At 38.2% G+C, this 576716-nt stretch overlaps 2 protein-coding genes, 2 long non-coding RNA genes and 1 pseudogene across 7 annotated transcripts; 4 read left to right on the plus strand and 1 right to left on the minus strand.

Moving 5' to 3' along the window:
* The first annotated feature begins 239 nt into the window (after nucleotides 1-239).
* Nucleotides 240-87474, plus strand: FEZ1 (fasciculation and elongation protein zeta 1). 3 transcript variants are annotated; one of them, XM_074216403.1, is made up of 10 exons: nucleotides 240-342; nucleotides 56836-57190; nucleotides 64632-64731; nucleotides 70846-70932; nucleotides 73411-73579; nucleotides 77062-77333; nucleotides 78274-78354; nucleotides 80574-80649; nucleotides 85866-85931; nucleotides 87118-87474. In XM_074216403.1, exons 1-10 carry the CDS (start codon nucleotides 321-323, stop codon nucleotides 87132-87134), a joined length of 1245 nt encoding a protein of 414 aa, XP_074072504.1. In that variant the 5' UTR covers nucleotides 240-320; the 3' UTR covers nucleotides 87135-87474. The 3 variants fall into 3 exon arrangements, with proteins under 3 accessions (XP_074072504.1, XP_074072505.1, XP_074072503.1); XM_074216404.1 differs by lacking the exon at nucleotides 240-342 and adding an exon at nucleotides 19807-19828; XM_074216402.1 differs by lacking the exon at nucleotides 240-342 and adding an exon at nucleotides 48056-48161.
* On the plus strand, nucleotides 17083-18225 carry LOC141487825 (purine nucleoside phosphorylase pseudogene; annotated as a pseudogene).
* Nucleotides 87475-115301: 27827 nt separating the features above from the next.
* PKNOX2 (PBX/knotted 1 homeobox 2) lies at nucleotides 115302-460168 on the minus strand. Its single transcript, XM_074216405.1, has 13 exons — nucleotides 460085-460168; nucleotides 363002-363073; nucleotides 256070-256178; nucleotides 220235-220343; nucleotides 193412-193551; nucleotides 174250-174421; nucleotides 161840-162028; nucleotides 145658-145787; nucleotides 144831-144928; nucleotides 138963-139082; nucleotides 119910-119986; nucleotides 118754-118932; nucleotides 115302-117666 (listed from the first exon to the last, which is right to left on the minus strand). Exons 4-13 carry the CDS (start codon nucleotides 220319-220321, stop codon nucleotides 117437-117439), a joined length of 1422 nt encoding a protein of 473 aa, XP_074072506.1. The 5' UTR covers nucleotides 220322-220343; nucleotides 256070-256178; nucleotides 363002-363073; nucleotides 460085-460168; the 3' UTR covers nucleotides 115302-117436.
* LOC141508097 (uncharacterized) lies at nucleotides 140112-158474 on the plus strand. The gene is made up of 3 exons (XR_012474342.1): nucleotides 140112-140203; nucleotides 147364-147431; nucleotides 152548-158474. It is a non-coding gene; the product is annotated as an uncharacterized LOC141508097 (long non-coding RNA).
* Nucleotides 336317-338824, plus strand: LOC141508096 (uncharacterized). 2 transcript variants are annotated; one of them, XR_012474340.1, is made up of 4 exons: nucleotides 336317-336376; nucleotides 336951-337026; nucleotides 337448-337662; nucleotides 338446-338824. It is a non-coding gene; the product is annotated as an uncharacterized LOC141508096 (long non-coding RNA). The 2 variants fall into 2 exon arrangements; XR_012474341.1 differs by having other exon boundaries at nucleotides 336317-336340.
* Nucleotides 460169-576716: the final 116548 nt, after the last annotated feature.

Below are 576716 nucleotides of genomic sequence, written 5' to 3' on the forward strand. Positions count from 1 at the left end.
TTCTAGCAAAATGAGATTAATAACACAAGATTCACCTTCCCATCTCTCCTGTGTCCTCTTCTACCTCTGGGGGGCTGGAACCAATTGGTTCCTTTTTCTCTTTGGTAGGCATGATTCTGCCCTTGGGAATACAGCAACCCTTGCTCAGTTACCATGGGAACCCTATTGGCATGGCAACAAGGCTGCCATGTGAGAGGCAGTAGCACTGTGAGCAGTGAAAAGGGGGGGTTTGGGAGAGGAGTAGAGAGGAGGAGGGAGCTGCCAACCAGCTGAGGAAAAAAGAAGAGGAGAGATGGCCAGCTGGTCCCTTATCTCTCTGGATGGCCCCTATGAGGAGCCCTGGTGAGTTCAATTCTGTAAAAATCTATCCCAGCTCTTTTCCCTAGCATGGAAGCAGCCTAGGGCAAGAATATAGACTAGTAGTTATTTGGGTCCCCCCCCCCATCCTGAACCACGGGAAGGGCCACAACAACAGTGGGAAAGCTTTGTTAAACTAGCAACAGAGGCTTGGGGCTCTGAATTAAAATGAACTGAGGAAAGGTGGGTGATTTTGAGATTAAGTTAAAATTCTCATCAAAACTAGATAACTTAATATTTTTTGGTTTTTTTGTCAGCAATAATCTATATTTTTTGAAACTAATGTCTAGGTCTCAGAATGAAATACCTTGACAAAAACTGATAAACACCTGAATAAAAAAGCAAATCGTTAAAGCAGGCTAGAATCAGGCTGAAGAAGTGACCAGAGATTTTGGGGAGAAAGCCAGTCAGGGAAGCTGATAAAGAAACATGAGTGATAAGCAAAGCAAGCAACGGCATCCTCCTTCATGTCTGCTAGCATCCTTAGAATTTATACACTGACTCAACTCCTCTGGGAGAAAAGAAGGGAAGGAAGCTTCCACTTCTTCTGGATCCAAAGTAATTGCCTTGTTATGCCTCATTTGGAAGGCTATGTTGGATTAGCTTTACAATATCATAGAATATTTGAACTACAAAAGAACTTATAGATCATGTTGACTTACAGCTGAGAAAAATGAGGTCTAGAAAGGTTGGTCTGTCCAATATCACACAGTAACAAAAAGGATACTTGAACCTCCTATCCCATACTCCCAGTTCACTAATTTTTGCATTCTACCATTGTTCCTTGGAGTTTACTCCAAGTTTTACTCTAGAACTAAATTTTGGAAGTATAGAACTCAGAGTAAGAGATTGTTTGCCAAGTCACAGGTTTCTTTATAATGTAGTTGGTTAAGGAGATACAGCATAATGATTTTAAAATTACTAGATTTGTTCTCCAAGGCCCTAGGCTTAAGCCTATCTCTGCTACTTAATATCTGTATGATTTGGGTGAAGTTACTGCTCTAGGCCTTAGGTTCCTCAGTTTTAAAATGATGGCATTGACCAGGCATTTATTTTATTTTATTTATGGCATTGGAATTAAGTGACTTGCCCACACAGCTGGGTAATTATTAAGTGTCTGAGGCAGGATTTCAACCCAGATCCTCCTGACTCCAGGACTGGTGCTCTATCCACTTCGACACCTAGCTGCCCCAGCCAGGTGATTTGTAAGGTCCTTTCCAGCTCTAAATCTATGACTCAAGGATGTGCCAAATATGAAAAAAATTCTAGATTCAAATATAAACATTCTAGGTTCTCAGTCAGAGAGTATACCTGACAGAATACAGTAAAAAGACATACTTTTTATGGAAATGTAATGTCACCTTAATGTAAGTGATGAAATCTGCTGAATGTAAAAAGGTGTGCTGGCTTTATGGAAAGAATTACTTTATTGATTTTCATAACAGCTTGTGTGTGTGTATATGAGTGTGTATGCCTGTCAGTTTGTAGGTATTAGTGTTATAGATTAGATCTATAATTTCTCTGGTTTAGGAAGCACCTTCTACCACTATAGGTAAGCATTTGCTCTGCAACTTGAAAGTCTTAGAGAATTGCCTAAGACACAGAGGTTAATTGACTCACCTAGGGTCACACAGTAAATATGTGTCAGAAGCAGGACTGGAGTTCTGTCCACTATCTGATGCTTCCTTTCCATTCTTATTATGTTCAGCTAGGTGGCTCAGGGGATAGAGCACTACTAGCCTTTAAGTCAGGAGGGCAGAAGTTCTAATTGGGTCTCAGACACCTGACACTAAATAACTTTATGACCTTGGGCAAGTCCATTAACCCTGATTGCCTCACATTCAGGTCATCTTCAGTCATCCTGATTCATATCTGGCCACTGGACACAGATGGCTCTGGAGGAGAAAGTGAGGTTGGTGACAGCACAGCACCTCCTCAAATCTAATTCATTTGCTTATCATGGCATCACTCCTCTGATGTCGGGGTCGTTGAGAATGAAGGCTAGTGTTTTGGTGCATGGTTTCAAATTGATTTCTGAAGTGAACAATGCGCAGCTTAATCAAAGTACATTAATTTTCCTATTTTAGTAGTCTCTCCAATATTTATCATTTTCCTCTTTTGTCTTCTTTGTCAATCAAATGGTGTGTGATAGAACCTCAAAATTGCTTTAATTTGTACTTCTCGATTTATTAATATTTTGGAGAATTTTTTCAGTATAGCTGTCAAAAATTCTTTATATCCTTTGACTATCAATTAGGAAATGACTTTTACTCTATTATATAAAATAATTGGGGGGAGCAGCTAGGTGACGCAGTGAATAGAGCACCAGTCTTGGAGTCAGGAGTACCTGAGTTCAAATCTTGCATCAAACACTTAATAACTACCTAGCTGTGTGGCCTTGGGCAAGCCACTTAACCCCATTGTCTTGCAAAAAACTAAAAAAAAAATTTAAACATATTTTCATATTAGTCATGTTGTTAAAAAAGAAACAGAACAAAGCATGATAAAGGGAATATAAAAAATGAAATAAGTGAAAATAATATATTTTGATTCTATTCAGATTCCATAGTACTTTTTCTACACGTGGATGACTTTCACCATTCAAAGTCTATTAGAATTGTCTTTGATCACTTTTGCTGAAAAGAGCAAAGGCCATCATAGTTGTTCATATCACAATGTTGCTGTTACTGTGTATATTGTTCTCCTAATGTTGATCACTTCACTCAGCATCAGTTCATGTAAATCTTTCCAGGTTTATCTGAAATCCACTTGCTCATTATTTCTTATAAAACAATAGTATTCCATTGCATTCACATACCTCAACATGTTAGCCATTCCCCAGTTATAGGCATCTCCTCAATTTCCAATTCTTTGTCACCACAAAAAGAGCTGCTATATACTTATATATATATATATATATATATATATATATGTATATATATATATGTAGATCTTTTTCTCTTTTTTTCATAATCTCTTTGGGATACAGACCTGGTAGTGATGTTGCTGGATCAAGGGGTAAGGCACAGTTTTATAACCCTTTGGGTATAGTTTCAATTGTTCTCTAGAATGGTTGAATGAGTTCACAACTCCACTAAGAGATCATTAGTGTCTCAGTTTCCCCACATTCCCTCCAATATTTTCCCTTTTCTGTCATATTAACCAATCTGATGGGTGTGAGGTACCATCTCAAAGTTGTTTTAATTTCAATTTTTCTAATTAACAGTGACTGAACATTTTTTCATATGATATAGATGACTAATTTCTTCATCTGAAAACTACCAATTTATATCCTCTATCAATTGAAGAATGACTTGTATTCTTATAAATTTGACTCAGGTCTCTAAATATTTTAGAAATGAGGCCTTTACCAGAAATATTGGTTGTTAAAATTGTTTCCCAGCTTTCTACTTTTCTTCTGTCTTGGTTGCATTGGTTTGTTTGGACGAAAGTTTTTTTTTTAATTTAATGCAATCAAAATTATCCATTTTGCATTTTATAATGTTCTCTATCACTTGTTTGGTCATAATTTCTTTTCATCTCCATATTTCTGACAGGTAAATGATTCCTCGCTTTTCTAATTTGCTTATAGTATCACCCTTTATGTCTAAATCATGTACCCATGTTGATCTTATCTTGGCATAGGGTATGAGATATTGGTCTCTGTCTAGTTTCTTCCTTACTATTTTCCAGTTTTTTCAGCAATTTTTGTCAAATTGTGAGTTGCTTATTCCAGAAGATGGAGTCTTTGTTTTTTTTCAAAAATTAGATTACTTTGTCTTGTAAAGTTAATCTATTCTGGGGAGGCTAGGTGACACAGTAGATAGAGCACCGGCCTTGGAGTCAGGAGTACCTGAGTTCAAATCTGGCCTCAGACACTTAATCATTACCTAGCTGTGTGGCCTTGGGCAAGCCACTTAACCCCATTGCCTTGAAAAAATCTTAAAAAAAAAAGTTAATCTATTCCACTGATCCTCCACTCTATTTCTTAGCCAGTACCAAACAGTTTTGATGATAGCCACATTATAATGTAGTTTTAGATCTAGTATAGCTAGGCCATCATCTTTGCATTTTTCCTCATTAATTTCTTGATAATCTTAAAATTTTGATCTTCCAGATAAATTTTGTTATTTTTTTCCTAGCTCTATAAAATAAGTTTTTGGTAGTTTGATTGGTATTACACTGAATAAATAGATTAATTTAAGTAGAATTATCACCTTTTATTATTTAGTTCAGCCTACATATTGAGCAAATGATATTTTTTCCAATTGTTTAGATCTGACTTTATTTGTGTGAAAAATATTTTGTAATTGTATTAATATGATTCCTGGATTTGTCTTGGAGGTTGACTTTCAAATACTTTATATTATCTTCAGCTATTTTAGATGAAATTTCTCTTTCTATCTCTTACTGCTAGTTTTTGTGGGTAATATATAGAAATATGGATGATTTATGTGAGTTTATTTTATATTCTGCAGCTTTGCTAAAGTAGTTGTTTCAAGTAGTTTTTCAATTGATTCTCTAGGATTCTCTAAATATACCATCATATCATCTGCAGAGAGTGATAATTTTGTTTTCTCATTACCTATTCTAATTCTTTCTATTTCTTTTTCTTCTTTTATTGCTAAGCTAATGTTTCTAGTGTAATATTGAATAACAGTGGTGGTAACTGGCATCCTTGCTTCACCCCTAATCTTACTGGGAATGCTTCTAGTTTAGCCCCATTATATATAATGCTTGCTAATGAAACTTCTTATTATTTTAAGGAAAACTCCATTTATTTCTATTATCTCCAGTGTATTAAAACTAGGAACAAGTACATTTTGTCAAAACATCTATGAGATAAGCATATGATTTCTTTTAGTTTTGATAATAATGTGGTCAATTATGCTGATGATTTTTTTAATATTGCACCATTCCTGATATTATATTATACTATTCCTGATAGTGCATTATTCTGATTATAAATTACTATATTCTCTTTTCTAATATTTTATTTAAAATTTATACATCAATATTCATTAGGGAAATGGGGCTATAATTTTCTTTCTTGTTTTTAGATCTTCCTGGTTTAAGTATTAGCATAATATTTGTATCATAAAAGAAATTTGATAGAACTCCTATTCTTCAAAATAGTTTTTTATAGTATTGAAATTAATTGTTCTTTAAATGTTTGCTAGAGTTCTTTTGTAAATCCTTCTGGCTCTGGAGTTTTTTCTTCAGGAATTCATAGATGACTTGTTCAATTTCCTTTTCTAAAATAGGATTATTTAAGTATTTTATTTCTTCTGTTAATCTGGGCAATTTATATTTTTGCAAATATTTATCTATTTCATTTAGACTGTCATATTTATTGACATACAGTTGGGAAAAATAATTTCACTTTATTGATTTAATTTCCTTTTCATTGGTGGTGAATTAACCCTTTTCATTTTTTGATACAGTAATTTATTTTTATTCTTTCTTTTTTAATATCAAATTAATCAAAGGTTCATCTTTTTTTGGTATTTTTTCATAAAATCAACCTTTAGCTTTGTTTTTTAGTTTAATAGTTTTTCAATTTTATTAATCTCTTCTTTGATTTTCAGAATTTCTAGTTTGGTATTTAATTGGGATTTTTAATTTGGTATTTTTCTAAGCTTTTTTAGTTGCATGTCCAATTCATTGCTCTCCTCTTTCTCTATTTTATTCATAGAAGCATTTAAAGATATTAAATTTCCCTTAAGAGCTGTTTTGACTTCATCCCATAAATGTTGGTATATTGTCTTTTTATTGTCATTCTCTTTGATGAAATTATTGATTGCATTTATAACTTGTCATTTATTCCACTCATTCTTTAAAATTAGGTTATTTAGTTTTCTTAAATTTTAGTCTATCTTTTCATGGCTCTTTATTACACACAATTTTTATTGTATATGATCTGAAAAGGACGCATTTAATATTTTTGTCTTTCTGCATTTGATTGCAAGTTTCTATGCCTAACTTAATACATGGTCAATTTCTGTAGGTGGCATTATTGATGAAAAAATTACTGTCCCCATTCAATTTTTTCCAGTGGCTGATATCTAACTTTTCTAAAATTTTATGCACATCATTAACTTCTTTCTCATTATTTTGTAGTTAGATTTATCTAATCCTAAGAGAGGGATGTTGAGGTCCCCTACAAGTATAGGTCTACTCTCAATTTCTTCCTGAAACTCATTTCCCTTCTTCTCTAAGAATGTGGATGTTATACCACTTGGTGCTATATGTTTAGTATTGATATTACTTCATTGTCTATGGTACCTTTTAGCAAGATGTAATTTCCTTCTTTATCTCTTTTAATTAGATTCATTTTTGCTTTTGTTTTAAGTCACAATTGCTACCCTTGCTTTTAACTTTAGCTGAAGCATAATATATCCTACTACAGTCTTTTACCTTTACTTTTTGTGTATTTTTCTACTTCAAATGTATTTCTTATCAATAATATATTGAAGGATTCTGGTTCTGGAACTCTCTTATGGGAGAGTTCATCCCATTCATATTCAGTTATGATTACTAACTCTATATTTCTTTCCATCTTATTTTTTCCCTTTATACTTTTTTCTTTCACTCTATCCTTCCTCACCAGTAGTTTTTTGTTTTAATTTTTAAAAATTTATTTATTTAAGGCAATAGGGTTAAGTGACTTGCCCAAGGTCACACAGCCAGGCAATTATTAAGTGTCTGAGGCCAGATATGAACTCAGGTCCTCCTGACTCCAGGGCCAGTGCTCTATCCACTTTGCCATCTCTCTGCCCCCCTTATCAGTGTTTTATTTCTGATTACCACCTCCATTATTCTTCCATTTTGATTCCCCTTTTTTTCTCTTACTTCTACCTCCTTTACACCCTCCCTTCTATCAGCCCCTACTTCCCTTTTCTTTCCCCTTTCCCTCCTTCTTCCCTATAAGATAAATTTCTAAATTCAACTGAGAGTGTAAAACCTCTCTGATGAGAGTAAAATTCAAGTAATACTCAGTCTCTCCCTTCTTTTCCTCTACTATGTTCCTTTGTACCTCTTCCTATTATATAATTTACTCTTTTCTGTTTCTCACTTTCTTCTTTTCCTAGTACAATCCTTTTTCAAATGTTTTAATTTTTTTAATATCATACTTTAAAATCAACTTATAACTTCAGCTTAATATCATAACTTCAAAAATCAACTTATAACAACAACTATGTATATTCCCTCTAATTGTCCTTAATGAGATATAATTCTCAAGAATTACAAGTAGGGTTGTAAACATATTTTAATTTTTTTAATCATATTAAATAGCATGTGTTTTATTCTTTCCTGTTTACCCTTTTTGCATATCTTGTATCTTATATCTGAAGATCAAATTTTCTGTTCAAATTTGTTCTTCCCATTAGGAAAGTTTGAAAATTGCTTTCTCTATTTCATTGAATGCCCATCTTTACCCCTGAAAGATTATGCTCAGTTATATTGGGTAGTTGATTCTTGGTTGTAATTCAAGCTTTTTTGCCTTCCTGAATATCATATTCCAGGTCTTCTGATTCTTTAATATTGAAACTTCTACATCCTGTTTAATTCTGGCTGTGTTGACTCATTATTTGAATTGTTTCTTTCTGGTTACCTACAGTATTTTCTCTTTGAGCTGATAATTCTGAAATTTGTCTACAATATTTCTTGGAATTTTCATTTGGGTATCTCTTTTGGAAAAGAAGGAAACCTGCTGGTTTCCCCATGCCCTGCTTGTTCCGGGCTGTGCTTCCCCTTCACCCAAGTGAGACAGTCCTTTCCTGAATTCCACCCGACATCTTAAGGTGAAAAATTGCTCCACTTTATCTTTTTTGTTGGTTCTTTCTCTCCAGAATCCATTTAGAGGTTTGATTTACCATTGTTTCTGAGGGAGACACGGAAGAACTCAAGGCAGTTTCCTGGCTTCTCTTAGCTCTGCCTTCTATAACTGAATCAATTCCTCATATATCTGTATCTTTCCTGGAGAAATTTGCTGCCTATACCCACTCTTCCACATACCCATCTTTGCCAATTCATTGAAAACTCAATTATTTTGATTTGCATTTTCCTTTCTTTTGTCTTTATTTTTTTTAGTTATTTGAAACATTCTATCAAATGGTCTGAGGAATGTAGGGCATTTGGCTTTCACAGAGTGTAAAAGGAGATTGTTAGTTTCAAAAAGTATGTGTAAATATATATAATATATATATGTGTGTACGTATACATATATGTATATATTATATTTTTATATATAACACATTATATTATATATTACATATAACACATATACATATGTATTATATATTATATACATTACAAAGACTGGGGTCTGCCTCTGGCTATTGTGCCTCCATACAGGTATGTAAGTGTAAGACCAAAAAAAAATGACCCTGGCTAATTACTGAGCTGAATGAAGTCCCCTCACCCAAAATTAAGTCTCTTTACTCAGGTGGAGGTCAAAAATTAGCTCCAACTAGTCAAGGATTTACCTGGAGTCATTATCCTCTACAAGTGTGCCAGCTTAACAAAGTCCAAACATATTACTATACACTCCCTTGTCCTTGTTATTATAGTGAGCAGGGCAGGAAAAACCTGTTAAAGAATAGTATGGGGTAGGCATATTGATTAGATTGTAACCCTGATGATTCAAATCTGTCTCAAAGTGGAGGAGAAAACCTTTCAAACTGCATATAAGACTAGACATTGTAATTAGGGGCCTTTCCTGCTAGGGGAAATGATACTTTTCTGCAGAAAAATTAATTAATTACTCTGGACTGCTTTTATAATTAAGAGTCATTTATGACAAATGGCTAGTAGCTTGCAATTCTTCTTTTGAAAGCTGTTCATAGCCTTTGTTTTTATTAAGGAATGACTTTTTGTATTATATATTATAGTTACTTGACTATATATATATATATATATATACATATATATATATATATAATATCAGACTCTTCTCTGAGATATTTGATTATAAAGATTTTTCCTAATCTATGTCCTTTTTATCCTTTTATCCTAAAAGCTTTATACTTTGCTCAAATTAAAATCAAGAAAGCCTTTCTGTTCACACCTACAAATGATCAGACTTCCTTTGAAATGTTCATACATATAAATAAGTACATTTTGAATGGGGTTCATCTCCAAACCCATTGCAAAACTCACCAGCTACTACTATTCAATGGAGTAATAAAATTATTTCTAAGAAATAATTGATTCTTGGATTAAAAAAAGATAAATAAATAAAATCAAAATCTGGTCCTGAGGACCTATAAAAAGCTGAGTTTGCCTGTTAGAATCAGCCCAAGGGTTAGCAGTTATGTGGAGGAGAAACCTTTGCCTTTGTGATATTTAGGCTCTGAGTTCATCCTACCAACTCCTTACTCAGAACTCAACTGGCTACATTGCTCCTCAGGGTTCTAGAGATCTCCTTGACAGATTGGAGATAGTTGTCTAGGACTATTTTTCCTTCTTTAATCTTTGTTGTTTTTCCCCAATATAATTTTCCAGTGTCATATAATTAGATGATTCCTCTACAATATCAATTAACTAATTAACACCATTTAGCTTTTACAAAGATATTTTCTAAGAAAGTTTAGTACAAACTGAAGTACAACCAGTTCTGTAATTGGTGACCCACTCTCTTCCACCATCTCATTTCCAGGAGAAGTGGTGATTATTAATCATTCCTGTTACCATATTTACTTCTGGGCCTGGCACCAGATAGGGGAGCAGTTATTTCCTTACTAGAAGGGTTCTTGACTCAGTTACCCCATTAATTTACTCATGGACTGGGTCAAGAAGGTTGTTCTTCAAAGGTATCTCATCATTTCACTCAACTGCTGTGGCTACTGGAAGACTTGTTGACCCTCTGTTGATTCTTCTGATTTTTTTTAAGCTTGGGTTGGGCAGCTGGGTGGCATAATGGATAGAGTGGATAGAGCGCTGTCCCTGGAGTCAGGAGGACCTGAGTTCAAATCAGACTTAGGCACTTACTACTTACTTTAGCTGTGTGACCTAAGCAAGTCACTTAACCCCAATGCCTAACAAATAAAACATATAAGGTTACAATCTGGTCTTCTGTCTCTAATATTCATTCACCTAAGATCAAGAAAGAATGCAAAATCAATTATTAAACATTTATTAAGCAACTCTGATAAGTGCTGAAAAAAGAAAGAAACCGAGGTGGCACCATGCATTCATGTCTATATGGTTCCTGGGATGGGAGATCAGACAGCTGTTAGTATCAGGCTACTATTGTCACTGCTATTACCTCTCCCCCTCCCCAGATGCTTAAAGCATTTCTTCCTCCCCTCTTGAAAGCTAACTGAAAGGAAAACAATCCTTCCCTTTGCTTGTTTGTTTTTTTAAACTATGCAGTCAGTTCAGATACTCAGTTAAAAAAAAACTTTTTATCAAGATCTAGTAAATTAACAAAAAGAAGTCAGAGGATACCTATGTTTGCTCTCAGTCTGGGGAGGATGGACTTCTCCATCATGTATTTGTGGAAGTAGACTCACCCAGCTTCCAGGTGGATGTGCAGAAAAAGAGAATATTACATAAGCTCCTAAGACCTGGGCTCTTCATTGGTTAATCCCTTCTTTACCTATACCAGAATTGATGAGAAAGGATCTTCTCTACTATCTCACCCTCAATAGTATTGGTGTGTTGGTGGAGTTATTCACATCATAGGAGACATTACATCCCATAAAGAGCAGTCACACACTCTCCAGAGACAGATATAGAGAAGCAGATTTAAGTGGCTTTTAAGGAGCAGAACATTTGACAACAAAGAAAACTGACCATGGACTTGAAAGAGAATTAGCTATGGCCATTGAAAGTGGAGCTGCAGGGGCAGTTAGGTGGCACAGTGATAGAGCACCAACCCTGGAGTCAGGAGGACCTAAGTTCAAATCCAGCCTTAGACACTTAATAATTACCTAGCTGTGTGACCTTGAGCATTGCATTGCAAAAGACAAACAAAAAAAGAAAGCTGAGTTGCAGAGAGGTGTGAACTATGGAAACTTAGCTGGGCAAACTTCTTATCAGAGACTTCAGGACAAGAGAAAGGATATTGAAATTCCACAATACCAGAAGCCTAGATTACCTTGGTCCCATAAGTTCCTAATACATATATCTAATCAATATTTGAATCCGTCATTGGAATAGCAATATGTTCCAACTCTTCCCACCGATGCTTGTTTATTTTGCAAGGAAACGCACCCCTGGTTTTTGGGGAAAATGTTTTTGGGTATTTTTCGCATTGTACTATCTTCATAAATGTTATTGCTTTGAGATAATTATGTCTAGTTACTAACTAGTAAAAAGAGGCATGCCAGATTTTATTAGCAGTGTATGAGTTCCCTGTGAATCTGGGAGGAGTAGTTGACTCCTGGGGGCCCACCTATAGGGTGCAAATGCAAATTGAATGAATATGACCCCCAAATGGTACTATACCTCTTTGTAGGAGGCAAAATTAAAAGATTGGATTTTTAGATATTTCTAAGACTTCCATCTTCTGTTCTTGGTTGTATTCTTTGATTTTTTTCACTGCTATTTCTAAAACAATTCTTGTATCATATCTTCATATCATATCATATCCCTCACATGTTTCTGAGATCCAATTAATTTCTCATCACTAATGGTTTCCATTCTCCCAGTTCTCAGAAACACCAACAAAATAACAGTAGCAAAACAGCTGCAACAACAATAACAACAGCCCATCTCTATGTAAATTTGCAATTTACAAAGCTCTTACATTACTATCTGTGAAATGTAGTACAAAGAGTCCTTGGCAAGGGTTTTTTTACTTTTCTCATATAGCTATGGGTTCTTTCTCAGCATAATGTTTTAAAAATGCATAAATAAGATATATAAGATTACAAAAGATAATTATTCTGGTGTGTATTTCATAAAATATCAAAATATTTTTAGAAAACAAGATTTTAGACTCCAGGTTAGGAATTTCTAAAAAGACCGAGGATCACGTTCTGGTTTTAATGTTAGTAGTGTAATCCTGGGCAAGTCACTCTAATCTCTTTCATTGCTTACATCTCAAGATTGCTGTGAAGAAATTTCAGCAGGGCTCAAAACTAAACAATAACAGAAAGGAATTTTTGTGCGTATACAACACCCACAGCTGGCTACATAAAGAGTACCTTAACTTGAAAGGGAGACATTCAGGAGTAAATTAATATAAAGACCCTGTTCAGGAGATTATGGTGAAGAATGAGGAGCTAACTCCAGAGCAGTGAAAGATGTCAAGTGCTAAATTCTACAACATCTAAATTCAGAGCCCAGAGGGAAAAAAAATCTTGCTCTCCCTGACCAAGTTATGGCTCTATTCAAGATTTTTAATTTTTCGTGCAGAAAGGCTGCAATAATCCAGGATGTCTTACTTTTTTTTGTTGAGGTGTTTTTTGCAAGGCAATGGGGTTAAGTGACTAGCCAAAGATCACACATATAGGTAATTATTAAGTATCTGAGGACGGATTTGAACTCAGGTTCTCCTGACTTCAGGGCCAGGTGCTCTCTCCACTGCACTGCCTAGTTGTCACCCAGGATGTTTTTCTTAAAGTGAATGAGGAGAACAGCTATAGTTCAAATGCTCCATTGTCAATGTCTTCTGAACCTAGGAGCTCATGGAAAGAATGGCTTTTTTCAGATTATTATATCATAAAAATGAAAACTAATGTTAAATTGTCTCCTTTTCATTTCTGACTCATAAAATCTATTTTAAATGAGTACCCAAAAGGGCTAAAATAAAAGGTAAGGGATTTGGAAAAAAATATTCAGCAGTTTCATTGATAAATGATAAGTGAACTGACCATTCCACCAAAAAAACAAAAACAAACCCCAAAACAAAAAAAACCATAACCAAGAAATGGACTTAACTCTAAATAAGTGGCATGTGCTCCCTCCTCCACTTATCTACCTCTATTCGTTTAAAAGCTTTGATCCAATTTCTCTAGAGACAATCTAGAATGTTGGTTGGTTGTAAGTGGGATTAACAAGACATGGCAATTACTTCTTGCCAATAACCATTCTATGAATCCATCCATGCAGGACAGTACAGGTTAACAAATCATAGATACTACCTTCTAACCTCTTGATTCTCCTATATTTATTTCCTATAACCTATTCCTACAAACCCACCTCAATAACACATAATGATAACCTACTTGATTTTTCCATTAACCCCAACTGCTTAACTTCCATGCTTAAGAACACTAAAACACACCTGTATCAGTTCATAATCTGTTAGCATTCCAATTCTCTATGCCTTGCATTCCTAAACCTGTTCTTCATCTTTGCTATGACTCCCATTCCCTCCACCCTTTAATTCTTTGTCCAGTCAAATTCCTGCACAGACTATATTCTCTTTACTCCTTTTGACCCCTTGGTGAATCATTTCAATTCTGCAGTTCTCTTCTTTAGATTACCTTGTGCCCTTATCCTATTGCTGATTGTGCCCTTACAAGCCTCAGACTTGGATTACTACTACCTTTTATTCCACTCACATTTTGTTAAATGAGGCTGGAGAAAAATCACTAAACTGCATACTGGATCCTCCACAAATTTATATTACATGATGTCAACTGGACCTTCACTACGGCAAAACAATTATATCTTTTTATTCAATTCACTAACCCATTCAACACAGTGTATTTTATAAAAGTTTTCATCCCTTCTCAAGCTCCCCATTCAACTGGGAATTTTGCCTCATAATTTTTTATTAATATTTTATTAGTTTTCTGATTATATGCAATAGTAGTTTCTACCTATCAGTAGTTTCTACCTGTCCTCAAAATTTTTGGGGTTTTTTCCCATTTTCTTTTTCTTTTCTTTTTTAATTTATTTTTATTAAAGATATTATTTGAGTTTTACAATTTTCCCCCCAATCTTGCTTCCCCCCGCCACAGAAAGCACTCTGTCAGTCTTTACTTTGTTTCCATGTTGTACCTTGATCCAAATTGGGTGTGATGAGAGAGAAATCATATCCTTAAAGAAGAGAAGTCTAAGAGGTAACAAGATCAGACAATATCTGTTTTTTTCCTAAGTTAAAGGGAATAGTCCTTGCACTTTGTTCAAACTCCACATCTCCTTATCTGGATACAGATGGCACTCTCCTTTGCAGACAGCCCAAAATTGTTCCCAATTGTTGCACTGATGGAATGAGCAAGTCCTTCAAGGTTGAACATCACTCCCATGTTGCTGTTAGGGTGTACAGTGTTTTTCTGGTTCTGCTCGTCTCACTCAGCATCACTTCATGCAAATTCCTCCAGGCTTCCCTGAAATCCCATCCCTCCTGATTTCTAACAGAACAATAGTGTTCCATGACATACATATACCACAGTTTGCTAAGCCATTCCCCAATTGAAGGACATTCACTTGATTTCCAATTCTTTAACACCACAAACAGGGCTGCTATAAATATTTTTGTACAAGTAATGTTTTTACCCTTTTTTATCATCTCTTCAGGGTATGGACCCAGTAGTGGTATTGCTGGGTCAAAGGGTGTGCACATTTTTGTTGCCTTTTGGGCATAGTTCCAAATAGCTATCCAGAAAGGTTGGATGAGTTCACAGCTCTACCAACAGTATAATAGCATCCCAGATTTCCCACAACCCTTCCAACAATGATCATTATCCTTTCTGGTCATATTGGCCAATCTGAGAGGTGTGAGGTGGTACCTCAGAGAAGCTTTAATTTGCATTTCTCTAATTAATGATTTAGAGCATTTTTTCATATGGCTATGGATTACTTTGATCTCTTCATCTGTAAATTGCCTTTGCATATCCTTTGACCATTTGTCAATTGGGGAATGGCTTTTTGTTTAAAAAATATGACTCAGTTCTCTGTATATTTTAGAAATGAGTCCCTTGTCAGAATCATTAGTTGTAAAGATTGTTTCCCAATTTACTACATTTCTTTTAATCTTGGTTACATTGGTTTTATCTGTGCAAAAGCTTTTTAATTTAATGTAATCGAAATCATCTAATTGGTTTTTGGTGATGTTCTGCAACTCTTCCTTTGTCATAAACTGCTCCCCTTTCCATAGATCTGACAGGTAGACTAGTCCTTGATCTTCTAATTTGCTTATAGTATTGTTTTTTTATGTCTAAGTCCTGTAACCATTTGGATCTTATTTTAGTAAAGGGTGTGAGCTGTTGGTCTAATCTAAGTTTCTTCCATACTAACTTCCAATTATCCCAGCAATTTTTATCAAAGAGGGAGTTTTTATCCTAATGGCCAGACTCTTTGGGTTTATCAAACAGCAGATTACTATAATCATCTCCTGTTTTTACACCTAGTCTATTCCACTGGTCCACCACTCTATTTCTTAGCCAATACCAAACAATTTTGATGACTAATGTTTTATAATATAATTTTAGATCAGGTAGGGCTAATCCATCTTCTTTTGCACTTTTTTTTCATTAAGCTCCTGGCAATTCTTGACTTTTTATTTCTCCATATGAATTTACTTACAATTTTTTCTAACTCGTTAAAGTAATTTTTTGGAATTTTGATTGGTAGGGCGCTAAACAGATAGTTTAGTTTTGGTAGAATTGTCATTTTTATTATATTAGCTCTACCTATCCATGAGCAGTTGATATTTGCCCAGTTATTTAAATCTGATTTAATTTGTGTGAGAAGTGTTTTATAATTGTTTTCAAAAAGATTCTGAGTCTGTCTTGGCAAATAGACTCCAAAATATTTTATATTGTCTGAGGTTACTTTGAATGGGATTTCTCTTTCTAGCTCTTCCTGCTGTATCTTGCTACACATATATAGAAAAGTTGAGGATTTATGAGGGTTTATTTTATAACCTGAAACTTTGCTAAAATTGTTCATTGTTTCCAGTAGTTTTTTGGATGATTTCTTGGGATTCTCTAGGTAGACCATCATGTCATCTGCAAAGAGTGAGAGTTTTGTCTCTTCCTTCCCAATTCTAATTCCTTCAATTTCTTTTTCTTCTCTAATTGCTGATGCTAACATTTCTAATACAGTATTGAATAGTAGTGGTGATAATGGGCACCCTTGTTTGACCCCTGATCTTATTGGGAATGGCTCTAGCCTCTCCCCATTGAATATAATGCTTGTTGATGGTTTCAGATAGAAACTGCTAATTATTTTAGGGAACAGTCCATTTATTCCTACACTCTCTAGTGTTTTTAATAGGAATGGATGCTGTATTTTGTCAAAAGCTTTTTCAGCATCTATTGCTATGATCATATGATTTCTGACAGGTTTGTTTGTTGATATAATTGAGTATACTAACAGTTTTCCTAATATTGAACCATCCCTGCATTCCTGGAATAAATCCTACTTGATCATAATGTATTATCCTAGTGATGACTTGTTGTAGTCGTTTTGCTAAGATTTTATTTAGGATTTTTGCATCTATATTCATCAGGGAAATAGGTCTATAATTTTCTTTCTCTGTTTTAACTCTTCCTGGTTTAGGTAACAGTACCATATTGGTTTCATAGAAAGAGTTAGGCAGAGTTCCATCTTTCCCTATTTTTCCAAAGAGTTTATATAGGATTGGAACCAATTGTTCCTTAAATGTTTGGTAGAAGGAGATGGGCTAGTTCTTGCGTTTGCAACAGCCATTGGCTGGGGACCTTATGGCTGGGGCTTAAAGCCAAGAGTGAGTGATTATGTACAAGCCCTAGCTGACTGGCGCATTCGCAGCACTGCTGAGCTGAGCAGAGCAGTGAAGAGTAGACCTAGGCAGGGGAAGGAGATTACCATGAGGGAGCCATGGAGAATGAATTCAAGTATGAGGATTATAAGAAAACTGCAGATTGGCTGTTATCCCGTACTAAACATCAACCGGAAATTGCAGTGATCTGTGGTTCTGGATTGGGAGCCTTGGCAGAGAGATTGAACCAACCCCAGGTGTTTGATTACAGTGACATACCCAACTTCCCTCAAAGCACAATGCCAGGACATGCAGGGCGACTGGTGTTTGGATATTTAAATGACAAATGCTGTATGATGATGCAGGGCCGATTCCACTCATATGAAGGTTACCCTCTCTGGAAGGTAGCATTCCCTGTGAGGGTTTTCCGACTAATGAACATACACACCTTAATTGTCACCAATGCTGCTGGTGGGCTGAACCCTGATTATGAAGTTGGGGATGTTATGCTGATCCGAGATCATATCTTCTTGGCAGGCCTCAGTGGCAATAATCCACTCAGAGGGCCCAATGATGAAAGGTTTGGAGAAAGGTTTCCTCCTATGTCTGATGCCTATGACCGGGTTCTGAGACAGGATGCCCATTTCATATGGAGGCAGATGGACCAGGAATGACCACTGCAGGAAGGAACCTATGTTATGGTGGGAGGGCCTAACTTTGAAACCATTGCAGAATGTTGGTTTCTGCAGAGACTAGGAGCTGATGCTGTTGGCATGAGCACAGTGCCAGAGGTGATTGTGGCCAGGCATTGTGGCCTTCGAGTTTTTGGATTTTCCCTTATCACAAACAAATCAGTATTGGACTATGAAAGCCGGGAGAAAGCCAAGAGAAAGCCAATCATGAAGAGGTACTGCTGGCTGGGCACCTTGCTGCTGAGAAGTTGGAGCAACTTGTCTGTCTTCTTGTGGAAAGCATGCAGCCACCATCTAAGAACACTTTTTGATCCACAGGCCACCTGGCTTCTTTTTCCTGCTGTCCGCTTTGAATTCCATTCAGTGGCCAACTTTGCCTTCTTACTTGAGCCATTTAGTTTTCTGCCCTGAGGTTGTGGTAGACAAATAGGAAATACTAGAGAATATCTACTTATCCTTTCATCTCCTTCCTAATGGTACCAAATTCTCTTTTACTCTATTGATTCCTTCCTTGCCATGGAAAGCTGATCATTCCACTACAGCTTCTACCTACAGTCAATATCCTTCATGCATTTTGCGCTAAGACTGCTGCTAATATTTTGAAGATTACTGATACATTCCCTGAAGTCTCTGCCATCCTTCAACTGGCCTTTGTGGTCCAGACCAGTATGTGTTACAAACTTAGTACTATGTGGGAATAAAAAGACAGACAGAAATGTTTCTGCCTTCCTGTGCTGAGCACTTGGCTTGGTGGAGTACAGTTTAGGCTGTGAGAATACATATAATATGTATGATGATCTCACAAAATGTGTACAGGCTACTTAGATAAATAAGGAATGAATATTTCACTAGGTATATATCTCAGTAAATTGTGTGCAGGACCTTACAACAGCAAAGTCAGGGAGCAATGTTTAATTTAACTTAGGCTGTTTTAATTCAGTTCAATTAAACATACATTTAAGTGCCACTGTGTGCAAGGAACTATTTGGTGTTGTCAGAGAGATAAATAAAAGATAAGTTCCTACTATCAAAGAGCATTTGGTGTGGTAAGGACATAAGCGATATAAGTGTACCCCAATAGAATATACAACAACATTTTAGAGCTAGGAAAGAATTTGGAGTTCACTAAATCTAATCCCTCATTTTACAAATGAAGAAACAGAAGGAGGATTTCAAAGTCACATAGTCAGTTAGCATTCCAGCTATAGGAACTTTCAAGAACATTGAACAGAGAGGTGGGAAAAATTCAAGGCCTAGTGAATTACCCCTTTATCAGGGTTCCTTAAGGAGGATTATTTGGATAAGGCTAAAAATCTTAAATGTCTGACTGAGGAATCTGGGTTTTAATCCAGAAAAAAATGAGATTATTAAATTTTCAGCAAGGGAGAGATATGAGTAATGTGCCTATACGTTAAGAAACTGACTAGTAGCTCTCTAAATTAGGATGGAGAAACAAGTTTAGAGATGAGTTTAAAAACCTAGACAGTGAACTTATTGGTGACAGTATTGATCATTCAGGAGATGTCAGAAATAGAATTCATAAGACATAGCAATTTACTTGGGAGGTTGGAGAGTCAAATGATCCCAAGATTCCAGTTTTAGGAAAGTGAAATATGATGGTGCTATTAAGAAATAATTAGGAAGATGGTGAATTTTATGGGGAAAAAAGGAATGAGTTGAGTTTGATTTGGTCTGTGATGTCTAGTTGGAGCTGTGCAGTAAACAAATATTGTATCTTAGAACAGGAGATTTGTGAATTATTGGCATAGGGGCTGGTTCTGGGAGTAGATAAATCCAAGAAAGGAAGGTGCAGAGGATAGATCAAGGGAGAGTTTTTGCATTTAAGGGGTGATAGGAGAATGAAGCCCCTGTAACCAAAGAGTAAAGAGGATGTCAAGCCAGATTTTGCATAAAAGGCAAGGGAAGAGGACAGAAAAGTTCACTGGGTTTGGCAATTAGGAAGTCGTTGGTAACTTCAGAGAACAGTTTGACAAGACTGATATGAGTAGCAGTCATTAGATCATGGGGTTTTTGATAAGCTAGTGGTCAGGAAGCAGAGAAACATTTCACTTCAGAGTTAATTCAACTTAGAGTTCTCCAATATGTATGACATTGTGGCTATAGCTGAAACAAAGTAAGTAGTTGGGGTTTTTTTTGTTTCCCAGATCGCCAAAATGTTCAACCAGGGCAAAGTTGTAAAACTAGTCTGGCACACTTCTACTTTCCTGAAGGATTTTCCCCTACTGATGAACCTTACCCCCCAGGGCAACTAGTACTCTCATGCTTACTTATGACAAGCCAGAAGTGCTATTCAGGTGCTTCTGTTTCCTAGCCAAAGCCTCTCATCCCTTTCTATAAAAGCATATTTTTCCAGTTAGATATTAAAAGAAGGAAATGGTTTTTATTTTGATATCAGGATGTCTCTGGCTTTCTTGCTTAATTTTACCCAGCCTTTGTTATGTCAGTTTTCACCACCACCACTCAAACAGTTGCTTTATACAATTTGCCATTCACGTTTGCCTTTTCTCTTTGCCAGGACAGAAATTCTGATTTGGGATCGTTTTTTCTGCATTTCTCTTTTCTAGTTAAAGCACCCAACTATAATTTCTTTATATTAATAGGATAAAAGACAACATTAGAGTATCTGTTAAAGAGTGAAATTAAAACAAGACAGGCTCATTACTCTCTTTTGTATCTCTTAATATCATGACTTAGGTCTTTGATAGAACTAAAAAAATTGGAACCCTGCTAAAGGACCCAAGAATATCTAAGTGACTTTCAGGACCAAACAAGGCTTAATTATCAGCAAGTGTGCAGAAAGTGATAGTATGCTGTAAGAGTTGCACTGGAAGTGTGTTGAGCTCTTTATGGGACAAAGTGGCTACTTAATTTACCTGTCACTGAAAAGAAATTGATTCATTTTGTGGTGTCCCAACAAGAAGGTAGAATAAAAATTAGCCCAGGCCTTTACTCTCACTATTCTCTGTACCCTTTCATCTCTTGAAGACTTAACAACTTTTCTAAAATTATCCTCTTTCAGGAAGCTTGACTTAAAATTCTCCAATAAGAAATTACTTTTCTTTCCTTGGGTCTTGAATAGCCCTTTTGTACTTATCTTAATTTTTTATGTATTCTATTTTGCACTGGAGTTCTGGATATTGATTCATCACATTGTCAATTTCTATATTTTATATCTCCCAAATAATTGTAAGCTCTATGAGAATAACTATGCCTTAACTGTATTTTTATCTTCTTAATCACCTAATTTAATAAATACTTAATAAATGGTCAAAAAAAATGTTTGGTAGAATTCACTTGTGAATCCATCAGACCCTGGAGATTTTTTTTTTTTTAGGGAGTTCAATAATGGCTTGTTGAATTTCTTTTTCTGAGATAAGGTTGTTTAGGTATTTAATCTCTTCTTCATTTAACCTGGGCAATTTATAATTTTGTAAATATTCATCCATTTCACTTAGATTATCAAATTTATTGGCATACGGTTGGGCAAAATAATTTCGAATTATTACTTTAATTTCCCCCTCATTGGTGGTGAGTTCACCTTTTTCGTTTATGATACTAGCAATTTGGTTTTCTTCTTTCTTTTTTTTAATCAAATTGACCAGAGGTTTATCAATTTTATTGGTTTTTTCATAATACCAACTTTTGGTTTTATTTATTAATTCAATAGTTTTTTCTTTCAATTTTATTAATTTCTCCTTTAATTTTTAGAATTTCTGATTTGGTATTAAATTGGGGATTTTTGATTTGTTCTTTCTCTAATTTTTTAGTTGCATGTTTAGTTCATTAATTTCCTCTTTCTCCATTTTATTTTTCAATTAGAAAGATTCCTCTTTTTTTCCCTTTCACCCATTCCATTTGAAAGAATGAAAAAAAGATCAATTCAATCCTTGTGTAACCAATATGCAAATGTGAACCACTACACTACTACTATATTGTCTGTGTCCAAAAATGTATTTCTCATTTTGTATCTTGAATCCATCTTTTCTCTGTTTGGAAGTAGGTATGATACATCATCCCGTAGAATCACAATTAGCCATTGTATTTATCAAAAGGCTTAAGAGTTTCAAAGTTGTTGTCTTTACAATTTTGTACCTTCCTCATATTAAACTGAAAACACTGAGGCCTTTCTCTAAGAGCTTTCTCTCTTCCATTCTTCCCCATCTCATGTGTCACTTATTCATGTTTTCTGCTACTATCTTTGTCTTCATCACTGTCTCACATGAAAGGGATCTTTCTCATTGCCAAAGCAAATCCCTCCTCATGCATAAATTTTCCCATTCCATTCTGTCTTCTCCTGTGGATTACCCTATCATTCCCATTGCAAGAGCCTTATTAGTCTACTTTCCTCAATTCTTTCTTTATTCCACCCCATCCTCCACTCCACTTTCAAATTAATTTTCCTAAACTAAAGGTATGACCAGGGTTTTTCTATTACCATCAGCATCAAATATAAAATTCTCTTGTGTTCAAAACCCTTTATAACACACACACACACACACACACACACACACACACACACACACACTCACACAGACTTCCTACCTTTCCAGTTATTTTATGCTTTACTCCCTAGGTACTCTACGGGCCAGTGACACTGACCTCCTGGCTGTTCCTCAAACAAAACACTTCATCTATTGACTTCTTGTATTTTTACCAGTTGTTCCTATATCTGGAATTCTCTTCTTTATCATTTCTACCTCCTAGATCTATGACTTCTTTAAAGTCTCAGCTAAAATCCCCCTTCTGCAAGAAGACTTTTCCTATACTTCTTAATCTTAGTGCCTTCCCTCTGAGAAACCTCAACTTATCCTGTTTATATATACTTGTTTTCATGCTTTTTCCCCTCCATTAGACTAGCTCCTTGAAAACAAGGATGATTCATTATTTTTTTTGCCAGTGCCCAACACACATAGTAGGAAATTGATAAAAAAAAAAACCTCTTTTAATTTATTTGGGAAGAATATCTGTCAGGACCATCCTTTTCATCCTGGGAGTCATGAATTCATACATGTCAAGGATTTCATTCTCTCTCCTGCCCTTGTTTTGTTTGAAGTTCACTGATTCTGAAATGTCTAATTTTCTTCTCCTGAATTGCAGTTGTTGTTGAGTCTGCCAGATTCTTCATGGACCCATTCACAGTTCTCTTGGCAAAGATACTGGAGTGATTTGCTATTTTCTTCTCCAGTTCATTTTACAGATGAGGAAACTAGGCAACCAGGGTGAAGTGACTTGCCCAGGGTCACGAAGTTAAGTGTTTGAGTCCAGATTTGAACTCAGGAAAATGCATTTTCCCAAATCCAGGATTGGCACTCTGTACCCTATAGCACCACCCAGTAGACCATTCCCTAAATATAATTTCTGTAAGCACATTTATGCACTGAGACAATCAACTAGTGACTGGAACGCTAGTCTCCAAGACAGGAAGATAAGGAATTCCATTCTGCTTCTGACACAGCTATGCAACTCTAGGAAAGTTATGTTTTTGATTCACATTTTCTTTATCTGTAAAATGAGGGGGGGGGGAGGGGGTTTTACTAAATGACCTCTAAGATACATTCTTGGTTTATATCTATAATTCTATGATCACATGCCTGAACCTTTTCATTGTTTCAGAAAGAAATTTATTCTCTTTTTTTCCTAGTTAGAAAGTTTTTAAAATTTTATTTTATTTCCATTTTCAAGTTCTCTCAACTCCATTCCAACCCATTGAGAAGGCAAGAAAACCTCATTATATATTTTATGTGTGTATATATATATATATATATAAAATATGTATATGTGTATGTATATGTGTGTGTGTGTGTGTGTGTGTGTGTGTAGGGAAGCTAGGTGAGGTGGTACAGTGGACAGGGCATTGACCTTGGCCTTAGGCATTGACACTTATTAGCTGTGTGACCTTGGGCAAATCACTTAATCCTGATTACCTTGCTTCCAAGGCCATCTCCATTCATCCTGATTCATATCTGGCCACAGGATCCAGATGGCTCTAGAGGAGAAAGTGAGGCTGGTGACTTAGCACAGCATCCCCTCACTCAAATTCAATTCATGAACTTGTCATGGCATCATCTCCCTGATGCCATAGTCTTCTTTGAGAATGAAGGACAAACATCATCATCATCATCTATGTATTCATGCAAAACAGGCTTCTACAATTAGCCATGTCCTAAAAAGGAAATAGAAAATGAAAAAAGAAAATATACTTCACTCTGCACTCTTAGTCCCTAAATTCTCTATCTGGAGGTAGATAGCATATTTCATCATTGAATCCTCTGATAGTGTGGTTGGTCATTGCTCTGATCAAGTTCTTAAGTCTTTCAAATTTGGTTATCTTTTCAATATTGTTGTTCTCTTGGTTTTGCATAACTCATTTAGTATCAGTTTATACATAGGTTTTCTGAAATGATCCCCTTCATTATTTGTTGTAGCATAATGATATTACATCAAATTTATATGCCATACTTTATTCATTCATTCTCCAATGGATGGGAGTTTCCAATTCTTTGCTACTTCCAAAAGAACTACTATAACACACACACACACACACACACACACACACACACACACACACACCAATCCTTTTTTTAATCTCTTTGGGATATAGATCTAGTAGTAGTAGCATCCTTGAATCAGACAGTATATATAGTTTTATAGCTTTGGGGGGATATTGTAGTTCCAATTGCTTTCCAGAATCACTGAACTAGTTCACAGCTCCATTTACAATGCCTTAGTGTGCCTGTTTTTCCCAGAACCCTTCCAGCAATTCTTCATTTTTTTATTTTTGTCATCCCAGTTGATATGGGTTGCTTTTTCCCCTGCACACTTTATTTAATTTTATTTTTATTTCTTCAATTACATTCAAAGGTAGTTTTCAGCATTCATTCATTTGCAAGTTTACAAATTCCACATTATTCTATCACCTTCTCTTCTCTCTACCCTCCCAACAACAGCAAATAATCTAGTAAAAGTTATACATGTACAATTGTATTTGACATATTTCCATATTAGTCATATTGTGAAAAAGGAATTAGAACTAAGGGAAAAAATAAAAATGAGAAATGAGAAAGTGTTGAGTCCCTTTCTTTCCCCAGGTGAGTGTTGAAGGGGCAGGAGACAAGGTTGCACCAAGGTCTCCACGTTTATTGAACCAAGTACCAGTGCTTAAATACCTCCCCTGTCTCTAAGCCACTCCCACTCCTGTGGCACTTAGTAAGATAAGGCTCTGGTGCTCAAGGATACTAGGTGAAGATAATTTATAGTGCTCCCATACACAACAGTTCCTAACAAGAAAGAAAGAAAGAAAGAAAGAAAGAAAGAAAGAAAGAAAGAAAGAGAAAGAAAGAAAGAAAGAAAAGAAAAGAAAGAAAGAATATAAAAGAAAAATTTAAAAGACAACATACTGGGGTACTTAATACTTAGCTATGTGACCTTGGGCAAGTTACTAACCCAATGATTTGCCAAAAAAAAATTAACATAGTACGCTTTGCTCTGCATTCAGACTTTGTTTTGTTTTGTTTTGTTTTTTGGGTGTGTATGTCATTTTCCATAACATGTCTCTCAGGATCGTCTTTGATCATTGAACTTCTGAGAGGGATTGTATCCATCATAGCTGATCCATCTCACATTGTTGCCATTAATGTGAACAATGATCTTCTGGTTCTGCACTTTTTAGTCAGCATCATCCCAGGGTTGTTTTAATGTACATTTCACTAATTATTAGAATTCAGAACATTTTTTAATATGGCTATTCATAGGTTGAATGCCTTCTTCTGAAAACTGTCTATTCATACCCATTAACCATTTATCAATTGAAGAATGACTCTTATTCTTGTAAATTTGACTAATTTCTCTATGAGGTGAGCATCCTAGACATTAAAATTACTTCTGGCTATGGAGGAATTGATTTATGGTCAACTCTTATGAAATTGAATGTTCCTGCTGTGGTAACAGAAATTCATTCACATTCCTGCTGGAAGAACTCACAGGTGTAAAATAATTACCTACAAGCTAATTAGACGATAGCAAAGAAGTTTCAAATCTCATGGAATTTGCTATTTCCCTTGTGGGAAGAAATCAGTGAGGTTAATCAAGCCTTGGGATTAGAAATAGAAAAGAGTATAGATCTGAATTAAATTTTGGTTTGTTTGAAGAGAACTAGAGATAGAAAAAATCCATGGCAGTATTTACCTCTTATATGGCAGACACTGGGCAGGGTATAACTAAGGTACTTGACAAAGTTGCTTAATTCCAAATTGGAAACACAAGACTTAGGCTTTTGGTTAAAGTTTAATGTATGATTTTTAGCTTTTTACAGTAGTCATTTCTTTATATGTACTTCTTTCTCCCTCTCATTCTGAACCCTCTTTTTTTATAATCAAGAAAAACAGTCATATAACACATTTCCCACATAACCATTCCCCAATTAATGGACTTTGTCTCAGTTTCTAATTCCTTGAATCCAGAAAAAGAACTGCTATTAATATTTTTGTACAAATAGGTCCCCCGCCTCCTTTTAAACTCTTTGAGATACAGAGTTAGTATTGGTATTGCTGGATCAAAGGTAGGAATAATTTTATAACCTTTTGGGCATAGATCCAAATTGCTCTCTAGAATTGTTAGATCAGTTCACAACTCCACCAACAATGCATTAGTGTCCCAATTTTCCCATATCCCTTCCAACAATTATCATTTCCCTTTTCCATCATATTAGTCAACCTGATAGATGTAAGGTGGTATCTCAGAGTTGTTTTAATTTAGAGCATTTTTTCATATGAGTATAGTTTTGATTACTTTGAAAACTGTTTTTCATATCAATATTTATCAATTGGGGAATAACTTATAATCATACAAATCTGGTTCAATTCTTTATATATTTGAGAAATGAGGTCTTTAATAGAGACATTTGCTGTAAAAAAATTTCCCTCCAGCTTTCTGCTTTCCTTTTAATCTTGGTTGCATTTGTTTTACTTATGCAAAATCTTTTTAATCTAATATAATCAAAATTAATGAGTTTGCATCCTGTAATGCACTTACTCCACTTAGGTCATAAATTTTTCCTTTATTCTATATCTGATAGATAAACTATTCCATGATACCCAGATTTGCTTATAGTATCACACTTTATATCTAAATCATGTGCCTATTTCGACTTTATCTTGGTATTTGATGTAAGAAGTTTGTCTCTACCTAATTTCTGCTATACTGTGCTCAAATTTTTGGTTTCTTTTTTAGTTTTTTTGCAAAGCAATGGGGTTAAGTGGCTTGCCCAAGGCCACACAGTTAGGTAATTATTAAGTGTCTGAGACCGGATTTGAACTCAGGTACTCCTGACTCCAGGGCCAGTGCTCTCTACCCACTGTGCCACCTAGCTGCCACTGTGCTCAAGTTTTCCAACCATTTTTGTCAAATAGTGAGTTCTTATTGCCCAAACCAATACCAGATAGTTTTGTCAAATACTACTTTATAATACAGTTTGATATCTAATATCTAATAATGCTATTTCCTTCACTTTTATTTTCATTAATTCCCTTGTTATTCTTGGCATTTATTCTTGCAGATACATTTTGTTCTTATTTTTTCTAGCTCTATAAAATATTTTTTGGTAGTTTAACTGGTATAGAACTGAATAAGTAAATTAATTTAGGTCGAATTGTCATTTTTATTATCCCAGTGAGACAGACCTTCCTGACAATCTTCTAAGTTATCTTGGGATGGAAAAATTGTTTTATACCATTCTTTTGTTGGTTCTGTCACTCCAGAATTTATTTTGAGGTGTATTTTATAGTTGTTTGTTGGTGAATTTGGGAGAGTTCTGGTAAGTTTCTGCCTTATTCCACCATTTTGACTCTGTTCATCCCCCCCTCTCCCCACAAATTGACCAAAGTCTGATTCTTCTAGGTCAGGGATTCTTAATAATTTTTTTTTGTATATGATGGATACCTTTGAAGTCTGGTGAAACCAATGTAACCTCTTCCCAGAATGTATTTTTAAATGCATATGTCTATACAGGAGCAGTTGATCTTTTTCCAGTTATTTTAAACTGACTTTAATTGTGTGAAAACTTTTTTTTTAAATGTGTTTATAGAGGTTCCTGGGTTTGTCTTGACAGAGAGACTCCCAAGTATTTTATATTGTCTGCAGTTTTTTAAAATAGAATTTTTTGGGGCAGCTAGGTGGCATAGTGGATGGAGCACTGGCCCTGGAGTCAGGAGTACCTGAGTTCAAATTTGGCCTCAGACACTTAATAATTACCTAGCCGTGTGGCCTTGGGCAAGCCACTTAACCCCATTGCCTTGCAAAAACTAAAATAAATAAATAAAATAAAATAAAATAGAATTTTTTTCTATCTCTTGCTGCTGGACTTTATTGGTAATATACAGAAATACTGATGAATTATGTGGATTTATTTTGTATCCTGCAACTTTCCTAAAGTTGCTAATTATTTCAAATAGTTTTGTTAACTGATTATCTAGGATCCTCTAAATATACCATCATTATCTGAAGTCATAGTTTTTTTCCTCATTGTCTATTCTTAGTCTTTCTATCTCTCATTTCTATAAGAAATAACTTTTTTCTCTAACATTTCTGGTATAATATCAAATAGTAGTAGTAATATAAGCATCCTTGCTTCACCCCTGATCTTACTGGGAAGGCTACTGTTTTATCCCCATTACAACTAAAGTTCACTATTAGTTTTAGATAGATACTAGCTATCATTTCAAGGAAAGCTCCATTTATTCAATGATGTTTTTACTAGGAATGGTTATTGTATTTTGTTGAAAGCATTTTCTGCATTTATTAAAATAATTATGTGATTTCTGTTGGTTTTGTTATTGATTTGGTCAATTATGTTGATATTTTTCCTGAAAATTGAACCAGCCTGCATTCCTGGTATAAATCTCACCTGGTCATAGTCTATTATCTTTCTGATATATTGCTATAATCTTTTCCCTAACATTTTATTTAAATTATTTGTATCAATATTCATTAGAATTGGTCTATAGTTTTCTTTCTCTGTTTTTGCTTCTCTTGGTTTAGGTGTCAGCACTATATTTGTGTCTTAAAAGTAGGATTTTGTAGGACTCCTTCATTGCTTATTTTTCCAAAGAATTAATATAGTATTAGAACTGATTATTCTTTGAATGGCTTATAGATTTCACTTGTAAATTCATCTGACCCTGAGGATTTTTCTTAGGGATGACTTGTTCAATTTCTTTTTTCTAGGATAGGAACATTTAAATGTTCTATTTCGGGGCAGCTGGGTGGTGTAGTGGATAAAGCACCAGCCTTGGAGTCAGGAGTACCTGGGTTCAAATCCAGTTTCAGACACTTAATAATTACCTAGCTGTGTGGCCTTGGACAAGACACTTTAACCTCATTTGCCTTGCAACAAAAATGTTCTGTTTCCTCTTCCATTAATTTGAGCAGTTTATTTTTTAATTTATTTATCCATTTCATTTAGATTGTCAGAGTTATTGGCACATAATTGGGCAAAGTAGCTCCTATTACTCTTTCTCCTCATTGATGGTGAATTCACCTATTTCACTTTTGACTCTGATTATCAAGTTTTCTTCTTTCTTTTTTTTAAAACCAAATTAATGAAAGGTTTTTCTATTTTATTGGGGTATTACTACTGGTTTGTCTACATACTGCCTACACTGAATTACATTCCCCTTTTATCCCAGTGAGACAGACATTTCTGCCAATCTTCTAAGTTATCTTGCATTGTAAAATTGTTTTATCTCATTCTTTTGTTGGTTCTGTCACTCCAGAATTCATTTTGAGGTATATTTTATAGTTGTTTGCTGGTGAATTTGGAAGAGTTCTGGTAATTTTCTGCCTTATTCCATCACTTTGACTTTGTTCATTCCCCCCTTCTCCCCACAAACTATCCAAAGTCTGATTCTTCTAGATAAGGGATTCTTAAAATTTTTTTTGTATATCATGTATGCTTTTGAAGTCTGGTGAAACCTTTGAACCTCTCTCAGAATGTATTTTTAAATGTAGGAAATAAAACACATATTATTACAAAGGATTACAATTTATTTATATCTTAATGAATGCCAGATTAAGAACTTCTGTACCAAGGGGAACTTCTGTGGAAGATGTAAGAGAAAATAGTAATATTGTCAAGTCATGTTGAGAATGGCAGAAATAAGCCAAGGTTGTGTAAACTCTCATTTCCTATGATGGCTGCTATATATCTGCATAAAGAGTAGTATCTATCTGAGGTGGATCTTATTATTAAGGATTCTATTTTTTTTAACATAGACTCAAAGGAGTTATCTATAATCAGCTATTTGGTTTCCTAACCAAATGTTTAGAACTACACACTTGGATCTCTGATTTACCCTCTTCTTTTCTTTCCTTGTATATATTCCCCAACTACTATAGTTAGGAGATGAGAGAATTTTGAATGAAATTCTAGAGAGTTCATAATACAACTAGATCTCAGTTAAAATAAAGAATCCTCTAAAGTAGTCATATTATTCAAATTCATATTGAATATTTCCAATGAGCTAGAACCAATGACCATATTTTATGTAATTAAAACATCAAATAGTTTAAATTAAGTTACATATGACCTCTTTATTATTCTCTATAATCAGTACCCAGTATAAATTTTCACCCTTATTTTTTAAAAGTCCTTATCCTTAAAACTATCTTTTAGAACCTATATTAGTCAACTGCATTCTTAGCAGTTGCCCAGGAGTCTGGTCCCATAAATTTTTTAGTTAGTGAAAATTTTTTTCAGTACCTTTCTTCTCATATCCTTTCTATTTTCCTTTGTGCTCAAATACTCTGATGCTACTCAGCTACCCATCTCCTCTCTTCCATCCACTTCCATCAAGCCCTATCAATTTATTGTTATCTCTACCCCCTTCACACACACACACACACACACACACACACACACACACACACACACACACAAAATCAGTATTTATTTGTCCTATGTCTTATTCCCTCAGTTAATTTTTTTCCTTAGGTTGAGAATCAGATTCATTGAATCTTATATTTCTATACATTAAATAAACTCTGGCATCCTTATCTAACTTCTATTTACAATAGTTCCCCCCTCAGTGCTCTAGGGTACCCCTAAGGAGTTGCATGTCTTTCTAATATTATCAGCTTAAATTCTGATTCTGGTGTGTACTTTCAATACTATTGTCCAGTATCAGTTGATATCTCCTCAATATAATCAATATTGTTGATTATCACCCCACTATCAGTACAACTCAAACATCTGATTTCCTCATCTGTACCCATTTTGACTTCTCTATACCCATTTTGACCTTCTTTGATTTCTTCACCATGCTACCCCCTATATCCTGCAACTTTTAAAATAAGTTTTTCCATACTTTTTTTGAATTCTTCATATTTATTGTTTAATACTTCTTGGTAATAACTGTCATATTTATGTATCACAGTTCTATAATTTGTTTAGTCATCCCCCAATTGATAGACATTTACTTTGTTTCTAGTTCTTTACTACCATAAAAATGCTGATATTGATATTTTGATCTATATTTTGTCTTTGTCTTTGATCTCATTGAGGAATATGTTCAGAAGTGATCAAAAGGTACTTAAATGTATAGTGGGAATCAAAAGGTATTTATGTCTCAATAATTTTTAAAATTTTTTAAAAATTCTGAACTAATAAGCACCCCCAAAAGGCATTTTCATATACAAAATAAAATACAAAAAAGAATATTGTATACAATCACTTTGAGCTAGCTCAAAACTTTTTTTAATCAAATTTTCAGTGTAAACATTAGACTCTAGAAATGACAGTGCTACAAATCAAGAGATGATTTATTGTCTTGATTTTCTAGACTTAATAAAATGATGGCAAAAATGTAAATAATGTGGATTACACTTAAAAGTCCTTTTGCATACTTTTCCCCAACCCCTAGAGAGCTGATGCTAAACATTAACCAGCATGCCTCTGATCGTATGTAAAATTGTGAATAGAGATTCCATACTGGTTACTTTAAATAAATTCAACACACAACTTAGAAAACTCTCCTGCTTAACTGTTCTTCCTTTTGTTTCTAAAAAAATCTGATTTTTTTTATGTTTTGTTTTTGTGAGGCATTGGGGGTTAAGTGACTTGCCCAAGGTCACACAGCTAGTAAGTATCAAGCATCTGAGGTAAAATTTAAACTCAGATTCTTCTGACTCCAGGATTGGTGCTCTGTCCACTGTACCAGCTAACTTCCGCCCCATGAGTTCTTAAAATACAATTTGCTGACTTTAAACTCATTCTCAAGGCATCCAACACTTTATAAATTATTTCTCTTTGATCTATTGTCCAGTTAAATCATTTCTGATATCAAATAAGGTACATTTTTTCTATCTTTTTTATTTTTGTTCTAATGTTTCTTGTTGTTTCGTGGAGTCTTTGATTTCTCTTTGGTCTAATATAATCTTCTGGGCATTTTCTATTTAAATAAAGTAAAAACCAAACACTTTCTGTTCTATTTATTCTTCTTTCAGTGTTTTCCTCCAGAGCTTTAATTATATTTTTTTCTCTTGTTTCATTTATTGTATGTGTTCGTGTATTCCTTGTTAAAGATCCACTTTTTTCTTCGCAGTTCTTATGTAATTATGCCCTCCTTCTAAAATGGAGTTTTGGTTATATCTCTATCTATTCTAATTTCTTGAAATGATTAATGTTTTCTATCCAGAAATTTTATAATCAAAGTCCAGATTTCTGGTGTCAAAGTAAAAATACTTCAAATAGTCAGAAATAATTCAACTTCCAATGGAACTATACTTACAATCATAGAAAAAATGGTCGCTTTTACTAGAAATGAATTTTGTGATACAATATTCTGAAAAGAAAAGAAAAAGACTTACAACCAAAAGAAATTTATTTGCCTTTCATTTTCTATAAATATAATCCTATATTGGGAAGAAATGTACCTAAAGTGGAAAAGAACACTATCAAACATTACAGGTAAAAAAAGAACAGAACACAGTTGACCACTCTCTACTTGATATACTCTCTTCTCTCAAGGTTTTTGAGAATGTCCTCTCTCCTGATTGTCCTCTTACCTATTTTACAGATTTCTTGCTTCTTCCTTTACTAAGGTCTTTGAGTTTCAGAGAAGTGAAACTTCAGGGCCCTCAATGAAATCTCAGGATAGAGTGCTAACACCCTTGGAGCTTCTGAACCCTGCTGTTACCACATTGCTCCCATTCCCATTTGCTCCTGAAGTCTACATTGTAGTTTCTGATAACCCTAGGATTTTCTCATGGGAAACTCCTGCTACTACTGCCTCTTTAAATAGCTTTACAACCTATTTATGTCTCTGGCTGATTTCTAGTTATGTTGGGAGGCTGCCAGCTAGTTTGCCTGCTCTGAAGTTGGCTTTTCCCCTTCCCAATTTCCTATGGACTTCTGTCTGTCTTATTGTGCTGTTCTAGGGTGGAAGAATACAGTTTCTCATTGAATTTTTTTTTATCATTACTAGATGTGTTAGTATTTTTAGGTTTTTGCAGGATAGGTGTGTTTTCTGCTATTGAGGCAGATGCTTGGTCCATGGGTAGATCATTCTCAAATAGATTTTATTAAGCTGAAAAGTACTGTAGGTTGTACAATTGTGAATGGATGAACTAAATTTGATATATTACGCTGATGGAATATTATTCTGAATGAGAAATGATGACTAAGAATAATTCATAAAAATAGGGGAAGATAAATGATGCAACAAAGAATCAGAACCAATTACACAAATGACAACAATTACAACAATTAAGACAACTTTAGTGACCCAAAATTCAGGCAAAAAAATTAAAAAAGCATTGGACAAAGTTGGTACTAACTTATTAAGTTGAAACACATATAGTCATGTGAAAAAATGTTCTAAATCACTATTAGAGAAATGCAAATTAAAAGCTTACACCTAGGGGCGGCTAGGTGGCACAGTGAATAGAGCACCGGCCTTGGAGTCAGGAGTACCTGGGTTCAAATCCGATCTCAGACACTAGTTACCTAGCCGTGTGGCCTTGGACAAGCCACTTAGACCCATTGCCTTGAAAAATCTAAAACAAAACCAAAAAAACCCTTACACCTATCAGATTTGCTAATATGACAAAAAAGGAAAATTGTTGGAGGGGATAAAGGAAAACTGGAACACTAATACATTATTGGTAGAGTTGTGAACTGATTCAACCATTCTGGAGAACAATTTGGAACTTTGCCCAAAGGGCTATCAAAATATGCACACCCTTTGATCTAGTAATATAACTTACTAGATCTGTATTCCAAAGAGATCATAAAAAAAGAAAAAAGGACCCACATATACAAAACTATTTACAACAGCTTTTTTTGTGGGGGCAAAGAATGGGAAATTGAGGAGATGCCAGAAGGTCGGTGGTACAACAAATAGAGAAGATAGAGTACTTGGAGTAGGGAGGACAGGAGTTCAAATCCAGCCTCAGACACTTGACTTTTACTAGCTATGTCACCTTGGGTAAGTCACTTAACCCAGATTGCCTTGCAATCCAGGGCCATCTCCAGTCATCCTGATTCATATCTGGCCACTGGATCCAGATGGGTTCTGGAGGAGAAAGTGAGGCTGGTGACTTAGCACAGTACACTCAAATCCAATTTATGTGCTTGTCATGACATCACCTCCTTGATGTTGGTGTCTTTGAGAATGAAGGACAAGCATCCATCCATCAATTGGGAACTAGCTGAACAATCTGTGGTATAAGAACAAAAAGGAATACTATTGTTCTATAAGAAATGATGAGGGAGCAGCTAGGTGGTGCAGTGAATAGAGCACTGGCCTTGGAGTCAGGAGTACCTGGGTTCAAATCCGACCACAGACACGAATTACCTAGCTGTGTGGCCTTGGGCAAGCCACTTAGCCCCAATGCCTTGAAAAATCTAAAAAAAAAAATGATGAGAAAGCATTGGATTACAACCAAGAATCAACTACCAGAAAACTAAACATCCTCTTGGGGAAAAGATGGATATTCAATGAAATAGGAGCATTTCAAACTTTGCTGCAGAAACAACCCAAGTTGAACAGAAAGTTTGATCTCCAAGTACAGTACTCAGACGAAGCATACGGAGGATACATGGGAAGGCAAATTATGAGGGATTTAACAAATGAACCATGTCAATTAATAGAGCAGTTAGAAGGAACATATATAGACAAGGCACAGGAGAAAGCTGAATATGAAAGTATAATGTAAAGATGGAGTCAATGGGTGAAAAAGGAATGTACTGGGAGAAAAGGAAAGGAGAGGTAAAATGGGCTAAGATATTTCACATAAAAGTGTCAAAAGAGGGGCAGCTAGGTGGCATAGTGAATAAAGCACCAGCCCTGGAGTCAGGAGTACCTGGGTTCAAATCCGGTCTCAGACACTTAATAATTAACTAGCTGTGTGGCCTTGAGCAAGCCACTTAACCCCATTTGCCTTGCAAAAACCTAAAAAAAGTGTCAAAAGAAACCATATGCAATGTAAGGAAGATGAGGGGAAATGAGTGAGTCTATTCACATTGGAAGTGGCCTGGAGAGGAAATAACATATATATATATATATATATATATATATATATATATATATATATATGCATATATATATATTTAATAGGGTATAGAAATATATCTTACCCTAAAAGAAAAAGGAGAGGAAGGGGATGAAAGAAAGGGGATGGGGAAAAGAGTGGGGGAGTAGATGATAGAGGAAAGGGGAAGATCACAGGAGAGGGTAATCAGATACACCATCCTTTTTTTTTTTTTTTTTGCAAGGTGGTAAGGTTGGTGGCCTGCTGGGACCATGTGGCTAGATGGTTGTTAGGTGTCTGGGGCAGGAAATGGATTTGGGTCCTCCTGGTTCCAGGGTCAGTGCTCTGTCCATTGTGCCACTCAGCTGCCCACTACACACATTTAAGGAGGGACAAAGTAAAAGGAGAGAGAGAGAGAGAGAATAGAATAAATGGGAGAGGGGAGGAATGGGTGGAGGGTAATACAATTAGCAGTAGCAGCTAAGGGGTAAAAATATTGAAGCAATTTCTCTAATGGACTTAAGATAAAGAATGCAATCCATCCCAGAGACAGAACTGATGGTATCTGAACACAGATTGAATTGCAATTTTTTTCTGTCATTTTATTTTTCGTAAGGTTTTTATATTTTTGTGGGGGGAGAGGGATTATGTTTACTCTTACAATAAGATTATTTTAGTAATGTGAAAATAAATAAATAGAATTTTTAAAAAAGAAACTATGCCCAAAGGACTATAAAACTAAAAAAACCAAAAAAAAGGATAATTAAAAAAAAGAAATGATGAGCAGGAAGATTTCAGAAAAGCTTGGCAAGACTTACATGAACTACTGTTTTCACGTTTTGTTTTTATTCTTTCTTTCTTGTGGTTCCCCCTTTTGTTCTGATTCTTCTTTCACAATATGACTAACATGGAAATATGTTTAATATGATTTTACATATATAAAATTTCAGATTTCTTGCTATCTTGGGGAGGGGTTAGGGAAGGAAGGGAGGGAGGGAGAAAAATTTGGAACTCAAAGTCTTATAAAAAAATGTTGAAAACTATCTTTACATGTAATTGGAATAAATAAAATACTATTAAATGGAAAAATAAAATTAAAGCACACTTATTTTTTAAACAAATAATAAATTTTAAACAAATAATAAATACTTGTTAGGTATTAAGTATTAATCACAATCACTTCTTTTTTTTAGGGTTTTTTTTTTGCAAGGCAATGGCTTGCCCAAGGCCACACAGCTAGGTCATTATTAAATGTCTGAGGCCGGATTTGAACCCAGGGACTCCTGACTCCAGGGCCGGTGTTCTATCCATTGTACCACCTAGCCACCCCCACAATCACTTCTTAAAGGTGTTTTTCTTAACAGTTTTCAAATAAAAGTGCATATTGTGTGTATATGTGGTCCTTGGAGTCCTCTAATGCAAAGCAAGACATTCTCAATAGCCTGTCATCAACCAATGCTGAAGTCATTGTATTGTATAACTCAAGTTTAAGTCAATTCCTCTCTGGCTGAATTCCAACTGAAGAAGCGATTTGGAATGCCATTAGGTTCTTCTGTGTGGCAAAACACCTGGTGCTGATTATATTCTTACTGAGATTTACAAGGCAGGGGTCCTCTGCTCATATGAAAGTTGACTAAAATCTTCTGCATTATATGGAAAGACAGATTCAAGGTTATCTCCATTGTCCATTTCTTTAAAGAAAAAGGAAATAGGTCAACTTATGACAATCACAGAAATCTCTATTTTAGACATTGCCAACAAAACTCTTGTACAGAGTCTTCTTTAATAGGCTGATTACAAATGGTTGTCCATTTGAGAGCCTGTGTGGTTCCAGAAAGGGTTAAAGAACAGTTGATATGGTGTTTGTTGCCTGTCATCTCCAAGAGAAATTTAGGAACAGGGGGCGGCTAGGTGGCATAGTGGATAGAGCACCGGCCTTGGATTCAGGAGTCCCTGGGTTCAAATCCGGTCTCAGACACTTAATAATGACCTAGCTGTGTGGCCTTGGGCAAACCACTTAACCCCATTTGCCTTTAAAAAAAAAACTAAGAAAAAAAAGAAATTTAGGAACAGAAGAAAGGTCTGTACATGTTTATTGATCTGACCAAGAGCTTTCATACTATCAAGCATGAGGATTTGTGGAAGATCATGGCAAAATTTGGCTGCCTGGAAAAGTTTATGATTATTATACACTAGTTCCATGTTCAAATACTTGCACAAGTTCTAGAAATAGGTGATACTTTCTAGTTTTTCCAGTCACCAATGGAGTGAAGCAGATGGGTACTTGTTCTCATGTTTTTAGATTTTAGCAATATTGTCAGATGCCTTTAAAGAAGATGAAAATGCCATCAACGCCAGCTATTGCACTGATGGTAAATTATTTAACTTGAAAAGGCTACAAGCCAAAACTAAAGTGGAGGCAGAGCTGTTATTTTATGTAGAAGTCTCATAAGGCAAGCACTCACACCAAGGTCAAAAGAATTGGTATAAGGATACTCTGAAGGTTTCACTGAAGAAGTTTGGAATCAATTATGAGACTTTAGAGACTTTGGTATACAGCCACCCAGCATGGTGTACCTATCAAAGAAGATGCTATGCTTTGCAGTAGGCCAAAGGAAACATGAGAAGTGCAAATTTAGAGACATATGCAGTCCAAATTTTTATATGGACTATTTGTATCTGACCTGTGGGAGAGTCTTCCAAGTTCATATTGGTCTGCTCAACCACAATCAGACACACTGTACTTAAAGGTCATTTTGGTTCTCTTTTAGCATGAAGGACAACAATCAACCAAGCACTGTAAGGTAAAACTAAGTGCGAACATTATTGCTAGAAAGATAATGCTTGGACAAAACTGTACCAACTCTCACATATACTTCATTATAGGCATTTTTCTTTGTAAAAGTCTCTTAAGTCCCAAAGAAGTTTGGAAGGGATGCTTGAAATATGTTCCAAAATTACCAATACTGAAAAACTTTATTTCTCTGACTTTTTCTTCATCTTTATCTTGATTTCTCTTCTCTCTGTCTCTACTTCTCTATCTCTTTCTTGCTTTCTTTTTCTATGTCTGTCTTTGTCTATCTCTCCATTTTTCCTCGATCCTACCTCACTTTTTAAAAAATCTATTTGACTATCTCTCTCTGTTCTCTATCTCTTTGTCTTTATTTACCCTCTCTTGATCCCTTGGGTCTGCACTTTTCCACTTCTCCCATGTTTCAGCAGCAGAGGTCCATGGGCCCATTCTAACCTCTCTCTCTACAGGCCATGGCAGGAGAAACAAAGATGTGACTTTTCCATTTCATTACTTGTTTTCACCCCCTGACTTCTCCACATGCTTTCTCTAGGAAACAAACTCTAATATCAAAAGACATTGAAGTCAAGTCAAATCAACAAGTAGTGATTAAATTCATTCCATGTGCCAGGGACTATGATAAACACTGAGGACACAATAAAGTCAAAAATAGTTTCTGTCTTCAAGGAACTTAAAACCTAATGGAGAGAGAAATACGCAAATGAAGGGTGTATGTATACATGTATGTGGCTATATGTAAGTTATTTTATACTCTGTCTCAAAGTGAGTTTCAGAGAGATATGCATGGATATTTCTAGTGTCTCTACCGTCCTTCTCCAAGGAAAACTGATTCCTGCCAGGAAGGGAATAGAAGAATGGGGCCACAAGGCTGGTCATTGTGCTCTCTTCACAAAGAGATTAACTGACTAGAATTATCTCTCTTTCCCTCCTACATATTGTTATTATAAGTGAAATAATTTTAGATTCAAGCTGTGCTTTTGATTGATATCCTTTAATAGGAAAGAAGTGCCCCCAAGCTACATATCCAGAGGCTTAATTCTCTTCCCACCAAAAAGCAAATGTGATGTAATTGATCCTCTTTGAAAACAAAGGACAAACAATAATCTACTGCTGATGTCTAGCTATATGAAAAATAAATTGGAGATAATCTCAGAAGGAAACTAACATTAAGGAGAACCAAAAAAATCTATTTTAGCTGAGATTTGAAGGAATAAAGGGACTTATTCTGAGGAAAAAGGAGGAAGAGATTCACCAGCCAGTGAATTCACCAGCCCTTGAAAATGCACAGAATTGAGAGATGAAGTGTTGTGCAAAGAACAGCAAGGAAGCCAGAGTCTCTGAACCTCAGTCCACATTGGACTGCTTGAGATTAACAAATTTGTAGAAGAATCAATCTCTCTCTCCCCTCTCTCTAATTTTTAATGTTTGTCCTTAATTTTTCTTTTTTTTTTTTTTAGGTTTTTGCAAGGCAATGGGGTTAAGCGGCTTGCCCAAGACCACACAGCTATGTTCTTATTTTTTCAAAGAACACCATGACATCAGGGTGATGATGCCATGACAAGCACGTGAATTGAATTTGATTGAGGGAAATGCTGTGCTATGTCATCAGTCTCACTTTCTCCTCCAGAGTCATCTAGGTCCAATGGTCAGATATGAATCAGGATGACTGGAGATAGCCCTGAATGTGAGTCAATCAGGATTTCATGGTTTGCCCAGGATCACACAGTTAGTAAGTATCTGAGGTCAAATTTGAACTCAATCCTCCTGACTTTAGGGCTGGTGCGCTACCCTTTGTGCCATCTAGTTGCCCTCACACATTTTTTATTCATTCAGTATACATATATATGTATATATACATATATATGTATGTGTATATATATATATATATATATATATATATATGTATATATATATATGGCCAAAGGACAAAATTTAATTATTTAAACTGGACACAGTCCTATTGCTAAAGTTGGCAGCACTGGGTAATTTGGGATTGGGGAGGTGCAGGGCTTTGCATAGTCAATCCCACCTCACCAAGTCACCATGAAAATAAGGAGCAATCTGTGCTGAAGGAACCCTCCAACTATATAAGTATTGTAATTGGGGAGAACTTTAATTATGCAATTATCAACACAAAATATATTTTTAAAAAGAATATAGAAGGGGTGGCTAGGTGGCGTAGTGGATAAAGCACTGGCCCTAGAGTCAGGAGTACCTGAGTTCAAATCCGATCTCAGACACTTAATAATTACCTAGCTGTGTGGCCTTGGGCAAGCCACTTAACCCCGTTTGCCTTGCAAAAAAAAAAAAAGAATATAGGTCAGTAGTTGTTAATCTCTCAATTGTTTCATTAAGGTGATTCATGATTTTTTTCTATGCTCTTGGTATCTTGCCTTATCCAAAATATCTAGTAAAATAAATCCTAAATGCTTTCAAGATTATATTGCCTTCATTATGAGAATTCTTTTGGTTTATTTTTGATCTGAAATCACTACTCTTCCTTACTTGCCAACTTCTTAAATGTCATTTTAATTTACTTGTATAGTACATGAGGGACTGAAGTGTTGGGGTCCAAATCTGATGGATTCATTATCACAGATGATTAAAATAGATAGCTACAGAAATGCATACAAATTTGTTCCACTTTCCCTCTACTTTTTGTCTTCTTGCCAGTTTCATCTATGAATGCTCTGGGATGATGTGGCTCATTTGGGTCTTATGCCAAGCTTTCTGTGGACATATTTTTACTTTAACTGCTTTTTATTTTTTATGAAGTGATAATGGTTATAATTTTCTGCCTTCCTCCTCTGCAATGTTTTACAAGTGAGTTTGTACACTAAACTGATGTTGCCCTTGGCTGTTATTTTTCTTGCTCAGGCAAAGAGATTGAGTATTTGTGGTTGAAGGCAATTACTGGCCTCTGTTGGCCTCCTTGTCATGACGACTACTAATTTAACTACTGCAAGAAATGGTAATGGGACCAAAATTTTTGCTTTTTTTCATGTCCTAGTTTGGGGTTTTTTTTGCATTCTTTGAATAGGTCAGTCAGGTTGAAGTGGGTACTATTGTTGACAGTCTCTTCTCCATCCCTCTAATTTGATACTGATTTTGATCATTGCTCTAATTAGTCAATGTGTGCAAGAGCTGATTGTGACTCCCATTTCAGAATAACTGATCATTTCATGCCTGTGAAAATAGAGTAAGTTTCATTTTCATAATGTTATTTGGTGTTCACATTGTATAATACTGTTTACTTATTTTGAAAGAAATTGTTAATGAAAAAGTTATATGCTTTTTGAATAGTCTACTTACCTATGACAGCTTTCATTTTTTAAGTCTGATTCATATTTACCAACATATTTTTCATCATCCTTCCCTTGACTGACTTTTGTACTGAAGTTATCAAGTATATATTAACCTACTTTGGATGAGCTTATCAAATTCTTCAAAGAATTTCTTTACCTTTAAATCTTCTGCAATAGATTGTTGGCATATAACTGCAATTATCTTCATGGTTGTTCTTTTACAAATATTCATAATGAGAATTGTAAAAAGAGATAGACAAGTGTCTCTTGAAATATATTTCTCTTGACTTAGAACATGTAGTGAAGCCAACTCTTGTTATCTTTTTCCAGGGGGAACCTGTGAACTATCTTTCCATTTAGCTTTATCTATTTTCTATCTGCTGGTTCCATTTACTGTAAGATCATCAATATTGATCTGATTCATTTTTTTAGGTGTTTTTTTTTTTTGCAAGGCAAACGGGGTTAAGTGGCTTGCCCAAGGCCACACAGCTAGGTAATTATTAAGTGTCTGAGACCGGATTTGAACCCAGGTACTCCTGACTCCAGGGCTGGTGCTCTATTCACTGCACCACCTAGCCACCCTTGATCTGATTCATTTTTAACAGTATTGAGTCAACTTGTTGGTAATTGGAAATGTTGCACATTTAGAATATGTTCAATTATTATCCATGGATGATATAAAAACTGTAATTCTTAGGACACTCTCTGTCTACTTTTCTGCCATTCCATTAGTCAATTAACAAGTGCTGAGGAAAGAGGAAAAAGTCCCTTCTTTCAAAGAGTTTATATTGTTGTTATTATATTATGGTAAAAAAGGATGTTTTGTTATCTTTTGTTTTTATATTGACTCAATTTCTCCCTGCATCTCTCCCCTGGAATGGATAGAGTGCCTTATCTTTCTGAGTTCAAATCTAATCTCAGATATTTACTAGTTGTGTGACCCTGTGCAAGACACTTAACCCTGTTTGCATCAGTCCCTCAACAATAAGATTTCCTTCTGGAGAAGGAAATGGCAAGCCACTCCAGTATATCTGGCAAAGGTGTCATGAAGAGTTAGATATGACTGAAAAATGACTCAACAACAATCCCTCCCTTAATCTTTCTCAGAAAGCCATCCCTTACAACAAAGAATTTTAAATAAAAAAGGAAGAGAAAAAATTGACAAAACTGTTCAGTTTTTAAAAATCTAACATAACATGCAATACCTCATACCTATGAATTCCTCATCTCTATAAAGAAGTTAGAGAAGGTATTTTCTCATATTTCTTCTTTAAGGACAATTTTGTGGTTTATAATTTCATAACATTCATTTCTGAATGGTTTGTGGTTGTTTTCCCATTCATATTGTTGTAGCCATTGTATATTGTCTTTTTGGATAGGTTTACTTCACTTTGTATCAGTTTATTTTGGTCATTTTATGTTTCTAACTATAGTGTTCATCGTTTCATTCTATTCATATATAATGATTCATTTAATCATTTCCCAAATAGTGGACATCTACTTTGTTACTACATATATTTTTGTGGTGTCTACAGAGACAAATAAAAAGCTATGTACCATGCATTAATAGCAACATTGTGAGATAATTAACTATGATAGACTCATCTCATCTCAGTGGTTCGTGATTGAGGATAATTCTAAAAGACCTGTGATAGAAAATGCCATCTACAATCTGGGGAAAAACTATGGTGTCTGAATGCAGGACAAATCATACTATATTCACTTTTTAAAACTGCTTTTTATGTTTTTCTTTCTATCTCATGTTTTTTCCCTTTATTTCTGACTTTTCTTTCATACTATGACTAACATGAAAATATGTTAAACATGTACAACCTGGGGAGGGGAGGAAGAGAGAGTGGTAGAAAAAAATGTAAAACTCAAAAGCTTTCAAAAAGACAAATGTTGAAAACTATTTTTGCATGTAATTGGGAAAAATAAAATAACAGTTAAAAAAAGAAAAAAGCTATATTCCTATAAGACATATTTGATGGAATTCAATAAAACAGAAGAATGCTTTGGCAGAGGGGAGGTAGGAAGGATAGTGTGAGACCAGAAAAGGTCTCCTTAACATGTTGAGATTTGAATTGTCTTGAAGGAATCCCTGAAAACAAAGAAGTAGAGGGAAGGGGGCAGGACTTGCAAATACAGAGGACAGACAGTGCAAGGGCACAAAGATGCGAAATTAAGTGTCGTGTTAAAGAAACTGAAAGTAGTCTGGTATTAATGAGTCATAGAATACCTATGTTTAAGAAGGCTGGGGGAGGGGGAGAAGCTGCCTAGATTAGGAAGAACTTTAAATGACTAACAGAGAAGTTCACATTTGCTCCTAGAAGTCAGAGGGAGCCACTGAAATTTACTGAGCATTGAGAGAGAGAGAGAGAGAGAGAGAGAGAGAGAGAGAGAGAGAGAGAGAGAGAGAGAGAAGGCATAGAAATCAGTTAGAAAGCTATTGCTGTTGAGAGGCAATAAGACAATGAGACTGTATCTGTAGGACTGGAGAGATGAGAATGTGTACAATATATTGAAGGCAAAATAATGAGATATAGTAATAGATTGCTGATAGAGGGTAATAGAGAAAGGAGTTAAACATGGCACCCAAGTCATCAGCTTGGGTTACCAGGAGAATGATGATTTCCTCAACAGGATAGGTGGAAAGAGAGAAGAATGGAAAGATTTGGGAAGAAAGATAATGGGACATGTTGAGTTGGAAACATTTACAGAACATATTGTCTGAAATGTGTAATTAATGATGTATGATCACATCAGAAGATATTACTTCTTCCTTGGTTCTCTTCCTGTCTGACTGTTGTTGTTCATTCTCCTTTGCTAAATCTTCATCCATGACATGCTGCAGAGAAGTTTTTCTTAAGATTTTATTTTTGAGTTTTACAATTTTTCCCCTAATCTTATTTCCCTCCCCCACCCCACCCCCACAGAAGGCAATTTGTCAGTCTTTACATTGTTTCCATGGTATAAATTGATCCAAATTGAGTGTGATGAGAGAGAAATCATATCTTTAAGGAAGAAACATAAACTATAAGAGATAGCAAGGTCAGACAATAAGATATCAGGTTTTTTCCTAAATTTAAGGTAATAGTCCTTGGTCTCTGTTCAAACTCCACAGTTGTTTCTCTGGATACAGATGGTATTCTCCATTGCAGACAGCCCCAAATTGTCCCTGATTGTTGCACTGATGGAATGAGCAAGTCCATCAAGGTTGATCATTGCCCCCATGTTGCTGTTAGGGTGTACAGGGTTCCCCTGATTCTGCTTATCTCCCTCAGCATCAGTTCATGCAAAACTCTCCAGGCTTCCCTGAATTCCCATCCCTCCTGGTTTCTAATAGAACAGTAGTGTTCCATGACATACATATACCACAGTTTGCTAAGCCATTCCCCAATTGAAGGACAATTACTTAATTTCCAATTCTTTGCCACCACAAGCAGGCTGCTAATGAATATTTTTGTACAAGTGATGTTTTCACCCTTTTTCATCATCTCTTCAGGGTATAGACCCAGTAGTGGTATTGCTGGATCAAAGGGTATGCACATTTTTGTTGCCCTTTGGGTGTAGTTCCAAATTTTTCTCCAGAAAGGTTGGATGAGTTCACAGCTCCACCAACAATATAATAGTGTCCTAAATTTCCCACAACCCTTCCAACAATGATCATTATCCTTTCTGGTCATATTGGCCAGTCTGAGAGGTGTGAGGTAGTACCTCAGAGAAGCTTTAATTTGCATTTCTCTAATAAGTAATGATTTAGAGCAATTTTTCATATGACTATGGATTGCTTTGATCTCCTCATCTGTAAATTGCCTTTGCATATCCTTTGACCATTTGTCAATTGGGGAATGGCTTAGTTTTTTTTTTTTGAAAATTTGACTCAGTTCTCTGTATGCAGAGAAGTTTAAAAGGATTAGAAATGAGAAAAGTCCATTAAATTTGGTGATTAAGAATTTTTTTTTAATCTTGGAGAGTTCAATGAGGTTGAAAGTCAGATTGAACTAAATTTAGAAGAAAGTGAGAGGAAAGGAAATGGAAGTGACAATTATATAAGGGTACTTCAAGGGGGTTAGCCAGGATAATAAGGAATGACTGTGGGGCAGTGCTCTTTTTTTTAAAAAAAAAGAATGGAAGGAAAATGGGCATATGCATAAGCCTTAAGGAAAGAGTCAATTGATAGAGATTTCAAATAAGAGAGAGAAAGAGCAAGGATGATGCACTAAAGAGGTCAGAAGAGGATAGGAGCAAGAGAACATATAAGAGAGAAGGTCTGGTTTTGCCAAGGGCCATCTGAATTTGAGACTGGAGAAGAGGAAATTGGGAAATGTCTGAGTGGTGTGAGATGAGTAGAAAGGGAGTAAAGTGGGGAGCTCTCCATGTATAGCCTCATTTTTTTCATTGAAATATGAGGTGATATTATTGGTTTAGAAGTGGGTTAGGGTATGTAATAGAAGGATTTAGGAGAGGTGAGGTTTGGAACAGTTGTTGCAGAGAGGTGGAAGGACAATCCATTAGGGAGGAGTAGAATGTTTCCCTTGCTGCAGTGAGGGCATAGTTGAGAATAGGTAACATACATTTGTAGTGAAATGAATAATTTTGTAATTTCTTCTATCTCTGGTCAGCAGCATGTGAATAGGAGAGAAGGAGGCAAACAATGGGAATAATCTACACTTGAATTTTGTCGGGGAGAGATGAGTGATAAGACCAGTTGGCAATGGATTTAATAATAGAGGGAAGGATGTAATGTAAAATTGATTTGGTTCATCAGGGTTTGAGACAGGGGAGGAGAAGAATATTGATAGTATAGTAGTAATGGCCTGAGAAAGAAAAGAGGGATGGAAGGAATGAATGTCCTAGTGAGTACAAAGAATAGTGTTAGGGATTATATGACAGTGGGAAAGAGGGAATGATGAAAGATCAGATAAAAGATTTTTGCAGTTACTAAAAAAAAGAAGTGGAACCCATGTGGGTGATGGCAAGATCAAGGCTATAACCATCTCTGTGTGTAGCTGAGGTGGAATAGAAGCTGCACAGGATCAAAAGACATTTTTTCCCTTTGTTTCATGGTTGCCAAAATCAGTCTACTGAAGATGAACTTGTCCATATTTGTGAAGTAAAGGGAATAATCATTTATATAGTATGTACTGTATGGCAGTTAACAAATATTCTCTGGTGTGACATATGATCTTCAAACTAACCTGACAAGTGCTAGTTATGATAACCATTTTATAGTTGAGGAAAATGAGGCAGATAGAGGCTTAGTGTATTTATTGTCCCACCAATTGCTCCACTTAAAAGGTTCTCAGACAGAGGACTTGACCTGACATTTCAAGTCTTTTATAAACAGCAGAACCTGACAGAGTTGAGGCATTATTATGCTGGCTTATTATGCTGAATTATACAGGATTACTTTCACACCATAACAAAACTTTGTGAAGATGGTGGTATAAAGAATTCTGGGTTTAGAGTCACGAGAGCTTGGTCAAGATCCTGGCTTTGATTTTCGTTGATTCAGATGCTCTCTGTTATCATGATCAAATCACCTTACTTCTGAGAATGTTTCCTTATTTATAAAATTATAAAAATAACATCTGCATTATCTTTCCACAGTATTGTTATATGGAAAACATTTTATAAATATTAAAGTATTAGTTATTATTACAATTACTATTATCATTATGGGATCCTTTGCTGAACAGCTGACTCTTGTTCTAATGGAGGGATTTTTAATTTGGGGTTTGTGAACCCTTTTTAAAAATATTTTTAATAACTATGTTTCAATGGAATGTTTCCTTTGTCTTATTTTATGCTAACAACATTATTCTGAGAAGGTTCCTTAGTTTTCATTAGGTTTCACCAGGCTTCATCAGCCAAAGGGTTCCATGTCATACAAAAGATTAAGAATCCCATTCTCCATGTGTAATGTATCATAGAAAGGCTGATCTGCCCTTAGGGAGGTCTTCTTTCATTGTCCTCCCGAATCCTCTTAAATTAACTGAAATCTTGCTTCTCGGCTTTTTCATTTTTACCTGAAGCTTGGGGTTTTAAAGTCTGACTCTTTAATATGAATTGTTCGTTGTGCTTTGAGGGGAGGGAACCAAAATCCATTTGATCTAGCCTCTTTACCCACTAGATTTTATGTAGATGTGTGTGTGTGTGTGTGTGTGTGTGTGTGTGTGTGTGTGTGTCCTAGCCTTTATCCACTAGATGATGGTTGACATAGATCAGAGAGGGGTGTGTGTGTGTGTGTGTCCTAGCCTTTCCCCACCAGATACCGTTGTGCACACACGAGCGTGCGCGTGTGCGCGTGTGTTCACAGCTCGCTTTGGGGCCCACCCCCAGGCCGCGGAGGGGCTGCGTGGGCGGGCAGAGCTACCGGGCCACGGTGGTGCCCGCGCTCACGCGGGGCCAGGCCGAGGGGCAGCGGCGGGGGCAGCGCCCTCGAACACTCTAGGGTCGGCGCAGTGTGTGTGTGTGGGGGGGGGGGGGCGCGTGCGCGCGAGCCGCGCGGCCCCGAGGAGCCGAGGACACCGAGGTCGGCGGGCCGCGCCGCGCCGCGCGCTCCCGGGAGCCGGCGCCCGCTACGGAGAGGGGCTGCGGCCGGGCTCGCGCGCGCGCTCCGGAAGGCCCGGGTGCGCGCCGGGGGCGCGCCGGGGGCGGGCAGGGCCGGGCGGGGGCGGAGGAGCCGGCGGTGCCGCTGGGGGGACTCGCGGCTGGGCTGGTCCGCTCCGGCCGCCGCGGCCCGTGGATGGAGGTGCGCGGCCGAGCCCGGGATCCGCCTCCCTCCTCCGGGAGCCTCGCAGGTGCCGTCGCCGCGGGCAGGGGCGCTGGGGGGCGGGCGGGGGGCGCCTGGGGCGGGGCCGGCTGCTCGGCTTCCCGGGGGGCCCTGCCCCGGAGCTGCGGCGGGGGGCTGTGGCTGGCGTGGGCCGCGCGCGTGTGTTGTGCGGTGTGAGTGCACGCGTGTGTGAGTGTGCGTGTACGGGGGCGCGAGGAGACGGGACGCCCCCTCGCAGGGGCGGCGTGGGCGCCGCAGACCTCGTCTCCCCCCCGGCGCTGAGGAGGGGTCGGCGGGGCCTCGCGCGGGTCTCAGTCTCTGGTGCCGCCCCGCGTCCGCCCGAAGCCCGCGCCGTCGCGTGGGGATGAGCGTCCGGGTCCGAGCAGGAGGGAGCGGGAGGCGGGCCGGGGCCGGGGCCGGGGCCGGGGCTGGAGCCGGGCCCCGCAGGAGGGAGCGGGAGGCGGGCCGGGGCCGGGGCCGGAGCCGGGCCCCGCAGGAGGGAGCGGGAGGCGGGCCGGGGCCGGGGCCGGGGCTGGGCCCCGCAGGAGGCGGGCCGGGGCCGGGGCCGGAGCCGGGCCCCGCAGGAGGGAGCGGGAGGCGGGCCGGGGCCGGGGCCGGAGCCGGGCCCCGCAGGAGGGAGCGGGAGGCGGGCCGGGGCCGGGGCCGGGGCTGGGCCCCGCAGGAGGCGGGCCGGGGCCGGGGCCGGAGCCGGGCCCCGCAGGAGGGAGCGGGAGGCGGGCCGGGGCCGGGCCGGGCCGGGCCGGGGCCGGGGCCGGCGGGGGCGGGGCGGGCTGCAGGGCTGCGGCAGAGCCGGCGGGGCCGGAGCTGCCCGGGCCCCCGGGAGGACGCCCCGCGCCGCCGCTCGGCCGCTCGGCCCCGGGCCGCGGCGCCCCGGCAGGGCTGCAGGAACGAGCCCGCTTAGCTCTCCTCGCTAAATCTCTGAAGAGCTGTGCCGGACACGATGTCCTGGTGCATGAGGGACAGCCTCAGGGAGTCGAGACGAAATAACGTGCCAAAGGCTGTGCCTAGCGGCCTCCTCCCCGGCGGAGGACGAGGCGGTGCCAGATACAGCCCGTATGCCCTTGTGCGGCATGTGCTGGCATCTCCACTTGTCACTAGGCAGGGAGCACCCGGCGGTGCGGCCATCACGCTCCTCTCCCACCCCAGGACCCCGGGAGGGTGGAAGGTGGGACAGATGAGCAGAGAAAAAAGAATGTCTCAAGTCATGGAACAAAGCCTGCCCCAAAACACAGTTTTTAAAGTTCTTTTATATGGGGCGAGGGAGGTGAGGTAGCGGGAAGGAGAGGAAGATGGCCATCTTTCTTCCTACTGTTCATCCTTTATTTTTGTTTTGGGAAATATAGGGAAGAAGGAGGAAGTGCTATTACTCATTAACTGTAGCTTGGGTTGGGAAGAGCGTTGAGGTGAGCTCTGAATGCAGAGGAAGTAAATCTCTGCAGATCGCAAGTGGGAAGTGGTCCTAGGATTCCAGATAACACAAAGCTGGGGGTGCACTGTGTATGTGTAGGGGGGCGGTTCGGTTAGAAACAAAGCAAAGATGGCTGAGGGAAGGTTTGGTTGTTGAGGAAGAGTATTCCGCATGACAGGCTGGCATGCGAGCCCAAAGGTCCAACAACGAAGCAGTGGCAGAAAGAGAGGAGAGACAGAAAACACTGAATCCTTGCTTTCTGCTCTGGCACCAAGGCCTTCCTGCATGCATTAGACCCATTTTGTGTACTTCAGAATTGTGTGGTATGGTGGAAAGAAGTGTGGGAAGAGCCCTGGATTTGGAGCCAAGAGACCTAGATTTGAATCTAAAGTTGGGCCCTTGGCCATTTAACATTTTTTATTAATGACTTGGAGAAAGGCTTAGATGGTGAGCTTATCAAATTTGCAGGTGGCAAAACTAATACACTGGATGTGTTAGGGTTCAACAGTGTCTTGCTTAAACAAAGATGAGCCAAACCTAAAAATTTGGGGATTCTAGATACAACCTTAAAAATACAAACTGAGGGAACTATAGTTAAACAGAAATAATTAAAGTAGGAAGATTCCAGATGGCAGGCTAGGAGTTTCTTCCCCACCCTCCCCTCTTACCCCTACTACTCAGCATCCTGCATAAATATCAGCCTTTCTGGAGGGGTCTCTGTACCTCTGTATCTTTTCCTCAGCAGAGACTATGGTTGGGGTCACTTACTCTAGGCACATTTTGTGCTACTTGCCCTGAGCATAAAAATTCCTAGTTGCTATCAAACTTACATTAAATTTACAGGCTTAATAGCTGCCTTTAAGAATCTGAGGGATTAGGGGGCAGCTAGGTGGCGCAGTGGATAAAACACCAGCTCTGGAGTCAGGAGTATCTGGGTTCAAATCCAGTCTCAAACACTTAATAATTACTTAGCTGTGCGGCCTTGGTCAAGGCACTTTAACCCCATTTGCCTTGCAAAAACCTAAAAAAAAAAACAAAAAACAAGAATCTGAGGGATTACTTTTTTTTTTTGACTGCAGAGTTGTTCAAAAGAGGAATGGGTTGCTCCCAGCAGATGGTGGCTTCCCCCTTACTGGGGGTGGCTTGATGAGGACTTCAAAGGTTTGCTAATATAAGAGTTTTGTTCAGGTGTGGTCTAGACTAAATGTCCTCCTAGGCCTTTTCCAGCTCTGAGATTGTGATTCTGTGACTTATACATACTAGCACTGCAACTACAGGAAAATCACTTGAACTATCTGTAATGAATGTTTATCTGTAAAATGGAGATATTTGTACTACCCACTTCACAGGATTGCTATGAGTAAAGAGCTTTGTAAATCTTACCAGATGTATTACATATAAATGGCATGGTGGATAGAGCCCTTAAGAGTGAGGAACAGGGGTGGCTAGGTGGCACAGTAGATAGAACACTGGCCCTGGAGTCAGAAGTACCTGAGTTCAAATCCTGTCTCAGACACTTAATAATTACCTAGCTGTGTGGCCTTGGGCAAGCCACTTAACCCCATTTGCCTTGTAAAGAAAAAAAAAAGGGTGAGGAAGAACTGAGTTTTAATCCTGTGTCACATTTATTAGCTGTGTGAGCCTGGGCAAGTCATTTAACCTCTGGTCTGTTTCAGTTTCCTCAATTGTAAAATGGAGATAATGATAACAGCCCCCTTTCAGGGGTGAAGGTAAAATGAGATTATAATAGTAAAGTATTTTGTAAACCAATATGGCATTATGATTATTATTGATGTTATTGCTATACAGGAATATCCAACTCCAAACTTGTGTTCACTAAGACATCAAAAATATATTACAGCTTGAGTTAATGAAAGCAGTTATAGATGATACTACCTTTTAAAAACCTAGGGTTTGGGGATAGATTTTTTTCTTCATAACTTTTCAGATGAGTTAATTTTCTTCTCTGGAACCTACTTTGGGTAGCAATGGTTTAGCCTCAGTTTAGCATTCCAGTCTAGCTACTTGAAACTAAACCCCAGACCTAGATGTTAGAGTAGGTAGTTTTGCTAGTCTACTAGGGACCCTTCTTTTAAATTCTGGCATTTTCCTAGTATAGATTTAAAGAAAATGTGAATACTTGGAACTCTAGCTGGTTAACTTTTTGAATGGTTTCAGCTCTCTAGAATAGAACCAAAATCCACAGGGAAGTGACTATAGGAATTTAAAAGAATAGGAGCTCCTTAGTGGGAAAAAAAACTAACATCAATTTGGCATTAATTAATTCAACAAAATTTTATGGAACATAATTGTGTGCCTTACATGAAGAATAAAGTATTAATCAGGATGGGAGCTGGAAATCACTCCTTCCATTCCATTTCTAAAAGATGTAGATTTTCTTCCATAAAATCTTCCCAACTCAGGAAATCTCTTCCCTTTGAACTTTTATCGCATTTGTTGTCTGTCACACTTTTTAAATTTTTTTTTTATTTAAGAGTGACTTGCCCAAGGTCATACAGCTAGGCACTTTTAAGTGAGATCAGACCAAACCCAAGTCCTCCTGACTAAAGAGTTGGTGCTCTATCCACTGCGCCACCTAGCTGCCCCTATATCACACTTTTGATACTAATCTTAAGACAATTTTGTGACATCTATATTGAACAGTTATTTAAATCTTGTATTACTAGTTATCTTTTTACTTATTTGTGCTATGTCTCCCATTAAATTGTAAACTTCTTAAGAACAGGAATTTTTCACACAGTATTTTTCACATAGTAGGCCATTGTTAATTGCTTGAGGTTCAGGAGGTAGTAGGATTATGCCATTGTCTTAGGACCTTTTTAGCATTATCTCTACCCTAGTCAGGCCATATCTGGAATCTGTTGTTCAGTTATGGGAGCCATATTTTTAGGAAGGATATTGATAATTTAGAGTGTAACCAGGGGAAGGTATTTAGATACCACAATTGAGAGGATGGTAAAGATGGGAGCCTCAAACAGAAATGTGGAGAAATTGGAATGAATTATAGATTCACAAGTAATGGAGAATGTAACCCATTAACTTCTCTTCTTGTGCTTCTCTAAGCTGTTTTCTCATATATACATAATATACAAGGGATCCACACAACATACAGGGCTCCTTCTCTAGGAATTTTAACTTTATAGGGATATGAGTGTAGCAGACAGGTCCCTTATTCTTATTCTATGCTGAGTTCACCTCCTTTCGCAGTTATTCATCTTTTGGATTTCTTTTAACTTATTTTTGCTCATAAGTCATGGGAAATATGCCACAGCCCATCCTATGTTCACTATTGATCTTTGGGTAACCCACCATTTTGATACTTCAGAGACTGTGATGTTTTCAGAGTTGTCATAATATCACTCAAGGAATGGTGCAAAGAGCCACCATAAAACTTTTTACTTTTGACCAAAAAGTGAATTGAGTCTATAAATAGTTATGAATTCAGGTTTATTAAATCTTGGATGAGAAGTATAATGTAGTTAGTAGGATTAGGTTCGAATATTGGCTCTAGAACTCACTATCTATGTAAGTTTAGACAAGTTACTAAACTTCTGTGGACCTAAGTAGATCAATCTTACTGACTGAACTAGATAACCAAAGGTGCCATCCAGAGCTCAGTTTAAGATCTTATGATTATCTAGTTAAATTGTTTAATTTACAGATAAGAAAACTAAGGCCAAGAGAAATTTGTCTAAGGTCACATCTTCAGATTTATGAATTTTAAACAGAACTATGATTGAGAATTCAGGTTTTAGAATTCTTCATCTTATGTGATTTAGAATTCAGATGTTCTTCAATTCCAGGATTCTTCTCTTTTTTGAATAAACCTTAATTTGTAGACTGAAGCATTAATGCACCATGCATATTATTGTTTCCATGTCTGCCTTCTGAAAAAATACCCATTGAACTCTCTGATTCTCTAAATTCCACCTGTTTTTCCTTCAGGGATCAGCTTAATTCCTACTTCTATGAAGTTTTTCTTGACTTGATTTAGTCTATACTTTTTCTGGATTATGCTCTTTTATTTCAATTCAGCAAATATTTATTAAATATTTAGTATGTTTGAGGTACTATAATAGACATGGGGACACAAAAACAATAAAAATTTCTCACCTCAAGGAGGTTGTATTCTACAATATGAACACATAAATTAGTTTGAGGTAGTTTGAGATGGGAAAAAGTACTAAAAACTGGGCAGGATCAGGTTTCATATAGGAGGTAGTATCTCAGTTGATACTTGAAAGAAAGAAGAGGTAAGAGCATTTAAAGTATCAAGAATTGCCTGTAGGAAGCATGGAAACATAAAATGGAATGCTAAGCTAATGACTAACAAAGCAAAAAAGGTCATAGGATTGGGGCAGCTAGGTGGCACAATGAATAGAGCACCGGCTCTGGAGTCAGGAGTACCTGAGTTCAAATTTGGCCTCAGATACTTAATAATAACCTAGCTGTGAGACCTTGGGCAAGTCACTTAACCCCCTCTGCCTTTCAAAAAAAATGTCATAGGATCTTAGAAATAAAAATGGAAGGAACCTTAGAGAATATCTAGTCCAAGGGGCATGGAACATAAGGTTCATGAAATATTTGGCCTGGCACTGCCATGGCAATTGCAGGCAAGCCTTGAAATTCAATAAATCTAGGAGCTTTCTAGGGATTAATTAATTAAATTTTTGATCAAATATAGCAGGCTAATTTTTAAATTGATAATTTTATATGGTCTACAAATGATTTTAAAAATATCCAAATGGTCCTTGACAGAAAAAAAAAGTTCTCCACCCCGTTCTAGTTCAATCCATCATTCTACAAGACAGGAACTGAGGCCTAGAGAGGTTGAGTAATCTTTCTATGTGTTTGTCTCTCCAATTAGTCTATAATTTCATTGAAAGCAAAGATTTGTTTTCTTAGAAGCAGAACTTTATAAAAAAATCTTAGAATTTTTTTTTTGAGGCAGGGTTAAGTAGCATGCCCAAGGTCGTATAGCTTGTAAATACATGTCTGAAGACAAATTTGAACTCAGGTCCTCCTGACTCCAGGGTAAGTGCTCTATCCATTGTACTTCCTAGTGCCCTACCTTAGGTCTTCTAATCTAATTTCTTTGTTTTACATTTAAAGAAATAGGAGTGGAAAGGAACTATGTAACTTGCTAAAAATATTGCAGATAGTTGGTGTCAGACCTGCCATTAGCTTCCAGGCCAAATACATTACCTCCATACTTCTTTCTCCACAGATTGCCTAGTGTTTTGTATAAAGTAGGTGTTCAGTAAATCTTGTTGATGATAATGATATCGACTTAATCCTGGGAAAGATTATCTATGTGGTTCTTCTTACAACAGCATCATGTGGTGGCATTGACATGCCAATTTATGATTATAAAGTACTTTGTATACATTTTCTTATTTAATCTTCACCACAACCATGGGAAGTAGGTAGTGCAGGTTAATTAACTCTGCTTAATAGATGATGAAACTTGGGCTCAGAGACATTAAAAAAACTTATTTAAGAACATAGGAGTTGGTGCTTCAAGAAACCTTAACTATCATCCAGTCCAACCCCCTGATTTCGCAGCTGAGAAAATGATGTCCAGAGTGGTTAAAGATTTTTCTAAGCAGCAAAACTGGGATTCAAACCCATATCTTTTGGGGTAAAATTTAGTACTCTTTCCATGACTTAACAACTGCCACACCTGTCCTTGACTTTGGCTATATAGAGCTATATAGAGTTCTATAGAAGCCTCTGTGAACAAAGCATATGGTTGTTCATGAATTTGCTTAGCTCTTCTGTAGGGCTGTGATTGCAGTCATATATACCCAAATAAACTACTTACTATGGAAACACATGTGTAGACCATTTATGGATTTGATTGTCATTCTGTGTTGTAGCAGAGGAATTTGAGTATGTGAAGAGTTTGAGTTTGTTATGATAAAAATCTGTTATGTGTGTGCTGCTTAATTCAATTAAACAAATTTATTGAACATGTTTTTAAGTATTGAGTATGTGTAATGCATTGTGCTAGGGTAGAGGAGAAAGATAAATGAAAAACTCCCAGTAGAAGAAAGAGGTGCCTGCAAATAATTGATTAGAATTAACTGGTTATACTGTGACTATAGGGACATAGGAGAGGTCAAGACAGATCAGGGAAGACTTGTGGAAGAACTACTTGAGCTTCCTTAAATAAAGAAAAGGATTTCAATAGGTATATTCGTGGAGCGAGTTTGCTCCAGACATAGAAGATGGCATATGTAAATGCACAAAGGTGGGAGCCACAATGAGTAAACAATTGCTAGAAAGAAATGTAGGAAACAACTTGTCAAGGGCTTTGAATAATAAGCTAAAGGAACCGAATATTTTATTTGCCAGGGAACAATATTCTTCCTCTTTCCTACCTCCACACCTCCCTCAATAAAAAAAAAGAAAAAGAAAAACAAAATCCTTATATAAATATGCATTACTGGGGGTGGCTACGTGGTGCACTGGATAGAGCACTGGCCTTGGAGTCAGGAGTACCTGGGTTCAAATCCAACCTCAGACACTTAATAATAATTACCTAGCTGTGTGGCCTTGGGCAAGCCACTTAACCCCATGGCCTTGCAAAATCTAAAAAAAAAAAAGTGCATTACTTGAGTTTCTGTGGAAAGAAAGAATATACCAGAGAGTTTCCTAGGACACTATTACAATAGTTCATGATAGAAGTAATGAGAGACTGAAATAGGGTGCCAAGAGTGGGAGTGGAAAGGAGGAGGTATGAAAGTAGAATTGGAAGAACTTGGCAGCTGATTATTGGGTGTTTTAGATGTAGAGGAAATAGTCAAAGATGGCATACATAAAGCTTCTCACACATGATAATAAGACAGAGTGAAACATAGCAAGTGCTTCATGAGTGGTATTGAAAATACTACTTTAGCAAAGTAAAGATACAGGGGTATTTACAAAGTCCTTGCCTGGATATGATTATGGAAGACTTTTATGGGAAAATTATGGATTTGATTAGACTGCCTCCCTACTGATTGATGGAATCATCAGTTAAAAGCAAACTCAAGAAATTATTTAATCTTTCTCTCATATTGGAGTTATTTGCAAATTCCAATATAAGAAGTACCCTAAATATATATGACATCTAGAATATACAGAATGTTCAAAAGATGGGTGTTTTCTCCAAGACTATTTGCAGATGGATGTTGATAATGCTCTAAATATTCCTTAGCAGAACATAGAGGCCAATTCTGGTTCATACTTCTTTTTTTTCAATTTCCAGATAAGGTCAACGTGAAAGCTGCTCTTGACCTAAACCTGCACAAGATGGAGGCCCCATTGGTGAGCCTAGATGAAGAATTTGAGGACTTGAGACCCTGTTATTCAGAGGATAGGGATGAGAAATCTCAGGGTTTCTATAGCTCATCTCCCCACCACCTAGAAGACCCCTCTCTCTCTGAGCTAGAGAATTTCTCTTCTGAAATTATTAGCTTCAAGTCCATGGAAGATCTTGTAAATGAATTTGATGAGAAGCTTAATGTCTGCTTTCGCAACTATAATGCCAAGACTGAGAACCTGGCCCCCGTGAAGAACCAGTTGCAGATCCAGGAGGAGGAAGAGAATCTGCAGGATGAGGAGTAAGAAATCTTACCATATCTTCCTATCCTTCTCTGTAATGAGATTATTATCTGAAATCTAGACACATTGCACCATGACTTTCAGAATTCCAAAACCATCTTCTTAGAAATTATGCACCTCTTTTCCCTTCCTTCCCAAATTTATTGTGATGAAAGAAGGTTGGTCATTTATGATTATTTATTTTTCTGGAGAAGCAGCAGTGTTATGAATATTCTTAAGATAATCAAGGCCCATTAGAAAAAGAAGACCAATCCTGGAATGTTGTCAGGAAAATAATAAAAACAAAATGATTGGATAGGCAGAGTATTTTATGAAACAGGTATTAAAGCCTTAGAGCTATCAAAGAAAGAGAGGATTTGTTGAATTTGTTAATAAGAGGAGGTAATGGAAATAGGGAAAAAAGCTCCCAGTAAAGAAAAAAGAAAATCTTTGTTTTCTTAAAATCATTCAAGAAAAAATGGTAAGTCATGAGATAGAGTAAAGGGAAATGAAAAGTCCTAGTTTTTCTCTTTTCTGTGACTTTAAGTGGGAAGAATAGACTGCATAGACTGCAGGGTGAGTAGATAGGTCACATGGAACAGAAGTTGGGGAAATTAATTACATAGTAATATTTCAAACATAATTGGCCCACAAGATGATGCTGCTGCTGCTGCTGCTAATGATGTTTGTCCTTCATTCTCAAAGACTTTGACATTAGGGAGGTGATGTCATGACAGATATATGAATTGGATTTGAGTGAGGGGATGCTATACTGGGTCACCAGTCTCAACTTTCTCCTCCAGAGCCATCTGGGTCCAGAGGCCAGATATGAATCAGGACAACTGGAGATGGCCTTGAATGAGAGGTAGTCAGGGTTAAATGACTTGCTCATGGTCACACCACTAGTAAATGTCTAAGGTTGGATTTGAACTCCCATCCTCCTGACTCCAAGGCCAGTACTCTATCCACTGCATCATCTAGCTGCCCTTCAATTGGCCCACATACTATTTGCTTAAATGGTAAAGCCCACCTAACAGATAGTATCAGTAAACTAATTACAGTATTCTGAGGATAGAGTGCTAGACCAGGTGATAGGAAGATCTGAGTTCAAATATGACCTAAAAAAAAAAAACCTCAGGCAAGTCATTTAACCTCTGTTTGACTCAGCTTCTTCATTTATAAAAGAGGTATAATAATTATACTTAACCTCCCAGGGGTGTTATGGGGATCAAATGAAATAACCATTGTAAAATGTTCAACATCTGGCACATAAGCAATGTTAGCTTTAATCATCCTTGTCATCATTCTCATATCCAGGCCTATAAGAAGTTTCCCCATACCTTCCCATTTTAGTGAATATCACTAAATCTGAGCCTGAAAAAGTGCAGTACTTTAAACTGTGTCTTTTTAAAATTAAAATTCTTGCCCACACACAGATTTTCTTAGGCCTTTAGCTCGTGATAATTTACCTGATTTCTCTAAATGAGAAGAATGACTGTGGGCTTTATTATTATTATTAAGAATTTCTCCACTCCAGTGCACCAGGCAATGAACTAGAAACACAAAAAGACATGAATCATAATACTTGCAATGTGACCTTGGGCAAGTCACTTAACCTTAGTTAACTGCCTAGGGTCTTTGGGTGTGAAGTCTTTACAACATAATCTTGGTGAAGCAGATCCAGGAACCTGTAAAGAATTTGACTTTTGATTTCACCAAGACTGCTCTGAAAATAATAGAATTTGCCAGTTTTTTCTCATTTCCAACAACAAATTCTTCCTTTTTTCTAGAGCTTTATCTGCTCTTATTCTTCTCTCTAGTCTGCCCACATTAACAGAGGTCAAGTAATGTTCATTAGTGGGAATGGGAAGCTATTATCCTTCTCCTGCTTCTCCTGCCTCCCCTGCCTCATTGATTTCTTCATCCAAGAGACTGAAGATCAAATAGCCCAACAGAAGCTGAAGCATGATTTGGGGGTACAGTACATTTGAAGGAAAGAGGGCACCAAGAAGCTAATAGTGTCATTTCACAGACATTCAGTTTCTAACCAAAATGTTCTCAGGAAAGCTGAATCAAAACTCTAGTGTACCTTTACAGTATAAAATAAGAACAATTAAATACTAGATGACATTTTATAGACATCTCTGGCTATCTAGGATATAAAATGTTCCCAAATAACAAAGGCAAGCCTTTTCCCATTCTTCACCTCTCTGAGTGAAGACTGGCTGTTGTCATGGCAATCTCTGGATAGATTCAGTATTTAGGGAGATGAATTGAGTATCTCTGAGCAGAACTTCAGACACAGAACCAAGTAACTGGAACCAAAGGACAAGTCAATGAGGTGCCTTTGTCTTTTGGCAAGTAATTCCCTTGAAGAGAACATAAGACAGAAGCAAACTCAGGGATAACTATTAGAACTGATTTTAGAAACTTGCATTGGAAAAGATCTGGGAAATGAACTTTCTAATAATAATTAATGTTAATAATTGCAACTAGCATTTATATATCACTTTAAGATTTACCAAGTTTTCTTCAATAACAAAGAACAAGAACTAACCAAGATTTGCCAAGTACTTTGTTTACCTTATGTGATCCTTGCAAAAAGTGAGGAAATAGTTGCTATTATTATGCCCATTTACAAATGAGGAAACTGAGGCTTCAAAAAACTTCTTTTCTGCCATATAATCAGTAGGAAGGGGAGTATTCTGATAATATATTAGTGCAGCTCATTAAAAATTCTGAAGAAACAACTCTCCCACCTCATCCCATTTCTAGAGGGGTTGAGAAGCTTGAAACAATGACTACCGACACATAGATGTCTACTTCTTGCTTACATGTAATTCTTGGGTTAAAGATTTCAACTTGTCAGTCAGGACAGTGGTACCATTTTGAATGTTGGTACCAGTTTATAGTTAAGCTATGATTTAGAAGAACATACTGCTACTGGTCATTAGCCACAGGACTGGAAGATTATCTGCTATGGGGAATCCTGGATTAAGGGACCCTTTCTGTCTCACCTCATTTATATCCTTAGGAGAATTAGTTATCTATTTACAGGTTTGGTTTTCCCATGGGCCTGGTGAAAATAAAATCTTCAGGGAATAGGAAACCTTAAAAAGTAATTTTAAGGCATTCATTTATTTGTTCATTTGAGGAACATTTATTGACTATTTCCTGTGGGATAAGTCAATATCCTTACCCTTTTTAGTTTACTTTACAGTAGTGGATGAAAGACCAACATAGTTACATATCAGTAAATATATGTACTCAAATTGTAATATGACAGTATTGGCATGACATTACCAATAATTGTTGATGCTCATTGAATTCTAACATGATTTCAAGAATCCAGACAGAGGATACTGTCTATACCTGGGAAGTCATTCTTACAAATCAAGAAGGATAGGTGCCCCAGGACTCATCCCAACGGATGTTTTTGGGGACTAAATTAGTGTCATTGTAGGAGTTCTACAAAGCTTCTTGCCACACTTGGCAGGTTGGTGAAATTTCCTAGAAGTGGACAGGAAAGTGGTCTCTGTGTTACTGCCTTAGAATCCATACATATCTCCTTTCTGGGGACTTCCCCCACCCTCTTTAGATACATCCCATTTTTCCCTATCCTTAGACTATACACATACTAATACAAAGACAAAATACCTTTAAAATAAGCTTTCTTTCATGCTTAAGGTACCTGCTGGTCTAAAGAGCAATTAGAATAAGCCTTAGGTAATAGGATAAAAGTAATGGTTCAACTGAGGGCATTTGCTTAATCTTTGTTTTCCATAAGTGGTACAGTTTATAGATGCTAAATAATGTATTATAAGAGAATGTTCAAGGTTCTCCTTTCCCCAAAACAATGCTAAAGTGCCCCATTCCTTCTCTAGAGAACTCAGCTCCACCCTCCATCTGAAGCTACCTTTTAATCTGGATAACTCCTCTTTCAGAAGCCCAGCCCATAATGTGATAGAAAGCCTCTCAAGGGAGAAAAATACTTCCAGCTCCCTCTTTCACAAAAAAAGCTTTGTACTTCTTCCTCTTGGCCTCTTATAGTTGGCCTTCCTCCTGCCTCTCTCCCCTCCCATCCCCCACCTTTCAAATCCTCTATTATTACTGCTGCTTACTGCCTAATATACTATTATTTTTTCTTCCTCAGTAACCCTCACTCACTGTACTCACCTGACAAAAAGGCTTTTGCCCTGCCTTTAATAATGCAATTCTCTCTGGGACTCCAGGGTAGTGTCTGGGTGTGTAGCATAAGGAACCCTAGGTTAAAAGGGTTAGAGCATAGGTTTACCAGCTGCATACCTGGCTTTTCCTGCACATACAGAATTCTAGGGTTTTGATTTGATAATTTAAAACTACCTTCTGGAACCACTAATATATTCATGTAAGGTAGATTTGAGGGGGGAAAATGATGTGGTTGATTAGGAAGCCCTTGAAAGATTCAAAAATTATTTTTTAAAATTATTTTTAGCTCAGCAGAATCTAAGACCCAAATGAGAACAGGTAGGGGGAGAGAGGAAGAGAGTAGGATGGGAAGAATAACAGTATGAAAGAGGAAAACCTGGCTGAACAAAAATCTAAAAAAGATAGAAGTAGTGAGACATGATTAGGAGGGGAGGGCTTAGAAAGCATTATTGAAAGGCCAGAAATTGGAGAAGGAAGGCAGCTGAGTAAAGCCTCAGGAAGGAGAAACACTCCCCAAAGGATTTGAGAGCTCTCTTGGCTACCCTTCTAAGGAGGTGAACATTTTCAAGGTGAAGTGAAAGTTGATTTGGTGTAATAAAGGTCTCTCATCTTCCTTCCTGCCCAGAATAGGAACAAAAGATTTCTGCCTTTTATGAACTTGACTAGATTTCATTGTTTTTTTTTTTTCTTGCACTTCCTATAGGGAAGAAACTGAACTGTGTATTGCGCTCTACAAACTTGGTTCTTGTACAACCCAAATAACAATTCATATATATATATATACATATATATATATATGTATATATATATGTATGTATGTATATGTATATATATATATATATATATGTTTAGAAATTAGAATTTAGAGAAGGAGCTAGAGGGTATTGCTGACTTTAAAAATTCTGTTGGATTAGGGGCGGCTAGGTGGTACTGTGGATAGAGCACTGGCCCTGGAGTCAGGAGTACCTGAGTTCAAATCCGGCCTCAGACACTTAATAATTACCTAGCTGTGTGGCCTTGGGCAAGCCACTTGACCCCATTGCCTTGCAAAAACTAAAAAAAAAAAAAAAAATTCTGTTGGATGGCCTAGAATGTGATTCTGATGTATGAGTGAGGAAGCCAGGGTCAAGTCTGCTTGTAGAAGTACTTTTAGCATAGTAGCATTATCTGTCCTGGAATGTTAATATAACTCAGATTTAAACTCATACAGGATTAATGCAACTGAACAAGGACTGATAGAGAGTAGAAGATTGTCATTCTGATAACATTAAGAATTTCTTTCCGAAATCCTTCTGAATAACTGTCTAATGAGTATTTTTTTAATTAAAGATTTTATTTATTTTGAGTTTTACAATTTTTTCCCCTAATCTTACTTCCCTCTCCCCACCCCCCCACCCCCACAAAAAGCAATTTGGCAGTCTTTACCTTGTTTCCATGTTGTACATCTAATGAGTATTTGATGAGTTGGTCTCTGGAACAGCTTTCTTGTAATGGCAGCAATATAAAAATAAATGGATGTCCTAAGCACTGTCATTATATTGTTTTATTTTCTGAGCTGATGCTTTTTTTTTTAATAATGGTGGACTATATACACTAGGAAGAACTCTTTGTATATTATGAATGTATATGATTACTGTTTTGCATCTCACAATATCACATGTTTGTGCTGCAATTTTTTCTTTGTCCTAGTTTTTGCGTTGGTTTTTTTTTTTGTATACACTAGCACATTTTTAAATGTTTGGATTCAGTATTCTGCATATGTATCTGCAGTTGTGTATATGGCCCACTTTGTGCTTTGAAGTCTTCCACTGTTAAAAGGCAGGCATTTTATAGGCATGCCTTTCAGTGTTAAATGAAGTATTATCTATGCAAATGTTTTTGTATATATAGCATTTAAAATATTTTACACGTGGTTACATGTACTCTTGTGAGTTCAGGCTAGGTAACAGTTTTGTAGTACATTTTGAAAGGAGTTTACAGGCATGCCCTAAACTTACATCATTTAACAAAATTATCTGCCTTTTCCTTATATGCCATTACTCTCAGAGCTTGGTATGTTATTTTGCACATTTAGATCTTTTGCTATCAGTTTTATGTCTGTGTGATGTTGGAACCAACCTCTCTCTCTCTCTCTCTCTCTCTCTCTCACACACACACACACACACACACACAAAATGCTTTATGCCAGGAAAGTGCTATCTGTGTTTATGTAAACGATTATTTTTGCTGTTCATGTTGAATAAATAACCACATGTCTGTGACACCCCATCTCCCAAAACATCCATTTTTCAAAGATTATCTTCTGAATTAGATGTGATGGATAATAAGAACTACCTAAAAACAACCTTTTCCTTTAATATGTCAGATTTAAAAATTAGCCACCAATATTTATTAAACATTTCTTATGGGTCAGGCACTGCTAAGTGCTGAAGGGAAGAAGAAGAAGAAGAAAAAGAAGAAGCATATACATACACAACACATAAAAAGAGGAACAACTCCTCCCTTGCCCTCCCCCTTCTGTGCAGGCAAAATGATCCATGAGGAGATACATATTAGCTTTGTGTTTTTTGTGCTATATTGATACTCTGCATGAGGTAAACTGGGCCTGCCACTTGAGAATATCAGCTTGTAGAGAGGACAGGGTTATACCATCCCTACGTGTCTTGGGGGCAAGTCATTAATATTAAACGAGAGTTGGAGGAACTGCAGTTACGCAGCTTAGCTTCTGTGAGGCAGTTAATTTTCTTGACATATTAGGTAGTAGATCTCTTGGGACCCCTGGAAACTGTATGAAGGTCCCCAACCTCAGTGACAGAGGGTCATTCATCCAGGAAATCTTCCTTCAGCCCTTTACAAACTTCTGCCTATTAAGAGAAAAGGAAACCAGTAAGTCACCCTTCAGGACCACAGGATGTGAACTGGGCACCTGTGTTAAGGATAGATTTATGTTCAGGCCCAGATATAAATTGCTGTTTATCTGTAGCCTTCATTGTTAGTGATTTATGACAAGAACTTTCCTTGCCTTCAAATACCTCAATCCTGAAATAGCTGACCTGGCACCAGTGGGTCTTGGGCCCTGCAGCATTGTTCTTCTTGCTTATGTTTGCCTCCTAATGGGATTTCTAGGCTGTTTTTGACCAAGTCTGCTATAAGGCAGATGATCTCAGCCCCACACACAGAGAAGCCTCTCTCCCTCTCTAGCTGAGTTCTTCCTTCCCCCAGGCGGAGCCAGGCCACAGATGTCTGCTAACAAGAAGCTTTCTTTGTTTTCAGAGTTTGGGATGCTCTGACGGACAATTACATCCCTTCACTTGGGGAAGACTGGAGGGACCCAAACATCGAGGCTCTGAATGGCAACATCTCAGACACTGAGGTACCTCTCTGGGGCCTTGACAGTTATGAATGGGGTTTGAGGAGATGTTGATTTCATTAGGTAAAATGATCCCCAACATAAATAATTTGTATTAGTAGTAAACAACTTCTAGTAAAGACTGTCAAACATTGCTTGAAGAAGGGGTGGGTGGGTGGTGGGAATGCTGATAGAAAGGGTGGGAATGGAGATGTGATAGTTAAAGAGTGGCTGCTAGTTATTAGGAGTAGCTATTTTTAAGATGTATTCAGAGAACCAACATTATTGATCTCTGTAACACAAAACATGAAGTGAATAAGTCTGAAGTGTAGGAAATCAGGCAAGTGTTACAGGCGATTTTTGTGCCCAGGTAATGAAATTCCCTGGCAGAAATTGTAATGCCTCCAGTCCTCCTATGAAGGAGAACAGATATTATCTCTTTTCCCACTCTTCCATCAAAAACATACCTGGTACCAATTGCTCACAATTATTCTGCAGACATGATCTTAGTCCTGGAGCAAGATCTTATGTCCAGATTGATAATAGGGATATATTCTTCAGGAACTCTGGCTGGAAGGCATTTGAGTAGCCAGACGAGTGTCAGACACTTTAGCACTGAAGAGGAAGGTGGTTTGACAAACTGAAATGAAAATTTCAAGAGAGTTGGGAAAGTAATGTACAGGAATCTGTTGTGAGTCTTTTGTACAGGATGGTAAGAAATGAAATCCTTCTAGGGCCAAGGTGAACATCTCAGCCAAAGCTACATAAAGAAAAGAAAAATGCTTATTGGCTTCATTCACTTGACTCCCTGAAAAAGGTCACTTTTCCTTAGACTGGTTCTCTAGATTTTGCTGTGAGAGAAAACAGATGTGGCAAACTTTAAATGAACTGAAGAGTTTCATCCTGGTCCAGGTTTCTTGGTGCTATGTCATTGGAAAATCCATTTGGAAAAATTCTCCTTACTAGTCTACTGTTTCTTTAGTTACCTGTCCAGAATGAGTATTCACACAGCCACAGAAATAATTTTGATTTATATCATGCTTTCTAGTGTGCAAGGTTCTTTCCACACCTCAATTTCCTGAGATAATGTAAAAAATATTATTTTCCCCTATGATATGAGATTTAGTGAGGTTAAATGACTTGCCTAAGCCTGCACAGATATAGTAAATTGTTATTTAGGCCTTGGACCCAGCAGGTCTTCTGACTCTGAGTCTGGTGCTCCTTATACCATATCACAGGTAAGCATGTTATTGGGAAAGAATGGAATTTGCTTAACTCCTAAAAGAAACCCAGACCTCAGAAAAGTGATTTCTTCATTCTAGTGGAGCTTAGCTGCTCTGGGTCAATGATTTCAGTGCTTCTAGATTTCTATTAACCTGTTTGATAAACATCCTGTGGACTGAAAACTAGATCCTGCTTCAAGCACTAACTCTTTATGTGACTTTTGGCTACTTTTTTTTTTCTCTAGGCTACAATTTTTCAGTGTCACTAGAGAAGATGTAAGGATACTTTGGTTTCCTTAGTTTCCCAATGCCAAGTACAAAGATTTGTAGTGAATTTGTTTTCTGGAATTAAAATCAAACCCATCCTAGTGCTAAGGCAAATTCTGCTTTGTTATCTCTTTTGCTAGCTTTCTTGCTCAACCCTGGGTCAGGCTCAAGGAGATACAAGACAGCTCTTCAAAAGAATTCTAATTTATCTCCATTTGCAGATGTCCCTCAGGAGTAGTCACATTTCAGGGTGAATAGAGTGACCCTGAGAAAGATGATCTTGAGGCCCACACAAAATTCCTTTCATGTAGGGTAAAGAAAAAGGTAGTTTAAGTGAATAGAGAAAAGCTGCCCTCCCTCCTCTTTCTTCTTCATTACTTGGCTATCTTTGACCCTTGTTTCATAGCAGACAGAGGTTGACTTAGAAGGCAAATCAAAATATATTTTGTCTTCTTCAGGGGACTGAGCAGCCAGCTGATCCATTGTAGGACTGATTGGGGTGGGGCAAGTAAGATTGAATCTAGAAAATGATCATCTTTAAGGAACTCCCTTTGATGTTCCATTCTGTTAGAATAGGATGGGTATCCCTCTGGCTCACCCAACTCAAGCATCCATGGATCAGTCACCAGGAAGAGAAAGATCACATTGCTCCTTCATGGGCACAATGACACAAAATGAAAAATAGATCTTGGGCTGAATAGCTCCATGGGACCAAACTAGTATCTTTCCTTTGTCACTTTTGGCATTTTTAACCTTGATAAGAATTGTGTAATTTTTTTTTAACTCTGAAAAGGTATATGCCAAGGGACCTGCTATTTGTGGCAATGAAATAGAAGGTAAATTTGTGTAAAAAGACTAAATGTGCTTTAGAGATGAGTTCTTTTTATAAATGGAATGAACTTTAATATTTTCCAAAAAAATATCTTTACTGTACCTCTTTTTTAAACATAAGTATTCAACCCAGGATGATTTTATTAGCATTATTACAAGCATAGCAATTTGCATTCAACTCTAAATCTTCCAAATTCCACAGTTTTAATGAAACTTTCCTAATCAAAACAAAAAGGGAAAAATGTCTGACTGAAGTAGTCAGCCTGCCCCCAAGCAGACACTCTGAACTTCTAGTCTTAGCTCTGGGAAGGTATTTCTTAAGAGCTTGAATGATTCTCCTTGGAAGAGAATATTTTATTTCAGATTCTTTTGACTTTAGATATTGTGGAAATAACTTGCAAGACTCCTCCCATCCCAAAGAGAAATTCAAAGTCTTAAAATTTTTTGATTATTTTTCCATTTTAATATCACTTTCATTTCCATATTACCTTTCAGCCCTCTCAACCCAAAGAGCTACCTCCTGTAACAAAAAAATTAAAATAAATAAGAAACAAAAGCAGTTCAGCACAACTATACAACATACTAATCAAGTCTGACAGTATATACAATGAAGAAATAAACACAACCTCTTGATGCCTGAATGTTTTTTTGGTGTATGACTACATATTAAACTTAATTCCTGTGATCTATTTTTGGGTAGCACAGATAAGGACAGAAAGATTCCTCAAGACCCTTTTTACATACTGAAATAAAAATCTAATTCAGTGCATTTCAAAGTCACGTTTTTACACATGAGGCATGTACTTGCATATTAGAATTTTCTTGTTTCCCAACTTTCTACCTTCTAAAAAAAATTGCTTCAGGAGTCCAGGGAATCTGCTCAATCTGTGAGGAGTTAGAGGGCTAACTGATGAGTGGGTGAAGCATGAGCAGAATCAGATTGGAAGGTAAATAGAGAGGGCAAGAAAATGAGAGCCAGATAGGACTGAGGAAGAACCATAGGGAGTAGGGGCTAGATAAGTGATAGAACACAGTAGGGGAAGAGTCTGGATATTAAGGAGAGGAAATTATGTTATGAAGAGTAGTTTTCATAAATTCTATTCCCTGAATTCTTAAAAACAATACTGGAAGAAAAAAAAGTTACTACCACTCTCTCTTTTACAAAGAACTGCAAGTACACATCATATAGTCCTAATTGATTTTCACAATCTCTTTCCTCAAAACTTGAAGATCAGCCCAGTCAGGTTTCATTTTTCTAAGAAACATAATGATCATCCTTCCTGCTGTATAGCCCCAAGTACATTAACTTGTATACCACAAAGAGGACCCATCCTTAGAACCTCCCTCCCTGCCTTCAGCAGAAAATTCAGAAACACAGAGAGAGCATCTTAGGAAGGAAGGGAAGTAGCATATTTAAAAGCTACATCATTAGTAGCCAATTATGTAAAGTCACTGTAATTGGCCACATTTAAGAAAATGTAAACATTGCAATTATTTATAGATTTTATGCCAAAGGTTTTTCAGCATACAGAACTGCAGCTGCTGTCACAGGGATATGAGAATCAAACTGTATCTCCCAGCACGGTTCTGACTTTCACCACAGGACTTTCTGGCCCCAGGAAAGCTTTGCCATGTGAATACAGTTCTGAGCAAGCCATGGTCCTGAGGAGTTTTGTTCTGCTTCATGGAGAACTGCTGTAACCAAGAAGCTAACACAGGTGGTGGGGTTGGCAGAGAGAGGAACATATGGGTTAAACAGCAGAAATAGATGTCACCATCTGGTTCCATGGTACTCCCATCTCAGCTCCTCAAAATTGGCCCACACTCTCACTGTTCTACCTATTAGCCAGGCTTGGGACTAATGGGTTTTAAAGCAAAAACTATTTATTTTCATTCATATAATATGGCACTGGATTTAAACACATATATATGGATGTGGATTTAAACATATATATATATATATATATATATATATATATATATATATATATATATGTGGTTTTTAGAAGATCAAAGTTGCCATACAGTGCCAAATTAAATTAGGTCTTGTCAGATGATGGGTATAGTCCAAAAAATGTAAGGAAGCATGAGAGACAAATAGTAGGTCCACTTAGTCTGAAATTCTTTTTTTTTTAGGATGAAATTATTCTTCTATGTTATCAGATTAGCAGGCCCCTAGCTCCCTCAATTTTAATCTCTACTTGCTGATTGGTTGTGTTATTTAGAGAGTCATTGTTGTGTAAGAGTGTTCCTTTCTGATGCCATCCAAAAAGAATGACTAGGGGTGTGGATTAAGGCTCTGGGGAGCTGAACTGAATCTATAAGAAGGGGGGGGAAAGTATATGAGTTGTTTGTGATATTAAGGAATACTTCTTGCCTAGGACTGTGGAATTAAAGTGAAAGGTAAAGTAATTCCAGGGAGGATGGGAAACATCTAAGCCTTAGAGGTAGAGTAGCTTGCCCAGTGTAAAGTTGCAAGGGTGAAGTGCTACCTGAGTTGGTTTGATGTCTATTATGAGGGGACTCTTGAGGGAGTGCTGCTCAGGAAGGATTTTTAAAAGAACTTAATTGTCAAAGTCTGAATTGTTTATGTAGTTGTGGAAAGTGATGGTTTAAATAATTGGATTTGAACAGACATTTCCAAAGAGGTTATGAGTTATGGAGATTGGAAGCTGTTCTGCTGGGGCTAAATTGTGTCCCAAAGTATTGCTGCTTCTCCTCCTCAGGAATTCTAGTAATTCATCCTAGTTACCATTTGGAAATAAGGATAAGAAACTCTTTGAATTGGAATAATAAAATCTTAGTTCCTTGAGGTCAGTAACTGTTTTTCATTCTATTTGTGGATCTCCATCAGATAGTACAGTATACACACATGGTAGGCACCGTCATTTAGTAGGCACTTAATATATTCTCAATGGAGTTGATAGTATACAGACGAACTCTGAGAAATATGTTAGCCTTTGGTGAGTTTTTGTTTATTCAGAGTTGTTCTAATTCATTTGAACTTTGTTCTGAGCTCTAACCCTTTACAAAGCCATAAGATACTGAGGTGTCATGAGTTTTTTTAGGATTATATTATCCCAGAAACACAAAACAAATAGAGTAAGTGAGTTTTTAAAATGTTGTTTTAGTTGTAGCTTAGTTTGACCTTCATTTTATGGTCTTAGGTTACTCAATGACTTATCCCATGTGGATTCATTGCATACTGCATCCCTCTGTCATGACACCACATCTGGAATCCAGGAATACTATGGTGGGTCAACACAGTCTAAAAACAAGAGGATTTGACCCAGGGGAATTCCTTTCCTTCCCCCTTTAAAATTCCTTTCCTTTCCCTTTAAAAATATTAATAAAAGTGAAATCTGGTGAGAAGCTCTCAGAATGAAACTATTCAGTAAGGTAAGTAGTTAAGCCATGATGTAGGAAGTAATTGCAGCATCATCATCTTGTGAAGACACTTGGGGCTCTTTAAAATGCAGGCCTAACATTTTCAGTTTATATTTTTGAGATGTTAAAATGGTTTCAAGTTTTGTGGTGGGAGAGGAATCTGATAGCCATAGATCATCACCCAAGAAGAAATTGTTTGTAGTCAAGAGAAAAACTGTCTATCTTCTTTATTAGAAGAGCCCTAACCACACTACTCCTCCCCCACCTCCTTTTTTTGACTAGACTGTATGCTGCATGATGGGGGTGTGCATTTGTATTTTAATGAAGCAGCAGATACTTAAGTGTCCCTTATTAAATGGTGGACAGACCAGTTGGGAAAGTATGTCTCTCTAATGACCAATTGGAATTCTATTTGGGTTTATTCCTTCAGATTCATGAGAAGGAAGAGGAAGAGTTCAATGAGAAGAGTGAAAATGACTCTGGCATTAATGAGGAACCTCTACTAACAGCAGATCAGGTACATGGGTCCCTCTACAGAGATTCCTGAGGGCTTATTCTTCTGGGAGAAACTTGCTGAATTCAAGGTCAGAGGGGGAAATTGTACTCTGGTGGTACTAGCAGAGCTTTGGAGTTAGAATATTTGACTTTAATCAATTAGAGATCAATTAGAGTCAAAATCAGATCTTCTAACTTTAAAAAGGCCCTGCTAATTGTATCTTGGACAAGTTACTTAAATCTCTTTATGCTTTGACTTGTCCGTTGGAGGCATGCAGTAAACAGAAATATGATATTGAAGTTTGATTCATATAGAGGCAATTATTGTTACTAGTCAGACACTTTCTTTAATTCATTTTGTCCTCTCCCCTGTGAGCCTCTGAACTATAAATAATGGAAAAAAAAGGATTACTAAGGGAAATTCTCAATATTTGGTTGAAGGAATTATATTTTAGGTTTAAAAATTTAATACTAAGGGAGGATAGTGATTAGCCTTAAGAGTCATTAGAAGATGTTGTTTCTCAAAGTGGGGTCTGAGAATAAATTTTGGACTAGAAAGTATCCTTTAAGAGAAAAGTACAAAGACTATGGGCAAAAGGTAGGTGTTGTCTTTACCTTTACCTGTGATAAAAAATGAAGGAACTAATGGGGACCAGGCAAGGAAAGAAAATAAGAACTTGGAGTTATTAGGGGGGATAGTTAGGTCTTAAAAGTTATAATTTGGTTAAGGAGGATGACAAAAGTTTAAAAATGGAAAAGGGAACTGTGACAATTAATTAGATGCCAAAATAAGATCTTTATTTGGCCAAAGGTAACTCCTAGGAGAAAAAAATAACCAGAAATAATTTAGGAAAAACATGGCTTCCCTGACCCAGGGATCCCCCCCCCCCCCGCCTTTGAATGTATCTAACATTTTTGTAGATCAGTCTCCTTTTCTGCATATTCTGATACCTTTCAAAAAGATCTCAGTGATTTCTTTATATATTCTAGCCATAGCAACACATTACCAAGTTATCATGTTCTCTCAAAGGATGATTAATGAAACTTATGCCTAGGGTTTACTGAACCTTGAATTTTGAAATACTCTTCAGCATGATAGTTCTTTATGACAGATAAGTCCTCTTGGTTTCATTTCCTGTAGACTTATAGCAGTAGTCCTAGGTTACAGGCCTGAAGTAGAAATACTGCTGCTTTCATAAACCTGAACAGGAATATAAGTTGGTCATCCAGTTTAATTTTGAATGTAGCACTGTTCACTAAAAGAAACTGCATTGTTTTTAGGCCATGGAAGTTCATTTGTTAGAATAAGGAGTAGGAATAAGTAATCCTTGTTCTTTTTCTTGATTGAGTGAATAAATCACATATCTGTATCTTACTTCTTACCTTTTAAGCAGCAGTGTATGTCCAATTTGTGATAATTTTAGCTCTTCATGTGCAAATTGCCAGATAAGGCATTTATAAAAGCATTTTTTCCCCATCCTATTGAGTTCTCATACTATATCGAGGCAATGGTTACATAATTGATCCATTCACTTTGTTTCTGAGATTTTCCTTTCCTCTTTTCATTTATAAACAATATAAATAATAGTCTTCCATCCCAAAGACAGAGCTAGTGGTGTCTGAATACAGATTGAAGCATGTTTCTCATGACTATACATTTTTTATGTATATCAAGTAACTTGCTTTCTCAATGAGGGGAGAGTGGGAGGAAGGGAAGGAATTTGGAACTCAAGAATGTTGAAACTTGTTTTTGAAGGTAACTGAGGGGGTGGAATAAAATAAAATAACATTTTTTAAAAGTGGTCCTTAAGAAAGTCCTTAAGATTCCTTAATCTCTTGGGGGATTCTTCTTTAGCACCTGCCATGGTAAAAACTCTCCCCTAACAAGTGTTTCATCTGAGGCTAGTAGCCAAGGTTTCACTTAAGCTCAGAAAGCTCCATTTTAACTTTTTTCTGACTCTAATATTTCAATTGCTCAGGAAAGGGTTTTGGTCCTGCTTCCCTCCCATGTAGGTTAGGTCTGGGTATATAATCTTCTTCTTTACTTTAAATGTTTTCCAGCCTCTCAAATGCACTAGGAGCATTTCCTTCAAGTATTACAGTAACTAATGGACTGAATCCTACTCTGAAGTTGGGTGTGTAATATATTAGAAATAAAGTGCTCAGTGCTTTGAAGTAAATGGTCTCTTCCAAGCAGACCTGCTTGGTTCCTGAGGATTATAGTTCCAGTAAAACACTCACCTAAATGGTCTTCTTGGAAAAGATTATTATCCCAAATGGACAAGTACTTCATATTAGAGGAGAGAATATTGAAGTCCCTCTAGACAAAGAGCAATTTTTATTATTCTTTCCATATGAAGCCATCAATAATGTTTTATGAATTTTCCAGACCATCTAATTAGAAACCTCTTGGACTCATCAAAGTTCAGATCAGCATATCAGCCCAGTCAGCAGTCATGTCAACCTGATAACCCCTGTCTGTGTCCTGGCTCCTTCCCAGGTAATTGAAGAGATTGAGGAGATGATGCAGAACTCCCCAGACCCTGAGGATGAAGAGGAGGTTTTAGAGGACGATGATGGAGGGGAAACATCATCCCAAGCAGATTCCATTCTCTTACAAGAGATGCAAGCATTAACACAGACCTTCAACAACAACTGGTCTTATGAAGGTGAAAGCTGCAAATGGGTTGGAGCAGGGACCTGGGGTTCAGGAAGCCAGGGTATTGTCACTGAGGAGGGCCTGAAGAAATCTGGAGCATCAGAAGCCAGGTGTGACAGAAACTTCTTACCCTGCTTCAAGAAATAAACTAAGATTAAGATACTTGAAAAATAAAAACAACTATACAAAATAGAAGAGGCAAAATACTGGAAGAGGAAATTTACCAAAGGGTGATTGGAGTAACATAGTGTAGTAGAAAGAACACTGAGTTTGGGGTCAGAGGGCTATGTTCAAAATCTGACCCTGCTACCTATTTGACTTTGGGCAAAGATTTATTCCAAATCTCTGGAACTCACTTTTCTCATCTATAAAATGAGTTCTAGGGTTCTGTTTCAGCTCCAAATCTTGTGACTTCATGATAAGACTACAGAAGCAAATTAGGTAGAACATTGTAAGTGATCAGTACAGTGTGAACATGCTACCACCTTTAAAGATCTGAGTTTCAAGTAAATGGTATCAGATATGAATAATGAAAAAACTGACATTATAACTATGCTATTTGAAAAATAAAGTTTGGATGAATTATTAAGAAGTTATGGAACATGGAAAATGTAAAATATAGACAAAGGCATATTTGGAAATAAATTTACCAGGTTTTGGAAGAGAATACAGCTTGAAAAATTCAGGAAGATGTATTACAACAAAGTGGATAGAGTGCTGGGCTTGGAGACAGGAAGACCTGAGTTCAAATTCAGCCTTATTTGCTTCCTAGATAGGTGACTGATCCTTGATAAATTATTTAACCCTTGTTTGTCTTAGTTTCCTCCTTAAATGAGAGGGTTAGACTTTATGATCTCTAGCATCCTTTCCAATTCTAAATCAAAGATCCTTTGTTGTTATTTTTGAAATTATTTTTATCATTAAATATTTTTCCAGTTACACATGAAAAAAAAATTTTGACAGCCATCTGTCAAAATGTTGAGTTTCAAATTCTCTCCTTCCCCCCAGTCCTCCCTTCTTGATGATTTTTTAAGTACAAATATGGGAATGAGAATAGATACTAGCCGGAGAAAGAAAATAAGGTATATGAAAATGATGTGGTGTAGTCAGAGGGAGAAGAAAAGGTGTGTAGTCAGAGGGAGAAGAAAAGGTGTTCTGGCAAATGTTATAATGATGGGCAGATTCATCCAACATTGTCAGACTGACTGTCTGACAAAAGTGACCAACACAAATGTCATATTTAAAATCAAGTCAGAGGGACGGCTAGGTGGCATAGTGGATAAAACACCAGCCCTGGAGTCAGGAGTACCTGGGTTCAAATCTGGTCTCAGACACTTAATAATTACTTAGCTGCGTGGCCTTGGGCAAGCCACTTAACCCCGTTTGCCTTGCAAAAACCTAAAAAAAAAATCAAGTCAGAAATCAGAGAGGTGTAAAAGACTATAACCCCCACACATCAAAATCAGTGTTAGAGTCATCAAAATCAATGACTCTAACCAGCAGGAGCCAGAGTTGTAACAAATGGAAAGACTATTCAGATGAACAAAATAATTTTGTCTGCAGCAATACTATAAAAAAAAAATCAGCCCCCTAGCATGATGCCCAGGCACTCAAATATTGTAGCAAAAGGACTAGGAAGCGGCTGAAATACACAATTAAATGGCAAATATGGAAATTGGATGAGGGCTTAGAATAGCTTGATAAAATACCTGGAAATTAGTTTAATTTACAAGAGATTCAAAAAAAAGTGAGGATGAATTTAGAAGGAAACAAGTTGGAGAACAGGGGAAGAAAAGATGACAAAAAAATGCAACTTTACAAATGAAAAAATCTAAATGGAAAGTAAGTTTAGCTTTCTCCAGTCCCCCCTTTCCAAAAGAAGATAGCAGAGTTTGTGCCACCTACTGACCAGATTTTTATTGTTTGTTCCACCTAGAGTTTTAACTCAAAAGAGCAAAAATAAATGGTAACAGCTCTCTGTGATATCTATGGCCCTATGCTGTAAATTTCTCTAAAGGTGTGTACTATAAAAAAAATCTATACACACACATCTATATATTTATATATGTATGTATGTATGTGTGTGTATGTATAAATGTATTTAGAGAGAGAGAACAGAGAGAAAAGGAGACCAAGTCAGAGCGATACAAAGGGAGAGACAGAGAGGAAGAAAGATATATATATATATGGAGAGAGAGAGAGAGAGAATCATTTCACTGATGTAAGACATTCCCAAGTGAAGAAACTTCTTCATCAGGTCAGTCCCTTCTCTGCAATTTATAATCTTAGAGAGTTATGTAGATAACGTATAAACACATATACACAAAAATTAACACACCTATAGTTTAAAGGAGGCTTCAGTGTCACGGAAGACTTCAAGTGGGTTCTGTGTGTTAAGCTATATCTTGGTCAACCCTTATGAATGAACAGCTCTCCCACATTCCTTCTTAATGTGGAATCTGGATTAAGCCAGATAAGCTTCCTTGATTATTGTTCATTTGGACATCAGTGATATTGAGGAGGCTATCTCCAAAGATTTTACTTCCCCATTATTTTTTAATCTATTCCCTTCTTACTCATGCTTACATGACCCGAGTTCAGGACTCTATCCTGGATTACCACAATAGCCTCTTTTTGGGGGGGGGCAAGTCAGTGGGGTTAAGTGATTTGCCCAGGGTGACACAGCTAGGTAATTACTAAGTATTTGGGCCAAATTTGAACTCAGGTCCTCCTGACTCTGGGACTGGTGCTCTATCCACTGCACCATCTAGCTGCTCCCACAATAGCCTCTTAATTGATTTTCCTACTTTCTGCACTCTCCTGTCTCCAGTCATCAATAAGCTTTTCTTAAACTCCTACTGTGTTCCACACACATACTAGATATATACGAAACAGATAAATGTGAAACAGCCTATCTTCAATTTAGTTGGTGCAACCATTATCCTAAGGCACAAATCTGACAATGTTACATCCTTGCTTTAAAACAATAGCAAACTTCTATGGTTCCCTATATTAAGTTGAAATCTTAGCCAGATAGTCTAGGCCCTCCACAATTTGATTCTAAACTATCTTTCCACATTAATTTTATATTATGGAGTCTTCATTCAACTTAAGCTGTACTATTAGCTGCTTTCAGCAACTTCTCCATTTGAACAATCTCCCTCCCTCTCTCTGTCTCTATGTCTCTGTCTCTCCTTGTCTCTGACTCTCTGTTTTGGTCTTTGTCTGTCTGTCTGCCCCCCCCCCCATTTTTGCCTCTTAAAACCTTTATCTCCCGGATTCCATCTCCTTCATAAAGTCTTCCCTGATGTTCACAGTGGTTCATTCTCTCCCTCAAGTGGCAATACACTTATAAGTAAACCACGGGGCAGTATCCTCTAGTATGTTCTCCAGCTGTAAATCTAGCCTCACCTAGTAGTGGTATTTCCCACCTTGCCTCCGTTAGGACTAGTTTGGGAAATGTGTAGATCGTACTGGGCTTTTTTCTTACAGGACTGAGACATATGTCAGGGTCCGAGCTGGGTGAGCTGTTGGATCGGGTAGAAGGTGCTATCCGCGATTACTCTGAGGAACTGGTACAACAGCTTGCCAGGCGTGATGAGCTGGAGTTTGAGAAGGAAGTGAAGAATTCCTTTATCACTGTACTTATTGAGGTCCAGAACAAACAGAAAGAGCAGAGAGAGCTGATGAAGAAGAGACGGAAAGAGAAAGGGTTGAGCCTGCAGAGTAGCCGAATAGAAAAAGGGAACCAGATGCCCCTCAAGGTGAGTGAAAAATCCTTGTAAAGGAGAAAAGTACTAGGTGTCAGATTCCTAACCCTAGCTAACAGAGGAGGTTGAGCAGCTCCATTCATCTGTAGAAATCCAGGTCTTAATTCAGCATTCTAGTAACTCTGTTTTTGGCAGGTATTCATCATGCATTGTGGGCAGAAAAAAGAACAATATATAGCCTCTGATTTCAGACAACTTCCCATCTAGTTGAAAAGATAGTATATATACAAGAGAAAATGAATATCAAGTGTAATACGGAATGTTCTTAACAGATGTACCTTGAGAAAAATGAATATCCAGATTTGGCATTTAATATATAAATAGTGAAAATCTATTTCAGGATCCTGGGTTAGTATTCCTGGCCCTGGAGCAGCTAATAGCCCTGGCTTGCCCTTTCAGGCCAGGGTATGAATTCATTCATTATCAATGCTCCCGTGAGATCTCGAAGGTGAGAAGTGAGCTGAAGGCTGATCAGTACCTTGACGGTATTATTTGTTCCAGTGCTTCTATGTCAGTGCCAAGGAACTCCTTCAAACCTTATAACAATGGTTTCTTGGTTCTATTTTCTGTCAAAGAGCCTTGTTTCATCTGACCAAATTTTATGGAAGCATTTCATTTTTTTTTTATGCTTTACCTGTTCGAGAAGATCTAAAGGAAATGAGGTCAGAGATTCAAAGTACTATGTACCGAATGAGATTGGGGAAACTGATTCTCTGAAGGTAAAATAGTTATTGCTGTAGCACACAAATCTACTCAGGCTTGATTTGTAGTTCTAGAGTGACCCAATGTCCCAATGTACATATTATCCACAGAATAACATGTGGAAGTATATAGTTCTTGTGATTCAAGAAGGACTCAGAAACCTTTAGGGTGGGAAACTCCAAGGCTCAGAAAAGCTTTTGCCTATCTAGAGTCCCTTCCTTTTCTTTCTCAGCGCTTCAGCATGGAGGGGATCTCCAGTATCCTGCAGACTGGTATCCGGCAGACCTTTGGCAACTCAGGAACTGATAAACAGGTATGGGCATTATCTCTAACTGATTCTTTTCTGGCTTCTGTAGCTTCATTTCCCTGAACAAAGGATGAGAACTGTAGATTATTCAACAGTGCCTCTACATCATTTCTCTTTCCTTTAAGAAAGACTATTCCTCATCAAAAACTTGATGAAAGTCATAAAACATAGGTGCCACATAAAATGACAGTCAAAACAGAATAGAGAATAGACCCAAAAGATCCCCATTTTCTGAGATTTAGATTCCATATAAGACTTATTCTCTACTATGTCCCCTGCAGCTTTCCCAAGGATCCTACTGGACCTTCAACCCGCCCCCCCCCCCCACTAGATATACTTAAAATTCCAAAATCATAAAATCTTATTTCTTTTTCAACTCCAGCTGGTCATTTTTACACTGGGGGGTACAACCTAGATATCTTTCTGGATAATAAGGATTGGAAATCAGATTTAAAAAAACAGAATAACTTATTTGTCTTAATTTTTTAAATTAGAATAATTCTTATCTGATTTTTTAGACATTAAAATAACTGACTTGCCTGACGTTTAAAAATTAGAATAAGTTATTATTTGTCTGATTTAAAAAAAATTAGAATAAGTTCTTATTTGTCTAGGGTGTGGACCAGATGACCTCTCAGGTTCTTTACCAGTCTTAACTATCAATTAACTGGGGCTCCTTGGGATGCTGGTTTTGTTGCAGAGTCACCAATAAAAACCAGCAGAGGGAGCATATCCAGCACTCAGAATTACTGGTGTTGTTGTGTATTGCTTTCCTGTCATTTTTGACAAAGGAATCATAGACTATTGAACTTTAAATATAAAAGGAATTTTAGAACAGATCTGTCCTAATCTTCTCTTTTTAGGTGAAGACTCCAAGTTTCACAGAGGGGAAGCTGCTAGCTCAAGGTTACACAGTTAGTCAATCCCAGAGAAAATAAGAGCTGTCTGTCATACTACACTTTGAAGCAAAAGGAACTGCCCCTAGCCAGAAATAAAGTATTAGTATTTTCCAAATGACTAAAGGTACCTGGGAGAACTATTTTGTTTTCTAATTTAATTTAAATCATTTGCTGCTCAGAGTACTCCTAGAATGCAGTAGGCACTTTGGATTCTGAGGACCTGGGTTTTAATTCCCACAGTAATATTTTAAAAGCTTTGTAACTGTGAACCCAAGTCCTCATTTCTCCCAAGTCTACTTCCTCATCTCTGAGTTGGTGACAAGAATGGTTACACTGCCTCATAGAGGTATTGTGCTTTACAAAACTTAAAACATTGTAGAAATGTGAGTTACTATTAATATAGCAAAGTCTTCATTTATCTTCTAGGAGAGATTTCTTCTACCTTTCTGCCATCCCTATAATACAGTTTTAGTTGTTGTTGCTGTCTCTACCATGAGTCCCCCCACAAGTTGAGAGGAGTAGGGATGGTTGCTTAAAATAACGTTAAAAAGACCTGAATTCAAATGTGGACAATACTGACTAGCTGAGTACTTTGATCCAGTCTTTTAACCTCCCAGAGCCTCAGTTTCTTTATAAAATGAGGGAGTTGCATTAGGAACCCTTTCAACTCTAAATCAATAATCCTGTGATTTCCAACTTTCATACCTCTCTTATGTACATTTTCTTTTGTGTTCTGTAATTTAAATCATAGGTCACATTTCCCAACTAGATTATAATTCTGTAAAGGCAAGCACTGTGTCATTTTCGTCTGGAATCTACTAAGCAGGAAAGTGCCTTGGACATAATATAAATGTGTACTGAATTTAAATGATATAGAGAAGATAGCTGTATGAATTGGCCATCTATCCTTGAATCCTGCACCCCTGAAAATGGAAATGAAATTTCAAAATAGATTCCTGAAAAGAGGGGGATCTGTCATTTTATCATTTCTGGATTTGAATTCAAATCTTGACTATTTGAATATGTATCTGTGTGGTTGGGCAAGTCACTATACCTCTCTGGATTTTCCTTTCTTCATTTAAAAAATGAGGGAGTTAGATTAAAAGAACTCTCAGATCCCTTCCCTCAAAGTTCTAAATTTCTGATTCTTTGATCCCATTGTGAGATTGTCATACTTCCAAAGTACTAAGCTTTATCTAGGAAAAAAAAATCTGTTCTAGGAAACAAATAGTCCTAAGACTATAGAAGACCTCTGAAAATGTTCTCTCTCAGGTCTCATTCCTCCTGCCTGACTATTGTCTTAACTCCCTTTTGTTTCCTTTGCAGTATCTGAACACAGTTATCCCCTATGAAAAGAAAGCCTCACCTCCATCAGTGGAAGATCTGCAGATGCTGACAAACAGTAAGTCCTTTTCTACCTTCTCTGTGACCCCCTACTTTCAGGTAGCTCCCTCTGCTTCAATGCCTAAAATTAGGATAATCAGAAGAACCTTTTCATCTATTTTCATCCTTTTAATCCATTGCCTGTAGGAAAAAACATCTTGCTTGGGAGGTGTTTCTCTAGTTAGTACCTTTATTCAAACCCAAGCAATCCATGGCTACTGTGTCTCTCAGCACCTGGAAATTTTCTCCCTTACCAACTGTCCTTTCCTTATATGGAATACATTTAGCTGATCCATTGCCAGTTCTCCCATCTCTCCTCAGTAACCCCTTCCCCCAAAAGAACAGTGTGAAGAGCTCTCTGTTCTTTCTGATGGAGGAGCTGTCCATCGGGAAAGGGCAAGGGAGAATAGAAAGGAAAGACTCATTCTTAGGGAAGACAAGGAAAGAAAGTGCCTTTATTTTCCTTTTCAGCAAATGGCTATGTCCTCTTTGAATCTACTTTCAAACATTCACAAACATTCACAAACATTCTGAGCTGCAGGAGGAAACAATATGTCATAAAATAGCCTTTTGTAGGCAAAACAGATTTATACATATCAAACATTAACCCCCCCCCCCAAAAAAAAGGGCTTGTTTGGGAGTTGGGAAAGGCATGGTTTTAGCCACTAATGCTAGCTCCACTATTTTAAGATTAGAAAAACCCAAGGCTGAGATGCTGTGACAGGCTGGGTGGATTCTGGAGAGCCTTCATCTCCCTGGCAACGGTGTTCAGGCTGAGAATGATACAGAGTAGGCTGCCTCCCTGTTGAGGCAGTGAGCAAAGTGGGAGGGGAGTGAGCTTTGTGATGGTTTGATACCTCAGGGCTTTCTCAGGAGGAGAGGAAGAAAAGAGGAACTAGCTATCTCTTCGGCAGAGGAAGATGCCTGCTGGGACCTAGTGCTAAAGGTGACCAAACGTTTCCGATTATATCAGTTTGGAGACCTAAAGCAGGAGGCTCCAGTGTGAGGGAAGCTCCGATACAGAAGAAAAATAGACACATCTTCAACTGAAGAGAAATCAACAGACATCTCGTCCTTGAGAATCTGGAATTTTCATTTCAAAGTTCATTGTTGTTGTCTTCTATAGTTTTTAAAACTCTTTTTTCTGCATATGTATTCATAGAAAATATTTTTTGAGAGGCAGGAATACAAACATGTATAGATGTATGCCTGCTTTTGTGCTTTTAGGAATTATTCATTTTTGGATAATCATAGAATCTGAATTGGAAACTGTAGTCCACCTCCTTATTTAACAGGTCCAGCATCATATTGATCATGTCTTGAACCCAGGTCAATTCTCAATTCAGTCCAACAAGCATTTAGTAAAAAAGCCTAATAGGCATTGGAAACACAGAGACAAAAAAAAAAAGGCCCCTGCCCTTAAAATCTTACATTAAACTACAGAAGATTCCCATTTCCACTACATGCAGGTGTGTATTGATATATGTTTAACAGGTTTTCTGAAAAGTATGAGGCATTTTTAGATTTAATCTACACTGTCTACCTTTTCTCTATCACTTTCTTAATTCTTGAAAATCAACAAAACAATATCTTAAGCCTTTATTTGTGGTGCTTGCCAATTTCTGAGGTGTAAATGCTCACACTGAAAATATAATAGTCCTCTTCCTTCTCTAGCCAGTTTAACTAAACTAGACCCAGCAGAGCTCTGATCATCCCTCAACAGGAGCTTAATAGTTCTAGATCAATATTCATCATAATTTAAAAGAAAAAGAAATCAATTCATTACCTATAGTAATGGATCATAAGAAATTAGGAATACGATTCTTATATATTATGTTTTTTAGGTTTATTTGTATTTTCAGCAAGTTCCTATGCTTTAAAAACTTCTTTAGATGAGGGGATCATAGATTTAGGATTAGAAGGAACCCTAAAGATCATTTTACATAGTAGTAGCAAACTCAAATAGAAAGAGATCCCTGCAGACTCTTAGAAAATTCCAAATTAACATTATCCATGTTATATAGAGCACTCGACTTGGCATCAGGAAGACTTTTCTTCCTGAATTCAGATCTGCCTCAGACACATATCAGCTGTGTAACCTTGGGCAAGTCTATTTGCCTCAGTTTCCTCATCTGGTAAAATGAACTGGAGAAGAACATGACATTTCAGTATCTTTGCTAAGAAAACCCCAAAATGGGATCACCAAGAGTTGGGCATAATTGAAATGACTCAACAACAACAAATGTTGTATTTTAATTTTGTGAAAAATATTTCCCAATTAAGTTTTAATCTGGGGCAGGGGGAGTTTGGACTTCACTGAGTTTGACACATCTGATCTAGGCCAGTCCCTCCCACCCCCTTTTACAGATGAGGGAATTGAAGCACAGAATATGAAATGACATTGATTTGCTGTGATGAAATGACATTGATTTGCTAATGATGATAAAGAGTGGTAACTTTTATATTTGAACCAATTGTATAAAAATCCTATTCTTTGAGCAGCTTCCCTCATGGGAATGTGTAAATAAGTCTCCTCTTTGTTGTCCTTGAATCAAGGAATCAGAGGTCAAAGATTAATATAACTGCTATGATGGTACAGCTCATCTCAATTTAGAATTTTAAGATGGTAGCTCTGTCAATCATTATTGGCCAAAGGACATCTCTGTATTCATGTTCAGTGGAGATCTGCTTTATTTCTGTCATTGATTTTGCACATATTTTCTTGATAAGCATTCCAAGTTGACACAGTTGAATAAAATACTTACCTGACAGCAGAGAGCAAAAGTGATATATATAATATGATATGACATGATAAATAAGCAAATAAATAAATAAACAAATAAACAAATGAATGCCTAAGTTCAAGCTCCCTTACTAGATGGGGAGAGCTCAGGTCTTGTTCTCAACCTACTATTAGCTCAAACCACCACTTCCACCCTACTCTAATTACTCCTGTCTCAGCCTCATTTGGAGGTTCTCCCCTTTTGATCTAAATTCCATTTTATTACCTTGAAACTCAGCAAAAAAAAGAGGAGGCTACAGATTGCAAAAATTCCTGGGGAATAAAGGCAGAAAGTCCACCACTGTTATTATCCCCTCTTTTTCCAACTAGTATGTTCCCCTTTTGAATATAGCCACCTTCCTGAAAGATTTTCTGCAGTAACCTTTTTTGTTAGGAAAACTTTTTGCAATATTTTTAATTTAATGGGATGTCTTTCTCAATTATACACTTCCCCAACTGCTCATTCCTTCCTTCCCAACTATCTTATATTTAACTACTTTCTATTTATTTGCATTTACTCTCTTAGTATTTATTCTGTATATACATATGCATATATGTGTATGTGTGTGTGTGTGTGTGTGTACACACACACACACACACACACACACACACACACACACACACATTTGTCTCCATCATTAGCATATAACTTTCCTAAGAGTTAGGCTTGCTTCATCCTTTACTTTTGTGACCCCAGAGCCTACATAGTGCCTGGTTCTGCTGGTATGCTTAATAAAAGCTTGCTGGTTGATTAAATATTGCAGAAGTAAAAATTACCAAAAAACTTAGGCTAAAAATTCCTTAGGTTATAAATCATCTCACTCTTTGGAGTAGTTCTCTCTACAAGCAACTTGTCTAGAGGGAACCCTGCTTTAGACTTCTCTTGTTATCTTCATAAATCTAGCCCTGTGCTGGCCAGATTGTAAATGCTTAATAAATTTAACTTGGTTTTTGTTTTATGTCTTTTTAATATCATTGTAATATTTCCTAGTGTTTCTCCCTCCCCATACACCTACCTTGAGATCCAAAGATATACCTCATATAACAAATAGCATTTGCAAAAAGAAAAAAAAAGGGAGGAAATCAGCATTATTTATCACTATATGAAAAAAGTCTGCAAATAAGTTCAATATTTTTTCTAAAGTTTGTGGACCTCCCACCTCTGAGAAGTGGGGCTAGTGTCATCTTAAAGCTCTTCTTTTAAGCCATAATGTTACTGAATCTTAGAAAAGAATTTTTAAAATAACTTAAAGTAACTAGGCTAATTTTTAAGGATACCTGCTGAGTAGATATTCAGTGATTAAGAGTTTATTTTTGTTCATAGCTTGGGAAATAACCTATAAGCTTGGTCTAAGTGCCTTTTTGGGTGGCTTATTAGCATGGGGAAAAGAATATATTGGAATTATCAGTTTATTCTCTTAGATTTTGGTTAATGTACAGGTTTTTTGCATGCTATTTTATAAATCTATTTTTTCACTTATTTGACCTGCACATCTTCCAAGCATAAACATAATTTATGTATTTGTCATTTAGTAGTAATAAAGTATTTGCATTAATGCATTATAGGAACAAATAGGTGGACCTAGAGTCAGCAAGACCCGAGTTCAAATGTGACCTCAGATTCTAGTTGTGTAACCCTGTGGAAGTCATTTCACCTGTTTCCTTCAGTTTCCTCAAACGTAAAATAGGAAAAATAATATCACCTACCTTGCAGGGTTATTGTGAGGATCAAATTAGATAATAGTTTTAAAGCACTTATCACAGTACTGGCTTATAGTAGGTGATATGTATGTATACTGGTATATTCATAAATATACATGTTTGTATGTATAGTTTACATAGCCATTCCCTTGTTGCTAGTCACTTACATTGTTTTCAGTTTTCCTATGATACAACCATCATTGCTTTGGATATCACTTTATATGCATTTTTTTTTCTTTTTTGGGTTATTTCCTTGGAGTGTATCCCCAAAAGTGGGTTACTGGATCAAAGGGTATGAACCCTTCTTAGATCTGGTTGCATACTGCCAGATCACCCTCCAGAAAGCCCAAACAGGTTTATAATGCTTCCAAGCATGTGTAGATGGATGTTTCCCTGAATCTCTAACTTTGGGTTTCATCTTTCTTATTTATTTCTACTGGAGTCTTAAGTAGATGATGGCACCCTTAGGGTATTTAAATTTGCATTTCTGAGACATTTTTGTATTTTAGAGTTCAGTGTTAGCTGCTTATTTTTAAGTAAGCTTTTCCAACTACTTTAATCATTTAGGATAGCTGATTTGTGACAAAGGGAACATCTTTGAACTTTAGTGGTTAGATATTTAAGCACTGCTTGTGTTTTCATAATCACTGGCCTGTCAGCCATGGGGAGGTTGGTCAGTTTGTTTGTTGGATAATTGGCCTTAGCATGTCATAAGTCAATGTCCTGCCCTATTTCTATTTCCTTTCTCCTAGTTCTCTTTGCTATGAAGGAAGATAATGAGAAGGTGCCTACATTGCTGACGGACTACATTTTAAAAGGTAAGAATAATAGCCCCATGTCACCCTGAGCAGAAGAGTTCCTCTGGGGATCCCTTATGGCTTCCTGTCCCTTGTCTTTGAAACTAATCTGAGGTTTCTCTAGAACTCAGCAAGGTGAATTTGTTCAGGAAGAAAAGTCCTGAATAAACAGGTTTTACAGAGACAAAAGCAGGTTACTCTTAAGTATTCAGGCTTCTGGGTAACTGAGAAATAGATCCTGGCTCCTCTTAATTACAGGATGAGGCCAAATGTAGAGTAAATAAAATAAGAAACAGTTGGGGGAAATTGGCCAGAAGAGGACATATGGGTTCCAAGAGTGAGGGCGTTCTAACTTGGAAAAAAAAGCGAAGGCTGACTTTCACAATCATTTTCAAATATAAAGGAAAAGCAAAGCAGGACAACATTGTTTTCTTGGTGAGAATAGGTTGAAATTATAGTTGAAATAATTTTAATTTAAATTTAGGGAAGCATTTTGGCTGCAAGAGTTGTAGGACAATGGAACAACTTTTCTGAGACTGGGGCATCTCTTTATGGGTTTTATAGATGTGATATCTTGCAGAGCTGGTTAATATTAGTTCGGGGAATAGTTGTTAGCTAATAGTCTAGGGGACCTCTTGAGGTTCTTTTTGATCTAAAATTCACTGAAATGATAAATTTATAATTAACTCTTTTAGAACTCCTGTGCCTAATCAATTATTAAATTTTCAGGTGAGAGACAGAAAACTGTGTTCCAAAAAGTTTGTGACAGAGTGGAATAATGGACTTGAACCTAATAAGATGAAATTTAATTAGAATAAATGTAATGCCCTCCACTTGGGTATAAGATGGGAGACATACAGCGAAGTAAAAGTCCATGTGAAAGAGATGGAGGAGAGTGTAGAAGGAAAGGGAATAATAAATCAAATATAAATTAAGAGTGTGATATGGAAGCTGTAAAAAAAAGTCCAATGTGATCCTAGACTGTATTAAGAGAGGCCCAATGTACAGAATGAGGGAGGTGAAAGTCCCACTATATTCTGTCCTGAAATTTTGCAATTGGAATTCAGATTTCTCCTGATAGAGTAGAATGGTGATTCTCTGGGGTGTTGCAGAATAGAGTTCTCATGGCTGGTGTTTGCCAGCTTGATTAGAGTTGGGCAAGTCCTGATTATATGTGTCCTGATCTATCTAATGTTCTCTTCTCTAGTGCTCTGCCCTACTTAACCTTGCCCTTTGGAGCACCCCAGCTGCAGGAGGTAGCTGGGCAGGAGAGTCATTCCATCGCAGGGACTGCATGACACCATGTAACCTCCGACGTGTATTTCAATGTGTATAGCATAACCTGGATTAAACATGAGCAAACGTGGGATCCTTTGCTGTTGGCTTCTAGTCCTAGTAATCCTTGGATGCATGAATGAGGGGCAGGGCTAGTGACGTCTATTCCTCTCTGCCTGGGTCGGAGGAAGACAGATGCTTTTACCACTGACTATGTATTCTGGCTCCAGCCCTCAAAACACAGCTTACATTACGAGACTAATTTTGAAATAAACACTCATTTAATTAACCCTTGTCTTATTTATTGAGGCATTGTTCAAATTTCTATCTTTTCCTCTCCTCTCCTCAATCCTAAGACCTCTGTTCTAGGAAGGTCACACCATTGGCTTTTCATCCTAGACAATATATACCAACACTGTATTTGGAAACCAGGAAATACAATATAGTGAGGATCTATATGACATATATGTTGGGATAGAGGCTAGAAAGGTAAACACCATTTTTAGGTTAGCCACAGAATCACAAAGGCAGTGATATACAATAATAATAACATTTTGCTCTTCAGTGACTTTGTGGAGAATAGCATACCATATTTTTCAGTACCTCATTCAAAGGCAGAGGAAAAAGATTGCCCTTCCCTAAGTTTTTACCAAAATGTGCAGGTGACATAAAACATGATAGCACTGGTTCACTCCTTGGTTTGCCACAGGCAAATACCCTTTCCAACCCTAGAATACATTTTCTATAGGCAGTCAGCTCTGCTTTTCCCTTCTCATAAGTGGTTATTGCATCTCCTACATAGTGCAGACTCCGCCTCTTCCTAGTTACCCTGGGTGACCTCTAGAGAAGTAGTTTCTTCAGTATTGATTCCCTTCCTGTATGCTGCCTCCCTCCTCTTCTTGCAATCCTAAAACTTCAGAAGCTCTTGACTTCAATTTGCCACCTATAACATCTACTGGGATAGTAGAGAAGGACTAGCCAAGTATGTTTTATGTTCTCAATGGATATACACATGCAGATCTGACCTTTATCCTAATCTTGATTCCATAAATCTAATTTTCCTGACCAGAATCATCTTGATAATATGACATGAGCCCAGAGAACTGGGTTTTATTTCTATACTTGTCACTGATTTTACACCATGGGCAAATAACTTTATCTTTCATTTTCTCATCTGTAAAACAAAGAAGCTGGATTGGATAACATTGAAGTCTTTCCCAAATCTAACATTTAATAATTCTATTTCTAGTTCCTATCTCTATAACAGCCAGACTAAATTAATAAGAGTCATGTGCATCAAATTTCCACAGAGCAATCTCCAAAGAACCATTGTTTTTATTCCATCAAGCAACCTCAGGAGAATGTCATAAGTTACCCATATCCATCATCCAGAATGTCAGTCCTGTAAAATCACTTGAATGCCCAAAATGACAGTGCTACATTTCACTTAGCCAGAAACACTGTTTACCTGAGACTTCTGTAGAGCAGGTAGTATTTCCAGCTAGATTTTCCATTGCTCCCCCTGCAGAACACAATGCATCCATGAGAAAGCTTAAAGAGGGAGCTCCATTCCCTTCCCCGATTGCCCTGGGACTTTGCAAATGAAGGCAATGTAGTACTATGCAATGAAGACTGGACTTGGAATCAGAAGATCTGGGTTTGAGTCTCAAATCATGCTTACTAGCTGTGCGACCTAAGACTAGTCATTGACTTTGAATGATATTGGATGAACCTCAGTTTCCTCATGAACTAGATATCTTAGGATGGTTGTGGGAAAAATCATTGTTAAAGAAGGGTGTGAGGGAGAAAATGATCAAAAAGTAAGAAAGCTCAATAAGAGACTCAAAGGAAATTAATTTTAAAAGGATCCAAGAATAAAATCCCTTGCATGATGCACAACATATTGTCAAGAAGTGGAATACTAGTTGGCACAGTAGATAGAGCACCAGCCTTGGAGTTAGGAGGACCTGAGTGTTCAAATCTGACCTCAGAGACTAAATAATTGTTTAGCTGTGTAACCTTGGGCAAGTCACTCTTAACCCCATTGCCAAAAATAAAATTTAAAAATTTTTTGAAAAAAATTGTAAAATAAAGCAGTTTTGTTATCAGAACATGTTTAAAAGGATTACATCCTATTCTGCTAGAGACTACACAAAACTTGTTTGAATGACCTCCTCCTTCCATTCTACAGCAGATTGAATACACAAAGCTCAATTACCTTTATTCTGGTTAGACTTAATTCACAGAGCCCTGCAGCACAATGCTTTCTTTGTCTGGACAAGATGACCCCACAGAGGTTGCATACCACTCACAACTGGTGACTAAAGGTCTAGACCAACTTCCTTACTGGGAGAGACTGCATCCCATTAGTTCATTCAAATGCCTTCCCTGCTCCCCAAAGGCTGCTATTTCGGTACATACTCTAAGAAATCCTGGAAAAAAATTTAGAAGCCAAAATCTGTATCCCAGGATGCTGAAACTACTACCACAAATGCCAATCAACTTTTTTTTTTCCTTTCTATTTGGCTATTTTATCTCCAACCTTGCAAACCTGCCCAAGGTAGAATTGCCCTGATATCTCTAAGACACTACTTAGAGATATTCTGCTAACAGATGCAAGTTGAATTTGGAAAGTCTAATTAATACAAGGGAGGCAAATATGACTTCCTAGATATTGCTGAGACTTGGTGGGGTAGCACCTGTATACCCATTTGAGAGGGTATGTTTTATTCAAAAGGAAGAGTAGAGGTAAAGTGGGTTAGGGTGGATAGAGTAATATTTTACAGGCTGTCCCCAAAGCCTTGGTGTCATTTTAAGAAGCTTAAAGCTGCACCACGACACTTGGGACACCCTGTATCATGAGAAGATACATGAGTAAATCTTAGAACCAGAAAAGGAAAGTTTAGTGGAGAACATTACAGCAAAGATCAGTGAAGGCTGGAACAAAAGTGATGTTGTCACCACTTAAAATAATAAAAACCATTCAGACAGAAAGAGGAAATAGATGAGAAGTTTAGGAAACGCTTCATAAATCATACACAGAAACTATAGACCATAGTGATGGGTGATTTCAATAATCCAGACTAGCTGGAGATCTCTCTGTGGAAGGTAAAGCACTAATTTTTTTCAGCTTGCCTTAAAGGTTATTTTGTCCTTTAAAAGAGGAATAATTCAGATCTAGAATTAGATTGGTTACCAAGAAGGAAGAACTGGTTGCTGGTGTGAAAGGGAACAAGCATTTATTTTATTTTATCTTATTTTATTTATTTTTGTTGTGATTTTTGTGGGGCCATGGGGTTAAGTGACTTGCCCAAAGTCATGTAGCAAGTGTCAAGTGTCTGGGGTCACATTTGAACTTGCGTCCTCCTGACTTCAGGACCTATCCACCTATCTGCCCTACATGCATTTTATTAAAAAGTTTAAATTGTGTACAAGGTGTTGTGATAAGTCTTAAGAATATCATCTTATTTGATTCTCACTACAACCCTGTGAGGAAAATGTCAATATTACTCCGTTTTAAAATTAAGGCAGATAGGTTAAGTAGTCGACTTACCTAGGGTCACACAGCTAATACAATATCTTAGAATGCTATCCATTTGGATTGCCTAGCTACAATGATGGAAAGCTTGAAGAGAAGTGATCACTCAGGGGCAGCTAATTGGCACAATGGATAGAGCACCAGTCCTGGAATCAGGAGGACTTGAATTCAAATCCAACCTCAGACACGTAATAATTACCTACCAAAAACAAACAAAAAAAAAATAAGTTATTGCTCCATCTTAGAGTTTCTGATAGAAGAGGGAAGGAAATCCAGTCACAGTTTGAACTTCGAAATTACAAAATGATTGATAGAAAAGATAGTTGAGACCTCATAAACAAATTCAATCTAGATGGGATGGGAACTTTTCAAGAAAAAAATTCTGATATGCAAAGAGAAACAATTCTAATATGGTAAAAAGAGGACAGTTGTCTAAAGAGACTAAGGTGAATTCAGAGAATTTATTTACTAATTTATATTTTTTTCCAATACATACATACATATATATATATATACACACACACACACACATATATATGTGTATATATATATATATATATATATATATATATATATATACACACAAAAAAAAAACCCTTGCCTTACCAAAAAAACCTGATATATCCATCAGGTTTTTTTGGTAAGGCAATGGGGTTAAGTGACTTGCCCAAGGCCACACAGCTAGGTAATTATTAAGTGTCTGGGGTCACATTTGAACTCAGGTACTCCTGACTCCAGGGCAAGTGCCCTATCCACTGTACTACCTAGTTGTCCCTCCAATTTAGATTTTTAAAGGACATTTATAAAAGGTATAAACAAGAAGGGAAGGAATGAGAATTTATTTAGTATCTACTATGTGTCTGTCATTGTGCTAAACACTTTACAACATTAATACATTTGATCCTCATGATAAACCTTATGAAGAAGAAATTGTCATGATCTTCATTTTGCATTTGAGGAAACTGGGGCAGAGAGAAGTTAAGTGATTTAGATGCCCTACTGATGACACAGTGTCACACAAGGGCAAGTGACATTCATTGAATATAAAAGTTTGACACCATCCTGTAAGAAGACTCAAAAGTAGCCAAGACCTGTGAGCAAAGACAATAAAAAGAATACATATTTTTTAAAAATACAACACTATTTGGTTGGGGAGAAGGGGATCAAAGATGGGACGGATGGGATGATTACTTGAACTGAATGGAATAATGATAATGGGTAAACCTGTTCAACCCTTATTGTTCTGGATTTGTTTGTTTTCTATCAAATAGAATTCTGCAAATGGATTGTAAAGGACACAATAAACATGGGAGGTTAATCATAAGATAAACAGAAAGATAGTAAGAGTGCACTAAGGTGCTCTTGATGGCTCAGATGAACAGGTTACTGAAGGAAATAACTGTAGTAATGACAGCCATTGTGAAGCCAGTGGGATCAGTTGATAAGAGGGCTAAATCTGGAGGCAGGAAGACTTGAATTCAAATGTAACCCTCATATACTATTATTAGCTCCGTAATTCTGGGCAATTCACTTAACTTAAAAAAGATACTTTATTTTAATCAGCCCAAATCCACCTTTCCTCCTGCCCCAGCCCAATGGGGAACACAAAAACTAAAGTCATTAATGAGCATGTAAAATCAAGTAAGTCAAATTTCGACACTGGCCATGACCAAAATTTGTTTTTTCATTCTGCATTTTGAGTCCTTTGCCTCTCTATTAGGAGGTGGGTAGCATGTTCCATCACTAGTTCTCTGGGTGTTTAATAGCCTGGTTGTTTATTAACCTGATAATAATTCAGTACAATGGTATTTCATGACATAACTTATTCACTGATTCCCAAACTGATGAACATGCTCTCAGATTCCCTTTCTTTGCCACCTCACCGACTTCTTTGCTTAGGACTAGTCCCTCCCTTGGGGCAGCTTGGTGGCACAGTGGATAAAGTGTCTGGGTTGGGAAGACTCATCTTTCTGATGCTGCACATAATAGCTGCACGATCCTGAGCAAGTCTGTTTGCCTCAGGTTTTCATTTGTAAAATGAGCTGGAGAAGCAAATAGCAATACTTGTGTCAAGAAAACCCCAAATAAGGTCATGAAGAGTTGGCTACAACTGGAAAATGACTGAATAATTCTTTCCTTAATTTACCCTTCATCTAATTCTCTGTCACTGCTTCTCCTGTTTCCCATGTATTTTCCTTATTGAATGAAATAAATGTATTTTTGCACCTAATTCAATGTGTGTTCAATCTTTTCAACCATTTCCCCTCAATTCCCTCCTTGTTTGTCTAGATGTCTATACCCTGATTATGAGAGATCATTTTCCTCATCTTCCTTTCTCTTTCACCCTAGTGTTTTCCTGTCCCTTCTCTTTCCACCCTTATGATTATCAAGACATAATAGAACCATTCCCAAGCCTCATCTAACTGGACTCCTATGACCCCAATAACATTAAGTTCCAAAGGGATATGTGTCATCTCCTTATCTTTGAATATAAGCATTTATCCTTTAGTTCTTTTTTGTTGTATATTCATATTTACATTTTTATGTTTACAACTTCACTTTGAATTTGAAAATTACAACTCCTATATTTTAACAAGAATGTTTGGAAGAACTTTATTTGCTTAAAAAAAATTCATATTCCCCCCATAGCATAATTCTCAGTTTTTCCGGATAACTTATTCTTGTCTATAATTCAATCTCCTTTGCCATCTGGAAAATAGTATTCCAAGTTCTCTGCTCCTACATAGCAGTGGCTGCTAAATCATGTGTAATTCCGGCTATCTCCTCTGAACTTGAATTCTTTTTTTTTTCCTGGCTTCTTGTGTATTTTTTATTTGACCTGAAAATTCTGGATATGGGCTATGATGTTCCTCAGAGTTTTCACTTGGGGATTTTCTACAGGAAGGATTCTTTCTATTTCCACTATGAGAATTAAATTTTTTTTTCTCCTCAATATGTTTTCCAGGTTAATTACTTTTTTACTATGAGATGTTTTAGAATTTCTTCTATTTTTTCATCATTTTGATTTTTTAAAAAATATTTCTTATTGCCTCAAGGAGCCATTGACTTTCACGGTCCATTCAAATTTTAAGGGAGATTATTGCTTGGGCAAGGTCTAGTACTTACTTCTTGCACCAAACTATTCCCTTTCCAATTTTTCTCTCCACAGTTCTCATTTCTTTTCTAATTTTTTCAAGTGCTCTCATTCCATTTATTAAAAAAAATTTAAAATTTTTTTTTCTTAACTCTTGTTTCATCTCTTCCTGGAATTATCAATGAATTCATGCCCAACCTGAATTATTTTCTAAGACTTTTCTTGTAGATATTTTGGAGTGAGTCTCTTCTTTTGAGTTTGTATCTTGTACTTCTTTGCCTTATATTATCTCTTTATTGAAGGGGTTCTATTTTTTTTATATATTCATTCCTCTAGTCTATTTCCTGATGTAGATTTGAGGTTAAGAATAGGACCTGAGTTCAAATCCTGCCTCAGACATTTAATAATTACCTAACTGTGTGACCTTGGGCAAACCACTTTACCCCATTTGCCTTGCAAAAACCTAAAAAAAAAAAAAGAATAGGCTTTGCAGCATTCCTGGGAAGAAAGGCTAGGTTAGGTCTATTGCTACTTTCTTGGAGATTTTGAATGTTGTGGGGTTTTTTTAGGGTTTTTTTTTTGCAAGGCAATGGGTTTAAGTGACTTGCCCAAGGCCACACAGCTAGGTAATTATTAAATGTCTGAGGCCGGATTTGATCTCAGGTCCTCCTGACTCCAGGGCCAGTATCCACTGTGCCACCTAGTCACCCAAATGTTGTGTTTTTCCAGAATCTTAGTGACAGGCTGGGGACTTCCAAAATTTCATTTGTTCCCAAAGTAACCTAATCCATGTCAAAGTCTGATTGCTGCTTCATCTGAGCTCTGTATATAGCTGACCTGGGTTTGACTCTGAATAAGAGTAGATTGCTACTGAACTCCTTCCCTATCAACCAATTAGAAAGTTCTGTTGGTTCAGAAGGACAGAACTGTAGGCTCCATTGAAGTGATTATTCTTTTACAGACTGGAATACATGCCAGAAAGGAAAACCTTTTTCTGCACATGGGGTCTGAATCACAATATTTCCACTGCTGACATAGGCTTCTGAGTTTCCTCTTTTCTCTACATATCACCATATGCCAAACCTGGATGCAGGTCTGGGTGACAATGAATGAAGACTGGGTGACAAAGCTGCCAGTTGGCACTTGTTCCAATCTCAGTGCCTTGGTATGAATCTGGTGGTGCCCCAGTAGGGTTCTGAGATTTCCTCTTACAGTGATGAACACAGCCTCTTCCTGTATGTTGGTTTGCTTTAGCTTAGCCTGACTGCAGTGTCTGTAAAATAGACTGTCTCTCTAAGTCAACCTGTGCTGGACAAAGACCTGTTGTGACCTTATTTTTTTATTTCTTCATTAGAATTCATTTTGGAGCATTTTCTAGATGTGTTTAGAGTTTATTGAAGGTCAGATTGCAGCTTTGCTTCCTGCTACTCTTCTTTCTTAGCTTTGCCTCTGCCTATGTTTCTTCAGCTCTAAAATAGGAATGATAATAGCTCCTACCTCTATATGATAAAAATAAAACAAAATATTTGTGGATCAGTTAGCATAGAGCTTCACAGAGAGTAGGTACAGATAGGTGGTGCAGTGGGTGGAGCATTAGTCCTGGAATCAGGAGGATCTGAGTTCAAATCTACTCCCAGACACTTACTAGCTTGTGTGACTTTGGGCAAGTTGCTTAACCCAGGGTGCCATGCCAATCAATATCTGGCCACTGGACCCAGATGACTCTGGAGAAGAAAGTAAGACTGGTGACACAGCACAGCACCTCCCCACTCAAATCCAGTTCACATGCTTGTTGTGGCATCAGCTCCCTGATGTTATAGTCTTCCTTGAGAACAAAAGACAAACATCATCATTAGGAGGTTATTAATAAATGCTTGTTTTCTTCCTTTCCATGACACTGTTTATCAATAATCTTTAAAAGGTCATATAGAATGAGAAAGGAATGGGAGAAGTCCAGCAGAGATAAATAATGGAGTCTGAAAACCATAGGCCAGTGAGCTTGATTTCTATTTTGGGCAGAATCCTAGAAAGTACTATTACTTAAGTAATGATTAATGGACATAAGGAAAAATGATTACATATTACTATTAGGGCTTCACCCCAACCAGATGGCCTGACTTTTTTTGATAGGATCTGATAGATTAGAAATTCCAACAGAATGCTTTAGTTTACTTAGATCTTAACAAAGCATTTGCTAAAGTTCCTCAGGTTAGTCCTGTGAAGATAGAGATCTAGACTAAACAGTACTAAATAGTTGATGAATGAGCTAAGAACCTGTTGAATGGTACAGTCAAAGGATGTTTATTAGATTATGGTTTAATATCAACTAGAAAAGGTTTCCCAAGCTTTATGTTGGGTCTTAAACTTTTTTTTAAATCAATAATTAGAATAAATGACATGTTTACCAAATTTACAAACCCCCAGTTGGGAGTTTGGATCCCATGATCCATTTGGGGTTTTCTTGGCAAAGATACTGGAGTGGTTTGCCATTTCCTTTTCCAGCTCATTTTACAGATGAGGAAACTGAGGCGAACAGAGTCAAATGACTTACATAGAGCCACAAAACTAGTATCTGAGGTCAGATTTGAACTCATGAGGATGAATTTCCTTACTCCAGGCCCCACATTTTATCCACTATGGCACCTAGTTGCTCTTAGGACAGCTAGGAAAGCTATAGCTAATCTATTGAATGATAGGATTCCAAACAATCTTGACAATTTAGAACATTGAGCTGAATCAACTTCACAGTATGAGGAAGCATGACCTGATAACAGTTTGTATGAAAAAGATCTCTAGGTTTAATGAACTATATAATTCATGTAAAATCACTTGGCATACTCTCTGGAACATTTATTCCTTTCCTTCTTTTTTCTAGCACAAATTCAATGAAGATCAACAGTGTGATATGGCAGCCAAAAACACTAATTTAGGATATTCATGCCATGAAATATGTGACTCCAGTGGATTATCAACCAGACTCCATTCTTCACCTTATACTACTACTCACTTCTTCATTTTCATTCCCCTTAATTCTCCTACCTCAAAGTTTCATTCTAACTCTACCCAGTCCTTTCATTATGCCCTCTGGAATGTCTGTTCCATAGACAAATGACTTTCCCTAGTCTTTTTTTTTTTTTGGTATTTTTGCAAGGCAAATAGGGTTAAGTGGCTTGCCCAAGACCACACAGCTAAGTAATTATTAAGTGTCTGAGGCCAGATTTTAACTCAGGTACTCCTGACTCCAGGGCTGGTGCTCTATCCACTGTGCCACCTAGCCGCCCCAGCTTTCCCTTATCTTAATCATATTCTCCTACTCCTTCCATCTTCTAGCAACTGGCATACTCTTGATGGCACCACTTTCCAGGCCACTTTTTGTAGTTTCTGCACTTTCACTCTTTACTTCTTGATTCAGTAGTAGAGATGAAGGAGTTGTAACACTCCTTATTTTTCATTGCCACTTCCAGGTTCCCCTCCTTCCACTATCACTCAGAAGACATAACCTGTCTTCCTTTGAGATTCATGTCACTCATTTCTACCACCAATCAAAATCCTATTGTCTGTTTTCTATAGATCCCAGGTCATATTTCCCTTCCTTCCTCAATGAGTTTGATACTGATCATCTCTCTTGCACTAGCCACTCTCTCTTCCCTATCTTGACTCCTTGGGGAACAATTTAACTCTAAACTGTTCTCCCCTCTTGAATCCCTAAGCACTTTTAACATATCATTTATTATACTCTTCAAGTCTCAGTCTTGAATCATTCTCACTATTCATTACCTTTGTTCTATACCTGTGCTGCTGAAAAAAAGGTATAGAAAAATCACAACCTTTCTGACTCAGTCCACTACAAATTTATTACATAACCTCAACTGAGGCCTCACTGCTGCTAGGCAATCCTACATTGGCTCTTCCAAACTTTTTCATCTTTCCTCAAACCATCCATGGCTTCCCCCCACCCCATTTAAAAACCTTGCCTCTTATTTTATAGGAAAAAAAACAGCTTGAGGCCATTCACTGTAAATTCCTTCTTCTCTCCATCTTCTTCATCTATTACTCGGCTGCCTTCAGACACTCTCTCTTCCTTCACCCATCTCACATGATGAAGTGACCTTACTCCTTACCAAGGCTAACCCCTCTAATCATTTTACTACTGCCTACAAACATACCCTATCCTGAAAAAATTCTCATAAGTCCTTATATCCTTGTTATCATACTATATCTCATCTACCCTTTGTAGTTAAACTCCTCAAAAAGGTCATCTACAATAGGTGCTTCTCTCTCTCCTGTCACTTACTAATGATTTCTTGGGTTTTTCTCAATCTTCATCCTCCATTTACTCTTTGCAGCCTCTGACCCTGTTGCTATGTCACACTATCCTTGACACTCTCATCATTCTGGGGCTTTTGGTATACCATTCTCTCCTGGCTTTCCTTCTCTGTCTCCTTTGCTGGATCTTCCTTCAGATCATTTCCTTACACTATAGGTGTACCTTAGGGTGTTGTCCTGAGCACTTTTCACCCCCCACCTCTATTCTACTTCACCTGGTAGTCTCATCAGCTCCCTTAGATTTATCTTTTTTTTTTTTAGGATTTTTGCAAGGCAAATGGGGTTAAGTGGCTTGCCCAAGGCCACACAGCTAGGTAATTATTAAGTGTCTGAGACTGGCTTTGAACCCAGGTACTCCTGACTCCAGGGCCGGTGCTTTATCCACTATGCCACCTAGCCGCCCCAGATTTATCTTTGCTTATGATTCTTAAATCTTCATTTCCTGCCCCAACCTCCCATTTTCAACTGTCTTTCTGACATCTGGAGCTAGATGTCCAGTAGATAGCTTACATTCAATATGTCCAAAATAGAACTTATTATCTTTCTCTCAATCTGTCTTCCTCCTCTACTTTTCCTGTTATTCTGAGAGCAACACCTTCCTCCCAAGGTCTTCAGGCTAACAACCTAGGAGCCATTTTCACTGTCACTCCCCATATCTGAGCTATAACTAAAGTCTGTCATTTTTCACTTTTCCAGCATCTTTTGAATACACCCCTTTTCTTGTCTGACTCTGCCCCCACTCTAGTTCAAATCTTCATCGCCTTATGCTTTGATTATTGCAATTGCCTACTGGGGGATCTACCTACCTTGAGTCTCTACCCACTTCAATCTATCCTCCATTAGCCACCAAAGTGATTTTTCTAAAATGCAGCTCTGATCATGTCATCAAAACTCAGTAAATTCCAGTAGTTTCCTATTGTCTCCAAAAGCAAAAATATAAAGTACTCTGTCACTCATAACCTAGCCCCTACTATATTTCCAGTCTTCTTACAACTTACTTTTCAACTTACTTTTTGACTTAGTGACATTGGCCTCCTGAAGGTTCCATAAACAAGACACTTCATCTCTCCACCCTTCATTCTCTCTCTCTGACTGTTCACTATGGGAAATGTTCTTCCTCCCCAACTCTCATTACTGACCTCTTAACTAAAATCTCGCCTTCTATAGGAAACCTTCCCCAGCCTCTCTTAATTCTAGTGCCTCACCTCTGTTAATAATTTCCAATTTATCCTCTCTATAGCTTGCTGTGTATTGATTTGTTTGCTTATTGTCTCCTCCAAGACTATAAACTCCTTGAGGGCAGGGACTGTCTTTTGCCTTTTTTTTTTTGGTATTTCTAGTGCCTAGCCCAGTAACTGACACATGATAGATGCTTAATAAATGTTTATTGACTGTTTAACTAATATGAGGAAAAATTGATGGAACTGAAGTTGAGTAGCCTAGAGAAAATTTAGTAGGCAGGTAGATGATAGTTGTCTTCAAACATTTAAAAGGCATTCAAATAAAAGAAGGATTCTACTTATTTTGTTTGGTCCGGGAGAGCAGAACTAAAGAACAATGGAGAAGAAGATGAAGAAAAGTAGACTGAGGTTTCTGGTAAGGAAAGAGTCCCTAACAATTGGAACACTCTAAAAAGTGTGACAGATTGCCTCTTATGGTGGTATTTCAATTCACTGGAGCTTTTCCACTAAAGATGGGATGACCATTTGTCAGATATATGATGGAGGGACAGAGCCAAGATGGCAGAGTGTCCCAAACAAATCTCTGTTTAAGTTTTGGGCTGGTTGAATCTACATATGAAAGAGCCAGAAATGTGATTTACAGTAAGTGAGGAGATATGACATTGTACCCTGAATTAAGGGCTTGTTTCTATGGCTTTCTCATCCCCACCCACAGAGTTATTTGGTAGTTCTTGGTCAAATAACCATTCCTGGTTTATAATATAATCTTCATAATCACAAATTGAGAGGTATATGGAATACATATCATCAGTTAGAGTGAGGCCTTTGGCAGAGGGTTGCAGGCTCTAAGAATAGAAAGGACAATCCAATCCAAAGAAATCAAAGAAAAAGTAAGTCTGACTTTCTGAATGATTAATGGAAATGGGCAGTATTGTAGTTCACAGGAAAGACCTGATGCCTGGGGCTGAGAATCTCCTACTGGGGAAATGAAAAGCTTTAATTGCCATCAGAGCTATTGATCCTCTGAGTCAAAGCTCTGGGGAAAACCAGCCTGGAGAACTGGAGGGAAGGTCTTTTGCTGATCCCAGACAAAGGTTTCTGCCCTTTCTAAAACAGCTGGGGAAAAAAGTCAGTGTACTTTAAGCCTAAAAACTGACAGCACCAACCCTTTCTCTGAAGAAGAGCTAGCTAAGGATTTGAGCTAAACCAGAAGCTAGGATGGAAGTTCTGCAGTAGAACAGTAGTAGAACTAGTAGAACAGCAGCTAGTGGAGACTAGGACACAAATGGAGAATCATTTCAGTGGCAGCAACACAATGACATTGCTAGAATATATTAGCAGCCCTATAGTATTTTGAGATGTGAGCTCTAGCCACATGTGTTCCCTAACCAGATATATTCCCTAAATGCAGAGCACAGTGCCTGCCAATTAATTTATTGATTGTTTGATTGAAATGAATCTTGACCTAACTTGTTTTCTTATTTTGAACTTCTCCATTTATGTTCTCTGTCTATGTTCATATTTCCTGTTGATGATGGGTGCACTTATGGAACAATGTACCCCAGGCTTATGAGGGAAATGGTTTTCTTAATGTATCATTTATGTAAATGATTTTGCTTTGAGTTGGTCCATTTCAAATTTAGAGTTGGAAGATACCTCAGAGACCAAAAAAACCCAAGCCCTTCATTTTATAGATGAGGAAACTGAGACACAGGAAGATGAAGTGATTTTCCCAAAGTTTCAAAGGTAGTAGCTTCAGAGGTATTATTTGAATACACATTTTTGGACTATAGAGACTGTGTGCAGTGCTATTATATCATCTGGCTGACTAATGAAAGTAAACAGATTGATGGGGCCTGATGAGTTCCATCAAGATTTAGGGTATCTGGGCCCACAGAGTACTTTGAATCTGGGAGATGTTCCCAGCAAGTTGGGTGGTTGGAACCTTTAGGAGCTTCAGGGAATAGTCTTGTTTAGAACCAAATGACCTTTCTGGTCCTTTCCAGTTTTATGATTTTGTGAAATGATAAAGCACTATAGAATTGAGGTCTTTTTTCATATAATAATGTTATGTAATAATTTTCATATAATAATTGAGACCGTAATAATACGAGCATTCAAGTTGTCCCTATGTTAGAACAAGACAGAAGCAGAGCAAACCATAGAGCACCCACGCAAATTCTTAGGGACCCAATGATTAGCATAGATGCAGACCCTTAGGCAAAGAAGAATTAGAAAAACAGATGAAAAGACCACCCCTTGTTCTTCAGGCTGCTGCCCTTCAGTGCCCACCGATTTATCATCCCTAGGATACTGGTGAGTATAAAGTCAATGTCACATTTTGCCAGCTGTTAAATTGTTAGCACCTCTCAGGGAGGAAGGAACAGTGAACCCCCAAGAGCCTTCCTTCCTTCCTTGAGTTTTTCAAATCTGGGTCAGCCACCCTCCATTTATCCTGCCAGCAGGTGTCTGAGGAGGCAGAGACAGAGTAATCAAAGCTGCTGGCAATTTAAAAATAAATCTGGACTGACATCGAAGAACCCAGAATAGGGAGAGGTGAGTGCAGAGTGCTGTTTCAATGACTTCCTTTCTCCTCATTGGGAATTAGGATGAGATAGGGGTCCTATTTGCCAGCACTTTTTCTTCTCAGGTATGAGCTTCTACAATCAAAGAATTATAGAAAGGAAGCTTGTCTAGGCTCCTGCACATTTACTATTGAGGGGTGAGACCAATTTTATTTCCTCTTCTTCCCTTATTTCTCTAGCCTCTGTGGGAAAGATGCCGAACTAGAGTAAGTCACCAAAGTGAGCTGAATTTCTAGCCTTTGGACTTTATTGCAGCACATTTCAGGTTGTCTATACTTAAGAAATAGGTATGTGGTTGATTTGGGAATGCTTCTTTATGTATAATTCTTCTAGGAGACTTGTCAGATTCTATGTAGCTCCTTTATGGCTTGGATATTGCTCAGGTGATGAGGTGGATTTTCCCTCGTTAAGCAGAAGAGATTGAGGTCCAGCAGTCTAGGACGATTTCCCAAGTCCAGTTCCTAAATTCAAATTGCGGGAAAGCAATTCCACACAGCTGCCAAATTGCTCTTACTAAAACATCAATCTGACCCTGCCACACCCCAACTAAAAAACTTTTAGTGACTCCTTATTGCTTCTGCATTAAAAGACAAAATATCCACCTTGGCCTATAAAGTCCTTCACATTATGGCTCCTACTTCCTAGTCTTTATCATATTATTGCCCTTTTGAGATGCAGCATACAATAGTGGTTAGGATGCTGAACTTGGAATTTGGAAGACCTGGGTTTTAATTCCAGTACAGACACTTAATAGCTATGTGACCCTAGAAAAGTCATTGAACCTCAATTTAACCATCAGTAAATGCCTAGGGTGGTTGTGAAGATCAAATGAGAGAATAAATGAAAAATACTTTGTAAACCTTATTTCCCTACATCCCAATGTAGATAGTAGATATGTATGCATGTATGTAAAAATATATGTGCTTTTATATGTATATATAAATATATTTATGTATATAAATATGTACACACACACACATGATATTCCATGTCCTGTCTCTGTGCTTTCAAGGAGGGGAGGAGGGAAAGGAAGAAGCATTTAAGTAATGCTTAACTCTGATCTCTATCAGTTACTGTACTGAACACTTTTTACAAATAGCTCATCTGATCCTTACTACAGCCCTATGAGGTAGGTACTTATATCGAGCTCATTTATAGTTGAGAAAAGTGAGGCAAACAGAGGTTAGATGACTCATCCAAGGGGTGGAATTTGAACTCAGATCTTCCTGACTTCAGCCTAGTGGCACTAGCTGTTGTTGTGGAACACTAGTTATCTCTTTTGTGTAGCAGATTCCCTATCCAGATCCCCTACCAACCAACCAAACCATTCTTCCTAGCTTCCTTCAAAATATAGCTCAGGTGCTACCTCCTAATTAGAATTTTCCAGTTTTTGCTTTCTCCCTTGAGAAATTACTTTGTGTGTGTGTATATGTGTGTGTATATCTATATCTATAGCTATATCCATATCTATATCTATCTGTGTATGTATATGGTATTTTCCTTCCTCATCCAAGTAGAAATAAGTTTCCTCAGAGTAGCAAAGATTTCTTTTTTGTCTTGATCACCTAGTGCCTACAATGCCCAGTATACAGTAGGAGCTTAATAAGTGTTTGTTGCATCAAATTGAATCCCATACATGAGCCAAGGAAGCAAGATTGTATCAGTATGCATCTGACACCAAATGACCTTGCTGAGAGAAAAAAGACTCCTGAGCTAAATATCCCAGTTCTAGCCTTTTAGGTCTCCCCCTACCCTCACCTCCCCCATGTCTATCCCTCTCCCCCCGCCCCCTTTCCCATACCATTTTAGGATTGGTGAGAAAGGTGAAGTCTCAGAAGGCGAAAGCAGATTATACTTTTAAAAAAACCCTCTAAACCTTACTCTAGCTATATCAGTTGCTTTACATTATTATTATAAATAATAACATATGGAAAATGACTGGGGAAAAAGAAGGTAAGGAAGGGAAAAACGGAGGGAGGGAGAAAGGGAGAATCATTTCCAAGTTAGCAGGGAGAAATGAATCTCATCATTGCTGGCCTCCTCGAGATTAGTATGCACAGAGATGAGAATAATTAGTTGCTACTCTTGGAGAAAAGACATTTGAGCTCTTGATGGAGCCTGATTATTTACTTCCTTGTGAGGATGAGGGAACATTCATTAGGGTTTCTCTTTGATCCTCATTGCCTGTCCCTCCTCCCCATGTCTCTCTCCTCTGCAATACAGCCAGGGAAGCTGAGGCAGCTCTCCTGACCTGAAGATCTTTGGGTTTCATAGAAATGGCTTTATTTTTAAAAGAACTGCATTCTCCCTTAGCTGATGCCCACATTCTAGATCCAGAAACAGTCCCCACCTTTCGGTCCCCCTCAACCCCTCCTCAGCCTAATGCATATTCATCCTGCTTGAAAGAGCACAGCATGAAATATGCAAATTGGCCAGGCAGGAGCGGGTTTGGCATTTTGATAGCTGCTTTGTCTGAAGACCCCAGAGACATGCACATTTAGTCACTGGCACTCTGGAATCTCCTCTACCTTTGTCTACCCTCTCTCCCCCCTCCCCCCCCATTGCTCTCCTCCCCATCTTCCCACCCCTTCCCCCACCCCACCCCACCCTTCTCTTCTGTCCCAGGCTACGGAAGAACGAGACTAGAATCTCAGACTCCTGGCACCAGGTTAGGGGCATATCCAGGGCCAGAGCTCAGCTCCTCATTTACTGCTCTTTCCATTGTACTCAGCCTGTCTCCCTTCCTTCTCTCCATTCCATCCATAGTTTGGAGAATTTTAAAGGAACACAAAAAAATTCAAGTCAAAACAAATTATGGAGCACCTACTGCGTCCTTGCTGGTGCAGTGGATAGAGTTACCAGCCTGGAGTCAGGAAGACTCACCTTCCTGAGATCAGATTCAACCTCTAACACTTACTAATTATGTGAACCTTAGGCAAGTCGATTAACCCTATTTGCCTCAGTTTCTTCATCTGGAAAATGAACTGGAGAAGGAAATGGCAGACCATTCTTGTATCTTTTCCAAGAAAAGCCCAAATGGGGATCACAAAGATTCGGTCGTGACTGAACAATGCTGTGCTAGTAGGCTTCAAGGATACAAAGGTATGTAAAGACTTGGTCCATGCACATGCAGAACATTTAGTCCCATCTGTTTTTCTTCCCTTTGGCCCCTTTGATCAAATGAATTCCATGATATTTGTATTCTTGGTTTTGGTCAAACCATGGCAAGTAGTTAAAGATTATAATTGCCCCAGGACTCTTTGAGATCTGTCCTGGACTATCCTTAGGATCTCTTGGTCTTGACCAGTTGAGATTCAGACCTTAGCATGGAGATGCTCTTATGTGAGGGTTTTTCCTAACTTTTGATTGGCAATAATATGTGTCATCATGGCCTAATGAAAAGTCTTCTGAATTTGGAGCCAGAGAAAGATGGTTCCAATCCCAACTATGCCAATTACTACCAGTGTGACCTTGCACAAATCAGTACTATTTCATCTCTGGGCCTCTATTTCCTCTTCTATAAAATAAGGGGATCAGAGGAGTTGACTTCTAAAGGCCCTTCCATATCTAAATTTAGTATCTCCAGGATCACACAGAACCAAATAGGATCTTAGAAGCTATTGAATTCTAGCACCTAATTTTAAAGATGAGGAAACTAAAATACAGAGGAAATGATGCTGCTGCTGATGGTGATAATGTTGATCATGATAATTATAACAACTAATAACATTTGGCACTGTACTAAGCACATTTTTCTTTTATATGATCCTCACTACAAACTGGTTTGTTGTTTGGTAGTTTCAGTTATGTTTGATTCTTCATGGCTCCATTTGGGGTTTTCTTGGCAAAGATACTTGAATGATTTGCCATTTCTTTCTCCAGCTCATTTTACAAATGAGGACACCGAGACAAACAGAAATTAAATGACTTCCGCAGGGTCACAAAGTCAGCAAGTGTTTCAAACAAGGTTTGAAGATGGGATTTCCTGACTCCAAGGAGAAGAGAAGAATGATATCTTCTGGTGCTTCAAGAGAGAAGTTGCATTTTCCCTTTTTTCTCTCTCTCTCTTGCCTGGGGGTAACTTTGCAACCCCATAGTCCTTAAGGTTCAACAAACAAACCCAAAAAACCCCAGACTCAATTAGAGTTCTTCTCTATTATGGAATCTGAGACAGAGAGACAGAGAGACAGAGAGACAGAGACAGACAGACAGATAGACAGGGAGAAACAAGGGGAGAGACAATAATTAGATGGAAAAATTAGTCAGGGAAGTTGAAAATATAAAAGTCCCATTATTCTACCCTTCTAAATCATCACCCCCTCTTTGTCTTCCTTCATTTTTCTCTTCCTCATCTATCCATTCTGTACTCACTATACACAGACCTAGCTTTCTGAAAATTTACCAATCCAATCTCCTGAGCTTTAAGGAGCACACACCAGATACTTGATAACCTGAATACAAATTATGTCTTCTCATACCATTAGAAAGTCACCAACTGGTATTTCCGCCTCTGACTCTGAAGCTCTACAGGAAAGGCTCCTGGCCTGTAGTCAGATGAAAAACTGAGAAATGAGGTAGGATTCAAATGCAGAATATTTTGAACCAGGCTAAATCACTGAACAATGTTTGGATTTTGACAACCAATTTGGACATTGTGGTTCCTATGTTCCTATGTGGTTCCTAAGGAGGGGAGACTAATATTTCTTGGGAAAGTACCCTTCATCTGTGCAGTCATACTGTGCACAATACTAGACTTGGAGTCTGAATATCTGATTTCTAGACTTGTCTCTGCTACTTATAAATTTTATGAGCCCATGACCAAGTCACTTAATTTCCCTCTCAGTTTCCTCATAGATAAAATTTGCTATCAACTTCATAGTGTTCTTGAAAGGAAATCATTTTGTAAAATGTAAGGAACACTCTAAAGATGAGAATTATTATAATTATTATTACTACGGAGCAGTCTCCCATCCACCCACCCACCTCATACTGGGCTACTCTGTAGCTACAGAGGAAAGATGATTACTTAAATACTATAACCATAATTCTAAAGGGATGAGGAAAAAGAGAACTGGATTGGTCAGTTTTTACTATCACAGAAAAAGATATTATGGAGAATCCTAATCCCACATGGCTTTTGTTATCCAAGCCTGGAAACACAGAAAGATTCAGGTTTTAGAAGCAGCTAGGTGGCATAGTGAATAGAGCACCAGCCCTAGAGTCAGGAAGACTTGAGTTCAAATGCAAACTCAGATACCTAATGATTATGTAGCTGTGTGACTTTGGGCAAGTTAACAAATCCATTGCCTTGTAAAAACAAAGCAACAAAAAGATACAGGGTTTAGGAGTAAATGTGTTTTTAGACATTTTTCCCCTTAGGATAAACCCAGTTCAAAGTGAATTTTATTTACAAAGGACAATCTGACCATGCATACATACAGTTGCCCTAGTCAAAAAAAAGACCAACCTATCCTTTCTCACTCATCTTTTGTCTGTCAAAAACTCTAATTTTCCCAGTCCTTGGGCCAGCAGTCCCCCCAGATCTCCACGGAGCTGTGGACCAACCAATATGCTGATGAGAGCACAAGAACAGCATTCTTTGGACTGACAAAGGGAGTAAATGTTTGACTTCTAGATTATAAATTTAGAGCTGGAAGCTCTGTGCAATGGAAAGAAAAAGTGACCTCAAAGAGTTTAAATTCTAAAGGAATATATTCCTGTATTCTCATTTATTCATGCTTGTGTGTGTCTCCACCCATAGGATGTTTCAAAAGTCTTAGTGCAGTGTTAAGCTTTAGTAGCTTAATGCACACACACAATATACAAACTACACACAAACACCCTACCAGAACAAACATATCTAGGGGGCACCAAGTTAAAACATTCTCTCTGCCCTACTCTTCATATCAAGAGAAAGCTGTGGAATAGCTTCACCTTCATTTTTCTACCTGAGTAAAACCTTACATGTGAGTAATATCTCCTGTTCTTGGCAAATCCCTATGAACTGATGCTAATCAAATCTCATAGCTTCTACGCTCACCTTTTCATTTATTGCACTGCAGTCAAATGGACCTAGGTGGTAGATCTCAGGATCTCTGGGCTGAAGAATTCCCCAACAATTTAGTATTAGAAGTGGGATGACAGAGTAGAACAGAGGAAACAGCCTCCAAGGTCACTGAGGTGCCCACTAGGTAGAGATTTCTTATCTGGATCCAGACTATTTCTGATGTTCCACTTGATAGTAAAGATTCTTTTCCCTCAAATTGTTTATACCATGTGAGACCAACTAGAAAATGATTTGAGGTCTATTAGAAATTAAGCTTCTATTTAAAATAGTTGATAATTTTCCTGTCTACCTTGGGGATAGTCTAGGTCCTAAGGTATACTTATTATATGGCAGCTCCACTGTCAAAAGTGTGGGCAAAATTTACATCTCTAATTTTGTCTGTTTAAAAGTCAGTGGTTCCTGGCTTAACCACAGGATGGCCTAGGCCCTAAGGTATATTTATTTTACTATGGTCCTTGCTGTCAAAAGTGTTGGGGAAAAATGTGCATTTCTACTTGTGTATAACCGGAAGCTTTCTATTCCTTCCTTTCCCCCTTCAATGAGTCCCTTGTGCCTGAAAATCTCATTAAAACATAAACTGTTGACCAGAGCTGGGATTTTGATTTGGGCCCTATTTCTTAAGGAGAAACATGGAAATGACTCCAAAATAAGAAGCAAGGGTTCAGTTAAAGAACCCCATTCTCCAACAGACAGATCTCTTTTGGGTTAGGACAAAGAGAAATCTAAATCTATCTGTCCCTATCTGCATCCTGCCACCTGTTACAGGCTGAAAAGTAAGAAACCTTCAATTCAGTTTTCTCCCACATCTTTAATTGTATATTGTTGTCTTGAGATGCAGGGAAAAGTCTGAGATTAGAATGTTCCATATGAGAGGATTAAAAACCTTTCTTAAACAGACTCTAAGAACAGGGGTAGAATTATTGAGTCATAGGTAGCTAACAAAGTAAACCAAATTGTGATTCTCCTTTGGCCTATATGATCAAAACATTCTTCAAATTTTCATTCACAGGAAAACCCTAGTCAGCAATAGCCAAATTATGGGAGTTTTAATTCAGAGAAATCAATCTTATTTAAAAGGGTTTATGTAAGCTCCCTATTCTCTTTTATTTATTTAAAACAATGGAGTTAAGAGTGGCTTGCCCAGGGTCCCACAGTTAGGTAATTATTAAGTTTCTGAGATTGGATTTGAACTCAGGTCCTCCTGATTCCAGGGTTGGTGTTCTATTCATTGCCCCACCTAGCTGCATAAACTCCCTATTCCAAATAGGACTGAGTATTAGTACCTTTTTTTGTTGTTGTTTTTGTTTGTTTGTTTTGTTTTTCCTGCAATGGGGTTAAGTGATTTACCCAAGTTCATACAGCTAAGTAATTATTAAGTATCTGAGGATGGATTTGAACCCAGCTCTTCCAGGGCCAGTGCTCTATATGCTGAACTGCCCCCTATTGGTACCTTTAAGGCAAAAGATCATAGAATTTAGAATGGAAGGGACCTTTGAGATTATTTTATCTAATCCTCTCATTTTACAGATAAGTAAATTAAGTTCCAAAAAAGTGAGATGACCTGTCCAAACTCATACTAATAATAAAAAAAAAAAAAGTCAGGATTTGAATTCAGGCTCTTTAATTCCAAAACTGTGCTCTTTCTATTACATCATTATTTTTTTCCAGGGCTTCAGAAATTATTTAGGGAGCTGTCTTCCAATTGGCTAACTCTTTAAGATTTACTCCAGTGTTTTCCTGAGTAGGGTCAAGAAGAATCTGAGGGTTTGCTTAATTTCAATGCTTCCTCTCATTCTATATCTATAGTCCCATAGATTGTCCCAAAACACAATAGGAATACTGAAAAAAAATGCAATAATCTAGTTCAATAGTCACATTTTATAGATGAGGAAACAGATGCAGGGAGGTTAAGCTCTTCACTCTAGGTCATACACAGGTAGTAGTAATCCAAAGATCTAGAATTTGAAATCAGCTTCTCTGCCTCCAAATCCGGGGATCAGATTCTTTCCTAAGAACAAATTTAGATCATATGGTATAGAAGAACAGGGACTAAAGAGAATAAGTTGGCACTGATAAGGAAGGAACTAGCCTCATCATACAAATTTACAACAGACTTTGTGATGAGCTGAAATTAGCTCATATTAGGCTAGTGTCCACCACCACCACCCCTCTACCCCAAAACAGATTCACCTCTTTTGAAGTTAATCTAAGGTTCAGGAGGTCAGAGGGAATGTTTAAGAAATCACCAGCATCCCCAAAAGGTGATAACTCAGTAGGAAAGGGAGAGGTTTGAAATTAAGAAATTTGTTTGTGAATTATTAGAGTTCCCTCCCCTAATCTCACTCCTAGGGAGGCAGGGCATTTAAGGTATCTAAAGAAGAGAGAATCATCCCAGCAGGACCTGAGAAACTGATGCACCAATATCCAAAGAAATTCATTGACCTGGTCCAGTGCTGCCAACTAAAGAGTCAACCTGCATGCACATTTCTGGGTACTGTGTCTTCTGGAGACACAAAGCAAGACATCCTATCTGAGAGGTGCCATGCTGTAGTGAAAAAGCTGAGAGCAATTGGGAGATGAGAGTAAGCAAGCATCAAGACTGAGCAGACCTTGGGATTCAATCTCTTTTGGGCTTCTATTCAGAAGACAAGACCAGAATAGGCCTTACAATTTAGACAATTGGAAGACACACAACTGGATGATTTCTGAGGCCTTGGAAAAAGTAGTGAGGTAGAGTAGAAAGAGCATAGGTTTTGGAGCCAAGAACCTGGGTTCAAATCTTCCTTGTTTTTTGGTTATCTGAGTGACTTTGAGCATATCTTCCACCTCTCTGGGGACTAGCAAGGAAAATCTGAGTTTGGTTCCTACCTAGGATTTTAATTAAATGAACTTGGGCAACTCATTCAATATCTCAGCCTCACTTTCTCCATATGCAAAATAAATAATAATAATAATAATACCTATATCATAGAATTGTTTTTAGGATTAAAACTTCATATAAATTTTAACTATTATCATCATACATGGACAGTGATACTTCCTGGATGACCTTGGACAAAGTTAAAACCTCTGAGCTCATCTGTAAAATGGGGTTAATAATACTTCCATCTTCTACTTCACAGGACCATTATAAGGAAAGTAAATTATAAACCCTCAATGTACTACATTAATGCTATTTATGGTATTAAAAATGCACATCATTTTGGAAGGGCTGTAATGAGATGCAAAAATTCAGATTTGCTTGAAAATAACAAGTGAAAATGAGATGTGTACACCTGAAGGGAGTTGTCCAAATTAGACTTGGGGTGTAATGAGATGCACAAAATTTTCCAGGAGAATAATGAGATGCAAAAGCCACCACACTTGTCTGAAAAGGAAAGGGTGGAAGGAGATGGCACACACAGGAAGGGAATTGTCTTAAGTGTCTAGGTGTGATGAGATCAAATTTTTGCCTGATAATACAGGCTGTAATGCAGACACCTGAAATAAGTTGTCTCAGTGGACCAGTGTAATGAGATGCACATCATTTTCAAGGAGTGTAATGAGATGCAAAATAAATCAAACACTTGTCTGAAAAAGAAAGGCTGTAATAAGATGCACACACCTGAAGGGCATTGTCCTAAATGGGCTCCACATAATGAGATGCATTGAATTTGCAAAGGAACAGAATGAGATTGGTCCAGGGAAAAGCTGAAAATAGCAGTGTGATTAGAGGCAGACACTGGAAGGGGCTGTCAGGCCCTGCACATACTTTGGAGGTTACAGGAGATGCTAGTGGCTTCCACTGTGAAGCTAGACAGAGTTCTTTCCTATGGAGCTGCCAGGCCTGGCTACTGGCCTTGGGCAAGTCTATGGGTCTCTGCAAAGTCACTGAGGGTTAATCTTGGGTGGGCTATGCTCCAAGTGACAGCTGTGAAGAAGACACAGTACCAAAGCAGGGATCTAAAAGGAGGCTTCTGAAAGTTCTCCTAGAGGAAGAACTGAAAGGATCAGTAGATGTGGCAACAATGTTAGAAATACAAGTTCTGAACCAACAATTGGGAGGGAGCCTAGCTCAAGTGGAGGTGCCGACTGTGGTGATCCTAACTACATCGGAGACAGAAAAAGGGCACAGAGGGGAGGGGCTGTAATGGTTTCCCCTAAGGGCTTCTATAAAAAGAGGATTTCAAGATTATGATGAGAAGGGAGAAGCTGCTTTCACCATTTCCCAGAGATAGGACTATAACATCATCATTAGTAGTGGTAGTAGTAATGATGATGCCCATCATTAGATGAATGCTTTATATGTTACAAGTATTAATATCTTTTAGATTGTGAGCTCCTTGAGAAGGGCTGTCTTTTGCCTCTTTTCTTTTTTCTTTTTTGGTATGTCCAGTGCTATTACAATATCTAGGGCATAGCAGGCATTTAATAATTGCTTACTGACGGACAATGCATATCAACTGACATTCCTGAGAGTTCTGGAGTTCATTACTTTCCTGTGAAGTAGGTAGTGTGTCTACTATGAACTCCATTTGGGTCTCAGGGAGGCTAAGTGACTAACCTGTAGGCACAGCTTCTTAGCTGCTACCTGGCCGGTTTTCTTTTCTAAGAATGAAAGGGAACAGAGTAACCATTAAGCTCACACAGAGTGAGGTGTAAGAGTGCTGAGGAGAAATCAGAGCTTGAAAGAAAAGGACCAGGGGTAGTAGATTTAGCAACATCCAAGTGGAATGTTAGGCAGGCTTCATGGAGGCTATTGCTGTTCAACTGCTAGAAGAGTCACTTGAGTTGGAAGGTTGGGCTGCCATGGTCATCAGGGGCCCATAAGGTTATTGTTGGAGGAAAATGGCACCTTCTTTTTTCCCTTGCAATTTGAGAACAAAGCAAACTGAGATTTCTTCTTCCCGAGATCCCTTTTTCCACTAGCTAAGGAACCACCTCGATCCTTAAGTTGTCCTTGGACATCCCCATCTCTTCCCACCCTCCAGGAAAAAATAATTTTTTCTTCATATTCTTCCTAGCACTTTGTCAGGATCTATCCATTGTCCTTAAACTCTCTTATGATCAGTTATGTACATCTTACTATCCTTTAGAACATAAGCTCCTTGAGAGAAAAGGCTGTTGCATCTCTATAATCCTAGTACATTGCACAAAGTAGGTACAAGAGACACATTTGTTAAATTGCGTAGGACATAAATTGCTTCCCTTTCCATAGATCTGACAGGTAAACTATTCCTTGATCTTCTAGTTTGCTTATAATATTGTTTTTTATGTCTAGATCCTGTATCCATTTTGATCTTATCTCGGTATAGGGTGTGACGTGTTGGTCTAATCTAAGTTTCTTCTGTACTAACTTCCAATTTCCCAACAGTTTTTATCAAAGAGGGTTTTTATCCCAATAGCTGGATTCTTTGGGTTTATCAAACAGCAGATTTCTATGATCATTTTCTGCTATTGCACCTAGTCTATTCCACTGATCCACCAGTGCCAGCCAATACCAGACAGTTTTTGATGACTGATGCTTTATAATATAATTTTAGATCTGGTAGGGCTAAGCCACCTTCTTTTGCACTTTTTTCATTAAATCTCTGAAGATTCTCGACTTTTTATTGAATTTACTTACAATTTTTTTACTTACAATATGAATTTACTTACAATTTTTTCTAACTCATTAAAGTAATTTTTTGGAATTGATTGGTAGGGCACTAAACAGGTAGTTTAGTTTTGGCAGAATTGTCATTTTTATTATATTTGCTCAGCCTATCCATGAGCAGTTGATATTTGCCCAGTTATTTAAGTCTGATTTTATTTGTGTGAGAAGTGTTTTGTAATTGTTTTCAAAAAGTTTCTGAGTCTGCTTTGACAGGATTTCTCTCTCATCACATTCAACATAAATCAATGCATACTATGGGAATGATGTAAAAACTAACAAACTCTTTCTGTGGGGGTGGGGGGGAAGCAAGATTGGGGGAAAATTGTAAAACTCAAAAAATAAATAAAACATTTCTAAAATTAAAAAAAGAAAAACAAAGTAAAAAAATTATAGGACTGCTCTCTGAAAGGCAAAAGGAAAAGTACAGAGGAACATCTAGGCAATGTAAAACCAAAAAATATCAATACAAATTTATTTTAAAAAAATTGAGTTGGACAGTCTTGTTTGGAGGTAGGGAACATCTTGGAGATCAAGCTAGTGGCTTCCACTGTGCTAATATTAAAGTGGGATAAGGAGAGGTTGCATGCATCTATACCTGTCTCCTATTCCCCACGCAGACCTAGGGACAAAGAACATCCAACAAACTCACCCAATTTCACTGACATTATCTCCTTGTGGCCCTTGAATTCATGCTATGAATGAAGGATTCCACTGATCTGTCTCCTCCTTATACACCTGTGATGGAATTACTCCAATCTCAGCAGCAGACAGTGGAATCCAAGGAAGTCTCTCTCTTTCTCTTTCCCTCTTTCATTTGCCCCTTTTCCCTCCTCATCATATGATGCAGATACATCTACAATGATAGGGACTCTTTCCATTCTTATCACAGTTTCTTTGCTTACTCCCTGCATAATAACAGCTTATACTTCTAGCATTTAAGGTTCTATAAATTTACTGTCTTCACAACCACCCTGTGAGACAGTTACGAATTTTACTGAGAGGGAAAACTGAGTATCAGGGAGGTGAGGTCACACAACTTACTGGGATTCAAAAGCTTCCTAGCTCTTTCCACTATACCATACAGGTTATAGGAAACAATCCCTTTGTACCATCCATCCACTAGTAATCACCTCATCCTCATGTTCTGGGGTCTTTCTCTGGAGAAAGGTGAGAAGCGTTGGGATAATCACAGTCATTGAGGCACAGGATTGAATCTCATTTGTATGAAACTCAGCAAAAAGTGACCTAGTTTTGGGGAGAAAAGAGGGGCAGTACCACTATGTCCCAAGAATAGGCAGTAGTTTTCAACTGTTGGAGGGGAGTGGGGGAAAGCCACATCTTTTTTTTTTTTTAATTTAAATTTATTTTTATTAAAGATATTATGAAAGCCACATCTTAAAAGGTTGAGAAGTGATTTTAAGTAAAATGCTCATTGCTGGGGTGGTAGTGGAGCATGTAGAACTGTTAGGTCAGAGTCCTGTTGCTCTGTTTTTTCTCTGTTTAGTCAGCACTAGCTTCAGGAGGGGTACTTTTTGCCTTTCCTTGTTATCTCCAGTACTTGGCACAGTCTTAAAAAAATGCTGTTTCCTGATATGACTGGTCTTTCTTGCCAACAGGGATAACAGTAATTACCAGACCATTCTTTGAAACCCCCCCCAACCACCCCCCAACCATCCCCAACACCCTATGTTCTACACTCATTAGGTTAAGGCCTGCCAACTTTTCCTCATTTCAAAGGCGGTGGTGGGAAGAGAGCCAGAGAGCAGCAAGAGCAGACAAACAAAGCTGGCCAACAAGGTTAAGATAGGTATTAAGATTTACTGAAAACTCCGCCTTCATGTCCAGTACTTGTTTGGTGGATACATCAGAAGAGGGTTGCATAACATTAGGCTGGGAGTGGGAGGAAGGTCAGGGTTGGGGCTATGTGTGTGTGTGAGAAGGGTGGGAGTGTCTGTCATGTTGTTGGTGGAAAGGTGTGTGTTTGTGTGTGTGTGTGTGTGTGCGTGAGCATGTGCATGTTTAACAAGGAATATGAACCAGAAAAAGAAATGTATTTTATCCCACTGCACATTGCAAAAGTCTCACTCCAAAAAAGCTAGACTTTCTCTACCTATGGCATCAAAAGGGAGTAAAAAAAGATTGTTTGGATCACCCAGATTATAAATAAGGTTATTTGTTTTTTTCAAAAATCCCTATTAAAACATTAAATATCAGCTCTTCTGGGGGAGAAATACATTCATTTCGGGGCAGTCTCAGGGAAGTGACCAACCATCCTACCAATCCGAATCCGCCCCCCCCCAAAGTATATGTATGGGGGAAGCTAAAGGCCCAAGGTGCCCCTCAGGCTGAGCAACAACACAGCCACCCACATCCTGCTGCTGAAGATGTTCTAATGCACAATTTACAAATGTAATTGCAAGTCCATTAAATTAAATCCCATGGAAAACACGCATCATGTTCAGTTCTGCCATTCACAGCCATGGGGGTAAGGGGGAGGAGAGGGCTATACTCATGGGCCTGGAGACTGGGAGGGTGGGGGTGAGGAGCAGGGAGAGAATGGGGAGGTGAATAGAACTTGTCCTCCTGAGAGTCCCGGCTTCCAAGTGAGTATGTATGTTTTTGGTAGGGATGGGAGGTGAAGGGAGCAGGGCTGTGGCTCCCTTTTCTCTCATCTCTCAACAAGCCTGGAGTCAAGAGGGTTAAGACAACATCTTCTCTGGCCTGACTCCTCATTCAAACAGATCCTTTTGCTTTCATATTGTGTTAAGTAAGGGAGACAAGACTGAGAAGGCTGGGCCAGCCTATGGAAGGGGGGCCGTTTTTGCAGAGAGCTAGCCAAGGATGTCTTAGGCTGAGTAGAGGATATGAACAAAATCCAAATCAAGCTCATCCCACCTCATGTAGGTCCACAAAGGGTTGGAGCACTTAAGCAATTGAACAACTAAGCACCAGGTGGCTTTGTGAGACCCCCATGTTTCTGCTGGACCTGGATTCTTCTGTGCCCAACTGGAAATGGTCATGTGCCCTACCTTCTTATCCTCTTGTGGACCCTGGCCTGGGTTTTTGCTCTCTCTCCTTTTGTCCTGGAACTAACCAAGCCAAAGGGGCTGTTGTTTTTTCCTTCCATTATCTGGATCTGTCTTTTACTCATATGCAGCTGTTTTCAGTAGGATAGGTGAGTCCCCAGGGGGCGAATCCCAGGTCAGAGCTTACACTCACACAGTGAGGTGTGAAGCTATCCCAAATTCCATTTGTAATGTCCAATTCTGACTTGAATGATTTGCAATTTCCATTTTTAAGCTTCCCCCTCCCCCCCAATTCTAACCACCCCCTTGGGTTAATGCCATCGATCTTCTCCTAACCTTAGGGAAGTCAAAACTTGGTCTAGAGTCCAAATACACTTCAGTCTCTTCACCCTTCCTCCCCCAATTACTTTCTGGGAATGGCCCATCCCATAAACTGCACAGGGAGAGAACAGAAAAAAACCCAAAGCAGTCCCTGGGGCCAGGGCCTGTAAACATGAGTTCCTTCACTTCAGTCCAGGAGTCTGTTAAGTGTCCCCCAGTTGCCAAGGCTCCATTCAAGTCCACTCCCTTGGCTTGCTTGACTGGTATCTTCCAAATGGAGTCCTCTACAATTCTGGGGAAGGGGGGCTGGGGTCTTTTAGAAGCTGGCTGGGCTGGGGCAGGGGAACTTGTCTGCAATTCCTCAGGCTGCTGATTCTGGGAGGTGAGGATCACATTTCCTGCAGAGGACTGCCTACCTATTCCTCCCTTCCCATGCCCTTGCCCCAGTGGGGGAATCAGCGCCAATCAGCCCCCTTGGCTACTCCAAAGAGTCACTGTGTTCTAAGCCCAGGTCACTGACATTCGTTGTCTGTAGCTCATCAGTTTCCTCCTCTAGCTCCTCCTCCTCCTCCTCTTCCTCCATTTCATCCTCATCCTCTTCCTCTGTTCCATCCAATGAATCTTCATGTGCTGCCATCATTGCCTGCTGCATGGCCATGGTGGCATTGTCTGAGGAAAGGGATTGTAGATTGTCCAAGTTGATAGAGCCTGTGGTGGATTGGGGAAAAGGATACTGGTCAGCCTGTAGCAGCAGCTGGGTCAGAAAAAAGCCTATTTCATTCCATCATACACATACTAACTAACCAACTATCTATCTATCATCTATCATCTATCATCTATCTATCTATCTATCTATCTATCTATCTGTCTATCACCACAAATTCACAACAACAGCAATACACTTTTAGAATATTTTCAGTTTTACAAAGTGCCTTCCTCACAACAAACTTGTGCAATAGGTAGGATCAGGATTGTTATATTCCATTTTGAGTTGAAAGAAAAAAATGGATTGTAGAAATTGAATGAAATGACCAGAACCATATACCAAGTGTCAAAGTCAGCATTGGAACCCAGGTCAGGGAAACCTCAAACCACTAAGTGACCTTACACTATACTACACTATCTTCATTTTACATGTATCCTTTCAGGAAGTTCATATAAGAATGCCACATAGACACATTGCAGCAAAGACCCTGTTTCCTGCAAAGAATCATCTTTGTGTGCTGTCAATAAAATTTCAGACTTATTGAATTATTCATTGTGTTGAGTAATTGTGTGTGTGTGTGTGTTAGAGAGAGAGAGAGAGAGAGAGAGAGAGAGAGAGAGAGAGAGAGAGAGAAAGCACGAGAGTGCTTTTCCTAGTTCTCATTCATAAGACAGCTGCAACACTATTTGTAGTAACCAGTTTTTTTCAAAGAACAGCTTGGCCACTGAGGGTCCTTTACTTTTGGAGTGGTGTTGTCCACACTCACATTCTCTCACAAACCCATTTGACAGGTTAGGAAAGTGAAATATAAAGGCTAAGTGACTTATCTAGATACATGTACTGAGGGAACAGCAGAGCCCAGCTTTCATAACTTTGAACCCCATGCGCTTTTCATTAAACAAACTATAATTTGGGGTAACCATCTAATTACACATTATAGTCATATATCATTTAGACTTTAATATATAATTATATATATATGTATGTGTGTGTATATATATGTATATATACACACATACATATATCTCCAACCTCTGCCCCTCCAATAACCAGTGCATCCCCACCATGGATTTGATCCCAATTCCTTACCATCAGGATTTGTCCCTGGAGGTCCCCCCTGCTGCTGTAACACACCAGCAGCAATTGAGTTGGGCCAGAATCTTTGGGTGGGCCGGTGCTGAGACTTGATCTTCTTGGCTTTGGGGGCAGGGTCCGGGTTGCTGGCATCAAGCATGGGTTGCAGGATCCGTCTTCGGGCATTGATGAACCTGTTCAGGGAGAGGTGAAAACAGTTATTTGTGTGTATGTGTGTGTGTGTTAATACACAAACAATATGTTCACATGTATAAGCACAACTTGGGATATGAAGAGTGGGAAAATGCCTACCAGCTCCACTGGAAAGCCAGAGGGGAATGGGAATTAAAAGGAAATAATTATTTGAATCTAAGAAGAGATTGAGGCCAAAGTAAGTTTAATGTTTGCTGATGGGGAATAGTGGGAGTAAGAGGAGGTCTCCTAAAAAAAGCCCAGGTGCCACCTGATCTTTGGAACTCAAAAGAGGATAAAGTAGGGAAAGAAAAGACTTTGTTTCTGTTTGGAATCAGGACTCTGGTAAAGCCTCAGTGAACACAGGGCAGCCTACAATGCTGCCCATAGGTCCCCTTAACTGGATTCTGTCTATAGTCTATAGTTAGGCCCAGCCCATGGAATACAGAAGGTCAACATGGTCAGGGTCTCAGAGTTCTTGGTACTGTCAGCTCCACAGAGAAATCATTTTCTTTTCTACTCATTCTCCCATGTTTCCTAGAGGATGTTATATCTTTATTTAATTCCATTTGATGAACAAATATAAAGAAAGATGCTATGACCTCAAGTTCTCTCTGGATCAAGAATTCTACTGGTCTTGTCTGTTGTTGAAGGACAGTTGATTTGAATTTCTCTTAGATAGAATCTTGAAAATTTATTTTCTGCTACATTTGCCCAGCAAGGGGCGCTCAGGAGCTATAGATAAATGCTTTGTAGGCTGAAATGATTTATGGTTGTTCTGGGTTTCTGAGCTGGATTTGGAGGATTGGCAGCAGAGCGGGGGCTGGGGACAGAAGGTTTGAGAATGGGCTGGGTTGGATTAAGGTTGGGACTAGGGCTGAAGATGAGTCAGCTGTGAGGAAGACTCCACCTTAGTCTCTCTAGTTGTACTGCTCAGTTGCATGGGTAAGAGGTCCTTTAGCAGGTGATACCAACTTACCAGTTATTGACTTGCAAGAGGGTGAGGTTCGTCTGGGCTGCAATCTGCCTCTTCTCGTCCTCTGTGGGATAGGGATGCTGAAATGAGATGTGCCAGATTGAGGAAGTCAACACAATGTGAAACTGAGAATGGCGGGTGTGAGCAAGGAAAGGCTGTAGGAAAGGGTGACTGGTACCACATGTAGCCAGGAGTCAGTGAACTAGGGATTTGACTTCCAAAGCAGGGGAGACTCAAAAGGTTGGAGGGAGTACCAGTTACTTGAGTATGTGCTCTTTTGCATGAGATCCTATGTGGTTTGGCACAAAGTACCCACCCTGCTATTGGAGGGGTTCAGGTGATCTCCAACAAACTCTTTTCTGATGACCTCAGTGTTTCAGGGGCAAGTCTCTGTGGGAGATCCATAGAATGGATCCTGGGACCCAGATCATTTCAACAAATAGCTTGATGGATGTGAGTGCTGGGGGAAAAGACAAGAGAAGTCCACAATGAGGTCCCTGGGGACCTCAAGAGGAATTTTATGAACTTTGCTGGAAGACAAGTTTTATACATGTGGTGCAGAAAATCAAAGCCTATAATGTGAGGTGCAGGCCAGAGGAGGGGCTGGAATCATCAGAATGATGTTCTCTGTGCTTTTGCAAGGCTTGTCCACCAGCTACCTGCTCCTATAGGTGCTACTGAGGTTTTGCCATCAAAGTCCTTGGCACTGTCAAATGGCTTAACTGATACCAGAAAACTGATAATTTTATCAGTGAAAATGAAACGGAAGAAAATGTGTCACTGTTTGCTTTGCTGCTGCTGACTTGCAATTGAAACTTTTGATATGTTGTCTTCCTTATTAGAATGAATTCCATGAGAGTGGGGACTGTCTTACTTTTCTGTATCCACAGTGCCAGCTCAATGCCTTGTATGTGGTAAGGGATTAATAAATCCATTCATTCGTTCATTCATTCACATAGACTATTCCAGCCTATCCACTGTCCAGGACTAGATTGACATTGGATTGGTAACAGATTGGAGAGTTCTGAAGAAAGGATATGAGATCAGCAGCCCTGTTCCTGTTCTTCTCATCAGAGACAAGACCATGACACATGTTCACTTGCCCTCAGCTTTTCCACCTGATGAGAACAATCAGGACTTTGTGTTGTTTAATTCACAGCTCTGACCCTGACAGCCTCACAGACTGAGATAACACTTATGATTCATACAATATTAAGGCTCTAACAAGGAAGAAATCACAGAGATGTCACAGGAGCCAATTTCTTTCTAATTGGGAAGGAATAGCTCTAGTGCCCCAAAGGAGAAACTTCTGGCTCTCCTGGGGAGCAAGGGAGACAGAGGCAGCTGCTGAACCCAAGCACTGAGTCCCAGGCAAGGGACTTATTTGTCATGAACTGGGTCATGTTGTGTTGGAGCCAATATGATATACACACTCTTTTGAAGATGCTACAGCCCTCTCACCAATGGGAAATGTCCCATGGACTTCACACTCCCAAAGAACCCAGTAATTTCCCATTTCAGGGGAATCCAATTAGCATATAACTGCAAGAAACAATGAGATAGAACTACTCGAGTAATGAAAGCTGTGTTCTTTAAAACTTTGGGATGAATCTATCATTTGTCTACCTTAACATCACTAAATAATCATGTCACCAAACATTGAGTTTCTCCCTATGCAAGGCCTTGTAATAGGCAATGTGATTAGTGCTCTCTATGTAGCAGGAATTCAACCGATGCTTGTTGAAGGATGAATGAATGAATGAATGAATGATTGGGGAAATAGATGTGACCTGGACACTTGAAGAGCTTCCAGTCTAGTTAGTGAGACAGTATACACACCTATAAAAACGGCAACACAAAGCAGTGTATACAAAGTTGCCAGAGTTTGCTACAATTAGTGTGATTTCTTTCAGAGTAGGAAGCTATCACAAAGCCATGAAGTTAAGTGGTGTTTTTACACAGAAAGTGTGCCTTGAAGGTTAGGGAGGAATGATAGGAGTGAGGGAAGAATATTCTAAGCATGAGGAATGTCAATGGAAGGACTTTTCCTGCGTGTTTGGGAACTCAAAGATAAACATTTCTTCTACTTTTAAATTCCTTTTCCTGCCTTTGGCATTTACTGATTATATGACCACAGGTAGATTACTCAATATTTCTGTGCCTAAGACTTATCATCAAAGTTAATGACTGATAATGAACGAAATCAATTTACAGAATGAAAAAAGCAGATTTTGACCTATTGATGCATATTATACTTGCAAGTATAATATTTATATAAAAACACTTATGTTTGAATATATATCACAGAATCAGTTGTTAGAGAAATGCCGTGGATATAGTTTACACAGATTTAAGTAAAGTTTTGGATAAAATCTTATAGATATTCCTGTGGAGCATCTAGAGATAAACTAGATGTGAAGACAATTCAGTACTGTTACTGGTCCTATATCAACATGGCAGGAAGATTCCAGTGGTGTACACAATATTTTTTTTTATTTTTATTTTTTTGCAAGGCAATGGGGTTAAGTGGCTTGCCCAAGGCCACACAGCTAGGTAATTATTAAGTATCTGAGGCCAGATTTGGACTCGGGTACTCCTGACTCCAGGGCCGGTGCTCTATTCACTGCGCCACCTAGCCACCCCACATTTTTGACTATTACACAGAAGAAGGCATAGGTGATATGCCTATCAAATGTTTCAGATAAGAAAGTTAGGGGCTTGGAGAGCTAAACCAATGGAGCCTGGAGAGCATTGCACTAGAGCTATTAAGATGAAATTCAATAGGGAAAAATAAAATAAAGTCTTACACTGATATACCAAAAAATCATCTCCAACAATATAAAATGGAAGAGGCTTGGATAGATGATACTATGGGGGGTATTAGAGGACTACAAGTTCAAGAGGAATAAGTAGTGGAAAATATCAGCCTAAAGGCAGGACTTCCAGAAATAGGGAGGTGATTGTCTTATAGTACTCTGCTTTATATATCCTCTCTAGAGTATAAGTGCTCAACTCAGGGCATCTTAGTTTAAATATATTGCTAGTGGAGAAGCATTCAGAGGCTAGAAAGCAGGCTGCTGATGGGTCTTGATCTAATGACATATGAAAATTAATTTAAAGGGGGGTGGCTAGGTGGCGCAGTGGATAGAGCACCGGCCCTGGAGTCAGGAGTACCCGAGTTCAAATTCGGCCTCAGACACTTAATAATTACCTAGCTGTGTGGCCTTGGGTAAGCCACTTAACCCCATTTGCCCTGCAAAAACCTAAAAAAAAATTAACTAAAGGAATCTAGAATAGCAGCGTTCAGGTATTTGAAAGGCTGTCATGGAGGAGGGATATTACTTTACTCCAAATAGCAGAACTAGGAACAATAAGTAAAAGATGAAAAGAGGCAAATTTAGGGTTTGATGTTCGGGCAAACTTCCTAACTACTAAACCTGCTCTAGAGTGGAATGCTGACCTGGAGAGGGGATGGGTTCTTCCTCCTTAGAAGTTTTTTTCAGTAGAGGCTGCTATGGAATCATCAGAAACAGTCTTGTCCAGTAGTTTAGTGGTAACCTTCATCACAGTAACACAAAGACACCAATGATCAGTGGCCCAGAAAGGCTTAAGAGGTGAATTGACATTACAATTAATATGAGCTGAATGCATGTTCCTATTTGTGAGTTCTATTTGTGTATTTGTGGGAGATTACAACTCAGGTTTATGGTAGAAATTTTTGTTAACACCTTTCTTCCATGCCATTTTTAAGGGACATTGCTTCAGACTAACTGGGCCTTTTAGCTGCTAAAGATAAACACACTGGTAAGGGTTCATGAACTCAGGTTTCAAGGATGCCCAGGCTCCTTGAAAACAAGGTTACTTACAATGTGGCTAGCAGCACCTTGATTACATACTTAGAAGCTGTCAAAGAAGAACATGGTCATACTATTGTCCTATTAGAAACCAGGAGGGATGGGAATTCAGGGAAGCCTGGAAGGATTTACATGAACTGATGCTGAGTGAGATATCAGAACCAGAAGAACATTGTACACCCTAACAGCAACATGGGGGTGATGATCAATCTTAATGGACTTGCTCATTCCATCAGCACAACAATCAGGCATAATTTTGGGTATCTGCAATGGAGAATACCATCTGTATCCAAAGGAAAAGTTGTGGAGTTTGAAAAAAAAAAGACCAAAGACAAATACCTTTACTTTTTTAAAAAAAAGTTATCTTATACTTCATTTTTTCCCTTAAGGATATGATTTCTCTCTCATCACATTCAACTTAGATCAGTGTATACCATGGAAACAATGTAAAGACTAACAGACTGCCTTCTGTGGGGGGTAGGGGTGGGAAAAGTGAGATTGGGGGGAAATTGTAAAATTCAAAATAAATGAATTAAATTAAAAAAAGAACATATCATTCTTTAGAATAGTCCTCTTACTTCCCTTGACACTTTCAGTACAATGTGAATAGCATATAAGGGGTAGAATAGTGGACCTAGGGAAGCTGGTCATGCATTCCTGGTATAAGATGTCCAAAGCAATCTGGATTGATTTTTGAGACAACTCAAAATAGTCAAAATAGGCCTTGGACTATCCTAGAACTGGAATGAAAAGGTTTTAGGGCCAAGGAAGGGAGGAAAATTAAAAATAGTTGAACTGTTTTCTTTGAAGAAGTTTTCTTTATTGTTCCTGCTTTGGCATAAGTAGGGTTAAGGCAGACAGGGAAGCTTTCAAAAGATGGAAAGAATTTTTTTAGTTTAGAACAGAGGAATGAATTAAATCAGAGAAATACAGACATCTCAAGCTGCAATGATGTAAGAAGTCATCTAATTCAGGAAATTCAGTTCTACCTTCCTGACTTTGTATATTATGGTCCCTATCTTTCTCAGACAAATGAGTATCTATTTCTTAAAAGACTGATGAGGTATTTGACTCTAGCAGTAGCCTAAAATGCTAAAAGTTAGACTGCATGGCCAACATCTTGTTCAAGGACCTTCAACATGAAGAATATCCACCTCGAGGGCAACAAATTTGACTGGTCCCTATTGTCCTGTGAGTGAGTCCTTCAAGTGGACAGCTAAAATTTGATCTAGGCATCTGCGTGTGAGGTTTTAAAGGCCAATTCTTTATCAGTTAGTAAACTCTAAAGTCCTTTTCACAACCATATATTTTGTTAGCAGACACCTCATGAGACGAAGAGCCATGGTGCTGCTCAACTGGAGGTTTCTTCATTCTGTGTACTTTGCCAATTATCACATACTCAAATTGGTCAGCCCTGGGATCATACTCCCTAGCATCTCAAGCAGGGGTGGGGAACGTTTTTTTCTGTCAAAAACAAAACTTAAAAAAAATAGCCTTCTATGTTTGGTCAAACAATTAATTCACCCCCCAAAAACTTCTAGATTTACTAAATTTTGAGTCCTACCTGCAATTGCCTTGGCAGTGCCAAACCAAATGATTTCATGGGATTTTCATAGTCTAGGCTGGATGTTCCCCCATCTTTGTAGCTATCACCAACCAAAACTCATCATCAAAGTCTGTATACATGTAGGGTATGCCATCCCCACTTCTGTTTCAAATTCCTTTCTGGCTTATTTTGTTGAAAGCATCCTCAACAGGTAAGCTTTACTCAAACATGAATAGTATCTGCTTTTTTCAGTGCACTGTTCAGCTTGTAAGGAAGGTATTTACCCCTTGGTGGGAGTGATTCTTCATTATTCTTCTGAACTTGGTATCTCTTTTGGCTGATATAGATTAAGTAAAAACTGGCTATGTATCTCAATCTGGAATGGAATTGGAAGAACTCAAAATAAGCTTGAAGAAGTTTTTAAATTTAGTGTTGCTTTAAAGTTTGAAGATAATTTCATTATTATCCATTTAAAAAATTTGTGTATATGTGTGTGACAATGATTTTTGTAAGGAGCTAAAGTTTTATTGTACTGTCAGTTCCTTTGTTCTCACTTAAGAAGGCAACTATTTCATCATAATATATCTTTATTTCATATATCTGCCTCCCTGTCTTTGCCATTTCTTTCACCTTGAACTTTCATGTGATCTCTTACTTGGGATAAAACAAGATTAAATTTGTCTTTGTCTCTTCCATTTTTCCTTTCTCTTTCAATTAATTCATGTTACTCGGAGGGGAAATGGGCAATTTGTGCTTTTTGCATTTTTCTTAAGTGGAATAGGAATAGTGAGGAGTCTGATTTTCTGGAATCTAAGCATCATAGAACAGTAGGGAAGGAGGTAAAGGATTTTCCCAAACTACTCTGGAGAAGTTTTCCCATGTTGGTGGGTTCAGAGCCTACATTTCATTGTTTAAAATTTTAGTTTTTCATTCAAAAGTGACTTGAAAACCTGGTTAACCAGAAGTTCATGAGAGGCAGCCATTGGTCCCACTTACAAAATAAAGAAAAGAAAATCATTTCTCTTTCCCTGGGCACTCACCAAGGATTAATTTGACAGTGGTCAATAAGCTAAAGTGAAAAGCATGTGACCTATAACACTCCTGAGTACAATCTGAACCAGATTAAAATGTAATTGGGAAATATTTAACAAAAATTCAATGAAGCATCAGTAGTATTGATATCTGATTTTTCTAAGTTAATATGTGACCTGCAGGTATCCTGTAAGGATTAGTGGCCTGTTTCTATTTGAGTTTGACACCATGACCACAAGCCATTATACTATACTATATAGAGATTATTATATAAAGAGAATGACTTCTTTGATCTACATTATTCTTTTTTTCTCTTTCAAGGTCAGAGAGCACCTTTCTTAACATTTTTCATAAACTCTCTAAACTGAAGTATCAGAGTGACCTCTCCATCTTACAAAGAATCATAGAATCAGAGTTGGAAAAGATCTGAGAGATCATTTGGATATAGTTTAAAATATAACTCAACAGGAGTCTTTCTTCAACATCCTCAACTACATCCTTCTCTAGCTTATGGATTTTTAGAACTCAATACTCCAGAGATAGTCTGACTGACAGGAGCAAGATTATAGGGGAGCACAATTGATATCGTGAAAAGAGTGATGAATATGGAATCTGGAGAACCTGGATTCAATTCACAGCTTTGCTACCTATCATCTGTTTGACATTACAAAAGTCATGTAACCTAATCTCAGCATTTTGAATCTGAAAAATGAAGGGGTTAAAAATGATATTTAAAGTTTCTTCCAGCTCTAAATCATATGATACATATTGAAACAAGAAAATCATTGAGCTGTTCTTGAAGAGATAAATGGACAAAGGATGACAGTTCTCAAAAGACAAAATTCAAGCTAACAACTACCATGTTAAAATAATTGCTTCAAATCATTAATAATATGAGAAATGCTAATTAAAATACCTCTGAGGTTCTACTTTTCATCCATCTAATTGGTAGAGATGACAAACATGTAGAATGGCTATTATTGGGGGAATTTACAGGAAAATAAGCACATTAATGTACAGTTGGTAGAACTTTGAATTGATATAGCCATTCTGGAAATCAATTTCAAACTATGCTTCAAAAGTCACAAAACTGTGCAAAGTCCAATGATATACTCCAAAAAGAATAGAGAGGGAGGAAAGGCAGTCAAATATATGATAATATTTTTATTGGCTCTTATTATAGAAAACTTAAAACTGAGGGGAGGGGTAACCAATTGGGGCATAGCTTAACAAATTGAAGTATTGAAAATTATGAAATGCTATTATGCTGCAAGAATTGACAAAAAGGGATGGTATGAGCAAAATCTAGGAAGACATTCATGAACCAATGCAAAGTAAAGCAAGTAGAATAAGGAGAACAATTTAAACCATAATAGCAAGATTGTAAATACAAACAACTTTGAAAGACTTAGGAACTTTAATCAATTCAGTGACCAATTATATTTCCGAAAGAATAAAGATGAAGCATTCTTGCTACATTCTGACAAAGATGTGATGAGCTTGAGATACAGAATGAGACATTGGAGATGGCTAACAAGAATCTTTATTTTACTTTGTGCATATTGGTTACAGCGGGTTTTTGTTTTTCTTTTTTTCAGTGAGGTTTGGGGGGAAAGTGGGAGGGTGAGGGGAATTAGTAAAAGAGAGAGAAAATGAAGCCTTTTTTTTTTAAACTGCGCACAAAAGAACAGAAGGAAATACAGACAAGCAGGAAGGCTTTGTAAGCTACACAATGAATTGATTACAGTTAAAAGGAAAAGGAGTTGTATGGAATTTACAGCTTCATATGCAGCTTTCTTTTCTATTTTTCATATGGACATTTCCTATCTTTGTTGTTGAGGTTCATAATAAGGAAAAAAAAAGAATATTTTTTAAAAAAGGGGGAAACCAGTCACTGGACTCAGGAGTAGGTCTATAGACTTGTAAAATATGTGTACCTCTTATAAGTCTCATTTTATTCTCTGATAAATAGTGATGGTCTTCCTGTACCTTTGCTCCTCCCACCCCCATCTTACATACAAATATATTCCATTTTTTCAAATGGATTTCATTTTCCTAACACCCTGGGATCCTTCTGTCTCCTGTGCAAATACACCAGGGACATTTTCTTCTAGTTCCTGTCATAGACTCTGTAGACTAATGGTCTCTCTCAGATACTACTGTGTGGTTCATAAATCTTATCTGTCTATTTTTCAAACTGAGTCTTTGAGGGCTACAGTCTCCCCTTCCCACCTTGCTTTAGGCTTCCACAGGTGGCTGGAATATGAACTAGTAACTGCTATAGGATCCAAAAGTAGCATTCTCATCTCAGTTCCAACAGTTGTGTGGGTTTGGAAAAAATTAAATCCCATATCTGAAATGGAATGAAGGAAAAATATGTCTCTGATCTCAGAGGGTTTTTGAGAGAGAGAGAGAGAGAGAGAGAGAGAGAAAGAGAGAGAGAGAGAGAGAGAGACCTTGTATTATCTATCTTTAGAGGTCAGAGAGCATTTTCCAGATATCATTTGAACATTTGTAAGATTAAAAGTCAGTTTTGCCTTCTGGGATAAAAGAATATATCTAATTCCTTTTTCACTTCTTCAAATATTTGAAAACAGAGATCATGTCACATTGGTATTCTATTCTCCAGATTAAACATCACAATTTCCTTTAATCTTTCCTCACAGGACCTAATTTCTAGACCCTTCACTATACTAGTCATACTCTTCTGAACACCAGTACAGTCTCCTTTTAAAATGCAATACACAGAACTGGACACAATACTGCAGATATTATCTGACAAACCATATAGTATTCCAGATGTTGTCTAATAAGTCACATAGTATTGTAGATGTTATCTGACAAGAATAGGCAGATTACACCAGCCACATTTATTTCTCATTTATCTGGATTTCTATAACACATTAGCTGTACTATGTCACTTAGCACTTGATTACATACTGCCTTAATTGAATTCTCATTGTTTCACATGTTTTCATTTGTTCTCCTAAATGAAGCTAGAAGTTTGTTGAGGGCAGGGTCTATATACAGGGAATCTCCTGAAGGAACTCATTTGGCAAGTTGTTTGGTTGGAACACAGACCTTATCTTCCCAAGGAAACAGTTTAAAATGATAGTTAAATTTCACTGTTAGCCAAAATGAACTATTTACTCTTATTACACTCAAATAGTAAGTAACAGTATAAGTCTCTTTTCTTTTCCTGGTGACCTGTAACATAACTGCCTAGAACCTCCAGACTGCCCTAAGGATCTCACTATGGCAGTCCACTCACTCATTCAAATGCACACACAAAGATATATTTCCATACAAAATATATAGGGATATATGAAAAATCATGCTGTTTGTGTTCTTTCTGCATCTCCTCATAATCATAATGCTTCTAATTATACATAGTAGGGATTTGAAGAAATTAGTTAATTAAATTATAATACTTGTCTAATAAAATGTGTCAGGGCTGAAGTAAATACTAGATATATTTGTTATCTCAATATCCAATTGGCATTGGATTATATCAAAGAGATGTGAAATGTTTTAAATAAGCAATGGTATATAGGTAGGGGTATACTGAAGCTAGTTTAGACTGGTGAAAACCAATTGTTAAATTTTCAGTGTGGCCATTTATTCTTGGAAATAAGAAAATGATACAAATTACAGCTTGATTTATTGTTTTATGATGGTCTAGAGTTAAGAAATTAATAGGAAAAATGTTAACGATGTAGATTAAGCTTTAAGAGTGTAGTGTGAACTCTTATCAGCAGCAGACCCTTGAACATAAGGAAAAAGGGCTATCTAGAATGGACAACTAAGTGACCATTATAGTGTGGCATGTATAAGATTGAGATTCACAAGTGTGCAACAATATCTAAACCAGCTGCAGCTATTCAAATTACAGTAAGCAGTTCTTAGAATTAAACAGGCTGAAGGTAGTTCTACCAAATGAAAACTCCCATACATGTAATCTGTTCTTATAACAAGCTTCCTTGTGTCAACCCCTGCCAACATACTCCATCATCATTAAAGCAAAGTAGTGAACTTTCACATAAATTCTTCTAGGTACATATTATTCTTCTGTAGGTTTTCCCTCCCTTCAAGGTAGCTATAAATATTCATTTGAATCTGATTTCTGGGAGGGGGCCAAAAAATAATGTGGGGAATGATGGGCATTTTCATACCACCTCTTATGGCATGGCACTCCATAAATTCATACTTATACTCTAGTGTTTTCAAAAATTTCATTTTACATGAATCCATTTTATTTATTTTTTATTTTTTTTTAGGTTTTTGCAAGACAATGGGGTTAAGTGGCTTGCCCAAGGCCACACAGCTAGGTAATTATTAAATCCAGGTGCTCCTGACTCCAGGGCTGGTGCTTCATCCACTATGACACCTAGCTGTCCCTTAAAGTGTAATTCTTAAACCCCCTTAATTCGTTCCTCTTTGCTGCTTGGAAGAGTGATCTTTGTCTATTTGTTAAGGTGATTAGATAAATCTTAAGTAAATTGTTTATGCATGGAGTATATTATAAATATTATTCCATTTTGTCCTCAAAACAATCAAAAGAAGTAATGCTGTTATTGTTCCTGTTTTATAGATGAGGAAATTGAGATAGACAGTGGTTAAAGTGACTTGTCCTGGGTCTCAGAATCAGGAAGTATCTGAGGCTGAATTTGAACTCAAAACTTCTTGACTTCAAGTTCAGAGCTTTTATCCCACTTTTAAAGACCTTGGTGTCTTTAAAAGGATGTTTTAACTGCTTTATTTTGGGATGAGGGGGTAGTTAACTTACAAATTCTACAGTCAAAGGAATGGAGGACTAAAAATCGACCATACCATCAGGAGAAAAAAAAAGAACTATTTCTAAGGGGGTTAATGAGTTTGTTTCAGTCAGCTTAGAGGGTCCAATCTGAAAATCAGCTTGATGATGTTTTGGTGAAGATAGCATTCTTGTCTGGGGACCAGGTGGAGTCTCAGTGCTCCAATCTAGAGGGAGTAGGAATAATCGAAATTGGCCAAGGTAACTATAGCTAGATTGACTAGCTCAGAAACCAAGTGTCAAATGGTCTGAAATTAGGTAGTTTGATTTTAACTGAATTTCTAATTACCTTTCCCTAGTGTATTATTTCTCAATTTGTAAACTATTCTTTTCTTTAAGAATAAACTCTGAAAAAATATATTTATATGGTCTAGTCTGTGGAAACAGGAAGAGAAGGAAAAGAGGAAAAAGATGCTCCAATTAGGCAACATGTATTTCAGTGAGAGTGTGACTGTGTGTGTATGTATCTGTATGCATATAGTCAATAGAATGTAAGCTGCTGAAGGGTAAGGAATGCTTGATTTTGTTTCATATCCTTAGCACCTATGAGAGAGCTGGGAAAAAGTAAGTACTTGACACATTTTGTGGTGATCTCTACAAGTGGCAATGGCAGGAAAAATGGGAAAGGGGCAGATGAAGCAGATAATTGGATGCAGGGAGCCATAGAGGATGAAGGGTCAGAGAGTTTCATGAGGCACATATGTACAATAATGAGGGGCAATTAAATTGCGAAAGACTCTAGGATTCTTGAAAAGGTTTCAAGATGATGCTTTGCCTTATTGTCTCCCTTAACCTTTCAACTCATGTTGCTAAGTCTCTTTTCCTGGTTTACAGCTTAAAAGTCAAGCAATCCTTCCACCCTCTTGCTTATAGCTATCTTTCCCTAGTTAATTAGCTCCCTCCTGCTGCTGTTTTCTTTTATCTGTAAGGGAGCAAGGAAAAGGACTGAGGATTGAGTTTGGATTCATATAGACTGGACTGATGAAATTTCCTTGTCTATATGGTCCAGCAGACAATAATCCCTCTCATATATGTCAAGGTCAAGTCAAGCCAAGAATCATTTATTATGGGATTGCTATGTGGGTAAGCACTATGCCAAGTACCGAGGATTAAAAAAAAAAAGGCAAAAAAAGAGTCCCTGTCTCAAAGAGCTCACAACTCAATGGAGGAAACACAGTGCAAATAACGATGTATATATTAAGATATATATTGAATAAATTAGGGGTAATCTTAGAAGGCATTAGCACTGAGGAAGACCAAAACTCCTTAGGGAAACTGAACTGAGACTTGAAGGAAGCCAAGGAATCCAAGAGGCAAAAAAACCAGGAAACTTCGGGTGTGAGGAAAAGACAAGTAGACATAGAGGATGTGAAGGAGAATAAAGAATAATTGGATTGGAAAGATAGGAATGGATCAGATTATGAAAGTGCAACTGGATCATGACTAGAGAATTCCTTGAATTTACTGAGTGGTGGGATGACCTGTTTGGATCTATGAGCAGAAGAAACTTGACTTGTGAGATGATGAGGGCCTGCTTACTATTGGAAGTATTACTTCATTAGAACATTTCCTTTCATGCTCTCTCAATCATTAGTCTCATTTTAGAATAAAGATAAAGGGGAAAGGGATGGGGGGGGAAGAAAAGAGGACAAAAGGACTTCAGAATTGAACGCTAAAAGTGATTTTCTAGACCCAGTCCAAGTTTTTCTTTTAAAAAAATAAGGTAATTGAAGCCCAGGAAGTTGGGAATGACTTGTCCAAAGTCACAGAAGCACTAAGTAGTAGAGAAAAGATTCAAAACCAAGGGCTCTGACCTTAAATCCAATGCTCTTTCCATTACTTTCCACAATTGTTTTTCTTTTCCTTTTCCCAATCAGTAAAGGTTGATAATTTTTTTAATAAATTAAATTTTATTTTATTTTTTATTTAAAAGTTTCTCTACAGTGGATAGAGCACCAGCCCTGAAGTCAGGAGTACCTGAGTTCAAATCTGGCCTCAGACACTTAATTACCTAGCTGTGTAGTCTTAGGCAAGCCACCCCATTGCCTTGCAAAAACCCTAAAAAAAAAAAAGAAAAGAAAAAAGTTCTCTCTTCCCCCTTCTACCCAAGGAGAAGGTAAAAAAAAAAAAAACTCATTACAAATATGTATATCCATGAAAACAAACTTTCACTTTAGCCAAGTTCAAAAAAGAGAGAAAAGAAATTTCAATGTGTACTTTTGAGTTCCTCAGCTCTCTACATAAAAGTGAGTAGCATATTTTTATTATAAGTCCTTTGTAATTCTGTTCTGTCATTGAATTGATCAGAATTAGAAATCTTTCAAAATTGATAACCTTTTATTGTATAAATTGTTTTCCTGGTTCAGCTGGTTTCCCTTTGTATTCATTCAAAGTCTTTCCATGTTTTTTGGAAACCATCCCCTTCAACATTTCTTGTTTGTTTTGTGTTGTTTTTCTGGTTTTTGCAAGGCAATGGGGTTAAGTGACTTGCCCAAGGTCACACAGCTAGGTCATTATTAATTGTCTGAAGTCACATTTGAACTCCAGTCCTCCTGACTCCAGGACTGGTGTTCTATCCACTGTATCACCTAGCTGGCCCACCTTCAACATTTCTTATACCATAATAGTATTATATATATAGTATATATGAGACTCATATACCATAATTATGTCTCACCATTCCTCAAATGATGGGCATTGTCTTAGTTTTCAATTCTTTGCCGTTTCAAAAAGAATAGAAACATTTTTGTATTTCTCCCAGTTCTCTGGCTTCCTTTTCTGATACAAACACACCTAAGTTTCCCCCATCCTAAAAAAATCATCCCATTACCCTACATATCTCTGTTTCTTAGCCAAACTTCTTGCAAAAGCCACCAACTCTTAAGTTCCTTTTCTTTTTTTCTTCTTTTCCTTTCTTCTAAATACTTTTTAATATAATTAAATGCATCTTCACTCAATTGAAACTATTTTCTCCAAAATTAACAATGATTTACTAATAGCTAAATCTAATGATTTGGGTTCCTTTTCTCTTTCTATGATCTTTTTGACACCTAATAGCAATATCTTTAGGTCAAAGGGTATATAGAGTTTAATAGCTTTTGAGGCATAATTCCAAATTCCAGGTGCCGATAAACCCAATGATAAGTATACTTTCAGAACTCTAGGTCAACAGTCTGGGATGATTTGGGTGGCCAATTGAACTCAATCCAAGAATTTAGCTGAGGCCAAAGTCAAATATGAGAAACTTCAGGTAGTTGAATTCGGTATATCACTAGGATGGAGTGACCAAGGGATATTGGTAGAGGTTTCCCTTCTTCTATCTTCGGTTGGCTGATTGCTAGCATCTTCTATTTCACATTAATAGAGCAATGAAATCATATTCGCTATGGAAAAGCTGGTGGTTATAGCTGTGGTCATGCTTTTTATTGTGTGTATACACTCATATCACCCTAACCCACACAGACACAGAATGCACAGAATGAACAAGTTGCCAGGTAGGGTGGAATCCCACCCAATCCTAGCCCATCCAAGAGTCTCTTCTCTAATAGGCTCATTCATAAAATTATTGATGCCATCACTAATAAGGCTTCTCCTTTTTGGCTGACCTTGATCCTTGTTGCCAAAGTACAGGTGTATATACTCCCCGTTTCCTGATTTCAATTTTGGGGATTTTCTACAGCACAAAAGAGGTTTTGTGACTACTTTAACATGTGGGACTTGACTTATCAGAAAATCAAAATCAAAATCTCATGAAGAGGTAAATTTTCTGTCATTAAAAGTCAGTAAATATTTATTAAGCATCTACTTAGCAGTGCTAAATAAGTGCTGGGGGATAAAAAAAAATGCAAAAAGAACATTCCTGCTCTCAGGGAACTCACAGTCTAAAGGGTGAAACAAATGCAAATAATTATGTCTAAACAAATATACACCTGGAAATAAAACCTGGAGATAATTCACACATAGAGGAAAAGTCCTAATATTAAAATGACTTGGAAAGGAGGCAATTAGGTGGTGTAGTGGATAGAGCATTGGCCCTAGAGTCAGGATTTCCTAAATTCAAATCTGGCCTCAGACACTTAATAATTATCTAGCTGTGTGGCTTTGGACAAGTCACTTAATCCCATTGCCTTGCAAAAACAAAAATAAAAACAAAAGAATTGGAAAGATAGGAAGATAGAATTTTAGATGAGATTTAGAGGACAAGATTCAAGAGGCTAAGATGAGGAGGAGAGAATTCCAGGTAAGAGGGACAGACAGTGAAAATGTTGGCAGCTGAGAGTGTCTTGTTCAAGGAACAGGAAAGAACTATGTCACTGGATTGCAGAGTACATTGGGGCAAATAGGGTGAAAGAAAATTGAAAAGTAGGAGAGAACCAAGCTTCTGAAGCACTTGAATGCCAAATAGTATTTTATATTTGATCATGGAAATGACAGGGATCCTCAGAGATTTACTAAGTGAGAGTGGAGCAGGTGACATGTACTAGTCTAATGCATGATTGCATGAATAAGGTCAATTTGATAGTAGAATTGAAGATGAGACTAGAGGAAGGAAGACCAACCAGTAGGCTGCTGCAATAGTCCAAGACATTAAAGCCTACATAAGAGTAGTGGGGATGATATATGGGAAATTTTTAATTTTATATATTTAAGGTAATGGGGTTAAGAGTGACTTGCCCAAGGTCACACAACTAGGCAATTATTATTTATTTTATTTTATTTTATTTTTTTGGTAAGGCAATGGGGTTAAGTGGCTTGCCCAAGGCCACACAGCTAGGTAATTATTAAGTGTCTGAGGCCGGATTTGAACTCAGGTACTCCTGACTCCAGGGCCAGTGCTCTATCCACTTCACCACCTAGCCTCCCCCTCAACTAGGCGATTATTAAGTCTGAGACTGGATTTAAATCAGATCTTCCTGATTCCAGGGCTGGTGCTCTATCCACTATGTTATGTAGCTGCCTCCCATGAGAAAGATTTCAAATGTAAAACCTATAGGTTTTGACAACCGATTGGATCTGAGGGGGTAAGAAAGGGTAAGGAGCTAAGGGGACTGCGGGGTTGGGTCAATGAGGATATCTTTGATTGCAATAGAGAAGATAGGAAGAAGGAAATGTTTTGGATTATTTAGTTTTTGGACAGTCTTGTGACATACTCACAATGAGTATAATATGGATGGACACTAATGGTTAGTGTAATGTGACATGGATGAAGAGCCAGCAAGAGAATGTGAAGGAACTATCAGATAGACAGGAAGGGAACAAAGAAGGAGTATCATGAACATCCCAAGAGGAGAGAGCATCCAAGGAGGTGGTGAACAGTGTCAAGTATTGCTGAGAGGTCAAGAGAGATGAGGATTGAGAAAAATCATTAAATTTGGATATTAGGAAATCATTGTTAATTTAGGATAAAGTAGTTTCAAATGAATGAAGATGCATTTAATTATATTGAGTAGTATTTAGAAGAAAGTAAAAGAACTTAAGACATATATAATGACAAACATCAGTAATGGACAAGTCAAGTGAATATTTTTTGAGGAAATAGGAGACAAGTAAAATTGTAGACTACAGGGGAAGCAGCTAGGAGACAATAAGGAGAGATTGAAGTGAGAGAGTGGGAATGTCAAAGGGGGTAATCTGCTAGAAAAGATGGGATGAGGAATCATTTGTACATATAGAGGGCTATTTCTTGTCAAGGAAGGATAACTCATATGATATGGGGAGAAGGTGGAAACAGTGACAGAAGGCATCTTGCAAGTATGTCTTGAGGAGGAGGGGAGAATGAGGAACAGTGAGTGACTTCAATTTTTCTCAGTCAACTATGAGGCAAAGTTCTCAATTGAAGGGGAACTAATTTGGGTTTGAGGAGAATTTAAAAAGTTGTGGTGAGTGGGAAGTAAGTCAACTATGAACGTAGAAAAGGATTGTCTTGTGAAGGCAACTGTGAAGGCCTGGTTGAAATTGCATAATATAAATTGTAGTAGATGCATTTGACACAATTTTGAGACTTTCTTCTATCTTTATTTGTCAGAATGTGGATAAATTCAAAGGTAGTTGGTGGTGGGATTAATCCAGAGTTGTGGCTAAGGGAATCAAGAGAAAAAGAAAGTGTAGAATTAATTTGGTTCACTAAGAGGTCAGGATGGAGAAGAGAAAAAAGTAGTTAGTGCCTGGTGTCTAGGGATGAGAGGTGAATTTCAGAATTCATAAATATGGAAGTGTGGATGACAAGATCAAGAGAGGAACAGGTGTTTGAGGAAATTTCATTATCTATATTTTGAAGTCCCCTAGTATAAGGGCAGGATTTGTGAAGAAGAACACAATTGTGAATAAAGGACAGAACTCATTGAAGAAAGAGAGTGTCCTAGAGGTCCACAGCTATCAGAATTCTGATATAATATAAAGATACATAATAATGGGGGGGGGGGGAAACAGGATTGAATGAACTTCAAAGGAAGAGAGATTACTGAGGTAAAAGAAGAATCTGGAAGCAGCAATAAGATGGTATTTTCTGGACCTAAAAAGGTGTATATTTAAAAAAATATTATTAAAAAATTGGCTCTTGTAATGCCTCCTATATGTTACACCTTAGAGGTGATTACATCTAATCCTAAATCTGCTCCTAGTTTACTGGTTCCCTTGTACACAAAAGATTTTCTGCATTTGCCAAGCAACTTTTCTTCCTAGGTCTGCTTCTTTAATCAGAGATTCTCCTTTATTCCCTCCCCAGTACTTACACTGGATGAGCATTTTGCTCATCCATATTAATGCAAAATGATAAACCATTTCTAGAATTGTAGGATTTATAAAGGGACAATGGAGTCCATCCATCTCTGCATCCTAGACCCCTCCCTACAGGTACAGACAGAATCATTGACCCTTTGCTTTAAAATCTTCAGATGTCAGTATGAATAAGATGTGTTAGGCTCTTACCCACCTTGAGTCATTCCTAATAACTTAAATCCTCCTTATGGAAACAAAGCCTCCATAGCTGTGTGTATGTACTGACAGGGCAATGAGCATTTGGCTATCCTAACACAGAGTGAAGATGGGCACAGGAAAGCCTTCACTCTGCACTGAAGCTGCTCTCAGACAGACAGACTGGACAAAAAGTGGCCTGTTGGGAAGCTGTCAGCTTCTGTTGTTTCTCCCTGGGGGTAGGTGGAAAGGGAAGGGAGGATGATGAAGGGAAGAGGGAGAGACTTTATTTCCATATCAAAGATGACTGTACAGTACAGGACTCATCTTCATTCTTACAATTTTATAAGTGCTTTTTAGAAATTTTTCACAGCAAATTGCATGTGCACAATGATCATATGAGGGGTCATTTCTGTTTTGCAGATGAGGAAGCTATGAATTAAGCGGGTTAAATGACTTAAGAAGACACGATAGATTAAGAGGAGAGCTGGCACTAGAATTCAGAGACTGTGCATCACAGTAGAGAACTCACTGGATTCAGAGAGTCTGGGTGCAAGGTATGGGTCTGCCACTTAGTATGTGACTTTGGATAACTACCAACTTCTCTGGGCTTCAGATTCCTCATCTGCAAAATGACAGGGTAAGACAGATCATTCTATGGTCCCTTTGGGGTCTAGATCTAGGACTTCTGACATTGGATCCTCAGGCCTTTTTCCTTAGGATTACATCAATGCTACTTAAATCATCCTCTTGCTTCTGTCCTGGCCCATAAAAGAGGACATCCCTAGAAAACAGGCTCTGTGTAAAGTGACTCCTTCTCTGAGTACTTGTGATTGACATCAAAGGCTAGTTCACATGGGGGTCACTCCTTCCCCTCCACCCAGAAACTTCACACTCACCATGAGGTGCTGGAAGAGCCAGGAACGCATTATGTTGGTAGCGTGCTTGGGCAGGACTCCCCTTTTGTTCTTGGACTTCTTATCCTCGTTGTCCAGGAGGGAGGTGAGGTCAAGGTTAACCTTCAGGGCAGGTGGAGAAAAAAGCCGCATCAGCAGCCACACAGGGAGTGAAGGACCTGTTGCCATGGTGATGGTAGGCACACAAAGCCAGCTCCCTTTCCTGACCCATTCTCCTGCACTGGGGAGGCTATCTTCTCATGCCCCTAGGATGGAACAGCCACCCTCCCCTCCAACCCCACCCTGCCTTTTCCTCCCACAACACCAATTCTTTCAAGCTAAAAAGAAGGGACATTTAGAAGGTATAGGAAGAACAGGGCTTTTCAGAATTTGTAGAATCTGCAGAATCTGTCATGGTAAGATCCATAGTCTTTTGTCATATTAAGACTAGAAGGATCTCCTGCTCCTATCCTATATGGCAGGAGGGCCCAAGGAAATCTAAAGCATTTGCTTTGTGGATGAAGGAAGAAACTATACATTACTCTATTGTTCCAGGGAAGCAACTGTGTTCTGAGTGTCCTCAAAATTCTCTAGTTGACACCATCAGTGCTATATGGGGAAGATTGTCCTACTCTGTGCAGAAGTGAGAGGAATAGGGAAACTTTAGGAAGGAGGAATTTCTTCCACTAGAGCTCAGCCCCATCCAGTCCTTTGTTTTTGGATACTTAAGACATGTTACCATTTTTTTTCCCTAAAGAAAATGTGACAAATTATATTTCTTTTGCAAAACCTTGTTTAAATTAATTTTTACACACACACACACAAACACACACACACACACACACACACACACACACACACACAAATAAATAAATAAAATCAGGAACTGTCCCAGAAAAATCTGAGATGAATAGTTGCTATAGATACAACCTAACTAACTCTAGAAACCTCTTGTTTAGCCCAGTCCTATTGGAGAACTGGACCCAGGACAAGACTGTCTTACACACAGCAAGGGGTGTATAAGATGATAAAGGAAAGGAGGTGGGGAAGAGGGAGGAGAGAGGATGGAAGGTAAGTAAGGAAAGGAGGGAGTTTGAGCCTGCTTATCAACTTTAAAATCTTCACACCACCCACTTCTCTTTTCCCAGGTTTCATCAAAACCTTCCTTCTGTATGAATAAAACATCAGGCTCTAGTCCCATGCCAGGCTGGGAGGGCTCCCTCTGGCCCAGGCTGTGATATAAGGTAAGACTGGGATTGCATACATTGTGCTTTGGAGGAGGCTTTAGGCCAGACTTATGCCCCTGCCTTTGTGGTCCCCAAACTCCCTATTAACTATAGAGTCCAAATCTCATTTAGATGCAGTTAAGAATGTATATCTACATGAGCCGGGGGTAGGGTAGGGGAAAGGAAGGAGATTGTTTTTGGATCTCAAACTTCCCCCAAGGTTCAAAAAGCCAACCAAGGAATCAGGAACAAAGGAAATTGGAAGACTGGAAGATGAGATACAAATCACAGAATAAGAAGTATCTCTGTAAGAGAGGGAGACTGTGATATAAACAGTTCTGAACTTGGAATCTCAGTATCTGAATTTACATTTCAGATTGGTCATTTCTGGGGGGGTAAAGTGATATTGAATAAGTCACTTAACCTTTCTCATCTGTAAAATGAGGGTGTTGGTCTAGATTATCACTGGTCTTAGTGCTAACCTGGGAAGGGATCTTAAACAGATCATTTAATTTTTCTGTGTGTCCAAGTGGGATGTTAAATGTTGAATGTTAAAGTGGATCTGGGATTTCAGAATCAAAGACACTCTAAGAACTAAGGGTCCATTTACTGCCTCACCTACACCTGGTTGACTTTGGAACAAGGTCACTACTTCTTTTAGAGGATAAAATTTTCTTAGTCTAGAGGCTTTTATGTCATTATGAAGAATCCCAGGAGACTCAGAAAACTCCAGAGAAATTCTAGGGTCTCATCCTAAGGAGTACACCCAAGTACCCTGTTTCAGTTCCATAGCCCTCTGCTTTCTGTCAGTATTTTGTTCCTTTACTCTCTTTTTTTTATTGCCCAAAGTATTTTCTTCAAAGCTGCAGGATTTTTAAAAATAAATTGTACCCGTACAAGTGTTTCCTTCATCAAGTCAGATTCTGCCATGTCTTGATAGAAAAATCAGCAAGTTGTTATATGACCAAAAAAAAAGGTTCATATTAACCTTGACCTTATTTTCCTCCTGGTCAACAAGGATATTAGGCTGAAGTCCAGGTAAAAATTCAGGGTAGGTAAAAACAACAAAATATTTCATTAGGGAGATGAGGGGTGGAATGTTCTTCCTCTTTGAATCGATTCTCAGAGAATGTGCAATATATTGCTATACCTTGACTATGATGTCATTTTGGTCTTCTTTCAGAACAAAGGACAATGATCATCTTGCTAGTCTGATCAGTGTCTGCCCTGCTGTCATGCTCCCTGGTCCATGAAAGAGTATTTAGCGAAGGAGTCTTCATAAGGGCATAAGCATTTTCTTCTCCCTGTTCCACCCTCAAAGCTAAGTGGGAAGAAAATGTCTTCTATTCTTAAAGGTTTTCCCCTCCCCATTTTTAAGGGATCCCAGGAAGCAGATTGGTCTCAATCATCTAAAAGGAAAACAAGAAGTAGCACTAAGTCATTTGCTTAGTCATCCTGGGTGCATAGAGAGAACAATAGTATTTCAGGCTCATATCAGACTCCTTCACTGAGAAGTGAGGGGGAGGAAAGCTCCTAGGCAGAAACACACAATAGAGAAAGATCTAGAGGAGGAGATAAGGCGCTTTACCTCAGAACTGATCTCAGACTAGACAATGGTGAAAGAGATAAACCTGTTAGACACAGGGAAAACTTAGAAGATGGTACATTCCCTGGGGTAAAGCTTAGCCATCTCTTTTCCTCTCATGCTGGTTTTTTGCAGACATTATACTAGGAGTGTTGGGCAGAATGGGGACAGTGAAGCAACAGGCAACAGAAATGGAATACTAACCCCTTTCGGGGGGCTTTTAATAATCATAGGATAGGGGTGGCTAGGTGGCGCAGTGGATAAAGCACCGGCCCTCGAGTCAGGAGTACCTGGGTTCAAATCCCGTCTCAGACACTTAATAATTACCTAGCTGTGTGGCCTTGGGCAAGCCACTTAACTCCATTTGCCTTGCAAAAAACCCAAAAAAAAAAACCTAATAATCATAGGATGACAGACTTTTAAAAGCTTAATTTAACCTTTTTTAATGAATAAAAAAATCTACATTTTACCTTTCTTACATTGTTTGCACTGGAGAAAAGACAAAATACAATCCAACCCCCCCCCCCAAAACTCCTAACCTTGAAATGTTTAAGTCAAGCAAAACAAATCTTTGTATTAACTATGTCTAAAAAATAGATGACAATCTGCATCATCTTATTGTCAGAATAGAACTATGTTTCACTGTGAGTTCTCTGGAATAGTAATTAGCTACCGGGTTAGGATCACAAATTCATGATAGATCTAAAGCTAGAATGGACTTTAGAGTTAGTCCATGTTAGTCCAGCCTCTTTGTTTTCCAGATGAGAAAACCCAGAAGGTTAAAATGACTTGTCACACAGGGACTAAATATCAAAGGTAGAACTTGAACTAAGTCCATGTCATGACTTCTTTTCCTTTGGGACTTTTTAGGGAGGAGAAATTTTCTGAGCTGCTTAGGAACACAGATAAGAGTTAGGTCATAGTGAAGAGTGGAATGGACTTTAGAAACTCTGGTCCAACATCTTTATATTAAAAGTGAAGAAAGGTCCAGAGAGGTGAAGGGACTGCAAAAATAGATCAAGTCACATAGAAGTAGAATATGCCAAATCCAATGCTCTTGACACTTGTTTTAGTGTCAAAAGAAAAGATTAAAAGGACTTTTCAAGTTTGATATTAGTTGGCTCAGCCTATTTCAAACAGGACAGGAAAGGAGACAGATTAGAATTCAGGGCACATGCTGTCAGGAATAAAGATTTGAGCTTCCCCAGTATTCTGGTAGGTATCTGAGTGTAATGGGGTTGCCAGGAGGAACTACAAAAAGACATTATTTTGTGTTCTTGAATGTAGGTGGTTATGCAAAGTTCCTACTCTAGAGAAGTTTTCCATATGAAGGGCTTCCCCACTGGTGTGAGTGACCCTTTCCATACCCAAGGGAAATAGCATTAGAAAGGGGCTTGTGCTGAGCAGGAAAGGTTTTTGCCCTGAAAAATGGACTCAGGTTTATCTCTGTAACACTGAAGCGACAGATCCCCAGTGACTTTCATAATTTTTATCAAATGTCAACAGAGATATAAACCTGTCAAGCCAGGAAGCTCCTCCTCTTATTTCATGAAGTCTTAAGGGATCCCCCAGCTCAGCTGAGTTTCTCTTCAAGGGCCAGGTCACTCTCTGCCAGAGACCCACAGAGCTGAGGGGCTGTGAGTTTTATTAAAATATGAAAAGGAGGAAGAAGCCAATAGAGGGGGATGAGAAGGGCTAAAGAGGGGATAATAGAATAATAAGTACCATCTAGTTCATCCCTTTCATTTTGCAAATGAAGTGTCCAGGGTCACATAGGAATGGGAATAGTGATTGGTAGGTAAATCTAGAAGGGCAGAATCTTGCACAATTGGTATTGATCAATATTTAATAAATTCAGTGCTTATCATAGTATCTACCACATAATAAGTATTTACTAATTAATAAATGTTTAATTGAAAATGGAAAAGAGGAGATGGTAACCTCTTGGGGTGGAAGGGGGCTCCTGGGACACAGAAAGGTATAAATAAAGCAATATCAACTCTAACCACTGTCTTCTTCAAAGACAGTTCAAAAGATAGAAAGAAGGGCTGTGCCCAAATGAGAAGGCCATTATGGAAATGCAGGACTGGCTGGTTAGAGGCCAGAGTTAAAAGGAAGGAGACCCGGTAGTTTCCTGACCCTCCCTCTGCCTCAACCCTCTCTTCCTTCTGGAGCCAGGCCAGTGTTTCCTGGCTTAACCACCAGCAGAGCTGGTATCCCTAGGTAACAGGGGAAGGAAAGGGACAAAGGGGATTGGTGTGTAAGGAAATGGCCAGGCAGTTTTTCCTTGGGGACCCCTGCTCCTGGCTCTAGCAAATGGGGGAAGGGGATAATGGTGTTGAGGAAAAAACATCAGCAGACAAACCTCAAATCCCATAAAGCCTTGCATTGCCAAGCCTAAGGCATATAAGCCTTTCTAGACAGACTCCCAAGAGGGGGAGGGAATGGGGAATAGCACTGACTACATCCCTCTGGTAACAGGAAGAATGCAGAGGGCTGGACCTGGATTAGACAAGAGTTTCACAGCTGAAATCCTTCAGAACTCTGGCTTGGCCTCAAATAACCCTACGGGAAATAAAATAACCTGACGGCACTCCTCTTCCCTCTAAGCCGAACTCAACGACCACCTCTCCCTTTCAGCAACTTCTATTTCCCTCACCCGAGGACCTTCATGTTCCTTGTAGTTACCAAGGCTATTGGAAGAAAGGGGAAGGAAAGACTTCCTGGAAGGGGGGGGTTCCTAGTTAATAGATTTTTTCACCTTAGGTCAAGATGTTGGTTAGTCAAGAGTACAAGCAGAATAGGAAAAAGTAATAGGAACTAGGGATGGGAAAAGGTGCTTGGGGGAAGAAAGGGATGACCATCCTTAGGGAAGAGATTTCTGGGCAGGGAGTGAACATGCAAATATTATATAAATGTGCTCCTGTTCCTTTGGAATTGTCAACTTAGTCCTCATAATCAACCTAATAGCCTCACTCTATATCACTGAGAAGGTCTTGCTTGTGTCATTACTTTTTTAAGAAGGTGCACAGATAACTTCTCTTCTCCCACTTAACTTACCGGTGTATTTTGGATCTGGATAGCTCCCTGGGGGATTGCTTGGGTGACCACCTGACCCTGGGAGGTTACCATGGTAACTGGTTGGTACAAGGCTCCACCTGGAAAGAAAATAGACTTTATATTACTGGTAATGTGGGAGGGAATACTGGCATGGGAGACTCTCCCCAAACATAACTGTTCTTTTGGACCCCCCTATTCTACCCTGTATTACATGAAAAGCCTTTAGCCCAACTAACTCTTGAGGGCTCATGTCCACTATTAACATTGAAATTATTAACATTAGTTAACATAAAATTAACATAGAAAATCACAGATTTACAGGATTCAGGAATGAGTTTAAAAACATCAGGGCTCTGAGAGCTAAGGTGAGGGAATTCAATCTGGAGTAGGAAGTCACAAAGGGGTGACATTAAAGCCAAAAAGCCATTTGAGGGGGAAAGACCCTCCTTCCTGGCTGTAGTTGGCTTGATTGAGGGCCTGTGGAATTTATTACCCAGTTTCTCTAAAGCTGAGATTTGAGGTTTCAAGAAATTTAGAAATTGATCTTCAACTCAAAGACAGGTTAGAGTTTTCCTTATCAGGAGTATATGAGGCTTCTGATCTAAATTTACCCTTTTCTAGTCAGATGATGAGCAGGCAAATAAAGAATGAATGACAGAGATAGATGCTATAGTTAGTGGAGAGAAATTTCAGTTTGCTCTCTTATCTGAGTCCTAGCTTTTCCCCCAAATCTGTATTCCAGCCTGTTATTTGCTGAGTCTTCCTCCCTCCAAGTGGTTTTGCATGTTTTTACCCAATACCCTTTCTCCTTCCCTTTGGATACTCACCTGAAACAACTTGTGAGTTGACTGTCGTCATGGCAATATTGCCTTGCTGGAGTGCTGAGGCTGGGACTACGATCCCCTGGGGGTTATTGGAGACTCCTGTCATGGAATTGGGGGAATTCTGCAGGAGGTCCTAGGGTAAAGGGAGGTATGGTTTGAGTTTATATACTATTTCCCCTAGAATCCACAACTCACCCTTACATAGCCCCAAACTATGGGGAAGAAAAGTCTCAACAAATCACCTTTCTATAGCTTAACATCCTACCCCTAATTCTACCCCACATATCATTTCCATACACGATGAGAAGTGTGGAAAGATCAGTTTCTAGGATATTTAGCTAATAAAATGAGCCAGAGGTGCTGGAGTGGGGTTGGGGTAAGGGAACTTGAAGCTCAATATGAGCCCAAAGTATGACATAGCAGTACAAAGAATTGATACTATATTAGGCTCCATGAATAGAGAGAAACCTAGTGTCCAGAACGAGGGACATTGTAATACTGCTATACTATGTCATGGTCACACTACAGCTGGAGCACTGAGTTCAGGTCTGGTTTGTACATTTTAGGAACAAACTGTAGGGCATGTGCAAAGGAGAGTGACTGGTATGGGGAGGAAAAAGGATTGCCATGCCATGTGGGGATTGGTTTAAAGAACTGTTGATGTTTGATCAATTAACATGTGTTTGGTATGCTAGGCATAGTTTTCCTGTAGAGGACTATAGTCTCAGGAAACAAGTACTAAAGGGCTATTGTACTGAAGAGGGATCAGACTCAGAATACTAATCCTTGCTACCTGCTGCTTGTGTGTCTTTGATCAAATCACATAATCTCTCTTCAACTCATAATCCTTACATGTAAATTAGAGGGGATTGGATTAAATGACCTCTTAGGTCCTATGGAGCCCATGAACTAGAATCATTGAAAAGAAATTTTAGTGGAATAGATTTGAGTTGGATATAAAGAAAACCTTCCTAATGATTAGAATTGATCAAAGGTAAAAGGAGGAATACTGAAGTTCAGGGAATAATTATTTTTCCATCACTTGAGATTTTTAAGTAGGGGCCACTGAACATTTGTTTTTGGCATAGTGTAGAGGGAATTCCTCATTAGATACAGATTGGACTAGATGACTCTTGCAGACCATCATAAGATTTAAGGCTAGAAGGAAATCAATTGCTCTTCCTACTATCATGCTGAGGTTCTCTACTACCTGAGGTTTTATGATTCTGAGTCTATTGGATTAGGGTTGGATTGATAAAGGAGAAGAAAGACTTTACAACTCTGAACAATAACAATGATAAATGACAATTCCAGAGGACTCACCATTTGAAGCAGATGACCTGCCTCCTTGCTAGAGGTTTAAAATTTAGAATAAGATAAGCATCTGTGACCAGCACATGAATCTGTTTTGCTAAACTATGCATATTTGTTTGAGTGTTTTCTTCTTCTTTTTTTTAATCATTCAATTTTATGGTAATGATGGAGAGAACAGTAGGAAGGAGAACCTCCTTTGAGCTTATGTTTGGGATTGCCAAAACTTTCTATAGAATTTCTCCTTAACATGAAGATTTGAGTAGACTCCTCCAAACAAAATCAGACATCAGGAAAAGAGAAATCAGGCAATTGGTCTAAAATCAATTTCATAAGTCCTTTTTCTATTTTCTTTTCTCTCTCTCTCTCTCTCTCTCTCTCTCTCTCTCTCTCTCAAGACTGCAGAGGATCCTGTAAATACAGATTTGTAAGAGAAAGGGACATTGATGGAGGAAGATTTTTAGAGGTAAGTCATTCCTGAATTTGTTTTTGTTTGGGAAAAAATAGTGGAAAAAGAACTGATTCATAATGGGGAGCTCTGGTTCTATTACCGGACAAGACACTGAATTTCTCTGGGCTTCAGTATCTTTATGTACAAAATAAGGAGATTGAAGTCAATATTGTTTAAGATCCCTTTTAGTGTTGTCATATTTTCTTCTCCTTCCTTGTACTCCTGGTCAGATCCAAAGATCTGCTGCAAGATTTTGGTCATAGCTAAGTAGATGAGAAGAAAAAAGAAAACACTCATGCACTGATGCTGAGTGAGATGAGCAGAACCAGAAAAACACTATACATCCTAACAGCAACATTGGGGCAATAATCAACCTTGATGGACTTGTTCATTCCATCAGTGCAACAATCAGGGACAATTTGGGGCTGTCTGTGGAGAATACCATCTGTATCCAGAGAAAGAATTGTGGAGTTTGAACAAAGACCAAGGACTATTAACTTTAATTTAGGAAAAAAAAACTTGATAACTTAATCGTCTGATCTTGCTATCTCTTATACTTTATGTTTCTTCCCAAAGGATATGATTTCTCTCTCATCACATTCAATTTGGATCAATGTACACCATGGAAACAATGTAAAGACTGGCAAATTGCATTCTGGGGGTGGGGGTGGGGAGAAGGCAGTAAAATTAGGGGAAAAATTGTAAAAAACTCAAAATAAATAAAATCTTAAAAGAAAAAAGAAAACACTCATGCAAAAACTTAACCAATCTGACCCACCCATGTTTTTGGGGAGGTTCAGGTTTTTAACCCATAGGGAAGATTAGAGCATGTGGGGTGATAGGGTAAGAAGAAGACTGGGACAAAGTTTAAGTGAAACCTTAAAATAGCTACAAATACAAGTGTTGCAATTGCAATTTCCTCAAAGAATACCTAATAGGACACAGCTGAAGCCCCAACAAGTATTCAAAGAGGTAAAAGTCACTAATTTTAAGTCTTTCTCAATTCAGCTGATAAATCAACTTCTCTTCTAGAGCTGTTTTCCCCCTTACCGAGACCTCTGACTATCCCCTCTCCTTCAAGGACTCCTGACTTCTTCTATTCTTGGCTCCCTCGCCTTCCTGATTTGCTATGACCTTAAGTAAAATGAACTGTCTGTCAGCTCCATGCTTTGGCTTCCTTCTCCATGGAGTGTGAGAATGACCTTTTAGTGGCACTGTAAGCATCTTGGAAGAAGTAAAAACAAAGGTTTATAACTCCTCAGAGTGGATTTAAGATCTCTGAGGTCAGGGACAGGCAACTGGTACTTCTTGTATTGCCCATAATTTATAGGTACAAAGGGTCATGAATAATGATGCGGAAGACACATGAAACAAAATTCAATTCAATTCAATTTCCTTTTTACAAAAGGAGAAAATAAGGCTTCAAAAAGTTGTGTCTTGCCCAATACCTTAGCACTTGTGAGAGCTGCGGTTCAAACTAGTTTTTGGATTACAAATCAAAGTTCTCTTCTTACTGTGCCCATTCATTCCTCCTTTAGAAATTAATCCAACTCTATCCAATAGCTTTCCTGTTTACCCATCATATGAGCTATATACAATCCCTAGTAGTAACCAGGTATGATGAGAGGAACTCTAAAAACTGTTGCATAATATAGGACAAGTCATAATCTCTCTGGATCTCTAAGGTGATTCTAAGAACAGTCTATGCAAGATAAGCTTCCTGAAGGCAAGATCCATTTTGTTGTTTTTTTTATCACCAGCACTGAGAACTTGTCTGGCACATACATATTAGCTGCTTAATAAATGCTTATTGATTGGTATCATCATTGTGGGTTTCCTCTGCTGAATACAGCAATGGAGTTATACTGCAATTCCTCTATTGCTTGCCACAAGTTTTATGAGTTAACTGTTGTTTAAAAAAAATCCGTACTGGGTAGGCCAATCTTCAATAATAGGTACACAATCCATTGCTAGGTCTTAGACTGTAAGTCTTTCTAGTTTGGTCAGACATATCAGGGCTTTCACTTCACAAGCTTATATAGCCTTCAAGAACCAGGGGTCACTTCTATACCACAGTAAGGCATCAAGTTGGATTAAGGTAGAAGATACCTATGATATTTGCTACAAGTCTTCAATATAGGCTAGCTTCTTTCATGTCTGAGTCCTCTCTCTCTCTACTGTCAGTTCCAAAATTCAAAAGGAAAAATAACAGCTGCCAATCATGTAGCATGTATCATTCTATATGGCTGCAATGCAAGCATTCTTGCCCCCATCTTAGAGATAATTACATCAAGGCTCAGAAACATGGGGCAAGTAGTTCTCTAAGTACAATCTAGACTCAAACTCAGGTCTTTTCACTACAGGACTAGTGTTCTTTCCATTGTAAAATAGATGAAGTCAAACCAAATTAAAAAGGTAAATTTTCTGGAGGAGAGGGGTTGTGAGACTAAAACTCAACAGAATAACTCAAACTCAACAATTGGGATGCCTGATATTTGGTATGATCTATACTATAGCTCCACACAATTAGTGGGGAATAACCCAGAATGTAAAATAGCTAAAATAACTTATCAAGGTTTGCAAAGTCCTTTAATATCATGTTTATTCATTTGATCCTCATGACAACTGTATGAAACAAGGGTTAGCCTCATTTTACAGGTAGGAAAACTAAGATTGAGAGAGGTTAAGTGAGTTAGCCAGGGTAACACAACGAGTAAAGGTCTGAGACAGGATTAAAACTTGGGTCTTGCTGTTGCCAAGTCCAACACATAATTGCTTCATTGTATCAGCTCATAAACAAGAGGTCCCAACCAATTTATTATCACAGGAAATATCCAGAAATTAAATATAGATTTTTTTTAAAAGCAGTTTGTGATTCAACTGTACATAAATTCTTACTAGCTTTGGGCAAGTAGGTCATGGATTGATTTGCAAACCTAGCCTGATCTCTCTTAACTCTGTCTTCTCCCTCTCTGTTGGGTGGGGATAGTCTCCAGGTATAATTTACCTTGTTTGGAAGTATTGTTATTGTTCAGATGATTCTAGCTCTGGGATCCCATTTGGTATTTTTTTTTAAGGTTTTTGCAAGGCAAATAGGGTTAAGTGGCTTACCCAAGGCTACACAGCTAGGTAATTATTAAGTGTCTGAGGCTGGATTTGAACTCAAGTCCTCCTGACTCCAGGCTGATGCTCTATCCACTGTGCCACCTAGCTGCCCCAACCATTTGGTATTTTCTTGGAAAAGATACTGGAGTGATTTGCCATTTCCTTCTCCAGGTTATTTTATAGATGAGGAAACAGAGGCAAGTTCAAAGGTCACACAGCTTATTAATAAGTGTCTGAGGTCATATTTAACCTCCTCCTTCCTGATTCCAGACCAGGTACTCTATCCATTCTACCACCTTGCAAGTCTTAGGTTAATTCAATGCACTTCACATGGCTTGCTCCTCCTGAACCCCAATGTCCCCACTGAAATGATCTGAAACTATCAATCCTAGGTACATAGAGGGGCCCATATTAGTGAGTAAAGGGCATTCCTGACAAGGTATCTAATCTTGAGCAGTCAGATCAAGATGGGGGAAGGGAAGAAGGAAGAAAAAGGAAAGTAAACAATTTTTTCCCAGGGTTAGCCCCAGGCCCAAGTCCTAAGAGTGTGTGCCAAGCATTTGGTTCAAGATACCGCCTGACTTTTTATCATAACTAATATTAGGGATCGAGGTAAGACTGTGTGAACTCTCCCAAAGGCTTTGCCCAGGTAAATTATTCAGGGAATTTACAGGTTTAGACATAGGATGGAATGTGTAGCCTGCCTTGGGTCTGTATCTTGAACTATGCAAGGTCTTTGAAGCACAATTAGTGATGTCTCAAACTGGAATAAACTACAATGATTTCAGAACTTAGTGAAGAAAAGGAAAAATCCCTTTTCCTTCAAACCCACTCAGTTAATAAACCATAAAATGAAACTAGACATTTTGTGAAACTAATTAACCCATAGAGCAAAATAGTCTCTAAACTAAACCTAGACCAAATCACTGTCAGACTGGGTTCTAATCCCTGTAATAAATTCCTGAGTGAGCCTGTAAATGAAAAGAACTCTAGAGTTGAGTCTGATTCTCCTGTGTAAGCAAATCACTTAGTCTTTCTAAGACTTTGTAGTCTCTCTCATCAGGAAAATGGGGATAATGTTTTTCTCATTTTCTTTTATAGCACTGCAGTGAGAAATGTTTTCTAAAGTATAAATGAATATACTTACCTCAAAGGATTAATAAGATGATCAAATGAGAAAATATGGCTACAATGATCATTATTATTTATAAAGTACCCTGCTAAGGGCTGGTGATGCAGTAAAGAATTAACATAGTCTCTACTTCCAAAGAGCATTGTTTCTCAAAGCTAAGGGTAGGATCATCTACCTAAGACTTGCAGAAAACTCAACTGTGAACACCAAATTAGAAAAATAATCTATTTTGGAAGTTAAAACAAGGAACCAGATAATGATAGAAGTGCATAAGAAAAACATGAAACGTCATGAAACTGCAGATAGATGAGGGAAAGAGTTGGATATGAAGACGAGCACATAAACAAATTCAGAGCAAGGATAGAATGTCAAAGTCCTGATTTCCCAGGAGAGTAGACAATTTTGTTGCCATACCTAAGTTTGTAGGGTGTGACTCTCAAAATTCACTCTGGGTCTCAAGCACTCCCACTCTAATATACCTAGGGAGTCCAGCATCAAAGGCAACATTGTCCTGAATTTTCATCTTTGATTTGTTTTGTGACTTGGGATTTGCAGCTACCTCTTTTCTAGGCCTCATTCCTCAACATGGTAGAACGGGGAAAAGTATGTCTCTCTCTACCCCCAACACAGGTCAATCTATAAGACGTTCCCAAGGAGGGAACACCTAGGGGAGAAGACTATTCACAACATCTCACTCTGGGTCCCACCAGACTCTAAACCAGGTAAATGCTAACCTGTCTAAAATAGAATGATTTCTTTCAAGTTCCTTAGCATCTTTAAAAATGTGAGAAGCACATTTTGTAGTTTTCAAACTAAACTTCCCAAACCACCAGGGAAGGGGGAAAAGGAATTTATAATATTATCTTAGTTGATCCTTTAACCCCCATTTTGCAGGTGAGGAAACTGAGACAACCAGAGGTTAAATGAGAAGACTAGGATTGCACAGCTGGTAAGTATTGAGGCTGAATTTTTTTTTTTAATAAGCTTATTTTTAGTTTTCCCAAATAAAAGGCAAAGAGAAACTGAAAATACACTGACACACACTCAGATACACACACAAATACAGACACACACACACTGACCCCTTCCAAACTCCAGGCCCAGGGCTCCATTCACTATATCATTAGCTGCCTTCTAGAGATTGCCCCCATGTTCTGACAGGCTAGAGAATCTATAAGGAGTCAAGTGCTTGGTTGCTGTCCACTGAAACAGTTTTCTAGTGGGGAGAAGGAAGCAGCAATAGCTCAAGTAAACTCTGTAAACTCAAGAAGTCTGGGGTCACTGATTTTTGTCAGATTCATCTCTCATGTCTTAAGCAGCTTCCAGGGAGAATCATAGAAACCCAACAGTAGAGTTAATCTATGAGAATAATACCCTTGTAATGCTCTTAGACCTGACAACTCATAGGTCATGAATAAACAAGGGTGTTCCCTCTCCCCCCCCACCCCCCAATACCACTCACTCCCATATCCTGCCCACCTACTGATGTTTAGAGAGGGAAGCCTCCTTTTTAAGGAAGAATAGAAAAAGGTAAGTAAGCATCTATGGGAGTAAATGGTCTCAAAACCATTTCCCTCATTCTTAACCCAAGTATGGCTTACTTTTCCTTAGAGGATCACTGCTAGAGACTAGAAGGCCAGGGTAGGGGGAGGGAGGATTAAGAGGGAAGAGGATAGGAAGAGAAGACAAAGAGTCTGGTCACCTAGAGCATTTATGGAAAGATGGCATTCTTGACCATAGTTGGAAATCTGGTTGCATTCACTCAGAATCTCTTTTTTTAAGTGATCATGATAGAAGCATGGAAGATGAAGACAAACAATGAAAAGGGAAAGGAATTGAGATGACTTTAGCCCAAAGAAAAAACAAATTAATCTGCATTCAAATGACTAATGTTAGTTAGAGGCACAGTGGACTGGATTTGAGAGTCAGGAAAACATAGATTTCAATCCTATCTCAGATATCTGGGTGGCTTTGCATTAGTTACTTAGCTTCTCAGTCTCAGTTTCCTTGTCTGTATAATGGGAGTAATAGCACCTACATCAGAAGATTGTAAGGATCAAATGGGGTAATATATGCTAGCTATTCTACTATTAGTATTCATTATTATTGTTGAGAGACTGTATGGTATGGTGGAGAGTGTTGGTCTCAAGGTCAAGAAGATCTGCATTCAAATGCTGCCTCTAGATACTGGCTATATGACCCTGGTCAATTCACTTCACCTTTCTTGGTACTCTAAGTAAGTAGCAGAAAGGGTAGAGGAAGTTTCCTCACAGAAAAGTTCCTTATATAAATTAAATCAAGAGATCTTAAGCTATTAATAGCTCAAAATTTCAGACTTTGGGAGCATCCTGTGTATTGGGCACCTCTCTAATCATCTTCATTTCCATTGCATTGTTCAAGCCATTTTCCTCAAAGGGCCAGGGAAGAAAGAGTAAAGGATTTCAACTGGCAAGGGAGGGATGTATCTTAAAGAGTGAGGACAATAGTCCTCTGAAATAAAGTGGTAGAAACTCCCTTTATTTTATATCCTTCCAAACATCATCTTGAGAGGGGAAAGAGGTACTCTGGGAAATATAGGAAATCATAAAAGTTAAATAAATCAACAAAATTTATTTAAAAAACCCAATCACTTATTTAGGATGGCTTGGGTGCCACCTTGTCTAGACAGAGGAATAGACTAGATGACCTTATAAGGTCCCTTTTAACCAGAGATTTGGGGAAACCAGATACCATTTCCCAGATTTAGTGCTTTTTGAAAAGGCTTCCGGGCCCCACCGATTTGCCATATACTTCTCAGGCCACTAGATGTCTCTGCTAATCCATTTGGCAGAGCCATGGGCTCAAGGCTGTTTTCAAGGAAGATGCTAAGTCTTCCAGAATGAGTCAGGCTCCTGGGCCTTTGAGACCCCAGTCAGGGCTCACCATTGTCTCTTGACTTCCAAAGGGAAACTAGGTCCAATTCTCACCTTTTTGGAGAAAGTTTTTCTTAACCATCACAATTTGCAGTATTCCTAGGATGACAACTTCATAGTATCTTTTAGGTTTTTTTTTTTTTGGCCAGGCAATGGGGTTAAGTGGCTTGCCCAAATCCACACAGCTAGGTAATTATTAAGTATCTGAAGCCGGATTTAAACTCAGGTACTCCTGACTCCAGGGCTGGTGCTCTATCCACTGTACCACCTAGCCACCCGTAACTTCATAGTATCTTAAGTACAGTGACCTTTAAGGCCACTTAATTCAACATCCTCATTTTACAGAGGAAGAAACTGAGGCCAAGAATGATGAAGTGACTTGCCAAATGTCACCAAAATAGGAAGAAGCTACATGCAGGATTTGAACCTTCTCTAAATTCTAATCTACTTTTCTTCTCCTCCCTTTAAACTATCAGAATAACCTATTTCCTGATATAATATAAACTCCTTGAAATTTGGTAATGTAAATTTTTGGTCTTTGTATCTCTAGTACATAATTAAGAAAATTTTAATTTATTTTCTATTATCCGTATCCATTTGGCACATCACACATAGCTTTCTACTGTATATTTTGAATTTGTAGCCTGATCCAATTCAATGAGCATTTTTCAGACCTCCTTGGTGCCAGACACTGTGATTAGGTGCTAGAGATAAAAGGGGGGGGAGGAATCCCTGCCTTCAAAGGGCTTACATTCTATAGGGGGTGAGGGGAACCTTAAGATATAAAGAGATAAGCACATCTGTAAGGGAGAAAGCACTAACAAATGGGGAACTGGTAGACCTTTCAGTGGTAGGTGACTCAAAAACTCAGCCTTGACCAAAGCCAGTTCTAAGAGAGCAGGGAGTAAGGATTGCATCCCAAGCAGGGGGAACAGATGTTCAAGGGCCTGGGGGGTTAGAAGGTAGAATAAAAAGTTAAGGGACAAAGAATAGGCTAGTTTGGATGGAATGTGGTATGTGAAGAGGAATAATGTGAAATAAGCCCAGGAAGGGAAGCGGTAGCCAGATTGTGAAGCATTTTAGATGTCAAGCTGAATAACTAAAATTTTAAATTAAAAGGAGATGAGATGAGTAGATCCTGAAGAGTCTTGAGCAGGGGAGTACCTTGATTGGACTTGTAAAGTAGGAAGATTATTTTGGCAGTGGTGAAGAGGGCGAATTGGAGAGGGCAGATATGACTCTGGAAGTCCAGTTAGGAGGCTGTTGCAAAAGTTTAGATGAGAGGTGATGAAGACTTGAACCAGGAGGAGGGCTGTGGGAATTAAGAGGAGGGGGGATAGGTAGCAAAAATATTATAGAGAAAGAATCAACCAATCCAGCAGCTGCCTGGATATGAGGGGGATTCCTTACACACCAGGTAAAGTTTTGCCTCTTGAATTCACCTATTAATAAATCTTTGAGAGATGACATTGTCCTTCCTTTCTTTGCATCTCTTCTAATATAGTAGCATCCTAATATACCAGCATAGTACCTGCAGCATGGTAGACTCAATATTTATTTGTAGATTGAGCAGGTAGGAAGCTTTTGCTATCCAGATTTTTCCTGGCAGTCTCTCCCTGCTGTCCTTCTTTCCCCTAGGTCCAACCTGAGGCACCTCCAAGGCCAGGGTAGGTTGCCTACCAAGAAGCCAAATGCCTATAAACAAACCACCCTAATCTTCTTTCTATATTGCTGTAGACAGGGGCTCTAGCCTCAAGGGATAGGCAGCCCTGGACTGTGGGGACAAGAAACAGCTGCTGCTCTTAAGGAACATTCCTTCCCGAAGGCTCTGCTCAGGTTTCACTGACTGAAAAGGGCTCCTCTCCCTGTCTCCTAGTGTTAAGCTAGGGGAGGGGGTGGAGAGGGCTGGAAGCCCAGGGTAAGGGACAAAGGCTTGGAGGATGGCGAGTTTCCTGCCTGCATAGGGATCAGCAGCTGTAGAGGCATCTCCAAATGCTCCAGGGTGTTCTAACTTTTGTCCTAGACATATTCCTATCCACCTCCTGCTCTATATGTCCACACAGTGGCTGAGCTGCTTTGACAGACCAGTATCATGTTTATTCTTTGAGGACAAGGACTCTTTCTTTTTCCCTTTTACATCCCTTCTGTCTAACAAACTGCCTAAGACAGGGTAGATATTTAATAAATGTTCAATAGGTCCACTTAGATTGCACTGGATAAAAACTGACACTATTTCCTCTCCTATCCCTGCAAATTCAAGGTGGCTTCACAGGTCACTGAACCACAAAGCTACCTCCTTCTTCCTGTGAAGGAGAATTCTTTTTATTTTATCATTTTTTTTTAAATTAAGGCAACAGGGTTAAGTGATTTGCCCAAAGTCACATGGCTAGGCAATTATTAAGTGTCTGAGGCCAAATTTGAACTCAGGTCCTCCTGACTCCAGGTTGGTGCTCTATCCACGGTGCCACCCAACTGCCCCCCCCCTTTTCTTTTTCTTTTTTCTTTTTTGCAGGACAATTCTTGATTAAGTCAGTGTCTGGCCTCACAAATAGGAAGCTACTCCTTCTTTGGTTCCTTCTGCCTGAGGCCTTCCCAGGTTTGATTGCCCCTCTGTTGCTCCATGGACACCCTAGCATTGACTGGAGTTAAGTTGTGTACCTGTTATCCCAGGACAGGGGTATAACTTAGTATTACTCCTCAACACAGCTTGCTAGTTATTGAACTACTGGGTCCTCACAATATAAGAATTTTAATTCTATTTTGCAGGGAAGAACTAAAATTCAATGACTTTAGATAACTTGCCTAAGGTCACATAATTAACAGTAGAGATGGGATTCGAATTGAGGCCTTTTGATTCCTCTAATCAGTTCTACTTTCTCTAAACTATGTTTTCACAATGCCCACTGCCTCAGTGAGCAGCATGCTCTTAGTTTCTGACTTCTCCTTCTTTGAATGAGCCCAGAAAACTAATGCTCCCTGTGATGATTCCCCTTCATCCTCTGAAAATAATGCCTTAAGAGAATGCAGTTATTCATTCAGTGGGCATATAATGAGTGTCTGCTACCTACTCAGTGTTGTAGAAAAATAAAGGAAATCTAAGACAGCACCTACTTTCAAGGAGGTTACAATTTCCCTGGGGAGGCAGGGCATCCAAACACAAAGATGAGAAATTCCCCAGCACTTGTTAGACTGGGATTTTCCCAGAGAGAAAAGCAATTACCAACTACAAAATAGTCTATATGGAAGGATCTTGGAGATCATTCTGTTACAATCCTAAAAGCATGAATCCCTGTTCAACAATAGGCAATCTAGCCGCCACTCAAATCCTATCAGGAACAAGTATTTTCATATTTCCCATTCTACATCTAGACAACTTAGCGACCTGTATCAGAAACCACATTTGTTTTTACTAGTTCAATTGAATTCAACTGCTACTTCCTAGTAAAGAAGATATAAATGATATATCAGGAGAGACCCTGCCCACGAGGAGCCTATAAATTTGACTAGAACAGGAGACTAGCACTCATGGAACATTTAAATAACTTTTGAGGAGAATAACTGCTTTAATTGTTGAGAGGAGGGAGTAAAGGTTCAAGGTGGGTTGGAATAAGTTTCATGAAGGAGCCTGTGGAAGGTAGCAACGGTAGCCAAAGTCCCTGGACCCTGCTTTTGTAGCTGGGCATCATCACAAAAATAGTTTTGTCCCACAAAAGTAACTTAACCTCCTTGCCTGCCCTGCCCCCCATCCCTCCGTTCAATTCCTAACCAGAAAAGTCAGTAGTAGATGCAAATAGCTATGGAGGAGGGAGCCAAAAGAGTGGTAATGTAGTGGGAGGACTGGTTTCTAAAAAAATGAAATTTCTTTCATTTTTCAAGACCAATGTACAAAATTAACATATGGAGGCAAACTATGAGCCAGCAGTTTGCAACAAAACTGGCGGGGGAGGATAGGGGTATTGGGGAGGGCAGGGAGAGAAGAGAAGAGTGCTAGGGGGAGGGGAAGGGGGAGGAGAAGGAATGTTGATCCCTTCAGATCAGGTTCCAAAGGGGAGAGACCCCTCCCCAAGCCAGCCAGGCAATGCTGCTATTTTAGGCTGGGGGGGGATTAAGGCTGAACCATGACGAATGTCACAGAGTACTTTTTCTTTTTCCTTTGGGGCACCTCTCATTCCCCCAGCTCTAAGGCTTGGATCCTCACTTTACTACCCAAGAAAGTCAGAATTCTTATTTCATGGTATTTTAGAAGTTCATGGGAAACTCATTAATTCACAAACTGATCCTTTCCAGAAAAGGACTACCCATCTTACTCCTAATTTTCTTTGTCTCCCTCATCCTGTCCCTTATTTTCTGTCCCTAATCATTTCCTAGCCTCCTTTCTTTGAGGAGATCTTGGGCTTTTATAACATCTATCACCAGGATCAGATTTTTCTCTTGTCAGTGAAAGCTTGAGATCATAGTGGTAAAAGTTGCCTCTTCCTTTTTTTTTCAAAGATCTGAAGTCCCATGGCTAACCAGTAGGATTAGTTTTCTTTGAGATCCTGCTTACCCACAGCCACCTTGCCTTCTGGTCCCAGCCCTTGAATAGGATTCCAAAGAGGCTCCTAAACTGCTTTTGCTCACTTACTGCCTGCCCAGAAGTCATACCAGTTCTATCTCCCCCCTCCATAGTATATAGTTCCTCAATGAACACCCCCCCCCCAACTCCAGACCTAGAGGTAGAGTTGGAGGGCCCAGGAGGGGGAATCCAGTGCCTCTCTAAGGGCCTGATTATTTCCAAAGACTTGTGCTAATTTTCTGATATGATCCTCACATCTCTGTGAGGCACTAAATCCTCATTACTTTTCCTGACTGATGCATTCTAATTAGATCAACACTTAAAAAAAATTCACAATAGCCACAGGATGGCTTTCCATCTCATTAACTCCTCACTTATTATTTTCATGAAAATTACTGATAAAAATGTGCATCTCCATTTGGTGAGGCCTCACAGCCTCCTCAGCTCCTATCTCGAATCTCTCCCGTCAACGGGGCTGCGCACCGTTGCTATAGCAACCCACAATAATAGAAACTAATAAATTACAAACGAGATGCTCGTTGAGCAATTATTGTCCTCTTTTATGCAAGTTTCTTGCTAATTTTGATCATAAGGGAAAGTACAATAAGACTCTGAAGGAATGAGTCTATTTCAAGAGAATATTAGCAAACAGAAGCTTGGGCGGCTTCTTCAGATCTGTGATAAAATGATTTGGTTATTTCAGGCAATCAAAAGAGGAAATAAACTTCTTGTCCCACACCTCACATAATCCAAAGTCCCCCCATCCCAACATGCATGCGTGCATGTACACACACACACACACACCCCTTTCACTTTCTCCCAATTCCATAAAGATCTTACATAGCAGGGATGGTGGTTATTTTCATGGTGAAAAATCTCAGGAGGTTCCCTATCAAAGAAATATTCTCTTAAAGTCAAGTCCTCTCATTGACTAGCTATATACAGTCAAAAGTGTCCTGGAAATATGACCAAATGTGTATAGGAGGGCCCCTGTTTTAAAAGATCTCAGGAAATTAGATTGCAGTCTTTCTCTGTCACCCCTGCTAGCATTTCACAGTTTGAACCCACTCCCCACCTCTCTCATCCCACCAGATGGGGTGCTTGAAGAGAATGAGTCATTACAAAGCTTCTTCAGAAGATATTTCAATATGTTTAGACTGAAGGAAGAGAGATAAAGTCATCTTCCTTGCCTTCCTCCTAAACACTGCCCCCCTCCCCAAGTGGAACAGGAAGAATCAAAGGAGGGAGGTATTATTCATAGGATCATGCTGTTTGTCCTTCATTCCCAAAGAAGACCATGACATCAGGGAGGTGATGCAATGACAAGCAAGTGAATTGGATTTGAGGGAGGGGGTCCTCATTTTCTTCTCTGGAGCTATCTGGGTCCAGTGGCCAGTTATGAATCAGGATAATTGGAGATGACCCCTAGATGCGAGACAATCAGGATAAAGTGACTTGCCTAAGTTCACACAGCTAGTAAGTATCTGGATTTGAACTTGAGTTCTCTTGACTCCAGGGCCAGTGCTCTCTCTATGCACTGTGCCAACTAGCATAGGATTATGGATTCAATTAGAAGAAGCCTTTGAGGTCATCTCTTCCAATACTCACTTTACAGAAAAGGACTTTAAAGAGGGTTGATAAATTGCATGAGGTGGCACAGGTACAAAATGGTAGATTTGGGATTTCTTTTTTTTTCTTAGGTTTTTTTTTTTTTTTGCAAGGCAAATGGGGTTAAGCGGCTTGCCCAAGGCCACACAGCTAGGTAATTATTAAGTGTCTGAGACCGGCTTTGAAACCAGGTACTCCTGACTCCAGGGCTGGTGCTTTATCCACTGTGCCACCTAGCTGCCCCAAGATTTGGGATTTCTACAGAAGAAATAGGATCCCTTGATGCTTTCTGGGAGAGGAACCAACAACACCAAGATGAAGTTCATCCTTGGATGGAAGTTCAGTGAATGGATTTTTCCATTATGTGATTGAAGAGGGCAGCAGAGCTCTCTTTTGATGGACTTCTTAAGCTATGGATTGGAGGATACTGGAATAGTCTGTCACAATCTAGAATCCAGAATCAATCTGCCCTTCCTACCTTCTAACTTCTCTAAAACTCTAGCACATTCTTATCAGTAATTTTTATGACAATAATAAGTGAGGAATTAATGAGGAAGCTGGAGAGGCAATATTGGACAATCAAAATGAGCAAAGTTTTGGGGTCAAGTGTTGTGAGGAACCAAAATTAAAACACACTGACAAAGCAGAAGTGGTGTGAGAAGACATAAGAGCCACCAGAAGGTGTCCAGTAGGCAGAAGAAGCTGAAGAATGGTCAGGTTTTTTTTTTTGTTTTTTTTTTTGCAAGGCAATGGGGTTAAGTGGCTTGCCCAAGGCCACACAGCTAGGTAATTATTAAGTGTCTGAGGTGAAATCTGGAGTCTGGCCTCCAGCAAACGAATCTCAGTTTTGTCCCTGCCTCAGCATTAATTTGGAGACTCTACTCACAGTATCCCCTCTTCAGAGGTTCTTAACTACAGTGTTGTGCTCTAGAATAGATTAGATGACCCCAAGGGGCCTTGACAACTAAAGTTGATGAGGCAGATACCTCAAAGCATCCACAAATCTTTTCATGATGCCCACCCATTATTGAGTCAGCTCAGCTAAGGAATCAAAGGGGGGAGAATGCCCCTCTCCTGAGTTGGAGGAAGCCTATCATGAGATATATGTTACCTGTGGATGCAGGTTTATGGAGGGCTGGTTGGGGGAATAGGGACCTCCAAGGTCATTCCTGAGCAGGTTGTCACTGTGCATCTTAGTCTTGAGGCAGGTGATGTAACGATTACAAAAGTCCTTGCAGAGTTCATTCACCTTCTCCAGCTCCAATAGGTGGATTCTCAGAACCTGGATTGCTTTCACCATCTGGAGAGGTGGAGAAGGCAGGGAAGGAGAGAGAGGTAAGGTAATGGCATCAATTCTAATATCATGCATATACACTCATGCCCTTTTCCCATTTCCATATCAATGACCCCAAGGCCACAGAAGGAGAAGCAGCATCACTCACTATAGCAGTATCCAAGGAAATTGTGTAGTTTTTTATAAAGAGACCCTGTCTCCAGAAAAGCTGCCATGGATAGGAGTAGGGCTCCCATCTCTGAGCTATTATAATTCCAATTCAAGTACTTCCAAGAAGTCTTCTCAGATTAATCTTATCTAAATTCTCTAAAATGTCCAAATAATTTCTATCCCCCCCCAAATCATCAATTTATAGTCTGATAACCTTTTAGGAATCTTTGTTACTTTTGTAAAGTTCTTTAAAATCAGTGATATCTTTGATTTTTTAAAGAAAAGATTACTGAAGCTTTTTGTCTTTATTTTATGGTCATTTTTCCCACTTAAAAGTATATATTTTTTTTACTTTGTAAACTTTTTTGAGTTTCAAAATTTTCTCTTTCCTCCTCTTCCCTCCCCACTCCCTAAAACAGCTAGATATATACAATCATATTATTTCCATATTAGTCATGCTTTTCAACTTCTCTAGACTGAAATCTGTTTTGTGAAAATAAATAATATCTAAAAATAATACTAATATTTTTAAAGTGCTTTAAGGCATGTCAAGAACTTTATAGGTATATGTCATCTCCTAACAACAATCTTGTGATATAGCTTCTATTGTTAGCACCCCTGTTTTATAGATGAGGAAACTGAGGCTGAGCTGTTGAATGACTTGTCCAAAATATCTGAGGCAGGATTTAATTTTATATCTTCCTAAAATCAGGTCAAGCAATCTATGTACTGTAAATTTACCTAACTGAAAAAATAAAATAAGCAAAAATATTTGAAAGTCATTGTCTAACTAGTCTCTTTGTATTGCTTATTTAAGGTGGCACAGTGTTAGAAGCAGAAGGCCTAGAATCAGGAATGCCCAAGTTCAAATAATTCCCCTACTTACTAGGTCTGTGACCTTGGGCAAGTCATTTAACTGCACTCTGCCTCAGTTTCTGCATTTGTAAAAATGGACCTACTTTCTTGGTTTGTTTTCAGGATCAAATGAGTTAATAATTATAAAATATCTGGCACATAATAGGCATAATGCAAAGGTTATTATTGTTTATAATTTCAAATTGAAACTTAGAATATTTCAGTTATACCTCCAACAATAAAATTATTTGTCACATCATTGTGAGGTAGAACTTCAGAGTGGTTAATTTTCATTTCTTTTGTGACAATTAATATACTGAAATATATTTTGATTTGGTCATTTCAAATTTCTAACTCTTCTTTTGAAATCTGACTCTTGATGATGTTTATTTTGGATATCAGAATTTTTAATCAGCGATATTTGATGCAACTGGGTTTGTTCTTAAATCTGTATCCTAAACACCTTTTTCCTGCAGATACTCAGTACTGCTGACCAATGCACTGACTTAGCTTGGACCAGGAGGACAGAAATGGCCATGTTTGTAGCACTGTATGATTGTCCTTACCATTACAGGTACTTATGTAGTCTTGCCTGTCCTTGGTGCCTGTGTAACCCTGTGTGTGTCTTGGCTCTTCAGTTAGAAAGGGAAGTCTCGAGCCATTTTTTGCTTAGCAGCTTCAGCAAACACACACTAGAAGGAGAATCAGGTACTTTTTCACTTGCATCCTTATAATCAATAGGGGACTAAGTAGAGAGGAAGGATCTGACAGTATATGAACAAGTAAGGTTTGTAATGGCATCCACTAGCCTTCAACCGGGCTCTGTGATTTAGGGCTAAAAGAGATATAAAAAAACTAGTCCAACTGCCTCTTTACACAATAGGAAAATAAGGTCCAGAAAGAGGAAGCGACTTGCCCAAAGCTACAGATTTGGAGTGGCAAAGCTGAGGTTTTCTCTATCACCCTAGACCTCAAATCTATTTCAGTGCATGTCATGACATCATCTTCTAAATGTCATGGCACCACCTTTAAGAACAAAGGACAAACATCATTGGCACTCATTGAGATCAACCATTTGGAGACTGTCGAAATACATGGCAAATTCTCCATGGGCTAGGACTATGTCTACTATTTCTTTGGTTTTCTCCTAGAGGATTTTCCAGGGTTCTCTTTGTCAAGGGTGGGCATTCAGTCTATGATATAGATTGACCGATAGAGAGGAGGATAAAAATTCTATATCTTGCCCACAGGTCAGGTAAACAAAGTCACGGAGGATCAAATGAGAAGATAATGAACATAAATTTTCTGGGAAAAAAGGGTTTGGAGTAGTCTGAATCTTTCCCTTTTTTGTGTCACAATATCTATATTGGTACTGGGCACAAAGTACGTTCAATAATTACCTATTGATTAACTGAGATTTGTTCATTTTTGGCAAAAGGGAATGGAATAGAGAAGCCTTGACTAAGTGCCTGCAATGAGCCAGGCACTGTGGTAGCCATGTTACAAATATCATCTAATTCGACCCTCACAAAAACCCTGGGTGGTAGATCCTATTATAATTTCCATTTTACAGTTGAGGAAACTCAGGTAGACAAGAGATGAAATAGCTTGTCCAGGGTCACAGAGCTAGTAAGGTGAATGCAGGTCTTCCAGATCCCAGGCTCAGCAGTCTATCTGTTGCTTTACCTATATGCCTTTGGCAGGACAATTCAATCAGAACAAGTAACTAAGTCAGGAACAAGGGCCTGGAGTACCCATCAGCTGGAAAGCCATTCTTACTTCCTCCTATCTCTTCTATCTTCCTGTCAACATGCGCTCTATTTTTTTAGCCTGGCCTCCATCATAGCTGGACTTATAACTTCATCTTAACTGCTCCCTTCCTCTCCTTAAGCATCTCTGAAAGGTTCAGAGTCTGGACTAGAAGATGACATGGTGGATCATGTAATCCAGCCCCTTGACTTTGGGTCAATAAATGTCTAATAGTCCAGCACAGATGGTTGTCATTTCTCTTCTTGATGCCCTCCAGAAATAGACCTAGAGCCTCTATAGGTCTCTCAAGGTTTTATTACTCAGTTGGTTAATAAGTTTGTTTTTATGTCCAGCTATAATCCTTCCAGCTTTAATGTAAGTTTCTTTCTTCTTATTCAATCTTTCATAAACATGGAAAACAACTGATAAGCAATTCACTTACTAAACCTTCTTATTAAAGAAGATGGTGTTCCAGTCACCTTTGAGGAGCCCTTCTCCAGGAAAATTAATTCTAATTTGTTTCACCTTCATCTTATAAAAGAGGTAGTGTAGTATAAAGGAGTAAAGGATATGGAATCAAAGAATCTGAATTCAGATTCTGATCCTGCTATTTATTACCCAGAAGCAACAACTTCTCTGGGTCTCCACTGTAAAATGAGAGAATTAGACTCCACAGACCTTCTTTTCCAATTTTAAATGTCATGATCTTTTTTCTATTCCCTAATCATCTTTGATGTTCTTGGCATGCTCACTAGTTTCTCCATGTTCTTTTAAAAGTACAATAAATGAATGAGACATAATATACCAGTTTGGGTCTAACCAAGAAATACAACAGAAGGCATACAACCAGTATCTTAACATAGTGTATGGCACCTAGTAAAACTTTAATAAACTCTGCCTCTCCCTGTCCCCATGTCCCTCCCTTTCATTATGTTTCTCTATTTCCATTGCCTATTCTTTTGATTAACTACAAACCCTAGTCACTCTCATTCTACTTTTATATTGTTGAGCTTTTCCTCCTAAGAATAAATTACTTTTTATCAGTTACTGTTGAATTTCATTCTGATACAACTAGTTTTCCAAGGTTTGTTTTAGGTTTTTTTTTTTTTTTTTTGCAAGGCAAGGCAAATGGGGTTAAGTGGCTTGCCCAAGGCCACACAGCTGGGTAATTATTAAGTGTTTGAGGCTGGATCTGAACTCAGGTACTCCTGACTCCAGGGCCGGTGCTCTATCCACTACGCCACCTAGCTGCCCCTCCAAGATTATTTTTAATATTACTCTTGTCTTCCAGTAATAGTAACAATTCTATAGAAGATAATATATCTGTAAATCTATTAAATTCAATCTCTATTTCTTTGACCAAGTATTTTTCTTTTTCCTATAAAATTTCCATCCCATAAAATAGTTTTGTAACCTTGGGTAAGTCAATTAAACTCAATGAGCCTCACTTTCTTCACCCACAAAATGATTAGCTTAAATGTCCTTTGAGATCCCTTCCAACTCTAAACTTATTATCTCTGTTCTATATGAAATACTTACTGCTCCCCCTCCACCCATGCCCATTATATTGCAGGATTTTAGAATCACTGAATCTTAGAATTCGAAAGTACTTTAGAGTTCATTTGGTATAATCTGCCACGGCACACAGTAATCATCTTTAAAATATCACTGTCTGTATTTAGACAGTCTCTACCTGAACATTTCCAGTGAGGAGGTAGCTACAGTCTCATATGGCAGCCCATTTTCCTGCCAAACAATTATAATTATTAAAAAGTCCTTCTTCATGATGAGTTTTATCATAAAATTATGAAATAGAATTTTGGAGGTCATATAGTACTGTACCTAACTGTACCTATGCATGAATTTCTTCTACAGTGTTGCTGACAAGAGGTCATCTTGCCTCTATGTGAAGCCCTTCAGGGAGAGGGAGCTTACTATTTCTCAAGTCAATCCATTTTACTTTTGGACCCTCTTTATTAGGACATTCATCTTTATCTTGAGGGAAACTCTTTCTGTTTGTAACTTCCACCAGTTGGTTCTAGTTTGGCAAAATGAATTAAATTCCTCTTCCATATGACATTTCTTTCAGTATTTAAAGATTATTATCGTGATCACCTCCTCTTCATTTCAACTCTTCCGAAGTTTCATCTTGCTTCCACTGGTTTTAATTCTTCACTCTGGAGCTACTCAGAGTAAATTTAAACCCTATTTCATAAGTCATCTCTTCAGATTTTTGAAGACAGCTATACTGTTTATCTTTTCTCAAAGCTAAATATCCCCAGTTTCTTCAATTATTTCTCATGATATTGTTTAAAGACCCTATCCTGATTGCCATCATCTGGATTCATGATACATTGGTGATCCCTTTATATTGTGGTGCCCCAAACTTAAACATAGCATTTCATTTGTACTCTGACCAGATCAAAATACAGTTGGACTATAATCTCTTCTATTCTGTAAACTATGCCCCTACTAATTATTCAACCAAAATGCACCTATTAAGTACTTATTATATACCAGGTTCTATGTCAAGTACTGAAAAAAACAAAATTAGAGTAAGAGATCTGGTTGTTATATCATGTTAGTGAATCATATTGAAGCTGTGGTCTACTAAGCCCTCAAGTCTTTGTCACATGAACTGTTCTCTGGATATGTCTTCCCCATCCAGTACTTATGTGATCGATTAACACTTATTTCTATAAAATTTTGCCCTATTTTCTAGCCCATCATCTAATACATTTGTGTTATCTGAACATTTACTGTGTAACATGTCTTTTGTTTAAGTCATTAATGAAAACACTGAATCAGGGCAGAAAATAGGCATATATCTAGAGATGCGCATCTAGGCTGACATCCATTCATCAATCAATACTTTGAGTGCAGTAGTATAAATAAATAAGATTCTACTCACCTTCATTGGTGAAACTGGCTATCCTTTTTTTTTTTATTTTAGTTTTTGCAAGGCAATGGGGTTAAGTGGCTTGCCCAAGGCCAGACAGCTAGGTAATTATTAAGTGTCTGAGGCCGGATTTGAACTCAGGTACTCCTGACTCCAGGGCTGGTGCTCTATCCACTGTGCCACCTAGCTGCCTCCTATCCATTTTCAATCAATCATTCAACAACTATTATATGCCTACTATGTGTCTACCACTGAGAATACAAAGAAAAACTGAAATATTCCTGTTTCTCAAATTATATCTTATTTAGGGAAGTTTTATTTATAAGGATAGTATAAGGGACTTTTTTGTCAAATGGCTTCCTGAAATCCCAGAATGTTTTCTACAGTATTTCACAAGACCTTATTCACAAACTTATTAAAAAAAAAACTATATTCACATATTTACAACCAGCAACTTGGCAATGATAACCAAAGAAGAATATAGACAATGTTGGGAGGGGCAGTAGAAAGACAGGCACATCAATCCACAGTTGTGAGAGCTTCAAATCAATCTGGAAAGCAATTGGAATTAGGGTTAAAAAGGACTAAAATTTTCTTTCTGCATTTTCACTCAAAAATCCCATTGCTTGACATATTACCTAGTAAGGTCAAAGATAGGAAGCAAGTCCCATTCATAGGAATTAGGTAGCAACAAAGACCTGGAAATAATGTGAATACCTGTCTATTGGGGAATGTTTAAACATTAGGGTGGGGTCCTAATTGACTATTACTGTGCTCTAAGAAATGGCATGTGAAGAATTCCTAGGATTAAGGAAAGGCAGACGAATTGATGATGGGTGAAAAAAAGCAGAATTAATAAATACTACAGAAATAAACAGTAAATAATCCACATAAAATGATTACCACAATGTAAAGAGAAAAAAAAAAGAAAAGAAATACTGAATAATTATAATGGCCAAACAGCCCTTGAGAAGAATTGACAAAATTCACTTTCTTCACCTCTTGATAGAGGTAGGAGAGAGGGGAACTATAGGTATGGAATATTGCTCACAGATACATGGGATATATTAGTTGGCTTTGTTGATCTTTTTTTATTTTTTTATTGTTATAAAGGATGACTAAATCTACAGGGAAGTGAAGTGGGATATTTATGGAAATGATGGAAATGTAAAAACAAAAGTTATCAACAAAGATTTTTTAAAAGATTTATAGTTATCACAATCTCTTTGGATTTTAGTTCTGTTCATTTTGTTTTCTCCTAATCCCTTAAAGTCTTAAAAATCCTAGAAGGTAGGAACTCAATTTTTTCCCTTATAAAATTCCCATATCGCAGCTTCTAAATACTTTATGGTATGCCTTCTGCAAGATGGAAATTCAATAAATGTATGAATGGGTGAATGAATGCTATTTTGCAAAAAAGTCCACTTGCCTGCTTGCCCAGTTATTCTAGGTCAATAGAAAAAAAAGAGGAAAGAGTTTACTCTTTATGGATGTCCTGTTTATACCTTACTGGTAGTGAGGTGGACATAGATCTACCATTTGGTAGTGTTCAATTAAAGGAAGAAGCAGTAGCAGAGATAATCACAGAACTGCTTTCCAAGGAAGATCTGAAAGGATCATGGAGAAAGCAACAAGTCTGTAATGCTTGAGAAAGTAAGCAGGGATTCCCAGGATTATCTGAGAAACAAAGTACGAAATAAGACAAGGTTAAAACTGATCCAGGGACAAGTTCAGATTTGAGTAGAGCTTGGTCTGAGGAACTGTTCTTTCTAAGGATAAGGCAGCATTAAAGAGTGTTTCTGGGAGTCCTGGCTCTGATTCTTGCCAGTCATGTGACCCTGAGCAAGTCATTAACCTCTATTGTCCTCATTTTCTAGATCTGGAAAATGAGAATGAAAATAACATATATATTACAGAGCTTGAAGGGGAGTTTTGGAGAAAATGCTTCATGAAATCTTTTTTTTTTTTTTAAGGCAAACGGGGTTAAGTGGCTTGCCCAAGGCCACACAGCTAGGTAATTATTAAGTGTCTGAGACCAGATTTGAACCCAGATACTCCTGACTCCAGGGCCGGTGCTTTATCCACTATGCCACCTAGCCACCCTGAAATCTTTTAAAGTGCTACATAAAAGCAAGTTTTCTTTATTCCAAAGACCTATGGGGGTTTTCTTCTATCCTCTTCTTTACCTGTATACAAAGAAAGATAATTCTAGCTTTCTATTCCTATTAAGGAGTGTTTATGACCATCAAAAATCCATGTCATGACCTGAATTCTCTCTCTTTTTTTGTAGGATTTTGCAAGGCATTGGGGTTAAGTGGCTTGCCCAAGACCACACAACTAAGTAATTATTAAGTGTCTGAGGCCAGGTTTGAACTCAGGTACTCCTGACTCCAGGGCTGGTGTTCTATCCACTGCGCCACCTAGCCACCCCCTGAATTCTCTCTTTTAAGAAGTGTTAGCAGTAAAACAATCTGCAGCCCAAGTGTAGAAAGGGACAAAGTCTATAAGCCAATGGGCTCATCAAAGCTGTAATCCAACCAGCAAGTTCACCGGATTGATTAGAGGTGAAGGAGCCTTGAGGAAAATAGAAGTAATCCTTAGATGCAGATCTAAAAGGGACTTTGGAGATTATCAAGTCAAACTCCTTTAATAAACAGAGGAGAAAACTGAGGGAAGTTTGAGCAGGGGATATAACTGGTCCAAGATCACAAGCAGGAAATGGAGGCCTCATGATTTGAAATCAAGTCTTCTGACTTTAAATGTAGGAAAGAAGAAGTGAAGAGAAAAGATAAAGGATTAGAGCATTTTAAAGATTTTGAAACTAAAATAAGAAAAGACTTGTGGTAGATTGGAAAGAATCAAAAAGCATGGGTTTTAAGCTCAACACTGACACAAACTAGCTGTGTGATTTTGGAAGAATCACTTGGCCTCCCTGATAATGAAGAGGTGGATTAGATTATCTAAAGTTTTTAGATACAGACTACATTTCACAGAAACCAGTAGAGGTTTTTCTTAGGTGTAAATCTTAGGTATTTTGACCCATGTCTCCCTTGAACCTCAGGCTCTCTGGAGCACGAAGTGGTTTCTAACCCAGAAGGAACAATTGCCCAGGCAAGGAGAATTCTGACCAAGGACTAGAATGAGCTGTTCCTGAGCAAGCCAAAGGAGACCCCTTCCTTGGTTTGGACCTCCTCCAATGGGCTGGGAAAGTGGTGGCCAGGGGACTAGCAAGCCTGATAGTCGAGGCCCTGCTCCAGGGCTGGCTATGTGGACAGGAAGCATAACCTGTCCCCTGAGTCACGCTGGAGCCTCATTAAAACGGGCCTCATAAATGTTAAAAAATTTACACATTAAAAAATGCCATCCGTGAAACTGAACCGTACGTTTTACAGCCCCTGTTTGAAATCTTGCATAATCTATAAAACTTCGGCCCTGAGCCTCTGGGGCCTGTAAATCAGATTTTATAAAACAAAAAGCCTTTACCTTTCAAAGGGGTTTGGAGAACTTGCAAATTTTACAAACTTTACCAAGTGCTGGTCACTGGCTGCTGGGGGGGTGAAGGAGAGGGGGAAAGGCACTGCCAGAGGTGGGATAGACTGAAGAAAAGGTCTGTGGATCAGGGAAGGAGGTGGTCAGACACCTGCAAGACCAGAAAGTAGGCTGAAAATAAACACTTTCCCAAGGAGACTACTCAAGGGCCTATCAGTTTATGTCCTAGAAGACATGCTTTTAAGGTGCTAGTATAGGTTATAGAACATTTATGACTAACTAGGACCTCAAGGATTTAAGATACCATTGGGCAGATAAACTTCAACCTAGAATACTTGAGATTATCAACTCTCATAACATTTCACATTTATATAGTACTTCAAAATGTACTACAACAACCTTGTGAAGTAGGTAGTTACAAGAATTATTACTCTCCCTTTACAAAAGAAGAAAACGAGGCTTTTTAGGGGAAAGTGACATGCCTAGGATCATCAAGGTAGTCAGCATCTAAAGCAAGACTCAACCTCCTGTTTCCCGATGAGGTATGGAGAAAATGTTTAATAAATATTTGCTGATTGATTGACATCAGATCTAAACTTTTTTTACCACATTGCTCATTATATAATCTTGGGCAAGTTACTGACCTTGAGAACTCACTTTGCTCACCAACAAAATAAGGAACAACTTCTTTCTAAGGCTTCTTTCCCAGTCTAACCTAAGAGTGATGGTGGCAGGGCAGATGGAAATCCCTTTGGAATCCTAGGAAAACCTCTTTGATCTTTTTGGCAGCTTTGGAGAGAACTCAGCCATCCTTGGATGCAGATTGCTGATGATGGGAAAAATTTAGAGCATGGAAGGGAGATGTAGAAGGGAGGTATTAGGAGAGGGCAGAGAATGATGACAGGCTGGAGAGAGAGGGGGGCGTGTTCAAATGGGAATGGGAGGGAGGTGATTTCTTTCCTTATTGAATTTGAGAAAAAAAAATAAGATCTGGAAGAAGACCCAGGGTTTGGTGATGAGGTATTTCAGAGGGCCAAAGTTTCCCCAGACCCAAGTGTCCCCCTGACAATCCCATTTATGAAAGTCAATATTCAAGGGCAAAGGAAAGCTGCCCTGACACACATATATATAAAAAATAAATCTCTCAATTATCTCAGCTCATTTGCTTGGGGTCTCTCATTTTATGTCCCTGCTCGGCTGCGCAGTATATCTGTCCGGATAAAGAGTTACAGTCCGCTGGGCTACGTGTGCGGGGTTGTAAAAAATACAGATGCCAAATTAACTGACTGTGGCACTCGGCAGCTGATTGAGCTGATAATGACGCGATCTGACCTTTTTCTAATTTCTAATTATGTGCATCTCGGCTGTGCAGGCGACATGATTCTTGTTCTAATGATGGTCCCTGTGGCTGGCCTTTTCATCTCCTCCCTGACCATGTCAAGACTGAGGGTGGGGGAGGTAGTAGGCATTGGTTGATCCCCCCACAAAAGAAAACCCTCACTCCTCCAGGATAGTATTCTGGTTGCAGGTATTGGAATAAAGCTAAGGAGAGAAGTCCAAGAAGTATGTTTAATTAATTAATCAATGCTTCTCTGACCAGGTCTACACAATCAGTGAATTAAGGAACTGTCCAAGAAGAGCAAAAGTAAGTCCTTTGGGTGCTGAGTTTGATTCTTCTACTCTCATGAGTTAGATGATTTATCTACATGAACCAAGGCATTGCCCAAAGGATTAGTTGGCTATCTGGATAGCACTAAGGAGGTCAAAAGCCAGACTAAGAAAGCACTTGGTACATAAAAACAAGGACCAACAGAATTTCTAGGAAAGCTTTGCTGATGATTGATATGTTTACAAATAACAGAATATTGAAGCTGGAAGGGAACTAAGGGAATTTTTAATTTGGACCCTCCATTTCACAGAATTTTTTTGCTTCTTTTCTTAGAGTTCAATGTTGAACTCCTAGTCAGGAAACTCTTGCCTCATTGCAGATCAGCAAGTGTTTTGCAGTTTATCTGATCTTAAAGTTTTCTGGAAGGGGAAGAAGCCTTGATTAGTGCCTATTATGAACCAAACATTATATATACTAAGTGATTTACAAACATCTCATTTGATTTTCACAACAATCTCATACATCAGGAAAGTAGTCAATAGACTTTCACGGGAAATGGAGTTTGTTATAAAGAATTCAACAATAACTCTTCTAATGAAAATTATAAGCAGAACATGAGTGTGCATGTACATTCTCATTCTCATGTTCTCTCTCTCTCTCTCTCTCTCTCTCTCTCTCTCTCTCACTCAATGGAGAGAGAAGGGACCTTAAAAATCTATCCATCTGCTCCTAGGAAAGACCTCTTCTAGACTTTCTCTTTCTTTCTTTTTTTGTTTTTTTTTTTGCAGGCAATGGGGTTAAGTGAATTGCCCAAGGTCACACAGCTAGATAATTATTATGTGTCTGAGGCCACATTTGAACTCAGGTCAACCTGACTCCAGGGCTGGTGCACCACCCAGCTATCCTTAGGCTTTCTCTTCACTCATTTTGCTGTCTAGGTTTCTCTCTCCTGTTCACAAATGCTTACACACCTGTTCTACCTCTCTGCATCATATCACACTAGGCATTAGCTCTGGGTTCTAACCTACCTCTACTCCTCACTAGCCATGCTGACAATGAGGAAAACAGCACTTGACTAAGCATCTAAGCTGAATAGTTCTGAAGAGTTCCTCATTGTATTTTAGTTACCTCTACTGATTCTCTCATCTTCAGGCTGTAGATACTAAAAATCATATAATTATACATTTATAATTTCAAGAGACCTTCAAGATCAAGTTCAACCTTCATATTTCATAAATGAAGAGATCAGGTTTCAAATAAGTAAACTAGACTATTGGCAGCAGAAGAGATCAGGGGAACCATAAATGAGATTTCTCAAATGGTTACGGGGGAAACCTTTGCAGTCAGACCTGTGGTTGGTACAGGGGTCATATAATGACTTCAATTTCAGGGAGCAAGGGACTCAAGGAAAAGGACCGTGGGGTTGGGAAGGGATGGGGAAGAGGAGCCTGCCTGCAGAGAGAAAAAAGACTTTACCAGGTTGTCCAGTTCCGGGTCATCACTGAAGAAGGGCTTATGCTCCTGTTCTTGCTGATGAACGAAGTTCTCGATGTCCACGTCAAAGCTGGCTGAGGTGATGCACTCAGAGCCCTGGGTGGCCTGTTCACACTTCTCAAACAGCAGCGTCAGGAGTGGGAAGAGAGGGTGCCTGTAGGGGACACCAACCATGCACAGACACAGACACACAGAGCCCACGTTGCTTAGTAGGCAATCCCAGGGGGTCCTTACCACCTTGTACACTCTTACCCTCACTTCTGCCACCTCTCCTTCCATAGAGGGAAGCCTAGTGTGCTGGGTAATCCTTTCAGGTACTTAAGAATGTGCTGAGTGAGTACATTCACTCCCCTGGATATGGAGGGGTCCAGCTCAGATGACTCCAGCTAGGAATCAGAAGTTCCTGAAGTCTGATTGTCTGAGTCACCCTGGAAGGTCTCAGCAGATGCTAAACTGGTACCTCCATTTTATATCTTTAAAGACATCTCAGGAGTCAGGAACCCTCAATGGAGGAAGTGTCCACCAACTTTTATCCAGAGACAATGCCAGAAGGAAATAATATGGGAACCCACCTGCCAGAAAAAATTAAAGCTTGGTATTCAAAGCCCTCCTCAATTAGAAGCTAACCTACCTTTCTTGTCTTAGCTCACAGCCTCCTGTGGCCATCAAATCCTGCTTCTTTCTCTCCGGCTAATCCCTAGCTACCATGAGAAGGGGAGGCATATGGTGGGGGGGGAGTTAAAAAATAACTCCCCACCACATACAAATTCCCAGTTCACAGAAGCAGAACCTTCCTCTTCTCAAGAACTCTACACCTTGAGGAAAATGCACCATTAACTATCGAATGAGCATCCCCACACTCTTCTATTTCTATGACTTCTCTTATAGCACCATTCATTACACTAAAAGGACACTTCCAGACTCTCTCTCACCCCCTTCCCCATACCCACTTTTCAAATCTAATTTTGAGAACAAAAATCAATCAATACTAGCATTCCTAAAAAGGATACCATTCTCACTATCCAAAATAATCTCCATGACCACCATTCACCTATAGGTTTCTTTCCTTATAAGAATACAAATTCACAGAAGTCAGAGGCTATCTTTCTTACTTATATTCATATACTTAACATAGTGTTGAGTATAGAGTAATTACTTAAAACTTTTTTCATTAATTCCTGCTTCTGAAATTATATTTATTCTTTAGGGCCCAAGTTTGAAGAACCTTTCTTCTTTTTTTTTCATTTTTTTTTTGCAAGGCAAATGGGGTTAAGTACCTTGTCCAAGGCCACATAGCTAGGTAATTAGTAAGTGTCTGAGACTGGATTTGAACCCAGGTACTCCTGACTCCAGGGCCAGTGCTTTATCCACTGCGCCACCTAGCTGCCCCAGAACCTTTCTTCTGACAGGTCTTTCTAATCCTATCAACTGGAAGAGAGTCCTTCCTCTAGCAAACTGTGCATGCTGTCTCTATATATCTCTTATATACTTATATTCTATTTTTCATAATCATTATTTGTTCCCTTATCTTCCCTTTGAATGTAAGCTGCTTGAATGTAGACAATATGTTTTACTCACTGGATTTTTCTCAGCACCTCAGAACATTTCATAGTTATTTCATATTTTAAGAACAGGGGAATGTGGGCACTCCCTCCATTGACTCCAACCTGTCCAAATTTAGTTGATTTTTCCTCAAAAAAAAAAAAAAACCCAAACCAGATATAACACATCACTGGACCTGTACCCCTAGGTGAATCCTGCTAGAGTTTCACTGGCATAATTTTTGAGAGTTCCACCAGGGGTCATTAATGAGGACTTTAGGAACTGCTGAAAAGTGTACACAACAAGTGCTTAATCAATGTCCGTTTTTACCTAATTAAAGTTCCAGAACTAAGCATTGTTAAGAAGTTAACAATTTGACCAGTCAGTGGTTGTCTGTAATTATGTGTCCTTGAGACTTTGGGTATGGAAGAGCACATCCATATGTGGATGTGTGTCCACTTAGACATTTCCTCTGTGGATATAGGTGACTATTGAGTCTAAATAACTAGCTACCTATAGGCAGACACTGACATTACTTATGTATGCACAGAATAAGCATGAGCTCAGGTATTTGCACATATGAATGCAATCATAGAGTTTTGGCTGCTTCTTTACTGCATTTATGTCTATATGGACATTTGTAGAATATATGCCTGTACTTGCTTGCATAACTCACATTTCTGTTGAATAAACAAAAGTCCAACACATCTCAAAATCAGAGAAAGAGGAAGAGAAAGGGAAGAGAGACAGCGTGTATTTGTGTGTGTGTGTGTGTGTGTGTGTGTGTGTGTGTGTGTGTGTGTGTGTGTGACCTTGGATACTTCCATTATTAATAGCCCATTCCCTTCCCTGGGGTTCAGAAAAGCATCTGCAAATCCCTCCCTAGCCTATCTCCTCAGCCTCCTGTGGCCGCCAAATCCTGTTCCTTTCTCTCTTGCTAATCCCTAGCTGCTAGGAGAAAGGGAGGTGTGCATGGGGGTCTACAGAGCATCTCCTTACTGAACACAAATTCACCGATCACAGAAGCAGATGATGATGTGTTGTTGATCTGCAGTATCCATATATACTGAATAATTGAGGGGAGGACATCTTGACTAGTATGGTAAGACCAAGAGTCAAGAGAGGGTGTGGAGAAAAGAGAGAAATCAGAAAGTGGACTTCCAATCTTTTCTACTCAGTCTATGACTGAGAAAAAAAATATAAAAATTCCTCAACCCTCCCTAAAACCACTCTCCCCAAACTCCCCAACACACCTGGCTGGTCAGACCCAGGGACGGGGGAATGAGAAACAATAAATTCCTGCCTTCAGCTGAGCTGCTTAGCTTGGCAGAGAGCCTCTCTGCGACACCAGCTTCCCTCTAGTTTGGGGGAGGGGGTGGTACAGTGCATAAACAGCTGGGCATCGAGGTTACAAGCAGGTGTACATCCTGCAGTTAAAGGGCTGGCATCTCAGGGCAGTCCAATCCTGCTATCCATTGAACTAGGAGAGCTATTCATCAGAGGCAGGATGGGACTGAGAGAAGGTGGAAGAAAACAATGGGTTAGACGACCAACAACCTAAAGACAAAGGGAGAACCAGGTGAAGGGGTTAAACTCCAGTATAAGTCTTCATTTGCAGCCACTAATACCACAGCATATTATAGTCTAATCTAACCTGATCCCAGTTTAATGCAAGATTCTCGGGACCCTGAGCAGAATACCAAAGAAAGCCTCAGTGGCTGTAATTTAAGCAGAGCCCTGCAGTGGTTTAGCTGAGGGACATGAAAGGCAAATTCCAGACGGTGTTATGAATTATTGCGCCTTATGAACCTTTCTACTCTCAACAGATGCCTGCTGCCATTTAAACAGCCACTAGATCAATTAGGAATGAAAGGCACAAATCGACTCTGTACAAGGGCACTAAATTACCAGGAACTAATAATCCGAAGCAGTCATGCCAGGTGGTGGGAGTGCAGCCCCAAGCCCCCCAACCTAACCATGGCTCACCAGACATTCCTCCTCTATAGGGCAGAGTGAATTGTGCGTGTTCCTACCCAGCAGAGAAGGGGATCACTGGGTGTAGGTGGCTGTTGGCTAGGAGGGTTATTATATGGGAGCTATAAGTGTGTTCTGTCTACACAGTATGTGAATACGGTGTATGACATGGACTGGGATGTACATGTAAATAGTGTATGTGAGGTGTTGCATGGTGTATGGATGCAATATGTCATACATGATGTCTGGTGTTATTAGATTTTTGAATCAGAGAGCCTGTTTCTAATCCTGGTTTTGTACCTATGTATCAGTCACTTATACGATCTGAGTCCATTTACTAATCTGTAAAGGAAGTTGGTAAAACTTAAAACAAGATTGGAGGACCCCCTTTAAATGCGAAGCTATGATCCTAATGTAAATATGAATGTGCAGAATATATATATACATACACATACTATAAATGTGTCTGGGGAGCACACATATGATGTGTTGTGTAGGAGTCATGTTTGCCTGAGGTATGTTATATAGGTATGTGTATCTAGTTTGGGGTAGAATGCTGCTCCTTGTTTTTCTTGGTTCCTCGGAGCTTAATCCTCAGTTGGTTTAGAAACTTTAGGACTGGGGTGGCTAGGAGGCACAGTGGATAGAGCACCGGCCCTGGAGTCAGGAGTACCTGGGTTCAAATCCGGTCTCAGACACTTAATAATTATCTAGTTGTTTGGCCTTGGGCAAGCCACGTAACCCCATTGCCTTGCAAAAAAAAAAAAAAATCTAAAAAAAAAAGCATTCTCTAAAAAAAAAAAGAAAGAAAGAAAAAAAAAGAAACTTTAGGACTCCAGTTAACTGTGAAATGAATGGTCTAGCACCAAGCACAGTAGAAGAAAGGAGGCTTAGGGAAGAGAGAAGCATTGAGTTATTTTCTCATCTGTAGTCCCTAGGGGACTGTCTAGAAGAGCAAGATTGGGTCTAAGGCTATGCCAGGGGGTTGATTTACTCTTAACTAGTAGCCTAAGGGCAACTATATATGATGCCTGCATAACACATCATGCATATGCTCCCCAGACGCAAATATTGTCTGTTTACTCTGCAAATTCACACTTAAATTAGAATCATAACTTCACATTTAAAGGGGTTCTCCAAGATTGTTATATAGCTCCAAGTAGTGGCAGAGTGGATAGAGTGTTCCTGCCTAAAGTCAGAAAGACTCATATTTCTGAGTTCAAACCTCACCTCAGACACTAGCTGTGTGACCCTCAGTAAGTTATTTAACCTTATTTGCCTTAGTTTCCTCATCTGTTAAATAAGTTGGAAAAGAAAATGGCAAACCACTCCAGGATCTTTATAAGAAAACCTCAAATGGGGGTAATGAAGAGTTGAAAATGATAGTAGCCTGCCTTACTAGTTGAAGAAAGTCATTCTCCTGGGTTAGACAGGAGCTATCTTAGGTTTGGGGGTAGTTGGAATAGTGTACATTTATTCCTTCACCATGGAGTGATAGTTCTAGGGAATAACAGTGTTTAATGTTATAATAAACCTTTAACCATTCCAAAAGTATCTTCCATAAGAAGTGATTAATTAAGTCGAAAGACCAATGCTTTTGAAGGATTCTGGGTTCAAATTCCAGTTTAGCTATTTATTTCCTATTTGACCGTAGGTAAATCACTTCACCTTTTAAGCTCAGTTTCCCCAAGTTTAAAGTGAGGAGGCTGGATAATATTATCCCAAAGGTCATTTTAACTCTAAATTCTATGATGTAAACAAAGCAACTCATTTTATCTACCTAACCTCCCTTACATTCTTAAAAGTCAATCTGGTTCTGAATTAGATCTGACAGGAATAGGTTGGGGAATTTGGAGAGTTCCTATGGAAGACTGGGATGGCAGGGAACCAAATCCATCAAGGGTCTAAGTTGAATTCAGAAGTCTCAGGCCCTCTGATCATGAACCACAGGACCTGGCTAACCTGTAAAGAAACAGTTGATTTAATATGGGCCAGTTCAAGGAGGCTGTAGGATGAGGAGCCCAGTTGGGCAAGGGCAATCAAAGATTTCTTGGAATTCAGGGATACCACTCTGCAGTGAGCTTAGTGAAGTCTGGAAGCCTGCCATGTTGGGCTGCTGAGCAGGCAAGTTTGGCTCACACTATGTATCAGGCAGTAAGGAAGGGGCAACATCCCTCATTTTAGCCCAGGATCTAGTGATGGAGAAGACACTTTAAGAAGTATTGGGTTCTTTTTCCCCAATCAATCTAGGTTTCTTTGGCCTCAGGGTAGAAACTACAGATACTAATATAGCATACTCTGTGGACCCAGTCCCCTACCAAACCTTATTCATTCCCAGTCCATTCTCATTCTGTTAAGTATAGCAGAAAAACAGACTTTAAAAAAAATGGGTTTGGGTAAAGGCAGTGGCATTTATTAACTTTATAACACTGGGGAAATCATTTAACTTCTTGAGGCCTTAATTTCCTCATCTGAAAATAATAAAGCTATATATACTACACAGAGTGGCTTTGTGGAAAGAATTTTGTAAACTTTAAAGCAACATGTAAAAAGTAACTAATTATTCTTGTGATTTAAGGCTCATGAAACTAAACTCTGTTGAATACTGTACTGTCTAAGAACCAATGGAAATCTCCCTCCACCCACCCCCACACTCACATTTTTCCCCCCAGGATTTGAAAGGTTTGAGCATTTACTTCTTGCTCAGACACAGGAAATGCTTGGGAAATGAATTGTGAGTGAAGGTCCCTTAGTTTTTCTCTGCCTCAGTCTGTCCAGCTGAAAAATGGGGCCAAACTAATTACACTTCCTTGTGGTCCCTCCGCTCCCCCAGCCCCAACTCCCCATAAAGAGCTAGAAGAGCAAACATGGGAATATAGTACAAACTCCTTGAAAGAAGACAGGAGAGATCAGGAGGATGATCATTAGGTTTTATTTCTTGGGTGCTCAAAGCATTTGACCTCCACCAGAGCTCACCCAAGCCTCACCCCCCTCCCTACTTTCTCCCATTTCTCCTCATTCCCCACTCCCCACCCTCTCCCTCCCACCTTACCCTCTCTTAAGCCGTTCAAAATTTGGAGGAAATAAATCTCACAGCACTAATTCAGGGAGAGTTTGAGCCTCGTCAGTGCAGAACAAATAAAAGGGCTGAACTGGCATGACATTTTACTGCAGAAGAGAGGTCGTTTCCAGCCACTAATAAAAAGGATTTGACACAGACTAATAAAGAGAAATGAATTTCTCTAATGGCCTAATTTAGCACATTCAGCACTGGGCTGCTGCTGCCTGGGATCCGGGAGGGGAATGGAACAGTGAGTGTGGACGGAGACAGGAGGGGAGAGCAAGAGACAGCTTGCTCATGGGAGAAAGGAAGAAAGAAATTATTTCAAATAATGTTTTATTATTTCTTTTTCCTTTTTCATCCTATCCCCTTCCCCTTCCCCTCCCCACCCCTCACCAGGAGCATCTGAATGAAAATCAAGTTCAGGATATGATGATTCAAAGAAAGACTCCCCTCAACAGAATTGTAGTGCTAGCTTAAGAAGGTGATTAAACTAGATGTGTTGATTTCTATGGGGGTTTAAGCTATATAGTTTGGTTTAATTACATCTGACATTTTTTTTTCTTTTGAATTCTGTACATCTCATCCAAACTTTTCAGCTAAATGTGTCCAGCTTCGAGGCAGGTCATGGGCAGTGGCACCAGAGGGGTTAAGACCCTCTGACTGCAACTCTTAAGGCAGTATTAGAACACAGGTATATGATCAGTTCCCTTCTTTTCCTATGCCATAGAAAGGTTTCACCTTCAAACACCATGCCTTTTTTTTCATCCTGGGCAAAGTGGTCCTGACCCTCTTGGTTAATATTCACTAAGGAAACTCTGCAGGCAAGTCAGACAACTTCTAAAGGTCAACTGGTCCTTCTCCCTGTCTCTGAGGAGTTGTACTTAACACAAACTAGACAGATGGAGTGCTTGACCATTTTCATAAACCTACAGAAAACAAACTGCCATAACTTCACTTGATTAGGAACTCTATAAATATGAGCTGTCTAAGCAAGAAGCATCAGTGTATAGTGGGGGGAAAACAAGCAATGCACTTGGGATTTAAGAAGTATAGATTTAGTTCTTGAATCTGCTGTTCTAAAAAAGTCATAGCTCATGGGATTTAGTTTTAAAGGAATCTTAGAAATCATTTAGCACAGTACCCTTACATTGTAGTTCAGAAAACTTGGATCAAAAGTGGAAAATGACTTCCCTAAAGGTCATAGATGGTAAATGGGAGACTCAGGATTCACTCAGGAAGTCCAAATGCCTACTTTTTCTATTCCATCACACTGATGTGTGATCTTTGCAAAATTACCATTTCTGTCTGAGTATCAGTATCCTCATCTATAAAAGGGGAATTATAATACTTCTACAAACTACTTCATAGGTTTATTATTAGCAAAGTATTTTCTAAGCCTTAAAGTGCTATAGAAATAAGAATTGTTATGATCTGAAAGTCCATTTGTAAGTCAAACTAAAATCCCATCTATTAAGGCTTAAGTTCATTTTTTCTCATTTAATACATAATGAAGGAGAGCTGAGTCTCCAACTTCTTGCCCATTTCAGGTCAGTGTTAAGCCTTTGCTATGTTCTGTAGGAGAGACAAAAAGATAATGTCATGCCTTGGAAACCATGGATGGATACAGTAAGGTTCAGATAGAGGCAAAGATAGAATAAAGTTAAGGATAATTTTTTTAGAAAAAAGAAAAAGAATGAGAGGCAGAATCAAAGAGAGACTGGTCATACACAGTGGGAGACATTAATATTGAGTTCTCTTTCTGGGTGATAAACCTTATGATTCACGGTCACACGGCGCCATCCCTTCTGAATCGCTCAGCCATCCCCTCCATCATGACCTTGGCCAGGACGACAGACCTCAATTACAGGCCCAGCCAACTGTGTGGCAGTTTGCCCACTCTGCCTACCTCCTCAGCTCTCCCTGTACCTGACCTTGGGGACACTCCCTGAAAAAGCCAACACTTCTCCCCACCAGAGCACTGAAGTAGGGAAGAGTAGAAGAGGAGTGTGGAACTCCCAGAGCCCCCAACATCATTCACTTCATCTGGGTAGTTGGTTCAATGAATAGGGATACAGAATTCTTGAGCTGTCTCAAGTCCCTAAGTGACTAGAATAATGGGAGTGGGAAGAGGGCAGTGGAGAGAGTCAGACTCAGAGGGTTTTGTACTTGCCTAATGACTAATAAGGTAGCTTTTAGGGACCAAAGAGGAATAGACAGTGAACAAGCTGACTAGTGAGATATATCACAGTCTTCTATCTCTAGTAAACTCAGCCCCACCCTTAATGATGTAATAATCCTTAAGACTCAATTCAAAATCATCTCCATTACCAATATCCTCAGGCTTTCCCTCATTTCTATACAGTGACCTAGCATTGTAAAACTCTTTAGGAAACACTGAAGACTATTCTGGAACAAATATGTCCTGATCAATTCTTAATTATTCACATTTTCATGGTGCTTTAGGTTTTACAGAGTACTTTGCTCACAGAAATTTGGAGTCAGATGACTTGGGTTCAAATCCTGGTTCTTCTACCTATAGCCTAATCAACCTTGGCCAAATTATAATGGTCTGGGCTTCACCTTCCTCCTTTGTAAAAATGAAGAGGTTGGGCTAGATAATCTCCAAGTTTCTTTCCAGCTCAAAGAATATCGATCCTATGAGTATATTTATGAGGAAACCTAGTCTAACGTTATTATTCCCACTTCTCCAGCGAGAGCACTGAAGATTGGAGAACTTAGTTAAAGGACAAAGCCACAGTCACCCATGCTCATCTTTCTAGCTCCTCTAGCTGTGCTTCCATTCACTCTATCCCACTCCATGCCCCCCCCCCCCCAATCTGAGAACTCTAAGCAGCAGCTAACTGAAGCAAGCAGAAGAGGGAGAGAGAATGGAAAATGTCCTAGAGGCTCTGCTTAGCTAGCCCTTTGCCCCCACCCCTGCCCCTAACCCTAGCACAGACACACATAGCATCCACAACAGATAGGAAGCAGTGAGCGGGGGCAGTGTGAAAGAGGGAGTTAGGGAAATGGTAACAGGTTATATTTTTATCCCAGGTATGACGCTGTAGCTATGAGGATATATTTTTAGAGAGAGCATTTTTGGATGTGTATGGTGGGCGGTTGGTTCCCCCAGGTTTTCTTGAAGAGGGCATCTTCTCTGCTGTTAAGATGGAGTAGTGTATCAGGAATATAACATATTGGAAAAATGATGCTAGATTTGGAAAAAGAATACCTGACTTCAAATACCAACTCTGTTAACCTACTACCTGTGTGATTCGGCAAATCTGAGGCCCTTGCTGGGCCTGAGCTTCCTCTTGTACAAAATGAGAGTATTAGAACAAATGGAACCTAAAGTAATTTCCTGAACCATGATCTGCTCCCAAGCAGACCACTATAATATAATATTTTGAGAACCTATAGAGTTAAAAGAGTTTTATCTTTTTGGAGCTGAACACTCCAGGGTCAGAGGTTAGAAAAATTCCCTCTCAGACACTTCATTAGGAAGTTCTAGTTCCCAGGGTGCTGACCAAAGAGATTTCATGGGAGAAAAATCAAAAGATGGTCTTCGTTTTTCCTTTGTCTCACTTGCCTAGGCTTGTGCTGCTCTACACTCCTCTCCCTCCTTCATCTTGAATTTTTATCTGCCAATTCTTCTGGGGATCATTAATTAATTAATTAATTAATTAATTAATTATTTTAACAGACGGTATGGACAAAGAGAAGATCTAAGTGTCAGAAGAAAATAAGGGCTCAAGGCCCACAACTGACCCTGAATGAATGAATGACCCTGGACAAGTCACAAACTCTCAGTGCCCCCAGCCAACTCTCTTAAGACTGGTAGAAGCAAAGTTCAATAGCTGAAATATATTTTCTTTTGAAGATTAGTTTCTTTTTGGTGGGGGTGACAATCAAGATTAAGTAACTTACCCAGGATCACATAGCAAGTGAAAAAATAATTAAGGCCAGATTTGAACTTGTTCAGTGCTGGTCTCTGCACTTTATCACCTAAGCTGTCCCTACCTGTATTAAATAAGTGAGGTAATTTACAACAACAATAGCAAAATCAAAGTTTTAGGTTCCTTTATCCCTCCCTCTGGAAAAAAAAAAGATCACAACCTTACCCCTCCTATCCACCCAAGTTGAATCCTTTTCAGTTCAAAGATGTCACATGGGGACCTTGAGGCCCAAGTAGAACCACATATTATCCATAAACCCTTGGGTCTGAACAAAATTTCTATCCAGTTTTCCCCCAGAGTGATTGGAGCCTGGTTAGAGACTACTCTTCAGAGTACTTTTCCTTTTCTTCAGAATGACCTAAGTCAGGGGGTGCTTAGGTGGTGCAGTGGATAGCGCACCCAGCCCTGGAGTCAGGAGTACCTGAGTTCAAATCCGGCCTCAGACACTTAATAAATACCTAACTGTGTGGCCTTGGGCAAACCACTTAACCCCATTGCCTTGCCAAAAAAAAAAAAAATTTAAAACAACTGACTCAGAATGACCTAAGTCATAGGTTCAGGTTCAGAGATAACTGTTCTTCCCTAATTATCAGTATCATTCATACTTTGTTATGAAAAATCTTCTATAACCTGACTTTGCTTTATCACTAGCATACATATTTCACTATAACAGGCCAGTCTCCCTCACTATTGAAAACTCACTCCCTTTTTCTCCTTGACTGGAATGTTCTCTGCTCTTTCTTTCCTGTACTGCTCCAATGAGGTCTGCCTCAAATCTCACTACCACTGTGCTCCCTCCCAGTTTTTACTCAAATCCTCTCCCACTTCCTTTGAACTCTCATGGTATATAGTGGACTCTAGTTCACCCATTTATCATTTCTTGTACATTGTAGGGACCTCTTAAATGGCCTCTATGTCCAGAATTTTCCCTCTCAAAATAATCCTTCACATAATTGTCTTTTTTTCCCCAGGTTTTTGCAAAGCAAATGGGGTTAAGTGGCTTGCCCAAGGCCACACAGCTAGGTAATTATTAAGTGTCTGAGACCGGATTTGAACTCAGGTACTCACTCCTGACTCCAGGGCCGGTGCTTTATCCACTGTGCTACCTAGCTGCCCCCACATAATTGTCAAAATCCTATACCTAATACCCCTCTCTAATTATATCCCTCCTTAACTTAAAAAATTTCCAGTGAGGGGAAGCAGTTTATGACCAAGGAAGAGATGGAGAACATCATTAAAAACTAACTAGATAATTTTGATTACATTAAATTAAAAATCTTTTGCACAGACAAAACCACTGTAACCAAGATCAAAAGAAATGTAGTAAACTGGGAAACAATTTTTAAAACCAGTATTTCTGAGAAAGGACTCATTTCTAAAATATATATAGAACTGAGTCAAATTTATCAAAAAACAAGCCATTCCCCAGTTGACAAATGTTCAAAGGATATGCAGAGACAATTTACAGATGAGGCTATCAAAGTAATCCAGTCATTTCTCTAAATCATTACAGATTATAGAAATATAAATTAAAGCATCTCTGAGGTACCACCTCACACCTCTCAGACTGGTCAATATGACCAGAAAGGACAATAGGGGTAAGAAGGGATGTGGGGAAATCTGGGACACTAATACATTGTTGGTGGATCTGAGAATTCATACAAGTGTTCTGGAGAGCAATTTAGAATTATGCCTAAAGGGCAATAAAAAAGTGCATAACTTTTGATCCAGCAATACCACTACTGGGTCTATACCTTGAAAAGATCATGACAAAGGGTCAAAAACATCACTTGCACAAAAATATTCATAGCAGCCCTGTTTGTGGTGGCAAAGAATTGGAAACTGAGTGAATGTCTATCAATTGGGGAATGGCTGAATAAATTGTGATATGTGTATATTATGGAACACTATTGTTCTATTAGAAATCAGGAGGGATGGGAATTCAGAGAAACCTGGAAGGATTTGCATGAATTGATACTGTGTGAGATGAGCAGAGCCAGAAGAGCATTGTATACCCTACCAGCAAAATGGGAGTAATGATTAACTTTAATGGACTTGTTCATTTCATCAGTTCAACAATCAGGGACAATTTTAGGGTATCTGTGATGGAGAATACCTTCTGTATCCAAAGAAAGAATTGTGGAGTTTAAACAAAGACTAAAGACTATTACCTTTAATTTTTTTTTTTTTTAGGTTTTTGCAAGGCAGTGGGGTTAAGTGACTTGCCCAAGGCCATATGGCTAGGTAATTATTAAGTGTCTGAGGCTGGATTTGAACTCAGGTACTCCTGACTCCAGGGCCAGTGCTCTTTCTATACACTACCCAACTGCCCGCACTGTGCCACCTAGCTGCCCCATACCTTTAATTCTGTTTTAAAAAAACACATAACTTATTATATAATTTCATTTTTTCCCTTAAGGATATGATTTCTCTCTCAACACATTCAATTTTGATCACTCTATAGCATGGAAACAATGTAAGGACTATCAGACTGCCTTCTGTGGGGGGTGGGAGGAAGGAAGCAGGACTGGAGGAAAAATTTTAAAAATTCAAAAAACAATAAAACTGTTGGTCTTTTAAAAAAAATCTCCAGTGGTTCCTTACTGTCTAATAAGTAAAATATACTGTTCCCTACTGTCTAATAAGTAAAATATAAATTCCTTATCTTGGCATTCAAGGTTTTACCTAGTCTATATGACAGTGACCTTCCTTTTTAGCTTTAGTGATCTTGCAGATTCTGTGCTTGAGTCAAGGAGCACTAGAGGTTTGTTTTCTGATTTTCACCTTAAGGATACCATCCCCTTTGCCTAGAACAGATTTTGCCCATGTATGCATGCATGTGCGCGTGCACACACACACACACACATACATACATACACACACACACAAATCTTCTTTAGCCTTCTGCACTCATCTTTACTCTTTGTTCTTTTCTGAAGCCTAGCTCAAAAGTCAACTCTTTTCTGAGTCACTCACTTATGTTACATTTATTTCTACGTCTAGAGTAGATTTTAAGCTCCGTGAGGACAATCACTGTTTCTAGTGCCTTGCACAGTTTGTTGCACACTACACCAGATATTGAACTATATTATAAAGTGGCAAGCACCAATACTATCTGGTAATAGCTAAAAAACAAAGTGGTGGATCAATGGAGTAGATAAGGTACACAAGACAGTAATAAATGACTATAGTAATCTGGTGTTTGATAAACCTCAAAAACTCAGTTTACAGAACAAAAACTCAGTATTTGACAAAACTGTTGGGAAAACTGGAAAATAATATAGTAGAAATTAGGCATAGATCAGTATCAGACATCATATTCTAAGATGAAGTCAAAATGGATACATGATTTAGACATAGTGTGATACAATAAGCAAATTAAGAGAGCAAGTAATAGTTTATCAGATCTATGGAGAAGAGAAAGTTATATGACCAAAGAAAAGGTAGAGAGCATTACAAGATGCAAAATGGATAATTCTGACTGCATTAAATTTAAAAGGGTTTGTAGAAACAAATCTAATGCAATCAAAATAAGAAAAAAATGGGGCGGCTAGGTGGTGCAGTGGATAAAGCACTGGCCCTGGAGTCAGGAGTACCTGGGTTCAAATCTGGTCTTGGACACTTAATAATTACCTAGCTGTGTGGCCTCGGGCAAGCCACTTAACCCCCGGTTGCCTTGCAAAAAAAAAAAAACCTAAAAAAAAAAGAAAAAAACCCAGAAGGCTAAGGAAGCAAATTTTACAGTTTCCAATAAAGGCCTCATTTCTCAAATATAAAGTCATCTCAGTGAAATTTATAGGAATTCATGTCAATTACCAATTGATAAATGGTAAAAGGATGTGTGAACAGGGTAGTATTCAGATGAAGAAATCAAAGATAGTCATGAAAATAAAAAAAACTCCAAATCACTACTAACTAAAGGAATGCAAATTAAAACAATTTTCAGGTACTACCTCCCATCTCTCTCACATTGGCTAATATAACAGAAAAGGAAAATGTTAAATGTTGGAGGGGATGTGGGAAAACTGGGACACTAAAGCACTATTGGTAGAATTGACTGGACTATTTTGGAGAACAATTGGAAATATGCCCCAAAAGGGCTATCAAACTATGATATAATCTAACAATACCATTATTAAGTCTGTATCCTAAAAGAGATAAAAAAAAATAAAGTGAGGGAAAAGCCTCATTTGTAAAAAAATATTTATAGCAGCTCTTTTTGTGATATAAAGAATTGGAAATTGAGGAAATGCCCATCAATTGGGGTTTGGCTGAACAAGTTGTGAACTATGAATGTAATAGAATATTATTGTGCTATAAGAAATGACAAGTAGGAAGATTTCAGAAAAACCTGGAGAGATTTATAAAAACTGATACAAAGTGAAGTGAGTAGAACCAGGAGGATGTGGTACAGAGTAATAGCAATACAGTATGCTGATCAACTATGAATGACTTAGCTATTCTCAGCAAGACAAATAAAACTCATGATGAAAAATACTTTCTATATCAGAGAAAGAACTGATGGGAGTTTGAATGCAGATTAAAGCACACTATTTTCACATTTTTGTGGGTGTTTTATTTTCCTTTTTGTCTTTTTTCTCTTTTTACAACATGACCAATATGGAAATAAGTTTCACATGATTGTACATATATAACCTATATCAAATTGCTTACCATTTTAGGGAAGGAAGGAGAAAACGTGCAACTCAAAATTTAAAAAATAAAAAAAGGAATGTTAAAAATTGCCTTTACATGTAAAAAATAAAATGCTATTAAAAATAAATGTAAACTCCACAGCACAGTGCAAAACACCTAGTAAGCATTCAAAAAATAACTCATGTATAAATAACACTTAAATCTCTAGACAACACTTCATATATATAACCTTATTTGATCCTTAAAACAACCCAAAAGTAAAGGTTATTATTATTATTCCCACATAACAGATAAGGAAAGTGAAGCTCAGAAAACTCTTGATTCAGGATCACACAGGTAGTCTGAGGGAAATCAGTCTTCTGAACTCCTAACCTAAGACTTCTCTAGGTTTTTAATTTTTTTTTTGCCTGTTGATTAATCTCAGTTGAGTGATAGCATGTGAAAATCTATATATCTCATGCATGAATTAGTTTACCTTACTCTGAGACTGGGAACTATTAATCAGTTTTCTTCTATAAGATGCTATAATGAATAACTTCATCCAACTACAGAGACAGAAGAGATGAGCTAGGGATCTAGGGGTTCTGAAGGTTCAGCAAGGTCAGTATGACCTTTCCAATGGGACAAGCCTGAGGGCAGTCAAGCATCTAGCTGCTGGCCAAAAGTTAAAGAAGGAGGAAGAATGGTTGGGGAATTGTTCTAATATGATAAAAATTCCCCTTTCTAAATATATGTGTTTGTCTGAAAAACCCTAAATGGCTGTGTTGTGCTAAAGACAGGATGGGGAGAAAAAGGAAAGAAAAAATTGGAGAAAGGTTATAGTACCAATGGCAGGGGTCATTGGAAGAAGATGATACCTATTCCTTTGTGTAATGATAGGATGAAATTACCATCAGTGAAAAGCAGGGGAAGCCGTCTCACTGGGGTTTGTCCATATCTGGCACTGTGGGAAGTTATCTTGCCAATTCTGGCAGCTACTCTACCCTAGTGACCTGGCCCTGTGGGTCCTTTATCCAGTACCTTTCACAGAAGAAGCTAAATAGGTGCTAATGTCTATTATTCTCTCATTCTTTCTGCTGGCTCCCAGATGAGGTCTGGCTAGCATTCATTTATCAAAAATAGGATCCTATAGTGGATCATCCCCAGGGTTCTCAAAGCATTGTGTAAACTTTAATGATTAAATGGTCAAGCCTTAGGGGGAGAAGTTGGGGCTTAGGAGATAAATTCTCTGGAGAGTCATCCTCCCTCTTATTCCCCCCAACACCTGGTCATGCCCAGCTCCTTGCCACTCAGCTCCTCCCCAGGAAATCACAGTTTCCATGGGAACCTACACACTTCAAAGGGGAAATAAGGAGACTGGAAGAGAAAGAAGAGAGGAAGCCGGATTAACCTCACCTTCTTTGCTCCCCTCACCAAGCAGCCAGCAGTCTAATTTGTATGTGCCAGCTAGTGCTTGACAAGAACTGGGCACTGGATCAGTGTTCCCCATGATTACAATGGAAGGGGGGAATGGGCAGGCTGGGTTGTATATTTTCACCTGTTTGGGAAAAGCCCCGAGGTGTAGTGTTTCAGGAAGGGAAGTAAAGTCGTCTCCTCAGCTAAGTCCAAATCTGTAGCAACCTGCCCTGCTGGGTTCCCTCTCCTCAGGTCACCCCTCTACCTCACTTGGGGGCCTATAAATGCAATTAGCCTCGATGTGCATCCAATCATCAGATCTGCTCAGATTATATTGCAATCATTAATCTGAGCCGGGGAGCTCCTTGTGTTGCTTTGCTGATTAGCCTCGATGATGCTTTGGTATGATCCAATTAAAGAAGGCCCCTGTTTTCCCTCCTCACCCCACCCCCACCTCCAATCTGCACCTCCTCCAGTTGCTCTGTCAGAGGGGAAGCAATTCATTCTATCCTGATACCCAAATAAAACCTTCCTGCTACCACACATACACCCGTCTATACACACACACATCCACCCACTTTTGTCAGCACTCCTCCTGCCTTCCTCCCTCAAAGAGTAAGAAAGAGGGGGTTGGGGGAACGGGCAGAGGCAAACATGAAGCCTCCGCTGACTTGGCTTCATCTGGGGCTCTGGAAAATATATGGAGAGAGGCACAAAAGCCGGGGACCAGGCACTAATAGGAATTGAAAGGGTCTTGTTACATTTATTGACATGAAATGCTGACTCCCCAATGTGGTTTGAAGCAGTCACGCTTCCTGGAGGCAGGCAAATCTAATTAAAATTACCCTGAGCTCCTAGATCTTCCAGGAGGGCTGGACTGCACTCCCAGCTAAACCTTCCCATCAGTTGCATTCTATGGCTGCAGAAAGAGAAGTCAAGTTTTAATAGAAGCAGGGATGAGTTGAGATAGAGCCCTCTGGGTTAACTGTAGCAGGAAGCCAGAGGCAGGAAGGGCAAGGGCAGCAAAATGGAGTGTACAACTGTTACCAGAGAGTGCTTTCTGATTTTGCTTCCATGGAGTTAGAATAGAATCCAGAACCTAGTGATATCCCCAAAATGAAAACATTCTTTATTCACTAAAGGTTATATTCTAGAATGAAGTACTGAGGCAATGCTAAGAGATGAAAGTACCACCTTAAAAGTCTAAGGCTCCCCCAGAGTATATTCTAGAATCAGAGAATGTCAAGGTTGGAAGCCTGATTCAAATCCCCTCTATATTTCTAACAAGGAATCACTCAGCATCTTCCTAAAGACCCCCTGTAATGAGAAGGGGAACCTAATCCCTTCCAGAGACATTCCATTCCATTTTTGGAATAGATTCTAATTATGAGGACATTTTCTCTTTATAGTTGGATTGAAAAAGTGACTCTTTGCAATTTCTACCCATGTTTCCTAGTTCTGCTTTTTGGCTAAGTAAAACCCTGCAAATGATAGCAGATGCATTTGAAGATAGTTACTATATCTTTCCCTAAATCTTTTTTTTCTCCTTTACATCAAATATCCCTATTTCCCTTTAATTGTTTCTCATATAGCATGGTGACTAGTGGTTTCACCAACCCAATCCTCCTCCTGAAGATAAGACTTCAGATTGATATTGTCTTCTCTGGTCAGGAAGGGGGTGAGGAGTAGGGAATAGAAAGAGGATAAGAAGACAAGAAGGATGGTAGAAGAGCTTGCCTTCCACAGATTATATAACAGTGGGAGATAGCCAATCCTGAGAAATCTTTTCACCTACACATTCAAAGGTTATGTTATAAGTTATCAGTTTGCTTGAGCTGATTTAACACATGTCTTATGGTACTACTTTTGTTTTGGGAGAGGAAGGAACAATGATAGGAAGAAAGGAAACTGAGTAAAGAAGGAAGATTGGATGGAAGGAAGGCAGGAAATAAGAACATTATCAAGTTCTCATCTAGATGTCAAGCACTATCTATATGGTGTACAATTAGAGTTGATTAGGGCTGAATTTTTCAAAAAGCAATGGTGGACAGAGGGTTGAAAGAGAATTACTGTTAGAGGGATATTGCATAGATCTCCAACCTTCTTAATAAAAACCTCTAGGGCACTAGAACCAACCCTAGGTTGGGTTGTCTTAGGAAATATTGGTTTGAATCAGTTTTGGTACACTCTTCTTCCTCTCTGAAGGACTTCCCCAATTCTCTTCAATTCTTTTCAGAGATAAGAAATATGGAGAAGCAGTTATTCTCCATTTCCAAGTAGGAGGTACAGGTAGCAGGAAGAATTTTCCCCAAAGTTAATATCAAACACTGGAATGAGACCAAGTGAAGCTGTAGTTGCCCCATCTCTCAAAAACTAATCTAATGAATAGGATTTGAGACATTAAGACCACACTAACCCAGTAAAGACTGTGAATCTAAAGAAAGAAAATGTAGTCTTTGCCTCAGCTCCTGCAAAGGTCACGGTACCCTTCTCTGAGGAACAGGGAGCAAACCTCCTAATGATCTCTGTTTGCTTAGGGAACTGCAGTGTCTCTTACCTATATACAGCACGCTTGTCAGCCTCCAGCTGAGCCTGGGGATCGATGGGGGCACTGGGAACCGGGGTGCTGGCAGCAGCTGAAGGTGCTGAGATATGGACGGCCTGAGCCTTGGTGGGTGGCTGGGCGGTCGCCGTCATCTACAGAGAAAAGAATGGCAGGGGAAGAGGAAAAGAAGTTAAGATAGCTGGTAACTCCCTCAAATAAAGTCTAAAGGGAGGGTGGCCATCCTGATCTGCATAAAAGAGATGATGTATTTACACATGAAAGAGATTATGAACAAAATAGTAAATGAGGGTAATTGGTTTAATTTACAGTACAATAGGAAAAGCACTAGATTGGTTAAAAATCTTAACAAATCCAGTGTCCTTGGGCAAGTCACTTGAGCCTGAGTTGACATCTATAAAATGGGATGTAAAACTTATTCTTCCTACCTCATCAAGCTGATGGGAGCAAATATTAAAGTGCATGTAAATGAATTATTATTGTTATTATTACATGTTTACACTTACACACACGCATGCAGAAATCTATACATTTTCATCAAAGAAGGTCTATCTTTGAATAGACAAATGGGTCCTATCCAGGAGTGGAGAATTATTTACACAATCACAATTGAATGAAGTAGCAATACAATTTGAAAAAAAGTGATTTGGAATTTGCATTGTTACCCTATAAGAAAGTAAAAGTAGATAGAATAAAGCAATGAACCAGTTTGAAAGGCAGAATGAGGGTTAGCCAGACTTGAATTCAGGAGTGCCTGGCTCTGACACTTACTAGATCTGTGACCCTGAAGAACAAATCACTGAACCTCCCTGAGCTGATTCTCTCTTCTGTAAAATATTGAGAGCATTGTTTTCATTCCAGGTTGTTATGAGGCAGATATGAGCTAATCTATGCCATGAGCTTTTGCAAATTTTAGAGTTTTCTATATATATCCAATTTTGTTCTGTTTTTAAAAGGGCACTAGTGAGCCATTCAGGTCTTAAGATCTTAGCCCCTAGTCACTTGGAAAAGGGAATCGGAAGTAGTTCCCATTTCAGTAAGAGTTGATCTATTTGCTTTAAGTCAGAGGTAAAAGTTCCAATTGTTTTAATTGCCCTAAATGAATTCTTTTGCAAGAAGAATTCATATTGTCATTAAGCATAATTTTTGAATATTATCACATAACCAGTACATATTAATAATATTTCATATTTTTATGTTACTTTCTGTAGAAACAATCTCTCTGAATATGCATGTGAGGGCAACTCCAAGAATTATAGCTCTTGCAGAGGCAGCTACATGGCAAAGGGAATGGAAAGCTGTAGTCAGAAGGATCCAGGTTCAAAGTATGCTGAGATGTGGAACAACTGTGACAACAAATAAGTTACTTTATGTCAGTGCATCTCAGTTTTTCATTTGTAAAACCTTGAAGATCCCTTCTAGCTCTAAACCTGTGATCTGGTGGATTCAACCTCAGTTTCCTCATCTGTAACATAGGGATAACAGAAAAGTCAGATGATCCTTGGGAGGATCAGATTAAATGAGATAATTTATGTAAAGTACTTCACCAATCTTAAAGCAGCATATAAATGTTAACTACTAAAAATATCATTGAGCTTATTAGGAAAATATACTTCAAGAAATCATGTGATCCAGAATGGGAGTTGAAGTATATTCAGATGAGCCCAAATCCACTATTCCCAATGTAGAGAGGATGGAAGGGGAATGAAGATATAAAAGGAATTTGTCCACTATGCCATGCTCTATCCCAACCAATATAATACATAGAGATAAAAGAAAAAAACATAGCTTTGGCTGACTGGCTTTTACTAGAGACAATGAGATTAGGCAATCTGCATAGTCCTTAACTGTGTACTGGGCAACACCACCAAGTCATAAAAAAGCACCTTTCTCTACCTTTTACATTTTGCAATCAAAAGTAGAAAGGTCAGCACAAACCCTACTAGGCAGGGGCAGACTCAGCTGGAGAATTCCCCCAAAGCTAGTTCATCCCAAGCAAGAAATTCTGCTATAAAGACAAACTCAAGTTCCTCCCAGTTTCTACTGCTGGGAAAAACATGGTCCCCAAGCAAGAAAAACTCATGGGGTAACAAACTGGAATTGATGAGAGAATCCAAGAAGGCTGACTGGAGGGGCCAGCCCTTTTCCTCTTTTATTATTATTATTATTATTATTATTATTACTCCTGTATTAGCTTTACTCCCTAGTCACTCCTCATAGCTACAAAGGTGTGATAACTGCACACGAGGAGAGGCAAGCCCAAGGTTCAGTGGATAAGACTGAACATACAATAGGAAAAAAACAAAACAAAAACTTAAAGGGAACACAGCCAGTCTTTACACAGCAGGGGAATAAAGCCAATTACCTCAGTTTTTATTAACCACTGGCCTAGACTCATTTGTCCTACCTGACACAATAGTGATGTGTCCCAGGAGAGTGGGGCATAACCTACCTTAAAAAAATCCAAAACGTACAAATTCAGGTTCACAAGATTTAAATGGGGAGAAAGGGGCAGCACTGGAGGAGGGTCTGAGAAAAAAAGGAATGAACTGATTTCTTTAAACAAGAAACTCTGCTTTATTGACATGAGCACCACCTAAAAATGTGATTTTTAAAAGAACTGAATTATGCACAAGTTCAGAATTTCAGCAATGGATTTCTTCCAGAAAGTAAAGGATTCTGGTTTCTACAGAATTCCTTAACATGAAATGCAAATTGGACAGGTACCATCTTTGAGTCATTTAGGCATGATTTGATTTTAGCCCCTTTTCTGAAGGTCAAGGAAGTGATCACTGGATCAAGAATCCAGTTCCTTTTTCATCTCATACTTCCCCACAGGATCTGGAGGGCCAGATCAGGGATTAAAAAGGAAAACTTGGAATAAAATGTAAATCAGACCAGGTTACTTTCCAGCATCCCAATAGGCACCAGCTGAAAGGTAGTTATTAGGGCTCAGGGAGGGAGGGAGGAAGGCTGAGAAAGGAGTTAGGCTGGGTGATGACTCAAATTTATAAAACTCCTGGGGGCCAATTCGGCAAACTCTGCATTTCCTTGGGGTTTGGGGAGTGAGTGTTTATCTCTAAATAGATTTCCTTTTATAGCCAGAAACCTCCATTTCCCAACAGCTGGAGCTCAAAGGCAGAGAGAATGACCTGCAGCTGTCAGCAGGGCCTGGGGGTGAAAGGAGAAAGAGGGAGTGGGTGGAAAGGGAGGTGGGGGGGTTGGAATCAAGGACTGGGAGAATGGGAGTGATAGGCAAGAGGCTCAAAAAGTCACAGTGGGGGTAGGGCAGGAGTCAGAGATTCCAAATTCGTTTTAGTCCTTAACCTGTTCTGCCTCTTTCTCTTCTCCTAAGTGGAGGGAGGGCTCCCAGCTTATTTTTTACATTGCATTAGGGATGCTCTGACCTGCATAGAGCCCTGGCTTCTAAGATTCAATTGTCTTCAAGCAACTATCCAAATGATTGAGTCCTGAAGTTCTCCATTTCCTTTTAAAAATCTTTCTTGGAGATATGGGCCAATATTACCTTGAGAGGGGGAAGGGGAAATAGGAGAAGGAAGGAACCTTAAAAGTTGTCCTTTTTCTGAATGGGATGACCTCCAGAAAACAGTCTGAACCACCAGTGGTTGCTGTTCTGTCTATCCCTCTCCCCATGTTGTTTTTACCCTACTTGTCCCCTTCCATTTTCAGCATCTAGGAATACTGAGGCTACCACTTAGGATCTTAAGCATTAAAGGCCTCATTTTTCCAAAAAGGAAGCCAAAAAGTAGGGTAAATACTTTATGTGATTTGTCCAAGGTATCAGAGGTCGTAAATGTCAGAGGTAGAATTTAGACCCAGATCCCCTTTTTAGCCAGGGCTATTCCTCTTTTAGAAATTCTTTCTTCTAGGCCTTATGCCACTATTGCAAGTAGTCCTCAAAGACAGCGATTTTATGGCATGATTTAAAGGGTGCAAGAAAGATTTGCCTTACTGGTCCTGCAAATCCTACTTCACTAGCTCCATTCTCAATCTCTCCAGTGATTGTTTTTGTGGTATTATTATCTTCTATTTTCTGTTAAGGGATATGAATGGAAAAAATATAGTAAATAATATATTTAAAAGTACATAAATAAGTATATTAAATAGATCTCCCTGGATTGACGGAGCTGAAAGTTGAAGATAAAATTCATGATTTTTTGCCTAGGACACAGGCCTCCTGGACTCTCCTAGACATTCTTTTGCTTCCCATTGTGCAGTGCTGGTTGGAGATAACAACCAAGTGGTTGGTTCTGAATGCCTTTTCCTCAATTCAAGTCATTTACACAACAAGGTTGAATTACTGAGGGGTCAAAGTGTGACTAGATTCATGGATTATGGAAGCAAGGTCCCCACTTAAGCCAAAGTTCTGTTTTTTTAAAAAAACGAAGTCAAATTCATCCTCCAAGAAAAAGAATCCCCAGATACCATAGGAAAGACTCAAAAATCTGAAGAAAAACTGCTCCAAGTACATCCCAAAGAGGCACAAATGACTTTAGAAAAAGCCTTTCCTTGAAAGAGGTCCCTCATTCAGGAAGATACTGGTCAATGATTAATGAAAGGAGAGAAGATGGCTTTCTTTGCCTTTTTATCATGATGCTGGGGTGGAGCCCAGAGACTTTTCAACTACCTTCTTTAGTCAGCTTCCGTTTTTCAGGCAACTTCCAATTATTTGGGAGAGGATGGAGTAGATAAAGATAGCAAGTAATAATAATAGGTCAAAATTCTATCACTCTTTAGAGTTTACAGTTGTGCACCTCAAAACAATTCTGTAAGGTAGGAAGGGAGTACTCCCATTTTGCTAATGGAGGGAGGTGACATGGTGTGGCTTGCTCAGAAAAGATCCCATGGCTAGGGAATTGAACTCATTTGAACTCCATGTCTAATATTCATTCTAGGGCAGTATATTATGCTACTTCTCAAGAGCTGCCTTTTGATGATACCAAAGCCACTTTTCTTTGATTTTAGGATTATATCACACACTTATTCCTTATTTGCCATCTCCATTCTTTTTTATTTGGGTCAATGTTGCCATGACTTCAAGAAAAGCACCTGTGTTGCCTCCTACTAGTAAGAAGAACCTGGGTTCCTGGAGCTCTCCCTCTGGCAGTTCTAACATGATGGATGCAACAGATCTCTTAGCATACTGTGCTTATTTTGAAGTGGTTCACCCATAGAAGTATGACGGCTACATAATAGGAACTTTTTTTTTTTTTTACCAGAACACTGAATGAAGATGACCTCTACTAAGATGTGGAGGAGTTACCAACCGTGTGTGTGTATAGGGAACATCTGACTAACCAAGAGGTAGAAATGCAAGCAGCTTGGAGTTCTGAGCCTCTCTGGTCATTTTCTTCCCCATGATGTTTGGACATTCTTTTACTTGTGGGAACAGTTTGACTTCTTGGAGATACAGCTAAACAAACTTTCTGATTTGAGGAGTTACCTCACTCCCTTCCCGTTTTGTGAGTGGGGATGGGGTAGGGGAGGTGAGGAGTAGGCAAAGGTGCAGGTATATTGTGCAGAGGGGAATTTGCAGATGTAACTCACATTTACAATACGTTTTATCAGTACAAAACACAATAAATATGTTATCTCAGTGGAAATCATTAAGCTAGATGAGTAATACAAATGTATTATCATCATTTACAGATGAGAAAACTAAATACAGTCACTTTACTTTACTTTTTTCAGATTCAGTTCATGTCCACCTCTTTGTGATCCCCTTTGGGGTTTTCTTGGCAAAGATATTGGAGTGGTTTGTCATTTCCTACTTCATTTTACAGGTAAGAAAGCTTAAGGCAAACAGGTCTTGCTTAGGGTTACAAAGCCAGTAAGTATCTAAGGCTGGATTTGAACTCAGGAAATGAGTCTTCTCCAAGTTCAGCATTCTTCACTACAGTAACACCTAGCTGACCCAAGTCCCAGAAGTTAGTTGCCTTGCCTGGTCCTCTGACTCCAAAATCAAAATCTTGCCTAAAGTACCAACTCTTTGGCTGTATGGTCTTAGTCAAGTTACTTAACTCCTTTTGGCTTCCTCACCTGTGGAAATGTTTATTTCAAAGGGGGTGCTGTGAGGATCAAAATGTTTTGAAAAGTAAAAAGTGCTATATGAAGGTCTTGAAATGTTATACATCTGCCCAAATACAGAGTCCTATTAGAAATAGACAAGGAACAAAAATACTACCATAAAGGAAACTAAAAGGTAAGGCAGAAATCTATTCCATTTCATTTTGGCCATTTGCCTATTTTCCTGAAGGTTCCAGCTTGTGAATCTCTAATAATTTATAGCATGACCTAATGATAATATATAATATATAAAATATATAATAATATATAATATATAATACAATACAGGTCCTTGTGGTATAGTGGAAAGAGCACTAGGCTAGTCCTTAGGTCTGAGTTAAAGTTCTGAGTCCATTTATACACAGGACTGGTTGCTAAAGGGGACCTTTGGAAAGCTCCCACAAGATACCCCATCTCCTGATTTTATGAATGTTCACTGTTCCCATGCCTGGAATGTCTTCACTCCTCATCTCCAACTCATAGCTAAAATCTGTCCTTCTGCAAGATGTCTTTCACAATCCCCATTGATGATAGTATCTTGTGATTATATCTAATTTATTCTGTATGTCTTATTTGTATATAGTTATTTACATGTTGTTTTTTCCATTAGACCATGAGTTATTTGAGAGGATACACAGATTCACAACCTATTTGTCAACCCCAACATAGATCATTGTTACAACCTATGTTCAATCGGTGACCCAGTCCTATGATGTTCGTCTTCTTAATGAACACATTCTTCTCTTTTCTAACAACTGGTCCAGGTTCTCTGAACTTACATCTGACTATTGCAAAAGTTTGCTGGTTGGCCTCCCTGCCTTGTCTCTCCCTATTCCAGTCCATCTTCCACTCAGCTGTCAAATTCATTTTTCTAAAGAGCAGATCTGAACATATCATTCCCTTTATTCAGCTAACTCCAGTGGCTCCCTATTACCTCTGATTGGCTTTCAAAGCCTGTCATAATTTGGCTCCTATTAGCTTTTTTATCTTCTCACACCTTAATCTTCTCTGTGATCTAATAACAAAGTCATTCTTGCTGCTCCTGGAAGAAAACACTTCATCTCTTAATTCTGAATGGTTTCATTAGTTGTTGTCCAGACCTAGATATTCTCCCTCCTAATCTCTGCCTAAGTCTCAGCTAAATATGTATCTTGTTTACAAATGGCTGTTTTCCATGTTGAAGACCCTATTAGTCCTCCTTGAAAACTGGGACCCTTAGTTTTTGGTATTACTAGGAAGAGCTTAATAAATTCTTGTTGACCTGACTTGTCATGGATTCCTCTGGTAATCTGGCAAAACCTATGGACCCTTTTAAAGAATATTTTTAAATACATAAAATACATAGGATTATCAAGGAAACCAAATTAGATTGAACTCTAGTTTAAAAAACTATTTTCAAAGACAAGTTCATGGACTCCAGTTAAGAATACTGAATTTAGGCCCCCTCTCCCCACCTTTTTTTTGGGGGGGGGCAGAGCTGGAAATTAAAACTCAGAAATGGAACTATGACTATGCCTTCTGGTTCCAAATTCCAAGTTCCTTTCACTTGGAAACTTTCTACCTATATGTCTTCTGCCTAATGAGTTGTCTAAAGAGAGTGAGGTTAAGCAGGTTCTATGCTCAGGACTTACCCACTGGTGAGCCCCTATTCCCTAGTCCTTATGGTAGCCATGACAAATAGCATGGTGACTGCAAGGCAGGGAGGAGAGGACAGATAGACTTCTTTGACTAAATTGTACATCTGCAAAATTGCTCACAGAAAAACCTTGTGGGCAGAAGGAGCTGCTCTGGGTCTCTAGGGCTTTAAAACATCATTGCTGGCCAGTTCAGGTAATTAGTTGTAAGCCCTGTACAATAGGGGTTACTATAGTAAGTCAGGGTAGATGTTAGTTTTCCTGTCGACTCCTAATGGGATCACATACCAAGGGTGAAACCTAAAGTCCTGATTTTCTGCACATCTGATGAATATAACTTTGGAGGCCTAGCTTTGTGTCAGAAGTAGTGAACACTGGGGGTCAGGCTGGGTGACCAGGGTTTCCTGGCAGCCAGAGGAAATTTCAAGGACCTGGGGAAATGCTGAGGCCTTTAAGCAGATTTTCATGGGACAGCTGGCAGTCAGCAGGATGTCCTTTCTCAGGGATACAGGCCAGGTGGTTCTAATGTGGGGCCCCTGACTACACTGTAGGAAACTGAAGACTGAGCAAAGGGGAGAAGGCTACTGATGGATTTGTATTCCAAGAGTAACCAGGAGAGTGAGAGGACTTGAGGTCATAAATACAAGGAATAATCCAAGGAATTGGGGTTATTATATTAAAGAAGAGGAAGACAAAGTGAAATATGCTAAGGGTCTTGCTGTTTTTAAGAAGTATCACATGGAAAAAGGATTAAATTTGTTCTGCCTTGCCTGGGGCAGCAGAACCAGAAAAGATGGATACAGGTTGCAGTGAAGCAGATTTAGGCAGAACATAAAGAAAAGCTTTCTAAAAATCAGAGCAGCTGTCCAAAAGTGGAATGGCTTGCTTTGAGAAGTACTGGGGTCCCCATCACTAGATGTCTCCAGGCAAAGGTTGTATGGCCAATTTTTAAAATTCAATTTTATTTTATTTTCAGATCTAAATTCTTCCTTTTCCTCCTCCTCTCCCTCACCTATTGATAAGGCAAGAAAAACAAAACCCATACAAATAAATATAGCAAATCAAATAAATATCAGATCCAAAAGAAAAAAGAAAAAGAAAAGGAAAGAAAAAGAACATTTGCTTCAATTTGCATCTTGAATCAATTCTTGAGCATGTTTCATCATGAGTACTTTATTTTATTTTATTTTTAGGTTTTTGCAAGGCAAATGGGGTTAAGTGGCTTGCCCAAGGCCACACAGCTAGGTAATTATTAAGTGTCTGAGAGCGGATTTGAACCCAGGTACTCCTGACTCCAGGGCTGGTGTTTTATCCACTACGCCACCTAGCCAACCCCATCATGAGTACTTTAATTTTGTGGTTGGTCATTGTATTAATTAGAGTTCTTAAATCTTTCAAAGTTGTTTATCTTTACAATATTATCAATATAAATTGTTGTTTTGGTTCTGCTCATTTTATTTCAAAACAATTCCTATGAATTCCTAGATTTTTCTGAAGCCTTTCCCTTTATCAAGAATATTTGATCACCTTCCTATTCCATAACGTGTTCCACTGATGGGTCTTCCTCTATTTATACTTCTTTGACACCTCAAAAAGGTGCTGCTTTAAGTATTTTTTGTACTTGTGGGCTATTTTCCTCTTTTTTTGACCTCTATGAGTGGGGGTACAGATGGTTTAAAGAGTATGCACAATTTAATAACTTGTTGATCATAGTTCCAAATTGATTTCCAGAATGGTCACTCCAGTTCAAAGTTCCACTATTGTAATAAAATTCTTGTTTGCTTTGGTCAGTTTTGTTGATGGCCACTTGTTGGTGAAGCTATAGAGGGATTCCTGAGGAGATGGATTGGTTCCATCCAACCTTGAGACTCTGGAATTTACTGCCAAGCATTCGAGTTCCTCTAAACTTGACCCCTTCTCCAACTCAGTCTCCTTGACAAGAGGAAAGAGTAAATCATGGCATCATACTTAGAACAAGAAGGGGCCTCAGAGGTCATGAAGTCCAAATCCCTTATAGCACAGGTGAAGAAGCTTGAGGCCAGGAAATGTTAAATCACTGCCCAATGTCACATAGGAAGTAGTGGGAATAGGATTTGAACTCAGGACCTCCAACTTCAAATCTAGTTCTTTCCATTTCACCACATGTAGTAACAATTGAGTAGCTATTTTGATGGATTGTTGAGCATGGGATTTTACAAATTCCAAATATGTTATTGTCTCATTAGCCTATGATCTGAATGAATGAAATGAACAGGAAGAATGGAAAAGCAGTATATGAAGGATGGATATATATTTCTGCTTGAAAAATTATTTTTAAATTATTTTTAATTTTTTAGACTTTTTGCAAGGCAATGGGGTTAAGTGACTTGCCCAAGATCACACAGCTAGGTAATTATTAAATGTCTGAGGCTGGATTTGAACTCAGGTACTCCTGACTCCAGGGCCGGTGCTCTATCACTGTGCCATTACCCACCCTGAAAAAGTATTACTTTTAAATATTTAAATGCTTAATTTGTAAAATCTTCATGGGCTTTGATCTTCTTTCCCAATAAAATATAAAACAACTACCACTTATTTTCTTTACTTTTAAAAGCTTTTCAATTTATTATCTCATTTGATTCACCCAAAAGGTCTGTGAGATAATATATTCCCTATTTTAAAAATAAAGAAACTGAAGCACAGACATGTGAGAGTAATTGCATTTAATTCTGCCTAGAACCTAGAACAAAGTCCCTTAACTGCCATCATACTCTGCTCCTTTTTTTCCTCCATCTCATTTCTGCTTCCAGATCCTTGAGTTCTAAGAACAGTAGAATCCGCCTACAACAAACGCTTAAATCCTCTAACATGACTGTCTAAACTTTCAGCTCTTCTGGGCTGCATTGCCCAACAAAAACTTGTCAAAGGCCACATAAAGAATTTAATATTTATTTATGACTACAATGCAACCCATATTACCAATGAGTATAATAATAAAATGTAATAATACTGCATGAATGGGCTTTGAAAGCTGCAGGCGGCCTGTGGGTCGTGGGTTGGAAGCACCTGCTAGTACTTTGCCCTTATTCCCACCTTACCCCTGAAAACCAAAGGGAAAGGAGAACCAAACATAGGAAATTTCTTATGAGGCTCACTGCATGATTTTTATTAGTTCCACCTAGATTTCTTTTTAAGCCTTGTACATTTGGACTCATGCTTATTTCCATGGATTGTTAAAGGATAGACAATATGACTGCGGGGTGTGGGGTCTAGGTGAAGAAGAGAATTATCTAAGGAAAACTAGAGCCAGGCCATTCAACAATTGACTTTTCTCATATTTAAAAGTAGATTTGCTGACTGTCTACCAAATAAGGGACATAAAGAGCTCATGAATTAAGCCTATGATTGTGGCTCAGCTCTGAAACTTATTCTGCCAACATGGCCACAGGGTGGTCAGGCAGCTGAGTGAGCCTAGTCAAGGACCTTGTTCTGTTTAAAAAAAAACCAAGCAAACAAAAAACCAAACAGAGGGCTACAGATAAGATAGAGAGATAAGGCCATGCACAAAGAGAAGAAAGAGCTGGCGGGGAAAAAAAGGAAAGAAAAGAAGAGAAAAGTCAGTGTTGATATGTCAAAGAGAAAGAAGGTAAGTCCCTAAACAGGGTCCCTGGGGTGTTGCCCTTGGGGCCACAGGGAGCTGTCAATCACAGCCACAGAAAAGCCTCAGGGGAACTTTGAAAGTGACTGAATTCACCGTATTGCTGCAATCTGAGTGTTTCACCAACAGCCCGGAAGGCAGGGGGCTCTGCAGCCCTTGAAGAGATGAGAGGAATGTAAAGCAAGTGTGAAAACATCTGAACCCAGGGATGCCCGTCACAGCTGCATGGCCTGGATGGAGGCCATTCACAGCCAGGGGCCCCAGCTGCCCCCTCCTACTTCGGAGTTAATGAAACCAGCATGGGGATTCTAATGACTGATCAAAGCCTAGTCCAGCTTCCCGATGCTGTCTATCCAGGCTGGCCTGAGTAGGGTGGGGTGAAGGGAAATGAGGAGAGAGAGAGAGAGAGACAGAGAGAGAGACAGAGAGAGAGAGAGAGAGAGAGAGAGAGAGAGAGAGAGAGAGAGATGCTTAGGCCTCTCTCAATGGTGTGGGTCATGTCCCATAAAGCTCCTCTACCAGCAACTCAGGTATATTCCTTGCAGAGTAGAACAAACTTCCCTAAGTAGAAGGAAGAAGCCATTAAGATATCAGGTCTCTGAGCAGAGCCTTAGAGCCTTCAAGAACCTCCAACGTTTTCTTCAACTTGGAAAGCTATAGAAAGTATTTTCCTTCCACCCAGACTACCCATCAAATCTCAGATTTCCTTCTGGAGAGATTTCCTAGGAGCTGTAGTTATCATTTCTTAGAGTTCTCTCCAGGTTTCACGGGGGAATGGGGAAATAGGGAAAACTTCAGTCCATAAAAATTAGGGATATGGAAATCCTTAGCAGGCAAATCCCAACTGTGGAGCTATGATTTACAGGCTATTATGTCTGAAACTACCTGTTATATTCAAAAAGGCATTATGGGGGGCACTGGTCTGAGAATCATAAGATTTGGATTCTCTCTAGTCCTAGTTTTTGCATTAACTACCTGTGTTGTCTTAGACAAGTTATATTTTCATTCTATGAATGTCTTTTGCCTCATATGTCTAAAAGGAATTAAAGATTTCTAAAGTATTTTCCATAGTTGGCATTCTATGATTCCTTATACAAAACACTTGTATTAGTTCCCAATTACAGTCTCTGCCATTCTTAATAGCCTAATAATAATCAAATAGACAGAAACATTGAAAATGTACAGATAACTGAAACCCAAATACTGCATAAAGACATCTTTGGCAACTGGATTGAAGCTAATTCCATGGGTACTAGAGGGAAGAAGACTACAAAGGAAGGAGTTGTGATCATCCAAGTGGCAAACAGGTTGAAGGAGTGAAGACCAGATAAAATATTTAATTTGGCAGCTATAGGTGGTACAGAAGAAAGAATATTAAATTTGAAGTCAGGAAGACCTGAGTTTAAATCTGAATATGACTCAGAGAAAGACACAAATTCTCAATCTTATCATTTGTGAAAGGGGAGTAATAATATCACCTATTTCACCAGGACTGTTTTGAGAATGAAATGAGATAATGTCAAACTCTTTGCTATCTTTAAAGTGTTACATAATGCCAAATTAATATTGTTATTAATATTATAGCCATCTTGTATAAAAATTGAGAAGAGAATTTGTGAAGTAGTTTGTGTGCATAGGGGGTAATGGTAATTCTGTGGTAGAAAGGCTGAGGCTACAAAAATTACCTCCTCTATTCCATCTAAAGTGGGATGGATTCCTGGAGGAGGAAGGCCTTCAGAAGGTGCTTGAGTAATACAAAAGAGAAAGCTTACAGGTGGCAATCATGGTGCCTCATGAGCTACCACAGGTATATTATTTCAGAGGAGCAATGAACTTCAGTCCATTGAGTCCAGTCTCCTCAGAAAGATTACCCAAGGGTCACGCAAGAGTAATGTTAAATGGAAGAGCTAGGATTCAAACCCAAGATCTCTCAAGATCCAAGAATCCTTCTACGATGCTTCTATGGAACAGCTTGGGAAACAAAAGACTTATGCAATGTTAGAGCCAGGATCACCATCCAACCCTCTGTTCAGTTCTCTGCTATACTATAAAATAAATTTTAGAAGTAAAATTGGGATAAACTGAATGGAGATACAAAGCAGGTTTTCTTGAAAGTCATTCAGTTAACAAGCTTTTATAAAATATCCACCTCTGGAGGAAAGAAAGGACCTAGGCTGTGATATGTTTTTCAACAAGCAAGAAAATGGTCAGTGGAGTAATTGAAGCTATGTAATAAAGAGAAAGTCAAAATCAGAGCTCTCTTGATGAAGTCTAAGAAAATACTGTAGTGTGAAATGAGTCTATTAGGACCTTAAGAAGGGGGCATAATATGGTCAAAGCAACAAGAAGAAAAGACATCTTTGGCAACTGGATTGAAGATAATTCCATGGGTACTAGAGGGAAGAAGCCTAGAGAGGAAGGAGTTGTGATCATCCAAGTGGCAAACAGTCAGGTTGAAGGAGTGAAGAATACATGATTTAGAGAATGAACACAGTAGACTGGATGGATAGATGGATCACACATGTGATACTTGTTGGGGATATCTTTACATCTAGACAATAGACTATTAGTTACTTCTGAGAGTTTCTAAATTCTGTTTGCATTTTTTTTAGGCAGGAATGGGTAAAAAGATTGAAGTTAAACAGAATACTAATCACACTGTTGGCAGCTGCAATTGTGCAATTGTAGCTAAACTGTGTCAAACTTACTAAGGGCACCTCCAGCAAAAGAAGTGGTTGCCTGTACTAAAGGATCAGAGGGTCTTGTTGTTGTCCTTTCTTTTTCCATATTTACTTTCTATTATATAGTAAACCCAGTGGCCCAGTCCATGCAACTAAGAATAGGTTCCTCAGGACATGAGGGCAACAAGCCAGAAGTTTCTGAAATCACAGGAGAAAGACACTTTGCCATCTCTTCAGTTGGCCCTGTCCCAAATAGAATGGGATGCTGTCATTAATGGTTTTCTGCGAAAAAGAAGGGAAGGGGAAAAAAAAAACACCTTCATTTAATAACTTTATTCCCTAAACTTCAAGGATGAAATTGCTAAGAAAGAACATCCCTTGAAAAAAAATTCTAATTTACTAGGAAGATGGTCCGGGGTTTGGGAATATTTTAATTCGGATTCCTAATTTTCAAAAGTGAGATCCTCCTGTGCATATGAATAGATTATGCTAGCCCTTAGCACAAGGAGAACATTATTAAAATGGTTGCTCTTGTCTCAGAGGGGTGGCTCTCTGTTTGGTTTCCTCTTTATTTTCAGAAGCTTCTGTTATCTCCATTGGCCATTCCCTTATGTTAGAACCTAGAACTCTGAGAAAATAATCCCAATGGACCTATAGGTCTAAGGACATTATAATACCAAGTCACACAGGACTATGGAGGAGAGAGGCCAGGGAATGAAAGAAAATGGAGAGTCTCTCTCTATCTCTGTGCTTAGAAAGAGCTTCCTTGAGGGTCTAGACTGTGATTACTTTCCTTTTGCTTATGGTTTCCAGATATTCTAACACCTAAAAGTTTCCAGTTTTTTTATTTTTTTAATCGACAAATGAGTATCACAAAGAAGCAAGTATAAAAAGGTAGCCAGATAGGAAGGGTAGCAGGAGGATGAAAAGAAAGAAAAAAAAGAAATGAAATGGGAAAAAAGAATGGGGAGAGAGAGAGAGAGAGAGAGAGAGAGAGAGAGAGAGAGAGAGAGTTCTCTGAGATCAGAGAATATATTGAAGGGCCAGACATAGGAAAAAAGTCATTTCTAAAAGGCACAGCAGAGAAGGGGGGGGGAAGGGAAAGGGAAAAGGCTCAAAAAGCTCCAGGCCAACTGATTTCAGAGATGAAAAGGGGATCCATCCTTCCCCTATCCTCCAGATGCTTTTGTTTCCTGAACTTTCTGCCTCAAATCTCTTCCAGTAAGTGTCTAGGAGTCAGCTCAGTAGGGAATTTCTGGAAGTCTATCTGGTCCGCAGGAATGGTCCCATCAATAAAGCACTGCCTAGTGAAGTAAGAGATTAGGGAAACATTCATCCACCAATAAGCATCTTATAAAGAGCTTACTATGTGCCAGCCACTGTGTTACATGCTGGGACTAAAAAGAGAGACAAAAGCAGTCCACAGGGAGGTCAGTCCTTCAATATCTCCTTAGCACAGTCACTTCATTGATGATACTGCATCTTTTTTGTTTCTTTGTTTTGGTGAGAATAGACCATCAGAAATGGTACTGGCCTGTGAAAAATAGAATGAGATCAGTTGCCTTTCTAGTGTTAATCACAGGTCAAAACTATTTCTTTGAAGAACAAAAAATTTTTCAATAAAGGCAACTTGAAGATCAAGCCCTGGTGTATGTACTTGAGTCAGAAGACCTGGATTTGAGTCCTAGTTTTCTCAAGGCTATGTGTCTTTCTATAAACTACATTAGCAGACTGAGTTTAAGGCATTAAAAATGAGAGAGTTGGATTATGATTTCAAGCCTCCCTCCCTCTATGCTTAAACAGTCTATAATTCTATAAACTTCAAATCAGAAGTCCTGGAGATGGATCCAAAAGCAAATTTCCTAAATCAGACCCTACTCCCTTATCTCCTGTAACTGATTTTTAGACATCTCCAAGCAATTCTCCCCTTCTCTAGGCCAGTACAGCTCTTGATCCATAGGGGGCTAAGTACCTGGGGCTGCAACGGCCTCCTCCTCCTTCCCACAGCAGCTGTGATTTGTTAATCCGGCAGTATAATGAGAATTAAATTAGTCTCTTCACACTTAACTACCCCCCAACTGACATTCTTGGGCAACACAGGCTGTAGCTCTCCAATTAATCCCTGCCAGGCCAAAATTTCTCCCAGCTGCCCCAGCTGGCAAAACTTTGAAAAGTAAGGAACATGACTAGGCTAACCCCAGAATTCTTGAGAGGGGGATGAACCAGAAACCACTCTCCCCAGCCTACATGCTATCTCCACCCTGCAGGAGAGGATGGGACTCCTTTCCTTATACCTGCTTAATGAGTTCTCCAAGCTCCCCCAGGGTTAGGGAATATCTTCTCCCCATGTGTTGGGGCAAGATAATACCAAGGATGGAGTTGTTATCCAGATAAGATAGGGTATATGTCTTGGGAATAAAGTGATAGTTTTCATAGACTTAGAATCAGAAGGGTCATTGGAGGCTGTCAACTTCCTAATTTTAAAGATGAAGAAACTGAGACTTAGAAATGAACCTTGTCACAAGTGGCAGATTCTCTGATTCCAAAGCTAGTATACTTTTTAATTATACCAATCTTGCAGTCAAGCAATTCCCCAATAAGAATGAAGTATGGTTAAGTGTGGGAGATACAAATACATTACATTCTAATGAGATAGACAGAAAATGTCTATATAAATAGAAAAATATGACTACAAAATTAATAAATTCAAATATGCACTATATTTGACATCGTCCTTACTTTTCCTCCTCTTCACTCAGTGCTGTCCATTTTCCCCTGGTACTGACAAAGGAGATAGGAAATGGGAGGTATCTCTTGCTATCTCAGTATCAAGGCTGGATCTCTCAATTTTAGGGAATCCAAGAGGCCCCAAGATATTTTCCAACTCACAATAATAAAAATAAACATTTATAAAGGAAAATATTTTACTTTCTTTAAAGTATATTAAATTATTTAATTCTCACAACAACCCTAGAGGGTTAGGTGTTATTATTTTCCTCTTTTTTAGCTGAGGAAACTGAGAAAAATTAAACACAAAACTACTAAGTTTCTGGGGCAGGATGTGAACTTAGGTATTCCTGATTCTAAGGTCAGCCTAGAATAATAGGGTGAAAACCTTACTTGGATAGGGAGGAGAGAAACAGAGGCTTTATCCTTATCCTAGACAGGGTCAGACTAGTACTTAAACAGTTCATGACATGGACTATCAAACAATTCAACCCATGTCCAATCCAGAATCCAAGCAACTAGGGACTGAAACTCAGTAGGAAGGCTAGACAATTCTTACAAAAATCAGGACCTAGTCTTAGTGACCAAAATTTTTGATTAAGTTGGACCTGCCAAACCATTCTGAAGCATGGGAACAAAGTTTGACCCAAGAATAAGCCCTTAGTCTAGCAAGTGAGACTGAGATTTAGAATGGGTGATAAAATTTACTGAAGAATTGACTTCCTTAGATGAATCAACAGAATGAAAATGATTGAGAGAATAAGAAAAGTTAACACTCAATCAAAAGATGGAAAAATCAAAAAAAACAAAAGAAAACGGAAGGTATATAGTAACGAGAATAACTAATTCGGGAACTAGCTCAAGAAGAGATAATTTCAGAATAATTAATTGAATTATCTGAAAATCATGACCAAAAGAACACTGGATACCACCATTTAAAGGCTTCATAAATAAAAACTGTCCAAATTTCTTAGAACCAGAGGAAAAATGAGGACAGAATCTAACAATTATTTTCTGAACAAAACCCCAAAATGAAAATTCCCAGGAAAACCATTGCCAAAATCTGAAACTTCCAAGTGAAAGATAAAATACCACAAATAGCAAAAAGAAAAATGTTAAGTACCAAAGAGCCACAGACAAAATCACATTAAGATCTGATAGCTGAAAATTTAAAGAATAGTAGAACCTGGAATATGATATTCCAAAAAAGCAAAAGATAAAAGCTGAAAAAAATTATAATACTACAAAAGGGGGAAAACAAATAGAGGCCTCCAAGCATTGCTGATGAAAAGGTCAAAACTTAGGAGATATTTTAAAATGTAAATGTAGAACTCATGAGAAAGACAGGTAACCATTTTAAGAGGCTATTTAAAGATGAGTTATTTACATGCTATATAGGACAAGAAATAACAAGAATCCTAATGTGTTTTAAGACATAAAGAAACTTAAAGGGTTTGGAGGCTATATTAGGAAAGAATAGAAAGAAAAAGCAAGGGAATGCATTATCTCATATACCTGAGATAAAAAATGTCCAGACATGGATGAAAAAAAGAGGAATGAACCTCATTTTCAGCAGAACCAGCAAAAGGAAGGAATAAATCTCTTATATAGGTATAATTACATATTCTTATTCTAGTTGGTGTTTAAATTCAAAATGAAAATAAAATTTAACTTTTGTTAAAAAAAATACTACAGAGTAGTAGAAAGACAAATCTCCCTATTTTGGAAAAAAGAGTAGAGAGCAAAACAAAAAAAAAATACCACCAAGGGATGGTTTATGGTTATCCAGAAATATTCTGGATAAAAGGAAGTATCTTTTTTTTTAGGTTTTTGCAAGACAATGGGGTTGAGTGACTTGCCCAAGGTCACACAGCTAGGTAATTAGTAAATGTCTAAGGCTGGATTTGAACTCAGGTCCTCCTGAGTTCACTGCACCACCTAGTGGCCCCTACCCTGTACTGTCTTAACATTTTTTCATTTACTAGATCATAGACTTAACCCAGAAGAGACCATAGGTTATTAAGCCTACTCCCATAATTTTAATAAGGAACTGAAGCCTACAGAAGTTAAATAACCTTCCTAAGATCACACAAATAAAATGTCAGGGCTAGAGTTGAAACTTAGGTCTCTGATTCAAAATCTAACATTCTTTCCAATAACTTGGAGAAAAAAATAGTTGATATTTTTATTAAATTTGCAGAGGATACAAATAAATGTAGGAGGGCTAGATAATATGGTGGATGAAAGAATCAAGATCTTCAAAAAAACTGACTGATTACCACATTGGGAGAGACAAAACTATTAAGATTAAATTCAGAGGGATATATACAAAGTCTCAAGCTTTGCCTCAAAAAATAAATTTCACAAGCTCATAATGGGAAGTGGAAATTGGGGTGGAGGAGGGAGAATGGCTAAATCATAGTTCATTGGGAAAAGATCTTGGAGTTTTAATGGACTGAAATGAGGTCAACAATGTAACATGGCAGTCAAAAAAAGGTTCACATGTCCTAAGACGTGTTTCAGTGACCCAGGACTAGAGGCATGGTTTCATGTTTTCTGTACTGGGATGGATGTATATAGAATCATTTTTTTCCCAATCTAAATGCCACATTTTAGGAAAGACATTATGAATGAAAGAATGTCTACACAAAGGTAAAGGAATTTCAGATCATGCTATATGAAGAGAGGATGAAGGAGATATAGGTTTTTTCCTGGAAAAAATTTTGGAACAGGATGGCTGATTTAAAACATTTGATGGATTGTCTCAAAGAAGAGGGATTCAATTTGCTCATTTTGAATCCAGAGGTGCAATGGGGAGACATGGCAAAGAGGGCTTTGATATAAGAAAAATTTCCTAAAATTTAAAACTGTTCAAATGTAAAACTCCCTAGAAAAATTTGAAACTTTTTCTCACTAGAAGTCTCTAGTTTAGGGCTCTATCACCACTTTTCCAGGATAATCTTGAAAAGAATCTTGTTTGGTTATGGGATATACTATTTGGCCTCCCTTCCATTAAAATAATCTGTGACTCCCTATATAATTTTATAGATTTTTATAGGACTCATGATCTTATCCACTCACTGTATCATTTAATCATATGCTACCTAGAATTGTTATTTAACTGTTTCACATGTGTAATTTTGACCTTTAAAGTTCTTTGAGGGCAGGGAATTAGGAACATTTATAAGCACAGGGAGAAAAAGCAGAGCATATTAGAAGAAATTCTTGAACATTTGGTTAGGATAGCTGAATATTATTCTCATTTCTACCACTTTCTGGTTATGTGAGCTTAAGAAAATTACATAACCTTTTAGAGTCTCAATTTTACCATTTGTAATTTTGGAATATCATCCCCTGGAATTCTTCATAGGGAGTTAAGAAAAATGCCCATCACCCTTAAAGCGCTATATGAATGTGAATTATTTTTTCTTTTTTTATACAGATTTTCTTTTTAAAAATTTTTTTTCGTACAAGTGATTTTTTTATACATCACTAAAATATTCTTGTTTAAGAGTAAACATAATACCCCCCCAATAGAGACCCTCATGAGAAATAAAGTAAAAGAAAGAGAAAAAAATGTGTTTCAGTCTGTGTTTTGATACCATCAGCTCTGTCTCTGGTGGATCAAATTCTTTATGATAAGTCTATTACGAAAGTTACTTCCATATTTTTCCACTGTTGCTGTTGCTGATTGTAATTCCCTCCATCCATACCTCCCCACTACCATATATTATATTTTCTCTCTCCTTTCACTCTGTCCCTCTTCTAAAATGTTCAGCAGACAGATCACTTGCCCTGGGGCCAAGAGGCCCTGAGTCCAAATACCAGCCCTGAGACCCAACAACCACCTGGCCCCATGGTCCAGGACAGGCCACCTAATCCCAGCCCCTTGCAAGAAGTAAAAAAGAAAATGTGTTATATCTGACTATTCTCTCCTATGATCTACCCTCTCCTCTATCACCCACATGCCCCCCTTCCCCCTTTCCCCTTCTCTACTTTTTACTCTAGATGTCTATACCCTATTGAGTGTGTATGCTGTTTCCTCTCTGAGCCATTTCTGATGAGAGTGAAAGTTCCCTCATTCCCCCTAGACTTCCCTTTCCAAATCATTACAATAGCTTATTGCAATATATATATATATATGTATATATATATATATATATATATATACACATATATGTATATATACATATATATCTTTTATACAAAATATCTTAGCCTATTCCACCTCTCCTTTCTCTTACTCCCAGTTGAATGTGAGTTATTAAGAAAGGTGTATAATGGGGTGGCTAGATGGCGCAGTGGATAAAGCACCTGCTCTGGAGTCAGGAGTACCTGGGTTCAAATACGGTCTCATACACTTAATAATTACCTAGCTGTGTGGCCTTGGGCAAGCCACTTAACCCTATTTGCCTTGCAAAAGCCATAAAAAAGGTGTATAATCTTGGTGAATTAAAGAATGAGAGGGCAGAAATAAAGAAGAAGTCATGGCAGAGAAAGTGTTGCCTCAGGAATTCTGGGATCATCAAGTTATTAATAAAATTCTTTCTTTGGGAAAGGAAACTTTGTACAGAAGGAATATTTTTTTTCAAGACTTACTGCCTGTATCAATCTCTACTTTACCAACCATATCTTGCCCTCTTGAAGAAGTTGCCCAATAGCTGTCAAAGTGGTTCCCAGTGCCTCTTCTCGTTCTGACCCATATTGAACAAGTTATACTAGAGATGGCTAAGGGAGAAGGAATTATGACTGTACCAAAATCTCTATAGATATCTTTTTAAAGCCTCAGAGAGGAGACTGAATCCAAGAGCTCCTATCTGTTATCAGTTTTGTAGCATCTTAGCTGGACAGAAGAAAATACCAATTGGAAAAAACTGACCTGTCTCACTTAGAAAGGAAAGAAAGACAGAAAAGAAAGATAGAAGGGAAAAGAAAGAATCAGGGAAGCAAAGGAGAGATGGAAATATTTAGAAAGAAAGAGAGAGAGAGAGAGAGAGAGAGAGAGAGAGAGAGAGAGGAGAGAGAGAGAGAGAGTGAGAGGTGGCATCCTGAGTCATAAGTGTATTTCTTTTTCTTTTTTTTTTTTTTGTAAGGGAAATGGGGTTAAGTGGCTTGCCCAAGGCCACACAGCTAGGTAATTATTAAGTGTCTGAGGCCGGATTTGAACTTAGGTATTCCTGACTCCAGGGCTGGTGCTCTATCCATTGAGCCACCAAGCCGCCCAGCCGCCCCCCTCCCATAAGTGTATTTCTTTTTTTTTTTAATTTTTTTCACAAGTGTATTTCAATAGGAGCCACAGCTCCTTTTTGTGACTGTCCCAGCGATTATCTTTAAGTGAAGAGCTAACCACATCATTCTTTGCTTCAATAAAACTCCAGTGAGTTCCTATTGTTATTAGGGTAAAATATAAATTTTATTTTTTAGTTTATAAAACCCTTTACAACCTGACCCACCCTTTCTTTCTAACTTCAATGGACACTTACTTCCTTTCCTATACTCTTTGATCCAGCCAAACTGATCTTCTCTGTTTCTTATACATAGGAGACCATTTCCTTGCCTTTAAACAGACTGTTCCTTAAGCCTGAAATGCATCCCATTCTCATTTCTGCCTCATAGAATCCCTCTCTTCTTTTAAGACAGCTCAAGCACTACTTTCTAGGTAAAGCATATCCTGAGTCCCCCCAGGTACTACATTCTCTGTCTTTCAAACTATCTTGTATTTAATCTCTTTATATTTATCCTGTACATTCCTCTATATGTCCCTCTTCCATTAGAGTTCATGTTCCTAGAAGGTTGTAACTATTTCATTTATGTGTTACCTTAGCACAAGCCAGATACATCTTAAGTTTGTTAACTGATTTATGATCTAAACACGTTGGAATATTCCAGAGCTTGAAAGGATTATAGAAATCTTTGGTCCAATCTTCTTCTCTTATAAGGGGTGACTTCCATGAAGAATTTCAAGGGCAAAAAGTCAATGACCTCTGTGGAAGTATCACATCTTTTACTACTGGGAAATTCTACCTTGTGGTTAAACTACAGCCCGACTCTGGATTGTCTCCTATAGTACCTTGTGTAGATATGGCCACCGACTATTTATTGTTTCCTTTTTTTTAAAAATAGGTTTTTGCAAGGCAAATGGGGTTAAGTGGATTGCCCAAGGCCACACAGCTAGGTAATTATTAAGTGTCTGAGACCAGATTTGAACCCAGGTACTCCTGACTCTAGGGCTTTTTCCACTGCACCACCTAGCCACCCCTATTTATTGTTTCCTAATAATAAATAACTATTTATGGCCTTAAAGATAATGAATAAATTTCAAAATTTTGCAACCAGTATTCCCTTATCCAAGACAAATTATTTTCATTCCTTTCACTTGTTTCTCAACTTGGCCAATCCAAGCCCCTCTATGCCCTGGGGATCAGAAGAGCTATAATGTGAGGAATACAGAGACTGTTAACAAATCATCTCCATTGGTCATATTGCTGCTTGACCCCTGATCAATAGAATTATATTCAGGTAGTGGTGCAAACATGGAGGGGTAATCTCTCTTATCTGGAGATAGAGACCTAATTGACTCTGTGTTGCATATTTTATGATGGTCAGAATAAAATAGACATAGTAATTAAGCTTGCTGAAATCTTCACTCTGATCCCAAAGTTTCCTGTATAGATGATCTTTTTTGGGGGTCTTTCCTTGGGCTTCCTTCTGATTCTGGAAATATGAACCAATCTCTTTAAATAAAGTTCTTTTTTATAACCTAGATGTATATTTTTTGTTGCCTTACTGCACTCACAATTTGAACCAAGGTCCTTAAGCAGAGAACAATGTCTATGCAGAGTCAAAGTCCCATTCCCCTCAGTGACTACTTGAGGTCTGACATTTTCTTATGAAATCTCCTTTCATCAGATATAGAAGTTTGAGGAAAGGCATGGAGGTCACAAAAATGGCTAAATAGAAAATATAGTCGAGACTTTATAAGAGAATAACAGGGAATTAGTTATAACCCATTAATTCATTCAACAAATTTTAATTAAATGCTTACTATTTGAATAGTGCTGTCCAAGGTGCTGGGAAAATACAAAGTTCAGTTAAGACACAGTCCCTACCATCAGGAAGCTTAAAATCTAATTAGAAAATACGACAAAAATTCAGATAATTTTCATATATAACATTCCACAAGTACCTTGATGCACACAGTCACCACCCATAATTCCAGATGAAATATGCTATCCCACTCCTCAGAGACATGATGGTTACAAAGTGCAGATAGAGACAAGTTTTGTTTTGGATATGGTCATTTTGAAAATTTGTTTTGCTTGCCTCTACATGTTTGTAATGTGGATTGTGATTTTCTTGTTTTCTCAATGGGGATAGGGAGGAATGCTGGAAGGAGAGGGGAGATCTCCATCTGAAAACAAAATTTAAATTGAAAAAACAAAGTAAGTACATTAAAGAGAGGTAAAACAATGCTAGGTGATATCTCCCCAAAAACACAAGTACCTTGAATACATTTTTTTTGCTGTATACATGAATGATTTTACAAGATTAGAAAGATGGCCATGCATTAACAAAACTATGGAAATCAGGAAGAAGAGCAGGGTTGGAGTTACTTGGGAATGGAAGAAATGATGAAATAAATTGGTTCTAGGCATGATAAGGTTGAGGTACCAATTAAAAATCATGACATGGGAGTCTGAAAATGAGAAGAGGTGCTGGATGAGCTAAAAAGAGAAGACAGATTTATTAAGCAAAAGGAAGAGAAAGAGCAACATTGCAAAGAAGTTAGATTTGGGTGACCAGGAAGAAGAATCTAAGACTGATGGAGCCTCTAATTTAGAAGCTTTTAATCTGAGATCTCTGAACTTTTTTTTTTTTACAATTTTGGATAACTATTTCAATTATTGGTTTCCTTCACAATCTTACAAATTTTATCTTATACATTTAAGAACATTATTCTGAGGACACCAGCACTGTTAGAATGACAACGGGTTCTATGAAACAAAAAGGTTAAAAACCACTGCTCTAATACAGATCTTTGAAACTGGACAAAGACAGATTCTGTATCTATGCTGGGAGTATTTATCATTGCTTGGTGTTTCTATATAATTCATCATTTGATCAAGATGTACAAATTTGCTAAGCTGATTTTGTTGTAATAAAGTCTTTTTTTTTTTTTTAGGTTTTTGCAAGGCAAATAGGGTTAAGTGGCTTGCCCAAGGCCACACAGCTAGGTAATTATTAAGTGTCTGAGACCAGATTTGAACCCAGGTACTCCTGACTCCAGGGCCGGTGCTTTATCCACTGCGCCACCTAGCCGTCCCTTGTTGTAATAAAGTCTTACATGTTAATTCCTTCCTGTTTAGGAGAGCTATAGGATCAATTATAAGATAGTAGGGTTATGCCCTAGAGTAGGTATGTCTACCCTGTGTTCTGCAGGCCACATGTGTCCCTCAAACCCCATTCACATGACCTGCATCTCATAATTGAAAAATGAAGGGACAGGGGGAAGCAAGTGCCAGCATTGCAACATCACAGACCTGCTTAACTCTTAACTAATATCATTCAACTTTTTCATGTAATTGATATTGTGCAGATTCACAGACCACTAGTTTGTTTTTTGTTTTAGAAAATATATGTATATAGGAATTGGGATTTTTATTGTAAAACATTATGTGACTCATTGTAATTGCAAGAGATAACTTTATTGAATATAGCATTAATTGCTATTTTGTCATAGGACTTTGACACCAGATTTCAAGATTTTAGAAAACACCAACAGTATTTCAGTATACTTGATACTCCAATTTCAGTTAACATCTACAAGTTGTCTGCAAACTTACAAATAAAATGTATAAAGTTGCAATCAGATATGCAATATAAAGAAAACTTTATTTAAGTATCTTTATTGTTGTACCTGCCTAATGGAAAACATTCAGTATTTCACAAACATGCCCTATTTGTGACATCTCTTTTGGGGAGTATATGTATGTGCAAGCAATTTTTTTCACATATGAAGCATACAAAAAGTAAAAAAATAGGAGAAAAATTTTCCAATGAGCAACTTGAAAATAGTCTTCACATTGCTACAAACTCTAACAAACCAGATATTGATGTTCTGTTATCAAAAAAAACTTGAGTTTACATTAAAAATGGCCCATTCTTATTTTTTGTTTAAAAAGTTAATGTTTTATTATACTCATTTTAAATTTATTATTAAATTTTGTTACCTTTTATTATGCATTATTTCATTATATTTTATTATTATACTGACTGGTAATATGGGCTACATTAAATTCTATAGGTAGTCTTTGACAAATTTTTGTTGGGCAATGCGGCCCAGAAGAGCTAAAAGTTTGGACCCCCTTGCTCTAGAATTGTTGCTAACTGGAAGGAGTTCCAGAGTCCTGAGGTGACAGTCATAGAAATAATAGGAAATGACAGTAGCAAGAGCTTGCTTATTTCTTCACTCAGGGATCCTTGTCCCCAGGAAGCTGATTGTATTGGACTACCCAGCAAAAGAGTTTCCCAATTCAGATGATAAGAACCGAAATGTATATAGAACTTTTACAGCGTACAAATTGTTTTATGTGCATCATCTCATTAGATTCTCTTGAAAACTCTGTGAGTAGGTATTAATATAGATATTATTATTATTATTTTATTGTTATACCCTTATTATAGATGAAAGAACAGAGAGAGGCTCCAGGAGGGTGACTTGCCCATGGTTATGAAACTAATAACTATCCAATACTGAATTTTAACCTGTGTTCTTGATTCAAAATCACTCCAAGTCATCTACAATAAAGGGAAGAGGGACTGGGATGTATTAATGGAAAAAAATTGCTGAGTTGAATAGCTGAAAAACAGTTAGTTCTGTTTAACCTTAACAATGACACTAACTCTTCTAGCTAAGATGGCTGCTTCTGCTGCCCATGTCAACAGAACTATCTTCTTTTTACCTGCTCATTTCTAAGTGACAGAAGCACCAGGCAATACTTGGATCTAGTAGGGCAGAGATGGGGATGCGGGGCCGGGGCTGCACACTCACCTGCGGGGTGTCCTGGTAAGGTGACGGGGGGACATTCTGCGTGGCCATCATTGTCAGAGCTGGGGCTGGGGAGGCATGTTGCATCATGGGATTGATTCACATCGAGGACCTGTGGGTGGGAGAAATGGGCCACACCATTAACAACACCAAGCACTCGGGGAGCCCCCAGAGCCCCCCAGAGCCCAAGAAGCCATTTTTTCAAGGCTGGCGAGCAATGGCTGGAGGCCCTTCAAGGAAAGAGCAGTAGCTCTGTGTGTGTGTGTGTGTGTGTGTGTGTGTGTGTGTGTGTGTGTGTGTGTAAATAGGAATGAAGGTAGAGGGTGGGGTAAGGGAGGATTGCTATGCAATTCCGACCTGAAATAAACAATATTCAAATCATATGCAAAGCAGCTGCACATTAGTAGCAATGCTTTGTTCATCAGCATTTCTGGCCTTGTGGGTGGGTGAGGGGACAGTCTGCAGCCTGGCTGATGGGAATATAGAAAAGTGGGGGATGGTAGATTCTGGGCAGCACCCCAGGGCTCCAGAGGCATTGATCCCTGCCATGTTCACAGCTCCCTTTACAGACACCCTGGAGGCTAGGGCATATCTCGGAAGGATGAACTCACAACAGTATTTCTGTTTTCTCTTTCTTAAAAACCCATGGTTCAGATTCCCTTACTCCTCCTTGGCCCCTCAGATTTTTACATACATTTGATTAAAACCCTGCTAAAGAATGGCAAAAGAAACAGGTCCCTACTACTACTATTCAATGACTATCTTGGGGTGGGACAGAGCAATTATAAAAATAGTAACAACTATATTCATGTTGACCCCTGACAACTAAACTGAGGATCATGCAATATACATATATAGTAGAATGACGGGGTATCACATACACTATCATGGCAGAGTTGGCACTAGGATACAGGCAAATAACATCTGTCTTTTTATCCCCCATATCTTGTGAAGTAGGCAAGACTAGTATTATTATCATCCCTATATTACAGATAAAGAGACTGATGAGAATGCATAACTTGCCAAGTTCATGGAAAAAAAAGGGGGAAAGGCACACCCCATTCAGGTTGGACAATGGACTATGGATAAGTTAGAGAGGGACAAGAGACAGCGATAGACAGAGATACACAGAGAGAGAGTGCTAGGTGCAGCTCTACACATAGGTTTGTGTACAAGAGTGTTCATAATATGTACACAAACCTATGTGTGCACTTTGCTAGTAATTTAAGACTGTGATGAGTAAGTTGCAACTAGGGAAGCCCTGTAAGTAAAGCCAGCCTGGCAGTGCCATCCAAGGAAATAGAATGCTGGCCACAATAGATACCCTGAAATATTTAGAACTGGAAACCACAGGGGCTAGCTATACACCCTGACTGCCCATGAGGTGTAGTGGGTACCCAACCCTCTCAGGGTCTGGATTTGCTCAGCTGTGAAAACAAGTAGATAAATGAAAAAGAAGGGAATTCTAGTAGGTGTACTTGAAGATTCTGTCTAACTTGTAACCTATAATCTATGGAGTGGGTAAAGCAATATTTACCAGTTTGCCTTCTATTCTTTGGGTCAAAAGATAGCTTTCCCACTGATATAGTACTGTGCTGAAATCTCTCTTCTCCCATCCCAGATGGTCAACCTTCCTTACCCTCTTTCATTTTTCCTGGACAAACTGAAGTGCTTGAACTTTACCCTCTTCCCTTGCCGAGTACTTCCATATAGTTACAAAAACATGAAGGGAAAGTGAGGCATCAACTTCTATATATGAATTTAGGGCAAGATAACAACAGAAGGCTTATGGGGCATTTATATATTAGCCTATGGGAGAACTCACACAGAGCAAGCACTCACAAGGGCTTCAGAAGAAACAATACTGAGACACCCTAAAAGTCTCATTGAAGAACATTAGAATTGACTGTATAGCTTGGAAAACATTGGCATAGAACTGCCCAGCATGGCTTGCCCTCATCAGTGAGGGGACTGTACTCTCTGAGGAAGGCAGAATTGAAGCAGCTCAAAGGAAATATGACATTTGTAAGTTTAGAGTACCCATCCCAGGTGTGTTCACATGGACTATTTATGCCAATTTGTGGAAGAGCATTCTGAGCTTGTATTGATCTGATCAGTCACAACAGGACACACTGTAATTTTTCTCAAACATAGTAATATCATTTTGGTCTTCTTTGATAATTAAAGAAAGAACCAACCAACCAACCAACTATGGGAAAATATATTTTGTTCTTTTTCAGGAAAAAGGAAGAACATTAGAAACTTGAGCTTCTAGAATATTCCACTGTCTGATACCCTGCAGCATATATTCAGCCTGCCTAGGAAAATATTTCCAAGAATGAGAAACAGCTAAGAAGTAGGACTTAATAGTTATTAACCTGAAGGATTACTGCTTGGGAAATAAAACATGGGACAAGTTCACCTTTGGTGTTAAGTTGCTATGAGAGACCAGAAATTAGTGTCCAGAAATTAAAAAAAAATTGTAGATATGCCATGTTCTAATTTGGTCACACCAAATCTGAGTTCTAATTGTCATATTTGAGAGTCAACACTGATAAGTTGGAGGTCTAGGAGGGCACCTGGGAAAATTAAGGACTTTGTTGTGAAAGGTTCATGCTTATAAGCATTAGTTGAAGGAAGAAAAGATTTGAGGGGAATATGAGAGCTATGTTCATGTGAAGAGCTGTCATTGGAAAGAGGCATTAGTTTATTCAAATTGGCCCCCAAAGGGAAGGACTAGAAGGAATTTTCAGGCAATATAAAGAAACAAATTGTGGCTTATTATTAAAAAAACCCAAACAGACCTGTCTAATAACTAGAATCAACAAAAACAGGATTAAGCCAATTTAGGAGGTAGTGTGTTCTCTCTCCTAGAATATCCACAAGCAAGGACTGGATGACTATTTATAGGACATGTTGTTGAGTGTAATCTATGTCAGATATACCCTTGACATAATGTTCAGCTTTTAAATTCTGCGACTTGGGGATCTCCCTTCTGAAGATTCTGTTTCCTCATCTGTAAAATGAAGAGAATTACTAGAAAATTTCTAAAGTTCCTATGATCCTACTGTGCACATTTCCCACAGTCTTTTAGCTCTGCATCTATCATGGTCCAACTAGAACTCTTGAACAAAAATGTCCCAATAGTCTACCCTTATTGGATGAGTTATAGAAAGGTATACTTGATATACTGTTGATGGACAGTAAATTAGTCTTCATTATTATGTTTTTTTGCAAGGCAATGTAGTTAAGTGATTTGCCTAAGGTCACACAGCTAGATAATTGTTAAATATCTGAGGCCACATTTAAACTCAGGTCCTCCTGACTCTAGGGCTGCTGCTCTATCTACTGTACCACCTAAATTCCCCTGGTCTTGATCATTATGGAAGAAAATTTGGAATTATACTTAAAAATGACTAAATTGGCTTTTTTACAAAAGTGACATGTCTAGAGATCCTGTTGCTAAGCACATATCCAAGTAGATCAAAAACAATAATGAAATTGAGGTACATATGCAAAATACTCATATCAGCACTTTTTTTTTTAAAGTAGCAAAGCACTAGAAACAAAATGAATACCCATAAACTTGGGAATGGCTAAACAAATTAAAGCACATTAATGTGGTATAATATTACTACTGTACCTTACAAAATTATAAATATGGAAAACTCAGAGAAGCACAGAAAGACATATATGAATCGATGCAAATGAAGTAAGCAGTTCTAGAAAAGCAATATGCAAAATGACTACAAAAATACAAATACAAACATGCAGAGCTGAATACTGTATAATACTCCCCCCATTTTTGTAGAGGATGGGGGGTTATGGGTGTGAAATATTGCATATACTATCAGACACAATTGATGCTTCGATTATTTACAATGAACTGTTTCCCTCTCTTTTTATTCTTTCTTAAAAGGCATTGCTCTGGGTGATATTTTATAGGCGAGAGTGATATATTTAGAAATGAAGGTGATATAAAACCAAACTATATTTTTAATAATAGTTAGCATTTACTAGCACATAAAGATATTATCTTATCTCATTTTACTTTTATAACAACCTTGAGAGAAAGGCACTAATCTTATTTTACAGATGAGAGAACTGAGGCAGAGAGTCTAAGTAACTTGACCCAGGGTCTTAGCTAACAAATATCTGAGTTCAGACTTGAACTTACATTTCCTTGATTCTAGGTCGTCTTCTAACCACCATCTTTGTCCTTACCATAAACCTATATATCAGGCATAGTCTCAGAAAATGAAAGGATCAAGAAATAAGAAAGGAAGGGTAGAGATTATTGATGCTATTTTTAAATCCACTGCCTCATTTCATCCAGTCCTCTAAGTCCAAAAGCAAATGCTTGGTTTGTATGAATAGTGGCAGATCTCTGTAAGATCAAGAGGATAAGAACAAAAAGGAATGGAATCCTCTGACATAGAAAGGAATCAAATTAAACATTAGAAAAAACTTCTTAAGAAGGAGATTGCTTGAGAGAGATATTGAATTAGGAATCTCCCTTCTCTACAAATAATAAAAAAAATTAGAAAAATAATCTAAAATTATGTAAGAGATATTGACTGAAGTAAGGGAGCATAGGAAAGGTGACCTTTGGCTGAACTAGTAGTGTATGTTTTTGTCCTCTAGAGTCAGTCAGTCTTGGGTAGGCAGTAAGGAACAAAACTGTAGTACCAATAGTCACCAGAAGAGGGAGTATGGGTCATTGTCCCTAGGGTTAGAAGCCCTTACCTTAACAGATTAGTTTCACCCCAGAAAAGGATAGTTAAGATCCCTTTCATCAAACTTCAGGGTTTAGGTTTGGGATAAAACTTAACTACCCAATAATTAAGAAAGAATCAAGGTACACATATACTGTTCTATAGAGTAAGCATTCTAATCCAGAGTTCCTGAACTTCTAACTGCATTTCAATATAATTGGTTTCATTTGTAATTCTATATATTTTATTTAATGCATTTAAATACATTATTTTGAGAAGGGATCCTATGGCTGCACCAGTGTGCTAAAGGGGTCCATGACAAAATAAAAGGTTAAGAACCCGTAGTACAGAGCTTGTAGTAGAAGAACAAGAAGAAACAAATTGCAATCAGAAGGAAAAGTCTATTGATGCAAACTTTTCATTTTTAAATGTTTTATCAATACTTTTCTTTTTTTGCACATCAAAATCACTTACCAGTAACTTCCAAAGAACTCTCCTTTACAGTTACAACAAAATTAAGCAAAACTGATATCATTACTATGTCTGACAAAGTGTACAACATTTTGACTCTTTAGTTCCTCACCTTTCTACCAAGAGGGATACATGACTTTTAACTGTTTTTTATTCATTCCAGATAACGAAGAGATGCGTGAAAGAGTGGCTAATATTTTGAAATCTTTGATGAGTTGAGTTGTCCTGCATTGTGGAAATGGGCCTCAGAAAAACTCTCCCATCCAAATGCCAGTCCATTTCCAGATCAAGAACTTGTATTTTGGGCTCGCTAGGTGGCAGGAACAACCTCTGCCTCACAGAACTCTGCTCCAGTGCCCTGACCTTAACAGTTTATCAATGAACTCTTTTTTTTAAGTTTTTGCAAGGCAAATGGGGTTAAGTGGCTTGCCCAAGGGTAATTATTAAGTGTCTGAGGCTGGATTTGAACTCAGGTACTCCTGACTCCAGGTCTGGTGCTCTATTCACTGCACCACCTAGTCACCCCATCAATGAACTCTTTTGATAAAATATAATTTAGTCTGGCCAGTCAGGAAAGCAATTTGAGACTGAACTATGCATACCCTTTGATCCAACAAAGCTAAGTAAAACTGTGCTTCACAGAGATCAAAGAAAAGAGAAAAAGATACACATGCACAGAAATGTTTATAGTAGCAAAAAATAGAAACTAAGGTGGTGCCCATGAACTAGGAGAATAGCTAAATGTAATGGAATATTATTACACCAAATGAAATGATAAAGAAGGGGACAGCTTCTTTGAAATCTGGGAAGAAATGCATGAACTGATGCAGAGTAAAGTGAGCAGAACCAAACAATGATAACAATATTATAAAAAAACAACTTTGAAAGACATGAGAAATTTAATCAGTGAAAAGACTAAATATAATTTCAGAAGATAGATAATGAAGGCATACTATCAGCTCCTGATGGAGAGATGATGGGCTCCAAATTTAGAATATGACCTACATTTCCAGATAAAGTCAATGAAGAAATTATTTTATTGGCTATATATATATATCTATTTAGTGAGATCTTTCTCTTTCCTTTTTTGAAGTAAGGAAAGGTAGGCATAAAATAGCTCAAAAATAAAAAAAGGTAAGATGATGAATGGAGCACTAAAAGAGGCTAGAAAGAATAATATACAAGGGTGGCTAGGTGATGCAGTAGATAGAGCACCGGCCCTGGAGTCAGGAGTACCTGAGTTCAAATCCAGCCTCAGATACTTAATTACCTAGCTGTGTGGCCTTGGGCAAGTCACTTAACCCCATTTGCCTTGTAAAAATCTTTAAAAAAATAATAAACAAGTAGGACAGCTTTGAAAAGTTTTATATTGAATTTATTCTGAAAAAAAGATTGCATAATGGAAATTCTAGTTTTGTATGCAACTATTTTTTCAGTTCTATTATGTTAATGACAATTTATATAGTAGAACAGTAGCTCCATTTTGATGTTTATTAACTTCAGAATATAACTATTAATTAAAAAGTTTACTAGACTATCCTGATAGATATACATATATTTTATATATCTATATATTAAAGTTACAATTATGTATTATATAGTTATTATAATTATAATATATAAATATATGTTAAAGATATATATATAAAAGGATCATGGATTTTAACTTGCTTTATTTCAATATATCTTCAGCAAAGGTGTTTCCTTCAATGACCTTCAAAAACCTCCAAGACTTAGTAGATAGCTTTTATGGGTTACCTAATGACTAATCTTGGCTGATGATCTCTGGACTCACCCAGAATGATGTCAGAAAATGGAAATGCAATCCATCAATAGCAGTAATCAATGTCTTTTGAGATTAATAAGACATGCCAGAGCTTGTGCTCTCCTGATAGGGTCTTCACAAACCCAGGGCTACCTCTGTTCCATGATGAGACCACATCAGAGTCTAAAGCTAAAGATGAAAGGATACAATTCATTTTCCAGATGAAGTCCAGGAATTCAAGTTTATATAGGCAAAGGAAGAATCTGAACCCAGATCCTTGAGACTTCTGAACCACAACTTTTTTGACTGTACCATGAGATTTGTTAGAAGTTATATTAAAATGAAAGATTTTTAAACACAGAATATAGCAATGAGTTAGAAGAAATAATAAATTCTAACTCTTTAATTTGTACAAAGAAATAGTTTTTCTAAATAATAGATTAGCCATCCTCACAATCAAGAGGTGAGGATAGGAGAATAGAATTCTGTTCCTGGCAGTCCAGAGTCCTAATTCTATCTTCCTCCTTCCCTTTCTCTCTCTCTCTCTCTCTCTCTCTCTCTCTCTCTCTCTCTCTCTCTCTCTCTCTCTCTCTCTGTTTCTGTCTGCCTTTCTTTGTCTCTTGTCTCTTCTCCCTCCCTCAACTTCTTTACAGTCCTGGTTAGCCAGGTCCACAGCACAGAGCTAGACGCACATGCACTGACAAACAGGTCCAGAAAAATAACAAGCTCGTTAGGAGGAGAGCTCATTAGGACTTGTTGACATGAAACCCATTAGGCCAATTAACATTCCATTAACAGCTTAGGGCACCAAGGGGTTAATGCTGTCCAGCAGTAATTGGGCCAGGGGTGTTAGGGTTGGGGGCTTTGGGCTCAAGGATGAGAAACAAAGTCTAATTGGGAGCTCTCCAGCCAGCTGGCCATGCCAGCTTTCAATTCTCCTGTTATGCACTGATCCCTAGTTCGACTCCAGCTAAGCAGTAATTTGTGCTCTCAGGGAGGGAAGGGGGTAGGGAACACAACCTTTTTTATGTTCCCTAGCTACTCTAAAGCAAAAAAGTCCAGGCATATTCCACATTTTCTCTGATCCTGATAAAGCAGATTAGTCTGGCAGTGACTTTCTGGAGTCCAGAGTAGCTGTAATCTCCAGGACTCAGAGTTTCATCAATCTGGTCATTGTCAGAATACAGTCCCAGAGGACTACGGAAGGGGATCAGGATTGGGTCTCTTCCCTATAGTAGGTTGAGAGCTCATGCCCAGGACTTGGGACTTACCAACCTAAGCAAACTTCTCCCCATCTCCAACATGCAAGGTCAGACTGAAGCCATATAAAATCCCACTTTTGATGGAAACATAGTCTATCTAGCTCACTGGAAACTTTGTGACCCCCCTCATTTGTTTGACTCACAAAGAGGAGCAATTAGAAGGAATCCTCATGGGGTTTAACCATGAGAATATCAACCAGGCAGGATAGAGGGATGAATGGCATAGACAATGAGAGAAAAAGGGTGATAGAAACAAATATGTCTGATCATAGCCTACATTTTTACAGGCTAACCAGTGGCAAAACACCATTTTATTCATGATCTCACTTTATGATATCTTTATGAGAATGCTGATGATATAGGGCAGAGAGTATCTTCATTGTACACGGATGAAAAAAGGAAAAGATAGAACTTACAGGACTTGCTCAAGAAACCAAGGTTAGTAAGTGATGCAGTTGGGTCTGAAACCCAAATCTGATTTGTAATTGGAATTAGAGAAGAAAAAAGGAGAGAAAGAGAAATAGACAGAGAGACAGTCAAAAAACAGCATGTGAGAGCAGGCTTGGGGACAGAAAGACTAAAGATAGAGGCAATAAAAGTAAGACAGGGATAAAACATGCTTAAAGAAAGAGAAACAGAAAACTGTTAAATAGACAATTAAATAGACTGGTGAATGAAAAATTTCTCATATTTTTCCTGTTTTTGAACTAGACTCTGGAACAAGGTGATAATGTCACCCTCTCTGGGTCTCATTTTTCTTACCCATAAAATAAGGGGGTTGAATAGATCATATCTAGGGTCCATACTCATTCTAAGATCTGATGACTGGAGGCTGAATTATTTTTAAGGAGAGATTAGGGAAGCTTCATTCCCAAGTCCAGAAGCTCTGAGCTCCTCCTCCTCCCCCATGAGAGGGCAGGGGGTGGGAGAAAAGGGCAGAGAGGAATAGTCAGGTGACTCCTTTAGAGCCAGGCTCACCTCCCCACCCAGACGCCCTCAAACTCCCTAGTTATGCCCCCCTCTCCCCCGGCAGGGGAAAGCTCTGAAGTCTAGACGGATTCGTGGGGGGTTGAAATAATACAGAAAACTCAGCTGGAGAAAGCAACTGCCCTTCCCCCAGCAATAGTAACCTGGCTGGCTGCAACTTTTCCCTCTGGAGCAGCTGTCTCAACCTTGGTGCAATCCCATTTATTTTCCATCAGTGGAGAATGCCAGGCCAAATTGATACTTTGTCTCCTGCCACCTCCCTTCCAGCCGGACACCAGCAGGTGGCACCACAGAGCCCTGTTTTAATTGCATTATATAATATAACCTGTTTACCAAATCTTGTAATCAGTCACCACAGGATTTACAGCTTCTGATGTGTATGGAGAATTGGACTTCGAGTCAAATATAAAAACAAATAAAAATGAGAGGCAGCTGTTGCTGATAGTGTGATATTCATTTTTTGGAAACAAATTCACCCTAGTGCTATAAATTATGCCCAGAAAAAAGTGTTGTTGGTGGGAAGGAGTTGGCTAGGTCTCTACTGCTGGCAACTTAGAGCGATGAATCTTGAAATAACGGTGTCAACCTGTCACTGATTTCATGTGACTCTGTGGATTTATCTAAAGAAATGCAGGCGCAGGCACATACACACACACACACACACAGATCTCTGCTACAAAAGCAGCAGCACTGAAAAGCAAGTAGATAAGAAGAGCTGAATTTGGTGCTAATGGTCACTAAGACTCAACAAATGGGAACACTGGGAGTAGACGGAAGGGAAGGGAAAAGAAAGGGAAGGGAAAAGGAATAGGGAGGGAAGGAAAGGAAAAGGAAGACACATTTATGTAATGCCTACTAAGCGCCACATATTATATCAAGAAAATTTCTTTTTAAACAAATATGATCTAATTTGATACTTGGAACAACCCCAACCAGGTTTGTGCTTTTATTTTTCCCATCATACAGCTGAGGAAACTGAGGCAAAGGTTAAAGACTTGCCCAAGGTCACACAGAAGATGTGCCATTGGTTAAAGGACACATAGAAGCCTAGAGTAGAGATAGACACTTATATAAACATGGCATCTTGAGAGAAGATCCCTGGATTTAGAGCTCTAAGGGATAGTGTAGATCATAGATTCAAAGGGTAAGGAAGTTGCTCAAGGTCACATATCAATAAATAGTGGAATCAGAATTCAAAGTGAACAATAAACCAGTGATCTTCCTAGTAAAACCATGTTGCCAGAGATCTGGTTTCACATCCAAGGCTAGTTCAGTTATCTTTGGGGCCCTGGACAAATAATTTTCCTTTTCTGAGTTATAGTTTCCTTTAGTGTATAAATGAGGAAGGACAGATTGGATGATTTTAAGGTCTCTTTTAACATTAAATCCTATAATCCAAACCAAGGTAAGCATTTGTTCATTCCCCTTTGTGTTTCCCACCCTCTACCTCAAACTTAGGAGCTAGAGAAAGCTTCCATGTGGGGAACTAAGGAATGATAGTTCTCCAACCCAAGGATCAGAGATAGTAACAATGGCAGCCTCTTCTGGCACCTGAAAATTGAGCCAGAGCTGATTTTTCAGAGGGGCTCCAGGGAATAGGGAGACTCAAGGAGCTCAGGAGTAATAGAGACAGAGGCAGCATCTGCATTTAGGAGTCTCATCCCTTCCCTGTCCACTGTTTGCTTTGGGGGCAGGTTAGTCAAAGGAGACTGCAAAGTGCCTTAATTATACTCCTAGGCCTGTCACCACTTAATGGTTTCATTAACTGACTGGGCTGTAGCAAGCACAACAGTTTGGTGGGAAAATAGCTCAGTGATCCCTGAAGGCTGCATCTTCTAGGGTGGATACCCTCTCCTACAGCCATTCAATATCAATCAATCAAAATTTATTAGGTAGCTACTGTTTGACAGACACTGTACTTAGCCCTGGGGTTTATAAAAAGAGAAAAAAGACAGTCCCTGCCCTCAAGGAGTTCACAATCATACAGCCTTTGACCCTAGGAATAGGACTCTACCTGGCTTGCCTCCTTGGCTACTCCCCATAATCTTCCCTGTACTCTGGGGAGTAGAGTACAGTAGAGAATGTCGCTAAGTAGAGAATGTTGGGTCCAGGCAACTAATTTACAAGCATAAATGCTTACTCTTTGTACCAGAACTCACATGTGCTCTATGCTGGGCCTACAAAAACCAAAGTGAGATAATCACTGCCATCAAGGCAATTACTAGAACAAAGGGGGCAATGGTGGCAAGAGCAGGGCTGGATATCTAGAACCTCTGGGCATCTCCAGTCTTGTCCTCAGTTCTCACACTAGGTGCTCTTCACGAGCAACCTCCTGGCAAAGTGTGACCAAGCTATACTCTATGGTTCTCCTGTCTGGCCTCTGAAAAATGACAAACATACTCCTGGTAAGGTCTTATAATTTTGGCCTCTCTTGAAGATAGTAATCTCATCCTCCTCTTTGTTTTCCAGCTCCTTATTCCTCAGAAGAGAAATTGGAGGGGGACAACAAGATATTCAATTTAAGTCTAGGGCAATGCACCATTCCCCTTTCATTGAGCTGAGTCTTTGGTTGGGTTAAAAAAATTCCTATAATTACTGAATAAGGGAGCTATTTCTGAAGTTTGGATGTAAGAAGGGAGAGGACATTTCATGCTCCTTTTTTCCACCTATACCTCTCAGTTTTCAAGCATTAAACAGAGGCAGCATGAGGCTGACAAAAGCATTAGGGAGTAGTTCCTTGGACCTCAGTCATGAAATATATGACCCTGGGCAAGTCACTTAATCTACCTCATCCTCAGGTTCCTCATCTGTGAAGTGGAAAGGATAACACCTTCTCATAGGATTGTTGCAAGAATTAAATGAGATAATACATACAAAAGCATGCTGTAGATCTTAAAAATGCTACATAAATGTTAGTTACTAATAGCAAGTTTCAGGATAAGATGTGAATAAATATTGTTGAGCCACTCACCATCTTGACAAGTCAGAAGTCTAAATCTCAGGTAATACCAGATAGATATCTCTCCATGAGAGTGCTATTTAGTCAGGTTGTATACTAGGAGGTGACTCCTTCCTACCAAAGTATCCTGGTGATGGCCTATCAGAAAACCCTTTTAGCATCAACCCTACCTGCTCTTACCCAAACACCCACATAAGACAAGGCCCAGTTTCTCTACAGTGGAATTCTTGTCAGCTTATCATATTCTCTTCCTTGTGATCTCTCTGCAGACCTGTAATCTCTGGAGATACCAATGGGTTCAGTCCTCTGGTCTTCCTCTATTACTTTCCATTTCCTGCCCTGCCCTTGGCACTCCCCATCCTCAGTTCCCACAGGACTACTGACACTTCTTAGGCTTTTCTCCTCCCCGCCTGAGCTGTCACACACCTTTTCTGGCTTCAAAAAGCAGCTGATATATTTTACAAACTGAAACAGCAATTTAATTCCCCCTGATAGCGGCAATTGTCCATTAGATCTTCCTACTGAGGAGCTTAACAATAATTCCTTTCATCCAACTGCTTGCTTCTTCTTGATCTGAGAATCAATCCCATAAATAGCAGGCAAGAGTTTTCACATTACTTTCCCCCTCCAGCTTTTAGCATTTTGATGAAGATTCTCATCTCCTCTTTAAGCACTTAACAACTTGGCATTTTTTCCCCCTTGGTTCCTTTAAACAAAACAAAAAACTGAAAGAAAGGCTTGCCGTTCCTTTCAGAAGGAGCCTTTGGACTCCATCCACCTGGCAGCAGGAGGTGAGCTGAGATAACCTCTCCATGCCCTGGAAAAAGGCTCTAGAGATGACTTCTCACCTGAACTCCGAATTCCCAATCCTCAGATCGACCCATAAGTCTACCCCTTTTGGCAGGGATGAATCAAATTCAAAGCTTTTCATCTTTTTTAAGGAGACCCCTTCTTCTGTCTCTGCACCAAAAGAAAAAGGCCTGGCTCTAACAACCACTACTTTGAAGGGCTGGGCTATATAGCTGCTCAAAGGGGCCCAGACCTCTTGCCCCTGTCTGTTCTGCCTCTATGATGGACCCAGATCATGGCATAGCAGCTACATGCCTGCAGTCCTCTGCCCAGTTCATACTCCAAATAACATGGATTTGGGCTCAGAGGACTTGTGTTTTCTTTCCAGTCCTGCTATTTACTACCTTGTTACCCTTGGCAAGTCACTCAGACTCTTGGGGTCTCAGTTTCCTTATACATAAAATGAGAGAAGGGGATGAGTTGAACTCTAATGTCCCATCCTGTTCTTTATCTATAATCTTTTGAGCCTAGAGACTAATAGCTAATGGAGAAGAAACACTATTCTTCCTGTACATAAGCAAAAAATAAATGAGAATGGAGGGGAGAAGAAAGAGAGTGCAGGAAAAGGGAAGTATTTATTACCTTTCATTTCATTCTCTTTTTCTTTCTTTCATTTTTTTCCCATTGAGGTGACGGTAAAGGAGGGTGACAGAAAAGAGTCTCCACCTCTCTTTTGGGAATGACAGACAGGGTGGATTGCCAGGGCATCTGGGAACCCCAGGGTCCCTGTTCCCCATCTCCTGAGGGATATGGGACACCATCATGTGTTCTATTGTCTGTACACACAGTGAGAAACAAATCTAAAAATGAACCCGGGGACTGAAATCCCCCACGACAGCCCTGATTCCCAGGTTTATTATTATTTGCTGAAAGCTGACAGCAGACACAGTGCATGGGAACCGTGCCGAGAAAACAACACCGGCCCTCACCCCTGAGGCTCACAACTCAGCAGAGACAGACAAACAACTCAGACTCCTGGGAATCAGAGTTCAAAATCCCCTAGCCTGAAAGAGGTAAGGCAGCTAGCTACCTCCAAAAAGGCTATGGCCTCATACCTCACCCTCATACCTGCCCTTCTATCACATCTCTTCCCTTCCCCTAAGGGGTGCAGGGAAAAGTTCTACTTCTCATGGTGTTAGGAGAGGAGGGAAGAACAGGAGACTTAAGGGGATTGAAAAGATGCAGAAAGGGAGAGAAAGGACTGAGGCTGCAGCGATGGGAACCGAGCTGAGTGAAGAGGAGGGAATTAATGAAATACATGTTGTAGAGGGCTGGTGGAGTGGGAGAACATAAAGAGGAAAGTGAGGAACTGGGAGCTGAAGTTGAATCTATTCTCATCAATAGGGTTAAGCTATGACTGCAATCCTTCACTACCCAGAGATTTGCATAGAACTAAAGGTTCAAAGGGTCATGGACTTAGATCTGGAAGAGGTGTCAGAAGTCGTATTATCTAACTCTGTCTCACTTCCCAGATGAGGAAACTGAGATCCAGAGAGGTAAGTGACTTGGCAAAGGTCCCAGAGATTATAATGGACTGAACTAAGATTTGAAATGATATCCCTCTGATTCCAACTCCAACTCTGTTTTTATTGCTTGCTTCAGAGCCTATATCTAATACAATCTTTCTTATATTATCAAAAAATATTTTCTGTAGGCTACTATATTCAATAGTGGGAGATTCAAGGATGAAGAAAACTCTTTCCCAGACTACTAGGATCCTCTTCTGTCATCAAGTCCATTGCCCATTTCCAAAATGGCATCAGAGTGACCTGGCACATATCACACTATCTTGTAAAATACAATTCAGCAAGTTAGACCCTCTCTGGGCTCCATTTCCCACCTGCAGTGTTCCTGTGATTTCTCTGTCCACCTCCAGGATGCCCTTTCCTATTTAGAATGGCCTCCTCATGCCTGACTGCTTGTCCTTCAATGTCCAGTTCAAATTCCATTTCCTCTGTGAAGCGCTGGTCGATGTCCTGAACTTTTAGCCCTCCTCTGCCCTCACATGAGCAGCTACAAAGGAAAGTGCAATGGGATTTGAAAAGAGAGATTCTTGGTTCATCATCCAGATCTTCTACTTCATACCTGAATGATAAAGCAAGTCCCTTGACCTCTTGAAGCCTCGGTTTTTTTTTATCTGAATGACCTCTAATGTACTTTGGCTCAAAAATCTATGATCCTGGTATTACATCAATAGAAAGCACTATCTGTGCTACTCTTCTGGGCAGTTATAGATTGTCCCATATTTTTATTATATTTGCATATATATGTTCCTCCCTCTTCTCCCTTCATTGGTCCTAATTTAAGACACTTAAGTTTTTCTTCAGCCATTTCAATCATTCAGACTTCCTGATCCCATTTGGGGTTTTCTTGGCAAAGATACTAGCATAAATTTTCACTTCTACAGTTCATTTTACACATGAGGTAACTGAGGCAAACAGCATTAAATGACTCACCCAGGGTCACAGAGCTACTAAGTGTCTGAAGCCAGACATGAACTCAAGAAGTGAGTCTTCATGACAGCATGCCTGGTATGCTAGCCACTTCACCACCTATCTGTCCCCACAATAGTAATAGTTAATATTTACACAATAACTTAAAGTTTACAAAGTAGCTTCCTGACAACAATTCTGTGAAGCAGATAATGCAAATATTACCATCCTCATTTTACAGAGGAGGAAAATCAGCAGGTGCTCAATAAAGATCTATAATTAAACCATTAGATCTGGAAAAGAAAAATTAACAGTTTCTCTACCTCCACATATTTTACTTATAAGAAAATTTGACTGATTGGGGTAAAAAGAATGGACATGGAGAGAAAAGAATTACATATCCCAAGGCTTCTTAGCTATATTAACCATGAGTCTGAAGAGTGAATCATAAGGAAAATGGTAGGACCCTCAGTAGTCACAAAGGAATAAAAGGGGATTAACAATGAAGGTCTGATCTCAAAATGGACATGAAGGCAACTCAGGGAACACAACAGGTGCTGCCAAGATTGTGGAAAGGACAGTGACGTGGGTTGGAACACAGCTCCAGACACTCATCCAGATGAGCACTTCCCAACATGACTCAGTGACGCATTCTCAGGTGGTGCTGAGGGTGAGAATAAACCAGGGTCAAATCCAGGTTCAAGAGCATGTTAGCACCTTAGATCTGTAGAATCAACGTTGGTAATGAGAAGGAGAGAGTTGTTCCCAACACTGACTGAGGTCAGAGGTAAAGGAGGGAGGAAAAGCTGGTTCTTTTTCAATGAATTTTCTGGATTGGCTGAAGGAAAGCTTATTGGGGGGAAAAAGGATATAATCATGCTATAGAGGGAACAGAAGGAAGGAAGGGTTAACTAATTGACAAAATAGAGGAATACAGTCAAGTTGACTCTGCTTCACAAAAACTTGAGTAAGGCAGATCTGTTCCAGGTCTTTGTTGTATGTTGTCACTTTCTCTGGACTAGAGTATCATCCTTCCCATTGAACAATATCCCTTCCTTCTTTCTAAAGCCCACCTTCTACAAGAAGTTCAAAGACAGAGAAAAAAAGACTTCATAATCTACCAAAATACTCAAATAAGCATGCCTTGGGATAGCAAAACAAGTGAGTATTCATTATTTGGAGAATCACTAAACAAATTATAGTAGATCACTGTATTGAAATATTATTTTATGAAGGCTTCAGAGAAAAACAGGAAGATATATATGAAGTGATGCACTATAAAGTTAGCAAAATATGGAAAAGGTTATCAGAATACTACAACAAATCACCTAGAAAGAAAAGGGAACTCAAGAAAATCAGTAAACAGATTCCAAGTCTAGAATAGAGCTTGCTATTGTAATGAAAGGTGGTTTCAATTATCCAGACATCTGCTGGAGTGCTCTCTGCCAAAAGCAGAGCAACTAATGACTTCTTGACTTGTTAAATGATAATTTCATCTTTTAAAAGATAGAAGAACAAACAATGGGACATTCTACCTTGGATCAGATTCTCACTAACAGAGAAGAATTGGTTGGAGAGATAGAAATGATAAAAACCTGGGAGAGGTGAATAAAGTAGTAGCTTGAGAAGACTCAGGCATAGTTCTATTGAATGCTAAAAATATTAGCAAAGTCCCATGTGGCACAGTTCTTAGAAAAACAAAAAGTTAACAGTTTTCCATTACAGTCCAAGCCTGTCATAGTTTTTAAGACTAGAGATTACCTCTAAAAATATGGTGATATCTATTAAGAGAGATATCATTTCAATGGTCGCTGGAAGTCAAAGACAATTAAAAAATAAAGATAAAGAAAAAAAATTGAACTTCTCCTTTTAGAGGAAAATTGAGCTTTAAATAAAGTTTCCAACAGGAACCTGGGGTTGACTAGAAATGACATGTTACTTTCAAGTGAAGAAACAATAGTTAGTTCCCATGTAAGTATCCGTGAATGTATGTATGTATGTATGTATGTATGTATGTATGTATGTATGTATAAACAAAGGAAATCCCAATGTGCTCAGTAAATCTCTATAGCAATACTGCAGGTAAAGGTTAGAACTCCCCATTCATTGTGATAAGAAGATTATCCTAAAAATAAATGAAATAAACCCAGAAAAATCTCAAAGCAGTGCAGGACTACCAAAAAAGAATCAATCACTTAGAACTGATTACTCAGAATCTTTACATCAAGATCTTTATGCCATTATAAGATAAGTGATCTAGATCTGCTGAAAAGTAAACCAAAAGTAAACACAGATGATCTCCTACAGTGTATTCAAGGGATACAACATCAATACTGTTCATATAATTTTCCATGCTCATAATAGACAAAATAATATCACAAAGATCAGCACTCTTTTCTCCCAAATTTAACTGATGAAATCACTGAATAAGCATTCAATCGATTTTTTAGAAAATGGTTTGACTTGAAAAAGAAATATACCAAAAAACTAACCATCCCAAAACAGTGGGATAATAATCCAAAAATACTAATTTGTCTCCTGTGGAACTCTGGAAAACTATATTATCCAAGAATGAAAGTGCTAGATGGAGATTTTCTTCGATGGATCTTTTTACTTGTTTAGGGTACTCACAATAAAACATGGATAAGTGCTCACAGTGCACTTATCCTTAATAGTCATCTAGTAGATACAAGTAATTGAAAGTATGAGCATTTATTAAGATGGCGTAATTTGAGCAATAATTACAAAATACTACCCAATCCTCCACAATATAAACCATTAAGACACTCTTTCACAAATATACATAACATCAGTGGGAAGAATGGATATAAAAAAAGTTAACTGGTAGAAAGGAACACATATAGGGAACATCTGTCACCAAGATAACTTGTCTCCTGTACTTGCAGGAGCCCAATAATCTCTCTTTTTTGGGTGTGCGCATCACTTGCTACTCCATTACACAGCATCTCTGCTGGGCTGGTCACTTAGGTAGACTCCTTGGGTCTAATTGTTGTTGCAGCTCAACTAAAAGTGGGCAGGGCTGATTCTTTCCTGAATCCATTAGTTGGATCTTTTTCCTACTATCAGGGAAGCCACTTCTTTAAGACTCCCCCCCCTTTGTCTCTACTTCTCTCTGTTCCTTTAGCAAATCCATTGTCTCCTTTTGTGTAAGAGCAGCTCTGAAGCAAAGTATCTTGGTTGATGGAGGAAAGAGGGAGGGAAGAAGAGAAATTCCTTCCCTACCTTCTTGTCCTCTTTTAGAGGTTCAAGGAAAAATGCATAATCTGATCGCCTCTCATGAACTGGGTTCTTCCTCTTTAACTGTCACTTTGCAAAACTACCCTGGACTCAAATTTGAAAAGAGTATACAAGCTTTTCCCTTAAGGGCCACCAGGGTTGTGATCCATTTTCTGCTAGCCAATGGCAAATATGCTCTTCAATTCTGACAGAGAAAACACCTCCCTACTACCTAAAGGAGTAACAGGGTTAATTTAAGCATGGTTTTTATCTTGTTGTTATGGTTTTTTTTTTTATCTTTTACTTAACTTACTTTTGCCTCATTATCCACTACCTTCTGTGATTTCATCAACTGGATTTGGAAGAAAAATCAATGAATCAGAGACTCCCAACTCTGATCTTATACATACCACTTTTAACAGAATCAGAGAAAGAAAGATTGAAAACGACAAACAAAAGAAACAAACCAAAAACTCCACAACTTCAAAAACACATAAAAACCATGGATTCTGGTACATGAGAAAATTATAATCAACCACAGGGAATATACAGAACTACTAATTTCTTCTTCTGCTTCTCATTTTTTACCAAAGAGAACAACCATTAGATTGTAAAGGACAGGACAAAAATAGTCATCAAAGAGTTAAGACAAAAAAAGTAAGGCATAGTATCAGATGCCTAGTTGCCAAGGATAAATTCAAGCAACCTGGCTCAGATGAGCAAACTCCTCCAGTACTGAAAGAACTGCCTATGGTGGGAGCAATACTACAATTCCTTAAATTGATGAAAGTAAGGCTAGTTTTCCATAAAAGGTATCAAAAATGTCCTTGTTCTTTGATTGGCTCAGGGGAGTAAAGATTTGGACAGTTATTTCTGGTCCCCTAAGTACAAAATAAGTATGAGGAGTCCCCACTTCACTCAGAGGCCAGACTATAATGGGCAACTTAGAGGCAGGGGAGCTTTATTCAACCGAATCAACTTATGGTGCCCTTGATGCATATCCTTGTTGAATATCCTTTCTTTGCTATGGATAAGTAAATTTTCTTTTGTTAACTATTGACTGGCCAATGAGGGTCTCATTTCTTTCCATTATCAAAATTAATCAAGGTAATTGGTCTGAGTCAGGTCTAGCCCAGTGACATGTGGCAATGCCACTAAAGCAGTGGCAGATGTGACTGCTGAATTGTCAGCAATATTGGAAAGATCATGGAAAATGTCACAGGTTCCACAGGGCTCTACAAGTTGGGAGAATGGCAAATACTGTTCTAATTTTTCAAAAAAGGTTAGAGAACAAAATCTGCACACTATAGATTAACTTGAGTTTGATTTCTAGGAACATTATAGAATGGATTACTAAAGAGATAATGAGTAGTGCAGAGATAGTATACAGATGTACGTGAAAGTGGCCAGACTCAATGAGAATTTTTAGTGGCTCAATCAATGTCAGTTTGTTAGGAGGTCTCCAATGGAGTGCCATGGAGATATACTTGCCTGTGTACTATTTACTAACTACTTAGCTCATGGGGTAAATGGTGATTAGATGTCAGAATGGATAAAGTTATGCATCTAGAGTCAGGAAGACAGACATAGGTTCAAATTCAGTTTCAGATATTTATTAGCTGATGACTGGGCAGGGCATCTTTGCCTCAGTCATAAAATGGACATCCAGGTGGTATAGTAGATAGAGTCAGGAGGCGGGGGTTCAAATCTGACCTCAGATACTTGAAGTTAACTAGGTGTGTAATCCTGGGTAAGTCACTTAAACCTGACTGCCTGGCATTCAGGGCCATCTCCAGTCATCCTGATTCATATCTGGCCACTGGATACAGATGGATCTGGAGGAGAAAATGAGGCAGCACTTAGCATAGTACCCCTCACCCAAATTCAATTCATGTGCTTGTCATACCATCACCTCTCTAATGTCTTTGAGAATGAAGGACAAATAATATAAAATGTTGATAATAAAAGTAACTATCATCCAGGGTTGTTCTAAGAAATAAATGAGATCATATTTATAATATTACATTCCTTTCCCTCCCCTTTCTGTTTTCCCTTGGTTCAGATGTAACAAAGTTGGGAGGAACAGCTAACAATATGGATGACATAGTCAGGATGCAAGATCTTGATGGGTTTTCAAACATTTTTCTGAATCTAAGAAGAGAAATTCAAACAGGATAAATATAATCTCTTATCTGGGTTCAAAAAAAGACAATTTCAAAAGTACAGGATAGAAAAGGCATAGTAGACAGCAGCTTGAAAATAATCTGGGCATATCAGTGGACTACAAGATCAATGAATCAATAGAGTGATGTAAAATAAAAGCCCCCAAAATACAAATAACCCCCCCAAAACCACAAAAACAAAAAACAAAGAACAACTAAAATGAAAAAACAATCAAACAACCCACCAAACACTAATGAAGGACAGGGAACATTCAGTCTGAGGATTGGATATTATTTGGTCTGATGTTGCTCTGGAAACTGCAGGCAGGACTTGGAATTCAATAAATCTAGAAGCTTTTGAGGGGCAAAATAATTAAATGTTTGACCAAATATAGAAGGCTAATTTTTCAAGTTGATCATTTTGTACAGTCCGAGAATGATGTTACAAATTTCCAAATGGCCCTTGGCAAAAATAAGGTACCCCACCCCAACCCTAATGCAACCTTAGGAAACATTGAGAGGCATGCATATCAGGGATAATGAGGTAACAATTACCCCATATTTAATCCAAGTTAGACCATATGTGAAATAGTGTGTTCAGTTCTAGGAACCATGTTGAGAAACATGTTGGTAACCTGGGAAATGTCCAGAGGAGAGCAATCAAGATGGTGAATAGCTCTGAGTCCATATTATGACTATCTGAAGGAAAAGGAGATATCTGTCTTGGAAAAGAAAAGATTGGGGGGCTGTCTTGAAGGATTTGAAGAAATGTCATACAAAAGAAATAAGAATAATGGGTAGATGGATGTTGCATAGTCAAATTCCCAGTAATTAGAGTTTGAATGTAGAATATCTGTCTCAAGCTACAATTCTTCAGAGACATCAAAGGACTAACTTTGTGTTAGAATTATTTTCACATATGAAAAAAACTAGATGGCTATTGAGGTAAAGAAATGTGGTGCACTAGAAAAAACAAGGAACTGGGAGTCCGAGAGCCTGTGTTCAGATGCTATCTCTGACATTATCTGTGAATCTCTGGGCTTGTTTATTACTCTTTCCAAGTCTCAGTTTCCTCATTTGAAAAAGGAGGTAATTGGACCCTGAGGTCTTTAAATCTATGATCTCTTTCAGCAGAGTGAGAAACCATGGGTGCAAAAGATTACACACAATTTGAGATGAGGTGATTATGTCTGTCAGGTTTGCTTAATGATCTCTGTTATACAAGGAGATTCTTATCTGTGGAAGGAAGGGGTCTCTTTAGAAATCATTTTGACACAGAATAAAATTTTTAAAAAATACTCTGCTCAAAGATCATTTTCTCTAAGAAGGCTTCTCACATTAATCCCATCCTATACTAGGCCTACATTTGTGTAAAGCTCACTATAGTTATAATTAGCTATGCAGATTTTTCCACAGTACCTGATGTCTTAGATTTATTTCTTCTGCATGTGTGTTCCATTTACTCTTCCCCAGTATGGGGACTCCTGAAGGTAGACATATATTGTGTCATTTCTTTTTCTGGTTTCTTTCTTCTTACAAGGTGACCTCAGAGTCTGGAAGACTAGAGTTCACAAGTACAGAATTTCAGAGAGGGAGAAGAGATCAAAGGCTTCTCTATGATGTGTCTGATAAGAGATCATCTGGCCTTTGATTAAAAACTTCTAGAAGAGGAAGCCTCCAAAAGCAACTCAGGGCACTTTGGATTTATCTTCTTCCTCTGCCTACTCACCCAAGACCAGTGTTATGATGCTTCTTTCAAAGAGATTCTTAGTGATCATCAGACCAATACTATTTAATGTAGGAATTTTCTATATCATTCCCTGAGAGAAAAGATGAGCATCCTACCTCTGTAGAATATTTCCAGTGAAAAAACACTCTACCATTTCTAGCATAAAAATGAACTATTCCATTTTTGAAAAGTCCTACTTTCTTTTTTTTTTTTTAAGATTTTTCAAGGCAATGGGGTTAAAGTGGCTTGCCCAAGGCCACACGGCTAGGTAATTATTAAGTGTTTCTGAGGTCACATTTGAACCCAGGTACTCCTGACTCCAAGGCTGGTGTTCTATCCACTGCACCACCTAGCTGCCCCTGAAAAGTCCTACTTTCAAACAAAAGGGCTGCTGAAAATTATCTCTCTCTGTCCTCAGGAGTAATTTGGAATCACTTATTCCTTTCCTATGTGATATAAAGCCTTCAAAGATAGTTACCAAGTTTCCACTAGTCCATTTTTATCCAGCTTAAACATTCCCAATTCCTTCAATAAGTACTCATTTGACATGGTTTTCAGTGTGATTTCAAGGCAACAGGAAGATCCACTCTCTCCAGAAAATACTGCAGTTATTTTCTACTTAAAATTACACCATTGCTACTTCATTTCTTTGACTTTTTGCATGATCTTTCTTAAAATAACAACAGACTGGGACAGCTAATGTCTTGAGTCTTAGTATTATATTGTCAAACCTTTGTTAGATCTTTGCTTAAATCAGGTTTGGAAACTGGGTAGACAAGATATGGCAAAGAAGGCACTTGGGTGGATGGTAGGGATTGGAAGAATTAAAAAAAAGGGAGACTTGATATTTAGGAAAATAAACTTTAGGATTTAACCATTTCCTGTAGGCTTGGTCATGATTCCCCACCACACAGACAGCAGGGGTCTGCACCAGGTAGGTGCTCATTCCCTAGTGCTGACTGATTGACTGCAGCCATCTGGGATTGGGTCAGTGCCTCCAATTTGCCTGTCTGGACCTCAGAGGCCTTGCTTTTTTCCCTCCCTTTTGGCCAGGGAGAACAGCATGCAGAGGAGCCATGACTCTCTATCTCCATGTGCGTTTCTCTCCTCTCTCCACCCCACCCTCCAGACTTCCCAGGGACCACACGCAGTTGCTGCAAAGCAGTCCCTATTCTGAAGGAAATCCTATCCATGACTCACAAGTCAAGAGGTTCCTAGTTTTTACCCCTGGAAAGTATGCCAGCCTCTGAAGCTTTATGTTATTTAGGGCAGGTTTACTCCCACCTCCTCTCCTTCCACCCCTACCTCTCATTTTCTCCATCCCCTCATCCCACTAAAACACCAGCTTCATGTCTTTCCTGGCTGAATTTTCTCTCCCCAGTCTCCTTCCTCTCTTCAAGCCCAGGGAGATTCTAGACAACAGTCTGGGCAGCTAGCCAGCTAGTACAAATTTGGAGGCCAGCATTAGGGTCATTACCCCAGCCTCCTCTGCAGACAGCAATTAAAGAGAGATGCAAAACCCTGGAGCAGCATCTTACCTCCCACCAACCACAGAGGGAACGCTGTCTGTCATGCCAGGGCCCATCCCCCTCAGCCTCCAGACCTATGGATAGGGGTCTCCAGCTCTTTAGGGTCTTAGTATAGAAACCAACCATCATGATCTAGTCTTTGCAGCCATACTGACACATGGTACTGTGTTTGGTGTGGATGGCACATCTCTCAGTACAAGCAGGAGTAGGAGGACCTTAAAAATCTACCCTCATTGCCTTCCATTGGTTCATAGATTTTTGTTTTGGGCTCTGTGTACAGAGAAAATTGTTGGCTGCCCTATTTTAAAACAATGCTCTATGGACAGTATGAATAGTATCCCAACACTACAATCAAAAAGTAGCATTATTCCCCCCATTAAAATAAGCCTGAATTCCAGTCTCTTAGAAGTCATTTAATCTAACTTCCTCATTGTACCAAAGAGCTTAAGAGATAGACAAAGATCAGATAGTTAAAAAGCAGTGTCAGATTTGAACCCAGCTGTCCTGAATCCAAATCAAGTAGTCTCTCCATTATATTGCCCTTCTTGAGAAAATGAAAGAGTGCTGCTGTACCCTGGATGTGTGCGGGCTAAGATTTCTACAGATTCTCCAAATTAAAGGATATTTAATTCTCTGAACCTTTGGGAGGCTGTTGTTAACAAAAGACTATATATAAATGTAAGTTTTCTTTAAATTTTTGTGAAATTTATTACATTCATTATCTTATTTGATCTTAAAATTATTTTACATATGAAGAAACTGAAACACAAAGATATTAAATGGCAAGTCCAAAATTGCACAACAGGTAAGCCTGTGTCAGGTGGTATTCAACCCAAGTATTTCTTATTCCAATCATATTCGAAATTTTAGGAATTCCTAATTCCAATTTTTTTTGAGGTTATTATTTTTTTTTTTTTTTGGTTTTCACAAGGCAATGTGTTTAAGTGACTTGCCCAAGGTCAGATAGCTGGATAATTATTAAGTGTCTGAGAACAGATTTGAACTCAGGTCCTCCTAACTCCAGGGCTAGTGCTCTATCCACTGCGTCCCCTAGCTGGTGACAAGATGAAAGGGAATGGTAGGCACCTTTTCTTTATTTCAAAGAGGGGAAAGGTAGAAAGGAAGTGGGATTAGCAATGGGATTGCTAAAATGAAAGACAAAAAAAAAAAAAAGAGGATCATTCCTGTAGTGATACCTTCCAGAACTTAGAAGGCTCTTTGGGTCACACTACTACTCTGGGGCCAGATTTTGCTTAAAGATTTGCCCTGTCTAGTAGGCCTATGGCAAAGATTGGTTTTGGACCAATCATCAATTTTTTTTAAATGTCCATGTCCCTGGAGTTAAAAAGCCCAGGACTGGGGAGAGTGAGATGTTCACTCCCCAAAGTCACAGTTAGAAAAAAAGAAAAATGCCCTCAAGTCAATAAGAATCTTTTGAACCCCAGGTTAGACTTGTCCAAAAGATAGGGCTGGATGGGTGATGTTGTTGTATGTATTGGGGTGGGAGTGGTAGAGAGGAAGTTGCAAAGGAGAAGGGAGGAAATAAAGCCCATTTAATAGTAATTGGGATAGATCCAGGCAGGGAAGGGCTGATGGAGTCATGTTTGTAGGAAAAATACAACCCCAGCAGCAGAGATGAAGAAGCTCAAAGGGAAAATGGTAGTAAAGTTCTCAGTGCTGTCCAGAGGAGGAAGCTCTGCAGTTGGGCCCCACCTTCTTAAACATTTTCCATCCTCATAATGAGTCTTGTTGTTTAGTTATTTTTCAGACCTGTCCAACTCATTGTGACCCCCTTTTGGGAGTTTTCTTGGAAAAGATATCAAAGTGATTTTCCATTTCTTTTTTCAAACTCATTTTACAAGTAAAATTGAGGCAAACAGAATTGAGTGATTTGCCCAGGATCATATTGCTAGGACATTTCTGAGGACAGATTTGAGCTCAGGTGTTAAAACACCAACAAAGAGAAGTAATGCACAGTATTATAAGATAAATATATGAGAAAGGTATAAAATTAACTTCTACCTAAAGTTTCAGGGAAAAGTTAGTAATAACCAGAAGAATCAGAAGAAGTAATATTTGCATTAGCATGTAAAGGATGGGTAGATAGTACCTTTTAGCCATAGGAAATGCACATGAACAAGGAAAGCCATGGAGTTGAGGCCACCTGATATGGAGTGGGGACAGGAAACTATTGATTAAGCTTCTTCTATTAGACCATGGTAGGTGCTGAGGATACATAGGACTTGGCATCACAAATTTTCAATCTAATAGATATCATATATATATATATATATATATATATGTATATATATGTACATATGTGTGTCTGTGTATGCCATGGGTTCAGAAACATAAGAAACATTTCTTCATATTTATTACCTGGGTATTTTCCCCCTTTTCTTTATTTCAAAGAGGGGAAAGGTAGAAGGGAAGTGGGATTAGTAATAGGATTGCTAAAATGAAAGACAAAAAAAAAAAAGAGGATCATTGAGGCATTTTTAAATACTCTAAGGAAAATAAAAAGTCAGAAGGACATAGAAACAAGCAGGACAGGTTGTATGCATTGAGTCACAGAATCATGTAAAATCTTTTTCTGTTCTGTTTGGAAGAGCTTATTTTATTTTGTTGCTTGTTAATTTTAGAATTTAAAAAATAGCAAGTATTACTACTATACTTATCATTGTTTGTAATCATATGGCCAGGTAGTAACAGAGACAAAGAAAGACCTGGGATGCATAGAATCAAAGTTGACATGAGGCTTGAGTGAAAAACCTGGCAAAAATTGGTTCATGAAGAATTTTATAAGTAGATAATTAGCAAAACACTATTATTTGGGTTATCGGATACTTGCTGGAGTATATGGCAGTATGAGTCAGAAGATAAGACATGGAAAACTAGAATTTCCATCTTTATTGCCCAGGTGAGAAGAAGGAAACAACTTTCTCACAGGCAGAGGGCAGGTCAGGACTAGGAAGAAAAACAAGATTGCTAAGGTATTTTGGCCAGGAAGAGACAAGATTTGGAAATGAAGGTGTATTCTTACAATGTACAGCCCAATGGTTCTCATACCATGGTACCATCTTGTACTCTTGTACTTGCATGAGGTTCTGAACTTTACTATTGCAGAGGAGAATCAGAGAAAACAAGGGGGCCAGTAAAGCCAATATTCCCAAGGTAATAACCCCTATTTGGATCTTCAGCAATGTCAAAAAAAAAAATCACTAACCAAAGAAGAAAGGTTAACATTATCCCCTGACTACCTTTCTCCCAAATTTATCACACTATCCAAGAAAAAGGAAAAGTGACCAGAAGTGATTGGAAGCAAGGAGTGGCAACTGAGAACCCAGTTCCATCCCAAAGTATAATAAAGAGTTTTACATCATGGTAATAATGCAGCCTGTTGGTAGCCCTAAATCTTAGCACAAGGTAGACTAGAAACCAAAAACATCAAGTTCAGTTGAGTTATGATTCCCTCCCATCATCCTCCATTAGCTGATAAACTCCTCCAGAGTAGATTCTACCTGGCACATAATATGGGATTAATAAACATTTGATTGACTGACTGACTAACCAATTTTTGATCTGTTCTGGAACCAAACTTAACTCTGATGGTGGACCAGTTCATGTAATGATGGGCTAACAGTAAGCAAAAAGGGAAGCCCAGAGACAAGGCAGAAGAGAAAGGGAGCAGTTCTCTTTAAGCAAGTCAGCCTTCAAAAGTTGATGAGCAGGAACATTTTGAAGAAAAATACCTTGTCACCCCATCCTTTCTATAAATTGATTGGTTGCTGCTCTTCCTGAAACTGAACATCCAGTTCAGAAAAGATTTGATAATAAGTAGATCAAACTTTGTTGTATGCCGCTTTTGACCCATGTGTTTAACTCTTCATTCAGGATCCCAGTGACTATAAGATAAAATCTTAACTTCTTTACCAGGCAAGAATTCAAGGCTCTTTGATCTAGCTCCATTTCTATCTTCCTACATTCTCCTATCACCCCTTCAAGACAAGTTTTGACCCTCAGAGATATGTTCTATATTCTAACTTCTTCAATTTTGCCAATAATATTCCCCCCCCCCAATCTGGAATGCTACATTTGCAACTGCTTAAATTCTTCCTATTATTCAAGTCTTCCTTTAAAATTTACTGCCTCAGTGAATCATGCCTTCCAACCTAAAATAAATTTATTTTTCTCTGAATTAGACTATTTGAATATATAGTGTATGTATTCGATAAATGTTTCTTGATTAATTGATCAACACTCATTTGAGATTAATCATGTGGTATCTTGTGTATCATTACTGTTCTAAGTAAATTTTAGTAATATCAATAAAAATATATTGATCACCAATTCCATGGAAAGAACTGTATAGGCCATGAAGATAAAAAGAGGAATAAGTTATAGTACCCAGCTTCAAGGACTTTGCCTTGTTCCCTCTTAGATTATAGGTTTTTTGAAAGCTAAGACTTCTTTTTATATTTCTTACCTGTCTCTGTACCTAGTTCACTACTGGAAAATAGTAGGCAGGACTCACTAAGCAGTATGCCATAGAGGAAGAAAGCTCCAGTCTTGGAGTGAGGAGACTGAGACCCAAATCTTAGTTCTGCCTCTTATAGCTACACACGACTGTGGGCAGGTGTACTTTTCTGAACCTCAATTTCCTGTTGTATAAAAAGACTTTTAAACTAGATGGGACTCTAAGATTTCTACCATGTGCTCCCAAAGTGTCATTTGATAGACACAAAAGGTAGTTCTTTGCTAGAACCAAGATACACTCAAGTCAGCTCATTCACCCAGGCCTGGTCAGTTTTAGGGTTTGGAGAAAAATAGCTTAATTCTGACCAAGGGAAGATGGTGATGAGAACCCTACTCCAAAAGATCTCAATGCTGAGAATAGTTATGCTTATACACTCTTTTTTTAAGGTTTTTGCAAGGCAAATGGGGTTAAGTGGCTTGCCCAAGGCCACATAGCTAGGTAAATATTAAGTGTCTGAGACCAGATTTGAACCCAGGTACTCCTGACTCCAGGGCTGGTGCTCTATCCATTGTGCCACCTAGCTGCCCCATGCTTTATACACTCTTAACAATTCTTCTTCACTCTTTCCCCAAGGCTGTTGGGAGGGCTTCTGAGGAAAATAAAGTAGAGTTGGACCTCCTGAATGACTGTAGTGATGGAGACAAAGAGTCCTGCAGAGATGCTGAGCAGATGAGGCTCTGGATTGTGTTGCTATTTTTCCAAGGCAAAGCAAGAAAAAGTCTATTAAGCACCTCTTGTGTGGGAGCATGATGGTAGACAACAAGAGAGATGGGAGTTTTAGAAAATGAATGGTTCTTTGCCCTCTTTGAATTCATAAATAGGCGGAATATGGCTAATACACAGATAATGCACAGTATGAGATGCTGGGGAAAGGTCATCCTGGGTGATGTTTATCTTCATTCCCAATCTGAGAATGAAACTACCTATGTAGCTCACTTGTTCTCATGCCCAGGATAGCTATGCATGGGCTATACCCCTTCCTCCCTGCACACTGCACTTCCCCCTCACCCGCCCCCTGAGTGTGCAGGCATTAGAGAGTTGTGCTGGGGTTTTGTTGCTTGCATGAGGAGATCATTAACAAGGCTTATTTTTAAATCGTAATTGCAAAATGTAAATGCTCCCCAAACTGATGTGTAATTGCTACCCCCTCCACCCCAGCCCTTCCTCTTCAGTGCCAGCTTCACAAGGAGAGAATTAGAAAATAAAAAGGGGGTGGATTATGTAAGCAAAACGGTTTTTTCTTTTTTTTTTTTATAAGAGAGTGAGAGCGCCGAGAATGTAAGCAAGACAGCTGGTGGCTTCTGATTGCCACACACACACACTTCCCAGCATTAGCAGAAAAAAAATAAAATAAAACCAACAAAAAACCACACCCTTGCCAATTGTGCCCATCAAAGGAATAGTGTCAACTTTTAGAGTCCCCAGAACAGACTGTACTGACACATGGACAAAGGGGGGTATGGACCACTGGATGGGGGACTTATATTGTCTGCTTGGACAGGGACAGTTGGACTAGGTTCGGTACATTGAAATGTCCAATATCTCTTGAGAATTGTGTACTAGGCTCTGAAGCATCTCAGCTTTCTATAAAACCCAGGAGGTAGGCACCTTTCCTGATATAATTTTGTCAGGATCCCAATCCTCTGTACCTTCTTTCTACCTCTTGTGCTCCCTTGCTCAACCCCATTACACCAGGTTATGGTATAAAGGAAAATGCCTGGACTTAGAGCCAGGAGAAAAATTTCTTGTTCTGACACTTACTAGTTGTGTGACCCTGGGCAAGTTACCCCTGTACTACATAAAATGAAGATAATAATATCTGTACTACCCACCTTACAAGACTGCTGTGAGGAAACTGTTTTCTAAATCTTAGAGTACCATATGAATTTGAACTAGTGATATTAGTCCTCACCCCAATCCCTCAAATTGAATGGTTCACAAACACCTAAACAACAGAGTCTGATATAATGGGTATGAGCATTAGATTTGAATCCATAAGCACTGTGTCATTTTGATAGACAACTTTCTATCTCTAAATCTTGACTGAGATGGTTGGACCATGAAGAACCCTTCTAACTTTCAAATTCTTAAATATGAATCCTTGAATCTCCAAAGGAAATTGCAAGAATATATGGAAAAAAAACCCCAACTGGGGACCTGGTAACATTTTCCAAGCTTGGTGTTTTCTCTTGCCACATCCTTTAATATTAAGTCCTCAGTTCAGGAAACCCCAAACACACAGCAGTATCCTCTTTCACTCATACATCTCACAATGTTCCCCCTCTCAAATTTGTGACCCAAAAGCAGAGTTTCCAACAAAGAAAACAAAAATGGGTGCCATTGTTTACCCAAACTCTTTAGTCCTAGGCATGAGGACCTTTGGGCCTAAAGTTGAGTTCATGACTGAACTAACCCAGTTCCTCGACTCCTTGCCTGAGAACATAAAGTTGCCCTTGGAACTGGAGACTAGCCCAGGGGTATCTTTTTCCTGGCTGTACCATAATGTACAACACTGATCTCACCTTCCAAACAGACTTTTTTTTTTAGGTTTTTTTCAAGGCAAATGGGGTTAAGTGGCTTGCCCAAGGCCACACAGCTAGGTAATTATTTAGTGTCTGAGACCGGATTTGAACCCAGGTACTCCTGACTCCAAGGCCGGTGCTTTATCCACTATGCCACCTAGCCGCCCCCATACAGACTTCTGGAACAACAGTGGATAGATCCCAAATGGTTGTTGGGATATATAGGATCACAAGAGGAAATGATGAGGAGATTCGGCAAATACTATTTAGGAGTCGATGATATGGAGGTAGAATGGGGAGGTAAGGAAGAGCCAATCTCATTGTTCCAGTCTCAGCTCCCTGTTTGATAATTGAGTCTCTGTTATGCTTTCTGTGTAGTTATCATCATCAACAAAAAGTTAACAAAACATCTACATAGGATAGTCTGCAAAATAATGGGGATGTAGAAGAAATGCAAGTCCTACCTTTGAATATCTTAAAATCTTGTACAGAAGCTTCTAATGTGGAGGCTATGACTTGACTACAATAACTGTCCACAACAGTTAATGAAAAGATGTTGGTCAAAACAACCACAATTATACTTCACCCATTATGGTTAAAATTATTTTGGACAATGGGGTTAAGTGACTTGCCCAAGGTCACACAGCTAGACAATTATTTAAGTGTCTGAAGCCAGATATGAACTCAGGTATTCCTTGACTCCAGGGTCAGTGCCCCACCCATTATGGTTTAATACTTCTGCACTTTGCCCCTTGCCTCCACCATTTGAAGTCTTAAGCACCCACTTTCTATACCAGCTGTCATCCCTTCAGACAATTATAACCTAATCCCTACCAAGACACTCGTACCAGCCAATGCACCAGGGCCATTGGAATAATCCACATGTACCATACCAATGTTCACATATTGTGTAGCAGTGACTGGGAGAGCTCCATTATCTCCATCTTGTTCCCCACAGGATGAAGTTGACTTGTAATTCTTTTAGACAGAAATAGGGCCTGGGCCTGAAACCTCACACTCTTTATGCTGTCCGATTTTCTTTGACACTTATAGTCAAGAGTGCTGCCTAGTTCAGTGGTATGAAAATCAAAAAGAACCAATCCATAAAAAAGGATTTCAACAGGCAGCATATTGATTTAATTTAAAATATAAGTTAGCTATATCATTTTATTTATCTTGTAAAATAGCTTCCAATTACATTTTAATCTATTTCTTCCATAATTTAGGATTATCTCTTTCCTTGATGAGTTTAACATTTCTGGAACTTAGAGGGTAAGGGACTTTCCCATGGTCACATGCAGACTTTTTTTTATCCAAAGGCAATTTGAATACAGGTCTTCACCAGTTCTCTAACCACTGTGTAACACTGCCTCTATGTAGATTATATGATTTAAAATTAAACATATATTGTAGGAAAATGATGAAAAGTTTTTCATTAATTGTATATATATGACCAAAAAAGTTTGGAGAAAATCAATTTTAGAGAAAGAGAAAGATGAATAAAATTGCTACTAGTAATATCAAACCAATGTTGAAAGGGTTGTAAAAAAGGACATGAAAGGATTTTGGTGTAGCTGTGAATCAGTACAACCACTTTAAAAAGAGTGCTGATAATATAAAGTGACTAAAATGTCCATACTCTTTGATTCAAATATTCCACCACTAGAATTATAACTCAAGGAGGTCAGTGATAAGAAGAAAGTCGCCATACATACTGAAATATTTATAGCAGTACTTTTTATGGAAACAAAGAAGTGCCCAGCAACTGGGGAATGGCTATACAAATTGAGGTACATGAATATAATAGAATGGTATTATGCTATAAGGCAATGAAGTCAAACACATAGGATTGAGGCCACTAGACCAAACTACTTTATGCTGACTTGGAAACCACACATTATGTCTTTTTGTATTTTGATTTATTTTGTTAAATATTTTCCAACTATCTTTTAATTTTCCAACTATCTATTCTTGAAAGTGTTGCCAGCTGCAGACTGGCCACATATTGGGTATATCTACTGTTAAGAAATGATGTATATGATAAATACAGAGAAGCATGAAAAGTTTTATTTAATTTGATGAAGATCGAATAAGCAGAACTAAGAAAATAACCTATACAACACAAAACACAAAACAATTACTACAATGCAATTAGAAAGAACTACCATAAAGCAATAAAAAATAAATATAAAATTATAAAGAAGAAACTTGGGATATGAGAAGATACAGCATGCACCCATTCTCACTCCTCTCTACAGATAATGAACATTAGATATATTTTAAGACTTTTTAAATTTATGGACCAGTCATACTAGATCTCTACCTTCCTCTTGTCTTTAACATACACATAAACACACAGAGTTGTAGAGGATGGTTTTCCATGAATTGTAAAGGGGAAGCATTCTGGAGAAATTGTGAAGTAAAAAAAAATTTAAAAATAAAGACAGAAATGGATAACTAGCAAAACAAGGTAGCATGTGATGACAACAGCTTACATACATAAGGTTTTTTGGTTTCAAATACCATACATTACATCATTTAAATTTTACAATTCTGAGAGCTAGAAGATACAACAGCCAATTATGACTGAAGATATTTAAAGGCAGGAATGATTCCTTTTTAATCAACCCCTTGTAGCATAATACACTGATTGTAGATGGTGGCTAATGATAAAATATTATTACATTTACAACAACAAAGAGATGAAGGTTGGCTTAAAATCAGTCAGATAGGGGTGGCTAGGTGGCGTAGTGGATAAAGCACCGGCCCTGGAGTCAGGAGTACCTGGGTTCAAATCCAGTCTCAGACACTTAATAATTACCTAGCTGTGTGGCCTTGGGCAAGCCACTTAACCCCGCTTGCCTTGCAAAAACTTAAAAAAAAAGATCAGTCAGATATTAAACAATAAAGCCAGGAACTTGAACCTAGTTCTTTAGACTTCAAATCTAGTGCTTTGTGCAAATCATTATTAAATGCTACAGAGGTAAGTAACTTCCCTTTATGCAGTGTTTTGCATGTTTTATGTAATTTGATCCTCACAACTGAGGAAGAAGTAAAATTCTTCTATTTTTTATTAGGTGGTTCAATGGGTGGAGTTTTGGACTTGAATCAGAAAGACCTAAATTGAAATTCTGACTGACATTTACTAGTTGAGTGACTATAGACAAGTCCTTGACCTCACTTGGTGTGGTCAGCTTCCTTACTTGGAAAATATAACAAATAATAGCACCTATCACATAGGTTTTTTTTGTGAAGACCAAATGAGATAACAAAGCCCTTTGCTAGTATTGAAGGACTATTTAAATGCTAGTTATTGCTGCTGCATCTACCACCACCACCACTTTATATTTAAAGCAATCAAAGTACAAAGAAGTTGTGATTTGTCTATGATCATATTATCCATCAGGGTTAGTGCTAGAATTCAAGTTCAAGTCCTTCAGTATTCCAAACACAGTTACGTTTCTTTGGGTCAACCTGGACTATTGTCTTCTCTAATATATAGTAAGTTAACAATTTTATCATTTGTATCAATCAGTCAACATTTATTAAATGCCCATTATGTGACAGTCATCATGTTAAGCACCAGGTATTCAAAAAGACTCAAAGAAAGCTCTGCCCTCAAAGAACTTAACAATCTTCATGTATACTCCCTTCTAGCCTTTAAAATTGCTATCACCCTGTTGTAGATCTTCATCAACTCAGCTCTGAAATATTTCATTGGCTTCCTAGTTAGGCTTCTTGTCTCAATTCTCTTGCCATTTCATACTATTCTCCATTCAGCTATCAAATTAATATTCCTAAAACACAAATCAGACCATGTCAACCTCTCCCTTACCCCACTAAACACACACACTCAATTCCAGTGGCTACATATTGCCTCCAAAATTAAGTAACCTCTTATTTAAAACCTCTATTTGGTTTTTAAAGCCCTTTATCACCTGGGTCTCTCCTACCTTTCCAATCTTCCATTTTACATCCCCCACGGACCCTGAAATCCAGTGACATCACTCCTTACCATTTACACTAAACACTCCATTTCTAGATTCTAGGCATTGTCACTTATCACTTGTCCCTGATGCTTCAGATTCCTTGCTTCCCTTTCAGCCTCAACTGAAGTCTCACCTTATGAAAGAGGCCTTCCTCAATCTTCCTTAATGCAGCTGATGTTCTTATATTGATTAACTTAATTTATCCTGAATGTGTTTTGTTTGTATACAGTTGTGAATGTTGTTTCTTCCATTCATCTGAAAACTTCTTCAAAGCATAATCATCTTTTGCCTTTCTTAATTTCCAGTTACAAGCACATTGTCTACCACAGAGTAATTACTTATTAAATGCTTGCTGAATAGATTGACCACAATTTTAAGTCAATCAAGTCAATGAACTTTTTAAAGGACCTACTATGTCCAAATGGTATGACTATGACCAAAATTGTAGCTACCCTAGAACATCGGAAAACATTGATGTCATTCAGGATGCCAGGGCTCCTGGCTGGAAAATCCTCCTCCTGATTAAGCAACTTTGGTTTGGTCCACAACTCTGTCTTAGACCCTTTTAGCTCAATATTCTTGCAGAGGGTCCAGTCAGCAGCAGTTAGAGAAAGACTGGGGGAGAAGGGGTTGGGAAACGGAGGTGTTATGACTTGTGTGTTTTGTGTTAAAAGGTACAAAGACATTTCTTACTGTTTGTGGTGCTCCTAGGTTGCCTCTGGGAGTGTCCACAGGAGTGCTACTCCTCTTCTCTCACTTCCAGATGGGCTGGAAATTCTTTTTTTTACTACAGTCAAAATGCCTGCAAAAGAAGGAGCAAGTAATGGTCAAAGAAATGGAAAGAGATAATAAACAGGGATGATTCTGGCTATTTAGGAGTCCCAAAGGTTTAAGTGAAAATTTTGTTTAAAATCACAACTAATATTTCTATGGTTTTAGGCTTTACAAAATCTTTTACTCACAGTAACTCAGGGGGTTATAGAAATATTAATGTGCGCATTTGATAGGTAAGAAAGCTCTGTCCAAACTTGCCTGCCTCTACCCACAAAGTCACTGATTATCAAAACTTGGCAATCCTCTACCTGAAGTTTCACCTTCTCATTTTACAACTGAGGCCCAGATAAATTAAATAACTAATCTAACACAGCACAAGTGACAGTAATAGGAACAGAGCAAGAGCAGGTCAGCTGCCTCCAAATCTAATGGCCTTTATCCAGTGTCATATCTTGCAATCCCATATACTTGAAAACTGAAAAAAAATCTCTGAAACTAGACCTAGAGCTACCTTTGAAGAATGGGATTAATTACAAATATCTCAGAACTTTGGCATACTGGGCTAGGTCATGGTGTCTATTGAAAGATATTTGAATCCTTAGAACACTCATCTCTATGTTTTTTGAACTTTGACTCCTTTATCATCATCTATTAGATTTCTAGACCTCCAGATTCACATGTGACTCCAATCCTTGAAATATATCTATAGCTTATTTAAGACCTGGGATTTTAGAATCACTAGAAAAGTCACTAATTTCCTTCCTTCAAACCTCACCCCAGTACCTCTGATATTGCCTGAATGTTCAGTGAAAAATTCATTTCTTCATGTTAAGATTTATATCCCTAACAAAATAGTGTAAAAACAACACATTTTCAGTGAATTTAATTCAGTACACATTTATTGAGGGCCTACTGTATCCCACACTGGGCTACATTTCCACAAAATAAAGCATTCCCTGCCCTCAATAAGCTAACATTCAATGGAGGAACCAAGAGATCAGAGATCCAAAGTTTTTATAAAAATCTGAAAACACAAAGCTCTAGGCCTTTCTTATTGTACCATCTATCTGAGATTATTTCAAACATTTAATAAATGCTGATCAATTAGAATTACCCATGTGTGTAAATCTATCTATCTATCTATCTATCTATCTATCTATCCATCCTTCTATCTATGCCTTCTCACCTTTACTAGACCCAGGAGGTCTCTAATTCTTTAACTCTCTCTGTCACTGGGATTATGTTGTCACAGAGCTGGTGCTCAGTAAATGCTCATTTATTCCATTCAGTGTAACAGAGTGTAAAGCATCCAGAATACACAATTTGGAATCTTGAGTTCCAATCTTACCTCCTATATCTATTACTTGTATGATCATTATCAAGTCATTGATCATCACTTTCTTCTTGTGTAATTGCAGCAAAAAATATGGTATTTGGTCATAGGGTTTCATGAGGAAACCATAAACTTTAAATTGTAAAATGAATGTGAATTATTATTAATTTAATGAATGGATAGATAAAAATATATTGAAAGCTCTGGATGTGTTAAGCACTGAATGTATGAATAAAAACAAGATAGAACTTGTACTAAATGCTTTTTCTGGGCTTTGTAAACCATCCTCCAGTCCCCTAAGTGCTGGAGCTACTGGGGGAATCAATAAAAGTTTGAATAGAATTTGAATTGCTGAGCTTTTGGGGTCTTTATCAGAAGAGTCCCTCCCACTGGCATCCTCACCCACTCCTCTAACTAGAAGCCCCACAGCCCCAGACCCAACCTAGCACCAGGAATAAAAGCATCTTTAACTGAACAGTTCCTTTCTAGTTAACACCATCTTAGCCTCGTGTAAAAACACATTTGCACCTCAGTAAAGAATGTAATTAACTAGTGACTGACAACAGGAAGAGCTAAATATCAGCACAGATAGCAGGGAAATGTAAATTTAGAAATTTGTCTGAGCAAGACTTTTCCCAACCCACTTCCCAATCCCTTCTAGAGTTTGAGGTTTGTTTTTAGGGTGTGGAAAGGAGGGCAGTGGGGATCATGAGGAAGGCCAGATTCCCATGGATCAAAGGAGAGGAAACCAGGGCATAGCTGAGTTGGGCTAAACTGGGAGAGAAGGCAGACTTGTTAATGAATTCCCACTCAGACAAAGAAGAGTTGAAACAAAAAATCAAAACAGCATCCTGCACTTCACTTTCCCTACCCTTCAAATGAGCAGAGTGCTCAGGTGAAAAGCAGACACAAGGCCCTTTCCTCAGGGATACACCCTTGTTCTTAATATTGGTCATAGAGGTGAAATCAGATTGTCATGAACATCATAAACAGCCCCAAAAGGAAAAGCATGTTGGATTATAAGGAAAACTGAGTGTTGCAGAATTGATGCTATTGAATTATGGTATTGGAGAAGACTTTTGAGAGTCCCTTGGACAACAAGGAGATCGAATCAATCCAACGCTAAAGAAATTAATTCAGATAATTCACTGGAAGGTCAAATACTGAAGCTGAAGCTTAAATATTTTGACCACATGATGAGAAGACAGAATTCACTAGAAAAGATGCTGATGATGGCAAAGATTTATGAAGACAAAAGGAGAAGGGATTGGCAGAGAGTAAGATGGATGGTGTCGTGAAAACAAGAAACATGAGATAGTGGAGAATAGAGGGCCTGTCATGCCATGAGGTTATGAAGAGTCAGACATGACTGAAAGATTGAACAACAGATGTGCTAGTTACTTGATTCTCAAAGATCAAAACAAAACAATTCATACCCTCAAGAAACTTATATTCTTATGATGAAAAATCATATGTACACAGAAAAATAAATAAATACTAGAAATCTTACAAGAGGGAGGTGATAAGGGAGTACATTTGAGTACTGGGACAGTCCTATGAGAAGACAGAGAGATGAATGATGGAAGATCAGGTAGGTAAGTGGAGCAGGAAGAAAACCAATGTCAAGTACATAAAACAAAGTTATTATGCAATGTCTGGAAAGGTAGACTGAACTATACTGCTTGAAACAGCAGAGCTATATATTTCTTAGCGGTAATAAGGAGACACTGGTGTTTGCTGAGGAGAGTGGCATACATGGTCCGATTCATGCAAAGGGATAACAATTTGATATCTGAATTGAAGAGAGAAGCGACTAGAGGCAAGAAAAACAATTAGAATATTGTGACAATAGGATGATAAGGGTTTGAATCAAAAATGTAGGGGTGTGTGTATGTGTGTGTGTGTGTGTTGAGATAGAGGAGAGCAACAAGAATACTTTTACTATTTACCATATTTATGAGGAAATCACTCTAAATAGTTACAGAATTATAAGTTTTTTAGTAATCATTATTAATAACAAGTCAAGCTCCTATGATTTCATCCATTTCTAATTTAGAAGGCCAGGGAGGTGACTCAGCTAAAATTAAGTGTCAGAAGCAGAATTTGAACCCTAAGTATTCCAGAATTCAAGTTCAGCACTCTTTCTACTATACTACATTGCCTTTCAACAATAATGCTATTAACACCATCTATTTTAAGAATGATAATTACTGTGAGTATAAGCACATCAACTTGATTTTGTGAGTGTGTATATGTGAGTGTGTGTGTGTGTGTGTTTAGTTCTAGCAGAGACTCCTCTTTATCTTCCACAAATTTCTCTGAATCAATAAAATGATAATAAATAAAAATTCTGGGAACTGACCTATTTTGCATGCTGCTGCTGCTGCTGCTGTTTGTCCTTTGATCTCAAAGCAAATCATGACATCAGGGGAGGTGATTCCATGACAAGTACATGAATTGGATTTGAATGGGGGGGGGGAGATACTATGCTTAGCCACCAGCCTCACTTTCTCCTCCAGAACCATCCAGGTCCAGTGGTTCGATATGGATCAGGACGACTGGACATGGTCCTGGATGTGAGGCAAACAGGTTTATGTGACTTGCCCAACGTCACACAGCTAGAGTATCTGAGGCTGAAGCTGGATTAGAACTCTTGTCCTTTTGATTCCAAGACCAGTACTCTAGCTGCCCCTAATATTTTTCATGTTAGCCAAGTAAAGACATACCCTGACTATGATCAAGTACTCACAGAATCTCGAAATAGAAAAGAAGCTACCTAATGGAACTTGATATTTGATAACCTTCTACAGCACCCACAATAAGACCTCCAGAGAGCCAACCACTAACTCCCAATGTTCCATTTCATTTCTATAGAATTCAGTTTTTTATAACTATTAAATTAGCCTTTCTTCAATAATTAAAATATTTTTAATATGAATTAAATTTATTCTATGTACATTTCCCCAATTACATGTTAAAACTATTTTTTTAGACATTTAATAAAAGTTTTGTTTCAAATTCTATCTTTCCCTCCAATCACCCCTCCCTGAGATGGGGAGCAATCAGACATAGTTAATACATGTGCAATCATGTAAAACATTTCCAAATTAGTCATTTTGGATAATATAACTCACATTTCTAAACAGTTCTAACCAAAAATATGCAAGAGCCAATTCGAAATGGCTGGAGAGAGCAATAGTTAAAATGCCACAAATAAGGGATTGATTTATTATGGATGATTGTTTAGACCCGGTTTCAAAATGTCCAATTAACTGTTACCCAAATCAAATTAAATTGTAAATGGAAACTATTTAACAATATAAATAAAAATGCAATGCAACATAGATAATGTTACTATGTGATTTTCTTAATCAATTAACTGTGCCGGCACAGTTTCTAGGTTTGACACTGCTAGATTTCTGCTGGTTCATGCTATATATATTATTATCATTATTATGATTATCCATACTCTGTTGTATTTCAATTTATTTTATTCAAAAATTTCTGATCAACTTTTAATTTGCTACAGTTGCATGGGGAATTTTGACATTTCTGGTCTAGATTAAATTTAAAAGTTACCATATTTTTTTTTAGGCTTTTGCAAAGCAGTGGGGTTAAGTGGCTTGCCCAAGACCACACAGCTAGGTAATTATTAAGTATCTGAGGCCGGATTTGAACCCAGGTACTCCTGACTCCAGGGCCGGTGCTCTATCCACTGTGCAACCTAGCCAACCCAAAAGTTACCATTTTTTGCCTGGAGAGATAGTTGTTCAACATTTCCCAGCATATTCCTGGTTCTAGTTCTAGGAAGTTTGAGCTTCCATCAAGGTTAAATTTCCCTCTTTAAAACTTTTTATATCTTTTCTCTGGATCAAGTAGAACAAGTTCAATTCTTGTTGCATGACAGTCCTTCAAATGCCTGAAGGTAGCCACCATATCTTCTCAGAATCTTTTACTGGCTTAATAGCTCTAGCTTCTTCAACAATTCTTCATATAACATGGCTACCCTACTTTGAATGCACTTTAAAATTTTTGAGTGTCCTTCCTAAAGATGATGAATGAACACAGAACAGAAGTGGTCTGATCAATCACCTCTTTAGTCCCAATCACCTTAGCTTTCAGGGATGCCATATTATACTGTGGACCCTCATTGAAATGCTTCAATAAACCACCCCAAATGTCCCATTTGTTAATCATTTATTAAATACCTACTATGTGTAAGGCCCACTGGTGTTAGTATTGAAGGGGTATTTTTTTGGGGGGGAATCCATACATAAAATTTCATTGCTATAAGGAAATGTCTGGTGAAGAGGCTTCCTGCACCACTGTAGTCCAGGAAATGTTCTGAAATGTATAGTCTTGCCCAGGACCAATCAATTAGTAAGTGTTTAAGCCAGGCACTGTGGTAAAGGAACTAAGTTGGTAGCATGTAGGGAGGAGCAATGGGAAGGTAAGATTCAAGTTTTCTATAAAGGAAGAGTAGTCTATGAGGCAGAGATAAAGAAAGGACCTCCATGCATAGAGAGTGGCATATGAGAGGTCAGTTTGGCAGGATTGAAGACTGCAGTAATGCTCATTAAGGATGGAAGAATTTTTTGGGAACCAGTTGGGAAGAGTAATAAAAGCTAAAGAGAGGAGTTAATATGCTATCCTAGAAGCAATTGGGAGCCACTGGAGTAGACTGAGAAAGGGAACAAAAAGATTTGAGACTAGAAATGACAAACAGACACATACACACACAGACACACACACACAGACACACACACATACACACACACACACACACACACACACACACACACACACACACACACACAGAGTATCCAGGTCTATTTGACTTGTAGTTTGGCTCTCCAAGAAACATAAACAAAAAGAAAAAAAAAACATGCAGGTAAACAGGGAGCTTATATTCTAGTGACTCTTTTTCAAGATAATTGTTTGTTGTGTAACAACTCTTCCCCCATCTGTGAAATTGACTTTTTGAATCCAATGAATAGTTTCTATAGTTTACTCCTTCAAATTTTATCTTACTAAATTTCATCCCACAAGCCAGATATATTTTGGGGTCTTTATTGGAAACTATACAGAATTTCTGGTTTCAGTAGGTGACTGCTACTCCCTCCCTTGTTTTTGGATGTATGGCAGTCCAAAGTTAGCTAGCCTAACTTTTATTTCATCTAATTTAATAAGTATATGAGATTATTTATTATTTCTGAAGAAACATAATGTAAGGTAATGCAACATTATAGGGAGCAGTTGCTTCCACAGCACAATGGAAATGAATGCCCAGGAAGTCTCATTACAATATATTTAAAGTGTTGTTATGAAATACATTTCAGTATAATGGCTAGGTGAACAGCTTCTGATTTAGGAAGCATGGGTTTAGAAGCATTTTACTTCTGACACAATACTGTGAGACTCACATTTGAAAAAGGAGAAGAATAGAGATTAAGCCTGCAATTTAATTGGAAGAGTGAAGTAAGGAAACTTCCTCTACAAATTCAAGTCAATATTTTCTTTACAACTTAAAAATTTTACAGAGTTACCCAGAGCACAGAGAGATTAAGTGATTTAGGGATAATATAACTAGAATGTGTCAGAGGCACAGTCAGCTCTCTATCTACTATAGCACACTGTTCCCTCTGTTTGGGCATGAGTGTGCATTTGTATGTGCCTGTATACATGCATATTATGATAATAACAATGTTATTATCCAGGGTCTTTATGCTTGGAGATATCCATTCTACTTCAACCCTTGGATCTTCTTGTCTCTAAAAGACCCATCCACAAGATTCACTTATAATAATTCCAGATAATGCCAGTGGTCATTCTGATCAAAGCCTCAGGATCATATTTATCTAAGGTCTTTAAAGGACCATGAGAAACCTAAGAGGAAACCTTATCTCATGGGGGAAGTCCTTAGGCAGGTCCTGGCAACATTATAGATAATTACAGAGACAAGAGTTGCATGTGTGTGTGTGTGGGGGGGGGGGATAAAGAGAAAATATGGGAATGAAATGCTATAGCCAAATCTTAGGACAAGCTTGGATGGAACAGCATGACTGAGATAAAAAAAATTGAGATATATGGAAGCCCTGTGCTTTTGAGCATAGGGTTTTAATAATCAGCAAATGAAGAAACTGATCACTCACAAACCCTTTCTTCCCTCCTTCCCCAAGTATTCAAGGGCTATTATTGACTTGGGGCTGAACTTTCCTAGGTCTCAGAGATTTGGAAAGAGAATCCAAGTCTTTAGCATTGGGAATGCAGTGATCTCGCTTCAAGACTGTGCAACTTTCATCATAAGATTAAACTGGAGAAAGTGAAATATAGAGGAGGCAAAACACTTTCACCAAAGTTTCAGAGCAAGAGAATCATAAGCAGAAAACAGAAACTAAGAATTCTAAAACTCACTTAGCTATTGAAGCTTCTTCATTTTCTAAATAGGGCACTCATCTGGAAATTGCAAAGGAGACAGCTCTGCTCTAAAGGTAGTCCCACAAGTGAGTTGCTTGGGAATTTTACTTTGCTCACTCCTCTGAACCTGTGATGATTGATTCCTCTAAAAAACCTGTAATGGCACTCAAGACAAAGCCTTCTGGAGATAGGGATCAGGTCACTGGGAAGGTTGAGAACACCTAAAGGTTTAGGTCCATGCTGTTCTCTACCTCTTCTGGAGAAGTAGAAAATGCACAGGCTGCCTTGTAAGCCACTGACAAAAGCACTGTTTTTCCTTCTGGTGATTTTACCTTCACTCATTTCTGGTTCACTTTCTCTTCTTTTCCCTGTCCCATCCTTTCCTTCTTACCTCAAAATGATAGTGATTAGGGGGGAGAGAGATACCTTATTACCCTCATAGTAAAGCAGCTCACAGCATAGAGAAGCAGTCATGGAATCTAGGAGACAATTAGAAAAATAGCAAGGGGTCCACAGATCCATGTGAGTCCATAAAGAGGCAAACATCCAGTTTGCTGATTAAATAAATAAATCTGATGAATATGTATATTACTGATTTTTTAATTTTACTCTTTTTACTAATTTTTTAAATTTATTATTAAGGGATTTTTTTTTTGCAAGGCAATAGGGGTTAAGTGGCTTGCCCAAGGCCACACAGCTAGGTAATTATTAAGTGTCTGAGGCTAGATATGAACTCAGGTACTCCTGACTCCAGGGCTGGTGCTCTATCCACTGCACCACCTAGTTGTGCCAACTAATTTTTAAAGTATAAAAATGCAATTTTGGTTAATAAAATATACATTTATTTAAAAGCATTGCATTGTAGTTTTGTGTTATCATGTATTTTCTCAACCAATAATACAACTATTATCATATGGAAATGTGTAAAAAATTTTGACATTAAAAAGCAACTTTATACTTGAAGAGATCAGGAAACACTGAACTACTTACAAGACCATAGCCATATGAAGGGTCCTCAGAGCCTACTTGGTCCAAACTCTTCTTTGTTTAACTAGGAAAACAGAGGGTCCAAGAAACATGACTTAATTTGGCCCCAGTACAAAGTGAACATGATAGAGAGCTGAGATTTGAACCCAAGCCTATATGACTCCCAAGTCTAATGTACTTTCTAACACTAAGACAGTAGTTTCTCCCAAGGATCTCTATAAGCATCTTCATTCACCAGCTTAGTTCATTCTTTGTTCACCTCTCCTTTTCAAGTCCTCTTTCTCTCTCCCCACCTCCTATATGTCTCCTCTTAAGTAATGCATTAAACAGGATGGACCATACTATACTGTACTACATCACACCAGTATTGGCAAAGAAAAAAATCCAGGGTTGACTCCCCACTTGGGGATTAATAAAATACATGATTGAGAAAAGAAATAAGATCAGAGGTGACACCAACATTTCACCTTCAGGGCTCTACTGAAATAAATAGATTTCCCCCCCTCTAACTAACAACTTATCTTGTTCGACTTGTTTTCCAACAGCCTGGAGAAGGCTTGAAGGCAGAAATATCACCTCTAATCTCCTTTCTATCACTGCTAGCTATTCCACTGAGTATAAGGCGAGGAACTGACATGACAGAGAAGAGAGGAGAATGAGAGGCAAACTGAGAGGAGGGGGATGAGGAAGCTACTGCCACAGCATCCAGATTTAAAAGCCCACAGCCATTAGGCAACATTTGTAGCCTACCAACTATCTCCCTTTAGGAGGTAGAAGGCGAGCTGGGGTACTATTTCTCAGAAGTTGAGATGAGAGAGCTCCTCCTCTTTTTCATTCCTTCAAAAGTCTTTTTCCTCTAAGAAGCCAGCAAGCTATCTGCTCCCCTGTAGCCCCTTGACCGGGAGGTTAAGCTCCAGCCCTGGTTCCCTGAACACCCAATTAACAGTCAGCCTAACAGACACTTCCAGGTTTCATGGGAGGTAGCCAGAGAGACTCAAGTAGCAATAGATGCTGTGGACACTGGGCTCAATGTGACCTGATGGGCCTGGTACCCAGGAGCAAGAGAGGAAGAGGGAAGAAGTCTGGAAATATAATACTTTTCATCATCTATCACAAGTACAGAGACAGATTCACTTCTAAAAAGCTGCCCATGATAGTTACCTCCCAGGAATTGAAAGATTGGGTCATCCCTGGAAGGATAATGACTCCAAAGAGCAATCGGTCATTTGTTCTGTTGGCCAGTGAGCAATGGGACACAAGGAAAAGAATAGCAGAGGACTGAACAACTAGAAACTTAGTTAGCTGGGCTAGGATAATGAGGATTTGTTCAATTTTCATTGGGAAGGATGAACTACCCTTTTAACTATATACAATCATAGTCTAAATTCTGAGAGCAGAAAAACCTCTAAAACACGTATGTGGTTAGCTGGACTAGTACATATTCTATTCATTTTTGTACTTAGTCACAAACTGCCTTTTAATCTTCTCTCTCTCATGTGTTTCAATTCAGTTACTCTAATGGTACTGTAATCCCACAAAGAAAAGGGACCATATCTTAAATTTCATTCCTTCATTAAACCTACATGAATTAAATACTAACTGTGGGCAGAGTGTTATGCTAGGTACTAAGGGAAACAAGACAAGGACCATGCATTCAATAAACTTACAACCTCGTTGGTCGATAATACACATATAGAAAGGTAATACAAAATATCACATGATAAATGCATCAAAGAGGTACAAAATCAAGTAATATATGAAATATGGGAACAAGAGAGACTTCCTGAGGAAAGTGGCATTTGAAATGATAGAAATGCAACAGAGAGGAGGAAAAACTTGTGGTCTCGGAGAATTGTAAGAAAAGGGGAATACTTGTCTGTTAAATGGTCAGGGTGTATGTAGAAGGGAGTAATATGAAAAAAGGATAGATAGTAAGCATGATACACACTGGTGCTTGGGCATCCTTGAATGCCAGGCAAAGAAGTTTATATTTTACTTTGTAGGCAATTAGGAGGGCTAGAATAACTTTTGAATGGAAGTAGTTTGAAAAAAACAGGAACAGATGCAAAAATGCTGTGGAGCAAAGGGATAAGATTTAGTACCTGACTGCATATGAAAAATGATGGGGGTAGAAAGAGTCAAGATTTCAAATTTGGGAGAATGAGAAAGGTGTCATTAGATTACCTTTCTGGACCTTTATCATCTTTAGAAACTCATCATTCTTCAAGATGTTATCATCTCAGAAATTCACATCCCTGTCAGGTTAAGTTCCACCCCTACCCGTAGTTCCATTTCAGTCTTTTTTAATGTGTTGTATCCTCTTAGATGGAGAAGGAAATGGCAAACCAATTCAGTATCTTAGTCAAGAAAACCCCAAATGGAGTCTCTGAAGAGTCAGACACCACTAATTGACAAAACAATCACCAGCTACCTTTATTAGATTATAAGCTCCCTGAAGAAAGGGATTACTGTGTGACTTTTTTTATATGTCTAGCACTTAGCACTGGGTCAAAGAAGGTACATAATAAATGTTTACTGAATGAGTTATTTATGAAATGGTGGCTCACTGGAGGAGTTAGTGGGAGTGGGGGGGGAATCACAAATTTGTTTTTTAGAACATGCTAAATTTGAGTTATATGAGATATATTCAGGTAGCAATATCTTGGAATGAGTTGGATACTTCAGTATGGAGCTCAGCAAGAGAGGTCAAATCTAAAGCTATGGAGTCAGAAGAAACCTATATAGAGTTGGTAGTTGAACCAAGAGAATGAGATTGCTAAAGAAGGAAGTATATATAGTGAGATCAAAACCAAAATTCTTGTGCACAGTCACCTTAAGGGGTCATGGAACAAAATAGAGTCAATGGGAATCCAGATAAGTCGCTGTGGAGTTTGAACAAAGTTCAAGGACTATTCCCTTTAATTTAGAAAAAAACAGATACCTTTTTGTCTGATCTTGTTACCTCTTAGACTTCTCTTCTCTTCTTTAAGGATATGATTTCTCTCTCATCACACCCAATTTGGATCAAGGTACAACATGGAAACAAAATAAAGACGGGCAGATTGCTTTCCGTGGGGGGTGGGGTGGGGGAGGGAAGTAAGATTGGGGGGAAAATCGTAAAACTCAATATCTTTAATAAAAATTAATTTTAAAAAAAGAGTCAATGGGAGAGTCAGAATAGGGATAGTTATAGTTAGAAGGGGAACCAGGTCAATTTACCTCCTTTAAAACCAAAGAAGCAAACACTTATCTAGTAGATGAGAAGAAATGAGGAGGGAAGTTGTCAATAGTGTCAAATGCTGCATAAAGTTCATGAAAAATAAGTGCTAAAAAAAAGGTCATTGGATTTGTCTGGCGACTTTAAAGAATGATGTTACAAGAGAATGGTGAGAAGATGTCAAATGGCAAGGAGTTGAAGAGAGAAGAAATAGTGAGGAAGTATTGACAATTTTTTCAAGTTTAGCAATGATGGGGAAAAGGAATATGGAACAGGAAGTGGCTGGGATAGAAAGGTCAAAGAAAGAATTTTTAAGACTGGGTAGATCCAAGCCTATTTGTAAGCATAAAAGAAGGAGTAAAAAAAAAAAATGAGAGGAATCACAGACATAAAGAAAATGACAAAGACAACAACATGCTGCCACCTCCCTGTTTCTACTCCCCCACCTCAGATTGCCAGAATAAGGCAGTTGTAATGGGATCAGTCAGTCAATAAACATTTATTAAGTGCAAACTCTGTTTCAGCACTAAGCACTGGATCAAAGATGCTGTTAGACAGATTAGCTTTAATGAGGAATAGGGATATCTGTTCTTCCATAAACAAAAGGAAGAAAAACAATGATTGATGATGTTGAAAAAAATTGGAGGAAAGTTGACATCAGGTGGTTTCAATCTTCTCAATGAAGTAAGAGGCTAAGCTATCAATTTTAAATGTAAGACTTTCTCTTGTGACCTCTCCAACACCTATAAAATAGAACATTTTGAACTGAATTATCCTTTTAATTGTAGGTAGGACATAACCTGGAAAAACAAAATCTGATAAATATTTTGTCATTCAATTAATATTTTTAGGTGTTTTTTTTTGCAAGGCAAATGAGGTTAAGTGGCTTTGCCCAAGGCCACACAGCTAGGTAATTATTAAGTGTCTGAGGCCGGATTTGAACTTAAGTACTCCTGACTCCAGAGCTGGTGCTTTATCCACTGTGCCACCTAGCTGCCCCCATTCAATTAATATTGATAGCTACCCAAAGAGCCCTGAAATTGTTTATCCCTTGAAAGGTACCTTGTGAAATTATGAATAATCACTTCCAGTTCAATAAACAATTGTAGAGGATATTGTATAAAACATTAACCTTTTGATTAACTCTAGCAAATGTCTTTTGAGGTTCATTCCAACTCTAGGATTCTATAGATCTGGGAACCAGGATAGTATAACTACTGGGAACAGATTTAAGGTCAAAAATTTGACATTGATGTGTTATTCCATCTAAGGTGACCTGGAAAATTAAGTCTTATTTAGTCACAGGAAAGATGTGAAAAGGCTTGAGGAGCGGTGGTAGAAAGCCAGTTGTACAATGGAAAATTTTCAGCTGAAAGTAAATATCCCTTATAGCTCCATGAACAACTTCTCTCAGGAAGTTGCCTTTGCTCAGATAAGTGACTCTTGTCTTCCCTCTCAGAGCATAGGACTGAAACCCTAGGCTGCTAGGGGTCAAGTACTACTAAGATGATTTGAAAAACTAGACTTGGAGCACTTTTCAGAGCTGATATGGAATGGGGCTACATCTCAGTATAGTTCAACTATTCCCTCCAGCCTTGATGCAAAAGAGCTGTGGGCTACTGAATGAAAAGCTAGGACAGATTCAAAAGAACATTAAACTTGAAGCCAGTTGAAAGAATTCAAATCCCAGCTCTGCCTTTGACTGGCTCACTGTATCTTTGGACAAAATTATTTACCCTCCAGTTGGTTAATAAACCACCAGATAATCTAGAATGTCTTTTTCAGACAAGGTCCCATCTTGTTGCTGTATAGTCAAAAGTAGGTATTGACCACAACAACAACATCATCTTTGTTTCATTTCCCAAGCACTGAACTTGGAATCAGAATAATTTGGGCTTAAATGCTTGCCTAGAAATTTACTAGGTGCATGATTCTGAGAAAGTCACTTACTTAAGCCTCAATTTGTGAAATGAGAACAAATAATAGTAACCATTCACAAGTCTGTTGTAAAGATATCCATGTAAACACTTTACAAATAAGAATTTTGCAAATTTTTTTTATTTATTTTGGATTTTTGCAAGGCAATGAAGTTCAGTGGCTTGTCTAAGGTCACCAGCTAAGTAATTATTAAGTGTCTGAGGCTGGATTTGAACTCAGACCCTCCTGACTACAGGGCTGTTGCTCTATCCACTGAGCTGCCTCTAACACTTTAGATATAATTATTTTAGCTCTAATAGTTCAGAATTCTATGAGATTTCAATGAATTTTTACATGAAATGATTTTACAAAGAACATAACAGAAAATATGTTAATCTGCACCCCAAATTTAGAAATTAACATGTTCGGGTCTTTTGGAAGTAAGGTTGCAGTGCTGTCTTTCAGGAACTAAGCATAGCTGCAGCATGACCCTTCTGCTTACCCTGTTGGGAGTGGACAAACTAGGAAGGAGGCAGCTCCCTTCTATGCATTACTTAGGAAATAAATGGGAAGAATTCTTCTCATCATTTGTTGAGTCGGTGACATTTCATTTGACAAAGAATCTTGGAAAAACCTCTCTTGGGACTAGTTTTGGGGCCAGGCCTTGATAATATTGCTTTATTGAAAGAGATGCAGGGAACTGTGCTCCGGATGGCCTTTTATATTGTGGTAATTTATGCAGGAAATGAGAAATCATTTTCTTCTTAGGAAACATGCACACACACCATCACTGAGGCACCCCATTTCACATATGCACAATTGCACTCAGTCACACTCACAGAGCGACTGTCATAGCCACCTACCGACACTCGGTGTCACACATATTCTTTGCCACACACAGAGTTGCAAACCAAGAGACTCAATAACAGACTGGCAGCTCTCTCTCTCTCTCTCTCTCTCTCTCTCTCTCTCTCTCTCTCTCTCTCTCACACACACACACACACACACACACACACACACACACACACACACAGGAACTGACATACCCAACTTGCCAAACTGTCAAGGCAAGGCTTCTTCCTTTAACTATGCCTTCCAGGGGAAATTGAGATTTTTCCCTCACATGTAAATTTCAATCATTAAGAAAGGAAAAAGAAGCATGATATGGAAGAAATTAATCTCTCTGTGCCTCTCCCCCTTTCTCAGGTCCCCTTTCTCTCCTCCCATGATCACACTTAATATGGAGATGCTGCACCCCTGGTGACCTGAAGCCAAAGGCACAACTTCCAACTGAAGGAAGATTTATATCTGATTGCTTCAAGAGATTTCAGTCATTGTAGACTTCCTTAGGATATTAAAAGAGGAATAATAAGTAAGAAATAATACATGTTTATAAAATTCCCTTTCCATCCCCAACCCCACCCAAAATGCATCTTTTGCTACTAAATGTGGGACAGAGAGACTCTGGGACATCTGAAAGTTAAAACTTCAACTCTGTGCATTGACCATGATGAACCCCTAGCAGGAGCAGAGCAGAGCCAAGGAGCCCAGCATCCAAATGGCTCCTAAATCCTGAGGAAACTCATGATAAGTTAAAATCATTAGACTGGGACTACTGGTTTTAGTTCAGGTTCTAGTAGAAACAAATGACTTTACTTCTCTGGACCTTAGTGTATGTTTCCATAGGATGAGGCAGAGGGATGACATGAACTCTTAAGGTTCTTTCCATCTGTAACCTTTTATATAGTTTTATGATACCACCCAGGTAATACTCATACTCCTTGAAAAACCAGTAACCATCTCCCTGAGGCTCACTCTTCTCCTTGGCCCAAGAATACTCCCAAGACTAGTCAAACTAAATCTCACAGATGCCTTCTAGGAATTCAAGGATTCAGGGATGTCCTAGGGCTGTCCAGGAATTCAAGGTATTATGTATCCCTGATATCTAGGGCAAATTACTGTATTCCCAGTAGGCAAAGGTACAAAAATGAGCATTAATTGTTCTTGCGGTTATCTCTGTTGAGAATGAAGGGACAGGGGGAGCTAGGTGGCGCAGTGGATAGAGCACTGACCCTGGAGTCAGGAGTATCTGAGTTCAAATCCAACCTCAGACACTTAATGATTACCTAGCTGTGTGGCCTTGGGCAAGCCACTTAGCCCCATTGCCTTCCAAAAAAAAAACAACTTGGAAAACTTGGAAAACAATGAAGAGACAGCAGTGATGACAAAGAATAATATAATGCTACTTAATATTTTAATGGCTCTTGATGTCTTTTGGTGGTTTGATTTTTTTGGTTTGTTTTTTTAGAGTGAAGGTTATTCTGGTAATAATTTCCCTGACTTGCCTTTTTTGTTTTAAGCATGTGTTTGAATGTTTATATATACATATGTCTGTATTGGTGCAAATCTATGATTTAGACGATTTAGAGAATTCCTGACAAGGAAACTCCCTCTCAACCATTGAAGATATAAACTTCATCATCCATTTTAAGAGTATTATAATGTTGTCTGGGTCACTAAAAGGTCTTAACTTCCTTAGGATCATGTAGTCTGCATTATTTTAAGAAGCAAACACTCTGCTTTGTCCCAAATTGATCCAACTCTCCCAACCCACAAAGGAGATGGATGCATATGAAGCATGTGAGAGTGGTAGATTGTCCTCTGGCTTCTCAAAATTTGTTCCCTGCCAACGAAAACTGTAATGGTCCTTAGGGATGATCCTTTTCTTATTTTACAAACGTGGTAACTGAGACCCAGGGAAGTTATAACTTTTGCAAGGTCACAAGTAATGCTGGAAACAAACCAGTCTGGAATAGAAGTTTACTGATGCCATGAACAAGTTCTCCTTTCTTTTTCCCTTTGTGACTTTGCATTTTCATTTTCATGATTTAAAGTAGGATCTTCAGGTATGCCATGTTACATATGGCTGCATCTGGAGGAACATTAGCTTCTCTGCTAGCATAACATTGAGAAAAATGTATGAAAGCAGGGAAAGGTAGGTGGTCTTTCTGCTACATGCCTCTAATGTGATTGTTACTGGTTCTTCCTAAAATCTTCTAAGGGAAATACTTAAAGATTGCCACTCCCTACCTTAAAATGTCTCAGGGAGAGTAAAGGTAGGCACTGAGTCTATAAGTCAGTGTAATTCAGGTCCCTCAATCCTGTGCACTCAGTGGATACATGAAGCAAATTTCACCTTGCAGTCTTAAATGATTGACTGAATATTGGTTAAATGTTTACCACTGAAGGGAAAAATCTATCAAAGGAATCTTCACTGTCTTTCCTCATTTGTATCTACTCTATATGAAGCAGAAATAGTATTTTATCTTATCCCTGTTCCAGACGCCAAAATTACAGTGCCTCCCAATTACCTTTCATGTGAAACACAAACTTCTTCTTATGGGTATCAAGATCTCCTGACCAACTAACAGCTTATCCCTCTGCCCCTATACCTAACTAGGTGAGGCTGGGTTCTTTAAATCTAGAAGAATTTCTTTCCTCCTTGATCAAGACTGATTTGATGGACTAGTCAGGTAGTGCTGGGGTATGCTAACTATAGATGAACAGAAAGGTCATGTTCTCTCTAAAATATCTATTTTCCCTTTTGTGGAATGAAGCTAAACATTAGCAGCTGTCCTGACACTGGATATTATTATCATGATTAACAATTCATATTGATTCACATTGATGGGGTGGCTAAATGGCGCAGTAGATAAAGCACGGCCCTGGAATCAGGAGGACCTGGGTTCAAATCTGGTCTCAGACACTTAATAATTACCTAGCTGTGTGGCCTTGGGCAAGCCTTGCAAAACCTAAAAAAAAAAACAAAAACAATTCATATTGATCTAATACTCTGAAGTTCTATAGGGTACTTTCTTTATCTCAGCCCTCTTAGGTATCTATTCCCATTTTGCAGAGGAAGAAAATGGCTCAGAGAAATGATATAGTTTGTCAGGGATGGGGGTGGTATCTCCTGGTTATTTAGTATCAGACACAAGTCAAATTTAGTTCTCTCCAAACTACAGGTTCATAGTTCTTTCCATGTCACTGGGTTGGTTTGTACTAATGAAAAAGACTGGATGTCACCATGCAAATATAGACCCATACTGAGGAAATACTACTGGTGCAATTGATATCTTATATTTAGTAATTTCTTCTACCTCTATAGAGTGCTTTATATTTTTGAAAGCATTCTCACATTTATTATCACATGAGCCTTACAATTTTACAGATGAGAAGACTCATGTAAGTGACTTGCTCAGGTCACACAGCAAGGCATTGTTGAATCAAATCACTCACTGAGATTGCTGTGTTACCTGTACTTCCTTCATAATTTCTAAACAAACTATTGAGGCCATGAAAAGGCCACAATCATAAGTGGATTCTGAGGTGGACCTCACTTGTCTGGAGGAGAAGAGGAAGAGATTGGAGCAGTGGCTGTTTGGATTTGTCTGAATTAAAATCAGTCTTCTCAGCAATGGGATGTGACTGAGACTGAAGGTTGGATAGCCAGTGGTTAAAGGCAAATCCATAGAAAGCTGCAGTTGCAGATGGCATAGATCTACATCTTGAAATCCATATAGATTTCAGCATGAGGCTTAATACTCCAGTTCTTTTGCCCAAAGGAGCAGAGCAAGAAGTAGGTAGAAGACATATAGGAGTCATTTTTAGGTAGAATATTGACATACTGGAATCCCAAAGAATGCAAACCAGGATGGTGTGAGGGCTAGAGAAGAGCAACCTTAGGTAGATCATCAGAGCCTGGTTCAACTATATGAAGAGCTATCATAAGAATAGGTGGTAGCTAGTAGATAGAGTGCTGGGTCTGGAGTCAGGTAGATCTGATTCAAATTCAGTCTCAAACTGTGTGACTTCTGGGCAAGTCACTTAAACTCAGTTTCTTAAACCAGTGGAAAATGAAATCACAGACCCCTTAATTTCTTTGCCAAGAAAACCTAAAGGACAGTATACATAGTCCACAGGGTCACAAAGAATTAAACAAAACTGAACAACAAATCACTTGTAAAAGGGATTAAATTTATTCTGTTTAGTTTTAGAAACACTATGAATAGAATGAATAACAATCAGAGAAAGACATCAGAGAAAGGCAGATTTAGGTTGGATAAAAGGAAAAAATCCCCCAAATTAGAAGGGACCAAAGGTGGGATGAGCTATCAGAAAAGGTATTGAGTTTTCCCTCAATTGAGTTCTTTAATCAATGGTAGGATGACCACTTTTAAGGGCTATTGTAGGGAGATTTATGTTTAGGCATGGATTTGTTTAGAAGAGTAAGATCCCAAATCACAGCTCTCAATTCTTGCTGTTATTTCTGCTCTCCTTTCTCCTTCCCCCTGCTGTCTATCTTCCAAATACCCAGTCCATTCCAGAGTTATAAGACCAAACAGTGAATCAGAAAACTAATAGCTAAAAGTGGATCTTATAGTTTGAGGACAGATAAAACCAGTTCTTTAGAGGTGATTGATAGGAGTAAATAGAGACATGAGAGGTGTTGCAAATGGAAGAATTAATACTCCTGTAGATGCATGTATTATATATGTGTAAGCACCAAATTTGAGTATGCCATGGGTGTCCCTGATTCCCTGCCATTTACTCTTTCCTACTCTCTTAAACCTTTCTTCTTTGTCTTTTTCAAGAGCCACTATTTCAAATCTTCAGATTTAGGGAAGCTGAGATACAAATACAATTCAATGGCAAAATAAGGACCAGAAAGAAAAAATCTTAATGATCACCCAAAAAGTCCTATGTGATATCTGGCAATCTATGATCTATTATTTTAGAATATAAAATACCTTTGTGACTTTTAAATGTACTTTATATCATAACCTCAGTTGAAACCCAGACAATCCTATGCAGAGGAAGAAACTGAGATTCTATTGAGATTAAGGTACTTGCCCAATATACCATAATCCAAGGGTAGTTTTCTTTCTGCTATGCCTGAGCGCATCATTACAAAACTTTTATTAATTGCCCCACCTCTCCACCAGGTACTACACAAAGAAAAGTTACACATAGTTTCCACCTTCATCGTTCTTATAGGTTAGGGTAAGTGATACTGATGTATAGTTGTGTATAGGAAACAAAATTATCCAAATGAAAATATTAAAACAGATCTCAAGACCAAAAAGGAATTAGATCTTGACATTCATGGCTTCGATCCTGACCACCTCAGTCAGGTGAGCCCTGTCCTTTGAACTAATGCCAATAATATGTGGGATACACACTTGGCCCTTATGTTTTATGACTCACAGCCCTATAAGTTTGTGTGTGTGTGTCTTCTGTCAAATAGTTTACATATAAGCTACTCGAAAGTAGAGACTAGATCCTAATTAATATAATGTTCTTTTCCTCATATCCAGCATTATGCAATATATGTAAAACACATTCAACACATATTTAATCATTAGTTGATCAATGCCACAACAAGAAATAGTGCTGGCTGAGGAGTTCAGCATTGGAAACAAGAGGCACCAATCATGGGAGTGCCTCTTGTCCCTGGACCCTGTCATGTAGGGCCAAGGAAGCCCTTAAAAGACTAAGGAATAGGGGCGGCTAGATGGCGCAGTAGAGGGGAGGCTAAGTGGCACAGTGGATAAAACACCAGCCCTGGAATCAGGAGTACCTGGGTTCAAATCCGGTCACAGACACTTAATAATGACCTAGCTGTGTGGCCTTGGGCAAGCCACTTAACCCCATTTGCCTTGCAACCGCCCCCCCAAAAAAAACCAAAACAACGTAAACCTAAAAAAAAAAGACTAAGGAATGTCCTAGATCTACACGGGGATGGAAGGCTGCCCAGGCATCCACCATGCTTCATTCCACCCCAGCTTTCTTCCTGGGCAAGGAACAGGATACTCTCAGCAGTATTATTGATGCTATCTTCAATCACCAGATCCTGACCTTGGATTAGGGCTCAGGCGTTACCTAATCAGGATAGAAATGTTCACAAAGATGCTCTTGAGGAAAGAAAGGGGCTGGGGTCATATGTCCTCCTCTTTGACCTACATGGTCCTTAAAACAGCCAGGATCTTTACTTAAAAGAATCAGTATCATAACAGAAAAAACAAAGTGTATGTCTCCAAATCTGGAGATTGGTGCTACTCACCAAGACTATACCTCCACTTTGGATCAATAAATAATAGAAAGGTAAAGTAGCCTTGGGGTACTGGATTCCATGGCACTTGGTCTTTGGTTGTATGGAAGAGACTCAGACCTGTGGAGATGAGAACTAAGGGATTAATACATATCATTTTTAATGTAGAGAGGGTTTTTTCTTTTATTTTCTACTTCACCAACAGCAAAGTGAATGTTTGAGCATCCCAGCAGGGGGTTAATGAGGACTCTGATTAGTTATTCTGTTTTCTCTCTACTGCCTCAATCCATCCTAGTAGGGAGGAAAAAAGAAAAGAAGCAGAAATGGAAGAGGAGGAGGATGGAGGGGGGAAGAAGAAGAGCTAGTTACAGGGAACATTTAGAAAATATGTATTTAAGAGGGAGATTAAACCAAGGGCCTTCTCATACTCTATCAGAACTAATCTATGATGCTTTCTAAAGTCACTTTATCTAAAACCCCTTATTTCACAGTTCAAAAAACAAAAAAAAAAGACTAAGGTGCAGAGAGATAAATTGATTTATTTAAGATCATGTAGCAAATTAGTGGTTAAATGTTTTCTCCTCTTACACTAGCTTCTTCTGTCCTACTTTTCATTCCAATAACAGGAAATTTTTGAGCCATCTGACTCCCTACATCCCTTTTCCTTGGACCTTTTTTTTGGTTCAGAAACAAGAAATTGAGGAGGCTGGAAATCTTAGCTCTGCTGATGGAGTGTGTAGGGGATCCTGATGGCACAGCTAAGGAGATTAGATTAAACCAAAGGACCTCCCAAAATTAAACAAGACCTTATTATCCTGAGACCCCCCAAGAGGTACCTGGTCTTTGGTTAGTAATCAAGAAAAGCAAGACATCCATAGGACCAGGACAAGGAACTGAGAAGTCACAGATTGATAGTGGAATGATTAAGTTAAAAACATAATTAGGCTACAAACTTCCCTCATCTTGGGACCAAACTAAAGCAAAGGCATTACAAAACTGCACTAGTCCTTCCTTGACAGTCAACAACCAGACCTAACTTGGGGGTGTGGGAACAGAACCACAGTACCACAGCCTTTGAGTTTAACTAAATCCATTAGGAAGAAACAGAGTTTCCACACAGTCACCTTAGAATTAAGCCCCTCCATGAACTCTTGCTTTACAATGGGATGTGAGATTCAGATGATCTGCCACCCAAATCCAACCAGCTCACCAGTTCCCACAGTTTTCTGCTACATAAAACACATCTCATATTCTGGTCCCTGTAGCTTGGGATGCTACCTGTCTTTGGAAGGAGTCATAGAATTATAGAATCTTAAAATTTGGAAGGGACTATGGAGGTGATTTAGTTTAACTTCACACCTGGACAAAAATCTACTCTACAATATCCTGAGAGGTCAGTCCTTGTTCAAACATTTCCATTTATGATATGCTCACTGACTCACAAGTTAGACTATTCTACTCTTGATCAGACAGAATTCTTAGATAGAATTTCTTCCATTGTTGAGCTGAAATCTGTCTCTCTGTAACTTGTACACCATGGTACTAGTTCTGCCTACTGTGGCAACTATTTAAATCTAATCCTCCTGATAAGATCAAACCTAAGAGGAACTTTAGAAAGAAGGCAATATATACTTATTAACTGCTTACTATGGAACTGTGCATAGAAGCAAAAACTAAACACAATCCCTACTTTCAAAAAGTGTACATTCTAATAGGAGACCAAAATACAAAAAAAAAGGGAACCATTTAATACATCAACTTCATTTTATTTTTATGTATTAGGAAACAAGGGTTCAGAGAAGTTAAGATGACTTCACCAAAGTAAGACAGACAGTAGAAGAACTAGGATAAAAATCAAGGTCCTCTCTTTTTTTGCTCTTCCTTACTCAAGTTCTGCTCTTCTGTACTATGACCTAAGTCCTATGCACAGAAGATAAAAAAATAAAATCAAGACAGTTCTCTTCAGGAGTTCACATTCTAATTTAGAAAAACATGTTCAAGAAAGGTTCAGTTTTATGGTAATGAATAGCTCTGATATTATTAAGCCCAGAGTTAGGGCAGAAAAAAATGGCCAAGGGCCCTTAAGGTACAATCTCACCTGTCAGTGGTCCTCCATATTACCAAAACAATTATAGCTAAAGATTTTCTTCTTCAGCAAAGTGGTGTCCATGACAACCCCTTAGTTGTTTGGGAAAGGGAAGAGGGGCCTGGATCCATGACAACTGGAAATGGAACAGCAAATTTGAAAATCAGAGTTAAAAAAGGATGATTTGGGCTACTCTTAAAGGGTTAGGGATGGGGAAGGAGATCTGAGGTGATATGGAGCAGAAGGGAAGGTTCCCTTTGGCCTGGTTTGCCTGTACAATTCATCATCAGTCCCATGGGTAATTTCTCCAAAGATATCAACTTTATCTTCTCTAGATACTGTTATATTTTCTTACTTATTTTAAGTTTCAACTTGCTAATAGTTATTTTTTTGTCCTCTCCAGTTTAAGAAATTAAAAAAAATTGAGTTTAATAGTTATCCCTTCTCTCCATCCATCTATTATCAATTTATTCATTACAAGTAGCAGTCCTATCCCTTTAATGCAACTTCCCCAACAGCCCCACCTTAGCTTTAAAAAAGTCACCAAAAAACTTTTGATGTTCTTGCAATTCATTACTGGTCTCAGTTCACCATTATACCACTGTTCTTACAGACACTTGCAATGCCTTTATTTTTCATGTTTAAAACACCCCACACACACATACCTTCTCTCCTCTGAAACTAGCATCATTCTGGTTTAGGCACTTATCACCTGACACCTGGATTATTACAAGAACCTGATGCTGGGTCCGTTGCCTACCTCAAGTCTCTCCCCATTTCAATCCATCCTTCATTCAGTCAATGCAAAAATCATTCTCCCAAAGTTCAGGTATGGTCATATCATTTCCTGCCCCACTCCCACCCTCACCCCCATCATCCAATAAAGTTCAATGAATCTTTACATGCTTCAGGATCAAATACAAAATCCTGTTTAACATTCAAAACCCTACCTTCAAGGTTGATCATAGCTTTTGAATCAATGACACTGGTCTCCTGGATGTTCCATGAATAACACATTCCATTTCTTAGCTCTTGAAATTTTCTCTTACTGTTCAATGAGGCTGAAACATACTTTGTCCTCTACTCTGCCTATTGACTTCACTGGCATAGAGTTCCAACTAAAATCCTACCTTTTACAGGACATCTTTCCCAACCCCTCTTAATCCTATTGCCATCCAGCTTTTAATTATTTCCTATTTTTCTTTGTCTAAGCTTATCTTGCTTTGAATTGTTTGAATTATTATTTGCATGCTGTCTTCCACATTATATTGTAAGCTCTTTGAGAACAAAGACTTCCTTTCTTCCTTCCCCTGTCATGTTAAGTGCAAGCTTTTGAATTCTCATTACTTAGGTCAATGTCTAGTACATGGTGCTTACTAAATGTTTATTGGTTGACTGATTGGTTGATGCTGTATTGCCTGCTCTTGCTTCCATCTTCAGTACATATTTTTAAAAACTCTAAGTTGGTATATGAACTTCCTCTATATATACATGGGTCCCTTTAGATAGCTGTCCATGATCTTCATCATTGAAATTGCTTCTGTTTACATTCTCAGGACTTTATTCTTGAGAGCATCTCTCCTATGTCAATCTGCCATGTACAATTTTAGGCCATCTGATTCCATTTACTCTTTCTCTGAAACCTTTAAAATTCATTTTCTGAAAATCAAGTGAGGATCGAACTTCACCCATTTTAAGATATTCTCACTGGAGATAGACACCTACTGGTTAAGGAGGAAATTCCCATGGCTTTCTCTCTTTTACCTTCAAGGAATTAACTCTCAAATAAGCTGATGTGAGCAGTGAAATGGGAGCTAAAAGACACAACCAAGAAACAAAACATGTATTTTGAGAAAGACCAAAAAAGACAGATGGAAGTTTAGAGCTAGCATTGAAGTAGACAGCAGGGCCATAACAAGAGGTATTGTTAGAAAGATCAGTTCCTACTGAATTGTCCAGTCTGGAAAATGAATACCACATGGTGATATTCATGTTAAATCCAAAGAATATCTGATGCTAGTTTTTTTTAAGTTTGTTTACATGAAAGCACGGTTGATCATAATAGCAGTTTCTCTTCTGGACCAGGAATGGTATTTAAAAAAGGAAGAAGGAGGGATGAGGAAAAGAAAAGAGTTGACTCAGCTAAGAGCAAAATGAAAGAGATCATTTGTGATTTGTATTTAGTAATTTCTCAAAAGCAGGGTGGGGGGAGGTTGATGATGATGAGGATGAGGATGATGATTGATGTTCCTCCTTCGTTATGGAAGATCATGACACCAGGGAGGTAATGCCAAGACAAGCACATGATTTGAATTTCATTGAGGGGGGGTACTGGTCTAAGTCACCAGCCTTACTTTCTCCTCCAGAGCCATTTAAATCCAGTGACCAAATATGAATCAGGATGACATGAGATGACCCTGAATGGGAAGTAATCAGGGTTAAGTAACTTGTCCAATATCACACAGCTAGTTAAGTGTCTGAGGCTGAATTTGAACTCCCATCCTCCTGACTCCAAGGCCAGTGCTCTATCCAAGCACCAAGTATAAAAGGGGGAGAGGGGACTTGGGGGGAGAGTTAAGTAAGGAGAGGAGAATACTCTAGAGGACAGGCAAAATCTAGAATCAATCAAAGGAAAGAATGAGAAGGAGCTTTTACTATTCATAATGAGCCAGGGATGCAAGCTCAGTAATATAATAAATGACACATAACAGTTTTACTTTAATAAAACAGTTTAACAACCATATATATATATATATATATATATATATTAAATAAAATTTGCTCCTTATAATAATATATAGGATAGGTATTACAGGCATGTTATTTTCCCCTGTTTTGTAGATGAAGAGAATGGAATTCAGAAAGGTTGAGATAACTCTCTCTAGAAAGAAAATCATACAGCAGTGAGGAGGAAGGGATCTTCCTTTTAGCTTCTTTTGGGGATATGTGGAAAAAAATAATATGCAGAGTAATTTAAACAAGAAGAGAACACAACCAGGGGAATATATCTATTGTCACTCCCCAGAGAATCAGAGTTCTCCTTCAAAGATGATTAAGCTAGATCCTAACCTTTACCTGCTGTTCTGCAGTTTTTTCAAGGAGTACCATGACTATAACTATTTAGGGAGCACCAACTACTTTACAATGTATGGCAGTCTTACTGAACTAACTATATATTGATAGAAGAATGAAAAATTTAGTTTCAATAATTGTCTCACCTTTACATAGATTTGAGATTTGGAGATTTGGATAGGAAGGGTGAGCTTTGTGTGAAATAGAAATATGGAAATCAAAAGGATTTTTTTTATAGCTCATATTGAGTGAGCTAAGGGCCAGGGTCAGGGTTAGCAGTCAGACCCCTCCATGCTTCAGCTGGCTGATCCAGGGCCTCCCAGGTCCTGCGCCTGCATTTTCAAGCTGCTCACCTCTCCCCCAGCTCTCCACCGCAGCATACTTGGCAAGTCATTTATTCCTCCATAACATTTGCTCGAAGGAACGTTAGAGCTGAATTATAGCTGGGACCATTATCTCACAATAACTGTCTGGGAAATGTTAATGCATGGATCATGCAGAATGCCACATTAGGGGTTTTATGGTGGACATAACATTTTTATGAACTTTTTCTCTGGTAGCACCAGCTTTTGCTAGAAAGGAAAGAAAAGAATGAAAAGGGGGGGGACCACAAAGAGAAGAAACCCTGGTACAAGCAAGTGTCATTTGATAGCACCTTTGCAAGAGTCATTAGCCACACCAGAGCTTGGGCCCCCTGGGTAGAGGTACTACTTGGAACTACTCCAGTGTATTGAATATCTTTAATGCTAGGTAAACATTAGGTTATTTGGAAGTGGGGAGCAACTGGCCATATTGGCAACCAGTTTGGTAAAGGATCCATTGAGGCAGACCCATAAAACTTTCCAGCCACCTCAACCACCTGCTGCCTAGCCAACATCGATGCCAGTTAGCTAGCAGAAGGAGGAGTGGGCAGAAGGGATAAAGACTCATTTGGGGTGGGGGGTTGGAAACAAGATTATGTACTTTGATGATTCAAGGTGTCTCTGAATCCACTTTGGTATCTTGTCTGTAGGCAGAATTAGGTAACTATATAAAGTGATTCCAATTTCCAAATAAGAAGAAAAGAAAGAAAAGGGGGAAAACCCAGTTTTCCAAGCAGCAATATTTTACATCAGCCTTCAGAAAGACCTAATGAAGGCAGTGCTTAGCATTTTATATCCTTTCTCAAAAATAATGATCTTAGGTTCTCGGCTCAGAAATATTTTAAGTGGGTTTGGGTCTCCATCTTCCAGAACACTCTTTAAGGAGACTGAATTTATAGTTTTGTTCTTTGTCAGCCCTCAGTTCCAATTTAAGTCCAATAACTAGTGCATTATGAGCAGAGTGGCTCTCTCCTCCCACTTGCAACGTTTTGCTCTACTCCCATCACATCTACCATGGAAGCTCATGATGCTCTATTCTTCTTCCAGGACAGACTGCTATTTAGCTCCTGACCCTGTGGATTATAAGGAGGGAGAGGAAGAAGAGACACATGGATATCCCAAGTCCTCTTTAGAGTCAGTCCCTTCCCAGACCTTAGAGGAGGTTCAGGAAATTCAATAAGACCAGCCATTATGTTAGGAATATGTATGGGTTAATGCCCAGATACTGAGTCAGAGACAGAGTTGATAAAACATTTATTAGTCACCTACTGTATGTGAGGTAGTATGCTAAGTTTTAGGGATACAGTAAAAGGCATATGTCCCTGCTCTTGAGGATCTCATAATCTAATTGGGGATACTGCAAAGCATGGGGGGAATGTACTGGCAAGGAACATGATGAAGCCATGCAGCCAAGGTGGGAAATCATCTGAGAGGTGAGAGTTGCTGACTTGATTTCATCTTGCAAAATAAGTTTCTGAAGGGGCGGCTAGGTGGCACAGTGGATAGAGCACTGGCCCTGGAGTCAGGAGTACCTGGGTTCAAATCTGGCCTCAGACACTTAATAATTACCTAGCTGTGTGGCCTGGGGCAAGCCATTTAACCCCATTGCCTTGCAAAAACTAAAAAAAAAAAAATAAGTTTCTGAAGATGATGAAAAGTCTAGGAAAGCATACAGTTGTAAAATGCTAACTCCCTAGTTGCCCTCCTTAAATAGTGGAGGACTGGGGACAAAGTAGCCAACACCCACCCCCCAGATCCTCTCCAATCAGAGGGAGGGAGGAGCCCCCAGGGGTAGGAGGAAGCTGAGGAGCTTCAGAATTGATTTTATTTTGCAGAATGATGAATTCTAGAGATGATGGAGTCCAAGAAAGCTGCAGGTGGGAAATGATAGAAAGGATGGAAGCAGGTGGGAAGAATGACCTGAACCAGCCCAGGAGTAAAGAACCCCTCACACTGAGTACAGGAGAGCAGAGAATCAGAAAGTAAACAGGTTCTTTTTCACAGTCCCAAATCAATGTAAATTAATGCATTATAAGAGTTATTATAAGAAGCTGAATTGGAGGGTCTAGAATTCTAGTCCTAGCTGTAGATAGGCTATGTCATTAAATGAGTGTGACCTTGGGCAAAATAGTTAACTTTTCTGGGTCTCTGCATTCTCCTCTATTAGATAAAGAATTGGATAAAATAACCTCTAAGATCTACTCCAACGCTATCATTTTATGATTGCAGTAAGTTTATACTTAAAGGATGCTCTTCAGAGCAAAAAAAAAAACCCAGAGGTTGGTCAGGTGGGCAGAAATCAGCTTATCCATCCCTGTTTCTAGGAATATAACTCCTACACAAATCCAGACAGCTGGACGTCTGCCTGAAGATCTCTTGGGAAGAATATTCCAAAAAGTCTCAGGGGCATCTTAGAATCCTGGGCATCAAAATGTTCTTAAGGGGGCCTTTAGACAGATGAAATTAGGTTCATTTGAGACCTGAGAATGGAAAAGGAATTTAACTGGGACTAGTTCAGTTTTCTCAAACTGCCAGAAACCAAGTGCACCTGTTCCAAGCAGCCCGGGCTCACCACCCTCTCCTTCCATCCCCCACTAAAGCTCCCTTTGACTCTAAACCAACATGAAGAAACTTGCTGCCTACTTTTATTCCTGGGGACCCCCTTCCATATGTTTCATTCCATCTCTCAACTGCACACTGATTGTTCTGAATGAAGAGCTCCAGCTGCAAAAGCAGGCCAGCATTGGCAGCATTTTACAGACCTTAAGATAACACCCAGCTTCCCGAAAGTGGGGAGAGTTTCCAGGGAAAGGGAATGGGAATGGAAATTATTTGAAGGGAAAGGGGGAGAGGTGCAGCCATTACACCTGTAGGGCTTAGTCTTGGCAGGCAAGGGTACTATTTCTTCCTAGCCTATCATGAGGTTGAAGTAAATCCTGGGGAATTCCATCCAACCCACAGAATCCCTGACCTCCAATAAAATCTCATTTTCTAAATTACTGTCCACTGGTTCACTCATAGGATCATTGAACTTAAAGTTGGAAGAGACTTTAAAGGCAATCTATTCCAATCCCTACATTTAACAGATGAGGAAACTAAAGCCCGGAAGACTTAAATGACTTTTCCAAGGTCATGAAAGTTATAAATAAGAATAGCTAATTCTGGGCCCAGCACTTTGTTAAATGCTGCACAATTATTCTCTTATTTGATGCTTGCAGTAACCCAGAGAGATAGGTACAATTATCTCCATTTTATAAATAAGGAACATTTAAATGAGTTGCCCAAGGTCACACAACTAGTAAATATTTGAAGTTGGATTTGAACTAGGTCTTCCTGACCCCAGTCCAGAGTTTTATCTACTAAGCCATATAGCTGCCACTATTTTACTTTATTCCCTAGTATAATAACTTGGTGATGCAGGGTTTGAGGTGGAATTTGAACTCAGGTCTTCCTGACTCCAGACCAAGTGTTCCATCTTTTAAGTCACTGACTACACTGACCCCTAATATAAGAATTTCAATATAGGTCTTCTCACTTCAAATCAATCACTCTTTCATATAATCATTCTAAACTGCCTTTTAGAACCCTAATATATTACTATTAGGGGGCCTGTGATGTGAGGACTATGTATAACACAAATATACTAGAATACAGATTTTAGAATCAGTAGGACCTGGGTTTGAACCCTAGTTCTTCTATTTCCTGTTCAAGTGACTTCACTCAAGTTACTCCACCTTTGGTTTAATTTAATTTTCTCATCAATGAGTAGAAATGAGACCAGATCCTCTGGACTCATGAGGATACATTCAGTTTGGTTCCTACGTAAGTTTCTGTTCAGGTCTATCAATATGGGTTCTGTTTTTCTGCCTCTAAGTCTCTTGAGGGCAAGGACTGAGCCCCTTTCTGTCTCAACCTCCCAATACCTTTGAGGGCTTCACAGGGAGCAAGCAAAGACTGGGGATTGTCCTTCACAAACTGAGAGTCAAATTTGAAGCTTTCTGTGCATTAACTTTAGAAGGAGAATGTGCACCTAGGGAATTCAAATCAACCCTCTAGGTGGCCTCCTCACCCACTTATTTAGGATGAAGGCATCTTTATCAAGAAAGAATCACATAGCTCTGTACTGAGGCATTCTCAATACCATGGCATTCTCAATATTAGCTCCTCCTAAAGAGTGGGTGGGAGATTCAAGTTCTTGTCTCTTGTTGTCATGGGTGACTATAGGCACCTCATTTCTCTAGGCTTTGGTTTCTTCATTTAAGGCTTATTAAAATGAAGTGAAATGATATAACAATAGAAAGTTAAACATTCTATGTGAATAGGAGTCTTTACCTTTCAAGCAGGGGTATAGGTCAATTCATCAGATAGAAGAACAGATTCAAGAAATAGGGATAAAGGTTGAGATGATAGAATCTTAAAATATCAGAGATTGAGGGGAATGCAGAGATTCTCTATTCTAGTACCTTTATTTTATAGCTGAGGAAACTGAGGCCCAGAGAAGTGGTTCTCTTTTTTCTCACCTAGAAAATGAGAGCACTGTTAAGTCTTAGGTCCCTTGCCCGTCTAAGTCCCATTATCCTAAGTAATAGGATCAAGTTTTCAGCAGCCAAGTTGTCACTGCCCACTTTACACTCTAACCAGCACTCACCACCCTTATTAAGCAGAACAAGATAATTGGAATACCTAATACAATTTGCTGGACAGTTATTCTATGGTCACCTCAATTAGGATAAAAGTTTTAGCTAAAATGCATCCTACAATCTATTCCCTTACTAGGAAGTGAAGGAGAGAAATGCCATAGACTAACTCCCTCTCTTTGGTCATCTGAGTTCAGTTTTGGGTTTGGTCCAATGTGCTGGGGGGGGGGGGGGGGGGGAGTAACAGTGTAATCTTCTCCATGGAGAGAATTACACCTAGATCAGTGAAAGAGGAATGATCTGAAATCAGATCTCTGATTAGAAATGGCCTCAGTTACTCAGATACTATATCTTATGGGGCCCCATGTTAAACTGGGACTAAGCAAGGTGACTATATGGTCTTCTTACCCTACCCAGCCCAATTGGTCAGATGACAAAATTCCAATTTTATTTTTCCCTGGATCAATTATAATCTGGGTATTTAGTGTAACATTCTAATTTTCCTAAATTTGTAAACAAAGACCCCATGACCAGGAATCCTGAAGGTCAGTCCAGTAAAAATCCAGATACTTCTTCCCATATTATTGGGTTTTTAACCCCTCAATCACACCACTGAGTGACTGAGTCATTATCCCCCATGAAACTCCAATTTCTTTATTGATAATGATGAAACAATAGCTGATCTTTTGACATCTGTAGGGCTGTTTGCAGGAAAAATAGAGAAGTTGGAATAAATTCATATATATCTGTGTGTTTCTTGGCTTCAGTAGCTAAAATTTCCATCCCTTTATGCAGAAGTCCTGGGGAGCTGAAATCCACTATAATGCTAAACAATTCGGGCACTTTATTTTCTCTTTACTCTGTGTGTAGTACACAAAATAAAGACTTCAAGCATCCAGTTGCTGAGATTAAACCCAGACGCCCCATTCTATTCTGTACCAGGAAGAAAACTCCCAACCTGGAGGCTCTGCCATATTTAAGACCTCCTTGGGAAACAAGAAGTCAGAGCCATCTAGGACCAGTGTGTGATCTAGAGGGTATTTAGGTATCTCTTCTTGCTGGTCCTAGGGCAGCTAGGTGGTTCAAAGGATAGAATACTGACCTTGGAGTCAGGAGGATGGGAGTTTTGGATCCAGTCTCACTTACTAGATGTGTGACCTTGGGCAAGTTAACTTAACCTTTATTGCCTTGTATCTAGGGCCATCTCCAGTTGTCCTGACTCATAACAGACCATTAAACTCAACATCATCACCATCAACATCTTCATCATCCTCATCCTACTGCTTCTATTTTCATATCCTAAAGGATTCTTCCAGGGAACCTCAGAAATACAGTGGTAACATGAAAAACTGACTCAAAGAGGGGAAGCTTAGGTAGATAGAGTATTGACCCTGGAGTCAGGAGGATCTGAGTTCAAATCTGACCTGAAACACTTAATCATTACCTAGCTGTGTGACCTTGGGCAAGTCACTTAACCCCTTTGATTTGCAAAAACTAGAAAGAATGATTCAAAGGGGATAACTCAGATTTTCTTGAGCCAGTCAGGGCAGGGCTACAAAATTCAGGAGAGGAAGAGGACATTATTTTCAAGCTTAGGTTCTCACTGGAGGATCTTATAGTACTATATGGATGACACTCCTGGCCCAAAGCAGAAAGTAGTACTGATTTTTTTTACACTAATAAAGAAACTTAAGGGACTTGATCAACATTATCCTCTATATCAATGACAGATCAGAAATAAAATATTTGTTTTTGGCCTATATGATCAAAAGATGGAAAGGATCCTGGATATTATTTAGTTAAGACGCTTCAAAGACAGAAACTAAAATCCTGATGTTTAGTGACTTGCCCTAAATCAGATGAATTCGGAGTAGTTAGGGATTGGAGGTCAGAACCTCTGGCTAAAAATCTTGTGTTCTTTCCATTGTCGGGCTTGTCCTTATCCTTGTCAGCCCTCTTCACAACTTCAGTCTGAAGTTCCCACATTAGAATAGGGCAGATATGAAATGATGGTGAAGATGAAAGAACTTAGGCTGAGAATAGCTGATGTCCTAGTGGAATCTCTTCTAAGTCTGAAATTCAAGGGTTAAGTAGAATAGGTAATAGAGTCCCTATCCAAAAACATTCTTTGGGTCATTTATCTCAATGGATTTTGTTTCCCACCTAAAACCCTAGGAATCTTTTGGAGCTGCCCAAAGAGGCAATCAACAGCTTGAGGCTTTACTTCCTTTATATACCTGTAGTCCTAATCTGTCTGTCTGTCTGTCTGTCTGTCTGTCTGTCTCTGTCTCTGTCTCTCTCTCTCTCTCTCTCTCTCACACACACACACACACACACACACCTATGAGAGAAACTACTGGATATAAAGTCATGAAGTGAGAGGACTTAGGCTATGATACTAGCTCTGTTAATTACTCTTTGGATATGACCTTGGCAAAGTCATGTCACTGATGCTATAAATTACAACTGCAATGGAGAACAGGCTGAAGGGTAGGATGGGGTAGAATGTAAGATTCAAATATGTAATTGCTGACCATCATCTTGGAAAAGACAAAATAAAATAAACAACAAACTTCCCTAATCTCCATAGCTTTCCTCCTTCTGATCCTCTAGTATATGGAGGGTTTAAAGTGTGACAAATAATACATAAGTGAACCAAAAGTAATTAACAATAAAATGCATGGAAGTAGCCTGTAGCTAGGTCTGCCAGAGTAAAAGAGAAAAAACTCCTGCTATGAACAAAATGAAACAAAGCAAAACAGAAAACCCAAAAAATCCCTTAACTTACACTAGCTAGATCAGAAGAGAACTTTCCAGCAGATTTTTGATACTACTTAGACTAGAAAGTCTGGGAACAGCTCCAGATAGTTGAAGGATGTGAATACGGCAAAAGAACTTTTCTGCAGGAAGTGACCTAATTCTGGGGAGGAGGCAGTTGACTAAGTGAGGAGGCCCTGATCAATAGAAAATCAGGGTACTAGGCATGAATCTCAGTTGTGAGTGATTTCACAGGGCAAGGTCATAGTGGGACCATTCTTTGGTTAACTGACTTGAGCTGTGAGAGCATGCAGATGGAACCCTAATCCTGACGCCAACCCCCAGCTTTTCTAATAGGATAGATTTCCAAGTTTTCTCAGTGGAGGTTCCACAGAAGAAGAGTATGTTAAATCTCAAGACAATAGCATTGTGCCCTCTGGAATAGTTATGTACTCAAATACCAAGATGAAGGGTGTAGTATACACTGATAATGATAATAAGTCCATCAGGAAAAAGATTAATGTTGACTCGAGTATTAAAACTATACTTTCTTTTTTTTTTTTTGCAAGGCGATGGGGTTAAGTGGCTTGCCCAAGGCCACACAGCCAGGTAATTATTAAGTGTCTGAGGCCAGATTTGAACCCAGGTACTCCTGACTCCACGGCTGGTGCTTTATCCACTATGCCACCTAGCCGCCCCAAAACTATACTTTCAAAGGTCACCAATGACTGTTGTACAAAATCCAATGTCCTATTTCCAGGTCTTATTGTTCTTGACCTATATGATATCCCTGATTTGGTCCTTGAAATATTATATTATATTATATTATATTATATTCTCTTATAAATCTTATGGATTGTTTTCTGTCTTTTGCTGTATGTTCTTCTTCAGTCCTAAAACTTATTTCTCTATATTCTCTGACAGAGAGAGGCAATACACTCCTGTTTTCAACTGTTAATTTGTGACTTCTTAACTCTCTCTCTCCAGCCCTAGTTTCTCTCTTGAACTATAGCACCCCAGTTCTAATTATCTGCTAGACAGTTCTACCTGGATATCAGATTGCCACTTTAAACTTAATATATCCCCAAATGACTTATCATCTGCCTGGCTATTTAGTGTATTCTTCTATCTTGTCTATTTCTGTCAGTGGCACTGAGTTTGGAAAACTTCCAGTTATCTTTGACTTCTTATTTATTCACTATGTTCATTAAGGTGCCATGTTCTATAAATTCTTCCTTGGAAATGTTTCTCATGTCTATTCCTTCCTTTCTTTGCCTGCTGTCATCACTGAAGTCAACCTTTTGGTAATCCTGGTGCCACAGTAGATAAAGTGCCTGGAGGATTCCTCTTCCAGAGTTCAAATCTGGTCTCAGATACTATCTGAGTGACCCTGAGCAAGTCATTTAATCCTGTTTGCCTCAGTTCCCTGGAGAAGGACTTGAAACACCATTCCAAGATCTTTGTGAAGAAAATCCCAAATGGGGTTATAAAAAGTCAGGTACAGGGTGGCTAGGTGGTGCAGTAGATAAAGCACCGGCCCTTGAGTCAGGAATACCTGGGTTCAAATCCGACCTCAGACACTTAATTACCTAGCTGTGTGGCCTTGAGCAAGCCACTTAACCCTATTTGCCTTGCAAAAACCTTAAAAAAAAAAGGTCAGGTACAACTGAAAAAAAAATCAAGAAAACAACTATGAAGAGAATTAGAAACAATACAAAAAAACTATAAGGAAGATGACCAGTTCAGTAGAAGAATCTACCTGACAACTATCTCAAAAAAAAAAAAAAAAAGACTGACCTGCAACAAATTCTCTAACACTAGAGTTATTAAGGCAGAGAGACTAGATCCTTACTCTTTGGGAATTTTCCAGAAGAGACTGATTGATGTTCTTGGTACAAGGTTAAAAAAATGACCTCCTAGAGTTCTTTCACAGGATCGTAAAATTTAAGAGTTGGAAGTAACCTCAGCAGCCATATAGATCAAACCATATATAGAAGGAAACTATTACAATATACTCAAATAATCATAACCCCCTCCAAAACTAAGGCTCTGTTTATTCTATTTAAAGCATGGAATGGACAGCCTAGAACTACTACTAGAAATGTTTAAACAGGAACTGGAGGACTACCTATAGATGAAGCTGTAGATTAGAGTATGTTGCTGAATAGAATGGGAGGATGGGATTCAATGACCTCTGGTTTTTTTTTATCTAAGATTGCATAATTGCTCACAAATAACTTCACTATCCAATATCCCCTAGACAAATCCTAAACTTCAATACACCCCATGTTCTTTCCTGTCACCAAATCCTTATGATCTTTCTATTTAAGAATGCTCTATTCTCCCCACTTTGCCACCCCCAATTGGCACCCACATCCTACAAATGATGGTAAGTCAGACTCATGACCCACATCTCCCCTAAGGTTTTGTATCCTACAGTGGGAAAGGGTCCAATTAGAATCAGAGTGAATGAGAAACTCTTGTTTGAAATCTTAACTCTTCTACTTACTATTAAGCATCTCATCACACTTCTCTGTGCCTCAGATTCTTTATGTAGAATTTGGAATAGTTGATTCCTTTCCAGTTTTAAATTCCACAATCCTACTTGTCCCCCTTTCTATAAATTGTTACATTGTGTGTGCTACTGATTTGGATTTTAGTCATAAGGACTAATTTTTGTCTATTTCATTGTCTCATCCTTGAAACTGAATCATCCACTGTTTAATGGTGGGGCTATATATTATAATTTTTTTATTAACTCACATGAAGACTAAAGATATGGGTATTCAACCAAGAAACTTGGAGAATTGAAAATGGACATAATATCAAAGAGCATCACTGATTCCTTAAGAGAAACAATGTAGAGCAAATACCATTTTAATTTTTGTTCAGTGTGCTAATTTCCTTAAGTTAGCATGGAATAATCTGCAATAATAGCTTAAGTAAGAAATTTAACAAGAGGAAGCTTTTTATTTGAGAAAATATTATTCTAACATCAGTGGCGGTGAACAACAGAGTTCAGTTTGTGAGACAACTTCCTTCCTATCACAGTTTCCCACTGCTCATAATGCTCTGAAAGATTTTGATTATTTGCCTCCCTTACTCAGTTTTTTGGGGAAAAATGAGGTTAAAGAAAAATTGTCTCAACCACTTCTAAGAAAAACATCATAAAACCAACTCCATAAAAATAAATTACAAAGGAAACCCCTGCATAATTTGTGCTGTCACTCAGGCTGTAGAGAATAGGGGTTTCTTTTGTTATTTTTATGTACCAACAACTATCCTTTCTCACAGGCTCTGTAATGTTATTTTCAAACTTGCATAAATGAAAGAGGAGGAAAACTTTACACTTTCCCAATGACAAAGCTTTCTCTAGATCTATGATCATGGGGAGAGAGATAGATATATAATATGTATGTATAATAATATTTTGGGGGTATATTGAACCTGTTTTCATCAATATGGGGAACTCCAACCCTCCACTAAAACAGATCAGCAACTTTTTTTTTTTTTTTTTTTTTTTAGTTTTTGCAAGGCAATGGGGTTAAGTGGCTTGCCCAAGGCCACACAGCTAGGTAATTATTAAGTGTCTGAGGCCGGATTTGAACTTAAGTATTCCTGACTCCAGGGCCAGTGCTCTATCCACTGCACCACCTAGCTGCCCCAGCAACTTTTTGTCCATGGTCACATAGTTTGAATCCTGATATCAACAAGTCTCACCCCTTAAGTCAGTATTGTACTTTGTCTCTCATTTACAATAATACCCAAACTAAAAAAAAAGAACTCTGACAAGTGATTGGGCCTTAGTGGGAATGATTCTGTGTATGGCCTCAAGGATAGTGAGATTTCCATCGCTAAAAGGATTCATACAGAAGAAAAACAAAGAAGAGATCCAATAATTGGGCACACCTGAAGTAGATGACTTCCTAGATTCCTTCATTCTCTTGAACTCTAGGTGAAAAACAAGTTGGCAAGAGGCTGGTATCACCACCTCCACCGGCCCTGGCTGTGTTTCCTGTAAGTTCCATCTTTCAAGTGGTGCTCAAGACTAAACCAACTCCAGAAACCAGAAAGAACTGGAGAAAGTTCAACAAATTGGGATGGAAAAGCTAAGAAAATTAGAAATAGTCCAACAGTCCAACAGTCTGGTTTGGATTTTTCCCTCATATCAAATACAATGTCAAACAGGATCACAGATTTAGAGTCGAAAGGACTTTATAGGGAAAACTAGGAGGCACCGTGGTTAAAGGGCTGATTGGAGTTAGGAGACAAACAGCATCAGACACTTCCCAGCTATATGTCCCAAGCAAGTTTCTAAACTTTTTTGCCTCAATTTCCATAACTGGAAAATGAGGATTTTAAAAGTATCTACCTTATAAGATTGTTATGAGGATCAAATGAAAGACTATCTCTGAGGCACCTAAGACAGGACTTGGCTACTCTTATAGGACACTGAGTCCAATGACCTCATTTTAGACTAGGAAATTAAGGTATAGAAAAGATAAATGACCTGGCCAGCATCACAGGGTTAGTAAGTATACAGGTACTATTTTGAACTCAGCAAGAGTGCTAGTCATGATACACATTGCCTCTCACATAGATGATAGGGGAGTTCATGTTGCCCCTAGCATCAGAACCATTGCATTTCCATTCTTCCCAGCTAGAGATCTGCAGTCTCATTGACATGTCTTGTCAAACAACATTTTTGAGGCACAAGGTAATGCCACACATGGGCATGGGGATATTCATAAGCCACCTCTGTGGGAGTAGTCTGTCCTGACAGAGGAGGAAAGGAGAAAAGAAATATGACCACAGTCCCCTGCCAAAGCCCCATTCTTGTTCGACCTCTGGGTTTCCAACTGACTGCGGTTTCCTCAGAGCCCAGTGTGGGTGCTACCAACAGAAAGATTTCCCTGGAAATGAGACATGGCCAGCATCCCATAGCTGCCCTGGGCTGTCCCCACTGCACCAACAGTAAATCAGCTCCTGGTCAGGAGATGAAGGCAAAGCTGCTGCCTGCATGGCCGGCACCTGCTCTCTCTCCTAGCTGCTACCAAGCTGCCAGAGAGATGATCAGCATAACTCCCATCCCCAGCCCTCTGATTTACATGTACAAATAATCTCTGTCAGGGGCATGAGCCCCAGAGAGCAGTAATAGATTTCTGTGGGAGCAGATGCAGAGGCAGATGCAGACGCAGGAAATAAAAACGGAACACATCAGCCTGGCAGAAAGTGATGGCTAGAGAAGCCTGAAGAGCCAGAGGGAGATAAAGAGACTTGCTTGGGGAGTGGGGGAGGGGGCTGGCAGGAGAGGCCTCCATCAGATCAAATATTGATTGGTCAGCTATGGCTCTGCTTCTGTAAGAGCTGGCTGGAGATTTAAGAGAGACAATTTCACTCCCTGCTCTGAGGGCCTGGGTTCTCTGTTTTTCCTCTTGGCAAGGCTAAATAGCATATCTCAGCCTAATTCAGTCTGACCCAGAAAGAACAGGGGGACAGGGAGGTAATGGAAGGAGAGGTTCTAGACTAGGGATCAGTCTTATAGGATTTATTTCTTATTGCCAAACAGATACCTTCTCTAGGACCTCTCTGGACAGCTCTGGTACTATCATAAGATTAAGTTTTAAAAGATCTTAGAAATCATTTAACCTAGCTTCTTAATTTTTTTTTTATTTTTGGAAAGCAATGAAGGTTAAATGACTTGCCTACGGTCACACAGCTAGGTAATTATTAGCTGTCTGAGACTGGATTTGAACTCAGGCCTTCCTGACTCCAGAGCCAGTGCTATTCACAGCCCCACCTAGCCACCTCATTTCTTCACTTTGTGAAAGAAAAAACTAGATCCCTAAGAAGGCCAATGATTTAATCAAAGTCACACAGGTAATAAGTACAATCACTAGGATTCTAGCCTTGACCCTCCATGCTAGTTCTCACTATGTCAGGAGTCAAGAAAACCATCTTACTCTAGTTAACCAGTGAGAACTTTAAAACTACCTTAAGGGGGCAGCTAGGTGGCACAGTGATCAGAGCACTGGCCCTGCAGTCAGGAAGGCCTGAGTTCAAATCCAACCTTAGACACTTAATAATTACCTAACTGTGGCCTTGGGCAAGCCACTTAACCCCATTGCCTTGCAAAAAACCTAAAAAACAAAAAATAAAATAAAAAACTACCTTAAGGCTCGGTCACAGAAATGGTGTCATTAGATTGTAAGCTCTTTGAGAATAGGGACTTTTTTAAAACCTTCCTTTGCATCCTCAATGCTTAGCACAGGGCTTTTTTAAAAAATGCTTATTGATTTTATTTGAAAGTTACCAGAGGATTCAAAGGAGAAAAAAATATCTAGCAAATTTTTCCTTGCTTGACCCGGGAACAGTCATTTCAAGTTCTCAAGCACAAGTGGGACTACATGGAGTTGGCAAAGGGGGAGGGGGAAACAGAGCCCACTTCATCCTGCCAGGAAACAGGGATCCACCAAGGTAAAATATCACTGGAGCAGACAAGGAAGTGCCAAAGAATCTAGAATAGGATGGTAGAAGAGCCCCAGATTTCAAAGTAACCCCAGTCCCTGAATGAATCTCCTCTTTCCTCCGGCACCAATCTCCTAGGATTGGCAGAGGGAAATGAATCGGAAACAGGAATAGGCAGTGGCAGAGACAGCAACTGAAGGTCTCCAGAGATTAGGAAAACCACATCTGTCCACAGGGTACTCTAGAACTTGGTGGCCCCAACTTGGCAAGAGGACTGATTGCCGGTATGCTAGCTAGGGTATGCCAGGGCATACCCTGCAGATGCCCTACAAATAACTATGTCCTTAGGCCAGTGTTTTTTCCATCATACCACATTACCAAAGCCTTGATTATGCTAAAGATGGAAGTACATAGAGCAAAAATAGATCACTGGTACATCAGAGAGAATACTATGGAGGCAAGAGCACCCCATAGCTGGGGTCTTGTGAGCTGCCTCTCCCACAGAGAAGGACCTGGGGGTGTGCATTAAGTCAAGACACTGTGGCATGGTTGGCCACATCTGGCTTACAGAGGAGAAAGTGATTAGGATGAAGAGCACACCCATTCAAAGCTGCTCTGAGGCTAAAGAATTAACAAGGAGGATCTCTAGAGCTCTCAGAACACAACCCAAATACAGCCCACATCAGACACCAGGCGTGAGCGAGACACCAACCCATGAAAAAGCCCCCCCCCCCAACTTCCCACAGTCCCCCATTGGGGAATTCTCTCTGCAGAGTCAGTTAATTTTTCATCAGATTCGGGGAAAGCTCCTCTGCTTTAGTCTTTCATGTTTGGGATAGTGAAAGAGGGATTGGGGCAGAGGAGAGGAAGGCAAAACATCTATTCATTTAATTTTTTTTAGATGAAATTGGAACAGATCGTGGTTGCCAGGTGAGACCCAATCTTTGCAGGGCTTGAGGCACTGTTATTGGCTGATTAACGGTTATTGTGGCAAAAGATAAAATTGCCCAGATCTTCAAGTTCCCCCAGTGGAGCTGCTTAAACGTTTAATTAGCACCAGACAATGTGTTAGAGGTGAGCAGTTTTTTGAAAAAGTGATTTAAAGTTCAGTTCTTCACCACTATTTTGTTCTTCTTTTGCTGTCAGGGCAATGCCAACCTAGATCTTGTGCCCCAGAAGGCTTCACTTTGCTCCTATTTGAACATCCATTTCTTCCCTGGAATTTTCTATATTGGATGGGAGAAAACTACTCTTCCACTTCTCCCCTTAATCTTACTAATGGACGTAATTTCTGCTGACCCAGAGAAAGAGACCACAGAGCTAGAAGAAAGCTATCTTTGCTTCCTAGGTCCAATGGAAATGGGGAACATTATATTCCCTTATTTCTCAAGAGATAATAATAAAAAATAACAAATTATATTTTCAAAGCACTTTATGCTTTACAAAAAATAAAGTTGACACAAATATCATGATCCTAATTTCATGGACAAGAAAAAAAGGAAATTATTTGTATGGCAGGCCTGTGACAAAGGCAGAATAGCATTGGACTTAAGAGTTAGGGAGACATGAGTTCAAATTTTACCTCAGATCTTTTTTTGGATATATATATATATATATATATACCCCAAGACAAGTAATTTAATGTTTCAGAGTTTTGGTTGCTTTAGATAAAAAATAATTATGACACCTCTAGTATCAACTTCAAAAGATTGTCATGAGACTCAAATGATTTCTCTTTTCACAAGGATATTTATTTAGCTCTTTGTGATCTTAAAACACTATATCAACCAATGAAAAACCATTTATTAACTACCTATTGCATGCATATCCAACACTGAGCAAAGATTATCTTCTGTGGGCAGATACCAAGACACAGAAGTATCAGAAAAAGGATTTAACCTCTCTGAGGGCAGGGTTTGGTTTGCTTTTGTCTTTTTATCTCTGGCACTTAGTACAAGGCCCAGTCTATAGAAGGTGTTTTAAAAATCCTTATTTTATGAATGAATACATAAATAATAAGAAAAGGTTCCTACCTTCAAAGGGTTTACAATCTAGTTGGAGAAAAAAGACTAGAATATATAAATATATGGAGCAGAATAGTGTAAATTAGTAATAAAAAACCAAAAAGTGTGTGTGTGTATATATATATATATATATATATATATATATATACACATATACACAGAATGTGCTCTCTTCCTCAATTTTGTTTATAAATCATCTATCTTTCCTTTATCCCATCACACTCTATTTTGTGTCATACTTAGTTGTTTCTATGTTGCATAGAGTTTGTATTAAATTGCAAGCTTTCTGAGGGCAAGAACTTGCCTTGAATGTAACAAATACTTAGTTTTTGTTAGAATGAGTGGTAAGTTTTAGGTAAGACATTAAAAGAATGGACTGTATATAGATAAAAGCAATTGAGAGATTAACAAAGCTAGACAACATTCTACAGGAGAGTTAGTTGAAGAAACTAAAACTGTTTAACTAGAGAAGATTTAGCAAAGGGGCGGCTAGGTGGCCCAGTGGATAGAGCACCAGTCCTGGAGTCAGGAGTACCTGAGTTCAAATGTGACCTCAGACACTTAATAATTATCTAGCTGTATGGCCTTGGGCAAGCCACTTAACCCCATTTGTCTTACAAAAAACTAAAAAAAGGTTACAGAAGATTTAGCAAAGAAATACCTTGAAATACTTGGAGGACTGATAAATGAAAAGGGGAATAAAGACATTTTGTTTAATCCCTAAGGGCAGAACTGTAAGTATTGAATAGAAGTTAAAAAGAGGCAGATTTAGTCTACAGGTATGGGAAAGATTTCTAAACATTAGAATGGGAAGCACTGGCAGATAGTAGGAAGACCTTCATTTCATGCAGAGAATACAGATTCACAACTCAACCCTATTTAGGCATTTGATTGTGTTAGATGAGACTCTGAGTCTGTGAATGCTCCTAGTAAATGCAGTTTCTATGGAGCCATCATTCATTCATCATCCTCACGGAGTTCTTGTACTCCTTTGAACTTTTACACTTAGTTGTTCTCTAATTATTTCATTTGCATTAATTAATAACTTTCCAATAGATTGTAAGATCCTTTAGGTTAGACACTCTGTCTATAATTCTATATTCCACATAACACCGAAGATGTAATCTTGCATATAGTAAAAGGAATTTCCATTTATTGATTGAGAGAGCTGAATGAGGAGACTTTTTCAACTGGTCTGAGAGGATGACAACAGAGGGAGAGAACTTAAATGGCATTCCAAAGAACTGAAGGAAACAAACTTTCAAAGTAGAGAGTATTCATTTTATGTCCAAAAGAAGGGAAGACACACTTGCCTTTTATGAGTTCCCAGTACAATAAGGGGGACAAGATATATATACTCATGATCGCATTCCTCATCCCCAGCACTTTTTACAAAGACTCATAAAAATATTTACAAATTATTAAACCACAAACTTCATCCGTGAAAAAATTTTGGAATTTACTTCAAACACCACTTACTAAGGACCTACTCTTTTTAGGGAACTGTGATAACAAAGACAAAACAAAACAGAGCTAACTAATTTTCTAGATAGAAGGTGCTTCACAGGCCATCTAGTCACAGGATATAGATTTAGAACACGAGAGATATTGGAAGTCTCTCTTTTTATAGATGAGAAAACTGAGGCCCAAGGTTAAATGATTTGTCTAAGGTCATACAAGCAACAAGGGTTAGATTTGAAATCTATTTTCCTGATTCTAGTGCTACTGTTGGTGGGGAAATGGAGCAATACTATATGGAACACAACATACATACATAGTATGCCAGGTGAAATGAGACTAAAGAAAGTGGTGCTGGTGCTGGTGGGGCGGGGGAGGTGGAATCAAGAGAGGTTTCACAGAGAAGATAGAACCTGAATGGAAACTTGCAGGCAGATTGGATTCCACGAAGCGGGGATAAAAAGGAAGTAAGTAATCAAGCAAGGCTCCCCAGAAGGGATGAGTTTTAAGTGTGTTTCAAAAGGAGAGAAAATTATCTAAGATGGGAAGACACTAACCCCCAGGAACTCCCTTTTAAAAAACATCCCCAGAATCATGGGCTACTGAAGAGAAAGTCAGGAATCCTGGTTCTTTCCTAGTACTTTTCTTAACTCTACTACATATCCCAAGGACAAATAGCTTCCCTCTGGATTATTCAGGAATAGAAAACACATGGAAAGAGGTTGAAGAAGATGCTGAAGAAGTACTGAGAAAAGAGTATGAAAATCCTGATCCCAATGCCAGTAATCCGAGCATTTCCCTTGTGGAAAAACCCAGGTGGAGGGGCCGTGCTGGCCCATCTGGTCCCCATTAGTTTCAGGGCATGTTTCCTATCCCCAGCAGGTACTTAGAGCGAGGAGCAACCCCCTGGGTGGCCCCTCATCAGGGAGTCTTTCAAGCAGAGCCCTGCTGACATGACACAGAGCTGAGCTGGGCCCTGATGGCTCCCAAGTCACTTGACCCCTGGGGCGAAAAGAATCTCCAAGCAAATTAGAAACCAAAGATGAGGGAAAAAATAAAGTTAAAAAAATCCATTTTCTTCCAATCTTGTCACAAACTGTAAACAGATCCAATAAATTCAGCAGCTTAGCAGCTGCCAGGGATGACATTGGAGAAAGGTTTGTTTTCCGGAAAAGAGAATCTTCAGGAATTTCAAACTCCCCCCCCCCACACACACACACATACACACTTGGCTGAGAAGCAAGACCAACAGCCACATGTTTCTTGTCTGGGTTAGTGCGGCTATAGACTCCCAGGTGCTATAGGGGGTAAGAAGGAATAGGAGAAAGACATTCTGAGAGTCCCCTTTATTCCACCTCCTATCAGGGACTATTTTATGCTGGGGATAATGGAATGTTTGTCCAGTAGCTATGGGGTATCGGACATTCTTTCCAAGGAGGCAGCAATGAAGATTGTAAAATAGCCTAAACCCCTAGGAAATCGGTCACTTAATTTTGTAGGAATTTAAAATACATACATACATACATACATACATACACATTTACACATATGCAATTATATATGCAACTATATGTTTAAATGTAAAATTTAGATCTATAAGATTGTATAGAACAACTGAGGCTCAAAAATATTACATAGGTAGTGTCAGTAGGAGGATCAGGATCTGAATTCAGGTCCTCACACTAAAGTCAGTGTTCTCTTCACTCTATCATGATATGTTCTACCTAAAACCTACTGTGCTGAAGCAGTTCGAGGGCCTAGGGTAATGAGCAGCCAGAACAGAAGTAGCCTTGACTTGGCCTCACTATCCTCCCATTTTACAGGCAGCTGTGATTCTTAGTGGCAGAGGAAGATGAGGGAGTCATCCTGGATTTAAGTATGCATACAAGAGGCATTTTTCAGTGCTTATTAAGTTGAATTGGACCACCCTAAAAGTAGTAATAATACTTTTCCTTCCCTCTCAAAGCACGAGAAGTGCACTAGAGGCTTAGAGCATCCCCTCCAAGCACCTCCTCCCACCAGTTTCAGCTGCAAAGTCCAGTGGCCTCACCAAGATCCTGCCTAAGCAGGAACACCAGCCACTGAGGAAAAGTACATGGTTAAAGTGAAGATCTCCAGATGTCCTGGAAAGAGCCCTCTGCTCCAGGCCAGGGTCATGAAGGAAGCAAGAGGCCTTTGTTTAGACACCAAGTCAGTGCCTGTCAGCACCTGGTCAATCCAAGGAAAAGGCTGAGCCGCCACCCCCCCCCCCCCCAGCGCTTTTCCTTCCCTTAACCCCCAGGTTATCTAGGAGGGAGAAGACCAGGGGAAGAAGAAAGACAACTGGGGCAGATAAGATTAGGACCAGGTCCCTGCTACCCCTGGGCAAGTTCACCACTGCAAGGATTGCATATATTTACTAGGAAAACTTCATTCAGTTATTCATTCCTTCAAGAAACTGTTAATGAATATATCATCTACAAGGCCTTGTGTTTGGATAGGAGAGATAAAAAGATGAATAAGACACCAGATCTCTGCCCTCAAGACAATTATAATCTAAGTGAGTCAAGTAGAAACTGTATACATCACAGAATGTGATGACCAAGTGCTAGGAGGACTTAGAGGAAGAAAAGGTGGGACCTGGTGAAGGTGGGCAAGGAATGCTTCTTGAAGGATCAGTAGGATTTAGATAAGTGGGTAAGGTCTTTCAGAGCCAGGGAGGCAGAAAAGTGCATGGGTAGTGGGAGGAATAGCAAGTATTCCATTTGGGCTGTTTAGTAGGTAAAAGGTAGTGAATAGAGATTTTGAGGCTTGGGAATGATAGGATTAGTACTATGCATTAGATGAGAGCAGAGAAGCTGGAAAGCAGAAAACACAACTCTAGGAGTCAGAAGATGCCAATTCTAGACTTGAAGCTACCATTTACTTTGTTCTGTGATCTTAGATTAGAAGAAATCTAAGGATGCATCCTATTTTAACATTCTGAGATTCCAAGTCTTAAGATTAATCTAATTAATTAATTAGAAAGGAGATTGAAGAAGGGAAGAAAACAGTGAGACTGTATAGGTGACCATTACAATAATCAAGGAAAGAGATAAAGGCAGCATATAATTCATTTTTCCTCTGATGCCTAACACTATGGAAAAAATACTACTACATCTTCTTCTTCTTTCTCTTCCTTTCTAAATATTTGGACTCTTTCCAGAGTCCAACTGACCTAGCTGACCACTGTAGTCCCATCCCCTATATACCCACATGTGTACAAGTATATGCACATGGACATATACATGCATCTATCTATAATATGCACACAGAGTCACTCTGATTGGATTTGACCTGGCAGGTTTAGACATAGAACTGGAATCATGAGCCAGCCAACATCAGATAACCATGTTATGACAAAACCATGATAACATGACAAGTCTTCTGTCCCTCTAATATAGTTGGGGTAAGTTGAAGCTACCAGGATTCCACTTATTTTTTTCCTTATATGCTCTCCCAGGAACCCATTGCTAGCACAGGCATTCAATAAATGCTTGGTAACTTATGTGTCCAATTGGGCTGAACCAATCTGGAAAGCCTCCTGGCAGGGTGGAGCTAAAGAGTGGGAAGGAAGCCCTAGAAAAATCTCCACTGAAGCCCTGGTTTTGAATAATGAATCTCCTTTACCACTGAGGATGGTGAGAGGAGTAAAATGTAAACAGGATGCAAAATAAGTCTTTCCCAACCTTCTCTTTAGCTTGGCATTATCCTTGAGAAATATTCAAGGTATAGTGGAAGAATGTGGAGGCCTGGGAGAAGGTTTAGAACTGCAAATCACTGACTGTATGATCTTAGGCAAATCACCTTTGTGTCTCTAAAGCCTTAGACTTAAAATCTTTAAAATGAAGGGTATGTACTAAACTTGTTTTTTTTTCTTTAATTTTTGGTTTATTTCTTTTATATTATTACAATAATTTTGTTATAAGAGCAAGCATAACCCCCCCCCCAAGAAGATGAGAAACCTCAAGAATAATGAGAGAGAGAGAGAGAGAAAAATGTACTTCAGTCTATGTTCAAATTCCAATGGCTCTGTCTCTGGGGTGAGTTGCCTTTATCATATGGACTAAACTTTTAAACCTCCATCCATCTTTCACATTCTACTATGAAGGATGTTCTGGCATAGCAGAGACTCTTAGGTTCTTTTCTGTGTTTTATTGTTGATTCCCTCCCTGATAGGGAACCTGTTCCTCAATTGCTCTCAGTTAGGCCAAAACTCTCTATTTAACTGATTTTCCAGTAGATGGACTTGGACAGTTGGAAACTCCTGAACTGAGCCATGACCTCACTTAAGATAGAGAAGGAAGAGGAGGGATTCACATTAACAGCAAATATTCAATCAACCATTATGTGCAGATTAATATGCTAGGTTTGGGGAATGCACAAATGAGTTGCCCACATACACATATGACTCTTCCCTCAAAGAGCTTACACATATATGTGGGTGGGAATTAGGTTGGGGAAGCATGTCCACAAATAACAATGATGTCAAAAGATAAAAGTTTAATGTAAATAGGTGAGGTTCAGGACAGGTATTGTAAGTAATTTGAAAAGGGAGGGAAGAAGGTTTTTTGGAAGAGATAGTACTTGAGTTTGGGCCTTGAAGGAGAGAATTCTGTAAAAAACCATGGAGGGGAGGGGAGGAAGAAGGAATCCATTATAACAGGGCATGAGCAAAGAGATAACCACAGGAAAAAGCAGAATGCATAGGAAGAGCAGAGAAGTCCAAATAGGTAGATCAAAATATAAAAAGTCAAGTTGTATAAGGTTAAAAAAGTAGAATCGGATTACAGAGGGTCTTGAGTGCCAGCCACAAGATTTTACATTTTATTCAGAGGCAAGAAGGAGTTAAATGACTGCTGACAGGAAGAGTGAGTGATATGGTCTAAAGGCAGGTTGACAGGAGATTTCTGCAATAATCTGAACAAAAGATAATGCCAGGGGGAATGGAAAAGCAGTTTAATGAGAAAGAATTAGCTATTGCAGTGGTAGAATCAACAGGACTTGGAAAGTAATTGGAAGATGGGGGAAAAGAGTATGGATGAAGGAAAGGGAAGAGTCAAAGATGACTCTAATTGTGCAAGCCTGAATGCCAAGAGCATGGTAGTACCATCAACAGAAACAAGTTACAGGAGCAGGTTGTTTAGAGAAAAGTTAATGATTTTAGCTTTGGACATGTTGAGTTTGAGATGTTGGCAGCAGAGATAGTGTAAAACAACAAGAAATGGGGACAAAGAGAATAGGAACAATGCTTAACCATCTGTAATGGTTTAAGGGAGGCCAGCAAAGAGGCAAGGGGATTGTTCAGATGACCTCTAGAGAGTCTTGTTCTCCTCTCCTAAGGAGACAGAATGTTTCCAAGCTACTATTGTGGTTTTCATTCTAGAAACAGATTCCAACCCTAGAGTCCATCACTCTTGTCATAATACAAATAATCACCAAATGTGCGTAAGCGTCTGGTAGCCTGGATACTCATTCTAGCAATTCTCGGTGTGGACGGTGATTAGACCATCATTATCTTAATGCTTCTTAATTTATCTTTCTGATTAGCAACTTACCATTTTATTTGCAAAAAATAGCTTTCTGTTGGGTAGAAACCAGCCGAGCACAGCAGCTGTCATTTTTCCCTGTACTAAATCTGGCCAGGCTTAACTTGGGACTCTGGTGATGCAATTTCTTATGTCTCTATTCTGGAGAGCGTCACCATCCATCAGGAACATGGCACACACAAGGTTCACTGGCACTGGACCAGGATGAATGGCCAAGTAGGCAATTGCCAAGTAGTCACGAGAGGCCAGAGGCAGGACATGATGCTTTCCCTTCACACTTATCCAAGAAAAATCTCCAACAGTCAAAGCCCAAAGACTTCCCCATCCACCCACTCCCAGGTCCCTTATGGCATGCAAGTTCACAGAAAGGTTTATTCTGGTTGTGTAGACATTTAATCACAGAAGCAAGTCTTGTACTTTGGTAAATTCTTCAGATTTATAGGCATTTATTAAATGCCACTGTGTGCTAGATGCAAGTAGTGATACAAAGACAAAGGAATAGTGCCCAAAGAAGTTTATACTTCCAGAGGACAGAGAAGATAGGGGCATAAACAGCTAAAATATAAAATTGAGTGCTACTTAAGTACATAAAAAAACATAAAAATAAGATTGAAGGGGTGGCTAGGTGGCGCAGTGGATAGAGCGCCGGCCCTGGAGTCAGGAGTACCTGAGTTCAAATCTGGCCTCAGACACTTAATAATTACTTAACTGTGTGGCCTTGGGCAGGCCACTTAACCCAGTCTGCCTTGCAAAAACATAAAAAAAAATTGAATGAGGGATAAATTCTGAAGGCAGGAATGAAGAAAGGCTTCATTAGAAGTAATGCTAAATGCAAAAACATGTGGAGATATGATCCACAATGAGATGTGGCAAGATATAGGGCAAACAGCAATGGATTTGAAAGCAGAAACCTGAATTCAAATTTCACCTCTGAAACTAGAAGTTTGCTTGTGAACAATCACTTAATCTTTCTAAGTTTCAGTTTCTGCAGCTGTAAAAATGGGATGACAATACTTGTATTACCTGTCTTACAGATTTGCTCTTTGGAAAACATTTCATAAATATAAAAGTATGATATTAATGTGTTATTATGAAAGAGCAAAAGGAAATCTAAAAAAGAAGAGAATTTGTCTTTTGATAATTTTTTACTGCTCTCAATGTAAGAGAAGAGTGATGAGTGAGGAGGCACCAGGACTCTTTTCCAGAGAATTATGCATCCATGATATACAGTACAGCATGAAATCTTGGGATAAGCATATATTCTGGCAGGCCATTCTTAGACATAATTATTATTGCATTCAGCTTGGCTTGCTTTAAAAACTACTCAGAGTTGAAAGTCACTTCCAATTTCAGCTCCTAATCCTATTCTCAGTCCAGAGACAGTGCTCTCAGCATTCATGGTCGCTAAGGAAGCAAGGCCCTTTCTGTCTCATTTCTATAGGTCTTAACCCTGATGTTCAGACCAGACTACATGCCAGGCAGCCACTGACCTCCTCAGCAATAATACTCCCTTGGTTTCCCACAATTCACACAAATTTCCCTGAATTAGTCTCTTTGGGGGGCACCTAGCAACTCCACCTCTACCCCTGACACTAACTCTGTTCCTATAAGCTGTTTTTTCTTCTATCAAGTCTGTCCTTACTGGCTTGATTCAAGCCAGTTAACTGCACTTTTCTAGTTGCCCCTGAAGGTATTCTATCCCTGATGGAATTCTGATACTTTCTGAGCTCTTCTTTTTTTTCCACACACATTTTCCTTTGTTCTCTATACCACTCCTAATTCTGAACACACAGAATCCCAGAATCCCAAAGTTGGAAGGGATCTAAAGATCCTCTAATCCAACTGGCTAAATAATAATTGTCCCCACCCCAACCCCAACATGCTCTATACGACTGCCTCAGCAAGTGGTCATTTGGCCTTTGTTTGAAGATCTCTGGGAAATCTCCCCCTGCAGCCCACTCCATTTCTATTAATTCTAATTGTCAAGAAGATCATTATAATTAATATGTAGCTGAAATCTGCCACCATGCTGCTTCTACCTATTAGTCCTAGTTCTGCCTCCCGGGGTCAAGTGGACCCATTCCAACACTTCTTCCACATCTCACTCCTTTAAATAGTCAGTTCTACTATAATGCTTGTCTCCAAAATGCCTATAGATTGATATATTAGGGGACATTATGAGCATAATTCAAATTTTCAGTTCGCCGCTGAGCAATTTTGTCTTAAAAAAAAATAATCCAGAGAAGGCAGAAAACTGTGCTCCTTCACAATAACTCACAAGCTACCACCATTTTTACATTCATTTCCACAAGTCAACTTCAGGTCTATGTCCAAAAGTTTTGCCTATCTTTTATGGTAGTAGGAAATGTGGGCAAAGAAGTGATGGTCCTAAACTAGCTGCCAAGGTCTCCATTCCATCTCCCACCCCTCTAGACCCAGAGTTCGAACTTGCCCAGTTTGTGTGAGATTTTCTCAGTCTGATCAGGCCAAGAGCAAACTCAAAAATGGGTTATGTTCAAAATGTTTCCTAATAAATCAATCCTACTGATGTTTTTGAAATAAGTGCTATAATAGAACTGACTATATTTTGAGGGTTGTGAAATGGAAGCTGTATTGTACTTGGTCAGCAGGCAGGTCATTACTTATTGTTATACTGATATAGTTCTTAATCATTTAATATGTATAAAACATCAACCATTTTTATTAGGTTATTATTATTTTTAGGGTATCAGTGATTAAGCTTTTCAGAAAATAGCTTTCAGCTATTTCCCCCATAAGCCCTATGGTTTGTATTGTATGATTTTGCAAAGCATAGTACATTGGGGGAATGCATATGGAAGAGCAAAGCTGATTGTATTTTCTCTGACTCCATTTACAGTGTGTCCAGGTACTTCCTGAAGTGTGGTCTAACTATAGCAGAGTACAAAAAGAACACTGGCATTCATTTAAACAATCATTTATATATATATATATATATATATATATATATAGATATTATATATATATATATGGAGAGAGAGAGAGAGAGAGAGAGAGAGAGAGAGAGAGAGAGAGAGAGAGAGGAGAGGAGAGGAGAGGAGAGGAGAGGAGAGGAGAGGAGAGGAGCAGGAGAGGAGAGGAGAGGAGAGGAGAGGAGAGGAGAGACAGAGACAGAGAGAGAGGAAGGGCTAAAGCAGAAAATGGTATGTCATATACAGAGAACAGTCAGCAGTCCAATTTGATTGTAATATAGTGTATGGGAAGGGAAGAAATATGAAAATAAATCTGGAAAGATAGGTTGGAACTAGATTGCAAAGGGTATTAAATGTCAAATTAGGAATTTTTAGTTTATTCTAAAAGTAATGACCCCACCCACCCACCCAAGAAGTCTTTTGAAAAATTTAGTGAGCATGCCATAAAGTAGCTAGATGACACAGTGGCACAAAGAATTGGTCCTGGAGTCAGGAAAATCTGAATTCAAATCCAACCTCAGACACTTAAGGCTGTGTGATCCTGAGCCTGTCTGCCAAATTTCCTCTACTGTGAAACAGAGAAAATACAGTCCCAACTGCATAGGGAAGTTGTGAGGATCAAATGAAAGTTATCTATAAGGTGCTTAGTACACAGCAAGTCTTTTATAAATGCTTATTCCCCCCCCCCCGCCCTTTCCTTTCCTTTCTCAAATATACATCTTCTAAGTCACTGAAGAAGATTTTTAATAGAACAGGTTAAAATATAGTCTTGTGGCATGTCATTACAGATTTTCATCCACATTACAGTGAAACAATGGTTACTTTAATCATAGACCTGAAGCTAGAAGGGAAGACTCTCAGAGGCCAGTAAATCCAACCCCTCATTTTCCAGATCCCATATTTTGCATCCATCTCTTATAATCTCTTCCTGCCCTGGAGCTCTGCCTTTGCTCCCCAAAACACTTAATTCTACTGTCTTTCCCTTACAAAATCAGAATGCTTAAAACTTATATTTATGTCATGATGTTCCTACCTCAATGAGACAGAGGGATGCCTGGATTCACATACATTGAAGAACAGGGTTTTCAAAAAGACTACTGACAGTTTCTGTACTAGGATGCCAGGAGATTAATCAATGAAGCAATACATGGATGTAGCAATGTGTCTGACCTTTTTCTAAGAAAACAAAAGGAGTGACCAAGTCATCATTATTAATTTTGTCAAATACAATTTGTCTTTATTAAACAACTTTTATAAGAACCTAGATGGTACAAGTTTCCAAATCCATTCCATAGCATGAATTACAAATATTGGCTATCTATAGTGATGAGATTTAATTAGCTCATTTCTACTCTAACTCAAATGGGTAAGTGCCAATGGGTAAGGTCAAGGAAACTTGTTTTGCTGAATTCTGAACTGGCAGATCCTTTGCATATGACTTGAGTAACTTCTATGATTTTACAGATTAAGAAATCAAGCCAAAATAATGTTACTGATCTTTGAAATCCCATTAGTGCTAACGAATTATCAAGGACCTACTACATGAGCAAGAGAGGTGAGCAATAGTTCTAAATTGGGAAGTGATTGGAACAGGCAGAAGTCAAAAGTCAGAACTGCTTTGCCAAGTTATTAATCTTAATAAGCTGCTGAGTGGTTGTTTCCTGGGATTTTGAAGGCCAAGTCAGTCACTCAAGAACCATGAATTAAAGTGTCATGAGATTCAGAAAGACTGGGTTACTAAAAAAAAAAAAAAAAAAGCCTAAATTTTGACTCCAGACAACTGCAAATTTGCTTTTCCTTAAGAGTTCAGGAAAACTTCCAAGAATGGTATTGTGGATTCAAATGGGAAATTATTATTTATTCTTTGACCTCAGCATCAGTCCAGAGACTGTTCAGATAGAAAGGAAGCTCAGGTGTTCTTCACTTTATTATACTCACAAAACATTAAAGAGTAAACTCAAATAATTGCTATGTACTTGAAAGGCTACATTAAAATCTTCAGAAAAGAAAATGAGACCCAATGGTGAAAAGGGAGACAAATTTTGCCACAACTCACAGAATTTTTTAATAATTAAGAGCTGTAACAATTGAATAGGATGCATCTTTGCAATATTAAATTCCATGGAGATGTTTAAACAATATGATGAACACTTGTTGAAAGTGTTGAAAGAAATTTAGATATTGGACCTGGAACTGGATTAGCAGTTCCCAGGTCCTTTCCAACCCTGAAATATTGTGAATCTGGGAAACGGAATTTTTAAAATAGCTTCAGTTCTCTAGAGGAACTTTCTATAATGGAATCCTGTGATGATTATTTTTCATTTATAATGTGAAAAATCCACCCCTAAATTTTAATTTTGGTCTTACATTTATGCGTAGTTCTTAAAATAGGACACACCTGTAGAGGGCTTCTGGATTCATTAAAGCAGCCTTCTCAAGATAGACTCAGGAAATCCAGGCTCATATGGACTTTTACTTATTGTTTTTACTCCCCACAATCTCTGCCTAACCTGTCAGCATCTTAACTAACTGCAGAGAAGTAACCACAGTCTCAACAAATTCAAAAGCATTTATTAGCCACCTGCTATTTATAGAGCCCTAGTAGGGATAAAAAGAGGGAATGTACTGAAATCATAGTATACATTAAGTACAAAGGAGAAGTCAAAGAGAGAAGCATGAAATTCCAGGAGGAAGGCTCATTGCTGAGGTCTGGTTATAGGTGAAGGGAGGAAAGGGACATAAGATAAGGCATTAGGAAGGGTGAAGGGAATGTTGGGGAAAATAAGAAAGACAGACATCATGAAGGTGCAGAGATGGCACTGGTGCTGACCCTGGAAATAAAGGAAAAATTTCAAGGGCACAATTAAATGGAGAGAGTTCATTGCAGATAAAGGTGCACAGAATTAAGTGGAGAGTCCATCGCAGAAGTAGGGATCTGAGGACTTACACATAGACAGGGCAGGATATGTATAGGGAACTGTCAGTAGTCCAGTTTTATCAGAACACAGGTCTTGTGAAGGGAAGTAATATGAAGCAAGGCTAGCAAAGTAGGTTGGAGCCAAATTGTCAGGTGTCAAATGTCTTGTCAATGGGAGCTGCTACTAATTGTATTTGAAGAGAAGAATTTTCTTTGGAAACTGCATGAAGGCTAGATTGAAAAGGAAGAAACTGGAAAAAAGGAAGAAGAATTAAGAGGTTATGATGATAGTCTAGGCTAGAGGGGAAAGAAAAAGGACCTGGGTTATATTTGTTTCTACAAAAAGGATGGAATAGGTAAGATATACAGAAAGAAATTGATAGGACTTGGTCATCAACTAAATATGGGAAGTGAGGCTGAGGGCAGCCCACATATTCATAATTTCCTTAATTGTTTTATGCATTTTGCATTGGAATGAGGCTCTTCTACGATTCAAGAAAAAGGAGATTCATCTTCATGGCCTTGACTATCCAGGGGTATGCTGCCCACTTGATTTCTGCAACTTTTGCTATCATTTTTGCTTCCTAATATATGAGTGGACAGGGACAAACAGAAAGGAAGTCAGTACTAGCAGAAGTCATGCTATAAGCCAGAAGGACAGAAATAGCTAAGAGAAATTATATTCCTCCAAGTTTTGGTCCTGCCCACTTCTTTCACTGTTTCTCATTTAGTAATCTCATTAATTCCATGGCTCCAAATAGCACCCCCCCCCCCATCAAAGGCTTTCAAATCTTCAATCTGGATCCTTTCCTGAATACTGGACTCTGTTCAGTTGCCTCCAGGATAATCACCATCAGGATGTCCCCCATGGTATTTCAAACTTAACAAGTCCCAAGTTACGGTTTTTCCTCTAATTCTGCTCTTCCTTTCAATGATAATGAAAATGTCTCCAATATTCTTAACTTTATAGTCATGTTTGGTTAGTCCTTCTCCCTTTCCTCTCACATTTAAATAATGTCATGTCATAATCATTCCATATTTACAATATCTCTTAGATTTGTCCTCTTCTTTAGTCCCACTGTTACCACCTTAGTTAATATACCCTAAATTATTACAATGTCCTCTTAATAGATTTTCTTGCCTCCATTCTTCTTCCAATTCGTTCTCTATACCCTGCTAGACTAATTCTCCTTATGCATTGATCTGATTATGCCGTTTCTTTATTCAAAAAACATTCAATGAGCTGTGAACTGATCCAACCTTTCTGGAGAGCAATTTGGAATTATGCCCAAAAGGCAATAAAAACATGCATACCCTTTGTTTCAGCAATACCACTACTGGGTCTATACCCTGAAGAGATCATGAAAAAGGGTAAAAAACATCACTTTTACAAAAATATTCTTGGCAGCTCTATTTGTGGTGGCAAAGAATTGGATATCTAGGAGATGTCCATCAATTGAGGAATGGCTGAACAAATTGTGGTCTATGTATGTTATGGAACACTATTGTTCTATTAGAAACCAAGAGGGATGGGAATTCAGAGAAGCCTAGAAAGACTTACACGAACTGATGCTGAGTGAGATGAGCAGAACCAGAAGAACATAGTATATACTAACAGCACTATGGGGGTGATGATCAACCTTAATGGACTTGCTCATTCCAACAGGGACAATTTTAGGGTATCTATGATGGAGAATACCATCTGTATCAAGAGAAAGAATTGTGGAGTTTAAACAAAGGCCAGAGATTATTACCTTCAATTTTTTATAAAAAAAAGTTGTCTTATGTACTACATAATTTTGTTATCTTTAATATTTTATTTTTTCCTCAAGGATATGCTTTTTCTCTCAACACATCCAGTTTTGATTAATGCATAACAAGGAAACAATGTAAAGATTATCAGATTGCCTTCTGTGGTGGGGGGGAAATGGGAGAAAAGGGAGGGTGGGGGAAAAATTCAAAGCCTTACAAAAAATGATAGGTACTACTATTGTATGTAATTGGAAAACAAATAAAATATTTTTTATAAAAAGCATTCAGTGATTCTTTATTACCTGCCAAGGAAGTTCTAGATTCCTCGGATGGTATTTAAGGTCTTCCATTATAGGTGCAACCTGCCTTTTCAGTTTCTCTCCCACTTTTCTAACTCTTCTAGATTACTCCTCATCCTCCCCTCCCCACCCCCCCACCATTTGCCATCTGCCCACCACTTCAATATGTACTAGGTGCTCATAACACACTCCTTCTTAGGAGGTTTACTAACCATCTTCCTCCTCCTCCCTAGCCAGCCATCTTGTCAGTCAGGAGAAACCTATCCCCTCAAGCTTACTCTCTTGATTAGTGACTACCTGTATAGACAACTATTTCAAAACTCCCAAGAGGTTTCACTTTAGTCCCACCTGCATTGTCCAAACTACTTTCCTTCCTCCTCACAAGGAGTTCACTTTTCAGCACTCTTTTATGTACCATCTTCCCCCCATTAGAATATAAGCTCCCTTGAAAGCAAAAAATGTCTTACTTGCCTGTGTTTCCATCCTGACTGCTTAGAATAGTTCCTACTATTCTATCTATTGACTGATTGATATATCTTCTAAATTCCAAATCAAATACTATCTTCTCTATGAAACCTACTCCCAGATGGTAACGACCTTTCCCCAGATTTCATAGTGATTTGTTTTAACTTTTAAATGCACTTTTAATATAGTATTGTGAGTTTGAGCTACCTATTTGTTGTCATCCTACCATGATACTATAATCTTACCATGATACTATAATCTTTGAAGGCCTTATCTGACCAAAGGCAAGTGTTTCACCCTCCAAAAGCATCAATTTGCTCCTCTGTTAAATGAAATAATTATAATGTACATTTATGAAACCTCTTCATTTTACAAAATAGGAGAGAATAACTTCCTTGCTTATCTCTTAGGTTTGTTGGATAAAATGAGATAATGGAAAGGAAAGCATTTTGAAAGGAAAAGAATTACTTTAATGCGAGGATTTTTTTCTGTAAAGCCTAGAGTCAGAATGTCAGTCCTAGAAGAGATTTTGGTGGACAGTGCTTTTATTTTGCAGATAAGGAAGTTAAGACCTAGAGAGGTTATGGGACTAGAAGACAAGAGACTTGCAAGATGTGTTTTAGAGGAGGTGAGCTGCAATTTTCTACATTTCCTGTCATGCTAATACCTGGGGTTTTCAAGGGCTAACCAGATCTGTGCCCTTCCTGCCATTCACAGGAGCAGCCCTAGAGATTCTTACTTGAGGGGGGTGTTGTCCACTGAAACCATCTCTTAAGATTCAAGGGGGCACTGAATTCTTAAGCAGAACTATTTCTTTTTCTTTCAGTAGCTCTTACCAACCATGACAGGCATACATCCCTGAACTAGGAGGTGTTATTTCCCACCTACTTCAGTAGGGATTTTCTCAAAATCCTTCTGGACCATCTCAAACTTCAGAGAAGTTCATGGAAGACCATGTCTTAGCCACTTGCTAAGAAGGAATCCATCTCCATCAACCATTTCTGATGTAGAGAGTTTCACAGTGTTATATAGTGGGACATTTTTGGAAGACATCCCCTCTCTACATCTAAAGAGAGGCACCAGCCCCAGCCTTAATCTTCCTCTAAACACCCCAAGCGCTGTTCCCCAGACACCCACAGGTTAAGAGGAATGGTTATAAGCTGATCTTCAAGCAGCCCCAGGAGTCTGGGTGCAGGTTCAGGCTGTCATGAGGCGCATATCAAAGCCGGAGTTTAAAGACTGTACTGGGAATAGTGCAATTATCTCGCTTCACCACATTTCTCAGCCCCGACTGAGGTTTAATTAAAGCCAAGTAAAAACACAGAGTCGCCATTTCAGATATCACCTCACTGCATGCTGGTTTAAAAAAAAAAAAAGGAAAAATAAAAACCTTTATCACGGACTTTTAAAAATTTTTCAGTGGTTAGCTTCTAGCTCAGTTGGATATTTATTCCTTCATAATATTTCCTTTAAATAAATATATGTGTATATATAATATACACATATATAAAATTAGTTAATCCTCCATAATCTCCTTGAGTTGCACCTAAAACACCGTTTCTTGCAGGTGACCTTTTCAGAAGAGGCTGTTCCTATGGTAACCACATTGTTTGATTCAGTCAAGAGAAAAATGCTGCATGGAAACGTATTTAATTTTGCTTAATTTGATGCCATATTTAACACTTACACAAGACAAGAGGAGGAGAGTAGTAGCCCAGTTCCCAAGAGACCATGACAAGTGGCTGACCAGTTTTCATAGAATGGTGGATTTAATGGGAAAGGAAAGAAATGCAACCTCAAGTAGCATGAACTACTGACTTCTACTGACTCACAGAACCTGAGAACAGGAATCCAGTTTGGAAGTAAAGGAGAAATGTTTTGAACAAGTGAGATGTATCTCAAGCATCATCCTATACATAGTACCTGAAGTACTGAAGAATCATATGCAGTGAGGTACAGAAGGTACCATGCAGAAGGAGCAGACACTAGGCTCGAAGTCAATGGATTTGAGTTTGAATTCTGAAGGTCCTGTCTTCCATCACATGACCTTGATCAAGTCATTTCTCCTATATAGAAAGTGTTTGATCAGGTGTAAAAAAAGGAAATTGGATTAAATAATCTATAGGATCTTTCTACCTGCTCCATATTTACATGAATACAAATCTTGTCTCTGCAAGAACAGCAAGGATTGTGTAGTATGCCATTTCCGTGTCCTTCCCTTAGCCTTCAAAAGCCTGCCAAGCATATAAAGGGGGCTCCATAGACACTTATTGATTTATTGTCTCATTTTCAATGCTGCTTCAATGGTCTCAGAGCTTATTCCTGGAGACCATGGCCTAGCCCCTTGAAAATATGAAGACTGTTGCAATTGAAAGAACTTGGAAATGGGAGGCAAAGGACAGAAGGAGTTTGAATCCTGTCTCTCCACTTACTATTTGTGTGTGAGCTTGAGGCAAGTTGTTTAACATCTTATATTGTTCTCTGAAATAAAATGAAGGGACTGAACTCATATCTAATATAGATTCTAAGGTTCTAAGAACCTTGACCTGGACTTATCTCTATTTCAGTTCATTTGTCCCTGTAACTAGACATTATCAGAAAGAGTTCCTCTATTGTCACAAGTTAAGGAAACTGAGAGATAAACAGGACTCAAGGAAACCAAGAGAGGGTCTCAAAATTATCTACATACCAGGTAGATTACCTGGAGTTCTACTTATGAGACCCTAAGTATATATATGTATGTGTATATATATGCCCTAAGTATATTTAAAAAAAAGCTTTAGTAGGTTGAGTGCATCCAGCCCACAACCCAAGAGTTATAGCCATGTTGAGAGAATTGCCCTCCCTTAAAGTCCCCTTCTTCAGCTATGAGCAAAGAATATGGTGCTAGTTCCATCATTCCCCCAGTCTCCTTATGTAGGATGGAAGACAACACTTAGTCATTACATCCTCCAGAGGCAGAGGAGATTGACTTTGGAGTCTGGAAAGATGACTGATAAGGTGATCAAACCATGCAAAGTGAGTGGGCCTTTGATAGTGATTGAGCTCATAGAGAAACACTTTACAAGCAGCAAAATGAGGAGGGAAGAAGGGCATAGAATGAAGGAAATCCTGGGAAGTTCTGTTCCTCATCCTCACAATTAATTTGAGTCTTCACTGAAATGATTCTGTCCTAGGTACCACACAAGGAAGAATAAACAGATTACCCTACATGTTGTTAACAAGGATAATTCTGAATTCCCAGGTAGGGAAATTGAGATCCAAAGACTGTCAAAAGACTTGACACTGGTAACATTCAGAATTTGTAAGAATGCCCTTTCCTTTTGCCAGCTTCCTGGCATCAATATGAACACATATAAATGGACTTAAGATGAGGCTACCTTTTTATAGAGTTAAATTAAAAAGATCATAGATTTAATACTGAGAGGGATCTAGGAAGTCATGAAATCCAGGAAAATTATAAAACTTTAGACCTAATGATCACCTAACCCAACTCTTCCTTTTTACACATTAAGACTGAGGCTCACAGAAGTTAATGACTTTACCAAAATCATACAAGAGCCACACAACTTTTAGATATTTTAAAAGGAAACCTTGAGACTGGTTAAGGGACAATGGGCTATTTCTCCTAGGATAGGTGAAGGGACAATAGACTATTTCTCTTTGTATACCGCCTCAAGACCTGGTCTAGCCAACAACAACTTTGGGGATATTAGGGTAGAGTTACCTAGCTCCAGTAGAGAATCTGGATGGGAAAAGTTCTTGACAGAAATACATGTCACTATTACAATTTCCCATATTCCTCTGTTTTATTGTAACTGTTACACAGTGGGTTCTCCAGCTTCTTTATTAAAAGGCATACCAAGAAACAAATGGGATCAATTAAATCTCAGTCCATAAGGTCAGAAATCACTTTCCTGTGAATAAAATTTAGTTTATACTACTCTCACCCTTATTCTTCTCTGGACCAGTTACACTGGGCTACTCTCTATATTTGGGGTTCTTAATTCTCTCTATGAGCCATGGATCCCCTGGGCAGTCTCATGAAGTTATCAGTTTTCAGAATCACATTAGTAAATACAGAAAATAAACAAAAGGGGGAAGCTAGGGTGCGGCTAGGTGGCGCAGTGGGTAGAGCACTGGCCCTAGAGTCGGGAGTACCTGGGTTCAAATCTGTCCTCAGACACTTAATAATGACCTATCTGTGTGACCTGGGGCAAGTCACTAACCCTACTGGATTTTTCTTTGTTTCTTGAGGTGCCTAAACTAATCTATTTGGGATTAGGTTCTCCTGCTTAACTACACCAGTTATATTGATAAGCAAATTGATAAAGCCTAGGTTAAGAATCCCTATATCCTCCCTAGCCTCTTCCCTTAATTATGTCCTGTGCTTTACTGATTCCTTGTCTCTTGTTCATGGAATCTCCTGTTCTTCTCCAAATGAATTCTTGTTCAATATTTAAAGCTCAACTAAAATTTTTCCTATAGAATGAAGTCTTCTCTGATTCCCTCAAGTTGGAAAAAGACTTTCTCCCTCTACCTACAGACATCAAAAAGCACTTCTCTAATGAATGTACCATGTATCATTTTGTATGAATATGTTTTTTTATCTCCCTACAAAATTGAAACCACCAAAATGGTCAGGCCAAGTCTTAACCATGTTTTCTCAGTGTCTAGTGCTCTTTGCATGATCTATATGTAATAAGCAATTATCAAACAATAGATGCTTTTTAAAAAATTTAACCAAACTCAATTGAACTTTAGTGCAACAAGACCCCAAAGGAAAGTGGAACTATGGTAAGGAAAACCTTCTAACTTCATGAATTTGTGGTCTGGTTAGGGAAAGTTCTGCACAAGGAGCCAGGACATCTGAATTTTATTTACTCTTCACACCAATAAACCATTACATTTTATTCTGAATCAAACTACTCCCCTTCTCAGTCACTCCCAATTATACCCATACTGCATTCAAGCTTGCCACCAAGATTTGACTTTTTCAGAAGGGATAGAGCTCTCTTTTCACCCAACTCAAATCCTAATATTCTACTTAATAATGGCTTTTATCTATCTATCTATCTATCTATCTATCTATATATATATATATATATACATACATACACACACACACATATATGTGTGTGTGTGTGTGTGTGTGTGTGTGTGTGTGTGTGTGTACAGTTATAGTTATAAGCTATTCTCTTATTTCTCATCCCTAAGAGGTAGGTACAATTATTATCATCATTTTGGGGGCATTTAAAAAAAAAAATTATTTAAGGCAATAGAGTTAAGTGGCTTTCCCAAGGTCACATAGCTGGGTAATTATTAAGTATCTGAGCTTGGATTTGAAATAGATCCTCTTGTTTCCAGGGTCAGTGCTCTATCACTGTGCCACCTAGCTGCCCCATTATCCTCATTTTATAGATAAAGAAACTTACAGCAACAAAAGTTAAACAAGTTGTTTAAATTTAAATTAAGCAAGCTGCCCAGGGTTACCTAATAACTGTCAGAAGCTGAATTTGAACTCCAGGTCCAACACTCTATCCATTGTACCTCCTAACTGCCAAATAATAATAGCCTTCATTTATATAGCCCTTTATTCAAAGTCTTTCTCCAAAGTCTTCTAATGATTAAAAAAAAAAGCAATTTTAGATTCAGAGGCCATGCCAGCTTCCACATTTTATGTCTTACTAGAAAGGCCTACTAATAGTTCAAAGAGTACTTTCTGAAGACCAGTGTAGTTAAGCAGGGAGAACCTAATCCCAAGTAGATTAGTTTAGGCACCTCAAGAAACAAAGAAAAATCCAAAAGGACTCTAGTCTTTTACTCTAGTAAAGAAAGGCAGAAGTGGAAAAAGATACATAAGATGCAAGGAATTGTGGTTTTTAGACTCTCTATGAATTTTAATTTGGCTGCGAATACTCTGCGAAGATTCTTGTCTAATGACCAGTAGATGAACATATTAAGTAAAGGAATTCAATTATATTAGAATTAACATTCTTGCTATAAATTAAAACAAGAAGAAAAAAGTAAATTTTAGCTTAATGTGAGTATAGTTTACAGGTTCTCTTTGGAGAAGAAAATAAAGGAATTGAAGGAGTTGCTTTTATCATGCATCCTATTTTAGTGCTTTTAATACTAATCTACAAAAGACACATAAATAATTGCAAAGGTGGGAATCAATAAAGAATGGTGAGGGGCGACTAGGTGACCACCGGCCCTGGAGTCAGGAGTACCTGGGTTCAAATCCGGTCTCAGACACTTAATAATTACCTAGCTGTGTGGCCTCAGGCAAGCCACTTAACCCCATTTGCCTTGCAAAAACCTTTTAAAAAAAAAGAATGGTGAGAAATATATTAGAAAACATGTCAGGAATAAGGATTGAGAGAAACTAAAATCTTAGGGAATACATTGAAGCTCATATCCTGAATTCTTAATTCAAGAAAGTAATTAGTAGTTACTAGATATGATGAGTAGTGAATAATGTAAAAAAAACTTGATTATATTTTCACAAATAAGAAATTATGTTATTGATATTGTATTTACACTGACCTGTTGGAGCAAAGGTCAAAATTAGTGCAAAATAATAAGATTAAAAATGAAGAAAAAATAAAATATAGGATACAATTGAAACAACCCAGTACAGACCTATTAAAACTAGTTGTTTTTAATGAAATCAAAATAACAGATGAAAGAAAGGCTAGATTGTACAAATAATTAAATACAACAGTTTAAGTTATGAAAATGCAATGTCATAAGCAAGGGGACCAAAAGATCCTAAAAAGTACCTTGGTAAAAAAAGATAAGTGTAAATTTTTTTTAAAAAGCACTTGATTTATTTTCTAAGAGAAGGATAGCAGCCAAAGGCAATACTTGGTTGGAATATAAAATCATTTGTAAAATCTTACTAAGAATGATGGAAAATTATGTATTATGTATTATGTATTGTCTCACAATGCAGAGAAGTGATAGAAGGTGAAATCAATTTAAAGAAACGTTAGTGAGAGATACTATTAAGCAAATCTTCCTGAGGGCATTTAAGGGTGAAAAGGGAAGGAGGACAACAAATCAAAGAAAAATGGAAAAGATCTACAAAGACTTTTATAACACATCATCACAAACAGTAGAGCTGGCATTACATTTAGTCTGTGACTCCAACCAGTCCAGATGTGCTTACAGAGGAGAAATAAAAATGGCAGTAAATAGAAAGAGAGAGAGAGAAAATAGGCAGATTAGAACCAGTGTATATATAATTGCTGAAGAGAACATAATAGCGAGGATTTTGAGGGACAAATTCAAAAGGTATCTGGAGGGAAAAATTATAATGGTAAGAGGGGAGAGGAGAGATACCTTATTAAATCCCCCCCTACACACACACACACACACACACACACACACACACGTGCATGCGCGTGCGCATGAACAAAGAAACACTGGCAACTACTAAACTACATGCCAACTTTACCAACTATAAATATATAATATATAAATATAAAATCTTATAGGAATCATCAATATACACATAAAGAATAACCTCAAATAACACCATGTTTTTGCAAGCTAATATTCTACAGTTAATCACATTTTTACCATGATACAATTGACTAAAACTTGTAAAAAATGCAAGATTCATCAGTACTGATTATGTTGTTAATTATTTTTGAAGGGGAAGCTAGGTGTCATAAGGCCTAGAATAGTGTACCTGTCACAAAGACCTGAATTCATATCCTGTCTTGGACACTTACAAGTTATGTGAATCTGGGCAAGTCATTTAACATCTCAGTGCCTGTTTCCTCATCTATAAAAATGTGATAAAACAGCATCTACTTCACAGGATTATTTTATCAAATGAGATAACATACGTAAAACCTTTAACATCAAAGCTAGGTATTATTACTACTTTTACACTGCTGTTATTGGATAGAGCAAAATACCACTTTTTTCCATTCATACAACAAAACCACTGAAGAATCCTTGAAAGATAAAACAAATAATTTTCTTCAATGATTTAATTTTAATTACTGTATATACATATACATATATATGTATATGCATATATATGAATATATAGCCTATAATTAATCATCTGTGAATGTTGTCTTCCCCAAAAGAAAACAATAAGTTCCTTGAGGGTAGAAATTCACTTTTGCATTTATAAACTAGAGCCTAGTACAGGCTTACAAGTGCCTGTTTATTGACTAATTTGATACTACTACTCACCTAGAAAAGCAATAAACAGAGAAGCATAGGTTCACCAAAATAATGACCACTTCAGGGAAGAAGATTTAGTGCAAGGTTCATGCTGAAGATGAATTCTATGTGGATGTTGAGGTATCATGAATACTCCAGTTTATAAATGACTTCATGCTGATTACATCAAACCCTAGACTTTTGCAAAGTCTTCTGGAAGATGATAGAGGCCTAAGACATGAGGTATTTACCCCACAAAATAGATTTCCATCCAACCCAGTTTAAGAGTTTGGACTAACTCTCCTTGTAACTTTCCTGAAAATCCTGTGTGACTATATAGGAAAAACCAATCAGATGGAAAAGAGGTGTCCCAGATTATGATATGTAGATAGAGAGCCTCTAGAGCTTGTCACACTTTACATATATGCATGAATGTATACATGATAACTGATAGAACTGGTTAGATTATTTTCAGGAAATTGTCAAATTTCATTAATGACTCTAAAATTTCCCCAAACAAATGCGTATCTCCTTACTATTACTATCCTTTTGGTACTATTGGCTGATTGTGAGAGATGAAGAACAAATGTGTCCAGGCCATTCTGATTCAAGTTAGTAGTAGCACAATGCCTCTGTATTACAATTTTTAGTCAACTGTCTGATGGTAAAAATATGGTTACCTGTAAAAACCAATTATGCATTAGATCACTCTATTCACTCATTTTTATGTTGGTTCCCGGTTGCATATCTGTTCTTATCAGGATGTCTGTCTTAGGTTCCCAGTTCCCAGTTCCCAGAGGACAAGGACTTTTAGTAATGTAGCTTAATAAGCTTATTAATGTCTTTGAAGATGAGCTCTAAAGGACCTTAAAGATCATCTAGTTTTCTCAAGGTAACTCAGAGAAAATGGGACTAATACCTCAGTTTCCTGACAGATGAAAGCACAAGGCCCACATCAACTATCTTCATTAGTTCTCTTCCCAAATGACTACTATACTTACTTTGTAACTGAATGATGACTATTGTATTTATTCTGCAACTGAATAAACTGAGGCAAAAGACATTCCTCTCCACTCCCACCCCCCACCCCCCACCCCCCACAAAAATGTCTTTCCTTTAGAGCTTAGTAGTCATTTCAACTCCCAAGAAAGCTGGGGTGACATTAGAGTCCCTAAGACCACCAAAGAGAGAGAAGTTCAAAGACAAGAACCCCTAGTGCTAGATTCACCAAAGCACACTTCTCTTTGCCCAGCTTGCTCCTTTATTTTCGCTTTCTTTTCCTTTCTCAGGTCTGGCTATTTGCTCAGAAGCTGGGCCATGTTTGCTCAGCTTTAATTCATTTTCATATTACCTGGAATATTTTCAGCTGCTCCTCTGGGTTTTGGGGAGAATTTCCAAAGGCAAGAGGCAAAGTGGACAGGGAAAGTAAACATGGCCTCCATGAACTTTATACACAGCCCAGGAAAAGTGTTCACCTCATCAGCTCCTCCTCTCTGCCTTTCACTGAGTGATTCTAGGTGTAAGGGTTTCATTTTGTGCATGCTAGAAACTCCACTCCAGATCTCTTTACAGATGAGGTTTACTCGGGCAGCTCATTTGCTTAGGTTTCCAAAGAGTTTGGTCAATGGCTTGCATGAAATTCTATTTCTTTTCCCTAGTGAAAGAGCAGGTGAAAAGAAGCAATTTAAATTCATTCCACACTGGGATGGGTGTAGAGGGAAAAAAGTGTGGGATTTGGAGTGAAAGGACCCTTGTTGGAATTCTAGATAATGTGAATCTGGACAACAATAGCTAGCATAAACACTTCATATTATCTCATTTGATACAATAATCTTGTGAAGAAGGTGTTGTTATCCCAATTCACAAATTAGGAAACTAAGGGTGAGAGACTAAGTGGCTTGCCCAGGGTCACATAGCTAGTAAGTATGATATCTCATACCCAACACTTTATCCAACTCACCATCTCACTATCTCATTTCATCCAGACCTCTCTGACTTTTCCTCCATGGCCCAGGAAACTCATTGTTAAGAAAATCTCATCATTCTTTAAGATCTCCTCCTCTCAGCACTCCTTCTCATTACCACCCTCTGGCCTTCTGATGGGAGGCTGGAGCCATGAACTTCCATTTCAGGAGGAAGTCCAGTTCATAACATTTCATTTCTCATCTGGCCACATTATTTTGGCACTTCTCTGATTTTTCCATTGTATCTGGAGTTGGGTAACTTTCCTGTTCCCTCTTGCTCTACTTTTCAACCTCTTTTGTGTGTTGTTTTCCTCCATAGATTGTCATTAACTTTTTTTAATATTTGTAACTCTAGCTCATAAGGTCAGGGACTGGCACTTCATAGACTCCTAACAAACATTTATGAGCTGACTGCCTTCAAGTCACTTTAAGTCATTTTAATATTCCTGGGGTTCACTTTCTTTTCAGTAAAATTCAGAGGTTGGGTTAAATTATCATTGTTTCCTTCTAGTTCTAAAGGCTGTGTTTCATTCTTAGAATGATGATAGTAGAGTTTAAGGATTACAAAGAGTTTTACTTACATTACTTCATTTGATTCTTATAGCAATCCTGAATAGTAGTAAAATGATTATTTTCCTCATTTAATATATATCAAGAATTAAAGGTAATGGGATTTGCTCAAGGTTTTACAGCTAATTAAATGGCAGAATGAAGACTTGAATTCAAGTTTTCTCATTCCTAGTCTAATGCTCTTTTCACACTTTCCAGTGCTTCTCTGAGCTGTGCCCAAACTCAAAGCCAAATGTACTATGAAATAGAAACCATTTGCTGAAGTCTAGGAAAGGAGAGGAGCCAAGAGAGACAGAGGGTCCCAAATCACAGTAACATGCTGTGTATCCTTTTTTCTATCATTCTGTTTGTCTTAGTCAAAACTACAGAAGCAACATGTTTGGACTGAAATATAATAAAGAGTCTGAAGAAATGCTCTACTATTTTTCAAGACCTTGATCTGAAAGAAGAAAGACAGGGTGAAGATATGACAGTCAGTCCACTTCTCCAGAGCAGCAACATCAGAAAAAATGGCACTATTGCTATTTCCTTTTCAACAGCTGATATCTGACACATACTCCAAGGCTGAACCCAAAGCCTAAAGCCAGAAATTCCATTCCTTTCAACTGAGCAAATGTACTCAATGATGGGGAGTCAAAGATAAAAGCTAAATTCTACTGAAGATCAACATGTATACAAAGAAAGAAAGAAAGAAAATGATAATGAGGAGAGAGTGTATTAGAAATGAGAAAGATCAGAGAGTCTTTGAGTTGGAGTTGGTAACTAAACTGAAGACTGTACTAAGCTAAGAGAGTTGAGGATCTCTGAGAGTCTCTAGCTATTCCCATAATAAACTCCACAAGAACACAGACCATTGCATTTTCTGTCTAGATCAGGAGAATTTTACCAATAGAAGACATTTCATAAGTATATTTTGAATGAAAGAATGAACTCTATGTCCATGTACATACACACACACATATGCCCACACAGGCATATTACTACAGTGCAAATAAACTGCATTCATTTATTCATTCAGCTAAAACTATTTGAATGCCAGGATATGGTAGTAATTCTAGTACTGGGGTGGCATGGTAGGCAAAAAGAATAACAAAGAAGATCAAGAAAGGGTCCTTGCTCCTTCTATATAAGATGGAGGAGCCTAGATTTATCAGTCCTAGAAAAGACAATGGATCATCTTGTCCAAATTTCATCATTTTAGATCTGAGAAAGTTGCAGAGAAGTTAAAATCTAAGGTAATTCAAATACAAGAAGGAAAAACTGCTATGAGTTGGGGGGAGAACAGGGAAAATTTCTTATACTCCTTTGAGCTCTGAATAGAGCAGGCAAAGCTGATGGCACCTCAGAGGAAGGAATCATTTATACAAACAAGCAACTGAAAGCTTTACATTTGAAGTTCCTTCCACAAAAGAAAGAACTGAAGAGGAGTGAGGGAGGGATCCATGTTCAGTGACATTTGTCCCCTGAGCTCTCTTTCCTTGCTTGAATTAAAACCAAAGAGCATCTTACTATTCTTCTTTTTTAAGTTTTATTTTTGCAAGGCAAATGGGGTTAAGTGGCTTGCCCAAGGCCACACAGCTAGGTAATTATTAAGTGTCTGAGACCGGATTTGAACTCAGGTACTCCTGACTCCAAGGCCGGTGCTTTATCCACTACGCCACCTAGCCGCCCCTATTCTTCTTAATAATATCAGATATCATATAGTATTTTGTAGGTACTAGTTTATGTATATAGCCATATTTGATACTCCCATCAACCTTGTGAAGTAGATTGAGAAATATCAAAAATTTCCATTTATAAAAGAGTGAATTTGAGTACAGAAAGACTGGCTTGTTGAGCTAAACAGAATCAAGGCCCAAATCTTTGTCTCCTGACTCCAAGGACTACAGAGTATGCCATCCTACCAATGTAAACCTTGAGTATGGATGAAATGGGGAAAAGAAAAATCTCCTGGAGAATAAGGGATTCATCCTGATTCAGATGCCAAGCCAATGCCTAAGAACCTATGTGTCCTACACCAAATCTCAATGAATCAGCTTCCCAGAACACCACCCTGTCTTCCTCACTGCCTTAGACACAACCAGCAATTCCCACCCTCCCTGACTTAAAATGATCAGCCTTAGCCTCCACACAACTTATTTTAAATGTTCTAGGAGAGGAAAGGAGGATATATGGGTTACTTATTATTTGTCAGCTTTAATAAAAGACTCAGAATGACTCTGACCCCCTAGTGTTCTTAGGGGTTTGTTATTGTGGTGCCTTGTCAGCCCATGGCTTAGCTACCCCAGGCATCAGATATTAAGAAAACAAGCTAAGATTTTATTAACTGAAATGAGTGAACAGCCTGGCTTGGCCTGATGGAGCTCCAAGGGAAAAGAAAGCAAGTAAATGCACATATCTTATTTTCATGTAAACCAGCCCTGAATAACAGCACCAGGTTGGCATGACTCAATTTCTGGGCAGTTCCACGAAAAACTAAGAACTGGCTCTGGACTGCAGACAAATAGTAGAATCTAGAAGGAGGAGATTATAGAGATTTCTTTTTCTTTTCACAGTCATGAAGTAACTGCTCATTCTCATTGTATACCTAAAGCTACCTCTCCAAATTCCCACAAGGGAGCACCTCTTGCCTATAGCATGTAATGGAAATTCAGATCTTGATTAGCAGAGCTCAATATAAACATTTTAGTATGTTTAGAGACCTAAGATCATTAAGGTCTCCCATTTCATTTGGAAGGCAGCAAAACCAAGTGTGAACCCAACCTCAAAACCTAAAACAGTGACCAATCATACTCAGATGCAGCTATTTACAATCAGGGAAATATTGGTGGTGCCACAAAGCTGTCCATGGCTAAACTTCTTTCAGAGGAGTGAAGGTGGAGTAGGCTTCAAGGGACGCAGATATTCATGCAAGCTCAGAACTTGGTCAGTACTCAAGCTTCTCAGAAATCTAGCTTGACTTCAAACTGGATCTCCTGCTTCCTCTGTGGATCTCCCTGACACCACAGTGTCAGCTCACTCTTCTGATCCATAGACATTCATCCTACCTCTGGCTCCTATTTGCTTTGCATGCTTACTGCTCTATTAAGTCTTTTTTATTAGAATCAACTCTACTCCTGTTTGTAGCTGATCAAGAATTGAATCCTACTAGCCAAGATTAGGCCTTTGAGAACTCAACCAACAAGAAGGAAGACTTTCAGCTATGGCCCTTAGCTAGCTATTCCCTTTGGTTGACTTCTAAGAAGTGACAAGGGGAAGAATACTTGATAGTCTTTCTCTGAAAGGCCTCACCTGATACATAGCCTATGAATGACTGAATGAGAGGAGAGTGGTTAATAATGGTGGACCTTTGCTTTCTCAAACTTTCTTTTCTGTAAGAAAAAAAAAAGCTTCCTTCAGTGAGCACTAGGAATTCTAAAGAGAGGATGATGGATAAAATGTTCCATTTAAAAAAAATTTTCTCCCCCCACAATCCAAATTGTAGACTGAGAAAACTTCACTTGTCTTTTCAAACAAAGAATGGCAAATTGCTGGTTGCAAAATAAAGATTTTTCCAGGGTATTAGCTGTCCTCTCATCACTCTCTACTATATGAACCAATTAAAAGGGAGTCTAGGCCACAAATGAATGAGCCTTCCTCTCAGTCTGGTAAAACATACTGAATGATAGTAGGCGTTGGGACAATTAGAGAGGATATTCAGTGGAGAAAAAAAGATCTGTGAATGCTATGTAAGTCAGAAATTAAAATCCCCTCAAGCCTCCAGCTTTAAGTACACTGCCTTCAATGTAAGATAAAAAAGTAGGAAACAGCTTCTGCAAAGATTAACTCACCCTTTGACAGAGCTGCTCACTGTCTCTACATAGGGAAAGGCCCAATTTGTGCTATAAGTGAGTAGGAAAGGATGGTGAAATCAATCCTTTGTCTTCCCAGGAAAGTATGAATTGGCGATGGTCTCATTTTTAGCTGCAAAGTTGACTTAAGTTCATTGGAATTGATCAAGACAAAAATTCTAGGATATTTGGATACAGGCAACTTGTTAAAGAATGAGAAGTTATCTAGGTAAAGCTGTGAATTGGCCCAACTGTACTGGAAAACAAATCCCCCCCCCCAAAAGCTTTTGATAACTTTTGACCTAGTAAAAATCCCTATTAGGTTAATATACTCTAAGAAGGACAGATAGAGAAAGGACTCACATATACAAAAAAAATTTAAAGCAACAATTTTTTATATATGAAATTTGAATATCTCTTTTTAGATTGTTTTACTATTTTATTTCCCCCAATTACCCTTTAAAAACAAATTTTTAACATTTTTTTTAAATTTCAAGTACCAAATTCTCTCCTCCCTTCCCCGCTCTTTTCCTATAAGGGTAGGCAATCTGAAATAGGTTACACATGTGCAATCATGTAAAACCTATTTCCATATTAGTCATTTTATAGAAGAAAACTCAAACCAAAAGAGAGACTAAAAAAAAATGTCTTTCAGTTTGTAATCAAATTTCATCATTTCTTTTTTTAGAAGTGGATAGAATTTCCATGAGTATTTTGCAGCTATCTTGGATCATTGTATCACTGAGAATAGCCAAGTCTTCACAATTGTTCTTCAAAAAAGTTGCTTTTACTTGTATATAATGTTCTCTTGGTTCTGCTCACTTCACTCTGCATCAATTCATGTATGTCTTTACAGGTTTTTCTGAAATTATCCTACATGTCATTTATTATGGTAAAATAACATTCTATTACATTTATATATCCTTTCAGTCATTCCCCAAATAATGAGTATTTCCTCATTTTCTAATTCTTAGCCATTACAAAAAAAGAACTGTTATAAATACCATTGTACAAATAAGTCTTTTCTTTAAAAATCTCTTTCATTTGCAAACCTAGTACTCATATTTTTGGATCAAAAAGTATGAATTTGATGGCATTATGGGCATAGTTCCAAACTGCTCTCCAAAATAATGGAGTTAGTCAACAACTCCACCAGAATTTTTATAGTAACACAGAAATACAGAAATTGTAATAAAATGAGTGTCTACTGATTGGGCAATGGTTGTATAAATTGTAATATACAAATGTAATGGACTCTTATTGCAATATAAGAAATTATAAGAATGGAGAATCCAGAGTAACTTGGAATTCTTTGTAAGAATTTCAATGACTATTGAAATATTTCAGAAGTCTGATCAATGCAGTTCCCAGTCAAGACTTAAGAAAAATGATGATGGAACTATTCCTCCAGTTTTTCAGCAAAGAGGTGGCAGACCAAAGATGAAGATTAATGCATGCATTTTCCTACATGACCAATGTTTTCATTTGTTTTGTTTGTTAATTTTTAAGGTTTTGATCAAGATAGGGAATAGGGAAATAAGTGGGAAGTAACAATGATGTAAAAACAAACAAAAGAACATCTATAACCTTTTTTTTTGTCCAGTGGAAAAATGTATAGAAACTAGAAAAAAAGCAAAAGAGGAGTCCTTGACAGCAATGAAGTTCTTCCCCAATTCTTGTTATCATTAAGTAGCCAAGGACTTCCAGGGGATTCTATCATTTGCCTACCCATCTAATAGAGCCCTTTGGGATCTCCTTCAAACACTAAGATCCTTCCATGGGAATATATCTCTACTAGTCCACATCCTTTCTGCTAAATTTTTCTACCACCTGAACTGTGTTCAGACACCAACCCAGATTGTAACCCAGATTGGAAAAACATTATGTTCCATTTTACCTAGGCATTTCTGCAGTCTCATCTTTGGTACTGCCCCTTGGCATTGTCCAATGTCCACCCCATCATATATTTAACACTGGGGTGCTGTTAGTAGATATCACTTCAGAATTGCTGCTGTCATTGAATCTGTTTGGTTCAGTGAATGTTAAGCGTTATTCTGTATCTCCTTATTCCAACATTAATTGTAGACTGTGCTCCATGATTATGAAACAGAATTAAATGACATGCCAAATTAAAGAGTTATTTTTTCTAATAAATATTTTGCATAGGATGTGTTTATAACAGCATCAATTATTTATACTGTCATATAGAGAAAGCATAAATATAAAGAGAGGGCTCAGATTGTTGCTGTAGAGGAAATAATGAACATTTCCATCAGGATGATGAATACCTGCAGCCTCACTTTGGGTTAAGGTGGGGGGATGGACAGGGACATCTCATGAACAAATCTTCAACGAGCCCTGTTGCAAGAGCTTTTGAGAGTGGAATATGTTAAAAATGAAAGTGACTACAGAAAGTTTAAATATTTAATAACTGCATTAATTCTTATTCACACTTTCTTTATTTTTCAGATTAAAAATTTACAAGAATCCCCATCCCTTTCATCCTCCTTTGCCACCGCAGGGTAATGTTCCCAGGAACACTGTGAGCTGTACCAAGGAGAGGATAGCTCCCTGGAGTTAGCTTCTCCTGATGCAGCTCATACACTAGTGCCAAGGTGACTGAGAATACCAAAGCCACTTCCTGGCTACTCTTACCCTGTCTCTGGCAGGGGCCATAGAGTCCCCAAAAGCATTGCAGCTAGCGTTCATCTGAGCAGATGTTCCATGGATCTGGGCAGGGTTACTGGGCAGAGTATTGTTGATCATTCCCCAAACCTCTAGAGTTCAAGCACATAAAGTCCAGGGTCCCTGTCAATCAGGGACTGAGTTCAAAGTTGAAATTGTATATTTACCCTCACCCCCCAAAAATTTTTTTTTTACTAGGGGTGGGATTGGAGACTAGAAGGGGAACTATAAAGTAGAATTAGGATAAATATCATAATTTCCTGACAATGAGAGTGGTCACCATGACATGCACAAATGACTTCAGATGCTCCGTCCCCATGAACTCACCCCTTTGATCAAGCTAAATTGGCCCTCCTGTCCAAGCTAGTTTAGCTCCAATTTCGGACTCATCAACCACACCCTAACACATCTCCCCTTCAACAAAGAGTCCTAATCAAGTTAGATAAAAATTGAAGACAGCCAGGCATACCTGATTAGAGTTCTTTTAACCCCATTACCCAATTTCTGTCAGGCTAACCTGCTTGACTAGGATTCAGAGTGGCATGTCCAGTTCTTTCCTCAGCTTTGGCCAGCCCTCAGTGTCCTTGCATAGTAACTTTATCTGAAGCCGAAGTACAGGACTCTCAGCCACTTAAGTCATGAAATGGTGGAACCCTCAGAGGGCAGCCAGGAAAACTGCCTATCTCCTCTCCAAACCCCTTCGTCCCCCTGAGTGTTTCATTGTCAAGAGACTATCAGAATATTCTCTTCCCTCTTTCTCTTGCCCATGCTCCCCCTTCCACCCCCACCCTCAATCACTTACCACAAATTCCTGTACAAAACACCTTCATAAACACAGTGCTGATTAGTTCCTCACTCTAATCAGGCCTCTGCTCAGACAATTCCCTCCCCCATGGCCCCCCTCCTGCCCACACCACTTCTGAGCCACAAAAGGAATACAAGCCAGTAGTCCATGGATGCGGTGGATGCATGTGCTCTCTCTCTCTCTCTCTCTCTCTCTCTCTCTCTCTCTCTCTCTCTCTCTCTCTCTTTCTCTCTCTCTCACTCTCATTTTACACACATACACACATACACACACACACACACACACACACACAAACACACACACAGACTCACAGCTCTCCTGAAATGCTAAATAAGAAATCATACATGGAGGGATTTCAGCTTTCAGTTTGGCCTCTGAGAGGTTTTTGACTTGAATGGGTTGGTTTTCTTTAATATTTTTGATGAGTGTTTGGTTTTATTTTGGGGGGAGGTGGGGGGTGGGGGAGTGGTTATTGTCAAGTATCTGCTGAAGCCCTTCTAGTTCTTTAAAGAAGAATAGAGTTCAGGGTTAGAAATAATATCTTCTTTATGTCCAGAGAGCACATTCTTTCTGGATTGCCTGACACCTTTTTCCCCTGAGCTAAGAACAGAAAGGAATACAAGTAACCGCCATACTCAAAAGTGACAGCTTCAGCTTTATAGATCAGCAGACCATGACTCTTCCTTGGTGAAGACCAGGTACTATCAGGCAAGCCCATAGCAACTCACACAGAGTAAAAAGGTCATCTAAAAGAAATCTTTTGTCTAAAAAAAAAAATTACAACTCCACCAAATAAAACTGTCCCATCAGTGACACTTTTTCCCATTACTTCCCTTACCTGATTGAGCAAATAAAGAGATTTGAAGGTTAAGCATAAGTATGAGAAAGTGACTTACTCTTACCAAAATGAGGACACAAATCGTTGAGAAGAGTTAAAGAATGAATACCTCATGTGGGTGATTATGATGGGAGTGATAATGATAATAATGCTTTGAATAGCCTTTCTTCCCCCCCCCAAAAAAAACTCTATTATTTGCATACTCCAAACAACTGCTAACTCCTTAATATAGGAGAGAAAGCACTATCCTAACAGTTATTTTCTCTTGGTCTTCTCTTTGTTTCATTTCCCCTGGAAAACCAATGCAAAGATGAGAAGCATAATGTCTTCCTTAACTTTTCTATGACCCTGCCTTAAGAAGTTAAGAGTGGGTATTTAGGAAACAGTTGGGGGAGGAATTGGTAAGGCATTTGCTGTCCTGGAGACCCAAAAGTCAGAGCAGAAAAGCCACTGAGTAGAAAAGCCACTGGAGAAAAGCACTGGGGGTAGAGAAGGGCATATCTGAATTGGCTATGTATGCTTGAAGCCAAGACTCCAAAAGAATAAAGATTCAGTCAGGGACTGGGCTCAGAGTCTAGTTGTGTCAGAATCGACAGGGGGGGAATGGAGAAGGGGAGAATAAAACCAAAATATGCTTACTTCTTAAGGAGAAGATTGTGAAAAGGAGAATCTACATTGAAGTTGTCTACTGGAAAAAAACTAAGCAAAAAACTGGGCAGTCTTTAGAATAGCTTTTTTCCCTCTTGCTGACTCCTACAAGAAAAATAACATAATTTTTTTGAGGGGAGCAAAGGAACCAGAAGAGAAGAAAATCATCTGAGCTCAATTCCCTCTGAGGGGAAGTAGAGACTTCTCCTGAGAGAGCACTTGGCACTTTAGTAGAAAGAGCAAAGAACTGAGAGTCTGGAACCCTGGTTTCTAGCCCTGGTTCCAAGTAACTACCTTGGGGATCTATGGTAAAATATTTAATCTCTTTGTGCCTTAACTTTCTTCATCTATCAAATAAGACAATGATCCTTGGCTGACCACCTTGAAGGATTGTTTTAAAATTTTTGTGATATGATACATAGGAAAGCCCTTTGAAAAGTTAAAAGTGCCACATAAATATGAAGTCATTTCTCTCTAAGGGCCTCTTTGGGATCTTGCCCTTTCTAAATTTTTCCAGAGTAGAGGATAGAGGTAATAATAGTGACTGCTAGGACTCACAATGTTCTTTCAACTCAGTGACTAGGAACATAGGGATTTGCCTAGCCCTATCTGTGTAGGTTGCCTCAGTCTATGAATGGACAGGATTAATCATCTATAGTTAAGATATCTATAGAATGTCTACATCCTGAAGGGGATGGGCTGATAAATTCCCCCCCCTCCCCTTTTAATATATTTAGGATAAGCTAAAAACCTTATTGTTCAGAGCTTTCCTGCAGGAAAGAAGAAAGAAAATAGCTTTTATTGTTACTTATTACTTCCCACTACTCACAGCATTCTGCTAAGCACTTTACAATTGAAACTAAGAGAGAAATTAAGTTACTTGCTCAGTAAGTGTCTAAGGCTAGTTAAGGCTAGATTTGAAATAAGGACTTCCTACTCTATTCACTGTGTGGGACTCCATATAGAGTACAACAGTATTCAGCAATGTAGCTGCTGCTCTTCCCACTTCTGGTCAGATTCTTGAAGGTTGGGAGTGCATTTATATATGAATTCATGCATGTGCATGTTGTGGTTAATACAGGGAAGGAACAGGTTTCAGGCACCAATGTGTGGTCAAAGTCGATAAAAGGATAAAATAAAGGGTCTTCTATGAGTCTTCTATAATCCTAGGATTTAGGGTATAAAAATTTATGGTGCATACTTATCTTCAAAAAAATTGGACATGTCTTCCTAAGTCTGAGTGTGGGGTGTGAAAAGATTAACTGAAACCTTTTTCTAAAACCTAAGAGATAGTCTTTAGGTATTAACTATAGAATAGAGACAAAACTTTCTTCTTCTTTCAAAAAGTCCAGGGTATGAGTGAATCAGGGGACTAAAGACAGGGAAGGAGAAGATTAGGAGTAGGGAGGGAGGACCTAAGCAGACTGCAAAGTGGAGAGCTACTCAACAGAGTCAAGAAGCACTATAGTGTAACTGGAGATCAAGGACAGAGAAAGAGCTTGGCTGCCTCCCACAGTGAACTGGAGCCTTCTATCCCAGGGACCTCCTAGACAATGGAAATTGAGTTCTGGCTCTCCATCTGGGGCAACAGGACACTTAGGCTGAAGGCAGTAATCATATTCAATCTCTATCCTTGACCTCAGAATCCCACTTGTCATACAAATACTGGTTCTTTCCAGGGAAGGAATTCAACACAGAGAAAAATCTGGAATGGTTCCCAAAGGGCAATAACCTCAAGGAAATAACAGTATCAGAGCATCTTCATTCCAAAATTAGAAACTTCAATTGGTGACCATACTGGAGAAAGAAGAACTGAAAGGCAATAAAAGGTTCTTGGTCTTTGTCATTGCCTATACCTCTTTCTGTGAGTAATGCAAGTAATTTAAAAAACCCTCCTCTTCTGAGCATCTTTAGGATGCTGTATCAAGGCTTACCCAGAGACAAGGAGTAAAACTAGATGATGTGCTAAAGACCTGAAGAATGAACAATTTTCATTCCCTTCTTCTCTATATAAAATGAAACACACACACACACACACACACACAATCAGACAATCACACCATGGAAACTGATGTGTTTAGAGTGCACAGTGGCACTGGAAGAGTTGGAAAGTAGTGAAGAGATGAAAGAGAGGATGGCTTCCCGACTCCTCTGTGGGGGCTTGCTTGCCTCCCAGCTCCTTGTCTATGAGGCCTGCCAGGGCAGCTGTTGTCCAGACAAAGAGCCAAATCTCCTTCCAGCCTGGCCAGGCCTGAGAGGGTGACAGGATGGGAGAAGGATGGGAGGTCTGAAAGGATAGAGATGGGGAAAGAGTGCCAGGACAGGAAGAGAGTCTACAGCTCTTGGCTTCCCTCTGTGTTTGCTGAAGTTCAAAGAGCCTAAGGCCTCAGGGTTAGGACCAGAGGAGACAAGAGGAGAGATAGCCACTTTCTACAGCTCCCCTCCTCCCCTCCTGCCTTACTCCTTAGCCACATGGCCTTGGGCTGAGCTAACTCCAGAACCCGGCTGAGTAGGGGAATTGTTCTGAGAAAGTGGCCCGTTGGCTGGTTGCTATGGAAACCGACATACCACAGCTCTGACCCCGGAGAGGTTTAGCACGCTCCCCCAGCAGGGATGCCAGCAGCTGGACTGCAGCTGTTACGGCAGAAGTGGGGGCTGGAGCGGCAGCCAGCAATCCCCGCTGCTTGGCTAAGCCTGTCCCTCTGGCCTACCCCCACCATTCCTTCCCTAGTTCCTCCCACCCCAACTCCCACACACCCTGCCCTCTTCTGAAGCAGAGAAGGGAGAGGTTGTGTCACCCAGGGAAGCTCTAGACACACAGTTCTGCTCCCAAGTTGAGATTTCCACAGGGAGTCCTATTTCCGAAGTACTATGAATCACAGAATTGGGAGGGATCTTAGAGGTCACTTAACACGATTTCTTTACTTTACCATTGACGAAACTGAGGCTGAGAAAGATGAATGATGACCTAAAACTCGAATCACCCCCCCCCTCTAATCCTGTTTCTATCCTACTAATCTAACATTCACTTGAACTGACAGCCATTAAAGGACATACAGTTTTACACAGCCCAGTGTGTTTAAACCAATACCATCCACCCACTTAGAAGTGATAAAAGGGCAAGAGAAAACTTGAAGGTGGAAACTTGAGCTAGAGAACTCCCAAGAAAAAGACACAGTTAGGAAGGATGGGAGGAGGCAGGGAGAAAATGAAAGTCAAGGAAGAGAAATTGGAGAAAGGAAGGCAAGAGAGAATGAACCAGAATCAAACGGGACAGGTTGCTTCTTTCCCCAATCTTCCTCAAACAAGCAGGAATTTGATGACAAAATTATGGATGGTGGTATCAATAGTGGTTGGGGGAGGGGAGAGGAGGGATATTAAAATTGGTTTCAGGGAGGCATCTTCTGCCATCCCATAATGCTTTGAGTTTCCCAAGTGGCCTCTAAAACAAACACAGTCAACCTTCCTCCCCATAGCAATGTGAAACTGCAAGGCTCTGGCCAGGCTAATCTGAGCTGGGATGCTAAATAAACACCCCGGCGGCAAGGAGAGGTGAGATAACTTTCACACCGAAGCTGAGCCTATATCAGTCATCCATCGGCCAGAAATATAGGCCTCTTATTCATTCCTCCTATACAGTCTGTGTCTCTCCCTCCATTCATTCTACCACTCATCTTCAGAGTCTCCAAGGTCATCACCGCCCCCAGTAGTAAAACTTAAGTCAAAGAAAAGGGACATGAAGAATGGGTCTTACCCTTTTGGTTTCCTGGCACCCTATTCTCCACGCATAGTTCTGCCCAGATTCTGCCCCCCCCCCAGCTTTTCCCTATAGAACTGGGTCAGAATCTGAAGAATCTTGTGAGCAAACTACCTCACCTTTTCTCTTATCTACTCCCATCTCACTGCTCACAATTAATTAACACCCTTTTTAATACACTTCCCCTCCAGTCACCCAAAAATATTTTGGTTGCAGGCGACTGGCGGACTGCTTTGCATCCTCTCGTCCTTTCAAGCTGTTGGGAAGTTGTTCTCGTTATGAAGGCTTCGCTCCACAGACACCAGGACTCCGAGAACAGCTCGGGAATGTGCCAACATCATTACACTCAATAATTGAAGACCTGGCTCTGCTATGGGTCGGCAGATTGCTTTTGCACTTACCACCTTTTTAATAAAAATTTGGTATCTCAGGTGAGTTATTTATATTGTGCTCTCAGTTCCAACAAGGACAATATTAGAATTGTAAGACGGCTCCTCTAGATCCCCCTCCCTCCACTACTATGCACAATACAGATAGGTAATTTATGGACATTTAGCCTTGAAATTGGGTGAGAGAAAACTGACATTGAATGGCTTTGGGATATCCTCCCTCAGCTAAGCTAATCAATCAGTCAGCATTCAAGTGCCTAATGATGAAGAAGTCTAAGTATAAACAAGGAACCTCCCCTCAAGATGCTCACAATCTCACTGGGAAGATAGGACTAACTCCCAAGATTCAAGGAAAGAAAAATTAAGTACTGAAGAATGTGTTCTCCATTTTAAAGGCAATAAAAATTGTGGCCACTCCCACTCCCTAAGAGTCCAACTAGAGTACTTGTTCTCATACTAGTTTGCTGGTGACAAGAACTGATTTTAGGAAGTCATTCAAATGCCACAGTCTCACAGTCCTTTCATATCAAAGCAAAAAATTAAAATGCCAGGAATGTCTCCTACTTCATCTCATTTTGAAGAGACAGGAAGCAATGTCATTTACTTCTCAACAGATTCTCCAAACTACATCCCAAAGTGAGAGATAGGACACAGTAGAAATTTATGGTTCCATGCTTTGGCAATAAATCCCATAGGGTCAATATAATAATTGATAATACAAAGCACATTAAGGAAGGCAAAGGTCTTTATGTACATTATCTAATTTGAACCTTACAGCAGTCCAGTAAGATGAGAATTACAGTTGTTTTGAACCTTGTTTTACAGATGAGATGCTCAAAAGATGTAAAAGATTACATGGCTAGGACGTATCAGAGGAGATTTGAACCAAGGACTACCATCATTCCATTTACTGTAACACTGTTCTTCTATTTCATGTCTGTAAGCCTTGTTTCACAATGAGATTTTAGGCTTAAGGGCAAAGACTATGTATTAAAATTCTCCTATCTCCTCCCACCCATGCTGGAGATTAAATGTATATGTATAAACATATAAACATGTATGTACATATCTAAACACATGCATGTATGTATATATACATATATGCATACATTTCTAAACACACACATATTTAAACATTAAAAGGTTAGTCTGTTACAACAGGGTCCAAAACTAAACTTGCTTTGTACATTCAAGAATGACTTATTAAACTGCTGTTGGAGAAGATGGTGGTTTGGAGTATTATAAATGTTACAATTAATTCATAATCAGGAAGAACCACTCCCCAAAATTGGATTGCCATGTTGTGACTGGCAATGAGGAGTCAGGAAACAGAAGTTGCTTCAGATAGACTTAAGCACAAACATACACAATCCTGCACTAAAGTAGAATGGGATGGTAAGTCAGCAGAGAAAAGGTTGGTTGTGTTGTGAAAAAGTCACTTGGGAGGTTAGGTTAGCACTGGAGTCAGCTCCCCCAAAATGGTTAGATCAGTCTACAAAATGTTGGTTCCTAGGTCCAAAGAAAAAGGGCTAGGGGGTGGGAGAGGGACCTGGGGGTGGGAGAGGGACCTGGCTTCCTAGATACCTTTTAAATGTCTACTGGGGGGCAGGGAAGGCAGTGAATACAGAAACATGATAGATCAATCTTTGAACTGTCTAGGGAAAAAAAATAAGATGATATGCTTGAAGGCTGGAAGGGCCCTCAAGCAGCTCTTGAGACTTGTGTCATGGACTCCTTTAGCAGTCTGGTGAAGCCAAAAGGACCTATTCTCAGAATAAAACATAAATAAAATACATAGGATTGCAAAGGAAACAAATTGTATTGATTAAGAAGCCTTGACCTAGGCCAATCTCCAATTTTTTTTTTTTTTTAATGAGGAAGGTAAGGATCTATGCTTGTTCTTGTACTAACTCTTTTATTAATGATGTGGATAAAGGTGGAGATGGCATGCTTGTCAAACTGGCAGATGACACAAAACTGGAAAGGACAACTAACATACTGAATGGCAAGGGTCAGGATCCAAAAGGAAGGATATTAACAGATTAGAGCTAAAGTTAATAAGGTCTAATATAATGAGGGTCAATCAATCAATCAATCAACAAACATTAAGTGCCTGGTATGTGTTAGGTTTGGGGCATATAAAAGTTAAACAGTCTCTACCAAAAATGATAATCTTTTGGTCTTGCCATTTCACTACTGGGCATATTCACCAAGAAGATCAAAGACAGAAACAAAGGTCAAATATATACCAAAATATTCATAGCATGACTCCTTGTGGCAGCCAAGTAATAGAAAATAGAGTGGTTGCCAAACAGTCAGGGAATGACTGAGAAAAAAATAAACAAATTGTGGTGAGTGTAACATCTTATCTTTATGTATCAAGAAATAATGAAAGAAGTCTGAGAAACATGAGAACATTTTATAAACTGAGGCAGAAAGAAATAAACAGAACCAAAAGAATAAACATTAGGAACAAGATAGGGAAGGTGTGGTTAGATAATAGTTTGGAAAAGATCTGAGGTCTTAGTGAACTACAAGTTCAATGAATTAACAGTATGATGTGGCAGCCTAAAAAGGCAGAGTATATCTTATATGCATTAAGAGAAGCACAGCTCCTTTTTGTGGTGGCTAAGAGTTAGAAATTAAAAAACATCAATTGGACAATGGCTAAACAACTTATTCATATGATTGAAAAGAAATATTATTGTACTATTAAGAAATGACAAGAAGGATGATATCAGAAAATTCGGAAAAACTTACATGAACTGATGCATAGTGAAGTGAATAGAACAAGGAAACCCATTGTACAAGTACATTGTACTGAAATATTGTCTGATGTAGAACTGTGAATGACTTAGCTATTCTCAGCAATTCAATGATCCAAGACAATCCCAAAGAACTAATGAAGAGGTATACTATCTGCCTCCAGAAAAAGAACTAATATTGTTTGAATATAGAGTGAAGGCTACTATTTTTTTTTCTTAGTTTTTTGCAAGGCAATGGGATTAAGTGGCTTGCCCAAGGCCACATAGCTAGGTAATCATTAAGTGTCTGAGGCTGGACTTGAACTCGGTTACTCCTAACTCCAGGGCCGGTGCTCTATCCACTGTACCACCAGCTGCCTCTGAAGGATACTATTTTTAACTTCCTTCTTTAATTCAAGTCTTCTTGTACAAAATGACTAATGAAGAAATGTTTCTAAATAATTGCACATGCATAACCTATATGTGATTACTTAACGACTGGAGAGAGAGAGAGAGAGAGAGAGAGAGAGAGAGAGAGAGAGAGAGAGAGAGAGAGAGAGAGAGAGAAGCTCAGCTCTCAGGAATAAACAAGTACCCAGTTTTTCTGCATCTTCCCTGGTTAAACCACATCTTCAAACCACATCTAAAGTTTTGTGTTCACTTCTAGGAAGTCATAGTTTGAAAAGTTGTGTAGATAATCTGGAGAATATTCAGAAGAGAGAGAGAGACAAACATGATAGTGATAGGAAAATCTTTTGGGGATGTTTAACCTGGAGAAGTGAAGATTTCTTGGGAATATTATATATGTCTTTAAGTATTTGAAAAGTTCTCCTGTGGAAGGGGGGAATTAAACTTGTATTCTTTATCCCTTGAAAGCAGAACCAGTAAATTTATGCTTGATTGAAAAAAAAGAAAAACTTCTCAACAATTAGAGCTAGTCTACTTGGGAGGGATGTTTCCCCTTGGGAAATAGTGACATCCTCCCTCAGTGAAGGTCTTCAAAGCAATGGCTGCTTAGCTACTAATTAGGTGTATTATATTGAAGATTCCTTTGTTTTTTATGGGGGGGAGGCAATTGGGATAAAGTGACTTGTCCAGGGTCACATTACTAATAAGAGTCTGAGACCATATTTGAACTCAAATCCTCCTGTCTTCAGGGCTGGTACTCAATATATCCACTTCACCACCTAGCTGCCCTGAGGATTCCCCAAATCCAACTCTAAAATTCTGTGATTTACAGAGAAGTTAAATATTTTGTCCCTGGTTACTAAGGTAATATGAAACAGAGACAGGAATCAAACCCACTTCTACAGAATATGAGATAGAAATCTTTATTTCCTACTGCATAATAATAAACATAAATATAAACAATAACTAGCAATTATATTAACACTTTAAGATGTACAAGGTGCTACACTTCATTTTGATCTTCACAACTATGTAAGTATTCTCATTATCCCCTTTTTACAATTGAGGGAACTGAGGCAGATTTGTCCACAGTGACACAGCTAATGTCTGATGCTAGATTTGAACTCAGGTCAGCTAATTCTGGCCCATCAGTCTTTTATTTATTTATTTGTTTATTTATTTTGGGGGGGGTTTTTGCAAGGCAATGGGGTTAAGTGGCTTTCCTAAGGCCACACAGCTAGGTAATTATTAAATGTCTGAGGCCGGATTTGAACTCAGGTACTCCCGACTCCAGGGCCAGTGCTCTATCCACTGAGCCACCTAGCCACCCCTGGCCCATCAGGCTTAGCCATTAGCTTCAATAAACCTGGGAAAGATAAAGATGAAGAGTCTTTTCTATACAGATGCAGGAAGTTCCAGAGGTAGAGATAATAGTCTCTCCTTTTTCATCTAGTCCAATCTCTCCATTTTACAGATGAGGAAACTGAGACTTTGAGAAGTAACTTGCCTAAGGACACAGTAGTAGAGGCAGGATTCAAACTAAGGTTCTTTAAATTAAATCCCATGTTTTTCCCTTCTAACTACGAAAAACAACAGGTACACATCTGTTCAGAGATATGAAGGTTAAAATAGAGATCTTATAGGAAGGATTGATAGTATGAACTGTGTTATAGAAAAAAAATTAGTTCATCCAACAATTTGGATATAGTAGGGTCATGAAGTCACAGATTATTAGAGTTAGAAAGCAACCTTAAAGATTACCTACCCCCCACCACCCTGCCATTTTATAGCTAACCAGAACTGTCACTGAAGGACAATGACCAGACACTCAAAATGATGATTCCCAAGGTCCTGAAAAAATCTGAAACACTTTTTGAATCATCAAAAAGTAATTTCTTCCAGTATAATTTGATTTGTGTTTGCATTCTTTGAAAATTAGTGCTGTGCATATAGGGAGACATGGTATCTTTCTATGAACCATGATACCTCACCATCACTAATACCACACATCCCAATATCTAAGCAGCACATTGATTAATACTATATTCATTGCTCTGCTCCTGTGAAAAGGTGTTTAATAAGGTTGACTGAAGTCAAAGCCAGGCTAAATCAAGGATTCCTAGTGAATAAAAGGAACAGGAGCATCCTCTGCATCTTTAGCATTCTTGCCCTTGATCAGGGTCACAATTCCTGAGACAATTTAACTGCACCCCTCTCCTCCACCCCCTGCCCAATCTCAAGTCCTCCATCCCACTGTGGCCTGATGGAGGCGGGTAGGGGGGATGCTGCCACAAAGCCTGTCTCCCCTGCCATTTCATCTGCAGCTCCCTCCCTGGCCCTGTTTTTCAAACCTCCAGTAATAAAAACAAGCCAATAAAATGAACATGAAAATATATTCATTAGGATTTATAATGCTCATTAAAACTGCCTGTGTACGAAAGCATGACTTAGCTTCATATAAGTGGGAAAAAAATGCAAATTATACTGCATGCAAAGAGGATATTTCCCTAATCGTCCAATCAAATGCCAGCCCAATTATCTGTGGCCAACCCAATGGGTTAAAATGATCCTTTCCTTCCTTGGACACAGTGAGGCGCCTGAAAGTGTTTCATTTTAATAAAAATGAAATCTGGACCCTGCAGAAAACCAGCTTCACTAATGACGTGTTTACACAGAGAAAGACAATTTCTAGTTAATGGTGATTACTACCGAGAACAAATTAAACTTCCCGGAGTATATGGGTTAGAGATAATGGGAAAGGAAAAAAAAAAGTTATGGTTTTAGTGTGCGTGGTGGCTTGGGGGGGACCAGAGTGACAAAAGGAGACAAAGCTAGGGAAACTCCAGGAGGAAGAGATAGGGAGTAAGCTGGAGTGAGAGAAATGGAAGAAATCGGCTTGCAAGGCTATGGGCACTGCCAAAGCTGCTCAACAGTCTGGCTCAATAAATGGGCATCTGGTTCTTGGAACCCTGAAGTCAGGGTGTCTCTTTTCTGCTGGAGATGGGGCCAAGGCATAGCGCAGTTGCCCTCTGCTACACAGTTAACTAATTCCCACTGTTAAGACTATCATTGCTAGAATGTGCACAGGGCTTCCAGCCCCCCTCTGCTAGTTCCATAATGACAATGGTGGTCAAACCTGGGAAACCCCCCAGGGTCAGTGGAACTCAGAAGCAAAGCCAAGAAAGAAGCTCCAAGGATGTCTGATGGATGAGGCCAGTGGCTACAAGAGATCAAGCCCTTGTTCTCCTGAGTTTCTGCAGGTTACAAAGTCATCACAACCCCTGCAGCTCTTCATCTATCTTTGAGTCAACAGGAGAACTACAAATCCCCAGCCCTCTCCTCACATCTTTACCTTTTAAATGCAAGTTGTAGTCTAGTCTATTCAGACAGGTTGGGAAGGCTGTGGAAATAATTCTGATACTGGGCTTTAATGTATGTTCTTTTGTAAACAAGAACAATCATTTGTGAACCATCCCAGATGCAAACAGAATGAGCCCAAATGCAAACAGGCCCCAAATCAGAAATTTCAGTTCAGAGGCACAGAATAATGCAGCTTTGGGGAAGATTTAATAATAGTAAAATTAAAACTGTAACTGAAGCATAATGAAGAACGTAGTACAAACAAGCAAAGCAAGTTAAAAAAAAAAACCCAAAACTATACAGATTAGCCCCTATGGAATAGTGATTGGTTGAGAGCAACAGTAAACAATGCACAGAAATGCAACTTAATTATCTCTTGATTCTTAACATTCTACCAAAGCCACACAAAGCTTTGATTGAGAGAGCTGTGGCACCAATAGTCACAGGAGATCCTCCCTCTGCCTGGCTCTACAAGGAGGGTCATTACTAAGAAAGCTACATTTACTATAGAAGCCAAAGTCAGGACTATCAGCTGGGAACAGGAAAACTGCAAGAAACCTGGTAGGTAAACGTCTCCCTGCCTGCTCCAAGGTTGGTGGGTAGTAATGGAGGGCTGGGGAGGGTGAGAAAGCACACCTCTGAAGAATTTCAGCCTAAAATCAGAGACTGAAAACTGGTGGGAAGAGCCTCAGCTGAAAACTAGTCTCTAGGATTTAGATATGGAACTCTTAGAGAAGAAGCCCACATTGGAACTATCCTCTGAATTAGGTTAGCTGGGGATCAGAGTCCTGGATATATTTACTGGAATATTCTCTGTTCTCATTCTCATTTAGATGCCTAAAGTTCATTTAGTCAGTTGTACCCTACTGGTTGTCATGCCTTGGCATAGATGCGTTGGGACACACAGAGGACAGAGGACACAAAGTCCCCACTCTCCGAGAATCTACAGTTTGATGACATCTTGCACAGTGCTTCCTGATTGCTTTCTAAAGAGGTAGACTCAATGTTCCTACCCTACTCCCTAACACATACACATATACACACACACACAGACACATACATGTGAGTGCACTCAACTGAATGGGATTTAAAGTTATGGTTTGGAGATGATGAATTCTCAAAGCATGGGCCCAAATAAAGTATGCTTTGGCAAGGCTTCAAATTTGGACTGGAGCAAGGAATGCTTGAATATCACTGAGGATTGAACTAGCTAAGCTTGGATCAGTTCATCACCAGAAATTTGTCTCATCAGTTGATGAATCTATTTAGCCAAGTTCTTTGTGTGGACAGGGAATGGGGATGGGGATTGAATTTGGCCTGGGATAAGAAAAAGTGAAAAGTTGTGGTACTTGTGAAGTTTTGAAATGTTGAGAATCAAAGAACCAGTTTCTTCTGTTCTAAACTTTCTTAACAGAAGAGTCATAACACATATCACTTCCATAAACAGGTTTAGATGTCATCCTGTCTGCAGGCAAAGACATAAATAAGACAACCTTTATAGGTCCCAAGGACTCTGCGAGGTATAGCAATGTTTCTGAGCCCTCTAGTTCCTAAACTGGGTTCCCCATGATAATACTGACTCACACAGCTGGTTCAAACTCTTGAGTAGGACCCTCGGGTTTTGGCTTTTAAAAGGGCCTTCCAGAAGCCTGGAAAGAAAAAAAGGTGTGATGGAGAGAAAAAGGGGCCCTCTCCACAAAGATTTGGTTCCCTGGAATAAGAGCCCCACAGTCAAAAAAAAAACCCTACAGGGAACCACATGTTCCTAGGGCTTGCTATGGAGGGATGCAGCACTGGAAAATAGCTAGGAGCTGCAGGAATTCAAACCAGAAATAATTTTTTACCTTTATTTTTGTTACTTTTTGAGAGGAAAATGTTAGTAATGGTGCACTTGTCCTAATATCTATCCAAAGGGCCCCTAGGAAATATCAGGTTTTGACTCATATTTAGTCCTCAACAGAAAAGAAAAGGGGACTCAAAATCCACTGCAAGTACTCGAACTAACAGAACATCAAATATTGGAGAAGTTTTATTTTACCCTAAAGAAAATGAGAAGGATTTTTAACCAAACCCATAAAGAATTACGCTACTTCCTCTTCCCTTTTTAGTAGACCTACGCCTTCCACAGGGCCCCACATCTACTTCATTCAGGTCTCCCACCATGGTGTGTGGAGAATAAACAGGATTATTCTTGTCTTTGTGGTAGAGTAGAGAGTGCTAAATTTGAAAGTCAGGAACTGGGACTTGAATGTGATAATGGATTCATTTAATTTCACCGGATCTAAAAGTCTTTATTAGTAAAAGTAAGGGGATTGAACAAGATGATTTCTAGGATCCATCACTTCTGGCTCTTAGGATCCTAAGTTACCATGTTGTAATATAAAGAACTGGATTCTCGTATTCTCACTAAACTTTTGCGGCAATATCCACCTAAGATACCTCTTCCCTGCTCTATCGTGGACAATATTTCCCCAAAAGTGATAGTCAAGCCAGATTAGCTCAAGGGAACCACTCCTTAAAAGCATTAGGCAATTAATAATAATAATAATTATTATTATTATTAATATTAAAATGGAGTTATAATTACTCTTAAAGTTTGCAAAGCTCTTTCTTCACAATAATTTTATGATATTGGCAGTGCAAAAAATATTATTCCCAATTTACAAATGGGGAAACTGCAGTGCAGGAGTGATTTCCCCTAATTCACACAATAAATAAGGGTCAGAAGTAGAGCATGGAGTTTGAGTCTTCTCATTCCCAATAAGCCAAGTGTTCTGTGGTTTTTCTCTACTGATAGTCTTACTCCAAGATGTCTAGGATGACAATCTCCATTTTCATAGGCAATTAAAAACAAATGTTTCTCTATTTCTTTAATGAAAAAAACTAGCCTAGGGAACATTCAGTAGGAGAAATGTGACCTTGTACTCTTAGTGTCTCTTTAGTCATTCATTTTATGCCCTCTGTATTTGTAAACACTAGAAATACAAAGGTAAAAGTGAAAAGTCTTACTCTCAAGAAGTTTACATTCAAAGAGCAAAAATAAAATATGTGTGTGTGTGTGTGTGTGTATAGGAGCATCCTTATATACAATAGATATAAAATGAATACAAGGAAGATTAAGGAGGTATAACCAAATGGATAGAGTGCTGGGTCTAGAGTCAGACAGACAAGTTCGAATCTGGCCTTAGATACATTTTTTGCAGGACCCTGGGTAAATCATTTAACCTGTCTGCCTCAGTTTCTTCATCTGTAAAATGAGGATAATAATAATACCTATCTCCTAGAGTAGTTGGGACAATCAAATGAAATAATAGTTGCAAAGTGTCTGGCACACAGTAGGGATTATATACTTATTAATTGTTATTGGGTATTATTATAGTTATTAGCAATGAGGAGGATAAGGAAAGAGTAAAGGGTGAAATAGTTCTTATCAGTCAGCCTAGGAAAATTGTCTTTGGGTTATGGGGTTCCCTATTTACTGTCTATTGTTGACAGTGAAGGGTATGTTCACAAACCCTGTTTTCTTTCCCAGCACTTATGGTTGAGTCACAAAGACAAAAAGTGAATGTGTGAGAAACACATGCCTATGACATAGACTTACAGAATCTCAAAGTCAGAAGATCATCTTTACAACTTCTTCCTCTGTAAGAAAATCCTCTGCAACACCCCCCCCCCCCAAAAAAGATAAGGAGAAACCACTATTTCCCAAGACTACCCATTCCACTTGGGCAATTCTGGGAAAATATGACTTAGAACTGGAAAGAATCATAAAGATCATTTAATACAAAACTATCATTTAATAGATTAGGAAACTGAAGTTCAAAGACAAAACAACTTGCCAAAGGTCAGAGATACTCTGAATGGTATATTAAGAGTCTGTGAGTCCAGTTCTCATTTTACAGATATGGAAACTGAGGCACAGTGAAGTAAAAGTGATTTGCCTGTAAAAGTGTCTGAAGAGGAATTAGAAGCCAGATCTTCCTCTGATTCCAGTGCCTGTCCTCTGATTCCAGTGCCTGTCCTCTATCAGTTCTTTCCACCCCCCACCCCGTGTCACCTCTATTAGCAAATTTTTACTTTTATTGAGTCTAAATATGCCTCAGCAATTTTCACACATTGTTCTTACAACTGTCCTCCTCAGCCACATAGAAGAAGTCTAAGCCCTCTTACCTCTAACAAGTAATTGAAGACTTCTAGCAAATCCCTACTAAGTCTTATTCTCTTCAAATTACACACCTAAACTGTAGTACAAAGGAAACATGAGATGAGCAGATCTAGAGACATTCATCCCAAATGTCCAACCTGAGTATTTGTGCCCAACTTGTATTGAAGTTACCCAAGTTCTGTCATAGTTGAATACACTGTACCTTGATCTCATCATTGGGATGTCATTGGTCCTCTTCCAATATGAAGGACGAACAACAACAATGATAATAATTGAAGATTACTATCATGTACCCGCAAAGTCTTTTTTCTTCACCTAAATTTTCTTCAACTGAACTTCATCTAATCCCTTACTGCTGTGGCTCCCCTATTCTAGAGAAGAACCAATTTGTCAATGTTTTTCAACAAATTTAATACAATTTCATACATGCCCAATATTTCTAAGACTTTAAAAATATAAATATACAACACCATCATCAACAACAAAAAACAACAAAATCCTTGCTGTCAAGAAGGACAACTATTGGATATAAGCTTCCTACAGTTCAGTGTCCAAAACTAACATTACTTCTGATGAGGGCAGTGTATAATGGGATGTTCACCGCCTTTCCCATTTCTGGATACTATGCTTCTCTTGAAGCAGTCTAAGATGACACTATGGTTTTTTGGCTGCAAGTCATGCTGTTGACTCAGATTAATCTTATCATTAGCTACAATCCCATAATGATCTCCTTAATTACTGGGTGAAATGAAATAATAGGATCCTTAGTTGGGTTGGTTTAATCTGAGTTGATTTCAGAGAAGTTTATGTTTAGAGTCCAGGTTGGGAAAGATTATTACTTCTAGCCCAAGGATCTTGGCAATCATCCATTCCAAATCTTGTCACATTACTGATGAGGAAACCAAAATGCAGAGTAACTTTGCCCAAGGTCAAATTGGCTTGTTGACTTTACACAAGTACTATTTGAGACAGAATTTGAAATTAAGTCTTTTGAAGAGCAATGGAATAAATGACAGAAGAGAAGACATTCCCCAATAGTCAGAAGTTTCTTAACAATCTTTGAGGAGATACTACACTACTCCTCAACCATGAGCCCACCTTGTCTCTCAAAATCAAATCCATCAAAAACCCAGAAAAAACAACTCTTGAGACTTAACAACAAGAAGGTTTATGCTATTTCATAAACTTGTTTTAAATTAAAATCAGGCACCACACACACACACATGCACCACCACAGACATCTTCTGTCACTGAAAAGTTGCTCCCTATAAAATAAAAGAAGCTGTTTAAATGTCTCCCTTCCAAGCTAGCCCCACAGAGCTAGAGCTGAGAATACATTAGCCTTTAATGAAGTGAAACTCTCATCTTCCAGGAGACACCTCATTTAGCGCAATTGTTTCAGAGCCATTACAGAAAGACAATTACAAGGAAGCGGGGAGAGTAATTGGAAATGCTGGCAGGAGTTGGGCGAAATGATAATAAATAAAAATATTCAACCTAATAAGCTTCCAGGAGGGGGTGGGATGAAGAAAATCAACATAATTAGAACTGAACCTTAGCAAGGAAAAACAGACAGCAGGGTGGCAAGTGCTCAACTTGTACAGGAAAAGAAAAAGTAAAAGGATGCAAAGGATAGTAAGCCTGGGGCAGTTGTAAGGGAGCTGGTCAGCCTCCTCGGAAGGCAACAAGGAGTTTGAAGAAATCTCCCTCCACCCCAACCCTGAGCCCTTCTGGTACTTTGGGGACTCTAGAAGGTCTCGATCAATGTAAACTAGCTTTGTGACAAAGACAGGTCAGGCAAGGACTTAGCCTGCTATTTCCCCTCTCAGCGTCTCTGAAAACAGAAAAAAAGCATGTAGTAAAGCAATGCATTGAGTTGGAAGATTGGAGTCCACTATAGGACCTGTCTGCCTCCAAAAGTACTTTCCCCACAGAACCCCAAGAAATTGGAAGTGCCAGAGTTGTTATTATTACTAGTTGAAATATTAGTAAACTGAGGCCCAGAGAGGTTAGGTGATTTGCCCAAAGTCACTTAACCAATAATTGTTAGGGATGGCATTTAAACTTTCATAGTGCCTCAATTAAGATACACTCTGTATTCAGGGAATTCATAATCAGGTGCCCTAGGGACTCTACCTAGGAGTGTAATTCCTATTGAAATAATCCATTAGATTATATGATACTTGAGAGTTGGGATAACTTTTTGCCTTTCTTTGAATTCTCAAAATTTGGCATAGGAGCTAATTGATAATTGACAAATTAGATATTATATTTCTAAAGAAAGGAGAAAAGGACTTGAGTATTGGGGAGATTGTCACAGAAAATGTGGGGTGTTTCTTTGAGACAGAAATCTGACTAATGTAGTAGTTCCCAACCTTTTAAGTATAAAGATCCTTTTGAAACATAAAACATTTTCCCGGGTTTAAGAGCTTCAAACTAGAAGTCTCAGCTGAGTTGAGAAAGATGACCACATATGACCAGCCTTGTTGAAATCAACACTCATACTCACTCCACAATTTCCCCATACATAGAGAAGGACACTATTCCTAAAGAACAATGGGGAATTTACCTAAATAATTGGCACTATTCTGATGACAATGAAGGAATATCAAGAAACAACAGTGGTCTGGACATGCTATGTCAGGCACCTTGTATCCTAGGATCTTACTAGCCTGACTTAAAGGAGTAACATCAACATCACTCTGGTACACTAAGATGAGGATGCCAGCTATTGTTCTCCAGCTGACTATATCCCACAATCTCTAACCCATTTACACTAAGAAGTCAGTGACAGCACTGTATTGTGGAACTGGATTTGGTGCAAGAGGATCTGGGTTTGAATCCCAACTCTAACACTACCTAACTGTGAGACTCTCATCTATAAAATAAATTATGCTGGTCTGGTCTCTTCTAATCCTAAACTCCATGAGTCTAAGACAAATGATTACATTGTGAAGTCAGAAGTAAAAACGAAAAGAGAATTCAGATATCCATCCTCCTCTGCCTGGACAAAACACATTCCAAAGACAATCTGGGCTATTCTTCATACCTCAGGACTAGATCCATGTGATCACTCAATCAGTAAGCATTTATTAAGAACCTACTATGTGCTAGCCACTCTACTAAGTGCTTGGAATACAAATACATATATATATATATATGTATATATATATATATGTAAGGAATTTCTATTTGTGGAAGTAGTAGAGAAACATTAGAGAGAAGAAAAGCAATATGGTCAATTCTGCACTTTAGAAAAACCACTTTGGCAGCCTGGTGAGGAATTGAGTGATGCAGGTATATGAAACAGAGCAGTTCAGAAATGAGAAGGAATGAGGACCTGAAGTAGAGTGGTGGCTATATGTGTGAAGAGAAGGGGACAAATTCAAGAAATACTGTGGAGAAAAAAAATCAAGCTTTGGAAACTTCTTCAATATGAGAGGTAAGTGAAAGTGAGAAGTCAAGGATAACACCAAGTTTCCAAATTTGGGTGACAAAAAGGGTAGAAAGCTCTGAGCTTAAGGAAAGGCAATGAATTCTACTTTGAATATGCTGAATTTGAGATGTTTGCAACTGAAACAGACCAAAAATAGAGATGTGAAGTGTTCTAATCAGCACCCTGAGAAATTAAGGAAGAAACTGAGGCTCAAAATGGGAGAAATTAAGGAAGAAACTGAGGCTCAAAATGGGAGAAATTAAAGAAGAAACTGAGGCTCAAAATGGGAGAAATTAAGGAAGAAACAGGCTCAAAATGGGAGAAATTAAGGAAGAAACTGAAGCTCAAAATGGGAGAAATTAAAGAAGAAACTGAGGCTCAAAAAAAGGGGAAGTGGGGACAGCTAGGTGGCAATGTTTGTCCTTCATTTTCGAAGGAGATCACATCAGGGAGGTGATGCTATGCATGACAAGGACATGAATTGGATTTGAGTGAGGGGATGCTGAGATAAGTCACCAACATCACTTATTCTTTCAGAGTCATCTGGGTCCAGTGGTCAGATATGAGTCAGGACAACTGGAGATGACCCTGGATGTGAGGTATTCAAGGTTAAGTGACTTGCCCAAGGTCACACAGATAATAAGAGTCAAGTGCCTGAGGCTGGATTCGAACTCCAGTCTTCCTGACTCCAAGGCCAGTGCTCTATCCTCTTCACCATCTAGCTGGCTCTGGAGACAGATGGACCTGAGTTCAAATCCAGTCTGAGACCTGCCAACTGTGTGCCCCTGAGTAACTCAATCCCAATTTCATCCCCAAAAATTGTAGTGGGGGGGGGTGATTTAACTTATGATTATTAGAACCTGTGTCCTGAGTAAAGGTAAGAAATCTTCCCACAGTAAGGTTATAGAATAGGAGAGTACTCCTCAAATTGAGCTAGGCATTATCTAACCTAGATAGGAAGATAGAATGATGACAATTTCTCAAAGCTCCTTCATAGGACAAGTTTCTTGGATCTTGGGTTTCTCAACCACAGAATTCTAAATATCCAGTCTTAGTTCTTCCCAAATAAGAGTTTATTGTTTAAATGCTTGTTACATTTGAATAATTTTAATTTGAGGTAGCCCCAAGATATTTCTGAGTTAAGCCCTAAGGAAGAAAATATCCTGGACTCAGGAGGTGGTATGTGTTGCAAGGGAACAAAGATGCAGGAAAAATCCTCCTTACCTCATTTCTTCACTTACATGTCTTATGAAAATTTAAAATAAATAATGGTGGGAACCTAGGGTCCTGGAAGAAGAATTTCCACCACTGTTAAGAGATAACTTCTTCCTTAGATTGGAAAGGCAGATGACCAGGGTCCTGAGTTAAGATATAAAGTGAGAGATCAGGGTCTATGCTGGGTTGCTACTCACCAGGCAAATAGCATTCCTAACATAATAGAAGATAAGCTACTTAAGGACAATAATCATGTCATTCTTTATCTTTGTACCTCCAATTCCTATCACGTTGTCTTGATCATAGTTAATTATTCAATACTTAATGGACTGCAGAGTGGGTTCTCTCTCTACCAACCCAATGCAATGCTCCCATAATATAAAGACCATGGATTTAAAGCTGGAAGAGACTTTAGAGGTCATCTAAATTCTAAACCCCTTTATTTTTCAGATAAGGAAACTGAAGCTTGGGATCACTTGGGGATCTTGGGAGTTCTTCAATTTACAAAGATGGTCCTTAGACAGGGGACATTATGTTTATTGCCCAACCTGAATTCAAAACCTTTTCAGCCTTGGAAGGACCTGTCTGATCTTTAGCTCTGCTGTCACAGCCTTCAATAACTCAGGGTTACCTCCACTATTGTAGAGAGGACATTTTAGAGATGGCCTTTTACTTCTCTTGTATATAACAAATACTATATAGGTATTTGTGGGATGAATAAATGAATACTAAAGAAGTCCCAAAAGGTTCAGTGAAATGACTTTCCTAAAGAAACACAATCAAAAAGCTAGTGATACAAGTGGTACTAAAAGTTACCTGTCCTGAACTCCAAAGTAGAGTTCTTTCCACTGTACCACACTGCCTCTCCTACTGGTAAACCAATTTTAGGCTGAGCAGCCCTGGACTATTTGGGAAGGCAGCCAGCAATCTGAAACAGGGAGATTCAAGTAGAAGACTTTGTAAGGGACAGTGACCCTTGGCAATGAGCCCAGAGTGTGCTGAGCAGGAGACTAAGAAAAGTAACAGGAATGCCAAGCAACTTGTCCAACAAGTAGGCATACTCTTAGGAGTACTGGATAGCTGTGGAGGCAACATAGCTAACCAAGCTTCTGAAAGCACAGGTTCAAATCCCAGATCTTATATTAACCAACTATACAGTCCTATATAACTCATTTAACCTATAGAGGCTTCAGTTTTCTTATATATGAAAAGATAATCCTATTTGCTCTCTACTTCACAGGAAGACCAAATTAAATATTGGATATGAAAGTGCTAGTATGAAGAGTAATATAATTATAATGTATTGTTATTTGGTAAATATTCATTCTTGGTTATACAATGAGGAAACTTTGACCTAAGAAGTTTAAGCTAAACCAGGACCTGAGCTGTTGCCCTAACATAGAACCAGATCCTAGCTAATGTTCTTTCTGCTGAATGTCTGGAACCCCAGGTTTTGGAGAAATGGAAGAGGAAGAACACCACATCTAATCAGTCTGTTCTGGAGCAGATTCAGTGTAGACAATACCACCCAACAGACCTTTTAGGTGCTCTCAGACCCATCCCATGACCATGTTACAGTTATTCTATGGGGGTGTTGGGGCCTAAAGTCATTTGGAGATCAATAAGAAACTCCCAGATGAGAAACTCTGCCATAGGAAGGGATGAAAGGTTTATCTAGCCTTCTCTGTCCTCTTTTTCCTCCATTAAGTCTAGGTCACATGGACAGGGACCACTCCTAGGAGAGACTTTCCTTTTAGGGGATGGCCATCCCAGAGCTCAGATTACTCTGCTCAAAGACGCAGGGTAGGAAAGGTGCTATAATAATGGTTAGTTTGTTCCTTTACATTTTCCTGTCTGGTTCCAAGCTGCCCAGGAGGTAGATCTGCCTAGTGGAACTACAAAACACCCCCTCCCATCCCAACCTAGTCCTAATTCGGTCCTAAGTATTCCTAAGGTGCCTTCCAATTTCCCGCTGTAACAAATGGCACAGAATGCAAATAGAGGTGGATGTGGGACACAGATGTTTGCACTAATTTAATTGAGGGAACACCTTGGATTAAACACTTTGCAAAACACTCACAAATAGGTTCAGTGCATCCGATAATGAAAAGCTTCCCAACCCCAAGGCATTTGTTGAAGCTGCCTGCAGGCTCCTTGAAGATGCACTAGGGAGGGGCCAAGATGGGAGGAGAGGCCTGGAGCAGACGTTGGAAGAACCAGGAGAGGCTCAGAGAGCAGCAGGCAAGCAGGTGGGCAAACCAAGCTCCTCCTGAGGAAGGAGGAGGAAGGGAGGAGAGTGGGATTCACAGTTGATTATTAGCCAGCTGGAGCTGCCCTTAGGCAAGACATTTAAATCTCTGGGGGTGGTTTATTCACTAGAGGGGTCAGTAAGGACCAGATCCTCTCCCCTAGTTGATCTCTGCCCCAATGAATGGCAGAGGAGCTACTCAACCTGACCTGAATATGGATCTATTTGACTTCCCAGTAGTCCCAAGAAGCATCTCTGCAGCTAATAAGCTCTGGTCCTTCCTTGAGTTTCAGATACTAAACACCAATGAATTTTATATTCCTCCATCCATTTCCCTGAAAAGAGCATAGTAACATTATAGCTGAAGAGAACATAATGATGTTTCTCCTTTTGCTCTAGCTAAGCCAATGACTGAATGTACCAAAAATATATCAACTCATCAAAGAGGAAATCTAGGGAGTCCAATGGATCAACCCATTCAGTGAAGACTCACTATGAGAAGAACCTAGCAGCCAAATAGCCTGCTCATGCCCAGCCCAGCCTGGCAGTCTTCCATGTCTAGACTAGTAGCAGATTTGACCTGTTCAAAGTCTTTACCCTATGAGCAACAAGCCCTGTGACTAATTTCACAGAGACACTGAGCCCTGAAAGGAGTCAGCCAAGCCTAGCAATGGAGCTGACCAACAGAGTGATTCACCCATCACTAGCTCCAAATCACATAGTGATTTCATGAAGATTCTTTGTAGAAAGAAAGAATATCTAGGTCCTAGAGTCCTAGGCTTATTGTCTGTCCATGTGTGTTTTGCACACATTTTACTTTGGAGTTCATGCCCACTCTTCCCCTAATGGATTCTGTGTGCATCTGTGGAAAATATGCCCTTTGTTGGAAAATGTTTTGTAACTAGTGTTCTTACTAAACCATTTAAATTAAATGCCTTTGCGAAAGAACTGTCTGAGTCTATTGGTTGACTGTTAAGGAGAAACCCAGTAAGTGGAGGCTAGTAAGTTAGCATAAGCAAAATAGCCAACTGCCCACAGTGTTACTACTAGAACTTAAAAATAACAGCAGCTACCATCAAGGGCTTAAACTGCCAGTGATGATTTGAATTGGGAGAGTAAATATAAAGTGGATATTATATAGTTAAGTTCAAATGCATGGAACTGTCAGAGGAAATGATCAGAAAATGCCAATCAATAGGAGAAAACTGAAAATGATCTATCCCTTTAAAGCAACTTCTTTATTCTGGTGTTTCCTTTCATCCACTAATATTCCTAAAAATATACTCATGAAATGAATTACATTTAAACCTTGAAATTGTAGAAGATCTGGACAATTGAGAGATGATCCTAACCTAGGACTGGGGGACATAAGTTCAGTTTTTCTCAGAGCTGGTTTCTTTCCTCTCTCAATGGAATGCAGACTTTTGTATCTCCCAACTTTTCTAATTCCAACCTTCAAGAGTTCAGATAATAAAACCTAATGATGACCACTCCCATTCAGTGGGAGAACCTTGAGACCTCACTTAAATGCCACACACACACATCCATGTAGATCCATGTAAATATGCCACATCATTACAGAAAGGGAGTTCTGGCTACTTCCTGACATGTTTCATTATGAGGGAGTGGAGTGATGACATTGGGAATGTAATGGAAAGCAAAAGGATTTTCTTTTGGCCTAACTGGATAAAACACCAGAATGTGAGATAGATAGCTTTAGATCACTAGGCAAATGCTCTCTAACCTTCTGAGGTAATTGTGTTTTTTTATCTTCAGGGAAATTCCTTGAACCTCAAGCCTCTTCATTTATAAAATGGGGAATTAGACTGTGCATGGGGGAAGATGAAAGGAAATCCATTGGTTATCTCCAAATACAGAAAACTTCAGTCTCTGGATGCTTCCAGGATCCTGGAGGTTGACATAAAAGCATTCCATTCTTTACCTGCAAGATGAGCCAGGTTGGCTAGTAGCAGAGCGAGAAGAGGTTGCCTTTTCTTTATTCTTAGATAATGGATTGAGCAGAGTTAAAGATGACTATGGTAGTCCTAGAGAGGGACTTCAGAGGAAGGGCTTGGGCAGGAGTTATGAGGAGACAGGGTTTTGAAAAACATGTAAAGCTTGATGCAGAAGCCTTATGCCCATCACCCTAGGTTTCCAAGAGTCTGGTAGTAGCTATAGAGATAAGGTCACAAGCAGTAAGAAGGTAGGAGGTAATGATTTGGAACTAGAAGGTGTCCTAGAGATACTTAGAGATACCCAGGGAGGGACTATGACTTGACTAAGATCCCAGAGTAAAATAGGTGAACCAGGATTCAAGTCAGATCCTCCAGTGCCAGATCTGGTACCCTTTCATTAAACCACAGTGAGGTGATGGGAACACCCTTACATATTCCAAAACACAACTACAAAACCTTCTTCGAGCACCCTCTCAACTCTGCCAAGTCAGAGCTATGGCAGATCTCCTCTCCTTACCCTTTTCCTCTCTTCCCAGAAAGGTTTAGGGAAGCAGCTGGGGTGGGGGGAAGGCTCCACAAATAGGCCCCTCTCTGCTGCAGGCAGAGTCACACCAACCGAAAGGAGATTTAATTAGCAAAATCTCGTTAGGCAAACGAAATTATCCGAAAGACAATACTCCTCTGGACAGGGGGTATGATTAAACAAAGCCATTAATTGAGAGAGTGGCAGCCACAGTTCCCTAGATCCATTCATCTCTGGACAGGCTTTATTTTGTTTCCTTAGGCCAGCTGAATAGATCTTTTCCCTTCCCCTTCCCCCACCCCCACTTAATAGATGATCCCTCCAAGCTCCCAGAACCCCTAGAGTTGGGGGGCTGCAGACCTCAGCTTATCTCATCAGCAGCTTCTCCTCAGCCAGATTCCTGCTAAAGTGCCTTGATTGCATAATGTCTATTTGCATAATGTAAATTGCAATCTCCTAGCTCTGGAGGCAGGATTCACAGAACAGCCATTATTTTTTACCACTCCACAAAAATTCTGCATTTAGGAAGCAGATTTGCAGCTAAGAATGCCATATAAATCTGAATCCACCATAGACTCCATTAAATCATGCCAATTAAGATGGACCAACCTGGAGTCTTATGTCATTCCAGTCCATGTATGCAAGGACCTCTTGGTCTAGACCAAGGAACAAGGTCGAAGGGGATTTGGGTTAGGGATGAAGGATAGAAAAAAAGGGTGAAAAGAATTCATCTGGTGTTGGGGGAAGGGGAGGAATACTAAAGATGGAAATTCTAGCCAAGACTGTGTTTCTATTCATATCTTACTTTCTCTACCACTCTTCCTCCCTTCCCCATATGTATATAACACAAATATTTCAGAGTTAACTCTGAATCACAAATCCATTCAGTAGATATGGGGGGGAAGGTGGTATCAAAGATTTAGAGTTGGAAAAGTCATTAGAGTTCATTTAGTTCGGCTAAGCCATTTTATGGGTTTGAGGCCCAGAAATGTGAAATACATACAACTTATCAAACAACTGGTTAAGTAGCAAATATGAGATTTGAACTTGGGCCCTTTGACTCCAAGTACAACAGTTTTTCATTTACACCTTGACTCATCCCTTTAGGCTACTCGCCTAAATGTTTTTGAACCCATTGTGGGGCTGATAGCTGGTAGACTGCTAATTTGAATGAAAAAACATAAAGGTGGTTATTGTTCAGTTTTTTTCCCCTCCTCAAGATCACATTTGGAGTTTTCTTTTGGCAAAGATACGGGAGTGGTGCCTCATTTCTTTTTCCAGCTCTTTTTTACAGATAAGGAAACTGAGGCAAACAAGGTTAAGAGACATGACCAGGGGTCACACAGCTAGGAAATATCTGAACTCAGATCTGAACTCTGGTCTTCCTGATTCCACATCAGGCACTCTGTCCATTAGGCCATCTAGCCACCTCAAGAGCATATGGGAAAATATTATTTTGTTAGGGAAATTCATGGTATTGCCCAGATACGTGCAATGCTCCATACATTCTTTGAATATTCTCAACATTCCTTAGTGTCCCTCCTCCTTGGAATAATAATGACATTTAAAGGTAAAGAAGGGACACATTGTCAGTAAAACTTAAATCTGACTCCTGTCCTTAATGGCCATGGTACAGTTAGACTGGGCTGTGATTGACTGCTAATTCTGAAATCCAGAAGAAGAAAAATTTCCTGTATTTTCTAACACCCTGTGTGATAGTGAACTATCTTATGAAGAGTCCTCAACTTGGAATCAACCTGAATTCAAATCTTGATTCCACTACTAGTTACATACAACATGACTTGAACAAGTCACTTACGCTTGTCTCACAGTTTTCTTCATCTGTAAAATGAGGATTTTACTTGCCCTACTTAAATGGGACCTGTTATGAGGACTAAATGAGAAAATACCCAGAAGAGTGTGTTACAACTATAAACCATTTTTATAAATCTAAACTAATAAATATGGGGACAGAGGAGTGTTACAAGGTTGCCTAAGAGAGTTACAAGGTTGCCTCAGAAAATTATCCGGGATTACAGTTTTTCCATGACCTGGCACCTGAGCCTTCATTAGGCTACTGCTTATTCAATATTCATTTGTCTAAGGACAAGATGCTAATATGGATTATTAAAATATCAATACTTTATGAGTGAATTTTTATATATGGTATACTGAATTTTTGCTTTATATGAAGAGCAGCTGAGTGAATATCCTTATTTCCCAACAAGATTATTTCTTTATTGGGTGGCAAGGAGGAGTCAGGCATAGAAATAGCCTCTGTTGTCTGCTTTCTAACCCTAACACCAATCACTACCACCCCAAATCCCTTAAGCATTTTCTGACCTGATTTTAAAGGAAACAAAAGAAAAATTATGCTATATTTTCATGCAGGCTCTTGAAAAACGACTGTTAGTCTCTCAGAAAAGAGACCTGTCATTCCAGAAGAATCAAAATAAGTCACCATCATTTTTCTATGCCATTGGAACTTAAAATGTCAAAGTTAGACATTACTCATTTTACTCAGGCCCAGAAAAGGAAGTGACTTGTACAAAAACAGAATAACACAAAACTACAGGCTCAGAGATAGGAGGGGTCTCAGAAGACATCTAATCTTAGTTCCAACTACTTCTGATTAAGACTTCCCTTCAACAGACCTGACAAAGGATCTCACAGCAAAGTAAAAATTTCAGAGCTGAGACTAGACCCTATATCATTCTACATGCTGTGTTTGCCTTGTCCACATATCTTGACTGACACCTAAAATCTGGTTACCACACTGGGAAGGGATAGTTTGAAGGGGATTTAAGAAGGGAGGGGTTTGGGATTTTGTTCCCAGAGCAAGTGATTTTGACACTACTTATCTCAATGGAAATAATGAACTTCCTCAAATCTATGCTGCCTTTACAATTTGGAATTTCAAACTACAGGTCACAGACCTACCTATTCACCCTCCTCAAGGCTAACAGGCTAACTTGCATGGGAGAGGGAGTTCATCAGTAAAAGTACTCAGCACCCAGTTATTTTACAGATGTTATACCAGGGAACCTGAAATAGGTATAAGTTGTTCTATTAGATCCTCAAAGGTCCCTTCTAATATAAAGACTCTATAATGCTGGGACCTTCTTCACTCTTGTATCACAAGATTTTCTTAGACTATCTTCCAGTAGTTCAGGGCACTTTGATAATTTAGGCTCTGACCCTTTAAATACTCCAAGATGCCCTCTGCAACCTACCAATATATCCATAGCCAAGAACCACTGTCTATTAATTTTTTTTAGTTCATCTGAGGCCCACATCCCTATGTTCTACTCTAAGCCAGAGAAGATGTTCAGAAACAATGGCTTGCTCTTCTGAATCCTAAGAACAATACTAAGGGCTTCTTCATCCTTTCTAGGGAAAATAACCAAGTGTTTGCATATTGCTGAGTTTATGATAAACACTCAGCCTGAATGAAATCTCATATTACTCTTTTTTCTAGTTTGAATTCCTTTTCTCTGTTACCTCTATATCCTCCTCTTCCTCATCCTTCCACTGACCAGGAAGTCAATCAGTAAGGCTAACAGTCCCCCACACTGAAGCAGTCAATGTAAGTCTGGGGTCTTTCTTTGCTGCTTCAGTCCTGCCAGCCCTCCTGATCTTATATGGAGAACTCACAAAACATTCCGTAAGAGAGAAAAAAATTAAATCACCTTGATTGAGAACAAAGAGACTACCAAAAAACCAATCAGCCCCACTTCCCAAGCACAGCCAAAAGGCTCTGCCAGGTCACCCACCCCCCAAACTCCTATAGCTATCCTCAAGGGTGGTCATCAGGGAACTGGGGCTTCTCTGGAGTGGGACCCAGGGGGATGCCAGCAACTAGTATCATTGCCCAGACAGAGAGGGACTTCTAATACTCCCTCTGCACTCTCCTTTCTTCTTAAGCACACCCATTAAGGTTCACGCTCAGCTTGTTCCTCTCATACTTGACTTGACTTATGAGGTCCCTCTAACCTCCTGTGTGAGGAGACATCGATTCTTGCAAAGGTCATTTTCTTTCCGCCCCCACTCTCCCTTTCCATTCTCTGTCTCCTGGGCAGGCTTTCCTGGAACAGGCCAGTGGAGGAGGGCGGTTGCCTAACTCTTCCCACCCCCAGTCCACTGCTCTGACCACTCCCCTAACAGTAGCTTAGTAGAAGTGTCTGGGCAGTAGAAACCCTTCAATAAGAGTCGGCAAATGCAGAAAACAGTAAGCCATTAGGTGGGGAGGCCAGGCGCCCTGCTTGCTCACTGAGCAGTCATCTGCAGGATGTTAGAGAGATAGCAGGTCAGCCATTCTTATGATTTATTCAAATACTCATTACAGTCAATCTATTTTTACACAGAGGTGAAGATATGCGCTGATAACGGTTAATCATTTATAATTCCACGGACTGGTTGGAAGCCAATGTACTATCAAAGCTGAGGAGCTCACATCAGCGACGCCACCAGTCCCCCCAGAAGGTGGGCAGAGGAGGCGCCAAGTGAGGCCATTCATCCATTCATTCAACAAACATTTATTGAGCACTTGCTATGTCTTCAGCACCTTAGGGGGATACAGAGTCTCAGGATCCTACCCTCCAAAAGCTCAGAATACAGTTGATAAGATGAGAACATGGACAAAAATAACTAAAACAGAAAACAATATATTAAGTAATGCATGAGTGTTACAGATAATAAATATTAAGAGTTCAGAAGAGGAAGACATCACTTCTAGTCAGAGTAATTCAGGAAGGAGGTAGCATCTGAGCTGAGGCCAGAAGAATGGGTAGGATTTCAGTTAGCTGAAATCAAGCAAAGAGGGCATTCCAGGTTGGAGGGGCAGGGGGGTGGCAGGAAGGCATAAGCAAAGGCTAGAGATGAGGCTCCCAGGACCCCCCCACCCTTCAGAAACAAGGGGAGAACAGAAAACATCTACAAATTACTGATTTGTAGCTCACATTACTATTGCCTCCACTTGTGCCATTCATATTCATGCCACAGATCACAGCAGCTGAGCCTCAGCTTCAGTCTTCAAACTCAAGGAGCAGTCCCTCTCCTGTACTCATTTCATGGGTAACCCATGAAGTCCACCTTAATGCACAATCAATAAAGCCTAATTAAATAGGATGTCATATTACAGGGCTCTTTTGTCACATTCAGACATAATCTAATTAGATTTCCACTGTCTTTTTCATTCTGACCAGCTCGTTGTTGAATGTTTCTCTTTCAAGATTCAGGACTCATGCAAGACGATTGGGTTCCCTAGTTGACCTTTAACCTGTAACCTCATTGAGATCGAGTAGAAGATGCCAATCAAAGTTACTTACAGTTCAGGGCTTCTTTTCTGGCAAGCAACATAGAAGATTGAAAGTCTCAGGATCCAGCCACATACACATCACCTGCCAAAAGAAGAGAATATCTTTATAGACTATGCGTTATCATGCCAGGAGCAAGAATCAGAGTAGGAATGGACCCAAGTGGATAGATGTGACTTGGAAGGGGACTAGTAGACTGGTGATTCAGATCACCCACAGTGCTAAATGGGAGGAACGGCTTCTATTAAATGAGAAACTGACATAGAATATTAGCTGATAATTAGTTAGAACCTAGGAATCAGGTTTACTACCAGAATGATGGAAAGGCTTTGGACAGGTAAAGAAAAAAGAGAGGGCATTCTAAAGAGAAGGCATGGGTCAGTGAAGAGTTTAGAATAGAATATATTTTGAGTCAGAGCAGGACTTGACATTGAATCGAGTGGACAGGTATAGGGAGAGCCTGGAAGTAGGAAACACTAAAAGATTTTCAGCAAGGAAGAGGCAAAATGAAAAGATAACTCTGCCTTTATCACCATCAACAGTCTCAGTCTCCCAAACCTCCACTGATTAACCATTATGGTTTCTGGTTAGAAATAGATTTCAAGCAGCAATTCAATAATTTTTTTTTCAAAATCTAAACTATGAAGGGGTGTCTAGGTGGCGCAGTGGATAAAGCACCAGCCCTGGAGTCAGGAGTACCTGGGTTCAAATCCAGTCTCAGACACTTAATAATTACCTAGCTGTGTGGCCTTGGGCAAGCCACTTAACCCCATTGCCTTGCAAAAAACCTAAAAGAAAAAAAAATCTAAACTATGGTAGTTGCTGGGGGAGAGAGAAAGTTTAGCTTAAGGAATGATCTTTCCTCCTTGCATTTAAGTAATTTTATAGGTTGAAGGAATAGAAATAACATCTATACCAATAAATATAAATACAAAATAATATATAATAAAGATAAAAATAATGGTAAAAAAAACTTTTCTCTCAACAATTTTGTGAGATAGGCAATACAGATGACATTAACCACATTTTACAGATGTAGAAATTAAAGCTCAGAATACCTGAGGTGACACACCTAGTAAATTATAGACCTCAAATTGTGAATCCAGAGCCATAAGATTCTAAATCCAGGAGGCTGGACACCACCTTACATTGCTTCTATTTGCTAACACATAAGTCATAAGTGAGCAAAGCATAACTTTGGGCAAGGAAAAAGTTCATTACAACCAGAGAGAATCAGGGAAAGTTTCAGGAGGCAGAATTTGAGTTGGTCTTTAGAGGCTACAAGATGATGATGTTTGTCCTTTATTTTCAAAAAAGATGCTGACATCAGGAAGGTGATGCCACGACATGTATGTGAATTGGATTTTGAATGGGGGGAGGTTATGCTAAGTCACCAGCTTCACTTTCTCCTCTAGAGTCTTCTGGGTCCAGTGGCCAGGTATGAGTCCAGACAACCAGAGGCAACCCTGGATGTGAGGCAATCAGGGTAAGTGACTTGTCCAAAGTCACCCAGCTAGTAAGTGTCTGAGACTGCATTTGAACTCAGGTCCTGCTGACTTCAGGGCAGGCACTCTACCCATTGCTCTGTCACAAAGTGGGGGGAAAATGTTCCTAGGTATAGGCATCAGGCAGCACAGCTGGGCAAACTGTCAGGGATTCAGAAAATATAGCACTGTTGAGTATACAGTCAGGAATGTAGCTGAGAGAGTTCAGGTCACTCAAAATATTGGGTTCTAGTCTAACTTGAGCTTGACTTGGGACTCAGTCTTGCTAACAGTAAAACAGAGAAGATAGACTAGAGATTATAATTATGGATCCTCTTAAAATCAAATCAACCACTAAGAAAGGCCCCAAGGCACTTGAAAGAGAGCCAGAAACTAGGACTTCTATCATGGTCTTTCTTTACACCTTATCCCCGACCCTCCTCAGTTCTCAGACCAGGGCTGCTGAATAAAAAGTTGGCAAAAATCTGATTGCTGCCATTCCTGTAGCCTCAGAAGTGTACCTGGAAGGGTTTCACCAAAGCAGAGCTCCAAAAAAGAGAATAAAAACTGTCTGGAAAATTTGAGTAAAACAGAACGTCCAGCAAGGAAACACCTGACAGAACATGGACCCTCCAAACACAGGTCTCTGTGTCTTTCCCTCCCTTGCTCCCCTTGCCCTCCTCCTCACACCCCCTACCCCAGATTCCTTCCTTCATTGCCTGAGAAAAGCTTCTGCCAAGGGATAGCAATAGTGTCCTGAACTGTGGTGGGGATCCGGTCCTCCAGCCCCTGACTGCTGGGCTCTAAATTACACAATAACTGGGTAATTTAATAAAGATATAATTACCTGGCATCAGACACTTGGCTCCAAGTTATTTTCCCACCCAGCACCAAGTGTTATTGTAGTGTCTCGCTCTAAGCTGGGTAAGCACTGGTGCTAATTGTAGGACCTCAGGCAGCCACAGTGACCAGTGTTGGCTGGGGATGGCAATTCTGCACTAGATGACCCTCTCCCCACCCCAAACAAGTTCTCTGCCTCTGTCCAGAGACAAGACACTGAAACAGGATTCTGGGACACCCCAATTATGTGACTCTGGACAAGGAGGAAATGATGGAGCTGAGAAATAACCACTGATTGCTTCTACTCAGAGACAAGGAGTTTTGCTTTCTCTTTATACTTAAGACAAGGGTGTGTCATAAAAATGACTTTAGAAATTAGAATTTAGAATTTGAGGTCCTGGGTTTGTCTCTTAGTTCTAACACTATTGGTCTGAAGTAGGATACATCAATTAAGGGAAAGGAAGAAGAGAAAGGAGGGGAAAAATAAATTTTGTAGAACACAAGGCCCTAAGTATTTTTTTAAATTTTATTTACTTAAGGCAATGGAGTTAAATAAATGACTTGCCCAAGGTCACAAAGCTAGGCAATTATGAAGTGTCTGAGGCCAGATTTGAATCCCAAGGATTTTTTTTCCACTGGCATTGTTTTATTTAATCCTTAATCTTTCTGGACCTCAGTTTCCTAACATGTAAAATAAAGGTTTTGTATTTAGAGGTCTATGACCTCTAAAATCTCTTCCAGTTCTTTATATGGTTCTATGAACATTAGAGGGCAGGAAGACTCAAAGAAAAGGAGAAAAGTTACTGAGAGGTAAATAGTTATATAGTTCAGTCCACCTGCCTATGTAGTTCAACCACATGGTTTTGAGGAATGTTTACAACCTCTATGGTCTTGCAAACTTAAAGAACAGAGTAGTTATCTCTTTGGAGAGAAAGAAGATTGATTCTGACTCCTCCAAGAGGGAATAAATGGATTTGTGGTGGGAGAACAAAGAGCCCCCAAAATAGCTCAACTTCTGGGTAAAGAGAGAAGGACCCCAAAAAAATTCATTTTAGCTCCTATGAGGATTTGAACTTGAAAGAGAACAATGTTTGCAGAAAACAAAGATTTAGAAATTAAGGGGAAATAGTGAAAAAAGCACTGGACTCGGGAGTCACCAGAAACCTGGGTCTGAACCAAATCTTTTAACCATAATCCTTAGCTGCTGCACGAACATGGGCAAGTCAGTTAAAGTTAACCTTTCATCTCATCTGCCAGATAAGCACAATAACAATTCTTGTATCTTAAAGTAATATAAAAATATGAATCACTATTATTTTTGACTCACAGAAAATTAGAATAAGTATTCTACTAGAACTCAGAGGACTGTACAGAAGTATCCAGAATGAGTGTGATGTGTAATTCAAAGTTATATGCTTTTTCTATGAAGAGTAATTATAATTGCTTAACTTGTAAATAGTTGCTTCACAGTTTTTTTTCCTTGTCTATAAATTCAATAAGGCTGACCTACAAACCTGTGGTAGTCATACTCGTAACAAGGAGATGGGGGGAAGAGTGATGTGGTCTTAAGGCAGGTCCATGGGACACAGAAGCACAAGCAGGCTAATAACTAGCCAGCTAACATGCAGCCACAAGTGATAGCCCATTTGGAAGTGTCCCAGGATGGAATTACATACTCCTTTTATCAATGACAGGGGTCATACAAGAGAGAGAATGCTACATAAGACTGTGGAAAGGAAAGAGCTCTGTACTTGGAGTCAGAAGGCCTGGATCTGCTTCTTGTTATATATGGCCTTTGGCAAGTCATGTATTTGATTTTAGCCTGAATTTTCATCAATAAAAATGGGAATAATAATATTTGTATTACCTCCTCAGCAGGTTTGTTGTGAGAATCAAAAGAAAATAAGGTACATGAAAATGTTCTTTAAAATTATAAGGCATTAAGTAACTACTATCATTTTAAGTATCATTATTATTATTATTATTATTATTATTATTATTATAAGATTTGTGGCATTAAGATTACAAGGATAAATTAAAATAATCCTAATCCATTTCCAAAAGATAAAGTTTTGAGATCAGAAGAATGAAGGTCCTAAATTGGACAGATAATGTAAATTATGAATTACACAGCCTATAATACCAGACAGCAGAATAAATGTGCCTCAGAAAGAGACCTGAAGATCACAGTGGACCATAGTTTTAGTATTAATCAATAACGGAGGGGTAGTTCATTCATTCTTTCACTTTATAGATATTTATTGAGTACTTAATTATATGAACACACTATACTGAGCATCATGAGGGCTACAAAGAATTATTACATATGGTCCTTGACCTCAAGTAATGTAATTAGTAAAGAAGTGAGACATATGCACATGAAAAGGTGATTTAAAAAAAGTCAAAAAACAATAAGAGTTAATTCAAGTTCATATGTGTAAGAAAGGCCAAATGAAAGGAAGGAATAGTAAATTCAATGGGGTTATGGGGAAGGTGAGATCACTGGAGTCTGATAGGGCTTCTTAAGGGATTTGGTACTTCCTGACAGTCTTTGAAGAGTGTGACTAAGCAAAGAGAAGGGGGAAAGTTTTAGTACAAGATTCAAATCCAAGTCTTCTCATTACAATTAATCTAAAAGTATTTGTTAAGTGCCTACTGGATGCTACAGTATACTAAATGCTGAGGATACAAAGAAAGGCAAAAAGTGGTCCGTGGTCCCTGGTCCCAAGCAACCCATCATTTAATGGGAAAGACAACAAAGAAAACTATGTACAAGGGCGGCTAAGTGGCGTAATGGATAAAGCACAGGCCTTGGAGTCAGGAGTACCTGGGTTCAAATCTGGTCTCAGACAATAATTACCTAGCTGTGTGGCCTTGGGCAAGCCACTTAACCCCATTTGCCTTGCAAAAACCTAAAAAAAACAAAAACAAAACTATGTACAAACAAGATATATAAAGGAAAAATTGAAGGCAAATCAAAAGAGGGAAGAAACTCACATTAAAGAGTTTTTAGTAGTGGGGGCGGCTAGGTGGCGCAGTGGATAGAGCACTGGCCTTGGAGTCAGGAGTACCTGAGTTCAAATCCAGCCTCAGACACTTAATAATTACCTAGCCGTGTGGCCTTGGGCAAGCCACTTAACCCCATTGCCTTACAAAAAAAAAAAGTTTTAGTAAAGGCTTATTTTAGAAGGTAAATTTTAATGTGGTACTTGAAGGAAGCTGGGGAGACAGGGAGATGGGAGGAGACATTTCCAGGTATGAGGGGTTAGCAAATGCAAATGCCTCAAGTAGAGAAATGGATTGCCACATGTGAAGAGCAAGGAAGCTGCTTTCACTAGTATGGTGGGGAGAGTAACACATAAGACTGAAAAGGCAGGAAAAGGTCAGATTGTGAAGAGCTTTAAATGCTAAAAAGGATTTTTCCATTTGATCCTGGAGGCAATAGTTTTATTGAGTAGGGGGCTGGATGAAGAAGGAGAGTTATGATACAGTAAGACTTATGTTTTAGGAAGATCAATTTGACAGCTAAGTGGAGGATGGACTTGAGTCAGAAATAACTTTAATAGAACTGTTGTTGCTGTTGCTGTCTTTCATCCTTCCCTTTCCAAGAGGACCAATGACATCACTAATTTGTAAATAGTTGCTTGCACAGCTTTATTTCTTGTCTATAAATTCAATAAGGCTGACCTGCAAACCTATGGCAGTCATATTCATTTATTGTAACAAGGAAATAGGGGGAAAGGGTGATGTCTTGACTTGTGCATGAATTTGAATTTAGTTAAGGCAGAGTAGCACAAAGTCATCATCAGCCTCAAGGCTTTCTTCCAGTCATCAAAATCCAGAGAAAGATGTAAAGGGTGACCCTGGTGTCGATGTCTAATGCAAGCTCTAAACACTCTACAGCAGCTGCTTCGACAGCCTTCATGGTCACTGGAATATTCTCATTCACCCTTTTTGTCAGAAGTCTTCACATGCTAGGGTTAGACATCCCCCTAAACTCACCCATGGGTTGGAGGCCAGCAGTTATCTTAACCTGGTTTAGCTCTTCTGACAACAGTTTTTCAGGGTGTGGCTGCTAAACACCTAGAGCATCTTAGAGCTATAGGTGGACACTTGGCAAAGGTTGACAGATGGGCACCTCTGAAAAGGGCTTGGTAAGCCCTCATACCAGAGGTGTTAGTCCTTCCTGAATGAAATGTTCCTATTGTATTAAACCAAATAGGACCAACTTATTTCAGTAACAGCTTAGGACTCTGGTGTTTTAACAGAAAACAATTAATGATAACTCAGAGAAAATCTGCCATATTATTTATCACATTAGAACTTATTAAGGATGCCCAAAAGCACTATAAAATTGTGTATACTCTTTGAATCAGCAATATCACTACTAGATCAGTATTCCAAAGAGATCAAAGAAAAGGGCAAAGGACTTATTTGTACCAAAATACTTATGGGAGCTCTTTTTACGGTGACAAAAACTGAAAACTGAAGAGATGTCCATCAATTAAGGAATATCTAAACTAGTTGAGGTATATGACTGTGACAGAATACTATTGTGCTATTAGAAATAATGAGCAGGATGGGCTTCAGAAAAACCTGGCAAGTGATCAGAACACAATAACAACAACTGTGAAAAATTTAGCTACTCTGATTGTGACGATGATCTAAAACAATTCCAAAGGATCCACAGTGAAAAATTTGGGGTGGCTAGGTGGCACAGTGAATAGAGCACCGGCCTTGGAGTCAGGAGTACCTGGGTTCAAATGCGACCTCAGACACTTAATAATTAGCTAGCTGTGTGGCCCTTGGGCAAGCCACTTAACCCCATTGCCTTGCAAAAAAAAAACTAAAAAAAGAATGGCTATTATAGGGAAAAAGCAGTCTGGCATAGTTGAAAGAATTCACAGCTTAAAGTCACAATCTAGGTAAGACTGATGAAGTCACAACTTCTAGGTGACTCAGGTAGAAAAGTCTAAGTTTTCTATCTATGGAGGGAATTCCCACATAAGGAGCTTCTTTATATGGAAAAAATCATGGATGATTGAATATATATAAGGAATAGTGCAGGTGGCTAAGGTGAAAAATAACAGTATGAGTCAGAATATGAGATATATATATATATAGGAAAGGTCAACAGAATTCTTAGAAGGGTTATAATCATAGATTTAGAGCAAGAAGGAAACTTCAAAGTCATTAAGTCCAACTTCATATGAGACTTGCCCAGGATCACATCACATAGGTATTAAGTGGTTAAGAAAGAATGCAAGCTGAACTGATGCTGAGCGAGCTGAGCAGAACCAGAAAAACATTGTACACCCTAACAGCAACATGGGGGTGATGATCATCCTTGATGGACTTGCTCATCCCATCAGTTCAACAACCAGGGACAATTTTGGGCTATTTACAATAGAAAATACCATCTGTATCCAGAGAAAGAATTATGGACTTTGAACAAGGACCAAAGACTATTACTGTCAAATTAGAAAAAAAAGTTATATTATTATGTAATTTTACTATCTCATACTTTATTTTTCTTCCTTAAGGACATGATTTCTCTGTCATCACATTCAATTGAGATCAATGTATAACATGGAACCAATGTAAAGAGTAACAGAATGCCTTCAGTGTGGGGTGGGGGGAGGGAAGCAAGAATGGGGGGGAAAATTGTAAAACTCAAAATAAATAAAATCTTTCTTAAAAAGGGGGGTGGCTAGGTGGCACAGTGGATAGAGCACTGGCCCTGGAGTCAGGAGTACCTGAGTTCAAATCTGGACTCAGACACTTAATAATTATCTAGCTGTGTGGCCTTGGGCAAGCCACTTAACCCTATTTGCCTTAATCCTAAAAAAAAAAAAAAAAAAAAAAAAAAAGTCTAGGTTTTCCTTGATCCAAATACAGCATTCTGTCTACTATACCACAGGGCTACTCTTTATTAATGAGCTTGTCGACTGAGCACAGACTTCAAAAATACTCAAAGAGAAATAGCCAAACCCTCACAAGAACAAGTGCCTTCCTTCCCTTAGAGGCAAGCCTCAGCTACTACCTATGGCTAGTATGGACAAGGCTACAGGTTAAGTGTGTAGATTGAGGGTGGAAAGCTAATCCCAGGAGAGGTTTATCTAAAAACCTTTCTTGAACTTTTTCTATACCCTAAATGAAAAGAATTTTCTAATGATCCCAAGATTATGACCATCTGAGGGAATTGCCCCATTTGGGGGAGGGAAAGAACAATCACCAGGACCCCACTTGGAGGTTCCATAGACACAAACAACCATACCTGAACCTGATACCTATTTCTGCTTCAAAGTTACAGGTGGAAGGTACAAAGATGAGAGTAGCCTAGGTCTTTGCTTAGGGCTGAGTGTGAGCCTGGAAGATGCCAGTCCTTACCTCCCCCATTGGACTCCTTTCAATTTCCAACCCAAGAACAGGAAAAGGTTTTACAACTGTTTTGCCAAGAATACCAAAGACTAAAAGGGCTGGGGGCTGAAAAGGTCTCCCCCCACCATTTCTCCCTTGGTCCAACCTCCCTCCCCACCACACTCTTTGTGGCTGTCATTTCCCCGGTTTATTTCCATCCCACTGTTCCTATCAAAGCCCTAACAGCACATATTTTGTTAATTGTACAAACCTAATGGGGGAATGTATTGGCAAAAAAGGGTAATGACCATCAGACCAGCAATAAAACAAAATTAATGGCCCATAGGAAGAAATCATGTCCACTTAATCCCAGCTCTGAAACTCTAATAGAATAATGGAATACTGAAGGAAGGTTTTTTTCCTTCTCTCTATGCAGATTGCTTACACCATGTTAATCACTTGCAAAGCAGGCCACATACCACTCCAGCTCACATGACCCTCCAGGGAAAGTAGCCGACCAGAAACATTTAAAGGAAGGCTCATTACCAGCATGCATTGCTAACCAACTACTACATTCCCCTAGTGACTCAGAAACAACTGATCTAGAGTGTCACCACTGGCAGGTCCAAGGTTCTCGCTTGTATGTCCTGTGAGTCCAACTGAAAAGCCCCTTCATCCAAGAAGACCTCCTTGATTCCTCCAAATGGTAATGACATTTTCCTTCTCAAGCCTCACACACAGCATTTTGTAGGAGTCTCTCATGTGCATGTTCCATTTTGTTCTATTGCTACATTTATGTGCCATACCTTCCTATTAGTGAAGAATTCCATGAGGACTATGTCTTATGAGATATGGCATTGATTCAAAGAATCAGCCTATTATCAGCAGAAGATGTAGGGGAGTCAGAACTCCAAGTATGTGTGACCTTAGCTAAGCAAGTCACTTTTCCTCTCTGGGTCTCAGTTTTCTCATCTGTAAAATGGAGATCATAATCTTGGCTATACTTATCTGTTTTCTATAAGGACCCTCATCTCATAACAGCTAGCATTATAGTGTTTATTATGTGCCAGACATTTTACAAACATGATCTCATTGGATCCTCAACAATCCTTGGAGGAAGGTCCTATCATTATCCCCATTTTGCAGGTCAGAAAACAGACAAACAGGTTAAAGGACTTGAGTCTGAGTCTTCCTGACTCTAGGCTTAGCTCTCTAGCCATTACACCAATCTAGCTGCCAATATAAACCTGCTATAGCTAAAGAACTTTGTAAACCTTTTAAAAATATTCTATAAATATTATTGTTATTCTTATTCTTCTTCTTATTATTATTATTAAAGTTTTTAACTCATCCATTGCTTATGTGCTCTCTAACCAGTAGCTGGTTAAAAAAATGCTTATTTGAGTTGAATTTGTTAGCAATTTAGTTTTCAAAGCTCTTTCACCTCCATTCTATCATCTGATTCTAAGATATTGGGGGGGGCTCAGTGTTCTTATTTGTAAAATGAAGGGCTCAGAATGTTCCAGGTAACTTCATTTTCCTTTATCCATTCTACTTGGTTTTGACTCCATAGAACATCATGCCCACTATAACCATCCCTCTTACCTTCTTGTTGGTCCCTAATTTTTAGTTTTTTTCCATGTTGTACTTAGTCTTAAAATATATTTCTCATTAATAAAGTTTTTAAAATAACAACAACAACAAAATCTGACCTGAAAAAGGTCTTCTTTGCCCCCTGGGAGTGAGGGGAAAGAGAGAGGGAGAAGAGGGAAGGGGACCCTTCCTAATTCAAGTTTCACTTTGAGATATTGGGAATTTTTGGAAAGTTTTTATTTGTATCCAAAATCAATATGCTTCTATCCATTGCTCCTGTATCTAAAACTGACAAAGTGAGTCTGCAGCTGTACCATGTCCTACTGAGAAATTACCTGAAGTTCTGAGTTCATTTCTGGGCACTATACCTATAGGAAAGGAAGAGGAAGACCAGAATGTTAAATAGACTAGAGACTGTCATATGAGAGGGGGGTTGAAAGAACTGGGAATATTTGGCAGAGAATGAGGAGGAGGCTGAAAAGGAAGTGCAGTAGTATAATGAAAAGAGCAATCATTCTTGAATCAGAGGACCAGGATTTAACACTTGTCTCCAACATTCCCTATGGTAACCATCACCTTCACTTATGCGGGAAGTTCTCTGATCTTTCTGGGTCTCAGTTTCCACATTTGTAAAAATTGGGACTTGGGCTAAATGATATTTAAAGTCCTCAAATATTTGAAAGGTTGCTTGAAGGAATCAAGAATCTAAGATGAAGAATTTAGAGCCTGAAAAAATTCAAGAGATTATTTCATTCAAATCCCTCATTTTACAAATGAGAAAACTGAAAGAGAAGTGATTTGGTCAAGGCTTCACCACTAATAGAGAGCAGTCATAAGTTAAGCTTAGGTCTTCTGACCACAAGTACATTCTTCTTTCCAATATAGCATAAAGACATCAGAGATTAAACAAATTTTGGTTCAATTTAAAAAAAAAATTTCTAACAATTAGAATTCTATGGAAAGAAATGCCTTGAAAGGTAGTGAGGTTTGCTTTCATTACAACCAAAGACTAGACGATCACTTGTCAAAAGATTCCAATTCTTATGAGGTTTCACTAGGTGACCTGAATTTTATTCCTCCTCTAAAATTCTGATCTGAGTTCAGTTCCTAAATGTCACTTATTAGTTTTAGTCTGATCATAAACTGATCATTAATCTCTCTGAGCATCAGTTTCTACATCTGTAAAATAGAAATAATATTAAACTAACTACCTCAGTGGAGGAAGGGAAGACAAAAGGAGAAGCATTTACCTATCCATACTAGGTTCTTAAGCCCAATAACCTTAGATCCTTACTAGCTATTTGGCTTCTCTGGCTCTTAGTACATTAAGAGAGAACAATGGGTCTGGTCAAGATCCCCAGGTTCCAATTGACTCACTTACTAACTCCCTTTCTGACTCTTGAGAAGTTGTTTGTCCCAGTGCCTCAGATTCCTCTCCCTGTAAAATGTGGACTGGGAACTGGTCTAGAGTCTAGATAACACATTCAGTATCCTATGCACAAGTTTTCAGTTCTGTATCCTATACTAGAAGCTCTCTGATGGTGTCAGGTAAAACAAACCTCCCAATGAAATGCAGAAATTCATAAATCTAGAGCTTTCTATCTCTAGATCTTCAAAGAGTACACAGTCTATACCCCTCATTTTATAGACAGGGAAACTGGAGTCCAGGAAGGTGAGACTGACATCTCAGAGAAAGGATATGAAGTCAAGTCCTGTTTACTCAAAGCCAATTGAATTTCATCATGTTTTTTGTCTCTGTTGCTAGACAAGCAGCAAACTAAGGCAATATTGAATTGAGTTGGCTAACTATGGTTTGACTCAGTTTTTGTTATCAGCACTTTCCTCAGTTGCCTCTTGCCCTGTGATTAGAGGGCTGGAAATTGGAGCAATAAAAAAAAAAACACAACAAAAAAAAAAAAACCCTTCCTTGAGGAGGGCTCAGAACTTTCCAGGCAACTCGATTTTCCATTAGCCATTCTACTTGATTTTGATTCTAGCGAACATCATGCCCTATATAACAGCCCCTCTTACCCCCTTGGTGGCCCCTAATTTTTAGTTTCTTTCCATGTATTGTTTTGATTGTAAACTCCATGAAGACAGGGACCATATCCCAAGTAATTAGTACACAATCTAGTAATAAATGTTTTTTTTTAACTGAACTGGACTATGGTTTAGTACAATGCCTAGTACATAGTAAGCTGGATCTGGGTTCAAATACTGATTTCTCACTACTTCTCATTTCCCTGATTAGTAGCTCGTTTCCTCATCTCTGTAAAGAGAGAAGATTGAACTAGATGATTTCTGAGGTCTTCTTCAGCTCCTAATTGAATCTTATGAAATTCAGTTTTTTGGCATGTAGAAACTTGCTAGGCTTGCTTTGTGAGTCAGTTTTATCTCTGATATTTATAATAAATGCTAACCTTTATATTATTTTAAGTGCTAAAAAGGGCTCTACCAAGGTATCTCATTTGGTCTTTACAACAATCCTTTGAGGTAGATCATTATCCCCTTTTATACAGATCAGGCAAATGAATCTAAGAGAGGGTAAGTGACATGTAACATCACATGGCTAGTAAGTGTCTGAGGTAGGCCTTCTCAGGTCTTCCTGACTCTTAAGAAGTCCAGAACTCTACCTTTATGCCAACCTTATGCCAACTAACTGACATCAACCTCAAAGAAGAGCAAGGAATGCAGAGATTTTGAATGAAACACAAATAATTCCATCAAAAAATAAATAAAAGGGCCTCAATATCAAAATGAAAGAATGTCTTGACCAAACCAAAGAAAGAGAATTGGGAAAAAAGGTAGGGAAAATGAGATCTATGGAATTCTAGAAAAGATGAGATGGATAGCTGGAAGATTAAAAAACAAAGTCTTGAAAGGGAACTCAAGCCCATATCCTTACACAATGAAAGGTGACTTTCTTATAATAACACACTGAACTAGAAGAACTTGTAAAGAGAAGTTAGATGTTCAAGGTGAAAGGCTGGATCCCCTCCTTGAAATCAAAAACAAATCTAAAAGAATTTTTTTAAATCATCAAGGAAATTAATAAAGACAAGTAGTAAGTCAACAAGCATTTATTAATTGCCTACCAAATTCCAGGCACCTTGCTAAGCTGGAGATACAAAGGCAAAACTAATCCCTGCCCTCAAGGAAAGTTTACTCTTCTGGGAAACTCATCATGTGAATAACTAGATTCATATAAGATAAGACAGAGTGGTAAAAAAGGTAACTGAGAGGGGAAATCACTAGCACCTAGGATTTGTGGGGGGGAGCAGGAAAGGCCTTGATGGAAGATAAGATTTGATGAGTCTTTTAAGAAAACCAGAAAACAAAGAGAAGAGGGAAGAGCATTGCTGACACAGAGTACAGACAATGGCAAGGTATAGAGACAAGAGTTGAAGGGTTATGTTGCAAGAACTGCAGGTAAGCCACAGCTGGAACATAAGAATATGTGGAGGGGAATAAAATGCAAAAAGGAAAGGCAGGAAGGGGCCAGGTTATGAAGAGCTTTAAATGTCCAGCAATTTTATATTTTATCCTGGAAGTGAAATTAGGAAGACCTAAATTTAAATCTGTGCTCTGACACTTACAAGGTGTGTGACATTGGGCAAGTCACTTGACATATTTTGGCCTCAGTTTCCTCAGTGGTAAAATGGGGATGAAAATATAGCACTTACCTTCTAGAATTTTTCTAAGGATCAAATAAAACAATATTTCCTCTTCCCCTTTTCATTCCCCTTTCCTTCATCAAGATGAAGGGGTGGTATGCTATCAGAAAAAAATCATCAGGGCAGTTAATGGTTAAGTAAAGAATGGACTATAGTAAGGAATCTTGAGGCAGGGAGACCAATTAGAAGACTACTAAAACCATCTAGGGGTGATGAGGGCCTGAACTAGAGTTCTGTGAAGATAAGAGAATGTATATGAGAAGTTAAGACAGTAAACAATAAAATTTGATGATGGGTATATGGGTTAAAAGCCATCATTGAGTTAAAGGGGTCAAAGATAACACTGAGGTTATAAGCCTGAAGGGCTGGAAGAGTGATGGTAACTTCTTCAGGCATAAAGAATTGAAATGAGATGAGGGTTTGTGGAGAAGGACAATTTATTATCTTTTGTACATACTAAGTCTTGGATGCCTCCTGATCCATCTAGTTTAAAATACCTAATAGACAGCTGATGACACAGAATTAGAGCTCAGGAAAGAGATTAGAACTAGGGACATAGATCTGTGATTCTCCTTGGGAACTGATGAGATCACCAGGTAATAGAATTATAATGAAAAAAGAGGACCCATTGAAGGACCACCATGGACTCTAAAGAAAAGAACAAAAAAAGACTTGGGCTATATAGTCCCACATATTACTACAAATATCTACAGTGCAGTACAAATAGAAAACAGGATTGATAGTCATGATATCAGTGTTTGAAACTAGGCTCTGAAAGACCTCAAATTTTCTGGGACTCAGTTTCCTCATCTATAAAATGAATAGATTGGTCTATTTTATATAAGGTCCTTTTTAGCTCTTATATTCTATGAACCTGACAAATCCACAACTTGCTTTCTTCATCTGTCATGAAAGGATAATACTTACCCTAATCATCTCACAAGGATATTGTGAAGTTTGAAGGAAAATAATAGATTCAAAAATCTTTTGAAACGTTAAAAGTTCATCATGCTTAAGGGATTATAATAAGTATCATGATAAGAAGCACTTACATAGTGCTAAGAAGATGAGTTCAAATTCAGATTCTTTGTGATCTGTGGAAACTGTTTCCACATGTGTAAAACCAGATACTCCTTATACTATGCAATGCAAGGAAACAACCTACATAAACTTTAAAGATGTTTACAATAGCACACACAGTAGTTATGCTGCAAAATTTTTTTTATAATTAGACTCTGAAGAGGTTTTTCTTTTAAAAACAAGGAAAGAACTTATATATGGACAAAAATATTTATACCAGCTCTGATAACAAAAAATTGAAAATTGAGGGGATCTCCATGAATCAGAGAATAGCTAAACAAATTGTGGTGTATATAATTATGATGGAATGCTATTGTGCTCTACTTTCAGAAAAACCCTGGAAGACTTACATGAACTGATGCAAAGTGAAATGAGCAGAACAAACTAGAAAAATACTATACATACTAACAGCAACATTGTACTATGAAGTGTGAATGACTTGGCTATTCCCAGCAATAAAATGATTGAAAATAATTCTGAAAAAATCATGATGAAAACTTCTGTCTACCTCCAGAGAAAGAACTGATGGAGTCTTAAGGAGGATTGAAGCACTGTTTTTTTAAACTTTCTTAATTATGGGGGGGGGGGCACTTTGGTCTGTGTTTTGCATGAGTGCAAATGTATAATCCATATTAAATTATTTGTTTTCTCAAAGAAAGGGAAGGGGAGAGAGAAAGGGAAAGAATTTGGGATTCTAAATTTTAAAAAATACTAGAAAGCAAAAATTAAATGATAAGGAGGGATAAAAAAGGAGAAAGTAGTTTCCCTGGAATGGCCCTTTTCAGACCTATTCTTTCTGGGTGAAAATAAAGTTTTGGGGTGCCCATTTAGGGAGGATCTAAAAAGGAAAGAAAGTAATGAACCTCCTAACTGGGGACCAGCTCAAGGGATAAGAACAGCAACTTTTTTTGTATACACAATTATTTTGTTTTAAATAAGATTCCAACTAAGTGACTAAGACGGGAGGCAGAAAAGAATACCACCCCTAACACCACCCTGTATTTGTGTGCTCTCCTCTCAAGTAGCAAAATTACAAAGTCATCAGTTAGAAGCACTGAATTTGGGAGTTAGAAGACCTGGGTTCTACTCCCCAGCTCTGATAATATGTAGCTTTATAACTTGGAGCAAAGTGTTGTTTTAGGTTTTGTTTTGTTTTGTTTTTTGCAAAGCAATGGGGTTAAGTGGCTTGCCCAAGGCCACACAGCTAGGTAATTGTTAAGTGTCTGAGGCTGGATCTGAACTCAGGTACTCCTGACTCCAGGGTCAGTGCTCTATCCACGGTGCCACCTAGCCACCCCCAGAGCAAGGTATTTATGGCACCTAGTCTCAGTTTTCTGTTCCATAAAATGAAGGTACTACTTAAAAATTAAGTTTTACACTAATTCTGCCTGGTCCCAGAAGACAGAATTAGAATCAGTGTTGAATAGGACCCATAGATGTGGATTAGAGTTAGAAGGGACTCTAGAGAGGTTGTGATTTGCTCTACAGAAGCAAGGTAGCTGAATGGATAGAATGCCAGGTCTGGAAGCTGGAGTCAGGAAGATATCTCCTTTAAAAAAAATTATGAAAATAAATAAATTTTAAAAAGGAAGACTCTCTTTCCTGAGACTAAATCTGATTTTAGATATTTACTAGTTGTGTGACCCTGGGCAAGTCACTTAATCCTGTTTGTCTCAGTTTCTGCATCTGTAAAATGATCTGGAGACAGAAATGGCCAACTACTCCAGTACTTTGTCAAGAAAACCTCAAATGGTGTCACCGAAGAGTCAAACTGGGCTAAACAACAGACCTACTCTAGGTCATCTAGCTAGTAAATAGGAGAAGTCTCATTTGAACCTTGGTTCTCTTGATTCCAAAAGGACTCATTTGATTCAGTATAAGAAAGAACTCATAGGGATAACTTGAAGGGATCTGAAATATGGACTGCCTTAGTAGGCAGTGTGTGCCATATCATTATAGCTCTTCAAATGAAGGATAGACTGGATAAAGTATACAGATGTCTAAGATTCCTTCTGATTTTAAGTTTTTTATGATACTTACTTCATAAAGTAGACTAAAAATCACTATTTAAATGTGAGTTACTATTTCAATCAGTGCCAAATTGTTCATCTTCTAAGGAGAAAATTTCCATAGTAGTACCTTCTGTATCCTAGCAAATATAGGCAGTGAAGGGAGCTGAAAATGAATGCCTCCCTAGGACTCAATCCTCATGGTACCCTCTTCTGAGTCTCTTGTTACCTCTCTTTTTTCAGCAAGACTCACTTACTTCAAAGTGGATAATTCATTTCAACTGAACAAGTACTGGAGAGGTCTCATGGAAATGGAGGATCTCAGCACCACCTCTGAGCCAAATCACAGCAGTTGTCCATTCTCACTTGATTCTTCTATTCCTGTTTATCATCCTATATATTTCTTCTGCCTTTTGTGGCCAAACTCCTTGAAAATAACCTGTCCACAAAATGTGCCTCCACTTTCTCTCTGCTCACTCACTTCTTAACAACTATTTACAGTCTTCTTCTGACCTCTTCATTCTATCAAAACTGCTCTTACCAAAGTTAGCAAATCCAATGGCCTTTTCTCAGTCCTCATCCTTTTTGACTTCTCTGCAGCCTTTAGCACTGTTGATCATCTTCTCTTTGATATTTTCTTCTCACTGTGTTTTCTAAATACTACTTTTTTCTTGATTCTATTTTTTCAGACTGCTTCTCAGTTACATTTACTAGATCTTCATTCGGGTCATGCCCTCTTATAGGGCTCTGTCCTAGGACCTCTTCTCTTCTCCCCCCATGATACTTCATTTAATGATATCATCAGTCCCTATGAATTTAATTACTATCTCTATGCTGACAATTCTCAAATCTTATCTATATTGTCCAAACCTCTCAGTTGACTTCAAACCTTTTATTTCCAACTGCCACCTTCCCTGTGTCCAAACTTCCCTATTACTATTAAGGATATACCATCTTCCTCTCAGTCCTCCAGGCTCACAGCTTAGTTGTAATTCTTCACTTCTCACTACTCTCACCATAGGCTTATTGACTTCACCTTTGCAATGTCTCTTGAATATGCCCCCTTCTCTCCTTTGATACTGCTAACACCCTAGAGTACAGGTCCTCATCATTTCATGCTTGGACTATGCAGCAGCCTGATGGTGGATCTACCTGCTACAAGCCTCTCCCAACTTCAACCCATCATTCATTCAGTTCCCAAAAAGATTTTCTTAAAGTGCTGGGGCAACCATTTATTGTTTTTCCTTCCTCCCCAATCCCAAAAAACTGCAATGGTTCCCCATCACCTCCAGGATCAACTACAAAATCCTGTTCAGTATTCAAACCCAACCCACCCTATTCACCCCCACACACATATACCTTTCCACTCTTCTTACAACTTACTCCTCATCGACTACTCTTCTATCCAGTGACAGTAGATTACTGCTCTTCCTCAACTCCTCACTCAGCTCTGGGCATTTTCTCTGGCAGTCCTCTATGCCTAGAATGCTCTCCCTCCTCCTTTCTACCTGCTGGCTTCTCTCAAGTCCGACTAAAAATCTCAAGTTTAAGGCCTTTCCCAACCCCTCAATTCTAGTGACTTCTCTTTTAATTACTTCTTATTTATCCCCTATGTAGCTTGTTTGTATGTTTGCTGTCAACTCATTTGATTGTGAGCTCCTTGAGAGCAGACTATCTTTTGCCTTTCTATATTCCCAGGGCTTAGTATACTTAATACCTGCCACATAGTAGGTGAATAATAAAAGTTTCTGACAGTCTGTTGCCACAGTATATGCCTCTGGAGGACCATAGCTTTGAAAAGCAGTCTAGCATAGTGGAGCAAAAACCCAAAAGACCTGGATTTAAGCCTTACCAGTAACAATTTGTGTAACCTCAGGCCACTTCACCCCTCTGAACCTGACTTTCTTCTTTTGTAAAATGAGATTAAAACTTTTGCTAATTACATCACCAGATTGTAGGTAGGATAAAATGAGAAAAAGTCTAAACCATAAAATTTGGTGGAATCCATTAAAGATGGCCCAAGAGAATGGTTCCTTCCATTTCCCACTTGAAACCCATAGAGTCTATAGGGATCTCCTTCTCTATTGACAGCTCCCCCAACATCAAATCCACCCAGTCACCACCACCAAGGAGCCAACCAATTTCAAAAGTGTTAGAATGTTTCCTTTCATTACTTCCTGACACACCTCACAAGACTAATCTTGTATATTGTTTCATAAATAACTTAATAGGGATACAGCTTGTTTAACTAAGGTTAGGCAGATGTGCACTGTGTGGGATGATTAGGAGGAAATTTGGCTGCACTGAATGAGCCTGTAATGCTGATTCTCCATGGAGGGGCAGCTTATCAAAGAGACTGGGACTCTGCTGGTGTCCCCACCTGGATCCCTAGATCACAGCAGGATCCTAAATAGCATTTATTTCCAAGGCTTTTAACCACTAATTCTGCCCCAGAGTATAACACCAATCTGAGAATAAACGGTCTAGGAAGACAGTAGAATCTCTAAAATAGCCCCAATTCCTCTACAAAACAGCAGTGACTCCTAGGGACATACACCACATCTGTAGGGACCCCAAAATGATGCCATAATGGAATTCTGCCTACCTCCTTCAGCTCCAGCTTTGCATAAGATAAACTAGACTCATTGTTATCCAAGGCTATTCCTCTCCCAACTACTCCTTGTTTCTTACCTAGCTGCTATTGCCACAAACACTCAAAATCAGGACAAAAACAGCAACAATGGCAGAGAGTGAGTGATCTTACCTTCTCTGATTAGAACATACAAAAGAATCCAAAATGTACTTAGTTCTTCATTTCAGGGGTGGGATGCAGCTTTTCAGAAAAAAACCTTGATCTAAAGTTTATGGTTATCAACTTTGCATTAATTTGTCTTGGGCTGCATTAAGAAAAGCATAGTGTACAGAAAGAGGGAGATGACTATCCTATTGTAGTCTAGCTTTGGTTAGACCTATCTGTGTTTATTTGTTCAAAAGATCACTGATACAATTCATAAATTTCTTTGCTGAGGTGACAAGAAACTATCGCAGTATAGAATTAGTTGAAGCCATTGAAGACCTTTAGATTAGAACAGAAGAATAAGGGAAGCCATAGCTATTATCTTCAGATATCTAAAGAGCTGTCATATAGAGCAATGATTTGTCTTCTTCTCCCTGGCCTTCAAGACATATCTAGAAGAAATGAACAGATGTTGTGAATGCTCTACCAGCATTGAATAGAGCTGTCCAAAAGTGAGTGGGAACCTCAAAAAGTAGTGAGTTCCCCATTATTGAATATCTTCAAAGGGTACCTGGATGACTCAGAGCTACAGAATGGATTCATTATGGTTGAGATTAAATGGCAAGTCCCTTCTAGTTCTGAAAAATCTGTTAAACATTCTGAAGTGGACCCACAGAATTGTAAGACCCAAATACAAAACAAGGTAGGTGGGTCCTGCTGGACTATATCCAGAATGAATTCACCTCATAGTTGGTCCTATCCTTGAGGGAAGAAGTCTAAATTCCTTCTGGTCTCTTTAAAGATTTTCAGTAATTCCTCTTGATATTTTCCATCAGAAAATTATTCTATTATTCATCTCCAAGAATCGGCTGACAAAGATGAGCCTCTCTATTTCTCTACCAGGAATATTAAAGACCACAGTTAAGGATAAGACTTGCCCCAGAATCCCAGGGGATTGGACCACTATGATCATATTGCTTAAGGAAGGAACTCAGATACCTACCAAAAGAAAAGATGAGTTACTTCACCCTTAAGCTTCTGGCAGAGTAAATAGTTCAACACCCTACTAGAAGACAAGGAGGAAATGAAAGATCGATCACTGCATGTTGATGGATGGGGTCGTACATTTTTTAATCTTAGAATGAAACCATTATAGTAATGGGTTCAAGGAAATTAATGAACAAAATAACAATAGGTACTCCTCATTTTATTAAACTAACTTTTGATGACTGAATCATAGAATTGTTGGAGCTAGAATGAGCCTTAGAGATAGTGGTGAGTATAAAATAAATAGATAGTGTAATATAAAAGAACAGAGGCTCAAGAGTCAAGAGGAGACAGACACTGACAAACTGACCTAGGGAATAATCATTTTCTCTCTTTCAGTCTGTTTCTTCTCCTATAAAATAAAGACAGTGGATTAGACTAAGCATGTTTTTAGTCTTGCTCTTTATGGGCAGTTGGTGGTAGATTAGAAAGAGATGGATCCACAGTAAGGAAGACTGAGTTTAAGTCATCCCTTAGATGTTTGTAATCTTGGATGAATCATTTAAACCCCTCTCAGCCTTAGTTTCTTCATCTGTTAAAGAACAATTTGTTTACAACAATTGTAAGCAACAAATAAAATAAGATGCATAAATCACCTTGCAAACCATTAAAATTATTTAAATGTTGACTATTAATAATTTATCTGTTCTCATTTTTTGGAAAAGTTTAACAAGCTTGGTAATTTGATGTCCAAACCCGGACCAGATTAGAAGCAACAAATGAAATGTGAAAATAGTGAGACTACTTTAGTCAAAGACTATACAGATCTAAATGACAAGTGGGAGGACACAGAAAAACAAAAACATACAAAAGAATTCAAAAAGTTCAGCAGTCTTCATTTAATACAGAGGCAAATAGTTCTATGTACCTCCAATGGTTCTATGGCATCAATGTATTACAGTGTAATATAACTGATGTTCATAATGATGAACCTGAGTCATCAAGAAAAAATTAAATTATCTTTAATCTTCTCTTATGGAGGAGATGATCCGATTAATCTTCTTTAGTCAGAGACCTGATCATGTCAGTCATAGATTCAAACTCTAAAGATGTCTTCTTGACTATAGAATAAAGTTGAAACTCTTTTTAACTAAGTATTCAAGGTACTTCACAATCTGGCACCATGGCCTCTATGCCTTTGCTGACTGTTCCTCATACTACTAAGTATTCCTTTACCTTTGCCTATTAAAATCTTACCCAACTAGGTCAAATACCAACTCTTTAAGGAATCTTCCCACCATTCCTGCTCATTCCCATCCTGCCCCCAAGTCAGAATGTTTCTTTCCTCTCAGATTTCATATTAAAAGTTGGTTTCTAATTTTCTCATGTACCACAGATAAATCAAGATTATCAATCAATCAAATGACTGCTAAATTCTGGAATTGCAAAGCCAAGAATAAAACAACTCCAGCTCCCAAAGCACTTACATTCTATCAGGGAATACAACATGCACACAAACAAGTGGATACAAAGTTACTAAATAATTTACAGCAGATGGGGGGGGGGGGCGACAGGCCCTAGCAATTAGAGTGGGTGATCTGACTTCATGAAACTGTCTTTTGAGCAGAATTTTGAAGGAAATAAAGGTATTCCAAGAGACTGAGGTGAGTGACTGATGATGATGGATTGCATGTCATTCACTAAGAACAGCTCAGTATGAATTATACAAAGGAGATGGGAATATTGGAATGTTATAGGCGAAGAACAGCCAAAACCAGTTTCCATGAATTGTAGAGGAGGAAAGGCTTAATAATGCATGTGCTATGTTACCCCATTCCATCCCATTCCCATCCATCATCCCCATTATATCAGTTATTTTCAATCTCTCCCATCTACTGGTTCATTGTCTACTACTTTAAACATGCTCAGTCTCTTCAATTCTGAAAAAAAACCCATCACTTGATCTGTCCATCCCCACAGTCAGTCCTATCTCTTCTGCCCTTTGTAGCTAAACTCCTCAGTAAAAACATCTACAACAGATTCCACAACTATCTCTCCTCTCACTCTCTTCAGTTTCTGAACCTCATTCCACTCAAGCTGTTCTTTTCAGGTACCAATGATCTCTTAGTTAACAAATACAATGCTCTTCTTATTCTCCTTGACTTTTTCTGCAACTTTTGACACTTTTGATACTCCATAGTTTTCCCAGGAACCACTTAATCCTGGTTCTCTTACCTTTCCGTATTCCATGATCTAATCATACTCTCTATTCCTCTATCTCCTGCGCTGGATCCTCTCTCTAGCTGTAGGTATCCCCTCAGGGATCTGTCCTGGGCCCTCTTCTCCCTCTATACTATTTCACCTGGTGATCTCATCAATTCTAGCTCCCTTGGATTCAACGATCATCTCTATGGTTATGGTTCTCAAATCTATTATCCAGCCCTGACCTCTCTGAAGATCTCCAGCCTCCAATTGTCATCAGACATTTTAAACTAAACATGATCCAACTGAAATGATTATCTATACCTCCCTAAATCCTCACGATTTTTCTACCTTCCCTATTATTGCCAAGTGCAACACTATCCTTCCAGTCAGCTACATGGTACATTGGATAGCCTCAGATAATTACTAACTGGGTGACCTTGGGCAAGTCATTTAACCCTGATTGACTCAAATCCAGGGCTATTTCCAGTTGATCTGATTCATATCTGACCACTGGACCCAGATGTCTCTGATGGACAAAGTGAAACTGGTAACTTAGCGAAGCACTCCCTCCCTCAAATCTAATCACATTTGCTCGTTATAGCATCATCTCTCTGATGCTGGGGTCTAAACATCATCATCATCACCCTATTAATTATCCTGAACTCCTCACTATATCTTATTCCCAATTTAAAAGGTGTGACCAAGGCCTGTAGGCTTCACCCCTGCAACATCTCTTGAATATGCCCCCTTCTCTCCTTTGGTTCTGGAGTACAGCCATCATCATCTCAAGTTTGGACTATGCGGCAGCCTGCTGATAGATCTACCTGCCACACCCAATTTCAAGCCAAGTTCCATTCAGTCACCAAAGTGATTTCCAAAAGAATAGTTAAACCAAGTTATCCCCCTGCTCAATATACTCCATTGGCTCCCAATAGGCTCTCTGATCAAATACAAAATATTCTGTATGACATTCAAAGTCTTTCATAAATCAGTCTCATCCTACCTTTTCAATCTTCTTATACTTTACTCCCTAAGTATGTATTGCTTGATAGAGTGACTCTGGTCTCCAGCTTGTTCCATCAAACAAGACACTCAATCTCTCAGCTCAGGGCATTTTCTCAAAGTGATTGGAAAGCTTCCCCTCCTCCACTTAACATAGACTTCCCAGGCTTCCTTTAAGTCCCAATTAAAACTCTTTATATAGGAAGCCTTTCACAACAGCCTCTCAATTCTAGTGCCTTCCCACAATTAATTATTTCCTATTATCTTGTACATATCTTACTTTGTTTGAATGAGTTTAGATCATAAGCTTCCATTGGGAAGCCTCTTTGCCTCTTTTTGTATACCCAGCCCCTAGGCACTTAGTAGGCACTAAATAAATGCTGATTGTTATACTGCCTTAATTACTTTCTAGTTGTTTTACAATTTCCCAATCTTTCCTTTCCCCACCAGAACTTCAAGTAATCTGGATTCCTGGATGGTTACTAAGGCCCCATTTCTTCAGTTCTACTACTCTGCTCAGTATCTGATAATAGTGCTCAATAATGTTTACTGAATGACAACTCAAGGCATGGATTAGAACACTAGAAAAAAAATTGATTTAAAATCCAGTTCTATCTTCTGATAGTTAAATGAACTTGAGCAAATCTTTGTAGGCCCAGAGTCTGAGTTTCCTCACTGTAAACTGGAGAAAATAATTTCTAATTATCACCTATCTATTTGACTACCACAAGGGGAGTGAAGAAAGTCCTTAGCAGACTGAAAATCACATCTAACTGAAGTTATTAGAAAGTCTTCAAGGACAGTAATATGATCATGAACGTCAACCTCTTAGGTTCTCAGAGATAGGTTTCTGTCCCAGAAAAACTCACAACTTTGGTCAGGAGGTCAGGAAGTGAAAAGGAAAAAGGTTCCACCTTTAATTCAAGGACTTACTTGCCCATAAGCCAGATTCCTTTCTGGCTCTGAGCTCCTTTTTATAGCAGCCAAGAAAAGAAAGGGTTTCCAGTAAATGAATATCCTGTAAATGAATATCAATAGTGATTAGCTATCCTTCCCCACCCCCCACCTCTCTGTCCCACACCCTAAAGCAACAGACAATTTTATCTTTCAAGCTTGGGGCAAACTCAGTTCTACTCAAGTGACCCTACAGTAGAGATACCCAGAGACTCTGCTTTGTAAAAACCTTCCTCCAGGGGGTAACATTATTTAGGTACAAGAAATTTTTTATCAAATTGAGGAGTAATCTGTCATTTCTAGTCTAAAGGAAGAATAAAGCTTAATAATTTATATATAAATAGATATATAATTTTTTACAACCTCAAAACAAATTGCATACAAAGCTTATGTGACATTGTAGGGAATTTTGCCAGGGTTGCTCAGTGAAGCATAATTAAATATATGCAGCCCATAATAATAAGTTACTTAAACTCAGGGCACTAAATGATTTATTAATTGTCTTCTAATCCTTTCCAGCTAAAACTAAAACTGAGAGTGCAGCCATATTTCATCAACTGTATCATAACATCTCCGGCACCCACAGCAGCCATTAGCGATCTGGCCCATTTCTTATATAGGTTTGAAGCACTGCAGAACGGACCAGAGCCATGGCTGGAGACAAAATTAACTCTATGCTGGCTGGTATCAGGAGAAGGGCTCCTGCCCCTCAAGCCTACATATCTCTAATAGTATATTCATTTTGCCTGCTTTTGGGGGCAAATGCCACTCAGCCCTACACTTGTGTCAGAGTCCCTACACTATCCATTCACAGATGGTGTTTTGTGGTATGCCTTAAGACAAACTGGCTTGGACTCTTAGCAGAAAGAGGGGAGAAGGGGAAGAAAGCAGAGGTTTACCCAAAGCAAAATATATTTATTAAGAGCCTACTATGTGTCAAACAGAGGGAAATACGAAAATGAAAAGATTCTCTGCCCATGAGCTTATATATTCCACTGAGGCATGCAAGCAGGTAAATAAAAAGTTGTTAGGCGAAGGGATTTCTTCCTAATGGGGGAAGAAAACAGTAACAAGAGACATCAGGGAAGGAGCATACAGAGAGTAGACATGGACAATCCTAGCACTATCTCTAGCTGATATGGACTTAAGGTCTGCAGAACTCTTTGCAGTATTAGCTAATAAAACTGAGGAGGTGACTAAGATAACCTAGAAAACCGACATAGGTTAAAGGAGGGTCACTTTATTTAGAGGAAGACTTCTTCCAAAGTAGAACAAAGAGATTTGGAGTCTGGTAATGAACGAATTGAATGAATTTGAAAAAGCTTTATTTAAGCTGGCAACTATAATATGCTAACAAAGTGGGGAAATAAATACAAAAGTCCTATCCCTAGAAGGAGCTTACAGTCTAACCTCATAGAGCCCACCACCATCACCACCACCACTACCACCACCAACAAAGGGGACCTATTTGGCCTCACCAGAGATGTTTGAAGTTGCCAGGTGGCACAGTGGACAAAGCACTAGCCTTGGAGTCAGGAGGATGGGAGTTTGAATCCAATCACACTTGCCATTTACTAGCTGTATGACCTTGGGCAAGTCACTTAATCCTGATTGCCTCATATCCAGGGCCATCTCCAGTCATCCTAATCCATATCTGGCCACTGGACCCAGATGACTCTGGGAGAAGAAAGTGAATATGGTGATTTAGCATAGCACCCCTTCACCCAAATCTTGTTCATTTGCTTGTCATGGTATAACCTCCCTGATGTCATTATCTATTTCAAGAATGAAAGATAAACATCATCATCATCATCATCATCATCATCATCCTCATTTGGGGTGAATTTTAAGTGAATAGTTTACCACTCCACTCCTTCCAGTGATTCCAATACAGAAAAGAGGACACACAGGCAAATACAAAATAATTGCAGGAATGAAAGGACTTACACATTAAGGAAAGTATATAATGTGAACTAAATCAGTAAGAATAACGTGGAGCTTGAAGAACCTTCATTCTTGAGCAGTCTAGTCAGACAAAGAAGGCAAAATCTGTCCTGTCACTGTGGCTGATGTCTGTACTACTTGCTGCTTTTAGATGAGGAACTCAATTTGGCTTTGCAGAGTTGCTAGAAAGTTTTTCAAACAACTAACAAGACTACATTTAAATGTGATAGGTCTGGAATTTAGCAAAACAGGAAGATTTTCCTATATTATTATGTGAGGAATATGAGGGTGTTTGGGTCTCACAAGATCCTGAAGGGAGATTTTTAGTTTACATTACAAAGACTGGGGTCTACCTGTGTTGGTGCCTATGGGCAGGATGTGAGTGTAAGACAAAAGACAGCCCCAACCTGAACAAAACCTGAGACTAAATCAGGTCTGCTTCACCTATGGCCTGCATCCTTCTCCTTTGAGCATGCTCAAGGAGTTTACTGTTCCTTCCTCTGTGCTCATTAGTATAATGGGCAGGGCAGGGAAAATTTATTGGGGGTGAATGTATCAATTAGATTGTGACCCCAGCCAATGATTGGCATGAAAGGGGGAAGAACTAGCCTTTCAAAGTGCATAAGTCCTAGAATTTCTAGGATTCAATGCCCCTTTCCACTTGAGAGATGGTCTTTCTTTGCAAAGATGTATTTATAAATGACCATTTTAATCATTCTGGACTAAATATTCACTAGCTATTTATAACTTCTTAGAAATCAAAGACCCATTCCTAGGTTGTTTTGTTTTATTTTGTTTTGTGAGTTGTACACATATGATTGTGTTTAACATATTTCCATATTAGTCATATCATGAAAGAAGAATTAGAAATGGGGGGGAAGCTATGAGAAAGAAAAGAAAAACATAAAAGAAAATTTAAAAAGTGAATATAATATGTTTTCTTTGCATTCAGACTCCTCAGCTTTTTCTCTGGAAATGGATAACATTTTCCATAATAGGTGTCTCAGAAATGACCTTAATCACTGTAACTGCGTCCATCACAGTTGATCATCTCACAAAGTTGCTGTTAATGTGTAGAATGTTCTTCTGGTTCTGTTCACTTCACTCATTTTCAGTTCATACAAATCTTTTCAAGCTTTTCTAAAGTCTGGCTGCTCATGATTTCTTACAGAACAATAGTACTCCATAACATTCATATAACATAACTTGTTCAGCCATTCCCCAACTGATGGGCATCCCCTCAATGTCCAAGTCTTTGCCACTACAAAAAGAGATGCTATAAATATTTTTGTATATGTGAGCCTTTCCTCCCTTTTTATAATCTCTTTGGGATATAACTCTAAGAGATATTGCTGGATCAAAGGGCATATACAATTTTATTATCCTTTGGGCAGTTTCAAATTGCTCTCCAGAATGACTGGATCGATTCACAACTCCACCAACAATGCATTAGTGTCTCAGTTTTCCCACATTCTCTCCCACATTGATCATTTTCCTTTTTTATCATTTTAGCCAATCTGATAAGCTAATTAAGTAGTAGCTCAGAATTGTTTTAATTTGCATTTCTCTAATCAATGATTTGGAGCATTTTTTCCTTCTAAGATAACTTTAATTTCTTTATCTGAAAACTACCTGTTCATACCCTTTCACCATTCATCAATTGGAGAATAACGTATATTCTTATAAATTTGCTCAGTTCTCTAAATATTTTAGAAATTTTATCAGAAACCTTAGTTGTGAAGATTGTTTTCAAGTTATCTGTGTTCCTTTCCATCTTGGTTGCATTAGTTTTGTTTGTGCAAAAACTTTTTAATTTAATGTAATCAGAATTATTCAATTTGCAATTTGTAATGTTCTATAACTTTTATTTGGTCATAAACTTCTCCCAGTCCTATAGCTCTGACATGTAAGAATATTTCTTGTCCTCCTTATTGGCTTATGACATCACCTTTTATGTCTAAATACTGAAACCATTTCAAACTTATCGGTATAGAGCACGAAACTATTGGTCTATGCCTAGATTTTGCCATACTCTTTTCCTGTTTTCCCAACAATTTTTGTCAAATAATGAATTCTTATCCCAGAAGCTAGTTTCAAACAGTAGATAATTATTGTCTTTTATATCTAATCTATTTCACTGCTCTACTTCTCTATTTCTTAGCTAATACCAGACAGTTTTGATGAGTGTTATTTTATAATACAGTTCATCCTAGGGTTTTGATGCACCGTCTTCTCTCCCCTACTTGCTAATAGTGAAACTCTTCCCCCACTTTTAACAAATTGAAGGGCAGGGTGCAAAACCCAAGGATTGGAGACAGCACCAGCTCTGGAGTCAGGAGGACCTGAGTTCAAGTCCAACCTCAGGCATTTAATACTTGCTTAGCTGTTTGACCTTGAGCAATTCACTTAACCATTTTGCCTTGTCAAAAAAAAATCCAAACAGGAAAAAACTTAAAACTTAAGGATTAACTGAGCAAAAAAGATGGTGAGGTAAGAATAGTTTTAGAGATCTAGAAATTAAATGACTAGAGGCATTTATAAAGGGAAAGGTCTGCAACTAAAATGAATCTTTAGAGTTAATTTTCTTGGTAACCCTAAACACACACACACAAACACACACACACACACACACACTCTCTCTCTCTCTCTCTCTCTCTCTCTCACTCACTCATTCTCCTCTCTCCTCCCTCCCCCCCTCGCCCTTCTCTCCTCAGCCAGCTTCATTTTTTAGCAGCAGAAGATTCTCAGTCCTCTTCAGATTAAAATAAAGTCTTCCTGATCTAACTTTTTTTTTTAAATCTGTAAGGCCAAGATTACTGGAGTCCTGTAGAATGTAAACCCATTAAAGCCATTTTGACTGACTAGGCAATCAAATAATCACAAGAATTTTATTAAATGATAACTATAAACTGGACCCTGGGCTAACTGAGAAAGAAAGGTAAAACCTGTCCCTGCCCACAGGGAGCTTATATTCTAATGGAAAAATTAAATTCTAGTAAACACTTAAGTGATAGTTGAGCTAAATCTGAATTGGGTTCCAATTCCAATTCCAAGGGTTTTCAGAAAAAAACCCTCAAAGTTTATAGGATATAAACTCTTTCCCTTTTGCCAAAGTGGCAGCCCCACAGAGACTGAATAAAACCACTCTTAAAGGAGGTCCCATCCCTTCTCTTAGATAGACCTCCCTTGCAGCTCAAGTATAAACTATGAGCTTCAAGATGGGATGGGAAAACCTATGTCAACTACCTCAATATGTTACTGCTGTGTATATGTGTTTTTTGTGTGCATATTTGTATGGATATTTGTCCTTCTTGGGAAATGGGAGAAAAGGAAAAGACTGATGGTTTGGTAGCTGGGTCCCTTTCAGATGCACCCTCTGACAAATGTAGATTAATAAGTAAACCATTTATTAAGGGTATAAAAGTAAAGGCAAACCAGAAAGTCCTTGCCCTCAAAAAGTTTTATATTCTAATGAAGAAGGCAAAAATGTGAAGAGTTTGGGGAGAAGGCAGTGCAGCTTCAATAAGGTCAAACTGATACCACAGCCACTAGTGGCTGACCCTAAACTTGCCCCTCATTCAATCCTTCCATGGCTTAAAGCAGGGAAACTCAAACTATTAATGGGCTCCAAACAATGTTCTCCTTGTTGTTCAGCAAGACAGAGCTGGCCATGTGATATCAGTGTTATCATCTCTGTTATTAGCCCATGACTGACCCTGAAAAGCTCGTGCAATGGCCAGGGGGAGGGGAGACCGGAGGATGCTATCCTGTATTCCTAATTCGTTTAGGATTTCCCCTTCATGTCCTCCCAAAGCCAGGCATGTGATTCTCCTTGAAGCCAAAGGGAGAGCTTGTGGGGAGGGCCTGAGATGCACCAGGCACCTCTGAATCCAAAGAAGCTCAGTGCTTTGGGGGAAAAGCCCATGGCTATGGACACAATCATGTGCATACCTCCAGATGTACTGTCCTCTGGTAGCTTGAGAGAGGAGAGACACTGGGGCTCTAGAGAAACTGAGCTGGGAGCTCGGACTCTGAGCTGGAAGGAGAAGGAGAAGGAACAGAGAAAGGATAGGCCCATATCAGTTGCCCCCTCTAGCTCCTCTTCCTGGCTGTTCATGAAGGAGTTGTACTGCAGCTTCAGTTTCTTCCCAGGGCCCTGAAACTGTTAAAGTGTAAACCTTCTCTATCCCAGGCCAGCTAAAAGAGGTCCTAGGAAAAAAGTAATTTACTCTCATTCCAGATCACACAGAGTGGAGGAAATGGGCACCCAGAGAGGAGGAGAAACTAGCCCAAGGTCACACAGCACCTCCAGATAAGGGGAATTAGAAATCCAAGCTCTTTAGTTCCAGTCCTCAGTTTAATTCCCTCCAGCCACCAGCTGTTATGAAATTCTCTAAGCACTGTGAGAAGGCCCCAAAGATAAAGGATTTTTTTCCTCTGAGTTGGGTAGAATAAGCCTAGTCTATTGGGCCTATGTCACTAAATGGAATTTTGACCCTTTCAACTTAGATTCCCAGAAAATATAACATCTTGGTCATATTTAACATAAAAAGGTTCCAGTCACAGAGTAAGGCTTCATTTACCTCTCTGCTCTCAAGACAGAACATCTGAAAATCAATCTACTGATTGAATGATTTAACAATTCAACCTTAAAAGCCTGCTCCCATCCTGTACATAGAGAATCAAGGTTCACTTGAAACAGGAATCACTTCTTAATTTTTCTAATTGTTATCAGTAACAAAATAGACCAGGCTACACAAGTTTTACCAGCCAGTCAAGTATATTTAAAGCACTTTTCACATGGGATCAGTCTTCCTATTTTCCTTCTAGTGAGGAAGCTGTTATTATCCTGACTATAGATGATCAAGAGAGAAGGTGAGGGATTTGCCTAAGACACAGGTCAATTCACAGGCATGGCTAGGAAAAGTCTTCAGTTTTCTGACTCCCAGCCTGGGGCCTATTCCATTCACTATTCCATTCACACCAGCACACTGGCCTTTTCTTATTTCCAGTTTCAATCAGCTATCCAGCCACTACCAAGCTAATTCTCCAACAGTCTATTTGTATTCTTAATAGGGGAAAAATGCACAGTCTTCTATTGGAGCACAGATATTTAGACAATCCAGCCACTCCGGAAGAAACTGTCTTTCCATTCCAGGATTTAGAAAGCTCGCCAACACAAGAAGAGAAACTCTCCAACAAAAGTTTGTTTTCATAGTTATTTTATTTCCTTTGCTGCTGCCACCATAGATTTCTCTTTGTCCAAGCCCACATTCAGAAGTCACCAGATCCGCAGCCCCTTGACCCTTGGAGGCCCTCAGGGATTTCCCGCCTTTATCAACCTCCCAATTCCACTAGCAGCTTGGTTCCCAGCTCAAAAGCCCTTTGAGACACTGAGGAATAAGAGAGAGGGCCCCTCTGAGAGGATAGAGAGGAGAGGCCTCCATTCCCCCAGTCACACAGCTGCAGTGGGGTGGAGCCTTCCATATTAGGAATGTTGATGGGATGAAGGGGTTCTCAAACACAATTTTGGTCTCTTTGCATCACTCTCCTGGGTCTGGTCAGCATGGAGAGTGTTGTTAAGAAGAATGTGAGCTTCTAGAGATGGAGATGGGGGATGAGCTCTTACAATATAGTCAGGGCTGGTAAGGGAAGAATTCATAGTGAAGTTTATCTTAGGGTACTCCCTCTCTCCCTTTCATTCTTCTCTTTTGGTACCCTTTTAATGCTGGCTGCATATTCATCTTCATCAGGAGGATAGTGGATTTATTCACCTAATATGCTAGGCATTTAATACAATATTCTCCCTAAGGATTTTGAATTTTAAGGGAACAATACTAAGTTAGGACAATGTTCATGTTAAAGGAATACAACTCTAAAGAGAGAATTTCAAGAAATCTTGGGGAAGTTGGATTTGGAAAGTGGAAAAAATAGTGAGAATGGGGGGATAGAGTTGAAAGGACTTTAAATTAAAGTAAAAGGATTAGGTCTTGGGCTCAAATCTCAGTTTCTCATTATCTATATGAACCTTGGGTCTGTTTCTTCTTCAGTAATGAAGAGTTTTAAACTAGATGACATGAGATCACCAATCCAGAGGGAAACTCAAAGACTGACCTGTCTTAATTGGCTCATTTTTACAAAGAGAAAGAATCCCAGTGATGTTAAGTAAATTATCCAAGGTCAAAAATGTAAGAATTGAAGACAATATTTGTTCCCAGGTTCTCTTGATTCCAGAGTCAGTGGTCTTTCCACTGTACTACCAGATTCCCCTTCAAGCTCTAAATATGATTTTACAAATTATATATGGGCACAGTCACTCACACATAAGGGCAGTCCTGCCAATGCCATATTTCTGTAGTCTACAATAGAACCTCTCCTCATCTTTTGAGCTGGGACCCTATCCTCCTTCATACCTTAGAGAAAAAAAATTCAATCTGAGAATTCCCTCTTCTCCCCTTCCTCTTTATCTCTCAGTCCCTTAACTTCAGCCTTTCCTTTTCTCCTCTCCTTTAATTCTAGATAAAGAAGTAATCCTAAGGGGATCCAATTAAATCCTTGATTCCATATCTCCTCCCTTTTCTTCTACTGAAGCCCTCTCTATTTATCTCTCTGTCTCTGTCATTCTGTCTCTCTGTCTGTCTCTCCCCATCTACTAATTCCTTTCCTGCTGCTTATAAACATTGTCAAGTTGATATCATCCTTAATTTAAAAATTAATCCATGCCTAATACAGCCCTATATCTTAGCTCTATTTCTTGACCAAAGTTTTTGAAAAATCTATCTACCCCTTTGTTGTACCTACTCTTTTACCTCAAACTCTCTCTTTTAACCCCATTCTACCCAATTTCCAACTTAATCACTCAATTAAAATGTTCTCCTTCAAAAATACTAATGGTCTTTTCATTGTTAAATCTAATGGCCTCTTCTCTAACTTCTTTCTTGACTTCTTGGTAGCTTTTGCCAATATTGAACTCCCTCTCCTCCATGATTTTGTCTCCTTTTGGGGGTTTCATGACCCTTGCATCTCCTGATTCTCCTCTTACCTCTTACATCATTATTCACCATCCATATCTTCTTGTGAACATTCTTGTGAATGTTCTAGGTTCTTTTCTCTTTAAGCTCTTTCAATTGATGATCTATCTCACAGATTACATGGGCTCAGGAACTATATCTACACATAACTCCCAGATCTACAATATCCAAGCCTAGTCTCTCTCCTGAATTACACTTCTCCACCATCATCTGCCCATCCAGTTTCCAACTGAATGCTTCTCAAACTCAGCATGTACAAATAGATCTTATTGACTCTCTCAAAACCTATCCCTCTTCTAAACTTCCCTATTATCTTCCAGGATACCACAATCCCCAGTTACTCTCAACTTTGATGTCTTCATTCACTACTCACTCTCAGTTATTTCGCATATTCAATTAGTTGCCAAATCTTATAGTTTTCACCTCCATAATATCTCTCTCAAGTTTCCTCCTTTATATTCACATACTTACTACAAGTTAAAGAAAGATAACATTACCTTTCACCCATACTATTGCCATTAACCTCCTACTTGATCTCCCTCAGAATCCTACCTCATTCCAAACCATCCTCCATACAGTCAAAATAATTTTTCCTGAAAGCAGATTTGATTTATCATACTCCCTTCCCCCAACAAACTCTATTGCTTCAAGGATGAAATATAACTCCTCTGTTTAGTATTTAGAGGATTTCATAGCTTCTTCCCTTCCTACCTTTCCAATCTTCTTAGTTATGATGTAGCTAAGTGGCATAGTGGATAGAGTGCACCAAATTTCAAATCCTTTCTCTAGGGCTTACCAGCAATGTTACCCAAGGCAAACTGATTTAACCACCATCTGCCTGAGAATAATAACAGCATCCCTACTTCATAGGGTTTTTTTGAAGATGACATGAGATTGTACTTACCTACCTACTACCTACCATCTTATCTATCTATCTGTCTGTCTGTCTATCTATCTGTGTATGACACATAGTATTCTTAATCAATATTTGTTTGTTCCCTACTACCACCACCATGGACCCCCCCCAAAAGTTCACTACTACTCTCCCAATATAGTTCAGAAATATTGACTTTCTCAGAGTTTCTACACAAGACACCATCCTCCCAGTATAAAATACACACTTTCTCACTTTGATCCCTTTATCTCTTCCATTAGGATGAAAGTGGCCTGGAAGCAGGTACTATTTTACTTTTGTCTTTATAATTCCTGTATTTCACACCACATTTGGCATGTAAAAAAGTATTTAATGAATGCTTATTGACTTATTAAGTACAGTGACTGCCTCATAATTCTAGGAAAACAGTCTGGAAGGCGCTATTCTGATCTCTGAAGTAGCTCTTCCCTTCTGGATAGGAAAGTTCTTAGACAGAACACTTGAACTTCTTATGTTTTTATTTAAAGGTGTAGTTAGTTGTTTTTCCTGTGTATACCTAACGGTGTAAAAAACAAATGTTAAGGAACCATACTTTCTTCAATGTGTCTACTCCCTCTACTTATCAAAATCACAGTTTCTCAATGACTGAATTTCTACATCTATCCTGCTACCAATTTGGTGATATAAACTTCTCTGAATAAAAGTTATACCTTTCAAAGGCCCATATACAAAGCCTTTCCAGCTCAGCAAAACATGTCACAGTTTATGCTTAGTTGGCATAGTCTTCAAGAAAACCAGGATCACATCCAATCTCCAAGAGGAATCAAAGGAGGAGTTAAAAACAAACAAACAAAATTTCTTCTCTATTTTGTGAAGTTGAGAGGAATCTCAGCTTTTGGACCAGAATAATCAAAACCTAATTGGATTTTAGATGCTAATGGTTGTATTAGCATAGGGAAGACCTCAGTTCAAATCCTTCCTCCAACACTTGCTAGTTATGTTATTCTGGGATAAATGTGATCTGAACCCATGACTAAAAGTTCTGTGTTACCCAGATTGGTAAAGTATATCAGAAAGGAAGAAATTAAAAAGGCAAACCAGAGACATGAAGAACCCTAAGCTCAAAAAAGTAGAGTAGGATAAAACTCCAATCCTGGTGTCAGAAGGAACTGAGTTCAAATCTGCCCTGTGTGACCTTGGGCAAGTCAATTAATCCCATTGATCTACAAAAAAAACAAAAATAAAAAAATAAAGGAAGACTCCTCGAAGCTACTTTCTTTGACCTGTCTCCTTGTGCCAAGAAAAGGAGAGATAGTTCAAAGGAATTCTGTGAGAAGACTTCGGATGTACCACTAAGTTTGTAAGTTTGGCATTCACCTACCTTGGTGGACAACTGTTGCCAGATATCTTCATGTGAATCTAAGAGTAGATTTAGAGATCAATGAGAATGACCAGAAAAGCTAGATGGGGAAACTCTGATCTGAAAAAATGAACTAAGAGTATAACTAAAGGCAACTGTGAAAACCCTATTTACATCTTAATTTGAGCCCTGTTAAAGTGCATAATAGTAATAGATAATTCCTTATCCACACACCCTAAGAAGTCTAAATTGTAGTATAACAGCTTTTGTACTCTAAACACAGAACTGTGAGAGTCTTATGCTATGTAAGGGACATATAGGGGAATACTGTTAACAAAAGGACCAAGTAAAGATATGAACTCAAGGTAGAATCTTATGAATATCAACTCCAACTGCCTATATATATATATATATATATGTATGTAGTGGCAGCTGAAAGTTCTTCACATAACAAGACCAGTTAAGAGCTTTCTATAAGGGGCTTGCCCTTGGTTATATTTCTTCTTTTGTATGCATATTCTGTCTATCATTTTTGACCAGAAGCAACTCAAAGCCCAGAACTGCAGTTTCTCAGGATCATAGATCTAGAACTGGAGGGGATATTAAAGGCCATCTGCAAGCTAATTCATGATGTAAGAAACTGAAGTCCATAACAGGAATTTACCTTCAGAGATGGAATTTGAGTGCATCCACTCTTTATTGTCTACATATCTACGTGTATAGAATATTGACTCTCCAATTAGAATGTTAGCTCTTCAAGGAAAGAGACTTTGTACCCTCCAAGAGCTTAGTCTAGTGCCGTTATACTGAATTTAATAAATATTTGCTGTTTGACCAACTCTTTGGATTTTAGTGTTACTGTACCAGCTGCCTTTCCAGATTACTAGGGCTGGAAGAGAACTCACCATTAAATAACTAAGTGACCCAAGAATAAGAAACTCTGTGCAAATATAAACTATTATCAAAATCTAATCCAAATCCCACATTATAGAAATGAATGAAAAAGCATTTATCAAGTGCTTGCAACACACCACTCAAGCACTAAGGATATACAAATTCAAAAGGAAAGATAGTCCTCACCCTAAAGGGATTACATTCTATGGTCATACACATAAAGAAGTGGTAGCCAGGGAGAACACTTTGAAAAGAAAATTATAGAAATAGTAAACTGTTCCACTGGGCAAAAGATTACATCATATCATAAAATGGACCACTGTGATACCAAAAAAGTAAATCATTCTAATTATATAAAATTCAAAATTCAGGTTTTTTTGCACTAACAAAACCCAATGCTATTAAAATTATAAGAGAAATGAATAACTGTGGGGTAGGGGAATATAAGCTTCTCTGATTAAGATCTCAAATCCAAGATGTATAAAGACCTAATTCAAATTTATAAGAATAAGAAGCATCACTCAATAGATAAATGCTCCAAAGATATAAACAAGTTTCAAATGAAAAAGAAATCCAGGCCATCAACACACATATGAAAAAAATGTTTCAAATCACTAATAATTAGTGGAAATGCAGACAAAGCAATTTTGAAAGGAAAGGACACATTCACCCAGAAATAATGGCAGAATTGATCTGATCATGGTTCATGGTTCTAGAACTGGGGAAGGCACAGGATCAAGTAGTTGGTAAAACTGTTCAGGTAGTAGCCAGAAAGGAAGAAAGGAAGCATGATAGTTGGAGCACCCCTGAAATAGTGGAGAGGGAGAGGCAGATACCACTTGAGAGAGTGGACCCTGATAAGAAAGTTCCTCTAAGATTAGGGTCCATGAGTTTGTTTTAAAACTCATATTTTTAATATAATTAATTATCATTAATTTTTAAAATGAGTCATATTTTAATGGTCATATTTCTATGTAATTTGGCTTCCTTTGTAATCAGCTGTACTTTATTTTATGCATATCAAACATTCCAAGATAGGGCCCATAGTTTCACTAGATTGTTAAAGTCATCCATGACAGAATAGCTTGTCTAGGGCACAGTCTCTGGACCTTCCAGAAATAGTGATTCTGGGTGAGGCTCAAAGAGGCTACATAATTTGTCCAAGGTCACACAGCAAATGAAAAGCAGAGTTAAGACAAGAACTTGGGCCTTCTGACTTCCACTCTACTCCTTCCCACTATTCCACCACTGCTTCTCTTTGCACCTCCATCAGTGAGAGCACCTGACTGTAGGATGATGAGTCTCAACACTGGCCCTCCTACCCCCAGAAATCTTTGGACAAACTTTTTCCTTATTCCCAAATGCTATCTTGACCTTCTATTCCCTTGTACCAAAGAAAGTCTTGCAAAGTAAAATTGGACAGATACTCTGGACCCCTAGGGAAGCTGAAGATTCACTATCATGAAACACTTTTAAAATGTTCTCTTAGCACTTTCAAATGTCCTCAGAACTTAACAAAGTTAGCATTAGAAGTCAAGTCTTTCTCTCCCTCCCCCCATTTTACAGGGGAAGAAATTGAGTCTCAAAGAGATAAAATCATCAAGATCTTAAAAGGCAATATAAAGCCATGAAGAATACTTATTAGCCCAGTTCTGACCTTCATTAGCTGTGTGACCATGAGGGTATGCCTTGCCCTCCCTGAACCTTAAGATTTCTGTAAAATGGATATAATTATACTTTTATTACCTAGTTCATAGGTTTATTTTGAATTAAGTGTTTTGTTAACTTTAGAGCTTGAGAAGAATGTGAACTATTCTTAAGAGGCAATCAGGATCTGAACTATTATCTTCTTCTATTGAACCATACAGCCACCACCAGAATCAGCTTGAAAAGGATTTCAAGGACTTGAACTTCTCCAAGTAGGATTAACTGGAAGAGTAACTTTCCCAAATCATTTAGTACATTCCAACTAGGGGCATCTTTTTTTTCCTTAAAGGTAAAGATAGCGCAAAATCAATTAAATAATAAGTGACAATCAGCTATCAAAGAGTTAGGGTGACAGAATATGAGATTTGGGGAGCCCCTGAGAAGCACAGGGCATTTCATTTATAAAATTTTCATTTTGTAATCTGACCCACAATACAGATTTGCTAGTGTCAGGTTCTCTAGCCTAGTCAGTCCTGTAGAACAGCTGACAACAACAGCTGCATCCCCACCTACCCCTTCTGACTGAAATCTGGGGCCTAAAATCTCCCCTTATCAGCTGACACTGCATTGGAGCAGCTGCTGCTTGAGCTTGGGAGTTCAGAAGGAAAGGGAGTTGCTGAAAATAGGCTACTTCAAAAGGCTTATGTCCCCTTAGCTGGGGGTTGGGGGGTGAGATGGAGCAAGGAGATCCCCAGTATAGGAGTGAAATCTCCTAAACAACAGAATATAGGATAGGGTAATAACTGGCCCAGTTCAGTCTTGCTCTGTGCTTCTTTGCTCAGTCCTCAGTTTCTTTACCTGTAAAATGGGGACTGTTCACCCCTAATTCAAGATGATTGTATAAACTGAGAACTTCCTTGTTCCCTGTTTATTAATTAAACTTTTAGTCATTGACAACTTAAATATTTAAGGATGATGTTGAGAACAATACTGAACATCTCTGAAGAGCATAGAGAGAAACAGAAAATTGAAGTAAATTAGGTCCAGCCTTCATGGAGATTGCATTGTACTAAAGCACATGCAAAAAGTAAGGGGAGACAGAATAGACTGGAACAGATTCCAAGGAATATTCCTGAGAATACGCCTGGGGGTTAGGGGCATCGCATGGAACAAGTATGGTGCTAAGCCTGTGACCTGGCCACTTGGACTAGCTCTTTGGGATTATGTGATAATCCCTAATTGGTCCCCTATGGCCTCGGGGAAAGCAGGGAGGGGGTCAAAGGATTGATCACACAAGAAGAGAAAGCAGCCCACTCCATAGTCCTTAAAGGGAGTATCTACACCCTCACCCAGGTTCTCTCTTCCCATTAGTCAAAAATTCCTTGAAGTTCTCCCTCCAATTTCCATTTGAAAACACTGATGGATGGTCAAATATGACAGTGACCCGGAAGAGACCTGAGGGGCCATCCAGTACTCGCATTTTACAAATGTGTAAACTGAACCTCAGAGAGGTGAGACTTGCCAATAGGTGACAAGCCCAGTTATCTTAAGGCCCTGACAACTTCTGCTTTATATTGCTTTCCTTGGACAAAAATGATCACACTAACCCTGAGATGAATGTTCCAAACCTTGGTAGCAACTTCATGAATTCAGAATCCAAGGAGGTTGGAGTGCTAGCAGAGTGCTAGCTTCTTAGAGAAGATGATAATGATCAAAATGACAAAGAAACCCAGGCCAAGTTCCGTCCTGCCAGGTGATTTAGGCTGAATTGCTGAGAAGATGAAGCAAGACATTCTAGCTCTCGTGTCCTAGGTACCTCTCTATCTTCACTGGTAGTGGGAAGTTGACTCACCTGGGAGTGCCCCATACCACTGAAATAATGCTTCCTTTTTTCTCTCCTATCCTTCCTTATAACAATCTTATGATAGGAGTGCAACTATTTCTATCATCTCCGTTTTGCAGAAGGGGAAGTTCAGTGTATTGTTCAGGGTCAACGTAGTTAATATGTATCAGAGCTGAGATGAAAACAGTGTCTCCAGATGCCAGATCCAATACTCTTTCCACTAATTCTCAAATTTCTCATAGAGTGTGGTCAAAATATTAATTTTACAATTATCATATTTGCCCTCTATTAGCCCAGTATATCTTGTCTTTTCCCCTCTCCTCCAAAATATTGTTATTTTTATATATTTCTTCTCTGAAATTTGACTGTTTCTTATGTCCATTCTTTAACTCATGACTTAACATTATGTCCTATACATATGTGTGTCAAAATATACCAAGAAGCCATGATTTTCACAGAATCCCTGAGAACAATTTATTTAGAAATTAATAGAGAAGTCCTAAACAGTTATCTGAGACACCCTAAAGTTGTTTGTGTCCCTTCCCCAGAGACACATTGTAAGTATCAGAAGTGAAAAATCAAGTATATAGAATGTGCAGATTCCCGTGACTAAGAAAAATCTCCCATGTACTTTTGCCTTCTCTCTTCCCATAACTAAAACACATGGGTTCTCCCACAGTCCCTCAGACAAGCACCCACTGTCCCCTGGAATGGGCCTTTCACACACAGGGAATATTCCCCCCAAAACACTTCAAAGACAGAAAATATGGAGAAAGATGGCTTCTATTATGCACCTTCAGTGTTTCATTTCTATTATGGCTCTGCCATATTAAGATAATGTGACCTTGGGCTAGGAACATTAATTCTCTGGGACCTAGTTTCCTAACCTAACCTGTAAAATGAGAGGTTTGAATGAAAAGATCTAAAAGTGTTTCCAACTCTGATGTTCTGTGATTCTGAGAAAAGATGATTAGAAAGGCAAAGTCTATTCCTAGATCCCACTGCTAGGCCTTGGTAAGCTAATACGGTAAAGTCCTTGATATTTGCTTCCCATTGACTAGAATGTAGTTGTTTTACTGGAGTAGGAAAATTATTCCATTAGCTTTACCTGCTGAGATTATCTCCCAACTATTCTTAAATCTCTCTGTCATTCTCTTTTTCCATAGGGAAATAGAGACTGGCCTGCATTCTGAGAGCAAAGAGATTCCCTGTAAAGGAAGGCAGAAATATTCCCCAGGCAAGGGTCAGCCTGGAATTCAATACTATGCCAATAATTAATGAATGGTCTTCCAAACACCTGTCCTATTTTTTCTTATCATATTATATTAGATAATTTAGATATGATGCTAAACATCTGTAACACAGTATAGTGTGGTTTGGGAACTTAGAGATGGGTCCTTCCTAGAACTACTTATCACTACACACCTCTATAGGTAGCTCTCAGAGGCTAGTGGTGGGGAAAAGAAACAGTCCCCAAAAAGGAAGAAGCTTTTTACTGAGAGGATATAAAGAGAATATAAAGAAAAAGAAGCCAATAAGTAAGATTCATTGAAAATTAGCAATTGGGGAAAAATCTTTGGATGATAACTCTCTAATAATTAAGTTCTGATATCTAAGATAGAAAGAGAATTAATGTATATATATATATATATATACGTATAAGCAAAAGCCATTTTCTAAAAGATGTTATCAAAGGATATGAAAAATATTTCTCAACCATATAAAAATTATTCCAAGTCACCTATAATGAGAAATACAAATTAAAATAGTTCTAAGATTTTACTTTAATAAACCAGAAAATTGGTAAAGATGACAAAAGATGGAAATAATCAATACTGGAGGTGCTATATGAAAACAGGCTAATAATACATTGTTGGTGAGAGCAGTGAATTGTTTCAAACCACTCTGGAAAAAACATTTGGAATTTTGATAAAAAAGTGACTGAAGAGTTCATATCCTTTGACCCAGAGATCCCACTGTATAACAATAGTAAAGTATTCTATGCATATATATATACTATATATATAACAAAATATTCATAGAAGCACTTTATGCCTCCTAGTTTCCTCTCACTGTTCCCTTCAAGTCTCATCTAAGAATTCCATTTTCTGTAAGTATTCTCTAATCCCCCTTAATGCTAATGTCTTCCCATGGACTATCTCCATTTTATTTCATATATATAAATATATATATATATATGTGTGTGTGTGTGTATCTTATGTGTGTGCATAATTGTTTACATGTTTTCTCCCCATTAAATTAGAAGCTCTTTAAAGGCAGGGACTATGTTTGTCTTTTTTTATATATCTGTAGCACTTTGCCTGGTACATAGTAGATATTTATTGACTTTTTGTAGTAGCAAAAGCTAGAAACAAAATGGGGTGCCCCTAAATCGGTGAATATCTAAATCAACTATGGTTAATTTATATCTAAGCTAAGGGGTCTCCATTCTGGTCATCATCCATCTACTTCCTCTCCTTATGAAAACTGGACTCTTACCCTGGAACTATTCTTGGGGTTTGAAAGGCTCCTATGATTTTTTTTTTTACTGGCTTCTAAGTTTCCATAGCACTTCCTCTATACCATGCCATTTAGGACATATCACCTCTATCTTATATCTTCCCTACTCCCTCCTCCTGTGTTCTGCTCTTCCACTGTATTCAAGAACTCAGTTCATATTGTACTAATTAATGAGCATGAGTGTGAATACTATGCTCTCAGAGGTCAAGGACCATTTTTCTTTGTCTCCTGGCAAAGGTCTTAATCTATCAGTGTAAGTGATGATCTAACCAACATCTTTTCTCTGCTCAAAAGTCAAATAGCAAACGCAAATACATTTATAATGCCTAACTCTAACCTAAAAGACCAAACTTTTCCTATGGCACTTATTCATTCACGGGTCAGCCATTCAGAAACTGTTAGAGCTTCCAAACTATCTAGTGGAGTCTCTAGCCTAAGATTATGCAGCTAATAAGCAGAAAAACTAGTCCTTAGCCCCAAGTCTTCTATTAGTCAAATATTCTTTCTATTGTTTCACATTCCAACTCAAAAAGGCATCTATCACTGTGGAAGTCCTAAAGTTTATGCTGGGAATTTGGCAATTATTTACATTCCTTATGTCATTGCATTTATTGCTTTTTTTTTTTATTGGTTTTCCTATTCTTTTTAACTTTCAATCCTATTTAGCAAACTAGTTAAGTTCCTACTATGTATGTGCAAAGCACTCAGACTGGACTTGAGAAGCATGAAATTTTTTTAAAACTTTTTTATGTCTTTGTTTTAAAGCAACTTATTTATGTGTTCTCCTAGAGCTTATTTCAGTTTATGCAAATATTCCTCTGAGTCCAAGGATATATAGCAACATTAACCAAATTTAATGCCCACAGAATTCTCTCTACACATCTCCAAATTGTCTTTGACAGAACTAGTTGTAAACTAAGCCAATGTTACTGAAATTCTCAAATTCTTCCACACATTAAAAGATCAATAGGTATTTAATAAAGGCTTGTTGTTTGATTTATTAATGTTATTCGATGGTATCTGGGACTCACGCAATTTGTATTAGAACAGGGTTTCTTCCTAAAGTCTATTGATTCATGGAATAAATGGGGTTAGGGACAGAGATAAGGATAGGGATAGGGATAGGGATAGGGATAAGGACAAGAACTGGATAGAGTTTACCTCTCCTAAGCAATCTACAGGTCGGGAGCTAAAATAAAGGTGAAGCATAGAGAGAGATTCTATGAAAAAAGAGACAGATTCAAAGGAGTGATAACCATTCCTGACCCAAATAAAAAGGTAACCCAGTGACTCTGAAAGTGTTGTTATCTGAAAATGATAAAATGAAAAATTCATCTTCTAGATTTGAGGCTCAAATTATAGAATGTGAATCAATGCCAAGAATATCCCTCTCTAGCAGTAGCCAAGAAACTATCTGCCTGGCCCTGCACTCATTCTAGTCATTTCTCTACCAAAGAGAAAAGTGGCACTGGAAGAAGCTGGGGAGAAGGAAGACTGATGTGGAGCCTGAAAGTATATAGATTTGTGCCTAGCCCCATTCTCACCCCCTCCCAAAGGGGCCTCATTTTCCATGACTCAAGATTATCATTAAGGAGCTTTGACTAAACAGCCTCCAAAGTTCCTTATATCTCTATATCTACAATCCTTTGGCATTTGGGGGACCCAAAGGCAAGGAAGAGGGTATTCATATTTTCTGCTTCCATACTTATCTATATCAAGCTTCCATACTTGGGAAATAAGTGGATCAGAAATGAGATGGGAAAAAAACAGAAAATATTTAAAAAGGGAAACAATAAGATGCATTGGGATTCAAAAGGAAGTGTCCTTGTCTGGACAAGGTTATTCACCTTTCTAGGTTCTCAGTGCTTTCCTCTATAAAATAAAGGATTTGGATTAGATGGTTTCTAATTCCCCTCATAGTTCTAACAATCCTATATAATATAAAATAATGATAGTGAAATTCATTCTCAAACATAGGTAGAATTTAGTACATTTCATAAGGGTGTGTACTCAGGTAATTTTAAAAATATTTGATCATAAAAATATTTTTATTCATCAGACTAAAAACTGCAAATAAAATTAATTTCTTAAAATATAATAAAAAATACAAACAAAAACAAGTCATCAAACAGACCAAAAAAGATGAGACAATGCAGTGTGCTTGTAGGCACATCTGACACAAAGAAGTTTATGTGATGAGTGTCTGTCCTTAATACTTTCATGACTAATCTCTCTGACCCCATTCTCATCCTCCTCCTCCAGAACTTTTCCTCAGCCAGTCATCTCCTCTCATGTATCTTCCATTTCTTCCTCCCTTGTCATCTGATTCCTTCTCAATCTGCTTAGAAACATGTTTATGTTTCCCCCAATCCTAGAAGCCTTCCCTTGAGCTTTCAATCCCATTTCTCAACTCTCACTGCCAATCTTTTCTAGTAAAGTTTCTATTAGACTGGAAGCTCCTTGAGTGCAAGGACTGTCTTTGTTGTTCATGGTATAGCAGCCAATGCTTAAAGGCAGTAGGTGCTTAATACATTTTTGACTAATGCCTGGATTTCCTCATTGCCTTCTGTCAACTCTTTGCAAATAGGCATCTGTTCCCACCAAAAACTGAAAATAGCCCTCTCAACAGTCACTAATGACTTCCGAATGGCCAATTCAGATGACTTTTAGTCCTATTCTGATCCTCCTGGTCTTCTAGAGCTCTTGACACAGTTGTCCAATCACCTCCTCCAAAAAGGCTTCTCTAATTCCTCCAGTCAGTAACTTTCAATCAGTCAAGTGACAAGCATTTACCCTGTGCCAACCATTGTAATAGATATTGGGTAGACATGGTCAAAAGTGAAATATTCTCTGCCCTCAAGAAGTTTATGTTCTAAATATGGAGATAATATATGTGTGTGCATATGCAATATATAAAAAATAAATCAATGTAATTTTAGGAGGGAAATACTAGCAACTGGGTAGATCAAGAAGAGCTTCATTACACACTTTTAACAATGATTGAATATCACTTCCCCATGAATAACACAAGAGGTTTTTTTTTTAAATGTGGGTTCTATCTACTGATATTACTGTATTAGAAATTAAGGGGCAGCTAGGTGGCACAGTGGATAGAGCACTGGCCCTGGAGTCGGGAGTACCTGAGTTCAAATTTGGCCTCAGACACTTAATAATTACCTAGCTGTGTGGCCTTGGACAAGTCACTTAACCCCAATGCCTTGCAAAAACTAAAAAAAAAAAAAATCAAAAACATCTTAATGTTATTATGAAAACAATTTTGACCTCACAGACTCTTTGAAAGGTTTCCAGAGCTCAAGACCACACTGAGAACCATTGTTCTACACCATAGTGTGCATGAAAGAGAGGAACAATGATTGGTAAGAGTTCATTTTATCTACTGTCTCCAGCTAAATTTTCCTCTCCTTCCCCAGTGTTTCCCACCTCCTTCTCGGGGAATAGCAATCAAATTAAAACATTGCCTCTACAAAGGAGGTAGAGTTTGCAAGACTTGGCAACTCATTGAATATGAAGGGTGAAGGAGAGGAAAGAGTAAAGGAAAATCCTCAGATTACAAACCTGAGTGACTAGAAGTTTGGAGTTACTTTCAACAGAAATAGAGAAGAGAGGAAGAAGGGAAGGTATGGAGAATGAGAACATTAATCTCTTTTGGTATGTTGAGTTTTAAATTCCTGCTTGCTATGAATAAATGCTTGAGACAGGAATAATATTTTTTTTAGGGGACGTACCTGAATTTCAAAAATGTTTAGTGTTTCAATAGGCAGAGTTCCAATATGAGTCTAGACTTGAACCTAGGTCCTTTAGCTACAAATTCAGAATGATTTCTATTACTCAATCTACCCTTCAAGCTCATTTAATCTATTGATTATCAAACAGGTTTTGCTCATATTAGACTAATTCTCTACCTAAAGAATACTAGGGTGGCTAGGTGGTGCAATGGATAGAGCACGGGACCTGGAGTCAGGAGAACCTGAGTTCAGATCCAGCCTCAGACACTTAATAATTACCTAGCTGTGTGGCCTTGGGCAAGTCACTTAACCCCATTTGCCTTGCAAAAACCTGGGGAAAAAGAAAAAGAATCCTAGTTCAGTATATGGGTACATATGACTCTCAATTGCAATTCTATATTCCATATGATTCAAGGCATGGTGCCTTTGGACACATTTTGAGAACCACTGATCTAGAATAGTTTTCTCATTTTACATATGAGGAAAATGAATTACTGAGAAGGGAGTGACTTGCTTTAAGGTCCAAAAACAAGCTAGTGACACTTTAAGGCCTAGAAGCCTAGGCTACTGAATTACTGTTCATGACTTCTGCCCCTGACAAAGGGAAAACTTGGAGTGGGAATTTTGCTCTTGAGATTTTTAATTCTATGCAGTGTCTTTGAAACTTGGAATACTTCAGGTCAAAGAAGTCATGGGACAATAAGTACTGAGAAGACAACAGAGGGTACCTACCTGGTGGCCTGTGCTTTTCTAGGAGGAAGCAGCAATGACTTGAAAGTGCCTCTTACCAGAAGGGCAGTAGGTTTAAATTAGAAAGAGTACAAGATTTAGAGTAAGAAGACCTGGGTTTGGAGTCCTTCTTTGTGACTTAGCACTTGTATGACCCAAGGAAATTCACTTCTCCAGTGTGCATGTGGGCCTTGACTACCTACCGTCTGAAGTCCCTTCCAGCTCTAGAGTCTATGAATACCATTCATTAAATAAATATAGTGTTAAACACCTCCAATGTGCAAATTTTCATGTTTCAGAAGGACAAAACTGAGTTGTTTAAGAAGTGCAGCTTTATAGGACCAGTATATAGTACTCTTATACTGGGGATCATGAATTAGATCATGCCTTCAAGGGGAAGATGTCTTTCTGGGGTTCTTCCCCATTTTTGTGAGTCATAGACTCATTAGAATGAAGTTATCAAAATATATTTTCAAAAAGTTCACAGCTGCCAAGTAAAGATCTCTTACTTGGATCAAAACAGCTGTCAGTTCTGTTTCTCTCTCTCCTCTTATGACTACCTTCCCAAGAGTGGGATTTTGTACCTAGAGCTTGTCACTGGGGCTTCCCATGAGACTATCAGAAATTGTACCTAGTCCACCTGTAGTTTTCTTGAGCTCTTTATGGAAGAGACCCTGGCTCACATGTAGCTCAATAAGTCTCAGTCTTCTTGGTGTAGCTCTCATTAAGATGTCCAGCAATGAAGAGAGATTATAGAAGGTAGGAAGGAGAGCTAAAGATGAGTCCTGGGGAAATGGTGGCCAACAATTGGGAGGCCAACCATTAGTTCCTGAAAGTGATTCCCTGGAACTACCCTGGAATCTAGGGTGTTGAAAATGGAGTTATAACATCCTGCTGAGGGGACCTGCAAAGGCCGGGGCAGGGATACACAGCAAGATGCATCAGCAGCTGTGGCCTAGCAGCTCCCTGGGCCCCCTACCCCAGCATGTGGGAGGGGGCTCCTCTCGGGGAGCCCATTCAGGCCCTGTCTTTTAAAAAAAGGCCAAAGAAAAACATGTATTTATAACATGAACTTCCCTCCTCTCCTTCCCCTCAGCTAACTGATTAATTAAATGAATACAAAGGCAGTCTTGTTGGGAGCCCCAGCCGCAGGGACCCTCTGTGTTTTCTTTAAGCTGGCCCAGCAAACAGGAAACAAAAGGCTTAATTCTGTCTGGTTTCATGAAGGGGGCTGTATGTCACAGCCAGGTGCTGGGGGTCCGCCAAATCCTGTAGAGAAGCCACAAGACAGACCGTGACCCCCCCTTGCCTCCTAGCCCTGGTCCTCTCCATCACTACCCCTCCCAAAAGATGAAGCTAACACCCTAGCTGCCACTCCTTAGCTCCTGGGGGAGATACCTGCATCACAGAAGAGCAGAGAAGGAAGAGAAACATATTTTAAATGGGGAACCCTTAGGAGGCAAGACTTAAGAATTCTGTCCACAGGGCCATTAATACTGGTTGAGGGTAGAGGATCTAAGGCTCCCAATGCTCTGATGTTTTGAGACTGAAACAACTGTATTCCAGCTGTTGTCACACCTCCTGCTCCGAGTGAGCCTTTCAGATACCAGATACCTTGGCAGCAGTAAAGGCTTCATGGCCCCCTTTTTACAGATGGAAAACCAAAGTTCAGAGAGGGGGGGCTGAAACTGACCCAGTCCACAGCACTCAACCGAGCCCACTCCCTGCCTTCTGATTCCTAACCCCGTTAGCCTCCTAAACAGCTGATTGACTGATTTGCTTTTCTTTTCTCTCCTTTTTCTTTGGCCCTCTCTATTTCTTTCTTTCTGCCCAGAACTTTTTAATGTAATAAACAAATGTTTCTGATGGGGGAAAGAAGAATATTGTGTGTGGTTCCATCTGGAACAGTACAAGGATGTCTCCAAAGAGCCTTCCAGGCCAAAGGACCAATGTCACACCATTTCAACTAATGCCAAGGGAACAGATATGATGTAGGTCCGGGATAGAAATGCTTCAGGAAGTCAAGTCCCAAAGCTCACCCTCCAACATCTCAGAAAGATCCAGTCCCTGACAAGATGACCCCAACACATCACCTCCTAGCACTTCCCCCAAGAAATACTTTGGCCAGGTTGACTCTGCCCAGCCTTTCCTCAGTAACTTTTTCCCCTAGTATTAATTTAGGCTATCTCTCATTAATCATTTCTCTCAGAACCCCTGGCACTCTCCCTGTTTGGTCCCAAAAGCCTTTCCGTATGTCTGCTGTGACAATCTCTTTCTAGAATCTGTCAACACAATTATTTCACTAAGTTTTATAGTGGTTTCCTCACAAAGATTTTGTTAGGCAGGTAGTACAAAGACTCAGCATCATCTCCTTCCTCTCCTTTGCTTTAGTTTAAGAGGATAAAGTGTACCTCCTCCTTGCCAAGTCAACCTCTCTACTTGTGCTACTGATTCCATCTCTCTTCTGCCTCTCCTAGGAGTTTACCCACTCTCTCTCTCATTTTTCCACCTTTCCTATCTACTCGTTCCTTCCTCAATGCCCAAGAGCCCACTAAGGTATACCTTACCTTTAAAAAACTGTTACTTGATCTTATATCCCCTTAAGACATTGTATTATATTATCTTTCTTAACCATCTAGAAAAAGCTATAGACATATTGCTTATATTTCCTCACCTTTAATTCCTTTTTACCCTTTGTTAATCTCACTTCTTCCCCCACTCAATAGAAATCTCTCTTTATTGTTTACTCTAAAGGCTTTTTTCTCAGTCCTTAGACTTATCGACCTTTTTGCAGCTTTTTCTATTGTTTATCACTTCTTCCTTCTGCAAACTCTCCCCTTTCCGGGTTTTTACTACTTTGTTGTAGTTTTTCCCTACTTGTCAAAGCAATCCTTGGTGTCCCTCCCTTGGTTAACTGATGTCCCCACCCTCTATGCACAAGTACCAGGCTCTGGCTCTCATTCCTCTTCTCTCCACTCTCAGGATGATCTCATCACCTTCCATGGATTTAATTAGGTACAAGACTCAGATCTATACATTCCTCATTTCTCTCCTAAGATGAATTCTTTCCCTATTTTCAGCGGCCTTGTGGAAGTTTCTATCTGCATATCTCATAGACATCTCAGACTTAACAGAAAACAGAACAACTCATATTTTCCATCTAAACCCACCATTTTTCTCTGCATCATTTCTCTTAAGCATACCATCATTTTCAGGTGTTATCCTCAACATTTCACTCTTACCCCACACATCCCCATATTCAAAAAATTGCCAAGTTTAATCAATTGTATTTCTTCAGTATCTCTTCCATCTGTTACTTGCTTTCTATACACTCTAGACCCCTGTTACTTCTTATGAATAGAAGAGTCTCACTTTTATATGTCAAACCCCAGTGCCTAGCATTGTGTGCTTGCTAAATATTTGTTAGTTGATATTATCTTCATTTTATAGAAGAAGTCAAGATCAAGACAGTAACCAATTTCTTCAAGGTCACATAGAAAGTAGGTGGTACTCTTTATCTATGGATTCTTGGTGTTCTAATATTCTTTGATTGACCTCATATATTCTTGTTTTTCACTAGGTTCTAGCTTAGCATACTTAGCATACTTCTCTATGATATTCCCCAGATACAACTCTTCCAAGTATCAATCCCATGTGTTTTTTCCCAGTATATTGATGCCATAGCTCTCCATGATACCTCTGTGATACACAGAGATATGTCCTTCAATACCCTTGTCCTAAATTTCCTCCAGACATATTTTTCCAAAATGTGCCCAGATATCTCTTGTAGGTGTTTTAGTGTTGACAACCTATGGCAAATCTTTCTCATAGACCAGAACTAATCTCCAGGACTAAAAAAGCCTAAGGAAAAACAGTTCTAGAATGATCTTTGCATACTTTTAATACTGAATTTGCTGAAAACACAAGCCTAAATTGACAATATTTCTCAACTGTAAACAGCTTGTCCCCAAAATTGACTCACTGAAGTCAAGTTGCATTGAGCCCCAAATATGTGTTTGGAATACAGTGGACAAGAAAGCAAGAAAGTATCCTGCTAGAAGAACTGAGAAGGGAGGAAGAAGACAGGCAGAACCAAGCAATTAGCTTTTGAATGAAAGAAATCTACCCCTATATGTACATTTTAAATCTTCGGAAGTAGCAAAAAAGAGGGAGCATGAAATTTAGCTGTCTGGAATCATGAGGAGAGCTATCTATAAAGGAGACTGTGGTACAATAGTAAAAATGATGAACTTGAAGACAGAGGATCTCAGTTTCAAATCTTGGTTCTACTATTTGCTACTTAAGTGAGCAAATTACTTCACTCATCTAGGTCTCAGTTTCCTCAAGTGTAAAATAAAAATGTTAGATGAGATAACCTCCAAGGTCCCTCCCAGGTCTAGAATATGGATCCTGTGTTAAACTCAGTGTTGATTAATACCTCAAAAGCCCTTTTGTCCTCAGCACAATTCTATTCAACAGTTTCATAAATGCCTTGGTAGGGTAGCACCAAAGAAAGAAAGCTAGACTTGAAGTCAGGAGAAACAAATTCCATTCCCTATATATACTGTGTGATCATTGGTAGGCCCCTTAAAATCCCTAAGCCTCAGTTTCCATATCTACAAAATGGAAATAATAGGGTATTCAAGATCAAATGAGATAATAAATGTAAAGTACACAAATGTAAAGATACAGATCTTAGTTCTATTATTATTACTATTATTAAGACATAGTAGGTATGTTTATCAAACCTGTAGATGACAAAAAGCTATGATGAATAATTAATAGTTCATCATTGAAGTTGGGTTTTTGGGGTGAGGAGGGAAGGGAGAAGATAACATGGAACAAGTTCAATTTTGAAGACCACTGAATTCTATAAAACTTAAGTGTTCTACTTATTAACTGTGTGACCTTAGGGGAAGTCACAACCTCTCTTTTCAATAGTTTTACCATTTATAAAATAATGAGATAGAGTTCTACAACTTTGAGAATTCCTTCCAACTCTAAATCTATAGTCCTGTGAATTTAATAAAAACTCATTAGGGTTTTTGTCTCCACTTGGGCATCCCCTAGGAATATAAGAATGTAGCTTATACTTAAGTCAACACAAAAAAAAGGAAAAGGTCCTCAGATCCCATGTAAACACACTCAGGTTATTAAGAAACTGAATATTAGGCAGGATTTATTTAATCTGAAAGAAACACAAAGGACTCATATCAGCGTTCCTAAATAGTCAAGACAATTCACTTCCTTCTGGAGTGTCTCTGCTTCCTCAGAGACCTATCCATATAGTTGCTCTAATTTATAGCACTTACCCTGGATAGACAAGGAGAAAGAATATTGAATTGTTTTTGGAGTTAAGCAATTTGAAAAAGTTCTACAGAAACAAAACTCATGCATCAAGGTTAAGAAAGAAAGCAGTCAAATGATAGGGAAAAAACCTTTGTATTAAATTTTTTAGATAAGGGTTTGGTATCCAACATATAAAATAAAACTACATCTATACAGTAATATATGCAAATATGTGTATATAATTTATATACAGCTACTGTTACAATTGTATGAGGTGAAAGAAATGCAGATAACATAGATTTTACACACACACACACACACACACACACACACACACACACACACACACATCACCCAACGCTATTCCCCAATAGATAAATGGTCAAAAGATATGAACAAACATTTCTCAAAAGATTTGCAAATGCTTAATGTTTACTATAGGAATGAAAGTTCCAAAATACTAATAATAAGAGAAATGCATTTTTTTAAAAAAAAGAACATTAACATTTCAGAAATACAGAATTACAAAGAACAAAAGACCCAAAGAAGAAGCACCATGTCCAACTTCTTAGCAGAAATGAGGTGATCCATTGGTATGAAGCATTGAACATATTTTTCAATCTTTTGATATAATATCTGTTTTATATGATTCCCACCCTGCCCTTGTTTCTTTTTATTCTTGAAAAAAGTCTTTGTTATATGGAATGGAAATCTGGAAGGGGAGAAGAGAAGCAATACTGGAAAAAATATGCGAGATGTAACAAAAGATATCAATAAAATTATTTTTAAAAAAGTAAAAAGCAATTAATGCACACATACTCTGGTGTGCAATGTCTTTGCAAGTACCCATATAGCTCTCCAGATCTATCAATTTAGGATTCCCATTTAAGGGAAATTCTAGGGAACAAAGTAATCCCCTCCTTCGGGAGTTTCCACTTTCCTTAAAAATCAACTATACAAGCCAGAGGTACTCCTGGTAACAGTGAAAGAATAGGCCTCCTTTTTCACATTCATGTCTCTGAGACAAGCAGGTAGCTAGGCCTCCCTCTCTCTCTCTCTAGAACCAAGTTCATTCTTCTGGTACAGCCTCTCTCCACATTTCTCTGTTCAATTTCTTTCTTTATCTCTCCTGGAGGTGATGGTTAACTCCCTTCTAAATGCCAAGGAACCTTCATCCATTTGAGATAGTGCCTGAACAAAACCCTCATCAGTAGGACAATGAGGATTCTGGACAGGGACAATTCAATTTATATCTTGCTCCAAAAATTCAAACTTTATGAAGGGGAAAACAGAGGAGAAGATGAGTCACTTCTGCCCATCCATACCTGGGAATACCCACAATATTTATGTAGACTTACAGAGCAATTTATGTACAGTGTTTCATTCAATCCTCACACCAACCTTATGAGACTGATACTACAGATATTACTATTCCCATTTTATAGCTGAGGAAACAATCTCAAAGAGGGTAACTAACTTTCTTGCCCATGATCATATAGCTAATAAATGTAAGATTCAAAAATTGAATTTCACTTTCTCCTGGGGTTTAAGTCTCCTATATATCAAACTGCCCATTCACAGGAATGATGGAGACAAGTATAAAAATGAAATTTAATAGAAATAAATGCAAACTCTTGCATTTTGTTTTAATAGGCACAGTGTGGTTAAATAACTATATGTGTAAAATCACTTGAGAGATTTAGTGTTCTAGGAGCTCAATGAGCCAACAACGTGCTGTAACAATCAGAAAAACTCTTTCAGTCTTTCAGTAGAAGATTCAAAAGAAGGATGTTGATAGCCCAAGTATAGACTGCCCTGGTCAGATTATATATGGTGTCTCTTGTTAAATTCCATATTTTAAGAGTGATCATTGATAAACTGAAGCATATTTAGTGATCAAGGAAGGTGAGCTAGATGATGATGAACTCTCAAAACTGTTACAATTGTATGAGGTGAAGGAAATGCAGATGATAAATATGTAGCAGGGAAGACTAAGAGTAAGGGGTCAAAAGTCATTTTCAAATTATTGAAGGGTGAAATAGAAGGACTAAGTTAATGCTGGGTGATTCCACAGGGGTAGAATTAGAACTGATAATGGAAGGAGGAAGGTTTGACCTTGATGAAGAAGCGTTTAATTACTAGAACTGACCAGAAATGATTAGATGATGATTGGGCTACTTGACACAGGAAGGAAGTATTCAAATAGAAACTTGATGATCACTTGTTAAGGACATCAAAGAGGAATTTCTTTCATTAGGGATGAGGTGGAAACTAAATTAGTCCAATCTCTTCATTTTATAGGTAAGGAAATTGAGGCTTAGACAAGTTGAATGAGTTATTCAAGGTCACATAGGAAGTAAATATAGAAGCAGGATTTGAACTCAGGTCCTCTGACTTCAGAGTCAGCACTTGCTCTACTGTAATATGGTCCCTTTCTACTAAGCCTACAGGAGTCTAGCCTGATCTACCCTTAACATAAATATCTGGGACAAATCTCATGCTACTGAACATGGGTCAGGATGGGTAAACTTAGCCTTCCTCATTCCCATTCCTGGTGAGGGGCTAGAATGTGGGGCAGGGAGGAGGAGCCAGAGATTCCTCTAGTGACACCTCTGAGGCCAGGGATTATGTGCCGAATCATGGGGATGGAAAGCGCCAATTAATTCCAAGAGCAAAAGCTAATGTAGTTCGTGGAGAGATAACAGCCGGATTTCCCAGCGGCCTCCATCTGAGAGAGAGCCTTCACTGAGCACAGAAATTGCTATAGAATAGGAGGGAGGGTTGGGAGGGAGAGAAAATGAAGAAATGACCTACCTTGAGATCACCTTGGCTACTTTATAGGTATACTTCCAGCTCCCTGACAAGACAGACTCCCTTAAAACATGCCCCCAAACCCCAAATATTGCGCTGACCTTGACTCTAGTTTCTAGTGGCACTTGATCCCGGGAGGAATATATCTCCCCTTTCACTGAGGAGATGTAGGCAAGCCCTGAAACCTCTCAGTTATGTCATTGTCTGCTGATTCACTTTTTGAGGGGAATGCTGAAGGTTCAGCTCATGAATTGTTATGACATCCTTGCCCAGAAGGACTCCCTATCAGGTGCTTCAACACAAAAACTAGAGAAGCCCTTCCAGAGAAAGAAGGGATAGACAAATTAGACAGGCAGACAGACAGACAGACAGATAGATGATAGATAGATAGATAGATAGATAGATAGATAGATAGATAGATAGATACCCTGTCCTAAATGACCATGGGGTCAAGGGATTAGTTCTGGCTAATACTGCAAGGAGTACACAAGCATTTCAAATTCGGATACTTGAGTAGCTGCTGATCCTTTGAAGGACATGGAAATCTGTATTGGACCCACAGAGAGGGTGGCAGATGAACAGCTCTCTCTATTCACCACCCTGCCCACCCCTGAAACCCAACCATTAATTAAATGTTTAGCAATGAATCTGATGGTCGTGATCATGATGGCTATAATTAACTGAGAAATCTCAGCTCCCTGAGCTGAGGTTTGTGATCACCTCCCCCTCCTTCCTCAGAGGTAATTACAGAATGACAGAAGTCTCTCCCTGCTTGTCCCTCCTTGCTGCCTCTCCTTTACACTTCTACCAGCTTTCTCAAAACAAGTCAGGATCTATTTTCTCCATCAGTCATAGGGTAGGAGAAACCAAGTAGTTGGATCCTGGATTAATGACTGGAGTACCCCATCAAGAACATCCAACAGAATACAATCAGGTAGACAACTCTGGAGATGCCCTGAGCACCTTGCTTCGATAGCCTGAGGAAAGCATAGAAAAATATTTATTCCTTTGTATGAAGTTCACAGAATCAACAGAGCTCAACAGCTTTGAAATTAAAAGCTGGATGGAATCATCTATTATAATCTGCATCGTTTATAGATAAGGAAATTGGGACCCAGAAAGATAAGCTGACATCCTCCTAATTGTTACCTACCCAACATTCCTTTCCATAACCCAAGTAGAAGTGAAAGGATCTTGATGGTCTCCACTAATTGAGGACCTATTCCTGGTTCCTGATCTGAGCAGCTACTGGGAACCTACACTTCTTCTGAGCCAAGGTTAGGGTCCATGATGGACAAAAGGAAAAAAGGGAGACTTGTGGAGGGAAATGACCACATAATTTAGATAGCCCTGCTGACCCTTTCCATCCTGGTTATTTCTCCTACTCTATTAGATAATGGTCTTCTACTCTCTCATGAAAAGGACAACCTCCCCTCACAATTACAAGAAATTAGGGCTAGAAGGGGACTTTGAAACTGTTTATTCCATTTTCCTCATTGTACAAATGAGAAAACTGAAACCCTGAAAGGAGAAGAGAGTGTCCAAAAAACTAGTCGCTTGCTCAAGATAGCACAGTGCTTAGGAAATAGGAAACAATGCTCAATAAAAGCTTGTTTGTTGATTGATGAATGCTAAACTTGCTATCAACTTAAATTTGAATTGTTTACATATTGAAGGAAAAAGGAAGAAAGATTCAGAATAAGTTTAGTATAGAACAAGCATTGTGCTAAACTCTGAAGTAATAAAGGGCATTACAAAAAAAAATGTGAGCAGTGTATGACAGATACCAAAAAAACTATTGGAGTTCACTAACTGAAGGGTATTTTCCAGAAGGACTCTGCCCTGGTCAGACTACATCTGGAGTATAGTTATTCTGGACACAATATCTGAAGAGAGATATTAGCCAGATGAGGTCCATCCAAGATAGTGAGACACTTGCAGGCATCTTTTATGGCGACTGACTGAAGGAACAGTATAGGATTAGCATAGAGAACAGGAAACTTATGGAGTCCATGATAGCTGTCTTTAAAGCCTAAAGGCCTCTCATGGAGAAGGAAGAACAAATATTCTGAGTGACTCCAGAGAAAGGGTGCAACTAGAACCAATGGATATAATTTAAAGAAGGTAGATTTCAAAAAGAATGAATTTTCTAACAATTGTTGAGTCATTTCTTATTGTGTCTGAGTTTCCATTACCCCATTTGGAATTTTTTGGCAAAGATCCTAGAGTGCTTTGTTATTTCCTTCTCCAATTCCCTTTACGAATGAGAAAACTGAGGCAGAGTTAAGTGACTTGCCCAGGGTCACATACCTAGTAAGTGTTTAAGGCTGAATTTGAACTCAATACAATGAATCTTCCTAATTCCAGACCCAGCGCTCTATCCACCATTGAACTGTTAATTTCTAACAATTAGAGATATTAAAAAATGAAGTGGGCTGCTCCATGAAGTCATAACCTTCAAGCATTCAACAGGTGTTTAGGGATGTGATTCAATGACATTCTGATCAGGGGTCTTCACCATGCTTAGCAATGGAGTAAACAAGAAATCCTGTATTTAAGAAACTGACATTCTAATGAAGAGATAAAGCATGTGTATAAACAAAAAAATACAAAGTATATGCAAAATAATTACCAGGAGAGGATGCTAATAATTGGGAAGATAAGGATAAGTTTCATCTAGGAGGTAGCACTTGAGTTCTGCTTTGAAGAAAGACAGGAATTGGATTTAGGAGGCTATTGTAATAGTCTGAGCAAGAGGCAAAAAAGGGCTAGAATTGGAGTTGAGGTGGTATGGAGATGGAGAAGAGGACAGATAGAAGCCAGGCTGTGGAAGCATGATCTACAAAATTGCATATGTTATTTAATTGTAGAGGGAGGTGAGAAAAAGGAATGAGTCAAGGATGATTCCAAAGTTTACAAAAATGGTTGACTGATGGGGCGGCTGGGTGGCTCAGTGGATAAAACACCGGCCCTGGCGTCAGGAGTACCTGGGTTCAGATCTGGTCTCAGACACTTGGTGATTGCCTAGCTGTGTGGCCTTGGGCAAACCACTTAACCCCATTTGCCTTGCAAAAAACTAAAAAAAAAAAAAAAAATGGCTGACTGGAAATATGGCAGTGTCATCACTAGAAATGGGAAAACATAAGAGAAGCAAATGAGATAGCATTTGTACAGTAGTTTGAAGATTTAAAGCATTGTAAATATTATTAATTATTATTTTATAGAAGTGTTTAGATAAAAATATAATTAATTCTATTATGGAAATGTTGAATTTGATATGTCTGTGAAATGTACACCAATGGAAGTGTCCAGAAAGTAACTTGGACTATGATGGAATTACATAGTTTTGGGAGTCATCTGTATTGAGATGTCAATTGAACCCAGGGATTTTGAGATCACCTAGGGAAAGAGTGTACAAAGAATAGAGGACTCAAGATAGAACTCTGGGGATGCCCACAAATATTGGGAAGAGGCAGCTAATGATCCCACAAAAAAAAAAAAACTGAGGCCAGGAGAACAAGAAAGTGCACTGCCACAGTAGCCAAAGGTGAAAAGACTGTCCAGGAAGCAGGGATGGTCAAAAACTGCAGGTAAGTGAAAAAAGGCTCCTGGATGTAGCTGTTAAGAGAATACTGGTAACCTTGTTGAAAATATTTTCAGTCAAGTGGTAGAGTCAAGATAGTTGGAATTCAGTGAGAGTCAAGGAAATAGAGGCTATGAATAGGAGAATTCCTATCCAGATTTACTGAGTATCAGAACTAGAAGGGTCCTTAGAGATTTTCTAGTCCAAAGTTTTAACAGACAAGGAAAATGAAACCTAGAGCACTTAATACCTAATTAATAAAGATGTTAAAACTCACTTCATCAGATTAGTATTAGCTGACCTCTGGCCAGAGAATAGTATATTCAGTGATAAAACAATGATTTAAAAATAGTGGGAAAGTGAACAATTACTAAGCATATCTTCGTCCCAAGAAGACATATCCATCTGGATGTTTCACCCACACTGAAAAACCTTGGACATCAAGAACTTATGGTGATTTCCTAGGTATGGGAATGCAGAGCAAAATACTTTTTTTTTGTTTTAGGTTTTTTTTTTTGCAAGGCAAATGGGGTTAAATGGCTTGCCCAAGGCCACACAGCTAGGTAATTATTAAGTATCTGAGGTCAGATTTGAACCCAGATACTCCTGACTCCAGGGCCGGTGCTTTATCCACTATGCCACCCAGCCGCCCCTAGAGCAAAATACTTAACAAGTATCAGGAAAGGATTTGATTCCAGGCCTTCCTGACTACAAGCATAGAACTCTATTTACTATGATGCTCTGTGTCTTTCAAATATGGCTGAAACCAAATTCTCCATCTTCTTCCCTCCCCTAAATCAACTTCTCTTCTTACTATACCTATTTCTGTTTATGGGAGGACAATTATCTTGTCACAAATTTAAAACTACAGATCTTTTTTCCTCTCCTCCCCCTCCATATAAAGTTAGTCACCAAATCATGTTAATTCACTGGAGTCCCCTCATCTCAAACAAAATTGATCCCTCTCATCTCTCTCCCATTCATTTAACAGTTACTATTATCTGTTATCTACAGTTAATTTTTCTCATGCATATGTCTTGCTTCCTCAGACTGAAAACTCCCTGAAGACCAGGATCATGTGTGTCTTATCAATTTCTTTATCTCCTATAGCTGAACAGACTAAAAGAATGTTGAAGCAGAAAAGGTAAGATTGCTTTAGTCAACCACTTTATTTTACAAAGAAAGAAACTGAGGTACAAAGAAATAAATTGACTAGCCCCAGTTCACAAGTTGGTTATTAGCAGAGCTGTTATTAGACTCATGCTATTCATTCATGCAACAACATTCACTGGGCATCTACTAGTCATCATCATCTTTGTTAGGGTCAGACTGAGGTACCAAGTTTGAATATGACACAATCTCCACCCTTATGGAGCTTATAATTTAGTTGTATGACAAGATACTTTGATATTACATTATTACATTATGGGTGCAATAGAAAGATTAAAAGTACTATATGAAATCTGAGAGGAATAGTCTTTATTTAATGAGACAGTCAAGGAAGGCTTCATGGTAGGAAGTGGCATTTGAGCTGTGTTTTAATGGATGGGAATGAATTGAACAGGTAAAAAAGGAGTTGAAAAGATATTCCATGCATAGGGGAAAGTAAACAAAGTATTAAGCAAAAGTAGAATGGATTTAGGAGATGAAAGAAGGGGTAAAGTTATGGGGTGAGAGCGAAAGCCATATGATTGGAGAACAGAAAGAGTGGAACATGGTTGAAGTAATGCTAGAAAATTGAGAGTAGTGGCAGATTGTGGAGGATCTTGAATGCCAAATAAAAGGGTTTGAACTTTACTTGGTAGTAATAGAAGCTAATAGTAAAAGAAGATTTTTTTAAATCAGATCTCCTAACCTACAATTGAATTACAGACTGCTACATCCTACTCCATTGGAACTTTTGGTTGATTAGTAGAATGATTAATTGTATTTACTCATTTTCCATATCAGTAAAATGAGAATATTTCACAGGACAGTTGTAAGAAAAATGTTCTGTGTACCTTAAACTACTATATAAGCTATATAAGTTTTTTAATGACTAAGGAGTAACTCCTTACCAACTATAGAAGCCATGCCCATTTCTCCCAGTGGTGTGACAAACAATAGATGTGTTCTCCCTACTATGTCTTGAAGCTTTTGCTCTTTCATCCATGATTTCCATAGGGCATAGTTTTGATTTAAACACATTTCTGTGATTCAGTGGTGGTTGTATTTGGGAATAGTGAGAAGAGCAACTGGACCTTGGTCCACTTCCCAATGCTGCCACTAACCCAGCTTTGAGAAACCATGTCATCTTGCTAGTCTGTAAAAAAGGGATAATGATAATTTCTACCTTTCCTGCCTCATGCTGTCAGTAGGAGATAACATGGTATAGAGGAATGAATCCTGGGTTTTGCCTAAGAAGATTTGGGTTCAAATCCCAGTCCTATTACTTACTCTCTAAGTCACCACTCATCTATAAAAGAGGGTGGGGGAGGGAGATTTTAAAATATGATCTAGTATCCTGGAGAATCAATGATTTCCCTGTCACTGAAAGCTAGGCTGACTCCTAATACTGGTTAGGATCTGAATAAAATCTAGATAACTTCCTCAAAAGGTGTAATCATATCTGAAGTAAAGGGGAAACATGGATTAATGAAACAAAAATACTTCAGGGAGGGAGTTTAACTACAAAGCTCTTTGCTTTGCTTATCCATTAGACCCTATGATCAGCAACTCTAAATCTGTCACTAGACCAGTAGGCTCTATAACTCTTCATGTGAGAGCATATTTCAGTTGGAGAAGCTCAGGAAGACATCATTGGCCTCAATGGACTTTGTCCTGATATGAAACATCCAAGAAGGCATCCTAAGAAAGGGAATCAAGATACAAGAGCTAGCCAATTGCTTAATGAGATGATCAAAAGTTTTGAGAGGGGCCAAATATCTCTTGTCTTAAACATCCAACTGCATCTTAGGAGGCCAATTAACCTCTGGGGACTCTTAGGTTAGATCATCCGAAGGCCTAAAAGAGTTTGAGTGAGAAAATGAAAGTCTGGGACTGTTGAGTTTCTACCACTTGACTGAATGTGAATGTAAACATGTTTTCTATAAAGCAGCCTCTTCAAAGTGGGCACAAATGACAGAAAGAATAAAGGAAATGAGCCAGGCACTATGCTGAGCACTTTATGATTATCTCATTTGATCCCCACAACAATTTTGAGAGGTCTAAGTGCTATTCTCTGGTTCTGCTGTTTGAGGAAACAGGAAGACAGACACAGCACTAGTCAATAAATGTCTATGACTGGGATTTGAACTCAGGGCTTACTGGCTCTAGGTCTAGCAGTCTATCCCCTGAACCAACTAATAAATTAGGAGAAGGAAAGATGATGCAAAATCAATGGAAAATCCCCAAGTCATCAACTGTCTATTTCTAGGGTTATCAGACAAATAACCAATATATTTCACTTGGGAATGGTTCAGATACCTTCATAGCACATTATCTCTCTCTCCTGAGAGTGCAGACACCAGTCTAAGAACTGGCTGGGCAGTAGAAGCACATTACCAATACGATACCCCAGATAAACTATAAAGCAGATGAGCTGCTCAGGGACAGGCAAGAGTTGGCTATATATCATACACACATTTGTAAATTATGTGCATTCCAGAGTGGCAAAGAGGTATATAAATTAAAGCATATGCGCACACACACACACACACACACACACACACACACACACACACACAAACACACTCATTATCAGAGACAGAAAACTGGGTTTAATGGAAAAAAATTAGCAGCTTGAAACAGTAAAATTCTAAACTTTGCCACCAAAAGATACAGGGCAACTTCACAGAATTTTTTATGTGGCCCATAAATTAGAGTAGAATGGTGGCTCTGCAGCGCTTGCTGGTTCAGAGGGGGAGCAGAGTGTTTTCCCTTCCCATGCAGATTTCCAGACGGTGTGGCAGTATTACAAATGTCCCGAGCAGTTTACATACAGCAGCACAGCATGAGTTTGCTGGGGGATATTGGAGCTGGTAATTGCTATTCTAAAACTGGTCTTGTAAGCTTGGGGAAAAAAAAATTTAAAGGCATTATAAGAGCTTTATAAAGCCATAAAGTGCCTTCTGAGCAAACCAAATGTAATCTATCAAGAGAGACAGGTCTCTCAAACCCAAGTGACAGACCCCACAACACACTGTAGAACTGAGAAGAAGCCCAGGAAGGGGACACACACATTACTGAAAGAGCACTGGAAAGGAATCAAAAGACCTGAGCTCAAAGTCCTAGCTCTGCCACATCCTGGCTGGGTGACTTTGGATCAGTCACTTGATCTATCTGAGTTCTAGTTCCTCAAGCTAAAATGCAATATAAGAATACCTGATTTGTCAATCACAAAGGGTTTTTATGGGGTTCAAATGAGGTAATGTATGTTTTTTTGATATAATGAAAGCACTTTGAAACCCACTAAGTGACAATTTCAAATACTCAGTATTGGGGCACCTAGGTGGCACAGTGGATAGAGCACCGGCCCTAGAGTCAGGAGTACCTGAGTTCAAATCCGACTTCAGACATTTAATAATTACCTAGCTGTGTGGCCTTGGGCAAGCCACTTAACCCCACTGCCTTGCAAAAAAACTAAAAAACATTGCCTGTTCAAATATTCAGTATCATCATCATCATCATCATCATCATCATCGGAGGAACCTGCGTAGATGATCACAGGGTCCCTTCTAAGCACAATGATTGTGAAATTCCCCACTAGTTCTAGCAAAGTAGACTTTAGAAATGTTTCCCTGCTGAAGGCCTCTAAGTCCTCCCTAGCTATAGTGACTTCTAATTCTTGGTGGGCAGATCTTTATGCCATCCAATGGTTCCCCTTCCCTAAGCTGTACCCAGATATCCATAAGGAACTCTCAATAACATCAGCTAGGCTAGCAAAGACTCACAGTCTTCAACATCCATTCAGGAGGTTCACTAGTTCAAAACTATTTTCATAATAATCCTAAGACATTATTTTCCAATTAAATACTTCCTTTTCCAACTATGTATCTTTGTGAGGTCAAAATTTCCATCATATATTTTCAAGAAGACAACATATCACAACAGATTGAATGTAGAAGTAGATAAGAATCCAGCTGTTTTCTATTAAGTTAGATATGAGATTTTTGTAAAAATAGGTAAAACTCCACTCTTTTTTTTAGGTTTTTGCAAGTCAAATGGGGTTAAGTGGCTTGCCCAAGGCCACACAGCTAGGTAATTATTAAGTGTCTGAGACTGGATTTGAACCCAGGTACTCCTGACTCCAGGGCCGGTGCTCTATCCACTGTGCCACCTAGCCGCCCCCAAACTCCACTCTTCTTACTAATTTTTTAAAATAATAGAGCTGTTCTTCATTAAAAATATTAGCATAATTGATTATTATTTTTAATGATTTGTAAAATTTTTAGTTAGCAGTTAAGTTTCTAATACAGTAATACAGTTTAAATTTCTAATACAATAAATATATTTTTTTAAGGTTTTTGTAAGGCAATGGGGTTAAGTGTCTTTCTTGCCCAAGGCCACACAGCAAGCTAATTATTAAGTGTCTGAGGCTGGATTTGAACTCAGCTACTCCTGGCTCCAGGGCTGATAGTCTATCCATTGTGCCACATAGCCGCCCCAATACAATAATATTAATAGCAATAATCCACATTTAAAAAAGCTTGAGTTTCTCAATGATTTTTAAGAGTGTAAAGAAATCCTTTGATCAAAAAAAATTAGAATTCTACTTCTCTATGAGGTTCCCACCCATGCTCGTTCCATTGCACCTTTACTCTCCCAAAATAAGACAGATCTTGAAAATATAGTGGAAATGAAAAGCTTTTATCTACCTTCTTAAGAATCATATTGGGCAAGTGAGATCATCTACTTCTTAGGCAGGATTTAGTTTCCCCCTTGTATAAATGAAGAAGTGGACTGTGATTTCTAAGAACCCGTTCCATAAGTCTATGATTTATAAGTAAAATAGTTAAGTATCTGTATCACAACCAGGAGAGCCCAGACTCAATTTTTACGGGTGACCCCATATTTCTAGAATTAGTTCCTACTTGACCTGAATTACGCAAAGGGATGTCATTCATGAATCCCACCAAGAGCATTTCCTCTTTTTTTAAACATAGCCTTAAGTTGATTTTCATTACTTTTATCCTGATTTTATTTCCTCTTATCTACCTTCAACTTGCCCTTCAGACATGTTCTCTGATAGCTATAACTGAGGATTAAAAAAGTATCCTTCATCCCTTAAGTTCATTGCTGTACTATTCCAAGGACCACAGGGTGTTTTAGAAACTCAAATACTGTTCTCCATACACACACACACACACACACACACACACACACACACACACATTTACACAAATATATAAAAAAGGGTGTGTATATATATACATATATGGATATTTTTCTAAAAAACACCTCAGATATTTGTATCTATCTATCTATACATATATTTATTTATAAGAGCATATTTTTCCCAGCTTAAATTAGGAAAATCAAGACCCATAATCCTACCACACTGAGGAGAGGACTAGGACTAGAACCCAGTTTCTTGATGCCTGGTCTCTCTTTTATTAAGTCTTCTTCCCTTCCTCTATACCACCCATCCTCCCCCCCAAGTTCCTTCAAAGTGCCCTTCGACACAATAATCCCACTCTTTTCATATCTCAATATTTCATAGCGGAAAACAAAAGCTATATAACGCACAATTACCCACTTTCCATTGTATTTTAACAGCTTTATTGACAGCACAAAGTACCGCACAGGAGCAGTAGAAAGGGAACTGAAACCATGCTCCCTGGGAAATGTGTTTTTAGTTATGTGTATTTTCATAGTTTTTGCAACACCTTATTAAAGTTGAAAGCTATATATAACAGCATTACCGGTGGTGCTTTTCAACTCCACTGAAGTCGGATTTCGTTACAACCTACACAAATGTGACCTGGCTGCCTAATACATCTGCTCAGGCATTTTTTTTTCTAGGTCCTCTCCTAACTCTCAGGTATCTTTCTCACCCCCCCCCCCACATACACATACACACACACACACACACACACACACACAAGAATCAACACACACAGATCAAAGCTCACTCTCAGGTAGTCTGAGCTGTGACATAAAGCTAACTCATCCATACTTCAAGGCTTTCCAACTTCAAGGCCTTTGGCAAGCTGGGTGGAGCTCATCTAACCAACCCTACATATACAATCAAATGAGACAACAAGTAATGCACTCAGCAAGTCTTAAAGTGCTACATAAATAACAATAGCTGGTATTTATATAAATTCTTATATAAATGCAATTATCTTTTTTCTTTATCTCTCCAGTAAATAGCACTATAAGACACATAATTATTGCTTTTTTTTTTCCATTTAAGGCAATGGGGTTAAATGGCTTGCCCAAGGTCACACAGCCAGGCAATTATTAAGTGTCTAAGGCTGAATTTGAACTCAGTTCCTCCTGACACCAGGGCTAGTGCTCAATCCACAATGCCACTTAGCTGCCCACTTATAGCTTCTTAAGAAGAATTGTTTAGTGTCAGCTATGTCAGACTTGTCATGACCCTGTAGACCAAAGCATGCCAATACTGTCCTCAGTTCCCTCATCCATAAAATGAGCTGGAAAAGGGAAATGGCAAACCTTTCCAGTATCTTTGTCAGGAAAATCCCCCAAACCCTATAAGGTTTTCTTGGCAAAGATTCTGAGATGGTTTGCCATTTCTTTTAACAAAAGTTAAGTGACTTGTCCAGGGTCACATGGGTAGTAAGTGTCTCAGGACGGATTTGAACTCAGGTCATCCTGATTCCAGGTTAGCATTCTATCTACTGAGTCACATAGATGACTTCAATTAGAATTATATCCTGCCAATCTAATACTATCAGAAAGACACTAGCCACCTTTGGCTACATGATCCATCATAGCTCATTGATCTAGAAATGAAGATGCTCATTCATAAGTCATCTTACCTAGGGATCTCATTTCCCATTTGAGGAAATTGAGGATGAAGGAGGTTAAATACCTTGCCTAAGGTGATACAGAAAGCTAGGTGGTGCAGTGGATAAAGAGTCAGGCCTAGAGCAGGAAGACCAGAGTTCAAATATGATTCAGAGACATACTATACATGACCTTGGGCAAGTCATTCCAGGCTGTTTGCCTCAGTTCCCTCATCTGTAAAATGATTTGGAGGAAGAAGTGGCAAACCACTCCAATATCTTTGCCAGGAAAACTCCAAGTGGGGTCACAACTGAACAAAAAAAAACAAGGTGACACAAGTAGTAAGCAACAGAAGCAAGAATCAAAACCAGATCTTTTGAGTCTGAAACTGGTGAGCTCTACTGTGCCCCTCATTGCCTCCTAACCCCTATTCTTTACCTCTTGTGGCATCTGCTTTCTGTTCTACATATCTAGGCACTAGATTAGATTCAATTTACCTATTGCCTAGAAAAGGTTTAACCATAAAGTAATTCAATTGATTTCCTAAAGTCACTATGTGGCTCATGGCCATAAGTTATATCTCAGAGGAAAACCAAAGCTGTGTGGTCAGTGGAAAGAGGCTTGGTTGGACTAGGAGTCAGAAGATTTGGCCTCCGCCCCAGGGTTGTCACTCCAGAGCTACAGTCAATTCAATTCAATAAATTTGAATTAAGATTGAAAGCAAAAGGAAAAGGGGAAGAGACAGAGGATGAAATGGATGGAGTCAAGGAAACACTGAACATGAGCTTGGACAGACTTTGGGAGATAATAGAGGATAGAGGGCCTGGTGTTCCATAATCCATAGGGTTACGAAGAGTTGGATTCAAATGAATGACTGAGTAAAAAGAAAATGAGCCAGGATAGAACAGGGAAGACAAAAGGAGGCCAAAAAAATTCCTATCCTCAAAGAGTTTGCAATCTAACCCAAAGACAACACAAACAAAAATACCAAGTGAGCCATATACAGGATAAATGGGAAATAATTAACAGAGGAAAGGTAGTGGAAATAAGAAGGGTTGTGGAAGGCTTCCTGTAGGAAGTGGGACTTTGGGCATGTGATTCATTCAACTTTTCTGAGTCTCAGTTTCCCTATCTGTAAAGTGACAATTATAACCTCTGATCAGCCTCAGCTGATGGAGACAACCCAGGACCCTGAGACTGACCAGACTCTGCTTCTGACTTCACCAGGAGAATTTCTTCATTTTTGCCCTGGAAGTTCCTTCAGGTGTGTGGCCTTCTCTACTGGGATATCCTTCCATCTCCATGGCTCCTTTCTCCTACTCATTGATTGATGATTAACAATAATAACAATAGTTATCTTGCATTTATTTAGTATTTTAAGGTTTGCAAAGTGCTTTCCATTTGTTATTTCATTTGGTCTTTTTCACTATCTAGTAAGGTAGGTTATGTTTTTTACTTTCATTATATAGATAAGGAAACAGTCTGAATTAAATGACTTGTTCAGGATTACACAGCTAGTAAGTGTCTGAGGCAGTATTTGAACTCAGGTTTTCCTACCTCCAGACCTCTCTTCACCATACCACCCTGCTGATATTAGACAATAGATGTGAATGGTATATGCTTGGATTAGTAAACTGAAAAATACTTCAGAAATGAGTATCATGCTTTACCTTTTAGTTTCTAACAAAATACAACAATATTTAATTTCCTGTGCTAAGCTTCTCTCCCCTCTTCGAGAAATCCAGGACCACTTTTTAAATTCCATAGACCTGGTATAGTACTGATCAAAAAAGTAAGCCCACACAGTAAATGGTTGTTGAATTAAATTAAATTAAGAGAAAGGTGTGTATTTGTGCTAGGGGAAGGGACAAGAGGGGATTCCCTTTTATTTTGGTTGGGGCTTTGCCCCAAGTAAAAATCCTTCTTGGATAGGCTTGCCTTTGCAGTGCCAATAGCCCTGGGAGGTCTAATTCTGTACTAATGATTATAACTGCACCTTGAAAACATAAAAGCTCTATGTAAGTGGGTAATCCTGGTAATAGAGGCTTAACATACGCTGCTCCAGGCAGGACAGAAGGAACTAGAAATGAAATTCACTCACTTTCCTTCTCCCCAACTGAAGTACAGAAAATGAGTTAAAATTAAAGAGGAAAGCTAAATTAAACCTTGACAGTTAAAATGCAGCTTTCACTTGCCCACCGTTGTGGGGCATGCCTAGAGTGGGGCTCTAGGGAACTTGGCTGTCCCTTATCTCCCCCAAAAGCTAGAACAGAGGGACAGAAAGGAACCACTTTAGTCCCTTACTCCAACTTGAGATCCTAAACATGAAGGCAAGAACTCTAAAGAACTTTTTGGTTGGTGAAGCGCATGTCCACATTCTCCCCCCACCCAATATCAGAACTCACAAGTCCTTCTCAAGTTTGTTTACATCGTGACTTTAAAAATGGTGCACTCTTTTGTGGTATACTAGTCAAGTCCAGAAACACCCTTCTTTCAGGGCAAGGTCTATACAGCTCCAGTCACTCAGGAAATCCGGGCAACTACTAAAGCGCTGTATCCGAATTATCCAAGTAATTGTGAATGCAGAGTCCTGGAGAGAAACATCTGTTGACCATCAATCTCTGTAATGTAGGTTAGGAAATAGCATCCATTACTTCTAAGCCAATGGCTCAAGCACTTCCTGTAAAACAACAACAATGTGGTCCAGCAGCCTTCCATCAAAATCACAGAATAACAGAATAGAAGGGTTCCTTAGAACCTACCTAGTCCAAGATCCTAATTTTATCATAAAGAAAACTGAGGTCTCAAAAGGGCTTAGTGTCTGATCTAAAGTCACATAACTAGTTAGCAACTATTTGTCTATATCTTGTGAGATGAGGTTCTTCTTGAGCGGCCAAGAGTATTCTTCCATTCCTAAGTCAGATTTACTATTCAGGAGCTTCTGATAGGACCTGATGCATGAGAAGACGTCACAGTCAGGCTCCTTCCTACTGATCTATTGGGACCAATGTCCCCAATGACAGACAAGGTCCTTAATTTTCCACAATGCCCATAATTATCTCTTTTGGGGGGCATTATTTTTCGTTCAGCTGAAATCTTAACAGTCTGACTAATGATGCCATGAAATATTCTTTTTTCTAATTAGTGAGTATTTGTTCTTAACGGGATTCCAAATACAATTCTCATTAGGGGAAAATCTGCTCAGCATGTACTAATAATGCATGTGGGCCTCTATACTCCTCTAAGTGCTCCCTACTGTCAGCAAAGCTCGATACAGCTTTCCCTTTGGGGGAATATTGGGGGGGAGGGGGGAAGGTTGAGGGGAAGAAGGAGGCAGGTTGAAAAAAATAATTTAGAATTTAATTATTCAATTTCACATGTGAAATTAAGTTGAACCTAGAGTGCCTAACCCTGAGCAATTAAACCTGGATTTAATTTAGCCTAAAACACAACAGCTGAAAAAACAAACATTCCTCTTCTCCAACCCTTCCAGACCATGGGGCCACTGGGCAGATTCCCTGAGGGAGGGCACCAGATGAACTACTTAATTTCTAGAGAAATTCAGGGGTCAGGTGTTCCCCTAGGATACATTCTCTGCTACTCACTAAGCAAAAATTTTTCTCTCCATTTCATATGGGTTAGAACACTAAATTTAGTGTCAGTTGGACCTGGGTTTGAATAGGTACACTACCTACTGTACATTCCTTCAACTCTCTGGTCCCTAGTTTCCTCTTCTTTAAGATGAAGGAATTTGGGCAAGATGATCTATTGACCAGGTTTAAACTTATGGACATAGGATCCTATGCAAATCTCCTGAACCCTGAAATTTTGCTTAGTGATACTATCTTTCAGGTCTGCTTTTGCCTACTAGGTCAAGACTCCAACTTGAGAGATTAGAGGATGTAAAGATATGAAGCATAGGAACTTCCTATCTACCCAGGCATAGAAAGGGTTGGAACAGACCAGAATGTTAGCTTCAGATTAGGAACTTTCTGCTCCGAAGAAATGGGCATCCTCAATTTTGTTTTTTAGGTTTTTGCAAGGCAAATGGGGTTAAGTGGCTTGCCCAAGGCCACACAGCTAGGTCATTATTAAGTGTCTGAGACCAGATTTGAACCCAGGTACTCCTGACTCCAAGGTCAGTGCTTTATCCACTATGCCACCTAGCCACCTTCCACTATGCCACCTAGCCACCTCTCAATTTTTCTTAAGTTCCTTCTCTAGCTCCTCTCATTCCAATTCTTCACAAACATACTTTTCACTTTCTTTCCTCCCAGTCCTAGTTCTTTCTCTCCTTTCCACTTCTCTAATCTGAACCACATGCATCCTTTCAGACCTGATTCAAATCCTATCTTCCTGCATAGTACTTTCCTGGATCATTTCATCCTTACTAGATCTCTCCTTTTGAAAAGTCATGGTAGCTCTAGCCTGCCATTTTGTAAACCTTAAAACATTACATAAAATTGTGGGGTTGAGTTGTTTGGCCTCCCGTTCCCCAGACCTGTGATTTCATCTGTGGGGAATTCCCCAAATGGAAACTTCCATCCTCAGTTCAAGTAAGGGGAAAGGGAACAAAAATTTATTAAGGACCTACTATGTGCCAAACACTGAGCTAAGAACTTTGAAAAATTATCTCATTTCATCCTCATTATAACCTTAATATAATCTCCTTTTTTTATAATTGAGGAAACTAAGGCAGACAGAAGTTAAGTGAGACAACCATCACAAAGTTAAGGTCTCAAGGGAGCATTGAATAGTTAAATGATTTACAAATAATAACACAGCTATAGTCTAGATGACAGGAAGGACTTCAGCCTGTATCTTCCTGATTCCAAAGTTAGCCTTCTAGCCACCATCCCAGTCTATGTAAATGTGAGATGTTATAATTATCACTTCATTAATATCCTTATTACAAACTACTTTCAAATATTGTTTTTAGCATTGTCTTCTAACCTGAACACTGAACATATTTTCAAAGAATCTGAAAAAAAAGTAGATTTAACTGCATTTTCTCAATGCCTCAATTAGCTTACAAGTTGCTTAAAGTCATAGAGGAGCCTAGAATGGTTCTAGGGGACTAGGAAATAATGATACCCTCAATAGCAATAGGAAGATAAGAAGGGAAATTTTGGATAAAAGTGTACAGAACAGAGGTCTGGGGGACACCTATGGTTAGTGAACATGACCTAGAAGAAGATCAAATGAAACAGACTGAGGAGTGGTTCAGACAGGTAAGAGGAGAATCAAGAGAATGGTGTCATGAAAATCTAGTAAGAAGAGAGTAGTGAAGAAAAGGTGATAATGACAGAAGTTGTACAGAGATCAAGAATAAGGATTGAAAAAAGACCATTGGATTGATGATTAAGAGGTCATTGATAATTTTTACTGTAGTTGGTTAAATGGGGTCACAGATTGTAGAGTTAAAAAGAAAGAGGAAAGGAAGTAGAAGCATCTACTATAGGCAGCCTTCTCAAGGAAGTTGGTTACAAGATATAGGGCTATAGGTAACAAGGAAATATGGTTTTTAGGAGAATGGGAAGTCATGGGCATCTTCATAGGCCAGATTTATTACATATTACTCTCCTTCTGGCATCCTTCAGTCTAGCCAAAGTGACCATAATGCTCCTCAGACAATCTCAATTCCAATTCAGTGCCATTGTACAGGTTGTCCACCATGTCCAAAATAGATCTCTTCTTAACTCTGCTTCTAAGAGGCTTTCTGTAAAGCCTTTTTGTTTTGAAATACCACTTCCCTACATAAGGTCTCTCCTGATCCTCTCAACCCCATCTCCAGCTACTAGTTTCTCCTCCCAAAATTACCTTTGCATTTTCATTGCATTTTGAATGTTTTGAATACACTAATATAAATAGAATGAGAAGTACTTCTGGGCAAGAACCATTTCATTTTATCTCTGTATCCACAGAAACTTACACAATACCTGATACATAGTAGGCACTTAAGAAGTGCTTGTTTGATAACTGTGGAGCTAAGATTCAACTTTCCATGTTCATGAATGGCAGCGGTGGTATATAGATAACCTGGAATAGCAGGTAATCAATCTCATCATCTCAGAATATTTTAGCTAATGCTAAATGATTTCTAGAACATATTTATGATTCTGATTGTGACTGTTACATTAAATTCCTCAAGAATCTCTCATTTGACAATCAAAGAGGGGCGGCTAGGTGGCACAGTAGATAGAGCACTGGCCCTGGAGTCAGGAGTACCTGAGTTCAAATCCAGCCTCAGACACTTAATAATTACCTAGCTGTGTGGCCTTGGGCAAGCCACTTAACCCCATTGCCTTGAAAAAAAAACCCTAAAAAAAAAAAGACAATCAAAGGCAGAAGCCCAAAATCAAACTGAAGTAACAGAGGGAAAGTCATCCAGAGATTTAAAATTTGTCGCATATGATCTAAAGGAGATTTCTTATACTGTATATATATATATATATATATATATACACACATATATATATATATCAGTCTCTCAAAAAATTCTATAAATTAATTTTTATCCTCTGCCACTCCCTAAATAGGGATTCAAATTCTCATTTTCTAGGGAGAAATAAAGAGAAGAATATTTTGTGCCAAATAGTAAACCATAGGGGGCAAGGTCCCAGAGTCCCAGAGGTTGATTCCCAGTCAGATATTCTTTTCACAAAGCCAATCCTAACATAAAAGTGGGCAGCCCAGTCAAATAGCCCCAGGACACTTTACCTCCTGGGCTTAGATTTCTGTCTCCATTGTCACATTTGACTAAGGTTAATTCCTCCATATACTTCCCAGGAATTATAAGCACCTATGTATCAGGAGCCAAGAGGTCTCCTTGGATCACACTAGCCACCAAGCTGACCAGTTCAGCCACCTTTATCCAATTGCTTTCTGCCCAAGATCACTAATAAGATCTGTCAAAATTTCATTCTTGAATTTTATGCTTAAAGTTTTCTCTTTTCTAGCATCCCTGGGTTAGCAACCCATGAGGAAATCTACTTTTCTTATCCTTTTCTAGTAGGAAGAAGAAGTGTTTTTAGGGCCTGAGATACCTTGTCCATCAGCCTGGTCTCATAGTAACATGCTTGACTTCTTTGGTGAAGATCACTTCGTCCTATCTCTTCTTAAACTCATGACCTAAGTCTAAGCAAAACTGAGAGAAAGCGTAGAATAGTACAAACCATACCAGATTAAGAGTCTGAAGACCTGGAACTAGGTCTTAGACCTGGTTCTGCTACCTGCACTTTTATAATATCAGGAAACTAATTTTTCCTCTCTGAACTTGTTTCATCATCTGTAAAGTGGGATCGGATTGGATTAGCTAGTCTCTAATTTATCCAGCTTGAACATATTATCACTCTAGGGAAATATCACAAGTGTGACTGATTTGGGTGAGATGGGAAGACTAGGGAAGCCCTAGCCACACCTAATATGCCAATGAGTTGGCTGCTATTTCTGTTCCCAGGGCAGCTAGGTGGTGAAGTGGATAGAGCAGGTCTTGGAGTCAGAAGGGCCAGAGTTTGAATCTGACCTCAGGCAACTAATACTAACTACTTGTAGACCCTGGGCAAGTCACTTAACCCTGATTGCCTCACATCTAGGGCCATTTCTACTCATCCTGGTTCATAGCTGGCCACTGGACCCGGATTGCTCTAGAAGAGAAAATTAGGCTGGTGACAGCACAGCACCTCCCCACCCCCCCAATCCAATTCATGTGCTTGTCAAGGCATCACCTCTTCTTCAAGAATTAAGGACAAACTTCCCAATCCCAGGGAAGCACTAGATGTTTACAGAAACCAGAGTGGAGCTAGGATTCAGGAATCCTTTAAGTGAATGAATGATTCCCCAGACCTACTCCTACTCTCCCTTCCCCTCCATCTTCTTTGTGTATAATAAGCCTTTAATAAATGCTCATTAATTGATTCCTTTCAGTCCCAGAAGTAATGGGAAAGGATCATAGGATAAAGAAGTAGAAGAGATCCTAAGGATCACTTACTCCAATCCCTTCATTTTAAGAAATTCGTTAATCAATAAGCATTTATTAAGTGCCTCCAACTGGGCAGACAGGGCAGCTAGAGTCTGAGACAGCAAGTCAGGAAAACCTAAGTGCAAATCCAGCCTCAAATACTTAATGGGCAAGTTTTACCACAGTTTACCTCAGTTCCCTCATCTGTAAAAATGAACCGGAGAAAGATAAGGAAAACCACTCTAAAATCTCTGCCCCAAAAAACCTTAAATGGTTCATGGAGAGTCAGATATGACTGAAATAATTGAATGACAACATGTGTCTAGACACTATGCTAATTGCTGGGGTACAGATACAGAAATCAGAAAGTTCCTGCTCTCAAGGAACTTACATTTTACTGGAGTTAAAATAGAATTTAGGAGGGAGAATGGATTAGGAGGAAAAAACAATGAACTGTTTTAGACATGCTGCCTTTGAAAAGACTATAGGATATCTAAACAGAAATGTCCAGCTGGCAAAAGAAATATTAATTTCAGGAGAGAGGTCTGCTGCATATGTAAATCTGAGTCATCTCTTCAGAGACAGCTGAATCCATGGGATTCTGAGGAACCAATAAGAAAAGAAGAAACCATTCAGGAAAGAACCCTAGGGTATGTATATATCCAGGTATAAGGGTCGAACATAGTTGATAAACTTGCCAAGGACTTTAGATGTGACCTTGTCCAATCCTCTCATCAAATACGTTCTTGTTTCCTTCATCTTACAAGTGAAAGAACAGAGGTTACAACAAGTTAACAAACTTATCAACATGGACAGATATTAGAATTAGAATTATTAGAATAAAAAGATATTAAGATTAGAATAATTAGAATAATTAGACTAGGAAAATTTGGCAGGGCCAGGATTCAAACCCAGGTTATCTGACTCCAAATCTTAGGCTTCCTCAAGGCTCTGCTGTCCAAGAATCCAAATGCAATCAATAGCTCTTCTCCAGACCAAGTAGAACTTCTTCTCTCCCCTCACAGAGCCTGAAGGAACATCACACAATTCAACAAAATATATTTTTTTCTTTTTGGAGGAAGGGTCCTGGGATAAGAATGGGGGAGGGGAATTGTTTCTTCTCTATTCTTTTGGCCCAAGACAATATGCGGACAATTTAATTTAAGCAGCTTGGACTGTTAAGGAAAAGCACATAGGGACTGCAGGTAAATACAACTTTGGGGAGGCTTAACTGGTATTTTGCTGCCTCTGAATGCAATAGATTTGCTAAGGGACCAGGAGACAGCTAACAACTGCATAGCATCTCCTGATCGATGCCCCTACTTAATCAGATCTCTGTAGAGCTCTGGCAAAGGCAGAATAATCTTTTTTATTTTATACTTATTTCTAAATGTTTTTCACCCAACCTCTCTTGCTGCTCTTGCCCCTGCTCTGCAAAGCCAAATTGACATTTCCAAAGCTCAGTTCTAACCACAGTACCCTACTGCTCAAGAAATTTTTCTGGCTTTCTGTTGCCTCTAGAACAAAATACAAATTCTTCTATTCGGCATTTAAAATCCCTCAGTTTCTCTTCAGGTTTGTTTGTTTATTTGTTTTTGTTTTCTCAGATTAATCACATCTTTTCAGACTGATCACATATCATATCCCTCACCCACTACCTTTCAGCCATACTAGCCTATTTAATGTTCCCTATTCACAAAATCTCATTTCTAACTTTTGCAATAGGTAGGACCTACAAATGTTCTTCTTTTTAAAGTCTCCTCATCCAATCTTCTTGCCCCAAGTAATTTTCATGCTGTTCTCATCCTTAAAATTACTCTACATATATTCTACCAATACTTATGTTTGATACTTCTTCCTGTTGAATTTTAAGTTCCCTCTAGACAGTGAAACTGTTCTATTGTTGTTTTCTCCCTAATGCTTAGTATGTGGCAATCATTAATTAATGCCTGTTGAATTGAATTGAAATTTTCTGGCCACAACATATCTTGCAGCCCCCAATAGAGTCCCACTGTTTTCTCAACTCAAGGAACCTTTTAGAGATTCTTTCCTAGAATGCACCAATGACCTAAAAAGGTCACCAAGGGATCAACCAAGAAGATATGAGTAGGAGAGTTAATCAACCCACCCACAGAAGCCTAGGCATATCCTCATCACACCAGGCTACTAACAGGGAAGAGATGTACTTCCAAAGAGTCACATGTCATTGATGCTTCCTTCCTTCATCTCCAATAAGGCAAGTTATTCCCCACTCCTCCAAGCCACAGGGAAAAGTCTCCCTTGCTTTTAAGATCAAATGATGTTCTTCCAATGGAAGCCAATATAATCCACAATCATTCCTGTTCACTAAAACAAGAAAGTTGAACTAAGAAGATGAAAGCCTAATTCTGCAACTTACTGGATGTGTAATGAGGGAAAAAAAATTGTTTAACCTCTCTGATCTTCAGTTTTCTATTAAGTTAGAGATAATAATCACAGAATCTTAGCATTAGAAGGGATCTCAATCTAAACTGTACCTGATTAATCTCCTCAACCCACAAAAAACATATTTAATAAATAATGATCAAACTTTTGCATGAAGATCTCAAAAGGGTCTCCACCTTATCTCAAGGCATCCCAATCTATTTTTAGACAGCTCCTAAGCATAGCTTATCAGTTGGAAATAAATTCTCCCCAGTAGATCAATCCACTTCAAATGACCAAAGATGGAAGAGGGAGGTGGGAGGATTAAGGCTTTAAAATGGTATGGGAAGGAAAGAAAAGAAGAGCTTCATTAAACTCTTACGACAGGCTACATATTTACTATATATGTACTACATATTTACCTCATTTATGGGGTTTGGGGGAGGAGCAAATGAAATAAAGTTTGCAAAGTGCTTTATAGCTATAAACTACAATATAAATGAGTTATGATGAACATAATCATGATTATAAAAAAAAGGGGAAGTGGGTCAGAACAACAACCTGACTCGAAATCCCAGGGAGCTCACAATTTTAACTCTAGTTTTCTTTCAAGTTTTCACCAAACACAGTGAAAGTAAAAAGTAGGCAAGTTTAATGCTGCCCTATTCACTCCTTGGGTTGGTGGGTCTCACAGTTTAGATGACCCCTCAAAGGTTCTTTCCAATTGTGATATTCCATGAGTATAAGACTTTGAGGCCAATTCTGATGAATTTAATCCTTGGACAAGCCAATAGCTTTGTTGCATCCACAATGCAAGTGTATTACTGTTCCTGGCAGCCATTGAATCATCAAGATGACAAGGCAAGAGAGTGAGGGTTGACTCAGTACAACTCATCATCACCCCTACAAAGGTGGAATCCAGAAGGATCTACTGGTTAGATAGATGTATAGACAGTGTATGACTTACTTACTGCCCCTTTAATGGTGGTATGAGACATATTTGTGCATTTCTCATCTTATTTCTATACCTGAAATGCCTGCCCTCTGATTATCTTTCAGAAGTTTGCTGAAGTTCCTCTTTTTCTTTCATGAAACCTTCCCAGACTACTCTGTATCTTTCCTTCCTCTGAACTCATAGCACTTAATATTAATCATGTAATCACTTGGCAAAACTCTTGTTATCTGATGTGGTCATGACTTATGCATTAAATAGCCAAGAAGTGTTTTGAGGATCTCCCATATTTTTTTCCTCAGAGATGATGTTATCCAGTAGAAAGCTGATTGTATTTAGAATCAGAAAAGACTTGGGTTCAAATCCCCCCAGATCTCAAACTATTAATTACATGCTCCTGGGCAATGCCTTTTACCCTCTCTCTGTGAGGCTGTTTTTAAATTTAAGAAAATAATATTTGTACCACACACCTCAACAGATTTCTGTGAAGAAAATATTTTGTAAAATTTAAAATGTTATAGAAAGATAGGTTGTCAACATCTCCCTCTCTTGTACTTCAGGGTAGATATATAATTAATTAATGTTTGCTTATTTATTAATCCTGATCTATAAGGGACAGTAAATTCATTTAACTTTCTGGGAGATTAGACTGGAAATCTGTCACCAGGCAGAGGTTGAACCTATAGAAATAGTTCCAAAGTATCATTAAAATAAGAAGAATGAGATCCAACCTAGAGGTATTGTATACATGGGACATCAGGCTGAAATTATAGGCAAAGGCATCACTAATAAATTATTCCAATATAGTTAACAGGCCTAGCTATCAATAGGATACTTCTCAATCATGAAGCTGGGGATACTGGAAATGTGATTGGATGCCAGAATTCCACCATAGGATGAAAGACAAAGTCAGAAGGAACCATAGACTAACCAATATTGGCAATGACATCTTCAAATGGACCTACATTTCACAGGAGATGTGCAAATAAATAACATTATAATTAGGCATGCTGTCTTCACCTGACCCAAAAACACTTCAGCTATGAAAAAAATAGTACTTAGAACCACAGAATGTTCAGCTTGTAAAAGACATTAAAGGCCATCTATCTAATCAACCCCTCTCCATTAGAAATTGAGACCTAGAAAGGTTCATAGAGTCCACACTTTTCACTTTGCAAGAATTGTTATTCATCCCAGGTTAAAGACTGAGGGACCATTTGCATTAGCATGGTCACCTTCACCTTCACCCCCTACAATGAGTGAGGCATCCAAAATCTTTTATATCCTTTGTTTGCCAGGAAACTAAGGAAACTGAGTCACCAAGAGAAGAATAACTCCAGGATCAATCAGATCTTTCAGCATCCTTATTGATATCACAACCTTTCCTCAGGCATATGGTCAAAAATGCAGAAAATTGTCTTGGCCTTAATGATGACAGCCAATAATATGGAAATCATAACACCACACTGTGTGTGCTTTGTCTCAAGTTCTCTGAGGACAGGATTCAGATCTTCTATTTCTTTGTATCTTTGAGAACCAACATGTTAACATAAAAAGTTCACTGGACTTGGAACTAGGAATGATATAGTATGGAATAAATGAAAATGGAACTGGATGTGGAGTCAAAGAGCCCTTGAGTTTTAATCACAGTTTCACCACTTACAAGGACATATGATGAGGACCTACAGAAAGGATTATAACCTTGCAGTTGCCGTCCTGACTCATGCATGATGCGGAGTGATGTGGAGTGATGCATGACTTTAATGGCATTAGTCATTCAAGCTATAAAAAAATTAGAACAGAGAAACTGGAGAAAATCATCAAGGATCTTTATTCTCTCCAAAGAACTCTGTTATTATTATTGTTGAAAGACAAATTTGGGTTTTAATTTCCTCATCCACAAAATGGGATTTATAATCCCTGTCTCTCTAATCTATACTAAGATCTTTAACTAAGTAGTGAAAAAGTATTTAAAAAACATTAAGTTATTATGTTTTATCTCTTGAGCTTCATTTCATTATAACCTCTAAAATGAGAGGATCGGACTAGATGATCTCAAAGGCTCCTAAACACCTATTGGGAATGCTGGAGTCATATCAAAGGTGGAGCCAAGATAACTAAGGCCATAGACTGTTTAGACACAGGGAGAGGGGAATGCTTTTCTAAAATGGAGATCTTCTAAAAGTTGGAGAATTCTAGACACCCAGTTGATCAAAAAATACATTGTTCAAAGCTCTTTTCTGCATTTGTATTCCATGGCATAGAATCAGTAGAGATAGATGCAGGACAAGATCAATCCTACCCTGAAATACCTAGTTCTCCCATACCTAGATTCAAGGACCTCATCTTAATGCCTTGTGACTCTGACACAGTTTGATTTACTTCGATGTTTCCATGGGGACAGACATGACTTTGGCCCTGGTGTCAAAACCTAGTAGATAGTGGCTGGAGGTGAATCATTCTAGCCTGGCAGGAGGTGGTACAGATCTGTGAAAGTCTCTTTTTTCTAACAACACAGTCTTTCCCAGGAGAAAATAAGATTGTCTCATTTTTTCCCTCAGTGTCTCAGCTATATCATGTATTTCCTGATAGCAAAGTTCATGTAAAGGCTCATTTTTATGAACATTCCAAGCTTTTTATAATAAGAGTAATCTGGATACCAACTGAGTCTATGAGAAAAATTTGAGGATGGAATGAAGAACACAAGAGGAAAAAAAAGACTCCAATGTCCTCTTTTTTTTTCCCTTCTGACCTCTGGCCATCCACAAATGAAGCCCTCTATGTATCTGAGCACCAATAGACTTTCATAGTTGTCCCTGAGGTAGATAAGACCTGTGAAAAAGAAATGGGACTCAGAGGTAGTGTTTCCCAGGAAAACCTCCCACAAGTGAAAATGTTTCCTGAGAGAAGAGATTGTAGAAGCTAGAGATCTGGATTTACACCTGATTCAATGAATCAAATATTTATTAAATGCCTACTATGAATCCAACACTACATATAGGGATTTGAAAACATAGAATCAAAGAAATTAGAGCTAGATATTCAAAATCATCTAGTTCAAACTCAACATTTTGCAAATGAACAAAATGAAGTGATTTTTCCCAACCTCAGCAGTAGACTCTAGCATGAAACTCATGACCTTTCATGCAGGGGATCTTCCCATGTACCATTGGTCCAAGTTCACATAAGGAACAAGTGCCAAAGTCACATTCCAACCCAGGACCTCAACCCAATCCAAAATCTGCACTTTTCCCACTGCATCACATGGTCTTTGTCCACAAGGAATTTCAAGCTCAGTTAAGGAGATAAGAAAGAGATATATGTAAATTCCTTAGCAATACCAAGAAGATAGTAAGTGTCCAGTAAGTATATTTACAAGTTCTATGTGGCTAGAGTGATTAGTGAAGACTCTCTGGGGCAGGTGAGATTTGAATTAAGCCTTAAAAGAAAATAATAATAACAATAGCTGACATTTATACAGCTCTTAAAAGATTTGCAAAATGCTTTACATATATTATCTGGTTTCATCCCCATAACAACTCAGATACTACATATATTATCATTCCCACATTATAGATGAGAAATGAGACCCCAAAAGATTAGTTGATTTGTCCGTACTCCCACAACTAGTGTAAGGGGCAGGATTTGAACTTGAGTCTCTTCCAAGTACAAGTTCAGGCCTCTTTCCATAATACATACTGCTTCCAGGTGAGGGTTAGAGGAAGGAAGGGAGGTTGAAGGAAAGGAAGAGAAGAGTGTATCTGAACCCTCACTCACTTTTGTCTCTGGAGATGATTAGATTCCAGAAGAGTAATAGACATACGATTCATCAAAGAAGAGCCAACCTGGGTTGTGTTTCCAGCCATGTCCTGAGGTTTCCAATGTTTGAAGGCCAGACACTTAAAGAGATCAGTAAACTGCAAGAATATTTAAAACTATTTCCTATGATCTGTGATTCTAATCTAAATTCTGGAGTTCCAATGGGAATAGAAATGTCTAATAGTAAACAGTGGTAGCAGCTTTGGTCCTCTTGCTTGCTCCCAAACCTCCAATGACCCCCACTTGGTACAGAATCAAGTTCAAGTCTTCATTCTATTATTCAGACTGCTGCTTTTCCTCATCATTCCCTAAGTGTAGGAATAAGTCACTAATCTAAGAAAGGTTAGCCCCTGGTGGAAGAATAAGAAGGTCAGTGGCTCAAAGTGACAAAGACTCTCACTCTACAAAGACCTTAAGACTAGCAAACAAAAGTTCAGTAAAGTGTTTTTATTTCCTCCTTCCTCAAATTAACTTCTATTTCCTTATTTTCCACCACCTCAATCCTCAAATTGAAGTTCCCTGAGAGCTGGTAGTTTTTATATATCCATTCTTCAACTAGAGTCCAGTCTTGACCCTCAAATCCCACCCCAACCCCAAAATAATCCATTAAGCAAAATACTACCGCCTAGACTACACATCCCATTGTATTGGATGACAGCAAAAACATTCAAAATACCCACAGGGGGCTGCTAGGTGGCAAAGTGAATAGAGCACCAGCCCTGGAGTCAGGAATACCTGAATTCAAATCTGCCCTCAGACACTTAATAATTGCCTAGCTGTGTGGCCCTGGGCAAGCCACTTAACCCCGTTTGCCTTGCAAAAAAAAAAAAACCCTAAAAAAACCTCCACAGAAATTTAGTACTAACAGAGGGACCATTTAACTATAGAAGGTGAAGTATTCAATTTTGCAGGCTCTTCTGAGTTAAATAATCTACTTCTATGTGAGGTAAACTCTACCTTCTTGAATTACTTAAGTAGCAAGGTTGTGGTTGTAGGAATATGTAGACTGTATTTTAGATTTATTCATAAATAACAGTCTATACTCCTAAGTCAACCAAATTCTCCTATCAGATAAGATAATCATACTTTATACTTCTATTAAGCATAAAAAGTTACAAATATGGGGGGACATTTTGACTAAGGAAATATTTAATGCTTAGTGTAGAAAGTAGACTTCCTCCTGGAAAAAGTATTAGTCTAAAAGTCTAGGTCCATATTCTAGCTCCAATAATTTTTTAGCACAGAGACAACTTATATCACTTCTCTGAGCCTTTAGATAATAAGGATAATACTTATACCATCTGCACCTTCTTCCCAATTATTCTGGGAAGTAATCTGAATTTATGTAGGGAAAGTGATTAAAATGTCCCTATAATCTTACCCAGATGCCCCATTACCTAGCACATACCTCAAGAAGGTTGAAGATTGAAAGAAAGGTCTTATATATCAAAATATTCTTAACACTTTTGTTGTAGAAAAAACTGAAAACAGTGTCCACTGATTGAAGAATAACTAAATAAGTTTTGGTACATGAGCATAATGAAATTATTGTACCATAAGAAATGAATATGAAGAATACAGGGAGGCATGGGAACTCATGGAAAGTGAAGTTAGCTGAATCAGGAAAAAATATACATAACGTTAATAAAAATGTAAATGGAAAGAACAGAAAAATCAAAAGTAGATACTATGATAATAATGACCAGCTTTGGTCCCCAAAAGAGATGTAAGAATGTACCTCCTTTTCATTATAGAGGTAGGAGACTATAGAGATAGAACATAGTACATACTTGGCTGACAAATCAATGATTTTGCTAAATTGCTTTTTTATCCCTTTTACTTTTTTATTCTTTGTTAAAGAGGATGCCTATGCCTCTCTGGCTGTGAGATAACAGATATATTGGGAAATGAAGGTGAGGAAAAAAACAAGAGATCAATAAAAAAAGTAAAATAAAAGCTCAAAAAATTTGTAAACTCTAATTACAAAGTATGCCTTATATAAATATAAATGGTATAGACAAAATAGGAATAGTCTGGTGGGTGCAGTAGGTTACTGGGAAGAGTCAGAAAGACACTTCTTCCTGAATTCAAATTTGTCCTCCAACACTAGTTGTGTGATCTTGGGCAAGTCACTTAATCCTGCTTGCCTTAGGTCTTAATCTTTTTAAATGAGCCAGTAAAGAAAATTGCAAACCACTCCAGCTTCTTTGCCAAGAAAATCCCAAATGGGATCATGAAGAGTTGGATATGACTGAATAACAATAGATAAAATTCATCTCAGATCCATTGATAACAACCACAAACTAACTGAAATATACACCTTCACACAGGGATATGGAGATGAGGAAGAAGGAAGAAAGAAGATGCAAGGACTTGTCCATGGGAAAAGAAATCTCTCATCAGTCCCTCATCACGCCATTGTTCTTTAGTTACCAATTTTCCTGGTAGAGTTCAGCCTCTTTCTATATCTCCATATGATAGATACTTTGAAATAGAAGGGACCTTCAGATTTCAGGGAAGGTCCTTTCCCTCGCCTTTATTGACAATGACCTTTCCTCTCCTCCTCCAACACTGTTGTCAAACACCAGAAGAACCTTGACAGAGTTATTAACCTTTTCTCTGTTTACATTCATGAGTCTGTCAAAGAATTTCTTAGTGACAATGATTTTAATTTCCCAAATTAATAATAATCATATTGGGATAGAGATGAGATCTTCTTTGGGGTAGGTCCTGCAAGGCAGTCTGAAAGTCAATTCAAAGTATCAGTCAGTCCTCTCTGTCTTATTGCCATAAATATATTTTCCAAATAGGGGTTTCTCCTCAGAAAGATCCCATACCAAAGTCAAAAGCTAAGCATTCCCCCCCCCCATTAATAGACTCCAGGGAAGGCTGGGGGAATCCCACCAAGCAGTTTGGCTCTCCCCCAGAATAATTGACAAATGAAGGATGACTTCCCTAGGGGACAGCTCCCTGCCATGTGTTTGGCTTTTTCCTACCAGAGCTAGGAAAGGAGAGTCTTGACTTGTCCAATAAATGAGTTAGATGCCACTCCCAGAGCCGTCGAATTAAGACTTTTTGAGTTCCCAAGTCCCTAAGGGCTCCTACAGTTCTATGCCTCTAGGCTCTTGGGTCAGGAAATTTTCTCCAGAGCTGCTTTCAACTCCCACTGCCTGGACACATACCAGCTGAAGAGAGCTGAGGGATCATGTCCCAAACATGAAGAAATGATTCACCAGACCACAGAATTCAAGGGAATGTGCCAAAAGAAGGAGGAGACTTCCTTCAAGAGATCTAGAGAACTCCTTTCTCCTTCCAGAATTTTAGAAGTGGAAGGGATCTTAGATGTTCTCTATTACAACCTCTTCATTTCTGTAATTAAGGACACTGTGACTCAGAGATGTGAAATGATTTGCCCAAAGTCACACATCAATGACAGTGATTCTTCATCTAAATCCTATCCATCCTTCAGGGCACAGCTCAGTTCCATCTCTTCCTTGAAGCCTTCATTACTGCAGCCTACAGTGATCTCTCTGTGTGTCTCTTCTTCTCCCTCATTCTTCTGGTCTCTATCTTTCCTTCTCTTTTTTTGTCTCTCACTTTCTCCCTCTGTTGCCTATCTCTCTCCCTCAGTCTCTCTTTCTTTTTTTTATTAACTTATATTTAGGACCACAAAGAGAACCCAAAGGAAATTATGGGAAAAGTACTGAATTTGAAGCCAGATCCTACTCCTTACTATATATGGCCTTAGCCAAGTCATTTTTTCCTTGCTGGGGCTCAGTTTCCCCAATTATGAAAATGACAGAATAATCTCTAAGGTCCTTTCCAGATTTCTATGATACTAAGTTTAACCCTTAACCATCCTTTATTTGTTTCTAATTGTAAACTCTTTAAAAGGAGGAACATAACTTTCTATTGTAATTTTCTACTCTACCTGTTCCCTGGCATAGAGGAGATATTCAATACTTGATATTTTTGAACCCTTATTTTAAGTATGGCCAAATTCTCTTCTTTCCAACATAGAGCGTTTTAGGTTTCTCTGAGCTTCTTTCTATTTCCCCCCTCTTCTAACTTGAAACCAATACTAGTAATCTACACGGTAAGCAGACCAAACAGGACATTCTCCTTTCTAGACATGCCCTGAAAGGATCTCAGAGGTGATTTATTACAATCCCAACCCAAATAATAAATTCCATATGTAACAATGAAAAGTGGTCATTCAGCCTCCACAATGGGGGGGGGCAGGTAGGACTCACAAGCCTGGAGGCTGCCCATTCCATTCTGACAGTTCAAATTGTTAAAAAGTTTGTCAAGAAATTCCAAGAGAAGGGGTGGCTAGGTCGTGCAGTGGATAAAGCACGGCCCCTGGAGTCAGGAGTACCTGGGTTCAAATCCGGTCTCAGACACTTAATAATTACCCAGCTGTGTGGCCTTGGGCAAGCCACTTAACCCCATTTGCCTTGCAAAAAAACCTAAAAAGAAGAAAGAAAAAAATAAATTCCAAAGACAGCACTCCCCCAGAATTATCTCTGAAACCTTAATTCCAGTTTTACTGGTGGAACCACTAATCAATCAATATTGGTAAACAATGATGTCTGAAACACTGAAACATGCTCCCTGACTTTTGAGATGAAAATATGAAGCACAGACCATGATCTCTCACTAAATGACCCTCATTTAATGTCACTGTCAGAGACCTAATCCTAGACAATATGAACCCTAGTTCTGATTGTGTAATCCTTTAAAAACACTTAATTTAGTAATTCCCAGCTGGTCTATATTAAAGCTTAATTTAATTGGTTATAGGGTCAACCTACTCTATTGTCCATAAATAGCCATTACCCCCAATATCCCTGAATCTCTCATCACTTTACTTTTTTGTGGTGTGATCCATTTATCAAACCACATCGCTATCCAACTTCTTAGAAATTAAAAATACATTTTCCTTTGGATCAGGTCATGGAACCCTCACTTAACCTCTCTAGATACTGATTTTTCTTTCCTTTATCAGAAGGGAAGATGAAGCTCTCAGATCAGGATATTTAATAAAAAGGGTGTTGGTCTTGGGAGTCAGCGCACCTAAATTTGAGTTCCAGCTCTGCCACTTACTAAAATGTGATCTTGGGTTAGTCTCTGAACATCATTGAGCCTCTGTTTTTCCATATGCAAAAAAGGGATATTACTCCTTTCCTTAACCTTACTGGGTTGTTACAAATCTTAATGTGCTATTTAAATGTGAACTGTTTTCAGTGTTATGGCTTAAGCCATATAAAGCCAAGGAAGTGTCCATTTTTTATTTAAAAAGGTGGTTTAGTCTTGTTTTGAGGAATACTCCTGAAAGATCATTTGGGATCTCTGTTATAAAGCACTTTACTGATCTCAGAAGAAGAGACTTTCAAAGAGATTGAAAGTCAGCTTACCTCTCATCCCAACTACTATCCTCTCTCTCATAAGAACCCATGAAATACATTGACAATCAACATATCCTGGTTAGCAAACAATATATTCTTATAACTTCTTTAGGAGTTCCCTAGCTTGGGTTTATACAAAGATTGAGTAGTAAGTTAAAATCATAGAAACTGAGAGTTAGTGGAGAATCTTAAAACTCATCCTCCTAAATCATCATCCTAATCATTGGAAATTACATTTTATAAATGAAGTGATATCTAACATCAGGCATCAGTTATTAATGAAAAAGTAATTGCTCATAGGTGTAAAGAACTCTAAGTTTACAAGGGATTTTTCTCATAACAATCCTATGAGATATACAGTACTGGAATTATTTGTCCCATTGTAGAGGAAGAAAATGCACCTTGAAATGTGAATGACTTGCCTATAGTCGAAAAGCTCAGAAATGCCTGATCCAGGACTTGAGCCCAAGTCTCTTGACTCTAGGTGCAATGCTCTTTCATTATGTTATGTAGCAACTATGCTGACATCAAATTGCCTTCATGGTGTCCTATGAGGATGAGACCAACATAAGAGTATTGTCAATAGTTTTTATCTTTTTTGTAGTTAAGCAAAGAGAGAAAGAGAGAGAGAGAGAGAGAGAGAGAGAGAGAGAGAGAGAGAGAGAGAGAGAGAGAGAGATGGTAGCAAAAACCCAAAAAGGAATGGGGATGGTCCTAGGAAGACTATCAGGGACCTCCCTCGGGAGGCAGTTCTCCTGTGTGTGCTGTCACTGGCATTGGTTACCAAGAGTTTGGTTTAGCCAATAGGCCTTCATATGCAAAAGAAACACAATCATTTCACTAGTCTTTATTAAGTACCTGGGAGCCAAGACTAGGCTAAGCACTGCTTAGCAAACAATACTATAAGGAAAGGAGATTACATTGCTTACAAGATAACAAACTTAGATTTGCTTGTTATTTAAGGTTTACAAAACACTTTTCTCACAACACCCATTATTTGTTGTCTCCCCTAATTAGAATGGAAACAGACTATCTCAAATTTCTATTTGTATCCCCAGTGCATACTATACTCCCAATAAATACTTTTCCATTCCATTTTGTGGATAAGAAAACTGATGATAAAAGAGATCAAGTGGCTTGCCCATTTTTCAACAACTGTAAAATGGAAGAACCAAATCTCTCGGCTTTAGGTCCACTCTTCTTTATTCTTCAAGAATTGCTATGGTTCTAGGGGAAAGGAGAAACAAAGATAAAAGAATTCTAGTTTATCAGAAGTACTATACTTTATTTCACTTTGTCCCCTATCCAACTCTGGTAAACTCAATTAATGCAAAAGTTGATCTCACAACTTTTTTCCTCCTTTTTCCTGCCCACAGTATCATTCCCCTCCTTTAAAGTTGCTCAAGGCCCACCTCCATAGCCTAGCAGATAAGACCTCAATAAAAGTTTGTCGACTCCAGAAAGTCCATTCTGATGAAACCCACTCAATTATGGTTATTCCATTACTCTGTATCTCCCTTTCTACATGTTTAGAAACTTGATAAATTTGTTTGAAACTGTTCTAAAATAAATTTATGCTTTTTTTTTTCATATGGAAAAAAGCACTGGGTTTGTCATCAGACCCCAGGTTTAAATCTGGGCTTTGCCACTTACTTTTAGAATGGTCCTTTGTAAATCACTCCAGGTCTTGCTGTCTTCATCTGCAAACTGAAAGTTGGACTAGATGGCTCCTACAGTCATTCCCAATTCCATATCTATGAGGTTATGTTTCTGTATGTCTAGTTTGTCCACTTGAAACTTTTTTTTCTCTCCTGTAACACCTTTCTCTATATTTATTGGGCATTATAGTGTTCAGTATTTGAAGGGAGTGGTAAACTGAGAAAGGGCCAAAATCAGGACAGTGAGACAGAAAAAAAGAAAAGCAAAGAGCCTGGTATGGCTAATACACAAACTACCATCAGGGATCACCAAGAATAAGTTTAACAGAATCACAGAATCTGAATTGGAAGAGACTTCAGCAGTGAAACAAACCACCTGTGAGGATATACAAAGGCTCATAATACCAAGAGGCAAAGTTCACTGGAATTCTGGCCACTATTGCTCCTTCTCTACACCCAGAAAAGCAAAAGTATGCTCAAGTTCCCCTCACAGGTCACCTGAAAAATGCTTATTGTCCTCAAGGGAAGTCATTCCAGATGGAAAGCTGACTGAAAGCAGGGATTTGCCAGAAATGGGATAGGAGAGACTTGGTAGGGTATGACTGGGGCCAGGGGTATTTAGAAGAAGAAAAGATACTACTGAGGTGGTAACAAAGCATTCTTATTGCACAGTGACCCACTGATTTTTACTCCCTGTTCCCAGTGACCTGGATTTGGCACAGGCAGTGCCTTCCTCTGACATTGGTCACTGGCACTGATTCTACTGAGCTGTGTTGCAATTGTCCATGTTAATATTAAATAGCAAAACTAACCGCTATTACCATCACCCAATCCGGCCCCATCAGAACCCTCCTGAGTCTGGTCAGGGCGCCGAGGCCAGCTGCTTTTCCCCACATTCCAGCCAAAAATAATACCAGAATGGAGCTGTTTGGTGGAGACTTAATCTAATCTTCATTGCTTCAGTTTTAAAATATCCTGCCCGGTTTAGGGTTTCTGATTACACACAGGGATGTGTTTTTAGTGAGATGGGTCTTAGCAGAAACGTCCTTCTTGTAATTAGAAACCCAGGCAAGGCAGCCCTGCTGAGCAGCATCCAAGCCAAACATCAGATCCCCCAGAAGACAACACGTTTGCAACATACTCTTCCCAGGCCCTGTTTGCTGTCGTTCGTGATTCTCCTAACTTAAAGAGATTGTGGAAACCCAGAAAAGTTCCACCAAAAGTATAATGTTCTCCAAATTATATGAGTTCCTCCAACAAACCAGATTGTTGATACTTCCTTCTCATAAGTTTTCAAAATGGAGACAAAAATGAAGACAAGAAGATTGGAAAACAAAATAGGAATCCTTTTCTCCCCTCTTGAAAAATGTAAAGGCCAAAGAACAAGTCAGAGTTACAGTGTTTCTACAGGGGATATTCCTCCCTAACTCACAATGTCTTATGGAGTAATAATTAAAGAAGTTCAAAAAAAAAAAAAAGGAAGGCATTTCTAATCTGGTTTCATAGATTATTTTAATAAACTTAGGTAATTTCTCAGTCATTTTGGCCAAGAATGTATTTTCATTTATCAGCATAAATACCTTGTGTTTCAGAGAACAGATTCCCTCTCCAGCCCCATACTCAATCTGGTTTAGATCTCTCAAAAGAGCAACAAGAATCTCAGACTAGATTCTATGTATGCTTAAGCTTTTTTTGTGCCCTGGATCCCTTTGGAAGGTGAAGTTTATAGACCCTTCTCAGAACATTTTTAAATGCATAAAATAAAAATGTATGATTACAAAGGAAATCAAAAACATTGAAGGGTGGTTATCAAAAACAAACAACAAAAAAATCATGGAGCCTAGGTTCAGGATCCCTGGACTATAAGAGTCTTTGGTTCTCTGAAAACAAGTTGGATGCTATGTTAATTTAGCATATATCAGTATTAAAGGGAGCATAGATCAAAAACAGGAACATAGAACTGGAAGATACTTGAGAGATCAGTCTGCTCATTTTACAGATGAGGATGCAGAGGTTCAGAAGTGACTTGACTTGCCCAAGGTCACAGAAATAGTAAATAGCAGGATTGCTTCTAAATGCAGTTTTCTTTTCACTGTACCAGGTGCAAAGGGGGAGGGGGTGTGGTTAAACAGGATTAGCATCTTAGCTCTTCCTTGATTGTCTCTTTTGATAGCCAATGAGTGGCTTTCAAATCCTCAAGTTCAAAGGAAGGCATTTCAGTTCCTTTTTAAAAATATTTTTAAAAACTCCTTAAAGACTTGGGAAAGGGAGTTTGGCCAATCCCAGAAGAAAAACACACATACCAATTATCATAGTTGGTCAGCTCAGACACTTGCTCCCATTTCCTTTATTAGTTTGCATGGATACAGTGCTGTTTGGGGACAAAGAATCCCTTCCATGTTTATTAAGCAAGTCCTCACAACAACCCTGTGAGGTAGGTATATGAAATTCATCTTTCTTTACAAATAAAGAATCTGAGACCCAAAATAATGCAGCCTGTAAAGATATAGGAGGTTTAAAATTCCCAGTTTCTATACTTTCATTATAAACAAAGCTCATCCCCCATGTACTGCTAGCCTATCTGCTCTGGTCACCTCCACCTCCCATTATTCCTTCCCAATCCCCCAAACCCCCAAACCTCACCAGGTATTTGTTGCAGATAAAAGTAGATACAACAGGATTTGGCAGTGCAACTTGGACAGAAATGTGATTTTTAGCCCTTCCCTAAAAAAAAGTCAGCCTTTCAGTACCAATCAATTTTCAATAAGTCATGGATTTTATATGAAGTGTTTGTATGAACCATACATGTTTGCCAAAATCCAGGGGTAGCAGCAGCTTCTAAAGATTTCATTTTCCAAAACTTCTTCCACTTTTCTTCTTTTTCTCCTAACCTTAATTTGTGCCCTCCCTTTACTTTGCTCTGAATTTCATTTGATTCAGACACTTTTCTTCACATCCCCTCCATCATCACCTCTTAACAATTGCATTACACATTTATATATTTATATATCTTACAGCACAACCATCCTTGTGAAGCACAGCCTAGGAAACAGGAGAAAACTCAAGACAGTGCTTCTCACCCTTTGCTACTTGATATACATACATATATGTATACATATACATATATATGTATATGTAAAAACTATACTGGATTAAGAAACCAGAAACAAAGGACAGAAATTGGGGACTGATTTTCAGAGGATGAAGGTGAGAGTTCAATAAATGGCCAGGAAATCTAAACATGTTGGAAACCTATACATTTTATAAGTTATTTCTTTAATTGAGCATACTTGACTAATGACTTCATACTTATATTAAACTGCAAACATTTAAAAAAATCTAATTTGTCCCTGTTCTTTTGCTGTTTACTGAGTGCATTGCATTCATACTAAGGAAACTAAATTGATCCATTTGTTTTTGTTTAAAAAGCAAGTTGTGAGAGAAGGCCCTCTAAATGGATAATTCTGCTTTCTAGGCATGCATTGGTCTCTAATGAGTTACAGCACCAGGTTGAAGATGGACACTGTAGGGGAAAAAAAATGTTAACATATAATCTGGCACACCCATAAACATCAAGGCCAAGGGAGAGGTATGTTTCCAGTTAAGTTAGAACTTCATGAATTCAGGATTCTCCATTCGTAAGACAGTAATTCTCCTTATTTCATCACTAACTTACTTCAAATGTGTTTATACAATTTATTGCTACTGAACTTCCAGGCAACTGGTGTAGAGTTAATGAAACCCAGCTTGGAGAAGCTTTGAGCTTTAAACGAGTAACCACAGTTTAAATGGTTATGACATGCGGTCAAAGCCACAGCCCAGCCGGCTGCAGTTTCTGTGTTAGGAGCTAGTCAAAAAAACTTGTAATCTCGCCTTTTGTGCCAGCTAAACAGAAAAAGGAAAAATAACTCAAAGTCAGTCTAGCATAGTCTTTCCCTGTTTTTCTTACACGTCATTTTTAACATTATTTACCTTCCCTAATTGATAGCTTTCTCTCCTTAATCCCTACTTCCCAGTAAGTCAGTGTTTTCAGGGGCCCTCTGAAATATTTAGCAATATTGTTTGAAATGAGTTTGGATTTGGAAGAATAATAATGTCAGGCACTGAAACAACTATCCTTGGGAAAAACAACCCCAACTAACATGTAAAACTCAGTCTTAAGAAAGTCCCCTATGTCCACAGAAGGATATGAAGAGGACTGAAAATCATCAAGTCTTCTCGGTTCACTTAAAAACTGACTTCTATTCTCACCGTTATCTACTGGAGTTCTCTCATCCTCCCCCCCCCCCCCAAGCCCCCATCACTCCCCCTTTAATTTCTTTCCATTTCGGAGCTACAGAGAGCTCCCTCTTGTTAAACAGAAACATTTTGGGAAGGGAAAAGGTAGGCACTGGACTCTGCCACTGCAACACAATAAAAGCCTCCTTTCAAAGCAGCACTTTCATTAACTTAAAGCAATCTATAGACTTAAAAGCAGAGAGCAGTAAACTCTTAGAAAGGATCATAAAACAACCAGGCTCAAGTTGGGTACACTTCAGTGCAATTTGCACGATGCATTTTACTGCGGAGAGGTGGTCGGGCTGATCTCCTTTAACCCTCTGCCCCTTATTCTGAAGCAAACTTTCTTTTTTTCCCCCCCTTGCATTCCTTTCTCCAGCACAATGGATAAACAGTGACTGGAGGACCCTCCTGGGGTCATGTCTCCCTCCTCCTAGTGCCCCTCTCCGCGGGAGAGGACGCATACACATTCCAGACCAGGAAAACAACAGGAGAGAGAGCCCCCCCATGTCTAGCCCAGCCCCCTGCTTCTACTCATTGATCCCTAGGCTGCCTGCCGAGCTCTCGGGCTCCTTTGGAAATGGAGGGAGAGCCAGCTTTCGAATTTTGAATTTATTTTTCTATTTCAAAGGACATTTCAAGTCAGCACCTCACACCCAGATACTTTATTCATCTTTCCCTTCCTCTGGACCCAGGGACTTTATCTATGCACCTCCGCACCAGAGAAAGGGGAAGTGACTGGAGTTAGGGAGACAGTGGGACTTCACTTCTGCAGAGGTCTGGAGGGCTGAATCCTCTGACCTATTATTCACCAGGATAGGCACCCTAGGTATTATATGCTCAAAAACTATTGCAGAGATTTAGAAAAAGAACGTAAGTGGGCTAAACTTGCCCAAAATTCGAAGCTCTCTTGAATTTAGTGAATTGGAAAATATTAAATGATAAAAAAAAAAAGACAACAGTAACGACCCGGCAGTATCTCAATAGGAGGTTCCATAGATTTTTATTGGATTGAATTGTAAGAACATTCGAGTAATCGAGTGGGATTTGACCCAGACTTCCCACCCTAAACAGGATTACCGGGTTGGGTTGGGCTCACGGGGAAGGGGGGGCGGCAGTGGGGGGGCAGGTTAGTACTGGGGTGGGGGTGAGTATAGAGCTCTGAGAAAGTATGGCTACTGTGGGGATGAGAAGAAAGCTTCAAGCTTCTAGTATCACCATCCAGATGCACAATCCAGTATCTCAAGCAAAGCCCCGGAATTAACCCTGCACACCAGACCACTGAATCACAAGTCCCGCATCCCAAACGCACGCTAGCACCCCAACTATACTTTTTTCTAGCCCCAGTCCGGATTCCCGGAATGTACCAAAGTGACCCATGCCCCTAATATAGTCTTAAAGCCGACCCCAAATCCTATCGTCGAGTACACAGAAAAGCGCTTCAGAGACTTCGGTCCGGCCAGCAGAGCCTGCACCCTACGATCTAGCCCTGAGCTAAAAGGGGCTAAACTGCCCCTTTCTAATTTGCCCTAAGACTCTTCCCAACCCAGGGCTCTGGAACTAGGCCAGTCCCAGTCTGCTTTCCCCTCAGAGTGAGAATCTCCCGCCCCAACTCCGGAATTCTTAAGTCCCCAAATCGTCTTGCCCAACTCAAGGATGTTGCGTGGACTCGAGATCAGGGCAAGGAACAGCCAGAAACGTGAATTCATCAGCCGAGGGGCACGAACAACTATTTTCATCATTTCTTAAAAAATGTTTTTTTTTTTCTACCCATTCCGAAGGGCAGTGAAACTCATCGGTAGTCTCAAACTACCTACCCCAAAGGGCAATTTCCAGGGATAGTCTCAAATCCAAAAATCAGCCTTCAACCCAATTCCACAGCTTAAATTCGGAACAAGTCTTCCTCCGACTCCGATTCAAAACGCGTCACGGACCCAAACCTCAATTCGGGACCAGTCTTCCAACTCCAGTCTCAAATGCGTTTTCAATCTTCCAACCCCTATCCCAGTCTCCAACTTTGGCCTAGGTCCTACCATTTCAATCCCGATGAAATGCCAATGAAAATGGTCTTTTAACCTCTCATATTCAGCCCGGTCCTTCCGTAATCCTATCCTGGCCCTACAGTCCTAATTCTTCCTCGGAGCTGCTTCGAGAGATACCCCAACTTCCAGTCCTGATCATCCTCCGGGCTGGGAAGTGCCGCGAGCCGCCCTCGCTATCGTGCCCCTCGGAGAAGCGCAGGCCAGTTCGGGTCCTAGCTCCACGGGGGCTGAGAGGTTGCAAGCCTGGCCCAGAGGGGAGCGCAAACTTTGCGCAGTGGCCTGGAAAGGAACCCTATCACCTCTCTCCTCTCCGCTGCTCCCTAGGGCATCCTTCTCCAGGGGCCACCGGGGCTTCCCCCCCCCAGGCGTGCAACCTCCCCTTGCTCCTTCAGAGAACCCCTCTAGCGTTTCGCGGGGAGCCTCCGACATTACGGTCCGGACTGAGTCTCTCTGGTCCAGCCTCTCCGGGGTTGCTTACATGCTAGTTTCCGTGCCCCACACAGCGGGGATGGCCCGGGCTCAAGAACACCCAGCCCCGCTTCCTTCCCCGCTCCCCCCCGCCCCATTTCCTGATCCCGACACACAGCTCTCTGCTGCCTTCCATTCTCCCCTGCTCCCGGGGTCCGGCCCTGCCACAGCCCGGGCGGCTAGGCTCCGGGCGGCTAGGCTCCGGGCGGCTAGGCTCCGGGCGGCTAGGCTCCGGGAGCCCGGCCCGAAGCTTCTCCCAGTCTAGCAGCCGAAACGAAACCCCGCCTGGAAGGGCGAGTCAACGCCGGCCCGGGAGGCAGGGCCGGACCGCGGCGCCCAAGGCTGAGCCCAGAGCCGCCTCCACCCGGTTGCCCGCACTCAACCCCGGCTCCCGATGGTCCAACAATCCCCCAAAGCCCCGGATCCTCAACTCCTGGCCCTTTGCTCTGAAACAGCGGGCTGCCCGCCCCCCGCCCCAGCCCAGTGGTCCTCAAAGTGACGCTCCACCCACCCCGCCGGGCTCCTCGAACCCCGGGACAAAGCGTACGGGGGGGCAGGCGGCCCCGAGCAGCCGAGCTGCTGCGGGGCCCCAGAAGCCGGCTCAGCCCGGCCCGCCGCAGGGCGCCGCGGGGAGCGCGGTGCCGGGCCAGCTCCTTCCCTCGCAGCCTCGCTGGGCTCCGCGTTGTCTAGCTCGTCTCAGTCCTCCCCTGCTCCTCTCCTCTCCTCTCTCCACGCTCTCCTTGTCTCCCTGCTTCCCTCCTCCCTGCTGCCTGCCTCGCTCTCTCTCCTCCCTGCTTCCTCCCTCTCTCCCTCTCTCCTCCTTGCCCTGTCGCAATGAATAATACTCTGGCTTGGGGACTGGAATAAAACACACGCGCTCTGAGGCAGCCGCCCGCAGCAGCAGCAGCAGCCGCCGCCTGCAAAAGCGTCTCTGACATGGAAATGAATGACAGCTTACCTGATGCCAATCTTCATCAGACTGACACCGGCGTGACAACACAGCCTATACTTCCCAGCACTGCTCTGGACGTCAGCAGCAGAGGGACCCGCCCCCCGGAGCCCCCCCCCCCTCCTTCACACACACCTCCCCTATCCCCACTCCCCCTTCTCTTCCCACCCCCCACCACCCCCACCCACTCCAGGCCCCAGCAGCATCCAAATAAGAGAAGCCGCCAGGGTGTCTCCCTCTACTGGAAGCTTTTCGGAGACCAGACTGACTTGCTTGCTCCTTCCTGTCTCTCTACCAAGGAAGACAGGGACAATGTTTTAGCAAAAGAACATTTGCAGGTTCTGGGAGATCTAGATGAATTAGGAGAGCTAATCTAGGAGACCTTCACCCGAGCCGTCCATTTACAATTTACCACCTCCTCCATCTCATCTCCCTCCCCCGCATCTTTGGATTCTTGGAAGAAAAAAGTTGAGGCAGGGCTCCATGAAACCTCCTAGGGGACTGGACAGTTTTTACTAAGAAAAGAACTGTACGGAAAATCACAAAACTTAGCTCAGACTAGAAATCCTCCCCATCCTTCATTCCTCCTTGCCTGGCCTAATTTTTATGATTACATTTGAATAATTCTCATTACCTTAGCCCCATAAAAGGTGTTCAGGTGATACTCAGGTTAGTTATTCTGATACTTAGGATTTCTCTCTGGGGGGGGGGAGCATGAAGGCATATGTAGATTCAGCAAGCTGAGCTGGGGGGAAGCAGAGAGATGCATAAAAGCTTTTTGGAGACTTTGTCGATGATTCAGCTCTTTGCAAATGTATGCCAAGCTTGTTCATCAGCTACTGCTATTTTCATTATATGAAAAAAAGTCTTCAGTAAACTATTTGAGTTCATATGATAAGGAGTGTTCCCATTGGCTGGCTCTTTCAAGCTGGTCTCACGGTAGGTCTTCAACACAAAGGAGAATTTAGTCCCTCCGATACCTTTTATAGAGTGAGATAAATCAACACACATGTATATGAATGTGCATATGCACTTCTGTAATGTACCAATCTCCCCTCCATAGCACAGACTAGCACTAGAATGGAGTTTATTTCACTTTGTGATTCCAAGATTGTTTTGTTTTTAGAGCAAGTCAGAACCCGGCGGCGGGGGGCGCAGATTAAGATCTAAACCACAGGGACCTGATACCCCTCCAGCCCGTGGACAACATCCCTGAGGAATAATGCGGATCTAAGCAGGGAATACTGAAAATGGGATTTGGCTAACCAACCCTAATCTAGAGGAGAAAAATCACCCAGGAAACCGAGTTGAACCTTTAAATGAATAGCATACTAAGCCTTTTCCATTTTTCTGCCAATATCAAATCCCCTAGAGTACCCAAGAAAAAGTAAAACCAGTTTTCTGTAAATCAGAGAAGAAAATTGAAGATTCTACCTTACCACCCCAAAGCATACCTATTATCCTTCAGTTAGGATCTCCCAAGAGTTACAACACACAACACACTCCACCCTACAAAATTCTATTTCTTCCTCTTAGAGAACTGAATTCTCCATATTTGGGGTCATTTGAAAAATATCATGTGCATATCTCTCTGTCTCTGGTCTTTAAGTCAGAGAACCAGGCTTGCATTATAAGTAGTAGTGTGATTATTATAAATCATAGTAATAAGAAGTGCACTTATCCTTTTTTTTAAATGTAGAGCATAAGTTTACTAATTCTCTGACTGAGAGGCACAGAGTCAGATTGTTACAAGCCATAGATGAAATCCCTAAGTTCACATTAAAGATGAGAGAATATTTGTTGGCCTTTGGCCATGGTGGGTTTTCACTATTAATCATTACTGTGGAAGATAAGTTGCTATATCCCCCATTCAGTGTGATTCTCTCACTGAATGTAAATACTTAACCCCATTAGAAAGGTGTCTGTGAGTCCGTTGTAAATCCTATTACAGACACCAGTCAGGAATTAATGATTCACACATGTCACATCATTCATTTTCTGAAAGTTGAATGTTCAAGTCTTTCTTGACATATGAAACTCATAGACCACAACTGCTGTTTGCTGACATTCCTTTAAAAACTGTTATCTGTACCTCTTTAAGAGAAGAAAATTATATGCTGCATGATATAAATGGATTTTGCATTGATTTTTATATATTACAAAAAGTTGAAGATTATTTGGAATGTAACCATACCATTTATTGTTCAAAGTTTTGATTCTACTAATTGACATCAAATGTTTCTTGAATCTTGTAGGAGATACAAAGGAACTTAAGATACAGTTCTTATCAAAAAGGAATTAAGAAAAGTCATTTACACTAAAAAAGTAAAAAACAATCTAAGAGTTAAACAAGAATAAACACACAAATATAAGAACTGCCATAGGCAGTACAAGATTACTTGACTAATGAGTAGTAGAGATAGGGAAAGCTAGGAGTCCAGAGGAAGAGATTACTTTATACCTTTCCTATATTAGCTTGGGTCTATAATTCTGGTTTAAATTAAAAGCTCTTGAAGGGCAGTAACCAGGTTTCTGAATAATTGTTTGCTCTGGGTGCTTGTGACAAGCAGATAGAGGTGAGAATATAAATAATGAGAAGGGAACTAGAAGAAAACCCTTCCTACTCAGAGTTTTCATCTTCCTATCTTTCTGGTAGCAGCTGGGGTATTGATGGGTAAAAGAACCAGGGTTAAAAAGGGAAACTTCTCCCTGATTAAGGACATGAAGGTTAGTCACATCCCTAGCTTGTGTTTTAATTTTCCCCTTTGGGAAAATATCCATAGAGAAAATGAGATGGGAATGAAAAGCAGAAGCTTAAATTCTGGCTACAGAATAATGTTCTAAGTTAGAAATCAGGATTCATGAATCTCCAGTGCTATTCTTTCTCCAGGTAATATTGGAAAAACTTCTCAGTCTACCCATCATACAATATAAAGACACCTGCCAATATCAAATCAAATAGCTATACTATATAGACTTAATTGGACCATGTTTCTAAAATGCTTTGAACTTCTCCAAAATAGATGAACAATATAATGACAAGGACAAATATAAAAAGCCCCTCTCTTTTTTATTGGAAGAACTGTCTCAAGTAACTCCAATCTCTTATAATCTTCTCTAGCCTATATACATAATACACATGTGCAACACACTGCCTCATACCCACTACCCTACCTCAGAGAGAAGGGGTTTCCTCCTGTCTCTGCTTCAGATTTCTTTTTTTTGGATCATCTCAAAAGAGAATCTTTAGAGGGAGGTAACCTTTCTGCATCAGTAACCCTTTTCAGGAAGGAGGGAAGAAATGAATGAAAAGCAATTGGAATGATTGTGCAGTGTTTCTTCATAGTGTTCTGGAAGAACTTCCTAGTTTCATAGTTTGACAGAATAAAAAAGAAAGGAAATAGGGCATTTTTAGTAAGTATTTAGGAAAAGAAATGAACTGGCTGACCAGTGACTTTTTGAAATAAATCACTTCTCTGCACCGGGGTTCAAGTGTTTCACAATAATACTTGACAAAAGAAGGTATAGAGTTTGCACCTCTATCAGATTTCATTTCTATCTTGGCAAAAAAAACCCAACTAAAAAAAAAAACTTTTTTCAGAAATAAAGACATTTCTCCATCCTTAAATATTCCTTTCCCTCCTTAAACTCTGTCCCCATCACAATCAATCAGTCATATAATGAATCAGAAGGGCTAGTGAGGAGTTTTAATGACTTACTCATACCTCATAGCACTGTTGATGAGAATCTATTTACAACTAAATGGATTCTGCCTGCACCTCCAGCAAGGACAAGACCAATGCCTCTTCTACTGTTTGGGTAATCAAATTATTTCCACTCCATTTAAAGTAAGTGATTAAATGCCCTGACACCTTAACCAGGAGAGAATTTGTCTCAAACAACTGATCATAGATCATAAATATTAGGCTAAATTCAAATGTTCTTCATTTCCTCTCCCCCACAACATCTTGACCAGAGGACTACCTCATTACTTCCCATCAATGTTCTAGCAGCATCCTCAGATGTGTTGAAAGTAATATCTGCATTAGGAGTCTATGACAAACTGGATATAAATTCAAAGCTCTAGAAAGGATCCAGCAGATAAACTACACATACCTAAGAGGCACATCTCAAGGATTCCAGGAAAAGGACTCCCAGATGCAGCAAATCTCAGCAGTTCATAGATCAAGCACAACCCTGGAAGATCTGTTAGGAACAATGCCATCCTGTATGCAAAGGGAAAAAAAACCCCCACAGAATCTTAATGTATACTATATTCACTTTTTAAAAACTTCTCATGTTTTTTCTTCCTATTTCATGGTTTTCTTTCTTTCCCCTTAGTCCTAAATATACAAAATGACTAATATGTTAGTATGTTAAACACAAATATACATGTATAACTTTTTCTAGCTGTTTGCTGCCAAGGGGAGGGGGGAAGGAAGGAGGGTAGTAAAAATGTGTAACTTATGAATTTGTAAATGGTAGAATGTTGAAAAATTAACTAAATAAATTTTTTTAAATAAAAGAGGACTCCCAGAAGTTGAGTTACTCCTTTGCGACATGTGCTCTCTAAGATTGAATCTACTTTGCCCTGGACTATGTATGTGCTAGTGGGAAAATGTGTCACAGACTTTGGAGGCATGTTTTGTACTACTACAGTAAATACCCCTTTATAAAAGTCATCTGGCAATTTGCTAGCAATTGATTATCATAGTGGGAGTTCCTGAGATACAGCATTTGAGAAGAATCTCATAATTCCTTAAGATTACTGAACATTTTTGGTGATATGTAGTGTTAGGGATCTAATTCCAGTTAAAGTGGCAAGGATAAGGTTGTGAAGATAATACCACTAGTCAATCAATAAATCAACAAGTATTTATTAAGTACTTATTATTAAGTATCTTCTGATTTTACAAAACTTAAAGTGAAATGGTCCTTGCCCTCAAGGTACTTACATGTGAACAGATACATGTTTTTTTTTCCCATAATACAGACTATCCTAGAAGTCTTAAAAGTCTTAAGATCTTTTGGACACCCTGTATAAATAAAATGATTACAAGGTAGTTTTAGAAGAATGGATCTTCATTTAGGGAATAAGGGAAGGTTTCAAAAAACTAAAAAGTGGTATTTGAACTGAGTTTTTTAAAAACCCATTATTTCTGTTCCCACCCAATCCCTGAATTCTTCTATCCCCACTATGAACCATTCCCACCAGGTGGCACAGTGGATAGAGTCAGGGGGATGGGAGTTTGAATCCAACCTCAGATACCTGCCACTTTCTAGCTGTGTGACCTTGGGCAAATCACTTAACCCTTATTATCTTGCATCCAGGACCATCCCCAGTCATCCTGATTCATATCTGGCCACTGGACTCAGATGGCTCTGGAGAAGAAAGTGAGGCTAATGACTTAGTACAGCACCTCCCCACCCCACCCCAATCCAATTTATGTGCTTGTCATGGTATCACCTTCCTATTGTCATGGTCTTCTTCAAGAATGAAGGACAAAAATCATCATCATCATCATCATCATCATCATCATTTCCTTTTCCATATTTTCCACACATTTTCACATCCCTGTTATTCCCATTACTACCATCCCTACTACCACAATCCTCACTACCAACTTTCTAATGAGCATCATTCCTACCACAATAACCAACATCATCACCCCTATCAACCCTACCATTGACAGAGCTATCCTATTCATCTTACCATACTCAGTGCACCACCCCCAGTAGTCTCCACAAAGAAATCAAGGATGAAACTGGTAGCTTCTCTACCCAGACCTCCCACCCTTCTATGACTAAGTATTCTGCACATTTGGGCTCTTAACTCAGCCTTCATTCTATCAATCATTCCTTCTAGAAGTTGGGATTCAAGGCACAGAGAAGGAGATTTAGACTTGTGAGAATATGTAAGACTGACCGCATACCAATAATTATTTTTTTCTTAGCTTGGGAGTTGAGGGAGGAGAGAAGATGGTCAACTGAAGGAGACATTTATAGTTTGATTTGGCCAAGTGAAGATAGTTTGGGATCTCGTTCAGTCCTATCTTCTTTAGGATATATCTCCCTAGGGAATGTCATTCATAAAGTACTATTTGTAGATTTCCAAAGCACAGGAGATATGAGGGGGAGACAGCTCCTTTCCTGGACTCCATTGCCATTCTACAAATAGGAAATCTTCCCAATCAGCATCTTATCACATTTCCCACCATCATCTCTACCCATTCTCCTCCAAACTTCAACAAAGACACAGAAAGACTGAAGAATGAATCCTATTTTTTTCCCATCCACAAGAAGGGAAAGTTAAACAATCAATAGGAATTTATTAAGTATTTAATATGTGCCAGGTATTGAGGGTACAAAGACAAAAATGATATAGTCACTGTCCTCAAGGAGCTTATGGTGAAGCAAACATGTATTCATATAAGAATATACAAAATATATACAAGGTAATTCTCAGGGGGAGGGGCAAGGGGAATATTGGATGAGTTAAGAATAGGAAGGACTTTATGTAGGGGATAATGGTTGGGCTGAATTTTGAAGGAAACAAAAGGATTAGTCTGAGTTTATTGACTTGGAATCAAGGTTCATCCTCTATGACAAAACTTTTATTGATGAGTTGTATCACAATGTAGCATTGCTTACCCGAGTTTGATAGATCCAGAATGACTATTTCTGGATCTCTTTACCATCCATTCTCTTCCATTCTGGCTGTACCCAGGATTAAAGCCACAGTAATAAACTCTGAACCCACCTTAAACCTCACTTCTTCAACAAAGCACACTCCCCAATTAATCCAATCCAAGTAATTGGTTACTTCTTTATTTCTGAACATTATCTAAACATTTGTATTATTTCTACTACATTACTATTCTTATAGTATTTTTTAGGATTAAAATTTGATTCTTTTTCAGTTAACAAAAATCTGTTTTTCTTTCCCTCTACTTTCCTTTCATTGAAAAAATTAAAGAAAATCCTTATAATAAATATTCAGTTAAGCAAAACGAATCCTGCATTGGTCATGTTCAAAATGTATACATCTTCTCATTAGATAGGAAGACTGTTTCATCACTGTTTCTCAGGAATCATAGTTAATCAGTGCAATGATCAAAATTCTTAAGTACTAATGTTGTTTACTAAATAAGCAGTTTATTGGTTCTGAATTTCATTCATTTTGCAGCAATGCATACAAGTCTTGCAAGGTTTCATTGAAACCATTCCTTTCATCATTTCCTGTCGCATAGTAGCATCCTATTACATTCATTCATATACCATAAAATCTTCATCCATTAATCATTTGATAGATACTCCCTTAGTTTCCATTTCTTTGTTACTACCCAAATTTTCACACACACACACACACACACACACATTTGTCCTTTTCCTCTTTCTTTGATTTGTTTAGGATAAAGTCCTATGCATGTGCTTACATTTCCTTATCTAGAAAGAACTGGAAGAAGATTTACATATCTTACCCCCCACTCCTATTCAATTCCTTCATTTTACAAGTCAGGAAACTGAGGCCCAGTGAGTTAAAGTGATGTACCCAGTGGCACTCAACTAAGAAATAGCAGAACTATTCACTATTCAATCTTTGCTTGCATTGTTGCTAGGCAGCCACATGGTGCAGTGGCTAGAGTTCTGGGCCTGGAGTAAGGATAGATAACTACCCAGGATAGTTCAAATCTATCCTTTGGCATTTATTTGATGTGATGACCCTGTGTATCTCCCTCAGTTTCTTCATTTATAAATTGGGAATAAAAATAGTACCTAGGACCGATGTAAAGAGAAAGTGCTTTGCAACATTTTTTTTTTTTAGTTTTTGCTAGGCAATGGGGTTAAGTGGCTTACCCAAGGCCACACAGCTAGGTAACTATTAAGTGTCTAAGGTCAGATTTGAACTCAGGTACTCCTGACTCCAGGGCAGGTGCTCTAACTACTGTGCCACCTAGCTGCCCCCAGTGCTTTGCAACATTGAAGTGTTTTGCAACATTAAAGTGTTAAATAAAAACTAGCTATTATTATTTATTTTTAATTCGTCTTAAATGTCAGGTGTGTTCGTGTTCTGTCTCTCAGTTTGATTGCAAATATGTTAAGGGGATAGAAACCACCTATGTATCTCTTCTGTATCTCACTGGCTCCTCCATACTATCCCTGATAATTGTTTTACCACTTATCATTTTCCTAGCCATCAGAAACTGTCACACAACACACTGCACACTTCATGAGTTTTTAAAATTTTTTTTTTATTTATATAAGGCAATGGGATTAAGTGACTTGCCCAAGACAGTAATTATTAAGTATCTGAGGATGGATTTGAACTCAGGTCCTCCTGACTCCAGGGCCAGTGCTCTATCCACTCTACCATCTAGCTCCTCCCACACTTCATGTTAATCAAAAAATGTCAGCATATATTAGGTGCTCAATAAATACTCTTAGCTTGATTTGATTGAAGCAGCATGGAAGAGTAGCTAGAAAATAAACCTTGGACTGAAGAAGACTTGAATTCAAATTCCATCTCTAACAAATACTGATTGTGTGACCCTGGGTATGTCATGAAACTCTTGAAGATTAAAAATTGAAGGAGCTGCTCAATATTATTAAGTCACATCTCTGTGCTAATAATACCGTTCCTCTTTCGTGTTGGTAGAATAAGGACCTCATGGGGAATCCCCAACACTAATGAAATCATAGATCTGGTTAAAAAAAAAACATTGATTTGATGCTTACCCAATAGTATATGATGCCAGGATCATAGATCTAAAAGCTGAAAGGGACCTCAAAGGACATCTAGTTCAACTTCTTTATTGTACATATAAGGAACCTGAGGCCCTGGGAGATGGAATGACTTGCCCAAGGTCACACAGGAAAGAGATATTCAGAGTCTGAACTCAGATTCTAACTCCAAAGTTAGTACTCTTTCCACAACTATGTGCAGTATAGGTACAAGTATGTGCCATTTTGCATATGTGCGTGTATGTGTGTGCACGCATACAATATGTTCAAATTCTGCAGCTATTACAGTTCTGAAGGCTTAGACACACATCAGTGCAATCTGTCAATTTCTAGGCATTATCTCTCATGATAATTTCCTGCCAAATCTTTGAGTTGCAATTAAGAAAGTAGATAATTTGCAACATTTTCTTCTGTACGTTTAGATGGATTATAATCCTAATTTGATAAAGACTCTTAATGACTCATTAGCCACCCTTGGCTTCTCCTCAGGTCAGCTAACTTCCCAAGGGCTGGAAGGCAGCTGGCAGCAGAGAGGCAGAAGTACTTAGGTCATTAGATATTATTGCTTTAGCAGCACTGAAACAGAAAGATACAACAAGCCCCTTATCGACTCCAAAGCACTGGCTTTCTTTTCTTTTTGCCTTCCAGATTTAAGCAGCAGTTTCTTGTCCTAGTGTTGAACAAAAACTCTTGATTTCAAATCACCCATAATCTTCATTCAAGAATTTCTTGAGGGGCGGCTAGGTGGTGCAGTGGATAAAGTACTGGCCCCGGAGTCAGGAGTACCTGGGTTCAAATCCGGTCTCAGACACTTAATAATTACCTAGCTGTGTGGCCTTGGGCAAGCCACTTAACCCCATTTGCCCTGCAAAAAAAAAAAAAAAAAGAATTTCTTGAGCCTGCCAGACCCTCTTCTCTCATGATACAGTCTCTCTCCTCTTTATAGCCAGGGTCAGAGTGAATCAGGTAAGCCCCCATCTCTCCTCCTTCCCATCACTTCTTTCCCTGGAAGTGGGACCCATGCTATAACATGAGTAGAGATTTCCTGTGGGATATGATCAAGATCAACCTAATTTCAGATCTTCTCTCAGCCACTTAGTAGCTGTGTGATCTGAACAATACATTTTATTTCTCTGAATCTTGGTTTCCTATATGGTCTAGGTGATCTGTAGGGTTTCTTCTAGTTTTGAATGGATGATTCTGTGATTCTATTTTTCCTTAACATGAAATATTAAAATCCAAATTGTCTGCTACATTGGAGACTTTCTGGGGGTCATGGAATTCTAGGTAGATAAGCACGATACTATGAGTGCTAGATTTGAATAAGGAAACATTTATTAGCTTTGCAAACATGAACAAATCACTTAATCTATTCAAACCTCAGGGATTTTTTCATATTAAAATGCAAATAACAATAGTATGTACTAGTACCTCAGTGTTTTGTGTGAAGAAAGCACTTTATAAATCTTAAACTTCTAGAAAGTTGAGTTATTTGTTATTGTTAGAGACTATTCCATTGCTTCCTAGTGGCAAAGCTTCTAGGCAGAGATCTCAGAGCTATCTCATGAAGGAAATGTCATGTCTTCCTTCAATCACCCACCCTAACATGAAAGAACTCTTTTCTGGCAGAAAGATACTCTTTATTATATACACATAACAAATGTTTGCCCTTTACAAAACATATACTAGTTTAAGTATAATTATAGGCATATACTTTTTTTTTTTAGGTTTTTGCAAGGCAGATGGGGTTAAGTGGCTTGCCCAAGGCCACACAGCTAGGTAATTAAGTATCTGAGATCAGATTTGAACCCAGGCACTCCTGACTCCAGGACCCTTTATCCACTACGCCACCTAGCCGCCCCCATCGGTATCTTTTTAAAAAAAAATTTCTTTAAGGTAATGGGTTTAAGCAACTTTTTAAGTGTCTGAGGTCACATTTGAACTCAGGTCCTCCTGACTCATGGGCCAGTGTTCTATACACTGTGCCACCTAGCTGACACCATATCTTTTTATGGTTACAATTTGTTTTATAGACATAGTCTGGTTATTATGACCAAATACAATGGTCTTTTATATTGAAATTACAGTGCATTCAGGGCCCTAGTGAACCACCCAAAACCAAAAACTCAGTGAAGAATTAGGCCTTAAAACAAGATGCCTTGGAATTCAGAGTAACTGAAAAAGTTTTTCTGTATCTATAGTTCATTGCTCTTTTAAAAATTAGTATTATATTCTTTTTTTCACAAATTTATTTATTTTTCCAACTTCATGTAAAGATAGTTTCCAACATTCATTTTTTTAGTAAGATTTTGAATTCCTCATTTTTCTTCCTCTATCTCTTCCCTTCTCTGTCTCCTTGACAGTGCATTGCTCCTGTCTTTTTTCAAGAAAAATTCAAGGCACAGATAGAGTAGCTTCTATTGCAATTCACCAGAAGTTACATTGATATGACAAATGCCTTTTGGGCACAAGGCCCTGGGGTTCCCTTCCTCTTTACCTGCCCTTCTTCCTTTCCAATGAGTCCAGGAAGAACTGGGAGTGGGGGAGGTAAGGGATGCAGGTTGTGATGGATAATCTTCCAGTCTAAGAATCCATTGAGGGGCTGGGATAGCTGTATAAATCAGGACCCTAGGCTGGGCTCTCACCCACATGATGATGACTCTGCAAGAGGAATGGAAGGCGAGGGACAATAAAACTGTCCGCAGGACAAAGTTGTTTCATCTCAAGTCTGGGACATGGAGAAAAAAAATGTTGACTCTTGGGAGACAAGTTCATTTCAACAGGACAGATAAGGAGGAGGTGATCTGAGAGCCTGGAAGTTTATGAAGAAATACCCTTGGGAGGCTGAAAACAGTTTCCATAGCTGAAACCCAAAACCCTTCCCTAAAATATTTCTTCTTTCTCTCCCTCCTCTACCACTAGCATATTCCTGATGCCGGAGGAAAACTCAGCTTGACTTTCTGGATTAGGTGTTGATAAATATTCTTCTTTTATCAACCAAAATTGGGATTAAAAGAAAAATTCCCCCAAACAATTAAGGAGAAAACTAAATTCAAACAAAAACGAAGTCCAAATACAAAGAACTCAAGTAAGAAATACATAAAAATGTTCTTTTGTTGAACTATCTCAGCCTTATTTCTAGAGCAAGAGTTCTTGAGCTTTTTTTTTTTGCTAGTGACCAAGTTGGTAGTCTGGTGAAGTTTCTCAGGGCCCTAGAGAACCACCCAAAACCTTTCTCAAAATAATACTTTTAGATGAATAAAATAAAATGCATAGAGTTACAAAGGGAACTAATTATTCTAAAATTCAATTATTAAATATTTTCAAAAATTACTTCAAAATTTTCAAGTTAAAAACCTCTGCCTGGTGTCCTATTTTTGTGTTTAATCTTTTTGTCAGTCAAGATCAGCAAATGGCCATTTGCTCTATCTAGGTAAAGCTAAATCTTCCCTTACAGTGCAAATTATATTTAATTCTGAACAGCAATCTAGGCTAATCTATGTCCAGTTCATGTGGTTCTAAATTGTCTAAGCCATATTAAAATCTAGAACCAGATCTTTCCTACCCAGGAATTGGAAATGGCTTACTGACTTTTCTGGTATTGAAAGCACCTCTCATCAAGGGGTAGGTATAGGATAGCAGTGTTCAAAGTACTGGGTCCATTCACGGAGCTGGTTAGACTGATACCCAGAGGGTCAATATTTCAAATATGTCCAATTCTAATTACCAGCTCTGTGAACATCACTAGGGAATCCAAGTGGTGCCTTTTTCCCATTGACTCCCACTCCTTGCTCTTCTACTTATAGATTTGTAATACTTTATAAAAACTACTTTTATATGATGTACTTTATATATTGCCTATAAGATAATGTGAATTTACAATGAGAAGAATCAGTTTACCACTCATTCAGAGAGCAAGCAGTTACTTAAAGAGTTCACAGACGGAAAGTGGTAGGGATGGTCAGTCCACAAAAGGAGAACATAAACAAGTTATCACTAGTTCTTAGGATTCTACTTTCTCCACTATGAAATAAGAGGAATATTCCTGCTCTGCCACTGAAATTGTTTGGAGCAAAGAGAAGAGCGGAAAGTCTTACCACAGAGGTCTGAAAAAAATCATAATTTAATCATGTGAAAGGCAGGAGCTACTAAAGAACTAATATTAGATATGCCTTAGGCAGTCCCAGGACTTCAAATTCCAAATCTGTGTAGTACACCCTTCCACATACTTAAAACCTGTATGGGTTCACTATCTATTCAAATTATTACTCTGAGGCTCTATTTTCCACTTTCTGAATCTCTTTTACATGACCAACTGATATTAATCGGCATATTTGTTCTGGGCCAGTCTTGCCTCAGGCCAATCTGATGTTATATATTCAAAACTGGAAGCAAATAAAATACTCATAAACTATCTAACATTTAACAAAAAGACTTGTACTTAACAATAACATGGAAAAGATATTCAAAAAGGATATAGAATTGATTGAGTTAGCTGCAGCCCTCTTGCCTCCATATGTGCCATGAAGGCAGACTCAGGAAAAAATAAGTCAGATCTAAAGAACCCCTGACTCTAGAAGTCTGAAATTTTGTAGTTCAGTGGTTAAGAAGTTACATCAATTTTCTGAACCTTATTTAAATGCAGCAATGAAATTCTCAAAGTGCTAGTCCTGGAGTTCAACTCTGGCTTCAGGAATTTATTAGCTGTGTGTGTCTCTGAACAGTCACTTAACCACTATCTGTCTCAGTCTCCTCAACTGCTTGGTTACAAGGATCAAATGACATATGTATAAACTGCTTAGCACTATGGCTATCACAGTGCCCCCTTAATAAATTCATTTCCTTTTTTCCTCTGGGGAAAAAAACTAGTCTATTCTGAATTGAGTAAATTTTATTCCTTCAACATACTCATACCTTCAACACTACAGAGCTGCTAATAGACTCTGATGATATCATGTTGTTTTCTGCTGAGTCTGTGATGAGCTCATTATCTCCACTGGATGTTGAAACTTCATTCTCTGCTGGGTGTTGCATCATTCATGTTGAACATTCTCAGAGATCTCATGGTAATCGAACTTCTCTATGCTGTTCTCTTCTGGATTTCTACTTGCTCTCTGCTCATATCTACAAAAGGGATACAACTAGAAAACCTTTCCCTGACAAGAACAGGTTGAGATCTTAGATCATATTCATGGCACTTAATTAAGGTCAGCCAACTAGAGTACCCTTAGCTAGATGAAATTGATTTTTTTGCCTATTGTTCTGATGTTTAACTCAAAGTCTATTTGTTCAAGTCAACTATCTGACTTGGAGTTAGAAATTCTATGTAGTCCTGTTTAACCCCTTATAGGAATTCTGAACCAGTTTTGGGGAGTTCTACCAAAGAAACCTTATAGGATTTAAGGAATCTGGGACTTTGAAACCCATTTCACAACAAGGCATAATATATACATATATATATATTCACAGACATATATGTATAGCAATTATATATATATACATACAAAAGTTTACAAAATCATATTTGCATACAAAATAGATGCATAATGCATTCAGAAAAATATGCTGCATAATAAGACATAGAATATATACAATATATAATTATTATTATTTTTATTACTTATATATATTTAATATATATTACATCTACTATCACAATGGGTTTTATTTGCTTATTTGGATAACAACTTCTCTCATTTCTCTCATTTCTCCTGAAGTATCATTAAAAAAATATTGATCAATAATAAAACAGGCCTAGCATTACTGTAGGATGGCCTAGAATATCAACATTAACATGTCCCAAGACCTAGTCCTGAGTTTATTGATAGCCCAAGCTAATTATTATTGTTCCCAGGTTCCATAAATTGGATTTGGTTTATAGGAGCTCCATAGCTGGAGCTCCATAGACCAAAAAGGGAATACTTCTCCATTTAGCCCTTTACTCCTTGAACAGCTATACACTTGTATTAAGATATACTCAATTAACATCCCTGATGTCTAGATGTATACCAATACTTAAATTCTTTCTTATCTATATCTATACGGTTCTTCAAGCCATAAGCTAGATTAGAAACCTGTCTGAAACATGTAAGCAGTCTCTTATTCTCAGAGTATGCTTAGGTTACTCTTTATTTCTTCTTCCCTTCTTCTGAGTTTAACTATTTCCCAAATGGTTGCAAAGTATGTATTTTCCAGGCTCCTCACTATTCTCTAAAATTATCATGTAGACTGCCAAGTTATTCAATCTTTCAAGCCTTTAGTAAGGGATAGTTTTTCAGTGATTTACTATGTTCTTTATTCCACACCAAGATTTTTTAGCTGAAATTTGTCTCCTTGCTGAAGATTTTGACATCAAATTTGAGCATCATATGTTCATTTTTCCCCCCATCACACCTTATTTGAACTGAGACCATAGCTCAATAGGAGAGCTCCTTCAGCCATTCTTTTAACCAAGAGGCATTATCATAGTTATGAAAACTCCTGAAGAAATAGAACTGGCTAAATGGAAAAAAGTTAAAAAAATTCACTGAAGAAAATTTTGTAATTTCTTTAAAAAATTAGAATTGGACAAATACAAGCTAATGACTCTCTGAGAAATCAAGGAACAATAAAACAAAAATCAAAAATGAAAAATAGAAGAAAATGTGAAATATCTAACTGGAAAAACAACCAACTTGGAAAAAAGACTGAAGAGAGATAATTTAAGAATTATTGGACTGAAATCTATTATCAAAATAAAAAAGTTTAGATATTATCTTTCAAGAAATTATAGAGGAAAATTGCCCATATATTCTAGAACCAGAGGGTAAAATAGAAATGGAAAAATCTATTGATCATTTTCTGAGATTCTCAAATAGAAACTCCTAGAACTATTATAGTCAAATTCCAGAGCTCCTAGGGCAAGGAGAATAATATTGCAAGCAATCCAAAAGAAACCATTCAAATATTGTGGAGCCTGGTGCAGTGGACAGAGCACCAGCCCTGGAGTCAGGAGTACCTGAGTTCAAATCCCATCTCAGACACTTAATAATTAATTAGCTGTGTGGCCTTGGGCAAGCCACTTAACCCCATTGCCGTGCAAAAAAACCCCTAAAAAAATGAAATTAAGGGATGAAAAAGAGGAATGCACTAGGAGAAGAAGGGGAACAGGAGTGATAGAATGGGGCAAATTATCTTACATAAAAGAGGTGTAGTGAAAAAGAGTTTTTACAGTGGAAAGGAAGATCAGGGAGGGATGGGTACCTTGAATCTTACTCCTACTAGAGTTGACTCAGAGAGAGAATAACATTTACATTCATTTGGGCATAGAAATCTATATTACCCTACAGGAAAATAGAATGGGAAGGGAATAGGAGAAGTTGAAAACTAATAGAAGGGAGAGCAGATTAGGGGAGGCAGCAGTCAGAAACAAATTACTTTAGAGAATGGATAGGCCAAAAAGGAGAGAGAGTAGGATAAAAGAGGCATGAAATAGGATGAAGAAAAATGCATAGAATAAATCATAATTATAAATAATTATAATTATAAAATTATAAAATAAATTTTACAGAAGTCTCTGATAAACACCTCATGTCTCAAATATATAGAGAATAGAATCAAATTTATAAAAATAAGACCCATTGCCCAATTGATAAATGGTCAAAAGACAGGAACACACAGTTTTCAAACAAAATAATCAAAGTTAACAATAGTCATAGGAAAAATGCTCTAAATCACTATTGATTAGAGAAATATAAATCAAAACAATTTGAAAGTACCATGGTAGACCTATTAGATTGGCTAATATGACAGAAAAGGAAAATGATAACTATTGGAAGGAATGTGGGAAAATTAAGACATGAATGCATTGTTGGTGGAGTTGTGAACTTATTCTATCCTTCTGGAGAATAATTTAAAGCTACATCCAAAAGGCACTGAAACCATGCATACTCTTTGACCTAGCAATATCACTTCTAGGTCGTATCCCAAAGAGAAATAAAAAAAGGAAAAGGACCTACAAGCACAAAAATATTTATAGCAGATCATTTTGTGGTGGCAAAGAACTGAAAAAGTATTGGATATCCATCAATTGGAGAATTGCTGAACAAGTTGTGGTTATCTGATTGTGATGCAAGAGTATTGTACTACAAGAAATTATTGACAGGATGCTATCAGGAAAAACCTGGAAAGATTTATATGAACTGTTGAAAAGTGAAATGAGAACCAAGAGAACATTATACATAGTAACAGCTATATTATATGATGATCACCTGGGAATGACTTAGTTATTCTCAGCAATTCAATGATTCAAGATAATTCCCAAGGATTTTTGATGAAAAATGCCATCCACCTAAAGAAGAAAAAAACTGGAGTTCAAATATAGATTGAAGCATACTTTAAAAAAAAATTCTTATTTTTCTTAGGTTTTTTTGGTCAGTGCTTTCTTTTACAATTTAACTAATATAGAAATATGTTTTACTTGAATGCACATGCATCAATTTGCTTGCTTTCTCAATAAAGGGGGAGGAAAGGAAAGGAAGGAGAGAATAATGAGGATAAAATTTTTAAAAATCCAAATGTTCTAAAAACTTGTTTTTACCTATAATTGGGAAAAATAACATATTAAATATTTTTTAAGAAGAAAATCATGTGTTCTACAACACTGGAGTACTATATAAGCTTGTTAATTCTTGATGAGGTATGTCTGTATATACTGGAATAATGGTATGTTATCAAAAAAGATACTGCTTATGTTTTTTTTTAAATCTCCTCCCAGAGATTAAAAAAAAAAAAACCTATTCACCAAGCTTCTGTGATTGGCTAGCATTGTCCAAGTATGATTTGGAAGCTTTTTCTCTTGAACACATCCAACTGAAGTTCCAGTTTTTTATAGACATCTGCTGTCATTTAAGGCTAGTATAATATTTCTTATAAGTCCAAATATTCCTAATTGATCTATATATCCAAAATCATCATGTGGATCTTTTTTGTCCATAAAACAGAATTCCTTGGACAGAACAACTGCTTTGTGTTAGGAAACTGAAGGATAAATGACAATAGTGTAAATATAGCACTGCACTGCACTTTTTTACATTCTCTTAACAGTACCCATCCTTTGGGAACAAAATTGACCCTTCTGAGGATCATTTCCTTAATTCTTGACTTGTTTCACTTTTAGTAGCCCTTTATCCAGTCTCTCTCTCTCTCTCTCTCTCTCTCTCTCTCTCTCAGGATTTTGCAAGGTAAATGGGGTTAAATGGCTTTCTCAAGGCCACATATACAGCTATGTAATTATTAAGTGTCTGAGTTGGATTTGAACCCAGGTACTCCTGACTCCAGGGCCGGTGCTTTATCCACTGCGCCACCTAGCCGCCCCTAGTTTCTTTTATTTCTACAAGGACAACAAAGGCAAAGTGGATTGGTTCAGTGCATTGATGGTATATTTTCTAGAGGAAGTCCCAGCCTTAATTATGCTTTCATATGATGAATATCCAGTCCCCTTAGTATCATATATTGGTTTCACCCTTCTATGGGAATCAGCATTCCTTCTGACTCATATGACCTTACATGTCTTATGTAAATACTAAACTCAGAGTAGATTAGCATCACACCAATCTCTGGCAGGCGCTTAGGGGAGAAGTTCATCACTATTGTATATCAATTTCTTGGTGGTGTGCTTGCCCAGATTCTTTATAGTAGATGATACTCTGGAAATTTCCCAGTCACCAATGGAGCCAAACAAGAATGTGTCCTTGCTCCCACACATTTTAGCATGATGTTTTTAGTCATATTATCAAATGCCTTCAATGAGGATGAATATGGTCTCAAGATCAGCTACTGCACTGATGGCAAATGTTTTAACCTGAAAAGGCTAGAAGTTAAGACCAAAGTGGAGGGAGTGTTGGTGCATGATTGAAGATTTGAAGATGATTGTGCACTCAATGCAGCCTCTGAAGCTAAGATGCAGCAAAGTATGGACTGATTCTCTGCTGCTTGTGCTCATTTTATTCTAACAATGAACACCAAGAAAACACAGCTGCTCCATCAGCCAACACTATACCATCCATATGTGGAACCATTGATTACAGCAAATGGAGAAGTTTTGAGTACTGTGGACAACTTCACTTACTTTGGTCTTTTCCAGGGAGGTACATATTGACAATGAGGTTGACACAGACATTGCCAGAGCTAGCTCAATATTTGAGCTAGCTTCTCTCCTGATACCAAACTGAAGGTCTACAAAATCGTTGTGCTGACCTCATTGCTATATGCCTGTGAAACTTGGGCAGTCTACCAGTGCCATGTCAGGAGATTGAATCGCTTCCATTTAAACTGTCTTGGAAGATTCTGAACATCAACTGGCAGGAGAAAATACCAGACACTGAGGTCCTTTCTCTACCTAAACTGTCTAACATTCCAACATTACTACAGAGAGTGCAACTATGATGGGTGGGATGTTATCTTGGATATTAGGAATGAACTGGATGAAAAATCAGCAAAGGAAGTTGTGAAGTGGTCAGATAGGTAGAAGATGAACCAGGAGAAAGTAGTGTCCTGAAAATCTGAGTATCAAGGAGATGAGAGTGATAGTATCAAAGGTTGCAGAGAAGTCAAAAAAGGATAAGGATTGCGAACACTCCATTAGGTTTGATGATTAAGAGATCATTGGGCAGGGTGGCTAGGTGGCTCAGTGGATAGAGCACCAGCCCTGGAGTCAGGAGTATGTGAGTTCAAATCTGACCTCAGACTTAATAATTACCTAGCTGTGTGGCCTTGGGCAAGCCACTTAACCCTGTTTGCCTTGCAAAAAAACACCTATATATATAAAAAGAGACAGATCATTGGGGGCAGTTAGGTGGCACAGTGGATAAAGCACTGACCCTGGAGTCAGGAGGACATGAGTTCAATTCAGGATTCAGACACTTAATAATTACCTAACTATGTGATCTTGGGCAAGTAACTTAACCCCATTGCCTTGAAAAACAAAAAGAGAGAGAGAGAGAGGGAGAGAGAGAGAGAGAGAGAGAGAGAGAGAGAGAGAGAGAGAGAGAGAGAGAGAGAGAGAGAGATCATAGTTAGCTTTGGTATTGGGTGAGAGAGGGTATGGAAGTATCAAATAAGGGTTTTCTGAGAGTGGGGAAGATAGAGGCATGTTCGCAGGCAGTATAAAGCAACCATTAGGCAAATAGAGACTGAAGAAAAGTGAGAGAGTGAGGATGCAGAAGGGCATTCTCCTGGAGGAGACAGAATGGAATGGAATCACATGTATGATTTGATGGGTTTGATTTTTTTTAATTAAAGATTTTATTTATTTTGAGTTTTACAATTTTCCCCATCTTACTTCCCTCCCCCACCCCCCAAAAAAGCAATTTGTCAGTCTTTACATTATTTCCATGTTGTACATTGATCCAAATTGAGTGTGATGAGAGAGAAATCACATCCTTAAAGAAGAAACATAAAGCATAAGAGATAATAAGATCAGACAATGATATCAGTTTTTTTCTAAATTAAGGGGAATAGTCCTTGAACTTTGTTCAAACTCCATGGTTCTTTATCTGGATATAGATGGTATTCTCCATTGCAGACAGCCCCAAATTGTCCCTGATTGTTGCACTGATGGAATGAGAGAGTCCATCAAGGTTGATCATCACCCCCATGTTGCTGTTAGGGTGTACATTGTTTTTCTTGTTCTTCTCATCTCACTCAGCATTAGTTCATGCAAATCCCTCCAGGCTTCCCTGAAATACCATCCCTCCTGGTTTCTAATAGAACAATAGTGTTCCATGACATACATATACCACAGTTTGCTAAGCCATTCCCCAATTGAAGGACATTTACTTGATTTCCAATTCTTTGCCACCACAAACAGGGCTGCTAGGAATATTTTTGTACAAGTGATGTTTTTACCCTTTTTCATCTTCTCTTCAAGGTATAGACCCAGTAGTGGTATTGTTGGATTAAAGGGTATGGAGAGGGTTTGATTTGACTGAAGGATCACCTCTCTTTGTGAGAAAATATGACTACTTGGACATGTTGACTCATTTTTTAAAGTTTTTTTATGGGGAGGGGGAGACTTTTTTAAAAATAATAAAAATCTAGTTTCTCTTCCTGTGTGCACTTATTGAAAAAATAGGGAAAAAAAACCCTTGTATCAGACAAACAGAACTAATCAAGCAAACAAATTTCAATAAGATTTCATTATCTTTTTGTGAAATGAAAGAACATGAAAAATTTTTTTGAAGAGTATATAGATTGGTGAAAATATTAGATCAACTGAAGATACTGGTCTGAAATTTTCAGTTAAAAAGTTATAGTTCTGTAGAGCCTGTATCAAATATGTGAATGGGGAGTAAATATGGATTCAGGATATATATGTATTATCTTGTCCTTTCCAGTGCATCAGTGGTAGCATAAGACAGATTAGCTTTCCAGACACATTCTGATGTTCTAGAGTCATGATTTCTTGTCTAATTTTTGAGGAGGATCAATTTCATCCATTAATCCTTTTCTCTCCACCTTTGAGAATATGGAAAAAACTCTTTTGGTCTGGAAGCCAAATCTTGAGATGTTTTGGTGACAATTTAAATTCATTTTATCTACCAATAATCAAAATTTGAGCCTCTGAATTAATGTGTCCTAGCTCACCCTCTTTTCAATTATCTTAAGTCAGACCAGGTGTACTTCTTGGTGCCCTTAACCTAGTGTTCAATCAGGACAATCTTAAGCGATCTATGACCTCTGCCTTCACTAACCTTTTGACTAATCTGCATAAAGTTTCCTTGTTTTCTTCATTTGTCTCATAGGTGATCAGAATGTAGACAGAGACCAGCTGTTTATTCTTCACCAAGTTGTCTCTCTCTAGGCTTACTAAGCATTCCTACAATATGACTTTAAGATTTAGTACTGCAAGCCTTATGTATGTATGTATGAGATCAAATGCAGGTCCATCAAGAATTTCTATCTACTTCTCTGCATCTCCAAATTAGTCCCCAGTTGCTGTTGCAGTATTTTAGAGGACTTATCCAATCCAGGACATGAATATATTATTCCTAGAGTGTAAAAGCAATTCTGAGGGGTTGCTTGCCTTGGCATCATTGGTCCTTTGAATTTGGAGTGCTGTTCCACAGATCATTTACCATATGAACTGTTCCTGCTAGTTCTTTACTAAATTCTTCTCTCCTTATTGACCTTCTTATCATCTTCTCATCTGTAGTGTTTGGATTAGTAATCAGGGACCAAAAAGTCTTTGCAATGTTCAGTACTACAGGGATACTGCAATGCATGACACACTTAGTACCTTGTCTGCTCCCTTCTATGTTCTGAAAAGTCATCTTCTCTAACTGATCATACCAATACAGAAAGTAGACATAAATACTTATCCTTCTGTAGGGCATTAATCAAACCCTATGTCAACATTATCTTGTAGGAAACTAAATGTACCATTTGGAATCAACTTTCCATTCTATGGGCAGTCATACTATTGATGTTTAGCATAAATCCTAAACAGCAACACAATTATTCATATCTAAGTACATAACAATGTAACTTACAATCAAATAACTAGCCTGGCTTGTAAAAGTCAGATCAGAAAACTCTTGTTCAAGTGTAGCCAAAGAAAGAGGGGAAAAGACATAAATATTTTCAATCAGCTCTTGCAACTAGAGGATATCCAATGATCCCAATCTAAACATATTAAACATATATCCACCTGAGGCAGCCTTATTCATATATAGGCCTCTTAGAAATGATATGCCAATCTTGAGAAATTTTGTGAGATAATACCCACTCAAAAATAGAGATCATGAACACCCCACTTCAGGGAGGAAAAATAGAATTTTGATGAAATGTAGGATTTTCAAGAATTCCCAATGAAAAATCAGAATTGAGCAGAAAATTTAACATTCAAACTTAGGACCCAAGAAAAGCATAAAAAGATAAACATGAGCAAGCAATTATAGGAAAATTTAAAAGTTTAAATGGTTTACATTCTTATTTGAATATATGTATATATATATATATATATATATATATATATAAAAAACTCCTCAGAACTTTTTCAACTCTAGAGGGAGATTAATTAGATAGAGAACCTATATATCATTCTATTATTTTTACATGATCTCAAAGGAAGAATGGAAGGGTAGGGAAGAAAAATTGCACTGGAATTGGGTAAAGGGAAAGAAAGAATGGGGAAAATTAATTTATATAAAGGGAGTGTGCAAGAAAAAGTTTCTGTAATTGAAGGGGTAAAGAAAGGAAGCAAAGTGACGTTTGAACTTCACTCTTATTTGAACTATTAAAGGAAGGAAGAATACACACACACACACACATACATACACACACACAATTGGGTATAGAAATTCATCTTTCCCAACAGAAGAGTAGGAAGGCAAAGAGTTAAGAGAAAGCATGGGAAAGGAGAGGAGTAAGAGGAAGTTTAGATTAAGGGACATAGTAGTCAGAAGCAAAATAGATTCTTAAAGAGGGGACAGAGGGGGAAAAAAAAGGCAAAGTATAAGAGAATAGGAGGCAAGGAAACACTTAATTAATGATCCAAACCATGAATGTGAATGATGACAAAATAGATTAGAATCCAACCCCTGAAACATAGAGTTAACATAAGGGTTGAAGTAAAATCTATTATGCTTCAGTTGAAGTAAAAAAAAAAGGCAGAGCAAGTCTATAAGATGAACTTAGAAAACTGAGTCAAATTTATAAGAATATGAGCCTTTCCTCAACTGATAAATGGTCAAAGGATATGAATGGATAGTTTTCAGAGAATGAAATCAAAGTTATCAATATCAACAGCCATATGAAAACAATCACTAATACTGAGAGAAATACACATTTCTGAGGTTTTAGCTAATATCCATCAGATTGACAAATTTGACCCAAAAAAGGCTGAGGGAAAACAGGTTGGTGGAGTTGTGAACTGATCCAATCACTCTCAAAAGCAATGTGGAACTGTGCCCAAGGAGACCTTGATTCTGCTAGTTCTGCTCATTTTGCTTAGCATCAGTTTAAAGTGGCCTCTCAGTTTCATCTGAAGCTGCTCATTTCATCATTTTTTGGCACAGTAAAATTCCATTTCACACATATTCCACAATTTGTTTAGTCATTTCCCATTAGAAAGATGCATCTTTGGTTTTCAAATTTTGACTACTATGAAAATAGCTACTTTACATTTTTTTGGCCTCTTTACAATTAGATTTTTTTCCTCTTTCCTTTTCTATTGAGGAATAGCCTGGTAGTGTTATCAAAGTAAGAACAATTTAGTAAAGCTTCTGAGCCATAGTATGAAATTGTTTTGTAAAATGGTTTATCAAATTCACAGCTTTACTAAGACTACACTGTTGTGTATTCCCCCAATTCCTCCTTTTTCCTTGTTTATTCCTTAGTGTCATCCCATATGACAAATAGTACTTTTTTAAAAAGTCAGCACAACTAATTGATATGTTGAGACAGTCAGGAAATATATGCATTTTGTAACATCTGTGGCCTTCACACCCCCAAAAGTGGTAGTTTAGGGGTTTCTTCTCATATCTCTTCATTTCAGTCTCACTTGATCTTTATAGTTTTTAATGTTTATTTTGTTTTCCATTTATATTGTTGCAGTTACTGTGTTATTGTTTTCTTGGTTTTGCTTACTTCATTTTGACTCCATTCAAATAGATCCTTTCATGTTTTTCTGTATTTGTTACACACATCATTTCTTAGGCTATAGTGGTATTACATTACATTCATATACCACAATTTGTTTATACATCCCCTAACTGATGGGCTTATATTTGTTTCTAATTCTTAGCTATCACAATGTGTTCCTGTAAATATTTTGGAGCATATGGGGATTTTTTTCCCCCTTTATCAATGGCTCCCTTGGTGCATAAGCCCAGTAATGAAGTATTTAATTGAAAGGGTATGGATATTTTAGCCACTTTATTTGCATAGTTCCAAAAAACTTTTCAAAATGGCTTATACCATTTCATCATTCCACAAAAATATATTATTGTGCCTATCTTTCTAAAGTCCCTCCAACACTGATTGTTACTAGTTTTTTTTGACATTTTGATGATTTGCAGGGTATAATATGAAACCCCAAGTTGTTCTGATTAGCATTATTCTTATTATTAGCAATTTAGAGTGTCCTTTCATGCTACTGTGATTACCTCACAACTCTTGAGAATTATTTGTACATATTCTTTGACCATTTAGCTATTGAGGAATGTTTATTAGTCATTTACATATTATATATACATAATATATACAAAATTATGGTTTGTAAATCTTGGACACCAAACCTTAATCAGAGAAATTTGATACAAAGAATTTTTCCCCCTTCAACTACTTTATTATTGTAGTTGCACTAATGTTGACTATGTAGAAGCTTTTCAGTTTCATGTAATCAAAGTTATCTATCTTGTCTTTTGTAATTGTCTCTATCTTGTTTGGTGAAGAATACATCCCTTACCTTTCTGTGAGAGATAAATGATCTGTTTCTCTTCTAATTTTTAGGATTTATTATAACATTCATGATTTATTCCAGTTTTAATGATTTTTATATTAAAGTCATATGCATTTAGAAAGCATTGTGGAATAGGGTGGAGTTTTGATCTAAGTCTAATTTCTGGCAGATTTTCCAGTTTTCATTGCAGTTTTATTTTATTTCCCCTATATAACTTATGTTTTCCACTATATTAAATACAGGATTATTGAATTCTATTGTTTCTGAATCACCCTTGTTTAGTTTGTCCCACTGAGCTATCCTCTTTTCTGTCACTAATACCTGTTGGTTTTGATGATTACTGTTTTTTTAATAGTTTGAGGTCTAGACATGCTATTCCCTCTTTATCTTTATTTCTTTTCATATTTCTCTTGGCAGTCTTGATCTTTTATTTTTCAAAATTAATTTTGTTCTTTTATCAAGCACTCTTCTTTGATTGGTATAATAGTGCAGATTTAAGCACTCTTCTTTGATTGGTATAATAGTGCAGATTATATCTGCATTATATATATTTTATATACATACACATATATATATATATTCTTTTGAAGTTCTCTCTAAAGATGCTATAAGTCTTCTATTTCATTTCTCCAGAAATTTGTTTCAGATTTTTTCTTTTATTTTTCTTTTGAACTTGTCTAAAACTTGGAGTAACTGAAATTTTCTGTCACTATTGTGTTATTGTTTATATCTTCTTGAAACCTAGATGTTTCCTTTATGAATTTGATTGCTAAAACCAAAGAGAAAGAAATAAAGGAAAATATAAGTTTTTACTGATGTTTTGTTTTATGGTTCCTTTCAGCATAAACAGTTTCCTTTTTTAATATCTAGTTTTTTAGATGCTCTAACTTTGTCTGATAGCATGATAGTGACACTTGCTTTTTTAGATTTATTTGACACATTTTTCTTTTTTTTCCCCCTCATTGTTTCTTAACTGTCAGGTAGATTGCCACTTTCTCTCCTCTTGTTCTGCTAGTTCTGTTCATTAGTTTGTTTTTTAATCTCATTTTTTTTGTCCTGAATAATTAGGCTCAGATTTTCAGGCTAGCTCACCCTAAACTATATTCTGAGCTCCAATACTCTTTGGAATACATTTCAATTCCTCCTCCTTTTTCCAGTGGGTATGGAATAATCTTGTGTTATTTGAATGTTCTTTCATTTGTATTTGAAGGTTATTCTTGTTGTTTCTGAATTAGATTATTAAATTAACTTGCTATATGTCTTTTTATTGATGTTTTATTTTATTTTTCCAATTTACATGTTATGAAAAATTTCAATATTCATACACATGCATATTTATGTTACACATTTTCTTCCACCCAATTTTCCCCCCACACCCCCTGCTACAGTCTAGTGAACTTTGTACATATACATTTGTGTTAATCATGTTTACATATTAATCATTTTCTCTATGAGGAATTAGGACTAAGGGGAAAAGAAAGAAAACCATGGAAAAGGAAGGAAAAAAGATGAAAAAAAATTTTAAAATGAACATAGTGTTCATTCAGATTCTGTAGGATTTTGTTTTCTTTTGTTTTCTTCTGGATGTGTATAGCATTGTCCATAACAGGGCTCCCAGGATTTTCCTAGCCCTCTGAACTGCTGAGAGATGCTACATCCATCAAAGTTATCAATTCACAATGTTATTGTTAATATGTGCAGTGTTCTCTTTGTTCTGCTCCCTTCACTCAGCATCAGTCCTTGTAATTCTTTTTTTTTTTTAGATTTTTTTCAAGGCAATGGGATTAAATGGCTTGCCCAAGGTCACACGGCTAGGTAATTATTAAGTGTCTGAGATCGGATTTGAACTCAGGTACTCCTGACTCCAGGGCTGGTGCTCTATCCACTGTGCCACCTAGCTGCCCCAGTTCTTGTAATTCTTTTTCAGGTTTCTCTAGAGTCCTACCATTCTTGGTTTCTTATAGAATAATAGTGCTACATAGCATTCATATAACTATAACTTATTCAACCATCCCCCAATTGATGGGCATCCCCTCAATTTCCAATTCTTTGCCACTAAGAAAAAAAGAGTTGCCATGAATATTTTGGAACTTGTGGGACTTTTCCCATTTTTTAATGATTTTTTTCTTGGATATAGGCCTAGTATTGATTTTGCTAGGTCAAATGGTATGATCAGTTTTATTAGTCTTTGCTCTTCAGAATGGTTGGATTTGTTCACAGCTCCACTAACAGTGCATTAATGTCTCAATCTTCTCACAACTTCTCCAACATTGACTGTTTTCCTTTTTTGTCAACTTAGTCAATCTGATAGGCATGAGGTGGTACCTCATAGTAGTTTAATTTGCATTTCTCTAATCTAAGTATTTGGAGTATTTTTTCATGAAATTATATATAGATTTAATTTCTTTCTTTGAAAATTGCCTGTTCATATCCTTTAATCATTTATCAATTGGGAAATGACTAGAAACGTTATAATTTTTTCAATTCTCTATTTATTTTAGAAATGAGACCTTTATCAGAGCCCCGAGCTGTGAAAATTGTTTCCCAGCTTTCTGTTTTCCTTCTAATCTTGGCAGCAATGGTTTTATTAGTGCAAAACCTTTTTTAATTTAATATAGTCAAAATCATCCACTTTGAAATTTATAATATACTCTATTTTTTATTTGATCATAGATTTTTCCTCTTTCTATAGATCTGACAAAGTATTTCTTGAACTGTTCATTGGTCTATGATATCTCCTTTTATGTCTAAACCCTGTACCCAATTTGACCTTTTTTTTGATATGTGATATGAGATGTTGGTCTATGCTTCGTTTTTGCCATACTATTGTCCAGTTTTCCCAACATTTTTTGTCCAAAAGTGAGTTTTTATCCCAGAAGCTAATGTCTGAATTTGTCAAACAACATATTGTTATAGTCTTTTACTTCTGTCTCTTTTGTACCTATCCTAATACATTGGTCCATTACCAGGCATTTTGACTGCTATATGTCTTGAAGATTGCAGACCTGGGTTTCTTTCTGAAGGTGATCTGTGAACTCTTCAAAATGAAATTTCATTTTTTATGTTCAGAAGTTCTGGGCAGTTTGATTCTAACTTTTCCTTCATGGAGGCATTAAGATTTGTTTGTCTGGTCATATTCTTCTGAGAACATGAATCTTAAATTGTCTTTGAGATCTATATATTTTGCTAGCATAGTAAGTATATTTTCTTTTAATGTTCTTGTTTTATGCTTCTCTTCTTCTAGGCTATCTTCTCTGTATTTATGTTCTCAGTCTATTATTCTCTCTTTTGTTTCTTTGATGAGGCTTGGCATTACAGTTACAGATGTTTTTGCTCATTATTTTTTGCAGTGTAGAAATTCTGCTCTACTAATTCTCATTTCTCACTCAGGTTGTTGTAATTCCACATTCTCCTCAATTTCCACAGGATCATCTCTCTCATTAAGCATTGCATTACTTTCCTTTGTTTTGCAATATTTATTCATAGATGCCTGAACTTGTTTAATAGATTTAGAAGTCATAATTCCTTCTATTAATTTATCTGTTTATGTTCAAGGTCTTTGAAGAGATTTCTTCTTCCTAGAATCTTTGTAATTTCAGTCTTCCCCTTCCCTTCCACTTCCTTATTTTCCTTATCATTCTTCAGACTCACTTTCCCTCTAATCAATGGAGCTCTAATCACAGAGGCTGGATCTTAAAGCCTACAAGATCTTCTGCTCTTCTATTGGACTGAGTGGAGTGTTTCACAGCATCTCCACTCCCCACCCCCATCCCCCACATAGTGTCCTGTTCCACTCTTTGTATTCCTTGGTTTGCTGGGCTAGCATCAGTCATTCAGAACATTGCCTTTTCTAACATAAGCAGAGGCTGCTTTCCAAACACCTGCATTGGTGCTTCCAGGTTTCAGTCCTAAGCAGGCATGGAAAGAAATGAAGTTGCTTATCTTTGGCACATAATTTCTGTTTTGGAGAATCTTGAGAGGACATGAAGTTCAGAAAAAATGTGTATTCCACCATTTTATTGCTCACAGCTAATCCTTTGTTAAATAAAGTTGGTTTTGTCCTATTTAATAGTTCTCAAAAGACACATTTTTTAAGAAATACTGAATTTATTTTCAGCCATAACTCCAATAATAATAAGAAAATAAAGACATTTTGTTATTGTTCAGTTGGGTCAAACTCTTTGTGACCCCATTTGGAGTTTTCTTGGCAAAGGTACTTAAATAATGCCATTTCCTTCTGGGTTAGGTAATTTGCTCGGTGTCACACAGCTAATAAATGTCTAGATTTGAATTCAGGAAGACTCATCTTTCTGATTTCAGGTCCAGCACTCTATCTACTGCCGCAGTTAATCCAGAAAAAAGACATTAAGTAGATTACATATAAGCCTAATTTAACCAGTCTTCTCATTTGTGCCAGTAACAAGCCTGTGTTCAGTGTCTATCATATTGAATAGTATGCATTTGAACTGGAGATAGAAATTCAACTCAATAATATAAATAAGTTTATCTCTGACAGGACATCATACAAAGTCAAATCCTTTGAAGTCAATTCCAGGATATTAAGAGTTCATCTCTACCTTTCTAAAGTTGCTTAGTACAAGTCAGGATGGCAGGTGTCTTTTCTATTTCCAGTTGGGTCATTGAGGAGTAGATGTAGCAGTCCACAATTCACTGATAAATTTTTGAGCAGTAGTTCAATCCTTTTAGTTGTATTCAACTCTTCATGATTCAATTTTGGGTTTTCTTGGCAAAGATACAAGAATGTTTGCTATTTCTTTATGAGATATTAGGTCCTTCAATGACTGTGGCTGATGTTTCTCAGCCCAGGGTAGGCCCGTACTCTTGAATGCAGGCTATTGCTATTGCTTCTGGATAGATAGAACCTATGTGGCTGGCCCTGAAGGAATGGACAACTACTCAGGAGTAACAAATGGGTCAACATTCGGGTTCTGGCCATGGCTTGCACATTCTCAAATAACTTTTAACCTTCAAGCCTGAATCATTACATTGATCTACTTTAGGCTTGGCTAAAAGTAGCCATCACAAACCTATTACAGTTTTCAGTAGAGGACTCAATGACAGTGAAACTCATTCTCCATAGCCAAATTAGAGCTCTTGGCTTTAAGTAAGCTATCAATAATAATTTTTTGAGACTATGTACATGAAGCTCACAAGAAGCTCACGAGAAGTTGTGGTGCAATAGATAGAGTCCAGGCTTGGAATCAGAGAAATCTGAGTTCAAATTTAGCTCAGACAATTACTAGTTGTGTGACCCTCAGCAAATACTTGAACTTCAGTTTCCATCAATTTCTTCTAATGTAAAAGAAGGATAATAATAGTACCTATCCTGCAGGGTTGTTGTGAGGATCAAAGGAGATAATATTTGTTAAAAACAAAAAGTAAAACACTGTTGGCACATAATGGACATTATATAATGCTTATTCCCTCCCCCTTCTCCTACAAACAGCAGCTTACTAATCTATTTCACCAACACTTAAGTTGAATACTGCCTGCTAAAGTGTTTTTGATGATAGCCAACCATGTGTGCTGCCCATAAGGGAAGACAAACATATATAAATGCACTATCCTGTATGCTCAGATATCTGAAAATATGCTGATACCCACAGAAGGTATGGAAAGAAATCTGTGTCTTGAAGGATCACTAAATATACATGAAAAGCAGCTGAAAATCTGGAATTTTTCAATGTAGAATATGCTATCAGTGGCCCTGAGACTACTCTTGTTTCCTCTCTCACAAAGTAATATCTGGGGAGGAAAATAAAATCCTCAAAGTTTTGTGAGGATATTGCAAATCATCTATGGAGGTTTAGCCTTTAGAGTAGGTAGATATCACTTCTATTATTATGATTTGAGTAGCAAATATCCATCCCTAAATAATACTTTGACTACTATAGACCATAAAAACTTATATTATATATTTAATTCTTTTGGGTTTCTTCTTAATATGTAAGTGCATGGGGAAGGGGTAAACTTTTTTCCCCTAATATATTAGTTGGGTCTTAGTAAGAAAGGAACTAGGAAGGAAGACTAAGAGGAGTTGAAAGAGGAGATAAGAGAAGTTTTTCATCATATCTCATTTTGATCTTAGGTTCAATCCCACTTTCCAACTTTAGATCTGAGGACAGAAATGAGATCAACAATATCAGTCCCAGAAAAGACATGTCAATTATTTGCCTATAGCTCAAATTACCATTTCTTCTGACTTGCCTGTCTAAAATATTTCCTTGACCACCATTCTTCTATGTCTTTCTTTGCATATTATTTGTTCCTTGAGGCTGTTTTGCTTGTATTTATACATAGTGTCCAGTACATAATAAGAATTTAATAAATGCTTTTTCTTTCATTTATTCATTCACTGATTCTTATACCAAAAGGAGCTTCATCTACTAAAAATAGATTCTATAACTAGACATGACTTGCCTGTAAAATGAATTGTTTGACTTCCACTGTTGTGAGATAAAGTGTTGGAAGGGACCCAATACAAATAAGTTTTTATTAAGAAATCATTTCTTTTTCCCTTTTCCCTTTCTTCCAAAGAGAAATTGAGGAAGCAACAGATTTGGATAGGCAAAGTTCCTCACTTCCAGAAGATATTAATGGCCATTTTTAAGATGGAAAAACATGAGAGAGGCAAACACATGTATGATTACATTTATGTGATGGCAAAGGACAAATCTTAGACAACATCAGACCTCAGGTTTCAAGAGTAGAAATAATCCCCTCACTAAAACATGTGATATACATGGTAAGTAGCCTTTATTTTTAATGAATATTAAGTCAAGGAATAGTTTATTTTGGATGTTGAACTGCATCTGTATTGAGGGGCGAATATCAGACCCAATCCCTGATCTTATGTTTGGAAGAGACAGATGTGTCATAGCCTAAAGAAAGGCAGGAAATACCTATGCCAATGGGGTAATGTACTGATAGAATTATTTAGTAAATATTGCATTCTTTTCCTCTCCTGCAACCATCAGAAGATAATGTTTAACTCTAAGACAGTCTTACACTTAAACTTTCACCCACAAATTATGTCATGAATATTTGGGTACAGAAAAGATGAATAACATTCGTTTTTTTTTTTAGGTTTTTGTAAGGCAAATGGGGTTAAGTGGCTTGCCCAAGGCCACACAGCTAGGTAATTATTAAGTGTCTGAGACCAGATTTGAACCCAGGTACTCCTGACACCAGGGCTGGTGCTTTATCCACTGCACCACCTAGCAGCCCCCGATGAATGACATTCTAAGAAGATGTGAAAACTAAGTGGCTTGGTTATTAGGCACAAACACAACCTTAGCCTCATAAATTGAGTATTCCACCCTGTCACCTCATCAACTCTAGAGTACAGATTGCCTCCTACTTCTGTTGTTATTGTTCAGTCATTCAGTCATTCAGTCATGTTCAACTCTTCATAATCCTTGAGGTTTTCTTGGCAAAGATAATGAAGTGGTTTATCATTTCCTTTTCCTACTCATTTTTCAGATGAGAAAATGAGGTTAAACAGGGTCAAGTGACTTGCCCAGAGTTATGCAGCTAGTAACTCTCTGAGGTCAGATTTGAACTCTAAAAGATGAGTCTTCTTGACTCCAGGCCTGGCACTCTATCTATTGTGCCACATAACTGACCCTTCCTGAACTCCAAGTGAATGCATCTCCACCCTTCATATGAAACATTTTGCTCCTTTTATATTTTAGAAGATCTATGATTTCACCAGTGAACGTACCAACATACATAACAATCCCTTCAGATCTTAGTAAATAATAATTGAGGATCATGAACGATCATTAGCTGATGGCCAGACCTCTGCCTTTCTTTATTTAGTCAGGTTAATTTTCAGACAACAGAAACAATATCCATTTCCAGGAACTATCAAAACTTGGAGACATTGGTTTGGTCTTGGAAAACCCAGGGTCACCTCCACTCTAGGACTTTAGTGGATGAAATATGACATTCCCTCTAAATTTAAAGGATATTCTTGTGAGAATTATCTATCTAACTTCACTCATCTTTTTGGCTTTCTATCTCTTTTCAGCTTGGGTGTGGAGAGAGGCAAATGGCATTGTCGTCTGGGGTAGAGAAGAACAAGTAGGTAGTATTTTATTCATATTGTCAAGGATCTTCCCTCTAAAGGCCAATCAATGCTCTCTTGATTCCACAGCCTCATTTTTTTTTTGGAAGAGGAACAGTTTTATTGGAGATTTCAATTCAGCATTTATTAAACATCTGCTATGTGCTGAAAAAACAAAAATGAAAAACAATGTCTCCTCCTACACCTTTCTTTTACCAGAAGATAACTTCAGAAGGAGATATGTTAGTTTGAGTTACTAAAAGAGCATCTAGTTGGCGATATCAAGAAATAAGGTGGAGACATGACATTGGAAATAAATGAAAAGATTCAAAGTGGAGATATAGATTTGGAAATCATCTATGTAGAAGTGATAGAAATGTCTGAGATCACAAGGGATAAAGTTTGGAGAAAACAGTGAAGAGGATCTAAGATAGAGTCTTGGAGGAGAGGGTCCTCATTCTTAGGGAAGTAGAATCAAAGAAAGAATATTAATGAGTTATCAAACACAAAGAGAAGTAGGAGAAAATGATACAGACCAAGGAAAGTGAAATATCCAAATAGAAGCATAAAATTCTGCAGAAATATTAAGGAAAATGAGGACTGAGAAAAAGCCATTGGGTTTAATGAATAATTGGAAATCTTTGAGAGAATAAGTGATGACCACAAAAAATAATTTTCATAGTTTGGTGTTGAAAGTTAGCTTGTAAGAAAGTAAATAATAAATATGACACACATACACAATCAATGTAGATTACTTCTAGGAGCTCAGCAGTATAAGGAATAGAGAAATGGGGGATAATTTGAAGAGATGGCAGGTTCAAGTGAAAGTTTTTAAAATTAAACTATATTTTATTCAATTAATAAAAATTGATTTTTCTCTCCCTCCCATATGCTCCTCCTCCACTGAAACAAAAAGTAAAAGAAAAGGAATATCCTTATAACAAAGATACATTGTCAAGCAAAACAAATTCCTACATTGGCTATGTCTGAAAAAATATCTCGAAATGCACCCAGAGTCCATCACTTTTCTGTCAGGAGATGAATAACATGTTAAATTATTAGTCTATGAAATCATGGTTTGTCACTGCATTAGCTGTAGTTCTTTTTTTAATTGTTTTTTTTATTAAAGATATTGTTTGAGTTTTACAATTTTTCTCCAATCTTTCTTCCCTCCCCCCACCTCCGCCACGGAAAGCAATCTGTCAGTCTTTACTTTTTTTCCATGTTGTACATTGATCCAAATTGAGTGAGATGAGAGAGAAATCACATCCTTAAGGAACAGACAAGAAGTCTAAGAGGTAACAAGATCAGACAATAAGCTATCTGTTTTTTTTCCCCTAAATTAAAGGGAATAGTCCTTGCACTTTGTTCAAACTCCACAGCTCCTTATCTGGATACAGATGGTACTCTCCTTTGCAGACAGCCCAAAATTGTCCCGATTGTTGCATTGATGGAATGAGCAAGTCCTTCAAGGTTATCATCACTCCCATGTTGCTGTTAGGGTGTACAGTGTTTTTCTGGTTCTGCTCATCTCACTCAGCATCAGTTCATGTAAATCCCTCCAGGCTTCCCTGAAATACCATCCCTCCTGGTTTCTAATAGAACAATAGTGTTCCATGACATACATATACCACAGTTTGCTAAGCCATTCCCCAATTGAAGGACATTTACTTGATTTCCAATTCTTTGCCACCACAAACAGGGCTGCTATAAATATTTTTGTACAAGTGATGTTTTTACCATTTTTCATCATCTCTTCAGGGTATAGATCCAGTAGTAGTATTGCTAGGTCAAAGGGTATGCACATTTTTCTTGCCCTTTGGGTGTAGTTCCACAGCCTCATTTTTTTGCCCTCTAGTTTGTTTGGGTAGTTTGTGTAACTTCTAATGATTATGGTGAAGCTGAAAAGCAAATGCCAAATAGAGTACTTTCTTCCTCTTCCTTACTCCCTCCCCTTTACGATTCTGCCTCAGTCCAGTTGCCATTCTTTTTTGGAAGTTTTCCAAATACTTTACAGACAATCTGGTAACTGTTGCAGTCTCTATCATGAAATTTGGGATAAATTAGAGTCTGACAATAGGTAAGATAAGTTCCAGGATGAGAAGATGGAAACCAAATATAGATAGTTATACATATGGCTATGCTTATAATCTGTGTGTATATCAGTGTGTTATAAAACTTCAAAGTTTTCCCATTTAAGAAATATTTAGTCATCATCCCTAAACATTTTATAAGTCAATTATTTTTTAGTGATTTACCTTTTTTCACTAAATACTTTAATTGTGAATTTTTACTTTACAATATAGTTTATTTTAACACATAATGAGGTAGATTTACATGAGAAAATGAAAGGCAGTTAACAAAACTCATTGGCAGTGTAGGAACTCCAAAAAAAAAAAAAAAAGTTGATAGCAATGGTTAGTCTTGCACAATAGCTTGGGTTAAGAGAAGTACCACCCTAATTTATTCCAGGACACATTGCTTGGAACTAAAAGCAGATATCTGCATAGAGGAGAATCTAGAATAGGTTAAAAAGAAATGTGGGACAAGTAGGTAAACAATAAGGGGAGTGGGGAAGAATTATTTCTGATCAGGAAAACTCTCAATTGGTAAGACAGGATGAGGACAAGAATTATGGAAAGAATATATGGGGAATACCATACAAGGTTTTATTTCCAGTATAAAGGGCTCTGGATTTGAGAGTCAGGAGGTTTAAAATTTTAATTCTGACTTCATTAGAACTTACTATATGAATTTGGACAAGTCACATCTCTGAGTCTTACTATTCTCACTTTTAATATGCAAATTTGAAAGTTTAAATGTAAGACTGTCTTAGAGTTAAATTTTCTCTGCAAATTTCCAGATATAAAGTAGAACACAAAAAAAGTTATATATGAGACCAATTCTCAATTCAGAATTGTCCTGTTTGTTTATGCTTCCTTTTCAACTTATTTTAGTTTTCTTTGGTACATTAAAAAATGTTTCAATGGCTCTTTTTTTAGCCTCAGTATTGCTATTCTCCTTCTCCAGCCTCCTCAAACACTTAAGAAACCTGAAAAAAAGAAAACAAATAAACACAAACTTGGAAAAATAATTCACACAGTGGCCATGTTAGAAAATGTGATATTCATTTCTTTTTGCATTTTAAATTCATTGCCTTTAAACTAAGAGATAACACATTTTACCATAGGTCCTTGTGATTGGTCATGGCTTTGATCAAAGTTTTTAAATCTATCAAAATCGTTTTTCTTTTCAATTGCTGAATGAGAAATATTAAAGAAATATTTGTTTAATTTTTCCTGTAATATTAAGGAACAATTATTTGTGCTTGTTTGACCTTTTCTGTGGGCCTCTGCCTCTCTCTCCATTGTTCAGTTTAACCCTATTCTCAAATGTAAACTCACTAAGATAATAGAAAGCCACCTCAACCCCTTCCCCCTTCCTCTTTCCAACTGTCTGGCTCTCTTAGCCTTCCAAGTATATGCCTAACTACAGTCAAATCCAGGTGGGTTACTCTTTGACCCTTCCTCCTTGATTCCTCCCTGCACAGGGGATGGGCTCTCTAGAATTCTGAGTTCTGCCCATTCCTTTCTCCAGATAGAATGCATGAGATCCCAGCTCCATATGGCTGGATCCATGTTGATCTGAGCCTAGTCACGTCTTGTGGCTGTTTCACTTTCCTCCTTAGCTGTCCTTGATGTTCTCACCAGTCTAGTTTGTAGCTGCTTCTTCTTTGTTTAAACTTTATTATTTCTAAAAACTCCTTGTTAGAGAACTTAACCTGTGAACTTTATATAGTAACTTGTGAACTTTTTGTAGTAACCTGTGAACTTTTGCAGCAACCTGTGAATTAAAATCCGTGTCTTTTCTTACCCTTGTGAGTCAGAGAGCTTGGTGATTTTGGCCACCTGAGATGAATCCATATTGATCCTTAAGCCCCTTCTTCCTGAATGCTATCCCCTTCCTCTTTCCCCATCACAAAGATGTTGTGTTTGCATAAATTCTTCTTTTGGTTCTGCACACTTCACTCTTTAGTTCATTTGATCCAGAATTTTCTGAAATCATCTATTTTGCAATTTCTTAGGGCATAATTAACTTATTTTATATCTCTAAGATTCTGTGCTTCTTAGATAGTTATCTCTTTTTTTAACATATCTTTTTTTAAAATGTTTTGCATTTTTTTTATTTTTAGTTTTTGCAAGGCAATGGGGGTTAAGTGGCTTGCCCAAGGCCACACAGCTAGGTAATTATTATGTGTCTGAGTCTGGATTTGAACTCAGGTACTCCTGACTCCAGGCCTGGCGCTCTATCCACTGCGCCACCTAGCCGCCCCTAACATATCGGTTTTTAAAGAAAAATTTTATTTATTTTGAATTTTATAATTTTTCACCTAATCTTGCTTCTCTCCCCCAACCTCCCACAGAAGGCAGTCTGTTAGTCTTTACATTGTTTCCACAGTATACAATGATCTAAGTTGAATGGGATGAGAGAGAAATCATATCCTTAAGGAAGAAAAATAAAGTATAAGAGATAGCAAAATTACATGATGGGATAACTTTTTTTTTCTAAGTTAAAGGTAATAGTCTTTGGTCTTTGTTCAAACTCCACAATTCTTTCTCTGGATACAGATGGTATTCTCCATTGCAGATACCCCCAAATTGTCCCTGATTGTTGCACTGATGGAATGAGCAAGTCCATCAAGGTTGATCATCACCCCCATGTTGCTGTTAGGGTGTACAGTGCTCTTCTAGTTCTGTTCATCTCACTGAGCATCAGTTCATGCAAATCCCTCCAGGCTTCCCTGAATTCCCATCCCTCCTGGTTTGTAATAGAACAATAGTGTTCCATGACATACATATACCACAGTTTGTTAAGCCATTCCCCCAATTGAAGGATATTCACATAATTTCCTATTCTTTGCCACCACAAATAGGGCTGCTATGAATATTCTTGTACAAGTGATTTTTTTTTAACCCTTTTTTCATCATCTCTTCAGGGCATAAACCCAGAAGTGGTATTGCTGGATCAAAGGGCATGCACATTTTTGTTGCCCTTTGGGCATAGTTCCAAATTTCTCTCCAGAAAGGTTGGATGAGTTCACCGCTCCACCAATAATATATTAGTATCCCAGATTTCCCACAACCCTTCCAACAATGATCATTATCCTTTCTGGTCATAGTGGCCAGTATGACAGTTGTGAGGTGGTCACTTGAGTTATCTCTTGAACAGCTTGGAATAAATAATACAATCAGACTCAATCACCCAATCTCACCTTTTGCCTGGATAACTCATATACCTGTTTAGCTCCAAAGTCAGCCATAGTCTACCTGTCCAACAGTTATATCCTCCAAGTATTTTTTTCCTTTCATTTTTAGTTTTTTGCAAGGCAATGGGGTTAAGTGGCTTGCCCAAGGCCACACAGCTAGGTAATTAGAAAGTGTCTGAGGCCGGATTTGAATTTAGGTACTCCTGACTCCAGGGCAGGTGCTCTATCCACTGCACCACATAGCTGCCCCCAAGTTATTGATCATTAGAATCAAGTGTAAAAGAAATTCACATCGCTGTCCTAGGAACTTACCTGATTTGGGATTCAAATCTATTCATAATAATTTTTTTCATAATAATATTTTAAGCTTCCACCTATTGAATTTTCTTTTTAGATTAGCCAGAATTTAGCACATGACTTTGTATGGTTGTGAGTAAGAATAATATTTAAAGTAGAAAGGATTATGATATTAAGAACTTATCAAAGGAAAAACAGCATAAAAGACTTCAAACATAATCACTATTCTAAATTACTTTCTCTTATTCTTAAGACTCCTAGAGTTCATTTAACTATGAATCTATGAGTCCTGAATCTGTATTAGAGTCACTCTTCATCAATAGGACTAGAGCTAAGTGCAATAGAACTTGCCATAGATGATCACTAAAGGTGATGCATTACTTTTCCAGGTCTAGCACCATTAAACATCCCATTAAATTCCTACCCTTCACTTGCCTCCCCTTGCCCTTGGAAGTCTTGTAGGAAGAGTATGGTCTCAAGTGCTATGGGGCCATACCAAGTCCTCAAACCTAGACCTAACATAGGTAGGAAGGAGAAAAGCCCTACTTTTCTGCTATGGTTCTTTCACATCAGCCCTCATCTATCTTCAACAGCTGGAAAATGCTAGTAATAGTCCAGCAGAATGCAATTTCTTCTCCATTTCTGTCTTCTAGCTTCTACTGGTTTTTTTGGGGGGTTTTATGGCAAGGCATGGGGTCAAATGGCTTGCCCAAAGCCACACAGCTAGGTAATTATTAAATGTCTGAGGCTGGATTTGAACTCAGGTACTCCTGACTCCAGGGCCGGTGCTCTATCCACTGTGCCACCTAGCTGCCCCAATACTCCTCATTCTTTAACCTCTCACATAAGTTTACATCAGCACAGGAGATCAATCCTAAGGCATATAAGTAGTGAAGCTGTACCACTAATGGCAGTTGCTCCAAAATGTAGTTTGGAGAAACTTGGGTTTATATTTATTTAAGCATCCCTCCAATATATCAAAAGCTCAAAGAACTCATTTTGTAGATAAGAAGATAACTGATCCAGAGAAAGAATTGTGGAGTTTGAACAAAGACCAAAGACTATTACCTTTAATTTCTTTTTTTTTTTTTAGGTTTTTGCAAGGCAAATGGGGTTAAGTGGCTTGCCCAAGGCCACACAGCTAAATAATTATTAAGTGTCTGAGACCGGATTTGAACCCAGGTACTCCTGACTCCAGGGCCGGTGCACTACGCCACCTAGCCGCCCCTATTACCTTTAATTTCAAAAAAATGTTATCTTATTATGTAATTTTGCTATCTCTTATATTTTATGTTTCTTCCGTAAGGATATAATATCTCATCACATTCAACTTTGATCAATGCATACCATGGAAACAATGTAAAGACAAACAGACTGCCTTCTGTGGAGGTGGGGGGAGGGAAGCAAGATTAGGGGAAAAAATTGTAAAATTCAAAATAAATCTTTCTTAAAAAAAGAAGTTAACTGAGACCTAGAGATGTTGAGTCTTGCATAAGGGTGTTAATGTCAGAGGTCATGTTAATTATTACTAGATTTCTGAATTCCCTGGGTTATTTCTCATTGCCAACCCCAGGAAACCCTTCCTCAGTTTCCCTTAGTCTCTACTTCTAAATCTTACATATGACACCCAGACTCCTTGCTTCCCTCGATGTGCTTTCTCCTCCCCATTTCCTGCCCTTTTTGATTTCAATCTTTTTCAAGCATTTGCTTTCCTCTTCTCAGCAGACACCAGAAAAAGACATCTCTTCCTCTTAGACGGAGGGAGATGCAATTGGGCAAACTGCCCCCTGGGGGAGTCCCAGGTCAGTGTCCTAGCAGCACTCTCTTGTCACAACTTCTTAAAAATGCAAATTGAGAAGCAGCCTTCATAACTAGAGAGTGCTAATTTTCTGACAAGTATGCAGATTCCTGCCCTATCTTTGACTGGGTTTATTTGTTTTATTTAGCAATAAATTTAAACAAGCTCCCTGAAGCAAAGAGGCAGATAAACTATAAACTCTGAATTTTGAGAAGTCTTAGTTACTAGGTTAAAGTAATTTTGATATGTTCTTAAATTAAATCTATGAAATTTGCCAAGGATTTAGATATGAGTTTTACTGGCTACAAGATTCTCCAGTATACCAGCTAGAGAGCATAAAAGGGTCCATTTCATTCCTGGGACTTTAATTTCTTGCAGAGGCTAAGGGGAAACACTTTTGAATTGGGTGTGGCATAGATGACCAAGAGAATATATTGAATTTATATATTTGTCCTGGTGTTAATGAGATCTTCACTGATATCACAATCCTCCTCAGGTCTCTGAGCTGTATGGTACATTTTAGTGACAAAATGATTCAGATGAATATGGCCTCAAGAGGTGGCCACAGTGTGGGTTAGTGGGTCCCAAACTATAGTAGAAGAGGTCCTTGGACTCAAGGAAGGAAAATCCATCTGTGTACCAAACATTGTCATTTTGAGTTCTATTTAGGTTCAACAAAGTATGGAATAATTTATTTTGATGAATTAATAAACATGAAGAATACGTTGAATGTATTACAATCTTTCAAATGTATAAAGGTGTTGTGAAATACCATTTCTTTTAAAAGTATTAGTGTCATATTATTAACATAGGTTTTTGGCATCTTAAATTTTCTTAAACAATGGATCTCAACAGTGCAACCACTGGGGAGAGAGAGTCTTCAAGATTTTTTTTTAATATATGTACTTAAAAAGGGTGGGTGCCACTGGCACAGTAGAAAGGGCAAAGAACTGAGAGTTGTAAATCTGTGTTCTAATTCTAACTTTGACATTGGTTTATTATTTGATCTTAGACAAGTCATTTAACTCTTTAAACTTCAGTTTCCTCCCTTTAAAACAAGAATCTAGAATAGATGATCTCAAAATTCACTCTAAAAATTTATGTTCGGGGTGACTAGGTGGCGTAGTGGATAAAACACCAGCCCTGGAGTCAGGAGTACCTGGGTTCAAATCCGGCCTCAGACACTTAATACTTACCTAGCTGTGTGGCCTTGGGCAAGCCACTTTACCCCATTTGCCTTGTAAAAACCTAAAAAAAAAATTTATGTTCAATCTCCTGGTCTTTTCGGGAAAAGAATATAAATGTTGAAAAGAAATAACAAAGAAACACTTATAAGTCCAAATTAATATACTATATATTAGCAGTGAATTAATATTAAATTAAAAGTTCATTAATAAAAGTTTACAGAGGGTTCCTTTTAGCATTGCCAGCAATATTCCTTTATCATACTGCCTAAGAAATAAAGAGGTTGATCAGCAGAGCAAATGAGGTGCACAACATACAGAAGCAAATGAATAAAATACTCTAGTTTGGGGGCAAGAATTCATCATTTTACAAAAATTATTGGGAAAAGAGGCAGCTAGGTGGTGAAGTGGATAGAGCACGGACCCTGGAGTCAGGAGGACCTGAGATCAAATGGGGCCCCAGACACTTAATAATTACCTAGCTGTGTGACCTTGGGAAAGTTACTTAACCCCATTGCCTTGCCAAAAAAAAAAAAAAAAAAACCTATTGGGAAAAAAAGAAAGCAGGTTAGTATAAATTGGGTTTAAATTAGAATTTCATATTTATCTCACAAAGCATGAACAAATTAGAGGAAAAATAAGAAATCATCATTCGATCTATGGATAGAGGATCATTTTTTTTTGGGGGGGGGTTGCAAGACAAACAAGTTTCAAAGACTCAGGACCTCTCTGATCAACCACAATTCTAAGGGACTCATAATAAAATATCCTGTTCATCTTAGACAGAGAATGAATGAACTTAAAGGGAGGACTGAGGCATATATATTCGGATATGGACAATGTGGGGATTTATTTTGCTTGACTATAACCCTTTGTAACAGAGATGTTGTTTTTCTTCCTTTCTCAGTGATGGGGAAAGGATGCACAGTGGTGGGATAAGGGAAAGAAAGGAAGGTAGATCTTAGTGAAAACAAAATAAAATTTAATTTAAACAAAAAGCAAACAAGCAAAAAAAAGATACCAAGGGTCATACGTCACCTTCTGGTCTCCTGTGAATTACATAGAATAGTTCAGATTTCTACAATCCTAGCAAGGTTGTAATTGTATTCTCATGGGGTTTTTCTATTATAGTACCCTTTGTATCTTTTACATATTCTTTTCCCAAGAGCTCCTTTCCTATAAATACAAATTTCCTTACTATCTACTAAGCATTATCTAACTGAGGAAATTTCAAAAGAAGTTAAGATCGCTTTTTTCTTTTGAACATTATTTTATTTTATTTTTCAATAACATGTAAAGATAAGTTTTCAACATTCATCTTTTTGTAAGCTTTCGAGTTCCACATCTTTCTACCTCTCTCCCTTCTCTCCTCCCTCCCCAAGACAGCACGTTATCTGGTCCTTGTTGGACATGTACAATTATGTTTAACATATTTCCATATTAGTTATGTTGTGAAAGAAGAATCAGAACTAAAGGAAAAATGAAAAAAAAGACATAAAACAAGTTTTTAAAAAGTGAAAATAGTGTGCTTTGGTTTGCGTTTAGATTCCATAGCTTTTTCTCTGTATGTGGATAACTTTTCCCATCACAAGTCTTTTAGAATTGTCCTTGGTCACTGACCTGCTGAGAGGAGTGAAATTCAATATAGCTGATCATCCCATAATGTTGCTGTACACACAATGTATGCAATGTTCTCCTGTTTCTATTCACTTCACTCAGTATCAGCTCATGCCAATCTTTTGATGCTTTATTGATCCACTCCTGATTTCTTATTGAACAATAGTGAAATAAGATACCACTAATATCATTAACAATAGTGAAATTCCCTCAACCCTATAAGAACAGAACACCAAGAGTACCTAGGAACAGTCAACTGAGAAAATGGATGCAAAAACCCTTTATCCACAAGGCAGGTCCAATTGCAGGGAACCCAAGCTCCTGTCAACTAGTCACTCTCATGGTTTCTACTCTCTTCTGGGAAGCATTGGGCATATAATGCATAGAAGGCCTTCCTTGTCTCTGCTCATTCACTTCACTGACTTCCTTCAAAGATCAGCTAAAATTCTACCTTTTGCAAGAAGCCTTTCCTAGTTCTTTGAAATCCTATGTCTTTCCTTTGAAATTAACTCCAAATCAATCATCTATCATATATCTATCCATCCATTCATCTACCATCTTTTCTCTAAATCCATTCATCCATCTATCTTTCTATCTATCCAATATCATCTCTCTATCTGTCTATCCACCCATCCATCTCTGTCTCTCCATCCATCTATTCATCCCTCTATCTCTATCATTTATCCATCCATCCATCCATTCATTCATTTATCTATATATCCATCCATCCATCCTTCTCTCTATCCATCCATCTCTCTCTCCATCCAACCATCCCTCTATTTCTACATACCTATCCATCTCTCTCTCTCTCTCTCTTTCTCTCTCTCTCTCCTACCATATTTCCCCATGTATAAGATGCACCTTAATATTGGCTCCTGAAATTTATAAAAAATGCATTACATAAAGTTATTGAATTCAATTTTTATTCATCATGAAATTCAAGAACCTTCTGCTCGTAGCTTTCAGGCATCTTTTCAGAAAGTCTGGCATGTGTACGCATGCTTAGTCCATTCCATTTCATGAACCTGAAGTACCAATTGTGTCCTCCTTTGAAATCAGTAACTTCTTTTTTCATCAGCAATTCATTTTGCCTCATGCTGAATCATCTTTGTGGACACAGGAATGCCAATTGCCCTTTGCTCTTCACTTCATCTCTTCAATTCCCTCTCTAAATCAGAGCATTTTGCTGACTTGCCCCTCATGGCCTTCTTCTGCCATTGCATTTTCAGTCAGTTTCTTCTTCCCCTAGCCTGTCTCACATTGTTTTCTCAGTTGGAGGAGGACCAAAATTACATTCAGCAGCATGATTTCCATTCACTTTTGCAAACTGGATCATTTTTTAACTTGAATTCAGCACTATATGAAAACCTTTTCTGAGCCATTTCTGGGCAAAACACAATCTACTATACTGGTAAAAAATGCAAAAACAGTGAGTGCAAAGACAACATGCATGAAAAAGCAAGAAATGCAAGTAAAAACATCTGCAACCACTGTATAAGATGTTACCAATGGGGAAATATGGTATCTTTCTCACTCTCACTCTCAATCTCTACCTATTTATCTTCTATCTATCTATAACTTGCATGTTCTTCTCTGTTTACATGTTGACTCTGATTTCCTCAAGGTCAGAGACTATTTTTGCCTATCTTTGTATCACCAGAACTTAGCATTGTGCCTGGCACATATTTAGTACTTAATAGATGGGAACACAGGGAAGTTACATGAGACTCAGAATCCTAAAGAGGACTACAAACTTCTTTGGGAACAGCTGTGGACCACTATTAGGAGGAAACTTTACCTTCTTGCCACCCTCATTCTAAGTTTTTGGAACCAGATGCAGATCTGACAAAGGAAAATTTTAGAGAACAGAAAAGAGATATATTTAAGGGGAGAAGAGAAAAACATTTAAAGGAGTTAATAAAAGGGAAGATTAGAAAGGAAAATGTTTTGAAAGGAGAACTTCCCTAATGTCTCTATCAGCTCTAAATTCAATGATGAAAAACTGGCATTTGTTCTGTAAATAGTGAAGAGAATAACTGGGAGATAGCTTGAGGGTGTCAGAACTGTGAGGGAAGAAATAGGGAGTAGATGGTCAGAAATAATTCTTGGGTAGCAGAGATGAAATGAAAGTAGATTATTTGGAGAAAAAAAATGGAAGTTTTGGCAGCAGTTTATGGAAGGAAAAAGAGTTGATTGGTATGTCTCTGTATATAAATTATTTGGAAAATAACTGTTTGAAGTTACTCCAAAATAGGGGGCACCTGAAAACAATTGGTTGAAATAGCTCCAAAACAAAAACAAAATCTCAAGTCTGCAGTGGGGAGGGAGGTTTTGATTGAATTTAACCATGGTTTTTTCCTTCAAATTGATTAAAGTTAAATTTCCAAGTTGATTTTTTAAAAAAAATTAAAAATTTAAATTATGAGAAAAAGGAAATCCTACAGTCCACAATAGGGATAAAGAAAGTCAAAGAAGAGGAGAAGGGAATTTGGATAGGTGTGGGGGAATAGGTCAAAAATTTAGATATCTCAATAGAAATAACTGAAGGAGATAATATTGATAGTTTAAGAAAAAGAACAAGTTTAACAACAAGAAAAGAATAAAGAAAGGGTGATTCAAGTATGAATCAAAAAGACTTAAGCATAAGAGTCAATAATCAGGTAACTAACATGAATTCTGGGCAAGTAGACATTAGGAAAAGTAGATAGAGGAGGAAGTTAAATACAATGACTGATGGGGGAAGATAGAAAAGATCAGAGAGGATGGAGAACCTGGAAATTAAGGAGCAGTAAGGTAACATTCTTCATCAGTCATCATGATGCAAAGGATAGAGAGAGAACTTCATGGGCAATGTTACAATTGTTTAGGAAGTTGCATAAAATCATAATCTTTAAGGTCAGGATTTAATTGCTACCACTCTCTGCTATGGATTTCTATATGTAAAACAGGATGCAAAAAGTAAGTTATATTAGGAAAATCGAAGTGAATCTCAATGGATGCAGGGATCTATGGAATGTATTTTTTTGCTACAGTCTTCAGGACAGAAGCAATATGTATGCTGAACAAGGATGGAAGGAGGGTCCTGGGCAGCACTGATCAAGATAATGGACAGTGAATAGCAGAGGATCAGGGAGGTGGGGCTTTATCCAAGGGAGCTGATATTGAGGAAGGATATGACCTTATCACAATGGTGCTCTAGTCTGCTTTTCATAGGCCCTTCACCAGTCCTGTGCCATGTAGCACAATCACAAAGCTGCCTCTTCTTCCTCATCACACTCCAGTTTGTTATTCCCAGGCTCCCATGACAATTCTCTTTTATATTTCTCCCAAGGTTTACCTTCCCCCATCACTATGCCCCTTCCCACCTCCTCCTAGAGATGAGAAGGTTGTTGCCCTCTCCCTTCATGAAAGCATCTGTTTGGAGCCAATTGAAGTACCATTAGTCTTTGGCACCTACATAATACCTTTAACAGGAGATCCCTAGGAGGAGCACTGATGTAGATACATAGTAGAAAAGCTCACCTCAAAATATAACTCAGTGCCAAAATGTCTACTTATTATTGTACTATCCAGGGTCAATCCAGTTTTTTCAGAGCACCCCTTTGCAAACATCTAAATATACAGAGGTCCTTGGAATTGAAAGTCAAAGATCATGCTTACAGGGAAAATTTCCACTGCAAGAAAGTACCCCTAGTTCTCACTCAGAAAGCAATCTTTCCCTTACCTTTAAAGTCTTGGTCAAGGGTTTAGCAACCCCTAGGCAGAAGATTCTTTCTTCTTAATCTAATTCTTTATTGAAACTGATATTCAAAAAGGCTTCTCTAAATCTAATGGTTAAGGTGTTTTGTGCTAGCAAAGAATAAAGTCAATCAATCAATCAATGATAGATAAATCCCACATTAATTCTGAGCTCTGTTATGAACACGAGGCAAAAAAAAAATCAATGCTTGCCAAATGAAAAAGGGAAAGTTAGAAAAGGAGTCCCCCCCCCCCAAACTTTTACAAGGATATGGCAAACAATGGAGAATAAAAATGAAATTAAAACCATATAAAAAAACACCCAGCAGTGTCCTGTTAAATAATTGGATGAGATTCATCAGGGTAGCAACTGGCTCTGAGCGTTTTTTAATTTTCTCCCTGCTGGATGTTATCCTCTCACAGTATCAACAAATAGATTAACTACTTGTCAGAGATGAAGCCTTAGCAGAGCAAAATTGAATTCTCCAATATTTATCTTCATTCCTTCCTCAAAGAAAACCCTGATGGATTATTTTTTTAATTGTTTTAACGAATTGCCATCCACAAATTATTAATTTCCCCCATCGGGGCACTGGTGTTGGAGGTACAATGGTTTAGTCCTGCCACCACTTGGACCAACTTTAATGAGGAACTCTAATTACTTTTTTTCCTATGGCAAAGTCAACTTTAAAAGAACTTCAAGGTCACTCAGTACTGCTTAGGGACCTGCCAGTCGGATTGTTTTATTGCATGACCTAGGCAAAGCTCTCAGGTGCTATCTTGTACAGCTCTTTTCAACATGTGATGTGACCCACTAGCTAAAATTCTGATTGAAAAGTCAACGTTGAGCACACTTTGATAGGATGTTAATAGTAATTGTGCCTGTTGCTACTATGGCTGCTAAATGTGATCATAGGAGCTGTGATGACTTATGGGTTATCTGACTTAGAGTCTAATTTCCAAGGGTAAGTTTCATCAGCAATTACAACAAAAAAATTTTATTAAACAACTTTTCACCCGTATAGAACTAAATAGCACTGAATAGTTCTTACACTTCTAAGTGTTTGACTTTTTTTTCATTTTAAAATTTTTATTTATTTTGAGTTTTACATTTTTCCCCTAATCTTGCTTCCCTCCCCCCCCCCCACAGAAAGGCAATTTCCAGTCTTTACATTGTTTCCATGGTATACATTGATCCAAATTGAATGTGATGAGAGAGAAATCATACCCTTTAGGAAGAAACATAAAGTATAAGATATAGCAAGATCAGACAATAAGATATCAGGTTTTTTTTCTAAATTAAAGTTAATAGTCCTTGATCTTTGTTCAAACTCTACAATTCTTTCTCTGGATACAGATGGTATTCTCCACCACAGCTACCCCCAAATTGTCTATTAAGGTTGATCATCACCCCCATGTTGCTGTTAAGGTGTACAATGTTTTTCTGTTTCTGCTCATCTCAATCAGTATCAGTTCATGTAAATCCCTCCAGGCTTCCCTGAATTCCCATCCCTCCTGGTTTCTAATAGAACAATAATTTCCAAGATATACATATACCACAGTTTGTTAAGCCATTCCCCAATTGAAGGCCATTTACTTGATTTCCAGTTCTTTGCTACCACAAACAGGGCTGCTATGAATATTTGTGTATCAGTAATGTTTTTATTCTTTTTCATCATCTCTTCAGGGTATAGACCCAGTAGTGGTATTGCTGGATCAAAGGGTATGCATATTTTGTTGCCCTTTGGGCATAATTCCAAATTTCTCTCCAGAAAAGTTGGATGAGTTCACAGGTCCACCAACAATGTATTAGTGTCTTAGATTTCCCACATCCTTTCCAACATTGATCATTATCCATTCTGGTCTTATGTATTTAAGACTTTTATTTTTTAAGGTTTTTGCAAGGCAATGGGGTTAGTGGCTTGCCCAAGGCCACACAGTTAGATAATTATTAAGGGTCTGAGGCCCAATTTGAACTCAGGTACTCCTGACTCCAGGGCTGGTGCTCTATCCACTGTGCCACCTAGCTGCCCCTTGTGTTTAAGACACTTAACAGAGATACAGAATAATGAGCTATTGAATGAAAACATGTAAAAGAAAGACAAATGACTTAGGAGTCCAGTCCTGAATTCTAATGTTGGCTCTGAATCTAGACAGATTATAGATAGATAGATATCTATATGTATCTAATTTATCTTAAACAATTTACTGAGCGCATCTCTTTCAATTGTCTAATCAGAAAAGGGTGAAATCAATGTCTTTCTTATAGGGATAATCATATCCAGAAGCTATTGACAAACAGAGACAAGGGAAGAAGCACAGTTGCTGTGGATCAGCTTTTTCCCAGAGTCCTGGGATAAGTCTTGATCATTTGTAATTATTGCTCAGATTCTCTTTTGATATATTCTGGATTCAAGCTCTGGAATAGCAGAATATTCACTTAGTACAAATACATGGACATCCAATGAACCCAAACACACCACATGAGCTCCTGACTGCCTCATTCAGAAAGTCATTGGGCAGAGTCACAGAAAAAACAGCAAGAGAAATATAAAGGAACATGAGGCCACCACAGCCAAATCATTATGCTGTTTGCTGAAGTCTTGTTTGCTCATTTAATCTCCTTTCTCACACATTGTAGGGTTAATGTCACCAAAGATGAGTTGTTTTAATTAATATATGTACACCCAACACTTTTTATAACACTGAACCCATTTAAAAACACTCTATTGTAGTAAAAAAGACTAACAGACTGCCTTCTGTGGGGGGTGGGGGAGGGAAGTGAGATTAGGAGAAAAATTGTAAAATTCAAAAATAAACAAACAAATAAATAAAAACACTCTATTATATAACCCAGTTTCAAGATGAGCTACCAGAGTTCATATCAGGAATGTGAACCTAGTTGTGTTCCTCTGCAGTATCACTGGTTGCTACAGAAGTGATATGAGGATAATGTGTCAATGTATTTGGAAGCACTTTTAAAAAATATATAAAAGTGCTTTTTTTGTGGTAACAAAAAACCTGAAAACAAAGTAGGTGCCCACTGATTAGTAAATGACCAAACAAATTGTGGCACATGAATGTAATATAATAGTACTATGCTCTAAGAAACTATGAATATGAAGAATTCAGAGAAGCACAGAGATTATCTGAACTGATTCAGATTGAAGTAAGCAGAACCAAGAAAAAGGCATAAGCAATGCCTACAATAATTAAATGGAAAGAACAGTATTTTATAATAATGATGATTAAGTTTGTTTCTGGATAAAAGTTAAGAAAATTCACCTTCTTCCCTTCATTGTGGAGCATCTGTTATTAGGCTTAATTGATATGGTGGTTGGTTTTGCTTGACTGTTTTTTTTTCTTTTCTAATCTTTGTTATTAGGGCTGACTCATTGTGGTGATGGCATTGTTCATCCTTCATTTCTCAAAGAGAATCAATGACATCACAGGATGATGCCTTGTTTTGTATTACTCCATCTACATTTGGAATGATTGGTTACAGCAAACAGAAATGGATATAAATGAGGTAAAGTTGTGCAAAGTTGTCAGCTTCACTCTCTTTTTCCAGAGTCACTGAAATTCAGAGGAAAGGCCAAAGTCAAGATGATCGAAATAGCATGGGATGCCATTGTTGACCTTGGTGTTTTCAAGATCTGACCAAGTTCTAAGTACTCCACAGTGCCTCACTCAGCTACCTCTATGTCCATTGAAGCAAACTGTTCATATCTGCCCATTCCACTGTGTGAAGTCTCCATATGCTTGGGGTAGATGCCCCCCCCCAACTCACAAGCAGATTTGAGGCCTTTCAATTATTCTCAATCTGGTTTACCCCATCTGCCAAGACATTTTTTTATCATTGTGTGGCCACTGTGCATGTTGTAGCTTTTTGGAGCCTGCCAGAGAGTACTAAGTGATGGGTAGAGACCAAAGATGGATGAGCAATCCTGAAAAGAGTTCAGGGGGAAAAAATAAAAATTTTAAAAAAATTTAAAAAAGAGTTCAGGAAGTATCAGGAAGTGCTGGTTCTCCTTGAACACTCTATACACTAGTCTCACTAAATAAATAAAGGGAAAAGGATATATTCTAGAAATAAACATTATATAAAAATAAAAGCTTTCAATAAAAAGAATTTTAAAAATAGAGGGAGGGGGCGGCTAGGTGGCGTAGTGGATAAAGCACCGGCCTTGGAGTCAGTTCAAATCTGGTCTCAGACACTTAATAATTACCTAGCTGTGTGGCCTTGGGCAAGCCACTTAACCCCATTTGCCTTGCAAAAAAAAAAAACCTAAAACCTAAAAAACCTAAAACCTAAAAAAAAATAGAGGGAGAAAAATATATACAGAGTTATGTAAACCATAAGATTGTAAAAGGGTAAGCACATCTGTAGGCTAAGGAATAAGAAAAGAAGAGTTTGATGATCCTACTTAAACTGCTTTGTTTAGATATTGTATTAATTAGAAAGAGTTTTTATTGATCAAGATTGGCCCAGAAGATTTCATAGAAGAAGTGGGATGTCAGGGAGGGAATAGTATGCTATCCTTCTTATTATTTTATTTTTGCTAACTTTATTTTGTATAAAGCAGCTAATAGACATACAGCAAACAGAAAAATTTGGAAGGCTGTGGATAAGTTCACTTATCTTGGGAGCATACTTTTCAGGGATAGAGAAGTTAAGATTGACACACAAATTATAAGAGCTAGCCCAGTGTTTGGAAAGTAGGAGAGAGAAGAGTAATTTAGACTGCCTATCAAAGGTCTCAAGAATCATTGTGCTGACCTTATTGTATGCCTGTAAAACCTGGACCCTATATCACCATCATGCTAGAAAATCAAATCACTTTAATTTGAATTGTCTTAGGAAGATTCTGAAGATCACCTGGCAAGATAAGGTACCAGACTTTGAGATTGTCTTGAGCTGAACTGACAAGCATTTGAACTCTAAGACAAAGAGCACAATGTGCCGTTTTGTTTGAATGGCAAATATATGTTTGCCTAAAAGACTATTTTATGCAAATAAAAGTTAAATAAATACTCACATGGAGCACCAAAGAAATAATATAAGGATACTTTCAAGGTCTCTCTGAAGAACTTTGGAATCAATTGTGAGACATGGAGGAACCAACATGGTGTACTCATATCAAAGAAGGTCTTTGCTCTAAAGAGCAAAGCAGAATTTCAGGAGCTCCAAAAGAACCATGAGATGTGCAAATTTAGAGATATTTCCATTCCAAATGTTTATATGGACGATTTGAGCCCAACCTGTTGAGGAGCCTTCTGAGTTTGTATTCCAGTCACAGTTGAGCACATTGTACCTTGACTCTAATATAATGATGTCATTTTGGTCCTCTTTGAAAATGAAGGACAACAACCATGGCTCTTTGATGATGATGACAATTCTTCCCTTCCTATGAAAAACCTCATATTTTTGAATCTTCTGATTCATAACCTTAGGATTCAGATCCAAGGAATTAGACTGAGAAATAAGATACAAAAATGTGTCATTTAAAATGTATCATGCTCTCCTGACCTGGCTTGAGCCCAGTTTTCAATGTCAGTCCTGCTCTATTGTTAATGTCTTTGAACTCACCTAAGGGAAATTGAACTCTTCATTTTTCTAGGTTCAGTCTCATGTGACACTATAAAGACTCTGATTTTTGGGGGAAGGAGAAGAGGTAAAAGGGGGTATGGAGATGATCCGACATTTTGTGAACATGTTTGGGAAATGGCATATAAATTTAGATACATTACTTTACACTCATGCTCAGGCGTGGTTTGTTTTAATTGTCATTGGAAGTACCCATTTAAAGTAGAAAGGATACACCACTCAGATATACACAGTCAGTATCTGAGGCTTCAAAGACATCTAAACAATAGAAAACTAAACATCTGCCTGTGGAGTACCCAAACTGTTTCCTCCTCTGTTCATTTCTCTTTGTTACTAAACACCACTTAATCTTCTGTTTTCAGGATAGTGGAGAGTGGGAAGAGAAACAGATCTGAAGATCAGGGGAAGCAACAAATAGGAAAGGTTCAGCATTTTCTTATTTCAGAAAAAAATATCCTAATAATGAAGTAGCAAGGGAAATCTCCGTGGCCTAAATATAAACTTATACTGAATTGAGAGATATAGTTCCATACTTCCCTATAATATTACACTAAGAGCTAATATCAAAATCTAGGTAAAAGTAAAGGGTGTGTGTGTGTGTGTGTGTGTGTGTGTGTGTGTGTGTGTGTGCACATGCGCATCACCCACAGTAGGGAGTAGAGCCACATTTGACTGAGATGTGGTTCCTAGTCTTCACATTCATTTCACTACCACAGGGAGGAAAATATATTTATGGGGCTTTGTGGGGAGGAGGCTCCTTACACATGGGGACACAGCTTTGCCTGCCTCTCTGAGCCAGATGTCACACTGACTCTGGTACCTTCAAATGGTTCACTTTCCATGTTCCATCTTACCTAGCCTCCCTCCCTAGTCTCTGCTTGGTACTTCTTCCTGGTTTAGCTCCTCTGTTCTCCACTTACTAATCTAGTACTCTGAAGTGTCCTCTTTGATTTTCTAGATTGGTCTCTCCTAAGCCCAGGGTCCTGATGAAGCAGGAAAGGAGTGACTTCTCTTCTGGCAACTGTTTCCCTGCTTCTTGTTGAGATGATGCCCAATCTTAGTGATAAGATATGCTAAGAAATATCTACAATATGTGTTTTAATGTTGTTTTAGGCTAACCTTGATAAAAGGAACTTGGTAGCACAGGTTTGAGATTGAAATGAAATGGGACATTCATGGTCCATCTACTATATATCTAGCATAATCTGTCTAATCAAGACTCATGTGGATATAGCTTCCCTGTAGCTGTATTGATCATGCTGCCCTGCTGTTCAGAAGCTTAGGAGAGGATACCTTGTTTGCCTCAACCTGGTTTGTATGTATCTAAGCCACCAAGAAGCTATATTATTTATAAAGGTCTGAATCTTTAGTCCCCTGAACCAGCCTAGCCTACATGGAATAGGACCTGAAGATATTGCTTCTACCACAAATGTGATAAAATAATAAGCACAATTTAAAAAGTATCGATAAAAAAATTTGGAGAGTTAAAATCATAGGAAGCAATTTCACCTACCTAAGTAGTCAAGTGAAGACTGATTCATGGAGGGGGGGGATGGTATTTAAATTGGGCACTGAAGAATTTCAATAGGCAGAGATGAGGAAGTAGGCATGGTATAAGAAGCATAGAGAGATAATTCTGGCGATGTTCAGACAATACTAAGTGGTACAGTTTAGTAAGGTTTATGACGGGTACTAGTGTAAAATAAGGTTGGAAAGGTAAACTGGGGCAAGAGTTTGAGGCACTGAAAAAACGAAGCCGAAGATATATTTAGTTGATAGTTAATAGAAAGTCATTAAATATATTTGAATTGAAAAACAGGTTTCAAATAGACTTTGGGGAAAATGGAAAACTACAGATGAATAAAAGGATTGCTAAACAGTAGTGATCGGTTTAATTGACCCTAATAACAACCTCATTTGGGGAGGCAGAGAAAGTGAATCATAAGATTCACCAGAATTGGGGATTGACAAAGCACCTAACATGGAAGATCAAGAGAAAAAAGAAATTATAAGTTTAATCCCTGACCCAAAGCCTTTTGATATGGGACTCTTTCTTCAATGGTAGAAATAAATGCTTTCCCTCGAATGGGGTAAAGTGGAGCTGGAGAATGAGAAAGTTTCAGTTTTCATCTTGTCTTTTTAAGGACTCTTCATGCTTTAAGTCATTTAGGGCTCTTCAAACTTCCAAGTTCTAAGAGAAGATAAAAGAGACCAACTCCACTTCAAAATGCTAAAGGGGAAAAAAAAACCACTGGGAAAACATGAGAAGAGATGGCAGACTCCATCGTACCCTAGTTCCTTACACTAGAGATTTCAGGGAGTATCCCCTTGAGTAAGATCAGGACTCTCTCTTAGTTGAGATGAGTTGGGAGTGCTTCTTCACTCTGCATTGTCTGGAATCAATTCTCCTTCTTTGACTTCTGTTTTGCTATGATTTTGGTAAATGAGTTTCTTTGCTATTCATGATGTGGTTCATTCATAGTCTTCTTGAAGAATGAAGAACAAAGAACAACAACCTCTTCATTGTTAATCTCGTATTTGGTAGAAAGGAAGTTGAGCCATTTGTGTGTGTGTGTGTGTGTGTGTGTGTGTGTGTGTGTGTGTGTGTGTATAAAATTTAGATATACAGCTCTGATTCCTCCTCCCTCCACTCCTAACAATTATACAGTGATCAAAAATTAGATTGAACCTGATTATATCACCTAGACTAATAATATTTAAAGGAATAGGTAGATATTCTAGCCTGGTTCCCCTCTTTCTGAGGAGAAGAGAGTGGGTCCCTTGTCCCAAACTCTTGCTTCCCCTCCTAGCAGGAATTAAAGTCTATTCTAGGGAAGGGTGGAGAGAAAAGCGACTAGAATTGTCTATTAGGCTTTCCTTGAGCCAAACAAGGATGTGTCCTTACTATGGGGGTGATACAGTCCCTTGTCACATGGAACCTCAGACTACATATGGGGCTTCTTATATAAATTTTTGATGAGTACATTATGGAAGTAGATGACTATGGGGTTCAGATTAGATAGAAAAGGAAGTCAAGATAGAGGTTGATGAAGTAAGAGAAAATCATATTAAAGAGAAATAATGGAATAGCAAAATTAGATCAAGACTGGGCGGCTAGGTGGCACAGTGGATAGAGTACCGGCCTCAGACATTTAATAATTACCTAGCTGTGTGGCCTTGGGCAAGCCACTTAACCCCATTGCCTTGCAAAAACTAAAAAAAAATTAGATCAAGATGAAGATTCCCAGTTTCAGAGCTCTATTGATGAATATATTTTTGTAAGCTTCATGGATTATGATTCATCTTAAGTAAAAAAGGAAGTAGTTGGGAGCAGAAGAGATCTACATTGAATTTAAGAAAGATCTTGCTGTTAATGAGGGCTATTAAATTTTGAAATAGGCAAGCATGTTGTGAAATGTCCTTCTATGGAAGATTGAAAATTGGAGAAATTCTTTTCTGTCTGATTTGGGTTGGGTGGGTCCCTGCCTGAAGACAGAGCAATAGATTTAAATATCTTTCAGAACTGCTTCTAAATTTTACATTCTAATTCTTTAAAATTCTTCCAAGTTCTTGAATGAAGCTTGTTAGGAAAAAAATAATCTCTGATCTACCCTTAGTCATCAGAAATCTTTTGCCCTCAGTTTCCAAGAGTCAGTCTTGACTGCAATCATGCACATCTCTGATGTTAAGAAGGACCAGGTTATAAATTACTTTAGAATAAAGGAAATCAGGTGTTTTGACAAGAGGTCTCTAGGAAAAACTGATTGTATGCACTTTTCTGAGGAATAGGAAAGAAATGTATTAATTCTCCCATTACAAATTCCTTGACCCTGAGAGTCCCAAAGAAAATTTCTACTGGTATCTAGATTTCCAAATCTATATGCTGAAGATACTAATTCACACTAATAAGAGGACCTATTTCCCTCCTCTGCAGACTTCAGGAAAATTCAATAATGCATCAATGTCTGAATCTCTGAACATCATTTATTTTATCTAGAGGGATCCCTTTGGCCATTCATTTCTGATCCAATTTCCTTTGTTCTATCCAGGTACAGATACATTAGCCATCAAGGAAACATTGACTTAAGAAATTTTCAGGACCACTGTTAAGAATCTGCTATAGCATTGCAAATGAAAAAAATTATAATTATATTACCATGAATTATCTTGGGGCCAATGTAGGAGCCAATGCTTAATGAATGATCTATGATTAATACTGTATAAAGATAAATGCTAGAGGTGGGTATGAGGAGTCAATACTTAAAACTCTTGCTCCCATCTGAAGCGATCTGACCAATCTAACCAAAAATAAATGAGAAAGATGTTAAGCACCTGGATAGAATGTTATAAAGGTTAGAGATATTGAATCTTTGAAGATCATTGAATATTAATAGAAAGAAGTATACATATTCTCAGCTATGTATAAGACTTTTATTAAAAACTGGCCACATAGTAGGATATAAAAACCTTCAAAAATAAATAAAAACATAAATATTAAATAATTATTTTTCTGATTACAATATAATAAAAATTATAGTCAATAAAAAACCATTGAAGAAATTATTAAAAATTAGAAAATAACTTAATACTAAATAATGAGTAGGTCAAAGAATAAATCATAGAATTAAAAGTTTCATTAAAGATTTTGAAACAATAAGGACATAACAAAAATTTTGAGATATATCCAAAGCTGCCCTTGGTGAAAACTAATATCTCTAAACATATCAGTGAGAGAGAGAGAAAGACGAAATCAACAAAAAGGATGAAAAAACCAGCTTGGGAAATCAATACAATAATCACCCAACAAATTAAATACCTAAATTAAAATTTTGGTAATTAAAGGATTAACATTTTTTAATGCAAAAAAATCCAATTTTTGATGGGAGTAAGGTTATACAATAAAATAGATCTTGTATTAACTAATTTGATTTTTTAAAAGAAATGAAATTACCAGTAAGAAGTAAAAAAAATGAAGATTTACAACAAATGAAGAAATAAAAGAAATTATTAGAAAATATTTTGTCAAAGGGTAATATAATAAGGAAATTAGGAGAGCAAAGAGTTTATCTTTGAGACCTATGGATAAAAGAAAAATTTATAACCAAGGAAGAGATAGAAAACATTAAGAAATGCAAAATGGATAATTTTTTAAATTTATTTATTTATTTATTTAGCATTTTGCAATTTTTCCCCTAATCTCACTTCCCTCCCCCCCACCCCCCACAGAAGGCAGTCTGTTAGTCTTTACATTGTTTCCACAGTATACAATGATCTAAGTTGAATGGGATGAGAGAGAAATCATATCCTTAAGGAAGAAAAATAAAGTATAAGAGATAGTAAAATTATATGATGGGATAACTTTTTTTTCTAAGTTAAAGGTCTTTGGTCTTTGTTCAAACTTCACAGTTCTTTCTCTGGATACAGATGGTATTCTCCATCACAGAAACCCCCAAATTGTGCCTGATTGTTGCACTGATGGAATGAGCAAGTCCATTAAGGTTGATCATCACTCCCATGTTGCTGTTAGGATGTACAATGTTCTTCTGGTTCTGCTCATCTCACTCAGCATCAGTTCATGCAAATCCTTCCGGGCTTCCTTGAATTTCCATCCCTCCTGGTTTCTAATAGAACAATTGTGTTCCATCACATACACATACCACAGTTTGTTAAGCCATTCCCCAATTGATGGACATTCACTCGATTTGCAATTCCCTGCCACCACAAACAGGGCTGCTATGAATATTCTTGTACAAGTGATGTTTTACCCTCAAAATGGATAATTTAAATTACATTAAAGTAAAAGGTCTTTGCACAAATAAAACCAATGCAACCAAGATTAGAAGGAAAGCAGAAAGCTGGGAAACAAATTTTACAGTCAATGTTGTTAATAGTGGCCTGATTTCTAAAATACTATTATTTCCCCATGTATAAGACATTTTCAAAAAATTTGGGGTCTAAAAATTGGGAATGTCTTATACAGTGGTGGTAGATTTTTTAACTTGCATTTCTCACTTTTTCATGCTTGTCTTTGCGCTCATTGTTCCACATTTATTACCAGTGTGATAGATTGCGTTATGTTTCATTCTGCTCAGTTTGCAAAAGAGAATGGAAATTGTGCTGGTGAATGTAAGTTTGGTTCTCTTCCAACTGAGAAAGCAATCCAAGACAAGGCACGAGAAAAAGAAACTGGCTGAAAATGTCACGCAAAAGAAGGCCACGAGAGGCAAGTCAGCGAAATGGCCTGATATAGAGCGGGGATTGAAGAGATGAATTGAAGAGCAAAGGGCCATTGGAATTCCTGTGTTGGGGCGTCTAGGTGGCTCAGTGGATAGAGCACTGGCCCTGGAGTCAGGAGTACCTGAGTTCAAATATGACCTCAGACATAATTGCCTAGCTGTGGGACTTTGGGCAAGTCACTTCACCCCATTGTCTTGCAAAAACAAAACAAAAAAAAAGAAACAAGGAATTCCTGTGTCCACAAAGATGGTTCAGCATGAGGTAAGAAGAATTGCTGATGAAAAAGAAGTTACTGATTTCAAAGGAGGACACGATCTGTACTTCAGGTTCATGAAATGGAATGGACTAAGCATACATTCATGCAACAGACTTGTCCAAAAGATTCTTGAAAGCTATGGTACTTGAATTACATGATGAATAAAACTTGAGTTCAATAACTTTATGTAATGCATATGAATACAAGTCATTCCCCAGTTGATAAAGGGGAAAAAGTATATTACCTGGTGGGTTTCAGATGTATAAAATGTTCTAAATCAATAATTATTGGAGAAATGCAAATTAAAACAAGTGTGGGGTACCACCTCACCTATCAGATTGGTTAATATGACAGAAAAAGAAAATGATAAATATTGAAGATTTGAAAAAATTGACACATATTAGAAAAATAGAATAGAATTATGAATTGAGCCAATCATTCTGAAAAGCAATTTGGAAATATACCAAAGGACTATAAAACTAAGCATACCCTTTGGTTCAGCAACACCACTACTAGGTCTATATCTCAAATAGCTCATAAAAATATTCATAATAGCTTTTTATATAGTAGCAAAGAATTGGAAAATGAGGGAATGCCTATCAATTGGGAAATGACTGAACAAGTTGTGATATATATAAATGTAAGGGAATACTATTGTACTATAAGAAATCATGAGCAGGAAGATTTCAAAAAAACCTAGAAAGACTAACATGCACTAATGCTGAGTGAAGTGAGCCAAACAAGGAGAATATTCAGCAATATTGTGTGATGGTCAACTATTAGTTCTTTTTAATAATACAATAATGCAAGGCAATTTCAAAAGATTCATGATCCAAAATGCTTTCCAGAGTGACAACTATAGAGTCTGAAATAAAACTAAAAGGAAGCTCAGCTACAGATTTATCTGGTGACAAAAAGAAAGTTCAATGATATAAAAATAAATATTGCATAAGAATCTGTAAATGTTTGCTCTTTGAACCAAGGTAAGCTGGATATGGTCAAATAGGAGATGGAAATATTAAACATCAACATCTTAGGTGTCAGTGTACTTAAATGGATTGGAATAGGTCGATTTAATTCAGGTGATGACTACGTATACTACTGTGGATAAGGATCCCTTAGAACAAATGGAGTAGTACTCATAGTTAATAAAAAGGTGTGGAAAAAATCAGTACGGGAATATAACTCAAAAAATGACAGAATGACATCTGTTTGAGTCCAAAGCAAAGCATTCAACATCCTGATTACATAAGTCTTTGTTCCAACCACTGATGCTGAAAAGGACAAAGTGGATCCAATCTATGAAGACTTATGACATTTTCTAGAAAACATACACACACACACACACACACACACATACATACACACACAAAGATGTACTTTCATCATAGGGATTTGAGATGCTACATTAGGAAATCCAAAAATAATTGGAATAAGAGGCAAATTTGGCCTTACAATACAAAATGAAATAGGGCAGAGACTAATATAGTTTTGGCAAGATAATTCACTGGCAATACTCTTTTTTTTTTTTACAAGGCAACGGGGTTAAGTGGCTTGCCCAAGGCCACACAGCTAGGTAATTATTAAATGTCTGAGATCAGATTTGAACCCATGTACTCCCGACTCCAAGGCTGGTGCTTTATCCACTATGCCACCTAGCCACCCCTAAGCAATACTCTTTTTCAACAACCCAAAAGGTGAATCTACAAGCATGGAAATAGCCAGATGGTAAATATCAAAATTAGATTGATTATATATATATATATATATATATATATATATCAGCCTAATATGGAGAAACTCTAAATCCTGTGACTCAGATCATAAGCTTCTTATTGCAGAATTCAGACTTAAATTGAAGAAAGGGGAAACCATGAGACTATATAGGTATGATCTTGTGAATATGAAGTAGAAGTGATGAATAGAGTTAAAGATTAGATATGGTTGATAAAGTATTTTACAGGAGGCAATACAAAAAATTTCCAAAGAAAAAGAAGAGCAGGAAAGCTAAATGACTCTCTGATGTGTCTTTATAAATAGCTAAGGAAAGAAAGAAAGCAAAAGGGAAAGGAGAAAGAGAAAGATATAACCAAGTGAATGCAGAATTCCAGAGAACAGCAAGAGATAAGGGGTTTTTTTTAAAATGAGCAATGCAAAGAAACAGAAGAAAATAATAGAATGAAAAAAAGAGATTTCTTCAATAAAATTAGAGATACTAAGGGAATATTTTGTAAAAAAGGGGACCTGATAAAAGACAAAAAAATGGTAGGCTCTTAACAGAAGCAGAAGAGACTTAGAAGAGGTGGTAAGAATACACAGAATAACTATAAATTACAAAAAAAAAAAGATTTTAACATACCACTAACCATGATACTGTGGTTATAGAACTAGACATCCTGGTGACTTAAGTCAAGAGGGTCTTAGGAAGCACTGCAAAAAATAAGACTAGTAAAGATAATGGAATTTCAGCTAAATTGTTTCAAATCCTAAAAAATGATGTTTTTTAAGAGCTGAACTCAACATGCCAGTAAATTTGGAAAACTCGGATAGAATGGAAAATCCCTTGGCCACTAGATTGGAAAAGATCAGTTAATGTCCCAATCCAAAAAAAAGGTCATTGCCAAAAAAAGTTCAAATTACTGAATAATTAAACCAAGCTAGGTTTCAGCAATATGAAAACTGAGAATTACCAAAAAAGCAAGTCTATTTTCAAAGAGGCAGAGACCAAATCATCAACATTCACTACATTATGGAGAAAACAACAGTTACAGAAAAAGCATCTACTTCTGATTCATTGACTAAAACCTTTAACTGTGTGGATCACATCGAAATGTGTCAGGTCCTCAAAGAGATGGAAGTCCCAGATCATTTTACTTGTCCCTTAAGGAACCTTTATGTAGGATAAGAAGCAACAGTTAGAACTGAATGTGGGGGTAGTTAGGTGGTGTAGTGGGTAAAGCACTGGCCTTGGAGTCAGCAGTACCTGGGTTCAAATCCGATCTCAGACACTTAATAATTACCTAGCTGTGTGGCCTTGGGCAAGCCATTTAACCCCATTTGCCTTGCAAAAAAAAAAAAAAGAACTGAATGTGGAACAACTGATTGATTTAAAATAGGAAAAGCAGTACAAGAAGGCTATGTATTGTTAGCTTGTTTATTTTACTTATCTTCAGAGATGTGTCAGACTGGATGAATCAAAAGCCAGAATTAAGACTGCTGGGGAGAAGTAGCAACAATTTCACACATAAAGATAATAACACTATGATGGCCGAAAGCTGACTTGAAACTTTTTTTTCTTTTTTTAAAATGTATTTATTTATTATCATCCATTTGTACATGCATATTTCCAAGTTACAAAATTTCCTTCTACTCTTTCTTTCCACTCCCTTCCCCTCAGCAGAGAATAGTCAGGTTAGTATTTTACATATATATTTTGTTAAACATATTTTCAAATTAGTGATTTTTGTCATGAGGAATTAGGATTAAGGGAAAGAAATACATAAGAGATAATTTTTATAAAGTGTTCATCAGATTTGGAAGAGTTGTTTTTTTTCCCCCTGTGAGTTTTGTTTTTCTTCCTCTGATTGGGAATAATATAGTCCATAACCAGTCAAATACAGTTGTCTTAGCTCTCTGGACTGTCAAGAGGAATTACTTCCATCAAGGTTGTTCATCTCAAAATGTTGCTGATGTGTACATTGTTCTCTTGGTTCTATTCCTTTTGTTCAGCATCAGATCCCATAAGTCATTTCATGCTTCTCTAGAGTCCAACCATTTATGGTTTCTTATAGAACAATGATATTCCATGGTATTCATGTACCATAACTTGCTTAGCCATTACCCAATTGATGGGAATCCCCTCAATTTCCAATTCTTTGCCACTACAAAAAGAGTTGCTATGAATATTTTGGAACATGTAGGACTTTTCCCATTTTTTACAATTTCTTCTGGATATAGTCCTAGAATTAGAATTGCTTGGTCAAAGGGTATGAACAGTTTTATTGCTCTTTGGGCATAATTCCATATTGCTTTCCAGAAAGGTTGGATCTGTTCACAACTCCACCAGCAATGCATCAATGTCCTAATCCTTCTACAACCTCTCCAACATTGATCATCTTCCCTTTTTCTCATCTGAGCTAATCTAATAGGGGTGAGATAATACCTCCTTGTTGTTTTAATTTGCATTCTTTAATCAATAGTGATTTGGAGCATTTTTTCATATGATTATATATAGCCTTAATTTCTTCATATGAAAACTGTCTGTTCATATCCTTTGACCTCTATTGGGGAGTGCCTTGAAACTTAACATCAAAAAAAATCTAAGATCTTGGCAACAGGTCCTATCATTTCCTGGCAAAGGGAGGGAGAAGAAAAGGAAGCAATGTCAGACTATATTCTTGAGATCAAAAATCATTGATCAAAAATGGTAGCTGCAGCCATGAAATTAGACACTTTCTTTTTGGAAAGAAGTTATGGTAAATCCAGACAGCAGAGATATTAGCTTCCTGACAATGGTTCATGCAGTTATAGTTTTTCCAATAGCTATGAGAGCTATATTATAAGAACATCTGAGAATAGCAGAATCAAAGCTTTCAAACTGCAGTGATACAGAAGACTTTTGAGAGTTCCTTGGAAAGGAAGAGATCAAATCATTCATTTAAAGAAATTAATTTAGATTATTCATTGGAAGGTCAAATACTGAAACTGAAAGTTAAATACTTTGGTCACATAATGAGAAGACAGGACTCATCTGAAAAAGACCTGGGTATTGGGAAAGACTGAAACAAAAGAAGATGAGATCAATAGACAGTATCATGGAAACAACAAAAACTGGAAAAACTTCAGATAGTGGAGGACAGGAGGGCCTGGTCTACTAAAGCCCAAGGAATCACTTTGAACACAACTGAACAACATTTGGATAGGCAAAGCCAAAATAATAAAATTAGCAATACTACTTAAATTAATTTACTTATTTTGTGTTATCAATGATACGATAAAATTTATCTCAAAGAATAAAAAGGTCTGGAATCTCAAGGGAAATATGGAAAAAAGTGGGAAAGAAAGGTAACTTAAAGTACCAGGTCTTAATGTTTACTATAAAGCTTTATTGTTGTTCAATAATGTCTGACTCTTCATGGACTCCATGATCATACATATGCCAAGTACTTATATCCTCCATAATATCTCTAAGACTACTCAAATTCAAGTACATTGTTTCTAAGCATTATCTATCCATCTCATCCTCTGATGTCCCCTTCTCCATTAGCTTCAATTGTTCCCAGGATCGGGGTCTTTTCTAATGAGTCCTATCTACTCATTATGTGACCAAAGTATTTTAACTTCAGTATTGATTTTCAAGTGAATAATTTGAATTAATTTCTTTTATTATTGAATGATTTAATCTCCATGCTGTCCAATCATCAAATTTAATAATGGGTAAGGGTTGAAAAAGTGAAACATATTAATCAATCAGTCAATAAACATTTATTAAGTGGCAGATACTATGCTAAGTACTATGGAATAAAAGGAGAGGTAAAAAAATCCCTGCCCTCAAAGAGTTCACAAAATAATGAGAGGGAAAACTAGCAAACTGTGAACAAACAAGTTAAACATAAGATAAAGAAGAAATAACTCATAAAGGGAAGACCCTAGAATTAAGGATTGGGAAAAGTTTCTTGTAGAAGACAGGGGTTTTAGTTGTGACTTGCAGGAAACCAGGGAAATCAGTGTAGTAATGACGAGGAAGAGGTTTCCAGGCATGGGAGATAATCAGAGAAAATGCCCAGAGATGAGAGATGGAGAGTCTTGTTCGTGGAACAGCAAAAGGTCAGAATCACTGGATTAAAGGTACATGTAAAATAGTATAGTGTATATATATCTGAAAAGGTGGTGAGGGATAGGTATTGGGTTTAATACAGAACAGAGCATTTTGTATTTGTTCTTGGAGACAATAGAGAACAAGTACATTGAGTGTGTCTGTGGAGGTGGAGTGACCTGGTTGAACCTGAGCTTTATGAAAATCATTTGGGTGGTTGACTGGATTGGAATAGTGAGACATTTGAGACAGGCTCCTCACCAGTCTGGTATTTCAATAGTCTAAACCTGTTCCAGAGTGATGGCAGTGCCAGAGTAGAACAGAAGGTTTATTTGAGAGATATGGCAATGGTAAAACCAACAAGCCTTACCAACAGCTCAGATATAGGGAATAAGAATAGTAAGGAATCTATAAGGACACCTAAGTTTCAAACCTGAGGAACTAAAATGATATTGTTGCCCTTGAAATAGGGAAGTTTGTATGTGGGAAGGTTTAGAGGGAGAGATGAGTTCTAGCTTGGGATACATTGAGTTTAAGATGTCTACTATATCTAATAATTTCAGTAGAATCGGGGGATTGGTAAGGGAAAGCAGGGGGGAAAAGTAGAAAATTAATATATCATAGATAAAAGGATTTTGGAATCCTCGAAAATAGAAATAGGACATTTGGGTATGCATTACTCGTATAAGTACTTGAGTAATGTACTTAAAGTACACACTGTGTGTGGCTGAAATGGGGTAGAAGAATATATTGGGAACTTGTGAGAAGTGTGTATATTGAGAAACAGAGTAGTTAGGGTATTTGAGGGAGAGTCAAAATGTATATTGAAGTCCCCTAGTTTGAATGAAAGCAGGAGTTGGAAAGGAGATAAAAATTGTAAGCCATATATGAAACTCATTATGGAAGAAAGGGGATTAGAAGTCTATATATAGTAACAATCAGAATTTTGATTGAGTAGTAGATATGTAGTGATGTTTGCCCTTCATTTTTTTTTAGGTTTTTGCAAGGCAAATGGGGTTAAGTGGCTTACCCAAGGCCACACAGCTAGGTAATTAAGTGTCTGAGACTAGATTTGAACCCAGGTATTCCTGACTCCAAGGCCGGTGCTTTATCCACTACACCACCTAGCCGCCCCACTACGCCACCTAGATGCCCCTGCCCTTCATTCTTGAAGAAGATCATGACATCATGGGGGTGATGCCATGACAAGTACATGAAATGGATTTGAGTAAGGGGATGCTGTGCTAGGTCACCAGTCTCAATTTCTCCTCCAGAGTCATCTGGGTCCAATGGCCAGATATGAATCAGGAAGACTGGAGATGGCCCTGAATACAAGACAATCAGGGTTAAGTGGCTTGCCCAAGGTCACCCAGCTAATAAGTGTCAAGTGTCTGAGACTAGATTTGAACTCCTGTTCTCCTGACTCCAAGGCCAGTGCTCTCTACCTACTGCATAACCTATATAATATGTCCATGTAATACATGTATCTCAAATGAGAAAAGGTTACTGAATGATGGAATTAGGGGGAGAATCTGGAAAAGGCAATGGGAACACTTACTACTAAATGAGTGAAGGTGTACCAGTAATGGACAGGGTAACCAGGGAAGTTGTGTCATTGGATGGAACCAAATATCTATGATAGAAGATAGGAGAAGGAGAGTAAAAGAAAGAAAGCTTGGTGTCTGTGGAACAGGCATCATAGAAGACTCTGTGGAAGGACTGAATAGCCTTTAGTTCAAACTTTGAAGTTGAGGGTTGAGAGGAATGAGTTGCGGGGTGGGTGCTGTAAGATGAGATTTCAATGATGATCTATAGATGTTCAGAATCACTGGGATATATAGGATATGACCAGTTGTGAGAATGTTCATCAATAGCATGCCCCTTTCCAAAAGTGACTGGATATTAAACTAAAGACAAGTACAAAGGGTCAGATAGGAGGCCCCATTTCACTCCTATTCCTTCTTAAGGCAAGATATTAGGCAGAAAACAAGGCATAGAAAATAGAAGTCAAATCTCCCCAGCAATAAGATAGTTCAATTCCCTACCAATTTTCCTCTTCATCTCCCTAGCAAAAGGTAGAAGATGCCTTGCACTAGCATAGATGGAAGTTATACCACTAGCCCTTAGCAGCCTTAGATTGGTTGGTTGGTTCTTGTTGGTTATCGAAGAAGACAAAATGACATAACTATGTTTGAGACAAATTATAGTGTATCTGACTGTGGTTGATCAGACCATATGAGCTGGGAATGCTCTACCACATGTTGGGCACAAACGTCCATGTGAACACCTGGGATGGGCACTCTAACTGTTCAGATGTCACATTTCCTTTGAACTGCTTCCATTCTATCTTCCTCATAGAGTGCAGCACCCTTTTGATAAGGGCACACCATGCTGGGCAGTCCTGTGTGGTATCTCCCATACTGTACAATCAATTTTTTTGAGAGAAAATTGTACATTTTATTCACGAACCTTGCAGGATACACCTTACAAGGTACAGGTACCTCACTCCTAGGCGTGAGGCACACCTTAGTCTCAGGAGTCAGGTAATTTATTGTCCTCAGAAATATACAATCAATTTTAAAGTTCTTCAATGAGACCTTCAGGGTGTCTTGGTATCATTTCTTCTGACCCCCTCATGAGCACTTGCCCTGTGTGAGTTCTCCATGAAATAGTTTTTTTTGGCAAGCATACATACATCTGACATTCTAACAATGTGTCCAGCCCATCATAGTAGCATTCTCTATGGTAATGTTGGAATGCTAGGCAGTTTATCTCAAGAAAGGACCTCAGTGTCTGGTATCCTTTCAAGACAATTTAAGTGGAAGCAATTCAGTTTCCTGACATGGCACTGGTAGATTGTCCAGGTTTCATAGGCATATAGCAATGAGATCAGCACAATGGCTCTGTAGACCTTCAGTTTGGTGTCAGTCTAATATCTTTTCCTTCCCATACTTTCTTTCAGAGTCTCCCAAATACTGGGCTAGCTCTGGCAATGTGTGTGTCAATCTCACTGTTAATGTGAACCACCCTGGAAAGGACACTGCCAAGGTAAGTGAACTTGACCACAGTACTAAAAACTTCTCCATTTGCTGTAATCAATGGTTTCACATATGGATGGTGTGGTGCTGGCTGATGGAGCACCTGCAATTTCTTGGTGTTAATTGTTTTTTTTTAGGTTTTTGCAAGGCAAATGGGGTTAAGTAGCTTGCCCAAGGCCACACAGCTAGGTAATTATTAAGTGTCTGAGACGGGATTTGAACCCAGGTACTCCTGATTCCAAGGCCGGTGCTTTATCCACTATGCCACCTAGCCGCCCTCTTGGTGTTAATTGTTAGACCAAAACGAGCACAAGCAGCAGAAAATCAATTCATATTTTGTTGCATCTTAACTTCAGAGACTGCATTGAGGACACAATCATCTGCAAACAGAAGATCATGCACCAACTCTCTCCCCACTTTTGTCTTGGCCTTTTCAAGTTGAAGAATTTGTCATCAGTGCAGTAGCTGACCTTGAGGCAATGTTCATCTTCAGTGAAGGCATTTTGATGACATGGCTGAAAACATCATGCTAAAAGGAATTTGTCTGGGTAACCAAATTTTGACATAATTTTCCAATAAATCCTCATGACTGATGGTATCAATGGCCTTGGTTAGATATACAAATATTATATACAGACCTCTGTTCTGTTCCTGACATTTTTCCTGGAGTTGTTGGTCAGTCAATGCTATATTGACTGTTCGTCAACCCTTTATGAAGCCATACAAGCTCTCAGGGAGTGACCATCTTTTAAGTAAAGGACCAGCCTATTGAGAAGGACTCTGGCAAGAATCTTACCAGCAATGACTAAAAGAGAATTACCCCTTTGATTGTCACAGGACAATCTGTTTCCTGTACCTTTATAGAGATGGATGATAGAGACATCCTTGAATTATTTTTTTTTCTTTTTTTTTTGCAAGGCAAATGGGGTTAAGTGGCTTGCCCAAGGCCACACAGCTAGGTAATTATTATGTGTCTGAGGCCAGATTTGAACTCAGGTCCTCCTGACTCCAGGGCCAGTGCTCTATCTACTGTGCCACTTAGCTGCCCCCATCCTTGAATTCTTGGGGGATAACCACTTCATGCCATATGACCTGGAAAATTTCAGTCAGTTTTTGGATAAACAATGGACCCCCACCTTGTAGATCTCAGCTGGAATAGAATCAATACCAGGTGCTTTGCGACTTGAAAGGAGCCTAATGTCATTCCAAACTTCTTCTTCAGTTGAAACTTCAGCTAGGGACTAATTGACTTCTGCCTTAGATAAATGATAGATAAATGAAGCAAATGAGCACAGAAATCTAGTTGATAAAACAAAGGAGCTAGGATATTCATATAAAGGATTACTATTTAACAAAATTTTTTGGAAAAACTGAAAAGCAGCCTGGCCTCAACTTAGAACATCTCTTCACCATGCTGCTAACTCAAGCCCTTAGCCTCCTCACCCTTCTGACTGGGGGGCTAAGGGTTGAAGTACTAAACTCCTTCTAATGCCTTCCTTTCTAGAGGGCAACAAGAAGAAACCCCTGATATCCAGCTCCTTCTCCACATCTTTTTTGCTTCCTTTTATGTGCTGTCTGCCCCTTTAGATTGTAAGCTCTTTGAGAACAAGGACTTTCTTTTTATTAATTGTTTCCTGGGTGGTGAGCCTATTATAGATGCTTAATAAATGATGACTGGATTGGATTGGACTGTATAACCAAGATAACTCCAAATGGTACATTAATAACTTAGACATAGAGGGTGGCATCATAAACAAATTAAAGGAGAAAGGAATAAATTACCTTTCAGACTAGAGAATTGCTCAAGACCAAATAAGAGAGAAATTCATAGGAGGTAAAATACACAAAATGTAAAAGGTTTACATAAACAAAATCAATGAAACCAAAATTAGAAGAGATTTAGTTAAGGGGGAAAAATCTTTGAAGCACATTTCTTTGCTAGAAATATCACTTCCAAGATATATACAGAACTGATTTAAATTTATAAGAATAAGCCATTCCTTGATTGATAAATGATCAAAGTATATAAACAGGTATTTTCAGAGGAAGAAATCCCAACTATCAATAATCACATAAAATGCTTAAATCACTAAAAATAAGAGAAATTAAAATTAAAATAACTCTGAGGAGCCAATTCAAACACATTAATTGACAAAAGTTGATTAAATACAGGAGGGACTGTGGGAAAATAAGTACATTAATATACTACTGGTGAAGCTATGAACTGTTCTAACCATTCTGGAAATCAATTTCAAACTATGCAGTGATTTCACTATGAATATCCTTTGATGTCACAATATAACTAAGTAGTCTACACTTATACAAAAATCTGTCGAGCAATTTTTTTTATAGTGACTAAGAATTGGAAATTAAGGACATATCATCAATTGGGAAATAGCTAAACAAATGACACTATATGAAAAGTTATGGGATGGTTATAAATGTAGAGACTATATCAGATTGCTTTCTGTGGGGGGGGGGAAGGAGGGAGATAAATTGTAAAATTCAAAACCTTGTGGGGTAGCAAGGTGGCACAGGGGAGCACTGGCCCTGGAGTCAAGAGGAAGTGAGTTCAAATGCAGTCTCACACACTTAATAATCACCTAGCTGTGTGACCTTGGGCAAGCCACTTAACCCCATTGCCTTGCAGAAAAAAATTCAAAACCTTGCAAAAAGAAGTGATTAGTAAAAATTATTGTTACATGTAGTTGGAAAAACAAATAAAATAGTAAACATCTTTTAAAAATAAAATTAAAAAAATAAATAGTATTTTAAGAGTTTTTTTTTAAAAAGAAACATGATGGGAAACACTTTGTGCTCTAAGAAATGAACAAGATTGTCTCTGTGAAACTTGGGAAAACCTTTACGAACTATTTCAGAGTGACATTGGAACAATAATTCATATGAGAAGCAACTTTAAAAGACTTAAGAACTGTGTTCAATACGAAGACCAACCATAACTATACAGAAACCTAGTGATGATATATATTACACATCTCCTGAGAGGGAGATGTGAGACTCAAAATGCATATTGGGACATGTTTTTTGGACATAGTCAAAGTAGGAATTTGTTTGCTTCACTATATCTATATGCAGGTACAGAGGAGTAGGAGACAAGGGGGATTTTCAATAATTGAAAAAATTTAATTTAAAAAACAAATCCCTGGGGTCCTAAAGAATTCTGATCTGTACACTATAGTGCTCTGTTCATCATTGGTGGCTACCTTACTATATATGTGTTCCTTACAATCTGACCACTCTGAGGTCTTCTAGTGGGAACCCCTGACTTTGGGTTCTTGCTGCCTCTACACACAGAGCCTTCCTCACTGTAGTTTCTCTGATCCATCTCTTGTACTGTTGGGAGGTTGCCAATGATGTATACTTTCCCATGCTCTGGCTCTGATTTTGCTGCTAACTCTACTCTGACTGCCTCTGAGCTTAGCTCACTGAGTTCTTATGGGGTGGAAGAAGTCACTTACTGTAATTTCTTACTGGATTTCTTGATAATTATTCAGTTTGGTGCAAATTTCAGATTTTTGCTGGAAGAAGTATACAGGAGTTGGGCGATCTGCTTCTCTTACCACAGATACCTTGACCCAAAGTTCTTACAGCTGGAAGAGTAGGCTCTGTGTAAAGGAAGTTCCATTTCTATTTAAATTTCTATTTACTTACTTTGTGATTTGTTTTAGACTTAGCTAAGGTTTTTTAAACTAGAGTCAATGAACCTTGCTGTTGTGATTTCTTTTAGATTTTGATAAATGTATTTCAATATAATTAATTGATTTCCTTTTAGTCCTCTATATTTTATGCATTCAAAAACATTGCTCTGAGAAGGGATTCATAGGTTTTACCAGACAACAAGAGGGTATAAAAAATGATACAAAAATATTTAACAAGTGGTAGACCCATAAGTTCATAGGTGGCAAAATCCAAAGAATGAGCCTATATTAAAATCCTTGGCCTGAAATATCCCACTCATTATTTAGGACTTCCCTGTTAAATATCAAAATGAGTCTAAATTCCAAAATGGAATTGTTTGTGATTCTTGAAGCAAGACTCTTTTAACTGCATTATGGTCTATAAAGATTATATTAACTATTTCTGTCTTTATCTCCCTACTCTAATATATTATCAATTTTTATGATAGTTCTATGTGCTGAGTATATATTTAATATATTATATATAATTGTATATATTGTCAATTGTATATTGTATATAATATATACATATATATATATATACTTTTGCCATCCCATTGAGAAGATGACAAAAATCCTGAACTACTTTCTCCAGCAATTTATTCAATTTCAGATTTCCCCCTTTGTTTAACTTTCTGTTCAACTTATCCAAAATTGAAAGACTTATATTGAAATATTCTGTCACTATTGTGTTACTACTACCTATATCTTTCTGTAGCTTAGTTATTGTTTCCTTTATGAATTTAGAATGTTAAGGTACTTGGCACATATTAGATTATTCCTGATATTGGCTTACTGTTTATAATTCCTTTCAATATGACATAGTTTCCTTAAGTTATCCTTTTTTAAATTTTAGTTTATGTTTTTGTCAGATAATATGATTTCAACTACTGCTTTTTTAGATTCATTTGATGCATAATAAAATTTTTTCCATCCTCTCAGTTTTGTTTTCTATTTGCCTTTTTTAAAAATATATTTTTGGTAAGTAATGTAGGATTTTATTTTCTTATCCAATCTGTCACTCTTTTTCATTTTATTAGACTGCATAATCCATTCACATTTAGTATTGTGAGAGTTATGTTTGCTCCATTTCTATCTACTACTGGGTTAAGTCATGATTCCCCTCCGCCTTCTCCTGTAAACATAGTATTTTGTATCTTTGGTTACTTTACTTTATTTTTAAAAACTTAACTGAACTGAAATATCTGCATAAAAATGCCAAAAATTTAGGCAACAAGTATAAACTGCTAGTGGTCCTAATAGGAGCAAATTTAACCCCAGGTGAATCACTTAAGTTTGGTAATATGAAACTCAAGACTGGATGGGTAGATGGGTATATCTGAGTTAAATAAAAACCAATTAGGCAAAACAATGTAAAGTAGAATATATTAAGAAGGTTATTCATGGAAAGAGATTCAGGAACCAAAGAGGGAAAGTATGGCAGACAATTTGAATAAAGATCAATAGAGGGAGAAACAGAAGTTATTTGCTACCAGTATATACTATAGACTACCTACAAAGAAAAAAGAAATAAAGAGTTTGGGAATTATATTACAAGCCTGTTATGTATATAGTAGTGATGTTGACTATTCAGATATTTGTTGAATTCTCTCTTTGAAAAGCAGAAAAATCAATCATTATTTTTAGTTGTTTTAATGAACATTTCATCCTTAAAAAGGAGGAGGACCATCAAGTGTATATTCTAATAGAGATGTGATTCTCTATAACAAGGAGGAATTGACTGGTAGAAAATAAACAATTTCTCTTATTGGGGTGATAAAGTAGAAAATCCAGGTATAACCAAGTGTATATATATATATATCTCAGATCTGGAGAAAGAGTTTAGAGAGGAATGATAGATAGGACACCACAGACTAAAATTTTAATGGGAGAAATTAGTTCAGGAAACAGACATTTAAAAAAGAATTTCTGAAGACCCAAAAGAAAACAATCTAGTGATGAGCAAAAATGGAATTGTTTGAAGAAACCCAAATGGATGCACAGGGAACTTAATAACCAACTCATGTTTAGAAAATATATATATACAGATGATGAAGGCAAGGGAAAGTAATGAAAGATGAATATAAAAGCATGGCACACACAGTTGTTTAAAAAATAGCATCGGGGGGCAGCTAGGTGGTGCAGTGGATAGAGCACTGGCCCTGGAGTCAAGAGTACCTGAGTTCAAATGCAGCCTCAGGCACTTAATAATTACCTAGCTGTGTGTCCTTGGGCAAGCAACTTAACCCCATTTGCCTTGCAAAAAAAAAAAACTGAAAAGAAAAAATAGCATCAGGAGTGACAAAGGTCAAAATGAATTGAGTCTGGCAAGAAAACTGAAAAACTACTAAAAGGGGGAGTGGTTAAAGTTATTTGTTTTTATTCAATTGTTTTTCAGTTGATCTGACTCTTCATGACTTCATTTGGGGTTTTCCTTGGCAAAGACATTGGAGTAGTTCACCATCTTCTCCAACTCATTTTACAGGTGAGGAACTGTGGTAAACAGGGTTATGTAACTTGCTCAAGGTCACACAATTAGTAAATGTTTGAGGCAAGATTTGAACCCAGGAAAATAATTTCAGGCCTGGCCCTCTATCTTTGGAGTCACCTAGTTGCCCCTTTTAAATTATATTGGGAGAAAAATACAGGTTAAAGAAGGGATAGGGCCTCTACTTTGGGTGAATGGAACCATAATTGCTGATAAAAGCTGCTCAATTCTTTTTCAGTTTTCTCAATCAATCACACTGGAAGAGATAGAATAAAAATGGTGACTAAGGAATTGATACTCAAGATAAGTAAGGAGACAACAAGAGAATACCTGGTTGCCTTTGATGAATGAAAGGTACTTGATCCTTGGGTGCTAAAAGAACTAGAAGTTGGCTTATTGTGCCACTAATATTTGATAGAACATAGAAAACCAAAGCAGTACTATCAGAATGGAGAGTCAAATACCAACCTGATTTTCAAAAAAAAGCGTAGAAAACAAAATCTCTGAATTATGAATCAATGAGTTTGACTTTTAGCTCCTGGGAAAAATTCTAGAATTGGATATTAAACAAATGGTTAGTGAACATCTAGAAAGGGAAATGATTATTACAAAGTACCAGCAATTTTTCATCAAAGAGAGGTCATGACAAAGTAACTTTATTTGTTTTCTAGGGTTACTAAACTTGTAAATTAAGGGAGTTTTTTGATGTAGTTTATCTAGAATTATTTTCCCCTTTTCTTTTCATTACTTACATTTTGGAATGAGGAAGACCTGAGTTTGAATCCTAACTCAGACACTATGTGAACCTGAGCAAAACAAAGCCTCTCTCAGTCTCAGTTTCCTTTTCTGTAAAACAGGGATAAAATAATAGCATTAAACTCAAAAGATTGTTGCGAAGATCAGTCAACAAGCATTTATTAATCACCAACTATGTGCTATGTATTGATGACTCATACAAAAGGGCAGAAAATGATATAATACATGTAAAGTGTTAGTAAACTTTTTAAAAAAGGACTCTATGTTAGCTATTATAGTAGTTTGTGTAAAAATATAGCTATGGGTGTGGCCTTGGGCAAGCCACTTAACCCGATTTGCCTTGCAAAAAAATATATAGCTATGGAATAGATGCTAATATGATTAGACAATACAGATATGAGGACTTCAAGTAGGACTCAAGAGTTTAGTTATTAGTTGTTCAGTATCAACTGGGAGGAAATCTGCACTAGAGAGCTCCAGGAATCTGTGCTTAACCTTGTACTGTTTAACACTTATCAATGACTTGAATAAAGACATTGATGACATGCTTGTCAAAATTGCAGATGGCAAAAAGCTGGAAGGGAAACCTAACATACTGGATGATAGAGATAGGATCTCAAAAGATCTTGATATCTTCTTAAAACTCTGGATTGAATCTAATAGGATGAAATTCAATAAGGGTACATATAAAACCTTTCACTTGGGTTAAAAACAACTTCACAACTACAGGATGAGGGAAGTATAGCGAGACAGGAGTTTTCTGAAAAAGATTTGAGGAGGTTTAGTGGGCTGCCAGCTCAATATGAGACAGTGGTGAGATATGCCAGCCAAAAAATCTAATGTGATCTTGGTCTATATTAAGAGTTTCTGAACATAAGGAGATAGTCCCACTGTAATTTGTCTGGCATATCTAAACATTGTGTTTAGTTCTGGGTGCCACCATTCAGAAAGGACATTGATCAGTATATGACACCCAGAGGTGTTATAACCAGAGGAGAATACAAGTTATTTGAATTCAAGGAACTAGGCATCTTTAGTTTGAAGAAGACTTAGGTAGAACTTGATAAATATGTTCAAATACTTGAAGGGCTTATCATAAAGAAGAAGGGCTAAATTGGTTCTATTTGGTCCCAGAAGGTAGAACTAGGAGCAGATGGGTAGACATTTCAAAAAGTCAAATTTAGGTTTAAAGTCAGGAAAAATTTTCTAACAATTTTAGCTATCCAAAAGTAAGATGCTTTGAGAACTTTTCACCAAAGTTCTTAAAGTAGAGGCTGAATGACCATTTATTGGCATAATATAACAGGGATTCAAGCATTGCTAATTTATAGCTATGGAAATATTTTCCAATTCTCAAGTTCTATGATTCTATAATTTAAGTGTTTGAACTTGGAGAACTTAGAAACCAAATAAGTTAGGAGCTCATTATCTTAAAGAAGAGTTTAGAGATCAGTGAGACTTAAATGATAGAAAAAGGCCTCTCTAGGTTAATGGGAACGTATTACCCTTGAGTCAGTTCTAAGAAAAGACCCTAGTCCATGGCAATTCTTCCCATGAGGAAGGAGTTAGACCCTCAAAGGAGGACTATTACAACATTACTTATTTAAATTTTGAGATTAGTATCTAAAGTCAAATATGAACTTAAGTCTTATTGACTCCAAGACCAGCACTCTAAACATTGAGCCACCTAGCTTCAATGATGATTTTCCTAAATCTTGATTTTGAATTTTATAATCATTTTCATCAAAAAGTTCTTTTTTTTTTCAGAGGGCTATAAAACATACCCTTTAATCCAACAATACCACTACCAGGTCTGTATTTCAAAGAGTTCATAAAAAAAGGAAAAGTCCCTCAAGTACAAAAATATTTAGAGCAATTCTTTTTGCGATGACAGAATTAGGAACTGAAGGGATGCCCATCAGTTGGGGAATGGCTGAACAAATTGTGGTATATGAATATGATGAATACTATTGATCTGAAAGAAATCATGAGCAGGCAGGTTTTAGAAAAATCTGGAAAGACAAGAACTGATGCTGAGTGAAGTAAGCAGAACCAGGAGAACAATGATCAAGTATGATAGACTTAGCTCTACTCAACAACACAGTGATTAAAGACAATTCCAAAAGATGTGATGGAAAATGTCATTCGCATTCAGAAACAGAACTATGGAGTCTGAATAAAGATTAAAGTTCTTTCACTTTTTAAAAAATGTGGTTTTTTTTGTTTTTTCTTTCTCATAATTTTCCCTTTTGCTCTGATTCTTCTTTTACAACTTGACTAATATAGAAATAAATTAATAATGGTACATGTATAATCTATATCAGATTATTTGCTGTCTTGGGGAGGTAGAGGAAAGGGGGGGAGAAAAATATGAAACCCAAAATTTTACAAAAAATGAATGGTGAAAACTATCTTTAACATAATTGAAAAAAATACAAAAAAGTTCCTTCTTTAGTTAACTTAAATTAATCTAATCTAAGTACTTATCAAAATATTTGGAGATGGCCTGTTTTCCAGAGCTAAGGTCCCAGCAAGTAGGTTGTACCATGAGTTTAGCATAACAACAAGTCTTTGCACTCTGGATTTCACCCTTTTGCAAAATGTATTGCTTTAACCAGCTCCAGATGTTCAATGAGGGATTTATGATGCTCATATTCATCAATAACTGTTTAGATTTGTGGAGCTTCCTCTATTTCTTAGGGACCTGAGAGCCAGAAGCAGCCAATGTGCCTAAAGCCATCTATCACATTTCCTGACATGCAACAATTCCTGAATCCTTTGTGTAACTGAACCAGATACTGAACTCTTTTTCCACCTATCTCAATTCAGTACCCCACCAAATGATCACAAGTTTCAATGATCATTAAAGACTTGAGATAATAAACTTGAACACTGTTCCCACAGGACCCATTGTCCATACATGAGCCTCAAGACCTCAGGATCCTCAAGACCTAAGAATGATGTGTAGCGGTTTAGCCCTTTGTGGTTATCATGTATAAAAGCCCTACCTCTGTTCCAAAAAGTTAAGCCCTCCTTCTGAGAAAGGGGCACTTCTGCTTGCAAGCATTTTCCTCACTTTGAAATTAATTAAACTTGTTTGATTCTTGACTCTCCTGTTTTTAGCCTGCTTTTTTTAGTTCCAGACACCAATAGGTTAGAGATCAGTTTCAGTTTGGTTGACATACCTCATGGAATCATGATCTCTATTTTAGAAGTACTTTCATAAAACCATAGACTTACCATTCTGCCTTGTGCTGCTCATTACTGCTGAGTAGTTCATCCTTCAAGTAAATTAACTCTTTAGTCCAGGGTTCTTTATCTACCAGTCTGGTGAAGTCTATAGATTCTTCAACCTTTTATATATTTTAATATATATATATATATATATATATATATATATGTGTGTGTGTGTGTGTGTGTGTGTCTGTGTGTCTGTGTGTCTGTGTGTATGTATGAATATATAACATATAAAGCATTATAATGTTTTTAAATGCAAACAATAAAATATAAAAGATAATAGAGGAACCAATTATATTGAAATACAGTTGTCAAAATATTTTTTAAAAAAACAAGTTTATAGACAACCAAGTAAGGAACTGTTCCTTGCTCCATTTGATTTTAAGCTTCTTGAGGTCAGGGACAGTCTTCTGACTCTTTTTATATCTCTAGTACTTAGTACTGTACCTAAGCACAGTGGGTGCCTAATAAATATTAACTAATTGATTACTTTAGCCTTTCTCAAGCAATTGTGAAGAAAGCAAGAGGAAATGGAATTCTTTTTTTTGACAAAAGAAGAAACTTAAGTTTCTTTGATTTGATTATAGGTACAGAGCAAGTTTTGGGAAAGATTGGGAATGGAACTCAAATATCCTTACTGACTAATCACACAACCTCCCCCCTTCTACCATTTTAATTATGAGAGCTTCCCTACTTCTTTTGACAGTGTTACTGGACTGCTAGAGCTAGTTCTGTCCTGTCAATTATGTATTCAATGTTAGCTTGGCAATTTAATCTAGCCTATGATCTCAATTCCTTGGTTTAGCCCTACCTCTTTCTCATTCATGAGCTCTGTTTTTCTAAAGAAATGATTTCATCTCTTGGTTGATTTTGGAGCAAAGATAAAGCTGCCTGTCTGAAGTTACCTTACATCTTCATTTCCTGTCAGAATGATCAAAATTGATTTCCACCGGGAGCAGAAGAAAAATAATCCAGCAGGGATTCCTTTGTGGAGAGTATAGCATCTCAGAGAGACCATTACAACACCCTTTCTTAGATATTTAGGTTTTGAGATGAGCTATCTGTTCAGAATGGGGCTACTGATCATCAGACCAATCAGGAAACAAATGTGTTTGCTAGATTTGGGAAGGGATGGTAAGTGGGGGGGTGTTAAGGAGGAGAAAAGAAGGAGTAGGGAATCTGCTGTTTCCTCTTCCCTCATGCAGTACAATAGATTAGGAAGTCTTAGAAGGCATGCTAAGAAGTTTGTTGGTCCCAGAAAAATGAAGAAAGAGGAATCTTTTGCTGAGGTGAATCTCTTCATTTTCCAAACAGCAATTGTGTCACTAGGTTTCTTGGAGAATCTCTAATCCATCACTGCATCAATTTCAAACCTCAACTCTGCAGTCCTTTAAGTCCCCAGGATGCTTTCTTCAGGAGAGGATAGAAGGCCAGCTGGAAGAAAAAGAAAGAAAGGGAGATCAGAATTGGAATTGATGTAGAGTGATGACAAGTCTGAACATGGGGCAGAAATCATGTTTCCTCTTAGCACCTTAGGTCTTCCATTTATTAGAACTCAGCAGATTATGTTGGCAGTATTGGAAGCAAGTAATGAGAACTTACTTCCAAGATCTAAGAATATAAAAACAAGTGAATGTTTTCCAACTCCTGCCAGTAAGAGGATCATCTAATTCTGTCTCCTACTGAGAGAGGAAAGAAAAAAGTATTCCTGCTTGGAGAACCCAAACTTTTTGCAGAGCAAGAGAACTTGATGTTTTACAGCTTTAGCTGAGCAACTCTAGCCTGATTATCAAATATTAGAATTGAGAGAAACAAGCATTGATGCAAGTAAAAGAATATTCTGCTGCTGATTTAAAGACAAGTGAATCGCTAAATATTTTTATTAGCAGCAAATTTGCTGCTGGCTGGAACTAATTTCACGCCCTGTAGATATGGTGCTTAAGTTGGAAATGGCGTTAAATTGCTCTCTCCTTGAGGCGGGTGAAGTTTCTTGTAGCAAAGCACCACTAGATGGCACAGACTGGAGCAGTTCCTCCGAGAGAGGTGGTTCTGAAATCAGTGGGAGGGAAAGCCAAAAGAAGCTATACCTTTTAAGCAATATTTATATTCCAAAATATCTGGACCTTTCCAGCAAAATTAAGGCAGACAGTAGAACTTTGGAGTCTTTGTCACCACAGAATGGTATTTCTTTTGAAGTATGAATTTCATAACAATTCAAGTACTTCTTCAAACCCATGTAGACATACATACATACATATAAATACATAGATTGCATAAGATCACACAAATTAGCAATTACCCATAAAACTTCCTTTTCTCTAATCACTCCTGCCTTTCCCTAACTAGGTTATAAGACTATTAATAAGAACAGAGATTATAGTTTATTATCAACTTCATAACTAAGGGGGAAAATAGAATTCTCCATATGGATGCAATGCAAGAATCAGAACTAAGAGGCTTAGGGCAAGGATACTAGGAGTCAGAGCAAGGTTATATGTTAAAACTGTGTAGGTAAGCCAGTCAAAGCATACTAAAAATAGTGAAGATCAGGGAAAGCAGTAGGTCAGAGAATAGGCAGACAGGGAGGAAATAAAAGAAAACAAATACAAGGGGCACAATAAGGCTAGCAGGCAAAGAGTCCAAGATAATTAATAGGGATCAGGAAATCCACATTAGTTGAAAGAATTGGGATAAGGAAAACCACTATTTAAACCAACACCAAGAAAGACCATAATGATCGCAATAGCTTTTGTATCAATTTTCTAAACAGATAATTTATGAGCTGAAGCAATCACTAGGAACTAACTTAGAATCACTGTGAACAAATCATACATGGAACTAACTTCATTTCCTTTCTCCTGAAATTATGATATTGGTAAATTAAGGTACAATGCGATGGAAAAATCCAGATTTTTTAGCAAAGTATTTTATAAACTCTCTCATAATATGCTTGTAAACAAGATAATGAAATATGAATCAAAAGAGAGCAGTATTAGGTAAACTTGCAACTGATAGTATAATTTTATCCAAAAAATTGATTAATAAATGATTTGATGCTAATCTAGAAAAGGGTTTCTTTTAGAGTACCACAATACTCTCTCCCATTTAGAATTTTATCAATAAACTAAATGAAAACATCAAAAAGATAATGAAAGAATAAATGTAAAATCTTGCATTGTTTCCAAAAATCAGCTCCACAAATTCAAGAAAATGAGGAAGCCCTGGACTGGTGACAGTTCACTAGAAAAGACAAGGAGAACATTATTAAGGATTTACCATGCGCCTGAACTTTGCTAAACTCTAAGGATAGCAAAGGTCTTTCTCTCTAGGAACTTACCTTCTAATAAGGGGAAAGCAACTCATGAAAGAGAGGAAGAAGGGGAAGGGGATATAATATAGGAATGATGTCTAGGAAGTGATTCTTCTAACATCCCTATTATTTTTGAGAGGACCAATGTCTTTCCAGTCATGCAAGCTTGCTAGCCTAAGTATTATCCTCAATCCCTCAACTTCTCATCACCCTGCCCTGACAATGTGTTTCTAAGGTCTGTCAATTTAACCTTAGTAACATCTCTGACACTTTGATCCAATGACACTGGCTTCCTTCATGTTCTTTAAACAAACAAACAAAATACTCCCATTTCTTAACTCCAGACATTTTCACTTGCTTTACTCCATTCCTGGAATATCTCCTGTCTTCTCTCCAGTCTCAGCTAAAATCCTCTCCTCTAAAGCAGGGGTGAGGACCTGTGGGTCATTTGGTCTGGCGATTTCATGGTAAGAAATTCAATAAATCTAGAAGCTTTTTAGGAATGAATTAATTAAATGTTTGACCAGACAAAGCAGGAGAATGATGTTAGAAATATCAGATATCTAAATGACCCTTGGTAGGGAAAAGGTTCCCCACCTTGCTTTTTAGGAAGCTTCATCTGATCCTCCTCAACTCTAGTTTCTTTCCCTGTCAATCATTTCTACTCTATCCTGTTTATAGCTTGTTTATACATAGTTGTGTTCATGAGCTTCCCCCATTAGATTGTAAGGCTCCTGGAGAATGGATTATCTTTGACCCTCTTTATATCCTCATGCTTAATACAGTAACTGTGCTTAATAAATGTTTTCTAACTGACTGATGTGGAGACATAGTTCTAAGCAAGATAAGGGTAAAGTTCACTTATAAGGTCCAGGATAGTTCAGGGACAGAATCCAAGGCTGAAAGGACTGGGGTAGGAGGAGTGGAAGATGAGAAGACAGGAGGAGGATGGCGGCAAGGTTTGGAAATGGAAACTGAAGTGGAGGCATTGTTTCTAGGCAAGATAAGGCAAACACTCATATATCAGAGTCCAGGGTATTTCCAGGGGTAAAATCCAACATTCTGATGAGTAACATCTAGGGATTGTAGCTAATTATAAAAGCTAGGAGTGTGATGCACATTCATGTTTTCTACAAAACTTGTTTCTTTTGTTGAATCCCCCCAATACTGTAAATGACATTGGTATTCTACTAATCATTCAGGCTCAAGACATCAGTCATGTTTGAGAGCCCTATCTTAAACTACCAGTTGTTTGATTCTATTCTCTCTTTTGCCTTCCACATGCAAGTCAGTTGCCAAGTTCTCTCTCTCTTTTCTCTACAATATCTTTAGCTCAATGAAATGCCCCTTCCCTCCTTTCCAATCTTATGTTTATCACCCTAGCCCATATCTTCATTACTTCTAATTTGGTCTATTGGAACAGCTTCCTAACCAGTCTACCCAATCTTCAGTTGCTTTTCTAACAATTCATCCTATATATATCACTTACAGATTAGTTTTCCTAATTCATAATTTTGTTCATGTTATTCCCTCTTTCAAAATTTTCAATTACTCCTTATTTCCTTCTGATAAAGTTATAAATATTATATAAAATTTCAAACACTGGATTGTAGAGATCACTTAGAACAATTCCCTTATTTTGTAGATAAGGGTACTAAGCACACAAATTAAAAGATTTTTCTAAGGTCAAACCAGATTAGTAGCAACAAACTTCAGAAAAGTAGCATTGCCAAAGTTTGAATATGAGTTTCTTATCTCCTAGACCAGTTTCCTTTTTATTAGAATTTACTTGAGAAGTGTCTAGGTGGCATAATGCATAGAGAGGTGGACAGGGAATCAGATGGACCTGAGTTCAAATCCTGTCTCAGGTACTGTAGTCTATTCAGCCACTTGGTGTTACTACTACTAAAATATGTGACCCTCGGCAAGCCACTTTGCCTCACTTTACTGGTTTGTAAAATGAGAATATAATATCTGGTATCTACCTCCAAGGATTGTTAGGTAGATAAATTGAGATAGTTATAAAGTGCTTTGCAAACCTTAAAGTCCTAAGTAAATGCTATTTATATAAATAGTTATTATATGTATATAAATATATTTTATATTTAAACCTATATAACTAGCTGTTAACTATTATGCCAAATACCTTAACTTGACCTCAAAGTCTTTTGCACCTACATCCTCTATTTACAATTTGACTCTAATGGACTTTTCCAGACATCTCACAATATTTCTTATCACATATTCTGAATACTGACAACTAAATTATTCAGCATTTCCTAAACAAATCACTTACTTTCATGATTTCATCCTTCATGGTTCAATTTAAATTTTGCCTCCTCCATGAAACTTTCTTTTGTACTAGGAGTTCTTAACCTTTTTTATGTAATGGACCACTTTGACACTCTATAGGCAAAATCTATAGATAGACCCCTTCTCAAAATAATATTTCTAAATGCACAAAATGAACCAAAACATATAGAATTACTAAGGAACTCATTTATTTTGAAATAAAGTTATCAAAACTATTTTTAAAAACACATTCCTTGACCATAGGTTTAGAATCCTACTCTATACTCCTATAACAAGGTCCCACAGCCTGAAAACAACTATTTTAAGATTTTTACATATTTAATCACATCTAAGAGGCAGCATAGCACAAAGGATAGAAAACTGGTTTTAGAGTTCAAAAGTCCCTCACTTCCAAGTTCTCTCTCTGACACATACTAGCTGTGTGAACCAAAGAAAAAAATCACTTAAATTCTCAGTGGTTGGAGGCATCAATCTAACTACAAATTACAAAGAAGTTGCTAATCTGTACTGATAGAGTTTCCTGGAATTTCCACTATCAATAGAATCAAAGTCTAGTCCCTAGCACGACTCTATTCACATCTAAACTGTGCTCTTTCTCCTTTCTCTGACCAAATTACTAACTCCCTTTGTCTCTTCCCCTTTATTCTTTCTCTGTTCTTTCCTACCCCACTTCACAGAACAAGCTGACTCATCAGTTAAAAGACCATCCCTTGAGCTGGGGCGGCTAGGTGGCACAGTGAATAGAGCAGCGGCCTTGGAGTCAGGAGTATTTGGGTTCAAATTGGATCTCAGACACTTAATAATTACCTAGCCATGTGGCCTCGGGCAAACCACTTAACCCCATTGCCTTGGAAAAAGTCTAAAAAACAAAGACCATCCCTCTTTGTCATCATTTATTTATTAAATTTGCTTAAAGCATATCTACTACCTCAGGGCCTCTGAGGAGTGGTACACACACTTCAGTCTTAGAGCTCCTTTTGAAAATGTCAGCTGGGGTTGGCTAGGTGGCACAGTGGATAGAGCACTGGCCTTGGAGTCAGGAGTCCCTGGGTTCAAATCCTGCCTCAGACAATAATAATCTAGCAGTGTGGCCTTGGGGAAGCCACTTAGCCCCATTTGCCTTGCAAAAAACCTAAAATAAAATGTTAACCAGGAGAAGTTGTCCCCAACATGTCTCTGAATGGTTGTTAACATCCCAGAGTGTAACCAAAGCTTAATTTTGATTAGACACTCTAGAGTCCTTACATTTTAATCCTGGGTCTATTTTTCCAATCCCTAGCAATTAATTTTTCATACCTAATATTTTGTCTTTCGTTTTCATTATACATTCCCCTCTTTTTAAAAGTTTGTCAGTTAAAGCAATTGCATGTTTACATAAGTCTCTCTACATAGTTTATATTCTCTAAGCTTGGGTCTAACCTCTTATTGTACCCAGACTGTGGCTATAGGCAACCTAGCCAAATTCTTACCATGCCCCTCTGATGAAATATGGTGACTAGAAAATGGTTACTACTCTGGCTTAGTATGGTCATCTCTGGATCCAATATTGATGCATGGGGTTCAGCCCTGACATGGCTGTGATAAAGCCTTGAGACATCTGCTGATCCAGAAACCCCATGGTTCTTTTAATACTTTCACACTTTCCCATGAAGCATCTTGAGCTTTCTTCTCCCCCACCCACCAAATGTTCTTGTATAGGCTCCAGCTGAGTTTTGCCATATATATCCTTTTAGCAGCTGCCTGGTGTTTGTGCCTCTTGGGCTTCAGTCCGTTTCTCCTTTATAAGATGCAAGAAAATCAGAGTTAACAGGATTCTCCTCCTCCTACCAGGCTGCTGATATTAACTTCTCAGAAAAGATGCTTTCACTGAAGCCCTCAAAGACAGGGTAGAAGAGTTGGTGACAGATTTTCTCCCTTGCTGTTACATTAGATTCCTACATCTAGGCAATGAGAGAACAAAGGGGAAATGAATCCCCAGCACATCACATGGATAATTCCTAGGAGTTTGCTAGGATAAGTGGTAAAGAAATTCCACTCATAACCACCAAGAAGAGGAAATGAATATGATGCTTCTAATTTTACAAATTAGAGAACAGAAAAGAGACACATCCTAAGTTAAATTCAATGTGCTTAGATTTGTGTATTTTTCCAATGGTATAAGAAGTAATCTAAATTTGGAAACTGAGAAAAGCAGAAAGGAGTGGATGGCATTTGTATGGCAAGAGAGGGCAGCAACTAAGTCCAGATATTCTTTGATTTGTGCCAGTTCTTCTAGTGAGATTTCCCATATAAAGGTAACTGGCTCTGATGAATTACAGGTGGATTACTAGGAACTAAGGTGAATGACTTCACACAGTTTCTTTACTTGCTTAGGAGATATTTGTAGATGTTCAACTGTCATAGCTGAGTCAGAAAAAACAATTAAGTAATGGTTTACTATAGGGCTGTTCAAAGAAGGGTCTGTGATACACAGTGCAATTTTTTACGGACGCTTGTGGGTTTACTAAATGCTTTAGTAAATGAAGTTGAACTACTGCAGAGCTTTCACTAAAATGGCAAATCAAAATATATTGTCTATTGTTGCAATAAAAACTTTTAAAACTAAGTTTGGAGAGCCCTGGTCTACTACTATATACTATATACTAGTAAAACTAAAACCCAAAGCTTAGGGAAAATAGCAATACTCTGATTCCCAGAACTTCAGTTTTACAAATGAAAATTAATTTGATGAAATTTTTTACTTCTGAATATTCTATGAGCCTTTTTTTTGTTTCCTTAACCCATGGAGATACACTATTCATTTTTTTCTCCATAAGAAATCTCATTTGAATACTCAATTGAGCTGGATATGTTTAGATTCCTGGCAATATGGCATTCTAGCAAAAATTGACCAGATCTTCAAAATGTTGCAATGGGTTCAGTTTTTTAACTCCTATTTACCATTCTAAGCAAAGTGGTTATTTCAGGCAGCAAACAGGACACCCTGACACCCAGGTGATAGGCCAACTAGTTAAATTTTGTAATTAGTCATGAATAATTCCAACAAATAATTGGTTCTTCTGTTTCTGAGTCACATTAAATAGAAATCTCTCCTCTTTCTGCAGTGCCAGGAAAAGCAGGGAATTTTCACTAAAAACAATACTGAAATAATGCTGAGGAAGCAGTCCAGGTTTGATTTCCATTCTATTGTCTTGTTCTGTCAGCTCCTGCTACCCACCCCCCCAAATCCAGGCTTAATCATTTACTGTGGAAAGACACTTAATAAATAAGGATTGAGTTTGAAGCCATCAGCCCCACACAGTGGGATTGTTTGAATCTTCCTGCTTGGCATCAACGCCAGCTATCCCTGTCTGCTTCTACTGAAACAATTCCATTTATTATTTTCATAAAATCAGTTTAATTGCAGTTTCTATTAATTTTGAACATCCTTTGAAAAGAAATTTTCTGAGATTGAAGAATTTTTTTAACTTCAACTTTTTTTAGCAAACTTGATGATTTTTTATGATCTTATAGAGTAATAGAGGAAGGCGGAAAATAAGTCAGTGAAGAGTGGTATTATATATATGAGCTGAGATTAATACACTGAACAGTCAACATAAACTAGTTTCTCCCCTCCTAATTTCCACTCAAATAACCAACCTCTGAATCTCTTAAATTATCCTGACCACACTAACTTTTATAGGAGCCTTTCCAAATTGGATAGGAGTCTACTTTTTCCATAAACTTTTATCAAGAGAAAAGAATAATTAGGAAATATTACCAACTTATTAATTAACCATTATTCCAGAAGAATAATAAGAAAAGAATGGTACCCCCACACACATGGGAAAATGGTTTGCTTGACTATGCTAACTAAATGTGAAAAGTGAAAGCAGGAGAAGACTCTAAGATTTTAAGCCTGAATGACTAAGAGAATGATGGTACTAGCCATAAAATAAGAATCTTAGAAGAGAGACAGAGGGACAGAGAGAGGGAGGGAGAGAGAGAGAGAGAGAGAGAGAGACAGACAGACAGACAGACAGACAGACAGACAGACAGAGACAGACAGAGACAGACAGAGACAGACAGAGACAGAGACAGAGAGTCAGACAAAGAGAAATGAATAGATGGACACTAAAATAATTAAGAGTGGATGATATTGTAAAAGGGAAGAAAGAAAAGTTTTAAGGGACGTGCATTAGAACATGTTCACACTAGAGAGATGGGAAGAATAGCAAATACCAGCTACTCACTTAACATTCTTAAGCTTCAGTTTTACCATTTGTAAAATAAATGGGCCTCACTAAAGAGCTTTGGATGCCTGGATCTGAGTTTATAACCACTATAACTCTCCCATATTCACTTGCAAATAACCACAAAATAGTATAACAAAACAAATCCTGGAAAAGCAAAAAGATGATGTGAAACAATCTTTTTAGCCTAAGAAACTTAGAAGATTGGCAAGAAAAGTTTGTCTCACTCAGGATAAGGGGAACATAGTACAGAACAGGAAGTATCCCAGCAATCAAATAACAAATCCCAACTAAGCAAACCAGTGAGAGATTGTGAGCCCCAGTGGAGTAGAGCAGACAAACACCAACACTAGGATGCCCCATATATGCCTAGCCAAGGAATAGACAAAATAAACTCTGAGAGCCCACCTGCTTCAGCATAGCCATGGACAAACAGGTAGCTTCCAGTGGCCAGACCATCACATGCTTCAGTGTAATCCTGGAGAAACAAAGAAACACCCCAACTGCCAGATACCAACACTAGGACCACAGTTCAGGACCAGGTAACCTGCCAGATTCTTTCAGCCTCCAACAGCACCAGCCACTACCACCACCACCACTTCCCCCCACTGCAAGCCCAGTTCAGCACCAGATATGAAGGTCCCCTGTGGGCCTCAGGGCAACATAAGTATAACTCCAGGTAAACAGCCAGGGCTTGTAACCCCTGACATGTAAAGTCTGAGATGATCCCCACTCCATTTCTGGAGCAAAGCTCAAAAGAAAAGAATCTGACCAATATTTAAGTTATTGTGATTAAGTTATTGTGATTACAGGGATGATGAAGATATAAATTCAGAAGAGGATAACAATGTCAAAACACCAATGAGCAAAATACCCCCCCAAAATGGGAAGTGGTCACAAGCCCAGAAAGAACCCATGGAAGAGCTCAAAAAGGAGCTTAAAAATCATATAGGACACATAGAAGAAAAATTGGGGAAAGAAATAAGAGTGATGCAAGAGAATTATGAAAAAAAGAGTCAATAGTGTGGAAAAAGAAAATTCCTGCTTAAAAAAGAATTGAAAAAAAAAGTACATTTGTACAAATGGAAAAGGAAGAACAAAAGCTAATTGAGAAAAATAATTCCTTAAAAGTTGGGATTGGCAAGTGGAAGGCTAATGACTCTATGAGACATCAAGAATCAACCAAACAAATTTTAAAGAATTAAAAAAATAAAAGAAAATGTAAAAATATCTTATGGGAAAAACAACCAACCTGGAAAATAGATCCAGGAGAGACAATGTCAGCATCATCTCATCCTTTAATTATTTTTACTATCTGAAAGACAAAATAAAAAAGAAGACTTGAACAGTATCTTTCAAGAAATTATCAAGGAAAACTGCCCTGATATCCTGGAACCTGAAGGCAAAATAGGCATTGAAAGAATTCACAATCATCTCAGGAAATAGATCCTCAAATAAAAACTCCAAGGAACATTATAGCCAAATTCCAGAACTATTAGATCAAGGAAGAAATACTACATGTGACCAAAAAGAAACAATTCAAATACTGGGGAACTACAATCAATAAAACATAGGACTTAGCAATTGCAGCACTAAAGGATCAGAAGTCCTAGCCCATGATATTCTAGAATACAAAGGAGCTAGAACTACAACCAATCACCTATCCAGAGAAATTAAGCATTCTTCAAGGGAAAAATTGTCACTGAATGAAATAGAAGGATTTCAAGTTTTCATAAAAAGACCAGAATTGGACAAAAAAAATCAGTCTACAATATCAAGAGCCAAGAAAAGTCTAAAAAGGGGGGAAAGAGAAAAGAAAACAAAGGCAATTCAATGGAGCTGAACTGTTTACATACCTATATGGCAAGGTGATATTTACAATTCTTAAAAATTGTACCACTAATAGGATACCTAGTGGGAATATTCATAGACAGAAGGTACAAATATAAGGTAAAAATGAGGAGAATAACAAAAGGGATGAGAAAAAGAAGTGCAGAAGGAAGGGAGGGAGAGGTAGAATTGGGTAAATTATTTCATATGAAGATGTTCAAAAAACCTATTACCATGAGGGAATGATGGGAGGGTGGGTGACGGGCATCACTTAAACCCAACTCTCATTAGCACTGACTCAAATAGGGGATAATATACACAACAACTGAATTTAGAAATATATCTTATCTGACAGGAAAATAGGAGATTAAGCAAAAAGAAGAAGGAGAGGACTGCCAGGAGAGACACTAGACCAGGGAAGGTGATGGACAGAAGCAAAACGGAAAGGAAAAAATGAACAGAGAAAGAGAGGACAAACAAAAGGAAAAACAGGATGGAGGGGCAAGCATAGTTAGTAATTATAACAGTGAATGTGAATGGAATAAACTCTCCCATAAAACTGAAGTGGGGGGCGGCTAGGTGGTGTAGTGGATAGAGCGCTGGCCCTGGAGTCAGGAGTACCTGGGTTCAGATCCAGTCTCAGACACTTAATAATTACCTAGCTGTGTGGCCTCGGGCAAGCCGCTTAACCCCGTTTGCCTTGCAAAAACCTAAAAAATAAAAATAAAAAAAAACTGAAGTGGATAGCAGAGTGGATCAAATACAAGAATTCTAAAATATATTGTATAGAAACACACTTGAAACAGATAGATAAAAGCTAATGAGCTAGAGCAGAATCTATTATGAAATAATAAAGAAATAAAAAAGAAAAAATCAAGATTAGAAATCCTGTTCTTAGGCAAAATTAGCAAAAATAGCTAAAAGGGTACTATAAAGCAGGGCTATCCAAAATATGATCCGTGGGCCATGTGCAGCCTGCAGTGTGATTTTATGCAGCCTGCCTATGGATTTTAAATTTCACAAGTGAAAAATAATAATTTACATGGAATGTATATTAGATTTGTAAATTCCATCACTCATAAATAATCTCATTGATGTTGGTTTTCTTTGGTGTTTTTAAGTAGTATTACAGATGAAATATATTTATAGTAGCCCTTTTTGTAGTGGCAAAATATTGGAGACTGAGGATTGGAGACTTGGGGACTGGCTGAACAAGCTATTGCATATGAATGTAATGGAATACTATTGTGCAATATGAAATGATGAACAGGCAGATTTCAACAAAATCTGTAGAGATTTGAATAAATTGATCAATTTTCAATTGATTTGTGGGATGCGTTCTGTGTATATGATGCAGACCAGACAGTATGCATCTACTTTTTTTATATCATGTTGTCACCTTTTTGATTTGTGTTTGCTTTCACACTTCATGCCTTCACATGTACTGACGATGTGGGTTCCTCCACTTTCTAAGAAGTTAAAAGTACCATGACTTTTTGTAACTCTTGCCAAGCCTAACTAAGGTAAGACTACAAATTAATTATATTAGGGTGTTGCATTTTTTATTCTGGGTGCAGCACTCAAATAATTATTTTATTTTAATGCATCCCTAAGATAACCTAAGGTTGGACTGCCCTGCCATAGACAAAGAATAATATCAATACCAAACATAAATGCACCAAGTGGCATAGCATCCAAATTCTTAAAGAAGTTAAGATTTGCAGGTTAATGGCCTAACAAGATGGAGAGCATTACAAAATATAATATAGATAATTTTGGTTATATTAAATTTAAAAGTTTTTTTTTATTTTTCAGATTTTTGCAAGGCAATGATGTTAAGTGGCTTGCCTGAGGCCACACAGCTAGGTAATTATTAAATGTCTGAGGTCAGATTTGAACTCAGGTACTCCTGACTGCAGGGCCGGTGCTTTATCCACTTTGCCACCTAGCCTCCCTGAATTAAAAAGGATTTGCAAAACAGCACCAATGCAAACAATATGAGATGGAAAGCAGAAAGCTGGGAAACGATGTTTATATTAAGTGTCTCTGATAAAGATCTCATTTCCCAACTATCTAGAGAACTGAGTTAAACTAAGAATACAAGCTATTCACCAGTTGATAAATGATCAAAGGAAATGAGCAAGGAGTTTTCAGATGAAGAAGCCAAAGCTATCTACAGGCATATGAAGAAGTGCTCTAACTTACTTTTGATTTAAAAAAATGCAAATTAAAACAACTCTGAGTACCACCTCACACCTATCAGATTTTCTAATATAAAAAAAAAAAGAAAATGGTAAATGTTGAAAAGTATGTGGGAAAATTGGGACACTAATGCATTATTGGTGGAATTGTGAACTGATTCAACCAGTTCTGGAGAGCAATTTGAAGCTATGTTCAAAAGGTAATCAAACTGTAAATCCCCTTGCATCCACTACTAAGTCTCTATTCCAAAGAGATCCTAAAAAGGGAAAAGGACCTACCATGTGCAAAATATTTATAGTAGCCCTTTTTGTAGAGGCAAAATATTAGAGACTGAGTGAATTCCCAACAATTAGGGGTTGGCTGAACAAGCTATGGCATATGAATGTAATGGAATGCTATTGTGCAATATGAAATGACGAATAGGCAGATTTCAGCAAAGTCTGTAGAGACTTGAACAAACTGATACAAAGTGAAATGAGGAAATCATTGTATACAGTATCAGCAAAATTGTGTGATGATAAATTATGAATGATTCAACTCTTTTCAGCAAAATAATGATCTAAGACAAGTACAAAGAACTTGCAAAGGAAAATGCTGTCCACATCCAGATAAAGAACTGATGGACTCTGAATGTAGATCAAAGCATAATTTTTCACTTTATTCTTTTCCATGTTTTTTCTCTTTGAATATGTTTCATCTTTCACAACTGTGATTAATATGGAAATATGTTTTACATGATAAGCATGCATATAAACTATATCAAATTGCCTAATAATTTAGGAAAAGGGGGAAATGTGGAACTCAAAATCTTGTAAAAATAATGCTAAAAATCATCTTGACATGTAATTGAGAAAAAATAAAATACTATTAAAAAAAGAAAATTAATTATTCAGGTTTGGAGTACACCTGACAAAAGCTGACAAGAATGCATTGATCTGTTGTCCTAAAAAATCTAATCAAAGGGATTTTAAAATTAAAAAAATAACTGGAAAGAACTGGAAACAAAGATAATGTCCATCAATTGAGGGAATGTATTGGAATATTCCTATACCATAAGAAAAATTAAAAGTTAAGAATTCAGAGAAGCAGGTGAAACTTAGATGAACTAATACAAAAGTAAGAAAAACCAGAAAACATTAAGATTATATTCAACAATGTAAGTGGGGGAAAATTTTTTAAACTCAGTGTAGAGGGTGGCTAGGTGGCACAGTGGATAGAGCACCGGCCCTGAAGTCAGGAGTCCCTGAGTTCAAATCCAGCCTCAGACACTTAATAATTACCTAGCTGTGTGGCCTTGGGAAAGCCACTTAACGCCACTGCCTTGCGGGGGAAAAAAAAAAAACCTAAAAAACTAAACTCAATGTAGAGAATTCTGTCCAAAAGGAAGCACACACAAGTAGAACAGTTTCACAATTAACATTTAGAACATACTATATTTGCTTTAAAAAGCAACTTGATATAAAATGGAGATTCATTGTTGCAGATAGAATCCTGTTTTTATGTCCTGCTTTGTATATGGAAATAGTCTTTCTGTGTTTAAGTTCAGAAATTTAAAAACATTTTAAAGAAAATAGTTGGAATTATGTAAATAAAGCAGCTAAAATGTCTCCAACTTGTGATCTTAATAGATTCCATTGTTAAGCATATACTCAAAAGATGAATTTAATAAAAAGGAAAGGTTCTAATATGCAACAAAATATTTATAACAGTGTTTTTATGGTATCAAAACACTGGAAACAAAGTAGATGTCACTGGGAAAAGACTAAACAAATTTGTAGCATGTGAAAGTAACAGAATATCACTATGCTATAAGAATTGATGAATATGATTCTTATAGAGACACATGGGAAAGATATGAACTGATTCAAAGTGATATATGCAAACCAAGTAAACAATATACACAATGACCTTACAACAATGTGAATGGAAAAATTAATATTAGGAAATGGTGACAAGAAAGAAGAATAACAGACTTCCTTGATGGATGAAGCAATATTATTTTAAAAGCTAAATGATTTTATAAATGAGAGTAGAGCACTATAAGAAAAAAATAAGAAAAGAAATTAGAATGATGGAAGAAAGAATTGGGAAAAAATTAATTTTGACCAAGAGGAATAAAATCTTAGACAACAAACAAATTCTGCAAACTAGAATGGATTCAATAGAAGCTAGTAACATTATGAGACAATAAGAAATGCTAAAACATTTTCAAAAACTAAAAAAAAGCTGGCCTAATAAATAAAAAAGAGATAATTTAAGAATAATTAGACTACCTGAAAGTCATAATCCTCCCCCAAAAACAGCCTCGAAGAAATCATAAAAGGAAATCATGCAGATCTCTTAGAGTCAAAGGACAAAGTAGAAACAGAATCAATAGTCACCTCCTGAAAGAAATTCCAAAAGGAAAATTTTCATGAACATGATATTGTCAAAAACCTGAAGTTTCAGGTGAGAGGAAAAAATATTCTAAGAAATCAGAAAAAAAAGAATTCAAGTATCTAGCCATAGTACCTAGGGACTACAAGATTGATCAGATACCACTATAAAAAGCAGAGATCTTGGAATATTATATAATAGAAGCAAAAAGTATAGGTTTATAATAGGTTAATATCTTACCCAGCAAAACTGAGTATAATGTTACCAGAGTAAAAAGGATCTACAGTCTATATAATTTGCTGGTTAAATTCAGTCCTCCATCTGCTTTTGTATGGTCTTTGAGAGAAGTATTATTTTTATATTTTTAAAATTTTATTGATCGATAAAATAAAGGCCACACAAAAACAAGTGACAGACCATATTTGTCTGATGCATGGTTTGCTAACTCTTGAAAGAGATTACTTTTAAGCATTCCTTATGAAAAGACCAGAATTGAGTAGAAACTGGAATATAAACATAAGTTTCAAGATAGACATAAAAAGGTAAATATGATCAATCAACATAAGAGACTAAAATAATGATAATATGTTTACATTTTAATATGGGGAGATGATAGGTATATCCCCTCAGACAGTGGTAGGATTCAAATAAATTAACAACCTGTTGTCTGGCCCAATGACCATTTTAAGTATACAAAAATATAATGAAAGGTACTTTAATATTTCATGCATTTAATACTCAAAGAAGAACAATAAAAGAGGTACAAAAAACTAGATTATGTCATATTACTCACAGTAAGCAAACATATCTTTAGGGAAAGAAAGCAGCCACCTGACCACTACAACCAATGTTGAAACATATGCAGAAACAAACTCATTCTACCTATTCTAACTCTTTTTTCCCCTTCTACTTCTGAAATGAGTGAAAAGATAACTATTGAACTCTATATTTCTATTGGTTCATTGTGTCCTAGCTTCCTTTTGGTTTCACTGTTCAGGGAACACCAGCACATTCATAACATCTCTGGGGAACTTTGGGTGTAACACAAAGCAGAAACAGATAACAGCTTGTCACCCCCTGGTAGTTTGATACTTTTCTCTTTATGTTATATGAAGTATGTTATGTGTTATATGAAGTAACAAAAATGAGAGAATTAACATGTAGTGTTTCATCAAAGATATAATGACTTTTAAGAAATTAATAAATATTACAAGTATAGTTCTATTTTTTTCACCCATAGGCAGAATGAATGTTACTACAGGCACTTAGAAAATGTTATTGCACAGATGAATGTTAAAAAACAAAGAGTAAAAAACAGGGCGGCTAGGTGGTGCAGTGGAGAGCACCGCCCTGGAGTCAGAAGTACCTGAGTTCAAATCCAAACTCAGATACTTAATGATTACCTAGCTGTGTGGCCTTGGGCAAGCCACTTAATCCCATTTGCCTTGCAAAAACCTTAAAAAAAAAGAGTAAAAAATGCAAATTTGTGATTTCTATATTGAGCAACTATCTAGACACCCACCTTAGATAGAACCCTGATTACAAGGGCCATTTTAACAACTGGTTTGCCAAACTCAGCATAAAATTAGGTATTGGTTCTGTACTGGTGCGGAACTGGCTGAGTCCCACCCCTGCCCTCAGATCTCTATCATCATCAAGGATCAGAGAAGGATCTACTAAGACAGAAGACCTGAGTGTATTTTTTTTATTTAAAGTTTTATTTATTTTGAGTTTTACAATTTTCCCCCAATCTTACTTCCCTCCCCTGAGTGTATTTTTGTTAAGTTTTGATGATCTTAAAAAAGGAAAGATGGGGATGGAATACAATAGTGGGGAAAGGAGTAGGAAGAGAGGGAAAAATTATGTAACATAATTGAGTTGTGCAAAGTAGGTTATACAAACAAGGAGGAAGGAGTGGTGAGAGGATGAGATTTGAACTTCACTTTCATTTGTACCATTCAAAGTAGTACACACAAACACCCACACATTTATGTGCAACAATACATTTCACTCAACAGGGAAACAGTAGGAAAGGGAGAAAAAGCAGAGGGAGAGGAAAAGAGGGAAGGTTGATGAAAGAAGGAATTAGTCCTAAGCAAAATACTATGAAGATTGGAGTTTAAAAGAAAAGAAAGAAAGGATATGAACATGTAATTTTGTACTCAATGAGATAATCAAGGGAACAGAAGCAGATTGCACCAAACTTAGACTACTTCTCTCTTATCAGTGTCTTCTTTATAAAGGAGAGCATGACAAATAGAAGGAAAAATATAAGAAAAAGGATAGAATTGAAATTGAATTGAAAATAATTATCATGACTTTCAATAGGATGAATGCACTCACAAAACAAAAGACAACAAAATGGATTAGAAAGTAGAATCCAATGCTATGTTAGTGACAAGAAATAGATGTAAAACATAAAGATTCACAAAGAGTTAAAATAATTGTGCTTAAGCTGAAATACAAAATATAGGGGTAGCAAATGTGATCTTATAAAAAGCAATAGTAAAAAGGATATAAATAAGGAAACTTACCCATAGATGGCAAATTTATTTCAGGCACCAAATGCTCCAAATGGCAATCATATAAATATTTTTATTTTTTTCATTTTTTTAGGATTTTTTTGCAAGGCAAATGGGGTTAAGTGGCTTGCCCAAGTCCACACAGCTAGGTAATTATTAAGTGTCTGAGACCAGATTTGAACCCAGGTACTCCTGACTCCAAGGCTGGTGCTTTATCCACTATGCCACCTAGCCACCCCCATATAAATATTTTTTAAAAAAATTAAATTAATTATAGCAATAATGGTTTGGCTGGAGGGGAATCTCAATTTACCCCCCTTTTGAACTTAGATAAATCTAACCAAAAAATAAACAAAAAAGAAGTGTGCAACATATGAAAAGTCTGAGAGACATAATCATTTAATTAATTGTGGTTACCAAATAATTAATAAAAGGGTGGTCATTTGACTTTCTCTTATAAACCAAAGACAAATCATGGAGGCCTCTTAAGATTTATATCCCTTGAAAGAGTAGGTATTCCCAACAGGCAGAAATCAACTCTAACTGGTTAACAATGAACGAATGAATATTATAAGAAAGGTGAGTTTATTCTAATGAGGGGTTTGGGGATGTGACTTTGATTATGTCATGCTTAGTCCTCTCTACTCAGACTACCCTTAACCTAGAAAAAGAGATTTCTCCCCACCCAAGCTTGCCTGAATAGAACACAATGGGCTGAAATTCACCTAAATTAGATTCTTTGTGAAATTTTCTAGTTGAGTGAGGTTCCATCTAAGTACCCAACTCATCTATCATCAGTGTCTGTCAAAGACTGATTATATAATATATAGAGGTTTATTTCTGAATGCAGAAATAGAAATAATTTTTTATTAATATAATTGAGAAATAATCATTTCTCTCAGAATTTAAGATACTGAATAGAATTTTTAAAAAGTTATAAGGGCCTGGGGGTGGGGAAGGGAATCTGGGAAGATGATAGAGTAGGTCAGAAAACTTCCAGTTCTCCAAATTTCCCTCCACACAAAAAGACAGAATATCCCTTCACAGAGTACAAAAGTGGGAGTAAAGCAGTTGTTCTCCTAAAACAACTTGAGAAGACTCCACAAAAGACTGACCTATAGGGGTGGAGGTTCAGCCTGAGTGAAATGCAAACACCTCCAGGTCAGCTCTGTGGAATCAAGAAATGAGTCCTAGATGCTGTTTGGAATGGGAAGCAGCCTCAGCTTAGAAAGTTTCACTTCACAGACACTGCAAAGATCTGTTGGCTGAGTAGAAGATTGAAGGACTTTTCATGGTTGAGAGATGGAGAACATCAAACACTAAGTTACGCTGACCAGATGTGATCTAAGCTGGACTGTCATAGTAGGGAAGGAGTTAACACTTGGTAAGGGCAGTAGCAGAGGGTTGAGAGCTGCTGCTATGGGGATTTTCAAAAGAGCAGACTCCCTGTTTACAGAGAGAAAAATATTAACAGTATCTGTATGACTGTCATCAATATTTGAGTCCGGAGAAGTTCTTCAGTATTGTATGTCAGTTCCATGACAGCATGCATGCCTGGGTTCTGGATAGTGGACAATGGTCTCAAGATTTCCCAATCACCCAATAAAGTAAAACAAGGGTGTGTACTTGCTCCCATGTTTTTTAGAATGATGTTTTCAGTCATGTTATCAAATGCCTTCACTGAAGATGAACATACCCTCAAGGTCAGCTACTGTACTGATGACAAATTCTTCAACTTGAAAAAACTACAAACCAAGATCAAAGTGGAAGCAGTGTTGGTGTATGATCTTCTGTTTGCAGATGATTGTGCCTTCAATGTAGCCTCTAAAGCTAAGATGCAACAAAGTATGGGTCAATTCTCTTCTGCTTGTGCTCATTTTTTAGCCAGCCCCATACCATCCGTAATATGGAACCATTGAATACAGAAAATGGAGAAGTTCTGAGTACTGTATACAAGTTCACTTTCTTGGCAGTGTCCTTTCCAAGAAGGTACACATTGACAATGAGGTTGACACTTGCATTGCCAGAGCTAGCTCATACTTGGGAGACTCCAAAAGAAAGTATGAGTGAGAAGAGGTATTAGACTGACACCAAACTAGAGGTCTATAGAGTCATCGTGCTGACCTTATGGCTGTATGCCTGTGAAACCTGGACAATCTACCAGTGCCATGTCAGGAAACTGATTTGCTTTCATTTAAATTGTCATAGGAAGATTCTGAAGATCACCTGGCAGGAGAAGATACCAGACACTACAATCCTTTCTTGGGCTAAACTGCCTACCATTCTAATATTACTAAAGAGATTGCAACTATGCTGGGCTAGATACATTGTTAGAAGGCCAGACATAGGCTTGAAAAAAAATATTTGATGGAGAACTCACACAGGACAAGCACTCACAAGAGGGTTAGAAGAAGTGGTACTAAGACACCCTGAAGGTCTCATTGAAGAACTTTACAATTGATTATACAGCATGGGAGACACTGGCACAGGACCACCCAGTATGGTGTGTCCTCATCAGTGAGGGTGCTGTGCTCTATGAGAAAGACAGAATTGAAGCAGCTCAAAGGAAACATGAGATATGTAAGTTTAGAATAAACACCCAAGTGTTCACATGGACTATTTGTGCCCAACCTGCAGTATAGCATTCCAGGCTCACGTTGGTCTGATCAGTCAGTCAGATACACTGTAATTTGTCTCAAACATATTGAGGTCATTTTGGCCCCTGTGAACCAGCCCCTCCCCAACTCAAGGTCTTAGCAAAATGAAGAAGGGTCATCGGAAAGGAGGATCCATAGAAAAATTCTTGGAAGGGAAAGACCCTAACTCAGAGAGACCTGGAACCTCTGAGGAGAATATGATCTGGTCTTCAGCACAGAAGACTTCCTTGAAGAAATAAGGAAGGAGCTTAAAAATTTGGGAGAGACAATTAATACCTTGCAGCAAGAAAACAAATCCTTAGAAAGTACAATTGGACTAACACAAAAGGAGAATAAATCTCTCAGATCATCGACTGGACAATTACAAAATGAGAGTAAATCTCTCACATCATCAATTGGACAAATACAAAATGAGAATAATTCTCTCAGATCCTCAATTGGGCAAATGGAAAAAGAAAATAATTCTCTCAAAACCTCAATTGATCAAATGGAAAGCTCTTTCAAAAATAGAATTGACCAATTGGAAAAGGAGTTGCAAAAGGTTAATGAAGAAAACTGCTCTGTGAAAAAAAGAATGGAGTCTACAGAAACTAATGACTCCATAAGACAGCAAGAGTCAGTTAAACAAAATCAAAAAGTAGAAAAAAATAGAAGAAAATGTAAAATACCTCATCAACAAAACCACTGACCTCCAGAATAGATCGAGGAGGGGCAACCTGAAAATTATAGGACTTCCTGAAAACATTGAAGAGGAAAAAAAAGCCTAGGCTTAATATTACAGGATCTAATGATGGAAAACTGCCCTGATATCATGGAATTGGAGGGCAAGTAGTTATTGAAAGAATACATCGATCCCCACCAGCAAAAGATCCTAAAATGAAAACACCAAGGAATGTTGTGGCCAAATTCCAAAACTATCAAATAAAAGAGAAAAATCCTGCAAGCAGCCAGAAAGAAACAATTTAAATATCAAGGAGCCACAGTAAGGATCATGCAGGACCTGGCTGCATCAACATTAAGGGATCTAAGGGCCTGGAACAAGATATTTTGAAGAGCAAGGGAGCTTGGAATGCAGCCAAGAATCTACTTTCCTGCAAAGCTGAGCCTTCTCTTCCAGGGAAAAAGATGGACATTTAATGAAATGGAAGAATTCCAAAAATTTCTAATGAAAAGACCAGAGCTAAACAGAAAATTTGGACAGCAAACAGTCTCACATTCTCTTCCAGAGTCTTCTGGGTCCAGTGGCCAGATATGAATCAAGACAACTGGAGATGACCTGGGGTACAAGGCTATCAGGGTTAAGTGACTTATCCAAGGTCACACAGCTAGTAAGAATCAAGTGTCGAGGCCAAATTAGAATCCCCCTGCCTTCCTGACTCCAAGGCCAGTACTCTACTGCACCACCTAGATAGTGATGATAATAGATCTGTGGAGATCATAGATGAAAATATAAGTATATTTGTTCTCAATTATTTATGGCACCTTCAAAATTAACCATTAATGAGACATTACAACTCATCCTTTGATTTTGAAAAACCAATGATATCACAAGGTAACATTTTTGACTTGCACATTAATCGGATTTAAGTGAGATTGAGTTGCACAAAGTCACCAGCTTCACTCTTTCTTCCTGAATCAACAAAGTCCAGTGGCAAGACAAAAGTCAGGTCTTACTGCCAATGACCTGGGATGCAGTGGACAATCTTGGGGTCTTTGATACATAATTAGACTTTATAAGTGCTCCACAGCATCTGCTTCTTGACCATAGAACAAATAGTTCTCATTTCTCTGGGGGGAAGTCTTCACAAGTTTGGAATAGACACCCCATTTAGCCTACTGATGAGTTTGAGGCCATATGTTATCTTCAATCTGGTTTATTCCATCTGCCAAGACATTTTTTACTGTGTTGTGGCCACTGCTGATGTTTCTTGGAGCTACCTGTGAGAGTTGAGTGAATCTGGTAGACACCAAAAGTGGATAAACAGCCCTGAAAAGGATTTAGCAAGTCATCACGCCTCTGGTGTTAGTCTTCCCTGAACACTCCATATACCTCATTAAGAAATAAAAATTTCACAAAGGCAGAAAAACAGAAATATGAAACACATCTTTTACTAGCCATGATGAAATAAAATTGAATAAAGTCAAAGAAATGATTAAAACTTAATTGGAGATTTTCCATCTGCTGGTTTCAGTTCCATACCTGCTTTCCTCAGCTTCCTTTCTTCTCTGACTGTTGTGCTAAAGGGTAGAGTGCTCAACTGCTCCTAATATCTTCCTTTATAGAAGGCAGAAACTGGACACTCAGTTTACTCTACTTTGTATCTATCTGGTTGTAACTCCTTTAAACAAGATGCCCCTGGCCTGGGTACCCCCTGCTATTTTGTTCTGTCCTCCCACCCTGACCACTTTCCTGTCTCCTTTTGTGTTGTTTCCTCTTATTAGAGGATAAGAAAAGTGAACCAGGATAGTTTTTCTTTTTAATAATTATATTTAGGGGTGGTTAGGTGGTGCAGTGGATAGAGCACCGGCCCTGGAGTCAGGAGTACCTGAGTTCAAATCTGACCTCAGGCACTTAATAATTACCTAGCTGTGTGGCCTTGGGCAAGCCACTTAACCCCATTGCCTTGCAAAATCCTAAAAAAAAATTATTATATTCCCAGTACACAGTGCCCAGTGCCCACCATATAGCAATTTCTTAACAAATGTGGATTGGATTGGATTGGAAATAACAATCTTAAAGAATGGGAGAGTCAAACAACAAATCAATAGATTTATTTAAAATAATGAAGGCAATGGAAAAACATATAAAAAATTTTGAGAATCTATCCTTAACAGTAGAGTAGGTATTATCTTCCTGAGTTCAAATCTGGTTTCAGAAACTTACTAGTTGTGTGAACCTGGGCAAGTCACTTAACCCTGTTTGCCTCAGCTTATAAAATGAGTTGGAGAAGAAAATGGCAAACTACTCCAGCATATTTACCAAGAATATCCTAAATGGAGTCAAAAGGAGTTGGGTATGACTGAAACAACAGCAGACCTTAAGAGGAAATTCATATCTCAAATACATTCATCAATAAAGGAAGAAAGACTGGACAATTGGGAAATAAATAAGAATCAAAATAAAAACAATTAGGAAATCAACAAATAAATCACCAAAGTAACCAAAAAAGAAAACAAGAAAATCAAAGATAAAATAACTAGGATTTTTATAAGATCATGCCATGGACAAACCATTAGCTAGTTTGATTTTTTTAAAAAAATAATTACCAGTATCAAGAATGAAAAAAGATTAATTCCCAATAAATAAAGGATAAAGAAAATTTTTAGAATTATTTACCCAATTACATGCCAATAATACTACAATCTTTTAAATGAAATGTATTAATAGAAAAAAGAGAGGATTTGAATAATCCAATATTGGAAAAAATAAATTGAACAAGACTAAAATGAGCCCTGACATGGGAAAAAAATTACAAAACTAGATGGATTTACTAATGAAATCTATGAAACATTTAATGAAAAATTAATTCTAATACTATAAAAGCTGCTTGAAAAAATAAGGAAGGGGGTCCTACTAAATTCCTTCTATAATACTAATAAACTCTTGATACTTACAGTAGAGAGATTCAAAATAAAGGAAACTATTAACTATATACCTAATCAATATTGATACAAAAATTTCAAAAAAAATTAGTGTATATACTTCAGCAACATATCACAGAGATTACATAAATTCTGACCAAGTTTGTTTTTTATTAGGAATGTAGGACTGATTCAATATTAGGAAAAATGAACTCAATTGACTACATTAGCAATAAAAATGAATATAAAAATCACATAACTGTATCAATAGATACAGAAAAAGTTTCTGACAAAATAAAACATCTATTCTTATTTTCAAAAAATACACTAGAAAACAGGTATTAAAAGGAATTTTTCTTGATGTAGTAGCTATCCAAAAGCAAGAACCAGCATTATCTACTAATGGGGATAAAAAGGAGGACTTTCTAAGATCAGGAATAAAGCAAGGATGTCCATTATCAATATTACTATTCAAAACAGTACTAAAATGCCAGCTATTGATATAAGAGAAGAAATTTCAATTCAAGGAATAAGTATAAGCAAAAAGAAAACAAAATGACTACATTTTGCAGAAATTATGATGATTTACTCAGAAAAAACAGACAAAATTTGAGTAGAAAAACCAATGAAAAATTTAATTGAAACAATTAACAATTTCAATGAAGTTGCAGTTTATAAAACAAATTCTTATAAATCATTAGCATTTTTGTATTTTACCAACAAAATTCAGGAGTGAGAGATAGAAAGAGGAATTCCATTTAAAATTATTACATGAAGTATACAATGACAATGGTTAGGATTCTACCTATATAGTAACACATAGAATCTACATAAAGACAAGTATAACTTCAAAGAACAAAAAGGCTAGAATTTCAAGGAAAATAGTGAACGTGGGAAAGAAGGTGACCTTCTATTACCAGATTTCAAACTATGTTAAAAAATAATAATGATCTAAACAATTGCTACTGATTAAAGAATAGAATGATTGACTACTGGAAAAAAATCAGTAAACAATATGCATAAGTAAATGACCACAGAAGCTTAATGTTTGATGTAAGACAAAAAGAACTAGATCTGAACCAATTTATTAAACTGTATATTAAGATAAGTTACATGACTTAGATATAAATGGTAACATTATATATAGGGAAGAAATTACCTCTCAAATCTATAGACAGGAGATGATTTCATGACCAAATGAAAGGGGATCATAGAAGATCAAGTGGATAATTGTGATTATATAAAATTTAAAGTTTTGCACAAACAAAACTAATGCAACTAAAATTATTAAAGGAAATGGGGGAGGGACAGAATTTTTACAGCATGTTTCTCTGTTAAAGGTAGCATTTCCAAGAAATGTACAGAAATGATTCAAATTTATAAGAGCCATTCTCCAGTTGACAAATGGTCAAAGGGTATGAAGTCATTTTTTCAGAGGGATAAATCAAAGCTACTAATAGTCACATAAAAACATTCTAAAACACTACTGATTAAGAAATACAAATTAAAAATTGAGGTACTACCTCAGATTGAGTAACATGATTGAAAAGGAAAATTATAATTATAAACTATAAATTATAATGCCTTTATGAAAGCTGGAAGGATGTGGAAAAATAGGAACACTAATGCACTGTTGGTGGAGTTACTAACTGGTCCAGTCATTCAGATAACAATTTGAAACTATGCCCAAAGTCTTATCAGACTCTGCAATACAACTACATGGTCTGTATCCCAAGGAGGTTAAGGGGGAAAGGATCTATATATATATGAAATTATTTATTCCATCTCTTTTTTCAGTTGCAAAGAATCAAAAGTTTATTAGGGCATTCCTAAACAAGGTGTGATACATGACTGTTATGGGATACTATTGTCCTCTAAGAAATGATAAGAAGGATAATTTCAGAAAAACCTGGAAAAACTTATAAGAATTGTGATTCAAAGTGATTCAAAGTACAGTGAGCACAACCAAGAGAACACCAACAGAGTAACAGCAATATTATAATGATTAGCTATGAATGACTTAGCCTATTTGATCAAGATAATGATCCAAGACAATTACAAAGGACCTATGATGAAAAATTCTATCCACCAGGAAGATATCTGATGTGGAGATTGAAGCATACTTTTTCATGTTCTGTATATTTCTTATCTTTTATTGTTTTTTCAATATAACTAATATGGAAATATATTTTGCAAGATTTCACATGTGTTATTGATATTTTGCTTATCTTCTCAAAGGGTGAGGAAAGAACAATAGGGAAGAACAGAATTTGGAAAATTAATTATTTTTAGATGAAAATATAAATTATTTTTAAATTTTAGAAGGAAGAAATATAAAAGATGCTTAGATCACTAAAAGGCAGAGGGAAATAACTCATGTGTGCAAAAATCTTTATAGTAGCTCTTCTTGTGCTGGCAAAAATAAACCAGAAATTGAGGGGATGCCTATCAATTGGTCCATGGATTAAAAAACTATTGTATATTAAAATAATAGAAACTATTGTACCATAAGAAAATACAGAAGAGAATCCTGGAAGGACTTGTATGAACTGATACAAAAAGAAATGAGAAGAACCAGGAGAGTAATTTACACAATAGCAACAATATTGTCTTGATACTTTTGGAAGATTTAAGTACTTTGATCAATATAATTATCAACATAATTCTAGAGAACCAATGATGAAGATTCTCAACTCTCCTGAGGAAGTTGATAGACTCAGAGTACAAATTAAGACTTTTTATTTTTACATCCCCAATCAGAGAATTTGTTTTGCTTAACTGTTCATGTTTGTAACAAAGGTTTGTTTTTCTTTCATTGAGATTGAAGGAGGGAGAAAAATAAATTTTCATTGATTGAAGAAATAAAATTTCAATTTTTAAAAAGCGAATGAATATTGCAAAAATTTTGATTCCATTGAACAGATATATAAGGTATCTCTCTTGTCTCCTTTGCAGAAGTTCTACAAGGGTAGAACACTGCATATAATGTTATGTTTTTTCAATGTATTGCTGATTTTGCTGAAATATTTTTTCTTTTCTTTTCCTTTTTTTCTTTTTCATTTAAAACAAATTCTTTGTTATAATCTATAGCTCTCTGACTCAGGGAAGAAATACAAAAGGAATTTGGGAATACTATAATAAAAACAGAATGGAAGGGTAAGTGTGAGAAGAGGAATACATTTGGAAATTAAAATGTTATCTAAACAAAAGATATCAATAATAAATTTTACTTAAAAGAATGGCTGAAGATACTTACTTGCCTTGGTATACACCAAAATAGGCACCATAAAAAATAGCTATAATGAACAAAAATAGCAACTGAAATACCTATACATTAATAAGAGACAAAAAGAATACTTATCCAGGTCCTTGTGATGGTCCATTGTCCTTCTATACAACCTTAAAGAGAAGAATACTATTAGGGGCAATATAGAGGAGGAGAAAGAGTAGTTATATGAGTACATATAGATTTTTTTTAAATCCTAGTGTTCTTTTGCCTTTGCCCTTGAAGAGACTTCTGGCCCCCCATTCTATACTATTCTTTTTCTCCTTGAAAGGAGAGGCTTCTGAGATTAGAAGCTCTTATTAGGGGGCAAACAGCAAATGATCCTACTAGATAAATAGAGTCTGTGGACCAGTAGTGGTTACATAAGTTGTAACACTGTAACACTCCCCCTCTGTTTTCCATTTTAATTCTATTTTTTAAAATTATCAAATATTTTTTCTTTCACTTTCTCTCTCCAAAATTGAAGAATCCCTTATTCCAAGGTTCCATATATTATTAATAATATAAATAATCCTTTCTATTCCTATTCAATAATCTCCAAAGAGCTATCATATCTAACTTTTCTAAAAATTCTCTTTGGGTACTTAATTTCTTTTATTTGGGGGTGGCATAGTAACATGAAAAAATATTTCAATCACTAGTTTTTCTAGCTTTGAAAGGGGTCTCTCAATTAAGGTCCCCATATATTATAGTTTCACAATTTCTCCTAACTTTATTTAGCTTTTCTGTTAAATAGTTATGTTTTGTGCCATTTGCTATATCTATGTTACATATTAAAAATTGTCTATAATATCTTTCATCAAAATGTAGTTTTGTTAATTATCTCTTTAAGATTGTTTTTTGCTGTTGTAATAGCTCAAATCATTATTGGTACACCTGAAAATTTTTGTTGTTGCTGTTTAGCTGAAGCATTTTTGAATATTTTGTTCAACTGAGACATATTTTGCTCTAACTCCTTATTTCAATTCTGTCAGTTTTTATTATTTTCTTGCAAGTAACATATTGTTGGATTACACTTGCTAATCTATTCTCTTCCATTTTATGGGTGAGTTCATCACATTTACATTCAGAGTTATTTAAGTCCCCATTCTGAATCTATTCTTACCTCTGTCTCCACATTTTTTTTCTCTCCTTGTTTCCTAATATTTCACTGTTAAGTTGAATGTATTTCTGTTTCAATCTCTTTTGGTATGCATTGTCTACCCTCTTTTTATCAGTTCAGATGAAAGTGAGGTCTACATGTTACTTGATTCTCCCTCTTCTATATTTGTGACTGCAGATTATATGAACTTATTCTGTAAGGTTAGGGTTCTGTGGTCTTGAGTGAGAGAAAGTACTCATATTTGAGCTATATCCAGTACTTTTAAAGTTTCCTAGGAAAGTTTCAGGTGTTAGCAAGAAGCTAGACACAATGGCCTTAAGGACCAGTCAGCAACGTTTTGGTACTGATTGTAACTAATTCTAACTTATTCAAAATATTAGCATAGTTCTAAGATTAAGTATTTGAACATCCTGACAATTCTTGTCTCTTTCCTTTAAAGAAATTATGGGTATATTCCAAGGCTTTGCCCTTCTGACGCTTTTTTGAATTGGTGAGCTCATAAACTCCCATTGGGTTTAGTTATCATCTCTATGCAAAAGTCTCCCAAATCTATATAGCCCCAGTCTTATTCCAACATAACTCCAACTTCCTATTAGACAATTCGAATTGAACATCTTATAAGGAATCATAAACTAAAACTAAAACCAAATTTACTTTATTTTCCCCAAACCCACCCCTTTTCTGAACTTCTTTTCAGGGGCACAGCCATTCTTCCCTTCTCTCAGGTTAGCAAATTCAGCATCACACTCAACTCCTAATGCCCAAATCCTAGGAATGATGGCTAGGTATAGATATATTAAAATAATGATAACTATCTTCTTAATACCTGGGGAAACTTTAAATGTATTCTAATATAATTCCATGCTCCCTCACTGAATATTTCTAATCAGTTGTCAAATCTTCTCCTTTCTACCTCTTTAACATCCCTCATATCTATTGCTTTCTTTCTAGTACCACCACCCTACTTCTGGCCTTTATCATCTCTCACTTGAACTATTACAATATGCTCCTAATTGGTCTCTCTTCAGGAAGTCTTTCCCCACTCCAATCCACACCCAACCTAGCTGTTAAAATGATTTTCCTAATGGGCAGATCTAACTATGTCATTCCTATCTTCCAGGAATTAGTAAACTACAGCCCAAGCACTAAATCCATCTCATGGCATGAAGTTAAATCACATTTAAAAACTGTAAAAACTTAGGTCATGGGATACAAAAAAAGGGCAGGCAGGATTTGGTCCTTAGCCATTGTTTGTTGATTCCTACTCTATTCAGTAAATTCCAATGGTTTTTCTATTGCTCAATGAATCAATTATAAACTCCTCTGGTTTTTAAAGTCCTTTACAGTGTGGTTCCAACCAATTTTTCAGCCTCATTATACACTATTCCCCTTGCCACGCTCTCCAATCCAGTTAATCTGGATCTCTTGCTATGTCTCACATAACATTCCATATTCTTTCCTCCATGTTTTTCCAATAGCAATCTCCTATGAATGAAATGCATTCCCAGTTTTCTTTTGTTTCTTAGGATCTCTTGTTTCTTTAAAAGCTTAGCTCCAGCACATATCACACATGAAAGCTTTTCTAATCTCATAAACTATTATCACCCCACCACCAAAACTGAGAGCCAGAAGAAAGAATATTGAATTTTTGAGTCAGAGGACATGAGTTGGAATTCCATCTACTACTGGAGGTCAAAGGGTGGTATGATATATACTAAATATTCTCTAAAATCCCTTCCAACTCTAGAATTATGATCCTATTAATCAGTAATATAGTTCATCCTCCTCATTTTACAAGAGGGAACTGGGTCAAGAAGGTTAAATGACTAGCCCAAGGTCTTATAATTAAAAGTAACAAGGTAGGGATTTGACCCCAGGTCCTCTATCTCCAAATCCAGTGGGCAGTCATTTTATCACATTGACTCTTGAAAATTATCTTTCCTTTCTCCAATCCTATATTTAGATATTTTAATTTTCCTTGATGTACCTTGTTGATGTATTTTCAAATATACCTTGATTTCTTCATTCATCAATCTCCACATAATCTTCCCATCAATCATGATCAGCACCTTCACTCCACCTCAAATACTTATAGATGATAGTATATTTGATCTCAATCAAAAATCCACAAGTGTTCTATTCTGTTTCTGACCATAACCCATCCTTTCACATCTTTTTTCATCTCTTCTAATCAGTCTTTATCTATACTGAGGCCTTTGTTCATTTCATCCCTCTCTGCTTTCCCAGCCTATCACTTATGCTCTGACTTCATTTTTCTCTCTTATCAATCTAGACCTTATAATTAACCAATTCAACTATATACTGTCCTTGACCCTAGAATTCCTTGATCCCTTCTTATATTGCTACCAATGTCATAGCAAATTCCTAACCCTGGGTTAACCCCACCATTGACTCAAACTCATATTCAACAACCATAGTTGGTCAGTCTTTTCAGTCTTGCCTCTTTGTGACTCCATTTTAGTTTGCTACTGTCTTCTCCAATTTATTTTACAGATGAGGAAATGAGGCAAATAGGACTAAGTAACTAGCCCAGGGTCGCACATAATAAGAGTCTTAGGCTAGGTTTGAGCTCAGTTCTTCCAGATCTAAGCTCTTCCAATCTAAGCCAAGTGCTCTAACCACCAGACCACCTAGCTGTCCAAATACAATCATAGACTCCAGTTATTCCCTATTTGACTCTCTAACTAGTTAATCTATGGACTCACTATATCTATCACACTGCTCACAAGAGCTTTTCCAAACCTTCTCTCCTCAAGTCTCCCTTATCATCTCCTTTCTTCTCCTTAGCAAAGGATTCTTACTATGAGATGACTGTCACCTGGTTTATGGAACCTAAAATGGTTTCCCTTTAATAGACAAAGGAGGCTGTACTCAGAATCATCATTGGTTTGACTTCCTGAACTGAAAAGGCTCAGGGAGTTGGTGTCAGAAGTTTTGGTGGAATTCTCATTGTCCTTCAAGGAATTAGTTCCTGATCCTAGCATGATCAACTGCTATGATGAATTTGAAAGCATAGTGGAGTAGTCATTTTATTTTTTTAAGGATTAAATTTATTTTGAGTTTTACAATTTTTCCCCCCTAATCTTGCTTCCCTCCCCCACCCCCCACAGAATGCAATTCACCAGTCTTTACATTGTTTTCATGGTATACATTGATCCAAATTGAATATGATGACAGAGAATTCATATCCTTAAGGAAGAAACATAAAGTATAAGAGATAGCAAGATCACATAATAAGATATCAGGGTTACTTTTCTAAAGTAAAGTTAATAGTCCTTGGTCATTGTTCAAACTCCACAGTTTTTTCTCTGGATACAGATGGTATTCTGCATTGCAGACAGCCCCAAATTGTCCCTGATTGTTGCACTGATGGAATGAACAAGTCCACCAAGGTTGGTCATCGTCCCCATGTTGCTGTTAGGGTGTACAGTGTTTTTTCTGGTTTTGCTCATCTCACTCAGCATTAGGTCATGCAAATCCCTTCTCCAGGTTTCCCTGAATTCCCATGCCTCCTGGTTTCTAATAGAACAATAATGTTCCATGACATACATATACCACAGTTTGCTAAAACCATTCCCCAATTGAAGGACATTTACTTGATTTCCAATTCTTTGCCACCACAAACAGGGCTGCTATGAATATTTTTGTACAAGTGATGTTTATACCCTTTTTCATCATCTCTTCAGGGTATAGACCCAGTAGTGGTATTGCTGGATCAAAAAGGTATGCACATTTTTGATGCCCTTTGGGCATAATTCTGAATTGCTCTCCAGAAAGGTTGGATGAGTTCACAGATCCACCAACAATGTAATAGTGTCCCAGATTTCTCACAACCCTTCCAACAATGATCATTATCCATTCTGGTCATATTGGCCAGTCTGAGAGGTGTGAGGTGGTACCTCAGGGAAGCTTTAATTTACATTTCTCTAATAATTAATGATTTAGAGCAATTTTTCATGACTATGGATTGCTTTGATCTCCTCATCTGTAAATTGCCTTTGCATATCCTTTGACCATTTGTCAATTGGGAAATGGCGTTTAAAAAAAATTTGACTCAGTTCTCAGTATATTTTAGAAATGAGTCCCTTGTCAGAATCATTAGTTGTAAAGATTATTTTTCAGTTTGCTACATTTCTTTTGATTTTGGTTACAGTGGTTTTGTCAGTGCAAAAGTTTTTTCATTTAATATAATCAAAATCATCTGTTCTCCATCTCTTCCTTAGTCATGCTTCCCTTTCCATAGCTCTGACAGGTAAACTAGTTCTTGATCTTCTAGTTTGCTTATAGTATTGTTTTTATGTCTAAATCCTATATACATTTGGATCTTATCTTGGTATAAGGTATGAGGTGTTGGTCTAATCTAAGTTTCTTCCATACTAACTTCCAATTTTCCCAGCAGTTTTTATCAAAGAGGGAGTTTTTATCCCAATAGATGGACTCTTTGGGTTTATCAAACAGCAGATTACTATAATCGTTTTCTGCTATTACATCTAGTCTATTCCACTGATCCACCACTCTATTTCTTAGCCAATACCAGACAGTTTGATGACTGATGCTTTATAATATAATTTTAGATCAGGTAGGGCTAAGCCACCTTCTTTTGTACTTTTTTTCATTAAATCCTTGGAAGTTCTAGACTTTTTATTTCTCCATATGAATTTACTTACAACTTTTTCTAACTCATTAAAGTAAGTTTTTTTTGAATTTTGATTGGTAGGGCACTAAACAGGTAGTTTAGTTTGGTAGAATTGTCATTTTTATTATATTAGCTCAACCTATCTATGAGCAGTTGACTTTTTTCAGTTATTTAAATCTGATTTAATTTGTGCAAGAAATATTTTATAATTGTTTTCAAAAAAGTGTCTGAGTCTGCCTTGGCAAATAGACTCCCAGGTATTTTATATTATCTGAGATTGCATTTTTTTAAATTAAAGATTTTATTTATTTTGAGTTTTAAAAATTTCCCCCAATCTTACTTCCCTCTCCCACCCCCCACAGAACACAATTTGTCAGTCTTTGCATTGTTTCCATGGTATATATTAATCCAAATTGAGTGTGATGAGAGAGAAATCATATCCTTAAGGAAGAAATATAAACTATAAGAGATAGCAAGATCAGACAATAAGATATCAGGTTTTTTTTAAATTAAATTTAAGGTAATAGTCCTTGGTCTTTGTTCAAACCTCCACAGTTGTTCCCCTGGAGGCAGATGATATTCTCCATTGCAGAGAGCCCCAAATTGTCCCTGATTGTTGCACTGATGGAATGAGCGAGTCCATCAAGGTTGATCATTGCCCCCATGTTGCTGTTAGGGTGTACAGTGTTTTTCTGGTTCTGCTCATCTCACTCAGTTCATGCAACCCCCTGAGGTTACTTTGAATAGGATTTCTCTTTTTAGATATCCTACTGTATCTTGCTAGTCATATATATAAAAGTTGAAGATTTATGAGGGTTTATTTTATATCCTGCAACTTTGCTAAAATTGCTAATTATTTCCAGTAGTTTTTGGGATGATTTCTTGGAATTCTCTAGATATACCATTATGTCATCTACAAAGAGTGAGAGATTTATCTCTCCCTTCCCAATTCTAATTCTTTCAATTTCTTTTTCTTCTCTAATTGCTGAAGCTAACATTTCTAATACAATATTGAATAGTAGTGATGATAATGGACATTCTTGTTTCACCCCTGATCTTACTGGGAATGCCTCTAGCCTCTCCCCATTGAATTTAATGCTTGTTGATCATTTCAGATAGATGCTGCTTATTATTCTAAGGAACAGTCCATTTATTCCTACATTCTCTAGTGTTTTTAGTAGAAATGGGTGCTGTTTTTTGTCAAAAGCTTTTTCAGCATCTATTGATATAATCATATAATTTCTGATAGGCTTGTTGTTGATATAATTAATTATACTAACAATTTTCCTAATATTGAACCAACCCTGCCTGGGATGAATCCTACTTGGTCAAAATCTATTTTCCTAGGGATAACTTGTTGTAATTGTTTTGCTAAGATTTTATTTAAGATTTTTGCATCTATATTCATCAGGGAGAGTTCTACAATTTTCTTTCTCTGTTTTAACTTTTACTGGTTTAGGTATCAGTGCCATATTGGTTTTATAGAAAGATTAGGCAGAGTTCTGTCTTCCCCTATTTTTCCAAAGAGTTTATATAGAATTGGAACCAATTGTTCGTTAAATGTTTGGTAGAATTAACTTGTGAATCCATTAGTCCCTGGAGATTTTTTTCTTAGGGAGTTCAATGATGGCTTGTTGAATTTCTTTTTTCTGAGATAGGGTTGTTTAGGTATTTAATCTCCTCTTCATTTAACCTGGACAATTTATATTTTTGTAAATAATTGTCCATTTCACTTAGATTTTCAAATTGGAAAAAATAATTCTGAATTATTACTTTAATTTCCTCCTCAAAAAAGTGAGTTTACCTTTTTCATTTATGATACTATCAATTTGGTTTTCATCTTTCTTTTTTTAATCAAATTGACCAGAGGTTTATCAATTTTATTGTTTTTTTTTCATAAAACCAACTATTGGCTTTATTTATTAATTTGATAGTTTTTTTGCTTTCAATTTTATAAATTTCTCTTTTAATTTTTAGAATTTCTAATTTGTCATTTAATTGGGGGTTTTAAATTTGTTCTTTCTCTAATTTTTTTAGTTGCATATTTAGTTCATTGGTTTCCACTTTCTCTAATTTATTCATGTAAACATTTATAGATATAATATATCCCCTGACAGCTGCTTTGTGTGAATCCCATAGGTTTTGGTATGTTGTTTCATTATTGTCATTATCCTGGATAAAATAATTAATTCTTTCTATAATTTGTTGTTTGATCCACTCATTCTTTAAAATGAGGTTATTCAGTTTCCAATTAATTCTGGGTCTATATCTCCCTAGTCCAATATTGCATATGATTTTTATTGCATTGTGATCTGAGAAAGATGTATTCACTATTTCTGCCTTTCTGTAGCTGATCATTAGGATTTTATGCCCTAGTACAAGGTCAATTTTTATGTAAGTGCCATGTACTGCAGAGAAAAAGGTATATTCTTTTCTATCCCCATTCAACTTCCTCCATAAGTCTATCATATCTAGTTTTTCTAACAATCTATTTACCTCTTCAACTTCTTTCTTGTTTATTTTATGATTTGATTTATCTAAATCTGAGAGCAGGAGGTTGAGATTTCCCACCAGTAGAGTTTTGCTATCTATGTCTTCTTGTAGTTCTTTCAGCTTCTCCTCTAAGAATTTGGATGCTGTACCATTGGGTGCATACATATTCAGTATTGAAATCACTTTATTGTCTATGGTACCTTTTAGAAGTGTACATAGTTTCCTTCCTTATCTCTTTTAATGCTATCTAGTTTTACAGCTGATTTGTCTGAGATAAGGATTGCTATCCCTGCTTTTTTCACTTCAGCTGAAGCAAAATATATTTTGCTCTACCCTTTTACCTTTACTCTATATGTATCTCTCTACTTCAAATGAGTTTCTTGTAAGCAGCTTATTGTAGGATTCTGGTTTTTTATCCACTCTGTTATTCACTTACGTGTTAAGGGAGAGTTCATCCCATTCACATTCAAAGTTGTAATTACTAACTCTTTATTGCCTTCCATGCTATCTTCACTGTTTGTATTTTTCTCCTTTTTCTCCCCATCCCTGTCTCCATCCCCCACCTCCCCTTTCCCCTTTTAATACTTGAAAGGTAGATGTTTTTTAAGTCACTTGAGTATGTGTGTAAGTTAACTTTAAGCCAAGTCTGATGAGAGGAAGATTCAGGTGTTTCTCATCTCCTCCCTTCTTCCCCTCTATTACCATAGGTCTTTTGTACCTCTTAATGTATTGAGATTTACCCTCACTCAATCCCCTCCCTCCTCCCATATCCTTCCTGTCCCCCTTTGTAAGGAGGAAGTGTTTTTAAATCATTCTATTTGAATCATAGAAAATTCTGAGTATCCATCACTTCTAGCTAAGTATATTTTATCTACTTGAGTTACAATTCTTGAGAGTTATTAGAGTCTTTCTCCCAAGTAGGGTTATAGCCATTTTCATCCCACTGGATAGCAGTCTCATGGATAAGTCATGAGTGTCCATCACTCCATTCTCTGTTAGAGTTACAATTCTCAAGATTTATGAGAATTTTTTTTCCATGCTGGGATGTAACCAATTTCATCTTATTGGACAGCAGTTTTTTTTATTTTACCCCCTTTTTAAAAACCTTTTCATGTGTCTCTTGAACCTCCTATTTGAGGTCCAAATTTTCTATTTAACTCTTGTCTTTTCATCAGGAACTTTCAGAATTCTTCCATTTCGTTAAATGTACATCTTTTCCCTGAAAAAAAGCAGGTTCAGCTTGCCAGATAGTGGATTCTTGGCTGCATGCCAAGCTCCCTGGATTTTCAGAATATCTCATTCCAGGCCATTGGATCCCTTAATGTTGATGCAGCCAGGTCCTGCATAATCCTTACTGTGGCTCCTTGGTATTTAAATTGTTTTTTTCTGACTGCTTGCAGAATTTTCTCTTTTATCCAATAGTTCTGGACTTTGGCCACAACATTCCTTGGTGTTTCCATTTTAGGATCTCTTTCTGGAGGTGATTGATGTATTCTTTCAATAAATATTTTGTCCTCTGGTTCCATGATATCAGGGCAATTTTCCATCACTAGATCCTGTAATATTTAAGTCCTAGATCCTGTAATATTTAAGTCCAGGCTTTTTTTTCTCTTCAATGTTTTCAGGAAGACCAATAATTCTCAGGTTGTCCCTTCTCGATCCATTCTTGGGGTCAGTGGTTTTGCTGATGAGGTACTTCACATTTTCTTCTATTTTTTTTTCTATTTTTTGGTTTTGTTTAACAGGCTCTTGCTGTGTCATGAAATCATTAGTC

Source organism: Macrotis lagotis, chromosome 1, assembly GCF_037893015.1.
Source record: "Macrotis lagotis isolate mMagLag1 chromosome 1, bilby.v1.9.chrom.fasta, whole genome shotgun sequence".
In the NCBI taxonomy this organism is placed as follows: domain Eukaryota; kingdom Metazoa; phylum Chordata; class Mammalia; order Peramelemorphia; family Peramelidae; genus Macrotis; species Macrotis lagotis.

Coding starts and splice junctions, on each gene's coding strand:
- PKNOX2 (XM_074216405.1), bottom strand. CDS start 220,321: ATGATGCAACATGCCTCCCCAGCCCCAGCTCTGACAATGATGGCCACG. Junction 193,552..220,234: donor CTTACCAGGACACCCCGCAG/GTGAGTGTGCAG, acceptor TTTTCTCTGTAG/ATGACGGCGACCGCCCAGCC. Junction 118,933..119,909: donor CTCTTGCAAGTCAATAACTG/GTAAGTTGGTAT, acceptor CTCCCTGAACAG/GTTCATCAATGCCCGAAGAC.
- FEZ1 (XM_074216402.1), top strand. CDS start 48,107: ATGGAGGTGCGCGGCCGAGCCCGGGATCCGCCTCCCTCCTCCGGGAGC. Junction 64,732..70,845: donor GCAACATCTCAGACACTGAG/GTACCTCTCTGG, acceptor TTATTCCTTCAG/ATTCATGAGAAGGAAGAGGA. Junction 77,334..78,273: donor GGAACCAGATGCCCCTCAAG/GTGAGTGAAAAA, acceptor TTTCTTTCTCAG/CGCTTCAGCATGGAGGGGAT.